Here is a 454,129-nt window from a genome sequence, read left to right on the forward strand (position 1 = left end):
CATACAATTCTGCCAGAGAGCATGTTTCCTGGCCCCTTAGTCCACACCCCAGAACTGCTTTTGCTCACCGTTGCCTGCAGGCCCTGACATGGAGGAGAGGGGCAGGGAATGGGTGATGCACGAATGGAAGGGCCATTCCTTGCCAGGCCAAGTCTCTGCATTGAAGCCTTTCCACCCATTCATCCTATGATATAGAATCCCCAGAATCATGAAGTCAGATTCAGAGGTTTGTCCAGATGGTGCATTTCTTCAGAGACTGGGAGAAAAGCACATCTCTTCAGTGGACAAGTGTAGGGCTCCCTGCTCTGTGATGCCTTGGGGATTGGCAAGTCATGGAGTTATTATTTGTTACAGTGGATTTGGGAAGAGACATGGCTGACATACTCCTCTGGAGTTTAAGAAATGTGTCTAATTGATTTCACGGGCATGGAGTAGCTTTTAAAGAATGCATTGCCAAGCCCTAGAAATAGATATTTGTATACTTTTATGTCTCTATGTTGAAGTGATGAAGTCTGCTTCCCAGGACAGCTTTTATCACCTTCTTGGAGGGACAGAGATTATGCTAAGATGCAGGTTGCAACAGTGATATGCCACTGAGCTGTGCAGCTAAAATCTTGGGTTTTAAACTCAGCTTTACTCCTTGGGAGCATAGATTATCAACATCTAAATGTGAATTCGTGCTGAAATAAAAAAAGGGAAGGACCATCTGGGCCTGGCTGGGTCCGGCTGAGTTGCCTGGGAGTGGTGGATGGGAGGGTAGCATGTACTTACATCTCCTGGGGCTAAGGAGAGGCCATTCCTTCTGGTGGCATTTGAGGTTCCTCTGGGAGGTCACCCTGTTGGATGGTTACACACAGGCTGAAGTGGCGGGCTGCATAATGGCCCACAAAGACATCCAGACCCTAATCCCTGGAACCTGTGAATGTGACCTTATAAGAAAAAGGAGATTTCACAGATGCATTTTAATTAAGGATCTTGAGATGGGGAAAGTATTCTGCATTATCCGGGTGGGTCCTAAGTGCAATCACAAGTGTCTTTTTCAGGAGGGAAGCAGAGGGTGATATGACACAGAAGACTGCAATGTGACACTGAAGCAAAATGCTGCTCACTGGCTTTGAGGACAGAAGAAGGATCAGGAGCCGAGAAACGAAAGGGATGCAGCAGCCCTAGGGGCTGGAAAAAGCCAGGAAAATGGTCCTACTTTGGGGCCTCGGAGAGGGTGTGGCCCTGAGGACACAGGGATTTGGGGCCAGTGAAGCTGATTTTGAGCTTCTGATCTCCAGAACTGGAAGAAAATGCATTTGTGTTGTTTTAAAACGCCAAGCTTATGAAAATTTTTTACAGCAACAATAAAATACAAATACAGCTGGTGATGCTGCTCGCCCGTATTCTAAAGCATGTCGCAGCAGGCCCTGCGTGCGTGGCAGGTGAGGGGTATGGAGACAAAGGGAGCCATGCACAGGAACTGAGCCTGAGAAAGAGCCAGCTTCCTGGGTCTGCATCGTGGCTCCGCATACAACAGCTGTGTGCACTTAGGTGAACGACTTATCTCCTTTCTCCCTTTGCTTCCTCATCTGTAATGCAACGATAACAAAAGCCCTAGCTCAAAGGCTCATGGTGAGGATTAAATGAGCTAATAGAGGTAAAGCCCTTAGAACAGTGCTGGCTCCAAGTTAGTGCTAGATACATGTAGTTATTATTTGTTAAAGCTGGGAGACCGAGCTCATACGGGCAAACTACCATCCCGGGAGTGGTATAGGGCAATAGTGTGCAAATCAGGAGCATGTGACCTGCCCAGATTGGGTTCAAGTATAAGTGGTTCTGAGTTCTCCCCAACAAAAAATGCCTCCCTTTTGGTGGAGGCTTACAGCCTGCCCTTGTATATGTGTATGTCATGAGTTCCAGACACCTGGGGTCTGAGTCCAAGCATTTGCCAAACAGGAGAGGAGTGGAAGCAAGCCTTCATGCATTTGTTACCTCGGCAGACATTAGGGAGTGCCTACTCTGCACCTGCTACTCCGCAACATAACACCTAGTTCTTACTGCCAAGGGCCTTGTAACTCACCAGAACACAGAAGAAATGTGTAGAATCATTGTAAAGAAGATGATATTTTAACATGGGATTCCCCGAGAGCCTAAATGATGGGGCCAGTTGATGGAAGGTCTTTTATACCTTGTAATAAATTGTGAACTTTATTCCATAGGTCATGGGGAGACATATTCAGCTTTGAAAAGGAGGGTGGTGTATTTCCACTGCATTTTATTTGCACGACTCTGTCAGAGGTGAGTTAGGTGGTTCAGAGAAGACACACAGGGCCCCACTCATTTGTTTATTTAAGATATGCTATTTCACATTAGCTGTGTGCCAGACACCATGCCAGGTGTGATGGTTAATTTTTTGTGTCAACTTCCTGGATTCCAGGTCCAGGAATCCAGGCTGGAAATGGGAGTGGCACCATCACCACCACCCCTAGTGACCCACTAGCAAAGTTTTTGCTTCCTGTCCCTGTGACCTTGTGCTCTGCTGGCCTAGAGGTCTGTGCTCCAGAGAGAGAAATGCTTCCACCAGGAGACGCAGCAACGACTCCTTTGAACTGCAAGTGTAAAGGAATGATGATATTCCACTCATCGCTTTTAAGATCTTGCCATGTGGTTGCATGTTCTACTGGTTTGCTGCTTCTGACTGCTGCATATCCCGCAGAATGTGTTCACACCTAGTATGCATTTGCTACTCTATTGCCAGGCACCTGGGTCTTTTCTAACGCCTGCTGCCAAACAAAGCTGAATTGAACATCCTTACATGTGTTCCCTGTATAGCAGTTCCTCTGCCGGAGCATCAGCTGTGCACCCCCTTTTTCTCACCAATCACACAGTCTGCCCGCTGGGATAGCTGTGCCAGGCTGCCCGGCTGGCCCACAGCGGTTCACGTGTGGTCCTCTTTCCCCACATCCCCTCCAATATCCTACATTGTACTTCTTTGTAGTTTCTGTCATGGTATAGAGTTGTACCTTTACTTGTTTAAATTGGCATTTTTTAATTACTGAGTTTAAACATTAAAAATTTTTAATTATTAAACATTTTTAATAAACATGCTAGTAGTTCAGACCTCCCCATCTGTCAGTAGGCTATGTATAGCCTCAGCTCGTATTTCTACTCCGTTCAGTGTCTTTTATTTTTATTTTCAGGAATTCTATTTTTTATTACTGATATAAATCATGTGTCAATTTCAGAAGCTGAAAGAATCTTTTCCTGGCTTGTCATTAATTTAATTTCTATAATTTTTAAAATAGAAATCCTGAGTTTTCATGCGGTGAAAATAATCCCTGCTTCCCCTGGGGTTGGTGCTTCCTGTTGACCTACTCTGTCGCTCCTCGTCTTAGTTGATAGCACCATCTCAGCTGGGCCAAACAGCACTCATCATCGTGACTGTTGTCTCTCCCTTTCTGCCCACCACCCACCACCACCTCTGCCAGCTTCATGGCTTGTTATTGAATCCGTCTCCCCTCACCCTCACAGTGGCTGTCCTGGTGTGGTCTGCATCAGTGCACCCCTGGACCATCTACGCACAGCCTCTGACTGGTCGCTCTGCCTCCAGTCTCCGGCCTCCTCCACTCCATGCTCCTGAGGTGCTGGCTGCATGGCCATTTCAGACACACTTTCCAGCTGTAACTTTCTCCCTCCCGGAATCCCTCAGTGGGTCTCATGGCTCATGCCATCTCCCCAATATGGCCGAATATCAGACCCACTGGGTGAGGCTTTTTTTCTTTTTAATCAGAATTCGTAGATACCAACACAGAATTACAGAATGAAAATATTAGGGGATATGGTTTGGGGAGCTGTATTTTCAGTAGCTAAGTCTCATGCAGAGCTGTCTTCCTACTGTGCTCCATAACCTCTGTCCTCCAAGTCTTGAAGGTGGCATGCTGTGCTTTCTAGAACATAGTACCAGATTCCTTGCTGACATCTCCTGCAAATACCATAATAAATAATACTCAAAGGCCATTGAAGGAATGCTGGGATATTTATTCTTTTATGCACTAAACCTTGAAAAACACAGGTTTGAACTACATGGGTCCACTTATATGTGGATTTTCTTCCTCTTCTGCCAGCCTTGAGACAGCAAGATCACCCCCCTTCTCTTGCTCCTCCTCTTCAGCCTACTCAATGTGAAGACAAGTATAATGATCTTTATGATGATCCATTTATACTTAATGAATAGTGAGTACGTTTTCTTAAAAACATTTGCTTTTCTCTAGTTTATTTTATTGTAAAAATATAATATATAATACATACAACCTACACATTATGTGTTAATTGACTGTTTATGTTATCAGTAAGGCTTTTGGCCAACAGCAGGTTATTAGTAGGTAAGTTTTGGGGGAATCAAAAGTTATAGATGGATTTTTGACTGTACAGGGGTTGGCGCTCCCAACCCCCATATTATTTAAGGGTCAACTGCATTTCCTGCTTCTCTGACTTTGCAGGCTTTGTGTTGTCCTCTTGGGATTATTTCCCTTGGATTCAACTTACTTTAATTCTTCAAGGGTTTGCTGAGTCCAGCCCATCTTCAGGAAGCCTTTTTCTAACCACTCATGGTCATACTCCCATCCCCCCCCCTTCCCCCCATGCTGTCCCTACAGTGTGTCCTGCCTCCATCTGCCTGGACACTCACACTTTCCGCTTTGCTTTTTAGTAATTCATCTGTATGCCTGTTGCATGGTGGCTGGGTTCCAAGAGCAAAGGTCTCAAAAAAGAGAGAGTTTGCACTATGGACTGAAGGTTTACATTCCCCCAAAATTCATATGTTGAAATCTAATCCCCAATGTGATGGTATTTGGAGGCAGAACCTTAGGGAGGCAATTAAGTCATGAAGGTGGAGTCCTCATGAATAAGATTAATGTCCTTACAAGAAGAGGCTAGAGAGCTGGCTGGCTCTCTTTCCACCATGGGAGGGTACAAGGAGAAGTTGGCAGTCTGTGTTAAGGAAAAGACTTAGAATATTCTCACTTATACTAGAAGAAGTTTTGTATATCTCTCTTCTTTATTATCTTATTATGATATCTCTCATACTCACAAATTTGCTCCAATAAAGAACATCATCTATAACATTTACAAATTTTATGAAAGAAATAAATATAGGGCTTAATTTTTTGTGATGTGGTAATTTATGCTTATATACCTAGACCATTGACTAATGCAATGACTGAATATAGTCATTCACTGCTTTTGTAAAATCACAATGAATTTATAATCATTGATTTTAATGATTGATGTCATTGATTTTAATAAAATCACAATGACAATTTATTCAGACATGACTGAATAAAAGAATATATACATGTGTAAACATCCATACAAAGAATATAGGTAGCATATGTGCATAAGTGATAAATGAAAAACAAACCCATGAACTTACCACCATAAGCAACAGCGGAAGCATTAGGTTGACCCAACGTGGATGCCACCACTCCTCTTACACTCTGCCTCCCCCAAAGGTACATTTCATTTTGAATTTTAAATTTGCTATATTTTTGCTCTTTTTAAAAATATATTTACCTTATATATATATTTATATTTTCAAAAATACGGTGTTTCATTTTGCTTATTTGGAGACTTTAAAAATAAATACTTTCAGGAGCAGAATGGATAATTCTGAAATGAGGCCTGGGGAGAAATTATAGAGTAGTAACTATCTCAGAACCCTGGAGCATAGGTTATGCCCAATCTCAGCTATTCAAAGTCAGTTAAAGGTAACAGCAGCACATAGGTCTTGCCATGTAAAGTGGACCTTCAGGCTGGGCCTCTAGGCCTCCAGCTTAAGACCTTTGGCTTTGAGAATAAATCTGAACCCCAAGGCAGGGATGCAGAGGTTCCTATATGCTGTCCCCAACTTGCTTTACAGCCTCCTATTTCACTTGTGATAATAAGGATGTGGATCAACTAATTCTTCATATCCTGTCAATAGAGTTACAGATTTGTTCAAACACTATGGAATACTAAACACGATGCCACCTTTAGTAGTTAATACTAATTACTAAAGTTGCCATATCAATGCTCTATGACTGAATGATTCCATTACAGATGATGTATACTCAATGGAAATAAATGCATATGGTATCTACAAATATGCATATGAATGCTTTCTGTATATTTATTTATAATACCCAAACCAGGAACAGCTCAAATGTACTCAGCAATAGAAATGATAAATAAATTAATTGTATTATATTTATTTAATGAAATACTAGAAAATTATGACCCAATAGTACCCTGGCATTTTCCATTATTGGCCACAGCATAACACATTGCATCCCACATATTTTTCTTACGAGATGTTGATACACCTGCACTGAGAGATGAATTTTTTTTTTTTTTTTTTTGCTTGCCTTGAAACTGGGCAAAGTTTTGTAGTTGTCTCTATCAGTATAATTGTGTGACTTCCAACCAGGAGGCTAAGTCAAAAAAGGAGATATGGTTTCTGCTTTGCTCTCTCACTTTCTCAGTACACTAAATTTTGCAACCCAGACACCATACTATAGGAAAGCCTAACACATGTGGAGACCCCACACATAGGAGCTAAGGTCTCAGTGGTTAGCTGGAATTAACCACCAGACATTCAGTTGTCAGTGTAGAAGACAGAATCTTCCCACTGAGGCCTCCAAAATTGTGGTGTTTAGACAAATATTCCACACTATGCCATCCAAAGTACAATGAATGGTTGTTTTAAGCTACTGAATTTTGGGATGACCTGTTATACAGCCATTGTAACTGGAACAATGACACACAAGAAGGTGAATGAATCTTGCAAACATAATGTTGAGTGAAAGGAGCCGACAGAAAAGAATACCTACTGGATGAGCCCATTGATAGGCAGTTTAAAATCACAACAACGCATCTGTGGGGGGTAGAAGTCAGAGCGGTGGTTACCTTGGGGGTGCACTGACCAGGAGGAAACGTGAAAGAGGATTCAAAACATGCAGGAATTTCCTGTATCTCAACCTGGGTGTTCATTTCATGGATATGTTCACTTGAAAAAAAAAATCATGAATCCCTACACAGCATATCCAAAACTATTTCTTCAAAAACAAAGTTTACAAAAGCAAAAGCAGAGTGTCATGACTGAGGTGGGCATGGAGCTCCTGGCACCCACTGGCTCCGCGCCCTCCTGTCCCATGAAGAACCACACAGGACTCCAAGAGCTCCATGTGGAATGCGGTTTGAAATCCTTGTGAGGAAAGGTGTTCCTCATTCTCCACATTCCACTGTCTTTGCATCTCTAAGATCTAGCATAGTGTCTGCTATGCAACCGCTGTGTGATAAGTGCTGAGTTCATGAACAAATGAGTGACTAAAAAATAGCTTTTATTTTTCTATGGCCCCTACAAGGCTCCTTTCTGGTGGACTGAAGAGAAAAGCCTTTGGAAAACTTCTGGAACTGCATTAATTCTTTTAGACACTTTGGGAACACTTTCAAATCATTTGACAAATTACTGCCCATTTTGAAAATTACTGTCTATTTTGTAATTTTCCTTCTTCCAAGCGGCCTCCCTTATTGTCTAATGGAAGCTTAGATTGTGGTTGTTTCCTGCCATTAGTCCAATTGCTATTTATGCAGCGATATTTGAGGCAACATCCTCAGAGGAGTGCTCAAAGGAGACACCAGTTGCTTTTGGGGTATTAATAAACAATTATGTTCTGTACATATTCTTTCTTTTGCTTGTTGAAATCCTACTGATTCTCAAAACTTGAATCAAATATCTCATCCTTCTTAATGTTTTTTTTAAAGAGACAGGATTGGTGATCTCCATTAAAAATACACACACATATATGTTATTCTGCTAAGAAGAGGGCAAGAGACCTTAAAGGGAACAGCCATTGAACACCTCTTATGCCCCGGATATTGCATTAGATGGTTGAAAGCATTATTTATTTTATCACTACTGAAAAGCTTTCAAGGTAAATGAGATAATAACTATTATACAGAAAAGAAAGTAAGGCTGACTGTCCAATCAGGCCAGACCCTAAAATCTGGATAAAATATACAAAACAACTACTTACAAATAGTTGAGCCCAATAGCGCAGAGCTTCTTGTTCGCCCACGCTTTCTCCCTGGAAACCACCTTCAGGCCATGGCACAGGAACGTGAAGTCCAAGTTGGAAGAGGCAGCCTCACTGGCAGAGGGGCGAATCCAGAGGGGAGATGATAAAGCAGCTGGGACTGAAGAGCAGAGTTCCAGAGAGCAAACAAGAAGAGGAAACCCTGGAAGTCTGCACAGAAGTTCCCCTCAGGCTGCTGTATAACTCATACACCACTACCCATGGGGAGTGACCCTGAGTAACTTGGAAATAGCAGCTGCTGGAAGGCTGAGAAGTGAATGGAATTTCTGAAGATCAAATACTGTTGAAAAAAGGCTTTGGACCCAGCTAGAGGGCCAGAAATTTACCCAAGAGAAATGGAAATGTATATCTGCACAAAGATTGGTGCATGAATGTTCAGAGCAGCTGTATTTATAGTAGCCCAAAACTGGAAACAACCCAGGTGAATGGATAAACAGAGTATGGTATACCACACAATGGAATACTTTTCAGCAGTAAAACTGAATAAACTACTAATGGGAGAAAAACAACATGGAAGAATCTCACAATCACTGTGCTGAATAACTAACACAAGACACGAAAGAACACACACTATGTGGTTCCATCTATTTATAATTCTAGAAAATGCAAACTATGGTGTCATAAAGCATATCAGTGGTTGCCTGTGATGGGTAGAAACTGGTGGGTGGATGGAAGGACGGTCAGCAAAGGGTTTTTTAGGAATCTTTTGAAGATGATTGAAATGGTCTGTGTCATGGTTGCGGTGCATGCTTTTGTGGGTGTACAAAACTTTCAAAACTTATTAAATTATACATTTTAAATGGTTGTTATTTCTTTTATGTAAATTGCCTGTTAATAAAGTTAAAATAAAAAATAAGGAATAAAGGGAAGAATAATGGGTGACAGAACATATGGTACACATAAAAATAAGTAGCAATATGGTAGATTTAAAATCAACTATATCAGTAATGACATTAAATGCATATAGACTACACACTCCAAATAAAAATAAAATTTGTCAAATTGAACATAAAAAACAAAGCTAACTGTATGCCCTTTGCATGCAACACACTTTAACACAAAGACATATATAAGTTGAAAGTAAAAGAATTCACAAAAATCAATATGCTATCACCACACCCCCCAAAAAACTAGACTAGATATGTTAATATCAGACAAAATAGATTTTAAAGAAAAAAATTAAAGAAATATTTTATAATGGTTAAAGGGTAAATTCAGCTGGATAGACAAATTATGTCTATAATAATAATAATGAATTTTATGCATCAGATTGCATAGCTTCAAATATATGGAGTAAAAATGACAGAGTTAAAAGGTGAGCAAAAAATCTGCCATTACAGCTATAGACTATATAATACGCTGTCTCAGTAACCCACAGAAAAAGCACCAATAGAACAAAAACACCAGAACATCTAGAGATTTCAATAATACAATTAACCTAAACGATATTTATCAAACATGACATCTTCTGTGGTTTAGATATTTGATGCTCAAAGCCTCATGTTGAAATTTTATCCCCATTATTGGAGGTGGGGCTGAATGGGAGGTATTTGGGTCATGGGGGCAGATCCCTCATGAATCTCACAGTAATGAGATTCTCGCTCTGTTAGTTCCCACAAGAGATTGTTATTAAAAAGAGCCTGGCACCTCTCCCCTCTGTGTTGCTGCTTCTCTCATCATGTGATCTCTGCACATGCCAAGTGCCCTTCCGCCATGAATGGAAGCTGCCTGAAGCCCTCCCACCAGAAGCAGATGCTGGCACCGTGCTGCTTGTTCAGCCTGCAGAACCAAGAGCCAAAGAAACCTTTTTTCTTCATAAATTACTCAGCCTCAGGTATTTCTATATAGCAACACAAAAATAGAGTAAGACACATCTAACAACTGCATTTATTTCAAATTGTCACGGCATATTTACCAAGATATAAAATAAATTTCCATACATTTCAAAGGACAGAGATAATGCAGCGTATGTTTTCTGGTCGCAAGTGAATTTAGTTATAATTCAAAAAAGAGAGATGGTAAGGAATTTCAAAGTATTGAAAAGCAATGCAATTCAAAATAACTTAGAGATCAAAAAATGGTAGCACTATATTAGAAAATGTTTTAAATTACATGATTTAAAAATCTATCAAATAATAAAATCTATCAAATCAAAACTCATGTTATACACCTAAAGAGGGGCAAAGAGAGAAATGTGTGGCTTTAAATGTATAAATTGAAAAGAAAGAATATTGAAAATTAATAATCTAACCTTCCAACTCAGAGATCTTAAAAAAAGTCAGCAAATTAAACACAAAGGAAGAATTAAGGAAATAATAGCAAACAAAATGATAAATTAACTAGAAAACAAATGAACAATGGAGAAAATCAACAAAATCAAAAGTTGTTTTTTAAAAAGATAAATTGTTAAGTCTCTAGCAACACCAATCAAGAAAGACAGAGAAATACCAATATCAAGAATATTGGGGAAAATACTAATATCAAGAATTAGAATAAGGAAAGAACAACAGATCCTTCAGGCATTGAAATGATTAAAAAAAAGCAGGTTATTATGAAAAATATATGCTAATACTTCTGAAAATTTAGATGAAATAGGAAAATTCCATGGAAAAAACAATTTACTCAAAATGGAAGAAAAGGTAATAAAAACATAAATTGCTTTACACTGATTAAATGTGTTAAATCTGAAATAGAAAATGTTTTCACAAAGAAAACTTCAGGCTCAGATTGCTTCACAGGTGAGTATTTCTAAACATTTATGACAGCAAATATATTAATCTTACACAAACTCTTTCAGATAGAAAAAGTAGAAATACTTCCAAACTAATTTTATGTAATAAGAGTAATCTTAATGTGAAAAGCTGACAAAAATCTTACAAGAAAGGAAAATTACAGGTCAACATCTCATAAACGTTGACACTAGAATTCTACAAAAGATATTGTGAAATAGAATCTAGCAATGTACAAAAAAGGTAATGAAATTTGACAAAAAAGGTAATGAAATTTGATTTATTCTAGCAATGCAAGTTTTGTTTAATATTAAAATTCTAATCATTTTAACTTACACGTTAACTGAATATAAGAGAAAAATTATATGATCTTCCCAATAAACATATAAAAAGCATTTGACAAAATTCAATACCTATTAATAATAAAAAATCATCAGCAAATATGAGTTAAATGTCACTTCCTTAATCTGATATAACATATCAGCTAAAAACTTTCTGCTAACCTTTTACTTAATGGTTATTGAATGCTTTCCTTCTGAGGAAAAGAACAGAAAAAAAGGATGTCTGCTATCCTCGCCTATAGTTGACTTTGTGTTGGAGACCCTAGCCAGTGCAATCATGCACAAAAAATAAAGAAAAATTATAAGGATTTGAAAAAAATAAAGCTTCCTTTATGAGGTAGAAATCACCTACAGCTAGAATTAATAAGTCAATTAAGCAAAGATGCTAGAATCAAAATCTACATAAAAAAATTATATTTATATATTCTAGCAACAAAGAAGAGAAAAATAAACTTGAAACACTACTATTTGCAATCACATAAGAATAAAAAAAATAATTAATTAATTAATTAAAAAAAAGAATGTTATCAAGAATATAGGAATAACTCCATGGAAATATGTGTAACATTGAAAAATATCAAATATCTAAGAATAAATCTAAGAAATGATGTGTAAGAATTCTATACAGAACAACACAAAATACTGCTGAGAAAAATTAAAGAATACCTAAACAAATGGACAGATAGTCTATGTTAAAGAATTGAGACAATATTATTAAGATTGTAACTCTCTTCCAACTCATTAATAGATTCAATATAATTCTAATCAAAATCCCAGAATATCATTCTTTTTATATTAGTGTTATGGATACCGATAACCAAATTCAAAAGTTGTATGGAAATGCTGTGAATATAGAATAGCCAAGGTGATATTTAAAAAGAAGTCAAAGGATTTTCAGGTTTCAAGACTTGGTTTGAAGGTGCAATAATTAAGTCAGCATGTGTGTGTACTCACACAAGACAGATAAATAGAGCAATAGATTAAAATAGTCAGGAAACAGACCCCTACATAGACAGTCATTTGATTTGCAGTGACACAGAATTTCACCCAGAAAGTCTTTTCAATTAATTTTGCTCCCCTCAAAAAAAAAAACAAAAAACAAACTCCAGTGTCTCTATGGAGAAAAATGAACTTTCCACCTTATCTCACAGTAGACAAACATTTTTAATAGGAGGAAAACCATAGACATAAGTCTGAAAGTGAAAATAAGCTTTAGAATAAAACAGTAGGATATCATCATAATCTTGTTTTATGCAAATATTTCTTAAATAGGCTAGAAAGAACTAATAAGAGAAAAACAGGATAAATTAGACCTGGAGAAAACTATGAATTTCTGTTCATCAAAAGCCAACATTATAAAAAGTGATTAGTTAAGCCATGCCCTGCTGAAAGCATTTGTGATACATTCATATTTTGTGTATCTCTATATCCCAGACCCAGCTGGGAGCCCGACACCCAGAAGTGCTAAGGAAAGGTGTCTTTTCTCCCTGTCCCTCTTCCTTCCCCCATCTGGTGGCTGTGTGCTTGTCTTACTGGCATGAATTTCTGTGCCAGCAAAGGGATCAAAGTTCCACTGCACCTGGTGTGAAGGTTTGAATCAAGGTCTGCTGCTAATTGTGGATCCTTTATTTTGCAAATGTTCAAAAGGAACTTCTCAAAAGAACAAGGATGGAGGATGCACCTTGAATGCTCAAATACATGCCCAAACCAAAATCCATGTGGCCAACAAAGTACATTCATCAAGGGAGCATGGACTTTGGAACCAAAAAGATTAGGCTAAAATTCCAGGGATGGGATTTGTTGACTTTAGACAAATTCACTTGCCTCTTGAGTCTCATTTTCTTATCTGTAATAGGATGATTATGTAGTAGGTTGCTTTTAATCATTAAAATACCAAAATCTATTTTATGAAAATACCAATTCCTGTGATGCTAATAGGTATTCCACATATAAGCTATTTCATTATTGAATGTTTCAACAGTTCTGAATGTAAATTATTTTTTTCAACTTCAAGACTCTAAAAAATAGAAAAGTAGAAATATGAGATTTTTTTTTTCTAGTGAACACTGTAATTCTCCAAGGGGACTAGAGTATTGAGCATCTCTGACCCATGGAAACATTTTCCTATGATAAAGGACTAGTGTTGTATAAACATACTTGGGGAAATGACAGTATAGAACAAAATAGATATTCCAAAACACTATTTGCTATTATGATTATTATAACTGTTAGTACCATTATTATTGTGAATATAATCATTATTAGGTTATTGTTACTTTGCAGCAATAATATTGCAATAGCTCTAAATCTAAATAAATCCAAATCACATATCAAAATTCGCAAAGCATAATTAATTTTGCATGTTGAATTTTGTTTGACTCATCTCTGAATTCTACTTGTTTTAGAATAAACAATTTGGAAATAGACAAATCCCTTCTCCCCTTGCTAATTAGTATGATGGATTGTTTAAATGGGATTGTTCCATTACAGTAGAGATAAGGCCATTGCTTTTAATTAACAATATAGGGATTTGAATTGATGTAATAAAAAAAAAGAAAAGAAAAGAAAAAGAAAAATCCTCAACTTGCCCATTTACCTGAGTTAATGACTAAAGAAGTCCAAGAAATAACATAGCTATAGGCTCACATTTTCTCTTGTGTTCTTCATATGACAACAGATTTATACATACCACTTTGCATATTCATAATTGTGTTTTCGTGGCATGAGGCTGTTAAGAATGTGTACAGAAAGTAGTAGACTCGCAAAATCCTGCAGTGCCAACCTTTCGTCCACTGCCTCCTTGAATTATGCTATTAATTCCTCAGAAAATTTGAATCATAATAGTTGCTAGGTGATGAGTCATTTTCCATTATTCATGAGTGCATTTTTGCACAAAAACAACAGCTTCAAAGTGGCAGCATTTGTTTTACTCATTGTGATAGAGGCCCCAGACCACCACACTTCTGGCTCTATCTAGGCTTTGCACCATACCAAAGCCTGAAGAATGCATGGAGTCCCAGCAAGAAAGAACCCAGGTCTGGAGGCCTGCCTTTGCATTCTTATATGGACTCCTCCCACTGTGGGAGCTAGGGAAAGGCCCTCTGCCATTCTCTTCTCTTTCCTAGCAGCATGTCAAGATGGCCTCAACACCCTCTAATTGCAACATTGTGAGACTCCATGACTTCAGTTTAACATGGAAATGAAACCACTGGGTTGGATGAAGAACATGAGAATATTTAGTTTGTCACTAGCCCTGACTATTTTATCTCCATTCAATAGGCATTTGCTGAGCTCCTAGCTACCCAGTCCTGGGCTAGCCTCTGGAGATTTGGAGAAGCTCACAATTGAGTTAGGGAGATAAACATATGCAAATAAATATAGTATCACACATGCAATAGTGAGTGAACATACAGCCAAAGAGATCAGAGAGGAGTGGCCAGGTCTTGATTAATACCATTGGCTTCTTAATTTTCCCTTTATTTTCAATTTATGACCAATTGGAGAAAGGCAAATATTCACTCCTGAACAATCACATAGGATGTCCTGCTTGTAGTTAGCCCACCCCACCTCTGGCTTTTCCATGCCACCAGCCTTCAATCAGGGTGCACTTGAAACCTTCCCTTTTTTCCATTGTAAAGCTTTCCACTCCTCTGTCTGCCAACTGTAAGTGACGGTAGCTGACTCCTTTGTTATAGCAAGCCTAAAATAAACAGCCTTTGCTTCTTCTCATTTGGATTAAATTCATTTATTTCCATGGTACAGAGGCATATAATCATGTGTTTTGTGTAAAGAACTAAAAGGTGTGAGTATGTGTTTCAACACATGTGAGTTGAAAGGAGAGTGATGCAGATGAGTAGGTGACTTTGGAGAAATAGGCAAGAATGAAGCCAAATGATGTCCTACTTAACTGATGCTGTATAATACCCAATACCACAATCTTAGCTGCTTAAAACAGCACACATTTATTATCTCAGTTACTGTGAGTCAGGAGTCCAGGCATACCTTATCATCAATCAAGGCATGAGCCAGGGTTCTGGTCTTCTTTGAGGCTTGACTGAGGAAGAGATTGTTTCTTAGCTTATGTGGTTGTTGGCAACATTTGTTTTCTCGTGGGTTGCTAGCCTAAGGGCCACAGTTTCTTCCTGGCTACAGCTGGAGGTCACTATAGTAGGCAGAATATTAACCACCCCCCCAAGATGCCTATTCTCTAATCCCCAGAACCTGTTACTTTATATGGCAAAAGAGACTTTGCAGATGTGATTAATGTTCTGGATTTTGAAATGGGGAGAGGATCCTGAATTATCTATGTGGGCATAATCTGAACATGTGAATTCTAACAACAGAAAAGCTCTCCTGCTTATAGTCAGAGAGAAATGTGAAACAACAAAAAATACAGCCAGACTGTTGCTGGCATTGGAGATAGAAGGAAAGGGAATTCAGGAAAGGAATGCATGAAGCCCCTAGAAGCTGGAAAAGATAAAGACCATATTCTACCCTATGGCATACCTGAAGAACACAGCCTTACCACAGCTTGATTTTAACCTTGTGAGACCCGTGTGAGACTTCTGACTTCCAGAACTGTGAAACAACAAGTTTGTGTTAAGTCACTAGGTTTGTAGTCATTTGTTACAGCAGCCCTCAGAAACTAATACAGTCACCCTCAGTTCCTTGCCATGTGGTCCTCTCCATAGGTGGCTCACAACATGGCAGCTTACTTCTTCAAAGCCTGCAAGAGAGAGAGAGTATCCTTGCAAGGTGGGAATTATAATTTTATGTAACCTAGTCATGTACATCCCATCACCCTTGGCAAATTCTTCTGATTAGAAGAGAGTTCACAATTCTTATCCACACTTAGAGAAGTGGCTACACAAAACCACTGATACTATGAGGTAGGGGAAATGATTTCTTGGATATGACACCAAAAGCAAAGGCAACAAAAGCAAAGATAGATAAATGAGATTATACAAAACTAAAAACTTCTGCATGGCAAAGGAAACAATCCACAAATTGAAAAAGCAACTGACAGAATGGGAGAAAATATCTGCAAATCATATATCTGATAAAGGGTTAAAATCCAAACTATATAAGGTACTCACACAACTCAATAGCAAAAAATATAAATAGTCTGATTTTTCAAATGGGCTAAAGATCTGAATAGACATTTCTCCAGAGAAGATACGCAAACAGCCAATAAGTTTATGAGAAGATGCTCAACATCACTAATCGTCAGGGAAATACAAATCAAAACCACAATGAGATATTGTATTACAACTGTTAGGCTGGCTGTTATATTAAAAAACAAACAAAACATAAGTGCTTGGAAGGATGTGAAGAAAAAGGGAACCCTACACTACTGGTAGGAATGTAAATTGGTGCAGCCATTACAGAAAACAGTGTAGTTGTTCTTTGAAAATAAGAAACAGAGCTACCATATGATCCAGCAATTCCACTACTGGAGTATATTCAAAAGAATTGAAATCAGGATCTCAAAGAGATATCTGCAACCCCATGTTCATTGTCTCCATTCTTCCAGGCCAATCACAGCTCCCTCCCTCCAGAGAGCACTCTCTGTCCTCTGCAGTCTTGGGTAGCTCTCCCAACTCTGGACTCAGAGAGCCTGTTAGCTGTAGCAGAGCCTTGACAAGAGTTCATCTTCTGCCCTCTGGGGTTGTCAAAGGCAGAAACATGAACAAATGATTATAGTGAACTGTAAAACTGTACTAAATGGAGGTATGAAAACGAGTCATTCTGTGACCAAGAAGGAACCCACTTGGATAGGTGTGGGTGGGGGGTGATAGTTCACAATAAAAATGAAATCTGAGACCCATGAATGTTGGATAGTGCTGACAGGGAGAAGGGAGACCACCTGGAGGGTACAGAATGGAACAAGAGCAAGAGCATCAACATATTCCAAAACCACAGCAAGCAAATGTCACTCACACTATAGAATGCCCAGGGCAGCTGCTCCCCAGGGCACAGGAGGCAGGGCCCAGTATTTCTGAAGCTGTGTGCTGGGGAAGTTGACAGCACAGTTTGCAGAGAGGTCAGGGTGAATCCTGCATCATGTAAATGTAGGAGGCAGCGAGGATAATTAGTAAACAGCGCTGTGCTCTCCACCCCCGGGCTGTGGCTCATGCTAAGTGGTCTGAGCAGCCCACGAGGCCGAGGACAGCCAGGCAGACAGGCAGCCAAGAGGCTGCAGGGAGTGAGCAGATGTGAGCAGCTCTGTGTTCCCACTGGGCCAGACCTTGGCCACTGTCTGGAATTCACTTTAAAACTTTGCTGGAAGAGCGTCAACTTTGTCAGTCACAGTGGACTTATGCAATGGCCTGCAGGTGGCTCCATATGGGGGAACTGGGGACTGGCATTCTGCTAGAGCTTTGGAGAAAAGGAATTATAACAAACACAGTACAAGAGCAGCCAGCACCTGGCAGGTCTGCTTCAGCCCTTCTCCCAGCTCCAAATGTAAGCCTGCTCATGTAGTTTACAGCTGAAGCATCACCAGTATGTATGGCCTCCTGACCAGCGGTGGCTATGGTACTAAGCATTTGACGTGCACTGTCCCATTAATACTAGTGAAAAGCCCACCAGGGAAGTCCTGCTGCAGTCCCCATTTCACAAATGAGCAAACCAAGGCTGGGGACTTTCAGTACTTGCACATGGTCACACACTGTGAGCTGTGAACCCAGACCTAAGTGACTCCAAATCAGCAGCAGAAAGTCTGGGAGAAAGAGGGGAGGTCAGGGACCATGGAGGGCATGGGGGCAATAAGGGAAGGAAACGTTTCCATAGGGCAACATCAGGCCGGTCAGAGCACAGGCCAAGGGCAGACGGGCAGCTTCACTCTTCATGCTGATGCTGGGCAAACCAGCTCACTCTTAGGCCTCCCATGTCCGGGGTGGGGGGGGGGGGGGAACAGTAGCCCCTACTCTGGTTATTGTAAAAGAGAAAGATGGAGAGTATGGTGAATTCCATTTGAAAACAAATGTAATACTGCTGCGTGCTGCAACATGGATGAACCCTGAAGACATTATGTTAAGTGAAGACACAGAAGGCCATATTGGGCCATGTCATGCATGTGAAATGTCCACAATAGGCAAGTCTATGGAGACAAGGAGACAATGGTTGCCAAGGCTGGAGGGAGAGGGAGTGGGGAGTGACTTCTAATGGGTGTGGGGTTTCTTTTTGGGGATGATAGAGATGCTCTGAAATTAGATAGTGGTGATGTTGCTCATCGCTGTTAATATATTAAAACCACTAAACTGTACACTTTAAAATGATGGATTTTGTGGTATGTGGATTATATTCTCAATGAAAAAAAAATCTCAATCTATTTTGCTATTCAGGCTGTGTACCAGGCTCCAGATAGCTTTTCTGTCCTGGAGGAGGTGCTTGTAGCTTCCAGGGAAGGAGGAAGGGGAAGGGCACTCATGCTATTGGAACCTGGAGTTATGCCAGCACTTTTACATTCATAAAATCATTAACTTTTTGCCTTGTGTCTTTGAGCACATGTGATCGTCCTAATTTTACTTACAGGAACCTGAGGCTTACAGAGAGGGTGACTTCAGTGGAAGGCAACGGGAAGATGAAGCTTTTTGCAGCCCTAGTGAAATAAGGACTGTCAAGAGAACAAGGTTGCTGACCACTATTGCTATTAGTACAAACAAATAATGACAATGTGGATAATAACATTGACTCCCAGACGTGAAAAGGGTACCATGTTCTATAAGCCCTTCTAAGCATTTCACACGAGCCACCTGAGTCTGAAACAACTGTATGAGGCAAGTATTGTTACTCCCCTTACGGTCTCAGTCATTTAGGGATGCTCTAACAGACTACCATAGGCTGGGTGGCTTAAACGACAAACATCTATTTCTCATCATTCTGAAGTCTGGGAAGCCCAAGATCAGGGCTCCGGCAGACTGGGAGTCTGATGAGGGCTTGCTCCCTGGTGTGCAGAGGGCTGTCTTTTTGCTGTGTCCTCACATGGGGAAAAGCAGACAGAGAGCCTGGCAGCCCCCAAAGTCTTCACTTCTTCTAGCATTGACTCTAAAGTCTGAAGTTCAAAGTCACATTTAAATATCATCTAAATCAGAAATGGGTGAGACTAGAGACATGATTCATCTTGAGGCAAAAATCCTGCCCAGCTGTGAACCTGTGAAACCAACTAAGTTCTGTGCTTTCAAAATGCAATGGTGGGACAGGCCATGCATAGACGTTTCCATTCCAAATAAGAGAAATAGGGGAAAAGGAAGAGTTGAGCGTCCCCAAGCAAGTCCAAAACCCAGCAAGGCACATCCCAAGCAACCTTAAGGCTCAAGAATAATCCTCTGGCTCTATGTTCTGCCTTCCTGACCCACTGGGTGTCAATGCCACCCCTGGGCTCAGCAGGAGCTGCCCAGGTCCTGGCGCTCTGCAGGGCCCCACTGTGCTGTGGCTCTGTGACTTTCGGAGGAGGCTGGGAGGAGTGTAAGGTCACAGGGCCACTTGAAACCTAGAGGAATCCAGGGTGGTAGTGCCTGGGAGGACCCTGGCTTCAAACATGGGATCTTCTCATTGTCAGCGCCAAGACTAGGGTCAGTCAGCTAGCAGGTAAAGCCAGCTATTTTCCTAATTTTCCTGCAGTGTGATAAAGGGACACACTCTTTCTTAAGGCAATCAGTGATTATCCTCCACAATAAAATGATAAACAGAGAACCAGTTGGTGGATTTGCCAATTGTTCTGTGCGGGCAAGCTGATTGTGTGTATTCATTCTCTAAATTGTCCTCCGCAGCTTGATAGGGGATTAAATTGCAGCGGGGTGCGACCCTCGGAAGGGAAGATGTGTCCAGGCCCTCCCCTGCACTCAGCCTCACGAGGCTCCCACTCACATCTGACTGCTGCGTCTGTTTCTCAGACATCTCCCTGGGGACAGAGGTCTGTGTGGAAGCTCTCCCTGTCTTCCAAAAAGAGAAGGAAGAGGACAACTACTTAGTTGGGAAATAGCTGTCAAATCACTTACGTTGTGACTAGATCAGCAGCGTCAGAATTCTCAGCGTGTCTATCCTGTAGCCCTCACCAGGGCAGCACTTCAACACCAACGCCATTGTGACAAGAGGAGACAACAGGGGTACAGCCATATCTCATATCTGCAAGTCATGCAATGTTCACAAGATGTTTATTCCATTCCTTATTTGACCACCCATACCCTGCCTCATCTGTGACAGTGGCCAGTAGCCAGCTGTGCATATGAAATTTAAAATTAAATAAAACCACAGATTCAGTCCTTCAGCCACACGAGACACATTTTAAGTGCTCACAAGCCACATGTGGGTAGTGATCACCACAGTGGACAGCACAGGTCTAGAACATTCCCAGGGAGTTTCCACAGAAAACTCCATTGACTAGTACCGCCATCCACCCTGATGCAGCCAGAGCAAGGCTCAGGAGCCCCAAGGACAACGTCCCTGGCGTAGGTTGCAAACCATTCCCCCAACCCATTCATTCCCAGCGCTAGAAATGTCAGCATTCAGAAAATGGTTCACTGCATCCCACCTGGCTTGGTGGTGAGACCCCCGCTCCCCACACTGCATACCAAGGCCATGGAGACAGACCCCATGCATGGTCTACAAGGGTGGCTCCTGTCTGCCACCCTCTTCTCCTCCCTCTACTTCCTCATATCCTGGGCACCAGCCATGATGCTGGGACTTTTACCCACATACTCCTCCAGCCAGGACAGCTCTTGCCCAGGGCCTGGCTGATGTTCAGTTATTTAGCCTTGAGAGAGAGAGAGAGACAGACAGACAGAGAGACAGAGAGAGAGGAGAGAGGGTGGGAAAGAGAGAGAGAGAAGGGAAAAGAGAGAGGTCCAGACTGTTCTCTGCTGCCTGGAGCTAACAAGCTCCTGGCTGTTCCAAACTTAGCTAAGGCCCAGTTGGTCTTCAGAGGGCTGCTTAATTGTTTCCTGGATTGGCCCCAGGGGCATCTGGCTCTTTGCTGGCTGTTTACAGATTTTCCACATTTTCTAATTGTGTGGCTCAACCTCAGGAAAGTAGCCCGACTCAGCATGATGGCTGGACAGGCAGCCAGGAGGGCCTGAGTCAGAGGCAGAAAGAGCCTATCAGAGCCGCGGTGAGGGAAGAGGGAGAAAGGATGGGTCGGGTAGCCTGGCCTCCACTGTCGTGGACAACAGCGACGACAGTTCATATTCCATACATGGTGGGCCGGCTACACATCAGGCCCCTCCCCTTCGCTATGGCAATCTACCCTCATAGTAACCATGGATTGGGCGTTGCTATGTCCCCACTTTGCAGAAGATGACATTAAAGCCCAGAGAGGTTCATGTTTTGCCCCAGGAACCACAGTGTTTAACTGTCAGAGCTGCCAGAGTGAGTGACTTCGGGTGACTGAATGATGAGACCCTGCAGGACTCTGCGCAGACCCTCCCTTCAGCATCCCCGGGGTTTTAACCGCGCCGTCCCCGTCGTGCCTCTGGTCTCCCCCAGGTTGCTCAGTCAGGTACGGGTGAAGTGCAGCAGTTGCAGCCTGGGAAGACTTGGGGCACAGCCCCGACACTGCCCGTCACTCACTGGGGCCTGCGCCTGCCCACTTTACCTCTCTATCCTCTCCCCAGCTCACTGATTTTTGCTTCATTGTTTGTTATTTACTTAATATTCAATTTGCTGTAAGTTTTTGAACTTCTTAACATAGAAGTTTAGGTTATCGATTTTACAATTTTTCCCTAGTATTTGCATTAAAGCTGAAAATTCTCCTCTCATCACTACTTCATCTACATCCTGTGACTTTTTTCTTGCTGTATTTTCCTTAGTACTTAGAGTAAATTCATCTTCTAATATCCTTTCTGATTTCTTTCTTTCTTTTTTAGGACCCACAGACTACTTATCAAAGCATTGGTTAATTTACCAATATTTGGGGATTTTCTAGATATCTTAGTGTTAATGTAATGGATTTCTAACTGAATTCCATTTTGTTCAGAGAATGTACCATGTATATGTGTTCAATACTTTAAAGTATTATTTAGACTTGTCTTATGCTGTGGCATGTGTTTTATACTAATGGTTCCCAAATGGGGATGATTTGCACTGTGTCTTCTATTCTCCCTCTCACCCCTTGGACTTTTTGCAATGTCTGGAAACACTTTGGTTATCACAACTGGGGCAAAGGTGCTACAATCATCTTGTGAGTATTGGCCAGGGATGCTGCTAACATCCCACAATACACAGAAACCACCCCCTTCCCACTCCCCCACCCACTGCCACCGCCGCCACCACCAAAGAACTATCCAGTTGAAAATGCTGACAGTGCTGTGGGAAATATTGTTTCAATATTCTATATCTTTACTGATTTCTGTCTATTTTTTATCATTCAGAGAGTAATATTAAAATTTCCAACTATAATTGTGAATTTATCTTTTCTTCCCTTTTGTTCTGTTTTGTTTTATATATTAAGAAGCTCTGTTCTTAAATGCGTATGTATGTTGAATTGTTAGGTATTCTTGATAAATTGAAACTTTTATCATTATAAAATGTCTCTCTTTATCTCCTTTTCTTCAACTAACTACTTTATCCAATATAAATAAGTTTTCTTAGGCTTATTGTTTGCATGACATATCTCTTCCAACTCCTGCTTTCAAATTGCTGTGTCTCTATTTTTAAAGTTATGTATATTATAAACAGAATATAGTAAGGTATTGCTTTGTTTAATCTGGTTGGACAATCCTTGTCTTGTTTCTGGACTATTTAAATCATTTACATTTAGTGTAATTATTTTTATGACTTGCTATCCTGAAATTTGCCTTTCCTTTAACCCACATTTTTTTTATCCTCTTTCCTATTTTTCCTGCCTTCTTCATGCAAATCTGTTTTATCTCCTATATCAATTTTGTAAAATTTGCTAAATTTTATTAACTTATGCTTAGGAGTTCTTATATAACAGAAGAGTTTCACATATACATTGTAAAGCACATTTATTTATGTCTACATATCATGGAATATATTGTATCATTGTTTCCTTATATTTAACATATTTTTCCTCTGGCTTATTTTTTAGATTTTTTTGTTTGTTTGTTTTGCCAATTTTTTTTTCAGCATTTTGACTCTGATGTATCTAGGTGTGTTTTTCTGTGTACTATTTCTGTTTGGAGTTATCTTGTTTTTGTGGTTTGATAGCTTTCAGCAATTCTAAAAATCTCCAGCTAAAAGCTCCTATTTTTTCTCTGCATGTTTCAGTTTTATATCTGTGATTCACCTGTATTCAAGTTCATTGTTCATTTCCTCTGCTATGTTGCTCTTAAGCCCTTTGGATGAGTTTTTGTTTCTAATTTCATATTTTTCATTTCTAGTATTTCTACTTTATTCCTTTTTAATAGTTTCTATTTATCCAAAAAATTTTTTCAACTGCTTACTCATGTCATAATTTTCACCTTTGACATATTTTTGTATTTATTTTACAGTATCTGTTTTACAGTTTTAAAAGCCCAGCATCTGGGCAATCTCTGATCTGTTTTTATCAATTGTTTCTACTCTTGACCATGGGTCAAGTTTCTTGCTCCCTTATATGTTTTATACTTTTTGACACAATGTTTAACATTAACTGAAAATGAATAGTAGAGATGGAACTAAATGGTATTTACCTCCAGATAATGGCATATTCTTCATGACAGACTGCCAGCAGGAGAGGAGAGAGTGCTGAGTAGACCTAACCTCTATGTACATTGAGATTTTTTTACACTTTTACTTAGATTTAGTGCACAATTGGCTTCAATTATTTCAAAAGGGCAAAAGGGATAAGAAGACATTTCCCTGGACTCTGGGCACTGAAAAAAGAAAAAAAAAAAAAAACCCTCTAGAAATCTCTTTACGTTTTATAGCCTAGCTGCCAAATATGTCTGTCTGTCTGTCTGTTTCTCTCTTTCTCCCTCTCTTTAATAGGATGTCAGCTTTTGGGATCTCTTGGAGTTATTTTCTTCCATCAGTCTTGTAGTCTTGTCCCAGGGTTTCTACACCTCTGGAGACCTCCCTCTGTCTTACTGCCCTGGCCTCAGCCTTCGGGAGCACTGCAGTTAGTGCACGGCAGCTGGGACTGCTTCCGAGGGTTTTCTCTCAGCTCTGTTGCCCTGCCTTCTGTCTAAATCCCACCCTCAACTTTCAGAGGGTCTCTGCAGTGCACTCTATGGAGACTGAGTGTCACTCAAAGGGGTTTCTCTCTGCTCTCCTGTCCTGCCACTGTGTGGCAGAGAAAGCGCCAAATGAGTGTGAATTGTTGCTGTCACTGTGGATTGCTGCAGCCCCTGCAGTGCTCTCCCGTGTCTGCTGCATCCTTCTAGCTAACTCCACGCCCCAGCCTCATCACTTAGAGGCTCAGCTTGGTTCTCAATGAAGCTTCCTCTGTACTCCCAGCCTGGGATATATCATCTGATGATTCTTTTAACCAGTCTCTTAACATTCTACATCTTAATCAGATCTACTTACTTCTGTGTCTCTTCCCAAAGGTGCGCTTTTGAAAGACAGGGGATGTGTCCGCTAGTCTATGTGCCCCCAGTGGCAAGAGTGGTGCCTGATGCACGGTTGGTGTTCAGTACATGCTGAGGCTGCGTTGCTAGGAGTTTAGTGCCGGATGAAGTCATCAAGGATGTCAGAGCTTCAGATTTATGTAGGCTGCTGAATCATCCTCCCAAACAAGTTTAACAAATTGGTTATCTTGGACATTTGAAGTAAGATTTAATATCCTTTTTTTTTATTGAGCAAGAAGAGGATCGTTATAATGATGACTAAGAAAATCTTGGTGAGGTGACATTTAAAGGGCATTGTCAGGAATCCAGCCCCCAGATCAGAGCCTTCTCATGTGACATTATCAAATTTGTAGCCATGTGGCCTCATAGAACTAAATAGGGCCTTGAAGTTGGTTGTACTGAATCTCTTCATTTTAAAGATGACAAAGACCAGGACCTAGAATGGTTTTTTGATTCTTTTCTTTTCTTTGTTCAAAGAAACACAGAAATTTGGTAGACATGCTAGGTCTGGAAACTGGAATCTTGTTTCTAGCCTATAAGACAATGGCTCAAAATATTTAGTGCAACAAGTATTCCCACTCTACCCAAATTCCTGGCCACGCCGCAAGCACACATACTCTTGCCCTCCTGGGAGGGTCTGAGCTTGCACTGCTACCTGAGTCACTCTCCTGCCACCATGCTCTTTGCACCCATTCCACCCATTCTCCACGATGAATGCCATTCCCCACCTCTTCCGAGAAGCCCTCCGTGACACCCCCATTATCAGTCCCCTCTTCTGGGATCCCACAGCCCTGCCCTTATGTCGGCCCAGCACACATTCTGTGGACCGTAGTGCCCATTCTCACTTCTGTTTCTGCCGTGGAAAAGGAGGTCCTTGAAGGCTGAGCAGCCTCTCTTTATCTCTGCATCTGGGGCCCAGACCACGGCCTGGTGGGCTCATGGTTGGGATTCAATAAATACTTAATAATAGAATAATCCAGCTCCTGCTCTGCATGAGGCATTGGTCCAGGCTCTTTACTTTCATTATCTCTAATCTTTATGAAACTCCTACCAAGAAAAGATTATTATACCGCTGTTATAAGAAAGGAAACTGAAACTAGGAGAGTTTGATTAACTGGCCTGAAGGTCAAACAAATAAAAGAAGACCATATTTGTAATTTGGTTCTTTTGATTCCATATCTGTTGTTCTTTCAATTATATCATAAGGAGACAGAGAGAGAGAGAGGGTGGGGAAGAGAAAGGGAGGAGAGAGAGAGAGAAATATGAGGCACTAGGGTGCTATATTGCACTAATGTGTACAGACGCCCATTTTGCCAGTCACAGGCCAACATTGTTTGGTGACTGTGTATAGGCAAATATATGTGCACCTTTTTGAATGTCAATATATATATGAATACATGAACATGTCATGTGTGTATATACATACACAAACATGGGATGTTTCTTACACATGTCTACATAGGAAATACCAGTCCTATTTTGATGCCAAAGACCCTGCATCTTTCTGCTCAGTGAAGGCTGCATGTGCAGTACCCTGTGCCTATATTAGGTGCAAAGTGGGGCACTCACACTCTCCCAGGGTCCACCTACTTAATCCCTCTCACACTGTCCTTGGATACCTAAGCAATGGCCACTGTAAACTTTCTGGTTTGGAATTGTTCTTGATGCTGGGGCTGGAGTCCTTTAGTCTGACCTTCTGTTTCAGCTGCCACTGTGGAAAGCCATTAAAAAGAACTGAAATTAAATGACTGGTCAATTTAATTAATAGAACTGAGGGGAAAGTCAGTAAGCACCGGGAGGACGGCCTAAGCTGGGCACATTGTGCGTCATTGTCCTGGGCAGACAAGACTTGGAGTCATTTCTCCTGTAGGAGGCAAACTCTGCACTCTTGGAGGATGGAAGTCTGCAGTGCTGGATTTGCCCACAGACCCTCAGGAATCTGAGGCCACCGATGCTCAGAAAAGGGGAGGCACAGAGAAGTCAGGAGTGTTACCCCAATCTGAGCAGCAGGAAGAGGCAAGCCTGGAATTTGCATTCAGGACCATGGGCCCATCTCTCCCCAACACACATCCTCTTCCTGTTCCTTCATTCACCTCCAGAGAGACTGGGAAAGCACCACAGTCACTCTGTACTTTTTCTTGCAGAGTCTTTCAGGAACACTACTAGAAAAGCTCACTTCTCAGGGGGTCCAGGGGTGGTAGCTGTCTGCTGTATTTCAGGGATTGAGCAGCATTCTCTTCCAGTCTTGCTTCAGTGAACGCTTCCCTCAGCCTCAGGCCTGCTCTTCCTGGGCACAGATATCAAGGACCAAGAGACACAAATGTTGCCCTTTCCCCTGAGTGTGGGAAGCACCTGGCTGGGGCTCAGAGGGCAGGTGTGCACTGCAAGTTTACTCAAACTTGAACTTGATGCCTGGGAAGGAGGGGGTCACGTTTCATGACCAGCAGATGTAGCCTAGTGATGTCCTCATGGCCACTTGGCAGACACTGAGGCTCCTGAGTCCTAGCACCCTCAGACCATCTCCTTCCTCATCCTCAACATCCCACCACCATCACTCCCACAGGTGATGCCATATGGGCTCTTCCTCTCCCAAATATCCTGCCCCCTGGTGGTCTCCTAGCTCCTTCCTCCTTCAGTGTTCAGCTTCTTTGGAGCTTGTCATGTTCTCACTCACGTTTCTCCTGTGACACAGGAAAAGTAACCCTTCTTTCAAAGATGAGGAGATGGGAATTTACAGACAAGAATGACCTGCCCAAAGCCACACAGCACGTTTCTCATTTGCTGCTGGGAAATTCAGTCAGGAAAGCCGTGGGGCCCAGGTATTTCTAACAAGACCTAGGGAAGTGCCTGCTTAGGCCTGGGCTGGGGCAGCCGGGAAATTGAGGCAGGTGCTGGCAGGGTACCCTGACTTCCTTCTGTTTCTTGTCTTTTGAGAATGTGATCCCTAACTTGTAGACTCCTTGCAACTCTGAAGGGAAGACAAAGAAAATGGCAGAGGAGCCTGCTCGAGAAGCCTATGCCAGGAAGCTGCAGAGCCAATTCTTCAACGGCCACTGGCAAACTCCTTAGGAAAATGGGAATTGTCCTCTGGTTTAAGCCTTAGCTGCAGGAGAAAGCAGTTCAATGATGCAATGGTTTTGCAATAATTTTTCATGACAAAAAAATGAAATCAACCAAAACATTCAGCGAGTGGGGAATGATTTACTAATATAAAAATATTTATATAAAGTAGATTTCTACACAGGGATCTAAAATAATATTTAGGATATATTTGTAACAATATTGATAAAGACTCAAAATAAGTGATCAAACCATGACATATTAGTATTTATGTATTAAGGTATATTCTCAGTAATGTTCAAAATAGCTTTTTCTTAATTAAAACAAAGAGAAAAACATATTAAATTATTTGTTTGGAGTGAATATTTGTGAAGATTAAGTTTTGTGAAGATTTTAATTTTAACATTTAAGCTTTTTAGTGGATTTCAAATTTTCTATGGAACCTGTTTTGGAAGAAGAGAAGAAACAGAAGTATATACATATGAGAAAACCAAAAGCAAATATATTCCTCTAGTCTCCACAGTTTCCTGGATTTTTTTAGGAGACTTTACAAATAAAATTATAAATACAAATTAAATAAATAATTCCTGAAGAAGATTTAAGTATAAGTAAAAATATGGAGGAATCAAATTTCATAACTTCAACATAAGATTAACTGTGCCTGCTGGTCCTTGAGAGAGGTGAGATAGTTTTTAAGACAGGCATCTCACTCCGTGGGGAGGTCACGTGCAAAGACTCCAGCACTTGTCATTAGCTCACCTCCCTGACCTCTCTTCTATCCTCTCTAATTTACACCTGGTGAATTATGATCAGATTTGTTACGCTGTGCGGGAAGCAGGTGGTTTTCCCTCGGAAAAAGTCACTCTGTAAAACAAGTAACTGGCGTCCCCCCAGGATCTGTGCCAAGGCCATCTCCCCAAAGAAGCTTTCCTGACAGCTCTGCCTCACCACCCTGCTTTATTCTTCTAACACATGAGAAATTATCGTTTATGTACTCATCACTGACTTCTGCCACCTAATGAGTGTGTCCAGTTAGAACCTGCCTAACAGATAATGGGTGTTCAGCAAATATTTATTGAATGAATTATTCCTCGGGGCCCCTCTGTGCCCAGCCCCAGTGTTAGGTGCTGGGGATAAGAAGATGAAGATAACCCACATCCTATTTAGCATGAATTTGCTTGAGATTTCAAAATGTGAAGCATTTGGGCAGCAAGTAGTCACCATATCGATGGGTACACAGGTGAGCTTGGAATTTAAATTTCAATTTCATCCCTGTACAGAGGAATATACCCATATCACAAATGTGCTGGCATATAACATATATACAAACATGCCCACATGTGTGTACACTCACTAATCGTCTGTTGCCCTGGTGGTTACAATAGCACAAGGAAACACCATTAAACACAAAACTTTGCAAATATATTGTTGAAAACTCAGACTACGATGGATAAGGAGAAAGAGCTGAGACTTTCGGTGTCACATGTAGAGAAAATACCTCACCAATATCAACCTCCAAGCACAGCACTCACATCCTCCTTATATAATGTTCCTGATAAAGAAGTTATGAGGAAGAGTAACCAGGTTCTAAAGAGCACAACCAATTAAATGTTATCATCTTTATCTTAATGATCCTATAAAATTCTAAAACTCATGTTACAATAAGAAAAAAATATGATTTGTTGATCAAAGTAGACTGCCAGTAGATATTATAGAGGGAGGGAAATAAAAGAAGAAGAAATATTTCTTTCTGAAATTTTGATGATGAAAGAATAGAAGAGACACAATAATCCAGTGTATTGTCGCTGTTTCATGGTTCAGAGAAACAAAACCAATAGGATGGTGATATATCTAGAAAGAGATGCATTTCAAGAAATTGGCTCAAGAGATTACGGAGGCTGCCAAGTCCAAAATCTGCAGGGTGGGCCGGGAGCCTGGAGACCCAGACGGAGCCAATGCTGCAGTTCAAGTCCAAAGGCCGTGGGGCTGGAGAACCCCCTCTTGCTCAGGGGAAGTCAGTCTTCTGTGCTATTCAGGCCTTCAGCTGATTAGATAGGGCCCATCCTCATCAAGGAGGGCAGTCAGCTTTACTCAAAGTCCACTGGTTTAAATGTTAATCTCATCCCAGAACACCCTCATGGAAACATCCAGAGTAATGTTTGACCACATATCTGGGCACCATGGCCCAGTCAAGTAGACAGATAATTTAACTACCATAACCCAGAAGTATTACCAACTCCATGTTGCCATGCTTTGCAGAGTATGCAAGGTACCCTCTCTATACGACCTTTAGTGTTGGTCCCAGTAGCCCGTTGCTGAGTGCCTGCTGGGCCCCTGAGAGGGAGAAGCTACTCGGCTGCTTCATTTGCTATGCCAGCTGCATTAGCCACAGGTTGCTGGCTTCCTGCAGGTGACCACACCCAGTCTGGGTGCCTATCATGGCCAACCGGCTGTGGTTGGGATGGTGGTTGGGGTGGGTGGTGATGGGCACGAAGCTGCTCCCCCTCAGCTCAGGCCATGAGCAGAAATGGTCTCTGAGGGGGCAGGTGTGAGCAGGCACGCAGAGCAGTGAGTGTCATGACAACCAGGTGGGGGCCAAGTGCCCCATCTTCCAAAAACAACATGCTGTCATCAGGAATATTATGCCGCATACTCATGCAAAAGAGAGTGAGTCAGGCGTGCGCTGCTCGTCAGATCTGCTGCCCTGGGACCTCGATGTGCCCTGAGCCCACCTGCGTCTCACTGCTTAGCGTCAGACCCCAGAGCCCAGAGTGCAACCAAGCTGGACATCCCTCCGCATGAGAGCAGGGGTGAGCCGGCCCACAAGGGTGGCTTTCTGGGAAGAATCCATAATGACTAAAAGCCCTGGGGTGGGAGGATGTTTAGGTCTTCAAAATACAGCTAATTAACCTCCCCCTCTGCAGTTCACGGTGGCTGGATGTACCTTTCCCCACCATTCACAGTTGTGCGTTTGCTTTGGGGTTTACCTGAGGATATTTGCAGACCTCACTCAGATGGCAGTCCCTGCAACCCAGGCCCCATGAAAGGGGCCATAGCCCTGGGCAGGGACCATTACCCCCACAGCCCACCAGAGGGCCCTCTCCCGTCAGGAATGAGCCCGGCACAGGCACTAGACTGCTGCCCCTCAGCCTGGACATGCCGGTTCCCCCAGCCCATGTGTCCCGTCTCTACTGGCCTTGGCTTTTGCATAAGTCCACGGAAAGAGCCCCATCCCGGGAGGCTGAGTCCACAGTGGTTTCCCTGAACCGCAGTCCCCATGAGCCTCCATTGGTAGGTGGCCAGGAGAGGCCCTGAGGACCCTTCAGCAGGAACACTTCTCCGCCTGATGCTGGAGTCCCCTCCTTCACACCTGTCCTCCGAGCCTTCCCGGCCTCCCAGGGACAGCTCACCGCACTCAGAGGCAACTCCATCACTTGAAAAGTAATTTGAGTACACTTGGCTTTTGCTGGGCACCGGCCATCTGTCATACGGTGCCAGGCACCTCGCCTTCCCCAGCGCTGGCCCTCCCAGATGCTGCTATTGTCAAGTGGTGCTGAGGTCTGTAGCAGGACAAACACTGCGAGTTAACGAGTTAACGAAGACGAAGACGGATGCATGAATGGGGGAATAAGCAAATGAATTCAATGCAATCTACATTTTGCAGACAAGGACAGAGGCTATAGTTGTTGAGTAAACTGCCTTCAGCCACACAGCCAAGGAAGTGAAACTCGGGGACAAACGTTTATCAGACCTTCTCAAATTCGCCAGACTCTAAATCCAGGGTTTGCACTCAGGCCTCTGAGACCCCTTGTTCAAAGCATTCATGATTAGAGTGCTTTCTTCTTCTGGGCCGAAACCTGTCTCCCTGCAGCTTCCATCAACAGGTTCAAGGTTCTCTCCCTTGGTGACTAGGCAAAAGAAACCTGCCGAATGCTTTCCATATTAGATTCTTATTTATGTGAAAGAAGTGGCAACCTCAAGTGTTTTGTTTTTCTACATACAGACTCTGAGGCTCAGAGGAGGCAGCAGTCTTCTTAAATCACCTGCAAGTTCTGCACTTGAGTTTGGAACATTGAGAGCAGTTCCCTGGTCCCAGTGGAGGAGCAAAGGCAGGATTTTTTAAAGAAGGAACGGGCAACTCTTGGGCTGTTCTTGTCGATACCAATACCGTCTGAAAGAGGTGTAGGCTGGGACAGGGTAACTACTCCTCTCGGCAACGAGCAAGAGGACATTTGGAGAGGACGAATATGGCATTGGACCCACTGATTTTGCACCAAACTTCTGGGCAAGCAGAGCTGGGTCTCAGAAGAGCCTGGAAAGCTGAGGGCCAAGATGTACTTGGCCTTGGAGAGTGGGCCAGCCTGGCTTCTATCGGGCACGTGAGAGCCAGCAGTGGCCCTCCTAGAATGCCCTGCTGGCTATGGTGTTTTGGTGCCTTCATGGCCCACTTCCGTGGAAAACCAACAACTACCTGTATGTAGTAGCACAGCAGCAATGAGATGTGGCATTCCGGCCAGCGTCCTTCCTCCAGGACAGCTGTGTGCTCATGTCTCACCTCCCTTCCATTTTTCTTCTCATGGTTTCAAAGCTCTAGGTCCCTTCAAGGAGCACTGGGAGGCTCGGCTGTCTGGCCCGCCCCGACCCGCCCTGCAGGCAGTCACGGCAGCACTTCAAAGCAATCTCTCCAGATCCCTGTGGTGTCAGAATCACTTAACTGTGCTCTGCAAAGTGATCTGTGGAAAACGGTTTAGGAGACACTGCCTGGGGGTCCCGTGCTCAGGAGAATATTAATGCTGCTGCATTTTCCCATTAGAAAGAATCTCTGAAAATTTGCTTAACTTGGTATTTCCCAAATCTTCATTTTGTCGTCTTTGTTCTTCTTCTCCTCTCTGCCTCTTCCTCTTCCTCTTGCTTTTCCCTCTCCTTCTTCTTCTTCTTCCTCCTCTTCCTTCTTTTTTCCATGAAACATCTGCTTACATCTCATAGAAGACAATTACAGGCAGGAGTCTGGAAGTTGTGGCGTCCTTGTGCCTAGAATCTGGGTGCTGGGAGGTCTTGGGGGGATGGGGGGGGCTTGGCTAGAGGGGACCAGGTGGAGGGAGCCAGGCCTCTGCATCCCAAATCCATGGCCTACAACCTCCATCTTGTTGAGAAGCTGAATTTCTGCTTCAGTTTCCTGTTTGGTACTTGAGCTCCTGTCTAGGACTGGGATCCAGAGTCCTTGACTGGGTCTCTGTGAGCTGGGTGGTCCCTTGAACTTCAGCGGCCCTCTGACCCTGTTCTAAACTGAATATTTGGAGCCACACCCGTGCCCTGCTCAGCTCTAAGCATTTCCACAGCCAAGGCCCCCTGCTGCCGTTCCTACTCACCTGGGTAGAATCTCTTATGGTAATTATTAAAATAAGAGCTGCAGTAGATGCCAAAATAGTCTACATGTCTTATTTAATTTAATCCTTATAACAACAATGAATATTTTCCAGTATTTGCTTGATTTTCCAGATGAGGAAACCGAGGCTAAGAGTGTGCAGGCCACTGGCCTGAGCTTGTCCAAAGCAGGTGGATATACGTGTTCTTGCTTTGTCAGCCTGTATGGAGGACTCCAATTTGAGCAGAACTCAGTGGGTGGCCCCGCAAGCTGGGGTCACCGGGAACGGCAGGGCCCCCTTCCTCCCCTTTGTGGTGCAGGGCTCTGCAGTGACACAGGGCCAGGCTCAGGGATCTGGAACTTGGTTTCGTGCTCTGCTGTCACTGTCTTGAGATTCCCAGCAGTTTTATCATGGAACTTGTGTCTCCTAAGTGAAGTCGGCTGGGACACTGGGGCATGCCTGTGAACACAGATATGCCCAACTTTCAACCTCCCCCTTGCCATTTAATTTGCATATTACTGGGATGTCCTGTGAGCACAGCACTGCGGTGGGGCCCTGGGCTCCAGGGGCTGGGTGAGCTCAAAGGGAGCATGAGGTATGTGCTTCACCCTTAGGACCAGGTGCAGGAGGCACTGGTGGCCCCACAAGGCCATGCTTTCCTTTGGAACCAGAACTTGCTTTGAACAGGAAAAGGTGGCAATGGAGGTCTAAGAAACCTGGGCAACCAAGGGACCCGATGGGATCCTTTCTTTTGTTACTTGTTTCAGTCACCTACTTCAGCGGGAAATATGGCATAGAAGGCAGAGAATCAGTGGGGTAGCTCACACTTCCTTTTCTGTTCCATCCTTCCCTACTGCAGCAAGCCCAAAGTAGAGCATGTGTGAAGCGTGTGCACATCAAGATGTGAAATAAAAGCAATTGAGTTACTTTCACGCAGCACTTCCCCTGCCTGGTAAGAGCAAAATACATAGGCATGCAGCAAGCTACGAAATACACAGTGTGATTTGGGTAATTCTGTATGTGAGTTAAAGGCTCTTATATTTGCATTGAAAATTGGCATTACACAATATAAGAATAGACAGTAACACTCATGCTAACAATGTAAAATTGTAATTTTTCTTTACTTAGAACAACAGTAAATAGCATATATAAAACATGATGATGACTGGAGAGAGAGAGAGATTGTGCCAGAAAGGAAACAAAAACCTTTACATTTCAGTACATTTAACAGCATTTTTTTTTTCCTGCTTTTTGAACAAGTCACCCTCTTCATCTTGCACTAGATGCCCTGCAGTTTATAGCTGGTCCTGGACAGAATATTTTGAAGTTGATGAGAATTGGAGGGGTTTTCTCCAACCCTCTCATTTTACGGATGTGGAAACTGAGGCAGGACCAGGGAGTCAATGTGAAGGTGGGCTGGCTGCTCTGGTGTCCTTCCTCACCCTGCCCTGGCCCCACGTGGCCCTGCCCCAGGCCTGCAGGGCTCACAAGCCCCCACGGGCAGGCTTTTTTTTTTTTTTCACCAGCAGTTGTGGGCCCAGCATCCCGACAGTCCAGCATCCCCTGGGGGCCTGCTCTGAGGCTGCCTTTTCAAGTGCTTTCTGAGAAAGTCCCAGAAACCCCTGCCACTCCCCCGCAGTGTCTTTAGCCATGTGAACCCCCATGCTGTGAGGCCCGTGGCCCACGGAACCTCTCATTATGGCTGACACAATGCACCAATGTCCCACCCAGCCTGGAATCCCAACCTCATTCACAGTATTGTACCAGAGAAAGGAGCGTGCCTTTAAGTATGGAGAAAAGAAGGGGGCATGCCTTGCCTTGAGCATGGGGGAGGTGCCCACCTTGTGGTTCCTGGGGCCTCTGCTTTCCCACGGCTTTGGCCTCACGCTACTGGCTGTGAATCTGAAGGGCATGTCCGAGGCTGACCCATTCAGTGCATCTTGGGTCAGTAGGAAAGAAAGGTGCTTGTGTGGAGAGGGGACTGGCCTGTGGCTACAGATGGCTGAACTGGGGCAGGCTGGGCAAAGGGTGCGGGGTGGAGGGTGTGGGGTGGGCAGCAGGCCTGGGAAATGCACCCACGGGCCCACTTTGGGAGTAGAGCTGTTGATTTTCCTTCAAAAAGATCTTTCCCAGCATGGCTATTTCTTCCAGATTGGAAGTGTTTCGTTTGTTCAAGCCCTAACCAGATCTGCCCTTTCACCTCTTATAACTGCCCCCTCCCCTCTCTGACTGGCCTCCTGCTCTTGACTGGGCGTGACAGTGAGAAAGCCCCCAGTTATCCCCAGCCTGCCTGGTTCCAGCCTCCACCTCTCTCTTCCTCTGCCCCTGGCCTCCTTGCAGCCTGGGCTCAGCACAGGCCTTGAGGCTGTTCCTGACTTGAGGCTGGAGGGATTTCAGCACAAGGAGCCCTGAGGCTCACCCTCACCCTGACATTGGGCTCACCACTCACGGGTGTCTTGCAGCCACTTCATTTTTATTTATTTATTTTTCGGGGGAGAAACTCCCTCGCCAATGTGTGCACCAGCCTCCTGGTGTATGAAAGGACTCAGATCTCATCTCAGATTCTGGCTTTCCACTTTCTGGCTGTGGGAATTTGGGTGAGTGTCTTAACCTCTCTGAACCTCCCATTCCCCCTTAGTGTTATGAGGATTAAGTGAATCAGCCTCTCTAAATTAGAATTTCTGGGGCTGGAGGCTTGGAATCTCTCTTTAATATCCCAAGGTGAAGACCAGACAGATTCTGGAGCCACCAATAAAAGACATCCACCCAAGTAGCAAAGAAGGTCAAGGGAGGAGCATAATCCTCAAGTTTAGGTCTTTGGTTACCAAGAAGCCTTCTTGTTCACAATTAACAGTGACCCAGGAAGGACCGCCGGCCCATCCTCTGAGAGCCACTGATGCTGTAAGGAACGAGGAAAGGGCAGTGGGGGGAGGTGGATGGATGTCCCAGCACCTCAGAGCCAGAAGGAAGAGGAAGGCCTGGACCTGCCCTTTGCAGACCCAGACCGAGCCCTGTTCGCAGTGTTAGCTGCCGCTTCCAGGCCCTGTGTCCTTGGAGAGGGCACCTTCCCTCTCCAATATCGGCGTCTTCATCTGAAAAGGAGAAGGATAAACTAGTGCAGTGCTGCCTCCCAGTGTGGTCCAAGGACTGATGAATACATCAGAATCATGCAGGGACTTTGTCACAGGGCAGGTGAATGGGCTGTGGGCCAGACCTCTGGGCCAGAACCTCTGGGTACCTCAGTCAGGGCTGAGACTTGTTAAAGTTGGAAAGCGAGTCACCTAGAATTGCTAAGGCCTTTTCTAGCGCTGACGTTCCAGGACATTGTTCTCCAAAAGGCACCTCATTAGTGTAGGAAAATGTGGAGCACATATCCCAATGAATGTATTTTATTTTGTGAAGTACGTATGAGTGTGTCTCTAATTACTAACATATTTTGTACATCATAAGACATACAAATAAAAATGTTCTTATAAAAAAGAAACAGAGAGTCAAACACAACAAAAAATCCACCATAAAGAAATAAGTAGGGACCCAAAAAATTTGATCATGGAAAACATGGGGTCATGTGAAAACAAAGTTAAGGACAAACAGAGTTTAATTGATCGGGGAAAGATACCAACTGGATATCAGACTGAGACGGGGGGTGGGGGGAGGGGATGGATGTATGCCTACATGATGAGTACGTTGCGCACCGTCTGGGGAATGGTCATGCTTGAAGGTGCTGACTTGGGGAGGTGGGGGGGGGGGGAAGGGATGGAGGTATGACTACATGGTGAGTGCCAGGCGCACTGTCTGGAGAATGGACACGCTTGAGGCTCTGACTCAGGGGGATGGGCGGGACACAGACAATGTATATAACCTGAGCTTTTGTACCCCCATGAAGAGCTGAAATAAAACAAACAAACAAACAAACAAACAGTGTTTAATTGGTCTGAAATGTCATACTCAAAAAAGCAAAACTTACATTATATGCAACTGACTGGGCACAAACAGAGAAAGTCTGAAACCCCATGAGGCTGGTGGTCACTTCCTAGTGCACACCAGCCCCAGCCCAGAGAGGGCAAGAACTGCAGGTGCCTTGCTGAGGGCAGGGGCGGGGCCAAGAGTCATCAGGCACGTGCACTGGCTTGGGGCTGCCCTTTGTTTCTCTCTGTGCCCCTTTGTATCTTCTCACTCCCCCCAGGCTGCCTGACGCCATGTGCAGATCACTCTTCCAAAACTGGCTCTGTAAGAGGGACACTTACGAAGTACCAGGACGTGTGGCTACTTTCACATAAAGGATCTCATTTACTTTTGGAAAGTACATTGTAGAATAAGCATCTTTGAACCCATGTTACAGGTGCTGCTGTGTTGTAGAACCAGAGATGGTGGTTATATTGCCCAAAGTCACACAGCCAAGTAAATGGCAGAACAGGGGTTCAAAGAGAAGTCTCTTGACTCTCTACTCTGTATCCTGCAGGCAGGTGTTCTTCTTACTTAAAGAATTCTCACCAAGATTTTGCATGGTGGTCCCCTCCCCAGCCCTTGGAAGCAGAGTGAGGCCCCTTCTAACCCCTTCTTTGTTCAGGTGTTCTAAGGTCTGGGCTGGTCCAGGGTTTGCAGCCTCCCTCCCAACTTTACTTTCACTCTGCAAGAATTTGTCAGGAGTCTTTCCCACCCCCAGCAAAAGGAGGGTGCATGAAAGCAGGGCCAGGCATGCGAGCACAGGCAGTTTGTCAAAATAATTGATACTGCTAAGCAGAGGGCTGGGACAATGGATGCTTGCAGAGCAGATGGGGGAGGATGTGTAATCCCTATAATACAGACAGAGGCATGTAATTTAGGAAAATGGATTTATTTTTCTTGAACAACAGGGATGGATAATGCCACTCCATGTAGCCAGGACTGTCTCTGGAAATTTCAGACGTTATTATTTCTCTGTCCTGCTTTTCCAGCTCTTGCTCTACAGGGGTCCATCATAGGGTACGACTCTGGGACCCTGCAAGCCTGTCCGCACTGGCCCCCTGGCCCCAGGCCCCTCACCTTCCACGATGCTGGACACAGATCCACCCTGGGCATGGCAGTGAGGTGTCAAGCAAGTCTTCAACCTCTCTGGGGTTCAGTTTTCTCCCCTTTGCAATGGGGATAAGAGTACCTACCACATACTCACTCATTGTTTTATTTCAAGCATATTTATGGAGCACCATCGCACGTCCTCCGAGCAATGCCAGAGGTGATGTGTGGACTGAGTATAACAACCCGTGAAAGTGCAGAGCAGGCAGGAGATGCTCCATGCTTGGGGCTCCTTTACTTGCCCTGTTTTCCTAAAACACCAGTTTATAAATCAGCCTCATAGACCCAGAATCTCCCTGTGGCTTTTGAACTGCCCAGGATAAAGTCCATGTTTCTTTGTCAGACTCTAACATTTAAGATATCTAGGAAAAATATACCTATCGAAATCTAAGTTGTGCACACCTTTTGACCACTTAGGGCAATTTTAGGAAGCCCCTAGAACAACACAAAGTTCTTTATTGCAGCATGTTTAAAGACATGGGAATAACCCTCTATCAGCTGAGGTATCATGAAGCCAGTTGCAATTCTTCCAATACACCAAGCTCAGAAAGCTCTACCTGGCATGGCATCTGGCATATGCTGGGCATTTAATATCAGTGGAATGAAAGTACAAACAAATGCAATCCAAGGTGGCCGTGAAGTGAATGAGGTAGATCTACATGAAGTGACATTGACAGGTGCCCGATATATTGTTAAGTGAAAAAATCAAGCTGGACAATAGGATGTATAAAGAGTATGCTCCTATTTTATAAAAAAGAATGTGTCTGTACTAGAGTAAACATCTTTGAACGCATACAAAATGTCAGGGAAGCTATAAAAGAATTGCTTCAGCAGTGATTTTTTGAAAGATAAATGAGGACCCCTTCTTTACTAATCTGCTTTATTTTCCCCCATTTAACAATATAGCATGGACATCTCTATATAATCATGAACATTATCCTATATCGCAATTTAAGTAATTTTCCATCTCTTTTTTGAAGCCATCCTCTAGTGTTGGACACTTTGATTACAGCCAATTTTTCACTCTTAGAAACAATATTGAGCTGAACATTCTTGGGAATAGATCTTTGCTCATGAATAATACATTTCTGCAGATATAATTGTTGCCATTTTTATGGATGCTACTTCTGGCTGTCTTTGATCACTGCACGCCACTTGATTGATTTCAAAATCAGAGGAGGGCTCAGCTTTTTCCTAGCTCTAAGACACAGTAAGCTAACCTCTGAAGCTCGTTTTTCTCACCTGTAGAATGGAAGCATGTAACTTAAGGCACTGCCAGCTAAGATGATGGCAGATGCCTGGGCGTGTGTAGTCATGTCATCCTGCTGGTGGCCAGGAATCTTAGAAGGAGACTCAGAGAGGGCAAAATTTGCTGATGTTGATATAACTCATTCCTCTCCTAAAACAGGGAAACCCAGGGCATAAGGACCCCACGCAAGGGAAGAACCTGATCCAGGAATGAAGGGTCACACCATCAGCCAGGGACACTGTTTCTTTGGCTGAATTATTTTGAATAGAACATGAGGCAAAACTCAGTTGTAACTAACTTTTCAGAAATCAAAGAATCTCAGTGCTAAGAAGGAAAAGTTTAAGTCATTTTTCAGGCTGGGACATATTATAGAAGATATTGCAAGTCTCTGGAAGACAGACCTAGATTTGAAGTCAGTTTCTGCCCCTTCCAGCTGAGCAACTCTGGCAAGTTTTTTAACAGCGCCCTCCACACCCCTCCACACCCCCACCACCCCCAGCCCTGCCGCCACCTGCATTTCTACATTTATGAGAAGAGGATGTCACGATCATCCTGCCAGGTGTGACGCACATTAGAAACAAGACACGCCATGCGGTGTCTGGAGAGTGTCTGGCACACAGGCACTTAAGCAATGGTGTTGGTATTGATATCATTGTTACTATGATGTTGCTTTCTTTCCTGGAGAAGTTAGGGCATCCTAGGGGGAGACATCAAATACAGTCATGCCACAGTTCTTCCCTGCCCTGGGACAGGCACTGTCTTGGGGACACAGATGTGGCAGAACGTCTTGTTCTCCTGGATCTTTTTCTGACTGAGGAGACAAAGAATAAATGTATCAGTATAAAATCCGAGGTCAGACAGCTCTAAGGGCCTTGAAGAATAGAAAAACCCTGTGAGAAGCAGAGAAAGATGAGGGGCTGGTATAGAGAGGGTGGTTGGGGGGCCTTGCTGGGGAGGGGCCTCCACCCGGGCCCTGTGAGGGGAGAGGACAGGACATCTGAGGAGGGCTCCGGTCAGAGGGGGATTATGGAAATCCAGAACCAGAAGCAGGGCTGCTGGGGGCTTGAGGGAAGGCAGGGAGACCATGGTGGCTGGAATCACATCGTGGGGTCCAGCCACACGCAGTAAGGTGGGCAGGGCCAGCGGACGGCTGGGGAAGGAACGTGGAGGCCTGGGCTTTGCAACTTCACTCTAAGCGTGAGCCACAGGAGGGTTCCAGCATCAGGGCAGGGAAAGATTGGACTACTTTGGGGGGCTTTTACGTAACTAAAACTGAAGGCAGAGGAGACTTCCTCACTGCTGCCTGAGGAAAACCCACTTACTCAATTTGCAGTCACCACTGTTCTCACCTAGACACCTGCATCTGAAAGCTCGGAAGTGCCTGTCCTTCCGTGGGCCCTCCCCTGGGACATCGCTGTGGGACGTGCAAGCTCAGGATGGCTGAGCCCCCCCAGGGCCCAGGTGCAGAACAGAGGCCAATGTTCTGAGACCAAGTGTTCCAGGGTGCTGTGATTATTTGCCCCATGATGGAAAAATCTGGCTTCTAAAAGCCCAAGAAATATTGCAAATCTTATTTTACGATTTTATGTGCGGTTATTTTTTTATGAAAAAGTACATAATTATACGGAAATAAATGGAATATTACAATAAGTAATGTGCTCTACTCTTGAAAGGAATAAGTGTAACAAAACTGAAGGCAATTTTATTAAGTGAAATATTGCAACATTGTATTATTTCAAAAACATATCATTATGTTAGGGAAACCTACTGCAGTTTTCATCTCTGTGAAATGGGTGTGAAGGATGGTTGAACAAATCTCTGAGGAGCATAAAAACCTAACACTTAATGATTGGACAAGAACGGATAAATTCTTAGCATTTATCACGCTGCTTCTGTGAGCATGGTAATTTTGCCAGATATTGTGGGAGATCCATATACCCCCAGCCCCATACAGTTATACAGTCTGACTGAAGGAGACAAAATCCAAACCCACACAGAGCCAGTTGAAAACCCAAAGCACTACAGGCTGTCAAACAGGTGCACGATCCATTTCATCCATTCGCCAGACAGGTATTAATATTTATAGGAGTGTGGACCAAGTATTCAACATTGTTCCAGGCTCTGGGAATTTAACAGGGAACAAAGCAGCAACAATTGCTTCCTTCATGGAACTTACACTTCAGGTCAGGTTGAGGGTGAGGGTCGGGGGGCGGTCAGATAGTTAATAAAAGAAAAATGTGATGGAAGGCAATGTGCCCTTTTATAGAAAATAATATTTATTGAGCACCTGTCTATGTCAGGCTCCGTGTTGGGTGCAGAATGTCCACAGAGGTCAGGACAGGGCCCGTGGATTTTAGAAGCTCCCAGATGTGTAGACACAAGGGCTCAGGGGTCTCAGAGAAAGATGACATCGGACATTCTTATGTGGTTGTGTCAAAACATCGTGTTCAAAAGAATGGGCGGTCATTCATGCAGGTGTGAACAGAGAGGAGCCAAGCCTTGAAGGACAAAGGGCCATGGCCAGGTAGAGGAAAACGTGATGCCGGAGGGGTGGGGTGTGGGTTTGGTTGCAGGACCTTCCTCCGGGGCTTCCTGGAGACCGCACAGAAGGGAGCAAAAAAATCTGTCCTTGAGACCCAGGTCAGCATCCAATTTTAGGGGAGCCATTGTATGTCCCAGGTTCTTCATGGGTAAAATGAGAAAATAAAACCTCGTGGCTTCTAAGCTCTTTCCAGCTCAACATCCCGTGGCGAGAAGTCTGCATTTGCCCAATCCCAGGCCTGCCTCCCAGCAGGGCTCTCTGGTTTGTAGCCTTCCCAGGTCCTCCCATTAGAACCTTTGCATGTTCCTCACCAGCCACACCTTTCTCCTCTCTGCAAACCTTTCTAAAACTTGTGCTTCCTAAGTTCCCTTCCCCTGGACTCTGTCAAGGATCTTAAATTTACCCTAGAATTCCTTTCCTAATGCAAGTGTGAGTTGCTAACAACAGTCTATGCCGGCTCCTGAAGATTTTGAACAATTTCCATTCATCCTTAGGGAAGATAAAACATACACGGTAAAAGGCTTGGGGGCAACATTGAAAAGTGATGTAAGTCATTTTTCTTAGTTATATTTTATTCATAGAAAACAATCTGGAAAAATATATGGCAAGCGTAAACGATGATTTTCTTTTGGCAATAGGATTGTGAGTATTTGTCTTATTTTGGCTTCTCAATATTTTCATGTTCTTTTCACAATGAATATGTTTTCCTTTTGAATTAAAAGAAAAAGTCCTATTCTTCCAGGAGGCTTCCTATACCACCTGAGCCAACTTTCACCTTATTTTTTTCCTTACAAATTCTTAGGAGCCCACACACAGCTTGCAAAGTGTCCTCATTGTGCACAATTATGTCTGTCTCTGTTGTGTTTCCTATCTGCTTTCTCCCAGTGGATTATAAGAAGCCAAGGGACTGGGAAACACTGTCCCTGTGGCTGCCTCAATGGCCCTCGGCAGATCCATGTGGCAGTCCTTTAGTGAGAATCTTCTCTCTGCCAGGCCTGGGGCACATGCTATGTCTTCGCCCTTCTGCACCACATCTTTAAGAGTTGAAAATAGTAGTCCACACTTCAAGATGATAGAACTGAGTCTCAGAGCAGTTGAGAAACTTGCGCAAGGCCCTGAAGCTAACTCAGGGCAGATTAGGACCTCCAGCTGTTAGGCAGATAGTGAGGGATTCCGGGTCTCCTAGGGACGAAAGTGGGTGCTGTTGCCCCCATCTTTGTCCTGCTCCACTCTAATCCTGTCTTGAGCAACTGCCATACCTGGAGAGGAAGGAATACCCTACTGATCCACCAATCAGAACTTGGTGCACCAGCTGTAAAAGAATGCAGAAGTGGCTCAGGCCTGTAATCCTAGCACTCTGGCAGGCCGAGGCAGGCAGATTATTTGAGCTCAGGAGTTCTAATAGCAAGAGCAAGACCTTGTCTCTACTGAAAAATAGAAAGAAATTAGCTGGACAACTAAAAATATATAGAAAAAATTAGCCGAGCATGGTAGTGCATGGCTGTAGTGCCAGCTACTCGGGAGGCTGAGACAGGAGAATTGCTTGAGCCCAGGAGTTCGAGGTTGCTGTGAGCTAGGCTGACACCACGGCACTCTAGCCCAGGCAACAGAGTAAGACTCTGTCTCAAAAAAAAAAAAAAAAATGCAGAGGACGCTCTAGCCTACAGGCTAAGCAGCATAAGTACCATAGAGTCCAGAAATTGTCCTACCTGCATGCGTAGTTAAGACTCGAGTCATGTGACTCCCAATTGTCCAATCAAAGTGGTTCCATGGTGACCTCTGAACCACAAGGGAGGTCCCAATCCGGTCACTATAAAACAAGATGCAGACCATAACCAAGTCCCTTTTTATACCCTTCCTTTTGCTCTCACTTTGCTGCAACACTGGGTCCGGTCTTCATCTGTGGCGTATGTATCATGCTTTGTAACCCTATATCTTGCTCTTACCCTATAATCCCATCTTTCTTTCCTCAATAAACCTCATTTTCATGCTTGCCTAACTTTGGCGTGTCTGGTCATTCTTCAGCCACGGGCTTGCCAGGAACTGACATTTCAGACTAAAACCTGACCCAGCACCCCAAGGCAGGCAGCTCATGAGCGTTTGGTGTTTGAAACCCCCATCCGCCTGGGGGAGTGGGTCGCTTCCAACAATGTCAATGTGGTCCTGTCACTGTGGTGAGTGAAGCTTTGTACTTTTTAACCCCTCAGTCCTGTGCATCTTAAAATGTCAATCTCATACCTCATTGGAAACCTACAGGCCAGTCATTTAGAGTGTGGCTTTCTCCTAGCCAATCATCGAATCTTTTGCTCATTTATTTGTACATTTAATGAATATTGCTGATATTTTCATGCTAGGTATAGGGATATAGCAGTGAACAAGAAGATACGCTTACTACCTTCATAGAGATTAAAGTCAAATTGGAATGCAGAAAACAATATATTTTTCTGAAAAAGAGGAAGAAAAACAATTACCAAATTTGATAAGTGAGGATTTTTTGGAAGAGTGTGTGGTAGACAGAATTATGGGTCTCAGGAAATACCCTACCCCATTCACATTTCAGAATGTGAAGAGATTTCACCCATAATTGTGTTATATTATATGGCACAAGTGGCTTTAAAATCGGGAGATTATCTGGGTGGGTGTAATCACATGAGCCCTTAAAAGCTGAAAACTTTCTCTGGCTGGTGGCAGAAGAAACCATCAAAAGACAACAGAGCAGTCCTGCAGTGGGCTTGGATCAGGAAGAAAGCAAAACTGTGGGCGGCTGAGAAAGCTGAGAGTGGTCCCTGCCCACAGGTAGCAAGCATGTGGGGACCTTGGCTCTGTCATGGCGGGGGACTGAATGAGGGGTACCAACAATCTGAGGGAGTTTGTCAGCAGGTTCTTGCCCAGAGACTGCAGAATGAAACATAGCCAGGCCAACACTTGCCGGCAGCCTTGGCAAACCCTGAGCAGGCTACCGGTGACAGACACAGGGGTTTCTATTTCCACAAAGAAGTAGGAATTGTGACTGGCAATTATTTGGAAGTTATTTTGCTATATTACCCATGACATTAATTATCACAGTGATAGAAATGAGAAAAAAATTACATTATGGGGACTTATTTTTACTCTCTGTTAGATGCATATCCACCAATTCTTGTGTATAATGACATATATATGCAGATTTTCTATTCCTGTTTAATGCATCTTAGAAATTTGAACCATTTGTCATCCTGGCAGAGAAACAGTCCACAGGGGAAGGAAGTGAAACAGAGGATGTTCAGGAATCATTTTTCCAGAGTCCCTGGCCAGCCTGACTGCTTGTCACAGACATGGAAGAACAAAGTGAATGAATGTCTCCTAACACTCCTCTTTGTGGCAGAGCATGATGTTTTCAAAGCATGGATCCATTTTAATGAAGAGATTTGGTTTGAGGAAGCAACAGCAGAGAGTTGCTGGGAGTCAGTTCTGCACACTCGCACTTCCTGCCTCCTCTCTGGAGCTCGTGCACTCAGGAGTGAAGGCCACTGCGGGGGAGGCCACCCATCTACGGGGCTCACCTGCACTTCTCCAGCCCGCTGGGGTGTTTATTCCAGGTTCCTGGCAGTGGCAGCAGAAGACAAGGCAGGATATTGAGGAGCTGCCTGCAGTGGAGTGTGGGTGAGGAAGAGTAAACTCTGCCTGTTAGGTAGATAGTTAGGATCTCTGGCCCTTCTAGGGATAAGAGTGCCCTGCTTTGGTGCTGGCTCGAGCAATTGCTCCACCTGGGAAGAAGGCTAAGGGCGGACACTCCATTTTGGTGCTGCCCCACCCTTAATCCTATCCCGAGCAACTGCTACCCCTGGGGAAGGAGGGAACGCGTTATCAATCTGGGAATTCCCCAGCCCACCTGGAAAGTGACCTAGAATAACCTAAGGGTAATTATTATGTCATTAGCTTAAATCTACATTGTGGTTCATCCCTGCTCCCCAGGTGGGCTTTCTTAGAGGGAGCCTGTATACACAGATGGAATTTTGAGGACACCTATTGATCATTTGGTAATATCCCACTCCTCCTGAGAGCCCACCCCCGGACTGGGTCCATAAAAGGAAACACTTTGAGAATGCAGTGAGTGAGTGGGCTAGTCAGTCAGACAGTCAGTTGGTCTGTCTCTTTCCACTCGTGGAGACAGACCCATTTTGCTCTACAATAAAGAGCTGCTCATGTGAAACTGCTTCCTGCCTGGGGTTACTCCCTGGCATGGGCCCTGCTAGTGATTTTTCCAAGATGATAGTCTGAACTTGGCACTTTGGTGTGTCTGGTCATTCTTCGGCCAAGAGTACACCAAGAACAGAGGATAGACCACCATCCTGACTTGCCCACTGTGGGCAATTCAAAGGTGGTCGCAGCGGGCCTGGGAGCTGCGGTGAACGGTGTGCTGGGCCCCAGTCAGGCCACAGTGCAGGGCCCACAGCGCAGGGCAAATTCCCGCCCTAGATCACAGGGTCGTCAGAGGGGAAAGGTGATTCTGGGCACCCTGTCATGGCCACCCCTCAAATGTTCCCAGCTCATTCTCACAGTTCTCACAGCCTGTGCCCTGGCTGTTCCACCCCTGCCCACTCTCTTCTAGTCCTGCCAAAATCTGCTTCCTTCATTTCATTTCTCTCTCTATTCAAAGGACACCTCCTCAAAGAGGCCGCCCAGATTCACCCCCACTTTATCTAAAGCAGGACTGATCCAGGGCATCTGCATAACACTGTCCTTTGTCATCACCCAGATGTACAGGACACATTGTGTAATTACCATCCCCTTGTATGTGGTAGCCACCTTTGGTTCATCTTGCCACTGTCACTCCCCCAGTATCTGGCACACATTGAAGGGCACTGGCTGAGGGAAGGGGCCATGTGGGACCAGACAGAGCTGTGCCCTGGGCTGTGATACTCAGGGACCTGCCCAGGCTGAGGAAATGGCCTCAAGGACGCCATGTCCAAGCTCCTGAAACCTGTGACTATATGCTCCTTCATGTGGTGAAAGGGACTTTGCAGAAATGATTGAGCCAATGATGGCAAGGAATCTGGGTCACCTGGCAGTCCCAATGCCATTGTAAGGGCTTTTACAAGAGGGAGGCAGACAGAGATTTGGTTGCAGTAGTTGGAGCTCTGATAAGGAAGCAAAAAGATGGAGCAGTGGGCGGAGGGTCCATAAAGCATGGAATTCTGGAACCTTCTAGAAGCTGGAGAGGCAAGGAACAGATTCTGCCCTGGAGCCTCTGGAAGGAACCAGCCCTCCCAGCACCTTGGTTTTAACCCTACATGACTTTTTTTGAAGTTCTGACCTCTAGAACTGTAAGATGATAAATGCACATTGTTTGAAACACACACATTTGGAGTAATTTGTAATAGAAGCAACAGAAACTCAAACCTAGGCCCGAGACTGTGGGGCCACTTGGGAGTCACAGGGGCAGCATTCTCCTCTCACTGTGAAACCGGAGGTGGAGCCACTGTGGTGATGGGGGACCTGGTACACATTGGTGCACCATCAGCCCATGCTGTGGACACAGGGGAAATGAGGTCTCCAAAGAAAAGGCAGGTCAGAAGAGAATTCCAGGTTCCAGCCAGACCTGACCACAAGGTTATATTTTTCCAATTTAATTCAACATTTATTGAGAACTACTAATGTCAGGCATGGGGAATGCAAAGCTGAATCAAATATAATCCAGACCCTAAAGGAAATAAATGTCTGGAGGGATGGAATCAGCTTTTAAAATTAAGGAAACAATACGTGGGCCATGGTTCCAGCAGCTGGATGGGAGGCATCCACCGTCAGGAAAGGGCTCTGAGCTCCCAAATGCCCAGCACAAAACCTGCCCCTCCACAGAAGTCCGTGCCCACAGTCTTTCAGGGACCCCCTCATGGCTGGGACTTGGCAGTTGGATGGGACTTGGCTGATGCACCCCACGTGGATTCCCGTGGGGCCTCCTCAGGCGGAAGCTGCTCTTTTGGACCCAAGCTCCCTCCACCTTGTGAAGATCAGCGAGTTGGGGAATCTGCTGGCTGCTCTCTACCGCAAGAATATTCTAGTTCCCTCTCTCTCTCTCACTCTTTCTCTGAAGTCCCAGAACTCTCCTCCCCACCTCCTACCCGGCTGTGCCGGATGCCAGCAGGCTGTACAAGTCCCCACCCTGACTGTGCCCCACCCTGCCAAGGCGTTTCAGCGACTCCTGAGCCCACAGGACCACTTACCTGCACAGCCTCAGTAGGCCCCGCCAGGCCCGGAGTCAGGGTTCCACTCCCTAATCCAGCCTCCCCCAGCCATAGCCCCTGGGAGATGACACCCAGGCCACAGGGGTCCTCAACTCTATCTGGGCTCAATCCTTCGTTCCCCCAGGGAGGTGCAGCCCCTGCTGAGCTCCCGGTCCCCTCCCAGCCCTGACTCCCAGGCCTCCTTCTCCCCATGGGAGTCCTTCCCGCTCCTCAGTCCTGGGCCTCAACAGCAGACATCTCCTCTATACTGAATCTAGAGTTTGTGCCCCTCATTTATTCTCCGACTCTTCTGTCTTCTTTGTGTCCTTCACAGCCTTATTATAGCTCAGTCCTTTAACGTGGTGGTCTGCATCCCTGTTTTCTGCCTGTGTCCCCACCAGCGTGCCCAGGGGCACGCATGCTCTTCTCTGCCTCCCCACCCTACCTGGGACGCTGACCAGCCACACACTCACCATTCCTGCGACAGGACCCGAGGTGCCCAGCACACTGTCTCTGCGCTACCTAGCCGGTGCTTGGCACCAAATGGGTGCTCAGTAAACACGAGTGGGATGATTTGCCATGAGTGGGGCTGGAAAATAAGGAAGGAGAGGGAGGAAGGGGTGGGACTGTCAAGAGCTCCCTGGTCATAGTCACAGGCCAGCCCCAGGCTGCCTGTTTATGAAACCGTTGCTACACAGCAGGCAGCCAAATAAAGATGCCCTAGAGTTTAGGACCCATTGGAGGGGGGCTGGGGGAGGCCACACAGATTAAGCCATGTTCTCATCCAGTTCAAAATACCCCTGCCTGGCTCATTTTTAGGAACAGTGCTCAGGAAGAAAAAGTAGAAGGGCGCCCTGGGCCATCACCTGTCATGCTCTGCCTCTGGGGGACGCTGGCCCATTAGTAAGGGAGTGTCCTCACCAGACCCACATGGGCTGCCACGCCTGCTCTGCTGGGGGACGCTGGCAGGAGAAGAAGGCTCCCTCTGAGGCTTCCATGTCCTCATCCAAAAATTAGGACACAATCCATCACCTCTCCCAGGGCTGTGACGGCCAGTAAGCAGGGCTAGCTGGAGAAAGAGCCCTAGTGCAGAGTGGGTGCGGGTCGTCTGCTCTCACCTGCCCTGACACGCGCGGGGCTCAGCCCTGGACAAAGAGCAAAGCGCACACACACCCTTCACCCCACCATCCATCCTCCACCCGCAGCCCCTCTGCCGGCTCCAAACTTTCCAAACTTGCAGGCAGCTGCCGCCCTAGTCGGTGGGCTATTTCAGAACCTGCTGTAAAGGGGACCAAAATATCTGGTGAAGTCTATAATTGGACAGAGCTGTCAGCCCCTCTCCTGGGGCAGCCTCTCGCCTGCCTGGCACCTAACATTGGCCTGGTCTCCCAGACGCCTCCAGAGGTCTCAGCGCACCTTCCCACCAGCGGCCTGGCCACCGCCTGGCACATCCCGCCTCTCTCCTCTGGCCTGGGGACCGCCCCTGCCCGCGGGCCCCGCCCTCCTCGCTGGGCCCCGCCCCCGCCCCGCCCCGCCGGCTCCCCCCGCGCCGGCGCTTGGCTCTTAGCGGGGAATCCCGGCTGCGCGGCCAGTTTGCCCCTGGGGAGGCTCCAGACAGCTTTGTTCTTGGGCGGCAGCAGGGCTGGCTGAGGCTACTGCATTTCTCCCCAGGGAAGTGTCTCCCCTCTTTCCCTATTTGTCTGTTTCTCACACACTTCTTTTATTCTGGAACTTCCAAGCCTTACCTTCTAACTATATGCATTCAGTTACTTGTTTCAAAGCCAGCTCTCTCTCGGACCCCTGGCCTGAGGGAAGCCTCCAGACGTATTGCAAGTCTTGTCTAGAGATTAAGTTTGTTTGAGTTTGTGGGAGAGGGTGGGTGGGCTGCTGGCAGGTGCCCCCCAGTAGGGGGCTGCCTGGGGCTGGCATCTTCTCCTGGAACTGTTTCCAGTGGACCTGGGCCCGACTGGAGCCCCAGCTGGCATTCCTGAGAACTTCTCCCTGACAGGTAAGACCTGGGCACTCTGCTGCAGGTGCTGGAGGTCACAGGCTTCAGCTTTCACTGTCTTCCCGGGTGACAATGAGGGAATGAGAGGTGGGTGGATGCGGCCTGGAGAGTGTCCTCTCCAAACTCAGATCGTTTCCTTCTGAAGCCTGGACACACAGCTCTCTGGAGAGAGGCCACAGCTTGGAGTGCATGTGTCTGTGCTTTGCCTAAACTTTAGGGTAAAGTGGAGCAAGGTCTGTGAGAACACACCTGTTTGATTCTAGCTGAGCAGCCCCGGAAGGCAGGGGCCCAGGGATGGCTGCAAGAGTCAAATGCCAGAGCTTTTCTTGGGGTTGCTACTTTTAAAGTTGTTGAGATATACTGGCGTCTTTCGACTTTGCAGTAAGGAATCTGGAATAAAAGGAGAGAAAGATGGGGGGAAATGGACAGGGTTAGGGTTAGCCTCCCTTCAGTTTTACATTTACTCTCAAAGAACTTTACCTTCTTGATCTAAATTTAGATTTCTTTCCTATGTGAGCATTTTACCCATCTCCAAACCCCCTCTAGGTCAGAGAGGTGTTTTTGTTTCCCCTTTTCCCCCTGTTTATCATATTCTGTAGCAGATCAGAGTTTCTTGTCTCATTTGTAAATCATAATTTGTATTAGTTGTGTTACTGGAAAATGTGCCTTCACTTCTCCCCACTCAAGGTGAGACTCAGAGATGACAGGTGGACACACTTATCAGGCACCTGCCGAAGGAGGCACCACCACTAGCTTGTCCGGGTGCTCTGTGCTGGGTCCCCCCTTGGAACTTCATTCCATTAGTTGTCATCTTTGAGAGCTCCGAGCTGGCACGTCTGTGTCCATATGGCTCATTCCAGCTCCTAATCTCTCTCTCATTGATGATTTACACAGGGCAGATCCTAGAAAGCTAAAGACCACATCTTCAGACCCCTTCTAGTTTAGTTCAAGGGGTTGTTCCCAGGGAGGTTCTAAATTGCAGGGCTTCGGTTTCGTAGAGGCTTCTGCACTGCCCAGCTGCATGCAGTAAGGTGTGGTTGAAGGGTGTGAGCTTTGCCGTTAGTCTTGGCTTCCAAGCCTAACTCTGCTGCTTTATCTAACTGTCTTGAGTCAAGTGACTGTGCCCCGTGAGCCTCAGTTTCCCAATTTGCTGAGTGGAGCTGATGGAAGGGACAGGCAGGAAAATGGGAAGTGTCTGGCACATGGTCAGCGTGCCTATCTCAGTTTACTTATGCCTTACAGACCTTGGAAGGAAGCAGCTCAGCCCCATCCTAGGTTTCCCTGTGGCTCTGCTACTGAGGAGCCACACAGCTGCCGGAAATTGACACCTCAATGTTATTGGGCCTCTCTTATTAGGCAAGAGGTGGAATCTAATGAGAATATCCTTTCTCTGGGGATCCGGGAGAGGCCCCAGGGGATACACCGGCCCTTTACAATTTTTGGAGCAGAAGATTGATTGTATCTGGTTTTTCTGTGGTTTGTCCAAATTTCATCAGAATCTCCAAAGGTTTTATAGCTATAAAATGATTAAGTGCCCCACAGACTGATCCAGTCCACAGATTTAATGCTTCATGGGTTGTTTTAGTTATTTGCCAACATAAAGTGTTCAGGAGATTTCACATACGAATCTTAACTTCTGGTTTCTCTTTTGTCTTGAATCCCTGAAAGGCCATCAGCAGCCGAGGTTGAGGGGCAGCCACCCACTTTAGACAAGGCCTGTGGTCTCTGGTTATCCCCCATTGCCTGTGTGACCAGCAGGGCATCTGTAGGCCTGTTCTGGGCTGGATGATCTGGGTTATCTCTCTCTCTGACTCCAGCGTAAGAGGGTCACAGATAAGTGCACATGCATTCGGAAGAGAGAAACCAGGATGTACTGGGATTAGAAGCCATGGCTTTTATGGAAAGACAAATACTACCACCAGAGGGTTCTCTCATGCAGAGAAGATGGTGGTCGTGGCCATCTAGAGGGCTGACCTGTGCGAGGGGCAGCTGATCAGCTCTCTTGGTCCCTGAAGGGTCCCGTTAGGAGGACTAGCGGTGAAGTTTCACTGGACACTGGGTTCCAGTTCAGTTGGAAGAGCTGTCCAGAGATAGGAGAAATGGACTCATTAGGTGGTGAGTCCCCCACTACAAGAGGTATTCAAACAGAGGGAGGTTGGATGGCCATTTCTCTGGAATATTGGAGTGCTGATCTGAACCTGGAATGCTTGGGCCAGGTGAGCTTTTAAGGTCTTTCCTTGCTTGAGATCCTGCAATTTCTGAGAACTTCCTTTCCAGTCTTCAAAGTCTGTTAGTCCCGTCTTGTCTCCTTCTCTTCCCTCGACGATGCTGATGGTGGTTATTGTAGAGGTTAACACAGGTTGTGTGGTTCCCATGGGCCAAGACCTTGAACTATGTATGTGCATTCACATGTCAGTTTTATAAACAAGGAAATGAAAGGTCAGAGAGTTTGAATGACTTACTTGAGCACAGGCAGAGAGAATAAAGAGGAAACAGGAATCAAATCTCATTTTAATTTTAATAAAGGCCTTTTCCCTCGTGTTTGGAATGATGCAAGCCTTCTGAGGAGAACCAGAAAATGAGAAAGGCCCAGAGGGATATTTTAGGGTAAGAAAGGTCTCTGAGGATTTATTTTAGCCAATCTCCTATTCAAGAATTGAAGGCACACTGGGTTACCAGACAAAAATTACTGCAAAATCAGGGAAGATCAAGCTTGGGAAGATGGGAAAACTGCAATTCCCCATTTCACAGATGAGGGAACAGAGTCCTGAGTGTGGGAGTGACCTGCCTGATTTACACTTGGAGACAGAGCTGGTCTCAAACACAGGTCCCATGAGACACCAGGACACACAAGGGTTGACCCTCTGGTCTCCCACCTAGTACTCAGCATTATGTGTATGTGCACATTTGTGTCTGTGTGTATACATTTGTGTGTGTGTGTGTGTGTACATGTGTGTGTGTTGGGGGCAGGATGGTGCCTGAGATAACCGGCCCAAGGTTGGAGGGGCCAGAATGACATCTCCTCCTTTGCACAGGGATTCTTGAATCCATGAGTGAGTGGATAAATGACCACATGAGTGAATAATTGAATGAATGAGTTATGCTGTGACCATTCCTCAGCTTTATTTTATTATTTAGCTGAATCGGTCACTTGCTTTGTGGTTTTATTAAGTACTATTTTGTGTTGCTTCTTAACATTCCTGTAAGGGGGTGAGCCATGATGGGCAAACCATTCCCTTCATGCTGTTGCAGTGAGCATCTTTGTGTGCAATATTTCTCCCACTTGGCAATGATGTACCTCAGATTATTCCCAAGGAATACAATTTCTGGGTCAAAGGCATGGCCATTTTGGTGGTTCTCAAGAGGTATTAGGACTGAGCATTCATGAGAGGCTAAAAGCTGGGGTAACATCACAGCACAGATGAAGGGAAGTCCTGGCAGGTGCCCAGGGAATGTGCAGGGTGGACCCACCAGCCTGCTGTGCTCATGAAGATGCCCAGCTGGAAGCAACCCAGGCCTCCTGTGACAAACCCATCTGATGCTAGTTTCCTCCTGCTGTCCACTTGCCTTAAATTGCATACTCCCTGTTACTGGAAGCTCATTACTTCTCATTAACTCTGGCTAAGTTCTGGTAGAGATGAGAGTATCTTTAATTATTATTTTTTTTAAGTTTGGCTCATGATACAATTTTGAAAATAAAAAAACTCTTTTGGTTAGCCCTATCGCTAAGGAGAAGCCTTTGCTTTAACTGCATGTTAGCTGGTCTCGGCCAATGGGAGTGGGCCTTGGCTGCCTGGGAACTGAGTGGCGCACACTCTGCTCTTGACCCTATAAAGAAAAGAAAAAGCAACCCAACCACAAAGATGAATTAAACAAACTCTCATTTAAAGACTGAGTATGAAATTTCCCTTATGCAAGATGAGTAAGTTCCAGAGATCTGCTGTATAACACTGTGCCTACATAACAATACTATATGGTACACTTGAAAATCTGTTAAGAGAATAGATCTCATGTTAACTATACTTACCATGAAGAAATAAAACAAAACAAAATAAAATGAAGCATAACCACAAACTTCATTGTGATTATAAATTAAGAGTGACCACATGGGGTTTTGCCAAAAGATCATTGTTTTATAGGCTCTTTACATTTGAAGGCTGTAGAATGACCTTGGTGGGCACCTTGTCCAGTTCCCTTATCTGATGCCTGAATCCTGTCACTTCTCTCCCAGGTTCTTGCCCACGTTCTCCTTGGCCATCTCCAGTGGCAGAGGGATTGCTACCTCCTGAGGCAGCCTACAGTGTGTTTCTGGGTATCTGGTTAAAAGTTCTTTCCTTGATCCGAATGAAAGCCCTCTCCCTGCCACTTCCATCTCTCAGTCCTTATTTCATTTTTCCCATGGCATCTTCTGAGCTCCATAAAAACAAAAATAATGTGGCCCCTATCTGAGATTGAGTGCCAGTGGGTGCCAGGCAGTATGTTGGACATTCTCACACACGTACTTTACTCCTGTGAATTAGCTATGCTGTACCCCCTTTACAGATGGACAAACTGAGGTTTATGGACATTTAGTCCCATAGCTCGTAAATGCTAGAATTGGGATTTAAACCCATATCTTAGCACAAAGCCCATGCTTGTAACAAAAATTATAGACTGTCTTAAGTGAATAAGGTAAATGTATGTAATTCCTATAAAAAAGAAAATGTACTATTTGGGCAACTTTTTTTCTTTGCTATTCCTTGTCAGAATGTTTTAAACTATAAAAGTAATCAAAGCATATTGTTACAAACGGAACAATATCAGCGACCCTCCTGGTCCTTACTCTGCAATGTGACCAATAGTAACATCCTGGCAAATGTGCTTCCACAGCCTTTTCTGTATCCAAACACAAACATCAATCAAAATCCAGCATTTGAACAATTTGGGAACAATAACCAATGAATACTAAAAAACATGTTATTTTGGCACAGTGTCAGGCCCCTAGGAGGCACCCATAAATAATTGAAGGGTTGTATTGTTATATTTTGTTTTTCCTGGTTTAATGCTTGCTGTGAGATCCCATTGGGGGTGGTGCTGTGGTCCCTACTATTTGTGGCACGAGTGTGCCTTTGGGTGGGGGAGGGAGAGAGAAAGAAAAGGAGGACAGAAATAAATGTCTGTGTGGATAGACAGGTGCTATGGTTTGAATGTGTACCCCCAAAATTCGCCATCCCTAATGCAACAGTGTTGGGAGGTGGGGCCTAGTGAGAGGTGATTAAGTCATGAGGGTAGAGCCCTCATGAACAGATTAATGTTGTTATTGCAGAAAGCAGGTTAGTTATTGCAAGAGTGCATTGTTATAAAGCGAGTCTGGCCCCTGGGGCCTCTCTCTGTCTCGCGTGCTTGCTTCTGCCTTCTGTTTTCCACCATGGGGCGGCCCTCGCCAGATGCCTGCGCCATGCACTGGGGTTTCCCAGCCTCCAGAACTGTGAGCCAAATAAATCTCCTTTTATAATAAATTACTCAGTCTGGTATTACAGCAACAGAGAATGCACAATGGGCGGAGAGTGAGCAGACTAATGAAAGAATGAATGAGAAAGCAAATACATGAATGGATAAATGAATGAGTTAATGGATTAACATCAACGAGTTTGATCAGCTTTTCCTGGATGATTTTTTGGGTGAAGGGGAAAGAAGGTGGAATTGCAGTGGTCCTTTGCTCAGATAGAAGCTTTCAGGGAGCTGTTCTTATATCCCTCTTGCTGAATTCTCCCTTCGATAAATGCTCAGACTGTTTAAAAGCCCAACTTGGCTGGACATGGCAAAGCACGGGGGTAATGAGCAGAGCTCCCTCCCACATGCTCTCTTTTTGGGGACAAATCCAGGAGCTGGGGAGACAAGGACTGTGCAGTGTCTTTGTGGCCCCGTGCCCTTAGCTCTCCCACTGTGCTGTCTGTCTCACGTGTCACAGGGGGGCACTCATTATTCTCCCCCAGAAAAAGGGGCACCTGCTGGGATGGCACCTCTAAAATCAGCGTGGATGCTGGAGCACTATTTATAGGTATTGCTTCAGCAGACCAGACGCCACTCAAAATAAATTAAACAGAAATATCTTTCTGTGTCCTCAAGACCCTGTAATCTGAGACAATCTCTTATGAAATGAACTGAAACATTGTACTCAGCAGAGGAGGGGGGAGAAAGAAGAAAAAATTGGGAAGAATTCAATACTGAAAATTTGAAAGAAATAAAAATGGGGTAATTACAGCTCTAAGGTGTTCAAAGAATCTAATATAACAATAAAGAGCTTTTTTTTTTTTTTGCACTGGTGGGTGGGGCCATCCTGTGCAGCCCGGTTGGCCTAGGAAGGATGCAGGGGTGTGGTCCCTGGGTGGATTTTGGAAGTCAGCCCTTGGAGGTGGAGGTTGAATGGGGTAATTCTGGGATAGCAGCTCTAAATGGAGTTGTCAATCAAGGATGAAAGGAGAGAAAGGGGAGACAGGACACAGAGCCGGGGCAGGAGTTTGAGAGGCATGGTTGCCCGCTGGGAGAGGCCGGATAAGCACCGCAGATGAGGGGGCTGCATCTTCCAGGCTTTGCCAAGTGCAACAAGTGCCTGCTCTGTGGTTTTCAAGTGGAAGAACTCCAGCTCCCATTGGCTTAAGTTTAAGAAATGAGGGTGGGGAAACGTTTGTCTCATGTGACACAAAAGCTCTGGGTACCTCTGGACTTTGGGCAAAACTAAGTTAAAATGCTTAAGGGAGGCACCTTGTCTGATCCCCTTGTTGTGCAGCTTCACCCTCCATCAGGAGCCCCCGATGTGATGGCACGTGGCCATCTGCATCTCCAAACTCAGCAACTCTAGTGGACATGTCCCTCCCCACCCAGAAACCCATCCTCTTCTGGGAGAATGTGGAGTCCACGTTGGCTCAGTCTGGTCCGATGCCACCTCATAGCCAAGAAAGCAGGGTGCAGTCACATGGACCACATCGACTGAGAGTAGGAGGGAAGTTTTCACCAAAAGTAAACGATGGGCTCTGCTACCTGAATGCGGGAGGCTCAGAAGGGAAAAGCAGTCATGGAACCAGGTAGGAAGCAACCCCTGGGGTGCGGGAACGCAGAGGGGGACCAGGTGGAAACAGTCCCTGCACACTCCATGTCTGCTCACGAGGCCAAGGTGCACGGCTGTTCTTGTCCAACCCCACTTAACACCTGTTAGACTCGACACCTTTGTGGACTGAAACATATGATTCACAATTTACGAGTGTTTTTGCTACATGTCACTTAAAGCACAAAACTCAAACCACAGCATTCAAGGCTCTACAGTCTGTCCTGGGCTGTACTTTCCATTTTTAACTTTATTCCTTCCTGGAGGCAGCTTCTAGTCCTCAGAGTGGAGCAGCACAGAATGTGAATCCAGCTTCTACCATTTAATACCTGGATGGCCTTGAGCAATGCCCTGGCCTCAGGGGTTCAGTCTGTGAGAAGGGTCGGTAACTGAGCACAGCAGGCGACTGTGGGAATCCACATGGCTGAGTAGATAAATATCTCGGTTCAGTACCTGCTGCGTGGTCTATGCTCAATAAATCTTTACTGAATTCTCAGATAAATCAGTTAATATTCGCAATGCCACAGACCTTGAGTGGATCAGTGGTAGGGAGGAGGCATTTTTCTTATTTACCTGCCAGTCCCGTGAGCCTGATCCAGGGGTAATTAATGGTGCTAATGCTAAAGTCACCGCCCTGAATGACTGAAACTCAGTGGCATGTGAGAGTGAAACAGTTTTATGTTTCCCTGACCCCTGCATTCAACCATGTTTGATCAAAATCCCCTTCCCTGTGCCTTAACAAACTTTGACCACATCCTGCAACTTTCTGTTCACCTTCAGGTATAGCAGAGACCAGTCCAGTCAGCTCCAGTGTAAAAGTGCAGCCCTGTGTTCACTGTGAAGCTCTCTGCCCTCCCATCACAGTGGAGGCTGAACCATTGTCCCGAGGGACCGGGTGGAGTTCGGGGAGGAAGTGGGCCCTTTCACTCCTCTCCCTCTCTCTCTCTCTCTCTCTCTCTCTCTCTCTCTCTCTCTCTCTCTCTCTCTCTCTGCTTCAGTGCTGCAGTCCTCTTTCAGCTGTCTTTGCCATCAAAACTTCACTATGTTTCAGGCCTCCAAGTGGTGGCTCTCTCATGGAACTGCCTCAGCTCCCCAACTTGGGGGATCTGCTCTGGTTAGAATGAGATCTTCCTCTTCCATCCCTGCAGTGCCCTCCATGGCTTCTGACAGCTGGAGTGTCCTTGCGCAGACAGTTATCTCGGCTGGGCACTGACCCAGCAGCCCAAGCCTCACTCCTCTCTGTGGTGTCTGTTTAACTCACGGGAAACCTGTTCCCCCTTACCTCGTGGAATCGGGGGAGTGCAGATACCCCCCTCCACTCCCCTGCCCTCTCGCCCCATCCTCCTCCCCTTGTTGGCACAGACCCAAGTGGACGTGCAGTCCGGCCACAAAAGGTCAGGCCAAGAGGTGGGTACAAGCCAGTCCATGAAGGTCTGCAATGAGGACTCCAGACTTGTCCAGAGGCAGTGAGGTTTCCTGCAAGATTCTTCTGCAAGCCTACAGATCATATCTGTGTGTTAGGGGCCTCACTGGGCCCTTGCGAGGATGGGTAGAATGCCTTGGCAAGGTTGACCTCAGGCGGGAGGCCATGTCTGAGGCTGTTGGTGGCAGGGATCCAACAGCAGACGGAGGCTCTTTGTTCCTCATCCTGTCCCCTGTGCCGAAAGGCTGGGTGCCTCCCATTCTCCAGATCTCAGTTTAACCATCCCCAACTGAGAGGAGACTTTCCTTTTACAAAGTGTGAAAAATGTCCCGCCCAAGTCACCTTCTATCCTGTGACACTGTTTCTCTGTGTTCAAATCACCTATTACTCTCTAAAACTGTCTCCTTTATTTGTTACATTGTTTAATTTCACTTTTCTCTCTCTAGAAAGTAAGCTCTATGGAGACAGCGACATTGCTGCACCCAGTGATTAAAACAATGCCTGGCACACACAGTCTGGGACTCAGTAAATGCTTGTTGACAGAATGAATCAATGACTTCAATGACAGTGGAGAGTAGTGAGGAAGTTGGTGGCAACTTCAGAAGGGTGTGCCTTTCACGTCACTTGGAGCCCAGGTTAACAATTCTTCATTGTTTTGAGAGTGGGCATTCCTAGCTAGCCACTGTGAGAGATGGGACTGGCAACCGGCCTCTTCTTAGGGAAGTGATAAAAAGGGGGAAAAAATAGAAAATGCTTTTGAATTCATAGCATGAAGGAGTTTAGGAAAACACATTTCTCACTTTTTCCATCTCCCCCTTCAATCAAATTAATCCTACTGCATTTTGGCAGCATAGGACTTAAGCTGATTCTATTTAAATCATCAGGATGTCTGAGTGGAGAGGAAATAATCACTGAATGGATGTTGTTGCTCATTAGCAAGACCAAGGACTCCTGGAGCCTGAGCTCTTTTCTTTCCTCCCTTCCTTCAAGGCACCTGATCAAGTACTTCCATTCTGCAGAGTGACAGAGACCAATCCTCCTGATTAAATGAAAAGAACACAGAGTTTAGGGTCATAATGGCCTGGGATTAAATCCCTGTTCTACCACTTCCTGGCTGTAGAGCGGGCACATTCCTTAACTTCTCTGAACTTGAGGTTACCCAACTGCAGTAAGTGCTTTGGCAGCCCCTTGTGAATAAAGCAGCACGAGTGAACCCACCAGCCCAGTTCTGGCTACTATTTATACTGTTCATGTCATCGTTTGCTCAATATAACTGGGACCTCACAGTCTATTGGATCAGTTGCTGTTTTGATTTATTTACTCATTTCAACAAATATTTTTATGTCAATGATGAGTGTCAGGGATCATGATAACTTAAGGCCACTTTTGCTCATTGAGAAACTTATCATCTAATAGCAAAAAAATATTGATGCACACAAGACCAAAATTCCAAGGGGAATAATAGCTTGCGAATCTATTAGTAGTCAGCACTGACTGAACACTTGGGGGTACCATTTGTAACCATCCCTGGATTTTCCTGGCTAAATCTGGTCTTCCTATATCCTTCCTGGTGTCCTTATAAGCCATTGAAAGGTCCCAGCATCTTCCCAATCTTCTTGTCCATAAACTGGCTGAAAGTGAACATGCTCACTACGCTCGTGTCGGGCATGCAAAGGTGGTAAGGGAAGGCCTTGACTTCTGTGAGACTCACACTGTGACTGGACAATACAACGTACAAAAATAAATGAAGGATAAGAAGAAGAGAGCAGAAGAAGGAGGAGGGGAAGGATGAAGAAGAGGAGGAAAAAGAATAGAAGGGAAAAGAGAAGTAGAGCAGGAAGAGGAGAGAAGGAAGGAAGGCGGTAACAGTAGCAGAATAGGACTCACATTTGAGATTGATGAGAACAAGTAGCATTTCTAGCTCATCCTTGGGTCTAGCTGAGGCTGTGCATATAGCTGGGTGAAGAAGGCAGTAAGAAAACATGGAAATAATCTGTGAGTAAGTATTAGGGTTTTGTTAGTTTTTTGCTTTTTAGAGATTACACTGTCTACTTGTAGAGGATCTAGTGTAGAGGGAAACGAGAGAGCAAGAAAGATGAACAGTTAGGAGGTTTGCACAGTGCTCCACACAAGAAAGGAGGCCTGGTCCAGGCCGACAGGAGTGGGCAGGGGAGATACTGGCAGAGCTGTGCGGTGCTGGGGGGAAGAGCTGATGGGGCTTGGTGGTGGGTTGGATGTGGGTATGAGAAGAGGAGCTGCAAGTGTATGAGGAATGCTTGCCCCAATCCCATGGCCTCTGGAAAGAGACAGGTGGGCCTCCGGGGAGAGACGATCTGCTTGCTATCCATCCTGAACAAGCTTTGCTTTTGCTGGAGGGAATGAAAATTCATGTTTTCCCTCTCTTCCTCTTGAATATTTGCCGGTGATTCATTTTTATGTTTGTGATGATGACCAAGGGGCTGTCAGGATGTTTCTAATTCTGGGTGAGTCAGAAATTCACAAAGATAACCCTGGGATAGGGATGCTGTAAGGAGTTTTACCTGTCTGGGAACCTGTTTATTATGGGCACGCAGAGGATTCTTGCAGGGGCTGCAGTTCTGCCCTTCACTATGGACTGAATGTGTCCCCCCAAAGTTCACATATTGAAACTTAATCCCTAACGTGATGGGATCTGGAGGTGGGGCCTTTGGGAGGTGATTAGGTCATGAGGGCAGAGCCCTAATGGGTGGGATTCATGTCCTTGTAAGGGAGGCCTGAAAGACCCCCTCGCCCCTCCTGCCATGTGAGGACACAATGAGGAGCCCACCCTCTGTGAGCCAGGAAGCAGCCCTCACCACACTCCAAATCTGCTGGCACCTTGATCTTGGACTTCCTAGCCTTCAGAACTGTGAGAAACAAATTTCTGTTCTTTAAAAGCCACCCAGTATATGTTAATGTGTCACAGCAGCCCAAACAGACTAAGACACTATCTCTAGTTCTGTATTTTTTTCCAAAATGATAAAGGATTTTATTATTCAAAAATCTGCTCATCTGTTGAAGCTGTAAATTTGATTTAAGGGGAAATCAGGCATTGATTTATTCACTAGTTTTTTTTTTTTTTTAACATATGTTCTATGGGCAAAGATGCTAATCAGCAGGGACCAAGCTTATTCTCAGGACGGCCTTGACTTTCAGGGACCCAAGTCATTAAGTTGATTAACAATTGGGGAAGGTTCTGGCACAGTACAGGGAAGGTAATAAGGTATATAGTAAACATTTCCCTTCTCCCCCTACCTCTTCAGCCAGGCCTAGGTTCAGATTTCCTTTCTGTTGCACACTGGCTACGTAACTTTCAACAATTAATTATATGGCCTTCTCAGTCCTTGTTTCTTCATCTGTGAGACAGGGGGTGATACCAGCTGCCTTACAGCTGATTGGCAAGGTTCCTTATGCAACTAACTTGGGGGATCGAGGGGCCTGGTTGAATAATTGTTGAATGGATTGGATTTTTAACCTCTTTCATGCACTTTGCTCTATATCCTATGCTTTTTTTAAAAAGGGATAAGTTTGCACTTTTATTATTTGTTTTCATTTTGTTCATCAACTTCCTCATTCCTCTGTTTCCATTTTTTGCCTTCCTGTGGATTACTTGAATAATTTTTACAATTCCATTTTGATTTATCTGTAATGGTTTTGAATACATGTCTTCAGACAGTATATTTTTAGTGGTTGCTGTAGGTATTGCCATGTACATCCATAGCTTAGTAGCCTACTGGTGTGGACGTTTTACCACTGTTAGTGTAGAAACCTTTTATTTATTCAGATCCTTTGACCCTCCCCCTCAAAATACAAATAACATTTTTAGCATTTCCTCTATACACATTGAGCACCATATCAGATGATGTTATGACTTTTGCTTTAATCATTTTTTTTAAATTCATGAAAGGCATAATCTGTTATATCTACCCTTATTTTTACCCATCTTAGTGTTCCTGTTTCTTCCTGAAGTCCACCCCTCTTTCTCTTATCATTCATTTCTGTTTAAGAATCTTTCTTTAGCGATTCTTTAAGGGGAAGTCTGTGAGTGGCAAATTATCTTAGTTTTCCTTCGTATAAGATGTCTTTACTTCTTCCACTTTATTCCTGAGTGGTATTGTTGTGGATATAAGATTGTGGGTTGACAGTTCTTCTCTTTCAGCGCTTGAAGAATGTTGTGCCATTTCCTCCCGGTTTCCGTGGTTTTCAAGTGAGAAATCTGTCATTTGTGTTCCTTTCTCTCTCTAGGTAATGTGTCACTTCTCTGTAGACTTCCAAGATATATATTTTTTGTCTTTAGTTTTCAGAAGTTTGATTATGATGTGTTTTGGTACATATTTCTTTAGGTTTATCCTATTTAGGGATAAACAGGATCTATAGCTTCTAGGATCTTAGCAACTTTGAGAATTTCTCATCCATTATTTCTTTGAATTTTTTTTTTATTCCCATACCTTTTTTCCCTCCTTCTTGGACTGCTATGATATTAAAGTTATGTACTTTGTTATTTTCTTAGAGATTCCTAAGGCTCTGTTCAATTTTTTTTTTTTTTTTTTTTGCCAGTCTGTTTTATTGCTTTTGTTCAGATTGGGTGAATTCCATTTATTGTTTTCAAGTTTACTGATTCTTTACCCTTATTTCTTGTTTCCAGTCTAGGATTGGGTCTGCTGTGAGATTTTTAAAATGTTGTTTATTGTATTTTCTGCTCTTTCATTTCTCTTTGGTGTTTCTTATATCTTTTATTTCTTTGCTGAGTTTCTATTTTCCCCATGTGTTTCATAAGTACTTGTTATTGTTCATTGAAACACTCCTATGATTGCTGCTTTAAAAAATAGTTATTTCAGTATTGGAATCAGTTGATTGGGTTTTCTCATTTAAATTGTAATTGTCCTGGTTCTTGGTGTAATGAGTAATTTTGCAGTTGTATCCTTGACACTTTGGGTATTAATCTGTGAGACTCTGGATCCCATTTAATGGTATTGCTTAGCAGACAGTCCTTGTTTAGGTGTAGAAGGTGCCCAGGGGGGGACTGGTGTTTAGCTCCTTGCTGGTTTTTGATGATGCCACCACAGCAAAATACACAGGTGTGTGTGTATGTGTGTGTGTGTGTGTGTGTGTGTGTGTGTGTGTGTTTAAGGTAAAAGTATACCACATAGGACTCTCTACCATAAAAATCAAATCTTGGATCAAGGTAGGAAAACTGAAGATACAGAAGTGCTGTGGCATGCCACTTGTATTGCTAAGTGCAGTAATTGGAAGTGAAGCTCACTCTAGTGTCAGAGATAGGGTGTGTGTGGCTTCTCTCCCTGTTCTGACTATTGCCTAAGCACTGATACCACTCAGAGCTCTGTCTTCTACTCTATACCTTTCCAGGAGTATCTCCAGCCCCAACTTCTCTCCTGAGCTCTGGACCCCATGCCCATGTGCCTTTGGACTCTCCATCTGGCTGTGTTACCGGTGCCTCAAACTCACCACGAGATGTGTGCAGCCCAGGGTCCTCATCCTGCCCCTCACTGATGGGCTCCCCGGTGTTCACACTGGAAATCGAGGCTTCCTTCTAGACACTGTCCTCCCTGTATTCTCCTGCTCCCTGCCAGTCACCTGATGTCATGGAATCTGCAGCTGGACCACTGTGGCCATGGCTGTCATAGGGAAGGTTGTTGGCGTTTCTTTGAGATTGTTGCACTAGCCCCCTCCTTGGTTCCTCTAATCCATCCTTGTCAGCAGGGTTTCCTGAATCACATCAGCATGTGCCACTCCTGTGAGTGCTAACATCCACTGGCCCCAGGGGATCTCTGAGCAAATTCTGAACCCTTTCTCTGGGTCACCGCACAAGTCTCTAGGCTTCCTTTGTTAATGCTCTTTCTTCACACTTGAATGCTCCCTCCCCATGAATCCCTACCTCTGCTGCAGCTTGAACTTCCATCATTTTCTTCATCCCTTCTCCAAGCCACGGTGTTTCTTTCTCACCCCGTGAATGGTAGCACATGGGAGATGGGCTATTCCTGGTGAAGGAAGCCTTATCCTCCTGCCTACTCCTTACCCATACTTCCAGACTCAGCTCAGGCATCACTTCCTCCAGGAAGCCTTCCCTGACCTCCCAGGCTTGAATGAGGAGCTTGTCCTCTCAGCTCTCATGATACTGTGTCCTCCCCTCTATTAGAGCACTGACCACATGGAAATACACACACCTACCTGCTTGTCTGTCTCTACCATTAGGCTGCAAGCTCCTTGGACAGTGTTATGTAAAAGGCTTAACATGATTTAGGGCAGGATTGAATCAGAGACTGGAACAATGAAATACCCAGCACTCCTATCCAGTCAGCGTCCACTGAATTCTGTGAGTAGCACAGATGGACAGGTCTCCCCTCAATAGCAGATTATGACAACAATGGAAGCATCTTAATTTATTAAAATTATTACATACATAGAACTCTGAAGTACAGATATTTCTCCCATTTTATAGTTGAAGAAACTAAGGATTGGAAAATAATAATAATAGTGTGTTTTAAGCACCTCTTATGGCCAGGGAGGTTGTAAGCTTTTTACATAGAGTAACTCATTTAATTAACTCCAACAAGCCTTATTTTTATCCCCACTCCATACATGAAAGGGCTGAGGTCCAGAGAGGTTGAGTGAGTTCCTCTGGTTCGCACAGCTAGCAGGTGGCAGGATCGGCATTTGTACACAGGGATTCTCATTGAGAAGCTTAATCATTGTGCTAGCTGCCCCAAGAGAATTCAGACACCTGTCACAGATCCTGGCCACCACATAGAAAGTACTTGGTTTATATTGTTGACTGAAGAACATTTGCTCCAAGTCACAGAGTTTCGAATCCAGGACACAGACTCTGCAATGAGCTTGGTTGGGCCCCTGGGCAGCCCAGCAGAGACAGAAGCCACCCCGGTCTATCTTCCCTGTCTGACCAGCAAGGGCACTTTGCATCTCAGGCAGCACAGCAGGGCTGTGCCAGAGGCTTGGAGCTCAGCCCGTGCTCAGTGGTCTGGACACGGATGCACCACGCTTTTATGTCCCGACCAGATTCCTCCCCAGAACATTGCTCATCACCCCAGCAACACATCAGAGGTGCCTCATTCCACATGGCCCCCACATCCACGGGCAGAGGCCAGGCCCTCTGAGTCAGACAGAGCTCAAACTCTGTCCACGCTGCCCTCCAATGTGCCGAATCTCATTTTCTCTCTCTAAATTGCTTTCTGCTCAGTGTTTTTCCTCCCCCTTCTTCTGGGTGCCTGAATGGGAATGCTGGTTACCATGGCAATGGGCGGGCTTGTGGAAAGAACTCAGCTCAGTAAATTAATTGCCGGACTTTGGGGAAACTAATGGCAGAGCTCTGCCTCCCAGGGACAGGGGCGTGGCCTGCATCCTGCCAGCTTGGCAGCTAACCCCTGGACACCGCTCAGGGCTGGGTGAGGGAGAGACGGAATATCGGTGCCCCACGCTTGGTGGGGCTGCAGGCTGGGGTGGCCGGGGAGGGCGGAGGGGAGGGGCTGCCAGAAACCTCACATTTACTGAGCACCTACCCTCCGCCAGGATCTCTTCCGCATGCAGAAATCATTTCTCCTGCAAAAATCATTTTGTGTAACCCTGCCCTCCTCCCCGATGGAATAGAGATCATCATTTTCTTATGGTTGAAGGGACTGAGTATAAGAAGTGCTTGTTCATGCCGCTAAGGAACAGAACTAGGATTCCACACCAGGCCTGCCTCACTCAGTGAATGTTTTCTTAGGACCACTCTGTTTATTCCTGAGTAGAAGGCCATCTCCTCTCTATAATCCCCTCCAGAAGACAGAAGCAGAGGAAGCACTCCCTAACTCATTCTATGAAGTTAGCATGACTGTAATACCCAAACCAGACAAAGACATTACAATACAAGAGAGCTATAGCACTATCTCTCATGAATATAGATGTAAAAATACTCAATAAAATATTAGCAAATCAAATCCAACAACGTATAAAAAAGATTATAGACCACGACCAAGTGGAATTTATCCCAGGTATTCAAGGTTGGTTCAACATCTGAATATCAATTAACATAATCTGACACATCCACAGGCTGAGGGAGGCCATTTTCTTCCCACTGGGGTATGATCTGACAGTTTCTTCCCCATGCCCTTCTGATACCCTTCCTTCTCCTTCCTGTGAACTGCAAGATGCATAGTTTGGCTTTTGACTGTGTCCTTTGCTTGTGTCCTTCATTGTTTCTGTACTTGAGAAATAAGTATTTCTCCAGCCAGATTCCAGGAGAAGGAGAAACAACGTTGGGAGTGATTGTGGGAGAAGCAGCGTTGCTGAGTGATTGTGAGTGTGGGCCTGTGGTCAGATTGCCAGGGATTGAATCCTGGCTCCTAGGGTGGAGTTCTGGGAAGGCTACTTAGACCCCATGCTCTTCAGTTTCTTACTCTTGGGGCTCTACTTTTCAGATGAAGTGAGTTATTTTGTATGAAGCCCTCAGAATGGTTACTGGTACTCAGTAAGCTCACAATATGCCAATAGTTAGTGCCACAAAAAGCATGGGATTTGGTGTCCTGCAGACCTGACGCCAAGGCCAGCTCTGTCAAAACTAGGGCTGTGTGCTTAGGAAAGTTGTCTGTGCCTCCTGACCCCCAGGCTGCTTTTGTAAAGTGGGAATACTGGGGCTGACTTGCAAGTTTACTGTGACCCTTGTCTATTTCTAGAACTTTCATCACCCCAAACAAGAACTCTGTCAACTATCAAGCAATGACATGAGATAGCTTTTCATTTACTTAGGTCCTCTTGAATTTTCGTTCATCAGTCTTTTGTAGTTTTCAGTGTACAAGTCTTGCTCCTCATTGGTTATATTCATCTCTAAGCATTTTATCCTTTTTGATGCTATTATAAAATGAATTGCTTTCTTAATTTTCTTTTCAGGTTATTCATTGCTTCTGTACAGAAACAATCAATTTTTGAGTGCTGATTTTGTATCGTGTAACTTTGCCAAATTTATTAGTTCTAATAGTTTTCTGTGGATTCTTTGGGTTTTTCTATGAATGTATAAGATCATGCCATCTGCAAATGGAGATGATTTTACCTCTTCTTTTCCAAGTTGGATACCTTTTATTTCCTTTTCTTGCCTAACTGCTCTGGCTAGAACTTCCAGCATTATGTTGAACAGAAATGGCAGAGGCATCTTTGTCTTGTTCCTGATCCTAGAGGAAAAGCTTTCAGTCTTATACTATTGACTATGATGTCAGCTGTGGGTTTTCACATATGGTCTTTATTATGTTGGGGAAATTTCCTTCTAGTTTTAGTTTACTGTTTTCTTTTTTTTAATCATGAGAAGGTGTTTGATTTTATTAAATGCTTTTTCTACAACAATTGGAATCACCATGTGTTTTTCCTTCCATTCATTTTATTGATGTATTACATTGATTGATTTTTGTGTGTTGAAACACCCTTGCATTCCTGGGATAAATCCCACTTGGTCATGGTGTCTAATATTGTTAATATGCTGCTTGATTTGGTTTGCTAGTATTTTGCTAAATATATTTGCATCTATGTTCATAAGGAATATTGGTCTGTAGTTTTCTCTTTTCTTATGTATTTGGGAAGATATATGACAAATGTTCCTCTAAAAATTTGGAGTACAACTTTGATAAGGTCCAGTTTCTGCCATAAGGAAAATTATCAAATATCTTGAGCCCTAAAAAATACTGAATGATTATGGATGTTACCATTTCCCTACCTGTCCATCATCTTTCTTATTTCACAAAAACATGATGGCATAGTAGTTGGAGCTAATATTTGGATTTGTTGCATTCATAGAGATTATGGGAGGAGTGTGGGCTTGGTGCCTGGTGGAGGAGGCCTGGGTTCAAGTCCCAGGCCCTCTTCGAACTTACTGGGTCCCCTGGGGAGAGACACAGGTCCTCTCTCCATCTCGGGCCCCTCCTTCACCCAGTGGAAATGACGATGCCTGTCTTGAAAGGTCACATGAGATAGTGCAGCAATCAGACAGTGCCTGCCATGTGGTATATAATGAATAGTAGTTATTCAATTACTTTCATAGCTCCTTGATGATGTCTGTGTTCTTCTAAGGAATGACTCCTAGCCACCTCAAGATATATGACAGCATCAGATAGCAGCAGAGGCAGATGCTGGCCATTCATCATTACTCATCAATCTAATATCTATGTAGGGGCCCATTAAGTGCTGGGAGCTGTTCTAGGTGCTAGGCAGCAGAATGGACCAGGCGGACAAGTCCTTGCCTCCAGACAGCTGTGAGGGCTGAGAGGGTTGGGCAACCAGCTCTGACTGGCTAAGATTCTCTGTCCTTCTCCTGGACCCTCTGATCTGTGACCTTGGACTTCCAACTGTCCCTACAGGTTCAATCTGGGAGCAGTGCCTTTCTTCTTGTTCCTGCAGCTGCCTCCTGCTGCTCTGAGTATTGTCACTCAACTGTGCTCTGTGCTCTGGCAAGATGGCCTTTAGTGCCCTGGTAAGAGGAGTGTGCTTTGCCCTCAAGGTGTCAGGGACCAGATTATAAAATTCATGTACCTGTCCTGAGATGAACCCACATGCCTGTCCTGCATGAGGAAGTCCCCTAAGTACCATGCTCTGGCTCTCCCTCTGGGGCCTTGTAGATGCTGTTCCCTCTGCCTGAAATGATCGCCTGCCTTTTGTCTAACTGCATCCTACCCAGCCTTCCAAACTGGCTTGGAGGAAAGCTAGGAAGTCTGATCTCCCCCTGAAATGTTTAGGAGACACCTTCCCCCAGCTTCTTGCTCCCCAAACTCCCTTCACTTCCTTCTCCCAGTGCTCATTTGATCCTATCCTGCTCTGGTGTGCATCTTACCTGTGTCCCAGTTAGCGAGAGTCCCTGCCTCTCCAGGGCAGGCTCAGTGTCATCTATCTAGTTCTCAGGCAGAATGGAGACAGGAATGGTGCCTGGATGATGCTGTGCCCAGTAGCTGCCAGTGTCTGGGTTCTCTGAGTTCAGTATTCCCTGGTGGCAGCCCAGCTATCAGCCTCCCCTTCTTTTCTTCCTTCCCTTCTTTCCCCCTTCTTTCTCTCTTCCTTCCCCTCAAATGTGAGCAGACACCAAGCACCTGCTCTGTGCTGATCCCCGGGACTCCAGAAACCTATTCAAAGAGCCTCTAGGCTGCTGGGGGAGACAGACCGTGGGTGGATGATAGCAGCGTGGCATGACATTGGCCACAACTGGGACCCGTGCCAGGCCCCGTGGGAACAAATAAATGTTTCAACCTCAAGGGAGAAGTGTGGCTGGTCCAGTCATCTGCTCATTCATCAGGGAGGTGGGGAAGGGTCAGAGGAGAGATGAGATGTGAGGAACATCCAGATGTAAGCCCCCAGGCCTGCAGAGTCCCAGAGGTGTGGGGTACATGGTGGGATTCTGTTGTAGAGTCTGGAGGACAGAGACAACCTGAATGGGCTATGAGCAGATAAAGGTCATGGATGGAATTTGTGAGTCATTTGATATTAAACCCAGACAGGGTCATAAATCTTTGGTAAAATGCATCTAAAAGGTGCTATATTAAAAGCTGTGTTATATGTTGGCATTTGGTAAATACAGAGGGTAGGAGGAATGTCGGGGCATGAGGGCCTGGCTCACTGGGAGGCGGGGGCGTCTCTCCAGGCATGGCTCTCCAGTGGCTGAGGGGTCACAGGTGGATCAGGGATGTCTAGACTCAATGTAGAGCAGGGGTCTGACTTCCCTTGGAGCACTGTGTTGGCTGCTTACAGGATGTCTGATCCCTGCTCCACCTCTGCTGGAGTGTGACCTTGGGCAAGTTACTTTTGGCTGAGATAAGTTATACTCTGTAGAACGGAAATGACCACAGCTACCCCACAGAGAGTTGTAAGAACTGATTGAAACTAGATGGGCTCTACCTCCCTGAGGCCAAGCCAGGGGAGAGTATTCCAGGACAGGGCTGCCACCTGCACAGAGCACAGGGCAGCAGAGTGTGTCCTGAAAGCCATAAGAAATTCCAGTGATGGGAGGGTGGGTGTGGCATGAGGGGGAGTGGGTGGGCAGGGTCCCTGTAGGGGAGGAGGCTCAGGTAGCTGATTGCAAATGTGCACGTGCCTTCAGCTTGTTTCCCTTGTGTGTGTGTGTGTGTGTGTGTGTGTGTGTGTGTGTGTGTGCGCGCGCGTGCGCGCGTGCATGCACCTGGGTGCATGTGGTAGGGGAAGACTTCAGAGATTGGCTCACGTGTGTTTGTCATTGAGCACAGCCCTGTTGATATCCAGGTTTGTGGAGGTTCTCTTCTGAGTCACTGGAACATTTTAAGTTCTTTTAGATTGCTGTTGATGAAAAGCTGAAATGTCAACGTACTTAAGAAAAATGTCATAACAAGAGAGACACAAATACATACACAGGCATTCACCCATGAGCTCACTCCTACTCCTCTGTGGTTTTTAAGTTTGCAAGGCCCCTCCTGGGCACTGTGGTGGCATGTGGCTCCGCTGCAGTGGACATGCCCATCCGTGGGATGCAGTTCCATGGTCCTCTGTAGTCTTCCCATTGATCCTTGTAAATGCCTGCATCAGGTTGGCAATTTGAAAACAGAGAGCAAATAAGCTTGCTTTCAACTTACTGCCTTGCCCCCTGCTTAATGTTTTTTTCCGTTTATTAAAATCTAAAACAAGTATTCACTTATTATTTGAATCAGAATAACCCTTATGGTGATTGCTTGCCTGACTGCCTTTGAGATAACGTCCCGACCATTGCAAACACTGAGGTTCGGGGATCCTTTGGCCAATTCAATTCTTTGTTCTTTCCCTCCTCTCATAGCTAGTTACTGACCTTGCATTAGGTCCCTGCGTGAAGTCAGCTTGGATCACGCAGTTCCCGGGGCAGACAGTAAGCAAATGGATTACGAAAGTAGCAGCCCACTGCTCAGGCTTCCTGTGGAGACAGCTGAGGGGTGGCCCCATCAGCCAGCAGGGGCCAAGGTGTCCAGGAAAGACTATTGACAAGAGGACATCTGAGCTGACCACTGCAAGGGGCACTCAGGGTGGGTGTGGAGACTTCAGGCACAGGGAGAAGCTTCCATATAGGCAAGGATGAGTTGCAGACCTGGCATCAGTGGGAAACTGCTAGGAAGTGCAGCCTGGTGGGGCAGTCGGGAGAGGTGAGAGGTCGGGCTGGACAGGACTGGGCAGGCCATGGCAGGCCCATGTGCCAAATTCAGTAGGGGATGAGGACGGCATTATGGAAGGGCTTCAGGTGAGATGGGGCTGTGGCGTCCTCAAGCCCCAAGCGCCTCTCCTACTCCTGTCTGCAACCCCACGTGCGACCCCAGGGCCTGGCAGGTCCTCGATACACACACTGCCAGCTGGGAGCAGGGAGGGGTAGATGGGTGAACAAATGGAGGGGAGGTGACATTGGGCTTGCTCTTTGGAAGGTCACCCTGTTGGCTGTGTGAACAGCCGAGTCTGAGGAAGGAAGAGAGGTTGGGGCCTGGGCATGGGGAATTCCTCCCGGGAGGGGCCCAGAGGTAGCTTCTTATGGCCTTTCAGCTTGAGAACCCCTCACGAGAGACGTGTCTTTCTCCACACAGGCAATGCTCCAGTAGACCCCAATGGCGTTTCTTCCTGGCCTAGAAATGCTTGTCCCCAAGAAGAAGAGAGCCATGGCCAGCCTCGGAGGGAACGCTGTGGCCTGCCTGCTCTGGATGCTGCTGCTGTGGGCTGGGGACGGCGGCTGCCAGGCCCAGCGGGCAGGTGGGGCCATCGTAGGCTGTGCCACCCTGGGGACTGAGCAGTCAGTGTGCCTGTCCCTGCATGTGTGAGTGTGGGTGTGGACGTGTGCCTGTGGGCGAGCTCACAGCTAACTGTGTGAGAGAGAGCGTGTGTGTCAGGAATCCAGCAGTTGTGTGTGTGATAGCCAGCTGTCCAGCAAGGGCCTGTGTGAGTGTGAGAGAGAGTGTGTGAGGGAGTGTGAGAGAGTATGTGTGAGTGTCATTGTGGATGTGAGTGTGTGTGTGTGAGAGAGAGAGAGGGAGAGAGACAGACAGACAGACAGACAGAGAATGAGCTGCCTTAACACACATCCTGATCAGTCATGCAGTGTGTTCTGTGCAGGGTTTGGGCCTGGGGAGAGGGGGCAGGGGTTAGGACCTGATTGTCTTATCCTGCTCTATGAAGGCTTTGAGACACATTCCAGGGAGAAATAGACATAGTTCAGCCAGAAAAGGTGTCCAGGACAGTGAGAAAAACATGCCTTTGTAGTCGAGCAAGGAGCTGGGAAAGTTTCCTGGAGATGGGGAGGCCAGGGGAAGGCAGGGTTGAGACGTCACAGGGTGGCTTTACTCTCCTGTCTGTGGGTCCCTGCTGTGGGGGAAGGCACCAGTCAGGGCTGAGATGTGAAGGAGGAGTCTGGAACATAACCCAGTCTGTGTGGCCAACACCCAACACAGAGCTTGCACACTGGGGACGTCAGTACACAGATAGACAGGACACTTGTGGGCTGCCCACACGGCGACAGGGAGAGTGCCCTTCACTGGATCTGGAGTGTAAAATGATGTTCCCATTTTACAGATGACGAACTGGGGTAAAAAGAGGCCCAAAGCCTACGGCAGGTGAGGCTGGGAGAACACAAAAAATGATGTGCTAAAACTTTTTTCCCTAGTCCTCAAAAAAATTGACACTATTTCTTTACTGATTTTACAAAGTTCTCTTATGTGTTTTTCTTTGCCTGAGTCTCTCAAAGCCCGGCTGGCTGGAATAATTGTTTACATGCAAGGAACATGGGATCTCTGTGTCCATCAAGCCAACCCCACCATGTACTGTTGATGCATAGGATTACCAAATTGACAAGTGGACAGGCCCTAGGGCCGTGTCTTCCATGCCCTCATTTCACAGAGTGGAAAATGGCAGCGGAGGGAAGCAGTCATCGGGCCCTGGTGCAGGTCTCTTCTCTCCATGTCACACTCGAATCCAGTCTGTTCCCTGGCCTCTGGGAGAAAATGTTCGCAGTGCTCAAAAGGGCCTCTTGGTGAGGCCTCCTGAACAAATGAAGCTTCTGTAGCCTTAAAACAAATTTGCTTTAGGATTACAGCTCACAGGCCGGGGCCTGTCTGGCCCTCAGTGGCAATTATCCTGAACAGGCTGGGACATTATTGTCCCAAGGACAAAAGAATGACCTTTTATGTCAAGGAGAAAAACTCCCCAGGAATTATCTCTGAGTCCACACATCGGGGCAAACACACTCCAAAAGCTCTAATCCTGTTAGGGAATCAGTCCTGCTAAGGCTGGGATGTCACTCAGGGCCCAACATGCAGAGTGTAACTTGGATTTCAAAAACTAGAGGGAAAGGTAGGTGTGGAATATTCAAGAGTGGAATTGGCTCAGGCCAGACAGGGAAATATTTGTGCGTGTGTGTGTATGTGTGTGCGCGTGTGTGTGTATGTGTGTAAATACATACAGCTTTAGTGTTTTTCTTTTTCTTTTTTTTAAACTTAATTTATTGCTTGCACAGATAAAAGCAGAAAACAGAATAATAAAACCAACTCATAGCTCTGCTTGCCAGAGGTAAACAGTATTTCCCTTGTGGTTTCTCTCATGCATACACAATTACACACACAGATGCACAAGAGCACAGGTTTCCTTTCCAGAAATTCTATCATGTTATACATAATGTTTTATAAACAGCTTTTCGTACCCAACATTATATTGGAAAATGTATCCATGTTGGTAAATATGGATATATATTTATGGCAATCAAGTTCAAGGCTGCCTAGGTTGTGCTCTGTGAATACATAGTGATCTTTCCTTTAATTCCATGTGGGTGAGTGTAGAGATTGTCTCTAGGATTTTCTTGGTCATGCTACTGTGAACTTTCCTATATATCTTCCCCCTCCATTTATCTGATTGATTACTTGGGGTAAATCACTAAGTTTGAAATTGGTGGATAAAAAGATACCCTCCGAGATAAGGCTCTGAAGCCCCTGAGAAAGAGTGTAACAAATCCTACCATCACTGGTTGAGTAGACAAATGCATTCTCCTCAAACTCTCATGTACCCTGGCCGCCGCCAGTCCCGTTCACCCTTTCTAACCTGATATTTTAACAAAGTGGGGCTTTTTGTGTTTTGTTTTGTTATATTTCATTTATATTAGCCAAATGTTTGTGCCAGGTGTTCCTGGGGGGCCTAGGAAGCTGCTACTGTTGGTAATCTGGAAATGTCAAGATTAGAGCTTCTCGATGATTTCCTTGTATATTTGCACAGCACTTTGGAGTTGGGAAAACACTTTTCTTCCTATTATCTAATTGTAAAATGGATGAGTGGCTCCTTGTACATGATTGCTGTGAGGATGAGAAATTAATTATATGGTGCCTTATTTGGTTTAATCAAAAGCATCATATATTAATCATTCATGTAAAATTTATATTATACAATTATGTATATTCTTAAAGCATATAGAACATCTATGAATTTATATTTAAAATAAATGGATGGGATATATTTCATATGCTTTTTAATGGTAAAATACTGTGAACTGTTTAAATATTCAACAAGTGGTCACTGGCTAAGTCAATCATGTTCATTGGTGCAGAGGACTCTGCAGCCATGGGCACCTGCAATATCAAACTGGCAATGGGTTTCTAGCATATCACTAGATGCAGAGAAAACAACATATATATCACCGTGTCTGGTACGGGCCCGTTTCCATCAATAACGGTACGGAAACAGAAAATAATCAAGTGTATACTCCATGGTTTAACAGTGTTTATCTCTGAGTAGATGGGAATGGGAGCACTGAAAACATCTTTTGATTGCCTTTTCTGAAATGAGCATGCATTATTTGTACTCTGTTTAAAAATAATGAAAAAAAAATGAAGTGACTTTTTAATCAAAATGAAAGTAAAGAGATTGATGCATAGCGGTGTTACTGAGGCTCAGACAGCTCAGGCAGCCCACGGTCCCCAGGCAGTGAGAGGCAGGGCAGGACCCTGTGACCATGGCTTTAGGCCTAAGGACAATGTCCTTTCCATGCCCATGTGCCCTACCCACCCTTTCTCTCACCCCTGCAGGTTGCAAAACCGTCCACTACGATCTGGTCTTCCTCTTGGACACCTCCTCCAGCGTGGGCAAGGACGACTTTGAGAAGGTGCGGCAGTGGGTGGCCAACCTGGTGGACACCTTCGAGGTGGGCCCCGATCGCACCCGCGTGGGGGTTGTGCGCTACAGCGACCGGCCCACCACGGCCTTCGAGCTGGGCCGCTTTGGCTCCCGCGAGGAGGTCAAGGCGGCCGCGCGGCGCATCGTGTACCACGGCGGCAACACCAACACGGGCGACGCACTGCGCTACATCACCGGCCGCAGCTTCTCCGCGCGGGCCGGCGGCCGCCCCGGGGACCGTGCCTTCAAGCAGGTGGCCATCCTCCTGACCGACGGCCGCAGCCAGGACCTGGTGCTGGACGCGGCGGCGGCCGCCCACCGCGCCGGCATCCGCCTCTTCGCCGTGGGCGTGGGCGAGGCGCTGAAGGAGGAGCTGGACGAGATCGCCTCGGAGCCCAAGTCCGCCCACGTCTTCCACGTGTCCGACTTCAACGCCATCGACAAGATCCGCGGCAAGCTGAGACGCCGCCTGTGTGAAAGTGAGTGCCATCCCAGGGCAGGGGTCCCGGGCGACGGGGCGATGCAGCCCCTCGGGGAGGCCGAGCAGGGGACGGGTGCAGAGGCTAGGAGCCCGCCCTTTCTGGGCTGCGCTGCACAGTGAACCTAGTAGCACACCCACTCGCCGCACGTGCCTGTCATCAAAGGACATGGCTGTCTTCTACCTTCCTGGGGCAGAGGAAGGGGGCAGATGCGGAAAGGACTTTGGGATTACAGAGAACTGGCTTCTAAACTCCCACCCCACCTGTGAGATACTTGGTGACTAAATGTCTCAGAATCTCATCTGTGTCTCTGAGACGGGAACATCCTCTGCTTACGGGCCAGAGCTGTTGAAGGTAGCGCAGTGCATGCAAAGCCCTCTTGGAAGAGTCTGGCACATAGTAGTGTCTCCCAAGGGGCTGTGATGAAAGATCACGCAAGAAAATGGACACTTACAGGCTCTGTGAACTGTACCTGGCAACTAGAGGCAGTCATTTAGAGATGGTCAGAGGGTTTTTGTCCCAGAGGCCACGTGCTGTGACCCAGTGCCCTCAGAGATAACCTGCGGTCTCTAACTTACTTGTCTGGAATCTATTGATTGTGCCTGGGGATGGGGGAGGGGAGGCAGAGAGCCCATGGCCTTCAGGGCTCTGACCTGGAAGCCTGACCTCCAGGCTCCTAGTGGGGTCATTCTGAGGACAGACCTCTCTCCAGGACGGGAAGCATGGAGTGGGTTTCTCATCTCCATCCTTTCTCTAGCTTCTGCGTCCGCCCATTGCATTGAAATGCCGTTTGTCCTTCTTGGGTGACAAAGGGATTACCCAGTAACTTTCCACTCCAGGACCAGCAGGGGCTGTGCTTTGAGGGAGGTGGGGGCTGGGAGCAGAGTCTCAGCCTCTTGTCTTGCTCATCACTGCAAGGTACTGAACAGCCCTTGGCTGGGTGACAGCTTGGCCAGGGGCAGGGAAGGCCTCAGGGGCTTGGTGTGGTGGTGGGAGGGCCGGCGGGGTAGGGGCAGCTGCGAGTGACTCAGCAGGCAGGCAGGGGCCTGGTCCTGGGGACGGGCCTGGCTTGCAGCCCAGCGAGAAGCGGCTAAGCCATTCCAGGAACTGGGGTGGCTCTGGGCTTCTGTACCACAATAGGGCTCTTTTCTCCATGTCGACTCTTTCAGTCTCCACTTGTTTATTCAACAGATACTTATTGGGGATCTACTTTTTGCGTGGCCTTGTGCTGATTTCTGGGGTTATAGAAAAAGAGAAGACATAGCACTTGCCCTCAGTGTGCTCATAGTCTAGAAGGTAGGATGCATAAAAGGAATGCGATGCTGTGCAGGCTAACTGGAATAAAGGTACGGGCAGAGTGTCATGAGCCGGGTCCTTGTGTGGTTGTGGTGGCTGGTGATGCTGAGAATGAGGGAGGGCTTCCTGGGGGTGGTGCTTAGGCTGTTAAGGAGGACCAACAGAGCCCACTGGGCCTTCGCTCTGATTGGACTAGGGTAGGTCATGTGACTGTTCCTAGACCAATTGCTAGCCTAGGAGTAGAAATAGTTGAATACTTGAACAGCAACCTCATCTAACCTTGGGGAGTGGAGTTAGTTACCACCTCAGCTCCCTCAAGGAAAGGGGTTTGGTATGTGGAGGGGAACTCGGGGGGGTTATTACCAAGAGAAAGGGAAACTGATACAGGCCAGCCCACATCAGCACACATCCATCATGATAACATCAAGAACAAAATGGATTCTCTATAGCCAAGCTTCTTCAAATGCCCAAAATAGAAGTAAGAGTTAGCGCTCAGTCATCTGAAGGGAATCCGTTTTGTAAATACAGCTGTGAGAGGAAGAGGGCCTGATCTATTCTGGTGACAAATGCAATGAAATCCCCTCACAAGGGCTTCAATTAGAAACAAAGCAAAACAAAAGAGCTAACAGTAACAGATTGGAAAGCAGCTAGCAGTATTAAATCAACACCAGAAATCTCTTGGCACACAGAAGATTCCTGTGGGGGCCTCGCCTGAGTAGGAGCTGCTCTGAGTAGAGGCTTCAGACTGGCGATCTGGAAAATCACAGACTAACGCTATCAGACTTTTTTGATGTAGTAATCATTCAGTTTGGTCCAACCCATTTATTCTGTCATTCATTCAACAACTATATGTTAATATTATATCAACCATTAGATTCAATTTAGTCCACTCATTCATTCAACAACCATGCATTCTATCAAACATTCATTCAATTTGATCAATCCATTCATTCATTCATTTGACAAACACACACAGAGTGATTTTTCTGCGTTGGGGCAAGGCCAGGTGCCCAGGATGCAGCAATGGTTCCGACATTCTCTTTGTCCTTAAGAAACTCTTGTCTACTTGGTGCTGCAGGAATGTGGCAGACAATTACACAACTGGGTGTGTGATTTATATATATATATATATATATATATATATATATATATATATATATATATATATATATATATATAAAAGTTTATGTGCTTTGTGTCTGTCTTTACACACAAGGATATAGCTTCACAAGTCTATTCCCTGTGGCACCTCAGTGCCTAGAACAGGGACTAGTACTTAGGATGAGCTCCTACATATTGTTTAAAGGAAATCAAGGGCAGTGCCTGACAATACTGTGCTTCTGTTGTGATGTGCACATTAGAAGTACTTGGCAGTCTATAGCCGTACCACCGTGAACGTGCCCAATCTCATCTGATCTCCGAAGCTAAGCAGGGTTGATCCTGGTTAGTACTTGGATGGGAGAAGTACTTGGCAGTGATCTCTTTCACCCCCACTGCAGCAAACAGTAAGAACATTCAGCAAATCTGAAATCATAGCCAACAATAACTGAAATGCTTAAAGTGTCCATATTCTGATGAGCAGAGACAAATGGTCAGATTTGGAAGGCTGCTGCAGGTCTAGAAAAGGCAGATTGGCTGGGATAGGCTGAGTCATGCCAAAAATACCACCTCTAGTGGGATATAGCAGTGCACACCTGTAGTCCCAGCTACTTGGTTGGGAGGCTGAGGCGGGAGCATCACTTGAGGCTAGGAGTTCTAGACCAGCCTGGGCAACATAGCCAGACTCCATCTCTTAATAAAAAGAAAAACTCCCCTACCTCCTATGATGAAACAGATGGGGAGGAGGAGGACCCTGACCTGACTCTACTCGAGATGAATAGAATTGAGGGAGTCTGCTGTTTGCTGGGCACCACATTGACAGCACTTGGGATTACATAGTCCCACTCCATCCTCATCCAGCCCTGTGAGGCGGTGTGGACACTGACCCTTTACACACGGGACACGGATGCTCTGGCCTATGCTGTCCAACATGTGCATCTATTGAGCACTTGCAATGGGGTGGTCCAAGGTGAGAAGTGCTACAAGCATAATTCACACACACCCCTGGATTTTACAGAAAGTGTAATAGGAAATTTTATACAAAATCTGGAAAAAGAAAGTGACATATTTCATGAATAGTTTTATATGTATCACTCATTGAAATTATCATATTTTGGAAAATTAGGGTTAAATACAATATATTAGTAAAATCAGTTTCCACTGTGTTTTTTTTCTTTAAATGAAAATTTAACATTACCTATATGGCTCCCATTTTCTTTTGGCTGTTGCTTTCCTAGAGGTGAAATGACAGCTGCAGGTGTGTCTGGCAGCTGGGTGGGGTGGGGATGGGGGTGGGTGGGAGTGGAGGTTGGTGGTATAAGAACAATAGATGTTGAATCTCCAATTCTTGGCCCTTAGACTTATTATTATCTGTATGATTTTTAGCACATTACCTGATTTCTGTGAATCTTAGCTTTCTCACATATAAACAAACATCATTTCTATCCCTGGACACATATAGCAAAGCTACAATTAATATATGCAGTGTACCTAAAACAGGATGTGCTTAATCCATAATAATAGTCATTACCACTCCTCACCCTCCCCTTCCTGCCTCTCCTTCTTCCTCTCCTCCTGTGATGCTGAGTTGACCATGATAAACTGAGCTCTGGCTGCTTCCAAAACCCATGCACTTTCCATCTAGCTTGGCCACAGGAGGGAGGAAGGATAGCTCTGAGGGCAGCAGAGGGGCTAAATTCCCCCTCCAGGGTCCCGGAGAAATCATTATCCTCATTTTATAACTGAGAAAGAATATCTGTAGGTGTGTGAGTGGAGTAACAAGGGCAGCAACAAGGACACGTGGTGATGTTATTAGAGATGCACTTCAGATGTCGTGCTCTCTGTGACCTCCACAGTGGCCTCCCCTAGGGTCTTTCCTGGTACTGGTGGCTCAGTGTCCCCTTGGACTTGGGCACGTCTGGGGAAGTGCCTCCATACCAGGGTGTCAGCTCCTGCATCTCCACAGCCTGACAGAGGTCCCTGGGGGACTCAGTCTCAGCCTCGGCTTCCTGCAGCGTGGGGCAGAGGCTGCGGACAGGGCTCCACCCCACAGCATCAGCTGTAATTAAGAGCTTTCTCCACCCCTGGCTCTGAGCTGGCCACAGAACAACCTTTATTTAGCTTATCGGGCCACTGTTAAGTGAGTCTGTGGAATGCCAGCTGGCCGCAGCTGAGAAGGCCTCCACCTACTTCTATTTTGGGGACACTCTATGGTGGTCCCCTCTCCCCTGTCTCCACAGGAAGGGAGCTCTTTGCTGGATCCTGTCTTTTAGCTCTTGGATGTTTGGGCTGGGATGTTGATCTGGATTAGGGCAGAGAGGGAGCCTTGCCCAGGCCTCATGGTGTTTTTATCTCTCCTGGCCTGGCACATGGCCTTCCTCTCTTTCTCTCTCATTTATGTGTTCATAGTTAGCTACATTCTTGTTCCAATGAGAGTTTTGACTACTGGACACTACATTTTTCAAATAGACCAATTATTAGATCACTTAAAAATCAGTTTTATACTTTTTCTTTTCGTAATGAAAAGAAAAAAATAAATCATACAACTTATTTATGTAATTGGGCATGGACCAAATAAACATTTATAGATAATATCTCACAACGGGATGTTTTTACACACTCTTTATATATGTTACTGGGTTATTTTTTCAATGCGTATTTATTGAGCCCTAGTATATCCCAGGCATTGTTCTGAGGCACGAGGGTTACAAGACATACATGACACTACTTTTAAAGTGACGCTTTCCAGAAAGGAAAGGAAGTAGACAATCAACCAAGTAGAGCAATGGGCGAGCTAATTTCCAACTGTGGTGAGTATTTGAAGATCAGCCAGGCCGTGGGACCAGGAGCTCAGGCAAGAGATGAGTGGAAGGCCTGCCTGAGGAGAGAAAGATTCTCCAGCTTGGAATGTCAGGAACAACCCTGCAAGCCACGATGTATGGGCAAGAGTTCCAGGTGGGGAACAGAGAAGGCAAAGGGCCTGAGGCCAGGGTGGGGGAGGGGAGGGAGGCCAACAGCTCCAGGGCTCAGCAGAGGTGAGCTGTCCCCAGTTGTAGGAGGCAGGACTTGAGGCTCAACTGTTGGCTTTCCTCTCCCCGGTTTGGTTCGCACAGCCAGGCGGGAGGTCCCAGGCCAGCCAGAGGCAGAGTCCACCTTGGGTCCCCTGCAATCATCTTCCCCTTTGAAGACAGCCCACAAGGTCCCAGGGGAGGGCTTGCAGACTGCTGCTGGCAGCTCTGGGTGGCACGTCTGGCCTGGGAAATTCTTAGGCACCCTCTCCCTCTGAAGAAAGTCTTGTAGAGTCATTAAAGAGGGCACAGCCCTGCTGATGGCATTGTCCCCAGGGACCATGCCTTCCTGACCATACTCCTGCTGCACTCTCCAAGTCCCTCTGCCTGGCTAGAGGCTCCACGGTAAACTCAGGATGCACACACACCATGCACACCACACATACCACATGCGCACACCCTACACACAGGCACAGGCACATAGCACCATACACACCACACTCATCACGTACACACACACATTCCCCATACATCACACACATGTACACCCTCCACATACACATATACCCAACATACTATCCTCCGTACACAATCCCTCACACACACACCCCACAGACATTTCTCACATACTACATGCATGTACATCATGCACACATGTACACCCCCCACATACACACAGGCACCACACATGGCACCACACACGCATGCCACACAGACACACCACACATGCACAAACACACACATTTGGGAACATGTATGTGACCACACAGTGACCTGCCCAGCCTTTCCCTCTGGGTGGACCCAAAGGCCAGAGAGGAGCCGGCAGCAGCGGCAGCAGCTGTGGGTTTGGAGCCGCCACGTCGATGCCTGTGGCTTGGCACTCGGGACCACATCAGCTGCAAGAAGCAGTTCAGTCCGGGCCCCTTCCCTTCAAGGTCACTGGGAGTTCCTCTTGAGCAAACTTATTATTCATCCAATAGAAATAGTAATTGAATTACTTAATTCTAATTATGTGCTATGAAATTTTAGGTGAAAATTACTGAAAATGATGGAAAGCTAAAACCCACCCATCATTTATTTTTAATTTGTATACCTCAAGGAAGAAAACTAGTCTCCCAACTCTGTTCAGTGAGACCCAACCCTGGAGATGACCCCTGAAGCCATTTGGTTACTGTCCCTGCCTGACTCCTGTCTCTGCCTAAAACTATACAACCCATGTATTATAACCAAAAGGAGCTTGTGCAGCACGAATGCTTGTGCTGTTGGCTCATTGCAGACCAAGGTGTGCAACTCTAGCTCATTCTCTATAACAGACATGTGTGTCTCATTTGGCTGGGGGGACCATGGGCCATCATGTCTCCCATCATTCCCAACTTTATGAGCCTTTATTTTGCTTCCAGGCTGTGGTTTATTATGACAATGCAACATGGGACTTTCTCATACTGAGCTATTCATGAACCTGTGAAGTTGCTTCTGCAGGTGGCTTCCTAGAGGAGGTTTGCACTGTCAAAGTAGCTGTGAATCACTAAGGGCACCTTGCAGAGTCCATGAGGATCTAGCAAGCTGTGCCAGGAAGGCCCTTGGTATGATGATGGCCCTGAGCACACGCTCTTATTGTATACATTTACACACACACACAATTTATTCACGTATGTATGAATGTGTATGTGTCATATATATATGGCACCAGAAAAGTGACTAAGTACCTTTTACTTAAGGGCAGTGTTTCTGAACTTTATTATTATTATTATCTCTGCCCAAAGGAGCCTATGTAAACATTTTTTTAATTGTCCCCCCCTTATCTGGAATTGCAATGTCACACATGCACTATGCACCTGTGTATGCTGTCGGGTAGGGTTGCACTATGGAGGGCCACAGATTATTGTAGTGTCTAACAATAATCTCCCTCCAGCCCCTCTAAACTGGTTTTTGCACCTTTGGAGGTGACATTGCCCACACTGAGAAGCCATGAGAGGCTCCCAGGATGAGACCTCAGGGAAGGCAGGGGCTGGAATCCTGTCTTCTCTCCCGCAGAGGCTGTGCCTTTATAGCATTAGGTTCAGCAGGTGGACTCAGGTCTAAAAGTTTGGGCTAAATCCAGGCTTCTCTGTTTATTTTGGCAAGTTACTCTTCTGAACTTTAATTTTCCCTATAAAAAGAAGACAATGCTAATACTACTTACTTTCGAGAACAGAGGGGACACGCACATACATGCTCCCTTTTTGACTAGTGCCCCTCGCACATTAACTCTTGTTATCAGGAAGCATCGCTAAGACCACCAGGCTGACAGCAGAGGGGCTGGAGTGGACCCCACCTCTGCCGCTTCCAGCTGCAGGGCCTCGGCCAGGGGCTTTGCCTCTCTGAGCCTTGGTTTGCTGATCTGTGAAACTGACATGATAGTTACCAAGTTGGTGAATAACAGATCATGGTTCTTACTGTTATTGTTGCTAAGACTGTTATCATACTTAATATTTTCACGACAAGTCTATATAAAAAAATAACATGCTAAAAATCAATGTGGGGAGTTGACAATAACACGGTCGGATCTGAACTTCTTATCCCAGGAAGGGAGTCAAGCAGAGTCTAGAAGTTCATCTGTCTTGAGTTCTCTACAGGGAACTGGTCTGTTCAGGAAGGAAGAACTTCTGTGATCTAATGTGTTGGACCACAAATGACAGCTCGCGGCCAGATCCAGACAGGCACCAAGTTTTGTAAATCAAGTTTTATTGGAATTTACATATTGTCTACAGTGCTGCTTTCACACTGGAGTGGCAAGTTGAGTAGTTGCAACACAGACCGCATGGCCCAAAGGCTAAAGTCTTCACTCTCTGGCCCTTTGCAGAAGTTTGCTGGCTCTTGATTATGTATTCTGATGTGATGACTGAGAATCTGGAGTTGCTGCCACTCCTGAGGTGCCTTTGGACATGTTTCATGGGGGCCCCGTGTCATGCCCAAGCTTCCCAGGTCCTGGAGGTCTGACTGTGCGTGTCACATGGTGGTTTTAGTTTTTAGTTGATAAAGGGATAAGCTATAGTGGCCACAACTAAATTGATAGTTGCAAAAAGTATGTATACGGAGACACAGACGATCTATATATACCTATGTCTCTTTAGAAATATACATCTATATAATTAAATTCATGGGGAAATGATGCATTTCTGAGCATCTCTGATGTCCTGCAGCTAACCCTGTCCTAGCTGAACTTGTCTTACACTTGTGAGAGAGTAAGTAGGGACACAGGCTTACACAATGTCTCGGGACTTTCCAGGAAATGTAGTTGATTAATTGCGATGTTTCTGATACAACCTCATACTTACTGGAAGACTGAGGGAAAACAAGTGTCAAAACTGTATATTTTAGGTGAGTTGTTCTGCTGTGAAATATGTGTCTTGCCTTGTCCTTTTGTTTACAATGACTCTGGTTTCTTTGCATTTACCCACACACAAATACATGCACAAACATACACACATAGTCATATGGGCACCCTCACTGACATATAGACACTCTCACACAGACACATGTACTCACATACGCACCCTCATTTACACGTATTCAGAGAAAACACATACATGAGTGTACACACACACACACACACACACACACACACACACACACACTACCAAACTTAGAAAGGCATATTCAAGACAATGAAGACCCCTTCCTTCTGCCCCTTCACCCTGGAACAGTCTCCTTGCATTTGCCCAGAAAAAAATAACTTTACTAAAAATCTGCATGTGCATTTTGAGTGTAATACCTACTCTGATTTTCTGGAAATCAGACTAGTCATTTTTGCTTGATGTGGTTTCAGACACATAGACAGGAGGTCTGCTTGTTTATTTATAAAAGGTTCTTATTTACATCAACTTAACAACAGATGTGGACGTGAAGGGCCAAGGGGGTAGAAGGTGATTAGAGGTGATTGTTGGCGCTGCCTTGAGGGAGTCTGGCAGGAGGGTGCTCAGGGCCTCCTAAGAGGCAAGTCATGGCACCCTCAGCACCTGCTAGTGTGTGTGTTTTCTGCTGCAGACATCTTCTGTCTCAGACCCCCAAATCCAGGGCACACAAAGACATCTTCTTGCCTTGTGCTCAGATTGGGTTGAGAGTGAGACACTTCCAGGCTGAGAAGGGCTGAGCTGGAGGGATGTGAGGCTGAGTGCGGAGCTGAGCACCTCTCTGTCCACTGCGTCTGTGCATCTGGGCTGGGAGACCTGGGGCAGACTCGCTCCATACTCTCCTCTGCCCTAACCGCGAGTGGCCTGGGGCAAGAGAACATAGGGGGGCTTCATGCTATGTGCATTGCTATTTAAAACTCACAGATCAAGTTTAAAAAGCATCCTAGCAAGTATGTTCTGTCCTCCTAACTTGACAAATACACCCTCATAACAGCCTGGGAGGCAGGTTTGAATTCAGAATCCTTGGACTCCTTAAAGTGATATGGAAGGACACGGTTGCCCAAGGAGAGTCACACCCAAGCAAACGGAACAGAGACAGAGATGTCTGTTCATCCTGAGCTGTTGACATTATGACCCAAGGCCGTGAACTTGGATCAAAGGTCTCATCAAAGACAGAGGCAAAGCTTTGTGGGAACATTTTGGTGTTACAGCAGCAGAAGCCATGTGCCGTACTCCCAGGACAGTTTCCCACTGTACCTGGAGAAGCTCGTGAGTCCGTGTCCTATAGCTGGCAGCGTCCCTGGGCTTGGCTTTCTGGGAATGAGTCGGTGAGGGGGGTAGGGGTCAGCACCTGCCATAGGGGGCCAGGCTGGCCTGGCTCAGGGGGGCCTCACTGCAAGGTGGTTCCTCTTTATTGACATCAGATTCCTTGTCTGTGAAGCAAGAGGACTGGACTACAGGGTCGCTCAGACTTTCTCCTGATCCTGAAGTCTGATTCTGTGTGTCAGAATGTTAATTCCAGAAAGAAGTGCCTCCCTCTCTTGACCCTCACAGCTCACTCACTGTCAACCTTTCCTCCCTGTTCACCTGTACCTGCCAGACTTTCAGGATGGGATGGCAGAGCTTCTCTGTGTCCCGGATCTGCTGCCCTCTTCTCTGAGCCTCAGGTGCCTCCTCTGTAAAATGGGGAGACTGCAGGAGCCCGCCGCACAGATGGCAGGCAGCCGTGGATGTCGGGGAAGTCCGTGTTGGGTTAGGGCCGGGGATGATGTGGGCATGTCAGGGGCCCCAGAGAGGGCAGGAGAGCCACACTGCAGTCCTGCTTGGCACTGCCCAGCCCTCATGCCTGGCCTTGGAAGCTTCTCCCACAAGCTGACCCCAGGGGGACAGAGCTGTGGGGAGCTCTGGGTTTGGGCACTGCAGTGAATCTTGGCCAAGTGCCTCTGGGAGAGGAGGCAGTGAGCCAGAGGTGAGCACCGGGTCAGTGGAGAAAGGTGGGGGCAGACGCGGGCAGAAGTCAAGGGGTAGCCTGGGTGAGAAGGAGGGAAAGGGTGTGGAGACCATGCAGGAGGCAGACAGAGAGATCCAGCGGAAAAAGAGGACGTCTCAGACCTCTTACCAAAGAAAGGGGCCCAGGCGTGGGATGGGGGAGAGGGGATGGCCACATGCAGGCAGACCCACAGCTTAGCCATGGGCAGGGGAGCAGGCCCCCCAGCCCCAGCCCCGCCTCCCAGCACCGGGCCTGTGGGCCTGGGCTCGCGTGCCTGCCAGGCTGGGCCCTCTGCCCTGTCGGGAATGTGTCATTGGCAGCGTGCCCTAGAAAGCCCTGGCAGGGAGGGACCCACTGGGCCATCCTGGGAGTGCGTCCCACAGGCCACCCACACAAAATCTCCCCTCTCTCCCTCTCTTTCTCTTTCTGTTACTGTCTTCCAAGACCAGGCCCCGCACTGTAGAAACGCCCAAATACATTCACACGCACTGTCACACACATGCACGCAAGGGCAGGCACACAGTGAACACCGCAGACACGCACACACACAGAGGCACTGAGGAGCCCGCTGGAAATGCTCGCACACAAATGCAGCGACGCGGCCACATCTCACTGTGCTCTAGGGAACCGCGGTGTCAGGCACAGCTGAAGTCTGCACAACTGCCGTGTCCCCCTCGTTTGGTCACCTATTCATAGGTGGAGGCCCTGGGGCCGAGTTTGCAGACCTCTTCTCTGTCCTCTCTGTCTATCTCTGAACCATCTCACCCACTCCCGGTGCTTTAAACACCATCCATGCGCCAATAACTTACACACTGAAATCCCCAGCCAGGACCGGTGTCTTGAAATCTGCAGGCCAGGTGTGTAGCTCGGGATGCTTGCTGAATATCTATCTGACATCTCAAATGTAAAACGTCTAGAACTGGCTCCTGTCTTCCGGTTGTGCAGGATACTGTGTTCTCTGTCCCAGACACTCTACGTCTGATCTGCTACCAAAGCCTGCCTAGTCTCTGCCCCACCCAGCACCACCACCACCATTGTCCCCTTCCCCTGGACCCTTGCAGTGGTGCCCACTGGTCTCTGTCACCCCCCTGTCCTGGCACAGCCAGGCCTCCCCAGCAGCAGAGGGACACATCTTGCCACGGCCTGTCAGCCCCACCCAACTCTGAACCCCACCTTGTCTCACCGCCGCTCCTCCCGGTACTGACCATCCCCCACTGTGTGTCTGTGCTCCCCCTACCAGGCCCTGGCCCAGACCTCCTGCGGGTCACTCTCTTCCTTCCTGCCTGCACCCTCCACTCCCCCTCACAGCCCAGTGACACCCCGCCCCTCTGGTGACCTGCAATCCCACCCTCTCATCCCCCCTGCCTCAGCATGTCCCCTGCTAGCATTACACATGTTCCCTGCTAGCATCACACCTCAGGGCCTCACTTGATCAATGTCCCATCTTTTCCATTGGATGGCAGTTCCCTAAGGACAGAGGGCTGTCATTCTGCCTATTATTTTATGTCCAGTCCGGTTGAGGGCCAAGTGCCTAGTAGGCCTTCATTAAACGTGGTGTAAAAGGAGGTTTGGTTCCGGCAGGTCTGCTGTCTCGCACACCAAGGGCTGCCTAGGGCTCTGCTGCCCCTTGGGTCCCCCTGTGCTCCCATCTCCTCCCGCACTGTCCTAGAGAAAGGTCCTCACAGTCTCTGGTGATACCTGCTGGTGGTTGGTCCACAGGACATTCCCCAGGAGGAAAATGAGGTAGAGGGACCCCTGGGACTAGGAAGTTAGAAATCAAGGCTGAGGGGTGGCCGCTCACAGCCCTCCTCGGACAGTAACTGCCTTGGCCAGGCCCTGCTGCTCTCTGGCCTCGGTCACATCCACCCTCGCACACCTGGGCAGCGGGGTCTCCTCATTGCTTTGAATTCCAAACTAGCCCCTGGGCCACGAGGCTCTCCATGGCCTGGTGTCCTCCAATCTCTCCCCTCTCTCTCCTCCTGCCTCAGGGCTTGGCACTGCTCTTCCCATGGCTGGCCAATCCCCCTTTTTGCTCTCAGCTCAGATGTCACTCACCTCAGAGGCCTTCCCAGACCAGGGCCCATCCAGTGCCCACCACTCCTGATGCCCCATAGCGTGGGTCTCATGGGATGGCCAGTTGCATCTCTGTGTTGGCCTCTGTGTAGCTCCGTGTTGCTCTCTGCCTCCTCCACCAGTGCGTGGGCACCACAAGGAAAGGAGCCACCTGGCCCGTGTGTTCACGTGTTTGTGCTTGTTCTGCACACCAGGTCATACATGCCAGGTACTTGGCAAACGTGTTGGCTGAATGAATAAATGAATAAATGCACGGGCACTTACTGGGTGGCAGACATCATGCCAAGAACTTCCTATCCACGATCCCACTTGATCTTTAGGACAACCGTGGGTGGGGATAAAACAGCAACTCTCACCCCTATTTTGGGTTTGGAAACAGACACAGACGGGGCGACTGGCATGGCAGAGGTGAGGTCGGTCTGACTCCAGCGCTTCCTCCCATCGGCCCCAGGGGCCAGGGTTCCCCCCTGCTGGCCTGGCCTGTTGCAGCTTCTCCTCAGGACAACGTGCAGCTCCTGCTTGGCTGGGAGAGGAGACGGCACTGGCAGGGCCTCCCTTGTCACTATTTCTTCTGACTCGCTAGTTCCCAACCAAGGGTCCCCAGCTGCCTGCAGGAAGGACCCAGCTGTGCCAGAGCTCCCCTCCCTTCACCCCTCCCTCTGTGCTGGGCAAAGAGGTGAAGGAGGGAGATGACCCTGGTCTCGGGAACCGGTGTTTGCAGTTGTCAGCGGGTCCAGGGGGGTTTTCTTGCTAGCAATATTTTCTCTACTGAATGTTTTACCAGACTTCCTCTAAACACCTACATAAACATTCCCACAAAATACTTGGCACCTGACCACACCCTTTCTCCAGCCCAAAGGAGCTGGGAGATGCAGATGGGCAAACCAGGGGATCTGGGGCTACTTGGGAAGCAGCTGGAGATCATACGCTTTGACCTAGAGGAAAACTGCGAGCCAGAAATCTCCAGGAAGTTCCAGAACAGGTGGTGGAGGTGGAACTGTGCATAAGAGCCCAGTGTCTGGACTCTGGGTCATCTCCTTCATCCTCTCACACAATCCACTTCGTTGTCCTGAGATGTGGTCAATTATAATCCCCTAAAAAAAAAAACAACTAGGAATGCTATTTGTTCACCTATAAAATATGGATAATTGTAGCTACCCTGTAGGATCGTGGAGAGGATTAAAGGAAAGCACGTGTGTAGTATGTGTGACTCTGACACAGTGTAGCCACTCAGTAACTGGCTGGTTGTTATTTGTCACACCCAAGGTGCTTCCCAATGCTAAGATTGTGTGGATAGTGGTTGAGTGCTCAAATGCCAAGTCTGACTCCCTTGGCTCAGTTCCTATCTCTGCCACTTGTTAGCTGTGTGATGTTAGGTAGATTACTTAACCTCTCTGAGCCTCAGCTTTCCCATGTGTAAGCAAATGAATCCTATAGGTGCACAGTGGGAAAAATCTTTCTACAAATCTAGACTGTTCAAAGGCAGAATGGGCTTCCTCAGGAGGTGGCAAACTAGCCATCTGCTGGTGTAGGCTTTTGAAACAGACTTGAGTCTCTATTGGCCAGTGACCTTGGCAGTTGACTAAGCCCTTGGAGAGGCTGCATCATGCAATGGCCAAGGACTGGATGTTGGAGCCATCCTGCTGACTTTGCCTTTGCTAACTGTGTGGCCTTGAGCAATTGACTAACTTCTTCATGCATTTCTTTCTACATCTGTAAATAATAGCACCTACCCTGCAGAGCTGTGGCGAGGATTCAATTAAATGTGCTAATGTATTCAACATGCTCGAAACAATGTCTGGTGCACAGCAAGCCACCTACATGTGTCTGCTGGTCGTGGAGATAACCACATCCCTCCAGCAGAGCTGTTAAGAGACGTAGAGACGATCAGCATAGCACACCAGGCATAATACCTAGACATGTGGACACTCAGTCCCTGGGAGCCATCAGGATTATAATCCTCATTAATGTTATCCCTGGGGGCCTTGTGCCTGACGCAGTGTCTGCTGCTTCGCTGAAGTGGAGATGTGTGGACCATTCCTTGGCTGGCCTTGGAGAGGCAGAGGAACCGGGCCGTGTGCCTGCTGGGCTTTTGATTCATTGCTCCCCTCCTCCGCCTCTTCCCCTGCCCACTTGGATGTCGTACATCTTGTCTGTGGTCAGCTGCACTCAGCAGCGGCTGCCACGGTGATGTGATGGATGAGCAGTGATTTCTCCCTGTCTGGTACCCAGCGGGGCTGTCCCAGCATCCTTCCCTGGCTTCTACCAGTCCTGCTGGTCTCCTAGGCTGGGGCAACATCTCTCGTCCTAGATGCTAGATTCAAGTAGGTGTTCATTCAAATGCAGACACTCTTCCTATCTGCTGAGTTTCTTCTCTTAGTTTCAGTTTTTACATCTGAGTGATACGAACAAAATCTGCCCTTTCTAAGATGCTTATTGTAGGTTAAATCCAAAGCCAGATGACTGGCACACAGGAGTGCTCTATAATTGCAGGAACCCTCTTTTCCCAACTGGAATGACTCTTGGCTGAGAGCCAGGGGACGGGGCATGGCTGTGCTCTGCAGACAGAACTGTGGGTGTGTCAATGCAAAGCATGATGACATCAGAGACCATCTTGTGCAAACCCTTTCCCTCCCCCAACAGGCAAATGTGTGTGCCCTTTTTGCCATTTGGTAATGAGGACAAGTAAGTGGAAGTGTTGCTGGTTTTGGAGTCCCTGTCCCCTTGATTCTCCTGCACAGTCCCACAGACATCATGTCCCACATTCAGGGGAGGAAGAAGGGAAAGTAAAGTTGCCAACCCCATCTCCCTATCTATTCTTACATCAAGAAAACCAAAATCTTGTTAAGTTCCTCCCTTCCCTCATCCATGGCAAACTTCTTTTACTTGTTTCTTTGGCCAGATCAGGGTCACTTGTCCACCCCTAGCTGCAAGCAACTCTGGAAAGGCAAGGAGCAGAATAACCATCATTGGCTTGGACCAACTGGCCACAGATTTTCTTCTTGTGCTGAAAACTCTGCCATTCTGAACTAAAGTGGCATTTCTTTAGCAAGGAAGGAGTAGGAAGCGGATATTAGGTTGACAGCTAATAGTGTCTGCTACGCCTCTAGGGCAGGAGCCCAGGAGTTCATGGAATCTCACTGGCTCATCAAAATCGTGGTGCACCATGTGCCTGGAGGTCTCCCCAGTCCACTGCCCAGGGTTGCTTCTCAGCTCAGGTGTCAGCAGTCATTTCTGTTCAACATGAACTGAAGGCCTGTGGTGGGCTTGGGGCTGGGAAGACAGTGGCCATAGGGAGGTGAGCTGAGACCCAGCCAGGTCAGAAGGCTCCCACTCCCTGGGGAGACGGACATACCCGTCAATGACTTCAGTATGGTGCCCTCAGCTCTTGGACGCTGAGGCCCTGAGCAGGGCTCATCACTCAGGCTGGCATGAATGGGAACAAGGCCCTAGGGTTGCAGAAGTCTGACAGAGTCCCTAAGATTGAAGAGGAGGAGCCCTGGGGAGCAAGGAGACACAATGATGTCACAACGCTCTGACACTTTATTGTGCTGACGTGTGTGGAGGCTGCCCCTACAGTCAGCCCAGGAGCCCCCCTGAAGGCAGGGACTGTGACTTTATCTATTGTCTATTTCTGAGACCTAAAAGTAGCTCAGAGTTTGCAACATATCTGGAGCTTGGTAAATATCTCAGTTTAAACAAATGAATGCAGAAATAAACAGATCATTATCCAAGATGTGGAGCTATCCTGGCCAAAAGGAATTGGAAAATGGCTTATAGTTATAGGCTAAGAGAGGCTTTGAATGCTCATCCTACCTCCCTGCCAAGCAGGTGAACCCTGAGGGCCCCAACATCCCTGGGAAGCCTGGCTGGAGGGGTCATTTTGGAAGCCATTTGTCTTGACTTAACCAAGTCAACTATAAATTACTCCTTGAACTTCTTGAATATATGCAGCTTAGTGATGATGCCACAGGGAATTTGTGAGTTGTTTTGGGAATGATTTCGTAAAGAAATTTGGGCAAAATCTACCATTTTCTCTAAGAATCTCTGTCTTTTCTGTGTTCGTGGTCCTCCCCTTTGGATATTTGCGGAGATGTGACTCAGTGTAGCAGCCTCCTCTGAGCTCCAGCCATCAGCCCCCAGAGATTTACTCATAATCGAGGATAGATAGAACCTTCTGAGTCAACTCATTTTAAATTTTAAACTCATTAAAATGACACACAGTCCCCAGCCTGTCTTTCTGGTGTGCTGCCAATGTGAAAGCAATTGATCGTCACCCCACAGCTGCCACTGGCCTGGGTGGAGCTGTCTAAATATTGCGCCGTGCCTGCAGCCTGTCTTGTACGTAGTCCTAGACAGACGGCTTGATGCTGTTTCCAAAATAACCCCCTCCATGGGGCTTGTCAGACCTGCTGGTGCCATTTAGGATAAACATTAAAAATACCTCTTCCCAAGTCAGGAAAGATTGCATGTGTTCCCCTCACTGTTGATGGATAAGGGGGCCCACACTGGCTCTGCACTGAAACATGCAGGCACGTGGAATTGATGGGGTGCTGGGACCACCTAAGAATGTGCGATTGTAATAATGATGTGTGATAACTAAAGTGCTTTGCAGGCAGGGCTGGGTCTCAGGGAGGAAGTGAGCTGCCTCAGGTGCAAAGTTTAAGAGAGTGCAGTCCCTGCTTCCCCCACCCCCGGTGCTACCGTGGATTTCATCTTGCCCCGTCCTCACTGCAGCCCCGTGACATGTGAGTGTGCTGAGGTCTCCTGTGCCACAGATGCCTGTGCTGAGACCTGGAGGTGGAGAGGCTTCTCCAAGCCACTGAGCTCCTTGGTGGTGGGGCCAAGGCGACCCGGCTCCTTACACTTCAGTTAGTGCCCTCCCCGAGATCGTGAGAGAGACTGAATGAGCTCATTTTCCTTCCGACTTTTAAAAAGCGAAGATCCCTGAAGACTTTAAGATCACTCTTCTGTGTAACTGAGAAGTTTTGCTTCCCCTGGGGTTTGAATTCTTCTGGAATTGTGCCTGAAGCTCCAGAAGGTGACATATGAGACATCTTTCTGGTCTGTCCCCGGCACGCAGTTCCCATTCCATTGCCACCCCCGCTGACGTGGAGTTTTCACATGCGTGTGCACGCCTTCACGCATGAGGCTGCCTCTGCCTGTGGCACCTTTTGGTCTTTTGTCTGTTGGGCTAAGTCCTACAAGTCCTTTAAGAGGAACCTTTTCAGGAAACCATCCTCCTTAGCCAGGTTAGGTGCCCTCAGTCCCCCAGCAACCGGCACACCTTGCTATCACTTACGACACTGGGTTGATAATATTGATTTTTGCGTCTGGCTCCCTCTAATGGACAAGGCTGTGAGTTCATTGTAGACAGGGGCAGAGCCGTGTGCATATTTCACCCCCAGTGCAGAGCATAATGTTTGCAGATTCAATGCTTAAAAGTACACGAGAAAATAAAAACGTGTGACGTGCAGCTGCAGTGGCTTCTGCATCTGTTCAAGGCACCTTACGTGCTGTGGGGGGAGGGTCCGTTTGCTGTCATATGTCACAGGGTGTCTGTGGGTCACATTTTCTTATCCGTCTCTATCCCCTCTTGCTTTTCTCAGACGTGCTGTGCCCCAGTGTCCGTGTGGAAGGAGATCGTTTTAGGCACACCAACGGAAAAACCAAGGAAATCACAGGTAAGAGAGAAGCTTGCTTTGGGGTACTATTTTCTGGACCTAAGCATGACCCTAGTAGATTTGGGGTGGCCTCACTGACCCTGTTTCATTCCCATCTTTCACCAAAGTCCTGAAAGAATGGCCTGAACTGCACAGGTGGCCTCTCTCACCAAAGACCCCCCAACAGTAAGGAGCATGCCCGTTGGTTCTGTCTGGCAGACTGTGGGCGTCCTGTAGGAGCCACTCAGTACTGCATTGCAATGAATGAGTTTGCAAAGGAGCCGGTGAACGAGGGAGCAAATGATTGGCAAAGTGAGCAAAAGAGTGAATAATGAACGTGTTTTGGAGGAAAGGAGAGAGTGAATCAGAGTTATAAATGTAGCTGTGAATCAATGGGTGAGAGAACAAAGAGACACGTGACTGCAGACCCAGCAGCAGAAAGAAAGACTGCAGAGTCTCCTCAAAGGCTGTCTCGGCTATGACAGAACAGAAGTGCTGGGACAGTGCCAGGGGCGGGAGTGGCCCCGAGTGCTGATAACCCTGAACATCAATTTAGTCCTCCCTGCGGCCAGGCGTCCTGCCAAGCACCTTCAGTGTGTGATCTCAGGGAAGTTTTCCTCTCCTCCCATACCCAGGGACACAGCTGCTTCAGCCCAGCTCCTCTGTTCCTGGGTCGGGCACCCCCCCTCCCTCCTCCATTGTCCTGGGTCCCCTTCCAGCCACATGGCAGTGAGCCAGGGGAGGTCAGGACCAGGGGAGGTCAGGACCAAGAGAGGTCAGGACTAGGTGTTGGGCGGGTACTGCCAGTGCCCTGCCTGCATCCCAGGGACCTTGCCATGTTGGTGTGCCCTGCTGACTTAAAGATGCCAGCATCTGCATCTTTGTGCCCGAAGGAGTGTTCTAGAATGGTGGAAGGCTGCTCTGCCTGTGTGCACAGCAGGCAAAATGTGCCAGGGAGTTCAGACTCCTCAGCCAGTGATTGTTGGTGTAGAAACACCCCAGCTCTGCTGCTCCCTGGGTTGGATTATTCCGAGGTCTATGCGTGGCTCCGTTTCCCGAGTTTCTCAGCACGGCCCAGGAGTGGTCTTCTCCCAGGGTACCTGGCTTTGCGCCATACTCTTCATCAGCTGCTTTCTTTGCCTGCCTCTTCCTCCTCCTCCCTATCGAGCACCTCCCGAATGAACTACCGGCGCTTTCAGAGGAACCCAGACAAAGGTAGTGTTATTCACCTTTAGGGTGGGCACCTGATGGGTAGGCAGTGTTCAGTGAGGTGCTGTCATTATCAGGGTTTCTTTGTCCAATGCGTGAGATGAGGATGACTTTCATCTTCTTCACTTTATTAACTCAATTAACTTGAAATAAGTGTATGTGTAGCTGAGCAGTTTGCCCGGGGTGCAGAACTGCTGGGCAGTTTGACTTAGATGTTCTGCTTTTTGCCTTAGTAACCCCCAGCAAAGCTCTGGCTCCTGGATAATCTATTACCCATTCCTGGAGCTCGGATGTGCCTGCCCAGCTCTGCCCCCGACACCTCCCATTGACGTCCCTCTGCAAAGTAAGTTCTCACCTTGCTGCGTTACCTACAGGTGGCTGTGTGAGCCATGAGTCCTCTATTCCAGCACCCCTCAGTCGTTCATTGTTCCAAACATGTGTCCAAAGGAGGGAATAATTATGACGATGATGCTGTTCATAGCAATAATAATAGTAACAATGAATGCTCACTGAGCACTTGCTGGATGCCAAGGGATCTGCACTGGTGTACATGTTACAGTTGCGAAAACAGACACAGAGAGATTGGGTCACTTGCCTGAGTCCGTGGGAGAGTCAAAGTTCCCATCCAGACTGTCATTCAGCAAAGCCCCCATTCATAAACGTTTTGCCACATGGAGTGGCCAGTCTTGGCCTTCGAGCTGTGCAATATGTATTCTGAGGTAACTGATTCAGCAGAGTGAAGAAATCAAAGTCATGTTTGTCCTAAAAATTGGGCACTCTGACCCTGATCATCAAAAGTTACTCTCTTTTCCTGCCATAAAAAGGCAAGAATATGGAGCTTCAGAACTCTTCCCGGGAGACTGGCCACCCTAGACAGGCAGCCAAAGAAAGGGGACACAGCACTTTGGCTGTCGTGGCACCCACCTGGTGGATGGCAGAGTTAATTTCACAAAAGCTGCCCTCCCTTTGCTGCCACCAAATCCATCCTGCCTACCATTTTCTGTCCTCTAGAATGTTGTCATATCCCTATAACCAGAATGCCAGCCTTCAGCACTGCCCTGTTCCCTCCCCTTCACCAAGAGCTGTCTTTCCACAGCTCAGCTTGCTTGGCTCTTAAAATCTAGTCCATGCTCCTTGGCCCTGCCTAAGGGTTTCTGCTTCTTCTGCCCCAGCTTATTCATGGGCCTATTGGAATGCCCACCAGCACCCAAAACTGCAATGCTCCCCTTAGCTGAGGACATTTCCTCTTGTTGGTGTGCCCATCCTCACCTTGTTCCCATAGTGAACTCCTACTCATCTGTCAAAGCCCAACTCAGCAGTCATCTCCAAGAAATCACTGTAGACCCCAAAGGGCCATTAGTTGCTGTTTTAGAATTTTATTCTATCCTGAAAACTCCAATCAGAAGGTGTCATAATTATTTGTTTCTTTGTCTACCTCCCCAGCAAGCATATCTACTGTTTGAGGGCAGGATCTGTCCATACTTGGACATTCTTCTATGTGTCCTAAGGGCAGCGGGCAGTACCTGGCTCAATAAATGTTTGTTGAATGAATGAGTGGGTATATGAATGAAATGAGTAAAAGTAAGAAGCATGAATCAAAGCATGAACAAATGAATGATTGGGGGGATGGATGAACCGACAGATAAAAAGGTGGATGGGAGGAAGGGAGAAAGAAAGGAAAAGAGGAAGGGAGGGAGGAAGGCAGGCAGACAGACAGACAAATGAACAAATGAAACGGCCTGCATCATCTGGAACTTAGAATGAGTCTAAAGCAGTCCTGTCATTCTATAGACTAAATAGCAGTAAGTATTTTTTCTACCTAAGAGTAACTGATTCTGGTCAGGAAGATTCAGAAAGGGTGTGTGTATGTGCATGTGTGTGCACGTGTGTGTGCGCATGCACACATGAATATGCAGAACTTTGCATACAGTTTTAGCCCACAGCATGGGTGGAGGGTACTGCTGAGGAGTCTGTCTGGTGATTGGGACCCTCTATCCTGAATCCTGCTGTGTCAGTCCTCAGCCAGTGGGTCCTGAAGCCTCCCCTCGCCCCTGTGGGGTCTCCCAGGAAATGAGCTCACCATGCCAGGTGGGCAGCACCAGTGTGCAGAGCAGATACCCGTTTATGCCACTCTAAGTGCACAGAAAACCTGCTTTGTCTACCGTCTGCTCTAATTATAACCAGCCGTGAACAAGTGTCCCAGCCCTGTTGAGGCTGGAGAGGGGTTAGGAAGAGATGGAGCCTCTGACTTGCAAATTTAAATGCAATGGGGCAATCGGAGAAGCTTTTGTATTCTGGAAAAAAACGCATTTCCCCAAAGCCTCACCTCCAGGTTTTTCCTTAAATGACTCTGGCTATTTTTAGGCCTTATCTCAGCTGTGAGGGGGAGGATGGGATGAGAAGAGAGGTGGGGATGGGAGGCCTGGGTCTCAGATGGTCCTGAGGCTCCACAGCATGGTGGGTCAATCTCCCAACATCTCTGAGCCTCAGTTTCCCCACCTGTGTGACAGTGGATCTTACAGAAGGTCCCTGAGAGTCCCTCTCAGCTCTAATAACCAAATGTTCTGTAAATTCTAGTGACTAAAAGTGTTATCCAACTTTCCTGGGAGGTTAGCTAGTTAATGCTTAGAGAATGTTAGGCAGGGTACAGGTCTCTCGCTTGGCCACAGACATCCTGGCTGTCTCTCTCCTCCCACCTGGGCCCCCACATGCAGATAATCACCGAGTCATGCCCGCGGTACCTCCCAAATAGCTCTCCCATTCAAGTTCTTCCAGCCCTCCCTCCCCACCCGCCCGTCTCAGCAGCCTGCTCCTCACTGGACTCCTGTCCCTCTGTCCCCCGCTGCCAGAATGACCTTGGGAACCAGAAGCCAGATGGTGCTTCTGCCCCACTTTAATGCCCTCATTGGCTCCTCATTGCCTGAAGAAAGAAATCCCAATTCCCCTGTGGCTAGCAGAGCCTGGCCTGCCCTGCCCTGCCCTGTCCCCCCCAGGGCAACCCTTGCTGTGGGTCCTGACATCCCCAAGAGGCCCCGATTCTGTTCCTTGTTGGGGTCTGAGCAGCCGCTAGGCGTCTAATACCTCGGTGCCCCTCTCAGTTCTGCAGTGACAACTGCTTCTTTATCTCACGGTGCCTTGCCTCACAGTCCATTTACCTCGGGAACATTCTTCATTTCCTCTCCCAGCCCTTACTTACGTTGGGCAATTCATCTTTTCTTTCAGTGCCCTTTGCTGCCACCTAATTATTTCCTTGTTCTTCAAAGTTTTGTCGGTTTCAAATCTTTGTTTTTATTCACAGAAACCAAAATAAAAAATGAAACCAGAAAGTAGAGCATATGTTTGCTTTTCAAAACCTGTTTTATTTTTTTCTAATTCTCCCACATATGAAAGCTAAGAGGAATCCCAGGATGAGGCAGCAATGTCTAGTGACAGTGGACAGAACTGTGGATAGGACCAGGCCCGCACGGCAGCCCCTGGCCCCGATGTCACATGGGGCGAGTGTTGGGCACATGTCCACCCGGATTCTGGATTTGCTCTCTGGCTCTCACAGAGAGCGTGGATGCCCAGCGAGGTCACCTGGGAGCCCTCTCTGAATAAGCCACCACGTCCTGTGCACCTTCAGGCCCGACACCCTGGGAAGTGGCTGCCGCTATCCCCTTTGTGCAGATGAGAGACAGAGGTATAAGGGGCTGAGAAATTGCAGCCACGTCTTGGAGATGCTGGGTCTGGGAGCAGGGCTGGGAACCCAGGGGTGTGTGACTGCCTTGCTCCCCTTCCCTCTGTGCCGTACCCGCTTTCACTCCCTGCATTAACTGCAGGCTTTCTGGTGCAGCTACCCCTCCCCACAGCTCCCACCCCAGGCCTCCTGGGTCCTGTCTGGGGTTCCCCAGTGCAGCCACCCTGTGAGGCCATCCTTCCTCCTGCATCCCCAGGGAAGAAGCCACCAGGACACCTGCCACGCCCCTGGCCAGTGCTGGGCCCTAGGAAGGCCTGGCTCCAAAACCTGCTCCCTCCTATCCTGCCTTTGTCTGGAACAAAATCCAATCCTAAGCAGCTCTGTGCCCTTTACCTTTTGGTATCAGTTCCATGGAACCATGGAACTGCAGGGCCCTCCAGGGTTGTCCTGGTCACCTGGTCAAGCTCCTCCATCTGCAGACAACATCCCCACCCACTGCTGGGGGTCCCCAGCCCTGCTGGGACACTTCCAGGCACAGGGGCCCCCATGCACGGGTAGCCCTATGGGTTATCAGAAGGCCCCTTGTTCGCTGGGACCCAGTCAGTTCCAACAGCTGCTCTTGCTTGGGAGCCCAGAGCTGTGGAGACAGTTTACACCTTCTGCTACCGGGTGATGCTTAAACCACAGCTTCTGCGGCTTCCAGTCCCTACTCACAGTGGTGCTGAGGAGAGAGGCTGCTCTGCATTCATTCAGGGGGAACTTCCCAACACCTGAGCCACTGGCATCCCCACAACTAGAGGATCCCCAAGGGCTCCCCAGGACTCTAGCCTGGTTCTTTCTGATCACGGCTGGCAGTGGTGGGGCTCTGGGAGGGAATGGAAGAGCTGTCGCCAGGGCCTGAGGCCCCTTGTGCCAAGGAAGGGCTAATGGCACTAACTGGGCTAGTGGGACTAACCGCTGGTTGCTGGCTTTCCTGCGGACACTTCATCACGTCATCACACTTAGTCTCATGACAGCCCTGCAAGAAATTATTCTCTCCATTTTCCCAGTTAAGGAAACAGGCTCAACAATGTCAGATAATGTCCTCAAAGCCACCCAGATAGAAGTCTGTGTGGGGGCAGAGTGTACCTTGGGCTGCATTAAACACTGCAAATGCTTGATGCACACTATATGCTTGCCTGGGGTTAACTCCCTTGCTCTGCACCGGACTCCACTTGGTGGCAGCACTACCATTCACTCGCCTGCCCCGACACACTCACAGAGATGAAGGATTCTTCACTGCATAAACACTGGACATGCAAACTCACTGTTATGCAAGAGATGAAGCTTCATTGGAAGATAGATTCTTTCCAGCCATGGGGAAAATATGATAAGTAGTTATCGATGCTAAAAACACAAAAGATGACCAAATTGTACCTGTTCTCCCAGTTTCTAGACAAGGACCTGATGCCCAGGGAGACAGAGACTCAGTGAAGGTTGGCTCTCCTTCCCCCCATGCTTGTCCAGAGCTTGTGATGGGACAGGGACAGTAACACCCCTATTCAGGGAGAGGGATCCATTAGAGCAGGGGTCCCCAACTTATGGTGAGTTGTACAATTATTTCATTATATATTACAATGTAATCATAATAAATATAGAGTGCATAATAAATGTAATGCACTTGAATCATCCCCAAACCCTCCCCCCCTACCCCTGCTCCCTAGTCCGTGGAAAAATTGTCTTCCATGAAAACGGTCCCTGGTGCCAGAAAAGTTGGGGGCCACTACATGATTAGAGCATCCAGCGTTGAGTGAGCACCTGCTGTGTCCCAGGCATGTTCTTACCTACTTTCTCATTTAAAACTCAAAGTGATCTTCCAAGATGACCGTGCTTATCAGTAGAGCCAGCATGCGTTGCCAGTGGCAGACAGGGACACTGTGGGCTGTTGCCCCCGGTCAGGCCTGATGAGCTGGTGTTGCCTGATGTCCCGTGGGCGGATGAGACCTTACCTGAGGGAAGGCAGGTAGGGAAGGGTGGGAGCAGAGGTTTGAACCTGAATGTCTCTCATTCCAGAATGCTTACTTTTCCATTACCCTGTGCTATTGGTACCCCAATTTCACAGAAGTGCAGAGGAAGCAAGCTCAGAGAGGTTAATACTTATGCTCAGGGTCACACAGCTCCTGAGTAGGACTCCACCCATGAGCATCTGGCCCATGTGCTGGTGCCTTCCCTTCTGCACAGTCTCTCCCAGGGGTCAAGGGCATGTCACCTATGAGAGTGAGGCCACATATTCAGTTTGTGCTGCTGGCCAGGCCCTGCTGGTCCTGAGGGTGGGCAGGCCGGGCCCTGTCCTCCAGAAGCTCAGCTGGTGGGCTCAGCCTGGGCCCAGTGGCAGCGCCTCTCAGCTGGCTCAGCCCACACACCTTAATGGGCATTGGTTGAGGGACCTCCGGTGTCTGTCCCTACAAACCCACCACCTCCAGAGAGGCAGAATCGTTCACGCCAGCGTGTGGAAACAGCACAGCTTGCAGGTGTGCTCTTTCCATCCATGGTGGAACTTCTGGATGCATGTTTTCTATCTTCAGGACCAAACATCATTTGACATTATGTCATGAATTCCATTACATAGTCTGCATGTGAAGTGCTACTTAGAAATGGCAATGGCAACTCTTAGTCATTTTCGGAGAACTCAACGACCTCAGGATGGCCAGGGGTGGGGAAGGATCCAGTACAAAAATGACCCAGGGCTTCAATCCCAGCACAACTTGCTCTGCTTGGAACCCTTCCCAGGTCACTGTAGACCTGCTCCAGACTGGGGCAGAGAGCCTTCCCTGTCACCCCAGCCAGTTCCTCGCAAATTCTGGCCCTTTTTCCTTATTCTTTCCTGCCTGGAATTGCGTGGTGCACCTGCACTGTGTATTTGTTTATCTTTTGGTCTCCTCACTGGAGTTCCAGTTCTCCTAGAGCCATGATTTTGTTCTTCTCCCTGCTTCAGCCCCACAGCTTACAGTGTTTGGCACATAGCAGGATCTCAAAAATATATTTTGAATGCATACGGGATATCTTGGGACAATATTTAGTGGTAGAGGATACTATGATCATTATAATGAGAAAATAAACAATATAAAAACTATTTCATTGGCTATTCACTGCATGTCAGATTCTATAAGAAGAGCAGCTTTGAATCATATCATTTAAGTGTCACAGCAATGAGGGCTATGCTAAAAAATTCCCCTTTTACAGATGAGTAAATCAGTGCTCAGAGATATCAGGCAACCTGCCTAAGGTCACACAGCAAAAACATGGTGGCTAGGAACACAACCTAAGCCTGTCTAATTCTAATATTCAAACTCTCCATCAGTGCTAAATCTCTTCCCTTCCTGGCATTTTTTACACGGGACTTGGTGGAGAATCGGCTCTCAAAAAAATGTATTAAATGAATAAATGATCTCTTTGCACAGAATTTAGTGGTAGAAGAGGCATTAATCGTTCTAATGCAAGTCCTGCAAGTTCATTCCCTGTTTTTGGCAGTAGTGCTGTGTGATGTTGGAAACAGTGAAGGACTCTTCCTAAAGTCTCATGGCTTAGGTGCCACCAATACCAAGAGCTCTGTTAGCCCAGAGATGCAGAAACGAGTTAGGCCTGGTGTCTGCCCTCGACTGGCTTCCCTCTAACCTGCCGAGAGCTTTCCCCAGTGCTTAGGGACACAGTTTCAAGTCAGTGACATATCACACTGTCATCCTCCAGAACACCGAGGCCCTGCAGCAGTCACACCCAGGACACTTCCTGTTTGTCTTACACTTGACCAAGATCCAGGACTCTCTCAGCACATGTCTGAGAAATCAGTGAACCCAGTGGCTCTGTTCTCCTGCCCCTCTGTCCTGGAGCTCAGTCGAAGCTGTACATCCCATCACTCTGTTGCTTGTGTTTCCCCCTGAACATGTATCTGAAAAGTTTCCTCCACATCCAGTACCTGGGCAGGGTGGGCAGGCTGCCTTCGCAGGGAGTGGATGTGCTTTTCCTTCATCTCTCAGGCTCTTTCTCCAGCAAACTCACCCCAGCTCTTTTCTTTGGACAGGTTTTGACCTGATGGATTTGTTCAGTGTGAAGGAAATCTTGGGAAAGAGAGAGAACGGAGTGCAGAGTTCCTATGTACGGATGGGATCCTTCCCCGTGGTGCAAAGGACCGAGTGAGTGGTCACTTCTCCTTCCAGCCCTGCCCTGGATGCCTTGGGAAAGGGCAGGGGAGGGGCCCATCAGCCGCAGTTGCATCCTCAGCACCGAGCCGGGCTTTGACCTACTCAGTGCCTGGTAAGGTAGCCCTAACATGAAGCAACTGCACCACTCACCTGGGAATTCAACCTGTTTTGTAGCTGATCTATTATCATTGACTTCGTTGGTTCTCTGGTCCTTCTACACTCATCACTCCATCCAGATTTGGCATTAGTCATTCACTCATACGTGTATTTTTCTATTAATCTGTTAAACAGCAAACCTTGATGGGTCTCAGCACACAGCACCTACTGTGGCCCGGCCTTGCATTGCATGGCAGGCGTAGCACCTCCAGAATCATGTAGTGGTTTTGGCGCTTGGAGACCCAGTTTTGGTGTTGACTGGGTGCCTGCACCAACACAAGTTATCGCAGGCCCCAGTACCGCAATTTTCTCATGTTTTCAACCCAGAATGAATGTTCCTGCCTTGCAACATTGTTGAGAGGATATGATATAAAGGTTATATAACGATTTGTCCAGTGTCTGGCACTTATTGTGTCTCTAGTCATGGGCTAAAGATGATAGCAAAATATATTATCTATGCTTTTCACCATGGGTGGACAGATCTTTTGAAAACAAAAATGATACTGCATCATGCCACTTCTCCCCCTCTTCAAACTCTTTAATTGCTTTCAAGTATTCTTAAATTAAAGGGCCGGAAGAGAAAGGCCCCCGTGTGACCTGGCCCTGTCCTGCCTTGTGGCCTCTCAGCTCATCCCTGGGCGTCCCTATCTATCTCCTCTGTCTCGTTTGGGGGACCTGCTAGGCACTCACCTCCCCCCGCCAGGCCTTTGTTTATGTTCTTCCGTCTACCTGGGACACCTGTTCTGCTCATCCTTCAAAGTATGCGCAGCTATAATGTTATGTCTCAAGGGTGCCTTCCCTGAACTCTCAGACTACGCCAGGCCTTCCGCTTACCTACTCTCCTCACTACCTGTATTTCTGCACAAAACGTGGCAAAGTTGAAGCTGCCTGATCAATTCCGCAATTACTTTTCTCTCCCCTCCTCAGTGAGGAGCTCTAGGAAGGAGCCAATTCTTGGTTTTGCTGTAGTCTCTGAGCTGCACTGAACTAAGCTCCACTCAGAGTAGGGGATTATTAAATATTTGCTGAATAAATGAATCAATCACTCATAATGAAGGAAAATGCTTTGTAAGATACTAGCCTGGCAAAGATGGGCTTTGAATGTTAGGTCTCAGAGCTTAGAATTTTGCATGTGCACAGTCTTCTTCTTCTTTTTTTTTTTTAATTCAATAACCATTCTCTGAGTGCCAGTCATGCAGCAGGCATTGTGTCAGACTCTAACGTCACCTCATCCGTGGTTCCCAGTGCCTAGGTTTGATGAGATTTTACAGAAGAAACGAAACAAGTTGCTTTCTCTCTCTGAGCCTTTTTTCCATGGGATGGAGACAGTAGTCGCTGGCAGCCGACTCTCAAAAGAGTCATGTGTCCCCGGACAGTGAGGGTTGCTCTTTCTACAAAGACATGGAGAATCTCGGTGATATTGTTATTAACCCCCTGGCTGTCTGGTCAGACAGATTTCACCACCTTCACAGAGAAGTCAGTGCCATGGCCAAACTTGGGGACATGCAAGGAAGAACAGTCTGAGCTCCACTTCCTACTTCACTCCCCCTTACTCCCTTGGCCTAAAGTGCCCAATTCACCATCCATACCACTTATAAGCAGGAAACATCACATACAACTCCACTTTTAAGAAAAAAATGCAAAAGAGAAAGAACAGAATGCAGGAAGGAAAGCAAAAGTGACACAAATCCAGGGCAGGGGCTTACCAGACTACCCTCCCACCTGCTAATGGCATGTCCTCCTGGTGAGACACGTGGGTCAAGCAGTGGAGTTGGTTTGGGCAACGCCATGTGGATCGCGGGACTGGACGCTGTTTCTGGGTAAGGGATGTGGGCTCACGTCGTGCTGGGAGTTGCTCTGAGGAGGAATTTCTGTCTGGTTTCACATTTGTTTTATTGACAAAACACCTGAGACAATTCAAACCAACAGAGCTCTGACATTTCAAGAAAGATCATCATCCTTTTATTTCTAATGCTTTGAAATTCATATACACACATATACAATTTTAATTTGCCGGTTAATTTTGTTCATAATGAAAAAGCATGTCACTGTCAATATTTATATTGTTTCTTACTTGTTTAACATTTAAAGGGTATTTTACATACTTTATCTCTCACTACAATAAAATGAGGTGAAATGTACTATTCTTCTCATTTATCTGGTGCAACATTTGAGACTCAACATGGGACAGTCACTTGTTCAACATCTTACAGTTCAGAGGAAGCAGAGGTTGGCCTCGAACTCAGGGCCTCTGACCTGAAACCGTTTACCCTTTCCACTGTAATCTCATAATCTGCTGCATTATTTGTCGAAAGGGTTGAATTGAGCCATTTTTCTTTCTTTGGATGTTCTCTGTTAATGACCTTTACCCTTCTGATGATAATATAATATATGTAAAATATATATATGTATGTGTGTGTATATACATAAATGTGTAGGACACATATGTGCACATATGTATACACATATATGTATATATGGATAGATCTCCTAAGAAAAACATCTTTAGGGGAACAAAAAGGTCATTAACAGAGAAAATATCTATCTTTTCTTAGGATGCACACATACACACACACAGACAATGTGTGTATGTATTTCAAAGATATAAGAAGAATATGTATTCAGAAAAAAAGCAGTAGCATAGTTGGACTCATTAAGGAAATAAGGAAAGAAACAATGAAATGAAATATCAATCTGTGGCTAAAAGCCTGTGTCTGTAGACCTAGGTGGGAAGGTCCCATCTTCCTCCCACATGGTCCATGACCAGGGTGTCCCTGAATCCCCACGGATGCTCGACTGCTTTGGGGTATGAGCTCTGCTCTGACTGCCTGGATGTGACCCTGGGTGAAATCCCAGCTCGGAGAATGACTTTAAACAGCTGGGTCTTCATCTGCCAGCCTGGGTCTGTGAACTGAGAATCCGAGAAGACCAATCTTCGCTCACAGGTTCTTTAGCCAAATGAAGTCCCTGAGGATCTGTGAGTCTGAGAACCAGGAACCCAGACGCCTCCCCACTTCCCTTCCTGGCTGTCTGGCCAGACAGATTCCACCTCCTCCAACAGAGAAGTCAATGCCATGAACATTCCCGAGGCAGCCCCCCGCCCCCAGGGCAGGATGTGGCTCCACCATGACCAAGGCTCTGCAGAGTCAAGGTGCCGTCAGCTGAGGGTTAGGAGAAGACATGGGAAGTCAACCCCTTGGTCACCAGCCATAGCGCATTGAGTTAACCCCTCAGATCCCAGGTGCCCTCACTATAGCATGAGGATCTTTCTAAGTTCTTGCAAGAAAGAAATGAGATAATATGTGAAAAGTTAGTGTCAAGCTTGTATTAAGCCCTCAAAAAGTACTTATTTTTTGTATCTTAGGATTTTATATCACATGAGATCCTATGTGTGAGTACTTTACTGGATCTGAGAAACACTATGGAAAAGCAAGCTAAACTTCATTCTGATAGAGTATTAGTCTACTATAGATCAATGGTTCTCAACCAGGAGAGATTTTGCCTTCGCCCCCAGGGGACACTCGGCAGTACCTGGAAGCATTTTTGTTGTCACAGCTGGTGCTGGGGACCAGAGGTGCTGCTAAGCATCCTACAGTGCACAGGACAGCCCCGACGTCGGTATTGTCTGGGAAGCTTCCTCCAGGAAAAGTAGCAGGCCCTGCACTAGCACTGGGGAAAGAAAGGTTTCTTCATGGAAAACTGTGTTGACAGTTTTCAGAGTTCTTCATTCCTTCAACGTTTATACTGTGCCTGCCATGCTGCTGGCGTCCTGGTGGGTGCTGAGGGGCAGGGTTTGTCAGTGTTTCCTCACTGGGGACTTCATGAGCATAATGTGGGGAGCACAGAGGGACAGAAGACAGGTGGCTGTGAGCTGAAATGCAGAGAGATGGGGGAAATGAGAGAGTGATGGAGATAACTGTTTTCTAGCACCCTATTGGGGAAGGGACAGAGAAAGGGAGAAATAGGGAGATTGCACAGGTGCTGGCTGGGGACGTGGATCAGGGGAGGCTTGGTTTTGGCTGGGGGGGGGTTATGTGCTGACTGGAGAGAGGCAGGAGGGAGCGCAGGTGCCTCTGATCATGGTGCAGAGGAAGATGGCAGCTGGCCCGAGAATGCTCTGAGGACAGGAATGGGTTTAATATCTGTGGGGGAATCAGTCCTGCACAGGAGGGAATTAGCAATTTTCATTCCTGAATTTGGAAGAGAAAGGGCAAATATAGGGCTGGCTGGGTGAAGCAGCAGGGGACTGAGGACTGCACAGGTGGCTCCACAGGTGTGGTGGGAACCCAGGGCTTGGTGGAGAGAAGAGGTGTCCTGTGTCTTATTCCATACCAGCTGCTGTAATAAAGTCCCACAAACTGGGTGGCTTATAAACAATAAAAATTTCTCACAGTTCTGGAGGCTGGAAGTCTAAGATCAAGATCCTCATAGACACCATCTTTTCACTGTCACCTTACATAGTGGAAGGGGTGAACAAGCTCTCTGGGGTCTCTTTTATAAGGACACTAATCCCATTCATTAGTGCTCTGCCCTCATGATATCATCACCTCCCAAAGGCTCCACCTCCTAATGCTGTTACCTTGGGGGTTAGGGTTTCCATATACAGATTCTGGGGAACACAGACATTCACACCATAGCATCCTGGAGCATGGGGCAGGGAACCTAGAGGGATGAAGGCATAGCAGTTTGGCCTTGATGAGAAGAAATGGGGCAGGGGGAGGTGAAGCCAGGGAGGCCCTGCTGCATTCGATCCAGGGAGTGGGAATGTGGCAATTTCTTATTGAGTTTTTTGGTCTCAGTGGTGGTAGAGAGAGAAAGATGATGCACACCTGGTGGGGGGAAGGTTTGGAGGTGCTGAGGGTGGCTGCAGGAAGACAATGAGGGGGCCATGGACAATGGTCTAGAGAGGGTCACTTTGTGGCCCTGACCTCAGCAGAAGGCAAGAAAGGAGAGCCTAAAAAGTGGGTTGTAGACATGTTCAGGAGGTCACATTGGCAGGACGTAGTGACTTAGGATGTGTGGGCTTCCTTTGTTGTCTCCCTGCTCATGGCGCTAAGCCTGGTGTGTCTGTCTCTATTTTTTTCCAGGGACGTGTTCCCCCAAGGTTTGCCTGATGAATACGCTTTTGTCACAACCTTCCGGTTCAGGAGAATGTCTCGGAAGGAGGACTGGTATATCTGGCAGGTCATCGACCAGTACGGCATCCCACAGGTACGGGCAGCTCTGCCCCATCTTGATGGTCCCCGGCATTGTTTCCCTCTCTCAGGGGAGGGCACCACCCCCTCCCCATGTTTTCTCCAGGGCCCTTGGTCCTGAGCCTAGAGAGATGGAGAGTCTGGTGTGTGGGAGCCCAGAGACCCTGTAGTCTTCTTATGAATGAAGCTCTGGGTCCTGCCTTCTCCCATCTCTGGTGTGTTTCGCCTTTTGGATCCAGAGAAGATAGAGCAACCCTCCAACAGCACATAGTCCAGTGAGGAAAGACAAATCTTCAAATTAAAGCCATCACTACAGTCTGTCCCTCTGAGACGAAAGCAACACTACTGTTTTTCTCTGCCACATCCAAACCCCTTGTTCTCAGAATTCATGGACCAACCATATTGTTGTCATCTGGAAAAAGAACTGTGCGGAGACATTGCTCACCTTCCACATGAAGACACTGTCTAGATTTTCATTTGGGCTTGAAATAAAAGAAAAACATGCTTAAGCAGTTGAACTCCAGCAACCACATTCATGGACTACCCTTTGAGAAAGCTCTTCTAAGACAATGAGCTCACTCTCCCGGGTGCAAGCCAGACCCTCATGTGACATGCACTTGCTTGTCAACATACATGCTCATAGCATGAGCTAAGGATTATCGTGAGTGCTTTATACATTTTAACTCCTTTAGTCTTCATAAAAACCCTATGAGCAGGTTCTACTGTTAGCATCTCCCAGAGGAGGAAACAGCCACAGAGAGGCTAACAAATTTGCCCATTTTCGCAGGTAATAAGAGCAGGAGTTGAGATTTGAACCCGGGCAATCTGGCTCCCACATCTGTGCTTTTAACCACAGGCTCAGCTGGCTCCTGTTCTAAGCGAGTCCAGTCAGTTGGCCTGTTGGAATAGTTTTCCGTTGCATGCCTGGTCATATGGAGATGCAGAGACCTTTTCAGGCCTGACTGCTGAGAGGCCTGATTTCCTAAGTGTGGGAGGCTGAACCGAGGCGTAGGGGTTCTTCTCCAGAGGCTACTTTTCTGTAGGACGGGCAGCTCCTTGTGTTCCTTTCCAACTCCCTCTCCATTTGCATAGGGCTTCCTTCTCCAGTTTCTCGGGGTCTGGTGCAGTAGGGCTGGGCACCTGCCATGACATTCCTGTGGGGTGAGCCTGCACCACCCCCTCAGTCTGGGTTCTCTTCCTTCATGGCATTTGCAGGGCTGCGTGTGCTCGCTGCTGCCGTGTCTGTATCCTGCCTGTTTCTGGCAGAGTGAGCCATGGGTTGAAATACCACAGAGCCTAGCAGAGACTTAGTCTGCCCTGAAAGACGAGGCGCATGTCCGAAGAGGCCACTGACAATTCGCTTTCATCAAGTCAGCCATGGTTGACGGCCCTTCACTGCAAGTGCCCATGATGGTCACCTCCACACCACGGGGAAATGCTGGCTAGTATTTCTGTGCAGGAAAAAATGAATAAAGGCCTGCAAGAAGGTGATATGTACACAGAGTGGTGTTGGTGGCGTGGCCACACACTATGCCAGTCATCATGGCTCTGCAGATAGAGACGTTAATATACAGGTAGAGATGATCCCGGTTTCATTTGCTATGTGCCACCACCTATTTGCCGTCTGAGGAAACTGAGGGGCATTCACTCATTCCAGATGTGACAAAGGGACAGGAAGGAGGCTGGTGTGGCTGAAGCAGAGGGTGGTGTGTGTGTGTGTGTGTGTGTGTGTGTGTGTGTGTGTGTGTGTGTGGAGGGGCAGTTAGCGATGAGGTTCCAGAGGGGGAAGAGGGCCAGAGCTCATAAAGCCTCGTCAGGCCAGTGTAGGGACTTTTTGTTTGAGAACAGTCTATGGGGATATACACAGGCATGGAAACAGGGGAGCTAATTAGGAGAGTACGGTAGTAGCCCAGGCAAGAGATGATGCTCTCTCAGACCAGGTAGGAATAGTGACATTGGGAGGAACGACCAGATTCTGGAAGTATTTTGAAAGCAGACCCAACAGAACTTGCTGATGGATCTGAGATGAAGTGCCTTCCCTGAAACCACTTCGCTGGCATTGACGGACACAAACTTCACAAGGGTGCCACCCCTTGCTCTATATCACGCCAGAGGTAGAAACATTGAAGGGAAAGCCATGTCCTTAGGAAGCTCCAAAGACGGTTCAGGGACACATGGCTCAAACATAGGAAATTATTCTCAAGAAATAGAAGACCACATCTTTGCAATTGTGAATTGTGCTGCAATAAACATTCAAGTGCATGTGTCTTTTTGATGAAAAGTCTTCTTTTCCTTTGGGTAAATACCAACTAGTGGGATTGCTGGATTGAATAGTAGGTCTACTTTTAGCTCTCTAAGGAACCTTCATACTGTTTTTCATAGAGGTTGTACTAATTTGCAGTCCCACCAACAGTGTATAAGCATTTCTTTCTCTCTGCATCCATTGTTTTTGGGCTTTTTTATAAAAAACAATCCACGTGCCCATCAATATATGAGTGGATTAAGAAAATGTGGTATATATATACCATGGAGTTCTACTCAGCCACAAAAAACATTAGTGATATAGCAGCTCTTGTGTTATCCTGGATAGAGCTGGAACCCATTCTACTAAATGAAGTATCCCAAGAATATAAAAAGAAACATCACATGTACTCATCATCAAATTGGTTTTAACTCATCAACACTTAAGTGCACATATAGGAATAACATTCATTGGCTGTCGGGCAGACGGGAAGGGGAAGGAGGGGATGGGTATATACACACCTAGTGGATGTGGACCATCTGGGGGATGGACATGCTTGAAGCTCTGAGTCAGATGAGGCAAGGGCAATATACATAACCTAAATAGTTGTACCCCCATAATATGCTGAAATAAAAAACAATTTTAAAAAAACAATGGAACTAGTTAGGCTTTCTGGTTGGTCTCAGGACTCAAGCCCCTCTGTGCCAGCTGCCTTGCAGTCTCACCAAAGCTCTCTTACCTGCACAGCCCTCCCATCAGTTGAGTTTTAACTCCTGGGTTACTGTGTAAATTGAATTATTCTATTTAATGCAGAATTTAAAACAGCCTGCAAGGTAGACATTATTAACACCATTGCAAGACTCAGTGATGCGAAGTGATTGGCCCAAGATCAGACAGCAGGTGACTGACTGGTAAGAGTCACAGCCAGGATCTGACTCAGGTTTTCCAGGTCTGACTTCAGATTCCTCCCCCTCTCCCCCCTTGGTCCTGTGCAGCTCAAGAGTGTCTGGTCCTCTCCTCCCCAGGTCTCCATCCGGCTGGATGGCGAGAACAAGGCAGTCGAGTACAACTCTGTGGGCGCCATGAAGGATGCCGTTAGGGTGGTCTTCCGGGGTCCCAGGGTCGATGACCTCTTTGACCGGGACTGGCACAAGATCGCCCTGAGCATCCAGGCCCAGAACGTGTCCCTGTACATCGACTGTGCACTGGTGCAGACGCTGCCCATTGAGGAGCGGGAGAACATCGACATCCAGGGCAAGACTGTGATCGGCAAGCGCCTCTACGACAGCGTGCCCATCGACGTGAGTACCCAAGGGCCTTCTGCAGCCAAGGTTCTGGGGCCCCCAGGGTGGACTCTTGGGAGCTAGGTGTCCCACTGTCCCCAACACCTGCATGCACCATATAGCAGGCATCACCATGGACTGTCATAGAAGGGAGGTCCCTGACTCAGAAAACTGCCATGCTGGAACCCAGCTTCACCATCACCGCTTCTTTCACTCATTCTATCATCCAGCCCTTCCATCAGTCACTCATCATGTATGTATGGAGTATCTACCATGTGCCAGGCTCTGTGTCAGACACCAGTACCCACAGAGGAGAGCAAGGGTACTGGTGCCATGGCTCTGGCTTCATAGATAATTCTTGAGAAAGATAGCTCCCAGGTCTGCAAAGGTCACATACATGCACATATGTATTTATGTATGTATGCATAGGAATGCATATATGTACGTAGGTGGATAAAGTTTCATGTAAATTTAAATAAAGACTTTTTTTCTTTCTTCTGATTATAGAGAATTTGAAAAATATAGGAAAGCACATGGGAAATAAATGACAGTCATCCTCATTGCACCAACCAGGGACAAGAACTGGTGATAACTCAGTATCTTTCCTTCTACCATGATTCCATCAATGTTCTTTTTCCTTCTTTTATGCTTGCTCTTCCCTCTTTACTTCTTTTCTCTTTTCTTCTTTTGTTTAATTTTTCTTTCTTTTCTTTCTTGTAGAAATACATACCCACATCTATACCCACAGAGACACATACACCGTATGTGTGCACACACATAACACACACACATGTAGATGGCTGTCCACACCTGCTGTCTTCAAGCTGAAGTCAACCTTGGTGACCGTGCCCAAGAGCATCCTCCTCTTCCTGAGAAATAATAGGAAACGACTTGGGATGGCTCTCTCCAAAACCATTTCTTCTATTTGTATACGCATAACTATAATCAAATACAGTGTCATTAGGTATAGGTATATATTTTTTTGTTTCTTTTTTTTAAATTTTTTTAATTCAGGACATTATAGGGGTAGAAACATTTTGGTTCCATGTAATGCGTTTACCTTGCCCAAGCCAGGGCTACAAGTGTGCCCTTCCCCCATACAGTGTGCTCCTCCTCCATTTGTTGTGGGTTTACCCCCACCTCCCCACCTGACTGGCACCCAGTGAGTATCATTACCATGTGAGCACCTTAGTGTTAATCAATTGACATGAATAGTGTACTGTGTGTATAGCTACATCTTGCTTTTTGTTTTACTTACTCAAAATTATGTGTCTACGCTTTTGTTCCTTCTTTTATCTAATTCATAATGCTTTATTTTATATTTTGTTTATTCATTCTCCTGTAAGCGATATTTAGATTGTTTACAGTGTATCACTGTCGTAATCAGCAAGCTTCAGGCCTTGAAAAGGGAGGCAGAGCCCCATGCACTTTCCTCATGAGGAAATGTGGGTAACACCTGCCCTTTAGGCTTGAGCAGCAGATGAATTGAGAGCATTTTTCTGGGGTAGGTATCTTCAGGTTAAATGATTGGGCTATAGGGTATTACAATTTTCAACCTTTCCACATATTTCAAATTGCTCTATACATAGACATTTATATATCTACCAGCAATGCATGAATATTTTATTTTCTTAAATCCATACATATGTGTATATATATGTGTCTGTGTATATGTGTGTGTATATGTATATTATATATATAAATGCTTTGTTGTTGTTTTGCCAATCTGATGAGCTTATAAGGGTATTATTGTGTTTTTCATCTGCATTCACCCGATTACCATTCCGGCTGGAAATGCTTCCATGTGTTCACTGATGAATGCCAGGTCATATCTTTTGCCTATTTTACTACTGTGCTATTTTTCTTTTCTTCATGATTTCTAGATAATCTTTCCATATACTAATTGCTTATTTGTTATATATGTTGCAAATATTGTTTCCAGGTCTGTCTAACATAAACCATAAAGAAAACATTAAGTTTGGGTAAAAAGGTTTAAGAACTGGCTTTATAGCAAAGACATCATAAACAAGGTTATAAAATTTTTATAACTTGCTCTGTTAACTAAGCAATAAGTCACAAGCATTCCCTGTGTGTACAGATTTTTAAACGTAAGACAAGAGTGAGCTGGGCGGGTGGTAGGTGGGAAAGAGTGTGGGGTTGGAGACAGGGCAGGATGTGACACTCAGACTCCAGCCAGCTGCTGCGGCACCATGGATGTCACACGCTGCTCGTGTTTCTCAGGCTTTGTTTGTCTGCTCATTTGTTTAATCTCTGAAATGTGAACCATTTGTTTTGTTTTTATGTGCAGTTGCTGAGGGATAAAATAAGATAATAAATGTGGAACCAAATTAAACAAAAAATTATAAAAATCAAAGTAAAGCTATAAAAATCATTATTTAGTCTGCCTAATTCCAGCTCAGTCTGCCTAATTGGGCACAGACTCTGTGCCAGGCATTGCACCAAAGTGCTCCTTTACCCTAGTTCTGATCAGCTCTCCTCCACAACCTTAGAAAGTAGGCATAATGAACACGATTGTTTCACAATAGAGAGAGGGACGCTCCTAGAAAAGTGAGAGGTTCCTCTAGAATCACAAGCCGGCCAATGGCGGTTGTGGTGGTCACTCTCACAGCCTGTCTCCAAGGCCCATGTGCAAACCGCCCCTCGGCTAAGGTAAAGCCCACGGGCGCTGCAGAAGATGGAGCTATAGAATATTCATGATAGACATAGGGATCATTATTATCTCTCCAGGGTCACAGACATACTTCTCTTAATCTGTAATACAGGCCAGTTCAGTGGGTGTTACTCCCATTTTATAGTTGGGAGATTCTGACTCAGAAACATTCAGTGGCTGGCTTAAATTCTCCCGGTGCTGGGCAGCCAGGCTGGGATGCAGCCCTGTGGGCTCCATGGGCTCTGTTGTCAGCCCCTGAATGACAGTCCCTGAAACTGACGCCCGCTGAGCTGTGAGGAACCCAGAGAGCAACCCATCTAGACTGACATTTACTTTGCAGATAAGCGTACTGGGGCTCAGAGGGAATGACACACATATCCAAAGATATAAAGCAAGATTACATTCTTCTAACGCCTGTTCCAGAACATCCGACAATGATATTTCTATTATTTTTCTGTTCAATATACTAGGAGACTATGTTTGAGTTAAAAGTCTCCTGAAAGCAGGAGTCCACTTTAGCAAGTAGTCCCACATCCCTGAAGACGCATGTCCCAGACTTTGAGTTAAACAAAACTGTTTTGGAGTCCAAGCTCCACTCTTGCCTCGTTGGCAATATTTCAAATTGAGCAGGTGGTAAAAATTAGTGCTCACTACACAGGGTTGTTATGATATTAAATGCCATATCATAGAGAACTTCCAAGAATACCATAAGTTTTCAGGAAATGCTAGCCATCGTTAAGATCATGAACACGCACCACCACCATCTTCCTCACACAAGCATGGTGGTATCGGGAGGTTTTGGAAATAGGAAAAGGATTAGATTCCACGCCTTCTAAGGTGCCCATCTCTGTTATACAGTTGATCCCTAAGCAGGGGGTTGGCAATCAGACCTGAGACGTGGGCAGTGTCTCTCGTACATTCCCCCAGGGCCTGACCATTGCAGGGCAGGCCGGCTGTGCGGCCGACTGCCTGCACCTGCATCTCAGCCTGAGGACTCTCTCTGGCTGGAGAGACAGTGCCACCAATAGCAAGCAGGTATCAAGGCCTCAGGACAGCCCCTGGCCCAGGACTGGGAGTGTCAGTACCCCAGCTCCCCCAGCTCTGGCATCCTGACTCCCATTTTCTCTGCTGGCTCCAGACTTCCCCAGCAGGTGTAAACTGCAGATGCCCACAGTGGTAACAGCATTGATAGTAACCCTTTGCTGGCCGGCTTCCTTTCCCTGACTCCTTCCCAACTCTTGGTATCAGTGCTTCTCAAATAAAATAAATATCCCACTTTCTCTTAGATAAATATGTCTGGGTGTCCTAAACTAAAACACCTGGGCCAGTGGTCTCATCTCTCTGAGGCTCCATCTTCTCATCTGTAGAAAGGAGGCTCAGACTCATACCTGTCAGTGCTTGAGTGCGTTAGCTAATATCTGTATATAGCACCCAGCAGTGCCTGGCACATGGCGAGTTCTCAGCTGTGTTAAAGGCAAGAGAACACATTGATTAATAAGGTGGGCCATGGAGCTAGCCTGCCTGGATTCAGATCCTTGTTCCATCCCTGTGTATCCTTGGAAATTTTACTTAGCATCTCAAATCCTCAGGTTTTGTTGTTGACACTGTTCTTTTATAACCAAGAGTGAATTGCAGTTTGTGCACATGAGTATCATGTTTGTTGCTAAAATATGGAAATAGTTCCATGCAGGTTGGTAAATAGCAGCTTCTGTGAGCTCTCAGTTCCCCATCTGCATCTCAGCAGCCCTGGTTCTTATCCTTTCCCGGGGTGACCCAGACTGCCCCATTCCCCAGTAATTGAAGGGTTAAGGCAGGCACAGGAGGCCCCTTCTGATCGGTCAAGCCTGTGCCTCCTGATTGTTAAGATGCTCACTATCTCCCTGGCAGCACCACCAGATAAGGAGGTTGTGAGGATCATTGGAATTATCCTCATGAAGTTTTAAAACAGTGTTAGACACATAGGAAGCCCATGAAGAATATTAACTATTCTGAAAAGCAGAGAGAAGAGATGGCCCCTGCATCTGCACCCATGCAGTCTAGGGGGAGAGGTGGCCTGGGAGCCCAGGTGCAGGTGCACACACAAACGCAGCTGCCCGGCGCCCTGCCCTGGGGCTCCGACAGAGCCCTGTGTCCTCTGATCCCTCAGATGCCCAGCCTCTGCCTGTCCCACCTCCTGTCCCATAGCTTCTGTGCTAAGTCAGCCATCTGACTGTGGATGGCACCACCCATGGGTCTTTCTGTTCTTCTGGTTCACCTTCAGCCTGTCCAGGCAATGAGAGCTTGGTGCCTTGGAGTCTTGGTCATTGCTTGGGAACAATTTCCCACAGACGGCATTCCAGCTTAGCCAGCCAGGGGCCTGCCCTTGGTACTAAGTGGAGGAACACGGAGGGCAGGAGCTCCACACTCTTAGAAATAGAGGGCCTCCCAGAAAGGTGACTTTTGCCACACCCGGACTTGTTCTGGGTGAACAAATAAACAGAGGTCAGACTTCATCCTGCACTGAGGGTAACTTCTCAGAGACTGGCCAAGGGAAAGGCAGGGGCTAAGTGGGTGGCAAGAATGGGTCCCCACGGGTGATTTCAGAAAGGGCTCAGCCTTGGAGCTGTAGTCTCCTTGTCTGTGAAATGTGGCAGTAGGTTCATTATTGATAAGAGTAAATTTATTATTAGCAGGATAAAGAGATATAGTCTAAGTAAAACATTTGGAAATGCTCATTATGCATATTAAGTATTTAACAAATAGTAGCAAATAGTATTACAATTGCAAATTTGTGTAATTGTAAAATAACACTTGTTCATTATATTAATACTAATTATATGTACACCTACTTTGATCTGGCCACTAAAATATAAGATTTGATTTTTATAACACCTATAAAGTTTCTAAACTGTCCCCATTTTTTTAAATAAAGAAACTTTGGCTCAGTGAGGCTAAATTAATTCACTGAATAACTGTTTTGTTTTATTCCTTACTGAGGAATAATTATATGCGGTGTAATGCACAGATCTTAAGTGGATACTCTGAGTTCTGTCAAGTGTATAACTCAGATAACCACAGAATATTTTAAGTGGCCCCACATTATCCAGCCAGCCAGGGATGGAGGGGGTGTGCATCGAATCCCAGCTCCCAAAGCCCGCGTCCTCTGCACGCAGCCTGTATCAGCAGCGTCTAGGGGACACTTGCTGCTGCCTAGTGGTTTGTGTCGTCAAGTAGCCACTGACTGTCTACGGTGGGAGAATAGTGACTGTTGTTTTTGTCTTGTCCATCACTTCCTGTTTCTGAGACACAGGCTCTCAACAACGTTATGCTTAATGAGTAGGAAAAGATCTCTGACTTTAAGGAACCGGTAGTCTCCTATGGCAGAAAGACTCACGCTGAGGTCATTTCAATCTAGTTAAGTAAACTCCACATAGATAAGGCATCAGCTGTTATAGGACTGGATAGATGAGCAGGGTAGGTGTATGCGGAAGGTAGGAGGGGAGACAGGGAGGCTTCCTGGAGGAAGTGACTCCTGGGGTGAGCCTTAGAAGACAACTAGGACTTGTCTGTGCAGAGCTAGGAGCCCTGAGGTGGAAGCACAGGTGCAGGGCGAGGCAGGGAGGCCAGTAGGACCAGGGGCTTCCAGCTGTTGCACTCTCAGTCGTTTCCACACTGTGGCCAGCACAGGCTCACTGACGGACGTGAGGGAAGCTGGGGACCAGGGAGCCCACCCATGCAGTAGTTCAACCCAGAATGGTGGAGGCACAGGCGTGAGCAGGCTCTCAGGCGGGGCAGAAGATGTCAGGAGGTGGAGTCCTGGGCCGTGGGCGAGGGACATGGGAGAAGGGAGTAGGGCAGCTGCGGGCATGGTGGGATTTCAGGCACCTGGGAAGGGGCCCTCCTGGCTCCTGGGCTGTCTTTCCCCTCCTGGGCGTGCGGGCCAGCTGGGCCCTGCCTGGGCAGCCCTGCCTCTCTCTTCTCCCTCCCTGTCCCTATGGCTCTGCCTGGCGGCCCAGCCGCCGCAGTGTGTGTTGCTAATGAAGAAAGCAGGATTGGCTCTGACAATAGGCTTTATTCAACATCACGACTTTGCATTCTGTCATTTCCCCTGTTTCTGGCTGGTGTCTCTACAGGAAATAAAACAGACAGATGAATGGAATAGCTATTGTTTCTGCTGAATAAAGGCAGTGGGGTGAGGGGTTACACTTTGAGGGTACTTCATAAAGCCAGGAGGATGAGGTGGAGCAGCTGACCACGTGCTTTGTCCATGTGCTGAGGAGCCAGAGAAGAGCGCGGGGTTGGGCCGGCCCGGGCACTGGGCATCAGTGTTCAGCCCCTCAGCCACTGCCCCAGCTCTCGCTCCACCTGGCAAATGCCCACCCACTCATTGGCTCATCCACTCGGCCACGGATGCCGTGCTAACGGCACATCTGTTCTGTGTCAGGAGCTGCTCCAGTGTTGGGGACACAGGGGGAGGGAGAGGAGAGCCTTGCCCTCACAGAGTTTATGCTCTAGCAGGGGAGATGCTGTAAAAAGTGAGCTAAGAAGCAGACAGAATGATCTGTTGTGTCAAGTGCTGTGGCAGGCGATGTACAGGAAGCTGGGGGCAGCGGAGGGAGGGAGTGTCATTTTGTGCCTCGAGGCAAGGCACAAGGGAAAAGAGCCCAGAGTGTTGCAGGATGTGGGTCAGGAGGGGCTGGAACCAGCCTGGCAGATGAGGGGTGAGCTTGCACGGGGCCTGGGAGGAGCTGGGGTTTGTCCGGATCCCCTGTACTGGGCCAAGAGCTTCAGTGATGTGCTTAAGAAGGCAATGGTGCCTGGGATTCAGTCGCTGCTCTCAAGAGTCTTGAAGCGGGGAGGAAGGTGGATGTGCAGACACATAATTACCCTGCAGTCTGCTGTGTCCCGTGTTAGCTGTGCACACAAGGTGCAGACAGGGCAGAGAAGAAGGGCTCATCAACGCTTCTTGACAGTGGAGGGAGGTGCACCTGTTACCTGTGGCTGTGTAACAAATGGCCCCTGCCCCCCTACGGAAGCACAGCAAAACAACAGATGTGTACCATCTCTCAGACTCTGTGGTTCAGGAACCTGGGACTGGCTTATTCAAAAGTTCTCAGAGTTTCTCGTGGTGCTGCTGTCATTCTGTTGGCCAGTGCTGCCATCATTTCAAGCTCAGGAGGGCTGAAGGATCCACCCCCAAGCCCACCCAGCTAGCCGTGGGCAGCTTCCTGTGGGCTGCTGAACTGAGTGCCTCGGTTTCTTGCCAGTGGATTGTTGGAGCCACCCTAGTTTCTCTCCACATGAGCCTGTCCACGGGGAACTCCCAACATGGCAGCTGGTACCCCCAGGGCAAGTGATGCAAAAGAGCAAGCACGTGTGTGAGGCGAGCACACCAAGGCGGAACCCAGTCTTTTATGACCTGATCGACCTTGGAAGTGACATGCCATCAATTGGCCACAGGGGAGGGAACTTAGCTCCACATCTTGAAGGGAAGAATATCAAAGAATGTGTGGGCAGATTTTAAAAACAATCAGAAAGGGGGATGTCTGAGCATGGGATTGGATGGTGACTAGGAGATTGTTCAAGCACTTTTCTAGAAGAGGGACCACATGCCAAGGCATGAACATGGGGCCACATGGCTTCTCTGTGGCTCAGCTGAGGTTAGATGTTGTGGGGTGCAAGTGCAGAGTGAAGAGAGATACATGTGGGGTGCCAGGCAGCCTGGGCTTTATTTTAGACTCTGTGTGTGTGTGTGTGTGTGTGTGTGTGTGTGTGTGTGTGTGAGAGAGAGAGAGAGAGAGAGAGAGAGAAATGTGTGCATGTGTGTGGTATATATTTAACACCGTAGCCCCTTTAAGTTTTAATTTTTTTATGTTTTAAGTTTTCAAGTTTAAGGGGCTATGATATCCAAGGTGGTGATAGTGGCAAGTGTTTATTTCAGAAGTACACTTCACTGCTTAACCATGTAGAGATGTGGGCGAGGTTGAAAACAGGGATACGTGGAGCACGTGGCGACTACTGCCACGGTGTCCCTAAGGGGCTTTACCAACTGCAGTGCGGATGGCGGGGAGACAGGGTGGTGCCTGCCCCGTGGGCATGGCTGAGGGTGGAGGCCACAGCACCTTCAGAGTAGAATGAAACACTGGACTTTAATGTATGACCCAACCCCCTTGCTCGGGGGCTCTCACTTCTTGAAGGGATGGGGGAGTGAGTAGATGAAGCCCGGCTCCGTCTGAGGTCCAGCCGCGGGGCCCACAGTGGGAGGGCTCAGCGTGGCACCAGGAAGGTGCCCAGGGAAGCAGTGGGACCCAACACCTGGGCAGAGCCTGCTTCAACCACGGAGGTTTTAGGTTCCAAAATCCCTGAAACCCATCTCCTCTCCTCGTTTTCCTTTCCAGTTCGACCTGCAGCGGATTGTGATCTACTGCGACTCGAGACACGCGGAACTGGAGACTTGTTGCGATATCCCCTCGGGTCCGGTGAGCAAAGATACTTGCCCAGAGAGGCCAGGAGGAAGTGGGTGTGTGGGCTCCAGAGAGGGGCTGTCCGGGGCTCCGGAACAGTGGTGGGGTCAGCGGGACGTCCACCATCAGAGCGTGGCCTGAGAAGGAGCCCGGTGGTCATGGCTTGGGTTCCAATTCCCGGCCACACAGAGTGTGGGTTTGGGGTGAGCTCATGCAGGTCCCCAGGGGACTGCTGTGGTCCCGGCTGTCATTAGTGTGACCCCAATGCTGCTGGCTGAGTGATGAGGCCCAGCTCTGAGTGGTTGTCCCTGAGGAGCACTGTCTGGCACTCGGGAGGAGGAGGAGGAAGCCCTGCTCTGGTCAGTGACAGCGGGGCCAGAGCACAGGCAGCCCGAGAGACCCGAGTTTGTCCCTTGAACTCTCTGTGCAGGATCTGCTCCCCCCAGGACCTCTCCACCTCCCCTTTTCAGGCCTCTCTCTCAGGCCTCTCTGCCATATCCTAGTTACAAGGCTTGCTTAAAAGATGGGAATCGTGGTGGAGCTTGCTCTCTGGGGTTGAAGGATGGAATCCATGTACAGTGCTTGGCTCGCCCAGGGTCCGGGACACAGTACGCACTCAATTGGTATGCCCATCTCTGGACTCTTAGGGGATACAGGTATACAGCAGGCGCTGGGGATTTGGAGTCAGATGGACCTGACTGTGGAGACAGATGGGGAGGGAAGGAAGAAGAGGAGGTGAGGGTGAGGAGGTGCCAGACACTGAAGTGCAATTTTTCCTGTGTTATCTCACTAATAATGCAAACGCTGTTGTCCCCACTCTACAGAGGTGAACATTGAGGCCCAAGGACTTCAGTGGTTCCTACAGGTGGCTGAGCCAGCCAGTGAAGGGGCTGAGCCCGAGCTGGCAAGGCCTCTCTGCTCCAAGGTCTTGGGTGGGCCAGGAACCTGTGATCGCCTGTGACCTCATCTGTGCCTCTCACTCAGGCATCCTCAGGGTTTTCCAGGTCCCCTTCACCTGCCTGGTTCCCAGGAAGCCCCAGAGACTGTGCCCCACACCCCCCTACCAGGGCATGTTTGCTGGGTGAATACCAGGTTCTGACCCACTGGGCTTTCCTTCCAGTGCCAGGTGACTGTGGTGACAGAACCTCCGCCTCTGCCCCAGCAGCCTCCCACCCCAGGCAGTGAACAGCTTGGGTTTTTGAAGACCATCAACTGCTCCTGTTCAGCTGGAGAAAAGGTACCATCCGCAGTCCACGCTCAGCTCCCAGCCTGGAGCCCAGACAGACTTGTGAGCAGTGATGAGAGGAGGGGGAAGGAATTCAAACTAGAGACTTACTTGCTTTTTTTTTCTTTTGTCTTTCTTCCTTTAGGGTGAAAAGGGCTTTGATGGCCCCATGGGACTTCCTGGTCCAAAGGTCAGTACTGGCTCCATGGTCCTTTGCTTTGCTCCCTCTGTAAGACAAGACATGGTGCGCTGGGCTTCTGTCCACTTGCTTCAGAGCTTGTTGAGATGGAAGAGTAAGAGCAAGTGGCACCAAGTCCAAAACCTTCAAGTCTCTTAACTGAGTGCACAGAATCTCCATTGTTCAGTCTGAAAATGGGAGCAAGAAAGGGCTGGGTTACTGGAGCCCTGGCTCAGAGCTCGTTTGTGCCAACAGGCTTAGCTTTCCATGGTCAGTTAATTTTGCAGTAATTGGTTCAAGCTGCTGTATTCCAGAAACTTTCAGGGGTTGAGCTTTTATAATTTATTTAAATTGCGTGCAATTTTTTTTACACAAAATTTCCAAACTCATTAATTGCACATAGCCAGGTGTTCCCTCTTGGGGCCCTCCATCCTCGGCCACAGAGCAGTCTCCTTCCTCCTTATCACTCCCCGGGTTTATAGTATTTATAAAGGTGGAGTCGAAGAGTCCAGCATTAGGGTGGTGGCCGTCACGTGGTCAGGTGTTTGAAAGAGGGGCTGAGTGTAGAAAGGGAAACACTTAGAGACAGGTGGGCCTCTTTCTCCCCTCCCCCTTCTCCTCCTCCCTCTTCCTCCACCTCTGTCTTTCTCTCTATGTCTCTTTCTCTGTGTCTCTGTCTCTCTCTTTGTGTTTCTGTCTCTCTCTGCCTCCCCTCATCCCTCCCAGCACCCCCTCCCACTGCATTTCTTGGTTTGGATTCATTCATTCAGCACGTCATTATTACACACCTGGTAAAGGCCAGGCATGGAGGTCACCACCAGGGTCAGAGGATGGTTTAGGCAGGGCCCTGCCCGCCAGTGTCTGAGGCAGGCGGTGCAGACAGACCATTGAACAAATGGGATCTATTTCTTTTTGCCCACTTCTGTCCCATCTTCCATCCTTTCCCACTGGATCCTGGCGACAACCCTGTGCACCTGCTCAGGCTTCAGGCTTGGGCTGGGCGCCCACCTGTGCCATAGAGAGAGAGCGCCACGGATTAAGGATTGCCTCTGCTGAGCTCACCGCGGTGAGCATGCAGCTCGGCAAAGAGGTCAGTTCTTGTTGAAGGGATGATATCAAATCGTATATCACCTTGCATGAGAGGCGGTATTGGTCCCATTTTTCAGATGAAAAGATCGAAGGCCAAGATGATAAAATGCCTGGAGTTGTTTTTCCTCTCGTCCACCTTTGGGTGGACATTCTCTCCCCTCCTCTGTGTTCTTCCTCACTTCCTCCCTCTCCTCTCTATTCTGCCTCGTCCCTCTCCCTTTTTTCTTTTTCTTTTCCCTCCCTCCCTCCCTCATCTCACACCCTCCTGCCCTACGGCTCTCTGCTAAGATGGACACACAGACTCTCATACGTGTGTGCATGTACACACACACACACACACACGCACGCACACGCACACACACTCCTCCGCAGCTCCCCTCCCCCTCTTTGTGTTGAGGGAGAGCAGCTCAGAGTGGTCCAGGGGGCCAGGTGGTCACTGCAAGGACATCAGGGATTTCTACATCACCGAGCACCTCTTGGCAGCAAGCTCAGAGTCTCGGCTGTCAGACAAGGGAAAAGAGCAAAGACAGCTGGGGGTTTCATGGGCTGCTAAGTAGAAAATGTTTGGCTGAACTAGTGGCTGTTTGGTAAGGACCGCGCCCCTGCTGCAGTTGAGCAGATCGGGTGGTGCAGGCGGCCCAGCCCTGAGCCTGACACAGGAGAGAAGACACAGGGGGAGGGAGAGGAACGCAAGGGAGGGAAACAGACAGGGCCGCGTGGCGCGGAGCCTGGCGCCCTCAGGTTTTCCTGCAATCCTGACCGGCGGTTCGCAATGGCTCCGTGTACCTAGCTAGAGCTTGGGCTCTGTCCACAAGCATAGTCTGAGGTCTCCTGGTGCCTGGGCCCGATCTTGATGCAGGAATATAAAGGGAATGATGGAGAGCCCTGTCCCCAGGACTCCCCGGCCCATGGGAAGAGAGATGTGAAAAGAGTGTGGAAGGCAGTGTGGAGAGTCGGCAGGGAGGGGGGCCCGAGGGACCAAGAGGAGAGGCCCCTGTGCCACCTGGGGAGGGGGTCAGGACACCTCCAGCCGGGGGCCCTGTCCTGCTGGGCCCAATAGAACAAACAGGAGCTGCTCAGACCCAGAAGGCAGGGAAAGGCCTCACAGTCACAGGGAAGAGCACAAGCGAAGTGGCCACGTGTTCCTGAAGTGTAAAGAATGAGGCAGGACAAGAAAGAGATAAAATTCCAGACCAAGAAAAAAGAAAAATAGAAGAATCAAACCAAGGGCTCATGTATTTTACATTGAACCCTGTCTTAGAGCAGCTCGTGGGATGGCAGGAAATCTGGGTTTCCGTCCCACCCTCGGCCAGAGGTGAAGCCGTCCCCCCGCCTTGCGGACGCTGTTTTCCCCTCTGCCCGTCCACTGTCTCTTCCCAGGCAGTCATGAGGGTCCACGTGCTCACGGCACTGACTTATTATGGAAATCGAATGCCCAGGTGACCCTAGTCGACACCTGGCAGTTTCAAAGCACCTTTATGCTCTTAATTGTGTGTGCCCTCATGACGACATGCCCATTTTATGGAGTGGAAGCCTGAGGCCCAAAGGGAATAGTGGCGTACTCGAGTCATGTGGCACAGCTGGCGTGTGAACCTGGGGCCCTGGCCACGGGGTCAGGGGTCGGGCCATTCCCAGGGGTGAGTGTGCGGTGCTTTCATGCACTGGCTTTCTCGAGATGTCCTGAGTTCCTGGAATTGTGATGTTAGGTGATGACTTAGACGGTTCCTCCTCCCCAGGGGTGGGGCATGTGTCCTCAGGGTACAGTTGGCAATGACGGAATCAGCTGCTTCCGGGAACTGGAGCCAGTTGGCCGCGGGCAGCCTGTGTGGGCGGGAGCTCTGTTGGAGGACCTAACCTGATGCTTGTCTCTGGTTTCAACCCCTCAGGGAGACACAGGAGCCATTGGGCCTGTTGGCGCTCCTGGACCCAAGGGAGAGAAAGGTGACGTGGTGAGTAGAGTCCAGCTCCTCTGTGTGGCTGAACCACATGGCTGGTGTGGGGGACCCAGGGACCCCCTATTGTGCAAATCAGCAAGTGTGGGCTGAACTCCTGGTGGTACCAGGCACTGTGCTCCTGGCTCTCCTGGAATGAAGCCCAGGCTTCTCTCCACAGGCATGGAGGCCTGCTGGACATGGCCCTGGTGCCTCTCCAGCCTTGTCCCTTGTCAGCCCATCCCCAGAACTCTGTACTTCCAAATCAGCACGGTTATGATTCCCCACACTGGTCATTTTGTTGTGCCCTCCCTCACCCTGGCCACTGCACAGGCTCTTTCCTCTGCCAAGAATAATCCCTCCCCACAATCCGCCTCATTCTCCCCTCCCCACCCCTTCATGCCTGGCTCACATGTCCCCATCATTCAAGCTCAACTTGTGTCTAACTGTCCAGGGCACCCAGGCCCCCACCTCTGTGCCCCCCCTTGCCCGCACTCCCTCCGCTCCAGCATCGGGGGCCTCCTGGGAGTCCTGGTCTGTGGTTCATCATCAAGGCCTTCCCAGCACCTGGCCTAGCATGGCTGTGTTGATGGCTCCTCATGAGAGAGCCGGAGAACATTCTGAAATCACAGAAATCACTGAAATTAGAGAACAAACATGGATGTCCTCTGTTACCTTGAACTCTAGGAAGTGGTCCGTGTCAGAATTATGACCATTATTGTCTGCCTGACACCATCAGCACGAGATCAAGGCCAAGTAGCACTGCGGTTGAGGCAGGGCCAACGTTACACAGCCTACATTCAAATTCTGGTTCCACGACCCAGCTCTGTGGACTGAAGAAGTTGCTAGAACTACCTGAGTTTCATTATTCACACTTGTGAACCAGATATAAAAATAATACCTACAGAGGTTCTACTTCTGGAACAACAGCATGAGGGAAGAACTCTGTAGATCCACTCCCCAACAAAAGATCCACACCTAATGAAATGCTGACATTTCTCACCTCCTGCATCCAGAGTTACAGAGGAGAAACTCATGGCAGGTGCAGGCAAGAGATAGGGGCTCTCTTCTTCTACCCAACCCCCATTTACAGGGTGAAGGTTCCACTGCAGACACGACAAACCAAAGGTGTTGGAGTCCTGAGCACTTCTCCCCAGGTCACTCGTGGGGTGGAGAATGCAAGCTGAGAAGACCAGAGGCCACTGCTCCTGCCCGGCAGGGCTGCCCCCTCCAAGAGAAGGGGGTCACTAGCTCAGCTTCCCATTTCCAGAGCAGGAATAAATAATCCTTCAGAGCGAAGAACTCTGAAGTTCTCCCAGAGTCACTGACTTGGCGACAGAGTGTGGGGAAGTATAAGGGTTCGTTAGAAACAGAGGGGATTTGGGTGGTAAGAAACTGAGAAAAGACTGTTAGCTCTATGAGAGCAACACACTAAACCAGAGGCTAGCGACTTAGCCAGTTTCCCAGCGAGAACAAAGGAGAAGCACAGCTGGGAAGAACCCTTCTGGGATCAGGAAAGAGAAAACAGCAAAAACAAACACTTCAATGACTAGCCACAACTACCCTTGCAAAGGGGACCGAATTTAGCTGGATCAGCCTGTGGAGCAGCTAACGTCACAAGGCATTGTGGAAAACAATAAGGTGGTCAGATGGAAACTAGGGGAGCCTAAGGGATGGATTTCATATCAGCAGAGGCAAACAGCTTAGCAGAGAGATCGGGAAAAGAGACTGTCAAAAATGCCCTGCCAAGACCATTGTCATCCCAGGGTGACTGTGTGCACATCCATGGCCCTGTCCTCTGAAGAGTGGCATCGGAGATGTAATCGAGGCAGGGTAGTTTACTAAAATAATATAGCCAGGTCAATGAGAAAATAAACAAGAAAACAACAACATTCCTGGAAGGAGAAGTGTTAATATCCCAAGTTGCTATAGTACCTAAAATGTCCAGTCTGCAACAACAACAAAAAATTAGTAGACATGCAAGCAAACGGGAAAATAGGAAAAGAAAGCAGGCAACAGAAATTGCCCATGAGAAGGATTTAAGAGACAAAGACTTTAAAGTAAGCATTCTAATTGTGTTCAAAGAACTAAAGGAAGCTGTTCTTAAAGAAGGAAAGGAAGGTATGATGATAATATCTCAACAAATGTAGAATAACAATAAAGAGATAAAAATTGAGAAGAACAAAATGGATGTTCTGGGTTTTAAAATTATAATAACTGAAATTTTCTTTAAAAATTCACTAGAAAGGCTCAGCGGTAGATACAGACTGGCAGAGGGAACATTGGCATTCTTGAAGATACAGCAATAGAGATTATGTAATCTGAACAACAGGGAGACAAAACAGTGAAGACAATTGAACAGACTTGGAGAAACGAAGGGGGTCATAAAGTGCACCAACATGCACCTACTGGGCAGCAAAGAAGGGAGGAAAGGGGCAGAAAAGTATTCAAAGAAATAATGGCTGAAGACATCTCAGATTTGATGAAAAGCAGTAATTTACACATTCAAGATGCTCAATGAATTCCAATTAAGATAAACACGAAGAGATACACACTTGTAAGCATCATAGTACAAGTGTTGAAAGACAAAAAAAAAAAGAAAGAAAGAAAGAAAGAAATTAATTGAAAGCAGCATGAGAAAAAATGATATATCATGTACAAGGAAGACCCAATAAGATTAACAGCTGACCTGTCATCAGAAATAATTGAGGCCAGGGCTAGGCGCTGTGGCTCATGCCTGTAATCCTAGCACTCTGGGAGGCCCAGGTGGGAGGATTGCCTGAGGCCAGGAGTTCAAGACCAGCAGACCTGTCTCTACAAAAAATAGGAAAATTTTCTGGGCATGGTGGTGTGCACCTGTAGTCCCAGCTACTCAGGAGGCTGAGTTGGGAGGATCACTTAAGCCCAGGAGTTTGAGGTTGCAGTGAGCTATGATCACACTGCTACACTCTAGCCTGGGTGACAGAGCTAGACTATGTCTCAAAAACAAAAACAAAAACAACAACAACAACAAAAGAGCACTAAAAAGTGGAAGAGTTTAGGACTAAGAAGCAAGTTTCTATACCTCACTGGAAGACAGTTTTTCTAAATCTGGACTAGATCCTGTTAAGATATATATGGTAAACTCTAAAACAACCTCTAAGAAAACAGCTCAAAATATATAGTGAAAAAATCATTCAAGTAATAAAATGTTACATTGGAAAGTATTCACTTAATCCAAAAGAGAACAGTAAAGGAGAAATAAAGGAACAAAAACGAGACAGGAGGCATATAGAAAACAAAAAGTAAAATGGAATATGTAAATCCAATTATATCAATAGTAACATTATGTGTTAACGTATTAAATGAACTAAAAAGCAGAGATTTTTAGACAGGATATAAAAACAAGATCCAACTATATCCTGTCTATGGAATATGTACTTTATCTTCAAAGATAGAAACAGGTTCAAAGTAAAAGGATGGGGCATATATGTTTTGAAAACAGAAAACAAGAAACTGGAGTTATTATACTGATATCAGATAAAACAGACTTCAAAATAAATGAAACTAGAAATAAAGAGGGACACTTTATAATGATAAGAGAGTCAAGCCTTCAAAAATATATAACAATTATACACACACCTAACAGAGTTCCAAAATACATTAAGCAAAAACTGACAAAATTGAAAGAAGAAATAAACGACAATGGTTAAAGATGTCAATACCTCACTTTCTATAAGGTATATGAATGTAGAGAAATTGGAACCCTTGTAGATTGCTGGTTAGGATGATGCAGCTGCTTGGAAAATGGTCTTGCAGTCCTCAAAAGAGTAAAAGTAGAATTATCACATGACCCAGCAATTCAATTTCACTTTTTAAGTATACACCCAAAATGCAAACCTATGTTAACACAAAAACTTACACACAAATGTTAATAGCAACATTATCTATAACAGCCCAAAGTAGAAACAACCCAAATGTCCATCACCTGAAGAATAGATAAATAAAATGTGTTGTATCCATAAAATGTCGTATCATTTTGCAATAAAATGTACTGAAACATGGTACAACATGCATGAACCTTGAAAAGACTTTACTAAGTGAAAGAAGCCAGTTGTAAAAGGCCATGTATTGTATGGTTCCGTTATACAAAGAGTTCAGAATAGGCAAATCTACATGGAAAGAAAATACATTAGCTTGCCTAGAGCCAGAAGAAGGGGGAATGGGAGTCACTGCTAATGGGCACGGGTTCTTTTTGAAGTGATGGAAATGGTCTAAAGTTGATTGTAGGGATTGTTGCATGACTCTGTGCATATTACTAAAAATCATTGAATTGTACATTTTAATATTTGAATTATATATTATATGAAATATAAATTCATAAAACTGTTATGGAAATAAAGAATTGTACCTATAATATTGAGTTGTTGGAAAAACTAAGTGTGATGACACTCATGAGATTGCACACTCAGTAAGAGTAATCATCTCTTTTAGAGGGTACCGGGCAGAGCCGATGGGAAAGCACCCAATCCTTCCAAATCTCGGGGTGCTGCTGCCACAGGGACTGTCACACCATGGAGACACTCTGTAGTAAATGTTTGTCTTTCTTTCTCTAGGGCAGAGGACCTTTTGTCCAAGGAGAAAAGGGGGAAAAGGTAAGCATCTTCCTTTTGTCATATTCTTCCAAGGAAACAGGATAAGGGGACACAGGCGTGGGAGAGCTATGTGCTACCTCTATGCTGCTCGGCAAGGACTCGGGTGGGTGAGAAGAGGTTTCCCTGGCCAAGTGCCCGGCCTGGCTGTGTGTCCTTCCCAACTCAGGCGGCTGAAGCATATGCAGTGCTCAGCAGGAAGGGAGAAGGTGGAGACAGGACATGGTGTTTGGAGAATTGAGAAGTAGGACATATATGTCTTGGGGAATTCAGGAAATATTCTGTTAGAGAAGTTGACATTTGAGCCACACCCAGGAAGTGGAAATTTTTGGCCAGGGTCTCCCAGGCAGAGTGAAGAGCATGAGGAGAATTCGTGGGTGGCCTAAAAATGATCCGCACAGCTATGAATGTTGCACCTTCTCGCGCCTTCATCAGAACGTGCACTTGCCCCACAGAACCTGGAAGATATCAGATTCACCTGTAAGGAGGAAAAACAAAGCAGGGAGTCATGAAAAATGCCATTTTCTGCTGACATCGGCCATTAAAAACAAACATACAAACAAAAACCTCCCATGTTCCTGGAGAGGCAGCCACAAGACTTTATAGTGCACATGTATGTTGATGATTTCATTAGAGTCCAGGCACCTGTAGACTTGGTGTGTGATGTCGTTGGACCCTGGAAGGGCATCCATTGCCCAGAGGGTCACATCAGGCCCGTGCATGGAGCTGATTGTGTAATGCAGGTGCCGCTCCCTTAAGTTACAGTGCAAACAGCGTTCACGCGGCCATTCTCTCCCTGCATGTACCCTTACATGTCTAGATTTACTCTACAGAGGTAAATCAAGGATATGTACACGTACATACCCATGTGTGTGTAAGTGTTTATAAGAGAGACTAGAAACAAACATAATGATGAGCAGTGGGCAGAGGGGAAAATAAGTTATTGTACAGCTAATTAACAGAACAGCACTCGGTGATGCAAAATAGCATTTAGGAGAATAATTAATGACCTAGAAAGTGCAGACAATATTTTGTTAATTTTTAAAACACATTTCAAAATCTATATACAATATGACCTCAATTATGTGTGTGTGAGTGACAGAGAGAGAGAGAGAAAGAGGGAAATTAATGTTGGAAACAAATCCCTATTATTAACCACTGGTTATCTGTGGGTGACAAAGTTGTGATGGTATTTGTTTTCTTCCTTATCCGTCTTTGCATCTTCATTTATTTCACAATGAACTTCCTCTCCATTAGAAGCACAAGCACACACTTAACATTACTACCATGCGAGAACAGAAAGCGGTGAGAGGGACAGCGTGACACACAGCGTAATGTGAGCTGTACGGCCGGGCAGATCTGGTTCATCATCACTCTGCCACTCTCTAGCTCTGCCATCAACTTTTGAGCCTCTGTTGCTCGATACCTAAAAATGGGCTAATGGCAGCCACCTTCCATGACTTCTAGTGATTTGAAAACACAGCACCTGGAACCTAGATGCTCAAATTCAGCAGCTACTTTTTGTTTTAATTTTTAATCTGTGTAGTTTTATTTTATTGGTTTAAGAACATTTAACATGAGATCTGCCCTCTTAACAAAATTTTAAGTGCAGAGTACAGTATTGTCAACTGCAGGCACAATGTTGCACAGCAGAACTCCAGAACATGTTCATCTTGCTTCACTGAAGTGTTACCCCTACGGGTTAGCAAGTATCCAACTCTCCCTCCCTGCATCCCTGGAAACCAGCATTCCAGTCTTCCATTCTACAATTTTGACTATTTTAAGTATCTCCTGTAGTGGAATCATGTAGTATTTGTCTTTCTGCATTTGGCTTATTTCACATAGCATAACACCCTCCCGGTTCACCCATGTTGTTACAAATGGTAAAATTTCTTTCTTGTTTAAAGCTGAATAGTATTACATTGTATTCCATATTTTCTTACTATTCATCTGCTGATGGACATGCTTCCATACCTTGACTATCATGAATTATGCTGTAATGAACATGGGAGTGTAGATATCTCTAGATATCTCTTCGAAATCCAGATTTGATTTTTTTTTATTATATGCCCAGTAGTGGGATTGCTGGATCATATGGTAGTTCTATTTTTAACTTTTTGAAGAACCTCCATACTGTTTTCCACAGTGGCTACACCATTTCGCATTCCCACCAACAGTGTTCAGCAGCTTCTTTTGTTGTTACTAGCATGCTTGGTTCCTGTGGGCACAGATCCAAGCACAGGGTATTAATGGGACACCCAGGTATTCCTGTGTCAGGAACTAGGGCTGCCAGGGCCCTTAAAGTCAGAACACTTGGTCTGGGTGGCACTTGCTGGGCAATACTTTGTGACTCTGTGACCCCCTTCTCATGGACCAGCCTTTCCTCTGACTGATGTGTTCTCCTTTACGTGTGTTCGTATCGCCAGGCAGGGGCTGACAGCCTCCCCCTCTCTGTGGGCAGCAGGTGCATCTCTGCCTTGTCAGTTCTGGGTCAAGCTCATGATGGGCAGCTGTGGTGGCCTAGTCTCCTCATACCTGAAGGCACCTCCCTGGTGCCCAGAGCCCTGCCTGCAGCAGCACATCCAAAACCTTGGCACTTCCCGGGGAATAGCTGCGGCTGGGGGGACCTCCTCACTATTTGGTGCTGGCAGGAGAGACAGACAGCTGAACAGGTGCTGGCACTTCCAGCTCTGTCCTTGATTGACATTTTCTTCCAGTTGGCTTTTTAATCAAAGTCTGAGTCTAGATTTTACCACACATTAGCTGTGTGATTTGGAGTGAGTCACCTCCTTCTCTGGGTCTCTGCTTCCTTGTCTGTCAGGATGAGGGGGTGGGATGAGATGATGCATAAAGGCCCTTTCAGGCAGCAGCTCTGAGACTTGGGGCTCAGCCCACCCCAGCTCTGCATTCTGGGGCTCTTTGCTGTAACTTGGAGTCTCTGCTTCCTCTCCAGGGGTGAGGGACTGAGGGTTGGCCACGGGGACAGATGGGGTACATAGAGGGGAGAAGGCCACCTGTGACTCATGCACTTCACTGGGCTTAACAAACTGGCTTCTTCACTGAATATTGTCTCCAACGTCATTGCCAAGTGCAGGGGGATTAGATAGACTGGAGGCCGATGCCCCAGGGGTCATGATACTCCTATTCTTACTGGCTGTGTTGTTCAGACTGTTGATGTTGTAATTAACTGCTGTGACAGTGTGTGTCGGTTTCTACAGGCACCTGCTGAGTGCATTTTATGTTATCTCTCCTTGTTCAGACCGTGCTTCAGGGAACACGCTGCTGTGCTCATTTCATAGATGAGAACATAGTATCAAGGTCAAGTGACCTGCCTAAGGTCATAGCATTAGTGAGTGTCTGGGAAACACAATCACTGATTATTACTAAAATGCTGGGGAGCTGGAGAGTTGATGGAACTGCCTGTCCTGCAGCCGAGGAAACTGAGGCTCAGGGAAAGCGAGTGATCAGCCCAGGGTTGCATAGCTGAGAAACTGCTGGAGAACTTGGCCTCTGGACCCTCCCAGATCCCTCCGCTGCCTGTCCTTGGCATTTCCCATCAAATGCCCAACGCTGTTCTTGGTGCTCTGGGGCGGCCTCCTCTCTGGTGCCTGTTCCACCTCATGTTCACTGGTTCCTGGGCAAATGCCCCTCGGTGTTTCAATATGCTGTAACTGAGGTGAGAGAAAGGGAGGCAGGCTCTCAGGGTGCCCCGAAAGAGCTACCCACAGCCTAGATGTTGGGGATGTGGAAGGACAGAAAGAGAAGGAATGGGTCCTTCAAAGAGTCTGGGACACAGCTGTCACTAAATAAGTGCTTGCCAAATGGATGGATTGCAGACCTCCATACATCCAGGACCAAGGGCCAACTCTTCTCAGCAGAAGGATCACAGACCCTGGGCTTGAATGTACCCAATTTGAAATTCTGTCTCTACCTCATGTTAACCACATGTCTACCCATGGGTTACTGTAACCCTCAGTTTCCTTTACGTGAAAAAGAGAAAATAATAGTGCCTACCATATAAGGTTGCTGGGAGGATTCAAGGAGAAGATAGAAACCTATGGTTTGACCCGGTGGCTGGTGCAGCAGGTACTTGAGAACCAGTGAAGCTGTTCTGGTGACTCTATCATAATTTCCAGTACTATCATGGTGATGATAATGATGACAACATACAGCCAGTGCTGGAGTCGGGAACAGCGGGGTGGAAGGGATGACCTCCAGTGACCCTGCAGACCCTTGGTTATTCCATCTTGAGGAAATTAATTAGGACAGTGGAGACACTGGCGTGAGGTTCCCTTTGGGTGGGCAGCTGAGTGAGACCCCATTATGGTGATGTGGTCTGCAGAATCAGCTGGGCCACGAACCCCACAGGTAGTGAAAGATTTAGAAACAAGAAAAGCAAGGGGAAAGTTCATGGTTTCCAATGAACTTCCTTGTAGCACATCCTGAGGATCCTTCTGCTCTGGGGGGACCAGAGCCTTCAAGGAAGGAGCCCAGTGGTGCCACTGCATCATCGCTCCTTCCTGGGCCCACAGTGCCTCTCGTACCCCGAGCGTGGAGTATGTGCTGCAGTTTCCTCTGAGCAGGATGTCTGTGCTCTTCCTGGCTTATCCTCTGTTCCTGAGAAACCTGGTGTCTGGGAGGGCAAAGGGGGCCTTGATTTGGGCTCACATATGAGCTCAGGTGGTAGAAAGAGCAGGTTTGGGGAGTTGGACGGACCTGGGTTAGGATCCCAGCTCTGCCAGTGGCCAGGTGACCTTTGGTCTGTGTCTCTCTGGGCCCCAGCCCCTCATCTGCATGGTGCAGCCACCGACACCTGCCTGCTGGGTCTGTTGTAGGGATGACAGGACGTTGATAATGTCCATGAAATCACCATGCTCAGTCCCTGGCACACCGTAGGTACATGTTAAAAGTCTGTCCCCTTGCATTTATTCCTTTTCTTTTTCCGCTAGAAGTCATTGCGAAAATCCATTTAAGAGTGGCATATTTGTGTCTTCAGTAGCTAGTATTCAGGTTCCTAGTTTGTGGGCCAGAGCAGTGGCCTCACAGAGCTCTCAACCTGCTTCTTCTTACTGGTCCTCCAGCGAGGTGGGTCATACCATCTCTAGTATTAACCCGCCCCCCATCACACAGGGAGAGGGGGGCAAAGCTATCAAGTAGCACTGGCTCATCCACAGGGTGTGCTGGGGGTAGATCGGGGACAGTGGTCCCATCAGCAAAGTGCCAGAGGGTTTTCCAGGGTACGTGGTGCTGTACTTCTGGTAAAAAAATGAAACCCCAAAAAACAGGTGACATTTGACTTACCAATGCAGATCTACAAAATTACCATAAGCGCAATTCCTATGAAGGGAAAAACAAAAACAGAATCAAGATGACCCCAAGCAGATTCTGTTCATTACAAGTATTCTTAATAACTGCAACTACAACAAAAAGTGGAAACAACCTAATGAAAAATTATATTACCTCAACCAGATGGACAGAAATAAAAATTAAAACAACCTTATAATATGGAGCTATGCATGCTATGTAATACAGATGAAACAGTAGAATAGAAATCTATGTACGCTTACGTGTAAAAAGATGTGTGTACAATGAAAACAACCAATGCATTAAGGTAGTGGGATTTGGGGTATTTTATATATCATGGTAATTGCTCTTAACGGTGCCAGAATATTAGTACAATTGCAAACATTTAACCAAAGATTAGGTTTCATCTTACATAATGAAAATCTTTTAAATATAATATGTTCACAATTTTTTATTCATGAAATAAAAAAAATATGATTTTGAAGGAACATACACTGTCTCCCAGCATGGGATTTGTTGGCTACTGATTGGAAGGTGTGACGGCTGACGGGCCCACGTGCAGAATACAACAGCGGCTGAGGCTTTGGAGACCTGGTGTTCCCTGTCCTGCTGTATAACCTTGGAAAAGTCACTACAATTCTCAGTGCCTCAGTTTCCACACCTGTACACTGAAAATAATAGTAACAACATCAATCCTCTCTCGAAAAGGTGATGTGAGGGTTTCATGAGTTTATCCACGGAAAGAACTTAGCGGGGCCCTGGTGATTAAAGCGACTTCAGAAGGCATTGGCAAGAGGCAGTCTACACCATCCGACCACTGGATTCTCTGCATGCTGATCCATTCAGGTGCATTATCCAAGTTCGTCCAAACAGAACGGGTTCAGTACTTCTGCTTTGAAGGCTGGGGACAGATGCTCTTTTCCCTCTGGGTCCGAGGCTATGAGGATGGAAGCCTCTAATTTCCTGCAGCCGTTTTTCTGCCATGAAAGGAGCCTGTCTGAGGAGGATGAGGTGACACTGAGAAGAAGCTTGGCCACAAAATGGATCCTTGGACTACGTGAGGGTGCGGAATGGAGTCCAGACCCATCTGAGCAGCGTCCGCCATGCTCAGACCCCCGAGGGCATGCATTTCCTGCCAAGGAGTTCACTTTTTTTAGGAAAGGAGTGGTTATTAATATTAGAGTTGGGTTGGGATGTCGATGGTGGCAATTTAGACAGAGACTGGCCCAGACGAGGCGCTGAAGGGATCCAGTGTCCCCGGAGTGGGCAGGAACAGAGGACACAGGAGGATGAGGGGTTGACAGACCTGAATCAAGCCTGTATCACACCTTAGAGAGAGTCGGGGGCCCTGGAGACCCACAGGGAATGAAATGGGGACAAAGTATCCCATGAAGCCACGCTTGGGTCAGCAGCTAGGTACTCAGCATTTGGTAGAGTGGAAAAGCAATAACAACACCAAAAGTCCTTTCTTAAGCATTTTCACAGAAATCCATATGGCAGTAAATAAAACTTCATATGGATTTTCTGTTGAGATTTCACAGTGTGGTGCACCAGAAAGAAAATATCAGCAAGTGAATATAAGAAACTCAGCTAAATTTTATTGGCTTTGTTGACTCAGCAGCAGATAGGATTTTGGGTCACAGAAATGTCGGTTCATTGTCTTTTATGGTTTTCTTCAATTTTTACTGGCACCGTAAACCTGATGGGGGATAAGCATGGTGAAGGATGAGTCTCTGAGCCAGCAAGGAGCCAAGGCTGTTCTGACTGCCTGGGATGTGGACTTCTCAGAGCCGCGACTGGAGGTTCTGAAGGGGGTGCCAGGGTTACGTGAAGCCCACCTGAATGCTCTGAAAGCACAGTGTAGGAGAGTCTCTGTGGGCTGGTTCACCATGAAGTAAAACAAACAAGGTGCTAGTTACAAACTGGGGGAAGCAAGCCCAGGCCATGGGGGTGAAATTAAGAAGCGTTCTTAGACAGGCCGGTTCACAGCAGTTGGCTGGGTGGCTTGGCTCCCAGGTCATAGAAAACTAGGGTTCTGGACACATTTATTCCAAACCAGGACCTTTTCGAGCCTACTGCTCCGTTGTCCTCTGATGATGTGAAATGAGACAAAGCAGCCTTCTCCATGTTGCTCTGGCCTATGGTGGCCTGTGAAGCAGTCGGCCCTTCAGGTCAGCATGCCTGGAATTCCTCAGCTGCAAATGTCTTCCTTTGGTTTAAGCCTGTTTGAAACATACAGGTGCACATGAATTGGTGTTTGACCTTAAATTGCTTCTGTTGTCACACTGCTGTGTTACTTGGTAGATTAAGTCCAGTGTGTTTGGAGTGCATGTCGTACCTGATGTGTTGGGGCTCTGAGTGACCTTCCCCCAGTATTTGTCTCCTGCCGATTGTGGGTTTGTCTTTCTCAAGACACTCTCAGGATGTTTCTACCTCCCTGCCATTGACTCTTCCCCCATAGTCATTGTCCTCCTCTGCCTGTTGAAATCGTCAGGATGCTTCTGAGCTAGGGAACTTCGAGGTGTCAAGCACTGAGCCAGGCGGTTCCATGGACACTGTCCCATTCATTCCTCCCAAGTATTGCAGGGGGAAGGCACCCTTATCCCCATTTCACAGAAAAGGGCAATGAGACTTAGAAAGACACACACACACACACACATACACACACATACACACACACACACGCACATTGATATGATTGATTCTATGGTAAATAGCTATAGGAAGAGCACAAAGTAGTTTATAATAAGCTCTGGCTTGTTCAAAATCATAACAAGTACCTGTTGAGAGACAGGCATGGGGGACCAGACAGGGACAGAGAGATGGGGGTGTGATTAACTCAGGAGCCACCTCTGCAAATGAATGGAGGGAGCGAGGTAGAGACATAGAGTGTTTAGAAAAATGATCACTCTGACCACTGCATGGCTAGGAAGGCAGAACCAGGGAGAGAAGTGATGTTCCTGCTCAGCTCTGCTTCTGATTGGATGGGGACCCTGCAGGTGACAGGTCTGCCCTCACAATGACACCTCTCTGCCCTCAACATGGCAGACATGACTTGTGCTGTCCACATGGTAAAAGAATGGGCCCTTCTGACCTGAGCTGGGTTCTTTTTTTATTGTCATTCAAAGGCTCTAATTGAAATTGTGAGATGAGAAGACTCCTTGGAGGTAGAATTGGACTGCAGAGGTGGGTGGGGAATGATGAGGAAGCCCTGCGACTTATGGATTTTCTTCTGAGGGCCTCCCATCTAGGGCAGTGACCAGGAAAGGTTCCATAAACCATAAGACACTTTGACATATCAGGGGAACTATGGTTTGAATGTTTGTATTCACCGAAATTCATGTGTTGACATCCTAACCCCCAAGGTGGTAGTATTAGGAGGTGGGGTTTCGGAGAGGTGATTAGGTCATGAGGGTGGGGCCCTTATGAATTGTATTGGTGCCCTTCTAATAGAGACCCCAGAGAGCTCATTTGTTCCTTCTGCTATTATGTGAGGTTACAGCAAAAAGACAACCACCTATGAACTAAAAAATGAGCCCTCACCAGACACAAGATCTGCTGGGATCCTGATCTTGGACTTTCTAACCTCTAGAATTGTAAGAAATATTTTTCTCTAGTTTACAAGCCACCCAGTTTATAGTATTTTGTTATAGCAACCCAAAAGGACTAAGACAAGGGGTACCTTACATAGGTGAAATGCATGGCCTAGCAAGGAATAGCATACACACTTTTAATTTTTTAAAATTCTCTCTGAAATCATAGGATAGGTGTTAGCAATAGCAGCCATGCAGGATTCACTGGACAGCCCTGGTGATTTTATCTGCAATACTACTTTATCGGAAAAGAAAGTGCCATATAGTGGAAAGAACCATGGTGTCAGCCTTTTATTGACTCTTGATGTTCCAGGCTATTTAGTTTATAAGCTTCAGCTTCCTACAGCCCCTTTAAGAAGGTTGGGCCACGCCCAAGGTCACAGAGCTGATGAGTATGAGGAGTGGAGGCTGAGTCTGCTGGCCACAAGACACGAGAGGGGGATCCACTGCATCGGCCAATGTCACTCTCTGCTCCTCCCTAAACATGATACTGGTATCTGGGAATTCTTGACCCTCAAATACCATGTCTCTGATAGCAATCAGCTTATTTTATATAAAGGCTGCATTATGGAACCTCTGAGCTAGCAAATGTAAATAATATGTTTGTGTTTATATGTGTAAAACTTCTCAGGTCTATTTATGCCATTTGCCTTGAGCTCTGGGTCCCTTTGTCTTTGTTCACGACTGGCTTAATCAGCACCCCCCTATCTCCTATTCTTAGCCCGTGCTTTAATGTGCATTATTCATGGTTATCGAGTTGGGTAACTGTGGTTGAGTGCCTTCTATTTTTACAATAATTAAAGGGTTTAGGGGAAAAATTAGTGTCGCTGCTTATGTGCCCTCAAATAGCCTTGTAGGTTAGGGGCAAAACGCTGAGAGAATAAATAGAGGTGCCACTGGCCCTGTCCGTGGTGCTGATCGACACGGAGAAGTTTTGCATTCACGGGCTCTCACAGCCCCAGGCAGAGCTGGGAGAGGAAAGTCTGCACTTTCTTCCAGCTCTGTCTGACACTCGGGTGCTTTCCAAGTCTCATGGAGCAGTCACAAGACCAAAGGCTTCATACAGGAGGGTGAGACCACTTATGGGAAGGGTAAATATTGGACTCTTGGACTGGGAGGGCAGGGAACACTATGGGCACAGACCCTGGACGCAGGCTGGCTGGGCCCAGGCCTTGGCTGCACCACTTAGCAGCTGTGTGACAATGGGTCTGTTACTTAACTCCTGTGACCTTTGCTTTCCTCGTCTATAAATTGGCAACTATGATAGTAATACTTGCCTCAGAGGATTGCTGTAAGGATTAAATGAGCTAATGAAAATAAATGACTTATATTTGTGAAAGTGCTCATAAATGCTAAGTATAATTACCATTACACCAACAGAGGGTCCGATTTTTTTTATACACCAAATGACATCTTCTGTGTTCTTAGCATTAATGAGGTCTTATCCCCAGAGGCTGTCAGCAGCTGGGCAAAATCAGAGCTCTTCCGCCTTCCCCCGAGGAACACTTCCACAACTCCCAAGGACTCAGGAAGCCTAGAGAATGTTGCTAGAAAGCATGTCCCCAGTGAGCCAATATAGAGGTCCTTTCCTTTCTTTAATTCATCTTAAATAACTCACAGAGCATCTAAGAAGAATAATAGCACCCAATATTTACACGCACTTGCTGTCTGCTAGGGTTTGTGCACATGCTACTTAGTTTAATTTTCAAGGTGGGTATCATTGTCCTCATTTTATAGGCTATTAACTGTGGGACCAGGCTCAAGTGACTTTACCTCTCCAAGTGGCTGAAACAGGAGTTGAACTCATGTTTCCTAACTTCACATCCTCCAATTGTCTGCTGAGAAGTGGTTCTCAGGCTGAGCATCTGAATCCCCAAGAGGACCTGTTAAACCAGTGTGCTGGACCCCACTCCCAGAGTGTCTGATCCGGGGGTCTGGGGTGGGGCCACAGAAGTTAACTTTCTAACAAGACCCTGAGTGGTGTCCATGCTGCTGGTTCAGGAGCCACACTTTGACGACCACTGCCCAGAGTATGCCTGAGACCCTGCCTAAAGAAACTACTCTGTCTCCTACCAAATGGATGAAGCATGTAGTAACAAAGCCTCTCTGGCAAAGGAGCAATCTCTTTGTCAACATTTATAAATAAACCCTGAAATTTAATTAACCAAAAGAGCAACAGAAATATTTGTTTTCTCATTTCTCTGTATATTTCCCAGTGAGACAACAGAAGGATCCCTGGGGCTCTGGCTGCCGATGAGTGGGTGTGGGTGGGTGGATAGTTTCCCACTAAATGGCTGCCCTCCCATGTGCCTCCAGATGGGCTCACAGAGGCAGTGAGTTTGGGGGGCGTGGGTGGAAGAGGGTCAGAGCTTGGACTCGGAGTTAAGCCCCGACCAGTCAAAGACGGTGTGTGACCCAGCTTTGAGTCACACACAACTGTGGCAGGAATAGGAAGGAAGGTCCCGCTTCTCTGAGCCTTGGTTGTCTCTGCATTGGGTTTCACATGTGTTTTCTGTTGTCATCCTCATAACCCATGTTGATTTTGTTTTTATAGGTGGAAAATGGAGGCTTGGATAGTCTGCTCAAAATAATAGTACCTGCTGCTTGTTTTGAATTTCCCTGTATATAAAGCATTTCCCCAAGTGTTGCCTCCAGGTACCCTAATAGTGGGCCAGAGGTGCTACCTCTCCTTGCACCACCCCCTGGGCATGTGCAGGAGCTGAGATCCAGGTGGGGAAGTAAGCTGTCCTGCTCCACTAACGTGGCAGGGGCTACAGGCCACCCGGACTTTCTCACTGCAGCCTGGGCTGTTCCTTCCCTCTCTTTCTCTCCTTCCCTCCCTCCCTCCCTCCCTCCCTTCCTTCCTTCCTTCCTTCCTTCCTTCCTTTCTTCCTTCCCTTTCTTTTGTTTTCCTTTTTTTCTTCTGTATTTCATTGTAGGTCCTTAGCTACCCATATCCCCTTTAAAAGCCCTCCTGTGCCCGACCTTACCAATTAGGCGGCACCCTCCCGTCTTTGCCCACTTCTCATACTGACCCAGCCTGTGCACTAGGAGGAGTATTTCTAGTTAACAGTAGATATAATAGAAAAATTAGCAATTTAATAATATTATAAAGTCTACAAATTGTGTCCACATTTATTTCTCATCTGAAGGCATTGTGAACCTCTATTTAACAAATGATGAAACTTGAGCTCAGAGAGGTTAAGTGACTTTCCCGTTGGGATGTGAACAGGCAGCCTAGGGCTGTCACTGTCTCTTTTCAAAGCCATTGTAAGCAGCTGGTGGTGAGTGCAACTGAGAAATTTTGGAAGGTGTGTCAGAGGCGCTTGGTGGTGTTGGTAATGTTAAGATTAGGTGATGCTAATCTCATGGGCTGCCTGGGTCTCAGGATGACTTGGGGTGGATGTTTCTCTGAATGTGTCTATTTGCAGTGCCAACTTGGTTATTTTAACCATGTAAAAGAAGATTCCAGAAGAGATGTTACACTCTCTGACTCAGAAAATATTCACTTCTATGGAGACCAGTAGCTGGGCTCTTTGAATACAAACCAGAGGTGGCCCCATCCCCTAACACAGCGGAAGTGGTTGGTTCTACTACTCCAGCCATCTGAGCTACTCTGTCCCGTTGCCCACGTCCTTGGGAAGCACAACTCCTGAAGCTAGGTTGGCTGTCCCTACTTACTGATGAAGAGGGAGACTTGGAACATGTCACTAATGTGGTCAAAGTCATCAGCACTGAGTGAGTGGGACCATTTGAGGCTGTGTCTTACTGGCTCTTGGGACCATTACTTTTCCACCACACTCTGCTGTTCGCTTTGTTTCTGGGGCTTACACACCCCCAAGACTAATTTTAGAGTGGGAGGGGGATCCAGTCTCTTCCCTTACCAGCCCACAGGGCTCTAGAAAGAATCAAAGTCTGGGGCACCTGTGAGGCCCTGCGCCAAGCCAGGCACTGGAAACATGAGGGTGATCAAGTGTTCCTCCTCATCTCACAGGGCTCCCATCTTGTGGACGAAACAAATTCACACAGACACCTGCTGGGCACCTCTTTGAAAGAACCAGTGGGGCTAGGAAAGTGACAACTGTGTGGGAAGGCAAAGGTTCTGGAACTCTTCAGAGTTCTCTCTGGCATTGTCCCTGCCTCATCCCTGCCTCCCTTAGGTGGACACTGCTCAGAGCAGCAGTGCTGTGGTGCTCCCACCTTTATTCCTGAGGGAGGAGTCCACCGGGTCATCCCTTCCCTGCCGTCAGCCACAGGATTTCCTGACTTGCAGGAGTCAGAGGACAGACTGGTCACTCAGGACCGGCCATCTACAGTGGGTGACAACACCTCAGGCAAGTCGCCTGACAGGCCTGATTCTAGAGGGAGGCGTCGTCTAGGACATCCCTCAGAGGACGTCCTTATCCTTTTGTGACATTCCCCCATTTTGGAAAATATTGAATTTAGACCTAGGGTTGTAGGGACATGGTGTTAAGGGGGCTGGTGCCCCCGCCATCAGGACATGCAGAGGCCATTTGCCCAGTTAATGCAGGAGGAGCTGGGGGATGGGACTCTGGAGACAGGCGGGGCAGGTGGCCTGTTCCTCACCACCAGTCACCTGGTTCCAGGCAGAGCATCTATGTCTAGGCCGTCGAAGGAGCATTGCTTCCCGGTGCCCCAGGGGAGCAGGGCTGGCTGAGTCCACAGGGGAAGGCCACGGCCTCTGGAGAGGGAGAGCCAGGCTGGATGCTCAGGCATTAACTGCCCCAACCTGCCTCCCTCTGCCACGCTGACTCCCAGGTGGCCCTGAGAAAGTTGCCCTCCTTGTTTCCCTGTGCTGGGATGTAGAGTGAGGGTGACAACACTTGGCTCACAGGACTGTCTGGCTCCAGTGAACTGACGTGTGTGTAGACGCTCTTCCGCACACAAACACTGCAACTTTGGGCAAATTACTCACTCTATCTGTGCTTCAGCTTCATAAACAGTGAAATGGAGATGTGTCTCCCTTATAGAACTGTCATGGGGCTGAGTTAAATGCAGTGATGATGTGACATGCTCAGCGCCTGGCACATTGCGAATGTGCGATAAAGATGCGCTATCGGCAGCAGCATGTTTAATATTACTTTAATGTGTCCTTACTAACATGACTTCACTATGACTGTTCTGCATTGTCATCCCTGACAGTAACAGCATGGCCACGAGTCTGTTAATCAGTGCTCTGTACTTCAGAACCACCTCCACCTGTGCGGGCCACTCTTTCCATCTCTGGGGAGTTAAGTTTCAAAACAGCTAAATGCAGAGGTGGCCCCCAAGCTGCTGATGTGTAAATAGAGGCTGAGAAGCCACTTGCCATGCAGCCAACCCCCAGGAAGGGTGATTATGACAGCTTGACCCATAAAAGCACCCCACTAACCCCTATTTTTCCCAGGAAACGGCTGGCCTGGCCACAGGACAGCTTCCCCTTCCCGTGGAATAATCCTTTCTCTTGTGAAACATCCCCAAACTGCTCATCTGCCCCCTTGGATTCAGCCAAGGATGGCCCCATGTACCTGAATTAGCATGTACCCCCTCCAAAAATTCCACCTAAATATAATACTTGCTAACCTGAGACTATCTTGGTATTTCCTCTTTTTTCTGTATAAATAAGGTTGACTCTCTAACACCTTTGAACCTCCTGCTGAAATGAAAACAATGGCAGTCTGGTCCCCACCACAAGTTGAGGAACAAACAGCCTTGGTTCACATTGTACTGGGCCCAGTTTTGCTCTGGGCAAGGCTCCAAGAAGCAGCGGCCCATCTCCCCACCTCTGCTCTGAGCCTGGCGGTTCCTTCACACATCTGTGACAAGGGTTCCATAGGCATGGACATCCCCAGAACCGCCATCAGCAAGGGCATATGGAAGCCTCCAAGAAAACCTGCCATAAAGGAACCTGTTTCACAGAGTCTAACCTTGCATTTCACAAAGTCATTTGAAAAAAGGACCTCCCAATTTTCCTCCCCTTCATGCCACGATGCATATCAGCTATTATATAAATCAAATTGGCATCACACAGAGCAAACTTTGAAAATGCTCCACGAAGCACCCTAGAGAACTTTCATAGTTACAAAAGGTTTTTACAATGGCTGTGATTGTTCTCACTTTACAGAAAATGAAACTGAGACTCAGAGAATAAATGATTTGCCCAAAGGTACCTACCCTCCTCTAAGCAGGGGTCACAGGATCTAGTCTGCAGATCCTTAAATGCCACTGGCCAGGCTGCCTTGCCAAGAGATGTCCCCTCTGCACGACTCCACTGACATATACTCTTTCGTTCTTCTCCTGGTCCCAAGCCTGAGTACTGTGTACCACTTGCCAGCACATCAGTGTTCTGTCTGCTCATGGTGTCTTTGTCTTTACTACTGAATTGTTAGGTGACAGCAACAGAGCAAATCTGTGGCCATCCCAGCAATCTTATCATGCATATGGCAGCTGGTAAAGACATCATTTCCCAGGCCATGGGCATGCTGGAGTGGCATGATCCCATATGATCCCGACACCCACGATGGGCCAAGGTGGCCGGAGGACAGGCGGCACCAGGAAGCCCAAGACTAGCCCCTCAGCAGAGCGTGGGTGCCCTCGTTTCTCAAACCTCGCCTCACCTGCAGCCACCCCCACATTGCACCCCTGATGCTGGTACAATGTGGGGCCTTCCAGGGTGCATTTAAGGTCACACCACCGGGAAGCAAAGCTGGGATGGACTCACATCTATCTGATAGCAGACAGGGGCAGAGACATCTGTTGATGTTTCTCTTCAATACCACATTGACTTATATTAGGATGTGGAGGCCATAGAAAGCAATTCTTAGAAATTTTAAGTGTGTGTGTGTGTGTGTGTGTGTGCATGTGTTTGTGTATCTTAATTTGTAACTAAAAACTAGAACTGTATAATCCCTGATGTACCTTTGAGAAAATAATACTTATCTCACAGGGTGATGATGAGAACTAAGTAAGATGATGTTTGTAGTGATATACTCCAGCCCGTATGTTTTATAAACTTTACACACAGATCACTGATGTGTTTGCTCATTGAGGAGCCAGCGCCCTCACTTTTGAGATGGAAAAGCTCAGAGAAAGGCGTTGCTCTTGTGCTGATGGGAGAGGGGGCCAGGCAGAAAGTCTCGGGCGGATCCTCTGATTGGAATCGAGGTGTTGGGGCTAGATGGGAGCGCAGAGGTCCTGGGGTCTCCTTTTTCTAAATTGCTCTTTCCAGGTGTTCTCTGGAGAAGTGTGTGGAGAAGGAGGAGGTGAGGCGCCTGGCTCCAATCTCCCCTCCCCACAGCTCCTACATGTTTATGTTTGATGGCTGCATGTGATTCTCTAGACCGAAGTTTGTCCAGCTTAAATTAAAAAAAAAAAAAATCAATACCTGTTCTACCCAGTGGTTCCCACTAGGAGTGATTTTGCCTCCCAGGAGACAGTTGGCAGCAGAGGAGACACTTGTGGTTGTCACTGCTGCCATCCACGATGCTGCTGAAGACCCCACAGAGCACAGGGCGCCCCCGCAGCAAAGGCGTGTTCAGCCCGATGCCTGTGTGCCGAGATTGAGAACCTTGCCCTGGCCCAACCCCCAACTTCACGCGTGTGATGCCCAGCCCAGAACGTGAGTTAGGGGAGTGTCAGGTGCAGGGACCAGATGTCAGGGCCGTGTCCCCTGATTCTTGGTTCCCAGTACTGAAGAATGCTTACTGGTACCGAGTCGATGGAGCAAGTGAGCAGACTAAGCAGATGCAAGCAAGCGAAGTGCCAAAGTTTATTAAAGCATAGCACGTTCCAGAGAAGGGGCGGGTCAACTCCCGCAAGGGGAGAAGACACTGAGTTTAACAAGATTTCTCCCATTTATAATGATTCCCTAATTCTGTGCTAAGTGGGGGATGGAATACTCATGGTTTTCCTTGGAAAAAGGTGGAGAATTCCCAGAATGGCTAATACTCCCCTATTTTATCCTTGTAAAGGGGTTGCCATGGTATTTGTAAACTGTCATGGCACTGGTGGGTGTGATTTTTTACTATGTTAATGAGGGTAGGTCACTTGATGATACTGTCACCTTACTTTTATGCATGCTCCAAAGACCCTCTTTTGTGGCCTTGGTCATATACCCACTTTATGGCCTTTCTACCTCTTTTTGGTTGGTCAGTCCTTGGAGACTCCCTATTGTAGACCAATATCTGTTCAGTCCTTGGAAGCCTCCTTGACATGTCATCTGTTCCTTCTTAGAAGCCCCTTCTGGTCCATTTGTTCCTCCTATTGTAGACAAAGCATCTCCTAGTGCCATCTGTTTCTCAATGGAAACCTCCTAGACAAAACATCTGTTCCCCTCCTCCTTGTCCCTACCTAACAGGAGGGTGTGGACCAGGGCCGTGCACTCTCAGTAAGGTGCACACAGATCACCTGGGACCCTGCTGAAATGTAGACCCTTATGTAGTAGATTTGGAGTGGAGCCTGGGAATCTGCATTTATCACACTCCCCAAGTGATGTGCAGGCCAGAGGACCACATTTGAAGTAGCAAAGTCTTAGCCACAACTTCCTTCCCTTCCCAGGGCTTTGTTCACTTCACCAGCATTCTGAGAGGCTGTCTAAGATTACTCTTACCCTTTATTAATTGCTGTTCTCTTTCTCTGGTTCTAGGGTTCCCTGGGCCTGCCCGGCCCCCCTGGGAGAGACGGCAGCAAAGGCATGAGAGTGAGTTCTATCCCTGCTGCCCTGGCCCACAAGGCTACACTGGGCTGGCCACCTCCTGGTCACAGCCCTGTGTCCTCGAATGGGGTGTCCATTGCCAGGCCCAGGCCTGTGTGAGGGCTGGTTTGTACCAGGATCTTCCCAGACCCCTGGAGTTCAGCCAAATAGTTATGACAAGACCACAGCAACTGTTTTTACCTGAGCATCACCTGCCTGTCCCTGGAGCGATTTTCTCAGTTAGCAAGCAGCTCTGCACGGTGGTCTTGCTATCCCCAATGGCTAGACTTGGAACCAGCCTCCGGGAAGTGAAGGAGTTGCCCAGGCCCTCAGTTTGTAGCTAGAGTAGTCGGTGAGCCCCAGGCAGTGCTCCATACCCTGCGTGGCTGGCCGACTGCGCTTCCTCTTACTGCAACCCTGGACTCCAGCTCTGCATCCTGCCTGCCTCGGAGCCAGGATGTGCTCCAGCAACCTGAGCAAAGAGTGGCCTCAGCTCAGTGGGTCAATCTGTTCTTCACCAAGAGCCCAAATGGAAATCGTTCTGGGTTCTGGCTGTCTGTTCCCTTCACGGTTTTCAGCGATGTGTGATCAGGCCTCAGTGTGGGAACCTGAGCCGTGAGCGCCCCACAAGGCCATAGCAGTAGCCCTTTGGGGCAGGTCTGAGGGAGGGCCTGAGCCCAGGAGAGAAAGGGGAGTTCCACAAATCCCCAGAGCACGCTCACTCCCCATCCAAGGGCCCAAACCCTTCTCCATGGAGACAGTCATCAACATGACTCCAATGGCCACACTTTGTCCCCGCTCTGCCCAAATCGGATAGTGTTGACTTCCAGCGACAGGAGCGAGTGGGAGTTGAGATCTCACCCTGTGCAGTGCAGGTCTGCTCCTTTGCTTGTAGAAAGAGCGTCTGAGGGGGACCCGGGCCCTGTCACTGGTGGCTGATTACTTTGTTCCTGTGACGAGTTCTGAGCTGTGGGGAATGGAGGCTTTAGGGTGCTCTGGTGTGCCTGGGCCCGTGTCCCTCCACGCTGTGACCATGTGCTGTTTTGTGTGTTCAGGGAGAGCCGGGAGAGCTGGGGCTGCCTGGTGAAGTGGGCATGCGGGTAAGTGTCCTATGAGCCTGGACTTCTCACGTTCCCAGGGGACAAGTCCTAATGCAAAACCGATGACCTTAGGTGCAGAGGAGACGCTTAGTTGGCTCCCTACCTCCCCTTCTCACAGGCCTGCATGCACCTGTGTGTGCCTATATCCACACGTGCATGATTTTCCCTAAATTCTTACCAAAAATAGATCATATTATACTTGGCCTTTTGTGTTTGCCATTTAACAAGAGATTATAGATATCTTTGCACATCAGTACAGATAGGCCCCGCCCATTCTCTTAATCAATGCACTGAAACCTGTGATAGGGGCCCATTGTATTTTATGTAACTGTTGCCCTATTTATGGCCCTGAAGGGTGTTTCCAATTTCGTTTGTTTTCCACTAAAATCAATGAATCAATAAATGTATGCATGTGCTTTTGTGTGTATCTCCCTTGTATACTATATTTTTCTTGCAGTAGGATAGTTCACCAAAATTGAGATACCACTGGCTGAATAAATGTATATTTCTATTAATATTTTAGTAGATTTTAATAGGTATTTACAAATCGGTTGCTCAAAGGTTGTAGCAGTTCACGGACTGGGCAGCAGAGAAGCCTCCAGGCTCTGCAAACTTGTGTTGGGCTCTTTGTTAGGACTCACACGGGCTGTGCTGACCCTGTGGCACAGTGTGAAGCATGAGCCACAGGAATCAGCTGTCATGTTTCAGAAGCTGTGAACATGTCCAGTCCGGAACGAGGGGAAGCCCAGGGACCCTGGGCTAGGGGAAATGGGAAATGTTGCATTTGGCCTCATGACGTCTCAGAGGCACAAGCCGTTAGCTGTTCCTTGAAGCCAAGAGCACCCAGGTGTGAACCGGGCTCCAGCGGGCAGCAGATGGCATGAGCTGTCATAGAGGAGGGACGCAGTGGCCACGGTGTCTGCTGGTGCGACACTGCGCGAGTGGTGCAAGCAGCACTTGATGGGATGACGAGAGGCAGATCGTATCGTGGGACATGGTGATTAGCTGGGCAGCGCCTCCAGCTGGCCTTTTCTTCCTGTCCCCAAACCTCTTCTCTGTGAACGCTCTTCTGCAGGGGCCCCAAGGACCACCTGGATTGCCTGGACCTCCTGGACACGTTGGAGCTCCCGTAAGTGAAGGCGCTTGCCTGGGCAGGGGTTCTGTCCCTTCTCCAGGGATCAGGAACCAGCAAGTCCCTCTGCCTGCATCTAGATAATTAGGGCCCATGTGCACTTATTGAAGTGTTGGCCTCTCTTCTCTCAGGCCAGGAATTCTTAGATGTTGTGGTGCTTAAGAATCCCCTGGAGAACAGGTTTAAGTTCATGGTACTTGGACCCTTTCCCAGATGCTCAAGCAGGGTGGATCTCAGGAACCTGCATTTTCCCAGCACCCCAGGAACTTCTGACACTCAGTCTAAAGAAGTCATTTTACCCACCGGTGCAGTCTGTTCCTGGAAGGGAATGGAGTCTATTGAACTTGAAGCCCTGGGAACAGTGCCAGATGAACAAACAGATATAGTGTATAGGAAGCAAAGTGACTTCTTGGATATCAAACCCTATTCTTGATTCTTACTGAGAAAGATCTGAGATTATCTCCAAATAAAAGAAGCAGTGTAAACAGTCATTTTCAAACAGAGCAGCTTGCATTGCCTTGGGGCCATTGAAGATCTCTGATCCCTGTGTGTATGGCTGAGATATTTAGATGGAATTAAAATGGCAAGGATGTCCAATACCCTGGTCAGCCTGGGTGGTCCTGCAGACCCTCTGTCTTCAGGACAGCTTCTTGTGGCTATGGCCCTGCACTTTTCTCTAGTTCAGAGATGCATGTGTTACTCCTGGAATTGACAAGTAGTGCAGTATCCACCACCTTTGACATCCTTTCCATAGAATGTCCCAGGGTCTCTTCTCCGGGAATGGAGAGGAGAGCGAGGGGACCACACAGGGAGTTCCCGTAGTTAACAGGACAGATTCCTGCCTTTCCAGCAGGGCCCTGCACCTGCAGGCCACTGCCCGGGGGGGCTCTGTGCTTTCATCAGCTTGTGCCAGTGGCCCCAACATCTCACTGTGAAATTTATGCATCTGGGAAGAACAGGGACATTCTACATCTCAGTGTGGGGAAGGATCCTTCAGGCAAAATCTCTGCAACATTCATGCAGTAAACAAGTGGTCGGCACTGTCACTCACTGAGTCCTTTATTCATTCAACAAATATTTATTAGTGCCTACCAGGTGGGGGTGCCGTTCTAGGCTCTGGAGATGCCACACTGAAGGCACTGCCCTTGTGGGGCTTGTGTTCCGCTTGAGGGGGGCAGAAAATGTGAACTCTAGGGCTGAGTGCTGTCAGAGAGATAAAGCGTAGGAAGAAGATAGAGTGACCTTGGGCAGTCAGAATGGGGGTGGGCAGGAGGGGTTGTATTTTTGATCATGCACTCAGGGACCCCCACATCCTGGCTGGCATTCCCACCAGATCTGCACACAGAGGGGCAGGGGCCCATAGCACGGGGGCCGGGTGCTCTAGAGGAAGGTGGGGTGGGTGCAGGGATGGGGCAGTGGCTTAAAATAGCCAGAATCTCTGAGTCGGTGTTGAGGCCTCTTCCTGGGATCCATGGTCATGAGGAATCACAGCCTCCGGGTGGCAGTGGGAACTGACTCCGAAGACACATTTCTGCCCTTGACCAGGTGAGCTCAGGAGTGAGGCTGAGTCCTAGTCTGTAGCCGTGAGGACCTAGATAGCCCAGGTCAGGTGGCAAACCTCCTGAGCTCACCTGTCACTCTGGGAGTGGCCCAGGCCCAGCCCATGTGGCGGCCGCGGTGGTGTTAGACTACATAAGGAGATGGCGTCCTCACTGCCCCCATCCCATGCACCCTGGGCTGGAAGCTGCCAGTTTCTCCACGAGCTTCCCACGGTGAGCACAGAGAAGCCTGACTGCGCTGTTGGGTGACTGCTCTTTCTTTTCCTCCAGGGTCTCCAAGGAGAACGAGGTGAAAAGGGGACTCGAGGAGAAAAGGTATTTACAGTCCATGCCAATTGATCTAAATAGCTTCCATAGAATAGAGGGGGCGAGTGCCTGGGACCGTCCACTCCACTCTGTGTATGTGTGTGTGCACATGCATGTGTGGCAGGAAGGGCTGGTGCAGGCAGTGTGTTAATTTCCTACCCTAAATGTAAATCTCTCAGGAAGGCCATGGCCTTGGTACCTGGTACCTGCAAGCATCAAAATCCTTTCCACTAAGGCAGAGTTGAGGGTTTCCCGACCAGACAGGCTTTACAAGAGCCCTGGACTGGGGCATCAGAGGTCCTAGCGGCTGCCATGGAGGACCCATCTCTCTTACTTGGCAAGTTACATAACTTCTCTGCTCTCAACCAAAAGGGTGGGTTACTGGTGACAGGGGTGGCATTGGTGCCTGGTGTCTGAACCTCATTCTACATGTGCTATCAACTGGCCTGTGCTCAGGCCCTTAACTGTAGGTCACCATGGTGACCATATCTAGGCTGGTCCTGGCTGGTGCTTCTTCGTTGCCATGCTGTCAGGTGACAATGAGAGAATTCTCAGTTCCGGTTCTACCATGTGTACTAATGTCATAGATTGCTCAAGGTTCAACTGGGTGGGAACCAAGCACTGCAAATCCCACCCACGCCCCTTCCCAAACAGCATCTGGTGCTGAATTCTCAGTCTTCTCTTCCAAGCCTGCTCATTGAGTTCCTCAAGATCCAAGGCAAAGAGTCCCGGAAACTGGGGCTGAACTCTCTTGCCCTAAGCTATGTTCCAGACACTTCATCAGGGTCTACCACATTCTCTCTTCTCACAGTACGTGTTTCTCTAGTTTTATAACAATTTATTTTTTATTATTAATTTAATTTATTTTTATATATTTGAAAAATATGAAAAATAGCCTGTCAGCCTACCATTCTGATACAAGCCCAGTTGGAACATTTTCCATAGGATGTACTCTCATAGATCTGATGTCTTCTCACACCGTCACATGTAATATATTCACTTGTGTCTCCTGTTTGTGGTTCTGACGTGCAGTGATTTCTCCATGTGGCTGTAGAGTTTTTAGAACTTTATTTAAATGGCTACACAATGTTCAGTCGAGTGAATAAAACCATAACTTATGTGCTCATTCCCCTGGTGTTGATCATTTAGGGCTGTTTCCAGTTTTTCACTATTAAAAATAACACTTTGGTAGACAGTTTTAAACCTATAGCTTTATTTATTTATTTGTTGTCAAATTTATGATGATTTCCTCAGGCTGCTTTCCCAGAAGTGAAATTACCAGTCAAAGAAAATGAACCTGTTTGTGGCTCTGAAAGCACATTGCCGTGTTCTTTCCAAAAGGTTCTTTATAATTAAGGGAGGCAGGGATTAGCATCGTGCCCCAGCTCAGACTCCAAAACATGGTTTTTGTTTGTTTTGAATATTAAATTTTAATCATTTCAACTTTAATAAGCAAAACTCTTACCCCCTGGTCATTAGGATTTGCATTTCTTGGTTCTTTTGAGAGTTTAAACACGTTTCTATGTATTTGTTTACCGGTTAGAACTCCTCTCTGCGGGTCTCTGTTCCCTGAAAGTGGCATTTTTAATAACTGAGCATCTGGGTGCATGGAGGCGGGGGTTGCTGGGCATTCGAGCGAGCAGGGGTCTGATTTGCACACCCTGTGCAGCAGTGAGCAAGGTTTGGGGACCTGGCCCTGCAGCAGTGCCGGGCTGTAGAAGGAAGAGGGAAGTCCCGGCTGCACATCCCAAGTGTGTGGTTGGCTCCACAGAGATTCAGGCTAAAGGCCCAGGCCTGTGGGGTCCACATACTGGCTGTCACCTGAGGGTACAGTCACAGGTACCTGGCCAGGGGCCTGGAACAGACCTCCAGGCATTCGGTCTCCCCTCGGTACCCACAGAGTGCCTATTTCAGGGCAGGTCCAGGGAAGACTGAGGCACAGGCCCTGCTGCCAAGGTCCCCAGAGTTTAGTGGGCAAGACAGATGTTTATGAAGTCAGCTGAGTGCATGGCTGCAGGTGTACAGTGCTTAATGTAGTAGAGCTTGGAACATAGGTGCCCCCTGGTAAGCACTTGCAATATCAATAAATGAGTAAGAGATGACTCCGTACAATCACATGGCCTAAGACCAGATCCCCTCTAGGAAGGACAGCTGGTGAATTGAAGGTGTAGAACCAACCAACACAAAGGACAGTAGCGTGTGCAGAGCCAGATGCTGTCAAGACAAGAAACGGCTATACTTGGAGGGATACAGACCCCCAGGACCCGGGCATCAGACCCAGAGCCAGGACCAACGTGGGGCCTCAGGGGGCAGAAGCCCAGGAGTCCCGATGAGCCAGGGACAGTGCCTCCCTCAGACGGAGGGCCACGGCCATGGCTTCTCCATGTGCTCGAGGCCTGGGGCTAGGCTGAGACTGTCCTGGGCAGTGTCACAGGGTCCACAGGTAGAGCTCATGGAGGTCATTCCAGGGCCCCGAGGGGCCTGCTCACAGGGGCTCTGGTTGGCCTCGTCTGGGGTCAGTGTCCCCACGTGTCCCAGGGGTCCAGGTGATGTGGGTTCACATCACACAGCACTGATCTGAAATGTGGAAAGGAAATTAAATAAGAAGAAGCCTCCTCCTTGCTGGGTCTCAGTTCTGCTTGCGTCGAGAGGCTCCCTCTGTGCCCGTTGGTCCAGCACCATGGTGTCTTGTGCCTCATGAAAGAATATTGACGAAAGCCTACAAAATTCAAAAACTATGTTTTAGGTGCTTAGCTTTTTTAATATTCTATAAAAGATCCACAAAAGTATATGCATAGTCCCTCACCCAAGAAGCCTATAGTCTAACTAAGAATGTATGAAAAGCTAAATTGATTTATTGATACATTCATTCATTCGTCTACTCATTCCTTCAGTCATGTCTCCCACCACCCAGCTAGGCAGCCACAGTGTCTGCATGAACCTTTTTAGCTCTTTGTTTATGCTTCACACGCTAGGAAGTCCCTCTGTGTTTCCAGAACCCCTACAGTTTTCACCCCAATTGCCTCAGTCACTTGCATGGCATTTATATGTCTTTCACTCCCCTGCATCACACATACAGGTCCTTAACTCTTTGGGCACAGTCCCTTACTCATCCCTGGGCCTTCCCTGCTACAGGTGGGACCTGAAGCAAAGCCCACGGTCGGTTCTCACCTGTTCACACGTCGGGGTGTGCTGGGCACCAGGTGAGAGGCGATGCAGGAACCAAGATCGCATCCAGCTTGCAGAGGGCCTTAAATAACAGGGGTATGAATGTGGACTTTTTGGAGGTGTGTGGGGTGGGTTAAGACAACATAGTTTGGAGCTCAGTCTTAGACGAAGCCCAGGAACAGATAAAAGAACCGGCCGGAAGCTGCCCGGGCCATACCGCGTGAGCTAGGAACTCACAGAGAGACAGCATCCACCACGGGCTCGGGGCAGGAGCACGACTCCATCTGAAAGGTGGTCTTGAAACTTCCTGGCTGCTGTGGCTTCAGCCGAGCCTCTTAGGAATGGTGAGATTGGCTTCCCAGAGAGGTTAGGACTGAGTGAGCAGCCGGTGCCCCCCGCTAGGCCTTGTGGGGCCAGCTCTGCCGCTGACAAGCTGAGACAGCCACGTGGGCTGCGGGGCCTCTGTCTTCTTCTGTGGAGGGGAAATATCAATGTTTTCTCCGAAGCTCTTTGGAATATCGGACGACATAGGGGAAGCAAAGTGTCCAGCACATCACTGACATAGTCACAAATATTTATCTCCTCTTCCTACTTTGTTCATGAGAAATGCAGCCTGTACACATACGGTGCTTTGTTCTTGCCAAAACAAAGCACTGCTTTGAAGCAACAGCCTTTTCCCGGGTAGCCTTGGGCAGCTTTTCCAGCGAGCTTTTGAAGTCTTGTGTTTAGGCTTTTCTCCAGTCAAGAAATGCTGCATTTCTATCAAAATCCTAAGTTATCAGCTCTTGAAAGGACTACAGAGAAACCTGGAGGCCACTCCTTATTGTACAGAGGGGGACACAGAGCAAAGAGGCGATGTGTTTCTTGACGCCGTGTGGCCTGCTCTAAGGACAGTGGGTGCCAGAAACTCTATACCCCCCCCCCCGTCAGGCTCCCCCGTGGCATGCTGGGCCTGAAGTGTGGCCACAAGTGCACAATGAGGGCTGCTTCCCCCGAACTGTCTCTTTGGGTTGGCCCACAGCCCTTCCCCCTGCAGGAGCCACTTTTGGGGGAAGCTCAGGAAGTAGATGGAGGGCCACCTCCAGGTGAGACCTGGGTAGGGGGGGAAGGTCAGCAGGGACCCCTCGAGCCTGCACCAGGCAGCACAGTCGTGGCGTGGATGGGGCTGCACCGTGGCTTTGGAGCCTGCACTGAATTTCAGCTCTGGGCTCTGTAAGCAGCGTGACCTTTGGAGAGTTATTTGACCTCTCTGAGTCTCGGATTTTCTCAGTGCAGAGAGTAATTTTGTCTACTGCGTAAGGTACGATGAGGATGAAATGCGTTAATATTCATAAAAAGCTTAGGGCAGTGTTGGGCAGCATGTACTATACATATAGGGGTTGGGAGGAGACAGAGAGACAGAGACAGAGAAGGGGCCGAGTGTGAGCCTAAGCTCAGCTTTGGGCGTGCCTCCTGACCCCTTGCTGATGTGCTGGGTGACTCAGAGGGGGGCTGGTCTCCTCTCTGCACCTCCATTTCCCCATCTGTCAGGCAAGGCACCTGGGCTGCATGATGCCTTTTCAGTTCTTGGTGACTTCTTATGACAGGTTATTTTCTCAAGAACCTCTCCTATTTATTCTATCAGCAAGGATAAAATTTCCATCTTCCCTCGAGAAAGGCCCTTCCGGCTGCCTGGCTGTGCCTAGCACTGCCTTAGCAGAGAGCAACGCAGCCCAGCCCCGGTGGCCTCAGGGCAGGACGTGCTCTGTAAAGCCAGGAGACAGACTTTCCTTTGGGGGTTTTCCAGAAGATGTCTCTGCAGGCACGGCGAGGTGACCGATGGCTTTGTAGATGTGAGGAGGTCCTGGTGATGGAGGGACAACTAGACCTGCATGGTTGCCTAGGGGCTTCTGGGCTCAGGGTGGTCAGCAGACTGTGATGTGCATGTAGCTGGGCAGACAGAGGCCACTCATGAAAGGGGCCAGGCGCTGGGTGCTGTGCCCCAGTTGTACCTGGAAACCACGTCTCCCCGACACCGCTGGGTGCCTGTGAACATTCGAGCTCCTAAGGCTCCCCAGGTGCCCTGACCTGGCTGGGGATAGGGAAGCTCAGGGCAAGGTGGCCTTAGTGACCTGGGAAGAGCCCTGGCCTTGGAGTTGGAAGAACGAGATTCTCACCCTGGCTGAGCCTCCACCAGCTCTGGAACCTCAGACAAGCTTTTAACCTCTCTGGCCTCTGTGTCATTATTTAGCATTTAGGGGTGATAAAGCCATCTCAGCAGGTGGCTGGGGGTATCAAAAGATCTGTGAGAGCACGTATGGCCTTCGCGGCTGCCAGGTGTTCCCTGAGTGTTTAACAAAAGGGAACTGGCATTTTGAAGGGACTAATCCATCCTGTGGACACGGGCACACCTCTGTCTCTTCCATTTGGACCTCTCACTCTGCCTTACAAGATGTCATCGATAAGTCTGTCACCCCCAACTGGTGTTGTCCACTGGTCTCACTGTGATAAGTACGTGTTGGGTGCCCAGATGTGCTGGCTGCGTAGAGATGCACACATTCACTCATGTATTTGGTCAACCTTTTGGAGCAACCACCCAGCCACTTGAGACCTCAGGTGCCAAGGACCTGAGTGCCCTGCAGGACTCATCCCCTGGCAGCTCTAGGATGGGCTGCTCTGAGAACTGGACGGGGGTAGCAACTGCACCCGAAGGACCAGACAGCCCAGTGGGTGGAGGACCCTGGGAACGGGCGTCGTTGGCTTGGAGGTGTCAGACAGGGAAGCCAGGGTGACTGTCCACTCCTGACTGCCATCTTCACCCCTCCCAGGGGGACTGGGCTCCTCCCCGACCGCAGGGTGAGGATGTGATCCCCTTACTGGGTGAGCACAGTGACATAACCGGGTGGGTAGGAACTCCCTGAAGACAGAACTCGTCTTCACTCGTCTTCATATCCTGAGGCCACATTAGTTGGTCTGAGTGCAGCAAATGGTCGCCATGTGCTTCTGTTTTGACTGTTGAACTGTTGAAGCGGAATCCACCAGTGCAGCGCACGTGTTCATTCATTCGGGAGCATCGCTGAGTGCCCGGTCCTGTGGGGGCCATGAGAGAAAGCAGACGAGGGCCTGGCCCCTGACAACTCACAGCCTAATGGAGAAGGGAAGCCGTGCGCAGTGCAGGACAGAGCGAGCCTATGTGTCATGGCGAGGAAGAGCTTGGGGGTAACTGGATTCCAGAAGGAGAAACCGCTCTGGATGGGGCTGGGGGGCAGGAGGCATGAGAGTCTTCATGGAGTCTCCCTGAGTCGGCTGTAATGGCGTTATCTCCCATGGGACCAGGCATTTTACCTGTGCTACCTCACGAATTCTGACCAAAAAGCAAACAAATGAAAGGTGAGCCAAGCACTTTAAATATTTCTATTTGATAATCGAGGCCATCATGGTTGAGAGGCATTGGAGTTCTTGTCGGAGGAGCCCTTCCCAGTGCTCTGTGCCATCTCCCAACGAGGGTGGGCAGAGAGAACGGAAGGTGGGCTTTCTGCACAGAGGCGGGCAGGGGCAAGAGTGTGCTCTGGTGACAAAGAGCAGTGGATGTGAGTGCACTTGTGCCAGGCAGGAAGAAGGACACGGGTGGTGCTGTACCCAGGCTGAGGGGTCAGGACGAGGTCCCGCAGGCGGTGCCAGCCTTCCAGTCTGGGGAAGCAGGGACGCCCGGGGCCGGATCCAACGATGACCCCTTTGGTCATGGAAAGGCGATGGATTGGAGCAGTGATGCAGGCTGAGGGCTAGGAGGCTGCAGGGGGCCCTGACGCAGGACAGAGTGAGGTGGACCAGGCCTGAGAGAGCAGCAGAGGAACACTAGGCTGTCCCGTGTCACTGAAGTCCCCAGGGAAGGCTGCAGCTGAAGTCTGGGGACAACTCACATTCAGCTCTGGGGATGGTTAGATATTCCACCAATTTGATATGAGCTTTTCCTTGCATGTGAGGGAGAAGGGGAAGAAACACATCACATGTCTCTCTCCCATGTTAAACGTGTGTATCAACATCCAGATTTCAGAATCCTCCAGAATGGGCGGCCTGGATGCGAGAGGCCAGGCTTTGAGTGGAGCGCGCGCGCCCTCTGCTGTCAGAGCCTTGGAACTGCGGCCATGGCTTTAGCAGGGGCGAGACAGATGCCCAATCCTCCCCTCTGGAGCTGTCTGAACTGGAGGATGCAGTTGGTCTCCTAGACTCAGTTTTCTTTGCTGAAAATGGGAACACTACATCATATGATTGTTGTAAATTTTAAATGAAATAGTGCCTGTTTCAACACCTGGTTCTCAGAAGAACAAAGGTTGAGTCCCTTTAATTTGTGTAAACGTGCACTTCCCCATCAATTAAACGATATTTGAATCAGAGATCTTAGGGTTCTTGTAATGCAGCTGCATTTTTCCTTACATCTCATCCTCTCAACCCAGTGAGGAAATGGAGACCCAGAGGCGGGTGGTTTCTCTGCCTGCAGCAGCTGGTTGTCCAGAGAGTCAGGATTAGAACCTAGGCTCTCTCCATCCGCATCACTCTCCCGGTCCCTTCTGTCCCCCAGCGCACATCCCACCCTCCATGCCATTCCCTCTTTCAACTGATTTACTGTTCTATCCCCCACCTTGTTCCATACACTTTGTTTTGCTTAACTAATTTTAATATATGCTTTCCCTGTGCCAGGCATTGTTGAAAGCTTTTTACATAGATTAGCTCACTTAACCTCACAGTAGTTTTATCGGGTAAATATCATGCTTCCTGCTTGTAGGCGGGGAAACTGAGTCCCAGAGCTGCTGAGGAGTTGGTCCAAGATCCTGCAGGTTGAGTGTGGGAGAGCTCGGGTCTGGGCCTGCAGCTGGCTCCAGCCCACCCGCCAGCCCCGGCCCCGCTCTCAGTCCATGCGGCAGCTGCATGAGCCCTGGTCGTGGTTGTGCCTGGGTGGCCAGTGCAGTGGTGGCAGAAAGCCCCAGAACCCAGGTGACAGCAGCTCTGTAGGCAGAGCCCTCAGGCGGGGAGTGGCCCTCCAGGGTGGCTCAGGCCGACCCTGCCCTCCCGCTCCACTCACCGCCCAGCGGCTGCCGGGGATTTCAGTTTGAGACCCTGCTGTGTGCTGTCCCTCCTGTCTCTCCCTGTCCCTGCCTGAGTCTGTCTCTCTCTCAGATTCTCTCTCTGTCCTGTTTGCCGCTCTCTGTGTCTGTCTTTCTCTCTCTGTCCCTGTCTGTCTGTTTCTCTCTATCTCTGTCTCTCTGTCCTTGTCTCTGTCTCTGTTTCTCTCTGTCTCTCCCTGTCTCTGTCTCCCTCTAACTCTCTCTGTCTCTCTTTGTTTCTGTCTTTTTCTCTCTCTGTCTCTCTATCTCTGTTCCTATCTCTGTCTCTTTCTATCTCTATATCTCTCTCTGTCTCTATCTCTCCCTGTCTCTGTCTCTCTCTGTCTCTGTCTCTCCCTGTCTCTTTCTATCTCTGTATCTGTCTCTGTCTTTATCTCTCCCTGTCTTTCTCTGTCTCTGTCTCTGTCCCCGTCTCTGTCTATCTCTCCCTGTCCCCCTGGCTCACTTCCTGCCCTCTTCTATCCTCTAATGCTCATCCCTCTGGCTCCTGCTCTTGGTGCCCATCTGCCAGCCCTGCAGCCACGGGCCTCCTGGCTCTTTTCTCTGTGCTGACTGGTATAGGCAGTATAGACTGCCGGTGCCATGTCCAGCCAGGCCCTCTCTGTGTACCTGCAGCTGTCCCGAGTTGCAGCTGGGAGAGATCTTGGCCCCAGGCTTCGCTCATCTTGGTCTGCAGGAGGAAGGCAGCAGGAACTGGGATGCAGACAGAGCCCTCTGCTTCAAGGCAGAGCTTACACGCACAGCTGGTCGGTACACTTCTGTTTGCTCTGAGCCCTGTGGAAGTGCCAGGTTCCAGGGTGATATTTAGGAGGGTAGCCTACTGCCCTCCTACCGTGGACAAGGTGCACCCCTGAGGCTGTCCCTGTCCTCACTTATCAGTAGGAGGGTTAGATTCTGTGGGTCCTGAGACCTGGACCAACTCAACCACTTTGGGAACCCAAGGGACAGCCCCGTATGTTCTGCCAGGGGCTCTCCCCAGACCCTGCGGGGCAGTTGAAATGGACCAAGGATTAAGGGTAAGGAGGGCCATTCTGGGCCAGTGCTAGTATGCCCAGTTGCGGTTAAGTGGCTTCCCTTCCCCGGGCCTCAGTTTCCCCACCTGATTTTGGCCCTCAGGCCTGCCAACCTCACAGAACTTGGAGGAGAAGATGTGGCCGCAGATGTGGAATTGCTTGACAGGGAGACAGACACAGGCCACTCTCCTCCCGTGAGTCCAAATCTCATTTGATGAAAGCAGTGCTTGAAAGCAGAAATGTGCACATCGTGTTCCAGAATTTGTAAACAACTTCTGAGAGACAGAAAACCTGACGTCTACATAGCTGCAAGATGGGGGACTACAAACCAAACTTCAGAGCTGAGAGAGGTGCTGGACAACCCCAAGTTCAAATCAATGATTGTGGGGGCGGGGGTTAAAATGGGCAGTCAGCAATGACTTTGAGGCCCTGCACGGGGGAAGCAGAGTCAGGCAGCCTGTCCCCTGCTTGAACTGGGCGGTGGGAAGACAGTGTTTGTCCCCAGACTAAAGGAGAGAACCAGGTCACTGGTAATCTCTAGAAGGAATAGGAACACCTGCACAAAGAAGAAAAAATACTGCTGCACCCCCAGGCAAGGTCCCCCCTGCCCAGCCCTGCTGTCACCAGAGGTGGGCTGCAGAAAACACAATGGACGTGTGCAGGCAGATCACCTGGGACACACACCGAGCATAGCAACGGTGAGCAGAAAAACAATCTTCAACCACGTCGAGAGAAGCAACATCCTAAAAGAAAGGCACTGACATTAAAAAGAAAAAGAAGAGAAAACAGAAAGAACAACTTGAGAAATAAAGTTACAGACAAATTACATTTCAAATAATTTTTATGTGTAATCTTCTGGTCATTCAGTAAATGGCACCTGGGATCACTCTGGGAGGCTGGCTGGGTGCTGGGGACACAAGGATGAAGGAATGAGCACACTGCACGTCCTTATGTGAGTGAGGATGACAAACGTGATCTGAAATGCAAGTTGAATTACAGGAAGTGAGGCGAGTGGAGGTGAGGCCACACCAGAAAAGAATATGGCGCTGATTTAAATTAAAAAGTCAAGGGGGTGACATTCAAGCTGAGCCCTGAAAGGTGCCGAGAGGCCAGCAGAGGGGACATGGGGCGTAGCACGTGGAGGCAGGAAAGAAAGTGCTGGACCTGGGGACTCCGAGGAGGGAGCCGCGCTGCGGGGCTGCCCTGCGAGAGCTATTCCTATTGGCACAAACCTACCTGGGGAGCACCTGCCTTTGTCCCCCCACTGAGTTCCTGCAGCCACCTGGGTGCAGGAGGCCAGCTGAGCACACCAGACACTGAGTCAACCTGTGAGGAGAACACAGGGATGTCTGTGGGTGCAGCTGGGAGAACATGGGTGCTTCTGCCTGCCTGTCATGGCAGGTGTTTTAGACATGTCACTTCATCACTTCGCCATAGGTGCCTGCTGAAGGGGAGATATCCTGGTACACAGAACAGTCTCAGAGAGGTGAAGTGACTTGCCCAAGATCCCACAGCTAGTAAGAGATTCGGCCCAGCTCCGTCCTGGTGTAAGCAGGTGGATATGCCGGTGGCGGCCTACTCTTAGCCAACAGTGAACTCGTGGGTCTGTTCCAAGCACTGGGAGCATAGTGGATGCTCACACGTACTGACTGCATAAATGAATGATACATAAACTTCATTACAAACTTCACTCGTCCATTGTTTCTCCTCCATAAAGACCCATGAGATGAAGGCACTGTGTGGCTCACAAAAGGCACGTGGCCATCCCTTAGTCACTGATTTGAAAAATGAAAAGCAAAGGTTAAAATCAGGTTTCTTTGACCTTTGACCCAGGTTCCTTGGCCCCCACCGTCCATCCACTGTAGGGCTGCTGTGTGTGTGTGTCCGGCTCTCCTGCATTGAGAGGTGTCCCTCCCTATCTGTGACAGTGGCCACAGGGATGTCCAGCTGGCTGCTCCCTGGTGATCACTTGCTTGTTCTTTTCATTTCTTCATTTTCCTTCTTTTGCCAGGGGGAGCGAGGCCTGGATGGATTCCCTGGGAAGCCTGGGGAGACAGGAGAGCAGGTAGGTGGGCTGGACCCCGGCACGGAGCTCTGTCTGGCCTCAGCACCTGGGCTTCCTTCCTGCTCCACTGGAGGCTCCGGGGGCTCCATGGTCAGACCCCAGTGGACAGCCACACTCTGACCCCATGCACACTAGAGCTCCAGGGGTCCCAGTGCATACACTTCAAATCCATTTTACATTGAAAATATGATGTGTTGTCATCAGTGTAGAGGCTGTGGATGATGTGCATGTGTTTACAGTGATGTATGTACAGGGGTGACCATGGCAATGTCATCCACAGAGTAAAAGATTAGTAACAACCCAAATGCTCATTAACAAGGAGAAGTTGAATATATCAGGAAGCTTTGAGTCAGGCAATGATATAAAGCTGTGAAAATTCAGAAGAAACCCTTAATGTGCTGATACGGATGGTCTGTGAGACACGTTGTTCACTGGGAAGTGATGTTTTTAATGATGTGGAGAAAAACGTATTTGTGATTTATATAGACATGGGCCATCTCTGGAAGCATAAATAAGAAAATGATAACTTCCCTGCTAATTTGCCCCCAGAGAGGATTTTAGGTGGCTGGCAGATAGGGTGGGAAGAAAACTTTTACACACTTAAATTTTGAGCCATGAGAATGTACGATCTATTCCAAAAATAACTAAATTTAAATATTTGAATGGTTAAAAAATTAAAATTAAATAAAACCTAAAATCATATATCCATATTAAAGCCAATTAGGAAAATACAATATCGCATAGTACAATTTAACATAATATATTAGTCAATTAATATGTTCATATAAATATAAAAATTGAATTATAGGTTAAATAATTAAAGTATACTAATTAATTATATTCAACATAAGTTAATTATAACAAATACTAGTTTAAGTATACTATATTATTATAATGTAAACTAAATTGATAGCTAATGCCATCTCTCAGAAATAATACCTGGATTTCTCTCTATTGTCATTTAACAAATTGGAATCATACTATTTTGTGTCCTGTCCTTCCACCCTCAACATTATATCATAAACTTGTAACCTTTTTCTTAAATATCCACCAAAGGCACGACTCAAATGACTGATTTGTATTCTATGGTGCGAGTTTGCCACAGTTTATTAATTTGCTTAGAAATATCCATCGCGTGCTGCCTCTGTGCCAGGCACTGGGAATGCCCACTTGGTGAAGGCCAGGAGGGAAGAGGCTCTTTCCCCAGGAGGGTGTCGAGGAACAGTCAGCCAGCAGGTAGAGAAGTGCTGATGGCGCAGGGGCGAGGGCAGCAGGCTGGGTGCGAGGGAGCAGAGCGAGCCCCCGGGGCAGGTGCTGCTGTCCTGGGGCCTGTGGGTCTGTCAGATCTTCGCTGTGGGAGTGAAGAGGGGTGCGGAGGTGCTTGTGCATCCACCCTTGAGTGCATCTCTAGGTGTGTCTTAGGATAAATTGCTGTAAAATTCCCTCTGCCAGTGGGATGCGTGCTGACTCCACAGCTGTCCCGCAGGCTCTGTGTTTGTGTGCTGAGGCTGGCGTGGGGACACTGGTGCAGGGGCTCCGGGAGCCTCTCCCAGCATCCTGCTCCTGCAGGAGCTCTGAATGCTCAGCCTTCCTCTTGGTCACTCTTGGGAGGCTTCCATATGAGGACATTGGAGAGCAGGAGCGACATGTCCTCAGCGTCCCTTGTGCCAGCTCTCTGGGAACTTGGTTTTCCTGTGGCAGAATCTGGGTGGGCCTTTCCCTTTTTCCTGGTGCCCGGAGCCTCACTGGCGCTCAGCACCCCCAGAATTTCCAGGCTCCATCAGGCTCTGCCCTCCACACCCCGGGGCCCCAGGCAGATCTCAGTTACTTGCTTCTTCTGCCTCTTGCTCACACCCTCACACCCCTAAGGAAACAGGCCTTTGCTTCCTCACAAGGCATCATCCACGCTGCAGGACCAGCACGATTCCAAAGGAGAAACCACGGAGATGTGGAGCGTGGGTTAGTTGGGGAGGAGCTTTCCAGTGATAAGCGCGGTCCAGAAAGTCTGGTCTAAGCAGACCTTGGCTTCTGAGGAGGAGCCCAGCTCCACGTAGCTCAGAGCTGCAGTTGCCCTCGGACCCCTCCTTCCCCACCCCACCACGGTATCCTTAATGCTTGTCCTAACCCACCTTTTCTTTCTTCCTCCAGGGAAGGCCTGGCCCTCCTGGCGTGGCAGGGCCCCAGGGAGAGAAGGTAAGCAATACCCGGAATATAATGACTCTGGAGGCAGGACAAGCAGGTGCGTGGACTGACCACCTGCACAGAGCAGGGAGAGGGTCCTGTTCAGGGAACAAAGTACTCACAGAGGGTGGTGAGTTGGGCATCAGGAACTCCGACAGTTCCAGCTATCATATTTAATTTTTTCCTACCTCTAGGGATAAAAGCCCATTAGAAAACAAAAATAAAATTCCTATTCTATAATATTCAGATGTATTAAAATCTTATGCTATGTAAAATGCTTTTTGGACTAAGGAAGGCTATGAGTAAATGCAAAAATAATCTTATAAATACTTCCTTTTCTCTTCTTCTTCCTCCTTTTCTCCTTCCCTCTGGTCTACAACATTTTACAGATTCTTTTTATCAGAATATGAGTGATAAAATATACTAGGTGTTTAATAAACAAAAAATATAAGTTATATTTTATCATATTGGTCATCCATTTTAGAACATCTTCCAACAAGGCTTAAAACTAAATAAATATGCTGCTTAGAATTTCTGTATCTCAACAGAAATAACTGCATGCAAAAATTCTTTACAAATGGTGAAGTATTTATGAAGGTGTACATGAGAATAATGACCTTCCTGAGCATGCAGGGTAACAAGAGAAGGTGTGATGTTGAATTCTAGATTGTAGTGGGAGTGTGATGAGACACAGCCTGTGTTTGAGTACAAGAGGGCGATGTTCCTCTCGGGTCCTAGACAGGCCCTCGGGAAGACATCAGACACTGGCTTGGAGGGGGCCGAGCCAGGAGAAGAAGCCCCACTGGGACGGTGAGACCCGAGCAGCATCGCTTCTGCTCAGCGTGGCTCGCTGCGGGGTTCAGGTGAAGCTCGTCGTCTGAGTCAGTCTAGTTCCCAGCATATGCTCAAAATAAGGAAAAAAGGCTGCTCAGACTCTTTGTAGAAGCAGACAAGGTATATGTTATAAATAAATAAACAGTACGGGCTGACACAAACCTCAGCTTAGGAGTGCGGACTGGAGAATGTTAATGTCCTCCACATCCGCTCACTCAGGCTTCAGTTCCTGCTGAGTTAATTAGTCCCTCTCCTTCTAAGTATTTTTAGAGTTGAGATGTACATTGTTATATTATCCTAGTGTCAGGATTTTAATATATTCCTGCAGTTCCTTGACAGGGGATGCTAAATCCTAAAATAGGTAGTTTATTTCAAGTCACTAAGGGGGAATGATCCTTGAAGTTTGGATCTAGGTGATGAGTCTGTTTCCTGCTGCTGCTGTGTGTGTGTGTGTGTGTGTGTGTGTGTGTGTGTGTATTATAAATTCCAACTTTTGCCTCACTTATAGATCTGGTTTTGCTCCTGGTATTTGGGAAATTGCTAAGTTATCGTTGCTTCTAATGATGAATGCAGCAGGAGTGGGAGGACAAGGTCAAAGGCCGTGGCATGATCTGGGGGTTTTCACTGGAATAATTAAGAAACCCAGTGAGGCTCAGGTGATATGATGCCTCTTGTCTTATTCTGAGATTGCATCACTGGGACAGATCTTAGACACTATACAGTTTGAGAGAGTCATTGGAGCCACAGGGGGAGATGATCTTTTTAAACTCCCCCATTTTACAGATGAGAGATGCCCCTTGAATAAGGGTTTCTTGCCCAAGACCCTGTAGTGGATTTAATTATAGACCAAGGCCTGAGGTTCATATTATTAGTATCTATCTGTTCATCCAGTGATCTACTGCAGATCTGACTATCAGAGGATGCATTTTTACACCGTATTAACAGTTTTACTGGATTGACTCCATGGTTGCATTAGTTATCTATGGCTGCATAACAAATGATCCTGAATCTTAGTACTTTGCCAAAGCAATCATCTGTGATCTTGTACAGTTTCTGAGGGCAGGAACAGAGGAACACCATGGCTGGACTGTTCTGGCTTGTCGTCTCTCCTGAGGTTGCAGTCAGTCTGTCAAGTGGGATGTAGTTATCTCAAAGGTCCCTGGGGCTGGAGAAGCCACTTCCAAGCTCACTCACACGGTCATTGGCAGGCCTCAGTTTCTTGATGGTTGTCAGCCAGCTCCTTATGTGGGCTTCTCAAGAGTGCCGCTCCCACAGATGGAAATGGCTTCCCCAACATTGAGCAGTGAGTGATGGGGGTGGAGGCACAGTCATTTTTATAACCTAGTCTTGGAAGTCACTTTCCAGCACTTCTGCTGTTACTGTGGTCACCTAAACGGACACTGGTCCAGTGTGGGAAGTCACTATGCAGGACGTGACTACCAGGAAGCAAGCACTGCTGGGACCATGGTGGAGGCTGGCTACCGTGTGGCTGAAATTGGTCGTTATAAAAGCATGTCACCCACATGGTGGAAAGAAAATGATTGTATGAAAATCTTTTGGTTTTATTACTTTACTAGATTTGTGACCTTGAATAAATTACTAAACATCTTTGTGCCCCAGGGTCCTCATCTTTAAGATAGTACAGATGGTATCATAGGGAAAAAGAGCTAATCCACGTCAAGTCCTTAAAGAAAGGCCTGGCAAATAGAAACTCTCATTGCAGCAACTGCTAGCTATGTATATATAAAAGATAGCTATGCCAAAAAGTACAGTATAGCTCAGAATGTCTTCTAACATTCATATATTACCAAAATATTAATAAAGTTTGTGGGAGTAGGGGAACAACTCACTCTGCTTGGAGCAGTCAAAGATGCTCATGCAGAAGTGGAGACAATCTGTCTGGGCTGGATGCTGAGTGCATGGAGATCTTCATGTGTTCATGTCATGGAAATGTCTGGAGACGTTATAGAATGGTAAAAAAAAATGTAGTGTGTGCACATGTGTGTAAAGCATGTGCTCACGTGTGTGTACACATGTACAGGCAGTGGCAGCATGGAGATAGTAAAGTAGAATTATTATATGTACATGTATATATACTCAATTATTATATATGAGAAAAAAAAGGAGATACAGTAAGAAAAATTTGACACTTGAGGTATCTGACATAAAGACATGATTAATTGGGATTTTTAGAAAAAACACTGTTGAAAAGCAAGATGATTTTTCCACGTCTTGCACAGGGGTGGGAGACAATGGATTTGGGAAGAAACACTTGAATGTATCAGTTTGGTGTCAGAGAAAACATTCCTTGTCCATGTGATATAATCCCTGGTGGCAGGTGGGTCCTGGGCCATCTGCTCTTACTCCTCAGCCGTACGATTTAGTAGCTGCTTTCACATTTATTCAGGACTCATTCATGCATTTGCTGACTTATTCAGTGACAGGTTTTGAATGCTCCTATGCTCCCTGAGCTAGGCTCTGGGTAAAAGGAGAAGTTGTGTCCCGAAGCCATATAGGGGCATGTTGGCTGCAAGTAGTCTCCTTGCTTGAGCTGTAGGGCACTAGAGTAACAGCACTAAAGGTTTTTCTGTTGTCACAGTTGAAAAACATGCCCCATAGAGAACCAAGATGTAACTCACACCCTGGGAAATCTGGTTGAGCCACAGCCACTGTAGCCCAAGTGGCCTGGGGTTAAGGAGAAAAAGGCACAAGACTTTTGTATGAAATGACTTAATGAAGATGAGTGGGGATTGTCATAGCATTTTTTAGCTATTTATCTGATAAAGATTTATTGAATGCTGACTATGTACCGAACCACGAACTTGAAGTTCATGCCAAGAGTTCATCTCTGTTCTTTCTGTGCCTAACACAGTGCCTGGTACAAGCAGGTGCTCACTGAAGAGTGGACCAAGCGCTGTTATCAGGCAGCAGATGGTTGTGAAAGGCCACGAGGTATTCTGGTTGGTAAACACCAACCAGGTCTAGGCACTGGGCTGAATGTGCACAAAAGAGAAAATCAGACTCCTGCCTCAAGGAGCCTGTGATCTTGATGCAGAGATAAGAACAGACACTGAGGCTTTGAGAACATTATGAGAAGGGGGAAAGCCCAGGCAGAGCAATGACTTGTGTAATGGAGCAGAGAGAAGGACATGGTCCCCTGGAGGTAGGAGACAGCAGAAGACAGTAGCATTGAGTCATCATGTTGAAATGTTCATTATTTCTGTGCAGGGTGACGTGGGGCCTGCAGGACCTCCTGGAGTACCGGGCTCTGTGGTGAGTTACCAGCGGTTGGGACCAGGGACCCGGCACAGGACTCCTGTGTTGATAGGATCGGGCTGTTGGCAGAGTCTATACCTCTAAGAATAGGGCAGAACTCTGCTAATGACACAGTTGGATAGAAGGCTTTCAACACTACAGATGGCATAAAATCAGAGAAAAGTCAGGCCTGCTGCCTTACAGCATGTCATGTGAATCCCCTTAATGGAGCTGAGAGATGTTGACTACTATTGAGAAAATGCTCCTACCTTGGCTAACACTTGTTTGTCTCTCAGGTGCAGAGAGAAGGCCTGAAGGGAGAGCAGGTAAGGGGCGTGCAGGTCCTCCCAGTGTGGGGACTTAGGGTGCAGCAGAAGTAGAAAGGCCACGAGCACACCCACACGGCTGAGCTCACATGGAACCTTGCAGAGACTCTCAGCTTGGCTTTCTGCCAGGAACGCAAATGCTCATGCTCATACCTCTGGGTTCCTTTTGGGAATTCAAGAAGTAAACGCTGGGTCAGGAAAGGGCCATGGCGGGTGGTGGCCCTGGTCATATGTTGGGGGACTTGTGGCTCACGTGTGTTTGGTTTGTGTTATCAGGGAGCTCCGGGACTGAGAGGTCACCAGGGCCCACCTGGTCCACCAGGAGCTCCGGTAAGTCATCCCTCCCGAGTCCAGGGTTTGCTCTGAACACCTCCAGGGCTGGAAAATAATATTCATTCCCACTGCTGAGCACCATGTTATCTCAGATGCCTTCATGTCACCCAGAGTGGTAGGTGTCGTCATGATCGTCACTTATGTGGGGGGAGCTGAGCTTTCAAGAGGAGAAACAACTGGCCACAGATCACGCAGTCACCAAGCATGGAGCTGGGACTGAAGCCCGGGCACCCTGCTCCAGAGGCCCAGGCCCCACAAAGGCCATCACCGGGGTTTCTAGGCATTCAGTCTGGGCTTTTAGTTTCCTTTCAGATAAAGTAGAATAAAAAACACTGGACACTTAAATATCAATTGAATCACTTCCAAGGCATGTTAACTTTTCCCATGTTTCTGATTGATTCTGACTTTGCAGTGGCTTGGAACATTTTAGCCTTTGGTTTCTCCATCTGCTGAGAATTTAATGGTGTGTAAATAGCCATTTGGAAAGAGGCCATTCAGAGGGACCCTGTGATCATTTTGTGATGTGAGTTCAGATACTAAGGACAATCAATAAGAATACAGCAAACTCCATGGGGGTCTGTGCTTTAACATTGCTTCTCCTGGCAATGTGTGGCTGCTGCTTTCAAGTTAATACCGTTTATTGAAGGAAACAAAAGAACTCTTATTTATAAATGTCCATAAATTGGATGTATATTAAGTTATTGAGCCCCACTCCTTATTAGGATAAATGTATATGGTTTTGCTGGGGTAAACCTAGAAGAATTTTAGATGATACTTAATTCAATTATAATTAGAACAATTTTATATCAAACATTTTGGATCAGAAAAGCTACCTTCTCTCTTTATAACCATTCCAAGGCTCAGCTTCTAGAGTTGCCCACTCTTGTTACAACTGTTATAACTTTTTATTTAAAGACTATAATGCAGGTGATGCAGTGTGCTCTCAATATCTAGCTCTCTAGGCAGATACACATACATAATTCAGATCCCTTATCAGCAAGTATTGAATGTCTATATTACAGTATATTTTCTTATGAAAATATATGCATATTAAGTCTACAGGGGTTAAGGTGTTACTTTTCATCTTTTACTAGTGCAACATTGTTGACAGGAAACATTGAGCTGCTTGTACAAACTCACCCAGCTATTAAGAAGCAAAACTGAACTTGAACACAGGTCTGTGTGACTGTGCAGCCCACGCCTTTTTCCTCACTGAGTGCACAGTGCAGCAATCCTTCCCCTGAGATGTGTAAAGGGGAATGACTTTACTTCATGGCTCCCACTAAGAAATAAGGAGCTACAGATGCCTGGCCCTGCTTCATCACGAGGCAGCCTTCTTGGCCTCTTTCTGGGATGAGCCTATATGGATAGTGCTCACCCGTTATGCGGATTATGTTATGATAAATGAAGGAGGGAGACAAGGAAGAAACCCCACATGTTTGTGGTTACCTACTTTATATCAAGCACAATATTAAGGGTAAAGATATAGGAATGGAATAACACGTGGATCAATCTCATAATCTAATAAAGAAGCTACGTAAACAAGGAAATAATTTCAAGTGAACATTTGCAACCTCTAGATTATTAATGGGAATTCCCTGCATGTCATCTTTCTGTGGTCCTATATGCAGGATGCGGGGGCAGTCTGGAATCTCCCTACATCCAAGCAACCCTGCTGCCCAACAGAGTTGTCCATGGTCCTGAAGATGTCCTCTAGGCTAGGTACTCCCAATGGACTGGGATTTAGTACAATACATGGTGTTGGGGATAAGATTCCCTTGGGCAGATTTCAAAAAGCAAACAGCCTAACTAATGGCCCTGTTGAAAGGGGACAAGTAACCAGAGGTCCAAGATTCTCAAGGCCAGGACCAACATCTCTGCCATCTCTAAATCCACGGGGTTCACCACATGGTGGGAACTTAACACATGCTTGTAGCAGGATGGCCCCACAACAGGCATTCAAGAGGGGCAAGAAAGTGGAACCTGACTGCAAGTGTGAGCCTAGAAAGAGAAACAGGGCCGTGGAAGTCACTTGGAATTAGGAGACAGAAATTAGGACATCTGGTTTTATGTCCCAATTTTTCCAAGTAATTTTGTCCCTTTGGCAACATTACTTAATATCTCTGATCCTTATTTGATTCATCCCTAACTTGGACATTGTCATTATCACCATCATCATCATCTCCTGTGTGAACGTGCTAGAGGGTGAAATGAACTAATATCTGAAGCAGTGCTCTATGAAGCCTTACTAAGCACAGTGCTGATATCAGTTGTCATTTCTATCTTCTTTTGAGTCCCCAGAAGCACCTAGCTCAGGGCCTTCTGCAGAGGAGTCGCTTCCTAAATATTCATTGGATGGAATTGAATTGAGAAATTGGCTTCAGTGACTTCTGTCGAGAATGGAAAATTTTGAGTTTGTGTTCAGCAGTTCCCGAGACAGGAAAATGTATCCCCTTCTCTAAATGGAAATAGTGCACAGCGTTCTGCATCCAAATGCTGGCATCTTTCATCCTTGCCCAAGATGAAACAGGCTCTGGTGGTTTCACCAGTGTCTGGTGGAGCCCCCAAGGGGCCAGCTGGGCAGATCAATGCCAGGCACATCTTCACACCTAATGACAACTCAGGACTCCAGGGTCTTCTCTCACTGTGTGGCTTGAGCTCAGCAGAATCTCGTGTGAGGAAGGGAGATTCAGACTCTTGATTACTGCAGTCTGTGCCTTCATTTATTCATTACGTGGTGTTATTAAGAGAAATGACCTTGGACCTAAATGCAACTTAGACACTTAATTTTATGCAAATTTTGGCAATAGTAGCAATTAGTGTGGTAATATTTATTGAAGATGAGGAAATTGAAGTGCAGACAGGGCATTTTTAGACAAAAGTCACCCGGAAGTGGCACTAAAGCTGCCACTAGAGCCGAGGGCTTCAGTTTCTGCTCACATTCTGGGTCTTGCTCTATGGTAGGAGTCAGGTGCTTTCAGGATGCTCAGGTGCCAGGTCACAAATTTAGGATCCATCCTTCATGAGAGCCTCATGGTTGCTGAGGGGGTGGTATGTTAGTCCCACACCAGAGAGGAGGTAACAAGGTTCAGGAATGGCCAAGTGACTTGTCCCAGGTCATGAGCAGATACAAGACAGGTTGAGGGGGCATGATTTGAATTAGGTCAGCATGACCCCTCCCTGCACAGATGCTCCTTGTTTAATTGAAATTGGTCTTTCCTAGGAAATTTGCCTTATTTATCTAGACTATCATGTTTTGCATATCACTGTTTCCTGAGATTCAGATAACCCAAGCCAGTTCTTTCTGAGCCCGCAAGCTACAGGAGAAAGGACACTGGACATAGAATTAAAGACACTGGGTTCTGGACAATTCTCTGTGTGCCTTATGCAAACCACAAAGCAAGCTATCTGGTCCTTACTGTACTCATGTGTAAAGTGTGAATAATGTCACCTACATCCTAACTATTAAACATAATTAGATCAGATAGGTGCACATGTTTTAAAGTGTTACAGATTTGAGGGAATGGGATGCCATTTCCCTCCTGACCTCCCAATTTCCCTGTTGGAATGGGATGGGGTTGCCCTATCCAACGAGAGTGATCCGTCCAAGCATAATCTATGCTGTTGAACCCTGCAGTAACCATTCTCTCTCCCCCTCTCTCTCTCTCTTTGTCTCTCTGTCTCCCTTTCTCTCTCCCTTCTCTTCCTCCTAAAGGGTCTAATGGGCCCAGAAGGCAGAGATGGACCTCCTGGTTTACAAGGTCTCCGAGTAAGTAAACTGTGTTTTCTTTCTGATGCCCTACCTTGTCCACACAGGTCCCAATTTTACAAGGTCATACAGAGGAGATGATGCCAGTTTTAGGGGCTTGGAATGAATATTAGAAGTAGAACGAAGGGGTTGGATTCAGTTCATCAAATGTGGTTGAGATCCTGCCATGTGCTCTGTCTTGAGTTGGGTCCTGGGACATGGAGATGAATGTGTTGTCTGTCTGGAGTCACGTCCATAGAGACAGGGGACCCTGTGTGATCAGAGCCCCAGAGGAGGGAAGCCCAGTGCTGTGGGAACACAGGGAAGAGGCAAGTGACCCAGCCTGGGGGGGTGGCGGCCAGGGCTTCTTGAAGGAGGTGACATTTGAGCCAAATCTTGAGAAAGGAGTGAGAGAAAATCAGGGTGAAAGGATAGAGATCTGCATGTAAACATCCATATCATTTTGACTATCATAATATCTCATAACATTCCATTTAACTTCATTTAATTTAATTAAGCAACTGTCTTTTTAGCTAGATTGTGTGCAACTTATGGGTCCAATTCACCAGTAAGTGCAGCTCCTGACACAATGTCATGTGTTGTACCAAGTGGGGGGGGGTGGAAGCACACCTGGGTGAGATGCCCACCTGAGTGCCCCGCAGCAAACAGATTGGGACCCAGACCCAACTCTGAGTCCAGTTCCTGGCAGGGTCCCTGGCACTTAGTAAGGACTCAACTCACATGGGTTGAACTGTGACCCAGAGCTATCCAAGGGCACAACCCTCCAAAGATGGGATGGGCAGCTCTGAGGACTAGTGAGCTTGCTGCCCCTGGAGGTTTCCATTCACAGGCCAGGTGGCCACTAACAGGTGGGTGGGAGTGGAGGTCCTGGCACCTGGTAGAGGCAGCCCCAGTCCATTTGTGGCTTCTTTTAGCCTGGAGAATCTGTTGCTTGGTGAAGTGAATGGTGCCACATACTTGCTGCAGGTTGACTCTATCTATGGGCTGAGATCAGGACCTGTTCTTACCACTCAACACAGGCTCCAACCTGTCCTTACTCATCTGTGAACTTCAATTTTTGCTTTTCAAACAACTCTGCCTCCTGTAACTACTTTGAATCCTTAGGACTCTATGAGGAACTTAATTTGAAGTCCAGGTGAATATGCATCATCAAGACGCATTAGGTGGGGGGGGGCGGGGGGAGTCACTTGTCCTGTCCTCCCATTTGGCATCCCCAGCCCTGTCCTCAGTTTCTCTGTCATTACATGATCAAGTGGGTCCAAGCCAGGTTGCTTCCTCCTCTGTGCAGTGGGAGGACCCTGGACGTGGGAAGGAGATGCTTGGGGTTTGAAGCTCCGCTTCACCTCCCACCAGCTGTGCGACCTTGCATGTCACCTCTTCTCGCCAGGCCTGTTACCTTCTTGTTGCAGTGGGACGGCATCACCACGGGCAGAGTTGTTATGAGGAAAAGTGCCCAGGAAAGGGGCTCGGCCCCAGGGCAGGCAGCAAGTCATGCCAGCTATTGTGGCTCTCATTCTCTCAACATGCTTGCGCACAATCTTTAGCAAAAACAGCAATCTTTGTATGTCTGCGTAATTAATGTTTGTGTGAACCTTGCTTCATTTTGCATTGAACTGAAGCAAGTGTTACTTTTCCTAACATAGCATTAGATGGTAGGTGGAACTGTTTACATAGAGACGACTGCAAAGGTTTTTAAAAGCTACATCGTTATCTAATTTACTCTTATTTATCGGGGGAGGGATCTTGCTTGGCGCTCTCTGGTCAGGCCCACACCTTCTTGGACATGACTTTCTGGAACTTCCCGGGTGTGCTTCCCAGGGATGGCTGTTGTCATCATCAGAAACACTTTTTACTCCTGCGAACAATACCAGCCACCCATGCCTTGGGGCTTGCCTTGGTCCAAGCTTAACATAGCCCAGGGGCCTCGGAAATTGGGAAAATACAGCAAGTCTGGAGATTTGAGCACTAAAACAAGGAGACTCAGAGAAGGGAGCAGAGCAGAGGGACTGGGTGGTGCCAGAACTATGGTAGGTGGGATATGATACTTACTGGGCTCTGACTACATGCCACCCCTCTCAGCCACCCTCTCGCCCCCATATCCACAGATGAAGGGTACGTGCCAGTGTATCACAGCTACCCGCCACCTCTCAGGAATTCACACCTAGGACTGCCTGTCTCTGAAGCCTGACTTCTCCTTTTCTCCTTTCTTTCCTTCTGTGTGTCAATCTGTCAACAAAGGTGATGCTGAGTTCTTATGAAGCACAGGGACTCTGGAAAATGCTTTGGTATTTTCTGAAAAGATTAAGGTCTCAATGACCAGGAGCTCACAGTTGACTAAGGGACTTGACGCATATTAACAGATGACCCAAATGCCTCCATGGAGACTGACGGGGACCATGGGTGTTTGGAGGAAGAAGTGAGCTCAGCCTGGGGGCAGCTGGAAACCAGGACATCTCAGGGAGAGGCTGGTATTTGAGGCGGCCTTGCAGGAGTGGGCGGGTTTCAGCGGGAGCTGATGGGAGCCTTGAAGTCAGTCACCTGGATGCAGGAAGTGTCCCCAGAGAGGGGCTGCCTGCCTCTGCACACTGACTGTGCCTATCTGCTTGGAGCTGGGCCTCTTCTCCAGTCTGGAAGCACAGCAGTGTAATTAAGGTGGCCATGGGCATGGCTTCTAGTTCACTCTCTGCCAACACGGTATTGGGGACACTCGCCCCAATCCCTCTTCTTGTGTTTCTCTTGTCCTTTCCTATCTTCGCCAGTTTTGTACTTGCCCTTCTCGCATCCTGCCCCTTCTCATCTCCCCTTTCCTTCCTTCCACAAATGCATCCGTTCAACACGTATTTCTTCTGCATCCCCTGGGTTCTAAGCAAGTGAGTCATTCAGGAAGAAGGAGGAATGTCCCTGCCCTCATGGTGTTTGTATTCTGGGAGGCAGGGAAAGAAATAGCATTGGAGTAAGTGATGCAGGAAGACCCCGTTGAGAAAGGCATACTTGATCAGGCCCTTGGGAGGCGGGGAACTGGTGGGACTGGGGGCTGGGGAAGAGCCGGCAGGAGGGGGTACCAGAGAGCTCAGGCCCCAGGGCAGGCACAGGCCTGGCGGGCTTGAGCCCAGAGATCCCTGTGGCTGGAGCCAGCCAGGAGCCCAGCAGGAGGAGACGAAGTTCACATCAGGCGTGTGGGCCATTGTAAGGACTTTGACTTTTACTGTGGGGGAAATGTAGAGCTATTGCATGTTTTCAAAAATGTTTGAGGATAAAAACAATATTGATCATATACAAAAGTAGAAAGAACAGTGAAACGAACTACTATATACCCAATACCCACTCAACACTCATCAAGGCATTGAAAAATCTATTTGATCTATGCCAACACTCACTTCTACCCACCACTGGGTTAGCTGAAAGAGATCCCCCAAATCATCACATCATTTCATTTCTAAATATTTCAGTATGCTATCTCCAAAAGATATGGAGCCATAAGAGAAACAAAACCGTAATACCATCATTCCACCTAAATCTATAAAAACTACTTGATGTTCCATCAAATATTCATTCAGTGTTCAGAATTTCCCCATCTCATCAATTCTAGGAATGGTTTGCCCACATGGGGCTTTGAGTACAGCTGTGGCAGGGCCCTGACCACATTCTAAACACATCCATTTGTCTTCTGTGCGGAGAACAGCCTGCAGGAAGAGGCCAGTTGGGAGGCTCTCACCCTGATTCAGTGAGAGAGCCAGGGCTGGGAACAGCAAACACTTCTGAGCACCTGTCCTGGCCCACATCATGGCCTGGGCACTGGAAGTACCGAGAAAGAGGCAGAGGTCATGCCCTGAAAGGCCCAGCGTCTAGCAGAGGAGAGTGAACCAAGAGGAGGCAGGATGATGATGCACATTGAGATGGGGTGCCGTGGAGCATAGAGGACTGTCTCCTGCTTGTCCTGCCTTTTCTAGTGAATCGAGGGCAATGACCAAGACCAACTGGGTTTTTGCGGGCCCTTCCAGTAGCCATCAGAGAGCCCGATTCAGGCTGTGCTCATCCTTTGGATGTTGCTAGTTCGGTGCCTGCACCTATGGAAAGAAGAGTAGAAGCAAATTGTGATGCTGTGGGCTTGGAAGCAGCTTCCTGTTCCCACATCCTCCAGCTGAGTCAGGAAAACCTGAGACAGGATGACTTATTCAAGAAATTACATCTCTCCTTCCCTCGCCACGACCTGTCATTTCCTCCTCATCAGTTTCAATTGAAACATCACTCAGAAGAACACCTGAACGTCCCAGCACACGCTCAGGCTGTACAAAGAGAAAGCACAGGAGGATGACAACATGCAGGAACCTGCACATTGAGATGCAGACGCTAAACTCAGGGCGTGCAAAGGAATCCAGGCCCTTTATTTTAGAGATTAGCAACGGGCAGACAAGATAATCCTCGGCGAGGTAAATACATTTATTTTGGACAAAGCCGCTATTTTTCCACAATGACATGGTGAAAGGAGAGAATTGGGAGATAAGCGTGCCCCACGCCGTCCCGCAGAGCTGCGGAGGGTGGAAGCTCTCATCAGACAAAGAGGTGGAGAAGAACCGCATTTCTCTTCCGAGACTTTAATTTCCTCCTGGTTGTCTGAGCTAGGCAGTAAGGAGGTTGATCAGGGAGCACTGTCACCTAGCTGAAGTGAGAGATGCTGCAGTTGCTTCTGAATCCAGAATGTTCCGGCAGGAGAACCAGCCCAACTCAAAACCACTGCAGCCCTGGGACCCTCCAAAGCTTCCAGGAGTCTCACTTTTCCAAAAAAATTGTCATGCCCACATCCTCCACCTCAAAATAGCTGCCACTCTCATACCAGCCTATTTTAATTTTCTACAAAAGATTTATCTGACATTTTTCTTATTTGGGAATTTGGTTACTTTTGTTTTCTCCACTAGAATGCAATACCGTGAGCACAAAGGCTATTTTGGTCTTTATTCTTGTATCTGCTGTACTGAGAAGCATGTCTCACACCTCTAAAACATAGAAAATATATAAATATAATGTGAATAACCATATAAAATATGCATAAATATATACTGGCCTTAATAAACATCTCGTAGGATTAGGGTGCAGGAGTGAATGAGTCACACTTGGATCCGGCTCTCTGGGCAGCAGAGGCAATTGTGTGGGGTGAGGTCAGCAGCGGGACCCAGAACTGGTGCTCTGGTCACCCGGGTTCTGAACCTAGACAGGAAATGTCTAATTTTAAAGAAGAGATTGTGGTCCCTTGTTACGTCTGTGCCTTGTTCTGTGGCCCAGCTGAAACAGCCTATGTATCCTCTTTCCTCTTCTCTGGACAACAAAGGAAAAAAATGCTTTAAAAAAATGTAGTGTTGTGAGACATTTCAACTTAGTGTAAAATTTGGAATGTCCACACTATAGAATCATCTTGACAAAGGTATTCTTGAGACTTGCAGTGAGAAGTTTTATGTCTAGAAAGATGAAATGACCTTCTCAAGGTCACTTAGATCTTTGCCGTTGCTCTTCCTGAAAGCTGGTGGCAATCTCTTTGGGTTTTTTGGTCATTTTCTCATTCTCTTCTGGTTTCTATTCTCTCTCGTCAGCAGTTGAGAACAGAAGAAGTGATCCTATCAACTATGACACACGCCTGTTACCGAAGCCGGCAATGTCCCCCGTATACCGCAGGCTGTTCTCAATCGCCGCAGTTGCTTTAAGAACACATTTTTTAAATGTGATCTGTCTTTACAGGCGTAGAACTGAGAGAAGGTAGAGAGGGAATGACATTGAGTGAACAGTCATTGCATAGCAGGCACTCCACTAGGTAATGGTCTGCACTCACAGTTCTCACTCAGTTCTCACAAGGATCCTATGAGGTGTGGCAGTTTTAGTTGCATTCTACTAATGAGGAATCCAAGACTTCAAGGTGTAAACCAAATTACTGAGTGTCACTTCGGCTGTGAGTGGTGTGGGCAAAAATTAGCACTCAGGGCTGTGTGACTCCACATCTTTCACTGCCTATGCTTTAGTATGGTGCGCGTGTGTGCGTGTGTGTGTGTGTGTGTGTGTGTCCACAGACACATCCGAATTCTAAAGTGGAAGTTAGCTGTCCTTGCTGTGGATGGCTTGAATAGCTCTAGGACCCTTAATAACTGACCATGCCTGTCCTGTATGGTGCCCTAGACACACATTGCATTTTCTCTGCCTTGCCCTGGGAGCTGCGGGTCTCACTATTGCTGAAGGCTATCAGGCCCAGCAATTCTGATTTCTAGTAGAGTTGGGGAAAGAGACACAGGAAGTCTTTTTTCAGTGGCAACCCAGGTTGAATTTGTTTTACTTTTTCATTTTTAAAGTGCTTTTTCTGCTCTACCAGATGGTAACAGCATAGTTTGGATCACAGGATGCTGTTTGACTCATTCCATGGCACGGAACCAGGGTTTATGCCAGGACACCCTAGGTTTTCCCTGCGCACCTGGTTTCAGCTCTAACCAATGGAAAATAATCATGTTTGACATTTGGGGCCTGGAGAACAGGGACTGAGCAAAAGACCATACGGCACGTATTAGGATCAGTTGCACAAGCAATCCTTTTACCTGCTAATGGCCCCTCAGATGGCTGTGTTAACTCATTCTGGCTGGGGAAGAATTGATGCTCTGAATTTATAGCTTCCCTCCTCTCTCTGGGCATTCAGGCAACCTTGGAAATGCCAGTTCCACTCAGCATCCTGGCATTGAGAATGGCTTGAAAAATCTACCCTCGTGATAAATTACAAACACTTACCCAGATATTGTGCTGGGTAGCAATTTAAAAGAGAAGAAAAGAAAAATGACAAGAAACAGGGCTATTGTTAGTGAAACAGCTCTTTCTTGCTGCAAAACTTGTCTTTGCCAGCATTTCTCAAATCTTCACAAGAAGTTATGGGGCAAGAAGCAGAGATAACGTAGCTGCTGCTACATCTACCACTACTAGATCTACTATCACCGTCACCACCAATACTGTTAGCACCACCACCACCATCTCACTGTCACCATCAGCCACCACCACTACCACCACCACTATCACCATCATTACTGCCACCATCACCACCACCACCACCATCACTATCACCACCGCTACCATCACATCACCACCACCACCACCATCACCATCACCATCACTACCACCACCATCACATCACCACCACCATCACCACCACCACTACCACCACCATTATCATCATCATCACCACTACCACCACCACTATCATTATTACTAAGCACTTTGTGAATATTGTCTCATTTGCTCCCCATCGTACTGCTAGGAGGTAGGGATTTTGAAAGCTTATATGTTTGAAACATAGTCTATCACTCACTCACTACAACGAGACAAAAGTGCCAGAATACTGCCATTACCATTTCTTTTTCATCATAGTCATCATCGTCTTCCTCCTCATTCTCTTCATTGTCTATTACAGTTGGGTGATGCTTCATTATGCCTTATAAATCACTTCCTCAAGTATTAAATTATTTCTTACACTACTATCTTTTGAGATAATTACAATGATTATAATCTTCCATGTGGGAAAACTAAGATGCAGCAAGTTAAATGGCGTGCCCTTCCCCATTTATCTTAGATTTAGAATTCTTTTCCTTACAATATCACAGAGGAAAGGGATTAGGAGAATAACACAGAAGATTCCTTTGATTGCATTGACTGACCAAGTCCACTGTTACTGGGAGCTTTGTGCTCCACCCATGGCAGTTACAACTCATTAGTTCTTGGGTGGCACCAGGGAATCTATATCTCAAATATGGTTTCTTTTCATTGTTTGGCTATTATTTCTCATTGTTTCTGAGGCTTCATGAAAGAGGTGGCACTGGGCTGGAACGTAATTTTCACCAGTTGAGATGTGGAGGAAACATTACAGGTAGAGGTAGCAGCATGAGCAAAGTCTCTGAGGCCAAAAGTCCTAAGCGGGTATTTGGGGCTGAGCTAAGTGGTCCATTTGGGTTCTTGCTTAGGGCATGTGGTGTGAACACTGGACACATAGCCAAAAATGCAGGGTGGAATCTCAGGGCTGGCAGTCTCTAAATCAAACAGCTCTGGCATTATGTCTTTGAGATAATGAGGGGCTTCTGACTATTTAAAGGTGGGAAATAACTTGGATAGAACTTTACTCACCCTTTCAGAAGGATAACCTACTGGCACAGGTTGGCCAGGAGGGTCTGAAGAAAAGAGACTAGTCCAAGGGGCAGGGCTGGCTCCTCGTCTGTGCCTGCAGGAAGGCAGGCAGCTCCAGGAGGCACCAATGTGGCTCAGGATGCTGGGGTGTGGAGGTGTCAACACAGAGGCAGGGGCTGGCTGGAGAGATGTGGCCCCTGATGCTCTTCTGGATGACACTCCTTCATGGCTGTCCATAAAAGATTCTGCCTTGTTCGAGGCCATGGCTGCCTTATAACACCATTATGATCACAAATTTCTGACACTTTTCTTGCTCTGGCATCTTGCCACCATCTTGGTTATTTTTTTTCCCTCTTTACTGAAAACTTAACGCTTGCATATTTGCTTCTGTAGCTGCTTTCCTTTGCATTTCTCTCTTGTTTACCACATGGCTCCTGCGGCCTCCTAGGTCTGCCCTTTCAGATCAAATCGATTCAACTTTCTTGGCACAGGAGCACCTCTTGAATCCATGCCTTTTACAAATCCCATTATCATCCTAAGTGTGCATCTCCCTGAGCATTAGCAACATCAGTACATAACCACCCTCCACTACCAATTTGGCTGAGGAAGCAGAGAGCAACTGGGACCTCATGGCATCCTCACAGTGGTGGTGGTGGCATCCGGGAGAGGGAGAGTGACGCCTCCTCTCTTGCCAACATCAGCATCTTAATGAATAATCCTGCTCAGTCCCTGCCCAGACCTTTGCATCCCTTCTCCTCTTGGGTTCTTTCCTACCAGCCATTAAATGTTCCCAGCTCCCATTTCAGTCTTTCAGCAGAGCCACGCTGCTGCCTTGGGTTCTGACCTTGAGGGAAATGGTTTATTCATCTTGTGAATAACCAGTGACTCTCTGTGGAATAGCCTGGGTGCAGTGGGAGGGGCATCTGTCTAGATAGAAAACTAAGGTGTCTGGTTCCCCTTCCCTGAGGAAAGGGAGCTGGCGAAGCTCCAGTCTCCTGCAAGGAGCTCCTGACATCTCATTAATCAGAACAGGAGTGTGCAGATGCAGAGACCAAACGCCTCCAAGGCCTGGCTCTCTTCTGAGGGTATCTGTGACCACATTTTGAATTTTACCTGAGGAGGATCAAGAAACTCATCCTGCCCTAGACCTCATCACACCCTCCAGCCCGATGAGTTCCAGCTCGTAGGGCTTCCTGAGATCCAGGGGCTTCTGACTCACTCTCTCTGAAAGTCAATAAGTCACAAAGTTGTGGCTTCCCTTCCTCCCAAGTGCCACTTTTCCCTAATTTTTCACTGCCATGCCCACTGCCACTGTCATGGGGACCACATCAATGTCAGAGGGACAATTCCTGCAGCCACAAATGTTTACCAAGTGTCCACCATGCAGCAGGTGATGCTCTAAGCCCACAGATACAGCATCAAACAAAAACAGAGGCAGTGCCTGCTTCCAGGAGGCTTGTGTCCCAGGAGGGGTAAACAGGCAACAAGTAAACACAGACATCAGTGGTGCTTCTGGTGGTGACACAGAGGGAAACATGGCAGGGAAAGGGGACATGGTGGGGCAGAGGAAATGCCATTCTGGTTCAGCTGGTCAAAGAAGACATTCAGAGAAGGGGGCATCCAAGTAGAGACCAGACTGAATTGAGGAATGAATCCCTGTGGATACCTGGGGAACAAGCATTCCAGGCAGAAGGAAAAGCCAACAGGAAGACCTTGAGGTTGGAATGTATCTGGTGTGTTCAAGGTAGAGGAGGGAGGCCAGTGCAGGTGGAGGTGGGGACAGCATTGGTGAAAATGGAATGGGTGGAGGGCATGAGGTCACAGAGGGCAGGCTGGAGGCCATTCAACTTTTGTGCTGGGTGAGTTGAGAAGCACTGGAGTGTTTTGAGCAGAGGTGACATGCCTGATGTATGGTTTAATGATACAGTCCTGGCTGCTTGAGGGGAAAAGTGCATGGCTGAGCGTGAAGGAGGGGCTGTTTAGGAGGCTGCTGCAGTGGTCCAGGGTCTTCTTGCAGAGTAAATTAAGTGAGGGCAGTGTGGGGAGAACCAGAAAGAGAGTTTGCCACAAAATAGGTACTCAAAAAATACGGGTCTTATCCAAGATCATGTTTTACTTTCAATTTCTGATTGCAGTGTTTATATTTAATCAAGAAAACCACCAGAACATAAATAAAAATTCCTGCATTCCATCCTTCAGATAACCTCTGTTATACAACATATGCCATTATCACTTCGTACAAACTAGATTAACCAACACACACCTCACCCCTATTTAAAGAGGTGGATTTGGGGGGAGTTTGGTGATGACGAGGTCACCCCACAAGATCACCCCACAAGATCGCCCTGCCGGGCATGGGGTATGCACTGCAGCACGGATTCTAACAGAAGAGTGGAAATGGCCCAAATCACCACCCTGTCCATGAGGAAGGCATTGTTCAAATGCACCACGTCTCATCCTTAGGGTGAAAACCGTAGCTGTGAAAGGACCAGAGAACCTCTCCACGTACCAAATAGGATGCAACCTGGATAAATTGCGTGGAAAAAAGCGTTTGTTAACAGATTGAATGGCATGCTGTAGTTTGTGAGGATAAAATGGAGGCAGAAGAGTGTGTGTGTGATTCTATGCTTACCAGTACATAGAATATCTCGGGAAAGATCAACCAACATCTGGTAAATTAGTTGCCTCTAAGGAAAGGAACTGAGTGGCTGAGAGTGGGATAAGAAGGAGATTTTTCTCAGGTCTACCTTTTTGTACCTTTTGAATCTGGGGCCGTGTGTTAGTTACCAAAAACATCAAAGTCACAGAGCTGGGATCCAAGGCTGAGCCCCCCTGACCCCAGAGCCTGAACCCTTTCCCACTCCCGGGCTGCTGCTCTTCAGAGCACTCCTGAGGGGACAGTTAATCAGGGAGCTACTGAGACCGGAATTTCCACCAGGACATGTCACTGGGGTGGCTATGGGTGATGACTGCCTGCCTGTTAATTGTGGCTTCTTCTTTTGCACTCAGGGGAAGAAGGGTGACACGGGACCGCCTGGAATCCCTGGATTGCTGGGACCGCAGGTAACTACTGTCTTTTAAATTCTCTTCCATAGCAACACCACCTTTTCTGATTAAATAAATGACCAGCTAGCGATTCTCAGGTTGGTAGCTAGCATCCTGCTAGTCACCTCCTCAAATCATTAAAAGGAACGATCAGTGGGTCATTTGTCTGTCCTCTCTGATTCCGTCCTTCCTCCTCCTTCCTGACGTGGAGGAGCTGCTGATATGGGCAGAATGGCCACCGTGTGCCCTCCAGAAGGAATTTCAAGGACGAGGTGGCCAGGAAACCTTCTATGAGGGAGCTCCCTGACCTTGACAGACAAGGCCCAGCCAGCCAGGCAGGGGCGGGGCGAGGCGGGGCCTCCCTGGGACACACAGTGTACGTTCAGGAATCTACCAGAGCTGGTGCAGCAGGAGCACCAAGGCCCCAAGCAGAGAGTGGTGGGATAATGACTTGAGTGAGAACTGTGAGGGGCTCCACTGGGAGGCCTGAAAAATCAGAAGAGCCATCACTATCGTAGGGGCCAAGATACCTCCATTCAGGTTTCAGTCTGTCTTCCAACACACTGGGTCAGGGCCAAGTCCTTTTCCCTCTTTGGGGCTCAGTTTCCCCATCTGTAAAATGATGGAGTTAGGCCCCAATCACAGGGGCCTCTGTTCCCAGATAGGCACTGCTCTCCCTCCCTGGATTCCTGGTCTCTTCCTCCTGCTCCTCCTCTCCTAACGCCTACGGGACTTTAAGGCTCAGCTCTGGTGTAGCTTCCTGGGCTGTCACACTTCAGCCCAGCCCCCTGCTTCGACATGGTTCCAGATGTGCTGTCCCTGTGGATCCTGACAACCACTTGGCCAGATGGGAAGACACAGGGTCCCTGTCCCCATGTCACAGGTGAGAGGTGAGACTCCCAGATGCAGGGGGATCCGCTCAGGGACACCCTCTGCTAAGTAGACACCTGGCTTCAACTCCGATCCCTCTCTCCCCAGGTGACCTTGGCCTTCAATTCTCTTAGTCCCCCTTATTTGTCAATGCAGCATCACTGCACAACCCCCACAGGGTACCACAGTGTGGGCAAAACAGGGAACTCCTGGCACCCCGTGCCTGGCACTTGCAGGCGTTCAGACTTCCTTCATTCTTCCTTGCCCCCCACATCACAGTCCCAAGCCCTCCCCATGCCCCAGCCCTCCCTACAGATCAGTGCAAGTGTGTAACGCTGAAGCAGCGCCGGGGGAGAATGTGCGGAGTGAGAGCCAGGGAGACGCAGGCCCAGATCCCAGCCCGCACCACTTTCTGGCTGAGGGGTCTCGAATAAGCTACCCAACCCTTTGAACTTTGGTCTCATCATTTGTTAAAAATAATAATAAAAATAAAAGGAGGGCAATATAAAAATAAAAGGAGGTTGAAGAGAAGCACGGGACCATGACAGGAGATAATGAGGTCCCCAAAGTACAGGGAACACCAGGTAATCAAACGGTGGCTGTCCCTGTTCTGGACATGTTGGCAGCAAGCAGTGGGCACAGGTAGTTTCTGGGCTCTTCTGCCTGGTCCTCCCAGAGCTGCGGTAAAGCAGCCGGCTTCAGCATGGCCTGGGACTGGGCACCTCCACCTCCACCCCAGCCTCCCCGGGGTGGTAGTCACCCATCTATTGTGCATTGGCAGGGAGGCACCCACCCAGGAAACTGCCCACTGCACTTCAGAAGTCAATTTTTACAGTTGCTGACATGAAAGTGTTGCATGAATGATGGGCACCTTGGATGCAATCTGAGATTCATTTCTATACCTCTCATTCCGGTCGGGATACGGCAAGGAATAGGAATATATGAGCCATCATAATTCACAGTTTTCTAAAGATTTCACATCGACTGTGGCACTTTGCTGCTAATAATGAAAAATGGAATGTTTTTTGTCTTTGTTTTATGACCTTGCTTCCTAGTGAGCAAAGCTTGTATATTTTAAAATTCACTGTCAGTGTAGTTCTATCAAATTATTTTAAGCTACAATTTTTTTTTCTACGACTCTTTGTTTGCTACCCTGGAAAATATATTTCATTCTTTCATTTTTAACTTTGAAGTCATTTCCATTCAGAAAACCTTTACTGAATGCCAGACGTTGAGCTGGGTGCTACAGATACAAATATTACCAGGCTTTTCGTGACCGGGGTTTGCCAGTAATCATGCACCTTGATGTATTTGGGGAGCTCAGTGGTTCAGACTCAGGCAATATGGAGTTTGCATATGTACTACCTGGTACCCTGGGTTGGATCTTACATGATGGACTCACAGCTGTGCGTAGGCCAGCCACCCCTGAACTAGGAAGCCAGGTTCCTATAGCCGTCTGTCGTTCCCTCTGTCGTTCCCTCTGCTTCATGCTTTCTGACATGCCAATGTGCCCACCGCTCCTGGGCCTGGGCGCTGCATCTGAATGCCAGCGTGCTCTAACATCAGGCAATTTTCCTCCAAGTCCCAGTTCCTTGTTACAGAGTGGGATGAACGAGACCTGCTTGCCATGACCATTGGAGGGCTCAAATGTGGTCAGTGCTTGAAGGTGGGGGTGGAGGTAGCTGATTCCCTGTCCTACTCCTGTGGTGCTAGTTTGTCCTCCCTCCCCTTGTTATGTTTGCATGATTTTCATTGCTGCTGCTGCTGGTGTGTGGAGGTAGGCTAATGACTAATTCCCGTACCTGCTGGCTCATCAGAAAGTCACTGACCTCTGGGACCTGCCCTGACCTGTGGTCAGCCTCTGAGTCTAAAGAAAGGGCCTGTGAACCTGTGTTTATGATGAGCTTTCTAGGTGCTTCTGCAGCAGGAGCCACATATCTCTCCCCACTGCAGATGATGGCTGTGTAACCTCAGCTGGGGTCCTGACCCTCTCTGGGCCTCAGTATTCTTCATTGTCAAACAAGGAGGTTTAATTTCCACAGATGATCATTAAAGATCCATCAACTCTAACATGCTGTGAGACTCTAAAACCAGCAAACACGGCATTCCAGGGTGTTTGCAAGAGGTAAAGAAGGCAGGGAGGTGGGGTCAGAGTGATGGGCAGGTCAGGAGCCTGGTGTCCTGGGATTCCTATTTTGGAAGAGCACAAAACACCCCTGGGGCCACGGCATAGCTGGGGATGGAAGGAGAGAGGAAAAGTAAATGCATCCAAATTGCTAGCAGAGGGAGGGCTGGACCCTCGGATAAGCTCTGTGGGGCTGGGGGTTCTGGGAGACCCTCAAAGATCATATTGGAGTCCAATTAGATTGCCTGGAATGTGCCTCTGGAGTGGGGGGAGCTGAGGGTGTCGCTGCAGGGCTCCTGCTTTGGCAAGAGAGGTGAGCAGAGCCGGGCTGGAGCGGCCCGTGTGCTTCTTAAGGCTGAGCGCTCAGTGGGGTTAGGAGGGGTCTTCCTTGGGGCCTCGCTCAGCCCTCATCCATCAGGGAGGACCCAGGTCGTACCGCCCAGGGCACCCTGCAGCCCTGCCTGGGCCCGCAGGTGCTCCGGCTGTGAGCAGATGAATACGATGAGCGCAGATGCTAGGGGACTGAGCGAGCGCCAGAGAAAATGAGGCCCAGGTGCCCGGCAAAGTCCCATGTGGTTAATGGTCTCTTTCAATGCCTGTTTTGCTGCACCTGTGCCTCCAGAGGGCGCACGGGGAACAGTCCCCGGATGCAGCCTCCTCGGCCGCTTTGTAGCGTTTATCGCCCTCGCGCGGCCACGTGGTGGTATTTCTTCTGAACGCAGAGCTCAACTCGGGTGACTCCGTTTACTGAGCACCTGCCGGGGGCCCGCCCCGCGCTGTGCCCGATGCAGAGGGAAGGAGCCCGGCCTGCCCTCCCGGGTCTGCATTCAGAGGAGCAGGTGTGCGAGCCTTGAGCGTGAGGAGGGGGAGATTCATTCCACCTGAGGAGGGGGAGAGGCTCTGGGAAAGGTGGCCGCGCGAAGGCAGGTGTGGCGTGGGGAGGCGGGGAGGGCATGTCCGGAGGCCGCCTGCGCAAGCAGAAGTGCTCTGTGCCCCCAGGATTGGGTGGGGCAGTGGCAGGCAGTGATGAGGTGAGGTTGTGAACACACCTGGAAGGACATTATCCCTTCGAAAACGGGAGGCCCGAGGCTTCTCCAGCTGTGGAGTAACTGGTTGCTCTAAAACGAGTGGTCCCTGGGCGGGGGGGTTGTTGGGAACCTATAAATTCTCAGAACACGGGGCCCGTGTTCCCTCCCTCCTGCCTCCTCCCGACTACAGCCGCCTTACTAAACACACGTGTGACCCACACGTGTCTTCCTAGGTGCCTTTAGTTCTTCCTAAGACTACACGGGAAGTCCCAAATCCTCCTACTGGGACCCAAGGTCTCTGTCCTGGCCCTGGGCAGGCCCGCACTGTCCTCATACAGAACTCTTGGCTGTTGCTCAAACCACAATACCTTGACCGGCAGCCTTCATGCACGAGGCGCCCCTGCCTGTCTGCCTGGCCAGTGGGTGATTTCCTGGGCTGTCTTAGGACTCAGGCCCTTGCCTCCCTCCCACCAGGTGCAGAGAGTCCCTCCCTGCTCTGTGCTCCTGGGTTTACTCCGGCCTTTCTCTTGTTCTAACCTCACGACCTGTCTGGCTGCTCCTCCCCTGCCCACCTCTCGCCCTCACCCAGGACCAAAGCTGTCCTACATTTCTGTTGACTGACAGTGGCTGCTTCTGTTCCTGGACATTGAGGGTCCCCTAAAGTATAAGTGCAGGCGATGGATGATTGAAATAATGGATGAATCTAGGGCTGGCGAGCAGCTGTCGTGACTGGTCTGCATAGAATCACCAGGAAAACGTTCAGAAGTACAGATGTGGGGCCCCACCCACCCCAGGCCCAGGCCTGCAGAATCAGAGGGTCTTGGCTGAAACCCACACTATTCACCCTAGGTGATTCTGACACTGACTTCAGCTCCATACCATGACTCACGATTGGGAACTACTGTTCCAGAAGATCTTTGTTAAGGGGTCAGCCCATCGTGTGTATGCATGCCTGCACGAACATACGTGTTTACTTTAAATGTTCAAATATTTTAAATATATAGCAGAATAGAGAATACACAGACGGTCATATATCCAAGTATGATGCATGTCAGCATTTTGCAAATTTTACTTCAAATCTTTTCTTTTTGCTTTTGTTCTTTCTGTTTGAAAAACAAGACATTACAAACAAAGCCCCCGCCTCGTCACCATGCGCCCTTCCCTTTGTGTCTCTCCATGGCAGCTTGTGTGGCTGGTCTGGGCACTTTATAACCCCCCCCCATTGCTTTCTTCACAGGGCCCCCCAGGACCACCTGGTGTCCCAGGCCCCCCCGGACCTGGAGGCCCTCCGGTAAGACTGGTGTTGATTTCTTCTCACAAGGGCAGTTAGATGGTGATTTTCTGGCCTGTGGGAGCCGATGACATCTTTGTGTTTATCACTTGTCTTCTCTCTGCCTGGGTCTAGTGCCAAAGCACAAGCAGGAGGGCCCCCACATGTGGACCCCCCAAGCCTCTGGACTCTCCAACCTTTGGGCCCCATAGGTTAGAATATCACTCCAGCTCATGCAGAGCTCTGGTCAGCTGTTTCTGGAGACATGGTGTGGGACGTACATCAGTCTGGGGTTGCCCTCTCTAGTGTCTTTTAATAGTTTGTGGTTTGGCTTTGAGGCAAATCAGAGGACCAGGGAAAGTGGTTGTCAACATTTCCTCCGCTCCGATTTCTCAGGGGACACCAGGAAAATGTCCTCAAAGTAGGCATAAGGGGCAGGGGGCAGAAACCACCCTTCCCTCTGGGTGGAGCACACCAGCAATCAGAAGAGGGAGGCAGTTCCATCCATCCTACCAGGCAGCAGTAAATATGACGGGGGCCCCAGCACAGACCAGACGAGCCGTGGATATGTGGGCCTTGCAGGTGCAGCCACTCCTGCTTCCCAGTGGCCAGAGTGAGGATGGCAGAGGGCCCTGGGACCTCCTCAGCACCAGAGGCCTAGGCCTGTGCCAGGAAGACACTGGGCCAAGGATCTGACCTCCAAATAGTTCAGACTAACAGTTTTCATGTGGTCCCCTTTCAGGGTTTACCTGGAGAGATCGGCTTCCCAGGCAAACCTGGGCCTCCCGGGCACGCGGTGAGTATCTCTGAGCATCTCCCTGCCCCTCTGTAGCTCAGTCAGGAATGACGGGGCCTTGCAGCTGGCTCAGGGCTGCTTTCCCAACCTGATGGCTCCTTAGTCAGTGGGGACCAAGGCCTGGCACTCAGCCCCCAGAATCGGGCCTTCTGTGGAGGTTTCCTTGTGCCCTGCCTGCTGAGATGTGTCCAAAGCCCTGGCTACTCTCCTCAGGCCACTGCCCTTGATCTTGTCACCCAAAGACATATTCAAAAATCCTTTGCTGTTGAAGGTGGGCCCAGTTGTCCTTAAGGGACACCCGAGGGACCAGAAGCAATGTGCACGGAGATTGAGGAAAGGCTGGGTGTGGCAAACTCTTCCGCTATCATCCTGATTGTGTTTCCTCACCCAGCAAACTGAGAGACCCTGAGTGTCTCAGGGGCCTTTTAATTTCTTTTAAGTCTGGTGAGTGGAGCTCAGCAAACCTTAGTGTCTGCCCATGTGGGAGGGACACGGGTACAGTTAGATGTGTCCCCTTGCCATAGTGGTGTGCAGCTTGTCAGGGCGGAATGGCAGGGTGGCCTGTGAGCACTCTGGTGCCCGGTGGATGAGTCCTGGATGGACCCCATGGTCTGCCCCCAGGGAAGCCTCTGCTCCAGTGTCATGGACTTCCTTCCCCTAGTTCTCCCTTGGGGAACTCCCTAGAGGGAAGGCTCGGCTAGGGGTGACCTATGTAACCCCCAGCACTGATGGAGGATGCAGATGCAAGACGAGGGTGTCAGACATAAATCCAGGGTTGTGATGGATGCTCAGGTGAACTGACTCACATCCAGAAGGAACACCATGCCAGGTGAATGCACCGTTACCTACAAACATTCCCGGGACAACAGCATTGTCACCAACAAATATTTTACGCAAGTGATGGGGCTGTCTGAAAATTCAAATACATTGACAATCTCTTCTGAGCTAAAGGGTTCATCAAAAAGTATTTATATTAGTGTGAACATTTAGAAGAGGGGAGGGTGTTATGAGAAGAGAAAAAGATAGTCAAAGGCATTCACAGTCTATCAGGATGAGGCTGTAGCCAGAGAAGGCTGGAAGCATCGCTTTTGACTTTGACATTCGCTCTTGGTCAAGATCATGCTTTTGTGGACCCAGTGGCCTTAAACCCCCAAACAAGCCCTTCCTCCTACCCTTCCAGAAGCCTTAGCTTCCAGCATACCAGCTGTATGCAGGTGGGGCTCTCCTTTCGATAGTCACCAGTTCAGGCTGGAGACACAGGGAGACATGATTCTTAAATTGGGTGGCAGCAGGTTTTGTGGGTGAAGAATCACCAGGGTATAAAAACCATTAACTTTTGAATAGCACTAATAGCTGTTAAAGCAAAAGCACATGGGAGACTCTGTTGGGGAAAATGATTTCCCTTATATCAGTCTGGGCGAGTGTGTACGTACCTGATATGGCATTTAAGGAACATGGAAAAAGGAGAAGATCAAATGGAAGGAAGGGGCCTGGAGGCGTGGAGCCAGGAGGCCTGGGTTTAAACTCTGTGGGTCCCCAGCACTTGCCCTGTGGCCTCGTGTAAGTCACTCAACCTTCAGAGCCTTTGGCTCCTGACCTGCAAGCAGGTGCAATGACATCTGTCCTGCCACATTGTAAGGATGGTGGTCGAGGAAGCACCTCGTATTGGAAAATACAACACAGAGCTCCTGAGTGTCGTCATAGGAAACAAAAAGCAGTCATGCCAAATCATGCCAGCTGGTTGAATTCTTGCCTTTTCGAAGGACAAGAGGAAGGGAGCACGGTAATGGGAGGGGAGACAGATGGCAGAGAGATTCTGGAGAGGAGAGAGTTGGAGTAATGTGGATGGTGTTGTCCCCAGGGGCCTCTTTGAAGCTTAGGGTAGAAATGAAGCCATCAGAAGAAGTTTTGGAAAGTGTCCTGCCCCCCCACCCCATAACCTACCCTCCACGTATGGCCAGGGTACTAGAAATTGTTCATGAACCAGATAGTGATATTTGATTCAATCACAACAGAATGTGTAAAGGAAACATGGTCCAACAGACACCACAGTCACCCTGGAGAGAGGCAGCAGCTGATGAGCAGGGACGGCCCTGGCCTCCTGGTTTCTGGCTGCAAAATCAGCTCCTGGCTTGAAACATCTCGATACTATGCTTTCCTAAAAATGCCTTTGCATTTTTATTTTATGTTTTCCCTCTTGGCCCAGGGACCACCTGGAAAGGATGGGCTGAATGGACCACCAGGCCTGCCAGGATCCAAGGTTGGTACTCCTGGGTTGGTATCTGTTTGGGAACCCAAAACACAGAAGGAAAAGAAATTCTTGATTGTTGGTGAATTTTAAAATAAGCTGATTGCCTGAGCCTTGGATCAGGACTCAGCCGAAATGTTTAGAGTTACAAGGTCAGATGTAGGAGAGCTCTTTATTTCTTCTTAGATAACTTGGGAAGGATTTGGAAGCTTTGGGCTTTAGAATTAATCTGCTAAGCATATGTATTTTATTTTCAGGAAGGAAAAACTTTCAGATACCCTTACTAACGCAATAAGAGACCTCAATTTTAAAAATATTCTAGTGGGGCTTATTATAGTAGGATTATTAAGGTAAAAGTCAGAGGTTAAATATCATAAAATTGGGAAGCAAATAGAGTTTAAATCCTTCAAATGTGCAACTATAGAACTATACAACACATTTTAACAAATGAATGTTACTCTTTCACAGCAAACATACAGGGCTCAAATATGCATGTCAACCGTCCTTGAAAGGCAGCCATTACAGGAAACTTGAGTATTATGGGAACTTTGCTGTCCTTTTCAATAAGCAGACTTAGAAACTCAACTATTTTGGTGACAAAATGCACATTAAATATGGATTTAGCTTAATTGTATGTAAATATTCTACGTCCTTCTCTCTTATCTTTTAAGACAAAGGACAAATGGCTAACCAAGAATTTGGGATTTAGTTTAATTGTATGTAAATATTCTGCATCCTTCTCTCTTATCTTTTAAGACAAAGGAAAAATGGCTAACCAAGAATTTCATATCTTCAGAAACACTTATGCAACAACCTCCTTACTCTAAATCTCCCTAGAAGAAAAGAGTGCCAGTTCTGCTAAATTATATTTTTATAAATCAAAGTTAGAGCTGCTGCATAAAGATCTGGGAGGTGGGATGATCTGCTATGTGTGATGACCATGGTTAGGAGATCACGCAGAATTAACGGAGTCCAAAACCACCAAGTACAAGTAGTTCTCTTCCTTAAATCTGTAACTAGCAGTGAGTATGTTTAGTCCACATGTGGCCCTGTCCTGTAAACTATGCTTTGTGTTCCTTCCAGGGAGAGCCGGGAGAAAGAGGGGAGGACGGTCTGCCTGGAAAACCTGGCCTCAGGGTATGGACTTCTCCTCCCATTAAGCTGGGTATTCCAGACGGTGTGTTTGGGACTGTGTGTGAGCCTCAACTTCTCACGGGCAGAGGCTGTGTCAGCTGGAACCTGGCAGAAAACAGATAGGAAAATTGAAAAGGGGCTATTTCAACACCTTAGAGGACATATAGGATTAACATTAATTGGGTGTTGGGCAGATGTGGGGGGGAGGGGATGGGTGCATACATACATAATGAGTGTGATGTGCACCGTCTGGGGGATGGACACGCTTGAAGTTCTGAAGGGAGGGGAGGGCAATATATGTAACCTAAACTTTTGTACCCCCATAATATGCTGAAATAAAAACAAAAAAGGGGGCATGGACAGGGTTAAGGGGCTCTAACCAGGAATGGCAACACACTGGCTAGAGCCATGACCATCCCCAGGACAGAGGGGCAGGGGGAGGGTGTGGGTCGTGGAGCCCAGAGAGACCTGGAGCTGGGGAAGGGGCCGTTCCTGTGAGAGCTGTGGCCTTGGGGAGAAGAGCACCATCACTGTCTAGGTCATCCTGGCAGGCAGGGAGCGAGGGGGACAGGCCCACTGCACACTCTCTCGCTGGTGCGCGCTCGCTCTCTCAGCTCTGTGCTCCTGCCGGTGCTCCCCAGTGGCTGAACCCACAGACAGCCAGAAGGCAGGGACGCCTGGCTGATGCAGTCTGTAGAGTTCAGCCCTCTTCAGCTTCCAGTGGGTGGAGACGTGTGAGAAACAGATCCAAGGGAGAAATGGGGGCTCCTCAGCATGTGATTTGGGGGAGGCACCCCCTGACAGCGGGCAGCCCCGAGTGCCCTGTGGTGACAACTGCCACTCTGCACAGGCTCCCTCCAGGAATGCTGTGTCCCTATGAAGCTTTCCTGATGCGCTGCAGCCTCATGGTTTGCTTTGAGGCCCTCAGCTCAGGTCTGGCCTGGGCTCAAATGCAGCAAGCACAGACTACAGAGGGCTGGCCCGTGTGTGGAGTCTGTGCACATGCATGTGCATGTGCACAGGAACCTGTGGTTCTGGGGGAAACTGGTTCTCCAGACTGGAGGTTGTGTGGGGAGTTCTCTCCACCCCCCACAGGGATCCCTCTCTTCCAGAGGATGAATGATTCAGGGGCAGTGACTGGGTCTTGGTCACCTTTGGATCTCCCACTCCTCAACCACAGTCAGGCCCTGCAGACGTATTCAGTAAGGGCTTACTGGATGGAGAAGCACAGGAGCGGCCTGGACTCCACACAGTGGCGGTGCTGACCTCATGGAAGGGCATGTCTCAGGTCATCTCTTTCTGGCCAGTGAAGGTGCTGGTGGGCAAATATCCCCTGTGGTTTCACTCTTCATATAATAGTCATTCTGTAGAAGACAAAATTAAAATGGAGCTGCAAAAGCACAGATTACATTGCACCCAGCTGACTCAGGCACACCTAGGTTTTCTCAAACTGTGCAGAGAGTGTTGCCTAGAGCCACCTGCAGACTCTGGTTCCCTGGACTCTAGGTCCTTGCGCTCCCAGTCAGGGCACCAGCGAGTCCCCCGTCACACCTGCAGGCACAGCAGCCTCCTATGTTCAGGTTCCATATAGGCATTTAAAAAGTATTTATAATGATCCCCAGATCGTTAAAATGTAATGATATGCAATTTGCTGTGTTTCTTTGTTTTCATGCGTATCCTGAGGTGGTTGTCTGTAGGGAGGTGAATCACTTGGTCTTAAAAGCACCCAGGCCACCTTTTAATGTCTGATTGATTGGTTGAAATTCTATCACTTTCCAGAAAGAATTTAAAGCATGTGTATAGGTTTGCTGCTTCTTTTTTGCATTCTGGACTTCAAGGATTTTACAGAGTTAATATCTTATAGTTGTGTTTTCTCAAATTTGTGAATTTGCAAATCCTTCTAGGTTTATATTGTATGAATTTCAGCTTTCTATTCAGTAGTGAAGAAATCTGTTCCCATCGAGTTTGCTACACAGGGTCCTGCAGATGAAAATGATTGATTATGAGAATTACTGGGATAAAATTAGAGGTACTGTTGGGGATTTCTCTAGTTTTTCAATGTATATGTTTTATATTTTGGATAATCACAGATCGAAGGATTCAGAGAAGTTTATGGCTACATCTTGCATGTGTCATTTTTGTACAATTCTAGTGCTCTGTGTTTGAAACATTTCTCTGGAAAGTTTAAAACTGAACATCTGCAGTTACGATGCTCTTATGACGCAGTCATAGTCCCAGGAGAGACGTGGCATGGGGTCTAGTTACCTTATTTTGACCAGGTGCCAAGTGAAGATACAAATTCTTTTCCAAGATGATTGTGAGTAAGTCACAGATGGCAGATTTGCAAGAGTCCACCCACGGAGTGGAGCTGTTTGCAGTGCGAGCAGAAGCACCAGTGTTTTGGGGCTCACGTCAGAAATTCAAGATGCCCAGCCACTTGCATTGTGCCTTGGGATTGGGGTTCACAACACAAATTCAGGGGGCACTTCAGATAGTCTTCAACATTTTTCTCTAACCAAACTCAGCCACTTATCCTGCCTCAGCATGTAAGAAGCGGTTCCCTCTGCAAATGTGTTGCCATCCTAGCAGATTTAAAGCGGCAATTTGAGTGACGAGTATTTGCACAATTCTGGTTAGAGCAATTCTTGTTAATTGTGCTTGTAAACACTGGGAATTGATGGGAGCATTGGAGTGTGTCTAGCATCTCAATATGTGCTGATTTCAGATGCCAGTTACTGTTATGGCACCAGAGCTACAGGATGAAATGGGTGCTTATGCTGAACAACGCTTTGGGTTACTTTTTTTTCCTTGTCTTCCACTCTGATAAGTGGTGGTGCTGGACTTCACTACCAGTTGAGTCTGGCATAGCTACAGAGCTCCAGGGAAGATCCGTATGCACATGCACACCACCTGCTCATTCATTCATTCGTGTGTCCACTCACTTCTCAGAAACTTACATTTCCTTATGAAATCTGCACCAAAAGTTTTACTCAATAGCATAATGAATGTTAGAAAGAAATTGTCATTCAAGAAGTTAGTGATTTTAAAGACACACCATTGGTTAAAAATTATAATCTCTCACCACTACCTTGTACTTCTGTTCCCGGATGAATGCTAACTTGGTAAACGCAGCAGCCTGATGCCTTAGGATAAGGGTAGTGTCCCTTACATCAGCCTGAACACAAAGTGCTACTTAGGAGCTGTCTTAGTCCCTTCAGGCTGCTATGATAAAATACCTTAAAAGGGGCAATTTATAAACAGTATCACCTTATTTCCTATAGCATTGGAGGCTGGGAAGTGCAAGATCAAGGTGCCAGCAGATTTTGGGCTCGTAAGGGCTCTCTGCTTCATAAATGGCACTTTATATCTATGTCCTCACATGGTGGAAAGGTAAAAGGGCTCCCTCAAGCCTTTTTTATAAGGGCACTAACCCCATCCATGATGGTGGAGCCCTAATGAACTCATCACCCCAAAACGCCCCACCTCTTAATACCACCACATCGCAGATTATGTTTCAACATATGAATTTTGGGGGGACACATTCAGGCCATAGCAGGAACCTAATGGCTGAGGACAAAACTTCCAAACTACAAGAACCAGTGTGTACTGCTTTGGGGCATGCTTAACATAAGCTTGGTTGTTTAACAGAATGTCACCCAAGACTGGCTTTCATTGTAACACACCATGGGAAAGGAGAAATAAAACTGTTACCTAACTCTAAGACTACCTGTGTTTATGCATGGAGACTGAACAACAATCTCGGGACACCTAGTTGGCTTGGACAGGTTCATTTCCAGCTTCCCCTTTGTCATTGGACCCAGCATGGAGTCTCGGTTTCCTTAATATGCAGCAAGACTCAGAGATGGGGTCGCTCTGGGAGTCATATATTTTGAATTATAAGCATTTAAGCTTGAGGTGAATGGATTCAACCTGTATAAACTCTATGGGGCAATCCCAGGAATTGTTTCTTTTGGGGGAGGCAAAAGACAATATGGGGAGTGTGGACCCCCTCTCTCCAGAAATACTAACACTTTGGTTTTCAGAGCCCATAACTCTTGACCCTGTCACCAGGCTACATACTTGAGAACTAAGGGCTGTGCCTGGCAGGTGCTGGGGTTGTGCGGGGCCGGCTGGGGAGTGACAGGCGTCTCCATAGGTGTGAACGAAAGGTAATAGAGTGTCTGTTATTCCATTTCCAGGGTGAAGTCGGGGAGCAGGGCCTGGCAGGCCGACCTGGAGAGAAGGTCTGTTCATGCCTTTATGCATTCATTTCATTCATTCATTGTTATACGCTAGGTCTCATATAAATTCTTCAAACACCAAGAGCAATAAATCCTGTTCTTTGGGAGCTCACTATATTAATTTTACACATTCATTTATTTACTCAATAATCATCAGCATGTCCTATGCATCAGTGGCTGTGTTGGGCATTGGGTCACAGCCATGAACCAGGATAAACTGGATGTTGAAGGACAATTGAACAGGTGTAGTGAGTGGTGACATGCAGGTGTGGGGGCACAGGAGAGAGCTTTGCAGACTCAGGGACTGTCAGGAACGATGGCGAGGAGGTGGTCTTGTGGCTGAGTCCTGAAGGATGAAGAGGATTTAGACACCAAGAAAGGCAAAATAGGGGTTCTCGGGAAAGGAAACAGAGTGGACAAGAGCTCGGGGCCGCCATGGACAAAGGCTCTGGAATCCACCTTTCCCCACTACAGTGCTTTCTATGTGACTTCCACAAAGCCAGAAGATGTCAGGGGCGGGGGGACAGCAGGGCCTGGAGAGCACAGGGCCTGGCCACAGGAGCGCTTTCCCTGGGGAGAGCCTTCTCATTGACGCCCAATGGACATGTTGTCTTCACAGGGAGAAGTGGGCCTCCCTGGTCCTCCGGGCTTCCCGGGTGTGCGGGGAGAGAAAGGAAACCCTGTAAGTATGGCAGCTTCCCCTCCACCCGGCCCCTCACCTGTGCCCATGGAGAGTGGCCCCCTGGAGTCTCTGCCCCTTGTGGGGAGGTTGTGGGTGAAGCATGTATTCCCCAGTGTTGATACAAGGGGGTGGGAGGGGAGTGGCCTGCCTGGGTCCACGGGCTGCTGCAAAGGACAGTGGCTTGGGGTGGAAAGGGCAGAGCATCTTCAGATGGGATTGATGGGAACGCGCAGGGGAGGCGCCATCTGTCAGGTGCCAGGAGGAGAATTAGGGGCTTCCCACTCAGCAACAGGATGGCCCTTGGAGTTAGGCCCCACTGGGGCTACTTTTCTGACCAGTCAAGGGCGGGTGTATATATATCTGTATCCCAAAGCCATGTGGCTCTTACCTGGAAAGGGCAGGAATTAAGCTCAGTTTGGGTTCTAATGTTTTCTAATTTTATCTTTTGCTATAGGGAGAAAAAGGTGAACTGGGACTTCCAGGACTGAAAGGTGACCGAGGTGAAAAGGTAGGAGCTACTTGTTCTCATCCCCATCATCAATTATCATTAGTTGCTTTTTTCTAAAGTAAGAGCTTTTCTGCAGAATGTATTGTATCTGTACATTTCTGCAGAACGTATTTGTATGCATGACTCCAGAGCTCCTCTTTGAGAAAACAAGTTAGACATAAACCTCAAACTTTCTTGTTTGCAATTGTTGTAAAATTAAAAAGGAGACAATGATGTCGGAGATGACACATCCAACCGACCATCCGTCCATCCATCCTTTTGTGCCTGTCATGCTTGAGCACCTACCCTATGCTGCATTCGGCCTGTTTATGTTCAGTCTCTCTCTGAGTACTGCTACAACTCTAGAAGGTAGAGATTCCTGACTGTGTTTGTTGAGGGTGATGGAGGCTCAAAGGGAGCATAAGGAATTTGCTGTGAATCAAACCTCGTGTGCCCTACAGCAGTGTCAGTTCTCCTGCATCATACATGAACCTGACATGTCCCTGCTGTATGGTTGAGCCTGGAGCCAGCCTCTGTCTCAGTAAAGGGGAAATAACTGCATTTGCTGAGCCCTACTGTGTGCTCTGCAGTGCACCATTTTCCAACGCCCTCTGCAACAGGCATGGTACCACCAGGAGCAGCATGTTCAAAGTGAACAATTGAAGAGGGTTTAATGAAAGGACCAGTTGGAGGGTATGGACAGTGCCCAGGGGATGGATGGGTTGTGGGGAGGCCCTCCAGGGCTGGGGACAGCAAGAGGTGGGAAGGGCCTGTCCCCAGCAGCCATAGAGGCTGCTTACTGTGGAAGGAGCCTGGCAGCCATCCTGGTCTGGGGCAGGGGAATTGACACATTGAATCCCTGGCCTGGCACAGTCCCAGTCCCTGTCAGCCCTCCCTTCCCTGTGCCCTGAATCTCCTGCCAGACCACTGGACGCCAGAGGGCATGGACAAGAGACCACTGAGGTTGTCTCTTAGGACAGCTGGCAGGATGGAGAAAGGCACAGGAACAAACAGAAAAACCCACAGGTATCAATAAGCACGGTTTGCAGATGTAGAGGACTGACACTCAGAGAGGTTCTGATGTGTGCCCAAAGCTCCAGAATCACGGTGGAGCCTGCCAGCCCGGGTGTCTAACTTTGATGGTTTTGGAGGGAAGCTCCAGATGGCTACTCATCTGGAGTGACACACTGGCAGATGCTGGGAGGAAGGTGTCACTTTTAAAATCACACAGTCAAAGGGTACAAATGCCTACCCTCTGGAATGTTCTTTCACCAAAGCAGGACTGAAAATATGGTGAACCCTAATTTGGCGTGCATGGTCTGAGAAAGGATATCCCCCATGATTTCCATCTCCTAAGGATCAGGGCCAGCCCCAGTCCTTTCTCAGAAGGGCAGCCCCACTTGGAATCCAAGCTATCATGCAGGACAGTGACCGGCCTGGAGCCCCCAGTAGGTGCTTCATCTGTTGCAACTCATGTCAGAGCCCTGGGGAAGGCTGTGCTGATCAGAAAACATCACGGCATTTTTAGAGACCTGCTTGGGAAGAGAGCCCTGTGATTAGTACACTTACATGAACCCCTGAGTCTATGGACTCCAGGGTGTGATGAGGTTTTGTCACGGGGGTGGTGTAGACTGGAGTCAGCACGTGGACCCAAGTTGGCATTTGTTGAGAATTTGTCAACTGGGAAACTGCTAATTAGTTGGGCACATGAGTGAGGCTGTTGTGAAGCCCTATGTGCGCGAGAAGCTTGTGGTCTTGTCTGAAATGCAGAGTCCAAGCGAGCCCTTGCTAAAGCGGCATGAGCTTGAGCCACGCGTGAAGCCCTGGGTTCTATACAAACGATCTATTTTGCAAGTTGCGGTTTCTTGAGTTTCCCATTTCTCACTCTGACCATCCTCATAACGGTGCACTATGAAGTCGTTTTCATTCTGATTCCCATTTTACAGATGAAAGAATGAAGGCACAGAGAGGTGTAGGTCTCTCAAACTTGTAGAACTACAGACAGACAGGACAGAGGGCGGGCGGCGTCGAGGCAGCCGGGCTCCAGAGTACACACCTTTAACCATGGTAACTGACGTCCTTTCAATGGGGTTCCAACTTGTGCCCCCAACCCTAACCCTTTCAGCCCAGTAAAGACACATCCATTTGCTCCAACAGTCATTATTTAACAGAGTCTAATGGAACACTTACCCTCTGCTGGGCCATCAGGAAAAAAATGACAGTGAACAAGACATGGCCTAATCTTCAGAATCTCAGACTCTAGAGGGAGCTGGAGGATGTGGAAATGGCTGGGGACCCCACCGTGAGCAAGGCATTGTGTGAGGTGCTTTGTGCTCAGCCTCTGACCAGATACACCTTGAGTCACAGAGCAACTTTATAAACAGACCCCACCAGAAACAAAACAAAACAAAAATCTCCCTTATGTGTTTATGTGTGTTTGCCTGCAGTTTAGTAGAAAGAGCACCATTCTTGGAGTCAGAACCGTGGCCTGGGTTATGACCCTGGCTCTGCCTGCTGTGCTGCATCTTATCTGACCTTCCTGCGCCTTGGCTTGCTAACCTGAAAATGGTTCTGCTGCCCCCGCTGCAGAGGGTTGTTGTAAAGCATAAACGATGTCTGCTTGCAGAATGACCTGGGGCAGACTCATTACGTGCAGGGCTGTCCTAAGCACTGTCCCTAGAGGGACTCAGGTGATTCTCAGGACAATACTGTGAGGGTGACTTATCAATAGCCCCATTTCATAGATGAGGAAACTGAGGCACAGGAAAGCGAAGTCATTTGCCCTGGCTGCGTGAATAGAGCATGTTGGAGTCAGGATCTGACCCAGCCAGTGCAGCTCCAGAGTCCTGGCTGTCATAGTGCGATGCCGTATGCCGGGCCTACCTCCGGGCTGGCCGAGGAAGTGGTGCTGCGTTCTTCCTCCATGATGACAAGCATGATGCTTGTCAAGCTGCCTCGCTCTCCCAAGTTCACTGTCTCCCCTCCAATTCCCAGCTCTCCTTCTGCCCTGCTCCCTTCTGGGTTCCAGGTGGAAGCTCCCATCTCCCTTCTCTGGGGCTGGAGCCCGAGGGCTTTGCTCCAGACAGATGTTCAGTCTATAAATAGAGGCCTGGATGGAAAGGGCTTTGCGTGGATAAGCCATTCAGGCCTGCTGCATTCGTGGACTTTTCAGAAATGTAATTTCCATTTGAGAAACTCATTTCCAGAATGCAAAGGCTTAGTGAGACCATAAAGCCCTTTTGATTACTTGGGCAGAATTGCCAAGGCCACAGAAGCATCACATTCGAGCTTCCAAAGAATCTGGTTTGCCTTTCTTTTCCTCCAGAGAAATAGGTAATAATGGACGATCTTGGTTAAAAATATACAAAATAGGACATTAAAGCAACATTGCCCTCTTCTGACTATAGGCTGCACATCCCTGCCTCTGTTTCCCCCTTCACCCCCAACCATGAGCATTTACGCCCCACAGCCTCTTGGAAAGTGGGCATGACAATGATAAGAAATGATAATGCTGCTGAGAGTTAAACCACTCGTGGAGAAGCTGGGATTTGTACCCATGCCTGTCAAGTTAATTCCAACACTCACAGATGTTTCTTAGCCAGGCCTCTTTATCAAGGTCAGAGAGACCCCTGGGGTCTAGCCCATCAGGCCCCCTTTTCCTTCCCTGCCCCCAGCTGTCAGCATGAGGAGGCTGTTTCTGGAAGACAGTCTTCACTTCTTCATGTCCTCAGGATTTGAGGACATCTCTCCTCTGACCCCCTTCTGATTTACACCCATCCATGCATTCAGCTAGGAGAACACTCAACTTTGATCATTTGTGCTTTTTAATGGAGAATACATTGGTTTCGATGAGATTGGTCCTAGAGCATGAGTTCAACAATGTCAGGAAGAAAATTAAGTACAATCAGATAAGACACAGTAATGCCGAGAAAGTGTTTTTCTTCCCGAAGCCTCTGGAGCTTCAGTCAGGGTAATGCCACACAGTCCTTAAGAGCATGGATTCTGAGGTTAAAACCAGGCTCAGCCATTGGGTGATTGTGTGACTTTGAGCAGGTTAATTGATGTTTTTATTCCTCAGTTTTTTCATCTGTGAAATGGGGATACATAAATAGCTTAGGGGCATTTTACAAAGATTGAATGAGTTCATACATGTGAAATACATAAACTAGTACCTGGAACTAAATGCTATATGACAATAGGAATAATGGTAGAAAGTGAAATGACAGTTTGGATCATAGTATTATTAGTATTATGATATTACTAAGAGCAACCTTGTCCCTCTCTAAGCCAACTTTATTCATTGATTTGTCCATCTAGTGTCCATATTTGGAAGGCCTGCGATAGACCTAACTTTGGGCTGTTTCAGGAACAGATCTAGGCCTAGACACCTGTTCCTTGGCACCATGTGGCACATGTGAAATGACAGGCTGTGGAGATTGAATTCTCTCATTGTGGGTCCTCCTGCATGGAACAGCTAAAGACTCCTTTCCCCAGGTCAAATGTAACATTTTAGCACCCTCCTTACTGTCTCATCCAGTCCCTACATGATGCTATGATGTGTATGTATTATATTATTATTATTGTTGTTTTACAAAGAGGAAACAAGCCAAAAGAGGTAAAAATAATTTGTAAAATAGTAGAGTTAGGGTTTCAAGCTCAGGTGATTGAACCCCCAAGCCTGTGCTGTTTGCAGGAAGGTAATACTGTCCCTTCTGTTCCCTGAGAACAGCTGCTCCTTCGGAGGGTGTGGGCAAGGCCCACTGGAGTCTCCAAGGGAGCGCCCTTCAAATGCAAATTCACTGTGCTCCAGGGCAGGTGTGGGGAGTGATTGCAATCAGAGGGAAGTGACCTAAATGTCATCAATGGGAAGATGGAAGATGGATGACTTCTTTAGCATATGCACAATGGAATAGCATATAGCAGTGTAAATGATCCACAGCTGCACGTATCAATATAAATACTTCTCAAAAGCACATTTTCATTTGTCTGAAATATTTTATAATTTGGAATGCGTGCATCTACCTACTGATCGATCTGTCTATCTATTAAGGTAGGTGCAGGATGGGTAACCCTGTTGCCTGGGGCCAGCAGTGTTATCAGACTTGTCCCAGCATAAACCCCGAGTTGGCAGAAGGATTAATGGTCATTTGTTTTTCATTTCTTCATCTAGGGTGAAGCCGGCCCTGCAGGTCCCCCTGGGTTACCTGGAACTGTAAGTTACTCTGGTTCTAGTCCTTTCTCCGTTTCTGAATTCCTAAGGTATTGGGATTCCCCCACCACCACTTAGTTATAAATATCTCCTTATTAGAATTTGCTAATGGCCTATTCCTAGGTCTCATAATCCAAAAATATATAAACTTCTCTAAGATCCACACTGTGCTTATTGATTTATTTTATTCAACAAAGGCACATTATTTATAAGGACATGTGCTAGATACTGAGAATACGTATCTGTTTGTTACATATGGGGAAACCGACAAACATATCTGTTTGTCTTCCAGAAGACAAGAAGTAATTTGTCCAGGGTAAGACGGAAACCCCCTCAACCATGGCTGGGATTCACTCTCCCACCCTCTGCAGGTGTCAGGGCAGGTGCTGCAAGGTGGTATTGCATGTCAGTAAGAGCATGGGCTTGGGAGCACAAACAGCTGGATCCTAGCTCTGCTACTCACCAGCATTGTGGTCTTAGATATGTCATTTAATTTCTAAAAGACTCAATTTTCTCTCCTATTTAAAAAAATATCATCAGCTATCTTGTACATGTGTAGTGAAAATTAATTGCAATAATGTAACTTACTTAACAGAGTTCCTGGTACATAATAAATACTAAATTAAAAAAAACCCTGATATTATTATCTCACTCCCAATAATCTACAATGGAGATTTTTTTTTTATTTTTTTCCCATTTTAATGTTTCTTACTGGCCTTGAAATTCTCTGTCTTGACTGGCTGATTTCAGGGAAGTTGCACATGGCCTTGTGTGCTGACCCTGACCGGCAAGTATCTCAGGGATCGGTCAGTTACTGTGCAAAGCAGAGGACTTGCTCAGCATGGATGCCAGGAGAGGAGAGAGCCTGAACATTCAGAAATCCCATTTGCAGTGTGGCAAAGAATCTTACTTTTTGTTTTTTATCAAAGTTGAATTATTATTCCACAGCTCCATCTCCTCCCCACACAGGTCCATCAAAATGAGATTCAGACATCCCACAAGGACTTTGGAAGAATCTCAGAATCATAAATTTAGTCAGACTGGTCATATAAAATTGTTTAAGATTGATGGCATCGTGTTGGCAAGTGTGCAGGGAGACACACCCTCTCACACCCTTCTGGTGTGAGAGCAAGTTGGTAACAGAGAAGTTACTTGGCAGTATCAATACCTCACAAAGTGTCCATTCTTCAGCTTAGATATTCCATATCTAGGCATCTGTCCTAGAGATGTATTTGCATGTGTGCACTTTGACAAGCATGTACATCATTGTGTCACTTATGACAATGAAAAATTAGAAGCAAGACCACGAGCATAGAATTAAGTGAATCACAATAATACTTATATTGTGGAATTCTATTTTCTTAGTAAATACACACCCACACAATATGCATATGGTCTTGAAAAGATGCCAATACTCGAATTAAGTGGAACAAGATAAAATGGGAAAAAATCACTTAGAGGGTCATTGTGTATTGAGAGATAAAGAATATAGACTTCTCAGCTCATGCACATGGGCACCGATTTTTGTCCCAACCTTCACTGGCAGCACGAAAGTCACTCAATGCATTGCTTTTCTGTCCTCTAATTTTGTTATTCATAAAGCAGAGCAGACACAGATAATCTTGTTCTTAGAGTCACCATGAAGAATACATGAGTTAATGAATGTAAATAACTGTAAGTAACAACGTATTTGTTGTTACTGTTTGTATAACTCTCACGCAAAGTTTTATATATCTACACATTCATAATTGTATGGAAATATTAATATATAGGAAAGGGTCTAAGAATGTGCTAAACTGAAAAACAGTGGTTTCTCCTGGGGCGGATGCTGGGATTGGGGACAGGCAAGGTACAGGAAGCTCCTTTTCCTCTTCTACTTTGTATTCATTATGTTTTAGGACCAGCATCCACGATGTCCTCTTGTTCGTTCGCTGTTTCTTTGGGGCTCCAGCTCTGCGCCAGGCCATTGGTGTGGTTCAGACGTGATTGAGCTTATAGCCTAGTGGAGGAGATAACTCTAGTCACATAGTGGCCAAAATAAACATATATGACAAATTATAGTTAATGCTATTGAGGAAACAGTTATGAAGACTAACAAGCGGACCTGATTTACATTTGAGTGGTGGAGGGAGAACGGGTTCTTTGAAGACATGACATTCACAAGAGACCTGAAGGGTGGGCCTTAGTCAGATACAGGGAGAGAAGAGTGTGTTCTAGGAGTGAGGAACAGCATTTGCAAAAGCTTTGAGGCTGGGAAAAGCATGACAACAGGGGAACATTAAACCCAGCCTGGTGGGGTAGGGGGTGAGTGAGGATAAGGCTGGAGGGCCCAGCAGGGGGTTTGTGAGGGTCTTTGAGACCTAGACTCTCTGTGAGCAGAGGCTGGGTCCCCACCCTGGCCCCCTCTGCACCTGCATGCCTGCCTGGCACTCGGCAGGTGGTGATAGTAACAAGGAGACGGTGAGGCACAAAGCCAGTGCCCCAGGCACTGCTCTGATAGCTTGTGTGCATTGAAGAGTTATTTCATTCCTCTCCTGGGGGAGAATGTTTCTTCTCCATTTTCCCATGGGGATGTAGAAGCCGACAGATGATGTCCAAAGTCACACAGGATTTGGAAGCCCAGGCCATGTGACTCCAGGGCTCCCAAATCTAACACTATCCTCTTAATAAATGCTCTGGGATCTTAAAGGAAGATATGATTCTAATTGTGAAAACTAATAATAGTTAAAGGAGACTTTGGGGCTGTGTTCTTTCACTTGGTAAATCTCTCAGAGGCAGGTTTTAAAATGAAACATCAGGGTCCATTGGTTCCCATCTTTCTAATTTCTGTGGTTTCCTTTTCAGACACCCCTGTTCACACCACACCCAAGAATGCCAGTAAGTAGCAGAGGCTCCTTGGTCCCTTCCAGGTGTCCCTCAGCCTGGCTGGTGATGTCCAGCATGGTCTGGGAGCCAGGACTAGGTGGTTTGACAACTTTTGATCCTATCATGCCAGTCACCGTCAGGCATCTGGGCTTCCAGACCTTGTCACGGCAACAGATGGGAACAGGGCCTTGCAAGGCACTGGCTCCAAGGTCAGGCAGGATGGTCCAGGGGGCTGGAGGTCACCTCCCAGTAGCTGAGGGCAAAGGCCAGACCTCTCTCTGTGTAAAGTTAATTCTTCAGGCCATAAGGAGCTGCTGGCGGTTTTGAGGCCAACCGAGTTATTTGAGATACCAGAACATTAAATAGTCAGAGGGTGGCATAGACATTCCCCGTGGATGCTGGCAGTGGAGGAGGCCAGAGACGGGCGTATCTTGCAGGACCTGGGTCCCAGGCTGCTCTTACCCACCTTGGGCTGCGGCAGGTGGAGGGGGCGCTTGGCTGACTTCCTGTAGACCCTAAATCACTTGACAGAAAATAAAGCTTATCATCACTGCAACCTCTAGAAACCCCTTTCCTCCTCTTTTCATGAATGACTCTTCTGAAAATAAGTGTTTTCAGGATCTCTTTATGCTGTTGGCAGCACTGCGGCCAGAAAATGTGTGTTCGTTTGTTTCTTTTGCTCTCGGATGGACTTGACCTGCGGCTGCAGAACACATGCAGCTGCGAGGCCGACTGGAGCTACGTCTCAGCGCTTGCTGTCTCCATCTGTTTGGGATTAAGTAGTGCAGTTTTAAAAGTTTAAAAGAATCCTCTATATAACAGAAAAGAATGAAGCAGGTAGAGAGATTGAGTCACGTGCTGAAATCATTGAAGAAGGAGAAGGAAGGATTTCGAGCTTGGGAGGTGAAACGGGGAAGGTGGGAGGCACCGTAGGGCAGCGTGGACGTCAGGAGAAGCTGTGGGAGGACGCCTGCGTGTCTACAGGAAAGGACAGGTGCAGGGGCCCAGCTGTGTCCCCGCCCTGGAGGAGAGAAGGCCCGGATGTGAAGGGAGCCCTCCCGGTCACTGAGTTGTGGGCCACTAGGGGGCAGTGCCCGACTGCCCGCCCATCCTTGGGGGAAAAAAGTTCCCAGCCTGTTTCTCCTCTGAGCTCTTGTTTTCTCAATTATAAAACGGAGACAATGAAAACTCATTTTCAGGATGAAATGCAAATAATGATATATTTGCTCTTTTCTTTACATAAAACACTTAGAACTCTGCTCAGCTCTTAGAGAGCTGAGCACTCACTGTGGGATGTACACAGCACGTCTCTGGACTGTCTGCCACCGTGGGGACCCCTCCTCTCTGCAGAGAGGGGCTGAAGGGAAAGAGCGCTGAGTACCCCTAGGGAGCGGCCCCTGTGTCCATTTCCCAGGTGATGACCGTGTGGCTCAGAGATGCCAAGCAGCTTGCAAAGGGCCTACCTGGGAGGTGGGACTCAGGAGCTATTCTGTTGGCCATGGTGCGGTGGCCGGGGTGACTTCCCTGTTACTGCAGTGCAAGGCTCGCCCTCACGTGGAGGCAGGCTACTGGCACACTACCTATCCTGGACCCCCTCTTTCTATTACTGCTCCCTCTGCCTGGGACCTGCAGTTCTCCCTCCCGCAGGTCCACCCGCAGCACCCCAGGCCTGAGAGCAGCCTGCATGTCCGGCCTCTCCCCAAAGGAATTGCTCCCTAAAACGATGACTTCCAGAGCATCGCACGCACACTGGGGGGTCAGGGGCCTGACCAAACCTCCCCTTTGATTCTCAGCGCTGACATCCTTCCTGTGGGGTCTGCAGCTTTGTGGGAGCCAGGAAGCCACTCTCAGATGCAAAGCAAGGAAATTGTGTCCATGGGGGGGAAGAAAGTTTCATTATGGGCAATTGCCTGAGTTTCTCTGGTACTGGCTTTGTTGCCATGGCAACTGTGTTTGTATTGATGGATTTGGAAAGTGTTATTCGGTTTGACTTCTCCCTGCTGTCCTCCAGCATGTGCCTTTGATTCTCTGCTGTGCAGGAAGAGGGAATGGAGAGAAAGATTCAGAGGGGTATTACAGTGTGCTGCATAATTAAGGAGAATAGAAAGGGGAAGAAGAGGTGGCGGGGAAAGCTCAACTCCTTTTGCTTCCTCCTCCAGGATGGAGCAGGTTGGTGGGGATGTCCGGTGGCACATGTGTAGGTGGCCTTGTGATGGCTATGTAGGCTATTAGAGGGTGTGCAGATCTCTGGGTCTGGAGATGTCAGGTAGGAGAGGAAGCCATTCTTTAGCTGGAGGGAGGAAGGACAGGCAGCCCAGGGCTTGGGGAAGTTACAGCGGTGAACACAGAAGGGCTTTGTAACTGGGGCTAGCGAGTGGTTCAGAAGCAGCCGTCTCGGGAAGGCCTGGTTCCATGCCCTCACCTGCTGGGGAGTCTTACAAGATGCCCAGACAATGCCTGCAGCCTGCAGACATGAGGCCAGGCCCTAGGGATGGTATTTGACTTGGCTGAGGTCACTTGGGGCCCATTGGAAGGAGAGAGAAGCCAGCCGTGCTCATTCAGTCACTGTTGGCACAGCCTCTGCCATGAAGGAGCTGCCTCCTGGCTCGCAGGTCCCTCCCAGGCAGGGGTGCCTTGAGCATCTTAGTTCCTCCTCTGTCCTGACCCCACCAGGGCTTGGTCCCCAGCTTGTCTTCCTGCCACCTGCAATCCCATTCTCCAACACTGGCAGAAAAAGAGTGTGCAGACTTCTCCCCAGGTATCACCTGAAACAACCCCATGAGTTCTTTTGTCTTCATGGATTATATCGACAATGACCAGAGGACCAAAGGGTTTTGAAAATCCCCACCAAGGAAAATTGCCTAGGAGGAAAACATGCTAGAAATAATGGTCCATGGGGAGTGGGCTAGATATGCCTCTTCCTGAGCTCGTTGGCCATGGAGATTCTAGGAGGTGGGATGATCTGGTGTCTGTTGAAACCTCCTGTGTGTCACCACAAATCACTTTGCAAAAGCAATCTTGTTTAATCCAGGTCACAACTCTACGAGGTAGACTATGTAGATTCCACTCAATAGATGATGCTAAGAGGGTCAGGAAGCCAGCCAAGGCCATGCAGATGTCAGCTGGGGTGTCAAAGACAGGCTTAGGAGAGGAGGGCAGGCAGGAGCCACTGTGGCAAAGTCCCCAACACTTGCCCAAGCACGGACAGAGAGCACAGAATCAGGAAACCCTAAATGGCTCGTGCCTTTCTCTGCCAGCCTCTCCACCAAGTAAAGAGTTAGGACTAGCCCATGCCAGGCCCTGTAGACATTGGGATCTGCCTTCAGGGTGTGTCCCGGGTGCTCCCCACACCTCCTGCTCTCTGAGGACTTTGCTGCAAAGCCCCACCTCGGCAGGGCTCCCTCTGCACTCAAGGCTGGTGCTCATCCCAGCTCTCCTCGGGCCTCTCTGTGGAAGGGGAGCCCCGTGTCTCCCTAAGCAGCCCATGGGAATTTTAGGCAGTACTAAGTCCTGCCCCTGGAGAACGGCTCCACACAGCCTTGCTGGACATACGTGCCTCAGTTATGTATGTGCATCGGTTGTTACCTGCTATCCTGGAGAACCCCACAGACCCGCCCAGTCTCCCCGATGCCTCATCTCTGTTGCACCTTCTCTGGCCACTGACCTTCCCCTATGTGAAAAGGAGACTACCTGTTCATTTTGCAGATGTAGAGCCTGAGGTCAGCATGGATACCTATTCACCCAAGGTTATGTGGCCGGAGAGGCACAGAGCCAGGGCTCCAGGCCAGTCTGCACAGTTCTAAAGCTGAGGCTGTTTCCACTGTGGTCCACTGTCCCACTCCTCTCCTGCAAGATAGTTCTCCACCTCTCGAAAGACACACACCCGAGCCTGTCGAGGCGTGCCCTGAGCCCAGCTGTGGGCTCGCCTTCTCTCCATCCCCTGTGAATTGCAGGAGGAGGACCTCATGTCTCTGCAATCTCCCTGGGAGGTGTGCTAGGAACTGAAGGGAGTGGGCCTGCCCCCACCCCTGCGTCATGCCTTCCTGGGCATGCTCAGGGCATTGCCTTTCCAGCCTGCATCTCATCTCTTCTTCAGCGAAGTTAGACATGCTGCTCTGGCTGCCCAGAGTCTAGTGTTCAACCCCAGCCTGCCCGCAAAGGGCCGGGTCCCCTTGGCAAGTCACCCTCCCAGCTTCTGCATCAGGAAAGCACTTGGGCTAGGCAGAGCCTGGAAGATCCTTCCTCCTCTCAGGATTCTTCCCATCATTAAAAACTGATGCTCTGCCAGGTGCCAGCCCCTGAGCTGGAGGGGATATGCATCAAACCACACAGCTAAGTGCATGACTGCAACGAAGGTGGGGCCAAGGAGGAGAAAGGCACTGTGTTCTGAGAGTCTGTCACAGTAGGGCACGGCCCAATTTGGGGTTCAGCTTCCCCAAAGAGGTGATTTCAGACCTTAGATCTGAAAGATCAGTCGGAATAAGTCAAAATCTAAGGCGGGTGGGAGGGACGACCTTTGGGGGGCTGTCAGGTGCACAGACAGGACTTGAGGTGGCCTGTGTGGCCAGAGCTGGGGGGCACGCACATTGGGGGGTCCACTCTCCAGTCTGCTGTGCCCTGTGCTTCTCATCAACAGGGAGAACAAGGGCCAAGAGGAGAGAAGGGCGACCCGGGTGTGCCTGGAGAACCGGTGAGTGCCCCGCACCCCTTGCATCCCCGCTGGCTACTCAGAGACTGGAGTCCAAGGGCCGACAGCTCTAGGTCGGGATCCCACAGCCCACCCACAGGAGCCCCCCTGACCCGAATGCGGCCCCCTTCTCCTTCCTCAGGGCCCCGGCGAGCTTCCCTCCCTGGCTCTCACATATGCCCGTGTCATGTGTTTCCACCCAGCTGCATCCACTCAGACCTGGGGCGATGAGCTAGTTCACTGACGACGTGTTTCATTGCAGGGACCACCGGGCCATCCTGGAGAATCAGGGCCTCGGGGACCCACGGGACCACCGGTAAGGAAACCCTGTCTCACCTGTGGGCTTTGAGATTGGGAAATCCCCGCCCGCCACCCTCCTGTCCCTCCTGTCCCTCAGGCCAGCCCCACTGGCCCTCTCGCCTGGCATTTTGGGAGTGCCCGCCGGGGGCACTGCCACTGCCACACGGGGGGGTGCCGCAGGGGCCGTGTGGCCCTCACAACATGCCCCAGACACAGCCTCCAGGGCCGGGGCCCTGCCTCTGTCACAGAAGGGTTGGCTTAGGTGAGCTCCGGGTTCCTGCCGGGCTCTCCTTCTCCCAGGCAGCACGGCGTGGACGGCATTGGCACTCAGCACGCAGGGCAGTGCTTGGTTCCCAGAGGGTTTCAGAGCAGGAAACGGCTCCCCAGCCATGGACTGGCAGCCCTGGTTTAAATGACACCTGGTGCGCACTAGCATTTTATTTTGTTGTTTTTCTCAGTTTTGGCTTCTTCGGTGGATCTTCCTTGGTTCTCTGGGAGGCTCTGTGCGGTTATGAGGCGATTCTGTTGGAGTGACGGCCATGTGCCCCGGCAGTCCTGCCTGTCTGAGCCTCTAACCCTGCTCCCTGTCCCTGCAGTTGGACTGACTGATTCTGACAAGCATGATGTCCCCAAGACAATCCTGCCACGAGGGTGAGGACAGCATTGCCTGCGGCTGCTTACCTCACCACTTTTGTTTTCTGTGCAGGGTGCCAAGGGACAGGAAGGCGTGCACGGGGCTCCCGGAGCAGCTGGAAACCCTGTGAGTCCTGGTGACCCGCCGGCCTTGGGGGGCCCCGGGAGAGGGAGGCCCTGCCCAGTGTCTGCTCCTGGGCCCACAGCTCTGGGCTGCCCAGGGGACACAGACAAGAAAGTACACACCTGCATTTGGGTGGCTGGCCAGGGCCAGCACAGAGCCAGGTTCTGGCCTCACTATGTTCCTGACATTTCCAGGCTTTGTCCCTGTGCCCAGCTGGTGAGAGGAATCTCCTTCCACATGCACATGGATGGTGCACACACACACACCTGCTCCCCTCACAGGTGCCTTCTCTGTGAGTAGCACCATCTTCGGCGTGATCTACACTGAAAACAGTTTGCAAGTCCATGCAGAAGTGCTCTCCCCTGACCTCCTTCCTCTCCCTCCAGCATCAGGGGTCACCAAGCCCTGCTCCTTCCTCCTTGCACCTTCTCCAAGATGCCTGCTCTTGGCCAAGCTCCTGGCCAAGCTCTGGCCAACCCACCCCAGCCTTCATCGTCTCTCTGTTCCCCAAGGCTTGTCCAGGCCCTTACAACCAGCCTTCCTCATTATACCAGAGCATTGTGTCTACAACTCACCCTGGACAGTCTCTTCCATTCACAGTGTTTGCTCACACACAGGACAAAGGCCAAACCTCCCCTGAGATCCTCGTCTGTGGTCAGGACCTGGCCTTCCTCACTGTCCACCCGCAACACCCCCACTCTCTGCTTCGTCCTAAGGACCTTCCCAGAGTCCTTCTGCCCCGCTACCCCATCTGTGCCAGGAGCCCACTCACTGCAGAGGGGAGGGTTCCTGTCTGTGGGGTGTCAGGTTAGAAACATCCCTTCACATCACAGGGAGCTGAATACGAGGTGGGTTTGGAGACTGGGGACAACTACTTGCCATCAGTACATTTGGCCTTTCTAAATTGTCTCTGAACAGGGTGCTCCTGGACTTGTCGGTCCCCCTGGCCCGAGTGGCCCCCCAGGAAGTGTGGTGAGTAATGGAGACAGGACAAAGACACAGCACTGGGTGTGGGCCTGCAGCACTCCCCACCGGGCTGACTTGGTTATCCCAAAACCCAGAGGTGCAGGCATCCTTACGCCCATTTCACAGATGCATACACTGACGTCCTGACAAAGGCCACGCAGACAGTTAGCAAAGCTGAGGCTCTGAGGGGCTCGTCAGAGCTGCGGGTGGTAGATGGAGTTGTGGTAACTGCAGGAAGTCTGCACTTTCACTGATGCTGGAATCAGAAGTTTGCCTTGGAAGGAACAAAATGAACCTAAAGAAGTCTAAGGTACCCTAACTGGCTGTGAGGATACCTGGATTTTAACCCCAGTTCTTCCAGGACTGGGTTTACAACCTCGGCAAGCCATTCCTGGAAGCCTCAGCTTGCTGGTCTGTGAAATGGAGACAGTGGCTGGGCTGGTTCCCCATTAGGGTCCCGCTGCCCTTGACATGCTGAGATCCTGCCTCTCCCATGTTGAGGCCCAAGGTGTCTCTGCTAACGGACTGGCTTTAAGAGTCTCTGTAAACATTCATTTAGACTTGAACATTGTTCAGGAAGACACCCCATGACATCTTGTCAAGGGCAGCAGAGAATTTATCCTCCACAATAGATTTAGGTCTGTCCCATTCATTCATCAAAGCTTCACAGGTGATAATCATAGTAGCTTAGAGGACTGAGTATTTATACATGCCAGGCACTGTTCTAAGCAAGTTACATGTGTTAATTAATTTAATCCTCACAACAACCATGTTAGAAAAATATTATTGCCTCCATTTTACATAGGGGTAAACTGAGGCACGGGGAGACTGTGTCATGCAATAAGTGCTTACAGTAGATGCTACTGGGACCTTGCCCGATAGCCTCACCCTTTCTGGTGCAGTGCATGCGCCGACTTCCACAGCCGGAGAGCATGTTGTGCAGCCACATGGCAGGTGGCCAGTAGCGCCACCAGAAGCAGCCCTGAACCGATGGGCACAGAAGCAGCTCAGTTCCTTCTTCCTCAGTTGCGGTGACTCTGAGGGCGTGTCCTGCACAGGCCCCCAGAGTCCCCAGCACGACTCAGCTCCCGTGGCTCACAGATGTTTCCAGCTGCCTGTTCTCCCGCTTTGTGCTTCCCTGTTTCCCTTCTGGTGTATCCGTGGAATACTTAGACTTGAACCTTGTCCCAGAGTCGACCTCTGGGGGACTCTAAAGACATGGTTGGAGCAGATGCTCCCATGCTAAGCCTGTGTTTGAAAGGTCGTCCCCGTCCTCCCTGGGTGTTTCATTCACGTTAATAACCTTCCTTTCTTCAGGGCCCCCCTGGCCTCAGAGGACCCCCTGGGAAAGATGGGGAGCGTGGTGAGAAGGTAAGGCCAGTGCGATGTCTCAGCACACAGCCATCTATTCTCAGCTTCTTAGGGACAATGAAGGGGGAGCTCATGCTGCCCAGGCCTGGCTTAGGACCCAGGAGTCAGAAGGGGCTTCCAAAGTAGGAGGGAGAGAGGCGACCCTGCCTTCTTGTCCCTCCTTTAATGCTCACAGCAGACCTGTGAGTCAGATGAATGCCCATTTGGCAGATGTGCAGAATGAGGCTCTGAGGTGCTAATTAATTTGCATCTTGATTTTCATTATTAGGTCTGTCTGACTCCAATTCCTGCCTTCTCTCAATTCAACGTGCCAGCTTATCCACTCCACACCTGTGCTTGCACAGCTAAACCTTCCCAAGCTATGAGAGCTTTAATTACTTCTAAGAAGACATGACACCCTCGCCCTGATTAAAAAAAAATAAATAAATCCCAGGGGCAGAGGAGGAGAATCCACACCCTTTCAAATCCCTCTGACCTAGCACTTTAGAAAGTGGCTCTGAGGTTTATTGGTGATACTGAGCCAGTGCTCAGGAGGTCGGAGGTATTTATTTGAATGATTCAGGTGAGATTCCTGGGATTCAGACCCGAGTCAAAGGCCAGCTCCCACGTCCTAGTTGTATGGCTCTAAAGTAGGGTGATAAAAGTTCTCACCTGGGGGTGATTTGCCCCTCCCACCAGGGACATGTCTGAAGATATTTTGGTTGTGGCCACTGGGGGGAGCTCCTGGCGTCTGGTGGGTAGAGACCAGGGATTGTGCTAATAACCCAACAATGCACAGGACGTCCTCCCACCAGGAATTAGCCTCCCTGAATGTCAATAGTGCCAAGGTTGAAAAACCCCAATCTAAATAGACAGCACCGGTTGATCACAGGCTGTGCAGATCAGCCGGAGCATTGGGAAGGTGCGTGCAAGGGCTCAGCAGAGCGCAGGTGATGAGGGTGTGATGGTGGCCCTGCCCTGCCTGCTTGAGCAAACCTCGTGCACAGGCATGGACAGGTGCCTCGTGTCCCGTCCACTCCTGTCAGGTTGTCTGCAGAGTTCCCCTTGCACACGAGTGTCCAAACCTCTTAATACAAATTCTTTCAAGTCTACTTTGCCCGGAAACTTTTAAAGGAGCGATCGCTGTGTCTTTTATATTTTTGTATAATTTAACAACTGTAGATGGTAGTTTACCCTTTGGCAGGAAGGCTCAATTTCAAAACACATGTCTCAGATAAAAAAAGGATTTGTTGCAGAGAACAATGATCAACCAACCTGTGGAAAATATCTTGGGTTTTTGGAGTGTTAGTTGAACATAAGATTAATAATAGGCTTCATGTGATGCAGGTGCAAAATTTTTTTTGAAAAAAATATAATGCCACCTTAGACTGCCTAAATTAAGCAAGAGAACAAACCCTGGACCATTGTACTATTCTTTGATTATATACCGCGTCTCTGAAGGATGGCACATTATGAGTAGGGCGTTGGCAATCTAGAAGGGGATGGCCCAGGTGTTAGAGATTTCACCAGGGCCAGGTGTACATTGTAGAACCAAAAAGCCAGCGTGCTGTTGGCACATTGAACCTCTAGAGGGAGCCAAACACCTTTCCTTGGCGGAGCAGACGCCAGGCTGAGGGCCGAGGCCGGAACTTCGCTTGTAAGGGAACTTGCAGTGCTCTGCAAGTGATGAAAATCCCTGATGTCACAGCATGGCTCTTTCTCTCTGGCTCCAGGTCCAGTGGCTGGCCTGGGGCTTGGGGAAGCTGGTCCTGCTTTGGGGTTGGAGAGGGGCCCTCCTCATCCCTCACTTTGCCTGTCCTTGGTTCATCTCACCTGCCCTCGGCTCTATCACAGAGTGTCTGGGGACATTCAGATGGCAGCTTAGGCCCAAAGGAGCCCTGGCTGATCTGGGAGGAGTCCCCCTGATTCATGGGGTTCAACCCAGTGTTCCACAGCCAGGGCTGCAACAAGGGGGCTGCTTGTAGCTTTGTGGCTAGAAGAGGTGAGCATTGGCCTGGAGCAAGCTCAAAACCTGGCTCCCTGAGCAGATCTTGGAGTATGCGTTGTGCATTCTCTCCCCCGCCACCCTGGCCCAGACCCCCACCTCCTTAGGAGGCCTGAACTGTCATCTTATCATTGAAGACCTCTCTGTAAAGAAGGATTGGCTTTTTGTCTACACAGTTCCAAGGAACAAATTGTCAATTGCTGGGAAGATTTCAGAGAGGGCTTTCTAGGCTGAATGTAAATAAGTGCTATATGATAGCCCCACCTGATCAAGGAGTGAAGAGCCTGGAGGGGTGGTGAGCTCTCTGCTCCCAGAGGCATTCAAGCAGAAAGGGAGGCTTGTCTTAGACCCAGACCAGGTCGTTCCCCACACTGGGTGGAAAGTGGTCACTAATGTCCTTCCCATTTCCATATTCCTCATTGGATTAATTTGCTAAGGCCACTGTAACAAAGCTTCACACACTGGTCGCCTAAACATCACAAATATACTTTCTCACAGTTCTGGAGGCCACAAGCCCTAAGTCAAGGCGCTGGCAGGTTGGTTCCTTCTGAGGGCTGTGGGGCAAAGTTCTGTTCCAGGCTTTTCTCCTTGGCTTATTGATGGCATCTTGTTCCCGTGTTTTCACATCTTCCCTCTATGCCTGTCTGTGTCCAAATGTCCCCTTCCTTAAATGACACCAGTCATATTGGATTAGGCCCCTGGGAGTGTCAAACTCCAGCATGACATCGTCCTAACTGAGCTGATTACATCTGTGCATTGCAGTGCCAGGGTTAGGACTTCAACATGTGAGTTTTGGAGGAGACAATTCACCCCTCCATTTGTGTGCCCCTGGAAGGGAAGGGCTTTCTAGCATCATCAGGGCAGTCCAGGAGACCTGCCAGCCCACCAGCTGGTTCAGTGTGGAAAGGCTTAACTGTGCGTGTCACTGATCCCGGGAACGTCTCCTTTCTTCCCAGGGAGCAGCGGGTGAAGAAGGGCGCCCCGGGCCAGCTGGCCCCAGGGGAGATCCTGGGGCTCCAGGGCTCCCTGGGCCACCTGGAAAAGGGAAGGACGGAGAGCCGGTGAGTGGCAGGTCGGGGGTCTTGTGCCTGCAGGAGCCAGGCTAAAATTAGAAACGAAAAAGGGAAAAATAGTGTAACTGTCAAACTGCAGAAATTGCGTCAGAGCCAGCAAAGTGGGCCTGGCTGGGAGGGGGTGGTGTGTGGGGCGCACAGCGTGCTCTAGGGAGGTGCCTCACAGCTTCGGGGCCTGGGGCAGGTGCTGGGGATGTAGAGACACATCAGTCGGTCTGTGCCCCCAAGACATTCACATTCTAGTGGGCAGACAGTCCTGTAAACATACAAACTCAGCTCAGAGCAGTCCTGGGTGTGCACGTAGAGGAGGGCTCCTGGCTCTCTCAGCCAACGCTTCCAAGAGTGGAATTGCACGTCTAATGCTGGCCCTGAGTGCTGTACCCAGCAAAACCCTTCAGCGTGGAAGTGACGACCCCCCTCGTGACCTACCCTCAGACCTAGATAGCGTGGCAAAGAAGAGAGAGAGCAGGTTTGGGAATTAGGTGAGTTCTACTTTGAAACCTGGCCTCGTGGGCCCTGTAAAATAAGGCTCTTGAATGGGAAAGCAAACTGGGATAGCCTGAGAGCTTCACTCAAGGCCACACAGAGGTGGTAGGTGGCGGAGTCAGAATTCAGACCCAGGATCTTGTGGCTTAAAACCAGAGTCTGTTTCTTTTGTGCAAGTCCGGCCATAGCGAGAGCCCCGTCCATCTCTGGGTGCCCCCGTCGGAGGAAACACACCGCCAGGCATCTGGTCAGTGCTCACCCACAGTTCCATGATGGTCCTGGTATTGCTTATTTCCCCAGGGACTACGTGGATCACCTGGACTGCCTGGACCCCTTGGAACCAAGGTAAGTGCATGCCCAAGCCAACTGTGGATGCCATGGCTTGCAGCTTAGGCCCAAGGGAGCCATGGAAATTGTATTGTAGGCATCTCTGGTTACCTCAATCCACTTACACATTTCTTGGCTCATTGCATTCTATTTGAATAAAGGTTCTGTGACTTTTAACTGTTATATTGAAGTAGTTGCCACACAGTGTATAGTAAATACTTGTTGATCAAATGAAGTTGCAAAAGATGCTGGCTTTCGACCCACAGAGCAATAGGTACAGGCAGTCTTGTATTATTAGTCTAATTGTGGTAATAGATGATCCCAAATTTCAGAGGCTTAATGCAATAAGAGCTTATATCTCATTCACACTGGGTCTAACGGGGGTCTTGATATGGGGTGTTCTGATCCACACAGCCACTCAGGGACTCAGACTAATCCAGGGGCTCTTTCATCCTCTGAGGTTTCAGAATCTTCTACCAAATCCTAGCTGTGCAATGATAAACGAGGGAAAAGAGAGTGGAGAACCTTGTGAGAAGGTTTTATGGGCCAGGCCTGGAGATCGGGCATTCATTTCAGCAACACCCATTGACAGTCACGACACGGGGGCCAGGCTATGTCATCTGGCAGTGCACCCAGGAGGAACAGGGAAACTCTTGGAAAATACCAGCCAGTCTCTTCCTCCATTCACTTGTACCCACAATTTAGAAAAGATGGCTTTTCCCATGAAGAAGTGTTCTTAAGAGAAATTTCCTGAGTGGGCTGGGATGTTCCCTGATGTTCCCTTTACACTGAATTATTCATTCATTTACTCATTTGTGTATTGAATACCAATGTATTCATTATTTCATTCACTGCACATCTACTAAGCTTCCTACTATGTGTAGGGTTTTAAGGTGGACTGTGGGACGACAATAATACATGTGATGTGTTCCCAGTCCTCCTATAGCTCAGGGTCCAGAGGGGAAAACAGACATATAACCAGGAAAAAGCAGACCAGTGCTAGGAGAGAGGGAAGCTCAGAGCACACATGAGCTCAGAAGAGACTCTCTAACCCAGCTTGGTTTTATTATGGGTGGCTTCTTGAAGGATCTTTGTCTTAACTTTAAAGTGCACAAAGCAGTTATTAGGGAAAAAGGTGAGGCAGGAGTCCTTGGTAGGGATGCTGACATGCAAAAAGACTCTGAGGGATGAGGCAGAATGTGTTCAGAGAAGAGCATGGACTGTAAACAAGCCCACGCCCAGTGAAAATGATTTGACTAGCTCAAATGCATCAACTTTAAAAAATGTGGGTGAAACAGTTAATTACTGACATTACAATGTTTATATTTTTTGGCTTTAATTTGACATACATATTCAAACTCACATAAATCAAAGTGCTATTGTAAAATTATGCTACTACTTTTGCACTTGCATAGATTTACAAAAACATTTTTTTAAAGTTCTTAAGTGCCTTCAATATCATCCCTCATCATTTCTCAAGCCACTTTCTGAGCCAGCTAGCACTTTTACACAGCGTATCACCACCCACCCCACCTGAGTTTGTAAAAAGTCGGCACTTTTGGAATCCGTAATGCTGCTGTGGCTGGAAGTATTATTCCAATCCCAGAGACCATTCGGCTAACAGTAGGAGGCCTTTCATTTTTCCATGTTTTCCTTTTATTCCACACCTGCATCTTTGGGATCTAAGCAGCATAACCATGGAGTATATTATTCCAAAATTTAATGTAAAAGCCTTGCTTTTAATAATATTCAGTATATGAAAATGTGGGTCTCCAGAAACAGTGTATCTATATTAAATGTCTTTGCTTCATGATTTTCCCTCTATTCAAACAGGTGACCTGTTTAAGCACCCTAAGCTTGCACTAATTGAGGTCATGGTAGGCTAATGTGCTTCTCCCTAATAGTGATGTCGTTGTTCATGATCAAAATTAAGAAGGCAATGGGAGAATTCTCGATGTTATGTGACTAAATATATGGCCACTCCGTATTTTCAGAGGAAATAAAATTGGGCATAACTTTTCCTGAATTGGGGAGCATATAAAATAGTTGCATGTGCTTGAAGCAGCAGGTGTGTGTGGGGAGGAACAGACTGACAACCCCCCTGAGGATTTGTCAAGGCCCCTGGATGTGCGGAGCCCAGCCCAGGCCGAGCTGCAGTGCTCAGGGGCTTCCGCTTCCTCCCTCTTAGAGCAGGACGACCTCTGGGACCTGGGGAAACTGACAGCCTCTTGGAAGGAAGGAAAACGAAGGTGCCAGAAATGGTAGAGCAGCAAAGTGGCTTCTGCTGTCCCCTCTCTGTGATCATTAGACCTTTTGTTTTCCTTTATTCTTTTTATTCTGTAGCTGTATCTTAGGATCTCAGCAACATAACCACAGAGCACATTGGTAGCTGTCTCCCAGGCAGAGCTTGGCAAAATAATAAATGCTATCATATAATTAAAAATAGTCACTTAGCATAGTGCTTGTTTCATGTTCAGTAAATGTTCATGATTTTTATTGTTAGGTCACCCTGTAGGGTCTGCTTTAGGGTTGCAGCAAGAAGGTGGGGTCTAGAGAGACTGCATCTACCTGTGCAGGTGTGATGTTGTTGGAGAAAGCCCAGGGCAGGTGGGTGGAAGCAGCGCTGGGGAGCAGAGGCAGGTTGAGACTCTGGGCAGGGAGTGGTGGGGGGGGGGACTGAAGAGACCACCAATGTGGGTCCAGTTGATCAACCAGTCCCAACTCCATGGATCTCAGGGTAAGTCAGACAGACAACTGCACAATGGGAGGGCAAGGTGTTAAGATTAATGAAGATCTGTACGAACATCTGCAGAAAGACAGAAGAGGAGGGCAGGCAGAGGCAGCTTGATGAAATGGAAGGATTAACTGAGTCTTAGTTGATAGGTAGGTTTTAGAAGCTTAGAACGTGGATGGAAGAACATCCCGAGCCAAGGGAAATGGCATGTGTAAGAAGCAGAGGTGTACAAAGGTGTAAATAAATACCATGCAAGAACACAGGTGAGGTCTTTGGCATGACTTAGCTTGTAGTAGTCGGGGTTTGCTGATGTTCATGGGACGTGGCCTTGGGACAGGAAGGAGAACAGAGCTAAGAGAGAAAATAATAGCAACAGGAAGATCGGCATTAAAGTTTTTAAAGCAAAACCAAGGTACAAAAGGATATGGATTTCTCTGACATTTATATTAATATGTGTTTAGGTAATTTTCTGTTTTCTAACTCTGCTGATAAAGTAATAACCGTGTAATTGCAATACATGATGTATTACTTGACTTTATATAACTGTTTGCCTTTTAAATGAGTCCTCGTAAAATACATGGGAATTTAGTAGAATTTTTTTTTAATTGAGAAGGATCCTAAGATACAGAGAGGTGATGGGACTTACCCAAGGTCCCAGGACTAGACTGGACCTATAGCACCTGACTACCAGCTTGAAATCTTCCTTCCTGACCCTGTGCTCTGTTGCAATGAGCTGGTTACAGATAAATCATGGCTCCTGGTCATTTTTAGTGCATTACAATTTTGCCATATTTGTCTTGTTTTTTGACTTCTTCCCTTCTTCACCCTCCTTGTACAAACTAATCAGATTTTCTAGTGACCTCAAGTATTGTGCACTTCCAAGAACCAGCCATATCATAATATTCTAAAGAAACAGAATATGCTAATTGGGAATTTGAAGAAAATTTGAGGAAAGGGCTATTGACAGAGGTACAGGTGGGGCAAGAGATGCTGTGGCTCCCAGGACCAATAACAGCAGGTCGCGGGACCCCCCCATGGGCCTGGAGGGGCAGGGGAAGAAATGATGTACAGGGAGCCTAGTGAGAGATTTGGACTTCGGTTCATATCTTTTGTGAGAACTTTGCAAGCCCTGTTTCTCCCCACACCTATGAACACCCCTTCTCTTCAGAACTTAGCACCAAGTATTGACAATGGACAGGCCTCATGGCTGAGTCAACTTTTGGGTTTAGAACCCAGATCATTGTTTGCAATGGATGAACAATGAGCATTAGTTGAATGAATATTTAACTTATGTACTCACCCAAGTGACAGTCATATGTCAGGAGAAGCAAATCATCTTAGAAGCATTTCTTTTCTTAAAGGCCCCAACATGCAAACTTCTTCAATTGAAATGATGGGCAGAGAGTGGATAGGCTACTTATTAATGAAATATTTTTTAATGCTTAAAAATAATAAACCTTAAGAAAGCAATATGTTGTCTAGCAATATCGGGTTCTATTTTAAATCATTTGCTGCATATTCTCTAGTTGGCTCTCCACAGCAAGCTTCTGAGGCTGTTTCCATTTGTCATACAGACTAACTCATTCCAGAGATGTTAAGTGGCTTGAACAAGGTCACCTGCCACCGTGGCCTCAGGCTTGGCTGCAGTTCAGCTGACCTGATAAGTTCAGGGGCACAGTCCTTTACACAACATTGTCGGGGCCACGTGTGTTTTGGATCAAATTTAATTTGGACCTTGGAGAGGTAGTAATATGCAAAATACATCCATCATAACATTTACTGTGGTGTCGGCAGCAGCACTCCTAATCAAGCTCGTTAATATTTATGTGAGAAAAACATGTAAATATCCAAAGAAGATGAGATAACTAAAGACGGTAAATAGCCTATGTCAGTACAAGTTAGGTTTTGCTGCCAATTGAGCTTGGATAAACACTTGATTTTAGAGGTTGAGGATTTTGAAATTATGAATAAGGTGTAGCTCTGCCTCAGCTTGTCTCTGTAGGAAATGGCAAACAGAATTTCTTCCTTTTTTCTCTTTGTTTTTCTTCTTTTTCTTTTTCCATCAAAGTCCAGAAAGGCAGGAGGATGAGAACAGCAACAAACACAATTGCCTAACTCACATTGTGTTCCATGTTGGGCTGGGCTCTGAGCTCAGGGCTCTCTGCAGAGTCTCCTGGAATGAGCACGACGTCTCTGGATGTGGCAGTCCCTGTTCTTCACTCCTTAAAAATGAAGAAACTTAAGCTCAGGGAACCTATCACTTTCTTAAGTTAACAGTTAATAAGTGTTGAAGCCAGAACTGAAATCCAGGCCTCTGACACCCAAGGCCACAATATTAACCACTATGTTTGAAGGCAAAGGTCTTATCTCAATCATCCTTGGGCTCCTCACCCCAACACCCAGAAAAGTGACCCATAAAATGTAGGTACTTGGTAAATTATGGGTGAATTGATGAATCAATATACTGGTGATTTAGGATCTGAGTTGACAGGGGGTATGTGTTCAAATCTGGGATGTGGTCGGGATGGAGATCTGATGAGGTTTGGAGAAAGCACTCTTAGACCCAGACTGTAGTTATATTATTGGGGTTATATTGCTACAATCACATTTGGGGCCGTGGTCAAGGTCAGGGAACAGCCAACCCTGAAAGACACCTGATCAGAGCTGGTGGCTGTGGTCCGCCCAGTGTGGGACTGAGCAGGACAGTGGGGGACCCACAGCGGGGCCCATGGCGGCCAGGTGGCAGGAGGAGCCTTGGATGTAAGTACAGTCAGGATCCTGGAGGAAGCATATTTCCTTTTGTACTCTGGCCCTGTCCCTGTTAGCACTGATGTCTTGATTTTGTTTTTGTCTTTCTAGGGGGACCGCGGTGTACCTGGGATCCCTGGTTCTCCTGGCAGCCATGGTGACCCCGGCATTGGGATTGCAGGCCCTCCCGTGAGTCCCTGTTCAGTCAGTTCTTACTTGCTCTCAGGCACATAGCCGTGCCCTGGTCACTCCTGCAGGAGTGCACAGCCTGGGCCTCCCTGCAGGGACACTCCTTGTGCAGCTGATGGGATTGTGGTCGCTGGTCCTCAAGTCAGTGCTGTGGTAGGTCTGTTCCTGTGGCTGATGCTGGCGTAAGACTTGGGTGCTTCCTAGGGGAACAAGGCTTTTGAAGAGACCAGAACTTGTCTGATTCAAAGAGGAGAGAATAAAACTCACTAAAATTAAAAAAGAAACAAAAAGGACAGGCCAAACTTTGAGACACTCAATCATACCCAATGACCCTGAGCTGGCTAGTAAAGGCGCGTGATATGGGAGAAACTATGTGCTTTCGTGCATTTCAAGCAGGAAAAAAAAAAAAAAAAGTTATCCCGCTTTCTGTAAGTAGCACAGGTGAAAAAATAAATGGAATCATGTCTCCAAAATAAAATCCATGAGGTGTTCCTCAAATTGTCAGTATTAATGAATAATTAATATCAATCTACTAGGTGTGAGACTGCAGACTCCCTAGAGGTTGTAGCTTTAAGAATTGCTAAAACCTCTGAGTTATAAAACCTCTGATCTTCAGGATCAATGAAATTCAGGCCCTCAGCCAAGTTGAATATTGCTACCAACATCCCCAACCAGCCTTGACCTCAGTGCCTCTGGAAATAGAAGGCACTCTTCTTTCAAAGCCAGTCCACTTGGCTCTGGAATTTAAAAATGTATTTCCATACAGAATATAAATTCATTAGAAATTTCATTGAGGGTAGAATTATGATCTTCTGTATCTTTCCCCTATTGCTTTGAATTCTCCCCTTTGTGTCATAAAGAATACATCTTTTCTTTTCTCCTTTACTGGACAGATAGCCTTTAGAACTTAAAGTCAGTTTTCAATCTTGAAGTCTTATCTTTATCTGTTTAGTCTCTTACTTGCTAAAGACACCATACCCTCTTAATGCACCTTAAAACTGCATTTCCTTTTTTCTTAATGGTCATGTCTTATAGTTACTTAAAAGAAGCTCAGATACCCAGTTCTTTTCAAGTGCCATTGCTAAGCCTTGGACTATCCAAACTACTCATATATCGTTATCATTGTTATTATGTTAACCCAGAAGCACAATCTAATTCTGCCCTTATTAAATGTAACCTGAATATAAACCACAGTCACCTGCAGTCCAGTCTCTGCTTGGTTTTGCGTTCTAGAAATGAAGGCCACAACCAAGAATAAGAGTGATGCCATTCTTCATATATGACTCCCAAAGAATAAGAAGGGAAATCCTTATTGTTGTGATATTACCCATAATGTCACTTGCAAAGTAAAATAAAATCCCCCTTTCTTTCCTCTGTGGTCCCGTTACACCCCAGAATAGTTATTGGGCATCTTAGTCTCTCCCCCAAATTCTGTTTTCTGTCCCCCCCCTCAAGTGAACCCCATTGCCTCCCCACCAGAAATGACCACCTCACTTCTACTCCCACCCGCTAGCAATGAGGGCTCATTTCAAGGTGGTAGGAAGGTGTGTCTGTGTCTTGCTGCATGTCCCCGAAAACCACAGGAAGAGGCATGTGGAATCCTTTTAGGAATGTCTAGTTTGGTTAAACTGTTTTGCTTAAAAGAAATTCTCATGAACACAATCCTCCACTTCATTTCATCAATTTTATATTTTTCTTTGGATATTATTTTTCAGTCTTTTATAACTGGAAGGAATAGTATGGTAAAAGATGCAGTGAGGAAACACCATAGTTCAGACGTTGTTTTTTCTGAAATCTTTGTTTGCATAAGGTTTATTCTGCTGGAGCTAAGATTCTGATTCATGTGGGAATCGCCTCTTAGAACAGAGAACTGACCATAAGTGACACTGTAGACCCATGACCTGGATGTGGCACCCCCCTCCCCATCAATTAACAGAGTTCTGCATGTTCCCATTTGTTCCTAAGGATTCACTGTGTCAACCCTTAATCGCAAAGCCAGACAGCAGAGGTGGAAATATTCACCACACCTCCTACTTCGGAGCCAGCTAAAATCACCCAGGAAAAATGTTCCTGCCTAAGTGATTCCACCTGAAAAGTAATTGGCCAGCTCCAGTGAAGACGCTTTAAATCAACTTTTAGTGTCTTTGCTACCACTTGGACTTATTAAAAGCTTCCGTGGTGGATAAAACGTTATTGAATTTTCATAAATCCTGTCCTTGGCTACCAGCCTAGGCTGCTGACGGCCTGGGAATCTGCATGAAGGGTTCAAGGATATGCTGAGCACAGGTTCGTGGAGGAGGAAGAGGAGAAGGTTTCTGCTTGGTAGCAGGAGGCAGGTGGGGGCATGTCAAGTTCATTGAGGACACAGTGGCCTCTTTACGGGAACATCGCCGTTTGCGGAGCTGTCCTGCGTCTGGTCCTGTGCTGGGTCTCAGAGCGTCCATAGCCACCTCCTCATTCAGTCCTGTGAAAGGTGGTTTTAGCCTTTGGCTGAGGCTGGGATCCCATGGAAGCAGCCCCTGGGAATGGGACTCAAGGGCAAGTTTATTTGGGAGATGATCTCAGAAATCGCCACTTAGGCAGTGACAAAGCGAGACAGAGCAAGGAAGAGAGCCAAGGGACAGTGCATTCATGTGCAGGTGGCAGCTGTGGGCGATGGGACTCACCTGAGCTGATGAGAGCCCTGGGTGACAACATTGTCCAGTCTCAGAGGTGTTCTTCAAAAGGAACAACAAAGCTGAGATGTTTACATACCAACTCCTGTCTGTCTCTGGTTGGAGGCTGCTCTCGGGAGGTGACTCCCAGGAGCTCCTTGCCTGCCTTGTGCCTTGGCCAAGCATCCTCCTGGGGCTGAAGAAAGCCTTGGGCAGGTGCTTGTGGCAGGGGAGCTGCTGGGGTGGTGTGTGTCCAGGGAATATGGGGGAGGGGACTGGCATGTCTGCTACGTCACTGCTTTCCAGAACAACCTGAGTCCAGAAGGTAAAGTGACTTGGCCTGTGCCACCTGGCTAGTGCAGGGGCAGGGCCAGGACACAGACCCACTTCCCACACCCTCTGAAACCAGTTCTCATTCCCCTACATCACCTCACCTTGCAGCCTCAGCAGAGTGGGCAGGATTTATTCATTTCCATTAAGATCCCTCAGAGAAGGTACATTAAGGATGGATCTGGCTGTAAGTCACTCTCCATGTCCTTCCTCCCTGGTGTCAGGCCTCAAGACCTTTGGCATCCAGTGCAGCACTGACTCCCTGGAAGGCAGCCTGGAGCTCCATCCGCCAACCTCTGCAGCATCACCGGGCAGGGGAATGGATGGAGAGGCAGTTGTTTGGGGGTTTGGCTTCCTGCTTCAAGATATTAATGAACACACAAACCAAAAATGCTTTTAATCTTCAAGTTGTCTCTGATCTTCCTTCAGCAAGGTTTAAAATGCTTAAAGCATGAGGTGACTCAGGCCTCGGAACAGATCAAAGTTCTAAAGAGTCTCCTGACACCAGGAGCTTGGGGTCTGTAAGGACAAGTTTCTCGCTGACAGCCATGTAACCCAGGACCGATTCCTTCCTACCCTGGCCATCAGCTTCCTCATGGATCAAGTGCCAACAATTTCTGCAGCAGCACTGGGGAGCTGGGAGGATTCCAGCATGAGAATGTGGGGGGGGGGCATACCTGTTCCCAGCCTCTGCCCTATGACACCATAATAATCCTCTTCCCCTGTTGTTTGTCTCAGCCTTTGCGGCCTGACATGACCCTTCCCCTTTGTGAGCCTCTCACCCTCCTTCTCTGGTGTTATTTGTTCTGATGCCCTACTTTGGCAGGCACTGAGGGTGCACACACAGGGGCCAGGCTCACCGCCCTGCTGTGCCCTTGTAGCCTAAGAGCAGCAAGGAGCACAGAACCCATTCTGTGCAATAAAATAGCTCAAGGGCCCTAACGGAGGGGTTGGGTTTTTTGCACTCCCTCACCTTGCAAGGAATAATATAACAATAGTAGAGGTGGCAGCCACTGAAATGTACAGTGATAACAATCACAGCCAACACCAGCTGTTGACTTGTAGAGGCCAGAGTAAGCAAAGGCTCCGCGCCAACCTCTCATTTATCTCACGGGCGTGCTCTCCTTTGATCCTCCCAGCAACCCCAGAAAGCAGATTCAATCTTCATTTCACCAATGAGGAAGCAGGCCCAGATGTGAAACCACTTCCCTGATGTCTCAGTCAGGACATGGTAGAGCTGAGATTGGACTTTCAGAATTGTGACTCCAAGCAAATGCCCTTAACTGCTTTCCCAGCAGGGGGACAATACAGTTGACCGTTGAACAGCCTGGGAGTTAGGGGCGCCAACCCCTGAGCCATCACAAATCCAAATATAACTTTTGACTCTCCCAAAACTTAACTAATAGCCTCTGTGGACTGGAAGCCTTACAAATAACAGAAATAGTTGATTCACACACATTTTGTGTGTTACCTATGTTACATACTGTGTTCTTAACAATAAAGTAAGCTACAGAAAAGAAAATGTATTAAGAAAAATCACAAAGAAGAGAAAATACATTTACAAGACTGTACTGTATTCATCAAGACTGTGAGTTTATGTTGTCTGTTTCCAAGATGAATCTACTGTCTGATACAGGGGCAGCCGCAGCTGCAGACCTCGATCCCTGATACAAATCAAGCAATTCAGTCTTGTCTTGTAATGTCATGACTTTTCTCTGCTTCTTGGAAGCACTTCCAGCCTCTCTAGTGGCACTTTGAATGGGTCCCATGATGTTTTTCAAAGTTTATGTTATTGCACTAACCGTGAAAAATACAGGAGAATCATGAGATCACTTTTTGCTGCAATACGCAATTTACTGGAGAGACGAACTGCTCACGCAGAGATGATCAGCGGAGCGTGGTGATTTGAGCAAACACTCACAACGGTTGAGCTCGTTGCAACAGCAACAGCAGGTGGCCAGGAAATTAGTACAGTAGTGCAGTACGGGCTGCAGTTAACTTTATGCCGTTACGATTTAATACTGCATCTTTACATTTGTTTACATTTCTCTTGACAGCAAATGGTGCTGTGTTCAGTCTGTGTTTGTGTGTGTGTTTTGATAAATTTTAACTTTTGTAATAGATTTGTATATATTAATTATAGGGTAGCAAATGATAAAATGGCTAGTATCTACATGAATTTTATGCATTCATGACATAACTAACCTTTAAATATTTTCAGTATTTCTAGGCTAAGTGGGTTTCTGAGTTTTTTCAAATTGTCACAAATCTCTCCCAAATTTTCCAATACTGAAAAAAATCCATGTATAAGTGGATCCACACAGTTCAAGCCTGTTGTTTGAGGGTCAACTGTAGTAACAGAAGTTCACGTACACACAGTCTTTACACTTGGCAGTGTCTTTTTATATAGATTATTGTTCCTACATGATTGAATTACATGTCTAGTGGATTTTTTTTTAATTCATGTCTTTTCTACCTGTTTTAGTCCACTGCCTTTGGCTGTAAGAACCAGAGAGCCACTCGGGCTGTCCAAGAATCAGGCAGGCCAGTTTCCCCTAGATAGGAGTGTCATAGCCACAGTACCCCCGTGTTGTCTGGTCACTGCTTGGTAACACCAGGCATTTGCCAGTGGTGACCCCAGCGCCCGGCTCCCAGCATTGCCCCAAGGCCAGTGCTCAGGAAATTGCCTCTCAGGCTTTTTTCTTAGTTGGAAGATTTTTTATTACTGTTTTGATCTCACTGCTCATTATTCAGGGGTTTTATTTCTTCCTAGTTGAGTCTTGGGAGGTTATGTGTTTCCAGGAATTTTTCCATTTCCTCTATGTTTTCTAGTTAATTTGCATAGAGATTTTCATAGTATTCACAGACTTTTAAAATGTAACCACAATTTCATTATCACATATCCCCTCAAAAAAATCTATAACACCATCAAATATCCAGTTAATGTTCAAATTGCTAATTGTTTTATATATGTCATTCTTCTATAGTTTTCTCTCATTTGAATCAAGATCCATATAAAGTAAACAGATAGCAATTGCTTGAATTTTTTTAAAAAAAATATTTCATTAATTTATAGATTTACCCTGCATTCTTTTTTTTTTTTTCTTTCTTTCGTAATTTATTCATTGATGAAGCTGGGTTTTTAATTTTATTTTTCTGGTCTCATGGAGTTTTCCACTGTCTTGAATTTGCTAATTTAATAGCTTAACACGTACCTCTGTCCCTGTAGTTCCTATAAAATAGTACTCAGGCCTAGAGGCTTGATCTGATTGAGGTTTGATGTTGTTGAGGAGACTTCACAGGTGGCATGTTCTTCCATCAGGAGGCACAAGATGGCCAGCGGGGTCTCTTCTATGAAGTGTTCACCCTTTGATGTCCAAGGCTCCCACCAATTAGCACATCAAGGGTTGCAAATTGGTGTTGTTCTAGTTCTATCAGTTTTTTCTGTATTAGCTGAAACATTTTTGTATAGAGAAACATTCCCTTGTTTACTATTTGCATACCCAGTGTTACAGTACACATGGTAGGCAGAATATAAATGCTGACTCTTTCCCTTTCATTGTTTTCAAATAATGACTTGGTTCCCTAGGATCTTGCAAAGATGAACAATTAGATGTCTGTTTGTTTGTTTGTTCTAAATATAATTTTTGAACACATGGATATAACACATTTGATGTGTTTTAATACATTACCAGGATTCTTCCTTTTGATGCTCACATTTTCTTATCTTGTGCCAATAGAAGCCTTTCAAGTTGACACAAGCCTAGCATTCTAATAGTTTCCTTGCTCTCAAGAATGACCGGATGTCCTCAGTTTGTCACGTACATTCCTTGTCCAGATCTCTAATCAGTCATTTCTTCAGGGAGTCATAGTACTTCCTCTAAGTAGAAACTGGTATTGGAGTCCAAACTCTGGGTATTAGGGTAAAGTGACTTATGAAAACACATCAGAGGGCATAATTTTGAATAAAAGTGTTGTAATTGTTGAAAATATATTTAGGCTTCAGATATAAGAATTATTTAGAAAGTCATTGTACAATCTCCCTTCCTCCTCAACACACCTTTATATTTCTTAAAAGTAGGCTAACAAAATAGCTGTAGGAATGCCTTTTATGGCTCAGGCAGTGCCTGCTTCTCTGCTTACAGTATCTTCTTTTATTTCTGATAACACAAGGCAAGGCAATAATTCTAGCTTTGTATTATGATGGAGAAAAGTGAAGGTCAGAGACTGACTAAATAACTCGGTTATTCAGTCAAATAGCTAATAATTGATAATGCTAAGATTTTAAATGAAGACCTTTGATTAAAAAATCCATCCTTCAAAGTGGATTTTAGATTAAATGACTTCAGAAAGGAATTTGGAACATAGTTTGATAAATAAGTTAAGTGCTTAAGGTTGATCATGGAATTTAATTTGAAAACAAGGATGACTCTAAAATGACATAATAACATTGCCTGTGTAACGCACTGTCCCTTATGCCCTTTCCTTAAGGATTAAGTATACAGCTTCATGGGAGCAACTTTGAAAGGAGCACAGGTCAGATGCTTGTATGGGGTCCACCTGCGCCACTGACTTCCGCCTTGACAGAAAGCAGCGAGATACGATGGAGGGAATAATAGCTTCTGAGTCAAGTAGACCAGAGGGGGAACTCTGAGTCCACTATTTTACCTGCTTGACTTTGGCTAAGTTATTTAATGGTGTTTAGCTTCAGTTTCTCCATCTATATCAAAGGGATGTTGATTATATGCAATTCACAGGCTTCCAGTACAGTTCAAATTGAAATTCTCTGTGCGGGAAGCAGCTAGGGCCACCCTGGCATCTAGACCAATAGCTGGTAGCCCCCTTATTTTTGTACTTGTGAGTTATTTATCTCTGAATTCCCTTAGACAGTCCTTCCTGTGTGTGTATGACTTTGAATCATTTCTGAAATGAGATATAATTCTAACAGATAGAGACAGACAGAGGGACAGGAGTGGGGGTTGGGGGGAGAGAGAGAGAGAGAGATGCTATAATATTCAGGTACTGAAAGTGCTGAAAATGCTTTGATGTTCAGGCTATTATTTAACACAAAATAACGTTTGCCATGTTTTTTAAAGGCAATTCTTCCTGGACATTCCCATTTTGTATTACTTGCAAATTTATTTAACCTAGTATTACATTTTTTTATTTTAATGACTTTATGTTTCCATTTGTAAACTTCTATCTCCTTTTGATATCTACCAGATTATTTTTATAATGCCATGTTATTTTCTCAGTGTTTTATTTCTTCTTTTATAAATTTAGTCTTTTTAAATAGATCTCATTTATTGCCTGCATTTGACTACCCCCTACCATCTGAAATTCATGGGAACTCTCATTCTCCTACTTGTTATGTCCACTGACACTCTTGTGGTGAATAGTTTTGTAATTTGGGATTGTGAGTCCTCGTCCTTTGACAGTATATCTGTGAAAACCCTGTAGCCTGCTATACTCAGGCGATTTTCTAGGCATCTAGAAATTTATTTGTGTGCAAATGTATTGGCTCTGAGCTGAAACTATTCAGGACTTACAGCTTAGAGCTCCCAGATGCCTGTGAAGGCAGACCCCCGAGGGTGAGTCCTCAGAGGAGGCTTTTCTTCATTATGCACCTCTACCCTAGACAAAGACAGATGCATTTCTGTGACATCTTTTCTTTCTCTACCCCTTCACTTTATTATCCAACCCGCTATAGAAAAAGACTATGGACCCTGTTATTACCTATTAAAGATCCTGCCTTTACTTAGTGTTCTAAGTTTTATCTTCCTGACCAATGAGTCTCCCACCTCATTTCTTGTCTCTGCACAGCCCTCAGAACCTGCTTCCCTCCAGGACAGATCTTGGCGGATTTAGGGCACTGCTTCTCAGTGGTCTCTTTCTCTAAATCTTTGGAGATTGTCCTACTTTCTTTAGTGCTCAACTATTCACTTAAAACAATGCTTGCCCTAAGCACCTCCAGGGCATATTAATGGGCAGGCTTTTAGGTTACCTGGTTCATCATACTGCAGGAACCTTGGTGTTGGTGTGAAATACTTTTTTTCTCTTGGAAATGCCTGGGCATATTCCTGTGGGCTCTGCTACAGCAAAATGGGACTGACCCCGCCTAATCAATGACACAACCTGCCTGTCCAATGACTCCTGGTGTGGCTTGAGCAGGTCTCTGTCTCCTCTGGACCTTGGTTTGATCATAAATGAAAAGAAGTGATGATTACAATTAATTCACAAGTTCTCCTTGTGCTTTAAAATTTTAATTTTGGTAGAATGCCATTTGTTGTGCTCTATCTGTTGTGTTCTCACAATGCACAGGGGCCACTGGCTAAGTGCTGGGGAGAGCATGGTGAGAACACAGACTTGGTGCCCGCTGCACACAGTGTGCAGGCCATTCAGTGGAGAGGAGAGATGGGCCAACAGGCAATGGCAATGCTGGGCATTCAGCCCTAGGTAGGGTGTGTGCAGGGCCTGGGGACCACATCCAGTGCACACCCTGGGAGAAGCCAGGGGCAGAGAAGTCTAAAGTGAGAACCAGAGCGTGACAAGAATGTTGGGTAGAAAGGTAGGACAGAGTCTTCATGGAAAAACACCAGTGCAGCAAAGGCTCAGGGCAAGGATCAGTTCTACTCACTGCAAGACCTGGAATTGTCCATGAATGCCTTCCAGTCAGCCAATGAACAGTATCTGAAGTACTATATCTAGAAGCCACATTCTGGCTGGGCACAGGGCTGGGTACACTTGCAGACTGGCAGACCCATGTCTGTGGGGTGGGGGGGCACCCCTTGCAGGAGCAGGGAGCAACACCACTGTGGCCTCAGCCACACAGGCCGTGGCTGGGGAGCCTGGCCCTTAGTGTGCCCTAGATCATCCTGATGCATCTCCAAGGGTTCGCAACTCGGGGACGCTGGGACTGCTGGGTCCAACTCCACACCAGAGCTACAAACGAGAGGTATCAGGAGCCACGTGGGGACAAGGATAGCATACTGCCAGTCCAGAGGCACATGGAGGAGGTTCCAGGGAGATCCCTGTGAGCAGTGTTTGTAGGCAGGCAAGTGGGAGAGAGTGTGGCAGCCCAGCGTAAAGATGGGAGGAAGTTTGCTGCTCCTCTAGGACAACCAAAGACCTGGCTTAGAAGTAAACACCATAACATGTTTAGATGAACGTTTCATCCCAAATCTGCTTACATGTTTGTTTGTTTGTTTCTTAGGGCCCTTCCGGACCACCAGGAGAAAAAGGTCCCCCGGTACAGTATGCTTTAAATAAAGGGCTGGTTGCTATGGGAGGAATCCTGCTCTGATCAAAGCAATTTTAAAGTGGAGATGCCAAAAGCTAAAGTAGCTTCTGAAAATTCCTGACATGATTAAACAGTGCAGACTCTCCAAAATGTGAACACTGACCTATGGGGTAGGATATGATGGATGTGGGTATGAGTAGCAAGGGATGCTGAGGGTTACCAACCAAGCATGCCCATTTTATAGTTGGGCAAACTGACACTAGCATTGCACTGTGGCATGTCTCCATCACAGAAGGACAGCTGTGGTTTAATGAATTTAATCAAATTGCCAGAAGAACTGATTTTTGAATCCTGGCTTCACCGCCCCAACCACACAGCCGTGAACCATGAGGTGATTTCTCTTCATCTGTAAGGTGGGCAAGACCCATGAACTATTGGGCAGATCTGCAAGACTAATTTTATGCTAAAGCAAAGGAGAGCTGTCAGCAAGCATTTGTTCTTAGGAGCTGCACCATTGATGATGTGCACATGCACATATTTACCAGGAAATGTGAATTCCTATAAAGTCACCCTATTGGAGGAGGGAAGGCATATTAGCAGCTGGGATGATGTTGTACCTCATGCCACGTGCACATATTTTAAATTAACACCATTCATATCATTTTTGAATTAAGGACAGGGGTTTTTATACCCATTTTTATAAAGAAATTGAGGCTCAGAGCACTGAATTGATAGACATGAGCTGTCAGAGCAAGTTATTGCAAAAGAGAGGAAGGTAGCCAGGGTTCTGAGAAGGGTTGGTGTGAGGGCGGGTGTGTGAAGGCCTGGAAGAGGCAGGTTAGGTGCCGAGCACCAGGTGGCACAATCCCATACCTGCTAGGACGGGCAGTTCCCACGTGCAAATCTATTTAAGGAAAAGTGTTACAGGAAATGAGATCCATAATGAAGATGTCTGTGCCATTTCATGATGTTTTCCAGAAATTTTCAACAGAATAGGAATGATTTCCTTGTGGAGAATAGTAAATGTCATTTGTGTGCTGAGTGTTGGGTAGAGTCTCCACAAAGAAACTGACTTAGCTTGTTATCCACAGGCAGGAAAGGGGTGAGCTGGGGGTTGAGCTTGGGCCTGTCTCACCGCAGGAGCCGGTCCTTCCACTCAAGCAAGGGGTCTGCAAATGGGGCCCGAGTCTGCAGGCTTGAAGTGCAGGTTTTCCAGAATATTCTCTGTGTGCATTAAACACATCCACCTCCACAGAGCACAGGGAAATGAGTGAGATCTGAGGAGGGTGATTTTGGCAGACGCATTGCATCGGATTCCTCAGAGCAGCAGGCCACTTGTGCAATGAGAGCCAACTATTGCCAAGGAGAAAGAGGTCTTATTTGCTTAAAATTTTATGGGTTATCTTCTCTTATTTTTCTTCAGGGCTCACGAGGCTCACCTGGATTCCCTGGCCCCCAGGGACCAGCTGGCCAGGATGTAAGTACAGAGAAATGGTGGGCTCAGTGGAGGTCCTTGCATTTACCCTGGAAGCCCACCTTCCACATCTCCTGGCCTCCCTTGACTGTGCGGCCAGCTTCACAGCTCAGTGAAGGATTTCCAGGAAACCCATGGGCATGATTTTCCTTCTTGCCCTTCTATTTATTGTAGCTTCTGTTATCTACTAGTAGTTTTATGTCTTATCCCTTTGTGTTATGCTTTCAGAAACTTTTAAGCTCCTGTGTATCCCATACAATGTTTCCTATTTCTTGGTCAACTTTGTACATACCTAGACAGTTAGCTCTGCTCAAATCAGGCATGACCTTCACCATGGACTTGTTCTTGAACCATCCCTGGAATGGCTCTCTCCCTTCAAGGGAATTCCACGGACTTGCCTGATGCTCATTGAGCATGGACTACTTCCTACCTTGTGACAATGACAGTCACTGCTTTATCTCCATTATCTCGCCTTTGCTCAGATGTGTCTGAGCACCAAGAAAGTAGGCACCATGTGTCTCATGCATCTGTAGGCCCTTGGTGTCTGCCAGCATGCTGGGGACATAGGAGTTACATGATCCATACCCACTGACCAAGTGGATAACTGACAACCACGAGTACCTACAGGGCAAAGGTGTCTGGCACTAGTAAGCTTAGACATACCTCTTTCCACCTCTATAGTTTTAGTTCATTATAAGCAGGAACAATAAAAACCCTTCACTAACTTGGAGTCTATCTCAAAAAAGAAAGTCACCTTCTAAATCCTATCTTCAAATATTCAAATTTAACTGCTCCACATCACATTCTCATAGCCAGTCCAGTAGAAGTATTCTCCTCTTATGCAAAGCTGTCCTTCCACTTGTGTTTGAAGAAAGATTGGGAAATTTCAAGACAGGCGTGTACGTGCGCATGCGTGTACATGCTCTGCGTGCATGAGTTGTTTTTAGCTTTGTGTTTAGGATATGAGTTATGGAAGGGGTAGCTACTGTTCTAAGCATTTCCCGCTGTCACCTGTCTCCTGGGAAGCCTTGGGCATTCAGCTGAGATGGGAGAACATGAATTTTTATTGGTGTGAGTCCTTATGGTTTGACGATTCGTTTCCCACTGATTTACACTTGGCAGACATAGAGTTTGGCAGAGCAGGTGGGTAGAGTGGATCAGCATTTTGTGCTTATCGTAGTTGATGCTTTCTTTCTTTCTTCTTGTAGGGGGCACCAGGAAACCCAGGAGAAAGAGGGCCTCCTGGCAAACCAGTATGTCATCTTACCGTTCTGGATGAATATTGACTATCAGTCAGGGCTGCAGTGAGAAATAAAATGCAACTCAGATGATTCAAGAGACTTTAACAAAGGGACTTTTTATAAAGCTGTGGGCAGGGGGAACTAAACCGGGATGGTGTGAGACCCAGAGACAAACCCCAGTGGGCATCCGTTACCACCATTGCGCCTGTTTTCAGGGCCCAGGCAGAGTAGAATGGTGGGAAAGGGACTGCAGGTAGGAGCTTAGCTGTGGGTTCAAAGCCACTGCCAGAAGGACTCCCCTGCCCTCCAGTTCCCTGGCAGTGCACCTCACTGACCCACCGTAACTGCCAGCCAGCAGGCAGTGAGCCCAGGATACATCACAGGGCTCCAGCCTCCCAGGGCATGGAGCAGGACAGAGAAGGCTAAAAATGGAGCTGGGCTGAGCAGCTGGACAATAGCAGCATCTGCTGGAAACTCCTGACTCACCCAGTTCCTACCCCTGTGCTGGGTAACATCAGCCCTCCCAGTCACCCAGTTTGTGATGTGACAGAAACATCCGTTCTTGCCAAGCCATGGTGGACCAATGAGGGTGCACAGGCAAGGGGTGGGAGGCAGCTGTGCAGCTGTGGGTGATGTGAGCCCATTGCAGGGAGCTCCCTAAGATGGAAGAGATGGGGTGGTCAAGACTGGGCTGTTGCCAGCTCATGAGTGAAGCCGTAAGTCTGGTTTCAGAAACCAAGATGCTCCCCTAGCAGGAGCTTCACCTCAAGGTGGATCCAAGAGGCTCCTTGTCTCCTGTGCAAGCCTGGCCTGCTATAAGTTCCAGACAAGGATCCTAGGCACAAAGGCCTCTGTGGGCTCGGGCACCTACCCCTGCCCTATCCGAGTTGGCGGGTGCAGCAGAGACCTGGACACTGGTTGCCTATGAGGGTCCAGCAACTTTTCACTGAAGACTTCCCAATGGGAGGAGTGTAAAGTGCTGTTAGAGATTAGGACAACTCGTTCATGCATGTCCCCCCTCTATGGAGTCAGCTTTGCAGAAGCCAGATAAGCCTCCCAGAAGCCACTACATCGTCCAAGCGCAAGGCCCTCCCTGGTGAAGTGGGCAGAGGAATGAGGTTCAGGCCAGAGGTCAAATGGGGGTTCACATGACCTCTACCAAACTGGACTTTGACACCTCCCCTCAAAGAGAATTAAGTCACCAGAGTAGAGTTTAGCTGACAATGTGGATAATTGTGACTATCTCTCAGCCGGTCACCAGCAGAACAAAGAGCTTGAGAGAGAGAATGAGAGAGAGAAAACAGGTCTATGCTGGCCCAATTGTAGATTGACTGAACATACTCCTCCAAATGGTCCCAAGGATGGCCTGATGGCTATCAGGGTCTCTCTGATCTCGCTAATCAGGTAAGTCATTGTGTCAGGGGTTCTCTCAGGATCAATGGTTTGCTAGAAGGACTCAGAGAACTCAGAAAAGCTGTTATAGTGATGATTTATTACAGTGAAAGGTTACAGATTAAAATTAGCAGAGGAAAAAAGTACACAAGAAGGAGTCCAGGAAGAGACCAGGTGCAAGCTGCCATGCGTCCTCTCCCTGTGAAGTTGTGTAGAAAGCACGGAATTCTCCCACTACAGTGTGTGACAACATGCACAAAGTGTTCAGCCAGGGAAGTCACCTGAGCCTTGTTGTCCAGAGATGTTATTGGGAATCGGTCACCTAGGCATGGAGTCGCCAGCCTCTCCAGAGGCCAGACTGACACCGTGTGGCCCAAAGTCCCCACCATGAATCACACTGTTAGCATCAACTATTTTGCTTGGCCAAAGGACCCAGGTAAACAAAGACTCTTATCAGACAGGGCATTCCAAGGGCTTGGAGGTGATCCCCAAGGAGCCAGGCAGGGGTCAGAGCTTTTTTTGGAACATGCAGGATATGGACAACCCAGGCCTGCTGAACTCTTCCTTCACTGCACGGTCCCATCCCTCCATGGGTGGACAAAGCCCCCTAAAGTGCTCCTCCAGTGCTCCCCACACCTGGAGAGAAGCATAGAATTCCAGTCCAGGAATCCCCCTGTCTCAGGTTAGGCTCTGGAAGCAGAGCCCACAGTGGGGATTTTTTTGTCAGTGGTTGATTGAGGTGTGCTGTCAGGGGAAGCCTGCAGGGATCGAGGGAAGCAGGACACGACATGGGGAAAAAGCAGTTGAAAATGTGGGTTCAGCTCAAGGCAGCCTCGGCCGTACCCCACATAGAGCTCTAGAGCGTGAATGGGACCACCTGTGCCACCTTGGGGCCAAGCCTGGCCCTTTCCACCCCTGCTTTGGCCAGTCTTTGGCTGTGTAATCTCTCTGGCATTTCCACCAGGTGCCCAGCATTGGGGGAGTGATGCACCAGGAGGAGGGGGTCTGGGCAGGGCACAGACTGTGCCATCTATCCCAACATTCCATCGCCGTGGGTTTTCTTAACTTCTTGGGTCTAACAGCAATCCGCCATCAGTGACCAGCTCGGCAGAGGTGGAAATGGCAGTTGTGCACCCTGTGTCCATCTTCATGAGGCCACCGCCTCCACCCAGACCCCCGTCCTCCGTGTCTCCTTAAGCCCTATTTTGTGAGGTATGCAGAAATGGGTCAGAGCAAGACCTTAGTGAAATTGTCCCCAAGGCCACACACTACCGAGACTGAAAATCCACTCCTCATTCTCTTTCTTTGTGACTGACGCCCAGCCACGGTAGCTAATACGGCTCACTCTAATTTCACAAAGGGCTCAGATGTCAGCATAAAGATTCCCAAATGATGCAGTGCCAGCAGCATAAAAATGCCCCATTTGAACCCTCTGAACCCCCTGCTATTATTAACTTTTCATGGAAAAACATATAAGATTTCGAAATAAAATACTTTTCCCTTTTTCAATTAAAGTTTTAATAAATTACTATTGCAAAGGCTGCCCTTCCTCCAGAGGATCTCGCTCGGATAACTAGGGGCGTCTTGGCCTCAGCTTTAGCAGCTGCCTCCTAAGTGAGTTCTCACTGCCCCGTCGTGCCTCCAAATCTGAGTGACCCAACCCTGGTCTCTCTGAGGCAGCCACTCTTGCAATTGCCTAGAGGGTGGGTTGATTGAATTTCTGAGCATATCAACAGAAAAAACAAACAAACACCACCCAAGCCTCTACAGCAGTTATCCTGTGCAAACTTAAGTCACCACCCTCAGAGGGCTTTTGTTAGCCACAGGACGGGACAGAAACCCCATGGGTCAGGAAGTGGGGAGTAGCCAGAAAAATTGTCTTGGTTTCAGCCCCCCCAAGATGACAGACTGGATTTATAATTCATACACTTAAACGCAAACGTAATTACAAGAAGAAATCACCTACCGCACATTTAATTGTTAAATCTATCACCTTACCTCTGGCGAGTGCGGCCTCCAGTACTCCTTTGCTGTTGCAAAATTTAGAAGTTTGCAAAGTGGCATGCCAATGTCTAATTCTTACCTAAGAACCCCTTCTTCCCTTTAGTGTCTGCCTTTTAATTTTCATTTTCTGTCCTCATCTTATGTTCCTGGCACCCAGATGTGAACTAAGCCTCCACCTCAACTGGGTTCCGGGCCGGCCACAGTCAAGACAGGCACGATAATAAATCTAATTCACAGTGCATCTGGGTGTGAATTCAGTGATCTGCAGATTCCTAAATGCCTTCAGAGGCTTTATACTTACTTCTGATTCTTGGAATATACTTTCTATAATTAAAGACTTTTAACTCATAATGAAAAATGAAGTTTAAAATGCTCTTTCACCTGGGGGAGCTGAAGACGTGGGTTTAAATTCACACTAGATTGTGAGTGACTGATAGCAGAGCTGTTGTCCATCTGGGGGATCCACGACAATCCAGGCTGTGGACAGTTCGCCCTTTAGTCTCCCATGGGACCCGTGCAACCTGCCAGGTTTGGATGGGGGTGGGGAATAGGGACCACAAGGAGAAGAGAAGGGGCCAGCGGAAGGAAACTAGGGAGCAGGAAGGCCTGAAGTCAGCCAGACTCAGCGAGGACAGGCAGCCTGTGCAGCTGCTGCCTTGGGAGGTTCTTCTTCCTGTGGCTCCCACGCTCGGCCCACCCAGGGCTGTCTGTGTCCCATGCATGGCACAGGTGTGTTACAAGTTACAGCTTACACTCTGATGGCCTCTCACCTTTTGAAGGTGCATGGAATATACTGTCTGTATGCACGTATGTATGTATGTACTTCTTTTTACTTTGACAGGGCCTCTCTTCACTACTGTCTCCAGAGGACATAAATCTCTTGGTTAAGGTAAAAGCATACAATAAATGTGCATGTGTTATGAAAATGGTGATGACGTGCCAGGCGTGGTGGCTTTCACCTATAGTCCCAGCTACTTGGGAGGCTGAGGCGGGAGGATCACTTGGACCCAGGAGTTCTAGACTAGCCTGAACAACATAGCAAGACCCTATCTCTACAGATTTTGTTTAAAAATTAGATGGGCATGGGGGTGCATGCTTGTAATCCCAGCTGATTGGGAGGATTGCTTTAGAGGAAGGAAGACAGGAAGGCAGGAAGGGAGGGAGGGAGAGAGGGAGAGAGAGAGAGAGAAAGGAAGAAAGGAAGAAAGGAAAGAAGGAAGAAAGAAAGAAATAGAAAGAAAGACAGAAAAGGAAAGACAGAAAAGGAAAGAAGGAAAGCAAGAAAAGAGAGAAAGAAAGAAGAAAAGAAAAAAAGGAAGAAAAGAAGAAAAGAAAAAAAGGAAGAAAAGAAGAAAAGAATGAAAAGAAAAGGAAAGAAAGAAAGAAAAGAAAAGAAAGAAAAGAAAATGGTGATGGGGTATTGGATATCTCAGTAATAAGGTTTGTTTTTTTTTTTTTTTTTTTGGCCTGAATAACTATGTGGTAGTATTAACAATAATAGCAACAACATAAATTGAGAACTCACTATGAGCCTGGTGATATACTAAAGCCACACTGTCCAATAAGACAGCCACTGGCCACATGAGTCAATTTAAATTTAAATTAATTAAAATTAAATACAATTAAAAATTCAGGTTCTTATTCACACTAGCCACTTCGTAAGTACTTAATAGCCACACATGGCTAGTGGCTGTCTTGTCAGGAAAGGCAGAGACAGAGCAGAAAGTTCTCCTGGACAGCACTGTGCTGAGTGCTTGATGTGCATTTCTTATTTAATTTTCACCATTATTCTATGGGGTCAATACTATTTGTGTTCTTGTTTTGCATATAATATAAGAAATCTGAGACATGGTAAAAGTCAATGAATAGAATGGAATAGAATAGAACATTCTAAGAATAGAATCTAGATCTCCCTGACTCCAGAGGCTGGCATTTAACCCCACACTGGACTAAATTGTGTTCTGAAAAGAGAGCCAGAGGTGAAGCCAAACAGCTTGGGTGTGGGTCCTGCTGGTGCCAAGGGCAGAGCACAGGCTCAGTGGGGCTAAAGCAGGTGTTGGGCACGTTAGGCAGGACGAGTCAGGGTTTGGGTGCAGACTCACCTGGTTTCCAGAACCATGTCCGATTTTGCCAAGAATGGCAGAGGCCCTGAGGCAGTGGGTATAACTGGGCTGTGAGAGGGCAGGGCAGGCTGCAGTTATACCTGAAGCCTAAATTGTGGAGGTGCCCAGGTGCCTGGCCGAGGGGCCTGGGTCTTAAATGGTGGAGAGCTGGGACAGGCTGTGCATGGGAGAGAGGTGGCATAGGATTTATGTGTCAGAAAGAACAGTTTTGCTTCAACGAGTGTGGGGGACCCCTTTGCTGTCTCCACTTCAAGCCTTTGTAAACTTCACTAGGTGAAGTTTGCCAAGGACTTTATGTGACGAGCCCCTTCCTCACTTCTCGTATTCTAAAACACACTTGGGTGATTTCAGAAAGTACATGTTCACGCATGAGACTGAGGGAGGGGACTGAAAGCAAAAGAAAACCTTCTCAGAAGCCTGGGACTTTTAATCTTGCCACACATTGAGATGCCTTGATGGAAAGTTATACATTTTATTAAAAAATAAGTAGCGAACAATCTTTACCAGATTTTGTTGACAAGAGAGTTCTTTTTTTTTTTTCCCACAGTCGAGGACATGACAAGCAATCATTATCTATTGATTCAATTCCTTGTTGATTACAGGCTGTTATTAGCCTTATAGTTCCCTTGCTCTAGAAGGATCTGGGTTTGTGTCAGCCCTTGTTCCTCCCAAACCCTTCCCCTGAGGATTTCAACCTCAAGATGTTCTGATCTTCATGCCCGTGGTAAGAGTGAGTGCTGTGAGGGTTAAGCATCACGCCTCATGGCCACAGCATTGAGACAGATATTTGGTTAAACTGATATTTCCTAATTGCTAAACGATGCAGCTGTGTTCATCAGGGCAGCTGGGAACCCCAGAGGGAATGCCAGCACCTACATTCAGGTGGCTTGTGAGACTCTCTGGTCCCACGAAGCTGTGCTCTGCCTGGAAACCAGTAGACAATAGCTCGGACTAGGTGGATTTGGCCAGGTCTGCTGAGCAGACCACCTTTACCTCCCTGTTTTGTCCAGTCAGCAGCTGCCGCCCTGATGTTGTAGGTCAAAGCCTGCTGGTCTAGTCTCGGTGGCTGGTGGCAGGTGCCTCTCCTGCTGAGAAGTCATCTTGTATCATAGAATATTTGTCTCAGCTCAGAGAGTTTTATAACTTCACATATCTCTTTCTGATGGTTGGAAAACTGAGTAGAAAGTTCTTCTAAGAGTCCCTGTTAAATGAACTTCTGTAGTTGGACTTGTGCCTGGGAAGCTTATCTTCAGATCATCTCCATTACTTGACCCTCTTGCATAAATATTTTTTCACCTGATCCTTACAAAAATTCCTGGGGGTGAGTTCTGTTACTATCTGTATTTTACAGATGAGGAAGTTGAGATATAGATAGATAAGTCACTTGTTCAAGGCTATAGAGCTGGGCAGTTGGCAGAGCCAAGACTCAACCCCTGTGTGACGACTCCAAAGCCCTTATGTGTAACCTCTCTGCTACCTAATTTCATCTTTGCACGAGCCAGAGCTTCCTGATAGCCATCTGTTGAAGTACATGAAGCCAGTGAGTTCTCTGCCTGTCACCTAGAGATGGTGAGATGTCGACTATACAACCCTTTGGTAGAAATATGCAGTGGGGCTTCAGATATTCAGCAAGAAGTTGGATGTGATGACCTAGAGGTTATTTCTACTCCTGGGAAGCAGTGATTGCTTTTTAAATATAGCTAAGACTTCAACATTCCTCCATGTGGCAGGCATTTTACTGAGCACTTATTTGGTGTGTTCTACCACACTCGATACAGTATTGCATATGATGACATAGTGAGGCATCCATTCATCCATTCTTCCTTCCTTCCAGCAATCCATCCATCATTACAGTGTTTCATGGATGCCTCTCATTTTAAGGTACTATAAGATGAGATCGAGGAATAGGGCAGTTCCTCCCAGCTCTGCCACTCTTCCAAACAAACAAACAAACAAAAAAACCAGCAGCCAAAACATCTTCTATTATTCACTTTTGCTTCATTTATTTCAATATTTACCACTCCCTATTCTCCAAAAAACAAAAACAATCCAATAAGCTTTTCAAACCACCCACGATGGGAGGATGGCACAAGACACCAAAAAGTCAGGTGAACAGTTGGTCGGTTGATCAGTCGGTTGGTTGGCTGTTGTCTGGACTGCTTGGTTCATTCATTTGTTGAGCTCATGCTCTGGGGAAAGCTGTTGGCTATGAATTGGACGTACAAAGATAAAGTGACTCAGCCCTGTGCTCGGAGTGCTTACACTTTCTATCTGTCTGCTGGGAGAGGATGGCACTAAAAGCCAATCATTTCACAACAAGGAGACAAGTACTTCAGGACTGAGGAGTCCTGACACCTGTGGGAGCGGGAGGATCCTGTCCCCATCCTGAGGCCATCAGGGACTTCTAATGGATCTTCAAAGACTGAGTAGGTGTGAACCACGTGAAAGGAAGGTGAACCATTCAGAGTTGTTTTTGTGGAAACACTTCACCATCTTGAAATCAGAGACCAAGATGAATACTAAGTCACCCGAGACCTCACCTCATTGAATGTGAACAGTGCAGCTTCCATGTGTTTTTGCAGGTCCCTCTGGTGGGGCATTCAAAGGACCGTAGTTAGTACATTTATTTATATCAATTGACACTCATTGACCATGAGCTCTTCAAGACCCACACTCACTGTGGTCTCAAGCTTAGACACACAATAGATAGTTTGCCAAGTATTTTTTTTCAATGAGTGAGTGACTGAGTGAATATATGAATTAATAATAATAGCTATATGTACTGGGCATTACCTATCTATTTATCCTGACACTATTCTAAGTGCCTTATTTGTATTATCTCATTAAACCCTTACCACAAGGGGTGGAAGAAAGGCAGGGTTAGAGAGGGTTAGAGAGGAAGACCGGGGAAGAATCCAAGAGACTGGGCATATGAGGTCGGCAAGATCGTGGTCAAGTGAGTTTGATTTGGTACATCATGTGCTCCAAACTGCAGCACCTGGAGATGACACAGATCAGAAAACACGTTCCCTGGGCTGACAGAACTTTGGACGTACTCCAGAGCAGCATTTACCTGCCTTGAAGAAGTAGAACAAAGCTCAGCTCCAGGGATCATTTATTAAATGCTTACTTAAAGCAAAGGATAAAGCTAAGCGTGGCCAGAGTTGGTTCATGTCACAGAAACAGAGTCCTGAGGGGATGCACCTGTTGTCCCTTTTGTTCTGCTTGTTCAGAAACCGCTTGACTTAGGCAAATGCAAGACAGAGAATCCAGCTCTCAGCTTTGTCTGTCTCTAACCTCAGGGACACAGCATGCTCTTTTCAATAATACTAAGTGTCTGTATTGAATCTGCACTGATTTAATATAAACAGATGTTAATTGTTAATTAATATTAATATTTTACATGCATTTTGGACCTTACTTTTCATTTGGACTCATTTTCTTAGGCTACACTCCCAGCAGTCTGGCTGGCTGGAAATAGAAGTGGGGTAATCCAGATAACACAGTGCTGAAATCTAACTTTCAGTTCAGAAAGTGCAAATGCAAAGTTTTAACGCAAAAGTATCTGGGTAATGATTCAATCTACCTATGTGCTTTTCCATTTTTGCTGGTATTTAAAAACAAAATTTCCATCTGGAGAGGTAGGAGGCATAGTCACTGTGCTTTGCTTTGCAACTGTTTTAGTTATTTATGATCTTTCTCTCTCTCCTCTGCCCCAGGATGTGTGCAATGACTGCCCTCCTGGACCCCCAGGCCTCCCAGGTCTGCCGGGTTTTAAAGGGGACAAAGGTCTCCCAGGAAAGCAAGGGAGAGAAGGCACGGAAGGGAAAAAGGTAAGATGAAAAGAGGAAACTTGGTCTTTATCACTGCAATGAAAAAGATCATCCCTGAGATCCCAACATTGCCCCTCCTGCCTCCGGCAGTAATTGGTTTTGAGGGTTAACAGGCGAAGAGGACCTGGCTGTGGGGATACAGCTGTGGAAATGGTAGGACCTGGGCATCTATGAGTTGTTGTCCTTTTAAGAAGATGTTCAATGTGACTTTCCAACCCATGTTGATGTCTAGAAATACATACTCACTCAGGTGACTTCCCTTTCCCCCTCTCTCCCTTCCTTCCTTCTTTCCATCCATCCAACACATTTTGACTGTCTGCTCTGTAATGGGCACCAAGATAGGCACTTCAACTTCACAGATGGATTGATGGATACATCCACCCATCCACCATCCAATCTTTTGTCATTACCTGTTTATAACACCCCACTAAGTATGTTTTATGTGTCAGTTAACACAGAGACACTGGGGAGGCCCAGGAGAAAAAGACTGAGACCCTGTTCTCATGGAATTGGTGGTCTGTCTTGGAGCAGATGGGGGAGGAGGAGTTGCATGGTTGTTGGGGAAATATAATTAAAACCAAAATCTCCTCCTAACCCAGAGAACCTCTCCGCAAAGGCAGAAGAGAAAGAAAATAATTTTATTATTGAATAAACATTAAACCAGAATGTGATGCACATAACAGTCTGTTAAGAGATGGTAAAGATAGAAAGAAATTTCACTCTTTTATGTAGCCAATCAGCTAGAGCCCATTACATACGTGTTCTCCAGATAAGCAATAACTAGTCCTCAAGTAAGAGGTCTTGACAGCGCTGTTTGTCACATGTGTTCATCCTAGATTCACCCAGCAATTGTGGTAGACATTTGTGTAAGCTAATAGGCCTTATCCTAAGGAAAAATACACTTTTAGCATCTTTATGATGGAAGGTAGTTTTGTAACTTGGGGAGATACCGTCTCCCAGAAACTGGGAGATACAGGTGTTAATTTCCTTGCTGATTGTATGCCACAGAGATGGTTTCTAGCTCCTTCAGAAAGACATTGCTGGGTCATAAAACTTGCAAAAACTTTTTTTTCTTTAAGAATTTATATACATTTAAAAGAGACAGAGAATGCACAGTGACACGTTTTCTAAAGTAAATACTCTAAGAAAAGGGCTTAGGTGAGAATCTCTTCCCTTATTTTCAAAAGAGAGAACTAAGTAAGTCCCTTACCTGCAACTTGTATTTGCTCTTACATGAGACAGATACAAAATAGATGTAAAATGTCACCTTTATTCTGATTTTCTGGGCCCTAAGCAACACCTGTTCCCTTTCTGTAGATTCAGCGGTGCAGGTGATTTTAGTATTTGCCCTACGAGTGTGCCACAGTCCGCGAAATTCCTCCACACACTCTGGGACTTTGGAAGGGGACAGGGGCCAATTCTAAAACTGATCCCACAAGATTACTTTTACTTCATTAAATTCTCCTGATGATCAAGTTATCAAAAATACTTTGCTTTGATCTGATTTGCAGCATTTCTTATATTATTAATATATGGGATAATAAATAGGAATGTTTGATTATTTTTACATCCATGTTATGGGTCTTTCCCACTAACTTACTTTTAAACAGCTCAAAGGATTTTTTATTTAATTAAATAGATGGCTCTTTCAGGGTTTATGTCAGAAGTCTTAACCTCAAAGATTCTTGACATCAGTTCATTGCCTCTCAGGTGGCATTTCCAAACCACTCAGAGAGATTTTATATCAATCCTTTCCAGGACTCCGCACCACAGATCCTTTGCATCAAAGCCCTGGGGATGACATTTGAATTCTTCATGTTTGCTACTACTGCACAAGCACTTCTGAGGTTCAGAACCACCCCGTGTTCCCCACCTCCTAGCAGGACGTGGCAGGTGGCTGAGGACCCCACCCTCCTCTGGGGCAGCCCTCCTCAGAGTCACGCAGCTGCCACTGCAGGCATCACAGAGCAATGACAATAAGCACAAAGAGATACACTGTGCATATGTATAATTATGCATTTATATATGCATTTTTAAAGTACACACACATATACACACACAAAATGAGATGCTACATTATCAGACTCGATTTCTGATTGCATCAGACCTCCCCTCTCTTCTCACTGCGTTAGTTCTCTGTCACTTCATTACAGATATCTCCAAAATGTAGTGGCTTAAAACAACATTTATTATCTCACAATTTCTGAGGGACCAGAATCCAGGAGCGGCTTAGCTGGGTGGTTCTGGCTCAGCCCTGAGCGGCAGCAACTCCAGGTCTATGTGATAGAAGACCCCCTTCCACCAAGTTCCCTCTGTGGCTGTTGACTAAAGCCTCAGTTCCTTACCACCTAGGCCCCCCACGGCCTGAGTGAGGTCCAGACATGGTAGTTGTCTTTCCCCAGAACGAGCGGTCGGATAGAGAAAGTGCAGAGGTGGAGGCAGCAGGCTGAGGTGGGAGCCAGTCATTTCTAACCCCTAGTCTCAGAAGTGAGACAACCATCACTTCTGCCATATTCTGTTGATCACAGAGACCAACCCTGGTACACATGGCAGTGGGCGAGGGGGGACTCCAGGGTGTGACTGTGGGAGGCGGGGGTCACTGGGCCATCTTGGAGATTGGCTACCACACCCACTAACCACATTAGTAGCAGGTTGAACCGGTGATCCTACAGCCACACTCAGAAGCAGCCCTGGCCTACACCAAATGCTCAGACCTGCTGGGGGTAGGGGGTGGGTGCTGGGGAGCCCCAGTGGGAAATCAGTGAATAGAGGTGCAAATCCGATGGCTTGGTGATGAGTCTGGATGTGGGACCCACACACTCATTCTTGTCTTTTGTTTTTGTCTTTCTTGTGTCCTCATTACAGGGAGATGCTGGGCCCCCGGGCCTCCCCGGCCCCCCAGGAATAGTTGGACCACAGGTCAGTGCGACTTCATAAACATGTGTGTGGGTGCATCTGCTCACCTCACTGCTTCATCTGAGTTTAAGGGAGCGTGATGGCCAGCGTAAAGAAACAATGGTTTTAAAATCAGAAATCCCGTGTTCCAAGTCTCATTGTGGCACTGTCTTAGTAACCTTGGGCAGATCATTCCAACTTGTGGAGTCTCAGTTGCTCATTTACAAACACCTGAGTGTTGGAAAGTATGAAATAAACAAGGGAATTGTGGTGCTGATTGGTTAAGACATGAGCTTTGGGGTCAGTCTCTTCAACTTCACCCTCCAGTAATAATAAGAATACAAACAGTATCAGAGATTTGTTAGAATTTGATGATATAATGCATAAAAAGAACTTGGAAGTAAAACAATATATATTAGGAAATTGCTTTACAGATGCAAGTGAGCATTATCACTCTCACGTGAAGGGTGAAGGCCGATGCACCCCCTAAGTGGGTGGCGTAGCTCTGTGCTTTCACAAAGCCAGGGAGACCTGTGTGGGGGAAGCAGCTGTGATCTGACCCACAGAACAGGCAGGGAATCTCTCTGGCCCTCAACACAGGCCTTCTAGGACTGGGGCTCTTTGAGCTGTTGGTGTTGATGGTCTTCAGCTCTGAGAAGAAACTGCAGGAGTGCCAGCCTGGCAGCAGGGAGCTCCTCCCCATCCCCTGCCACTGATGCTCCATGGGGGGTGTTCGCTGATCTCCTGCGGCCTCTTTCCTGCTGGAAGTTGTGTGCTTCCCCCCTCCCCCAACACTCAGTGTCAAGTATATCCCTGCGTCCCTTCCTGTGTCCTAGCTGGACATAGTGTGGCTCATCGGATGGAAGAGGTGGCATAAAATTGTCACTAGGAGAGAGTGCTCTAAGCGGGACCCAGGGTTGGAATCCCATCTCAGCTGTGTGGCCTTGGGATAATTTCTTAACCTCTCTGTCCTCTTCCTAAAGTAGAGAGTTAAGAGCTGAGATAACACAGGCTGTGTGTGCTGTGACAGCTGCAGGTAAAGTGCTCCCATTGGCAGCTGGTACGTTGTGAGCACTCGAATGACATTAGCTCTCACAGCCCCCAGGTTCACAGCCAGTGACAGTGCCAGACTTAGGGTGAGGATTTGGGAATAAAATGAAAGAAGAAGCCCCAAACCCCAGGAACCAAGATAAACAATACTTTAATGTGGTATTTTTTTTTTAATTTAAAATGAATGCAATTGATTCACAAGGAATAAAATAGCAAAATTTAAAATAAAGACAGGACCCAACCCTTCTGGCGAACAACCTGCCTGGCGGGCTTCTGCCTGTTCCCAGCAGGGTCAGATCCCTGTATTTATTTACATTTGACTTTTTTTCATCTTGTATTCTTTTGGACTAATTTTGACTTTTTAAAATATCACATTGGAATATTCTTTAACTTGGCCACTGAGGTATTTGTTACCCAAAGCCAGTGCCTCACTTGCCTTCCCCTAGACCCCGCCCTAGAAAAAGATGCCAGAGCTATTATTATTATTATCATTAAAAGTAAACAAACAAACACATGAAAATATTGTCGTTTGATAACCACAGGGGACTTGTGGTGTATCCAGATGGAAAACGTCCCGGTCTCCCAGACCCTGGCCAGCAGGGTAAGAAGCCTCACGATTGTGATCCACAGACACTGTGTAGATTTAGAGGGTTTTGAAATGGCCAGGACTTGTGCTTCAGGAACTACAGATGTCAGGTTTCAGCGTAGATGGAGCAAGAGATTTTGCCTGGGGCAGCGTCAGGTTGAAAGACTTCAGGAAAGTGTAGCATCAGCAAATGTCTGAGCCGCTGCTCATGCACTGGCCTCCCTTTCTGGGGTCACCAGAGGAGGCTGAGAACCTCACCCCTGTAATTTCAGCTGATCCTGAAATAACCTTTGCTGCCAACTTGCTGGCTGCTGGGCTTAGCCTCTGCTGAGGAGGAATTGCCTTTTCTTCAGAGGAAGCAAAGCAAATCAATTAAACAGATCAGGAGCTCCCTCCACCGAGTGTGGACCGTTTTCTCTGTCAGCCCAACCCCGAGCGAACTGCGGATGTTTTGGATAATAGCCCTGCCTTTCTTCCCTTATAATTTGCTTCCAGGGAGGGTTTGCTCCTTTAAATATTCTGAAAAAGATAGTTTCTACCCAGAAAAAGAGCGAAAATTAGTGCTGCATCTGAAAGACAGGGTTCTAGCGTCTCTACTCAGGGGTTTGCAGTAACCTTGAGAAGTCTTTGGGGTCTGGGGTCGGCACTCCATCGCAAGCCCCCAGGCAGTTGCTGTGGGCGGTGTACTGAGTGCTCTAAGGGGCAGGTTGGCTGCATTAAGATATCACCTCCTGCAACATCAGCATGGTCCTAGGAGGTAGAGCTGTTGCCTAACTCTACGGATGGGGAAATCAAGGTTTAGCGAGATGAAATGCCACTATTACAAGACTAGTAGGTGGTGTAACCAGAGTTGACCCCTGCTAGTCCAGCTTCAGGACCCTCACTAGTTGGTGTCCTGTTACACTCCCAGTAGCACTGATACCAGCCCCAGCACCCAGGACAACTCACCATCCCTACCGTCTATAAGAGCCATCTGTAAGATCTTCTTTTCATCACCGCATATTTTTGGGCAAATGAGTCACTGAAGGGTTAAATGTCTCCTCTGAGGACTCGCAGATTTGCTTTGGTTCTTGGTTTCAAACCCAAGCCAGTTTCTGTGCTGTTCGTTCACCCTATGCCACTTCCCAGAAAACAGACGGGAGGACTATTTCATTTCCTTTCTGTTCAACTCCCCTTATTGAACAGTATCTCCACTAGACTTGCAGACACAAACACGGATTTGTCAACTGAAACTGCTACCCACGTTGGAGCACTTACAATCATGGTTAGCATCCGTTTATAACCATAGGCCCCGGTGTTCGCTGGTCACATGCGTTGCTGAGAGGGTTTGGTTCATTTGTTTGCAATTGTGATTCGGCATCTGGGAAGCAGCTTCCTCAAGATTCATCTTGCAGATTTGCAGCTGTTGTCTCCAGTGGCTGGGCCTTGGGAGAGTAACACCACGGTCAGTTGCAGAGCTCCTGTCTAGGGCTTTGAAACTGCATAAAACACTGACTTTAAGAGATAGGCTCAGAGATTATTGCTGCTGTTCTGATTACACCCCACACAGAGGAGGAAGAAGGACCGAGATGGTAATCACAGTGACGACCCTTGGAGCACGTATTTCTGTGAAGTACGATGTCAGTGCCTCTCCTAGGTTCAAAATGATGATCAATTCTGTCACCCACTGAAAGCATTTTATTTCCTTCTCATCACTTGTTCACTAGCCAGGTAATGGGGTAGAAAGGGGCCTGTTGTGTAACTGGAGATACCCTGGTGAACAGAAGTCCTCATTTGGAGGTTCTAGATGATTCTAGAGAGGCAGAAGTAATACTGCTGCTATTAGCACTGCCAGGAAAGGCCCTGGGGTTTCTGTCCTTCTGAGAAGAGAGCCCAGAGCCACTAACTCCATAATCTCTCCAGGAGCAGAAATTTCTTCTCACTCATAGTGGCCTCACTTCTAAAGAGTCTCACCAAGAACCGTATCAGTAGTTTCCTTCTAAGTCAGGAGGTGCAGAGAGGTCAGACGTGGGCGTGGCTTCCAGAGCCTGGTGCTGTGGGGAAGAAAGATGTGCGAACTGGTGGGTGACACTTAGGGACGTCAGATGGTGGCGGGAGGTGGTCAGGAGTGCCGGGTACAAGCCTGGGCTTTGCAGGTCAGTGGTTTCCACCTACGCTGCCTGTTATTAGCGAGGTGGATTTTGATTACTCATTGTAGGACTTTATGCAGGCATTTATTTGACTTCTCTGAACCGTGGGCTCCTTACATGTAAAAGAACTGCATAGCCCATCTCACAAGGAGGCTTTGAGGACCAACAAGGGAAAATCTACAAAGCACAACATGGACGAAACATTTAATAAGTGTATCTACTTGTGGGGATGCTTCTTGCTCCATTTGAGTTAGTAACAACTACAGCAAACTGTCTGGAAAAGAGTAAATGACTTTAAGGAAAGTAGTACCATGAGCCTAGAGTAGCCTGTGCAGGCCATCTGGAGCAGCAAGGGTTTTAGCTGGATTAGAGGTTTAGGCAGGCATTTAGGAAAACCTTGGGAAAGGTTTTCCAAGCAGAGAAACAACATGCTCAGGCTGTTTGGGGAGTAGCAGAGAGCTATCAATTTGAGAATGTTTGTGTCCTATCCTCAATAATTTGTAAACTTTTTGAAAGAATTACTTGTTCCACAGATTCACAAAGGCCAACATCCTTAGAGCAACCCTGGGTATGGATGGAACTTCTAAATAACTGTTGTATCATGTACTTGGCACATGATGATGCTGGAAAAATATAATTAAAAACAAAACCAAATCTTCTCCTAACCCAGAGCACTTCTCCACAAAGGCATAAGAGAAAGAAAACAATTTTATTACTGAATAGGCGTTAAACCACCATGGGCTATGCATCGCAGACAATGTGCTAAGAGATTGCAAAGACGAAAGGAAATATATAGCCAAGGTGGTGCAACCATCCATTACATGCATGTTCTCAACATGAGCAATAACTAGTCCACAAGGCAAGGGTTAGATGGAGCCATTTTCCACTCATGCTCTTCCTAGATTCCCCTAGTAATTGGAGTGGCCGCCTGTATCAGCTAATTGGCCTTATCCAAAGTTGCAGTTGGCAGGGGGCAGGGACAACTTCTCAGATCTTTATGGCAGGAGGTTGTTCTGCAGCTGGGAGCTAAGCACCTGCTGAAGTTAAGCTTCCACTGTCCCATGGGTAGACAGGGGCCTTATTTCCCTTGCTGATTCTATTTCAAGGACATAGTTCCTAGGCCCTTGAGAAAAATATTCCTGGGTTCCTGGGTCATAAAGCTAGCAAAGGTTTATTTAGCTTTTAAAAGTATTTACACACATTTCAAAGAGACAGAGAACGAACTCACAATGACAAGTTTTCTAAACTAAGTGTTTTAAGTAAAGGGAGTGAGGACAAAGTCTCTTTCCTTATTTTCAATAGGGAGAATTAAGCCCTTTCAATGACTCCTCCACAAACCTCTTCTGCAGAGAACTGAACAAGTAAAGTGATGAAGTGGCAATCTCCCTGTAACAGAAGCTCCTGGTGGGCAGGATTCATATCTGTTGTTCTGATTGTTGTGTCTCCAGTGCATAGAAAGGTGTCTGGCCTAGATCAGCATGGTCAGTCAGCCTTCCTGATCCAGTGCTCTTGACATTGTAAGACCAGAGGGATGAGGCATCACGACCTAGGAAAATAGCCAGGAAAGTAACTTTGCCAGGGAAAGCCAGCTTGGATGTTTGATAATCAGACAGACAGACCTGGATTAGATTCTGGACCTTATTTTTTATTGGCTATGTGACCTCAAGTGAATGACTTAACCTGTCTGGTCATCAGATTTCTTACCTACACTCTGAGGATAACCCCTACCTCCTAGAGTAGTCTTACTGGCTAAATTAGATATCATAGACATATTAAGTACTTTTTGTATCCGCTCAGGATATAAACAAAGAATGTACTGGGATATCACGTGGGAAGCCTTGGCAGAGCGCCTGGCAGAGTAGGGGCCCTGTAAATGTCAGTCCCCTTTCTGGAAGGAAGTGAGTCAAGCGTGGGGGTGGCCGTGTTTGCTTTGATCCCTGGCTACGTTGGAGTGGGAGACAGGGACAACTGTGGAGATCTTTGAGCTGCTGACATTCTCACTGTTGCCAGATGAGTGTTGAAACCACTCTAAACCCAGACTGAGGACTGGAATTTGAAAGGAAACCAGTTACTTTTAAGGCAATTGTCCTAAATGTCAAGGAAGTCATGTGCTAATCTGTGGCACTTCTTTTCATTGATTACAAAGCGGTCTGCAGACTGTGCGCTGGCTGTATAGATTTAGAAACAGTAGAAATAATGACATGCAAAAATGTTGGAACAAAAACATTTCCTCTCTGAATCCATTTTTTCCCTACTCTAAACAATGGTATTTAGCACTTATAGGCATTAACTCACCTAACCCTCCCAGTATACCCCAGGAAGAGGAGGAGGGAACATCATTTTGTAGTGGCTGTCTTCAGTGCACTGCTGATGTGGTAGAGCAGTCTGGATTGAAAGAGGGCTGGACATGATGTTCCAATGAGAGAACTGTGGGGGTCTGGACCTGGAAGAACCTTCATAGATTGGCCTGCCCCCCATCCTTCCTTACTGGATGAACAAACTGAGACCAGAAGGAGGACATGATCTGCTTAGGGATGCAAAGATAAGGCGTGACAGGCATGGAATGAGAGCCAATATTGACTTATTGCCACAAACATACTTACTGCATAATGCATTCTTTTAAAGGAATTGAAGTGGTTCTGTTTAATGACATTTTGCTAAAATACATTGTTGACACAATAAATGCAGAGCCATGATGGGTGACAGTAAAGATATTGGAACCTTTGGATGTGATTTTCAGAGTTAGTCTGTAAAAAATGTTTTTGGTAGGGTGCATATTCTGGGTGTTTTTATGACCATGGTAATGATGACAATGGTGACGATGATGAGTATAATGAGGAGGATGATCGTCATGGTGTGATGGTGATGATGACATTGACATTGACAATGATGGTGATAATGGTGATTGATGCTGATGAGAGTGATATTGATAATGATGGTGAAGATGAGGATGATAATGTTGATGATAGTGGTGATGATGCTGATAATTCTGGAGGTGGTGGTGATGGTGACAATAATGATGACCATGAGAGTGATGATGGTGATGGTAGTTATGGTGGTGATAATGATGATGGTAATGATGATGATGATGATGATAACTCTGGTGATGAAAAGGATGGTAGCTAATATTTATTGGGAGATAGCACTAAGTCTATAATTAGTCTAAGTATTTTACAGATATTAGGTCATTTAATTCTTACAACCACCCCATGACAAAGATACTATTATTATTCTTCCCATTTTGGAAGAAAACAGATAGTTGAAGCACCTTGCCCAGACGACCACAGTTAGTAAGAGACAAAGCCAGGATTAAAATGCCAAGCAATAAAGATAATAATTATAATTAATATTTATGAGGCTCTTAACTGTGTTCTGAGCTCTATGTTAAGTGTTCTCCATGTGTTATTTGATTTTATTCTTCAACAGTTATTCCCCAAAATTCCAGAGGGTATACCATAGGATATTCTCTTTTCTGTATATAAAAAAAACTACCACCACCACCACCAAGCTACAACACGGAGATTTTTCGTGACCCCTCAAGGTCCCACAGCTAGGAAAGGAGGGTGCAAGGAACACATGGATGGGAAATTCTCCCTCCCGAGTCCCTGTGTAGAGCTGCTGCTGTCTGCCATCATCTCCACTTCTCTCCCTCCCTGTCCCTCACGCTGTCCCTGCAAGGCCTGCAGACGCAGTGGTGTCTGCTCTGCCTCTTTCCCTCTCACACCTAGAATACTCTAGTTTCCTCCTACCAGATCCTCTTCTCTTCAGCCTGCACCTCTAGCCCAGCCCACCCGGCAGCCACAGCTAAAACTCAAGACAGCCACACATGCTTTTAATGCTTTCCAGAGCCACAGCTCAACCCAGGTTCAAGTGTTGACACACAAGGCTCTCAAAGAAACAGGCTCTGCCTGCCTCCTCAGCCCGTTTCCCACTCCCCTCCCGGGTTCCCCGAAATCCAGTAAGCCATTTTATCAACCATTCCTCAAGCAGGCTTTGTTTTCTGTCTGCTGCCTCCATGCCTGACCTATCACAGGAGCTTGGTAAGAGATTGTTGAGGAATGAATTAATGGATGAATGAATGCATGATCTTTTTTTTTCTTTTGCAATGCAGTGCCGTTAAAATTTCCAGTCACATTTTTTTCTTTCTTTTGTGTTCCCGCCAAGGGAAGTAAAGGAGAACCTGGTACAGATGGTGAGGTTGGACAGAAAGGTGATCAGGTAAGAACAATTCATGATGAACCATTCCCCCTGAAGAAGGGTCGCCGTTTTTCCTGTAGCTTCGCCTCTGCTATTTCGATGCCATTCCTTGGCTCTTCCTTGCTTGCAGTAGGAATTTTTTAAATCACATTTTCATGGTTTCCATCTTGATATCTCTAGTTCACTACTAGTCCCCTCTCTCCCCCAGTTATCGAGCCTGCCTTTATTTTTATTTGTATTTATTTTTATTTTGTACTCTTTCACCTTGTCTGCTTCTTGTTCGCTGGAACAGTAGTCATTCGTTACAAAATGCCCTTCCTCCTCCCACCATCTCTTGGGCACCCATTGTCTGACTCTAATGGTGCTGGCTGAAACACTTCACAGACACCCTGTGCTCTGGTCGGTGCCCATCCCGCCTGCTCACTACAACTCCTGATGCTCTGTGGAATGGCGCTGCCAAGGACGTGCTGTTCCCGCTGTGGATCAAAGCACTTCCCCCCTCATCTTCTGTCCAGTGCTGTCAGCTGACCCTGCCCAGCCCAGCTCCACCAGCCTTCCTGCCAGTTAAAATGGCTTGTGCTTCTGCTGTGCTGCCATCATCCTCTCCTCTCTTCTCTCCCTCCCTCCCAGCCGCCCTCTCCTCTCCTCCTCCCTGTCTCCTGCATGTCGCAGCCAGTGCTCATTGAGAACTGACTCCATGCCAGGCACTGCACTGGCTCTGAGGTCTAGAATGTATCAGGGGCAAATCCCTGACCTCACTGGGCATGCAGTTCAGTGGAGGGATGGGGGGGGTGGGAAGGCACGTGAGCAGGTGACCCACAGGCCATGAGACAAGAGCTGTGCTCGAGGTCTGATTGAGGTCCTTGGCTAAAATTCTTTTTGTGTTGGGAAATACAAAATGTGCTTGGGTTATACTTACAAGAATGACTGTTGAAAGACAGTGCATTCTACACTGAATGTTGTAGCTCCTGCTTCCCAGTGGCGGGACCTGAGGGTCGGTGGCAGTGAAATCAATTGTTTTTTGGTGATTTGTTTGGTGTTATTATTATAGGAGACTAAGTGTTAGATGCCATACTTAGCTCTAGAACTTTATTTACTCAGTCTGTGGTGCACAATGGACTCCTTTACACACAGAGAGATGAATCTCTTTCTTAAAATAACTGTAATACCACCATAATTCAGTTGACCCAACAATTTCTATTGTGTACATATTGTGTATGTGCATTTGTTTGTTTTTATGTTTTGATATTTTTAATATTTTTTCTGTTTCTTGTTTTTATATTTTTATTATGAAATACTGCAAACACATCTAAAAAGTAAAGAGTGTAATAAAACCAGGCCCCGTGTAGCCAACATTCAGCCACAACAGCTGTCAATTGTCACAGTCGCTCTTGTTCTCATCTGTACCCTCAACCACTTCCCCACACCCCTCCCCACACATTATTTTGAGGCAAATCCAACTTCCGGACGTATTTGTTTTTTATAAATATTGTCAGATAGTTTCTCAACCTATTGGTAAAAAAAGAGGTCCCTTTTGTTGTCAGTGTCTTTAACTAAAATGGTTAGTGGGGTCAGAAGGTGGATTCTAGGTTACTTTCTTAAATTTGGTATTTGCACAAAGTAAAAAGCTTTTTATGAGTCATTTTTAAGAATTGCCTCTCATGTTTTCCTAGGGTCATCCTGGAGTTCCAGGTTTCATGGGGCCCCCCGGAAACCCTGGACCACCGGTAAGTAATAGTCTTTAATCCCTTCCTCTGGTGGCCTTGGCATTTGAATGCACGTCTCTCCTCACTGGGCATAGTATCACACTGGACCTGTCCCTTCTTTTAAGGTTTGGGCTGACATTCAAAAGGCACCCAGGAATCCACTGAAAGTGCAGGTCCCAAAGGCACCTGGGGGAAAATGCAGAGGAATTGAGCAGCCTTGATAGACAGTGCTGGGGCTGAAGGACATTGCCAAGGACAGACAGAATTGTTTCTTCTCTTCTTCACTCGAGCTTGGGTGGGTAGGAAGCCAGTATCTTAAGGTTATGATCTCAAGTAAAGAATGTAGAAAATGAGAAAATGTACAAGCAGCTTTCTCCATTTCATGGGAACCTGTCCCATGGCGAGAAGCTCTGGGAATCAGAGAGTGCCTGTATAAACCCAGATTTTCCTGGATTTCCTGCAATCAATAACAATAATACTAACTACATATGATTATTATTCATTATTACTATTTTAACAGTCCATTTATTATTATTCAAGGTACTTGTTACCATTATAGCTATAACAACTATTATTAATATAATCTCAATTATATCCCCATTGGCCCCCTGAGCAAATACGCTCTCTGCTCTTGTAGTAGTTGTAGTCTTCCCGTTGACTGATGCCTTTCTTACCATTTATCTCTCCCTTCAGCCTGGGCTACCACAGATTAGTTAAGTTACTCCTCTGATCAAGTCCAAGGCCACTGCAGACAACATATCCATTGTGGTTGCCATGACAACAGGCAGTGGGAATTACTGTCCCTTTCAAGCCGAGGATTAATCCCCTGGGACTTCCCACAGGCACTCCGTGAGACTCAGTCTCCCAAACCTTGCAAACAGAGGTCACTGAGATTAGCTAAAAGATGACCGGAAGGGAACACACTTCACATGGAGAACAATCTTCGATCATAAATAGTTAAAAAGAGGCTCAGTTAAAATGATGTAGTTAAAATGTATGGAATTAAGTTTGCTTTGTCCTCTTTTTTAACAACTTCTAACTGACTTCTAGTTGTTTCTGTGTAATGTCTATTAGAATAAAGTTGTTTTAAATGTATTTTTTTTCAACAAAATCATATAAGAACATGAAACAACATCTTTCACTTCAGAATTGACTTTTACAGCAAACTTATAAAAGGTAAATTACCCACAAAAGTACTAGAAGCTTTCTTGGTTTCTCAGGAAGCCTACCTTAAATCTTTAATATTCAATACATTTTTCCCCCAAGTGCCTTTGACATTAATATTCTTTGAAATTTCTCACCCTGCTCCAACTCTGCCATGTGCCCATTTGTGGAGGAGATTGTAAGTGACTGATCAGTTTGCTGTCGTTTAACCTCACAAAATTCTACAGTTCTTTCAAGATTTACAATTTCACTTAGTAAATTGTTGTGTATTATATTTGCATGTGTTATTGGATTTTGCAGCATCTGCCAATCCGGTGATAAAGGTGGGGACACAATGGGTAGTGTAGAGACGTGTTAGTGTTAAGCAAGGAGGGACATATGAGAGGGAACTAATTTTATTAAAAAAATAATTCACTCATGAAAATATTATATCATGATGACTTTAGCATCCCTGAGGACTCAGAAACTGAATATTGGGTTAAAGCTCCATCCCCACTCCATCCTGGTAGTTCCAAAGCCTGCAACATGTCTCCAAGATAAATGAAACCCTGGTGTCTCCTCATTGGAAAGTGCAGTATCTTAGAACTCTGACAACTGCAGGAAATGGCTCCTGGCTTATTCTTCTCATGCTAAATGATGAATCTGAGGCTCAAAAACAATCATAATCAGAAGCGGGCTTGTCTGTCTCCAGCTGATTAATGCTTTCAGTTCACTCAGCAGATGTTTATTGAGCTTCTATTTTGTGTGGTGCCTTGTGCTGTGAATTGCCTTTGGGAATGGATGCTAAGTCAGCTGCCCACATAGGTTCAGCAGCCAATCGTGCAGAAGCAACTCCAGAGCAGAAAATTAGCCCCCCTGGTCATGTATGCATTGTTTTGTCTTTGCTTTTTATCGTTGCTGGCTGTCTGTTTTTGATTGCTCATTGTTTGTCAGCCCCTATCCAAGGTACCTGGGGATATACTTACCAAGCTAACAAGGCTCTTTTTTTCAGTGTTTATTTTCTGGTAATCAGTTAGCATCCTTTTTCCATATAACCATCACCCTGTTTCCAGTATGCAGTGGGGAATTTTATTCCAACTTACCAAGTTTTCAGAGTCTAGGATGTCAGAAGCTTTTGTTGAAGTTACGTAGAAAAATCCAGATTGAAGTAGAAACTGCATTGTTATGTTAGCTTTGAACTATACATATAATTAAAGTATGAACCTTAGGCTATTTGTTTAAATATTATCAGTATCCCTTTATTTCGTGAACATTTACTGGGTCCCTTACCTAGTAGAGGAGGTGGAGATAAACCAGACTGCATTGTGTCCCAGGAATTTGCTGTCCATTGAAAATAAGACAGATCTTCTATAGCTAAATCAAATTTCCCTGAGGTCCAAGACCGTGATGTAGTCATCTTTATATCCCTAAAGCTTGGCTAGTACCTGGTACAATACAGACACTCAATAAATGTGTGTAAAACAACTAAATGAAGGCTGCCAGAAAGATAATAATAAAGTACTGTGAGAACTTGTTTGTTTATACTTCCATATTTAGTTGGTATCTGCAGTGTTCCTGGTCTTGGTATGAACAATAGACACCTATATTTATTAATGGAAGATGCTTTTGGGAGAGCCCTTAGCATGATGTGTCTGGTGCTGGCTAACTCCTTATGTGTCACTTGTTCAACTCTCTCTACAACCCACAGGAAATAGGTGCTGTTCTTTTCCTTCATTTTACAAAAGGACTAAGAAGCAGAGGATTGAAATACTTTGTCTAGGGTTACACAACTAGCCAGTGCAGAAATAGGATGTGGACCCAGGAACTCTGACTCTCAGAGGCTGCATCCTAACTGATACCCTCTATTCAGTGCTGATTACCTCGTATTAATAGGCATTGCCTGACTAGCCCTCATCTCTGTAGAGTGTGGGCAATTTCTAGGTCTTCACTGCTAAGGAAACTGAACCTTAAAGATCTTACATGACTCAGCCAAAGCTAATAAGAGGCAGAGGTGTGAATTAGCCTGAAGAACCAGTGCCTTCATCACCCGGCCAGCTCAACTCCTAGTTCATCCATTGATTCAAGAATATTGAGTGTCTGCTATCTCCTAGACACTGTTTTAGTTTCCATGAGGAAGGAATAAAAAGAATGTCCTTGACTTCATGAAGTAGGATCTGTGGGAGAAGGAAGACAGACAATAAACAAATAATAAGTCGATAACATGAGCATGTCAGACGTTGGCAAGTGCTACAAAGAAAAGACAGAAAAGGGACCTGACTGGGGTGGTGAGGGGAAGTGGCTTTCAATTTTGGGTCTGGTAGGGAGAAAACCTCTAATTAAGAAACTGATATCTGAGATAAGACCTGGAGGAAGGGAGGCTGTGGCCTGTGGCTGTGTGGGGGACGAAAGTGCAGAGGAAAAAGCACATGGAGGAATCTTGAGGCAAAAGTGTTCCTGGGGCTCACTTTGCGCTTCTTACTTACCTGCATAGAACTCTTCTTCCATTATCTATGCATCTATCCATCCCTGAGTTGACACAAGCAATCACCTTCATAATCTCTTGAAAGATAAACCCAGCCTTCTGTCCTGAACTGTTCCCTGATATTAGCTGAAAATGTCCACCTTGAAGTTAGACCATTTACTGTTTTCTTAGGGATGACTGGATGGTTAATGTTTTAGCTCTTGGCTCGTAGCTGCTGTTCTCTCAACATCTTGGATTTCCAGAGAATAGCCCAGCCTGATGGGGAAGACAGAAGTACATTTGATATAATTATGGTTCAGGCAGCTGGGAGAGGGCACAGATTTAAGATCCATCCATTGCTTTAAGTACAAAGTGAAGGGTGCTGATGACCTCTTTCCAGGTGCACAAGAGACTAGCTTTCTGTCTTGTCTTTTCTAGGGTGCAGATGGAATTGCGGGAGCTGCTGGACCACCAGGAATCCAAGGGCTACCTGTAAGTTCCTTAGGGGACAGGATCTGCTTTCTGTCTGTCTTTCAGCCTTTCTAGAACCTCACATGTTTGCCAACCCTGCCCTGGTCCTCTGCACTGTTGCGGCTCACACACTTCGAGGTTCTATCCACTACTACACTTTATGTTGGAGTCCTGATTACTTTGCCACTAAAGTAAAGGTTTGGATGAAATGACCTGGCCATCTGTGATTCCAGAATTCAGTTTACAACCACCAGTGCAAATAGACCCTAGATTTAGGCCACATATCTCCATTTCTTGTCAGTGTAGTTTTCATTTTGAGCAAGTTCAGGGGTGTGGAAATGCTCAGAGCTAACTCACTCTGAGCCTGTGGTATGGGCCGGGCGAATGCCAGGCAGGAGGTAGCCACTGTTGTCCTGACTGCTTGAAAGAGGAGAGTGGAATTGAAAAAGAAGTCAGGGTCCCAAAATTACATATGGTGGAGATGGCATTTGAACCCAAGACTTTTACCTCAAGAACCAGATTATATTCATTTCATGAAGCTAACAGAACCACTCTCAGTTTCAGTGCCATAAAGCAAGGGGTGGACCACAGTTTAGTAGATATTGGAGTAGTAGCCTCTACCTACTAGATGCATGACATTTAAAGGAATATGCAGTACACCAATAGCCCATATCTCATCTGATTGTCCTTCCTGGTTTAGCCCTTTAACTTAAAAAGGTCATGAATCATTATTCCCATTTTATAAACAAGGAAAGAATGAATTGGAGAAATAAGATGATCAGTTCAGGGTCACACAGTGAGGATATATCAGAGCCATATACAAACCCCAGTCCACAGCAATTTTACCAGCATATTCCAAGGCTAGCTAGCAAGCAGGTCACCTCTACCCTGGTATCTCTGAATTCATGCAAAGGTCACCTTAGGATTTACTTAGAGCAGCTTCCCCCTTTTTAAATAAGGAAGACAAAGTCCAGTGGGGTTAAATCACTTTTTCAAAGTCATACAAGAAATTAATGTCCAAGTTGAGAGTTAAGTCAATTTGAAAACTCCCAATTCACTCTTCTTTCCACTATTCCCCATTGACCTACTGTGTGGGGTGGCCGAAGTTGGGGACAAGAAGGACCTTGAGATTGAAAAATCACAGCCACATGGTTCCTTTTAGGATAGTCATCTGGTTAATCCTTTTTGAAGCAACTTAGCTAGAAATCCCAGGATGAATATAATATAAAGCCTTATGCAGGTGGATTTATATTGATTCTCAGACAGCAAAAGATTTACCAGATAAAAACCAATGGCCTGTTTGCCTAGGGCGAATACGATGTGGAGCCCAGATGCAAAACCATTACATGCCTAGGAATTAAACCATATTAAATAAGATGTTGATTTTGTCATGGGACCCTTGGCAAGTTATGGTAGCACTTGAAGCTGTCCGTGGTCCTGATACTTTACCATAAACATCAAACCAGAATATAGGCAAAGTTTTCCTTGTTCAAACAGTGGCTATTGATAGTTACAAAAGAGAAATTTAAAAAGAAAAGCTAAACAGGACATAATAATAATAAAAAGATGCTTACACATTTAAAACGTGACTATTGTATTTTGAATTAAAACATAAAACCATTTGTTAATCTATTTGACATAGGATGAAGGCCTTTACTTTGATTTTGGATATTGAATGGAGTCCCTTGTCATTATTCTTATAAAAAGAATATCCACTTACCATTTTTTTGTTGCTTTTTTAAAAAATGGTTTGAGAGTATACAACACATGTGAAGCAATGTAGGGTTCTAAGTTGTTAGGATTTTCCCCTAATCTTTCATAGCTATGTAATAACTATCTATTTAGACAGTGAGTGGTGGGTAACTCATATTCATCAAATATTTTCAAAGCCTTAACTTAACTAGCTTAACTAATTAAGTCTTTATCTCAGGTTGACAAAAAATGTCTACTTCATGTGCTTTTGTGTTTGTGGTGTTATGATGTAGGGGAGGGGTGAATATTTTGTCTTATTGTCTTATAATTTTGCACTGGTCTAAGTGGCAATATGTTTAGGCAATCTCAAATGTCATGCAACATAGTAGTATAGAGATCTATTTCACAGGGGCAAGAGATACTAAAAGCAACCATTGGTGGTAAAAAGTTTAGGAGCCTCTGAACAAATTATGAAAATAATCAAACCTTTTGTTATGCACACCCCCTGGTCAGCTGTTCACTTGCACAGGCTGCTGTATTCATGACACTTTGAGGTGAACGTGCTGTGGTCTGTGCTTTATGAGTAGAGAACCTGAATTTCAGAAAGGCTGAGCACAAATGCAGAGTTGGATCTGGACCCAGGTTTTGAGGACCCCAGAGCCCCAATAGCTTCTTCCCTCTGGCCTTCCAATCACCAGTTTTCCCTGAGCCTATGTAATATGGCCAGAATGAGTCCTGGTGTGCACACCAATGGGGGTAAGCTTGTCCTACCCCAGGGCGCCTCACTGCTTTAGGCAAGGCACCTCCCAGAAAGCAATGAGGCTGCAACAGAAGCACTCCTTGCTTCTAACCAAACACTTGTTCATCCAGCCTATGAGACAGCAATCATTTACCTCCAGAAAGGCAAATAAGAAATTTCACAGTGTTTTTATATCTTGGATCTTTTAGGGAAAAGAAGGTCCTCCTGGTCCTGAAGGCCCCTCTGGAATTCCTGGAATCCCAGTAAGTGGTGTTTGGTTTTGTTTTAGAAAAACCTAGTGTCTCTTTATAAAAACAAGCGAACAAAAATATATTCCACCATTGTTACAGCAAGGCATGGCCACTATTGGAATTTTGAGTGTTATAGAAAATTAGAATAAAAATAATCAAAAAGATCACTAACTTGTTTATCAGTCAAAGTCAACTAAATTTTTGGTGGAATCAGTCTTAATCTTTTTCTTCTTTTATACATGTATTGGCTGTTGCTTATTTATTTACATAGTATTTTTTCTTTTTACTCTACGTATGTATGTATATATAATTGTATATATATAATTGAAATAATCAACACATATATGATATATAACTATTTGTGATAATATAAACATTTTCCATTTCCCATGCTAGTGTTAATGTTCATAAACTTTATGTCCAACATATTCAATGAAAGCGCCACAATATATATGATCATCCTTCTGTTGCCTCATAAATCTTAGATTTTTTTTAAAAAAACTGTAATGGGCAATTTTATCCATAGAATTTAAAAATTTCTTTATGATTTCTTTAAATGTGATTTCCTTGTCAGAGTACAACAATGTCTAAGTTTCTTGATACATACTGCAAGATTACTTTCCAAAAATGTTGTTCTGAACTTTGCAATTTAATATACTTCTCAGTAGGGTCAAGCTCTCCAAGGCATCTGTAATAAGGTTTCTCCAGAAAGGCCACACACTGCCTTCTGCATTGAGAGTGAGTTTCTGAGCCTCTGGGTCTGGGCTGTGCCTACTGCTGCAGCATCTGCTCACTACAGCCCCCCACCCGCCTCCAAGTCTCCTCTTTTGTTCCAGCCACAATGGATTCCTTTTGGCTCCTAGTGCAGGCTGTGTGCTCTCCTGCCTCACTGGACCCCCCTCACAGGCCACCAGGATGCCTTTTGTTCTCTTTTACTAGCGGATCCTTCAATTCTTCCCTTCTAGTCCCGGGCATCACCCATCCCTGCCCCAGGCTAGGATGTATCCTGTCTTCCTTTCCTTCTGAGTATCCATCTTAGCTGGTAATCACATTTCTATTGGTATAATGGATTCATTAGTCATTTGTTATTCATTGATTTGATTAAATCACTTATTCAACAAACTCTAATTGTGCACCTACTGTTGGCTAGATCCGGGGACATAGCATTGAAGAGTGGCTAGTAATCAGGTGGTTCTCTTCTGGGCTACAGATTCTATGTCAGCTGGAACTACATCTGTTTTCGTTCAGCCTTGAGTCCCCGCCATAGTGAGCACACAAAAGATATTAATTAACAAAATATGTGTATGAATGAGTTGCTTTCACAGAGCCTTCCTCCTGGGATATCTGATGTGTGTTGTCCTCGACTGAGAGGGCATTTCCCAAGCGCCATCAGCCGCCCTGTCTGAACCCTGCAGCCCAGAGGTTAGGTAACCTGTCCAGGGCATGCAGATCTGAGGGGCATGCTGGGATGTTGGTGTAAATTGCAGCCCTGGAGGCCGGTGTGCTGTAGCAGCTAGGATTGATTGAACTCTAGCAGTGGCAAAGCTAAGGAGAGAAAAGCCCAGTTTAGATTTTGCATGAACCCTTTATCCCCTACGTTTTAGAGTACTGCAGAAGAGGAAAACAACCTCGTATGTGATGATGTCATTTTCTTCATAATATCAACTCCTTTCTCCCACCTTTCCTTTGTCTCTCCCTCCCTTCCTTCTTTTCTTCCAGTGCAGATCCCATCATGTCATTTCCCTTCTCACTGTTGTGCTCAGGCTTAAGCCAATGCTGGGCCCCCTTATGTCCCTGGTGCCTGGTAGATGGACCACTGCTTTCTTCCCTGTTTCTCTATCACGCCTGCCCCCTTAACTCCGCCCACCCCAATGCCCCTCACTCCCAGCTACTCTAACCTACCTTGTCTCCCTCGCACAGATGGTTCCTGCCTGGGTAGCTCTTCCTCTCCCTTTGGCCTGGGCAATAGGAGTCACAATAGCTCTCATGTACATTGTGCTCACAGAATGGAAGATTTTGTGCGAAGTGCTTTCTATAAGTTAACACACAGCACCCTCACAACAGCCCCACCAAACTGCTTTTCCCGAGGTCTCCCCCAAAAGTCATTTCCTCCCAAGAGACACCCTTGAACCTCCCCAGAGGGATTAAGTAGGACCCTGAGCTGTGCTCTAAGACCACTCCTTTCATCCTGCACCATGGCAGTTAGGGTATGTAACTATGCGTGTCTGCTGATGTTGTGTCTGCCTTCACCCCGCCCCCTGCCCAGCAAGCTCCCGCCCTGTGCCAGCATCCGAGGTGCCAGACATACCCAGATGTGTCCCAGCCCTCAAGGAACAGTTTCATGGAGAAGCCAAAACAAGAAAGAAACAGACTTTGAGGGGGCACCTGGGGCTTCCTGGGGGAGGTGACACTCAAGATAAGTATTCAGGTCAAGTTTTCTAGGTAGAGAAAGTTGAGAAGGGTTGAGAAGAAGGTATTTCAGTTGAAAGACCAACCTCAAAAAGACATGGATGTATTATTTGTTTATACTAACATAAGAATTGTTTTTTGAGACAGAGTCTTGCTCTGTTGCTCTGGGTTGAGAGCAGTGGCACCATCATAGCTCACAGCAACCTCACACTCCTGGGCTCAAGTGATCCTCCTGCCTCAGCCTCCTCGGTAGCTGGGACTACAGGCATGCACCATGCCCGGCTAATTTTTCAATTTTTAGTAGAGACGAGGTCTCACTCTTGCTCAGGCTGTTCTCAAACTCCTGAGCTCAAGTGGTTCTCCCACTCCACCTCCCAGAGTAGTAGAATTACAGGCATGAGCCACTGTGCCTGGCCAAGAAATGTTGATTCCTTTCATTTCTGCTAGATTCTGGGAGAGATGCAAGACCCCATAAACTCTGACTGACATTCAAACACCAGCATTAATTTCCATGAAGTAAAACAATGTATCTCTCCATTTGTTGAGGGCCACTCTGTGCCATGCACGGTGCAAGAAAGACCCTTTATGTGTGGGTTACCACATTAAATCCTCACTCTGCAGTGGAGGTGTGAGGATTCCTGTTTATTAAAGTTAAAAAGAAAATGGGGCTCTGAGAAGTTAAAGACTTGCTCAGTAATGCACGGTTAGAAGGACAGCCTTTCTCTCTGACAAGCCACATTTATTTCTCAGATTATTCAACAAGCATCAGCGTCTTCTCAAGTGATGTTCTTGCTGCTCCCAGGGGACCAGGTGTTGGCAGCAGTTTCCGAGTTCTTCCCTCGGCCTCCAGCCTGAGTTTGCTGGTCTCCCTCTGCTGTGTGTTTCATCCTGTGCCACTGCTTTCCTTTCTGTGCACTGCTCCCTCAGCCATCCACCCCGCTGCCTGCATGCACAGGGAGAAATAGTTTTTGGAGTTAAACTTTTAATTGAAGAGGATCAATATAGAAGTTGATTTATTTGGTATTAACACGGTTATGCCAGGAGCAGCATTCATGAGGAGTTACAGGTGCACATAGAGCATTGACACGGTAGCCAGGTCGATAAATTTCGATCCCTGTCCACAGTGGCTTCTCATCCAGCCCAAGGTGCTGATGTTGAAGTCACTGGCAGAGAATAGAGCAAGATTTTATTAGCAGCTGAGGCAGGAGGGGCAGCCTGTTACCAAGGCCTGTTTTGTTGAGCATTGCAAACAGAAGCATTGGCCCTAAGCACCCCCCTCCCCCAGTGACTTTGCAAGGTGGGCTTATTCTCTTTCTTTAGGAGAGGAGGCACTAAGGAGCTGAGAATTTAAATAACTTTCCCTAGACACATGCCCAGTATGTGCGAGCAGGGTTCAATCCTCACTTGGTTGGACCCTTTTCCTTCTGCCTTGGTTCTTGCTGCCTTCTTTGCCCGGCACCTGGGTCCAGGTGGCCCAGAATTGGAACCTAAGTCTGCTGATGTCATAGCCTCATCATGCAGAGCTATGTTTCCCATCTTCACAGACTCCTGAGGAAATCATCATCTCTTAGATAAACATGAGGATTGTAGCACCCTGTCTACAGCAGGAAGTGGGCTAGTCAGGGTGGGGAACAGGTGGGGAACACAGAGTCATAGCTTGAGTTCATGGAAAGAAATGAAAAATGCCCATGGCCTTTCTGTGACTCAGATAGCTCCTTGCAGTCATTCACTGAGCCCTCATGTGTCCCAGGTCCTGTGCTAAGTGCTTTCCTGCATGTTTTTGAATGTCCTCATCATCTTCATCAGCACATGCATCTCCCTCCCCACCATCTCCATGTTCAGCCAGACACGAGGCCCAAATGTTCCCTGTTTGACCTCATGAAAATATCCAGGAGGAGCTTCCTTAGATCAATAGTGATAATAATGACATTATTGCAAAATCTGTTGCTTCTCCACTATGTGCCGGGTCAGAGTGCAGGTCAGAGACCCACAGCCAGAATCTTGCTGTTGGGGAAGAAACCAGGAAATCAGAGCAGTTCTATCCATTGAGATGCCCCCTTAACTGAGAACTGTGAACACGGCTGCTGGAATCTAGGCGGCAAGACATGCTGAAACTGCATCTGCCTCTCCGTCTGCTCTGACCTTCTTTGACCTGATCACCAACTTGAGTTTCTCTTGCAGGGAGAAGAAGGCAAAGAGGGCAGAGATGGAAAACCAGGTCCCCCTGGAGAGCCGGTAAGGGGCTCTGAACTTCTAATCATCTTACATGCCAAATTCATAATTTCTCAGTAACAACCAACCACTCTGTGATGAGGAGCTATTGTGAACCAAGCACAAATATAGGTATTTTCTATGCATTCTTTTATTTACTTATCCCGACAACCCTGTGAGGTAAACACTACAGTTTGCATTTAAGGCTGAGGAAAGTGAGTCTCAGGGAAGTGAAATGATGGCCCCAAGGTCACATGCTTTGTCTCACTGCCCCTGGCAGCCTCAGTCCTAGTGCTGTGGGAGGGGACGCTGGGGCAGATCGCATGGCCTGAGTAGAAATCTGGTGTCTGAAGAGACCGTGGTACCCACTGAAAACTTGGCGGCACCTGCTGGCTCCAGGCCTTGTAAGTTTGTCTTTTTTTTTTTTTTTTAACTCTGGCATAGAATTTTTGTTGTTTTGTTTTTGTTTTTCTTTAATGTCAACTGTCCAGGGACCCACAATGAGACGGACCAAGTTCCCATAAGGACGTCTCTGTGGCCCCAATAACTGTTTGTTGGGAGTGTGCAGAGATTTCCAAAGACCCGTAGCTGTGACCCCTGAGCTGTGCACACGGAGGTTGCCTGTGGGTGGGGGATCCATGTTGGTGAAGAGTCTTCAGTTCCTGGCAGCTCTCGTGTCTTCCCAGAGCCCTTTTACAGCTACTGCACCCAGGGGACAATGAAGGATGACATTGGTGGTCTAGGAAATTGGGTTCTCTAAATGTCAACCAGTATGAGACTCGTTAAATGACCATATGTCCACGCAGTAGTATACCAAAAGCTGCTGGAAAAAACGAGGACATTCTCTAGATACCGACACGGGGCTGCTCCATGATTGATCATTAAGCAAAAAGCAAAGGTGCAGACCTTGTGTGTAGTCTCATATAACATTTTTGCTAGTGTTTACATAAAGGAATTCTGGGAGATGCCATAAAACCCTGGCAAAAATAGTTTCCAACCATGGGAGGATGATTGTCAGCCAAGTGGACAGAAGAATGAGAAGGCAACTTTATACTCCACAGTATTTTATTTTATTGTTATCTTTTTAAATTTTTGGAGCCATGTGTATGCATTACTCATTGACAAATTAAGTTTAAAATACAGTGATTAAATAAAAATGCTTTATGCCAAAATTTCAACCACCACAACAACAATAATAATAACAGTAATGAACTGGCTCTGGATACAGCCACACTCCTTACAGGCTCTGTGTCCTGGGGTGAGTCAGAAAGCATCTCCGAATTTCAGTTTCTTTTTAAATAGAATGAGAATAATACACCAATTTGCCAGAGTTGCTGGGGAATCAAAGGAGGCGAGAATTTTGTTCAATGCATCAGGCTTATTTGACTTTTAATTATTTTAGTAGGTTACTTTTCCCCACTGCCCTAGTTTTAAGTCCTGGTGAGGTCAGAGCTGCGGAGCCTTCAGAACCACTAAATGGAATTACATAAAAGTTTCTACAGTGAGGTTGATGTTCCATTTAATTCGTGTGGTCATAAACTATTATGACTCATTCTGAATCTGATGCAACTTGCTGGAAGCACCTCCTTTATCATTTTACATGGTGCTCCAGATGCTGAGACCAAAATTCACTGCTGAGAGGAAAAGAAAGAGCTTTCAGCAGCCGAGCAAAGTGAAAAGTTCCCGCTGAGTCGCTGCAGGCTGACGTCTAGCAGAGCTGCCTGGGGTGGGCAGATGGCAGCCAGCCTGGGTGACAATGCGGCAAGTGGGGAGAGAGGCGCAGATACCACACAGTGGCTGACAGCTGCTGTGTGTGCACCTAGGGCAGGGGTACTGAACACTTCATTGCATTTTCCAACGTCATCCTAGAAAAACCTTATGGGGAGTGGGTACCCCAATTGCCCCCAGAGGAGGACACTAAGGCACAGAGAGGCTGACAGCTTGGCCAAGGTCATAGAGCTGGTAAATGAAGCATCAAGGACTCACACTCCCAGAGGATAACCCCAGAGTTAACTGCTGCAGAACAGGGCATCTGCCTTACTGCACCGGGTGTGTTACCCTGAGAGGCTGCCATCTGCAGTGCAGGATAGCTGAGGACACTGGTCTTCAGTTGCTCTGCTTATCGAATGACCACGAGGCTAGGAACTGGGCATCTGCTGACAAAAGACCAGGCCTATTCTGGGTAAGCAGTGGTCAAAGCAATGGGCAATGAAGGAGGAGATGGGACTGGTTCCACTGGACAAGGCAGGACTCAGCCACTCCCACCCAAGGGCAGCTCTGGCCTTGGGTGCCCATTCCAGAGTTACCCAGTTGGCTCATTCTCAAGTTTCAGTGCACAGCCATCCTGATGTTTAATCACTCCAAGGAAATTGGCACAGGAATGGTAGAATCTGGTATCCCTAAGATCTCAGAACAAAGATTTGGATGCAGGTAGAACATTTGGGAGGTGATCCCGTGAAGCACTGAGGGAGTGAGGGAATGGAGCAGGAAAAGAAGGGAGTCATGAAAAACAGGCTGGCAAGTGGTAACTCTAGGGGCAGCTGGGGCCCGACCTCGCTGGGGACCCTCTGATTGCTCCTGGAGGCACTAACTCCCACACACTTGGGCCTTCCACACCTCAAAATCAAGCACCTGCTAAAGTCAGGGAACATCCTCCTTCTGTGCACACCCTTCAGGTCACCTGTGCAGAAGTTGTTCAACAAAGGTCAGGCACCCTCCTGGTTGAGCCCAGAGGGCTTGGTTGGGAAATGGCAACATCTGCTACAGGTGGTAGGGGGTACCTCTTCACTTTGACCTGTCCCTTCAATTCCTGTATGTGAGGAACACAAATGGACAGACAGGCAGATAGACAGATAAACAGTACCTAGATGGATACATAGATAAATGAATGGATGGATACATGCACAAATAGATGAATAGACAGTGTTAAGTTGTCTGTTGCTTACGTTTTTATTAAGAGATATCTGAGCATTAATTACAGTGTAAGATGAATTTCAGAGACTCTGGAGCCAAAATGCCTGGATTGGAACTCCAGCTGTGTGATTTTGAGCAGATAACTTAACCTCTCTGCGCCTCAGTGTTTCTTCTGAGGGATAACGAGGGCACATCCCCCATTGCGTTGCAGTCGGGCTTCATTGGCACCATAGTGTAAAGCACTCAAGTTGTGCCTGTCACACCGAAAACCTGCAGCAGCTGCTGGCTGCCCCATTTTTCTGCTGGCTGTCACAGTTGCTATGGGGCAGAAGCCAGGCCAGGCCTGTGCACCCTCCACCCTCAGTTGCAAAGACCTATGAGGGAGAATTGTCCCAGATTTACAACTGTGTAAGAGATGCAGAGAAAGGAAGTGACACCCTAACATCACACACGCTAGAGTTAGAAGAGCTGGGATAGAAGGATAAAAACCAAAGAAACCTGGAAATCAAAGCTTTGTGCCCCACTCTTCTTTCTGTCATTTTTTCTCTAAATCTAAGGATGTTCCTTTCCTTCTACTGTCCCCCTAGTGGGCCCAGGTCATCCTTAAGGTTTATAACCTGTAAAAATGAGGTGGATAAAACATTTGGGGGTGGGCATGTCCTGCAGGCCCAGCAAGCTTCCCCCACTGGCCGTCAGCCAAACTTGCCCTTCCCCCGATCTCCTCTGCTCCCCCCACCCCACCCCTGCCCGCCCCTGACCCCTTTATATGACTTGAGCCCCCAAGGCTCTCATTGGCTTTTATTCCTGGCTTCCTTCTGTGCAGGGCAATGCCAAACTGCAGACAGTGAAGAACTGTAAACAGCAAGAGTGTCCCCTAACTTGTGTGCATGTGAGGGGAGGGGAGGGAATAAGGCTGTGTATGTCACAGGTGCAGCTGCTGTCCGGAAAGCAGCGTCCCGCTCTCTCTCGGGTGTGGCACTCAGCTGGAATGCAGTCTGGCTTTGCTATTTAATAACTTGCCAAACATGTAACTTCTTTGACCCTCAGTGTCGCCACATAAAAGTGCAAGAATTAACAGCTGCCTTGAAGTGTTTCTGTGAGTAGCTAGAAAGTCATATAGAAGCAAGATGGGCATCCGATCTCTCATCCAGACCAGAGTGCTTCTGACACTGACAAGGGGAGATGAAACATATGTAACCAGCGCCAGCCTAGGAAAACTGGAACATAATAGTCCTGAGTACATGGTGGAGAGTTGTGTGGACTAAAATGGACCAAAATTTCAGGGGAAAGGGCTGGCAAGGTGGATGGAGACAGGCTTGTAGAAATAGGACAACATGAAGCACTGGCAGCCAAGAGCAGGAAAATCCTTACAGTGTTGTCCTCAAACTCTTCTGTTCTTGCTTACTCTCAGGGCAAAGCAGGAGAGCCGGGTCTACCAGGACCAGAGGGTGCCCGAGGCCCACCTGTAAGTGCTGAGCGTGTGTTGTCAACCATAGCGTGAAGCCGCCGGCCACACAGCTCATGGCCGTGCCACCGTGGGCAGAGCCAGCCGAGACTGCCTGACCCCGTGTCCCAGAAGTCCCTCTCCCCGAGACGGTGGTGTTTCTATATAATCAATTCATCTTTTTTGTACACCATAGCTGTAAAATGCATTTTCAAAATTTCAGACCTCATTACCTTGTTGTTCTAAACTTTCTTTGTCCTTATTCCATTTGTTATAATTTCAGTGGGTTTTCTCCGGAGAATAGAACCTAAAAATGAGTCTTAATTTTAGTTCCAAAAATTTTCCATAGCTGAAGTTATTTTTTCCAATTATAAAAATAACCTATTCTCACTACGTAACAATAGTAATGATGATGGTAATAGTAAGAAAAAGAATAAGAAAAAAATTGTATAAAGAAGAAAATACAGTTACTTCTAATTCTACAACACAGAGGTAAATTTCTTTGACATTCTAGTGGATTTTTCTAGTCCTTTTTTATGTGTATGAATTCCAACGTCTATATATTTCAATCTGTATCTAGCTGTCGTACATATAGATATACGCAGACACTATATTTTCCATAAAAATGAAATCAATGTATTTTAGAGCTATTGCATTATTTATTTATTTATTGTTTTGCTTAATGTTTTATCTCTTCATAATTTTAAAATTATTTACACAATTCCTTAAATTGTTTTTGGAAAAAATATGATTTGTAATGAAAATCCTAAAATTACCTTGCAAGAAGTAGCAGATCAAAATGCTAGTTCTGTTTCTTTAACGTTATTTTTCTTTAAAAAAAAAATCAATAAATAATTTGGCTAGAATTCAATAAGGAGGAAATAAAACACAAAAATCAGTTTTCTTTGTTCCTAAATTCCCTTGTTTTTCAAGTGATTGCCCCAGAAGAAAGCTGAGAATGAGGAATGCTACCTCTTACGGGGATTATAATCGTGGCCCTTTGTGAGAGGCAGGCCTGGGCATGGCCGCAGGAGCAAGGAAGGGGCCCTGGGCCCCGCTCTGGGTGGAGGCAGCGTTGTCTACAAGGGACCGTTCTGACTCAGCAGCCAGGCAGGCGGGGGCAGTCCAAGGAGATCAGGAGGAATCGGGTGCTCAGGAGACACCTGGAGCAATGCCCAACACCCTGAGGCACTTACGGGACAAGCCCTGGCAGCCTCGCCCACAGCGCAGAGGGAGCCAGAGGAAGGGCCCTCGGTGCCCAGTCACCAAGCAGCTGGCACTGTGCCTGGCACAGGCTAGGGCTCAGTGCTCTGTAACTAGTAGCAAACGTGGGGGATGGGGAGAGCCAGCGTGAGCCGGGGAGGATGCAGCCGGGTGGAGGTGCCTCCGTGTCTTTCCTGCCTCATCGACATGCTCTTTGGTGGAATAACCTCATTCTCTTTCCCCAGGGCTTCAAGGGACACACAGGTGATGCTGGCACACCTGGTCCCCGGGTAAGTGAGCACCTCACTGTGGAGGTCGTCCCAGGTGAAACAGAGTGAACACTTTCTAGGCAGAGGTGTGCTGGAAGAGGTGCAGGCCAGTGTAGCACCGTCCCTGAGAGAGGACAGTGGGCACAGCGGCACAGCGGCAGTGTCACACCCTCTCTTGGTCTCTTTCCTCTGGGTGGCTCTTCGGGGGCCCAGACATTGCTGTGCAGCCAGCCGGTGTGGCCAGAGCAGTCTGGACTCAGGCGTGGTCTCCATCATCTGTGCCGTCACATCGACCTCGAGCCCTGTGAGGCAGGTGCTGTTAGGAGGCTGATTTTGCAGAGGAGGAAACTGAGACCCAGAGGACAGGGGTGATGCTCCCAAGGTCCCAGAGTTTATGTATAGAAAGCATTAGCTTTATCCCAGATGGAAAGACCTCAGAGCCTTTTTTTTTTATCCTTTAACTCCTATCTCTTCTGAATGCCCAAAGTGGAAGTGACCCAGGGGTCAGCGGGTTAGACCCCTTGCATGTTCTAGATAACGAGGAGACAGCCAGGTGTGGAAAGGGTCAGCAGTAAGGAGGCAGAATTCCAAGCGGGTGTGCCAGACCCTTCTTTCCCATCTGCGCTGCTCAGAGAGGCACAGCGTGGCCCCAGGCACTCGCAGCTGGCCTCAGGTACCCCGCAGCCCCCAGCTCGGGCCCAGAGCTCTGTGTGGAGAGGCTGATTGTCCTCTGGGTCTCTCTAGCTCTCCCAGGTCCTCAGATGCTGCGTGGCCGAGGCAGCCAGTAGCCGGAGCATCTCCTTCCCTAACCTCAGACCTTTTTGTTCCTAGGGAGAGCCTGGTGCCATGGGGCCCCCTGGCCGGGAAGGGTCACCAGGAAAAGATGTAAGTGTGGGTCCTGTGGGGCCTGGCTGGCCCAAGGGGGTGGAGGTATCAGGGAAGTGACACCCAGAAACTGTGCCACAGTGGCTGGTGGCAGCCCTGCCTAGAGGCACACAGTCTGCACGACACTGTGGCTTCCAGCCTAGCAGGTTGGCGCCTGTGCCTTGCAATTGAGACAGAGGCTTTCCTGGATCAATCGTGATTGGTTTGCCTGCTGGTACCAATGACAGGCCTGTTGGGTCTGACCTTAAGTGGGCTGGAGAGGCATTTCAGAGTTTCTCCTGGGTCACTTCTCTTTCCCTGTGAACTCTTTAGTGCTCAGAGCAACCGTGTGTCCACTTTACACTGCTCAGTGGCACTCACTTTTATTTGGTTTTAGGATCTGCACAGAACAAGGACAGTTTCCATCCCAGTTTACAAGTGGAATATCTGAGATCCGGAGAGGTTAAGGGACTCACTGGAGGTTGCACAGAGAGTCAGAGGCAGGCAGAGTCAGCCTGGAGTGCTGGGTTTGCCAGCTCTAAATTCCCCCTGGGGACCAGCCACTGCATGTTTATCCCGTAGGGCAGCCCAACATGTGGGGCACTGCCTGGGCCCTTGGGAACAAGTGCTTGTCAGAAACGTGGGCACAAGGTCCTGAGGTCCAAAGTGTCCTCATGCTCGCCCTGTGACTCCCTGAAGACCTGCCTGTAAACGCTGATGGACTGGACACTTACTCAGTAGCTCTTGGTGCACAAGAGCAAGTTGGCTCTTTGATCTGGAGTGATGGAGCTGGAAGGATTCTAAGGAGAAATCTGATCTAGCTCACGTGTGTTTTCTTAGCAGTAGAATCCGTTTTGCAGCACCATTCTAGCGTGTGGAGCCCCAGGCATACAGCTAAAGGCAGAGCCCACTCCAGCCCTGCCCCAAAGGGTCCTCTCAGACACTGAAGAGCAGTTTGAAAATCCTAGTTTAGTGCACCCTGTAACTTCAATTTACAGAAAAGGCTATGCAAGGCACCACCCGGGCAGGAATGTGGCTGAGCGCCGGAGCCCAGCATGCCAGAGGATGCCAATGCTTGCTCCCTCCATCTCAGCTGTCTGACTCTTTCATTTTACAAATCCATTTTCTAGAGTGTTTTACAGCCTGATTTATGGAGGAGCTTGTCCAAGTTTCTGCTTTTTCATCCATCGCACAGGGAGGAATATGCACAGGTCATGAGGCTGTTTGGAAGACCGTGTAAGGTGGTGTGGTGAATCGCCACTGCCTTGCAAACTGTAATGTGCTGTGCACCTGGCTGGTGTTTCTCTTACTGTGGTGACTCCAGCATTAATGGTTCAGGCTATCAGGAAACAAGCTTCAAGAGAGGTTCTCCAACTATTTCTGTTAGTTCAAGACGGAGCCACCTGAAATCCCTGTGGGACCACGTGGAGTGTGTTGAAGCAAGTTAATAAATAAATGTATGCACGGATGGGGCTTTCGTGCCTTTACTCATCCACCAGAAGTGAATTTTTGTCATATTTGGGATAACTGGTGATTAATGATGACACATTTTGCATATAGGTTGTTGGTTCTCTTAGATAACTTGGTGAAGTTTGGTCCGTATTTCTTCATGTAGCAACTCTGTCATAACACGACCTCTCTCTGTTTGTTCCAGGGTGATACTGGACCCACAGGGCCACAGGGTCCCCAAGGACTAAGGGGCCCACCGGTGAGTTTTGCTTTGAGACGAAGGGGCTCCATGTTTTTGCAGGGCCTGTTATTGCAGTAATATTTGGTTGGTTCACTCTGGTGCAGCTATAGGTGCTGTGAAAAAATGGTGATATGTTTTAGCAATTGGTATATAGCCACTGCCCTAAGCCCCCTCCCCCACATACCCCAGCTTCTTTTCTGGGCCTACCCACCCACAATACAGAAATTAAAAAGGTGCCACCTGCCATGGCAGGGCCCCGATAGAGGACCTCACCCTGGGGCCCGGCTTCCGGTTTTGGGCCATCCTAAGGGTTGATGCTTGCTCCGTGTATTAGTTTCCCTTGTGGCTGTAACAAAGTACCACCAATAGAATGACTTAAACAACAGAAATGTGTTGTCCTGTGGTTTTGGAGGCCAGAAGATCAGGGTGAGATCAGTGTCAGCAGAGCCGCTTCCTCCTGAGGCTGTGACAGAGCCTGCTCCATGCCACTCCCCGGCTCCAGGGCATTGCTGGCAAGACTTGGCATTCCTTGGCTTGTGGAATCTTGGCCTTCATCTTTGCGTGGTGTTCTCCCTGCCTGCACGTTGTCTCCGAGTTCGCTGTTTTGCAAGGATACCAGTCCTTACTGGATGAGGGGCCCACTCTGTTCCAGTATGACCCGACTTTAACTAATTGCACTTGCAGTGACCCAATTTCCAAGTGAAGTCACGTTCAGAACTACTGGGTTTTAGGACTTCAGCAAACTGGGGCTGCACCATTCAACCCATAATGGTTCAATCCATATGGTTGATAAATATTTTGAATATTGTACCTGCCTGTTTTTGCACTGAGGCAAATCCTTCTCTCCGCTAAGAGCAGCCTGAGAGAGTATGGGAGAAGAGGTAGAAAACACATTTAGGTGCCTAGTGCTGTGTGAAGAGAGAGCCTACAGTATCCCATTTCATCCCAGGGCCCACCTCAGAGAGGCCACTGTAATGCATGTGTCTACACTTATCATCATTCATGGGACCCGGGCTAAGGAGAAAATGCCCCCTTCAGCCCCACCCCAACCCCATACTCAAGAGGAAGCCACCGTTAAAAGCATTTTAAGTATCTTTTAAAATATTTTCAATACATCTACAAGCATACAGAACACATATTTTTTACACAGCGTTTTACCTTCTGTAACTTGCTTATTTTGTATAACTTGTATGGGTGTGTTTTGAATGAGTAATGGAATAAACAAATGCGTCAATAAAGCTACCAGGTAGCTCTGTTGGCCTCCTAAGTGTAGGTTACACAGCTCCACGCCACACAGCTTTAGATGGGTTTAAAACCGAGACTTCCTGACGCCAGATCCTGTGCTCCCCCCCTGCCATGGGTGTGCCATGTGCTTTGTCTTCCAGATCCTAGAGGGGGAGTATGTGGCAGGTGCTGGGCATTTGGGTGTCACAGCTTCTCTGAGCTCACCAGGTAGAGCTGTGTTCTCCCCTGATGGGGCCACAGTGACTCAAATGACCCTGGGACATGGATCCTCAAAGGGATGATATCACCCCCATGGGTCAAATACTGGTTCTTGGGGTGTCAAAAGCTTTTATTCTTTATGTCCCACACACAGGTGTGCATACAGTACCTAAACAGATGCATAGCTTAGCTGTGGTATTAAAATTTCATATGGAGAGATTGGGGGAAAAAGGTCTAAAAAGGCAACTGGGGTCCCTCTTGCTCCCTCACTGAGCTTCTGCATCCAGCTCTGCAGCGAAGCCATCTGGGCTTGGTTTCTGCCTCTCCCTTGTTCATCATGTGGACTAGGTTTGTTTCTCCACTGCTCCCGGGCCTCAGTTTTCTCATCTGTCAAGTGGAGGCAGGGAGCTATAAGAATGCAGCAAGTTAATCCGCCTGAGGGACGGAACAGTGTCTGGTTCTGGAATGTGCCCCATGCCACCTCTGTCCCTGGAGAAAGGAGGGGGCTGTATCTCTGCCTCTCTCCAAGGGCCTCTGGGCACAGAGCACTGTTCACATCCTCCAGGCGAGCAAACACATTCAAAGGCAGAAGAGGGAAAGGGAAGTGACATTTGGGGAACAGTGAGTGCTCCGGGACAGGTGTGTGAAGTGGGGTTGGGCAGCTGGCCCAGGTGAGCCATGGAGGGCTTCACAGGCCACGTGGAGGGAGGGCTGAAGGCCCAAGGTCCCCGAAGGCAGGCTTGTGGCTCTAGTTTGCATCCATCAATGCTGAGGTGCGTTGTAAGAAATTTGTCACCAACAATAAGTGTTAAAGTTTGCCAAATATTTTTTAACGCATTAGAGCAGTTTTCAGTTATTTCTCTGACAACCTCACTGTCAGCTGGAACTTATGTGCTTTCCTGAGTGAGGAGAAGGTTCCTAGCCAGCCCAGCGAGTTCACACAACCTTGAACTGGACGCTGAATATGTACGGGGTGCCTCCATTCTTAGCTGTGGTGACTGTGAAAAAACGAGTGAACGGCCTGAAATCTTTCATTCTGCTTTCCTTAAAATCAGCAGTCACACAGCGCTAAGACTAGCCCGTACAGTGACCACCCCACAGCCACCAGCCTCCAACAAACCTTGGCAGAGGTCACTGATGGGGACTGCTTGGAGCATTTACATGATTCATTCGTTGAATTCTCCCCAAACCCTGTGAGGCAGGTGCTACCACTCTCCCCATTTACAGATGAGAATGGAGGCATAGAGAAGTCTAGTAACTTGCCAAAGATCTCACAGCAGAGCCAGGATTTGGACTCCAGCAGTCTCCTGGCCTGTGCCGGTGCCCTGGGCCTCTCTCTGTGCCTTGGCCCTTACCTTCCCACAAAGGGAGCATTAGAGGAAGAAAGAAGAGAGCTATCATTTCCATAGGGATGAGCCAAAGCACATATTTTTAGAGGGACCCAGATGGGTTGGTGGGTGGAGGAAGGCGCAGGGAGAGCGTCCTGCGGCAACGCAGAAGGGCTGGGCGGGGTAAGCAGTCCACAAATACAGGCTCACTGCTCCCATCTCAGCCCTTACTAGCCCAGCGATCCTAGGCAGGTCCCGCGCTTTCTCTGTGCCTTGGTTTCCTCATCCGTGATACAGGGATAAAGACATCTACGTTGTATGATTCCAGGGAGGCTCTGGTGCGATGAGGCCTGCGAATTATCCACGATCACATGTGGGTATTTACGATCACCGACCACAGGTGTGTCCTTAAGGAGGGCCAGAGGACTAGGGATGGGGTCCATGCTGCCCAAGTTCAGACCTCAGCTCCCCTCACTTCCCTTGCAGGCAGGTTGCTTAGCATTTCAGTGCCTCAGTTTCCCCATCTGTAAAATGGTGAAGATGTTTGTGTCTGATGTGAGCGGTGAGTTAATGCATGTGAAGCCCTTTGAAGAGCATCTCGTATGTAAGCAGCATCTGGTCAGCATCATCACCGCCTTTTTACTGGAACGTGTTTCCGTGGAGCCAGCACATTTGTGAATACGTGATATATTATGCTTCACAGATTATAAGGCATCGGCACCTTCTTGTTGAAGGATCAGTGGAGCGTGGTTCTCTGTGATGTTCTTAGTGCATTATTTATAACAGCAAAGAGCCTCCTGTGTCTCTGGAGCCAGTCTAGATGCTGGGGTAGAAAGAGCAACAAGGCACAGACTCTGCCTTTGGGTAACTCACAGCAGAACAGGGAGCCAGGTGAAGACACGGCGTCCAGCAGGAATGCACCTGGGCAGGCACACCTGGTGGGCAGAGGGAGTGGGCAGCGCAGCCTGGGGGAGTTAGCCTGTGGCTTTTAGGCTGAACAGGAATTTGTCTGATGCTGAAAGGGATAGCTAGGAGCATCTTGAGCTTTCTGATTTTCACTCTACTGGTATCTTATTGGTTAAATGTATTTGCAAAAGCTGTGAATGTGCACAAAATATCCATCAAGTTAGAGAATGTTGGAATTACAAGAGTCGGTCCTAGAATCTGGAGTGAGTGGACCTTCTGCACAAGCCATTTTTCTTCTCTGTGCCTCAGTATCCACATCTCATAAATGAGGCATAATGATGCCCCAGTCGGTGAGTAAAATGCTGTGAGCACCTGGGCATGCTTCCTAAGCTGAGAACCGCACTGCGGCAATGTGGGCAGTTATTTGTAAGCTGGGTTGTGTTAGATGCCTTCTCTGTTCATAATACAGCACCTGGGTTGAAGGATGAATGGGTGAGTGGATGCATGTGTCACGATTATTTACTGTGCCCATGCTGTGGGCACCAATCCCTGGGCTAGGATTTTTCATGCCCAGGGACTCATTTAATTCCACAACCATATTATGAGCTAAATATTATGAGCTCCTTTTACAAGCTGCAAAACACCCGCTGAGGAATGGGGCAGTGTACTGCGAGCCACCCTGGCTGGAGCAACAATGCCGTGTGAAATCAAGCCCTCCGCATCCATCAGTCTCTCTGTCCCACTGTCCTGCTCGGTCACATCCTGGCAGAATGTTGATTCCTGTTTTTCCTACTAGGGTAAGAACGGCTCGCCGGGATCTCCAGGAGACCCTGGCCCCCCAGGGAACCCCGTGAGTACCTTCCAGCTACTGTGTGATGGCATCGGGGCAGGCTCTGCGGGAGCTTGTGGCTCATGTCACACGTTGTCCAGTCTCTGTCCGGGAAGCATTGGTGGAAAATATGGGTTTGAATGGTAGAAATGGGCTGAAGGCAAAAAGATTAGAGGGAAACCTCTTTCAAAGTTTAAAATACATGTAATCATGTACTTGGCTTTCTGTTGACTACAACCATAGGCATCTAAAACTATTAAACACTAAAAAACAAACTGTGTAGAAGGTCGTAGGGAGGTGTTTGGTGTTTTAGGAGGATGAGAGGACAGGGTCAGGCTGAGGGATGGAGGGATGATCACCATCTCAGGTGACAGGGTAAGCGTGCACCGTGGGGTGCACAGGCTGCAGGGAGAGCGGGAAGGATCAGCGAGAGGTAATGGAGACAATGCCCACAATGAGCCCGCAGGGTCCTGGTCACAATATAGCACATGCAAGATTTGGGGTTCAGGCCTAGCAGATGGGGAGACATGCTGGGGAAGATGGTTCTTTGCTGGGTCCTAGGTTTGAATAAGATAAAATCTGGACCCAAATCTCCTCCCAGCACAGCCTGCTTGTATTTTTATTTGCTAAAACTGGCAACCCTATTTAGAAGGCCACCTGCAAGGTGTGGTGAGTCAAGCCACAGTTTCGCTGGGCAGAGGGCCGACCAGTCCTGGTCAGCTGTTCCTGGCACCGTGGGGACCAGCGTGACCAGCTTATCCAGGATTGCCGGGAGCCTTCCCAGGTGGAAAATCCTGTATCCCGGGAGCCCACCAGGCCCGGGCACACTGGGCATTTTGTCACCCTAGTGGAGACCATCCTCCTGTCGAACCATGGATAGCTGTGCAAAAGGAACCTCTCGAGCAAACCTAATGACCTCCCTTGGGGATGAGCTTGTCGCTGCTGGTGGACAGAGCAGACGGGGTGGGATTGGGCCGTGAGGTTTTCCCCTATCCCCACTGCCCCAGTGCAGAGTTGGCCCCAGATGAGCTGACCCACATGCAAAGGCTTCTCAGAAAGGCTGAAGCTGAAAGAATCCTACAGACCTTTCCCAAGGAGTGATTCTACCAAACCACGAGCCATGGGAGCCTCGTGGAAAGAAGTGTGGCATCTCACTAGAGGACTCCTTGCAGGGGCCACACACACATCTGGCTGTTTTGTTAAATATCTGTCCCATTTTGATTTTGTTGCTTTGAATGAATGGCAAGACCACTGACTGTTTACAGGGACACTTCTCATCTTCCTCCGCTGCCCTGTGACAACCTTATCAGGAGTCACAGGACCCCATGTCTCTTCCTAACCCATTCCCTCCATTGCAGGAAAGAATTCTTTTCTTCTCCTCCTCCTCCCCCTCCTCCTTCAGAAGGGGTCTGGCTGGGGTGCTCAGGCTGGTCTCAAACTCCTGGTCTCAAGTGATCCTTCTGCCTCAGACTCCCACCTCTCTTCTTCTATCTTGTAGATGTCTCAGGCCTTCAGGGTACAGAGTGATCAAAAAGCTTCTAAATCTGCCTGAGCCAACACGTGACCTTAAAGAATTAATTCCCTCCTTTCCCTCTGCAGGGCCAGAAAGGAAGCAAAGGAGAAAATGGCAGCCCAGGACTTCCTGGCTTCCTGGGTCCCCGTGGGCCTCCGGTAAGCAGAGAACCCCGATGGGGACCAAGACACCTGCCTCTGGGTGTGACGTTCACATTCAGTACCTCCCCTGCCACCTCCTGTGTCCTCAGGTGCATTTGCTCAGGCTGTGATGACCTGGTTTGGGGTCAGAGTTGCACTGTGATTTAGGAGACAGTGTAGTGGTCAGAGGTCACATCTGCGAGGGACTCTCAGTGCATCACCCCCCAGCTGTGAGCTCCTAGGAGAGTCTCCTAACCTCTGTGTGCTGCAGCTGCCTCCTTATTCTAATGGGGATAACAGCATCTGCTTCTGAGAATTAATCAAGGTAATCCCTGTGAAGGGGTTAACAGTGGTTCCCAGCCCACTGCAGATGCTCAATAAATACAAACAATTGCAGTGGTGTCTGCAGTGGGATAGTGGTGGCGATCGTGATCCTAGAACTTAGAAACCATTTTAAAGATGAGCAAGTTTGGGCTGTAGGGTCAGGGCACTTAGGTGGTTTATTCAAGGGCAGACGGTCAGGTTGTGCTTTGCTGGCCCTAGTCTGGTCTCCTGACTTGGCAGCTGGATGCAGAGAGAAGCTGTAAGGTGTAAGGTGATCTCTTCTGGGTTTCTGGGCAGGGGCTGGGGAAGGATTCAAACATTTCAAACTGGGCCCCCTGGTGCAATCTGTATGCTCCAGCCCACACCGTGGATTGCTGACTGATGAACAAAGGCTGTGGTGTGTCACATGCAGGAGGAGAGAGCTTACCCATGTTCCTGTCCAACCCTGCAGCCGAATTCTCACCCCTCTGGTGCCCCTGCCAGCCAAGCCCCTCTTTGACCCTTTCCTACCGTGCCGCCTAAGCCCTACGTGGTTCTGTCCACCGATCTTCACTCGGGCCTGTTTACTCAGTAGCTCCACTGTTAAAGGCCAAAGCCTCCTTCTCCATCCCCCTGTTAAATATCTGCTGCCACTGAGCACCCAGGTACCCAGGTACCCAGCCCTCTGGACACCTTGCAGCACTTACTCCTTAGTCACGGTGAGAGTGGGTCATCTGTCCAGCCTTCCTCTGTGCCTGCCGCTGCTCTGAGTGTGTTACAAGTGCTAACACATGTAAACCTCATGGCGACCCTCTGGGGCGGGTGCAGCTACTGTTCTCCTTTCACACATGAATGAACTGAGGCACGGAGAGCTTGAGGAAGTTGTACAGAGGTTGTCCAAGGTCTCAGAGCCCAGGAGTGGGGGAGCCCCGTGTCTCACTGGTGTCTCGTTTCACACACTCTGAGCCTGCTTCTCAGAGAAGCCTCCTGGCCACGCCTGGACATTTGGAGAGTTGACACCCCAGAGGCCGCCTGGTGCACTCACGCCCGTCCCACGGACCAGGGGCTCCCCTTCCCACCCTGCTTCCCCCCACAGGCTGCCCAGAGGACCTTGTCTGGGATGTCCTTGGTCAGGGGGACCATCCATCGCTGTCTTTGCCGGGACATGACTTGAGTGAGAATGTCTGTTTTGAAGACAGTAGTGTCACTTGCATTGGGCTGATGCTGCAGGGTCAACTGACGCTCTCTTCTGCTTCCCAGGGAGAACCAGGAGAGAAGGGCGTCCCTGGAAAGGAGGCAAGTACTACACCCTGTTCTCCCCTTGGCGACCCTGTCCTGCAGGCAGGTGGCCTGTGCAGTCTCTGGCCCTGAGCTCGGAGGCCCTACCTGTGCTTCAATGCTGTGCCCTCACTGTTCTGAAACCCTTCACACTTTGTGAACAAGTGGCCCAGGTTTGAATTTTGCTCAGAGCTGCGCAAATTATGTAGCCAACCTTGCTTGGTATGTCTGTTTCACTTTAACCCTCAGCATCTGAGCCATCATCAAGTGCTGTTAGTTCTGACTTCAGAATACCTCTAAGTTCTGCCCAGTTCTCTCTGGCTCTACCCCTGGGACCCTAATCCAATCTGTCATCCCTTTACACGGGACCGTGGCAGTGACCTTTTAACAGGTCCTCACCATCTAGCCTCGCCCCTCCACGGTCCTCTCCCAGCAGCCAGGGGCTGAGGGACATGAGCTGGCTGTGACCCTCTGTGTGCAGACGGCAGCTCTGCCCTCCCCTCGCACTCTCAGGGGATCGGGCTGCTCCGGCCACACACCCAATGCCGTCTTTTCAGAACGCCCATGCCACCCCTCCCCTCTACCCTCCCATGCCTATTGCTACTCATCCTGAATTCTCTGCTGCAATGTTGCCTTTGCCAACTTTCCTTGACCACCCCAAACAAAGCTGATCCCCTGCTATGCTCTCTCTTGGCACCTGTTTATTCTGCCATAGCCCAGAAGATTGGCGTAGAATAGGTACCAAAATATTTGATGAGAGATGAACAGGAGGACGGTTGGGTGCAGGGAAAGCAGTCCTGTGGGGATCAGCATATCCTTTTCACAGCTGAGCTGTCCGTCTAGAATGAGGAAGATCCATTTTTACTCTGTGCCTTTGGGTCACTTTCTTAACTGAGGGGAGGGGAGTGACCTCCTCGAAGCTGGGTCTGGTGGCTCCACAGCTGGGAAGTGATTGCTCCTCTGCCACGCACTGGGCATGCCACTCACCGTGGACCAGTCACTGCTTCCTTTGCTTCCCGGATGTGGGGAGGGGAAACACCTCCAGCTCCCACCTCTGAGGGCTGCATCGCCCCACATGCTTGCAGTTGGGCTGCTGCCTACCTTCGTTGTCTCTGGATCCCCCGCCTTTCAGAATAAAGTCCAGGCTCAGTGGCCCCAGGGTCTCCTGATCTGAGCCTGCCCTGCCTTGGGATGGAGCTCCTGCCTCCTGCCTCCTGCCTCCCGGGCACATGTGTCCCCACCTTCCCCTCTCCCAGCTTGGTCTCCTCTCTTCCACCCACCTGCATCTTCCCCACCTCCTCTTCCTGTTAAATTGTATCCAACCTTCAAGGCTTTGTGCTTCTTGTCATGCAGAATCATGCTCTTTCATCTAGGGCTACTGAAGCATCATTTAGTTCTTATATTACAAAAATCAAATAGATCTGTCTTATGTTAGAATCCGTCATGGCCACATACACCTGTTAGCCAGGCCGGGAACTTCGTGTCTTGTCCCTCCCTCTGCACAGGTCGCAGGGCTGGGCCTTGTACCAGGATGAATGGGGGGCAGTGAAGGAGTCTGGGGCTGAAGTGACAGATTGGACCAGCCTCAGAGGAGCTCACACATGCTCTCTTGACCAGCGCAGGCTCCGTCAACCAGGAGATGGGACAAGAGCCACTGGGCTGCCCTGGCTCCCCCAACATCCAGCCCTGCAGTTCCTCTTTCTTGCTTACCTACCAGTGCAGGGCAGGGCTTGGGGTGGGAGCGCAGTGGGAAGAGTGAGGTCCAGAGGTGAATGAACACCCTGCTTCCCGAATGCTCGTTGTCTACAGGGAAAGCAGGCACACCTGGGCATCCTAACTGGAGAGAGAGAGTTAGGTGTCAGCTGGCAGGAAAGCACTGGTGTGTGGGGACAGACACTAGCCAGGGGGATTAGCCAGAGCTTTGCTGAGGAGGTGGCAGAGGTGCTGTGGGCAGGGAGGGAGGGAAGAGGCATTCCAGGTCGAGAGAATGACAGAAGCTGGGGCTTGGAGGGGAGGGTCTCGGAAGTGGGGACTGTGAGGCTGTGTCCCTAGTTCCCTGATGTGACTGCCCTCCAGGAGGGGGTAGAGGCTATGGGAACACAGAAGAGACCGCTCCTCTGAGTGCTGGGCAATCAGGGAGGGCTTCCTGGAGGGCACACCTGAAGGCTGAGAGGGCATCAGTTATCTAGACAGAGAAGAGGGGAGCTGGCTACAGGCACAAGGATGGTGGCACAGTGGAAAGAGTGAAGTTCAGAGGTGAATGAGACAGCAGGGGCCATGGGATGGCGGAACTGTGTGTTCCCTGTCTTGGGGGCCTTCAGTCATTTGGTTTGACTGGGTTACAGCCAGCTGGGGCTGTACAGCCAGCTGGTGGTGAGAGATTATCATAGACACCAGTTCATGCAGGGTCTCCTGGGCACATTCCAGGGAGAGGGAATACGCTGAGAGGGCAGAGGAGGAACCTGGAGGGGCCCGGCTATGGGCTGGTGCTTTCGGTCTGGGTGGGCAGTGGCCAGAGGAAAGGAGAGGAGAGGAAGTGGACCTCAGCCCCCACAGTGTCCAGACCGATCAGAAAAGAGCCCTCGGGGAGTCTTATCTCTTGAGGATCCCTTGTCCGGGGGACGCGGGGTTGTGGAGTACTCAGAAGGACAAAGACACCTCCCTTTGGATCTCATTGCAGGGGGCCCCTGGTAAGCCTGGAGAGCCTGGATCCAAAGGAGAACAGGTAAGTGGGGGGGGGTCATGGGCACCTCAAACATGCCTAGTGGGACTTTTCCACGGGCCAGGGGCCTGCGAGGCTGGTGTTTGTCCAGGGCAAGCCTGGGTGGCCCCGCCTGGAGCCAGGAGCACTGTCTCCTGTGGGGGCTGTCACTGTGCCCCATGACAGGAGCTTCTTCCCCCCAATAGTGTTGGTAGTTGATGTTGTTATTTTCTTTCCTCTTTTCTTTTGGTTGTTATTTTAAGGAGTAAAATCATCACAATTACCAATTCAAAGGCAAACGTGGCACGTGACAGATTCCCTTGTCCATGTGCAAACGCCTGCTGTGACGTGCTCGCTCCCAAAGTGCCAGTTTGCCAGGAGCCAGATTTGTCGCTGGGGGTGACAAGGGAACAGATTTTTCCATAATGAATCTCCTTGGCACTACACTCAGAAAGCGTTTCTTTACATTTCATGTCTCCACAAAACAACGGGGAGCAAGTCTTTTTTTTTTTTGCCGTGAGTGTGGGGGGAACGTCCTCATGCTCGTGACTGCTACTCCCTCTAAACGTCTTGTTTGCCCACAACCTGCGTTTGGTCAGCTTCACGCTGTCACACTGTTGCACAACACGGACGTCCCTGCAGCCCCCACCCCACCCCCGCCTGTTTTCCGTGGTCCTGCAAAGAATTTGTCTCGGCTTTCTTGGCAAGTTGGATGGGTGGGGAGCCGGCTGGCTTCTCCTGCAGCCAGAGGAGAGAGAAAAATGGGAGCAGAGAGTCTCAGGGGTTCTACCCTTTCTGGGTCCCTTTGCCTCTCCCCTTCCTGTGACTTCCATTCCTCTGTCTTGTGGCTGTTGGTTCCTGGGTGATGGAGCTGGGGGCATGGCCGTGGCTGAGAAGGCGTGACGGTCCCCCAGAGTGTCAAGTGTCATGGGAACTGTTGCTGCAGGATGTGGGCTTGAGTTTTGGTTGAGCGCCAAGGAATTCAGACCACAAATAGGAATCTCATCTTTAATACCTAATCAATAAGTGGAGAGCTTGCGTTTCCCCTCTTAAGTGGCTTCGTGGCACGTTGCCAGGAAGCCATTAGACTACCCTTTGCTTTGTACTCCTGGGAACATTTCAAATATGGGACAAGTCTTCTCACTGCAAAGTGATTGCGAGATCTTTAATGAATAGGAAGTGCTGCGCCACGTGTGATGGGGCCTTGTCATCCAGCTTTATGAGGAACCAGGACGTGTGTAGATGCCCGGCTGAGATTATAATGCCCCGTGAAATGAATCACACTGGAAAATTGAAATGACTCCCTTGGATCTGGCTAAATTATTTTTTTTAAGTCACTGCTTTTTAGGTTATTGTTGAAATGTCAAAAGCAATACGGGCACATAGTTGAACAATGAAAATTGAAAAAAAAGGAAAAGTGAATGCAATGAAAATCCCTGGCCCTTCTATCTCACCCAGCCCAGCCCCTGCCCAAGGCCCATCACTGTCCGTTTGCTTTTCATCTTTCCAGAGGGGGATGTGCTTGCAGAGCCATGTGGGGGGTGTTACAAAAGCACATGTACCTTTCATTTAACCCTGTCCCCACCCTGAGCATAGCATACTTTATCCATTGTTTCACTCCTTGCATGTTTTGTTTAAGCACATGCTGGGCTGTTGGACATGGCTTAATGACTGCATAGTCTTCCTTTTCTGTAGCTCTGGGTCATGCCCATGGCCATGCCACATTTACAGTTACCATCTTGATGCCTGTTTCTCCCTCTGTCCACTACATCCCAGCAACAGAGTCGAGTCCCAGTACACTCTGAGGCCATTAATGTGGCCACCATACTTTCAGACCCACCAACAACTGGGACTTGTTGGTCAAACATACAGTAGCAATCAAGGGCAGAGGACTAGACTGTCCTGGGCTTGCATGGTTCCAAAAACATTGGTCCAGCACTTTGAACTGGGTGGGCTGAGGGGAGAGGAGGGCCCCAGGCAGTGGGGCCGTTGGATAATCCTCTGTTGACTCACTAGAGCTAAGAGAAGGGAGTGGGAGTCGACCTGCCAGTGAGCCCCCTCTGTTGAGAGAGTGCCACAGTCCCTCCAGCTAACCGAGAGTAAAACCAGGCCAGGAAGGGGCCAATGGCTTCACCATCACTCTCAGTGACCAGGGCTGGCCTTGTCCAGGCAGGCAGAGGAGCTTCACTCTTGGGGTGGAGCACTTTGGAAACCAAAGTCTTCATTCTATTCTCTGTGACTCCCTGTGTGACTGTGGGCAAGTGGCTTTCTCATGTCTTCATCTGCACAATCAGGACAGTGGATGTGACAGATTCTGGGACCCTTATCACCCAGAGTCATGCATGGATTGGCCAGGACTGAGGTTTCCCTTCCAGTGGCCCAGGAGGCAGACTGGGGAGTCCCTCCTGAGACTGCACCGGCCCTGTCTGCACAGGGTGCACCTTCGAGCCCTGAAACACACGCTGATGTGCTTCTTCTTCCTTAGGGAGATCCTGGCATCAAAGGTGACAAAGGACCTCCAGGTGGAAAGGGCCAGCCCGGGGACCCTGGAATCCCAGGCCACAAAGGCCACACAGGCCTGATGGGCCCCCAAGGACCACCTGGGGAGAACGGACCAGCTGGGCCCCGGGGGCCTCCAGGGCAGCCAGGATTTCCAGGACTGAGGGTAAGGGTGCTGACACGGCTTTGGACTCGGGCCCCTCTGGGCCTGGGGGAAAGCCAGGGAGGTATGTGGACCTCAGCGGGACCGGGTCATAGATTGCAGTCTTCTAGTGCCTGGCTGTGTGACCCGGGCAGGTTACTTCTCCTCTGGGAGTCACCCTTCCTCGTCTGCAAAGAGGGCTAAGAAAGTCTTTGGTTTGTTATGATGATGAAGGGAAACCACATGCATAGCTTAAGAAACGTTGACAATAGAGTCTCTCTTCTGTTCACCCTTTGTCTGGGAGGTAAAGAATCCCCAGGACTTCGTTCCTTGTGCTGCAAACCCCCTGCCTCAGGACCCTGTGACGGCACCCAGCTCTCAGCGTTCTGGGCTTTGCCGTGGGATGGTTCATCATCCATTTAGTGCCTGGCTTTGCTACTCTTCTCCCTGCCTACCTGAAATATTTGTTTTTCTCTCTGCATCTCCCTTTTCCCAAATGTAAAAAGACAGGCTTGTTTAGAGTGGTGACTTTTCCTTTCTTGTAACATATTTCATTCTAGCATCAGGGCTCATCTTGCACAGCCTTGTGGCATAGGCACACACCGGCAATATAAACATAAAAGCAGAGCTACAAGGGGCTGCCTGTCCCTGTGCCATCCTCTCCCCTGCAGCAGCCCACATGGTCCTCTGGGGACCTTCCTATTCCTCAGAGCACGGGTTTGGGTGACCTCCGTGTCCCTGCCAGCTCTGATGCTCTGCACCTGGTCACTCTTTGCTGCTGTGGTCAGCTGACTTTCAGCCCCCCTGAGGGAGGCTGAGCCACCAGAGCCTATTTCTTGGCCAAGTCCGGGGGCAGGGGGTGGTGCTGAAGGACTCAGTTGGTGCCTAAAGCCCTCCTGGAACCTTGCCAAGTTCTGCTAGCCCTGCTACTGCAGGTAGTGAAAGAATCCTGGCATCGTCATAAAACTTTCTAGGTCAGAAAAGAAAAAGGAAATAAGGAAGTGCAACCCGTCTCATGCCAGGCCTGTGCTGGGTGCTGGAGCTACAGAGATGAGCACAGCAAGACGCACTGGCCTGGAGGCGTGGTCACTGCCCTGAAAGAGTCAGACTAGAAGGGATGAGCCTGACAGGGCCTGAGGACAGCTCCCCGAGCTGCTTCGAGGAATCGCATGCCTCTGAGGGAGCGTGGAGACGGCACTTCTGCTTCTCTGGTTGACGAATTCACCAGCTTCTGTGTACCAAGCACCCGGACTTGGGCAGACACTTGTGGACCCACAGTGGACCTAAGCAGGGAAAACCAGACCCTGGGAAACTGAGTGGCCAGCCGGCCAGGTAGGGGAGATCAAACGTGATTTCATGCAGGAGGCATCCTATAAGCTGTGTCCAGAAGGTGGACAGGACTCTGGCGGAGAGAGATCAGGCGTTAGAACTCCCAGGTCCAGTGCTGGGAAGAGTATGTGGGTAAAGTTCATGGGCACAGTGGTGTGTGCAGGAGGGGAATCAGTGGCGGAGCTGGAAGGGTGTGGGTGGAAGGGCAGCAGTGGCTCAGAGAACCCAGAGTCCAGGTTGCTGCATAAAAACAGAATGATGCAGCCTGCATGACAGAGAGAGGGGGAAGGGATTAGAGAGGTGGAAAGGACTGGGCTAGGGAGGTGTGCTTCCCTGTGTATTGCTGCCCACGGACTCCTGGTTTCCTGAGGCTTCAGGGGTTTTTGGTGGCAGGAGTTACTGGGAAGATAAGTAACTCCAACTTCCCTCCCTCCCAGGGCGAGTCTCCATCCATGGAAACCCTGCGGCGGCTTATTCAAGAAGAGCTTGGGAAGCAGCTGGAAAGTGAGTAGCTGGAACTTTGTTATAGCCTTATAGAGAAGAGCCCCAAGAAGCAGTCTGCATTTGGTACTTTTGCAAGCTGGCGTGAGAAAAGCGCCCTGCTGGCAACTTGAATGTGGAATAGCAGGGTTGAGGAGTACCTGGAAGGCTCTGGTCCAGCCCTCATTTGACGCATGGACTTCCTCTACAGATGGTCCTTCAGCTTCCACTTGATTACCTCTAGTGTAGGAGGGCTCATTACTTGTAAAATCATCTCTGCTATGATCATTCATTTATTCTGTGCCTTCAATCATTTATTCAATCCATAAATAATTTTGGGAGGCCTGCTATGGACCTCATGGAGCTCAAGTTCCAGGGGAGGGAATAGACAAGTTCACAGACAAGATGATTTCGGTGAACTATGCAAGGTCCTGTGATTTTGTTTGCCACAGAAGGCATTGAAAGAGGACAGATAAACATACCTCAGGTAGCTCAGAGGGAGGGAATGGATGACGGAAGGCTTCCTGAAGGAGGGGTCCCATGAGCTGTGAGTTGAAAGATGGATTGAGTCCCCAGACCTGTGGAACAACATGTTCCAAGGCCCTGACAGGAGCAGGCACATGTAGTGCTGTTGAGGAACTGAAATCCTTTTAGTCCTGTTGCATCGATTTATTGTTAGATCCCCAAGTCTAGCACGTGCCCACTGCATGGCAGGTGCTCAGGGAGGGAGAAGGGCGGGAGGGAAGTAGCAATATCACCAGCATGTCAGGCTTTGCAAAGCCAGGTGGCATTCTCGGCACCTGCAGATGTTAACCCATGCAAGCCTCCCAGTGACCTTATGAGGTGCATGTGACAGCTGGAAGACCTGCTAGGAGCAGAGGTGCTACATCACTTACCAGAGGCTGACAAGCTGGCACGTGTCTGGCAGGACCTGCAGCTGGTGGCCTGGCTGCAGAAATTGTGCCCTTCACCACCACACTCTGTCACATAATAGTCATCCCCACTCCTCCTGCAATGGGAAGTCAGAAGAGAAAATCCCAGATGATCCTGTTGCAGGAAGAAGAGACATCCACAACCGTGTTTCAGGCATGAAGGGACAGAAGGGGAGGGCACATTTATTCACATGGTCGTGTCTCAGTTATTTCGTGTCTCCCACGTGCCAGGTTCTGGGCTGGGTATAAGGATCCAGCCATAAATAGTATGTTCCTGTCCTCTTGCTATGTCCCGGTGAACATGGTCCATCTCATCCATTTCCTGGAGCAGAGAACAAGGAGGGGGTCCTGGGTGGGTGAAGGAGGTAGAGGAGGGGAGGAAATAAGGCTGGGATGGGGGGGGTTCCCGGTCAGTGGGAGGTGTCCTGAGGTCTCCAGTGTGTAGATCTCTGAGTCCTGGCTTCTGAGTGTCAGATTTATCAGATGTTGCCCTCAGGGAGTTTCCAGCCCAAAATCAGAGACAAGACCTGTTTCAAAAGGGTTTGGATGGCGCTTTTGCTGGGCTGAGTCCCTCCTTCCAAACAATCCATCGAGGAGGAAGTATCGACTGCACGTTAAAGATGAGGAAATCAGGGCTCACAGAGGTGGAGCGATTTGTCAAGGTCACAGAAATAGACTGCGGCCCCCCTGCCGCCTTGCAAGAGGAGTGGGGGAAGCAGCACCCTGGAGAGTGATCAGCCAGCAGTTGGAAGGCCCTGGCTCCACCCTGGTGTCACTCCCGAATGCCAGGCCTTCGGGCAGCCTCCCAGCGTCTGGCCTCAGCCACACTGTCTACAAGACGGGGTTTGGACTTGACTATCTGTGACTGTATGGCAGACAGAGACGGCCCCCGGTGGCCGTATCTTCTATCCAATAGAAAGACGGGCCCAGCCAGCATTGCACCTCTGGGTTTTTAATCAATTCTGTAATCTTAATGTTTTAGACGTAAAAGGATCCGTAGTGACCATCTTATCCAGCCCTTCAGTTTACAGATGACATTCAGAGAGGAAAAGTCACTAAATAGCCTTGTGTAAGCAACTTATCTCACCCCAGCCTTCCATTTCCCCAAGTGACAATGACAATATCTGCTACTACTGTTGCCACCACTACTGTCCATACTACTGTGGCCTCAGTCAATCCTGTCCCTTGGTAGCAGCCAGTGTCTCCTGAGTACTCACCAAGTGCCAGGCACTGTTTCACATGTGTTGTCCCATGTACCCCATCCTCACACCAGCCTGGCGAGGTACATGTTGTGTCACGGCTTCTATTTTGCAGAAGAGGAAACCAGGGCTACAAGAGGTCAAGTAGCTTACCCAAGGCCACATGGCTAGCAGTGGTTGCAATACTAGCCAGGGCAGCCTGGCTCCAGGGGCAGTGAGGGTCACCACTGATCGGATCACTGCCTATGGCCGGCCCCAGCCAGAAGATGCACACTCAAGTGCTACAGCTGTGCTAGGTGGTGCACCCTTGGTTTTGCTTTTGCGGTTGTTATTGCCTCCTTGGTTATGAGCTTTGCAATGAGTTGCCATCCTGTCCTTTGTCTGCTATCCCTTCTTCATGAAATGCCTCTCTGTTTTTCCCTCCCCACAGCCAAACTCGCGTACCTCCTGGCCCAGATGCCCCCGGCACACATGAAGTCATCTCAAGGCAGGCCTGGGCCCCCAGGTCCCCCTGGAAAAGACGGACTTCCCGGCCGGGCGGGCCCCGTGGGGGAGCCAGGCCGACCTGGGCAAGGGGGTCTGGAAGGACCCTCTGGACCTATAGGTCCCAAAGGTGAGTGAAGACACGGAGGAGATTGTTTCGTAGACTACAGGAGGCTGAGAAGGACCCCGGAGGTGAGGTGACACTGCAGCCAAGCATGCATTATTCATTCCATTCTCATTCCCTGCAGCTTGGTAACACCCTGAATTTTGGCATCATATAATTGTTTCATATGTATAAGAGGTTTTCATACTTGACATTTTTACAAAATTATGTTCTGCTGGGAAGATTGAATCCATTCCCTCCTACTTTCTTGTTCTCTCTCCATCTCTGCTGCTCAAGTTTCAGGGGGGTAGACCACATTGCCTCCTTCTTCTTCCCCTACCGAGTTTAGAACTAACTGAGGAATAAAACATGTAATCTCCAGGCAAACAGAGATGAAATGAAAGCTTTAAAATTGGGTAAAGTGGCTTTGAGCTGCAGCTAACAATGGTGGCTAACTGTCCAGCTCTAGGGTAGAGTGACTTATCTGGACATGGAGCTCTGGGGAGCAGTTAACTCAGCACACAGTGGCAGGTCAGAATGCCCGCTCTCCGTGGGACAGACAGACAGGACAGAAAGAAGGGAGGGCCCTGAGGTCAGACTCACCCACTGTGCAGTTCACTCCTTTCTGAGGAGGACAACACGGGGTGGAGGAAGAAGCATGCGATACAGTTTTAGCCACCGCTGGGGGCCTTCAAGTTCAGGAAATGGGTGTTCCCAACATCTTCCTCTTTTAATCTCCAATTTCCTTATTTATTCTTCATTTATTTATCCATTTCCTATAATATTTTTCCTATTTGAAAGGCTTTCTGTTAAATTTGTATATTCTAGTCCTACCCATATTAGTTCATAAAACAAACTGCGTGAAATAAATGCCAATACAAAAGCACACAGCATAGAGAACATCAGACTAGACTGTGGCAGGATACTGACCAAGTGTAACAGTAAGAATGTTGTAAGAATGAATAGTCTAAAGTCCCCATGAACTTGTAGAATTTCAATTCGGATTACAAAAGAAAATATAATATGTGGCATACAGAAAATATTCTGGAAATAAAATGGCCAAAAAAAAAGAGATTGATTTAAAAAACAACCTGTGAGAGACAGTTTAATCAAATCAGAACAATGTTAACTCAAATATGAGCTCATATATCATCCCAAGGAGAATGGGCCCCTTTCTCCTCTGCACACCTGTAGTGCTTTTTAACTCCTGTGACGGTCGTATCACATTCTGTCTCATGTTAGAATGTTCTTTGGGCCCTGTTTCATCTATCTTCTTAAAAGTCAAGCGTTTTGAGTGTAGAGCTGTGTCTTATCACTGTATATGCCCTTATCTCCTAGCATACTGAATTTGTTTATTTATTACCCAGTTCCTTCTTGATAAAGATTCAGGCAAAATGCTTTGAGACCACAGGAAGTGTAGACATGTATGAGCGGATGTATGTTGAGTTGTGTATATGCAGTATGCAGGAGACAGTGTGCAGGTATGTGCATTTGGTTGTCTGAGTGTGTATGTGTATATGAGTGTTTGTGTATATTTGTCAAGACGTGTGTGAAGGTGTATATGTGTGTATGGAATTGGGTAGATATGTGCTGGCCACATGTTTATGTGCAAATACCTGTATTTGAGCATGTGTTCAGGAGGGATTGTCCATTTATTTTGGTGATCACACGTGTGTATTTCTGAATGTGAGTGTGTGCTTGAGTGTGTGTAATGACAGTGTGCATGGGAATTGGGGGTACAGTGTGAGTGAGCGTGGGTGAGCCAGGACTTCCTGTCTCTGCCCTTCTCAAGGGTCTCCACCACAGAACGTGCATGTTTTTCTCACCAGGTGAACGAGGAGTCAAAGGTGACCCAGGTGCACCTGGAGTTGGCCTTCGAGGCGAGATAGGACCCCCTGGAATCCCAGGTATGAATAGTGTCTGGAGTCCCAGGGAGATGGAAACAGCAGCGCTCCTGCCTATGGCACAGAGTCAGGGATGGGTGAGGAGGAGGGGTTAGGTTCAACTGATGAGGAGACAGAGGTCACTTATTTGTTTTATTAAATATTTTCTAAAATGGAAGCTTCTTGACTTACTAGGAAAACTATAGTGTATCCCATGAATTCTTGATGTGTATCTTGTGAATTAAAATCCTACAAAACTGTTCTGGGGGGAAAAAACCTGACTGGGGCAAAAGAAGTCCGGGCAATGCTGGGGACCACGTCTCCCTTTCAGACCTTCCTAGCGCATGTTCATGCTGTTAGCACTAGTGTGATTGCCAGTGCTGAGGAACCTCACGTGAACAAATAACGTCTACTTTGTTTAACTTAGCATTTTCTAAACTCCCTTGAAGGAGGAGCCCTCTTCCTTTCACTATGCACTTGTTATAGCCCCTTAGCATTTCCCAGAATATACTTTGGGGAATGCTGGCCAGGTGGTAGGATGACCCCCCCCCAATTCAGCTGTCCTGGGCCTGAGGGGGTTCCTAAGAACATAACTGAAAAAACCTGGACAAGTTGGCCACCCCACCTGGTGGCTATATTGGAAGATCTCTAGAATGCAGGAATAATCACATTCCAAGAGAAGGTGCAGATGTAGTAGGTGGAAGAAATTCGACTGCATATTGACCAAACTCCTCCTCATTGAGGCTGCATTTTTTTTATTTAATTCTAATTTATATGTTTACCTGAGGTCATTTCTGAATATTGGGCTTATAGAGACTTTAAATTTTAGTATTTATACCTTCATGATTTTCCAAATTTCCTATAGTGGACATCTATTATTATTTTCATTGGAGAAGATAATTAGAAACATAGTGCAAATATTTATTTTTATAGCTTGCCTACTTTAAAGTAACTTATAATATTAAGAATATGTTTTTAAATAAGGCAATTTCAAATAAATAACAAAAGACAAAGGGAGAAACCATTTTGAAGGGGGAAATAATTGTACCAATGTGAATTTGAGATAATGACCACATTTCAGTGGTTCCCAGCCAAAGGAATGAATAACATTGCTGGTCCCAAAATTTGATCTAGGTAGGACTGCAGATTAACTAACCTAGATTAATTAATGCTATTACCAAAGCATAATAGAATTCAGGAAGTGTCTAAAGATCCTTTCAAGGGAAAAGTCTACTTTTTGTTTATTTTATAGGTGCCTTTCTAACAAAGTACTTACTAAAACTTAAGAAGGAATGTCACTACTAGGGTTAATCACAAAACCTAGCACTGACCTTCCAAGTTGCCAAAGATAGAAAGGGAGATAGCTGGATTATATATGATATTATGATGCAGTAAGTAGAGGCATAGAAGGTTATCTATAGGTAATATCTTCTGGATCTAGACTTCGAGTTACATCCTGGATGTTATCTTTGGCTATGATTTTGCAGAATAGGTTAATATAATCCAAGTTTGTGGCTCAAATGTAACATGTAGATAAAGCTGAGAAAATAGACTATTTGGGACAAGTTGGATATCAGACAATGGAATGTCATCAGATATCTCTAAGGACATGTGAATTGGGGCTGATGGTTAATGATCAGGACTTGGTGTCCTACTCTCAATGTAGACACATTTCCCAGAAGAACCACATAAGAACATAGAAGGCCTGGTTTCTCATCCAGCTCTTAAGCAGAGAACATTCCTGGTCTGGATTTAGTCTTGTTTATGTCTCTCCAGTGGTACCCAGATTACTGGACCAGGTCATTCAGTTAAGGCAACCCTTCTTCTGCACACTAAGGTGCCCTGCTTCCTGGTGTTCCTGTGCACCATCCTAATCAGACCGTGGGGCTGTTCTCTCTGAAGATGTTTCAAGTCCTGAGTTCATATTGAATGAAAGCTGTAAGGGCAGGGCCCATTTGCTTCCAGAAAAAACTTGAACCACCTTCTGTTTCTTTTGTCCTTTGGGCCAGGCCAACCCGGGGAACCTGGTTATGCTAAAGATGGACTCCCTGGGACCCCTGGCCCTCAAGGGGAGACAGGACCAGCTGGACATCCTGGCCCCCCAGGCCCACCTGGCCCCCCTGGCCAGTGCGACCCATCCCAGTGTGCCTACTTTGCCAGCCTCGCTGCCCGGCCGGGCAATGTGAAGGGCCCCTAGAAGATTCCAGAAAGCCAGACTGCGGTGGATTGCTGAAACTTGAACTCAGAGCCCGATGGGAAGCCAGAGGTCTTGAAACATTTCAGCCATGTGTCTCTTTTGCTTTTTTTCTTTTTGTTTTTCTTTTATTTTCTCAAGAGACCTCAAAATTATTAAATCCAACAGATGCTGCCGGTCGGTCGGATTATTATTAATATTATTATCGTTAATTATTATTATTTCATATGCCGATGCTTTGTGCGTTGTTTCCTGTTCCTCTAAAGTTGGGAAAACTTGATTTGTGGAGCAGGTGATTGTTTCCTCCTTCTTCTGTCAGCCCCCGTCTGAAATGTAACTGCTCATTTTAAGGAAACTCTTGGTGCTACAAAACTCTGACCGGATACTTGACAAATTTACCTCTTTCCTCAAAAGAAAACTTTAGAAAAATGAGCCAACGGGCTTTGATTCTCAGTTGTGACCAGAGATCGCCCAGGGAGAAATAATCCAAAAATCACCACCTCCCAGGAGACGGAAATGAAGCAGGAAGGGAAAGAATTTGCAGCCAGGAGGAAAGTTCCGGGCTCCTGATGGAAAGCGGAGAGCAGAGAATCGCCCCCAAGGAGCACGCAGCCTTCACAACGTTTCAAGCTTGCAGAAGCGAAATAATGGCTTTGTGGGATCCAGTGTCTGGGCCAAAGATGGGGAAACCTGAGCCAAAGAAGCAGCCAGAGTGTTAATTTGGCTTCTAAACAGTGGTAGGACTCCTCCATGTTCCTTTTGTTGGTTTCAGTCATGTCAATTATAAAATAAGAGGATCTGGTGACAACTCACTGTGTTTCCCGAATGGTGGGCAGTGGGCCAGAGCACTGACCAGCGGTGGGGGAATAGAGTATCCAGGGCTCTGTCTCTGCAATAAATCACTTTGGTTGTATGTGTGTGATGTGCCCTGCTCGAGCTGGTGCTCAATAAATCCGAGTTTCCTTCTCCTGATGATTCGTTTCTTATCTCCACATCCTCCAGAATGTGAACTCCTCCAGCACTGGGAGGAATGAGTCTTTTCCTTCCGGGAGCCCTAGCGCAGAGTCCATGTGTTCGGTCCATGTGCAGAATGAACACGGGTGTGCACGCGTGTGTGTGGCTGAGCTAGTCCAGGGTTAATCATTAGCATGCTCTTCATAGAAACAGCTTCAGATTTGACTTTATGGAAGGAGCCATTCAGGTGTGTGTGTGATCCTGCTTACCCGGGATCACAGTTAGGACAGGAGGGAAGCAGGTTGGAAAGTTGTTTTCAGTAGGACTTATCCTGCCAAAATGCATCTAGAGGCTGGTAATTCGCCAGTGGCCTAAAAGATGTACTCCGTCTGCATTTGTTCTTGACTAAACTGATGAACTGACTGACTGATTGATTCATCCACCCATTCACTTGTCCGTTCACCCACACTGTCTGCCACACAGACTAATGCAGCGTGTTTATCAAGCACCTCCTTTGTATCACCCTGTACTCAATGCTTCTAATTGATTTAGAACCCAGAAGTATAAACATCCAAAAAAGTTGGAAGGGAATTTCCATGGGTAGAGAAGTGTTATTGTAATGATTTAAAAGTAAGATCTGATACCTGTTTCTTTTGTTCAGTTAGCTGGTGCTGACTCTGGGGACAGGGCGGGTCAGGGGCCCAAAGGAAGCAGAACCTGTCAGGGCAGAATGAGACAACCTCCTTCTCACTGTCTTTCCCGTTTGAACATAGGGGTAGTATTGTAATACCCTTTTTCATTTGAAGAAACAGTCTCAGGGACCTCAGGAATGCTCTCATCCAATGACTTTAAAATTCTTTGACCAAGACGCACAGCCAGAGATACAGTTTCTTTGTGACTCAGCACGTGCATCCATACATATAAAGCAAGAGTTTTGTAATAAAAAATTTACCTGACCAGGCACAATGCCCTTAAACATTAACTCTTCTATCTCATTTTTAATGTTATTTTTTTAAATAGACTAATTGTTAGAGCGATTTTAGGTTCAGAGCAAAATTAAGAGGAAGGTACAGATTTCCCATATGCCCCTGTCCCCACATACATGAAGACTGTCCCACCTTCAAAATCCTATGCTAGCGGGGTGAAGTTGCTGCATTATTTGCATTACTGTTACTATCATTTGTGATAAAGCTACGTTGGCACATTGTTATTATGCAGTGTCCATGGTTTGCATTAGGGTTCACTCTTGGTGTTGTACATTCTATGGATTTAGACTAATATATCAGTCACAGCATGTATCCACCAGTATAGGACCGTACAGAGTAGTTTCATTGCCCTAGAAAAGCCCTGTTATCCCTCTCTTCCCCCTAACCTTGACAACCACTCTTCATGTTTTTTTTGTCTCCACAGTTTTGCCATGCCCAAAATGTCATCTAGTTGGAATTGTAGAGTCTATAGACTTTTCAGTTTGGCTTCTTTCACTTAGTATTGTGTATTTGAAATTCTTCTATATCTTTTCATGGTTTGATAGCTCATTTTCATTTAGCACTAAATAGTATTCCATTGTCTGGATGTTCCACAGTTTACTTATCCACTCACCTATAGAAGGACATCTTGGTTGCTTCCAAGGTTTGGCAATTATGAATAAAGCTGCTATCAACATCCGTGTGCAGGTTTTTGCGTGGGAATAATTTGTCAACTCCTTTGGGTAAATACCAAAGAGCATAATTGCTGGATCACATGGTAAGAGTACATTAAGTTTTGTACGTTTTGTGATTTTTGTTGCTGGTTTCAGGAGTCCTCTGTATGTTTTGGATAACAGTTCTTTATCAGAATCCTGGCAGTCATTGGGCCTGGGATTCCCAACTGCTGCTACAGGGCAAGGCATTCACCGTCCCTGCCAGGTGAGGCCAGGGACCATCAGGTGAGCTGAGCAGAGAACCAGACCACAAGCATCCCATTTAAAGGTTGGTCTTTTGTTCTGAGACTGAGGTATGGCTAATTTCTAGAGTTTAAAATGTCTCATACTATAAGAAATACTGATGAGAGAGACAGGGGGATAATATTTACTCATTTGTTTTTTACAGCCTTACTCAACAAAAGAATGATCTGGCTCAACTCTCTTCATATCAATTCCCAAGATTTTTCTGTGATTCAAAGTACAAGTTCAAAATCTCTACATCTGGGAATGCCTGGTGAAGTCCAAATCCTGATTTTTTTTTTTTAATCAAATGGGGCAAACAAGGCTCAGAAAGACATAGTGATTTTCCCAAGATCATAAACCATGGAGCCCAGTATTTGGGTATTAAGGGCTCATCCCACTTCTTTAGTGAGTTTCTGATATGCCTGATGATAACAATTTATAGCAAAACTTTATTTTTAACAATGTATATTCTAAGGAACTGCTCTAGAACCCCTGAATTGGGATCTCTGGGGGACAATGTTAAGTAATTTGTATTTTGAAGTCTCCCCGGGAGATTTTGGAAATCTTCTCCCTGCTTCTCTTGCTGCTCCCTCCCTGGATGAGTAGGCTGGAAGACTTCTGTGCCTCAGTTTCCCAGATGTTACTCTGGGAATAAATGAGATGTCACTCAACCCAAGCCCTGGGGCTCAAGGTATAGGTAAACCCAGAACTTGGCCAGACTCAGATGTCCCCACACTTTTAAGACCTGCAAAGATGAGATACTTCATCCTTACTGTTGTGAGACCTAGAAAGATATTGCCCTGTGTTGGGAAGAGACAGATAATGCCTACAAGTGGCCCAGAGCTGGGGTCATAGCTACAGTCTCCAGCATTTTCTGGACAACCATTCTTGCTTGCTTCCTGCCAACTGGAGGATCCATCTCTGCAAACCTCTGTTCTTTCCTTGGAGCACCTGGGGAAGGTGCAGAAAGAATTGATTTTGTGTCTCAGAAGAAGGGCCCGTGCCTGACATAGTAGATGCTTAGTAAATACACAGAAGATGCTCTGTAAGTGACAGCTGAGACCAGGGGCTTCCCAAAGGCTTCCAGGGTGTACTTTGGGATACCTGGGTCCACATGAGGCTTCTCCTGTATGGGGTAGGTAACACAAACTCATTCCTCTGCCAGCTGGAGGAAGAGGAAAGAGCAGAATCCTGCCATATTGACCTTGGATCAGGGATCACTCTGTCCTCTGCACAGGACACATTTGTGCTTTCTTGGTAAAGGCACATTGGGAGACCCTCTGATTATCATCTGACTTCTGTGGGCCAGGATTTGGAAGAACTTCCCCAGACAGAGGCCAGGCTGCAGAGCTGAGTGGCCACCATTCCTTTGTTAATTAGCCTCCCTCTGGTCCCTAAAGAGCTGCCTAGCTGAGTTGGCTTTAGAGTGGCCCCCCTACCACCCTTGCTGCCACAAGCAGTCCAGCTGTGCAACACAGGGGCCGTCAAAGGAATAACTGAGCAACCTCAGTTTCCTTCTCTGTGAAATGAAATTAACAACCTTTAATTCACAGCATTTTTGTGAGGATTAAATTTTTTAAAAGTAGGGCAAACCAAACCATCCTTTGTGTTTCATTTGTCATCTTTGAAGAGCAATTGAGTCAGCTTAGCTCATTTATTTACTTTAATTCAAGCAGAGAAGGTCTTCCTTTCAAGCCAGCGGTTGCCTTACTTATTTTTCACTGCATGTTCCTTAAGTGTTATCATTCATGTCTTGCAGCACGACTGTGAGGGGCTGGGCATAGATCTTTGTCCCTGCAGTAATTAGGAAACCGTGTCCAAGAGGTGAGGCAATTGGCCCAAAGTCACACACACAACTCAGGTCTCCCACCTCCTGGAGAATGTCCCCATCTCCCTGCACTGGGACTCATCACATGGAAGCATCCTCTGAGCCAGCAAAATGCAGCCTTGATTTGGGTCGTCTGTTTCCTGCCAGTGTGTCCTAATGAGTCCCTGGACGCTCCTGGCGAGGTGCAGAGGGCCAGACTCCAAACGTGTGTTTTTAAAAAAATGCTCTCGAGGTCAACGGAGATACTGTTTGTTAAACCGTTAAAAGGAAGGAGGGTGCATTTCTGGCTATATCTTTGATGTGGTTGGGAGGTGCTATTTTAGGGCAATCATTTTGTTTCTCTATATTCCCTTTTGTTACCAGTTGTGAACATTTGTCTTCAGGTTCCTTTTATGGTGCTATTTTGTGAAGCCAGGGTTATGAGTGTACTGCATGTGGTTGAAACAGTGGGCTATTCATGGAACTCGCCGGGAGGTTCATTTGGGAAGAGAGGAAATGTGGGGTAAGAGATGTATCCGTTCTCCAGACACTTGAGGCCTGAAAAGGCACATAAAACAAAGCAGCACCAGACACAGACCATTTCCAGACCAATTCCCCGTTTCTGCAACCACTCCTCCGAAGGCATTTGCAGTTATTGTCTTCTATAGCCCTGAGGTTTGGAAAAGAGGGAGTGCAATGAGGATGGCTAGCCTTGTTCTCAGGGAACTGCTTGGCAAGGAGGCCTCACCCCAGACAACTTGACCTTTGCATAATTAACCTGGAGCTTTTGTGTGTGGTAGAACAAGTTGTTGCTATGGAGACATTCATGAGGTTGTTTGGCCTGGCCTCACCTCGGTTCCCTTCTGGAACGTTCCATCCCCTGTAGTCAGAGAAGAATAGAAGTTGGCAGGAATGACTGAGCTGGCAGACAGTTGGAGCAGGTCTTATTCTTCAGTGGTCTGGAGTGGGTGGATACAATGGGCGAAGGGAAGTTCTTTTTTTTTTTTTTTTTTTTGAGACAGAGTCTCACTTTGTTGCCCGGGCTAGAGTGAGTGCTGTGGCATCAGCCTAGCTCACAGCAACCTCAGACTCCTGGGCTTAAGCGATCCTACTGCCTCAGCCTCCCGAGTAGCTGGGACTACAGGCATGAGCCACCATGCCCAGCTAATTTTTTTTTTTTTGTATATATATTTTTAGTTGGCCAGATAATTTCTTTCTATTTTTTTTTTTAGTAGAGACGGGGTCTCACTGTTGCTCAGGCTGGTCTTGAACTCCTGACCTCGAGCGATCCACCCGCCTCGGCCTCCCAGAGCTAGGATTACAGGCGTGAGCCACCGCGCCCGGCCGAAGGGAAGTTCTTTAACCTCGACAGACATGGCGCCAGGCCCTGCGGATACCGAAGTGAACAGGATGCAGTCCATGCTCGAGGAGCTCACAGTCTAGGGAGATTTAGTCTATAATTAAATCCCAAATAGCATTCCTGGCAACACACAGGAAGACAGACACAAGTAAAACAGAATCTTGCAATTTAATTTGATTAGAGCTATGAATGATAAAATCTATAGATATTATAGATGATGGTAAAAATAAAAATGATGTCACCTGCCAGTTACTGCGCCCACTGTGTAGCTGGAGGCTCACCACTTTAACTCACGACACCCCTGGGGGGAACAGGTATTTTTAGCCCCATTCCTATAAGTAAGGACAGAACAGCTAGAGGGGGAAGCATCCACAGGCCCCACAGCTGTGAGCAGTCAGATCCTGACTTAGAACGTGGAGTCTCTGGTCCGAGTTCTCCTGCCTGCCCGCCCCACGTGACTGCATGTAGGGCAAGGGTGCAGTGCGTTTGGAGCCTGTCTTCATTTTCACTTATTCGGCAAACATGGAGCACTTCCTCTCTGTGACACCCTACCCTGGGACCCTTTGGTTCTGTTTTTTAGAATCATGTTTTCAGGGAACAAGAGTTGCCTTAGTTTCATAGGAACCTGTTGAGACCAGTCGTTTTAGGACACTCGAGAGCTCTGCCGAAGGTGAAGCCTCCTCCTCCTCGGGATGGGTGGATGGGATCCCACAGGATCCGCACAACCTGGCCCCACTCCCTGCCTGCCTGCTGCCCTGGGGGGGTCTGGGGCCCACGAGGAGGAGTTTGGGCCCTGGGGGGTACATCCGAGAACACTGATCTGGATGCCGTCGGTGACACACGCAGAACTGTGGTGTTCCACTTGGAGAGGAGAATGCTGGGGCCTCGCAGCTGAGTTTAGACACCTGAAGGGAGATTTCAAGAAAGGAATGACCTTTCTTCTAACAGTAAAGTTAGAAGATGACAGCTCTCAGCGTGGCATCTAGGAAAGCATTGTATCAGAAAGGCCAAAGGCAGTGCGCGCAGCCATGGGGCATCTGGGCCCCACCAGGAGAGGTCTTCAAACAGAGAATGTTCCAGACGCTGCAGGGACTCAGGTCACACTGTTAAATGGGGTCAGGCTAGGGAAACTGCACCAGCTTTGGGGGATTCATGGTTTGAGGTTCAGGAACGGGCCTTTGTTCCTGGGAGGACAATGTGAACAGGATGCGGGGCTCCAGGAGGTTACCAAGAGCAACACTGGGAAGAAACAGGTCACAGGACTTGAGTTAAAAAGCAACTTTTAGGTTCCAGTCGGGGAGGAGCAGGGGTAGGGTGGGAGAGGAGAGAACTGACAATTATGAGTCACCTTCTAAAGGGCAGTGGGTAGCCCAGACATTGTGCAAACTGTTTCATGTGGCCCTCGGGGTCAGCATCGGAGGCAGGTATTGGTGCCATCTTCATTTGAGAGGGGAGGTACTGCAAGCTCAAAGCAGGGAACGACTTCCCTAAGGCACAGCGGCTGGTGAGCGGCAGAGATCACAGTGGAGCGTACATGCTCTCCCTCGTTCTCCTGGGCAGTGGGGGTGCTCAGGGCTCCCCTTGAAGGAGGTTCAAAGGCAGGCACCACTGGGATGCACATCAGCTGCCGCTGCCTGAGAGATATAGGGAAGACGGGTGGACCGAGGCACAGTCCTTTCCAAGCTCCGAGGGGATTTGGATCAATTGCCGTACCCACTAGAATTGAGGTGAGGGGTGGGACAACAGGCTGGGCTGTCATTATCCCAGGGCCTGGGTGGGGTGGAGCCCCCTGGGTATTGCCAAGATTGACACTGTCCTGGTGACAGCCAGGAGCAGCCAGGACTGAGTAGGCAGTCAGAGAAGAGGAGCCAGAGCCTGGGGCTGTCCCCAGTGCCAGTCTGCTGGGACCCCTGAGTAGACACGGGTTCTTGAGAGGAATTAAAGGAGACAACAGAGAAATGAATCCCAAGTCTAGGAATGCCTAAGCCTCAGGGTGGCTCAGAGACCATTCATTCTACAGTTGAACCAACCAAGGTTCAGAAAGGTGAAGTGACTTGCCCAAGGTCAAACAACCAGAAAGTGGCCTCAGACTCCAGATTTCTACCATATCCAAGAATCACCTTGCCCATTTTTCTTAATTCAACAACCTGATTTTGACCTTCATGATATTTGGCTTCCTCATAAGTAATATCTATGAACTCACAGTTTAATATGTTAATATATTTTTCTATCACGCCTTAAAATTCAAATGTGATTACAATGAAAAATCACATTCACCCGTGTCCACCCGTGGGCTGTGAACACCCTCAGGAAGACATCACTGGGAAGAGCGTGTGTGTGTGTGTGTGTGTGTGTGTGTGTGTGTGTGTGTGTGTGTGTTGGGGGGACAGACAGACAGAACCAGTCTCCCGTCACTTCCCGCCGGGGGAGTCACTTGGCTTCTCTGCCTGTCATTGAGGAGAGGATGATCAGGACCCCCAAGGGTTTTAGTCAGCTTTATGGAAGATACTATAAAGAACATACTTTTATGTTAATAAGAGAGGACCAATCAGGGGCTGTGCTGAGCCATATTAGTGCCCGAGGCAAAGGGAGAAATTGGCAACACTGATTCTTTATTTAAAATTTGATGTTTTGTTCATTATGGATTATTTTGCACTGATGCTCATTTTTAAAATACATTGCATTGAAATATTATTCATCTTGATTACTGAGATTTATAGAACCCCCTATAATTCTGCCCCAAGGTGAGCACCTCACCTGCCTCTCCCCTAATCCCTGCCCTGTTGAGGTGGGCTGGTGAAGGGACAGGAGCAACCCATTTTGGCAAGAAAACCGGGCTGTCCTGTCCCCAGGTCTGGGCTAGGTTAACTCTGAGACAGCATCAGGCAACACACAAGTTTCCTTCACCAGCAGACCAGACTACCTGGGCCCAGAAGCCAGGGAAATCAGACGAATATGAGAGGGCCGAGGGGTAGTCTCTTCCCACCTCATCACAGCACAGACACGGAGCAGAGGCCCAGAGAAGGGAAGGGCTGTCTGAGATGACAGATTTCAGAGTCGTGATGGATGGGAAACCTAATTGAATCAGTTGGGGACACATCAGAAGTGAGGGTGTAGAGACATTAATGCAGAGAGCCCCTGTAAGGCATTTTGCTGGGAAGAAGAGCAGAGAGGGATTCATATCTATATATCTATGTGAATATATCTATATCTATACAAACATGTATATTTAAATCTAGGATCTAGGAGCACAGATTCACTTCCTTCATCTTTACCACTCTTTCTTTTGGCCTCTTCCCCAAGGTGTGGCACGTGTTCCTCCAATATTGCTCTTACTATCTTTGTAGGACCTGTCACTCATTAGCCTTGGTTCATACACCAAGGCAACGTGAAGAAGGTGGGTGCACAGAGTTTAGGTCTCTTGCAAAGCGTGGCAGCGAGGGGCTTTTGAAAGGTAGATGGAGCCTGATGATGGAGCACTGGATGTGAGACTAATGTGAGGCTTTTATTCTGTAGGGGGTAAGTAGCCAGTAAAAGCTTTTTAAGCAAGCAGGTAATGCGATTTGGTCTGTGTTTTAGAAAAACAGCTACATGTTAGGTAATCGAGCTAAAGACTGAACAAGGGGAAGTAAGACTAAGAAATATTTGAATAATTGAGAGAGATGAACATGTGGAACACAAGCAGGGCAGCAGAGCATTCCAAAAACAACCAGGAGGCTGAGAGGAGGGGAAAGGACCAGAAGCCAACTGGGAGGAAAAAAGAGCCTGGGATGGGAAATTCATTAGGATTGTCTGAAGAGCAGGGAGCTGGAGAGGAAGAGGAAGCAAGTCCTGATCATGAAAACCCAGAGAAAGCAGCCACCTTTCCCACTGGAAGAACAAGCCCTACGGGCATGACACTAGCCCTGTTAGTCAAGGACTTCTTACCCTCTTCTTTCATCAGTGTGACTTTTTGGCTCCTGCCCTCTCAAGTACTGAATAACCACAATTCCACAGTCGAGAGAGATCTGTAAGAAGATAAATAGCATAATTACCTATGTGTCAATCCACATGACGTTATTGCACGGTGCAAACATTAACTTGAGCTGCTGCTGCTAAAACAAGATTAAAATCTAATCAGGATGTTCAAGAACTACTTGTCCTACCTCCAATTTGTGGTATGAATCATGGTTAATATTTCTTTTTTCTCCCCAATTGCTCATTATAACCTGTGCCGTTCACTTCAGAAATGCAATTATCTGCTACACTAGCCCCTATCGTAAGGACCAAGTGATATTTCACTTTTGTGTGAGTGGAGGGGTTAAGTGTCTTTTTATAGCTCCTTTTGAGAAACTTGACCTGGAGTTGTCCTTGGTCCCGTCCAGGGACGTTTTCTCGTGCAGAGTGAACAAGAAGAAAACAGTCAAGGAAAATCCCTGTGCATCCTGTCCATCCAGAGCTATTGGTTCAGAAACAGCAGTAGGACATCTGCACCAGGGCCAGGGTCGGGAAAGAAGCTCAAAGAGGACAGGCATCTAGGACACCAGAGTCCTGCAGAGCATCCTACCAAAGATGCCCCCGTCTGAGAGGAAAGGGCCACTGGTCAGTCCAGAGTCCAGGGCCAGCAGGAAGGATGGAAGCTGTGACAAGGCTGAGGTGAGCAGTCTCTCACCTCAAATCTTGACTGAGTTCCTACTCTTCATAAGGCCTTATGTGTTGCAGATTTCAGGATACACGGGAAATTGACAGTTCCTGCCCCGATGGAGTTCCCCTTCCATAGACTAGAAAAGCCTGGGACAAGTGGGAAGCCTGGGAAGATAAGTGTGTTGAGCATTAGAAACTTGTTCAGAAGTAATTCTCATATAGCCCAACTGCTTTTGACACCTCTCTAAAGATTCTAGGACCCCTTTTGCCTGGCTTTGCTTTTGGGTAATATAGGAGCATTCCAGATATATGACTCCACCCTTCACCATGTAAAACATCCCCACCATCCTCAACTCAGCCCTTCTCACAGGCATGGACTTCCCTGTGCAAACTGAGACAACACTCCTACTTGTGCTGCAGGTGCCCACCTCTCTCAGCCCTCAAAGTTGCTACTTCTGAAAGCAATTTGCATTTCTACTTTGTCCAGAAACTTTCTTTAAAGTTTCATAAGTAAGGTCATGAACATTATTTCTCAAGTTCTAGCTAGTTTCTTCCCTCAAATGCTATGTGGTACGTGACACTTGTTCCATTCTGTTGGTCTATCTATCCATTTATCCAACCATCCATACATCCACCCACCCACCCATCCATCCATCTATCCATATATCAGTCATCCATCTTACCATCCATTCATCTTCCCTTTCTTCCTCCCTTCCTTCCTTCTTTCCTTTCTTCCTTCCTTCCTCCCTTCCTCCCTCCCTTCCTTCCTCCCTCCCTACCTTCCTCCCTCCCTCCTTCCTTCCTTCCATCTGTCAATCTATCTACAAGATGTTTCCACATTTTATATCTCACTAGATCAGTATAACAACCTCCCTAGCAGGGCAAGGAAGGACAAATGCAATTACGCTCATACCATGAAGGAAGCTGGTATTTCCAGGCTATTTCTTTGGAGAGTCATTACTAAGAGAACCAATTGCAGAGAGACTAAGACAGAGGCTGGGAGAATATTTAAGGGGTTGTTTCAATAATCAAAGCTTAATGAGGAAGGTAAATTGGGCCTTCATGAAGGGGCAGATGGCACCTGGTGAAAGTAGACAGATGAGATATTTAGGAGACACAAAGTCCTGGCCTTGTGGTGGATCAAAACCTTGAGGGCTGTGGCTGCTGGGGCAGGGGGACAGACACAATGACAAGGGAGGTAGCAAGGACAGGACTTGGTGGCCAAGTCTTATTTCCCCAGAGCCCACGTCCTGCCTGAACCTGCACTATTTCACTCGGCACTGACCCTCACCACGTGGCCCCCAGGCCCGTGGGATCTGAGGGATCTGGCTTCCCACCATCTGTGCTGAGTTATGAATCTATCAATAAATAATGTTCCAAGAGCATGATCTTCCTGGGAGACAAACTCTCAAATACTCCTCCTTCACCACTGGGCATGGGTTTGAAAGTCTGAAAAATGGTCCTCACTCCTCAGCAAGGAACTCACAGGCACAAGCTGTGAAAAATAGTGACAATAACACTAGGCCAACAAACAGGAGATGTGTTTCTACTCACTAGTTGTGTGACTCCAGACAATTCACTTAACTCCTCCAAACTTGTGCTTTTTTCATTTGAAAATAGGGATAATGATGCCACATCACAGGATTATAAGGAAGATTGTGTAAGATTTTTTAGTGACACTGTGTTGTACACAGATCTCTCAGTCTCCATCCCTTTTCCTCTTTCTCCTTCCCTTGTCATTCCAGTGCTCAGCTCTGCTAATCTTGGTCCCACGCCAATATTAGCCCCAGTTCTGATTCTGCAGGACACTGGGGAGAATGCCAAGGCCACTGTCCTATTTGTCAATACAGAGTATTGATTTGCTTAAGGTCAGTGAGGATGTGCACCAGAAGAAAAAATAAAAATGAAAGAGTAATTCTTTTTTTATCAGAGCCACATTAAATGTATAGATTGCCCAAGGGATAGTTTCAATATAATGTTGATTTATTTTCTATTCAAGAATATAGTACATTATTAATAAAATTTTCTGAGCTTCTGTGTGTGTTTATGTCCTTCAGGAGTGTTTTAAAGTTTTTACACATTTCTTGTTAAATTGATTCTTACATATTATTTTGTTGCCATTGTAGGTAGAATTTTTGTGTATTATGTTCCTCAATATCTGTTGCTTGTATTTTTTTAGGATAATTTATTCCTGAATGTTCATCTTATATATCAATTTCTAATTGAATTGTCTTATTACTTGTGATTACTTTGTTGATTCTCTTGAAATTGCCAGTTTTATAAACAACTCATCTATAAATAGTAATAAATATATTTCTTCTCTTTCAAATATTATACACTCAATTTATTCTTCTTCTCTAATTTCAATCAATAATATCTCCTTATATAACATGTTATCATGTTTTAAAATGTCCATTATTTTACATGTTATCATGAATGAGTGAGAAATTTTGTCAAAAGTCCATTTATAATTTATGGAGAAGGTGATATAACGGTTATCCTTAGTTCTAACAATAAGAAAAATATATCACTAAACATTAAACTATCCTTATATTGTGAAATAAACTTCAGTAAGTCATAATGATTAATAGTATTTGAATGCGCTGCTGAGTCCTGTTGACTACTATTTCACTTAGAATTTCAAATTGATACCTATAAGCAAATTGTGCAGTATTTTAAAGCACAGTTTTGTCTGCATTTGATATCAATGTTATAGTCACATCATAAAAATACTGTAAATTTTTTTCTTCTTTGGAATACTTCCAATGTTATTAGAATTAAATGTTTGTTATTTCTTCTAAAACAATGGATGTGTTTAGATCTTCTATTTGCTATTTATAAATAATATTTACCTAGGAATATATTCACTTCATCCAAATTTCAAATTTATTTCCATATAGTTAGAAAGGTAGTTATTTGTGATTGTTTTTAAATGTCATCTGTTTCCTATGGTTATTTTGCTCCTGTTTTTTTGTTTTGTTTTGTTTTTAATCTTGAGATTGTGATTTCTCTCTCTTGTTTCTCATTAGAATACCTAGTTGTTTTCTACATTAAGGACCTAGACTTTTGAATTTATTCATTAATTACATCAATTTTCCGCAACTCTAAATCACAACTTTTTTTTAACTGTCATACAAATTTAAGGCTATGGCTATTCCTCTGAGCAGTGCTTTGATAAATCTCACAAACTCTGAAGTTTAAAAATTTCAATGTAATTTTCTTCTAAAATGTTTGCTGTTTTCTTGTTTATATTCTCTTTGACCCAAGAATTAAGAGAGTTTTTCTTTTCATTTCCTATTGGCAGAGATTTTTTTTAAATGATATTGCTGTCAATCTGTAGTGTTATTGCTCTCGATCAGAAAATGTTTTTCTATTCTTTCTACTTTTTGGGACTATATTTAAAATTTTTCTAAGTAGACAGTTAATTTTCATGACTGTTCCATGGGTGTGTGGAAGGAAATTTCATGCTCAATAAGCTTCATCAGAGTGATGGGCTTTACTAAGTGACTAGGGTCGGGGGGGGGGTGCAGTCTGTGGTGGTGGCAGGAAGGGCTCAACTTGCTCAGCCCATCATAAACAATCTCACAGTACATATTTGAGTTAGAAAATATGATCTTTGAGCATCCTCCCTCCAGAAATTCCTCTTTAGTCTGTGATTCTTCTAGTATGGATATTTCTGGGGCCACTGAAGGCCGGACACTAGGAGCTGAATATACAGTGAAGAACAAATAGGCAGGATTCCCCTGTTCAAGAAATTTACAATATATCTTAAGGGAATGATTTTAAGGATCACATAAATAGAAAATGCAATTATAAATGGTTAATAAGTGCTGGGGAGAGTTCCAAGAGTGAGCAGAAGCACACATGGTCTCTTGAAGTCTAGGCTCAGGAGTAACACAGCATTTCCACATCATTCTCTCTTATTGCAAGATCAACCCAGATCAAAGGGGTAGAAAAATTGGTGTCACTTCTTGAGGCACCAGCTGAAAGCCTTATTGCAAAGGGCATGGCTATAGGAAGGAGTGGAGAACTGGGTGGATGCCCTGGAGTAGCTTCCTCCTCACCCAAACCAAAGGCTGGATTGCCCCAAAGAGCCAATGATGAAACGGTGGCCAATTCTGAGGGGTGTGTAACAGGAAAAACCTATATTGTGTCCCATATAGAAGCCCCTTATCCCAGTAGAGCTTTGGGGGAGGGTAGCCAGGTAGCAAGATCAGGCAGAAAAAGAAGGAAGGACCACTGTCCTCATGTTTCCACTCCCGAGAATTAGAGAACTGGACTCTACCCATGCACGGACCCCAGAGTTTGGGTCTGGGATGGTGTGAGATTGGGGGTTGCAGGCAGACTGAGGACCCCCACACATGGAGCTGAGAGGAGCTTGCAGCAGCAACACAGAGCACATCAAGAGGGTCAGCCTTCGGAGGGAAAGCAGGAAGACATGGCTGGTTGGGAGGGAGCCCTTGCAAAGGGGGTGCAGGGGAGCCCATGTCCACCATCACCCAGCCCATTGGCAGCAACCCATCACAGGTGGCCGCTGATGGTGCTCTCATCTCTGCTCTCTTCTCCAAAATGAAGGGCTGAGGCTGGGAAGGAGCTGAGAGAACATCACATTCCCTACTCTCATCACTGTGTTTCTAGGGCCACCAATTAAGCACCAATTAGCTTGCCTAGATATTGGGGTGTCAGGGTGGGGAAGCCAGGAACCTTGAGTCAGATATGGAGCAGAAGTATATTATAGAAACAAACAGGGTGAGTCTTACTAATAATAACTTTAACAAGATGACTTCATAACCAAACATGACTAAAAGTATCATTGAACCTTTCTTAGGTGCTTAAAACAAAACAAAACAAAACCACTGCCCAGCTGGAAGGGAGATTTTAACGGGAAAAAGTAACTGTTTCATGCTTCTGCCTCCAGAATATTCTTCTCCCCCAAACAGCAACTTAATGATTATAATATTGATTATCATAATAATGATATGTCAAGAGGATCTGTTGGTTAATATCGATCTCATATTCTTTTTCTTTTGAAAGTATCTCTAAATATCATCTTTAAATATCTATAGATGTAGACTACAGGGAATGGGCAAGGACTTTTGAAATGGGGATTTATTTTTTCTCATATCTTTGCTGTTAGTTTTAAGTTATCACAAAGTGCTATGGTTAAAGCGTCTTTTCTTCTGACTTTTTATCATTAAACACAAGATCCATGGATGTCTTTCTGGAAAGAGGAAGAAAAATACTAACTTCCCAGCAGCAGAAGAAATTAATGGAAAAAGTAGATGAATGTCAAGGGAAAGATTAGTTCTGCTGGAAACAAAATGAAACGAAACAAAAACATTTAGAATACAGACACAGATAAAAGGCAATCCATGCCCTTGTGAGAACTTTCATCTGGTTCTCACAAAGGGATCAAACTAAAGAAGAGTGAAGACTAAGGGCATTCTTAATGAATTCATCACTTTCTGTTCATTAAAAATTTAAAGTTGATAAATACCAGCTAGTTAAAGTAATAAGTGAAATTCATTACGTATAATAAACTGATACTAGAATACTTGATGCATAGTGAATCTGGCTGGTGCTGATTTTCTATAAATACCAAAATTTAGTGCTTGTCCCCGAGCTGTTCATTAAACTTCAAAAATCAATGAATAATGAATAGAAAATCCATTTCTTCATTAACTTGGAAAATGAAAAATATCTCCTTCCCTGTTATGTCTCTGATTACTTTGGCTTGGAGACAAGTTAGCAGGTCTGTAAACATTCCCCCAGGGCTGTGTCTGGCCCAAGAGCCTGTCTATCCTCAGTGTGTTAGAACCAGACATGGCCCAGGTGGGCTACCGAGGGCCTCATCCAAGTGGGCTTGCTACACTAAGCAGCCAAGGATCATCTTATAAAAATTGCAGAATGTGCAGGTCCAGCAGTGTTTTAGTGGAGCCTAGTCACTTTCTGAGAAGCCATTTGCTGTCTTTAAGTCACTGTAGGAGAAGAAATCCCCACGTGGACAGGGAGTAAGAGTGTATTCCAACTGAAGCCAACAGATCCAGATCCAACCTGGATCAGCTCTGTGGACTCCCTTTACATTTATTGCTGCATTAAGTGCTACCATCACTTTGACCTGGTTTAGTTTCATTAAAAACCAACCCTTCCATTCATGCGTAAATTTATTGATTCACTTTTCCATCTATTCAATAAAAACAAGTATTTGTGGACCCCTGGCCATGTGCACACACTCTTCTGAGTACCATGGAAGGGCCGTGGGCAAGGCAAAGTATTTGTCCCCAAGGAATGTACATTGTAGTGGGGAGAAGTGACCAAAGAAATAAGCCAGACAGTTATATATGGTGGAAAGTGCACAGAAGAACACAAACACGCAACTGGGATAAAAGGGGCCACTCTATAGAGACTTCAGGGCTTGTGAGGAAGAACCAGAAGCCTCGACATGGGGAAAAATTCCAAAGAGAAATCAGGCCAGTCCCTTCCTCCCCTCTCCAGCCAAGCTGAAGGGAGGTAGGAAAAGAGAGGGGAGGGAAAAAGAGAAAGAGGGAGACAGAACAATAGGAGTCACAGGGAAAATTTAAAAGAAAGGAAGGGCGATGAGAGAACAGAGATTGAATGTCCTCTATGATTAAGTGTTTAACACACTGTCCTCTCTATAATTACAAACTAGAGAAAAGAAAATTGAATCTCAGAAAGAGAAAGTGGTGGTTACTCATGGCCAGTCAAGTAGGAATGAATCAAAGTGGGAAATGCCTTTGCCAGGGGTGTGGTGAGAGGTAAGGGAGGGAGGGAGAGGAGCGGGGAGAAAAGGGAAGTGGAGTAGTGGACAAGGGGTTGAGCAGAAAAGGGAGAAGGAAAGAGGGGGCAGAGAGAGGGAGAGGAAAGAGAGAGGAGCAGAGAGAGAGGAAGGCGGGAGGGAGGGAGAGAGGAAGGGAGACAGAGAAGGAGGGAGAGGGAGAGGAAAGGTGGGGAGAGAGAGCGGGATCATGAGTGCACTGGAAGAGGGAGCCTGAAGGGAGAGATTGTAGATAAGGAATGACAAGGAAACATCCCAGAGAGGAGAAGAGTTATTTGGATGGGTGATGAGAGTAAAAGAGGAGCACATGAAAGAGCAATAGACAGGGAAAGAGAGAGTTGATAAAAGTAAGGAAGAAAGAAAATTAAAAAAAAAAAAAAAAACAGAAGTAACAAAGGAGGCACTGGGAATTAGGTGACGACGAGGGACAGTAACTTAGGGAGAGTGTTATAAAGGGGACATGGAAACAAAACCCAGAGAGCTGGAGGATCAGAGACAGTCAAGCCAGTGGCATGCTCAGGAGCATGAAGCCACCATGAGAGCTTCCTTGGGGAAGTGGGGGACGTTGGGACCATTACCAGATCAATTTCTGTGCACTATCTCCCACCAGTGCTCACCTTCCTTTGCTCCTGACCCCTTCGTCTCCCTGGGTTCCTTCCGAATCCCCATCACAGCCTCTCCTGTGCACCAAGCGTGGCTCCTTTCACCTCCTTGGCCTCTAGGTGAGGTTACTGCTCCAGGCACTCCTGGCCCCGCTGACCCTCCCTGGCTGCTGTGAGGTTGGTCAGGCACTGCCCACAGGGAAAAGCATTTGGAAACTTAGGGCGCCAGCCCAACTGGAGGCTCCGTTATGACACAGTTAACCCTTCCTCTAGCTGCAGTGATTCTCTGTCCACACCAGGGAGCCAGCCCAAAGGCTCACCCAGTCTTTTTGTGTGTTACTGTCTTTCTCCACCTGCTGGGATTTCATTTCATCTGCCCTTTGTCCACTTCTATATCCCTAGCACCAAAAACACCACCTGGAGTGTGGAATCAACAGTTGGAAATCCCTTCCACCTTAAGTTTCTTCATCTCTAAAGAGAAAGAATTGAATAAGGTGGTCGCTAGGGTGACTTTCAGCGGGACTGTTCCATCCCATAGCATCCCACCCCATTTGTGGTGGGCTGAATTCTAAAATGAACCCCCACGACTCCTTGCCCTATACAGTCTGCTCCCCACCCCGAGTGTGAACAGGATGTACAACTCGATTCCAACCAGTAGCATGTGGCAGAGGTGATGAGACACCGAGCTGGTGACCATGTTACATCACCTCGCAGAGGTAAACAGGTCTCACTAATATGATGAAGGCCCATATTCAGTTGACACTAAGCAAATCACAATGAACGTTATCCTGAGCACACAGGAGCTAATCGAGTGAGCCCTTTAAAAGAATGTTTCAAAGTTAGAGATTTGCTCTTCTGCCAACCTTGAACTGTGACTTCTACAGCTGCAAGGACATGAATTTCCCAGCAATCTGGGAGAGTTTGGGTATGGATCCTTCCAGAAAAGAAGGCAGCCCAGCCCAGTCTTATGGACTCTGAGCTCATGCCCATTTTCCTGACCCATGGATAATAAGTGGGTGTTATTTTAAGGCTCTAAATTTGTGGTAATTTGTTATGCAGCAATCAAAAAGTAATACACCATCCCATTGCAGCCCTTCTGTGACGGACTAGAAAAGGAGAAGCCCATTTCCCAGTGTGGGTAGAAGGAAGGGAGCTAGTTCCCAGATATTTCACGGGAGGCTGTGTCAAGCCTATGGCAGGTGTATTTTATACCTAATCGAATCCAAAGACACATTGATGACCAATAAACACTACAGACTGATTAAAAACACAGGTTGGTGTTTAGTAATAGCTCATAGACCTTGGATCTCACATTTGATTTTCCTGATCTTCAGTTTCCTCCTAGGTTTTGAACAGAAAAAGAAAAAAAAAAAGAACAGTGTAATATTTTCCATGGTTGTCACAACAAAATTACTTCAAATGTAGTAGCTTAAAATAACACACCTTTATTATTACATATCTGACATTTCTGAAAGTTAGAAGCTACACATGAGTCTCTCTGGGCTAAAATCAAAGTGCGGGGCCAGAATGTGTGTTTTCTGGAGGCTCCAGAGGAGAAACCATTTCTTAACTTTTGAAAAATCCTTTGCCAGCTTTTCAAAGCTGCCACGTTTCTTGGCTCTTGGCCCCTTCCAACATGTTCGAAGCCAGCAACAGCAGGTGGCGTCCTCCTCCCATCTCACCACCTTGATGTTGCCTCTGCATTAACATCTCTTTCTCTGACTCCCTTCCACTTTTAAGAACTATCGTGACTACATTGGGCCCACCTGGATAATCATCTTTTTAAAAGTCAGCTGATGAACAACCTTAATTCCACCTACAACTTTAATTCCCCTTTGCCATGTAATCTGACATATTCACAGGTTGCAGGGATTAGGATGCAGCCATTTTGCAGGGGTGGGGCATATTCTACTTCCCACATCCTGCAAAATTGCGACAAAGATCAAGTGAGCCACTGAAGGCAAAATGCCTGATATAGCACCTGGCACATGTCAGGGGCTTAATAAATTGTAGCATTCATTGCTGTTTATTGTTTCAAAAATCCCCATCCTCACATTGAACTTGGGAAATGGGCTGGGTGGGAAGAATATATTGAAGCTCAGAGAAGTGATAAATCTTGTCCAAGGTTACCAGCTCGCCAGTAAATGGAAAGGTAGGCATTTTAGATGCACCACAATAAATCTTGCCTTAGAATTCTGGGGCAGGATCAAAGGAACGTTCTGAATGACAAAGCAGTTTCTGGTTTTTAAGAAATGACTTCAAAGCCCCCAATCGCGCCTCTCTGCTGGGCTGTGCCAAAGCTCTAATGGAAGACATTAGTCAAATTGCAAACAGGCTGTTCTCATTAACCACGGAGCAAACCCTATTTCATGCCCAGATGGAAAGCATCCCACTGCCATTGTCAAACTCTGCTCCTCTTGCCTGCAGTGTCTTTGGGATTTGTCCCCTCACCCCTTACCTCCTGCTGACCTAACTTAGGGACATACAATTTGAGTTTGGGAGGTCCTGGGGCATCACAGCAGGGCTGAGTGTCAGTTCCTCAGGGTACCCTCCCATACCTACAGCAAGTTCTTGGAAGGGTTTGGAGTGTGGGTGATGTGCTCACGGCAGGGGAGTAAGAACTGGAGTTTGCTGACAATGAGATGAATGGAGGCACCCTTCTTACAACACACACAGGGAAGAAGAATAGACAGAATCATTGAGTTTTTCATCGAGCATTTCTTGAGAGCTGAGCACTGGGGATGGAGAGATGTTGGGACCCTATCTTGGCCCTTACGGAGCTCAAGGTCCAGTGGCTCACAGACTTGCAGGTAAGAAGCTCGGGGCAGTGTTGCTGGCCCTGCAGCAAAGGCTGTCCAGGCCAGGGACCAGCCATCAGTTCTTCTTGTACAGGTCGGGCTGGAGCATGCCAGGAAGGCAAGAAAACATGCTGGACCTCCCTCTAGAACAACGGGTTTCAGTGTCATTTTGTCATCTGAATCTCTAAACTCCTCGTACCTAAAATGGTAAGGACAGCATACAGCTGCAACACTGGGTTACTGTGACAGACGATAAGAAGTTATGTACAATCTCTCTAGAATCTACTATGATCCATGAGCCCAGAGACTTTCTCCATCTCATTCTCTGCTGTACCCTGAATCCTAGAGCAGTGCCTGGTATGTAATAGATGCCCAACAAAATAAATATGTCTCAAATTGTGGAATAAAATGAATCCCTTTGCAAACAACAAAATGCTCATCAAATGCAAAGGATTTCCTAAATCTTAAAAGAAAAACTACATATAGAGATGTTCACTCTATTGTGACTGAGTGCAATAAAAAGTGGAAACAGTGGTGACGATTAAATAAAACCTGGCATGTACGCTTGGTGAGATATTGTGCAGGCAGTAACAGTTATGTTCACCTAAGCAAAAATGGAGAAAATGTTTATCTTAAAAAGTAAGATCAACAAAATATAAAATGTTAAATCTTATATACCATACTGTCATTGCTAGGTAAAAAGAAAAAAAACTTGCCAAGTATCTTATTAAAATCTATAAAATAGGAAAACCAAAACCTAAAGGGAAAAATATTAAAATGTTAACTGAGTATGTTTCTGGCTGGTAGGTGAATAATTTTATTTCCTCTTCCTGCTTTGATGCAATTTCCAAATCCTTTTAAACGAATATATATCCCTTTTGGAATGGAACAAATAATGAACCCATTAAAATCACTGTAATGTTTCCTATTACGGCGTGTGTAGTGAATATTTTCTTTTTGCTTGTCTAACTGAGTGTTCTTATGCTCTGACTCATTGAGGATTGTTCCTCCTTTACCAAGAAAATAAATCTACTCTATGTCACAGACGCATAACCACTCAGAGTTAGAATTCTAATCACTAGCGTTTGTTTGTCACTGTACAATAGCTGTTCTACATATTTCTTCATTTGAGTCACAATTTTCCTGCAGGTTTAGCCTTCTTTTAGTACCACAATAACTGCCTTATTTTGAGCCTTTCCCATGCCCCAGGCCCTGTACCAAGCATTGTTTGTAAGGCAGCAGTCCTCAGCTGGTTCCTAAGTTTCATGGGAGACATTTTTTTCCATAGACAGGGCAGGGGTGGGTTGGGGGGGTGGGGTGGGACTCAGGCAGTGATGCACAGCCCAGTTCCTAACAGGCCACGGCAGGCACCCGCCCACAGCCTAGGGCTTTCGGATTGCAGTTGTAATGGATTATTGTGATTCTTATAACACACATGGTATATAGAAAATAGAACTGATGCTCACAGAAGTTAAGTGACAGAGTCAGAGTCATTAAGCTAATGGTAAGTTGCAGAATCAGGATTTGAATACAAACCTTTTATCTTCATCCATTCATTTATTTGACCGTCACTCATTCCTAAACAGCTAATGCATTTTTTTTCTCCTATTTTAAAGGGTTGAACGCTTAGCATGCTGAGAACTGTGTGAATTATATGATATACTCACGGGCAAGGGTTTGGTGAAGTGTCAACTGCCATCCCTATGAGACCCTTTTGCTGCTCGGGTTAGTTCCACAGGTACTAGAGCAGGGCTCTGCTGAGTGTCACAGGAGTCCCGCCTCTACAGACTTTCATTGTTGAAATACACCTTTAGTAAACACAGAGTTCACACAATGGGATGGCTTTGAGTCTCACAAAGAGGTGTGGCATCTCAACATAGCACCATCCTAGGGCTCTGCAGTCTGGGTTGTTAGGCAATCCTGGGGCTCCCTTAGAAGGAGAGCTGGACTCAGTAAGGCATTCGCACGTTCTGGAGCAGGAGTTCCTCATGCCTACCTTGGGCTAGGTACTGAGCCAGCTCCTTATACCCACTCTCTTGCTAAATTCTAACAGCTCTGCAAAATAGGCCTCATCCCCTTGACATGGATGAGGAAATCAGGTCTGAGAGAGGTGAAGTGACCTGTGGAAGGTCCTGTGGTCGTTAAGGATCGAACTTGGTATTGGAGCCCAAATCTGCCGACTACAAAGCCGCCATTTTCCCTCACACCACGTGGCCTCCACCGAGCACTGCTCCAGGGAACACTGACTGCTGAATGGCCAAGAAGGGTTGCTGAACCACTCTCTAGGTAGCCTGGGACAGCCTTGGCTTTTATTTCCCTTTTTGGTGTTTCCTGAGATATAATCCTAATACAATGCTAGAGCTACTGCTCTCTGCTCTCCGCTCTGCTCCTGTTGGTGTGGCTTTCACTGTTGCTAGTGTTTGTTTGCTTCTTGAGGGGGCACAACTGGAGGCCTTACATGGGAAGCTTTTAAATTTAATCTTGGTTCTTTGTCATTCCGGTACCTGCATCTGTCAAGAATTGACTCTGTTATACAACACATAACTGTAGCCCTCTCCACTCTGATATTATTACCATAGCTCTGGATGAAGACCTAGGCCCTGAAAATATTATAGTACCTCATATGGCATTAAAATAAAAACAGTAATAAACCATAACAATAAATGGAGAAAAGTCCCATGTGTTCTAATTCTGCTGCTATTTTTGAGCACTCAAATGTAACATCTTTCCAAAAGGGCTTTTTTAAAGATTATTTTTAATGTCTCTGCTTTGCTGGCATCCCCAGCCTGAGGATCAGCTAGCACCATTTATACTGAGTGATTCAACACAAATTAAAGATTTTCAGTATTATTATTCAATTGATTATTGTTTCACTTGTCACAGAATGTATTAATAGATCGATGTGTGTGCAAACACACACAAACACACATTTTGGCCAGAGCTTCTCCCCAAGGCCTTGCTAAAACCCAGGATGTAAGGTCTACTTTCCACCCCAGTGGGCAGTCTAAGGATCCTGTAGAAGAAGGACATGAGATTATCTGTGTTTGCTTATTCTTTGTCATCATACCAGATCCGTTTATTGGGCATATGCTATAATATGTGCATTCTGGTACTAGGAATTTCACACCCCCTGGCTCATGCAATCCAGGCAACTTGCATTAAAGGATGTTTTTATGATGCTTTTTTGTAAGTGAAAAAATTGCAACTCAGACAAGCAAAGTAAACTGCCCACCCACAGAGCAAGTCCTCTGCCCAGCAGAGGCCCTGGGTGGGGCTTTGTTACACTAGGCCCACACACTTCCCCCTGGTCCAGCAAACTCCTTCCAGCCCCCTGGGGTCACAGCTTCTTCTCCTAGGTGCTCACATTTTATGTCTTTGGTGATTTTTTCTACAACACTAAGCAGGAGCATTTCCCAGGGGCCTTCGTCCCTTTCTTCCACAGTATAAGGGGTTGGCAAACTTCTCCTGTCAAGAGCCAGAGAGAAAGTAGTTAGGATTCTGTGGGCCACACCATCACCACGGCAACTCCCTGACTCTGTCACTGTAGCAGGAAGAGCAATAGGCTAGGCAAGCCACAAATGACTGAATGTGGCCATGTGCCAATAAAACTTTATTCATAAAAACTAGGCTGCCAGCCCATCATAGCTTGGCTTGGCTGATTCTCTCTGCATGGGATCATGAGATGTGAGTGGGAGTCATGGTGTCAGCTTCCTGCACTCTTCCTTGGAGAGTGCTGCCTCTTGTCTTCCTCTGCCTCCATCCTGCTGCCTAGAATCCAAATGTCACCATCCTGTACCCTGTGGACAATACCCCACCTTCATGATAGTTTGAGTGTGAGCTGGGAAGAGCCTGGGTCCCTGAGGCCTTTGTGAATCAGAGCCAGACCATAGCCCTAGAGTGTTTTCCTCATTCTAACTAGTACCTGGTGACATGAGGATGACAGTGCAGACGGTCCCCGACTCATGATGGTTCGACTTAAGATTTTTTGCCCTATGATAATGTGAAAGTGATACACAGTTAGTATGGTCCTCAATTTACAAGGGGTTACACCAAATAATCCCACCATCAACTGAAAATATCGTAAGCCAAAAATATGCATCCATGAGTCGAGGAGCATCTGCATGTGTTTTGCAGAGCTCACCACCTTCAGATCTTCTGAAAACCTGGGATGCTGCTTTAGCCATTTCTGCTTTTCAAGCATCCTCTTCGTGGTTTTCCAAACTTCAGCTCAGCAATTGCATTTGCACATTCTCTCAGTGTCTTATAATATCCTTTCTTCCTTCTACTCTTGGACAAATATTTATAGAACAGCTCACGGCGTCGGGGACATAATTATAAATGAGATAGGCACGATACAGACTCTCACAGAGCTGCATCCCAGCAGTCTCAGGAGTGACTCGTTTCATTCTCTACCCCTCATAAGCTTGCAATTTATTTATTTACTTATCTTTCCTTTCCATTTTTTTTTTCTGTTCCCTCTTTTGAAGAGGCTTTGCTCTTTGACCTGGGTTTGGCTCTGACTTGCTTCAGTGCCATCCAAGGACAGTCTCTTTATTCCTCTTGGCCCCACTCCCCCTACACCTGTGATCTCCATGAAACCAGACACTGTCACTCATACTGTTTAAAGCCTTTCAAACACTTTCCCATCACACTAAGAGTAAAATTCCAAAATCCTGCACCATGGGCTATAAATGCCATGTAGTATTGGGTTAGCATAGTGTCTGGAACATAATAGGTGCTCATTAAATACCTACCTAATGTTGATGAGGTAATGACCAGCTTGAAAAAGATTATCACCAGCCCTAGCAGCTGACATTGTCCTCTCCTCTCCTTTCCTCTTCTTTCCTTTTATTCTCTCTTCTCTTTCCTCCCTGATTTTCTTCCTTCTTTTTCCACTCTCAGCTCATGTCTGTATATGAAAGAGGAATAATTTGATGGAAGAGGATAACTTTTGGCTGAGATACTCACTTCTCAGTTGATGATTAAAACATGGGGTAGTGGTAGTGGCAAGATTCCAAACCTTGGAGCCGGAGATAGAGATTCTACCCTTCGTGTCTGAGTGCCCTGGGCAGGCTCCTACACCCCCGAGTCTTGGTGTCTCATCTGCTGAATGGGTGTGGAGGTGTGAAGGAGGTCTTGCCTGTGTGCACTTAGCACAGTCTCCAGCACAAGCAGGTCCTGAGTGCACACCCTGTGTCTCTTCTTGTTCCATTTTCTTCCCCAGCCCTTTGAAGCTGAGATGCAGCTGTTCAAACTCTCTCCAGAATGCAGCTGCAGAATAAGCTCCTCTCTGACTCACCAGATCGGGAGTAGGATGGTTTGGAAAGGCCTCCTCACTCACCATGGAGTGTACCGTGAGTACCAGACCAGCCTGAGGGAGAACTGGGTGTGGGAAGTGGCACATCCACCTCAAGGCTGCAAAAACCCCAGGAATCCGCAAGGGTTGTTCACCCCTTTGAGTTCCTTGGGGAAAGAACTGTTTTACCCATCTTCTCATCCCTATTGCCTAGCATTGTGTTGATGCTGGGGTCAATATTTCTAGGCAAAGCCATGTAGGTTAAATGCTACCCAACTCCAAGGTGCCCTCCACAGCTGTGCAAGTCACAGCCTCTGTGGCAGTACGCTGGATCCCCGAGGGAGTGGCTACTGCCTTGTTATTCCCAATTGCTGACAGCACCTTAAGTATGGGGGATGGTAGAGCTGAACTAGAACTTGGGTTTTGCTGAGATGTCAGTGCTGATGGCATGACTTACCGTGGTCCTGGCCGGTTTTGTCCCTCCTGCCCTCTCTAATCAGGTCTGGGCTTAGGGCACCTTTTCCTGGCACGGTCTGTCAGGAACATCTCTCTTACGTCTTACTGGCTTTTAGCTGAGGTAAAAGGAGTACATGAAGTTGTGTCCTAGTTTCCTGTTGCTCCTGTAGCATGTTACTGCAGCTTAGCGTCTTAAAACAACACTAATTCATTCTTGTACAGTTATGGAAGTCAGAAGTCCAAAATAGGTAGGCAGAGTTGTGCTCCTCTTGGAAATTCTAGGAAAGAATCTGTTTTCTTGCCTTTTCCAGTTTCTCAAGGTCACCTGTGTTTCTTGGCTCGTAGCCTCACGTCAGTCCATCCTCTGCTTCCATCATAACATCTGCTCTGACTCTGACTGTCCCAGCACCCCATCACAAGGACCCTCAGCATTACATTGGACCTAGATAATTCAGGATAATCTCCCCATCTCAAAATCCTTCATCACATTTGCGATGTCCCTTTAGCCGTGCAAGGTCATGTGTTCAAGGGCTCTGGGAATTAGCATGTGGACCTTTTTCGGCAGAGGAGTGGATTACACAGACCCAAAGGCAACTGCCTCTGTCCCTCTAACTCAAACCAGACTGCTCCACTTTGTCTGTTTCCCAGGTTTGACTTCCAAGTTAGATTTTGGTTAAAGAAACCATTTGCAAGGAAAAAAGCAACCTTGTTTGAAATGTTGGTTGTTAAGGTAACCTACAGCTCCAAAAATGCAAATGTCTCTTTGATTCAGAGACTCAAAATTGTGTCTTCCATGAAGTTTTCTGCAGACTGAGCATGGCCTCTTGCTCAGGCCTCTCTTATGGACCTACAGAGAGTGAGAACGTACTTCAGTGTGTCTGGGATGAAGCATGGGACATGCTCATTTGCTTTTTTTTTTTCCTGATACAGAGTCTCGGTTTGTGCTTTGTCGAGTGGAGCTATGATGATGCCACTGCCCCGGATGGAGTGCAGTGGCATCAACATAGCTCACTGCAACCTCAAATTCCGGGGCTCAAGGGATTTTCCTGCCTCAGCTTCCCAAGTAGCTGGGGCTACAGGTGCTCTCCAAAACACCAGCTTAATTTTCATTTTTTTTTTAGTAGAGACAGGATCTTTCTCTTGCTCAGGCCGGTCTTGAAATCCTGAGCTCAAATGAGCCTCCCGCCTCGGCCTCCCAGAATGCTAGGATTACAGGTGTGAGCCACCATGCCCAGCCCTCATTTGCTGTGTTAACAAGTACTCAGATGGTACCAGGAGAGTCTGGAGGACACTCCTCCCCACACCAGGCATCCACATTCCTCTTTTAAGTCCACTCTCCGACACACAATAGCCTGGAAGAGGAAGGGCAGGGATGTGGGGATGTAGTTACTAGGAAGCTGCTGGATGCTGAACACCATGTTACCCATAGACAATTTCATCTAATTCTTATAATAACCTGGGATTGCTGGCGTTGTTACCTCCAATGGACAGAGACGGGATAGGAGGTACATGGATCTGCCCCTGTGCCACAGCTAGTAAAGAGCTGGGGTTAGACCTGGATCTGTCCAACTTAAATCACACTGTTTCACTCTGCAGGCAGCATGCCAAAGACTTCACTGGAATCTATTCCTGGGCAAGTAGATATTGAACTGAGACTCATATGTCATGCACAATAAAATCACTGACTAGATAATCCACTTGAGAGAATCTATGTAATAAATCATTAGGGTGATGAATTTGACTGATAAAGATAGCCCATTTGTATAATGTCTGCTAAAACATGCATTATTTTCCACTCGATTATTGTTTTCTTTTTAGCCTAAATTTTCTGGATAATTGTGTCAATTTTCCACTTTACTCATTGTATTTAAACATAGCCGTGGCTTGCTGTTGCTCTCAAAAGAAAATTGGACAACACACAACCAAGCAGAGATTGGGCCAGTTGTTACTCAGAGAAATAGAGGGGCTGGTAAATGATGTAATTTCAGCCAAACCTGGGACCTCAGTTTCCACTCAGAGTGAAGCAGCTTAATTGAAAAGCGTTACTTGCCCATGGACAAAGGGAGAGTAATAGGTAGGAGCCTGATCAGAAATAATGGCAGGGAGTTGAGTTTCTCAACCATGTACTGTAAATTTACTTGTATTTTCTTAGAAAATTAAGGGAACAAATGACATAATAGTATACCTTTAAAGCTAGCTGTTACAACTGTTTGGATGGATTTCAAAAGAAGCCATGGCACAACAAAACTCTGTCAATTCGAAGTCTTGCAAACAAGGAGTATGATCAGAAAATAATTTCTCAGTACTTATAAATAAGCACAGAACAATTGTACATCCCTCCAGTATCATACTGGAACCTTGTCTAACAGGCACACCAAGGGATATTTAATTCTCTAGAGGATGTTTTCTTTGGCTTACTAGTCACTGTTGATTAGTGCCAAACTCTGAAAATGCATGTTAATTTGCAGGTTTGTGCCCAGTAGAAATGTAAATGATTTCTTTCTGGTAAGGAAGAGAACCGCAAAGCTTAAGGTTTTATTGAGCTATAGCACATTAACTAATTTCGTTTGTAACTTAGCAAGCTTACTTAATATGAAATAAGTTTATTCATACACACACACAACCAGAGGAAATAATACCATTACATTGTGTGTGTGTGTGTGTGTATACATATATATATATATATGGATGTGTATGTGTGTGTATTTGATTCTGTTCCTTGATTTCTTATTTGAACAAGCTGTACTATCTTGCCAGTTTCTACATTAATGAGCTAAATACAGCTTTGACACATGCTTATTTTTATATGTATATGAGATTCATGTTTCAACTTTTTGAATATAATATTTTGAAGATAGGAAACTTGTAACTTTATAGGTAAGTGAGTAAATGCAGGAAGTGGGGTAATGCAGTAGAGAATGGGGTAGTGTTAGGAGGATGCAGAGGGTATTTCCAGTCTAAAAGTCAGCCACTTATCCACTGCAGCAGATAGCGCCAAGGAGGATTGCCATTCAAATATTAACGACTCTGATTTTTCAAGAAAAAAATACAAATTTTTTATGTGAAATTTTCTTTGCGGTCCAAAACAACCTGTCAGTTGGCCAAATTCTTCCTGTGACTTACCAGGTAGTAACCTCTCATCTAGTTCTACTATGCCAGCTAAATGCTGTTCCTTGCCTGGTCTTCATGTTTATCCTCAGGGTTTTGTAAGTTGGCCCTTTTACCTTTATCTCCACCACCACCGTATCTGTCTACCCCATCATTCTAGGCTACTGCAGCTGCTTCCTACCTGGTGAGACCACAGCCAACCTTGGCCTCTTCCAATCCTTTTTCTATAATAGACAAACTGTTGACTTCAAAAAGCTCAGTGTTAAAACCCTCAATGCCATCCCATTGCTTTTTCAGATAATGAACAAAACTGTTGACTTGACCTAACTGGGCCAGCGATTCTCCAACCTCATCTCACACCAACACCCAGGACCGCTGTGCTCTAGAGGTGCACTGACTTTCTTTGTGTTCCTCAGATTTGGCAGGATCCAGCTCACCAAGAGGCCTTTGCACCTGTTCCTTCCATTGTCTGGAATTCCCTACTCTACCTGCCGGCCCTCGCTGACTTAGTTTATACTCATTTTTTAGACATAAGTTTAATAATCACTTTCTTTACTGAGCCTTTTAAATCTACTAAATGTAGCAATAAATACATGAGACCCAGATACCTTTGATCTAGCCTTGGTTTACATTTTATTTACAACCAGAAATCACAGTTTTCTTTAAAAGTTCATGAGAAAATTTGAAAGATTGAAAATTCAAAGCACTAAAGCCATTATTCTTACTTTAGATAGATAAGAGAGAGAGTCGTAGAATTTTAGTACATATCTTGTCATCTTAAATTTTAATTTCTGTATATTTTCTAATAAGACAAAGAAATTTCTGTTATATTTCAAGATTTAATTTTAAAAATATCTTCGTACCTATTGACTTGTAACCTGCAGACTATAAGAGTTTATCTTATGAAATTAAAATTGTTAGAATTTTTATTGTAATTATTCTTGTTTATTTAATATACATTTAATATTTGTCAAGTGGTTACATTTTCTATCCATTCTTATAATAATTAACCTGCTTACCCTGAACTCACTGATCTTAAATAAATTACTCAACATATAAGAATTGCTCATTTTAAAATGACATATGAACATTATTTGAAAGCTTTCTTTCTAGTGTGAAGACTAGCTAGTAAAAAGTCAATAAAGGTCACTAACAGATTAGTAACAAAATCTGACTATTGTACACTGAATGATGTTTTCATCATAATCTTTCATTGTACTTAGACTTCCCTGTCATAGCATTATAATCAATAAGAAAAACATATCCAAAACTTGGAAATAAGGCCAAGAGAAATCAGGCCAGCAAATCCTTACAATGTGAGACTGGGGCATTGTTTATAAAGTAGACTCAATGGTTATTTAATTATTTAGGGGAATGGACCTCAGCTTAGTTTTAAAATTTGATACTTAAGGCATCAAACCCTGTGTGGCATTTCCTGTCAACCTGTTGACCTTTTCTAGTAATGATGCAAATTATTTCTGTCCAGCAGAAAAGATAATTCCAAAGGTTATGGTTTTGTTTTTTTTTTTTTTAACACTGCAGAACACTCACCAGTTTTATTGCTACTACAAAGAATTTATTTTAAGCAGGACTTCCAGGGGACCATCTTGCCCACCCCATGAGGGAAGTCTGTGATCCATGTGGCTCACTATTAACAGAAACAAACAGAACCAAATCAAGAATAATTCTTTTATGGGCTTCATCATGGGATTTTCCAGTTATATGAGTCAAAATGTTCTTATTTGTTTGTTATTACTTTCTCTTTAAATTTTGCATTAATTATTTTAAGTTGGGTACCTGTAATGACGACTTTTGACTTTTATAGTGTATGGTAAATATGGCAGGAAATTTTATTGTTTGGCTTTTTAAGCAAGACAAGTCATCAGCTACTTCTCAGCAATAGTCAGAGAGAAAAATTACATTGATTCAGGTTTTCATTGTTCTGCAAAGAATCACTTGACTGTTCTCTTTTAGTCACAGAAATGCAAATGGAATAAGTGTCCTTTGTTGCAAGGGAAAGACTGTGTGCAAAGCTAATCTCTAGGGAAGGGGCATAATGATCTGGAGAAGCAGTCCAGGTAAATGGGGCCCTGATCAATGGGAATGCAAGGAAGGACCATTGAAGAAACGAATAAAGCAGTCTTGTTGATTCCTGGTCTGAAGAGGAAGGCTCATTGAGGGGGGTCGTGATGGGTTGATTGTGTCTTGGTCCTGATGTGTACATACCTCCGTTGGTAGTGCCCTTATACATTGCATCTAAACTTGGCCATGTGCCTTGCTTTGGACAAAAGAATGCTAGCAAATGTGACATATCAGAACTCTCAGAAACAGAGCTTTGTAGCTGACCTACAGCTGATCACAGATGCATGAGCAAACTAAGCCAAGAACAGGAAAAGAACCATGCAGTTGAATACAACTTCCCAATTCACAGACCCTCAGCAGTTTTAAGCCTTGAGTTTGGGAATGTTTTGCTATACAGAAAAGTTAACAAATGTAGGGCTGCTTGTGGTTTATGTGTGACTGAGGCTTGAATACCCCCATGTCAGAGTCACCCTGCCACAATGCTGTGCCTCAGGAAACCGTAATTGTGAGCAGTAACCATGGTGCCTGGGGCACCAAGGTGGCCTGGACAGGGTCTGGTCCAGAAAGTATATCCCAACAACAATAGACAAAGCTTGTGTGCTACATGGTACATAAAGGCCCAGTCTTCATTGGCTATATCCTCTAACAGCATGAAATAGCTGTGGGCTAATCAGATCCAAGTTCACTCTTCATTTAATAGTTACATGCAGGTTTTAAAATCCTTTGAGCCCAAGTAAACACATGGATGTCTGAAATATTCAACTTTGGATGAGGTAGGTGGTTCTAATTGGACATGCAAGTATCTGACCAATAACTGAAATATATAAGAGATATAACTGTATCTATTCCCTGAGTATTTGGAGCATGTCATACTGGTCCCAATGCTGCTATTTCATTGCATACTTGGGAAATTAAATCTTGGGTGAGATAAAAAAGGGAAATAAAGATCAGCAGAGGCTTTTAACTATAAGTGAAAAACAGTGGGGAAGGAGGAATGACTTTCAACGTTAGCAATTAATACCAGCTGTATACCTGAAGGAGGAAGGAGGCTACTTTATAAATAGCCTGAAGCTCTGGAAACACAGGCAGATGTGTATTAAGAAGGTGGTGGGGTGCAGCGGAAAGAATAGAAGGATTTAGATTCCAATCGAAGTTCAAGTTCTGTCATTTCCGATCCATCTGCTATGGAAAAGGTAATTAATCAGTCTGAGTCTCCAGTTCTCCATTTGTAAAATAGATCTTTATCTCAATTGTGGGGATGTTACAAGTTTAGAGAAAACGTGTATGAGCGTGTCACCTGCAGAGTGTGTGGCAGAGAAACTGTTCAGTAGATGTTGCTTGGAGCTGCTGCTGAGGGAAGGCAGGTGCACCGGGCGTTTCTGCAGCAGAGAAGGGGAGGGGTTTGGTACACATAAGAGAGAAAGATAAGTTTTGGTCTGGGGCCTGAGCCAGGTAACAGAAACTGAAAAGTCAGCATCACAAATGGAAAATGTATTCTTGAGGTTTAAAATGTATGGGTCAGATAACATGGGGAAAAATTAGCCTAAAGAAGACTTGACAATTACAGGTGTGTGGTGGATGGACTCTAGTGACCATGATCTCTATTTTCTAGTCCCCTTGGGTGTGGGCAGGACCTGTGACTTGCTTCTAACCAAAAGCATATAGCAAAAGTGATGGGGTGTATGTAATTACACCCATGTGGTTTCACTACAGGAAGATGCAATGCCTGCGCATCTGAAAGGAGACTGGCTCTCCCTTGCTGACTTTGCAGAATGAGTTGCCATGTTGTGTACAGCCTATGGAGAGGACCATGTGGCAAGGATCTGAGGGCAGTGTCCAACCAGTGAACAGTAAGAACTGAGACCCTCAGTCTGATAATCTGGAAAGAACTGAATGTTTCCGACAACCTTATGAGTGTGAAGACAGGTCCTTTCCCAGGCCAGCCTCAGGTGAAGCTGCAGCCATGGACAACAACTTGGTTGCAACCTTGAGAGACTGGAGCAGAGAACCTACATAAACCATGCTGGGACTCCTGTCCCCACAGAAAGTGTGAGACTAAATATACGTTGTCTTAATCCATTAAAGTTTTGGTAATATTGTTATGCAATAACAGATTAAGAAGCACATATTTTGGTATCTAAAAGTGAGGTACTGCCACAACAAATATCTAGAAGTGGGAGTGGCTTTGGAATCAGGCAGTGAGTGGAAGTCGCAAGCATGTTGCAGAACATGATAGAGAAAGCCATGGCCAACTTCCTTTTAATGACAGACAAAACAATAATTCAGAAGTGTGTTGCCAAGAAAGGAATCAGGGTGCACAGGTGGTGGCCTTCCCCTCAATTATGAAAATTAGCACGCCCTACTCAATGCCTACATTTCTGATAGGCCAGTACTTCTCACTGAAATACGTCTGTATAGCAGCGGTCCTCAACCTTTTTGGCACCACGGACTGGTTTCATGGAAGATAATTTTTCCATGGACAGGTCGGGGGGTGGTTTGGGGATGATTCAAGTGCGTTACATTTATTGTATACTTTATTTCTATTATTATTACATTGTAATATATAATGAAATAATGATACAACTCACCATGCTGCAGAGTCAGTGGGAACCCTGACCTTGTTTTCCTGCAATGAATGCCGCCACTGACCTGACAGGAGGTGGACCTCAGGTGGTGAGGCGGGCAATGGGGAGCGGCTGTAAATACAGACAAAGCGTCCCTTGCTTGCCGGCTGCTCACCTCCTGACGCGTGGCCCTGGTCCTAACGGGCCACTGACTGGTACTGGTACACAGCCTGGGGGTTGGGGACCACAGCTCTATAGTTTTTTATTATTATTAAATAAAAAAGAAGTGCACATAAAAACAACAGACACAGAGGCACTTTCCACTCAGGATTAACAAAGATGAATATTTTACCATATTTGTTTCAGTTACCGTTTTAAAAGAAATAGCCATCACAGCTAAATTAGCAAAAGCCTTAGCTCCCACCCTGTCACATCATCTGCCTCCCTAAATGCGACCGCACTTTTGAAATTGTTGTGTCTCATTCCCATGTATGTTTTTGGACTTTTCCACTGCATATACATTTAGTTATAAGCAATGTCTGTATTGGTTGGTGAGTCTGCAAAGTTCACACAAATAGTATCATATTGTATACCTTTACAATTTCCTATTTTTTCAAGCAATAGCAGGTAATCTAAATCAATCATTTTAGCTACTGTTTTATTTTATTTAAGAATAACCTACAGTTTATCCATTCCTTGACTTTTTTTTTTTCTATTACCAACATTTTTGCTTAAATCAATATCCTTGTGCTCTTTGCAAGGCTGGTAGGAGTGTTAAAAGGCACAGCTACTTTGGCAATTGCTATTGCCTTTGGCAATACCCAGTAAAGATGCATGATCCCAAACAACCTGCACTCTACGTGTAGGTGTCTCCACATGTCCCCAAGGAGTTTTAATTCCACAGGCGATTGCCCTTTGAGAGCATGGATTGATTAATTCCACAGAGAGGTAGCACCACAAGGCTTTCTTTTTTTCCCCCATTTTCTCAATCCCCCTTTCCTCATATCCCTCCTTCCTTTCCTTCCTGCCAGTTAGTCAATCTTCAGGGCTCAGCGAGAAGTAAAGGACAGACAATATGAAGGCACGTAAGGTTTCCTGCACCACATCCACAGTTTGCCGTAGAGGAAACTGAGAGTCAGAGAGGCAGAAAAAATTTGCTCCAAATCACAAAGGCTGCAAAGTGCATAAATGCTACACGTAGATTTCACGTCCACATGTGCCTGATGGGAAACCCACACTTAGTCCATTGTCAGTTTTCTAGCTTTCAAAAGATGGCAAAGAGCTAGCTCACTGTAAATGTTCAACAAATGCTATTCAGTATGCTGTGCTTCTACGTTTATATGACACATTACCTCCTGTTGTGTATATGTTTGACTATACATAAATATACATACACATATACATATATACACATTTGTGTGTATATCTCTCTATATGTACTTACATATATATCCTTTCTTATGAATATGTTTTCAATCAATTTTAAGTCTAATTCTTTTTAGTAGGGACTTGGTCCTTATGACTTTTAAATCTTAGGGGAAAAAAGTACAGCATTTTATTGAGGAGACAGGAAATGGCAAATGTTTTTCTCTTGCAAATGGATTATTTTTAGTTTTCCAATACTTCACCTGACCTCAAAGAATTTAGCACCTTAATGCCAGACTCTCATGAAATTGTTTAGTACGTACCTTTAGTGTGAAACTGTTAACTGGTAGGATGAGGTACTATCTCTGTTCTGTTGCTTTTGCGCTCCACACACCCCCACACGTCCACACTCGCACTGCTGACATCCACACATACACAGACACACTTCGCCTTTACCTTTTGAATCACTTGCACCATAAATTTATTATGCAGTAAAATTACTATGCGGAGTGCACAATGACACTAACACCTTCCACACTTGGGACAGACATTACTAATAAGTCGAGTTACTATTTTTCAATTAACTTTCTGAGTATATCTTAAGATTAAAAAAGTTAAATAGAACCATTATGGTCATTATGAATAAATTAAATAAAATCTTTGACATATGTTCACTTTATGTTTGCACGAAAGCATGATTTTATCATTTTACAAATAAAATCCCTTTACAGTCTGGGAAGTCACCCACCCACATTGCCGGTGGGTTCACCTGACAGCCAGTAAACCAAGCTGCCGGAGATGAACAACTTAAGCCCAGGTGCATCTTTTCATGGCTTACGGAGGTGAATTCTAAGTGCAATACAACTTTGCAAACCCTTTGTTTTGTTATTTTATTTTCCTCTCTTACTAATTTTGTGTTTTCTTTTGGTTCATTGGCAGCTGATAAAGTTACTTCTTATTAATGGTAGGAATGACTGGGAATTTGGTTTTATGATCTGACCGCTTGGTCAGATGGATTAATGGAATAGAGAGGTTTATTTTCTGTGAGAAATGACAGAGAATATGGTTTCTAGTCTTTTCTGTTTGTGTGTCTATTTGCCTATGTAGGCTCAGACTTCATTAAGAATTTTGTGCCCACTGGGAAGGAAAACTGCTCTCTGACATCTGGACCTGAGAGATTTTGTGTTCCTGTGTCTCTATGTCCCTTGACCTATGGCTAACGTAGAGGTCAAAGCTCTGTCTTTGTGTCTATAATTCAAAAAGGCCTTTACTTTTCATCATATGAGTGGGTGATGCTTTCCTATGTCTAGATAGTGTTAATAAATCAGATTATGAAGTCTCTTAAATTAAAAGTATTCTGTTCTGATTGGTTTATAGAGATGAAAAGTGCTCGTATAAACTGACTATTTCCAAAATTCTCAGAAAATAAGAAAATTGAACTTCAAAAACTTTAAATGTTCTAGAATTAAAATAAAATCTTACTGGAGCTAACTCAGAAATGTTCTAAAAATACAAGGAAACATAGTTTACCATGAACTGCCATCTACATTATGAACTCAGTGTGAATCTCGAAATATGTGTCCAGAAAATGGTATCTTCTTATGATTTTGCCACAGGCTAGGACTCAATTATTGTCAGGAATATCAACAATTTCTTAAGTAGATTAATGAAATTTGGTTTATATTTTAAGTAACAATAATATTTACTACTTTATTATTATTCAGCATCTGAAGAAGATGCCACCACCTTCAAAATCAAACTCAAATAGGAACATCTCACTTTATAAATGTTTGAGATTCAGATCACGATAGTTTACTAAGAACTTCTTGATGAAAGGATCACTTAAATTTTTCATAGGGATTGATTACAACTTTCCTCTAAATTGTGTCTTTTATTTATTAGGTAGTATAGCAACACTGAGTATGTGAAAAATTAATGCAAGATGTCACCTAGCATGAGAGCCATTCAGTTGTGAGTAACAAAGTCCTGAACGAAACTGGTTTAAGCAAAAAGGAGCCTCTATTGGGTCTGTCATAGGTAAATCCAGGAGATGGAGCTAGCTCAGTCAAGATCCAATTCGGGCTCTGAGTTTTGTCAACAGGTCTCTCTCTTCATTCTCAGACATGACTTCTCTGTGTGGTTGCAGAATGTCCCCAGGAGTTTTAGGCTTGTGATCCTGGGGGTTCTAGCTCTCAGAGAAAGGGTAAACGCCTTTGCTGATTGTTCTCTGATTGGCCTGAGGTGGGTCATGTGCCCAGCCCGGGGAACAAGCGCAGTCCCAAGCAAACCTCCCAGACCCAGTGGGATTAAGGATGGAGGTCGGGTGGCATTCCACAGGGAGGAACCCTGGGAAAATTTAAATTTTAAAACCCTGTGCCTAGCACACCTCATTCCTTCTTTGAGTCATAGCTGAATTCCCCTCTTCTGTTAAGAACTTGCTCTTTCCTCCGGGATCCTAAACAACTATATCATTTTCTCACTACCTTGTGATTATGAGATCATCTGTCTTTCTCCATGAATAGAAAATGAGGATGGGGTCAGAGAGGAGTAACTAGCTTTTGGTGCACATTATTTTTTAAATGCTCACTGCATTTAAATTAACCCCAACACAACCTTGCAGACAGCTTGTAAGTGGCAAAGCCAGCATTTGAAATCCAGGGCACAGGCTGTCTCTTGGGGGCTACAGCTTATTCATCTTTATAACTGGACTTCCCAGTGCCTGGCCCATCGAGGATGTCAATAAATATTTACTGAATTGGAGGGAGGGAGGGCAGGCAAGCCACAGGGAGCAACGGAAGGGAAGTTAGTTTTACTTTTCCAGAGTCTTTGTGTTTACCCCCTTCCCCGAACACAGGTCAAATGAGTTCACGGTGTTTGTGTCTGTCTCCTGAATCTGGCTGTTCTTTGCACTTGCCCTCTCATCGGTATTCCTTGTGGGTCTGTGGCAGACACTTGGATTCCAGGGCAAGCCCTTATTGATCCTGCCAACTGGCCGTGATGTGCTCTGTTTCGGGATCTGTGCGGAACACCTGTAGCTGCAAAGGCAGAGCCAGCTGCAGACAGCACAGGGCCTCGCAGTGCAGTGCTCAGGAGCCCACTCTGCAGGGAGGTGACTCTGTGTCCCCCTGGTATGGATTACCAGATAAAATACAGAACCCCCAGTTACATTTGGATTTCAGATAACTGTTCAGTGTAAGTATTTCCCAGGCACTATTTGGAGCATACTTATAGTAAACATACATATATTCATTCTTTGCCTGAAATCCTGAAATTCAAATATAACCAGTATTTTTTTTTTCTTTCTTTCTTTCTTTCTTTTTTTTCTTTTGTGATTGGCAACCTCATTCTGTTGAGAAGCCTGGCTCCTGGGACTTCTTGGGGTCCCTCAGACTTCTATCTTTGGAGAGCCTTTGACGCTTTCCAGTCCTTTAACTGCCATCTCCTGCAGCTAGCCAATTTTGGAGCCCCGTAGAAATTACTCCTGAGATAACTCAAACCTTGCTCAGGCCCTTGGTCAGGCTCTGACTCTGGTGTCACAGAGTGAAGCAGCCTCTCAAGCCTCCAGTGCCTGCACCGCGCTCCTTCCCCATGAGGATGAACATGCACCAGGCTCAGAGAATCCTGTATGCACTTCTGCTCAGACTCTCTGAAGGGATCCACGTTCCCTGCCAAACAAGGTGCAGGCTTTTCCAGGCCCTCTATAATCCATTTATTTACAACCCACCTTTCAAGCAAACACGTGTGTATTAACCATCCCTCCTGGATGACACAGCGACCTTGCTGCACGCTCCTGCCCCCATCTGGAATGCCGTCCATGCGCCGCTTTCAGCCCACCCTGCCCTGTCCTTCACAGGCCATTTGGAATTCCTCCTGCTCCGCGGAGCCTTTCTCAGTGCCCTGTCACCTGAGGCTGCTCCTGCTTGGAACCTTTGAGCATTTGTTCTTCATCATTCATTTGAGAGACACCACAGAAGGAAGCAGTAAGTGGACATTTAGATCCCTTTGATTCTCTTCTTGATTCTATAACCTGTATTCAAGTAACATGAACTCATCTTGCTGTGACTTACTTGTTTTAAGTGTAAAATGGAGCTAATGATACCTAAGGAGTATTGTGTCGAGCATTAAACAAGTTTATACATTTGAAGTGCTGTTCATAGTTGATCCTTTAAACTCTTTTTTTTTTTCTTTTCTCATTTCTGTGGGCAGCCTTTTCCCCCAAGGATTTTAATCTAGATTGTATCAGAATAATCAGTGACCTTGTCTCACGAATTTTGAGCTTCATATTGGCAGGGATGTCTCCCTGAAGACTGTAAACTCTGCAACAATCTCTTGTTGCATACAGCAGGTGCTTAATATAATAAATAACAGAGGATTTGGGTTAGATATTTTCTTACACTCTTGGCTGAATAGCAAGCCTCTTATTTCTGAAAAGAAGCGTTGGAACAATCCATCACAAGTTTCCAATCTGTTCCACACACTCCATGGGAGATGCAATGCTGTGTCAATTAAATGGGTAATTATGCAACGAATATATAATTTTCATATTCATAAAGCAATCATCTATTATTAAGATTTCTTCTCCATTTAAATGGAAAGGATCCTTTATGTAGGATGTTAGTAAATTACTTTTACATCAGAAGAGATGGTATGCATTTTCTTTTAGACATCAAAATCTTAATTGCAGCCGTGAAGGCTCCAATATAGATGCATCTATATGAAAACTGTTGTTTTGGAGATGGTTTGGGTTTCTGCAAAATGAAGTGGCTAAGCGTGAAACCTGTCTGGATAATAAAAATCACAGGTTATGCATGTAGGAAGTGGAAGCTTTGAATGGATGCCGCATCTGTTAGTCCTTTTGTTCCTTAAAAGAACCTCCAAAGGCAGACACAGCTGAAGTCATTGTCCCCAATTACAGATGTTGTAACTGAGGACAGGGGTTGAGCTGTTCCTTTGGGGTCAGGACACCAGTGAACAGTGCATTCAGCATCAGTGGGATCCCAGGAAGAGAGGTGGGGGGGACAGGGGACCTTGTCAGGGCTTGGCCTCCCAGGTCCTGGGATGCATGTTCTCTCTGAGCTTCATTTTCCTCTTCAGTATAAATGAGGCTTGCATGGGACTAGCTGGGGAAGGTCAAGGGCCTGCATCCTGTAAAGGCTTGGCACAGTCAGTGATCACTGTCCAACCAGCTCCTACTTCTGAGATTCATCTAACTATCTTTCCATGGTCATCTGATATTTCCTGAATCTCAGTCCAGGGACTGACTCAGAAATCATTCTGGACCTTGCCCAGCATGCTTGTGGCCCACTGGTCCCACATCCTGCCGCTCTTGGTCTTGGCTACTGCTGCTTGACCTGCTGAAGCAGAGTGGACAGTCCCTGTTCATTCCATGCTAGGGCCCCCAGGTCTTGATGCACAGCAGAACGGGCTGTGGAGGGAGGGCCTCTCCGCAGTCCCAGCATCTCCCCCTCCACACCTGCAGGTTTCCGTTACATCCCAGGAGTCCCAGGAGGCAGGGCTGACGTGAGGTGCACAGGGGTGTTCCTAGGATGGATGAACGAATGGGTAGATGACTATGAAAACACATGAAAGTCTACAACACAAAAATTTGGGTCATCATTTGAATCAAAGTGATTAAAAGAAAACACATTTATTTTTGCCTGAGTTTTCACATCTGTTTAAATAACAATTACAACAATAATCATTACCATTAGAAATAATTACAGAATGCCTATGTTTAAAGGATATTTGTCACAATAACCCTGCAGAGTAGAAATATTACTACAAATATTTAAAAATGAGGAAACCAAGGCTGAGAGAAGTTCAGATCCTGTTCAAGAGCATACAGCTAGGAAGTGGCTAAACTGCAGTTTAACCCGGGGGTTGGAATTTAACCCAAGGGGCTGGAATAGCTGGTCAGTACGGTTCCTCCCTGCTGTGACGTTTCTGAGCACTAATGCTGATGTGTACGCCCTCTGCCTCCGCTCTCACTGTTTTTTCTGTTCTCCAATGTCACGCCACTGTTTTTTTGCCCTGCAGATCTTTGAGGATTTATGCACAAAGACTTCCCTGGTTCCAGAGCCCCAGTGCCTGACGCTTCAGGTGGATTCTGAAGGCACTTTCCTGGTTTTCTCTTTAAGTCCTACCGAGAGTCCAATTGCCTACCTGGCACTGAGAGAGCTCCTCAAGGACAAGGGACCACAGCTAACCTGAAACCTGTCTCCCTCGGGACTCCTGTTCTCCCGCTGCCATCTCAGATGAATGCGGCTCTCTCTGGATCCCCACACCCCAGTTCTCCATGAGGCCAACTGTCCTCATCCTTCAGCAGAGGTCCTCGGAGCCTGCGGCAGCTCTTCCCCCTCCCTCCACCTGTCTTCACGCTGGCATTTGCTGGCTCCCAGGGCTTCTCCCTACCCAAAGTCCTGCTGCTTTTCTGGGAGATGTTAATGACTCTCCCACCTTCTGGCCTCTCTAGCAGTGTGGGATACTGGTTAAATATAAAGACTGTGGGATCAAAAATACCTGGAATTAAATCCCATCTCAGAAATGTCCTAGCTGAGCCTAGCCCTTCACCACTCTGAGCATCAGTTTTCATCTGTAAATTGGAGATAATATTAAAACCAACCTCATCCTGTTGTGGAGATTAAATTACAAAATATATGTAAATTCCTTAACACTCATGTCACTGCTGATGGTTCTACACAGCCCCGGCTTCATCCTCTCTTGCCACGATGTCTCCTTCCGTCCCCCTCCATGATGTTCTGAGCATTTGCCCCAACCTTAGCCCAACCCCAAACCTGGAACTCTCCACCCTGACAAGCATAAGCTCAGGCTTGTTCTTTCTGATCACAATGTCTGTCCTCTGGCGTCCTCGTTCCCATCCACTCTTTGTCTATACCTTTTTTACTTTAACTTCACAGACATCTCCAAACCTCAGCTGCCTCATCCTCTCCCAGTCTTTCTGGACCTGTCTTTTCATCTGGCGTCTTGTGATCATCATTCATTCCTGGATCCTGAGCTCTCTCCATCCCTGTCCCACTACAGCCCCTCTGGAATCCAACCCATAGCCCTGTAATCTGTTACGTCAAACCAACACCCTGTCCCTGATCACCTGCTCTTCTTCTGCACCAATCCAGATTTCCCATCTCCCTCAAACCCTAACTCCAAACCTTCCTCTCTGGGAAGTCAAGCTCTTTCTCTACTTCTCAAATAACGCAGGAGTTCCTTCTGCCCCCAGCCCTCTACTACCCTTAAATAAATCCCATTCTCCTTTCTTTACATCCTGTCTCTGCAGAACAGAGCTGGCTTCCCTGGTCTGAGGCTGCCTCCCCCACCCCCAGAGCATTGGAATTGCTGCCTGTTGCCTTCTTTCTTCTTCTCTCTCCCTTTATCTGCGGTATCACCCTTGATGGTTATTTCAGTTTATAAACAGGCTCAAGTTGTTTCAATCCTGAAAAACATCCAACTGTGGAAGTCAACCCAGTAACTTTATTTTTCTATTTAGCAACTGAATCAATAGTTAAAGTCTTCTTGCCAAAAAAAAAAATCTAGACCCCCCAATGATTTTACAGTTAAGTATCCAAGAAACAAATATTGTTAACATTAATATTTCAAAGAAATGAAAAGGAAGGGAGACTGCACAGCTTATTTTAGCAAAGTGGTACAGCCTTCATTCTGCAGCCAAGCAAGGTTGGAAAAGGAAAATTATGTTCAAATCTCATTCATACACATAATAACAATGTTCTAAAGAGAACACTGTCAGTCTGAATAAAACAGTGTTTGCAAAATGATGGTGCATTACGACCAATTGAGGTTTATTCCCGGAATGCAAATTTACATCAAGATTATGGAACACATTAATGTAATCTATTCTATTAACTGAAGTAAGGAGAAAAATAACCTCCTTATCTTAATAGATGTAAAAGAGAATATGTGATAAAATTTCAATAACTATTATTTAAAACGTTCAGTAATATAAGAATGAAATAAAACTTTCTTAAACTAATAATGAATGTCTACAGATAAAATTATGGACTAATATACCCAATATTGAATTGTTCGGAAGCATTCTCTTTAACATAGCAATCCAGGTAAGACTGTTCACTGTCGCTTTCTCTAGTCTATGTTTCTCCAAGGAACTCTGACATGAAAGAGAAATAATTTGTATAAAATATGAAAAGAAAAAAATCACAACTATCATTGTTCACAGATTACACAACTGTCTACATAAGAAAATAAATGAATCTATAGACAAATTATTAGCATTAGTAAGAGATTATAGGAACATGGCTTCCATGGTCTGAATGCTTTTGTTCCCCTAAAATTTTTATGTTGGAACCTAAACCTGTTGGGTGGTATTAAGAGATGGGACCTTTGGGAGGTGATTAGGTCATAAGTGGAATTAGTGCCCTTATAACAGAGGCCTGAGGCAGCCTTTCTGCCCTTCCTCCACATGAAGATGCAACAAGGAGACTTGCATTTCTGAAGAACAGCCCCTCACCAGATCTGCCATCTCCTTGATCTTGGACTTCCAAGCCTCCAGAATGACAAGAAATAAATTTCTGTTGTTTATAAGCTATGCACTTTATGGTATTTTATTAAAGCAGCCCGAATGGACTAAGACATAAATGGAAACCCAGTGAAGATTCTTCAGAAACGTTCTTCTGGCAGACCTGGGACAGCAGGACGGAAGGCAGGGGCTGGAGGGCAGGTGAGAGTGATGGGCTGGGACAAGGGAGCAGCTGGGGACATGGAGAAATGGGATGTCTGGGGACTGTTTCTCAGGCACTGCTGAGAGGCATTGCTGATGCAAGCTGTGGGGAGGGAGACAGGACGCTGATGCTTTGGCCTGAGTATGGGTGGGTGTTGGAGACATTTTCTGAAACAAAGGAGCTGTGAGTGTGGGAGATTTGGGGAAGTGGTCGAGTGGGGAATCAAGAGGGCTGTTTTAGGAAGGTTAACTTGGGATGTCTGAAGACTCGTAACAGAGTCTTAGAACCCAGGGAGTTGGATATATTATACATATCTGGGGCTCAGAGAGAAATCCAGCTAAATATGTAAATTTGAGATGTTTTAGCATAGAGACGGTGCTGTGGTCTACATTTTTGAGTCCTCCTAAATTCTTATGCTGAATTTCAGTCCCCACTGTGAGCATATTTGGAGGCGGAGACTCTGGGAGGTGATTAGCCCAGGAGGCTGGAGCCCTCATGAAAGCATTCATGCCCTTAAAAAAGAGGCTCCAGGGAGCTACCTTGCTTCTCTGCCTCATGAGGTTACACTGAGAAGACAGCCCTCACCAGACACTGAATATGCAGGTGCCTTGATCTTGTTTTTCTCAGACTCCAGAACTACGAGAAATAAATTTCTGTTGTTTATAAGTTTATGATATTTTTGTTATAGCATCCTGAACAAACTTTAAAAAAATGTTCAGTAAAAGGCAATGCTGTAGTCAATTGTAAGTCTATCATCTACTAATGGTTAGAAAATTTGATTTTCAAAAGGATACATATAAAATAGCAGCAAAAAATATACATGGTACCTAGGTTTACACTGAATAAAATATTTTCAAGTGCTTTAAGTAGAAAATAATAAAATGTTATTGCATTAGAAGACTGAAATAAATATATAGTTATGTTTTATAATGTCAATGGAAAAGAAACCAAACTCTGTAAAATAATTTTAAAGAGATTTATTCTAAGCCAAATTTGAGGATCATGACCCGGAGCCACGTATGCTCAAGAGGGCTTGCGCAAGTGAACTCGCTGTGGCTGGGTTACAGTTTGGTTTTATAGATTTCAGGGAGACATGGGTTACAGGAAAATCATAAACCAATACGTGGGACTCATACATTGGTTTGTCTTGAAAAAGTAGGCCATCTCGAAGGGGGGCTTGCAGGTTATAGGTGGGTTTAAAGATTCTTTGGCTTGTAATTGGTTAAAGACATGAAGCTTTGTCTAAGGGCTTGGAACGTTTTAACATACTTGCTGTTTATCAGAGATAAGCCACCGGACATAGATTTGTTGTGTAAATTGAGGGCCTGTAGGTTTGTCTTACATACCCTTAGGCTTGCTAATGGACTACAAAGGAAGGCTCCAAGAAGGGAGAGGGGCATGATGAGGCATGTCTGACCTCCCTCCTCCTGGCAGGCAATTTAGTTTTAGGATATTCCTTTGGCCACGAGGGGGTCCTTTCAGTCAGCCGGTGGGGGGTGAGCCTTAAAATTTTATTTTAGTTCACAATAAGAATGTCATTCACCCCCCAATTGCTCTATAGATTCAATGCAATTCCCATAAAAAACCTAAACGGTGTTGTCATGAAACTTTACAAAGTCTGCTTTAAAATTTAAAGGAAGAGAGCAATCTTAACTCCCATTTCTCTCAGACTTCTACAGTCTTATGTTTTCAGGAATAGCTGACACAATGCTGAAGAACGAGATGTGTAGCAGTACTATATTAGATAAAAATATTCATTATCAAACTACAGCATAATAATCAGTGGTGTGTTGTTTATAAGAGGAAAAATAAACTATATTAGTGGAGTAAAATAGAAAGCCCACAGCCAGGTCCCTGGGGAAGGTGTGAAATAACAGAGCTGGCTTTGTGGATTACTGGTGGGAGGATGGGCTGGACAATAAATTGTGCTGGGTGATTGGATAGAAGACGTAAGGGTAAAAACCAAAGGCTCATAATTTAAAAAATAATAATACAAAGGAGGATCTTAATGGCCTCAAGATAGGGAAGTGTTCTTAAAGATTACCAAAAAAAAAAAAAAAAAAAAAAAAGAAGCAAAGATAAAGAAAAATATGAAGATAAACTCAAATTTATATGTTTATTATATGTGTGTGTATATATAGATATCTTTTATAACTGTTTGATATATTTCATTTAAAAAACCTTAAAACAAAATGAAATGTATTCAATTACTTTAAATTCAGGGGAAAAGTCTTGATATAAAATAATGGTAAGATATTTGAGCTGAGATTTTTTGGTGAACTTGTGCTTTTTTATATCCAAGGCCACAAAAGGCATGGATGGGATGGAATACAGGGCTGATGACACATAAAATGTCAACATTAGAAGGGACCCTAGTGCTGTTCTTATAAATCTTGTTCATTATAGAGAAGAGGAAACTAAAGCCCAGAGGGTCCACATGGTTTCCAAAGTCACTGAGCTCAATGCTCGCAGATCTGGTGCTGAAGCAGGGCTGAGGCTCCCTGGCTGTATTGGTCTCAGGAGGCTATTGCCTGGTCGCTGAGACTTTTTCCTGGTGAACCCTAAGTGCTGTGGCCAAGGAGACAACACAAGTCTGCAGGAGCCTGGAAGGAGTGAGCCTAAGACTACTGGGTGGGCATGAGGTGCCAGGCCCCGTGCTGGGCACCTGCCTGCACACTGTAGTGTCATTCAGTCCCCCAGACCATCTTAAGGCAGTGCTCATACCCTATTACACAGCGCAGGAAATGAGTCTCAGAGAAAAGGTGCATAGAAACTTCATGCTCAAGATAAATTCTTCCCCCTTTATAACTCACCAAGGGCAGGACTTGGAAGAGGGCCTGGAGTGTCTGCAGACAGGAACGATAATAGAACTCTCCAACACTTCGATCAAGAGAAGTGAGAATGCCCTGGCCAACTCCCAAGGCTATGCCCTTTATAAAAGGAAGAATTTGTTCCCAAAGTACTGTAATCATTTAATGTAATAATTCACCAACTTAAAATGATGGATATATATAAACTCTTCTTTATTGAATTTAAAAATAGTGTCATTGTTTACAATTTAGTAAGGACATTTACTTTTTTCATTGTACAGCTATATTTTGTTTTATATTTTATTTTTAATTGTTATGGGTACATGCTAGTTGTATATATTTATAGGGTACAGGTGATGTTTTGATATAGGCATACAGTGTGTAATAATCAAATCAGGGTAATTATGGTATCCAGGACATTTACTTTCAATGTCATTCTGCTCACTATCAACTAAATAGACTCCCCCCTTTTTCAAAGTTGCTGACATTCTCAAAAGCACACGATTTATTTGTTACCAACTAATCTCTTTTTTTTTGATAGTGAATCAAGCTTTTCTTAGCAGTAAGGAAATGACATCATAAAGTGTGATAAATAACCATAAATTATGGGCCCAGAATTCTATCAGTCATTCATTGTTCAAATCTTTACTGGGGCTTCTCAGCGTAGAATATCTTAGGACCAGACTGCTTAGGGTCAAACCCTGGCTCTGCCACTTTTTAGCTTGGAGAATTTCTATTGGCTATCTGTGCCTCAGTTTCCTCACCTGTGAAAAAATCAGCTAATAATAACAACTATCTTGTGGTGTGGCCAATGTGAACTTTTGGTGTAGTTATTAAAGTGATGGTCTGTGATTTGGAAATCTGTGGCTCTTTACTTACGATACTCAGAATTGGTTATCCTATGCTATATAAATAGATAAGGCCTGAAATCCTAATAATGTAACATAAGCATTAATTTCTTGCCCCATCGCAGTTGAATGTGGGCCAGTCAATTGCCATTGGGCACTTCAAAGGGAAATTCAGTGGTCTGACCTACCTTTACTTTGAAATTTGCCATTTTATTTTTTCCTTTTTTGGTTATTTATTTCTTTGTTTATTTCTGTTTTGTCTTCCATTGCAGAGATAGAAGAGAGGGTGTGTGTTTGTGTGTGTGTGTGCGTGTGTAGGTATAATTGATGTCCAGCATTTCCTCAAATCACTTCTGCTATTTGACTATTGACCATTGGTCACACTGTCCTCATTTGGTGACAAATGCAGGTGGGCTGGCAAATGCAGGTGGTTGCACAGCTGTATTAGCATGGCTACTGTCATTGAAAACCTGCCAGCGCTTAAAACAGTTAATTCTCATGTAAAACTGCAGATGAGGAAACCGATGCTCAGGAAGATTAGGTACCATGCATAACATCACACTGGTACTGGGGTCAAATTTGGTGCCTTTGATTCTAACGCCCACGTGCTTTGCATGAGAACACTGCAGACCTCCAGGTTGCAGGGGAAGGAGAGCAGATGCAAGATTTTCCATATTTTTGAATGTGCATCCAGAATATTTTAAAGTGTCCATTTGTATTGAACTTAGTTTTAAAAAGAAAAATGATTTAGCTTCACTGATGTTTACTCTAAGGATAACCCAGACTACACTTCAGTGGGCACCTACCTTGCTGATTTTGAGGGTCACATGTGAGCAGAACTCAATGGTGTTTCCCTTCCTTTGCTGTAATGGGGGATGCACAATTTATTTGTGCCTAGTAAATTGAATTTAAGATTATATAATTAAACTAATCCTTACAAACTGGTCAATATCATAAAAAGACCCCTTAAAAATGAAATAAAACACACACCACACATACATAAACACGGATTAAAGACGGATATACGTACAATGTAAACACAAGTGAACAGGAAGAAAAAATCAAGCAAGCATATTTTCCAGGAAAGACTTCGCCAGCCCAAACCTCAGTGCAAAACAAAGTTGATCAATCATATCTAACAAATATTGGCCTATTATAATTAATAATTTTATTTGAAGTTGGATTTACATCCATTATCATTTACTACTGAACTTGCTCTGAATCTATTTGCAGACTAGTGATCCTCAACTGGGGGAAACTTTGCTCCCCAGGGAGCTCTGTCAATGTCTAGAGGTCATTTTGCTCATCACAACTGAGGTGAGGAGAGATGCTACTGGCACCTAGTGGGGGAGAGGTCAGGGAGATGTTGAACATCCCACAATACCCAGGGCAGCCCCCCAGGACAAAGAATCACCTGGCCCCAGCCATCAATAACGCTGAGGGTGAGAAACACTGTATTAGATAATGATAGTAGGATAGCTATATAATTTATAAATATAAACCTACAGAAAATGGAAGCAAAGCTCACAGCAGAGTATATAGGTGGTAATGAACAGGGACTGACTGTTCAAACCTTGGCTTAGCTCCCTGTAGCAGAGTGAATTTAGTCAAGTTTTACAACTTTGTCTCAGTTTTCTCCTAGCAGGGTCATCACAGGCCTGTTGTGAAGGTGAGAGGAGTTCCTACGCAAAGTGTTTAGCATAGTGTCTGTTGCCCAGTAAGAAGTCTTTTGCTTAAGTGTTTTCTGTGATCACTGTTACACGTACCCCAAGTAAAGCACTGATAGGAGTATGTGATAAAATAAATATAGGGACACCGCTGGACTGACCTGCTGTGCTGCTGACAAAATATTTCCATTGGGGAGACCTGTCTCAAAACATAACGCAGTCAGACTTTTCCTAATGCCACTCCCCAGCCCCTGTGCTAATCAAGCTGGTTCTGAAGTGAACCAGTCCATCAGTTCATCAGTTAATTAAATCAAGCACAGGCATTGAGCACCTATCATAAATACAAAGATGTTTAAAACAAATTTGCGACTTTTGGTTGGCAGGCAAGACAAGACAAATACATGAGAAGAAAATCAACCCCAAATCTATTCAAGTAAAATTTGGAAATGTATTGAGCATCTTATGTTCCAAATACTGCTATTGGTTGATAAAGAAAAATAAGAAGACATGGACCCTCTTTTTTTAAGAACTTCATTCAAAGACTTCTCAGTCTAGTGGGGGAAATACATTTTTATAGAAATAACCGTATTATGGAATTCTGAGGCAGCTCAATGGAAAAAGGGATTACCTCTAAGGTAAGTCTGAAAAGGGTTCCTGAAGGATGCAGTATAGAGACAAAGGTGTGAAGGAAGAGTAAGAATTCACAGATGTGCTGGACATCTTGGGGCTTTCTGGGAAGTACAAGCAGGTTGGTATTGCTGGACCAAATAGAGCAGGAATCAGAGCTTTGATGCCTCTGAAGGCCAGACCCTGGAGCTTGGAGCTTATTCTGAAAGTCCACAATCGCTCCTAAAACGTCTTAAGAGGATAAAATCAAAGCTGCATTTTTAAAAGATCAATGTAGTGTGTACAGCAGATAGGTTAAAGGGGACAGAACTGGAATTAAGGAGATGTGTTAAGAAATGATTTGATTCAGATAAGAAACAAGGATGGCCCTGGGCCACGGTAGTGGCATGGGGAGTGGAAAGATAAGGAAGTATAACTGATAAACACGGCACCCCAAACACTTCTTCTATTTCTCCAACTCATCTCAACATTTAAAAAACAGTAATAGCTCACACATACATAGCCCTTCCTGGGCACGAGGCACTGTTCTACATTTTAATCCATTACATCCATATAGGTGTTAATCCACTTAATCTTCACAACAAACCTATGAGGTGAGTTTTATTATAATCCTTGCTTTACAGAAAGGGCCATTGAGATACAATTAGGTCAAGCTGTATCTTTAAGGACAGACGGCAGGAGAGTGGCAAAGGCAGATTTCAAGGCCTGGCAAGCTGCCTCAGGCTGTGATATTCTGTAACAGGAAGTGAAGTTTCTCCCTCTTGGGGATCTTGGTCTTCCCACATTGCCCTAAATCCACCGGGGCTTGCCCAGTCCAGCCCCAAAGGGAGGCTGTTCGGACTTTCTCCCAGAGTGTGCGGAGTCTAAGCATTTTATGACAGTTGCTTCTTGCTGCCACAGGATGTCACCATTGAAAACCTGCCTCCTACAAGAAGAAATGCCAGCCTACTTGGCTGTGATTCTTTGTTCACCTGGAAGGTGCTCAAGCCCCCGTGGTCCTATGAGGGAGGACAGGCTCACTCCAGCCCCACCCAAACTCAGCCAGACCCCCCGTGCCAGCTCCCCAGATTGCATCTCTCAGCACTCAGCGCTCTCCCATGGGCCCTCACCTTCCAGTGGCACCACAACCAGTGTCCTGTCCTATCATAACTGGTCACCTCAAACCATAAAGCAAGGTTACAACCCATCCCTCTGGATACATCATTACTCACAGCCTCTTGTTGAAAAAGATGTTTTTGAAACTCTGCAGTGGAGCCCTGTCATAGATGACTTGGAGAGCTATTTACATGGCAGAATTGACAGAAGTTGTTATATTTAGTTAGATGTATGGGATATGAGGGGAAGGGGGGAGAGGGGGAGAGAGAGAGAACGAGAGCGAGAGTGAGAGAAAGACTAGGCTATTGTCTGGTTTCTCCTGCTTCTGTGCTTTGATGGGCAGTGGGGTATTCCCTGGGAGGGGGTAGCAGCGGAGGGTTATTTCTGCCTTTGAGTTGGTTCCATCCAGGCCCACCCTGGGCAGTGTCACGGACTTTCCCTTCCAGACCTCCCCCAGCCCCCAGTTGTTACGGGCCTTACACAGACCTTCTCTAGGTCTGAGAATGCACCAGTTTGGAGCAGGCAATGGACGTGGTCCCTTCATGAGGAGAGCATTGGTGAGGGGATCTCTGGGTCCAGAAGGCACAGCTGAGTGGTAGATGGGCAGGATGTTGGTCAGTCCAAGGACTCTGACCTGGGGGTATGGGCTGTTTAGCGCTTTAATCCTGTCTCCGGCGTCTACTTGTTGCCCCCGGGCTGCTCTTCCAAGTTTAACACTCCCCTCCCCAGGGTTAGCCCTCCTGCCCCGGGGTCCGGAAGCAACCTTTCCTTCCCGCGGAGAGAACCGCGCGGGGACTGAGCATGCTCGCGGCCAGGGCAGGGGGCGGCGCGGCCGGGCGGGTGGCGCCCTCCGCAGGCGGGCGGCCGCGCGGGCGGGGTTTGGCTGCGGGCGGCCGGCCGGCCCCGGTCGCGGGCTGGCGGCGGAGGTGCACGGCGGTGGCGCGTGAGGCGCGCAGCTCCGGGCGGTGCGCACAGCCGCGGCTGTCGGCGGGGCGGGCTCTCCGGGCGCGAGGGCGCGCTGCGCGGCGCTGGAGTCTGGCCGCGTCCCGCGAGGAAGGCGCGGAGCTAGGGCGCCGGGGCGAGCGCGAGCGCGGGCACCCGCTCCTTCCTCCCCGGCCGCGCTGCTGGCGGAGTCCCCGGACCGCCACCGTGCTGGCCCGCTTGCCTGTGCGCGCCTATCGCCGGGCTGCCCGGAGGCCGCGGCCGGGCAGCTGTTGCGCCGAGAGGGGGCAGCTGCGGAGTTCCATAACCATAGCAACCGCAGCAGCACCGCCGCGGCGGCGGCGGCGCGGCGAGGGCAGCAGCCTCTCGCTCCTCCTCCAGGCAGCCTTGCCGTGGGGACCTGAGACCCAGCTCGCAGGTGCCGCGGGCTCCTCAGTCCGCCCACCGCCGCGGCAAGTATTGGTGGCTGGACAAGGCGAAACGAGGAGGGCGAGGGACCCGGTTGCCTGGCCCCAGGAGGTGACAGAGGGGAGCCCTGCAGCGGGAGACAGGTAGGTGCGAGCGCTCCGGGGTCTGCAGCTGCAAAACTCTCTCCTCTGTGGCAGTGACGTTTCTGGAAGCGTGGCTGCAAGTTGGATGGCTTTCTGTTACTGAACAGGGACTCTGCCGCGAAATGTGGTTTGTCTCCCTCTATTTCCCCAAACCTCGTTGCCCTCCAGTTCTGCCGTACACCTGGACGGGTCTAGGGAGGACTAGAGGGGCCATCGATGTGCTAGATGGGGAGACACTGGGTTAATGAGGTGGTCCCCACAGAAGTCCCAGGTGGAGGTTGAAGGAGCACATCAGACTCATGTCCATTCAGGTCCTCGGAGCCGGTGATCCCGTGCTGGGGTGGAGAGAGCCCTGGTGGCGATTCTCAGTGATCCAGGCTAACCCAGAGACCCGTTGTTCCCGTGGCTTGGCTGGGGACGGGGGTGGGGGAGCACTGCAGTTCAGCTATGACATGTGAAGGGACCAGAGCGCACACTAGCTCTTGGTCTGTAAAGCCAGCTTCAAACCCAGCCACTGGAGGGGATATTTAGACAAGGGAAGCGTAACTGTTATCATTTTGGGACCCAGAGGTATCCCTGGTGTTTATCATCTTATTGCCATTGACTATTGGGGTGTGATGGGAGTAGAAGTAAAAACTGAAGCAAGCAGTCAAGACTGTGCCTCTCCTCTTTCCCACCTCATTTCTAGCTCCTTGCCCCACATTGCCAGAAAAATAACTATGTCAGCACAGTAACCCCCTTTGCTCCTTGGCCATTGGCAAACTATCCCACTTTCAGACAGCTAGAGAAGTCCACTTTAGTTCTTCATTTGAAGTGGTGGCATTGTTTTCCATCAAGTTATGATGCTGTTGATGTTAAATGATGTGTCAAATCTGAGAGGCACCTGGGCTGTCCACACAGCATGAGGGATTGCTAGCCACACCTGCAGGCCCTTGCCAGAGTGTGGGGTATGAATCCAAACCCAGCTGAGCTGAGACCATTGCTCCGGAAGACCCTAAGAGAAGGAAGATAAAGTTCAGTGAATAACTAGGGTCTGAGAGCTCTTGCATATGGGTGAGTAGGTCTCTGGGTAATTTCCAGGATGGGCAGCCATTGACTTTGAAAGGGCTCTCCCTTTATATCCTGGCCTCAGGGGACAGTGTAAGTCCCAGTTAAGAGGCAATGTTATTTAACTGGGCTTTTAATTTATGATGTATTTATGTTACCTGAGGGGATGTGGTTTGGCCAACATTTTGTCTGGGGATTTATGTCATAATGAGGATGGCATTATCATATTTTAGGCAGATGCTGAGGTGTAGGGGAAAGAGGACAAGATTTGAGGATCAGAAAACATGGATTTGAACTCTTGCTTCACACACTTGCTGTGTGACCTTGAGTTGTCCCACCTTGCTGAGGCTTCTTCCTCTCATCTGTAGAATGGGGATGGCAACAATCAAATGGGATGTGGACAGAATGTATGGAAAGGGATTTGCAAAATCCAATGTCTTCTGCAAGTAAAAGGAATTATCATTTTTTTTAAATCCCATCCTCAGATTGGCAAATCATTAAACAGCCATCAGTTATGAAAAGGGAGTATAAATATTAGTCAGTGACTCACAGTTGAAACACTGTAGTCTGGTCCAAAATGCACTCAGGGCACTCTAAGGAGGACTTTATTGGGGGAAAATGCTGCATGCCATCCTCCTTGCTTACAAATGCTGAAGGTCAAGTGCTTTGCCATCAAATGCAGTACTCATTGTCTAGTTTGGAAAAGTGAAGGCTGCTCACCACAGGGGTGGACTAAGCATTTCATAGTGTAAGCAGAGATTTGCCCATAGTGGGGACTCATTTAAATGTTGGTTAGATGAATACATTGAACCGATCGTGGGCTCCTTGTATACAGGATTACTTTCATCCAACTTTGTAATGCCAGATGTTTACCAAATGTTTGTTCAATTTGACCGGAATTGACTGAATGCTTACAACTTGATTTTATTGCTGAGGGAACTGTAATTTCTGGAAGGAGCCAGGACCCTGTTATAGTATTCCCTGCTCTTTTATACCTCCGCTTTTGCTTGTGCTGGCCTCTCTGCCAAGAATGACCATTTCTCACTTCCCTCTTCCTTTAAAGACCCAATCTCAGTGCTGCTTCTTACAGGAAGCCTTCCCAGATTCTCCCATGTGCTCCTATAATACTTCGGGCCTGCTTTGTGACAGGCTATAATGTGCTATTGCTTGTGTACATGTGTCCTCTCTCTACATCTTATGCTTCCTGATGACAGGTGCCTCTCCCTACCCTACTTTTGTTGTGGCCCCAGCACCTGGAGCAGCAACTTCCATGGTGAATGGTTGCTGAATGAGTAAATGAGCCTCACCTGGCATGTGGCCACCTGTATAAGAAGAGGCATGCACTAAGTTGTTCCTGACCGCCTTCCCCTATCTCAGTATGTGCAGCGAGACTGAAGGATGCTCACGGGGTTGTTGTTAGGGTCAACCCACTGAAGCAGAGTGACGGAGAACAGAAACACATATTTTGACTTAACATGCTCATTTTTTTTCAAGTGGGCACTTCAGAATAATTGTAATCTGGTGTTGAATGGCCGTCATATAACATTTGTTGAAAATATCTGATGGAATATTTTAAACTTAAAATGGCTTTCTTTCCCTTCAGTTTATTTCCTTGATTTCAGCTGCAGTAGTGAAAAAGCACATAAATTGGATTGAGAGAGCCTGGGTTTGAATCCCATTTCTAAAGGGTCTTGTGCCTCAGTTTCCTCATTCATAAAATGTGGATGTTAATATTCATTTCCCAGGGATGTCAAGTCCATCTACTGAATTTATAGCTGTGCAGTAAAAGCAGTTAGTAAACTGTGAGATAGTCTACCTAAGTAAATTCTTTCTTTTCCTTATTTTTTTCCTATAAAATGAGCAAAATCCTTACGTCTAATTGCGTAGCATCAGATGGGCTTCAAATCCTGGCTCTTTCACTTATTAGGTCTGTGTGACCTTCAGTAAATCCTTTTGTTTCCCAAGCCTTTCGCCTTATCTGCGTGGTATCGTGGTGATAGCTACCTATCAAAATAGGCTGGGAAGATGTATAGTAAGAAACATGTTGTATCTGGCACTCAATACATTATATCTATAATTTCCAAATGATAGATATAATTGCCAATAACATTATAGAAGGGTCCAGAATTTTCTGAAATGCCTAAAATGCATTTCCTTTCTCTAATTCACCTACCTTTCAGAGAAAGTAAGAAAACACTAACAGGACAGTAGTAGGCACCCCCCCCCCCCCCAGTGGCCTCTCTTTGTTAAGCATGTAAGACACCGTGAGGGAGCAGAACAGCTGAAAGATTTGGGTTCAGGGTCTGGGTCAGCACTGCAGATCTGACACGAACTGTTTGCAGGACTGTTTACCTGGCTGCCTCACCTTTCTGGACTTTAGTTTCTTCATTGATAAATGGCCTGGATGATTTCCATGGCCCTGCCTCGCTCTGTTTCAAGGCTCCGGTATGCTAATCTATGTTTCTCCTTACCAAGATCACAACCGTGGCCCTCAGGCCATCCTTCTTGTCAGGACTCACAGCTTGTCCAAAACTCTACATCTCAATGCATTATATACCTGTAGCCCCACCACCAAATTTCTCTTCTGTTTGCATTTTCCTCAGTCTAGAAAACTAGAGTGCCCAAGGTGATCCTGGGGCTTAGGGAGTTGTGGAATACCCCATTCCATTCCTTCTTGTCTCAGCCCAATTCTTATCTGATACCAGGCAAGGTGTTCTGTTGCTCTGCCCAGTCTAGAAGATCTCCTTCATTCAAAATACAAGACATTTCATGTATGAAGTCGGTTCTTCCCTGAGAAAGCTGGCAGGGATTTGCGGACATGGCCAATATCTGCTGAGCCGCTCAAACACTGGGCGGCTCAGCAATGTCAAATGTTTCTGCCCAGACATGAATCATTTCGAGGTGGCTGCATGCCAATCTCAGGAGTGATTACCTAGGGAGATCTTAGCATCACAAAGTAAACTGGCACTAGGAGCCTGGGCTCTGTGGCCTTCCACCTCTGGTGTGGATGGAGTGGCAGTGTGATGTGCCTGGTACAGGAAATTTGCATAAGTAAGCTGCCATTTGTCACTCATCATGCTAGACCTTGAGATTCAGCTGCAAACAAGACAAGGTCCTTGCTTTTCAAGAGTTTAATATGGGATGGGGGGGGTCAGGCATGGGCATTGGCAAGCACAAACTAGGCAATGCAGGGGTCTGTGGCAGCAAAGAGAAGGAGCCTCTGACATTTCCTGGGAGGGCCTGTCCAGGATGAGGAGAGGGAGTCTAAGCTGAAGTCTGAAGGGATTTACAAATGGAGACCTGAGGGAGGGACAAACAGAGGAGGGAGACACATGCGAAGACCTGGAGGCCAGAAGTGGCAGGGAAGTGAGATGAACAGGCAGGGCTGGGCCACAGAGGGCAAGGGGGGAGGTGGTGTCCACTGAGCCTGGGGAGATGTGTAGGGCTACGTCCTCGAGAGTTGTTCAAGTCAGTCTAAGAGCTTCTCTTCTAATGTGAAGGTCTTGGGGACTCATGGAAAGGTTTGAAGTTGGGCGGAATGCTCTCCTCAGCTGCAAGTAGAGACTGCGTTGGAGATGACAGATCAAAGAAAAGATTTGATGGCCTCTTAGATTTTGCAGATCAGAGGTGCTTAAATTCAGGCATTTAGAGTTAGAATAAGAAGAGGGATGGACAAGAAATAGTGTGATGGGGAATATTAGGAGGGAAAGAAGGATGCCAGAGAGATGAACAGACTACATCATCTCTCAGAGAACTATCAGTGGAACATTCTAGGGACCTTTGACCATTGGTGCAGGTCAAGAGGAGGGAATGGTGGACATTCAGGGTTCTGTCCCTCTTTACCACAATTGCTCTGCTTCATGCCCTTTCATCTGTCATCTTTACTAATAAATCAGGCTCTGAATTGACATCCCTGCCTTCCCACCACTCCCCACAGTTTACTCTGCACACAGCAGCCAGAGATGTCTTTGTAAAACTAAAATCAGATCAAACTCGTCTGCTCAAACCTATTCGGTGGCTTCTTAACTCAGAGTAAAATCTGAAGCATTTCCCATGACCTTCAACCTCTACATGACCTCCACCCCCTGATCTAGTTCCATACGCCCCCTTCCTCCCCGCTCCTCCCCCCGGCACACACTCACCTCCACCACTCTGCCCTCCTGGCTCTTCTTCAGCAGTGCATGCTGCTCCTTCCTGGAATGCTCTGCACTCAGGGAACCACATGGTTGTCCCCGTTTTCTTCTGGCTGTAGCTCAAATGTCACCTTAACAGAACATTAGCCCACCCCTAGCCACCTACATCTAAAATGACAGTCTCTTCCTTTGATATATCTTTCTTTAAAGTACTTACCAACATAGTATTTTATAAAGTTCATAGCTGAACTCCCACTGGTAAAACAGATCTCTCATGTAATATGTGCTCAATAAATGTTCATTGAATGAATGAGTGAGTGAATATAGAATTGGCCTGGCTCCAGAGCAGATGTTGGTTCCAGCATTGATGGGAATTGGAATGAGGAACAGATTTAGGAGAGAAACAATGACATGTCCCAAATAGTGGATTAAAAATTAAGTGACTATTTACTACATATCTCCAATGTTCCTGATACAGCTAGGCAGTTGGATACCAAGACTGGCAAGACCAAACCTCTTATGAAACATTCCTTGGGATACCAAAAGCTATAAATTGATCAATTGATTGATTGATTTGAAAAGAAAAAGAGTCCGTAGCTAGACGTTGGGAGTTCTGGGCCTGCTGGAGTTCTGATGCCTATTTTCTCTGTCACCTTAGACGTATTCTTTCTACTTCATTCTTTGGTGGGTTGTGCTATATTTTAATTGATGATATGGATTTTTTTTGTTTGGCTTTGTGATATAGCAAAGAGTTTTCTTTCTCCTTGAGAATTTCTAATTTTATTATATTTAGGGAGATGTCAAATGACATGACATCATGGTCTCTGAGCTTACAATCTTCAGTTACTGGGGGAAGGTGGGCAATGAGAGTGAAGGAGGAGATGGTGGGGTGAACTCCGCGGGTGCAAATAATCTAAAAGCAGGGCAGTGTAGTCTCCCTTTGGGGGGTGTCTTGCTGGTGCAGCTTTTCAGCAGGAAGTTCCCACTGTGCAAGCGAGCTCTGGCTGGAATGGCAAAGATAAGGGTCTCATCTGCCCATCATTCCCAGACGTGTCTTCCTTGAATGGCCCGCTCTGTCTTCCAGCCGGGCGCATCCTCTGCCACATCTCCAGGACTGGGCTTATTTCCCCCATGGATTCTCCGTGGACACTCCAGCACCTTCCCTTCCTCCCCAGCACTCAGTGAAAGCCCTTTGGCTCTGCCTTCTTGGTGTTGAAGTTTTTATGTCTAGATCTTGAGCCGCTGCTGGATTGCACACTTTTTTGAGATCAATAACTGGGTATTACCTTTGATATGGAACCTGGTATCCAAGAAGAAAATTGGATAAAAAAAATCTAAGTCAGGTATTCTTGGGTTAACTCTGAAACAAATTAGCTGTGTTCTTTAAGCAGGAACTTAACTTCCCTGAGGTTATTTGCCCAACTGTGAAGTGAAGGGTTTGGACTCAGTGTAACTTGTCTAGTCGGCACACATTTCATAAATGTCTGTCACGCCCCATGCTCTGTTCTGGAGGCTTGGGGAGGCCAAGATGAGGAACATGATGTTTATGTCCTCAAGAACGGTACAACTTATGAAGAAGACAAACAGAGAACAATTATAATATAAAATGAAAAAGGCTAAGATAGAGATAAGGCCTCAGAGCACAGGAGAAGAACACCTAACAGCCCCTGGGAGTGCTGACAGGGGGGCTTCCTGGAGGAGGAGGCACCTAAGATGAGACATGAATGACAAGTAGGAGTTAGATAGATAAGCACGAGGTAAGGAGTTGGGGGAGACGTTTCAGGTAGAAGGGAAAGCCTGCGTGAAGAACAGGAGTCAAGGTGCATCACTGCACTCAGAGGGATGTGGGGGCCCAGACAGTGCCTGGACATAGAGCTTGAGAGCAAGATGGTAAGTGTAGAGGCTGGAGAGGTAAGTAGATGCTGGGCCGTGCAGCACCTTACACACTTTGTGAAGGAACGTGTTCTTTTTCTGGAAGCTAATAGGAGTAGTGGGAAGACCTTAAAATGGAAGATGACAGACAAATATGCATTTTGGAGCAGTCCATTCGGTCTGCAATGTAGAGCATGCATTGGAGAGAAGACAAGAGGCATGGAAACTTGGAAGGAGGCTATTTCAAGAAATCCAGGGTTCCTGGAGGTAGGGATGGCCCCAACCTAGGTGCAGGTAGTAGGGAAGGAGACAGGAGAACAAACTTGAGAAGCACACATTCAGTAGAATCTTGACTCAACATACAGGGTCTGAGAGTGGAGAGAGAGATGACTCCTGGTGTTCTGACCTGGTCTGGTGGGGATGTCTTGTTGCTGTTCACTGGCCTGCAGGCACAGGGGAAGAAACAGATTTTAAGGGGAAAATGGTGAGTTCTGTTTTGAATAAGTAAAGTTTTTGGTTTCTGAGGGCATCCATGTACATTTCAGAGGACATCAGTCAAGCTCAGAAAAGAATTCTTGGCTGAATGTGTGGACTGGGAGAATCATCCATACACAGATGCTGATTGAGAGTATGGGAGAAGTGATTACCTAAGGCAGGTATGTAGGTTGATGAAATGGAGATGTTCTTTTAGACCCAAGGTCTGCACTACTGTCCATCAAAAAAAAAAATAAATAAAACAACAAAACAAAAAACATGCTGCACAGCTTCCTCTTGCCTTAGGTGCTATTCACTTTGTGTCCACACTGCTGACTGGGACAAACCACCCCCTGATGTTCCTGTGGCTCCTTCCTTCCCTTTGTCCAAATGCTTTCTTTTTAGAGGTCTATCTGGACTATCCTTGCCAAATAGCCATGTCTGGTCTCCAGCCACAGAGCTTGCTTTTTTTCCTCCGTAAAATCTATCATTATATCACTATCTGAAATATCATTACAGATGTATGGATTTATTTATTTATTTTTTTATTGACTGTCTGCAAGATGATAAGCTCTACAGTGCAAGGACTTTACCATATTTATAGCTGCACCAAGCCCTTAGAACAGTTCTTGGCACTCATGGAGCATGTAATAAATATTTATTGAAAAGCAAATAGGAGAATTAATACCAGAAGTCTTCAATAATGAAATAATGCTTTCAAAATTTAAAAACCAATAACCACATCCCTGTTTAAGTACCATTTAGAGCTGCTGGTCAGAAGGTGGCCTTTTAGTTCAGGGGCATGCTGAAGCCTGGTCCCTTGCTGCTGTGATACCTACTGCACGGAGTGGCCTGTCCTGCCTGTCTCAGCCAACACTGACAAGTGTCTTTTAAGTTTTGGCTTAAATAGAAGAGATAGGGAATCCCCTTCCCCCAGGACTAAGCTGAGGGCAGCTTGAGTAATGCAGTGGGTGACTTCCACCCACCGTGCTCCACTGAATGCAGGGGCGGGTGTTTGGCCATTTCCTGGGAAACAGCTTTGCTTGAGACCAGTAAGTAGATGTAAGTGCAGCACCCTGCTGTTCTCCTTAATCCAGAGATAAAAACAATGTTTTCCTGGGCAATTGTTCTTAACCTTAATTATATCCAGGATCACTTTGAGCATCTCAGGAAATTTGCAGCCACTCTTCTCAGAATAAAAGAAATAGGAATTCTATCTAGTTGCAGGGTATGGATCTCCTGAAGTCCTCCCATGAGCCCAGCTGAGAATACCTTTTCTACAAGAGGGACGGGGCTGCCTTGGAGCCTGCAACATCTCTGCAGGGACACCACATGGTGCATGCATTCTCCAGTGAAAACCAAAATAGCAGGTCATGCAAATGAAGGAGCCCGGTCTTTGGAGTGAGGCAGACTTTGATATGAACTCCAGTTCTGACTAGAGTAACCAACTTGTCCCAATTTTCCTGGGACTGTTCCAGTTTGAAAACTGGAAGCCTTATATGCCGGGATAGGTTTCCGAGACACAGAGCCTGAAATGAGAATCTTTGCATAAGTGATAAACGGGGTGCTGTCTGTGGACACCTCAGAGAGAGAGAAGTGGGCAGAATTAGACAAGGACAAGACCAGGCATAGAGGTGGGCACGGTCTGGTCTAGTCTCAGCCTGATTGCATACGGTACTTTGGGGCACACATGCTCCATCATGCTTTCTCCTTGAGGCAAGGATCCAGGCTATTGTCATTGCTGTAGACCAAGCTCTGGTGGCCTGTTCTCCTCGGTATTTCTTGGAAAAGCAGCTGCTGTCAGCTGGGGGAAGTTCTCAGAATGGGGCCACCATGTGATGTTAGCAGCCAACAGAGCATCTGGGTGATGTGTGCACCTGCCCGGCACAGGGGTCAGGTGAGGCCCCAGTAGCATCTGCTGAATTCTAACTGATATTTTCTTTAGTGCCTCCAAGTCTTCCTTTAAGACAGATTCCCCAAAGCTACTTCTGTGGGGCTTATAACATTGAGCCATACCATCCTCTCATCCTCTGATCCCCTTAGAATGTCTGTGCCTGAGGGAAAGGCTCATGAAAACATGCTATAAAAATGTCTCCCTAAACTTTGTGAAGCTTGGAACCCAAGAAGCCCTGCTGTGGATTTTCTACCCAATTTCCCACACCTTCTCCTGTTCATCTCTTAAAAGCATGGTTGGCCAGGGCAAATTGCAGTGGGGGACCAGCTACCCTGGTACCTAGCTGCCCAGCCATCTGCTCGCACATCCCTCTCCATTCACTGATTGTTTTGGTACCTAGAGCTTGGTTTTCTTCATCCCCCAAGTGCTGTAATTATTTTGAGAGTCTTCCAAGTCCAGGTAGATGACCTCTGACCATCCTGGCCTTCATCTTCTCAGATGGCTTTCCCTCTGCTCCACCCAACCACACAGTCACTCACATGTCACACGTGTTCTAGAGTCCAGCTGACTTGGTGCACACAGCCTCCTCCCTTAGCTTGCTCACTGAGTTTTCCAGTTATTGCCGTTCTTTGATTTCATGGCTACCTCTGGCCCACAATCTCCCCTATTTCTCTCTATTCCTTAGCCCTCTTGTTGTGTCACTGCCGTCCTTACCCATGGTGTGGAGTTTCAGCAGTATTTTTCTTGATAACCTGTCTGTAACCTCGGCTTCTCCATAGGGTATTGGATGTGTTCTTTATCTGTATTGATCTCAGTTTATCTCTAAAGCAACAATAGTGGGCAACCTATGAGGTATTTTTAAAGAAAATCACAAAAAAATAAAATTAAATTAAACAGCTTCTATTGGTAATACTTGGCACACAGTAGGAGATTAATCAGTGTTTATTCTGATTAAAGGCTGCTGATCTGTGTACATACTTAATATCAACTAAGAGGGTGGTGGGGTTGACATTCCACTCTGAAAACCAAGGGACCTGGATAAGACTCTTTCCTGGAAACTCTCCAGGGGGTGGACCAAAGGAAAACCATTAGGTGTAGGGCCTTGGGACCCCGAGGGGAGGACTTTGGAGATGCTTGTGCTGTAGGGGTCTTTGAGGCCATCAGCAGATGACAGCACTAAGCAATGACTTGTGTCCAGAAGTGTGAGAGTGAATCATCAAACAGAAATTAAATTATAGTCTGTAAAGTCTGCTGAAATAAGACAGGGGAGTATAATTTCTAAAATAAGTTACATGAGAAATTACTAAAATTAAATATAAAAGTATTTGGCATTTAAAGGCCTCGGTATTAGTTATCTGGAAAATTAATTTCTGGGGCACACATCATCTTAGCTGAGGTGTTGCTGCAGGGGAAGAGAGGATGACTGAACTGGGTGGTTTTTGTGAAACATTGTTGATTTTAATTCAGAATATAAAATGCGCTGGAGAATAAATTGCCTTTTTTTAGTTTGTTTAAAGGAAATGTATAACGATAAGATTATCTTTGGAATCTTGTGCCCGAGGTGGAATGCATCAAGCTTGGTATTTTAGCAGGACGGTTTATGTTGGCCTTTTGGGAGAATAAAATGAATATTAATATAATTGTTTCTGAATAACAGAATGAGATTCTCCTGGTTGTATTTTTTCTTCCCTTCTTTTTTTTCACCCTTTTCTTTTCAAAAGCCTGTGGACGTTGGAAACAAAGAATGATCATAAAATCATCTTCCAGTAACAGATAAGCATTGAATTATGAAATGGTGTACATGAGAGGAAAACCGAAGCTCCCTCAAAGTCCCTACTATGTGCCAGGGGCTGTAAGAAGTACTTTCCCGAGTAATACTTTCATGTGCTCTCTCTGCAGGAGCCATTATTAGCCCCCTTTAAATCTAGGGAGACCAAAGCACAGAGAGGGCAAAAATGCAGTCACAATCACACAGCCAGAATTGAAGTCCTAACTTCCTTGACTCTCAAATCGGTTTGGTCCCAAGACTCATTCTTTCTCTGCCATCCTGTAGATGTCCCTTGTGGAGGACATTCAAAATTGAGCTGTAGGTTATGAGAGGAAAACAAACCAAAAAACAAAAGAAAACAAAACCTCAAAAAAACCTAGTTAAAATCTTTGGCTTTTAACCACTCAACTGTGTGAGTTTGAGAAAGTAATAGAACTTCTATTTGATTTGGAGGAAGTGATTTATTTAGGACACTTATTGGATGATCCCTAATGTCAAAGCTGTGTCTAACATATTTTGACTCTAGAACATGCATGAAAGACTGCAACCCTGCTTACTAGGGAACACACTTTATAGAATGAGTAGGCTGTTTGGGATAAAAAATAAAATAAAAAATAAAAAAATCCAGGGCAACCTGTGTCTTCCCTGCTTACTCAGATGAACAGTCAAATTTTTAGGTGTTCGTTTTTTAACTTTACTCTTTTATTGATTATCTTGAACCCAAATGAAAGAAGATGCATTCACTGAAATTGCAGATTTGCCCTTTCTTTATTTGCATGGCTTAATTCAGTGTCCCCCTAGATATTTTTATTCAAATATCTGTGATTAATGTATGTGTCAAAACTTCTAGGATGTAAATGTAACATATTGCATACATCCAGACTTAAAATCAATGTGCTTCTTGAAGATGTATCTCGGTCTAAGTTAAACCTGGAGATGGGTTGACACTCAGTGGAATGTAATGTGAGGCTTGTTTAGAGTCTGCAGGAATGAAGAGTGTGCACTGGGCTGGGGGTTTTCTTTGCGGGTATTTTTGGGGTCTTCATTATGGATGCCAAGGAGACAGGGGGCAAGGTATCCCCAGATAGGGAGATGGTGGATCCATTGATAATTTCAGCACAATATGTTATTGCTCCTCCTGTTTCCCTCCCTCCCTTTCTCTCTCTCACCCACCCTCCCCCCTCCTTCATCTGGGCAACCTCCTCATTGATTCAGGTTCACCTCAACTGTCATCTCCTGAAAAGCCTTTCCTTGCGTCTCTGGTGGCCGAATCCATTGTTTTCCTTCTTTCACGGCAGCTTGGCTCAGCTGTCCCACAGCATCAGGTCACATGAGCCTGTGGAGTGTGAGGGTAACACTTGCTCAGAGCCCAGCTGCTCTCCTGGTTAGCTGTGTTCCTGTGGACAGATCGCTCCACCTCTCTGCACATCAGACTCCTCATTGATAAAATTAGGATTTAAAAAATAGTACCCCCTTCAGGTTTTTGCTAGGATTAAAGAACAACACAAGTGCAGTGATTAGAACAGTGCCGGACCCATAATAAGACACAGTAAATGTTAACTTTTGTACTTTAAGCATTGATTTAAATCCATCTCTGTTTCTCACTGGGGACAGTGAGGTAGTTTTCAACTTTTTTATTCATTGTGCCTGAAACACAGTCTCATTCATTCATTGAACCAAAATGCAATGAAACACATAAGCCTAGGCACTAACAGGTTTTGTAGGAAAATGCAGTTTATTGAGTCATTGAGTGGATGCTCAGATGGGTGGTTGGGGGCATGAATGGGAGGATGGATGACAGAAGAGTTAAAAAATTCTTATAAACATGTGGATGTCTTCAGACACTCAACTTGATGGTGAAAATGTAAAATGAAAAGACCCTGTGTGAGTGGCTAGGAGCACAAACTCTGAAGCCAGATAACTGGGTTTAATCCTAGTTCTGCTACTGGGATTGGTCAAGTTTCTTAACCTGTCTAAGAATAAATGCTTTAATCAAACAATAAGGATAACAATATGTCTACCTAATGGGGTGTTTTGAGGATTAAATGAGTTAGTATATGCAAAGCATTTGAACAGTGACATGTATGCTATGTGTAAACACTATAAAGTGTAAGCTAATTTATTAGGACCTAGGACTGTCTGCAAAACTTGCAGGGCTAAGTGCAAAATGAAAATGTGGAGCCTGTTATTAAAAGTATTATTAATATCAAGTTGGTAATAGTAGAGTATTTAACCAAAGTCAGGCTTATTTCTAAGTATGGTATGGGACCCTCTATCTATGAGTACCGAGGTTATGTCCTTGTAAAGTCAACCCTGGTAGGATCCTTGTTTTCTTGAATTCCAGAAACTATCTAGGGTTAAAGGCATTTCCTAAGCAGGCTCCGGATGGCCTTTCTAAGTATGTACTTCTCTACGCTCCTGTGCTATTTCTATCTCCCCTGCCATTTTCCATACCGTGAGGTATCTCTCACACCTTGTTGTGTCCCCTGCAACTTTTGGAAACAAGTTAGGTGTCACACCTCCATAGCCTACGTCCACGCTCCTTTACTGAAATGACATTCATTCCTTTCCCCTCCTTCCTCCTCAGTCTGGGAGTCTCCTCCGCATCTTTCCGTTGAAGCTCAGACATCGCCTCTGGTGTGGCGTCGACTCCTCAGCCTTTTATGTAGCCCGTACGGATGTCTCTCGCCTAACTGGACAATTTCACACTTTCCCCCTCCAGACTGTGACCTCCTCTAGGGCAGGTCTCATGGCCTCATCTGACTCCCGACTATTCCAATCTTCTCTTCTGAAGTCGGGTCTCGCTGTGGCACTGTCAGATGCACAGTCCCCTGGTGAGGTCTTGGTTCCTGGAGCTGGTCTTTCAGAGTGGTTTCCTGAAGCAGCTGGGAGAGGGCAGTCGAGCAGACACTGGGTTAGATGGGACAAAGTCAGGAGCAAAGAGGAGGCTGAAAATGATGAAGTGGAGGGGCTGTCATTCAACAAAGAGGAGAGCAAAGACTGGCTGGGTTACAGCGGCACAGCAGGGTGGGTGGTGTGGAGCAAGCCTTGAAGGGCAGACTCCCAGGACTATTCTAAGATGCACCCAGTCCAAGCACTGTCCCCTTCAGAGAATGGAGCAGTCATTGGTGCTTTCCCAAGAGCCTACCATGCTATTAACTCAGTCCCACGCTCGCTCCTGACAAAGCCAGTGGTAATATACAAACAGATTGACCTAAATGATGGAAACAGAGCACTTGGATTCAAGAAGTCCTGGTTCTGTTTCAACTTCACCAGCTCTGATTTGGAAAACATATTTAACTTCTCTGAATCTGTTTTCTTATCTGTAAAATGGAGATAATAAGACCATTTTTGTCATAGGTGGTCTGGAAGAATAAATGACATAACTCTCTCATGCAGAGCATTATCCAAGTGCCTGACATAAAGCAAAAGACTTGAGAAAGAATATGTATTTTATTAGTAAAGGAAATTAAACAAGTACATGGTATGTGCGAAGCATCATGCTAGGTGCTGGGGATGCTGTTGAGAGCAAGACAGACGTGGTCTCTGTCTCCCAGAACTTACACTCTTACAGTGGGGAGGATAGGGAGAAGCCAGAAGTAACAGACAGCAGTTTCCTTCCTTCCTTCCTTCCTTCCTCCCTTCCTTTTTTCTTCTCTTCTCTTCTCTTTTCCTCTAGACAATGCACTCAAACACATATTCATTCAACAGGCATAGATTTTCTCATATAATCTTCACAAGAGGTTTATCAGATAAAATCATTTCTACTAATTATTTTTCATGAATGAAAATTCTGAAGCTTGGAGAGGTCGAGTGTCTTGCCAGGAATCACACAGATGATGAATCTCAGACCCCAAACTCCAGTTTAGGGCCATCTGATCCCAAAGCTAGCTTGTAAAATAGGGAAGGGCTCAGAGTGCCCACAGAGCAAAGTAAACTAGGACAAGTTGACTTGCATTTCTTAGCCTGTTTCCCATTTTTCAAATGACAAGAGATACAGAGATAATCCCAGCGTTGTGTCTGCCAGGCTTTCTTCCATGAAGAAATAATTTCTCTTTTCTTTGAATTTCTCCTTCCATGGAATCTTTCTCATTTTTCTTTCTACTTCTCTCATATATCCTTCACTTTTACCCACCTTTTAGTAAAGATTATTTTTACGTTTTTAAAACATTTTCTTTTAGACTGTGGGCAACTTGAAGACTGAGCCTATTTTACAGTTCACCTTTCTCTACAATACTTTCACACTGTAGATACTCATTAAATATTTATGTAATCATATGGTTAGGATTTTATTGTACAGCCTGATGCCAACAGCCTAGAGTGGCAGAGTAATCCCATCACGCCAAGGTATGAATGTTTTAGAACCAGAGGAATCAGGATTACTGACTCTGAGGTTTCCCCTGAGCTACCAGCACAGGCTGAGAGCTGGTCCCCAAGCCGCGCTCTCCTGAGCTGAGCACTGGCTGTCAGTGGCTGCTCACTGCTCTCCGGAAGTCCCCATGGAATTTGTATGAGAAGATTAAATTTTCAAGAATCGTAGAGCCAGAGCTAAGCTCCCAGAGGCCAGTGGGCATTCAGATCCAACAGGCGGTTGCATTGTTTAGCTGTATTTGTGACTGACCTGGTCCTGCCAACGCAATTGGCCCCACTGAGAACCTCCTCAGAAAGTTCCTGCCCCGGGGTCTTGCTGTGCTGCAAAACAGACTGTCTCAGGCAGGCATGGAGCGTGCCCAGTGGGGTAAGCTCCAGGGAGTAAACATCAGGAAGAAAATTAGGCACACAAGGATACCATTTGATTTTGTTTCCTTTTGTACTGAGATTTTAGAGTTTCATAATAAATGACCTGAATTTCAATTCATCCAAAATACATTACTAATCACCTACCATAGGCCAGGTCCAGTGCAGAGGATGTAGATAATCATCAGCATCTTCATCATACCAAAAGCTAATGTTTATTGGACTCAATTTAGCAGGAATTCTGTTAAGTACTAGAGGGTTGGAATTATTAGACTCCTCATTTCCCAGCCTCCGGGGAGGAGAGAGGAGAGGGACTGGAGACTGAATTTATCACAAGTGGTCAATGATTGAATCAATCCTGCCTCCGTAAGACCCCAAAATGACAGGGTTCAGAGAGCTTCCAGGTTAGTGAACACAGGCAGTGCCACAAGGGTGGCTACCTGGGGAGGGGATGGGAGCTCCACACCTCTCCCCCATACCTTGCTCTATACATCTCTTCCATTTCGCTGCCCCTGGGTTGTATCCTTTATAATAAACCAGTAAATGTTAAGTAGATATTTTCATATGTTTTGTGAGCTGTTCTAGCAAATCACTAGGCCCGATGATTGAGCTGTAGGAAACTCTAATGTCTGGCTGAACATTCAGAAGCATAGATGACAACCTGGACTTTCCATGGGCATCTGGAGTTGGGGTGGGGACAGTCTTATGGGACAAAGCCCTTAACCTGTGGGTCTGCACTAACCCCAGGCAGTGACCGTCAGAATTGCTTAGCATAGAAAACCTATGCATTTGGGTTCAGAACTGTTTTCTCTGAGTGTATAGAAAACTGGTTTGTTTTTTTTCTCCTTAGGGTGCCATTTGTGTTTTCTTCTACAGACACCTGAGGGTGGGGCACTGGTTACATACAGTATAATATCCCTGGAGTTGTGTTGCCTGGTGAACCTAGGGCCATCCGTATTTTATACATGAAGAGTTAGAGAAATTAAAGGTGACAACTTTGGTAGGTAGAGACAGTGGATTTAGAAGCACCCTTAAACACTGTGTTGAATGCCTAAAAAGGCAAGATCACTGCTCTCTGATTTCAATTTCTGGAAGAGAAGGAATATAATTAAATCAATAATTTGAAAGTAATTTATTAATTGCTGCAGTAAAAGCAATCATGGGGTGCTCTCTGGAACTTCAGAGCAGGGAGGAACTGTGGGATGAAGGAAAGCTTTATAGAGGAGGTAATGCACACCCAAGTCCTTATAGGCCAGTTGGACATTTCCAGGTGAAGCTGGCAGGGGAAAAGCCATTCCAAGGCAGAAAAAGAACCTGTGCAAAGGCAAAGACCACTGCAAAACATGAGTTTATAGGGACTTTAGTGGCTCATTAACACTGAATGACAATTCATTGTCTGGATATACCACAGTTTATCCACTCACTCACTGAAGAACATCTTGGTTGCCTCCAAGTTTGGGAAGTTATGAATAAAGCTGCTAGAAGTATCCATGTGCGTATTTTTGGGTAAACATAAGTTTTCAACTAATTTAAGTAAATAAAAAAGGCATGGTTGCTGGATTGTAAGGTAAGGGTATATTATTTAGTTTTATAAGAGACTGCCAAACTGTCTTCCAAAGTGGTCATCCCATTTTGCATTGCCACCATCAATGAATAAGAGTTCCTGTTAACTCCACATCCTCCTCAGCATTTTATGTTCTTAGTGTTTTGTTTTCAAGGAAAAGTTGGTGAGAGCCTGAACTAAGCTGTGGCAGTGGGTATTGAGTGAGCAAATTCTAGACTGTTGCAGATTTAGGATTGCCAGATCTTGGTGGTGGATTGGCTTTGGGTGCTGAATCAGGGATGACTCTGGCTTTTGGTATGGATGACAAGAAAGGTAGTGAAGCTACTTGCAGAAATATGAATGAAGGATGAAAACTGAACTTTTGAGGGCCACAGTATGGTGTCTCATTAGGAGCTATTTACAGAGTCTGTGGATTTGGGGGAAGTCTGGGTTGGGAATAGAAATATAAGTTTTATTGATATGAAAATTATAGTTGAATTCATGAGATTTGATGTGACTCCCCAGTTAGAGCATTTCCTGTAGAAAGATAAAAGAGAGGGCAGGAGTCAGAATTTTGAGTTATGTGAAAACCAACTTCTGTAGGGTCATGGGAGAAAGGAGGGCCTACATACACCAGCGTTGTCTTTCACAAAGTTTGGTGCCTCAATGAATACATGCTGAATTGAATTACCAAGTTATTTCTGGCTGCCTATTATCCTCAGCAAACACAAATTATGGCTTTCAAACTGTGTATTTTTTATTAATCTGGAAACAAAAAGAGCAAATGTTACCAAACTTGGTAACAGCACAAAATGGCACCTGGTCTTGTCCCAAAGTGAGTGCTACTGAGAATCTGTGTCACAGAATGGGCTGGAAAGGTAACCTGCAAGAGATTAGAAATGAACTGAGTAGTAAAGGATTAGTAGGATGTGAACTATTTCATTCATTTATTATTTGCAGATATTTCCTGGTACTTACTCTGGGATGGATGCTGTTCAACACATTTGGGATACAGAGCAAACAAACCCGACCAAACCTTCACTCACACAGAGTCTGAGACCTAATGGTGGGAGTCAAATAATGCATAAATTAAAAAAAAAAGTAATCAGAAGTAATATGTATCATGCAGTAAAGTACAACATGGCAAGAGGCGGCAGAGAATTGCTGTTTTAGATAGAGTGGTCAGGGTCATTCTCTCGGTATGAGATGTTTGAGCAAAGGTCTGAATAGAGGAGGAGGTGAGCTGTGTGGTGCCATGTGAGAAGGGCATTCTACTCCAAAGAACAGAGGCCAGAAATTCTCAGGATGACAACTTCAGGTCTTCATGTTAAAATCATACCTGTACCCTCAATGAACTCGCATCATTTGTAGCTGGAATAACAGAAATAAAACTAGCATAAGAAAAGGGAGGTGTTACGGAGTCTCTGTTATGTGCTTGTCTCTACATTTATCACTTGATCTTTTCTTGTTTGTCCTTTGCAACTATGTGACATAAGTAGTATTCTCACTTTTGCAGGAGAAACTGAGGCTTAGAGAGTAAATATTTTTCCCAGGGTCACACAGTTAATAGACTTGGAATGTCCACTGGAGTCTGTCTGGCCTCAAAGTCTGTCATTTTTATTCAGCTGCCTATACAACCTCCACAGATGGCTCAGGTGACACTCTTGACTATGTATTCCAGAGGGCAAATTTAAACTCTCCCTGCACTGCAAAGAAGCAACCAGGGCTATATTTGTTTTCTGTTGACTGGCTGACTCTTTACAATGGTTTTGCAAACCTCAGAATAGACTGACTGCATCTATTTAAAGTTTTGCTGAGACACGTTGATATAGTCAGATAAAACATGGAATACTGATCTTTAAGTGGTGTGCATAACAAATCTATCCCAAGGCACTCCTTGTAGTGCCAAGGCCCCTAAGGATGGCTTCTGTTTGTGATTTTATGCACACTTACACAATTCTTGAACTGAATTAAAACAATAGAATTGCAATTGAATAAAAGAGTTTACTCCTCTTCTCTCTTTTTCTTTCTCATATAAGTGGATTTTCAGAACCCAGACATGACTACCAATAGGTCAAGAACAATTCTGTTCTTGTTTGTTTTCATTATTGTATCTTAATCCCTCTGCTGACCGGCTGACCTCCTGGTTGTATACTGGTGAATTACCAGTACGCTATTCTCCTTGGCAGTAAATAGCTGGCTTCAGCGTTCAGAGAATCTTTAGAAAATTGTTCTACAAGATGTTAGGTTGAATCTGGTTGGAACAATGGGTTTTACTCCTTTGAGTACTGCTCCCATTTCTAGAATGAACATGTTTTAGAAGTTAGAAAGGAAATGGCTGTAAAAGTTTAGAGTTCTCTGAGGTGTGTGTTTCCATGGTAGAGGCTGGGATCTGTGAGGGAAGGAGCAGGGTGAGAGGCTAGAGAAGTAGCAGCAGGACTTTGTCCTTCTTTCCAAGAGGGCTGTGCAAAGCACTCCAAGGATGCTGTGCTGCATCCTGCAGGCACCGTGGATCCTTGAAGGATTTTTAAGCAAGGAAATGCCATAAAAAGATTGCAGATTTTTCACAGATTGTTCTGTGGCAGCAGGGTGTGGCTTAAGGTTGGGTCAGCCTGGACATTAGGTCAGCATGTTTTATTCTTAGTGCTTAGTTTTAGGTTTGCCTACTGGATCTTGTTGTCTCTCCTTATCAATGCGAAGCTGTAAGTAGTCTAGAGGGAAGCAGATCACATGATCACCATCTGATGTGGAACAAAAGGTGAAGATGTTTTGAGTTGAGAAGAAATCAATTCATTTAGTTTACTCTTATTTGTTCCAGAATATACTAATTCATGTTTATGGCTGTGTGCCTGAGTAGAGTTTCTGGTATCCGTGTGCCATATCATGGATGCACAGGACTTAAGTGTGACCTCTGGATAAAATGTGCTCCATTTGTGATGAAACGTGCTTCCTTGTCTTTAGGGAAGACACCAGGTAGCATCAATCAATTCATCTGTGTTGGCAGACCAACAGGCAGAGACACACCATAACCCCATCTCCAGCTTCACCCAGGCTTGACTCTTTCTCAGAGTGTGGCTGCCTCAGGCTGTCCAGGCTGCTAGAGTAACCCCCACATGTTGTGGAATGGTGCCAACAGGAATCGGTAGTCTCTAAAACTAAGCCTGGTTCTCGACATGGCTGGGGCACCTTTCAGAACCTCCTTAATCTGTTCTCCATCTTCCCTTTCTCTACTGCAATTCGAATTATTCTAAATCTTCCAAATTCCACCTGCCTTGAGTTGTCTTCCTCACACCTGACGGGAGACCTCCCTCACCTCCTGCACTAGGAAAGCAAAATGAAACCCGGACAAGCTGGGAACTTTCCCTACTTAATCTCCCTGTCCTCATGCACGTCCCTCCATTTGTGCAGAGCCCTTCCTGGAAGGAATGGGCCTCTTTCTAAGGCAAATCCTCCCTATTCCTCCTTGTCCTGGAACCCCCACCTCTTTTGCTTACCCTGTGATATTCCTTCTCATGGTCAACCTCTTCCTCTGTCCTGGCTCGGGTTCATTAGCTCATTAGCACATGTGTTTGATTGAAATTTCTCTCCTTTGTCAAAACACACAGCCACACCCTCCACACACACTGTGTCCCCACCTGCTGCCACCCTCTCTCCTGTCCTGCACAGCCAGTCTTGACAAGGGTGTCTAAACCTGCCATCCCCATTTGCTCACTTCTCATGTATTCTTTTCCCACTGTACGTATCCCAGTGCAAATCAGCAGTCTCCCAATCGCCAATTTCATTGGAAACTTTTCCCTCTTTAGGTCTTTGGAAGGATGTCTCTTTGAGTGGTCAGCTGACCATGTCGTCCTTCTGTGGATCACTTCTCTTCACACGTTTTTCCCCTGACTTCATTCTTTCCTCGATTTCTTCCTACCTGTCATGTAACACTCCCGTATTTCTTATGGTGTAGTTTACTTCTCATTCTTTGCTTACTCCCTAAGTGCCATGTTTCTCTCTGGCATGGGCCTTGGTCCATTGGGGTTTTCATGGTAAATACAAATCCTGTGTGTTCTTATCTATTACAAAGGTTTAATTACTCCCTGCAGGTTTCTGACTCTTAAGTTATGCTTGCTCACTTTCTGCAAATCCATGTATCTTGCTAGACTTCTCTAGGAGTGCATTTTGAAGCACTTTAAACTGAACAAATTCCAAACTTACTCCTGCAATCTGTCCTTCTTTGATGTTCCTATCTCAGTGAGTAAATTGTAGCTTCAGCCATCCCTTTCCCTAAGTTAGAAGCAGAAGTAATTGTTCCCATATAGGCCCTGCCACCATGCCATCACCTGCCCATCTCCAGCCCTCCAAATCTGCCTGCATCTTCATCCTCCCCAGCATGACCCCCCAACCTCTCTTAGATCCTTGCAGTCATAGTGTCCTGATTTTCCCGTATACAGCAGCCACACCCTGCCCCAGACCTGTGGTTCATTTGATATTCTCAAAATGGCAATGGGCTCCTGCCCCTCTCACCTGTTCCTGGGTCCCTTCAAAGGCTCTGCAGTAACATGAAGACCGAGAGTACATGCTTCAGTATTGTCCGTGTGCATGACAACCTGGCCACCTCTCAGCCCCACCCTGTCCCTCTCCCTCTGTACCATAGTTTCCCACAACATTGGTTTCCAGAGTATGAGGCATGCATTTCAGGAAATGCTTAAGAGAGCAATGGAGCACAGACAGGAAATGCTAGAACTTTTATTATATTAACTTTGTAATTACAAAATAATGAGTAAGAAATTGGGCTTTTTAATGTTTAATATTCTACATTATATCAGTGCCCTGACCTGTCCACTTGCCACATGTCACATGTGGTTTGACAAGTGTCCTGAGGGAAGGGTTGGGAGGGCTTCTATCTAGGCAGGTTAGCGTGGTGTCCTTACTTGTCCTTGCAAATTCAGCTTATTGTGACAATACATTGCTTCTAGGACCTAGTTATGTAAACTTGTGGATTATAGTATTTAGTTTTAATTAAACAGCCTTCACAAAATGAACAAGTGACTTTGAAAGATTCCTGCAAGGAAACCACAGATTGAAGACAATACTGATAATTACACTGTGAATAGGAATCAAGTAGAAGCTCTTTCCAGCCACATCACAAGTTAAAAAACAAATTTTATCAAATTAAATTCTATAATTCATTATAAAAGTATTATCAACAAGACCATTTGAAGTAGGGCATTATACTTACATCCATAGTGAGCTTCCGCCTCTAATATGCAAAGACTTAAGGTATTATTTAACATATACATATAAAATGTACATAGAATCTAGTATCTGTGTCTCTCTGTGTGTGTATGGTTTTTATCTGCTTGTGATGTATGCTCTAAAGTGTTTAGAAAGCACTTCCCTAGAGTTGTGTGTTTTCTCCTGTCTCAGGGCGCCTGCCTGAGATGCATCTCAGCTTCTTCCCACTTGTGTCTTTTATATTTCAGCTCAGATGTTATATCCCAGCAGTTATCCGTATCTTAAATCTTACATTTATTTCTGTAATTATTTTATTACCTATTTCATTAGCCTGCATACTCCATGTGGAGGAGAACATGTCTGCTTTTGCTAACCTCTGGAGTTCTAGCCCACAGCTCACTGATCACCACATCGTAGGTGTTGAATTAATAACTAGTGGATGAATGGATCAGTGCATACGTATTAGGTGTTGTACTAGTTGCATTCCATTTATTATTGTGTTTTCCCGATTAATGCTGCCAGTTGCAGAATATGTTGAGAGCTGTCACTGAAGCCTGTTAAAAAGCCAAAAATAAAGTCCTTACCCCGTCTCCCCCCTGATAATATTCATCCTTAGGTAGGTAGCATTAGCATGACAATTCAGAGAGGTTGTATCTGCTTCCTGATCCCACGTTTGTTCTGCCATGCTGCCCCGCCTCCAGACATATGCAGTTACGTAATTAATCAAGGAATCTCCAGTACTTGCCTGGGCAGGGGGCTCTGTAGCCATCTCTTGGTATCAGGATAAACCAGCTGAAATAGGTGAGCTTAACGTGCTTTCTGTTTCATGAGCTTTTTTTTTTTTTTTTTTTTTTTTTGGGACAGTGTCTTGTTCTGTTGCCCAGGCTAGAGTGCCGTGGCATCGTAGCTCACAGCAACCTCAAACTCCTGGGCTCAGGTGATCCTCCTGCCTCAGACTCCCAGGTGGGTAGCTGGGACTACAGGCATGAGCCACCACGCCCAGCTAATTTTTTTCTATTTTTACTTGTCTGGCTACTTTCTTTCTGTTTTTAGTAGAGAGGGGGGTCTCACTCTTGCTGAGGCTGGTCTCGAACTCCTGACCTCAAACCATCCTCCTGCCTCGGCCTCCCAGAGTGCTGGGATTACAGGCCTGAGCCACCGCGCCTGACCTGTTTCCCTCAATTTTTTCTTCTTACTTGCCTTCTCTAGTCCCTAAGATGCCACACAAATACATGCTTCCTTCTCGGGGGCTCCAGTCAACACTGTCTTTGTATTAAATTTGCTGCCACCTAAGGTACCTGGGTCTGTTCAGAGAGACGCGTACTTGTTAGATGCCTTGTAAAAAATCCCTTGTCTTTCCTTTCTTAGGTCTAATAATGCCAGTTCCTTTATAACTCTTCATCATTGAGTTTCCGGGAAATTGATTACCTTTTATGTTTTCCTCTTTCCTTCCTGATACGGGGAAACAATTCTTAACTTTCAATTAATATCATTTTCTTATAATTTTTAAATTTTCAGTTTTGAAGTTTAAGAGGAGGCTTTCTTGCTAGAGCTGGCTGAGTCAAAAGGGAGTTATGATAGATATAGGAGAAATGAGGTGCCTAGTAGTTAATGGGCACATGTAAATATTGCATGTGAATTTCAACACCCTATTCAAAAAGTAAGAGTGGAAGGAGGAGAATAAAGAAAGTCAAGTGCAGTCATAATGAAAGCTGTTGGGAGAAGTATGTTGAAAATTTTGTGTTAGTAAAGTGTGCGGGGCTTTCTTCTGTCCATGGATAATGAGTCATAAAGAGCTAACAGCTGATGAGTCAGAAAGCACAATAAAATTATTCCTCTCAGTCGATCTCTTTGACATCCATGTAAATAAAACGGTGTTAGAGGAATGGAAATCTTCCATTACTAGGTAAGGAAGACAAAAAGGGCTTTCAAATACAAACTACCTTGGAGTTTTGACACATGTCAGGCTCTGTAAATTCCATAGGGATGTTGTTTCACAAAAACTTTATAATATTTTCAATCGGTCGGAAAACTTAAAGGCACAATGAATACCCATAGTCCCTATACCTAATCAGGTTTAACAACTGTTAACATTTTGTAATATTTGCTTTATCTGCATAAGAATGTATGTATATTTTTCTAGATCATTTGAAAATAAGTTGCAGACTTTAAGACAGTAGACCCCAAATACTACAGTAGGTTTCTAAGAATAAGACATTTTCCAGTCAGACTCCAAGGATATCACTACATTGAAGAAAATTAATGATAATTCATAATACCATTTAATGTATACTCTATATTCCTATTTCCCCAATTGTTCAAGTAGCTTGCTTATAGATATTCGTGAAGCAGAATCCAAAGTGTATGCATTTCTTTTAATGTTATATTTTTATTCTCTTTAAATCTAGAACAACCCTCCACCCATAACACGGACTGTTTGAGAGTCTAGACCAGTTATCTTATAAAAATTGCCACATGCTGGAGTTGTCTATTTTCTCATAGTGTCATTTCCCTTGGTTCTCTGTCCGCTGTATTTCAGAAAACCTTTCTGAAGTTAGGAAATTAGGTCTAAGGCAATACTATCCAATAGAACTTTCTGTGATGATAAAAATATTCTATATACATTGTCTAATATGGTATCCACTAGCCTCATGTGGTTACTGAACATTTGAAATGTGACTAGCATAACTAAGGACATTAATTTTTAAAATATTATTTAATTAATTTAAATTTAAGTAAACACATGTGACTAGTGAGTGCCATATTTGACAACATAGGTCTAGGGGCTTGAAAAAAATGCTAATTAAGTACTTCAGTTATGACTCAGGGATATTTTTAATTTGTTTCATGATTTTAAAGATTATAGTTCTGTTCACCTTTAGTTGAACACTAGGATTAGATTGAGCAGCAACTAGTATAAGGTAGCGTGTAGTGAATCACAGACGATATCCTTCAGTTTCTTCTGCACATTTATAGCACAGACCAGATGGGATCGCCCAATTAATTTTGGGGGAAGGCAATGATTACACAGGGTTTTTACTGACTGAGGACTGATTTGGAGTTTGTCTTTTGAGTGAGGAGATGACTTATGGGAAAACAACCAGCAAGGATATTTATCACTGTCGTTGGTTCGGGGGTCTTGTTTCCGTTCTTCCCACTCTATCACACCTCCTTAATCCGTATTTCCGTGTGTTCATAGTCAGCATTTCAGTGATGATACATACAGCTGCCTGATCCTGAATCATCAAAGCAAGGCTTATATAAACTTGCCATACCGTATTTAAGGAAAGGGGGAAAAAAAACCCAAAAAACTTCTAACAACTGAGGTTGATGCAAAACTTTTCTCTCATCTCCTGAACCAGACATAAAATAAATAGAACATCCCAACCCTGCGTATAGTTAACTAAGAGCTTTAAAAATGGAATTGTTTCTGATAAGCCACTGTTATTGTACTGGCATGATATATTAGTTTACCCTTACCTCTCATCTTGTAGGACGTAACGTCATTCTTTTTTTTTAGATTTAGTTGTTCAGTCATTAATTCTTAGAGCAAACCTTAGAAAAAAAATTCTAGCGCCAGGCACCAGCTCTTCCACATAAACAGCATCAGTGGACATTGTGGCACCTTCTCCACTCTGTGAATCTCACTCAGACTCTGACCCACCTGTCCTGATCGCATTGCCTTTCCTGATGCTTTGCGCCTGCTCTTATCTACTCCCAGGCCCTTTTCTGCGATCATCTCTGGGTTTACTTTGCTCTCAGCCTGCTGCTGACCTACTTCTCTCTCCTGACCGAGATTCTGACCCACTGTCTTTAACTGGGTCATGGTGCAGCTCTCTTGCTTGCTCTGACCTGCCTTAGTTCCAGCACTAGACAAGAAGTGTCAAGAGCGGAAGAGCAGGGACCACTCCGTCTTCTCCTTGACTCACAGGGTCTTTATCCTCTGTGTTGGGCCTTATGCCAGGTCCTCTGCATATGGGCAACCTTGCCCAGGCCAAAGCTAAGGGTCAGGTTTAAGAGACCAGGTGAAGCTTGCACCAGGATATGGAGCAGGAAGTGGGCAGCCAGGTGAACATAAGGGCTCAGCAGGAGGCTTGGGGCAGGCCATGCGCAGGGCAGAGGGGAGAGGCTTTTTACTCTTTGTAGGGCTGGATTCCTGGAGCTTCCACTTGCTGCATGCAGTTGCATTAAACGAAGAGTGAGTTGGGCAAAGGCATAAGGCTCAAGTGACAACACAAACACAGTCCATAGAATCGAGATTGCACTTGTCAGTGATTAGAATGGGCCTGCAGGCATGGGAGAGGATTTTAGACAGGCAGCTGGACAGAGTGAAAAGAACAAGTGTTTGGAACTGAACAGCCCTGAGTTCCTCTTGTAACACCATCCCTTACTTACTGTGTGATCTTAGGACAAAGTGTTGGACCTTGAAGCGTCAGGTACTTCATCTGTAAATTGGGGATATGATTACCTCCTCACAGGGAGCTGCAGGTGACATGAGATGGTGTATTTGAAAGATCCTAGTGTAGGGCCGAGGACAGAGTGGGCACTTCATAAACATCCACTAGGCAAGGGTCATGCCGGACAATTGGCAGAAGGCCTTTGGGTATAAACATCTGATCTATGCGACTCAATGAGTGCGGTTCCTTTCCTTCCCGAGATACAGAACTGCTCACGTTGTATGCTGGTATTGACTTGGATACCACAAGAGCCTGGCTCAGTTTGTGTATCCTTTCCTCTTCCTGCTTTTGACTTGACAGTTTTCCTCCTGAAACAGCAGCCTCTAATTTTCTTAATTGCAAAATTTCCCTCAAGCCTGTGATTCCAGCTTGTTGCTACTTCATTAATTGTTCTTTAAATAATGAGCACAGCCTAGCTAGAGTTTTTCCCAACTTCTGAAAGTATTCTTTAGCATTAAAAACAGTGTTATAGTATGGCCAGGTAACTGCTAAGTGCCAAGGTACAGAAAGAGGCAGCGTCTGTCCTGCTAAGTGCCGTACTCCAGGGTCTAGCGTAGGGAGCGGTTCTGTCTGGGTGTTTAATGCAACAGTACATAATGATTGGATGCCTTTCCCAGGAGGATATGTGCTGACTTGTTTTTCTATTCTGATGTTCTGGGCAGTGAGCCCACTGCCATCCAGCCGCAAGGATCTCTGTCGGGATGATGGCAAAATACCCTGAAATCCTTCCATTTTGTTTTTTTCCATCTCGGAATTTCACTGTAGCTTCAGCAAACCTCCTGTATTCCTTTCCTCCTTCCTTAGACCGTTCACCTCATCCAGAATTCTATGGCTAACTCCTCCTGTGTTTAGAAGACACCCAAGTGAACCCTGTGCATGGATGTCACTGAGGCCAGAGAGCTCAGAGATGCAAATTCAACTCCTGCTCCAAGGGGGTGGATATTATTTTTCTCTTTTGTCATCCTGTGCACTGTTGGGGGAGGCTTTGAGAGGTCTGGAGTTCTGGATCTGAAAAGGGAGTTATTTGGTGAGTCCCACCCTGGGAACTAAACTTGCAGACCAAGGATACGTCCATTCCTATCTCAGAAGGGAGTAAAGAGCCCAGAATAAGCATCATGTGCAACTCATGCATCCACTTGGTTGACCTTTGCACAGTGACGTCTCAGCCATTTCACTGTCCTCCATGGTAGACTGCAACCTTCTTGAAGTCAAGGGTGGTGTCCACCTTACTCCTGCCTTCATCTCCATTGCCTAGCAGTGCCTGGTACATGGCTTTGACAGTGAAATAATATCTAATGAAGGTTCGTGTGAATGCAGATAGTCGAGCATCTCCTTTTCTGTTAAAATAGATGACAAGTACTTATCTCATACAGTTGTAGAGCAAATTAAATAAGATTATATAGCTCAGAGGTGTAGCATGCTTGCTATTTAAGTGACCTATACGTGTTTGCTATTTTAACAATTATTATTATCCTTCAAAGAATTTCTCAACCAGTGGGCCTTTCTTTACATCTTAGAATGCCATTCTACTCTACCCTTCTCAGGTTTGCTCGGTGTCAAGCTCAAGTCTCTTTCTTCTGAAATTTCCTTCCCTCTGCTACATCTTTTTACTAAGTCCCTCCCTGAAAGAGGTGCTCACACCTGCTACATCCTCTTTGTCTTCGTGCTCCCCCTAAATTACCACTTGGTTAAAGAACCTTTGGTATTTGTGGAGCCCCTGCATGTGCACCCCAGGGATCATGCAGGGTGAATTATGCCAGGGTATCCTCAAATCCTCCAGAGAAACCATTTATACAGAGGAGCTGAGATACAGACCTTGCAGCTGGAGGAGGTGGAGCTGGGATTCCAGGCTTTTCCTGCTTCACCGTGGCTGGCTGGCCAGCTGTCTTTCTCTCTTTCTATTTCTCGCGCTCTCTCTTTCTCTTCTTTCTTTTCTTTTTTTGCACAAATTTTGGGAGTACATGTGTAATTTTGTTACATACCTAGATTGTGTAGTAGTCAAGTTAGGGTTTTAGGGTATCTGTCACCTGAATAATGTACATTGTGCCCATTAACTGATTTGTTATCATCCCCTCCCCACCCCTCCCCCTTTCAAATCTCCATTTCTAGTATTCTGCTCTGTTACATCCATGGGTAAGCATGTTTTAGCACCCGTTCTCACTTACGAATAAGAACATACGATACCTGACTTTCTGTACATATCTTGTCTACCTTAAGATAATGGTATCCGTTTCCATCCATCCATGTTGCTGTAAAAGACGTGATTTCATTCTTTTATACAGCTGAATAATATTCCATTGTGTAAACATACCACATTTTCTTTATTGATTCCTCTGTTGATGGATACTTGGGTTGATTCCACACTTTTGCTATTGTGAGTAGTGCTGTGATAAATGTGTAAGTGCAGATGTCTTTTTGATATATTGATGCCTGTTCCTTTGGACTTTTGCTCTATCTGGAAAGCCAAACACCCGCCTCTCTATTGTAATCCTTTTCTCTGCTTCTCAAATTTCTTGATTCAGTGGTTTCTCCCTTTTCTAACTCCTGGCTGGCCAGGCCTTTCGTGCTCTCATTGCCTTTCCTGTGTGTGTTCTGCCTTAAATTATGATTACCTGATAGCTGGCCTTTTCATCTCCAGTAGAGTTTAGGGATTTGAAGGTACCCACCATCTCTTCTCTCTCTTTCTTTCTTCCAACCTTCTTAGCAACAGAACCTGATGAAGCAAAGGCTCAACATTTCAGGAATAGAAACTTCATTTTAGGGCTGAGATCTTTGTAATCTTCAACTTTATTTAGTAACAAAAGGGTGCCAGTGGACTGGGATTACAAAAATATGATGTTCTTTTGGAAATAATGTATTACTACTTCTTTCTTGTTCAATTATTTGAAAAATGTAAAAAGCATGCCATTCCTTAATTTTTGGGTGAGAATATAGAGCAAACTATAGACACTGACCATTCGGAAATGTCAGGGCAGCCATGGCCGAAGCTCTCAGCCGGGGTGGGCTGGGCAGGGACTGCCCTGATCTGGGCCCCTCCAGGTGCTCTCTGGACTGTCCCCCTCTTGTTTCAGTGCAGCGTCTTGACCCACCTTATTTCTGTGCAGTGCATACTGGTCCCTGCTGGATGGAAGACTCCCCAGCATTTTCTTTTTCATACTTAAGAAAAGGCGCCAACTCCCTGCTATTTTAAATGAAGCTGAACAGAAAACCCGTATATAGAAAACGGACAGAGAGGAGAACTGCTCGGGATGCATCACTGGGTGGGATCCAGAGCCTCATGTGGTTTCCCTGGCTTTTACCCTCCCTGCCTCTCCCCTGCGCCCCAGGCAGGATTCTAGGACCTGTGGGCTCTCTGGAGGGGAGTTAGAAACCAACAGGTCTAGAGTTGTTTCTTGCCTCTCATTACAAATATGTGCTCAGCAGTCAAGCTGCCTCCCTTGGAGCTGACTTCATTTATAGCAGAACAGTGGAGCCTTAATCTTCACCCTCTTGAATTCTTGAAAGAACTTGTATGTGACTTGGTCTACCAAATAGGAAAGTGTTCTGCAGAGCTACAAAAACAAAAATAAATGTGAGGAGCAATAGAGCAAACTGTGTTGTCCCCAAATGGCCTTTGGTATATGATAAAGTAGAAATCTATGGAAAGAAAAAGAAAACAAAGTATTTATATATATACATTTTTTTTTCTTTGTTTTTGGAAGTATTTACATTGGATGAGTTTATTATTATCATCATGATCATCATCATCAGCAGCAGCAGCGTCTGTTAAGCCAACCTTGGATAATTGACTCTCCTGGTCATAAAGTTGACTCAGGCTTCTGAGAGGAGGCTGACACTCATCTGTGTCATTCAGGCAGGATGACAGCCACATGAATCAGGTTGCTCCAGGTGGGTGGTTATTAGCAACTCTCTCTCACCCTGGTGGGCTGAATGTGATGGAGAAATCGTCATTTCTGAGTATGTGCTGGTTTCAAAAAGAGTCGGGGGATGATGCCAGTGTGGCCGTGGCTTATAGAGGACAGCAGGCCTGGGCTTGGATCCCAACGCAGTCCCAGTTATCTATGAGATCCTGAGATGACTGACTTAGACTTCTGAAGTTTGAGCCTTATCTTTTGTTACACAGAGTAATTCTACTCATTTCGCAGTGTTCTCATCAGGGATAAATGAGATGTGTGTAAGGACCCTTGTGAAGGTCCTAAATAGGGTAGCCCTATAGAAACGGGGAATGGGTTAAAATTTCACTTGCATACCTTAACGTGAACTTGAAAACCGAGAGACGTTAAGTGTCGATCCTGAGACCATATTTAAATGCGTTTTCAGGTACTTTCTTCTGTGCGTACTCTGCCTTCAACATGTCACAGAGCTTCTCAAATCCTCTGCAGTATCTCCTCATCACGAAAAGTCATAACATCTCAGAATAGAAACGGACCTTTCCTGAGATCTGGCTTTATTTTCTTATTTTACCAATGAGAATTGCTATCCCAGAGAGTGAGTTGTTTCCTTGGTGACCAGGACATGTCCCCAGCACCTGGTCCCTTGCCTGGCTCAGGGACCTTAATACCCCTGAAGATATGAGCTGCCTTGCAGGGTCGGCCAGGATTGCTGTCAGCGTAAGTAACAGCATACTCAACCAAGGGTGGCTTCTTTTGCTGTTGTTTACTTAGCAGCTGGAGGTGACAGATTAATGACATTTTTTTAAACTTATGAAAAGGCATCAACTCCCTGTTTTTGGGAAGTAGCTCTTCTTTGCCATTCAGCTATTGGCTGTTGCCTCCTTGTTGCAATATAATGACCACAGCTCCAAATGTCACCTCTGTGTTCAAGGCAGGATGAAAGAGGAGTGCAGCTCTAGCCCTTCTCTTCCCTTGTCTGCCCCTTTTTAGCAGAAACAAAACAAACCACAGCTCTTTCCAGAAGACTCACAGAATATTTATCCTTTTATTTCATTAGCCAAAACATGGTCACATGAACATATTAACTAGAGTTGTGGTCCCCAGCTCCCCCGCACTGTGAACCAGCACCTGTCCGCAGTCTGTTAGGGACCAGGCAGCAGAGCTCCCTACACCCCCACCCCTAACTCCCAGAAGAAACAATTCTTCCAGGAAACTTAGGAATGGAGGTGGTGGGGGTGGGGGAGGGCGGCACACAGCAGGAGGTGAGCAGTGGTGGGTGAGCCAGAGAAGTTTTTGCTTCCCTGCTCCTCATCGCTCACATCACCACCTGAGCTCTCCCTGCCCTCCCCGCCTCATAAGTGAAAAAATTGTCTTCTATGAACCCAGTCCCTGGTGCCAAAAAGGTTGGGGACTGATGAACTGGAGGATATATACTGGGGATGTGAATAAATGTCCTTTTTGCACCAATCTCGTAGTCCAAGGCAGGCACAAAATGGGGGGACTGAGAATGAATAGCTCTTGGGTTAGAGCCAGAAGCACCTGCCATGCTTGGATGAATACGCTGTTGGTGTGTATCGGCTCTGGAACTTTTGCCATGTCCCTTTCTCCCCTCCATGTCCAGGTGTGGGTGTGTTTCACCTGGGCTAGCATTTCCGATTTGGAGGAAGGGTTTGGCTGCTGGGGCTGTGGGTGTCTCAGGCATTGCAGTAAAGCACTGGGTTGTCATCCTCACAGGCTTTGAAGCCAAACAGTCCATGGAATCTTCCGTTCCTGGCTCCACTGCTTGCTAACTGTGTGCCTCTGAACAAATTGTGTCCCTTAGTGTCCCTCAGTGTCCTCATCTGTACAACTTGGGTATTGCATCTGTGTCCTAGGAATAAATGGAATAATGACTGGAAATGAATGGAATAATGAAGGGAATGGAATAGACAATGAAGGGAAAGTGCTTAGCACAATGCACCACTCGCAATAAGGGCTTGTGCTGCCGGTACAGCAAAGAAACAATAGTTAATGCTTATATGGTGCTCACCACGGGCCAGTCCCATTCACAATGTTTTTGCATATATTAAATCACCCTTACAGCAAACTCAGGAGGAAGGTTCTACTGTTATATTCCATTTTATAGCTGAAGGAACCAAGCACAGGGATGTGTGAAGTGCCTACGTTGGGCCGCCTGGGATTCATACCAGGGCAGTCTGGACCCAGGGCCCATGTCTAATCGCCATGTTAAAGTGACTCATATAGATTTTCAAAGGGAGTCTGATTATTATCTCTCCAGTTCTCTTTGCGCTGGGTTGGAGGAGAAAAGAGGAATACCAGGCCCCTCTGCGGGAGGCTGCGTCCTGCCTCCGTCTGGGTGTGAATCAGGGTCTGTGAAGAGCTGAGGTTCGGGGTGGAGTTAGCTGTGAAGACAGCGGGGCTGGGTGAGACTGACTGTTCAGCGCTCCCTCCCACACGTGAGTGCTGCGCCAGCAGCCTGTGTCTCCCATGGCTGTCCTGGTCCCGAGGAGCTTGTTGGGAGGGGATTAGAGAGCTCCATGGTTGCTGAAGATCTGAGGGCAGCCCTTCCTGGTAGCAGACGGGGCAAGGACTTGGGGATTTTTTGAAGTACTTTTCCAGTTTTATGATTTCAAGATCCTGCAGCTCTGGAGGTTTATAAGTGTCCCTGCCACCACCGCCTGTGGCTGTCTCGTGCCTTCCTCTCCACCGTGGCTGCTTCGTTTATCTGGCCTCTTTCCCCCCAGGGCATTTTGGCCACTGTGAAAAGGGGTTCTGGGATATCATCAGAAAATCCCCGTAATGCTTGCTGATATTGAGGCAGAGTAGCCTGAGCTCTGCGATGCCTTCTTTGATGGCTTCACCAGCTATTCCTGCCAAGTCCCTGTCCATCTTCGTCACAGAATTCCGGAGGCACTCTAAGTGCAACTTTCCCCGTCCCTTATGCGCTGGACTGACTTGGAGGAATGGGGAGCGGGGTGTCTGAGTAGACTCAGAGGCCCAGGCTTTGCGGTATGTGCCTGAACTTCACCGTGTAAGGAATTTCATACCCACGGCCTGTGTGGCCACCAATACAGGCTGGCAATTTTGAAAGTCAGAGATCCTACATTTCACCTTTTCTGTGCTTAAATTATCCATGTGCCGGTGGAGAATTATCATTTGCTACTCTCTCTGAACTCAGCATAACTCCTAAAACAGTAGAAAATTAAATGAGCCCCTAAATAAGGGGTTGGCAAACATTTTCTATAAAGGGCCAGATAGATAGTAAATATTTCAGGTCTTTCAGGCCGTCTGGTCTCTGTCACAACAAGTCAACTCTGCTCTTATATTGGAAACAGCCACAGACTATATATAAACAAATGGCTGTGACTGTGTTCCAATAAAGCTTTATTTACACAAATAGGTCATGGGCCAGATTTGTAGTAGATTTGGTGTGGGGAAGGAGGTATAGAATTCTCTGGACACATCTACTCATTTGGCCCAACAGCTGTCCCTCCCAATCCAAAAAATATTTTTCAGATTCTTTTGATTCTTCTTCCTCCTCCCTATAGACACCGTGACTATGTCAGGCCATAACCCTCTCATCTGGGTTATCCAAGAGCCTCCTACCTCACCTCGATCTCCATCCTCTAATCTGTCATTCCCACTCCTGTTATAGTGCATTCATTTGTGTATTTGTCCATTTCTTCATTCGGTAAACATTGCATTCCTTCCATGTGACAGATGGCCATTGTGTTAACTGCTAAGCAGTTTCTGTTAACTCCAAAGGTGAACAGAATAAGGCCAGGTTTCCACTTTCATGGAGCTTACACTTTAGAGTGGAAACATGTGATGAGTAAGCTATTACTAAATATTAATATATTCCCAGATTTATATATGAAATGGACAATTGTTATGAATCCTATAAAGCATAAAGGATGAAAAAAATCCTTGTGAAATGAAACACAAATGTCAAATTCCTATTTGAAACCCTTCAATGCCTCCCTGGGGCCTGATGGAGAGTCATCCTCTCTGTGTGAACAAGAGTCACCTGGAGTTAGCTGGCAGTGCCACGCTCGTCTGCCGTCTGTCCTGTGAATTTGCTAAGCCTCGGGAAGGACTCTGGATCTGAATTTTTGGCAACCATCTGGGGTGATGCTGAGGCCGTTGGTTTGAGTGTCACACTTTGAGAGACTCTGGCTTAGACACTGTGACAATAAGACCCTGCTCTGGCTCACAGCGCCTTCCTTGGTCTGCGTGATCTCCAGCCTTCTGCGCTGTGGCTCTCACACTCGCTCAGTGGCAGAGACGCTTGGGGCTTCTCACCGTCCCTGCGTCTCCCAGCCCTTCCCTCTGCACCTGCTTGTCTCCCGTGCCCCCGTCCTTGTTATCCGGCTCCCACTCACCTTCCCAGGTCCAGCGTGGAGAGATGGTTACAGTCCCCTCTCCTTTCCTAAGCTGTTTTGCCTATTTCTTTTATCACTCTGTGCTTTTACTTCTACATTTAAAGCTTTCTTTTTGTCCCTCTTATTTCTCTTTTCACATCTTCTTTGTTGTCCCAGTTTTATTCTCCCCAAAGCTTCCCGGGGTGATTTTCCCGGCCCTTCGCTTGTTTCATCTCTCCGTGTCAGCAGTGAGAGAAGCCGGGCGTGACTCAGGAAGGGAGTGCGGCTCTGTCTACACCACCCAGTTTCCCTTCATCTCACTAAGTACCGACGCATGTAGAGCAGCCCGGCCAGTCCTTTGCTTTCACTCTTACAACATGAACATCCTTTTCATCTTCTCTTTGATAGAGAAAAATGCACTTCTAAAGAGCTTGAAGGGAATCTGGGGGAAACCACCATTTGGTGTATATTCTAGTGAAGATGAGGCTTATGAAGGCTTTAAAATAATCTTATTTTTTTTTCAGCTGGATGCATAGTTATTAACTAGGAATTGGTAGAGCTGCTCATAGAAGATTCAGATAAACCCACCACTCACAAGCCTCATGACATTGCAGGCAGGGACTTCCCGTGTAACCACTAGACTATGCCTTCTCCCTAGACTGGGAGCACGGATTAGACAGAGGTAGCAAACACAAAGAACCTAGCACCTCATGCTAAACTTGTAGTCCCTCCCCGAAAATACTTTCTCCTCACTTCAGTCACCCTCTTTAGAAATGTGCTTATTTTTGACAAACCACAAATCTGCATGCAGTTCAAAGATACAAAGGATTAGGAAGATTACCTGACTTTGTAAATCACAACTAGCTATTAGTTCATTTTGATGATTTGAATGCAAGTGAAGTGAGAATATTTCTACTACATGTCTGATGATTTGCCTGAGGGTTTAAAATATAAATCTGGGGATTTTCACAGCTTTGTTGCATTTGGGTGATTTTGTAGTTCAAACCATAACATAAGGGAAACCCACTGAATCTTGACTTTAGCACAGATCCCTTTCATGTATGGAATGTAAATGATATGTTGTTGCCTCATTCTTTTAACACACATTTGATGAAAACCTACTATGTGCCAACATAATATTTGATTCTCACATATTCTTCTGATTAGATAACTTATTTCTCCCATTTTATAGAGACAAAAGTTGAGGCTCAGAAAAATTACACACAAAGGCAAACAGCTTGTAGGTGTGGGGCTGGCATATGGCGGGTGTGCGTCTGATTTCAGAACCTGTACACATAACCACCATTCTCGGCCTTCCCAACAAATCCAGTGTGACTCAGCCCCTACAATAGCTAACCATGCTGTGAATTTTGGATGAAGTCTGGCACTTAGAAATCGTATCTCCATAGTGGTAATGTGTCCCTGTCTCTTTCCACCCCTTCATTCACCCATCCATCTATCCATCCGTCCACCCATACACTCACTTACCCAGCCATTCACAAAGAGTAATGCCAGGCAAGAAAAAACAGAGTGAGAATTTAGAAGTCCTTGTTCTGTTGGACTTAGATATTTCTCTCTTTTTCGGTTGCCTAATTATTAATATTAATATGCTATTAACATTACTGTATTAATACTAATGATAAAAACTTACATCTTACATTTGTTATGAGGATTAAACGAGATTATACATGTAAAGCTCTCAGAACAGTAGCTGGCACTTTATGATTGTTATGATATCATTATTATTTGTTTTTATTTCAACAACGTTATGCTTCATTTTACATAGTTGGCTAGAATCTTAAGAGATGCTATTGGGCCAAGTACTTAGAATTTAAAGAATATGAAACTCTAGCTAATTTGGACTGAGGTGACTTTGCAATCTGTGACAATCATGCAGACCACGGTTCCACTGTGGTTTACATTTCTCCTATCCGTGATGAGAGAGAATTTGCTGAGCAAACAGGCAGTGGCAATGTAACTGCTCGGGGACATATTTAACCTCTAAAGCACACCGAAAGGACCCACGTACCAACAACACTGTATTTGTCGGATTTGAGGCAATCTTATTTCTACATTAAAATAGATCCCCCAAGGACATCCTCTTTCTGAAAGTCACAAATTTTGCTTCCACTTCCCACAGTTACATCCTGAATGGCTTGAACACATCTTTCCATGAATCTGTGCCTCAGTTCTCTCATTTATAAATGAGAACTCAATGCTCATCTGTTATCTTAAGATTTAAGAGAGGTCATTCATTTGCTCAGCATCTCTGTTGAATGACTACGATATGCCAAGCCCAGGGCTGAGGGCCGATAACACAGAGGTGAGAGACCACGGACGGAATTCCTGTTCTTGGGGAGTCTGTGGTCTTGTGGGGAATGCAGGCTGTCCAGGAGGCAAGCCTGAGAGCCCCTGGTGCACAGTAGGTCCACAGGAATTAGTAGTTTCCGTCCCTCTGATTCTCGGGTTAGTGGTGCTCTCTGTCTACGGAGCTACAATAGCATAAAGGTGAGAGTCCTCCAGATAAACTTAACCTAAATCTGTGGTCACAGATCCCCTTTTTAAATTAAGTACCAAGTGACAGAGAAAGCAAGAGTGCAGAGTCAGACCTCAGTACTTGGCCTAGCCCTGCACTTACTTGTTCTGTAATATCCGAACAGTCTTATTAATATGTCTGGCCTCAGTTTCCCCCTCTGTTTCGTAGAGGGTTCAAATAGATAAACTCCCAGGTCCCTTCCAGGGGAGGATGCTGGAACCCGGCAGTTATTTTGTAACTCCTGCCAGTAGCACAGAAACTATAAATCCCTCAAAAGCCATCATTTAAGGGAGGCATTTAGGGCAGTCATTTTCCATGTGATGGCTGGAGGAGAAAACAGGTCACAGAAATGTGGCCGTGTTCCAGGAATCCTCTTTACCTGCGCCTGAGCCTATTTCTTGGCCTGGGGAATTGGCCTTTGAAGAGAACTTTGGCCAACTCAATGGCTTAAACACTTAGGCTGCTTGTTGAAAAGGCATTTTCAAAATTATTCTTTTCCATTTTAAAAGCAGTGGACTTTAAAAGAGGTTTATTTATTTATTTATTTGCCATTACCTTCCCTCTTTCCTGCCTTTTTTCTCTTCCTCTGCTGCCCTGCTGGACTGACTCAGCACCTGCCACGGTCCTGGGAGTCAGCACACCTGAGTTGCCACCATAGCTCTCTGCCTTCTGCAAAATCTTGGGAAAACCACATGTCCTCCCTGGGAATGCGATTCTGCTTTGATGGAATAAGGAGAGGGTGAATTTGGCAAGAGTGTAGCAAAGGTTCCCATACTTTGTGTGGATTACCTCATTTAATTACATCTAACCTGATGGAATCAGTCTTGTTATTATCTCTACTATACAAACACTGAAATCGAGGCCCATAACGTTTAAGTAACTTGGAAAATGTCACAGTGATCATATGTAGAGGGCTGGGATCCACACCCGGGAAGTCTGGCTCCATGGCCTACTCTCTGGGTGACCACCACTCCACTGCTTCTAAAACAGAGCTCAGAACAGCACATGGACCCTGCTGGTCCCAGGGAGTGAACTTGACTCTGGACCCTGGTGCTCAGCTGTAGGTGGTACCCTTGCTTCTGCTCATTTTCTTGACTTATCTTTACCTGCTGCTACTTGGGTAAATCCCCAAGTGTAAGGGAAAGCTCCTTTTGTTTGTGGAGCTGAGGGGGTCTAGGGCTGACAGGGACTGAGCGCATAATTCTCTTACATGATGAAGAGCATCCTTTTTTTTTCCGCTTTGACCTAAGTGGGAGAAGGCATGGGGCAAGAATCAACTAGGGTGCCTACAGTAAATATTTTCGTGTAAATTATAGGCATTTTATACATGAGATATTTGTTGATAACTTCTCAGCACTATTCCAGAAGAAACATCTGTTCCTTACATGAACTTTTCACATGTAGGATTTCTAAGTACAAGCAAAAGAAGGCCAGTGTCTCCATGGGGGGCAGCGATGTTGTGGGGGTAATGAGAGAAGGCCTGGGAGTTTCTTGGCTTTCTGTCCTGCAGACTTGTGTCTTTCCTCCAGTTTATTTTTAAGTTCTGAGTGGAGTTCTTGTCACAGCCAGCTTCCAAGAGAGCCCCCCATTGATTCCTCCCTTCTGATCCTCAGTTCTAGCCATGTGCTGATGCCGTCTTCTCCCACACTAACGTGTGTGGCTAAGAGGGCAGTGTGGAAATGGCAGAGCTGAGCTTCTGAGGGTATGTCATAAAGACGTAGTAGCTTCTTCCTCTTCTCTTGGGTCATTTGCTCTGGGCAAAACCAACTGTCATGTCATGAGGATGCTCAAGCAGTCCTGTGGATGGGTGCACAGGGGAAAACTAAGGCCCCCTGCCAACCGCCAGCGCTACCTCGCCAGACACAGGAGTGAACCATTCTGGGCATGAATCCTCCAGCCCCAGAGAAGCCTTGAGATGACTGTGGCTCTGACATTTTTACTGCAACTTCATGAAGGCCTTGGACCAGAAAATACAGCTAGGTCACTTCATAATTCTGGGTCTGCAGAAACTGTGAGATAATAATTGTTTCTTGTTTTTCATTGCTGAATCTTTAGGTAATTTGTTACACGGTGTGGATAACAAATACAGTCCTCTTTGTGATGTGGAAAAGACACTAAAGGATTTCTATATAGAAGATGAAAGCTAAGGTCATCTTTCTGTCTCTTACTTGTGGACACTTTTAACTTGCCTAGGCTTCTCATTCCTTCTCTCTCTCTCTCTCTCTCTCTCTCTCTTTTTAATTTCAAAATATTAAGGGGGTACAAATATTTTTGGTTACATGGATTGCTTTTGTAATTCTTGAATCATGGCTGTAAGTGTGCCCATCACCCAGATAGTGCTCCTTGTACCTCTTAGGTAGGTTTCTGGCACCTCCCCTCCTACCCCTCCCCTGCTTGATTTCCACTGAGTTTTACTTTCCTCTGAGCACTTGTGTCCTTCTCTTTAATCTATAGACCATGGTCATCTCCACTTTGAAAAGTAGATTGGTGGGTGAAATAAGAAATTGTGGGTCATATTATTGAAGAATTCTTACTGACTTTTGTGATTTTTAAGAGTACAAAGTTATAATTCTTTAATAATGTAGTATTTATACATTTAAATGCAATTTATATTAATTATAAAAATTATGGGCAATGAAAAAAAGAATGAAGGAGAAAATGGGGCGGTGTCATTATTTTTCTAACATCTTGTGTCTCAGAGACTGTACTAGAATGTCCTGAAATGTAACTCATTTCTGTATTTTCCTGCCCATCCGTTCACCCAGCCATCCGCAGTCTATCCTTTCACCAAATATTTTTGGACACTTATTTATGCCCGGCACTGTTAGGGACATAGGGGATACAGTGATGAATAGCACATAGTCTCTGCCTCTGGAGGGGCAGTGTCTGTAGTGACAGTGAAGGAGTCGTGAGAAAGTAAGTCGGCATGTCTACAGGCAAATTAGCTTTTCTGGTTGATGAAGCAGTTAGTTGCCCTTGTACTAAACACCCAAATCTCTGTGTTCCTCTGGTTCCCTGTGATTTCTCTCCATTCAAGTTTGCTCTTAGGCCATGCTGCTGCATCTGGGGGTCAGCCTCTGTTCTCGGCGTCCCCAGACGATCAGCACCCATAGCTTCCATTTTATCCTGCAAGACCTTCTCCATGTTTAGGATTTTTGAGCATACATCTTCTTGCTGTCCTAATAATCCCTCTTTAATTTATTAGGACCCCCAAACTACCTCTTCAATAACGATATGAGGTGTGCAACAAGAAGTATGTCAGTCAAGATTCTTGATAGTAGACATGAACATGTTGTGCTCATCTTAAGAAGGGAATGGACTGGAAGGACTTGAGGGTAATTGCTGAGTTAGTAAGATGCTAGAGATTCCCTTCAGAACTGAGCAGAAGCTGTGGGAGCCCCTGAAGCTAAGGGCAGGGCCCATAGTCAATCAAGGTCTCTTTAGGGGGTGAGCAGGGCCCTGTGCTGTTCTGAGCCCCCTTTGTAGAACCAGTGCAGTGCAGTGGTCCAGAGAGCAAGCCCTGGAGCCAGACTGCCTTGGTTCGGATCCCAGTACCCCATGTATTAGTTTTGTGATATTTGTCAAATTACTTAAACTTTATGAGCCTCAGTTTCAGTATTTATGCATTGGAGATAATAGTCCCAATTAATCAGGTGAGATGTAAATTAAATTAGACCCCACATGAAGTATAGCACAGTGTCTAGCACATAGAAAGCACTCAATAGATGTCACTGTTACCTCAGCCCTTCGAGATTGAAAACAATTGATTGGCTAAGCCTAAGAACTGCTAATGAGCTCTTGCTGAGCAGAGAAAGAGGATCTTTGGTGTCCTGTGTCTCAAAGATCTTGAAATGCAGCAATAGGAACACAAACAACCAGGTTAAAAAATGGGACAAAGATCTTAACAGACACTTTACCAAAGAAGATATACAGATGGCAGATTAAGAACATGAAAAGATGCTCAACATCATATGTCATGAGGGAGATGCAAATGACAGCAACAGTGAAATGCCACTACACACCTGTTAGAATGGCCAAAACCCAGAACACTGACAACACCAAATGCTGGCAAGGATGTGGAGAAATAGGAATGCCTTTTCATTGCTGGTGGGGATGCTAATCAGTATAACCACTTTGGAAGAGAGTTTGGCCATTCCTTACAAAACTAAGCATTCTCTTGGCATGAAATCCAGCAGTTGTGCTCTTTGGTATTTATCCAAAGGAGTTTAAAATGTATGTCCACACAAAAACCTGAAAATGGATGTTTCCAGTGGCTTTATTCATAACTGTCAAAACGTGGAAGGAACCAAGATGTCCTTCAGTAGCTAAATAGATAAATAAACTGTAGAGCATCCAAACAATGAAATATTATTTAGGTCTAAAAAGAGATGAGCTATCAAGCCAGGAAAAGACATGGAGGAAACTTAAATGCATACTACTAAGTGAGAGAAGCCAGCCTGAAATGGCTGTGGATGTGTGATTCCAACTATTAGACATTCCGGGAAAGCAAAGCTACGGAGACGGTAGAAAGATCAGTAGTTATCAAGACTGTGAGAAAGAGCGATGAAAAGGCAGAACATGGGAATTTTAGGGCAGTGAAACTACTCTGTATGATACTATAATGGTAGATACACATCATTATATGTTTGTCCAAACCAAACCATTTTACAACATCTATGTACATTCTATGGGTTGAGCCCACAGAATGCATAACATCTAGGGTTCAATCCAGAATGAATCCTAGTGTAAATTGTGGACTTTGGGTGGCAATGATGTGTCAGTGTGGGTTCATGAGTTGTAACAAATGTATCGTTCCAGTGGGGGATGTTGATAGTGGGGGACGTTGAGAGTAGGGGACACTGGGATGTGTGAGGACAGGGCATATATGGAATATCTCTGTACCTTATTCTCGATTTTGCTGTGAACCTAAAACTGCTCTAAAAATATAGTCTTTAAAAAAATCTGAGCAGATTTTTCTCCAGCTTAAATAGGCCAGTAGCTTCTAATGTACTTAGCAAAGTTTGAATCCTGAAGGTGTTCTTGGCCCCGAATGACTCCCCCACTGCTTCTGCAGTTTCTGCTCAGAGGGCCTGGCCCATCCTGTTGCTTCCTGTCCCCTCCCCCGCAGACAGCCACTCTCATCTCTCACCTATTAGATAGCTCTGAGCTCCATCCACTGGCTCTCAGAGCCTTCTCTGCTCCTGTAGCTTCCTCTCTCTAGAATGTTCCTTTATCCCCCTCCTTGCCTCTTGGCTCCCAGCTTTAATCCAGGCCAGCCATGATCCCTTTGTGGCACTTTGGGGCAGGTCTGGGTCTCCAGCATGAGCTCTCTTGGTGGCCCTGCACTTGCCTTTTATCCCACTTCATACGATTGTAGTGAATTAATTATTTATGTGGGAAGCATTTGAATGCTTTTTCTCACTTATTCGTAAGTTCTTGTTCATCATGTATTCTTAGTTCTTAGCACATATCAGCTATGCAGGTAATAATTTTGTGTTGTGAATAAACCTGCGCCTCATGTGGCCTCAATTTATTTACCATAAACATATTAGATAATTGTTTAAAGGAAATGACAATTGGGCAATACCAATAAAAAATTAGAAGAAATTTAAATATGTAGCCTCTTGAGAAGTTTCCCAAAGATGGTTGTGTAAAGAAGGGTTCTCAGCTGGGCTCGGTGGCTCATACCTGTAAATCTAGCACTTTGGGAGGCCAAGGCAGTAGGACTGCTTGAGGCCAGAATTTCAAAACCAGCCTGAGCAACATAGCGAGACCCTGTCTCTACAAAAAATTAAAAAAAAAAAAAAAAAAAAAAAAATAGAGGGGTTCCCTCTTAAAGTGTAGGAAATCATCTTTATCTTTAAAATCCTGCTTTTCTCTCTACTTATCTCAGTAATTTCCACGTGGACAACGACTGTCTCCTAAGAACTTTTTCTCTGATTCCTCCAGAGAAACAGAAATAAAGAATTGGCTTATGCGATCATGAAATTGCATTTCATAATATACTAGATTAGTTTCATTAGATTATTATATGGATGAAATGAGGGATTGGCTCATGTGATTATGGAGGCCGACAAGTCCCAAGGTCCGTGGTTGGCAGGCTGGGGACCCAGGAGAGCCCTTGGTGTGGTTCCAGCACAAATGCTGCTGGCTCGAGACCCAGGAGGAGCCAGTGTTTCACTCTGAGTCCGAAAGCTGGAAATAACTCATGTGTCCCAGTGGGAAGGTAGGCAGACAGGAGTGCACCCTTACTCTCAGCGGGGTCAGCCTTTTTATTCTGTTCAGGCCTTGGATTAATTCAGTGTGACTCACCCACATTAGGGACGGCAGTCTGCTTTACTCATGTACCAATTCACATGTTAATCTCATCCAAAAACACCCTCACAGCCCCACCAAGAATGTTTGACCAAATATCTGGGTACCCTATGACCTAGGCACGTTGACCCAGGAAATTAACCTTCACGCTTTCCAAAAGCAACCCTGACACCCACTTGAGGGCCTTTCCTCCTTTTTTTCCCCTTTATTCCCACTCTCTATTCTTTGTCATAGAGCTTCTCTGCTTTCTTATTTTTTTCTTAGATTAGCTTTAGACCTTGACTCAGCTCACCAAGTTAGATCCTAGCAGCGGAACCTAAGAGCAAGGCTTTCTTACCCTGAGGAGGTGTGGGGAGGGGTGTCTTGGTGACTCAAAGACCTCGGTCACTTATATTATAGATAGTTCTGTGACTGCTGATATTCAGGATGACTTCCCCAGCACTGTCTACCTTTACCTTGTTCTTGTCTTCATATAACCTGAATCTTACCTGACAGTATCATGTTTCTTTGTTGCCGTCATTGTTGTCTGTCTGTACAACAAGGGGGTTTCGTGCATCCTGTGTCAGTTGTGTTTGCTCCACTATTCCCAGTGCCTCGAGCAGCACTTTCCATAGTCAGTGCTTTATAAATACTTGCTCAATGAATTAATTTGATGAGTGACAATTTTGAAAATAAAGATGTCTTAGGTTCACTAATCAGCAGTTCTATTTGTGTGAGCGCTGCCTTCTAGGTTTGCTGTAAGATTTTGGAACATCACAGGGTGTCTTTTGTTGTTTGCTTTCTATTTCCTGTTTTTGTTTCTCCTGGTGAAAGACTCAGGTACTTGAGCACACCCTGTATAATACTGACTTAATAAATTGAGATTATGTTTTCTTTGGCTCCTTTTTGGAGAACTTCTTTGGAACCAGTATGATCTAACAAAACAAAAACAAACAAAAAAAGAAAGACAAAATATTTAAATTGTATAGACTAGATTCCAATTTCTGTCTCATTTATTAATACTTATTTTTAGACATTCATTTCCTATTCTATTTGGGGGGTTTGACAAGATCTACTTTACCCAAATGGGATGAGAATGGAGACGTTTATGGCCTGGCATTAGGGTGGATCATGGATTGTATCTCTCCTCTACACACAACTCCACAAATAATTATGTCTGGGGGTAGGACTTACTGGGGTCGTTATAGTCTACTTAATGCAAGCTGTAGGATGATCCCTGACTCATCAGCAGAGAAGCTGCAATGGGGCTATAATCCACTGACTTAGTTAAAGGTAAACCCTCCTCACACATGAGGATGAGGAGATGCAGGCATGTTCTACTGAGAACCGTCATGTCATGTTGTCCTTTCCGGTTTGTCGGTGGCATTACATTAAAATCGATCCATTTCCCAAACTCCATTGCTCTTCTTGTCTTATCAAATTACAGACCCAGCTCGAGCACATTGGGCCTGCCTCCTTGGAGTGGGAAGTCCTCGGCACAGCCAGGCTATTTGACACAATATGGTTTGCTTGGGATTCATTACTCCGGGGACTTGGTGAATTGAAGATCTATTACTTTTTACATTCTGCTCTCTGTGGAGTGCCTGGCATGATGTCCTGGCTGCTCTCCAGAATCTTTTTGATTGTTTTTGTGTTTCTCTCTTTCTCTCTCTCTTTTTATTTGCTTTATTTTGCTCCGTGTCTGGTGGTGGAGGTCAGGTTGAGAAAATATAGTGGATAAAGTATCAATTCTAGATCTGAGAGGTAGAACGTAAGTCCCAAATACGTCCAATCACTAGACATTTTTAAACCCGTGGAAAGGGGGTGATAAGTAGCATCCACGTCAATGGATGTTGTATGTGCTGGCACATGGTAGATGCTCAGTAAATACACGATCAGCAAATGAATTATGAAATGCAAACACACACACACTGTGCCGATAAAGAGATGTTCAACTGTCAAGAGTTTTTATAATTTCCTTATTCTTCTTCATATTAAATTTCATGATTTCCAAACTGAAGACACTAGCCTAAAAAAAACTGAATTCTGGTCCTGTTTGCATATACCATGGAGAAGTCATGTGATATTTTAAGACCACCCCCCCACTTTCTCATTTGTAAAACTGGAGGGAGGGGAAAACTGAGTGATCTTTTGTGTCCTTTGCCTGCTGGTTAAAGACTTATCTATCTAACCTAATATATAAAATCTTTGACTCCAGTCCACGTGCATGTGTGTGTGTGTGTGTGTGTGTATAACTTCCTAGCACCTTTCTTTTTTTCCCTCTTACTCTCTCCTCCCTTCTAAACTTCTTTTCTTCCCCTCTGCTTTGCTGGATTCATAATTATTTATTTAGTGTCTGCTCAGTTGTACAGGCACCATTTTAGGTAGTGAATAAAGCAAGCAGACAGACAAAAATCCTTTCTCCCATGGAATGAATCTGCCACTGAGAGGAAATAATTAAAAATAAGTAAGTAAACAGTGTGCCAGGCTGTATTCAATGTGACGAATTAAGTTCTTTATATTATAATGATGATGGATGGAGTTGAAGATTCCCAGTTTGGTCTTAATCCAGTCAAGTACCTCATTCAAAGTATTAGCATTCCACTCTTTCCCAATGGATGCTCTAAAGTTCACAAAAGAGATTTGCTGTGTGAATTCAACTTGCCTTATAATTCTGTAAACTTCATGGAAAAGTTTTAGTTATGTTTTTCAGCCTTTTCTTCCCTGTGACTACAAGAAATAAGAGATGCTTTTAGGGCTACCACATAAGCACTCTTGTTCTCTCATCAGAGCTGAGTTGATATGACAGTCTGCACCCCAGATCTCATTATTTTTTCTACACTCTCCCCAATGTGGTAAGGAGTATCCATCCCACCCAGTGTCCTTGTACTTATCATTAATATTACAGCCGTGTGCAGCAGCCACTTGGCCCTCTAATGCACTTGTTGGAATAGGTGGTTCATCAACTGGGGTTGGAGGGTCTACGATGGCATTACTTGTGTATCTGGGCCTGGGTGCTAGGTGCTAACAGTTCCTTTCTTTCTTTATGGTCTATATTCGGTATTCTATTCCAGGCCTCCTTTCAGTGTGGCAGGGGCTTTCCAGAGGCAAAAGGCTCTGGAGCTCATACAGTTTATCTTCTGCCATATTCAATTGCTTAAAGCTGGTCACAGCCAACCCAGTCCAGGGGCTGAGGCTCTACTTTTTGATGAGTTACAAATAATCATAGCTAGTTTTTTCAATCTAAAGAGGAGGCCTACAGTATGAGTGCAGCTTAGAGGTTTGATAGATTTTAATTTGATCTTGCCCTTGTAAAGACATTTTCCATCTATCCTCTCTCAGGGAACATCTCTACAATCTCCCATGTCAAGAAGAATCTTGGGCAATGTGTCTGGTAATCTAGGTTTGTGTTCTGGCCCTGGAACTGATTCGTGCTATCTTGTGATGATACTAATGATGGTGATTTTGGTGATGATGGTAAAGATGATTTTATTATATATAATTTATATCAAATGGATTATCAATACTTTCATGTATATTATTATTGATATTTAACTAAATTCTAATTTTACCTTTTTGGACCTTATGTGTATTCTCTATGAAATACAGAGACCATGTTCTACTTTTGTCCTGGGTAATTGTCACTATATTGCACCCATTTCTCCCCCCAGTAGCACCTAGCCTTTCATCTAGGTGAACTGCCTCTTGCATGTGTGCTCTTGGCTGAAAGTAAACCCAGGTATATGCCCTCTTCTATGGTGGCTTGAGGGTCCCTGGAAGAGGCATTTATTTATCAGAGCATAGCCAAGAGTTGAGCTGGTGACCTAAATATGGCCAGGAAGGCATCTATCTGTCTTCTGGGACTGTAAGTCTTGAGTGGGATGGGTAAACACAGATGAAAACATTATAGTTCCTGCAGCCCCATGGTGGGAACCTGGTGAGCTTGTCAGAGTTCTCACTGCTGAGACTGTCAAGGGCATCCTGATGGCTCTTAATTCTTCATCTGGTTCTCCACCCGTTCTTCGCTATAGTCCTCACACCTTCTCCAGTTCTCAAATGGGTCGGTCCCCTCTTACGTAGGTAAGCCAGCATTAGTTTTCACATCCCAGGAACCATGACTGATACAGTTAGCCATTAAATGACTTTTGAAGTAGCTAGAGTGATGGAAAGTACTTGACTACTGGAGCCTAGAACTGGGTGAGTCCTGGGTCTACCTTTTGTACTTTTGTTGTAACATTAGACAATCAAACATTCTGGGTGCCGGTTTCCTCATCAGTCACATGGGGCACAGTAATGCACACCTAGGGGAAGAGATAGGGTTAGAGAGTGGTGGTGAAGTGCCTGGGAGAGCTTTAGGTACACAGTGGGAGCTTGGACTAAAGTGGACAGCTCTCCCCCTTTCTGTTACCATGCATCTTCCCCGGTCACTAATCTAGAGGATCCTTCAACTACTCCAGCCAAAGGGAGGCTCAGCAAGTCCCCTCTGCCCAGGTTGTGCCCTGCAGTGTCATGTGGGTCAGCATGTGAAACTGTTCCCTGCGGTTCCAGGGTGAGGCTGGTGCTGGTGACCCAGCGAGGATGATTGAGGTCACATGGGGTGGTGGAATGAACATGGGATTTAGGATCAGCAGGTCTGGGCTCATGCCTGATGGCTCCATACGTGATTCGTTACTTAACCCTCAAACCTCATTTCTTGTTCTATGTGCTGTGATTCCCCTTGTACCGACCACATAGGGCCATTATGAAATGGTAAGTGATGATTTACATGTAGGTACTTTGTGACCTGGAAGAATATGAGCTTTGCGCTGGAGCCTCCACAGAGATTCTCAGGGCTGCAAGCACCAGCACCTTTGCCTCGGACAGCTCCCCGTGGATAAATGAAGGCCTTCAAGTGGGCAGGAAATAATCCAATTCTCATGAAAGTTAATTGAGAGCTGTGTTTTCTAAAGCATGAGGACCTCGTGAGTGATGTCCTGAGACAAGTGAATGTGAGGACCCACTTGTTTTTTTGGGTGTCGGTTGTCAAACGGAAGTCACATCTGTCACTGCTAATCTGTTTGCATAGTGACCTCTTCCACCCCACCCACAAGGTCACCATGGCCCTTATAGGGCCAGAAGATCATCCCATTGATAGATAGGAAATGCTAACGAGTAAAATGCAGCCCCCAGGAAACCTGGTTTTAGTCATTGCTACATTTTATTAAATGGCCAGACCAGTCTTTGGTTGGGACCACTCTGTGCCAGTCATCATGCCCAGGTGATATCCTAGCACCCTGGCCTGTCTTTAGTAGGAATCCTATTAGGTTAGTTTTGCCAGAGTTTCCTTATTCTTGATGTTTCCTCTTAGTTATTTTCTAACCACTGACCTCTACCCTGCTCTTTGGATATAAATTCCCACTTGCACCTGCTGTATTCAGAATTGAGCCTACTTTTATATTGAGGCATCTTTTCCCCTATTGCAATAGTGTGAAATAAAAATTTATTTTAACACTTTACTTTCTAGTTCTTGTTTTCCTTTGACAGAGCTCAGGAGTAACATTTGAACTTGATTTGTAGATGTATTAATAGGAAGAATCAGCATTTAGCTGGTATTTGAGGACACTCGTATTATACCTCCTTTTACTATCTTTTATTATATTTTCTGACTCTGTCCCACATGTTTGCTAAGAAATCAGAGTTCCAAGAACTCTCAGGGAGTCCATGAGAACATGGCCCTCAAGTAGGCCATCCTAGATGAGAGGCTTGGAATTCTAGGAGCTCCTTCTTGCTTGAGAGCCCCTTGAGTAATAATCATAAAACCATGTTATAATAAAACTTTGCATTTAAATTGCCTCTTATTCTTAGGATGTCAAAGTGCTTTACAAACACGAATTGCTAGAAACCTTTTAGGTTAATTAAAATGAGCAGGTTTCCCAGACAAAGAAGGTGACTGTTTTTGTACTTTTGAATTTTTTTCTACAGGTGAGCGAATTGAAGCACAAATAAGTTCTTTGACTAGTCAAACAGACATATTCTGAGAACAGGTGAATTCAGCATTAGCACACAAGCCACGTTGCTCAGTTTCATTGCTCTTCAGAATAATAGTGATGATAATGCAGTGATTCATGAATACTGGCATTCATGATAAGAGTATTTGCACTACCATTTATTGAATGGCTGCTATATGTCATGTGTCATGCCTGGCACTTGGTTTGCAGTCATGCATTGTTTTCTCACAATGCTGCTGTAAGGTAAGTTTTATCTTCACTTTTCAGCGTTGGCAACTCAGGTTCAAAGCAGTTAAGCAACTTGTCACAGGTCCTACAGCCAGGAAATCACAGAGCTGGGATTTTAACCCAGGGTTTTTTTTTTTTTTTGATTGCTGTCTCTATATTCTTCTTCTCTATCAATATCATTACCAAACTTTATTAATTTTTTCTTCACTACTTCTAAACTCTTGAGGAAATGACATTCCCACCAGAAATAGAAGCTACTGGCTTCGAGTGGGAGTTCCATAATGGCATTTAGAGGAGATGAAATCAGACTGTTCGTGGAGGTCAGAGAACTGGGGGGACTTTAGAAACAAGCAAAGGCATTTGGACTTTATTCTCTTTACATAAATCATCCATTTATACATATTAATTTGCAGCTCTCAGAGGTCCAAGGGGTAAAGGCAAGGCAGGTTCCATTCTCTGAGGATATAATATGAGCAGACACTGTAGTACATACTTTACCAAATTTTATTCTTACAACAGCCCTATGAGGTAGGTTCTCATCTCCATTTTGCAGAACAAGAAATTAAGACTCAGATTAAAGAGTTTGTTCAAGGTTGCATAGTCCTTAAAAAATGTCACCAGCTCGTTTAACTCCAAGACCTGTTCCTACCATTGTCACACATTTGAAAAGTCACATTCTAATCAGATTTTATGGCCAAATCAATCTGAATCAAATATGCCTGCCTATGTTGACATGCTATGCAACGATTTTCTGTTTAATGAGGACACATGGTTGCAAATTCGTGCCTTAGAGTCTTTGATTCTACGAGGAGGTCTATGGGGACACAGACCCGACTATCATTGCCTTTCACAGAAGGCTGTACTCTGGGTATAGTGTCCACTGGCATAACAAGCAGACACTTTGATCCCTGCTGCCTGACTCAAATGGATACATTTCTACAAATATTTCTATAGCGTATGCCACTTCGCCACATCACATTACCATCACTGCCCTCATATCACAGCGACAATGCGTATCACATAAAAAACAGTTCAGGGGAATTTCCCAGAGAATTGGAAGGAGTGACAATACAAGTGTGACCTTTTCATCAGTTCATATGTATTGGCCCTACCGAGTTATGCCCAATGAATAACTTCTTTTGTGGATCTAGGTTCTCTTATCTATGTCCACTGAGGACATTGCTTAGTCCTATGTTTGCCCTCCCCAATACCCAATTATCACATGTAAAGTCAGCATTAAATCACATGCTCCCTGTATATCATATTGCATAAACTTGAAGGATCTTGACCCCATCTCTTTGACAAAACACTGTTATTACAAAGTGGGACTATACGAGCCTTTCTGGCACAATGGAGCATGCAGGTTGTCACAGATGGTGTAGTCGGAAGGCCAGGAAATGCAGGATGGGAGAAAGCTGTAATAGCCCTGGTCTAGTCAAAAAGGCAGTAGTGAGAACAAGGTGGTTTTGAAATATCTGCTGAATCCAGGTCTCCCATCTTAAGCTAGATGACTGGAACTGCTTGCTTCAATTCCTTTGAGAAGATTTGACATCGCCCCCACAATTTTTAAACAGAGGGTGACATGACAAAAACTGCAATTTAGAAAGATCATTTTGAGAGCAGACCAGAGGGAAGTTTATGACCTTCAAATACATGTTTTGATTCATTTGTGTCTGAATTTTTTTTAGAAATGTTTATTGTAGACCTAAATTTTAGAGACTATTAGGGCCTACCGAAATAATAAAATTAAAAACACATGAAGCGTTCTAAAACGCTACACATAAACTATTTATAGGTATTACTATTGTATTTGATAAGTAATATTAGTAAAGTTATCATTGTGGTATGATTTAATATAACAGTGATACTACATCACAAAGCAGTACATGCATGGACATGCCAACACTCAGACCTTCAGTTTTCTCATCAGTAAAATGAGGATAACACTCCAAGCTTTACCACTGGTTAGGGGTGTCAGTGAGACAATGTGTAATGAGATACCAAGTATGGAACCTGGTGCACGGCTTCAGCCACACTTGGAAGATTGAAAGTTTCATGTACTCTGACAGAAGGAACAGGTATTGTGCCAGAGGAACCTTGTTGTCAGTGGCAGGTAGGTGAAACTTCTCAGAACATCACATTGCCATGTCTGGGAGGTGAGAGGTGCACAGTTTGGCTGGTGTCACTTTTTAGTAGGGATGCAATACTGGCATAGACGCCCACCCGCTTGAACTCTGTGCTTCATATCAACTTGACTAGTATCCCTGTTTCATATGCAGTTAATAGGTTCAGGGGTAATTAACTTTCAATGGTTAATGCAGTGTCCTAAGATGACAGTAGACAACAAATAGCATAGCCATGTTGAGAGAGCTTTGAATGCCATCGCCAAAGAGAACCAGGGCATGGAGTCAGACACTCCTGACTTGGAATCCTAGCTTCTGCTGCTTATTAGCTGTGTAACCAGGGCCAATAAATTGCTTATATGAGCTTCAGCTTCCTTGTCTATAAAATAATGGAAATATTGTGTCTACCCTGACTTTGAAAAACGGAGAGCAGAGTCATGGACAGAGCAAACACTCAAATGCTCAATATATGTCACCTTCTTATTTTGGTTTTTTTAGCTTTCCTGATCATTCTCACTCCCAAGGAGTGAGAGGCTCAGAATTGAATAAATTGAAGAGATTCAGAAACAACGTTAGATTCATATTTAGACAGCAATTGATTTTTTTCTTGGGTAAGAAAAACTATACATCTGCTTCTAAAATATGAAGAGTGGTGATTATGATTCATGCACACATGATTCATAGAGAAAGCTGGGGCTAAAACACAGCTAAACTAATAATATTTTGTCCTTGTGACTAAAGCTTGTCTAAGCTTAGGATGTGTACCCAGAGTTAGAGCAAGAATCCCAAGGGCAAGATTAATGCTGCTTTGATTTGGTCATAGTGGCGTAAGCAGAAAAAATGATTGCTTCCCCATAGCCCCCTCCCCAAGGTGGGTGCATTTGTGTCATCTGCAGCTGCGCCCTTCTCTTCACCCACTTAGTTTCCACGTGTGGTTGATTTCTGGTAACAGTGCTCAGAGCCAGGCTCCATCCTCTCTGCTCTGGACCACTGCAATAGTGCCTAACTAGGGTGTCAACCTCTGGCATCTCTCTCCACAGAAAACCCATTTTCTCTCTTCCTGCTAGGATGGGCCTCTTAAATCACTGGCCAGAGGTCAGCTGGGTAGCTGAGAAGAAAAGTCATATACTTGAGCATCAAGGAGAGCTGGGAAGGATCCTAGATCTGTCATTTTCTCACTGTGTGATCCTTAGCCACCTGACCTTGCTGAGCATGAATTTCATCATCTGTGAAATAGAAATTACAGCTATTAAAAGTCTTTATGAGGATTAAAGGTATATATAAAATACCTTACACAATTTGTCAAAATAATAGGTGATCAGTAAATCGTGTTACTCTTCAGCGGCTCTTCGTTGAGTGAAAAATCGGATCTGATTTTATTATGACCTTGTAGGTCCTCCGTGTTTGTCCTCGACCCTTTGCTATCTATATACAGCAGGCTCTTCTGCCTCATGCCTTACTGTTCTGTCTGACTTTGTGTTTTACCCACCAGAGTCCTCCAGGAACTGATTTTGGAAGGATGCCATTCCATTGCCGTTCCTTCCTGTGTACATGGTGGTTGGGTGCCTGGACTGTCGTATAAATATCAGGGTTTCCTTCACCTTCAACAAATTGAAGAAAACAGAGCCACGAATCTGTGGTCTTGTGCCTAATTTATGTATATTCATCAAGAATGTACCATGTACTCACAATGTGTACTGTTTTAGGTATTGTCATGGTAGATGAGGATCTGAATCAGCTACGATCATTGACCTTAAAAAGTTTACATCCTAATTAGGAGGTGAGAAGGCAAAACTAACCCACCCATAAATTTGTACCAAACAGAATGAGAAAGGTACCAAGATAGGTTGGGGAAGAAAAGTTAAAGAAGGAAGAGAACACATCTGGTTTGGAGGAGGTACTCAAAGACTGCAGGGAAGGACATGATACCAGAGACTGTTCATGGGGAACAGGTGCAGTTTTAGCAGACAGCTTGGAGCAGTGGAGACCATGCAGGCTTTGGATCCAGAGTGTGGGAATTTGAATACCAGCCCTGCTCCTTACCAGCAAGTCCTTCTACCTGGAAAGCCCTTTGATATGGTCTAAGACCTGCTCCTTCTTATCATTCGGGGCTACATGCAGATGTCATATCCTAGGAGGTTCCTTCTCTGAATGAACACTCTTTCTGAAGGAACCTTTTACATTTATGCCTACTACATACAATCAGTCTTCATATCAGACACTATTGGAGGCTAATAGGCTCTCTGCTTTTGCCCTAAATTTGTTTACATGTGTACCCCTTCCCAAAAAACTTAAGGGAGAAGAAATCTACACCCAGCCCCAGGGATCATTCTGATTGGCATTAGCCAATTATGTTGGTCTCCTTCCCTTCCCAGTGGCTAGTTTAGGGGAGGATTTATGTCTCACTTCTGGCCAGTGAACTATGATGGGACATTGTTGGATATCTCTGGGAAGAATTACATTTTCCTCCCAAGAGAGGCTCTATTAGGAGTGGTCTCTTCCCTGGAGGATGTGTCATCTCCTTCTGGACTTTGTGTCAATATGAGTCTGGACTGTCTGTAGCCATCTTGCAAAACTAAAGGGGTGCAGCCTTTGCTAAAGCTGTAGCCTGAAAGCCACAGAATGGAAAGATGTGAGCATCCCAAGTCCTTCATGACAGCAGTGATCCACGACATGACATCATCCTAAACCTTCAGTTATCAGCAGGATCATATGTTTCTCTATTGTTTAAGTCAGAAATAAGAAAATGTTTTCTGTAAAGGGCTAGATAAGACATATTTTAAGCTTTGCAGGGCATATGATCTGTTGGAAGTACTTGAAGCTGCAACTGTAACATTAAAGCGGCCATAAAGAAGATGTAAACACTGGATGTGGTTGAATTGCAATAAAATTTTATTTACAAAAACGCGTGCCAGGCCAGGCCCATTGGCCACAGTTTGTGGAGCACTGGTTTAAGCCATTTGAATCAGAATTATCTCTTTCAGGTGGAACCATGTCTACTAATGTATTCTATCTTCCTTTACCATGATTTATTTAAATAAGAGTCATATTACAAGAAATTAATAATATTTACTTGTAATTTAGTCTCACTGTCAATAGAGTGTAAGTCCCAAGATGCCAGGGACATGTTTTCTCTTGCCTGGCACAGAAGAGGAGTTTCCCGAGTGTGTGAGTGAGTTAATGAATGAACAGGGCAACCTAGCTAATCTCTTTGAGTTTAAGTTTTGTTCAGTTTGATTTTCCACATTTTTAATGGTTAATGATGTTATTAACTGAGTTGAATATAAATTCTGGTTTACACCTGTTTTCTTTCTTTTTTTTTTTTATTGCAGCTCATCATGGGGGTACATAAGTTCAGGTCATATACATTGTCCATGTCCTGCCCATCCCCCCGAGTCAGAGTCCCAGGAGCGTCCGTTCTCATTCTCCAGACAGTGGGCCTGGCACTCATCATGTAGTCATACCTCCATCCCCTCCCCCCCCACCTCCCCGGGTCTGCACCTTCACGCATGACCATTCCCCAGAGGGTGTGCAACGCACTCATCATGTAGGCATACACCCATCCCCTCCCCTCACCCCCCATCCCAGTCTGATATCCAATTGGTATCCTGATCATCACCCAAATGTACATCGGGGAAGGATACACCTGTTTTCTCTACATAAATTTCATAAAGTCTCTGCCTCCCCCTTTCACTCTCAAAAGTATCCTGATTTGGATAATAAATTATATGATCACTCAAACAATAGCAGCTGTTTACAGAGCCTTACTCTGTGTGGGGCATTGGTGTTAAGCTCATTTGATACATTATTTTATTTATTCCCTGGAGAAATCTTGGGAGCTAACAGATATTATCCCCATTTTAGAGAGAAGACCCTGAGGCTCAGAGAGGTGAAATAACCTGTCCACGGACACACAGCTAATAGCAGAGCTGAAATGTTTGAGTCCAAAGAACATGGTCCTAACCATTATACTCTGGTAGAGTTTATTTCCAAATATGCCTGTCATGATATTTCCTGTCTCATCCCACCTGCTCTTTCACAAGTTGACTTTATCACTTCCCCATTGGAAGGCAGAGTCTCTTTTCCCCTCTCCTTGAATCTGGGCAAGCTCTGCCACCTGGTTTGAAAAATGGACTGAGGAAGAAGTGATGCTGTTCAATTTACAAGTTTGAGCCTTAAGAGATTCACAGCTTTCACCATGACCTCGTGGGACGTTCTCTCTTGGAGGCCAGCACCATCTTGAATTGTGACTGCCCAGCAGGAGAGGGAGGCCCTGTTGAAAGAAGCACATTCCAGCCACAGCTGAGAGCTCCCAGCTGGACATGGAGTTGCCCAGCTGAGTTCTGCTCAAATTTCTGATCCATAGAATTAGGAGCAAGCAAAATCGTTGTTGCTTTAAGCCACTGAGTTTCAGAGTGATTTTATGCACAGATAGTTATTCAAAATGCGTACTAAATGCCCTTGCAGTTTTCTTAGCTTTCGAAGAAGTGTATGCCAAGCATCTTACTGGGGGTGGCTCACGGTAGGTGATCAGTAAATAGTGGTATTGTTATCAATAGAGAGGGGAGTGGAAAGGGCATAAGCACGGTGAGGTGTTTATGAAAGAGCTGCAATTAATTTCAAGGTGAGCTGCCTAAAGGGGTCGGGGGAGCCAGGACTGGACTGGAAAGAATAGTGAATGGAATGAAAGCCACGTGGGGTGAAAAGTTTGCATGAATTTTGCAATCTATATAGCCCTTCTCGAGAAAGTGCCACCTTGGGTGGAATTTCATATTTCTAATATGTGATTGAAGGAATTGGGTATAGCAGGAGGGATCTTGCATTTAAAAAAAACCCCAAAGCTGGGACAGAAAACCTGTTTTGTCTCTCACTTACACATGCCCTAGAATTTATCTTCTCAGGTCTCTGTCAGTTTATTGGTCCATTATGGTAGTTGGAGAGCATTTCTGAAAAGGGCCTTCAAGATATTAAAAAAAAAAAAAATCCAGCTCTACATTTTAAAGTACCTAAGAACAAATCTTCTCTCTTGTCGAGATAGCATCTTTGATCACCGCTCTCGACTGGCTAGCAGCATCTCTGTCTCCACTGTCTTATTTGTAAGCTAGCGTTTTAACCTGACTTCAGCAAAACACAATCATCATATTGGATTTGCAAGCAGTCATTAACAAAAAGCTGCCTTTGTTACAAGCTTGTAAGATTGCTATAAAGAAACCAGAGAAGAGGCTCTGAAAGCAAATTAGCATTTCAGAGAAGCAGTTGGAGTTAGTCAGCTTTCTCATTTCTTTTGTCATCAACAAATTGTTGGTTTTCTTCCTTTAGGAGCTAAGAAGGTGCAGTTAAAATAGAGTTCATAGGTGAGGCTTGTGTTCACTCAGACGCCTCCCACATTTTTCTCCATTGTAATAATGTGGCGGCCACAAGAATAGCAGGAATAATGATGACGATAATAAAAATCAGTTCAAGAGAGATCTATTGACCATCTATAATATGCCATGCAAGTTTTCTAGGAGATGGGTTCAAGGTGTGAATAAGACATGGTCTTGTCCTTGTGTTACTCATAGACTGTAGGAAAATAAATTACAGTGAAATGAGTGCAAACACAGAGGTACAGATAGTGCCAGGTTAGTTAATTTTTTCTGAGGAATAGGAAGTCTTCCCAGACCTCCCAAACTAGATCCAATGTCCCATTGTATATTCACTTTGTGAAGGTAGATATCATAATTCTTTTCTCATAGATCAAGGCTCAGAAAATTTAACTTGTATCTTTGAACTGTGGTTTTTGTTTCAAGGATAAAACATAGGAATTGTGTAGAAATCAAGAGCCATATCTCAAAATATCAGTGCCATGGAAGAAACTTTTATGGAAATATACATTTGTAAAATATATGTATATAGTCTTGATGAATTTTCCCAAAGATCCATTTTAACTAGCACCTGGGTCAAGAAACAGAACATCACCCCTACCCCAGAACCCCCATTTGCACCCATTTCAGGCACTACCCTCACCAACAAAGGTGGTAGTGGCTTCTAGCACCATTGGTTACTTTTGACAGCTTTTGAATAGATCTATACAAATGAGATCAGATAGTGTATATTCTTTTGTATCTGGTTTCTTTTGTTCAAACATTATTATGCAATTCATCTATATTGCTATATAGAATAGTATTTCATTCTTTTTGTCATGTAGTATTTCAGAGTATGAATATACCACAAGTCATTTACCAATTTTAATGAGATTTGTGTAATTTCCAGTAATGGAGTATTAAAAAAAGGATAACATTATTCTTATACATGTGTTTTCATGCATATGTATATGCATTTCTGCTGAGTATATTACTAAGAATGGTACGGTTGTATAATAGGGTATATGTATGTTTAGTTTGAGTAGATACTGTTAAGTAGTTTTCCAAAGCAGCCATGCCAGTTTACATTTACTCCAGTAATACAGAAGAGTTTCAGTTATTTCACATTTATCCCCATACTTGGTATTGTCTACTTTTTCATTTTTATCCTTTCTGGTCAGTGTGAAGTGGTTATCATGTTATAATTTTAATTTGCGTTTACCAGATTACAAATACAGTTGGGCATCTTTTTATTTGGTTATTCATCTTTTGGTACAATATTTTGAGGATTAGGTTTCTTTCTCTCTGTGCTTACCATATTATATTTATATTCTTCAGTTCCTGTGAACTTTTTGATAGTGTAAGCGGAGGGTCATTCCTTTGTGTGGCTTCAGCACCTAGGACAGTGCCTGCCCACTAGTTGGTTGACCTAAGCTCAAGTGGAAGCTGAAGGCAGACTGGAGAGCCAGGCCGGTCTGTGCTGGTCTCTGTTCTGTCCTCTCTGAAGAGGCTGAGTGAGCCTTAGCTCATTCTCTGCTCTCCACTGTGCCAGATTCATTCCAAATGGAATGCTCAGCTAGGCCAATGCCTGGAGCTGTTGTGAGCAATGGGCATTTGTTGTGGCCACTGTAGAGACCACACCTTCAAGGACAAGAGTGATTTCTCTCTGAAGAATTTTATGATGCAGAGGAAGCTCTGTCCCCACTCCCTCACTAACTGTATCTCACCGGGCAGGAGCCTTGCTCAGAGTGATATTTGTCTTCTCACCATCTGCACTCGATGTTTCCTAGTAAGTGCTTATGTCTGAACTATAGTACCTAAAAAGCATGTGCTTTGGGATCCAGTCCTGCTTCTCATTTAGTGTATTTGAACTTCGGTCAGAAAGCTTGTGCTTTCTGAGTCTTTTTCATCTATAATTTTGAAGTAATCTCACCCACCTCAAAGGGCATTGTAAGGATCAAACACGTCCACGTGTGTAAAATACTCAGGAGAGTTCTTGGCAACTAGTGAACACTCATTCAATGCCGGTTCTTATTGCTTTTTAATTTTATTTATATATAATAGTTGTGCATATTTCTGGTAGCTCTTATTATTAACAGTGATACTTGGAGTATGTAATTTTGGAATTAAGTAAAAGATAATGATGACCATGTGTTTAGCCCAACATGGCTGTGAGATGTCTTTGCGACAGATGTGTTTCAAAGCAAGAGACAAATCAGTGGAGTGGACTGTGGCTAATTGAGCATTGCAAAAGTTAAATGGTAGCAACTTCATTGTAAGTGTACTTTGAAAAGCTGTATGAGAAATAATATTCATACAATTCAGTGTGATGTATGGTTCAAACAAAAATGTCATGGCCTCTAATTTTAGAAGGCAAAGGCAGAATGGAATCCTGAAAGTTCTCCTCTCTTTTTAATATTATTTCACCCATCAGTTTATTTGTAGAGACAATGACTAAATCTCCAAAAAGAAGGGGCACTACAGTCTAGTGGTACAGAGAGGAGTTCTGGAATCAGGCACATCTAAGTTTGAATTCTAGTGCTATTGCTTTCTAACCATGAATCCTTGAACAAACCACTTGATCTAACAGAGCCACAATTTTCTAATGTAAAAATAGGGAGAGCTCTGACAAGGTGTAAATATTCATTGAGATGATGAAATTGTTTAGTCTGATACTTAACACTGAGAAGGAAACTACTTCACCAATGGTAGACTTTAAAACAAAATAGACACCCATTTTGTATAGATCATTGTTAGAGTCTAAGACAGTATTGAAGATATACACATCTATGTCTCTTTCTCCCTAAATAGAAAGTACAGTCTTTGAGAACAGAAATCATCTTTTTTTAGCTCAGTATCTCCAGTGCTTAGGAGAAGATCTGACATACATTGATGCTTAATAACTGATTTTTGAAGGAGTGAATGAACAAAACATAGATCTGACCCTCCTGGAACTTACATAATGCAGATAAAGGGAAAAGTAGACTAAAATGATGATACAAGATAAAAAGTGAGACCTTAAAATATAATTATGCACACCATTTTTTTTTCCAGTATGTTAGAGTAAATAGAATAAAACATGTGCCAGACATTGTCCAAGCACATTACAGGTATTATGTGTTATGTAAGTCATTCACTTTTAGAAGGTGACTATATTAATATTTCATTTTGCAAATTAAAGGTTCAGGGAGGTTAGGGAATTTGCCAGCGTTGACATAACTAGTGAATGGCAGGTCTGTTTGACTTAAGCACCTGTGCTCTAACCTCTGTGTTGCACTGCTCCACTATTCTCTTAATTGTATGCTCTGAAAGGACAGAGAAGGATTTATTTTGTCCTGGGAGATCAAGGGAAAGTGCTTTCTAAAATTGCATCTTACAAGCTGGGTTGAATTTTGATATATGGAGAAGGATGAAGAAAGAGAGCTTTGTAGGCTGGGCAAAATGTTGAAAGCCAAACATGATTCAGGCAAGGGAAGGAAGGGGAGGTTGCCTGAAAGGCTAGAGTGAACCTTGAGGCTAGGGAAGTGCATTGAGGCTGAAGCAGAGAGGGCCTTGAAGGCCTTGTCAAAAACTTGGACTTTAGTTTCTAGACATTGAGAAGCCAACGCAGATATTTGATGAAAAAGTAACTCTATGAAACCACATTTCAGGAGGTGGGCCTAGGGGAACGTGAGGGATTAGAGCAAGTTATTATGTCACTGTCATTCATTCTCTGATGCTGGAGAGTAACAGGATTCCCCTTGGGGCCATACCATTTGCGATTAGCTCTTCGCACTAATTAACTACCTCTTGCCTCTCTGTCTTCACTTACAATACTGATGATCTTCTGCAAAGTCATCTCCAGCTCTGCTCCTTGGGAAGCTTCATGTGAAATAGGAAGAGCAGGGACATAAATCCAAGAGATCTGGGCTCCCACCTATCTCTGCTGAGACCTTGCTGTGTCTGGTGGTCTCTCTCCCCCTCCCTGAGCCCCGGTTCCCAGGCGCTCAAATGAGAGAGCAGGCCTGGAAAGTCCCACGGTGGGCAAAGATTCTAGGATTAAATCCTTTGCCTTTGTCACCACTGATAGCCAAACTGGGAGCTGTGAGAGCATTGTGATAATGTCAGGGTCAGTTCAACGTCCTGGGAAAGGAGCTGCTACAGGATACCTGTTCTCGGCCAGATGCTGTGTAAGGTTCTTTACTCATGGTGACATAGCTCACCAACCCAGCTTTACAAAAATGTCATGGTTTTTCTGTAGCTGAGCCTCATTTTTATTCTAACCTCCAGGCTGTAGATAACAGCAACAGCAAAACCCAGCATTTCTCCTCACTTTTCTGTGGGGTTGAAGCCAGGTTCTCAGGTTTACAGAGAGCCACAGCATGGGGGGTGGGGATTGAGTGTTTAGCCTCTGATCATTACCTGTCCTCACCAGCATTCTCTGAGTTTTCTATCTTCTTGCAGGATCCTCAGTCATTAACTTCTGATCCTTATCTCTGTTCCTTCTGTCTCTCTGGGGCCCTTCAGGTCCTTTGATAGGAAACCAGTTGGTGCTTGGGGAACTCAGGGACCTGCTGTGCCCCCACACTTGACCCAGGGATGAGGACACAGGTGCTGCACAGAGTCTCCTTCAAGGTATCTCACTCTTTCTTTAGGATTAGGACGCTCAGACAAGTTTGAGGGTGGGGTAAGAACGTGGAGCCTCTTAGCAGGAGAATCATCAGTGCTACAACCATCTTCACTTTCTCTTTCACTTTCTCTCAAATTGCCCTAGTCCAACCAAACTTAACCTAGTTTCTAGGTTGGGGAGGGGAAAAAGATCACTTAATAATCTCTTAAAGCTATCATTCATGTCCAAATTCCTAGACTTTTCAAACTTTAAATTATTTGCTATTAAATTACAGTCTTTCCCATTAAATTTAAAATCGAGGATCAACTTTTCTCTCTCTTTTTTTTTCTTTGTCTGCAATTCAAATGCACCATGTCCCTTGGGACTGTGGGAAAGGCAGAATGCCCAGTTGCCCCAAATTAAAGGTGGTATAGAAACAGCAGTCTGTACTGAAAGAAAACGTTTGCTCATATGTCAGAGTTTTCCTCCATTCATATTATTTCCTATAATTGTCTTTATCAGCCTGTATGTGAGGCTGTGCAGGCCCCTATGGTTTTGATTTTACAGATAAGGAAACTGAGATTCAGTGTGTGATGTGACTTGTCACAAGGCACTTATCCTGGTAAAGATCATATCGAAAAATCCTCTCTACTCATTAGTTAGGTGGAAGCTGAATGAATTATCTTAGTGCCTCAGGCAGCAACGAGATTCTCATATTTGGGTTGTGTTTGTGTGTGCATGTTGTGTGTGTGTGTGTATGAGGGAGTTGAAGCAGATTGTATTATTAAATTATCACAGCTCCTCAGTGTTTTAAAGTCATCGATGCGTAAACATTTCTAAGGTTATAGGACTTTGGATACTTCATGTTCTTGCTCTTGAAAATAAAGTCAACGTTAGAGGAAGGGTGTTGAGAAGTCAGGGCTGTTGGCCCAGCCCAGGTGGTGGGGAGATGAAAAATGCTGCTGCCTTCTCCCCAGGTTTGCGGTGCACGTTTCATCTTGTCGTCTCATAAACTCTCAAATGCTAGAGGAGGAGGGCCAGATGGCCAGCCCTGCTGAACTGCACCGGTGACATCACACTGGAGGCTGAATGTGGCACCTGTTGAAAGAGTATGTGTTTTTATTCCAGTCATCCCCTCTTCCAACACAGCAGTGAGTGGCTTTCAGATTTATACTGAAACTGCCAGCACTACATTCAAGAGAAAATTAGTTTGTGCCATTCTTCTTGCTTTATTGGATTCATCCATTCATTCAATAAAGAGCAATTGAACACTGAAGGTGCTAGATTAATAATACACTATGGTCTCTGTCCCAGCTAACTTTACGGTGTTTTTAAAGAAAGATGGATAATTTGAGGCAGTCCTATGTTTCAGGTGCTTTTGAGATCTCAGGGGGGGGGACATTTAGGGAATGTCTTTAGGAAAGGTTTCCTAGATTACTGCATAAGGTAATCTAAGAAAGCTTAATAATACCTTAAGTAGTAGTATTAAAAATACGTATTAACCAGAAAATGGGACGCTTCAAGGCAAGGGTAACAGATGACCAAAGACTTTGAAATATGAAACAGTGATGAGACAGGGGAAGTCTAAGCTGGAAATTATCAATAAGGCATGAAGGGCAAGGGAAGGGAGGGCGGGAGAAGTGATAGGTACAGGAGAGGAAGCATTAAGAAGGAAGCTCTTCATCAATGTGATTCAAAAGCCATTCATTAAACAACTGCTTTGTGTCTTCCATTTTGCTATGTGCCCGGATGAAGGTGAGAGGCTGTAAGAATAAAATAAAACATATATGGCATTATAAAATTTTCAAGCTAAAAGGGACACTGTTGAGGTAATCCAGCCTTAGAACAAGGGTGCTCGATGGTCCCATTGACTGAGCACCTCTGATGCGTTAGACATGGCACATCCTAGCTCACATTGCCCAGGAAGCAGAGTCTAAGACAAAGGCCATAGGCGCACAATATTCTGTGTCCCAGGGAGCAGGGGCACGGAAAGAGAGGGAGCTAATGTGGGTGTTCCCTAGGTGGCCATCTCTCCAGTTACTGTCGCAAACTCCCACAGTTCACATAGAGCAGTTCCTGAAAAGCAGCATGAATGTTATGTCAGGATGTCAGTTCCAGGTGCAGAACAGGGTAAATCATTTATCCTTTGTCTCTGTCTCTCTTTGTTCAAAGATTTGCTCCACAGCAAGTTAACTTCTCTGCAAAATGGACATGCATGGGTGCAAGGCAGGAGGGAGGGGAGGGGTGCAGTGTCAGACAAAGGCAAGGTGGGATCTGATTCCAACTACATGAAAGTGACTGGAGAACTGGACCCTCAAAGATGACTGGAGCCATGTGAGGCTAAGAGGATCTGAAGAAGTGCATAGGGAGCTTCTGATAGACACGCTGTGTTAGGTATCTCTGCCGTTGGAAGCTTGGGACAATAAACATACATCACAGTATCTGAGCTCAGGAATCTGAGTGTAGCTCAGCTGGGCTATCTAGCTCATGTCTCCCACTAAGGTGCAATTAAGGTGTTCCCTGGGTGTGCAGTCCTCTTCAGAAGGATCCACTTCCAAGTTCACTCAGATGGTTGTTGACAGGATACTTTTCCCACTGGCTGCTGGCTGGAAGCTTCCCTGAGTTCCTTGGCTACCTGGCTCTTTCCATTAGGTAGCTTCCAGCAGGGTGCCTGGATTTTATCACAGTGTGCAAGAGACATCAAGCAAGGCAGAAGCAGAATCTTTGTGATTTGGGGAGAGGCATACACAAGTATAGATACCAGGACTTGGGGTCACTTGGACTGTCTTAGAGGCAGCCTGGCTCACACACTGTATTGCATTTAGTAATCATCACAAAAGTCCCAGGGAGCATGAATGATCCTTTGATGCCACTGAGGAAATCAGCTCAGCATCTTTTCAACCCCTCCTCTTCCTGGAGCCCTTCCTGATAATACCTAAGCCCCATCTAGAAATATACCTGCTTTCTCTAAGTCAGCCTCACACATAGTGGCAGCTCTGTGCACCAGCCAGCATGTTCCAGCCTGGCTTCTGCTGTCTGTGTTGCAGACCTTTCTCACTCCCACCACCAGCGTAAAATACTAACAGTATCTTATTCAACTGTGAAGTGCAGTCTTGCAGTTAACAGTGTGGGCCCTGAAGCTGGAATTTTGGGTTTAAGTCTCAGCTCTATGACCATGGAAATAAACTGAAATCATCTCTCAGGCTTCTATTACCTTCTCTTAAATGGAACAGTAATATTTCCAGTCTCATAGGGCTATTTTGAAAATTGGTTACAGGCATACCTCGTTTTATTGCATGTCGCTTTGTCGCACTTCATAGATGCTGCGTTCTTCACAAATTGAAGGTTTGTGGCAACTGTGTGTCAAGCACTGTTTTCCAACAGCGTGTTCTCACTTTGTGTCTCTGTATTTCATTTGGTAATTCTCTCAGTATTTCAAGCTGTGTTATTATTACCACATCTGTTATGGTGATCTATGATCAGCGATTTTTGATGTTACTATTGTAATTGTCTTGGGTTGCCATGAACCACAGCCTTATAATATGGCAAATTTAATGGATAAATGTTGTGTATGTTCTAACTGCTCCACTGATGGGCCATTTCTCTCTCTCTCTCCCTCTCCTTGGGCCTCCCTATTCCCTAAGACATGACGATACTGAAGTTAGGCCAATTAATAACCCTATAATGGCCTCTACGTTCAAGCAAAAGGAAGCGTTGCATGTCTCTCACTTTATATTAAAAGCTAGAAATGATTAAGCTTAGTAAGGAAAGAATGTCAAAGCTGAGATAGGCTGAAAGCGAGGCTTCTCATACCAGTTAGCCAAGTTCTGAATGCCAAGAAAAAGTTCTTGAAGGAAATTAAGTGCTACTCCAGTGAACACACAAATGACAAAAAAAACAAAACAGCCTTATTGCTGATATGGAGAAAGTTTCAGTGGTCAGGATAGAAGATCAAACCAGCCACGACATTCTCTTAAGCCAAAGCCCAATCCAGAGCAAGGCCCTAACTCTCTTCAATTCTATGAAGGCTAAGGGAGATGAAGAAGCTGAAGAAAAGTTTAAAGCTAGCAGAGGTTGGCTCATGAGGTTTAAGGAAAGAAGCTGTTTCCATAACATGAAAGTGCAAGGTGAAGTGGCAAGTGCTGATATAGAAGGTGCAACAAGTTAACTAGACGATCTAGCCAAGGTAACTAACGAAGGTGGCTAAAAAACAGATTTTCAATGGTGACAAAAACATCCTTAGAGTGCAAGAAGAGGCCGTCTATGAATTTCATAGTTAGAAAGGAGAAGTCAATACCTGATTTCAAAGCTTCAAAGGACAGGCTGACTCTCTTGTTAGGAGCTAATGCATCTGGTGACTTTACATAGAAGCCAATGCTCATTTACCATTCTGAAAATGCTATGACCCTTAAGAATGATGCTAAATCTACTCTTCCTGTGCTCTGTAAATGGAAAAATAAAGCCTGGATGGCAGCACCTCTGTTTACAGCATGGTTTACTGAATATTTTAAGCCCGTTATTGAGTCCTAGTGCTCAGAAAATAAAAATAAAAAAAATTCCTTTCCAAATGTTACTGCTTATTGGCAATGCACCTTGACACCCACGATTTCTGATAAAGATGTGCAAGGAAAATTGTTTTCATGCCTGCTAACCCAACATCTCTTCTGCAGTCCGTGCATCGAGGAGTAATTTACACTTTAAAGTCTTACTATTTAAAAAGCATATTTAGTAAGACTGTAGATGCCATACTCATTGCTCTGATGGATCTGGGCAAAGCAAATAGAAAACCTACTGTGAAGGGTTCACCATTCTAGTTGCCATTAAGAACATTTTTGATTGTGGGAGGAGGTCAAATTATCAGTATTAACAGAGGGCTTTGAAGAAGTTGATTGAACCCTCACTGATGACTTTGAGGGGTTCAAGACTTCAGTGGAGGAAGTGACTGGAGATGTGGTGGAAATTGCAAGAGAACTAGAATTAGGAGTGGAGCCTATGTGACTGAATTGCTGCAATCTTATGATAAAACGTGAAGGGATGAGACGTTGTTTCTTGACATGGAATCTACTCCTGGTGAAGATGCTGTGAACGTTGTTGAAATGATGACAAAGGATTTAGAACATTCTAAAACTTAGTTGATAAAGTAGCGGCAGGGTTTGGAAAGATTGACTAGTAAATTGAATTCTGAAAGAAGTTCTACTGTGGGTAAAATGTTATTGAACAGCATCACATGCTGCAGAGAAATCATTCATAAAAGAAAGAATTAATTGATGCACCAAACTTCATTTTCTTTTTTCCAAGAAGTTGCCACAGCTACCCCAGCCTTCAGCAACCACCACCCTGATCAGTCAGCAGCTACTAACATTTAGGCAGGACCTTCCACCAGCAAAAAGATTACCTGAAGGCTCAGGTAATTGTTAGAATTTTTTTAGTAATAAAGTATTTTTTAAATTAAAGCATGTTCATTTTTTTTAGACATAATGCTATTTCACACTTACTAGATTACATTATAGTATAAATGTAACTTGTATATGCACAGGGAAACCAAAAATAATATGTGACTCACTTTATTGCAATGTTTGCTTTATTTGGTCTGGAACCAAATCTCCAATATCTCCAAGGTATGCCTGTAATTGAATACATGAAAAGCACTCAAACAGGTGCAAAATGACCTATAATTTTCTTTGTACACACTGTTCCCATGATTTCTCAACCTTGGTAATGTTATTATGGGAGGGACTGTCCTGTGCATGGCACAATGTTTAGCCACATCTCTGGCCTCTACCCACCAAGTACCAGTGGCATTCTCTAGTAGTGAAGATCAAAAATGTCTCCATACTCTCCCAGCAAAATAGTCCCCACCCCCACCTCCAGGTAAAATCCTCTTCCCTGTACCAATGATAAGCTTAGAAAATTTTGCTGAATGAAGCAGTGGATGGATACTGAGGGGTGTGTTTCTTTGGGGGAGGGAAATGGGCATAGCAAGATCTAGAGGAGTGCATCAAATTGCTGAATAAACTAAGCTTTCAGGGTTAACTCTGCCCTGAGCACAAGGTCTAGTTCAGCTCACCTCTCTGTGGGCATTGGGAAGCCACTTCAACTCTATCTAACTTAGAGTTTTCCCATCTGTAGAACAGAGATAAAAATTCCTATTTTCTGGATTGTTATAAGGATTAAATCAAGTAGTCCCTGTGTAACAATATGAAGAAACTTTATTTTTTATAGCAGCAGACTCCTTAATGTATGAAGAGCTCTGCGTTGTTGAGTCAACAATTTAATGAGTCACTTGAATGAACCCTCCCAAGAAACTTGACTTGAATATCCTAAATGGAATCTGGATTGCTCTCCAAGGTGGGTGGGTTTGGCTACCTGCAGGGTTAGTTCTGCCAAGTAGAGCATGCAAGTAGAAGGTGAAAGGGGCCTTGTCTGGAAACTGGAAGGATCGAATGGGGGAAAAGATGAAGGAGCTTGCCTCTGGAGAGGAACTTCTTGAGGAGCTGTCTCATGGGATCATTAGTAAGTTTTGCTGTACAGTGAGTGAGATACATATTTTCTCATTCAGGCTGCTACAAAACATTATCATGGAAAGGTTAGGTAGCTTAAACAATAAACACTTATTTCTGACAGTTCTGAAGTCTGGGGAGTCCAAGATCAAGGTGCAGGCAGATTTGGTGTCTAGGGAGGTCTCTCTTTGGTTTGCAGATGGCCATCTTCTTGCTGTATCCTCACATGGCAGAGAGAGAGAGCATCTCTCTCATGTCTCTTCTTCCAAGCGCACTCATCTTGCTTGGGAGGCTTCGCTTTCATGACCTAATTGCCTTCCAAAGACTCCACGTCTAAATGCCATCACATTGAGGGTTAGGACTTCACCATATGAATTTCGGAGGGATACAAACATCCAGTCCGTAGTACTCATTTACCCCATAAAGTCCAGTTTAATTTGCATGATTCACTTTTGTATTGAGAGCACAATCTTAGTGGTATATCACAGTGGCTGAGAATAGCAGCTCTGGAGTTCCAGCACTGTCCTTTCCTACTGTTGGACCTGGGACAAGTGATTTCCTCTCCTAGTGCCTTGGTTTCCTCATCTTCAATAGAGAGCACCTACCTCCACGGATGGAGGTGAGTTACGGTAGGGAAATCACTGAACACAAGGTCTGGCCCATGGCAAGTGCTCCGTGTATGTTGCTTACTATTATAATATCTCAGAGTAGAGTTGTGATGAGCCGTGGGTGCTGCCCAAGGTGAGCTGTGGTAAACAGAAGCCATCCAGTCCTTAAATACCTGGGTCAAAATTGCCAAGTGCTAAGCACAGAATCAGACATGCGAGTTCTTTCCAGTTAATGTCTTGAATGTGTGTTCTATTTCCTAAGACAAAAGAGAAATCCCTGATCAGTAAGTACCCTGACTTTATGGGTAACTCTTTGTAAACTGACTGAGTGGTGCATGGACAATGTAAATACATACAGAAAGCGGAGCTTACCCAGCACACCAGCCTGCGTTCCCAGAATGCTGGTACTTTCTGTGAAGATCCACTTAAGCCAGACGGTTCTCAGAAATGATGGGGTAAGTTTTGTATCTTAGCTTTGCCTTAAAATGTATTACCCAGAAGTGGCATTTCTTGCCCATTAGTCACATTCATCACTGGCTCTTAAGAAAGGAAATGCAATTGGTCGTTATCTCTGCAGGAAAATATTGCATTAAACAGAAAGACTCTCATCCTTTGCTTTTCCAGGTCCCATTGCTGCGTCAGCTGAGGTTAAAAGGCCACTTTTCTTTCTTTTTGTTGAGGGCTGAGCAAATAGATGTGAAAACATCCCTAGGAATGGCATTTGGCTCAGAGCCTGGGCTAGTAAACAGATGGGTTTCTTTCAAGCTTGTGGCTGTCAATGACTCAGGAAGCAAGGTGTCATGAGTGCCCCGTGCCTCCTGTTTGTTTGCTTGTGGTTTGCACAGTGACACCACTTCTGTTTTCATCTATAGGGCAGAGATTGCAGAGAAGGCAACACAAGGCTCAGAAAATTTCAATGATTTGCTTAAGGTTACAGAGCTGGTAGATCCATTTCTCTCAAAGAGTATAGCATAGACCATCAGTCCAGGTGATAACCCACAAAATAAGAATTCCATAATCAGGGAAGGTAGGGAGACATATGTACTAGATCTGCTTGGAGTGTCATAGAGGGAATCATCATATCAAAGGCTCTGAGAAGTCCTGCAATCTAGACATCTACTTAACCTAATGTACCCTAAACTTGGGTGAGCATGGAAGCCTCTTTTGATATAAAACCAGGTACTATTTTATATAAAATCTTATCTAGGTTCACAATTTTATAAATGAATGCTCAATTAGAAAATTCCTAAGTGATCTCCCTTTTGTGAATTTCCAAGTTGCTCCTTAAGTGCATTTTCCTGAGCAATCTTATCAGAGATCTTGAAATGGTTGGTGGTTCAGTTTCTGCAAAGTCATCACCAAACTTTAGGAAACAACCTGCAAATAGTCTGCCAGTGTTTTCAACACGTATTCTTAAACAATATTTCTCATACGTGTCATTTTTTTGGAACATGGACCTAGGTGCGAGGCATATTATAGTATAGAATTTAGAGTAGTTTAAAATTAGGGGAGTGGGTCAAGTCCGTAAGTGTAGAGTGAGGCTGTGGGTAGCCCAAGGAGAAAACAGCCTTGGAAGGTAACACGTCCCCTGTCTTGGATGGGTTTAAACCAAGGCTGAGCAACGGTGTGCTGAGGAAATGGAGGGAATTCCTCAGCGTGCATCAGGCGGCTTCTTCCACACTTGGGATTGTGCTAGAGAGTAGGAGTCTGACCTACTTTTCCCTGACTCATCGCTCTGGTCCTCCTCCTCTTATTCTTCCCTTCGTCCCACATCCTCCCAGCAGTGGTAGGTGGAGGGTGAGACTGGGATAACCTGGGGGAAACCCTGCGACGTTAGCCTTGTGGGAACGGCCAGGCTCCAAGTCCACCAGTGTCTGATCCCTGCTCCCCCGTAATGCCAGAAGTCTCCTCTGCAGCAGGCCACACTGGACAGGGACCGGGGTTAATGGCGGAGTTATTTGCCTTGCATCTGCTGGCCTGGGACACTCAATTTCCCCCGTCCCATCTGAGGTGGGCATCTGAGGAGTGGCTCTAGCTCTAGCAGAGTCCCAGCCACGCTTTGCTGTGCTCCCAGCATGCCCAAAGCCCAGGTTCCGGAGAGATCAGCACGGGGACTCCTCCACCCCGGACGTCCGTTCACCCCTGACGCTTACTGAATCTGTACACAGTGCCGAACACCCTGCAGGGCTGTGGGGACCAACTTTAAGGAGCAAGTAAGAAGTATGTGGTTTGCTAGGTAATTGCAAAGGATGATGATATGTATTCATGTTTTCTCTTTGTAACCTTGCCAAGGGTATATTTTACTTAGAAGGCCAGGTGAGCTGCAGGATGCTTTTCCTAATTATGGCCTTGTTTTTCCATATTATGTACTCTGACATTAAGTAAGGTTGGGTGGGTCTGACATAAATATAATTGTTCGCAGAGAAGTTTGCTTTAGTTATTTTCAAAGTACCTATCAGCATGGGGAGGTATCAGGTAATGACTGTAGTTCATTCTTTCATAGGAAGTATGAGCTGCAGACCCAGTGTGATCAGCATCATTCTAGACACTGATGATACAGAAATAAAATCAATTTGTTCAGTTTTTCAAACATTAGGCTTTTTTCCCCCAAAGGAACTTTTTCAGAGACATCAACCCCCATTACCCCCATCTATAAAAATCCAAAGAATGGGCATGGTCTGTTGACAATGGGAGTAGTAGAACCCTGAGCCCCACTCGTTTGGTTTTCCTGTGTCCCTTTAGTGAATCCTAAAAAAACCTCTGCCCTGGGGTTTAAGGGACACTACCTGAAAATCATTTATTTTGAAAGGAAATCGTCGGATAGAGACTAGAGCTCAGTCTCCATTCTAGACGGACTAGATTTGAATACTGCTCTGCCACATAGCTGAAATAATCTGTCTGAGCCTCAGCTGCCTCATTCCTACAAGGAAATAGTGAGGCATGTCTTATAGGGTCATTGTGGGTAGGATGAGCATATAATGTCTTGCTCAAACCTGGACTTCTGAGAATGAATGGGGATACTGTTCCTTATTCAGCTGGGACTCTAGATGTTGACTGAGATTGACCAGGGAAAAAAGGACATACAGATTAATTAAAATGATGGTATGCAATAAGAGCTCTAAGTCAGTACTTTTAAAATATATATTATTATTCATATTCTTGTTATTCTCTTATTAATGAAGGGATGAGGCTAAGTTTGTGTGACAAGGTGGGTCATGGTAGAATGAGCTCTGTTCTAGAATCCTTGTGGTCTGGATTCAAGTCCCGCTAACAAGGTTATAGTCTGTTCCTGGACTATCTTTGAGCAAGAGTGTGTCAAAGAATTTAGCAGATTCTGTATTAGGAGAAATAGAGGTTAGGGGTAGGGGCAGGATAGGTTGGGGACTAAACTTATGTGACGGACAAGGCATTTTACTGCCTCCTGTTAATGGCCTGACCACTGGCGTCTTCATGGCTGCTTCAAACATCTTTTCATCACAGATTTAACACCACTGCCTCAGTAGGCTGCCTTTGAATTAACGAGTGCCCCCCACTTTGGGGGAATGTACTTCACTTATTCCATTCTCTGAGCCCTGTGCCACCTCTCCCGCCATATGCAGGAGCTACTACTGTCTTCGTTATCTCCAAACCCAGCTGTCACTGCACACCCTGGGGTGAGGTCTGCACATTGATGAGCCTAACTGCTCCCTCTGGGGCCTCTGGAAGTGGCTGCTTTCTATTAAAACCCACAGCCCACTCTGCCGTGCGCTGTGTGCACCTGTCCCTGGTTACCTGAGGCCTTCAGGGGTGGAAAAGGAAGATAATAAGCTTTTGACTTATAAATTGAGCAGATTTAATATGAAATCATCCATAGAAGCCCTGCTATTTTTAGCAGCATCCTTTTGGCTAAAAATTCACTTTTATACCCTTGAAAATCCGATCCATGCCTGTGCAAACTGAAGGTGCCCCACTGGGTGTCAGACACCATGCTGGGGAGTCCCACATATGGTACCATGACTTCACTGGGCTCTGACGGGTGCCAGGGGGATTTTACCCAAGGTGTGAAGTGACTTACACAAGGCCACAAGGTCACATGGTCCTTGAACAGAAGAGATGTAGAACTCTGGCCTCCCTCTGCATCTGCATTATCTGGGAGCTGAGGGAGACAAGCCAGCTGAGAGTAACATCTGGGAGGCTAAGGAGAGCTCCCACTGCCCTGGCCAGGAACGTGCAAAGGTAGCAGAGGCTGGTGTGCACATCTGCAGCCTACGAGAACAGATACAGTGTCCAGAGGAGGGAGTGACCACCTGGCTGGTCTGGCTGCTCCCAGAGGCCTAGGGGCAGTAATGCTTCCTTCCAGGTACACCAGAGTTGCCACTGGCAAGGGGTGGCAGCACCTCATTCTCTGAGGTTTGAAGACCTGAGTGTGTGCCATCTCCAGAGGAAAATGTTCTGGGGACATGAGCTCTGACTTCAGACTCCTGAAGCTTTATGCACGGGAGAGGAAGGCTTAATCCGTGAGTGTGAGCTAGGAAGTGGAACCCAAGGAGTGGCAGGCAGCCTGGAATTCAGAGCTAAGACACAAGATGAAATAGTAAGAGCTAATTATATTTAGAATCAATAACAGTTATTTTTTCTGTGCTGTTGGGTATGCATATAACATGCATGCATGATGTTGGAGATTGCATTTTTTAACTGAGATGAATTTCACATGATGTGAAATTAACAATTTAGAATGTATAATTTATTGACATTTAGGACATTCACAATGTCATGTAACCATCACCTCTATCTAGTTCCATGATATTTTCATCAGTCCAGAAGGAAACCCCATGCCTATTAAGCAGTCATTCCCTATTCTCTCTCCCAGTGGACCCAGGAAACTTCAGCTCTGCTGTCTCCATGGGTTTACCCACATTGGACTTTTCATGGACATGGAATCATGCAATATATGACCTTTTGAGTCTGACTTCTTTGACTGAGCATGATGTTTTCGAGGTTCATCTATGCTGTGGGGTGGTTTTGCACCCTGTCTGTCTGGTTCCAGAGTTCTGTGAGACATTTCACCTGCCGCAGAGCCCAGCCTTGTGCGGGGGCACAAAGTGCTTGTAGACTCTGAATCTACCCAAGCAGCTCATTCAGTTCTTGGGCATTTCGGGACCTGGAACAACTAACTACCTGGTTAGGTGGTTCACTGCACTATTGTGCAGCCCGAGGGATGCACACCTGGCTCTCCACATGCCAGCTGTGGTCTTGGGCAAGTTACTCAAGGAAACCTATTTTCATACATTTTTAATTTGTTTTTTTGGGTCCTCTAGCCATGCAACTGAATGAACCTTATTTGTCCTATGGATTAATGCTTAGGGGCACATGTGTCTTTTGAAACAGAAGCCTGGGCCATGAGCCTCAATTTCCCTACCCTTTAATCGTTGTTGTTACACACAAAGTTGCTGCAAAGTTTCAATCAATGAGCACATGCATCTACAGACTCGTACGTATTGGGCATCACTCCTAGTGTATGAGGGCTGTGTTGGATGCTGGGGGAATGGACACGCTAAACCTGCTTGTGCACTTGTCCCCTCTCCACATCCTTTCTGACTCTGTGTCACAGAAACTCAGTGGATCAAATGGACGCTGAACATAATCAAGAATGCATATGGTCTTTACCACAAAGCTGCAAAGTGGCTGTCAGTCTTCTCCATCCCTTTCCTTCTATTCACTCTAAATACTTATGGAGCCTGTCATATGCTGGCCGCTGCTTTGCTCCATAGACACATGGTCAATGGTGTGCACAGGGCTTGCAGTTCAGTGAGGAGGACAATAGTTATCAGTGCCCTGGGAGATTCTGTACTCTAAGGCCACTGAGCCAGTGAAAGGCAGTGCTAGGCCTTCTGGAAAGAGCTCATTCTCTTTCCAGGAAGCAGAGATGCCCTTCCATTGCACAGATGGGTAAACTGAGGCCTATAAACAGAAAAATATGTGACGTAAAGTTACACCAGGGAAGCCTGGTGATTAGGATTAAACCCTTGATGCCCTGAGTCCTATAACACACACACTGTGCGAGGGAGTTTGCAAATTATTTTCCTCATCACAGTCACATGAAGGAGGTAACAATTATTCTCATTTGTAGATAATATAATAAAAAAGGAGGGATGACAAAGTTAAATAATCTGTCTAACATCATATCTTTGTTAAGCAGCAGAGAAGTGAATAAAACCAAGGTCTTTAGGAGTCCAGAATTTTTCTGCTTTTGCTCTCAAAGTGCAGAGATCGACAATCCTCTTTCATCTTTGCATGCCCAGTATCAACTATATTATTTGACACATAGTATGTGTTCAGTAAATATTTGCTGAATGAGGCAGCTCTATTCAAAGAGACCCGCTAGGAACCTGGACAGATTCATTCCATACTTGCACAGGTCTAAACTCTGTCATCTCATAGGACCCGAGCTCAGAGAGGTGGGGAACCTGCAGCCTTCTGATTTCAAAATTGTTCTTTTTTAAGTACCAAAAGAGGCAAGAAAAGCTTCATCTTTCTCTGCTGTACCCTTTTAATAAAAGGGTTTGTTCTATAAAATTTGGATTCAGTCAAAAGGCTGTACTTAAAAACCTAGAAGGCCCCCCATGGCTTAAGGCCGCAGGTTCCCCTTGGTTTTTCCCCTTCCCTTAGAGCTCCTTTGTTTCTCCTAAGCTCTGTCTGGCTCAGAGGGGAGAACATCTGCAATGCAAACGAGGAGACCTCCTCCCTAACCAGGCAGGTGCTCACCCAGCCAGGCTTCTTCTGTTTTGGCTCTGGCAGCTCTGCTGGGAATTCCTCAGAGGACCCAGAGACTGCAGAGGGGCGAGAGAGCAGAGATAATGGCAGGGCTGTGCAGGCAAATTTATTGTATAAGTGGAGACATTTAAATATAATTAATGTAACTGCAGTCTTATTAGATAAATAGCACTTGGGATTCAGGGCATGTTTCCCTTGCAGGCACAGGCGGCACGGAGGAAGGCATCAGTCACTGCACTGGCAACACCCCACGGAGCCATCGGGGCCAGGTGAAGGAGGACGGAGACTGGGAGGACATGGAGGTCGAGAAGGGGCACAAGTGGCCTAATTGTACCGTTAAGTGATTTGCCTCAAACGGCTGTGGGTGCCACCTCCATTGTCCCTGACTCTATCAGGATGTTGCCTGAAGTACCTGCTTCCCTGTAGGTGCGCAGCTGGCGGCGGGATTGAGCCCTGCTGTTTTCATGGACAGCTCAGTGGCGCAAACCTGAGTTGGGATCTGTGTCCACCCGTCAGTAGCAGGGGGTGCTGGACATCATGGCCGGTCTGACCCTGTGTCCTTGACAGTGAAATGGGAACACGAACCCACCCAGGGCTGCTATGGGGTTGAAGTCCTGTGCAAAGGACTCAGAACACGGATGGGGGGCTCCACGAACAGAGGATGTTCACAGAAGTAAGATCACCAAGGCCACCTGCCTCCTCAGAACAGGACACCCTCGGGTAGAATAACTGGCCTTTCGAACCTGAAAAGTTCTTCAGTTTTGCACAGAGATGGCAGTATATATTGGTTAGGTCTGTGGAATTAATTAATCATCAGACCAGCCTGGGTCCAAATCCCAGCTCACTCTGTTCTCTGATAATGGCTGAGTTACGTAGCTCCCCGGGGCCTCTGTTTCCTCATCTGTCAAATGGGTACAATCACAATGACTACTCCCAGAGTTAATGGGAACTTGGAGATGAGGCAGTAAGCACCCAACCTGGTTCCTGGTGCCTGGTGCTTGAAATAAACATAGGCTCTTTATTTTCTGGTCTGCAGCATGAGCTGGTGGCCCGTGAGGCAAGCACATTCCACAGATGGGTTTTGTGTGGACTGCGGAGGCTTTGGAAAGTCACTAAGCTCATTTCCAACAATTGGTATTACGGGAGGTCACCTAGGAAATTAGGCATCTATCTTTTTTGGGGAAATAGATCCGGCAACCTCGAGTTTGCTGAAGGACCAGGTCACTGGGGCTCGGGGTGCTGTCCACTCACGGTGCACACTCCCTGGGCCCTCACATGAAGGCATACGCCCCGCATAGCTCCCATCTGCCCTACTCCCCACTTTATAAATGAAGAGGCTGAGGCCCAGTGCCAGGGGGGTCACAGGCACGTGGTGTGCTCATGGATGCCTGGGCTCCAGATAGGGGTGTGACATACCCTCAGTGAGAGCTTTGGTTCTCCTATGATACAGTCCACTTGTCGATCAGCTGTCCCTTCAGCAGGTGTTTTGTGGCCCACACTGCCCAGCAGGGACACCAAAGTCTAGGAGAGATGCAGGAAGAGGCAATGCAAAGAAACAAAGGATGGGGTTGCTAAGCACGCTCAGTGTGGCTGCAAGTAAATTGCCTGTAGGTCCCTACGCTTCCATTCAGAATTATTATTAAACTCTCAGTAGTTGTTTCAGGCAAAGGGGGCTTTTCTGCTGGTGCATCTTCCCTCACCCCACCAGCCTGTAAACCAAGTTTCAGGAGTCAGCTTGTGGTGCACAGACAGGACCTGGTGCCATTCGTGGCATGTGGCACACTCTTAAAATGTATTCTTTGGACTAAAAACGTGTCATTGAATATACCTCCACTTTGGAGATTGACATCAAATACCAACATGTTAAAGTCTCTGAGAAGTCTTGGAGGAGCAGAGATTAACCTTGGTTAAGCTGGTGACATCCAACCTTTGTGACCAAGTGATTCTGTTGGGAAGAAGCACCCATTAGGGAGTGTTCTCAGAGTGCGGTCTGCCAGGTGGTGTCTAATTCCTTCCCAGACGCCTGTGGGGGCAGTGGGGGGATGGAGAGCATGGCAGGAGGAAGAGAAGCCAATGAACGGCATGAATTCCCCTGCCCCTAACCCTGCCAGGACCCTGCTGTGCTCCTCTAGCCCCATGCCCCAGAATCAGCTGACAGATGAGGATCTAGTGGAAGCTCGGAAGATATTGAGTGATTTGTCCAAGGTCACAAAGGTCACAGGAATCTTCACATTTTCTGTGAAGGGGATTTAAACTCAGGACTAATTCCAAAGCATGATTCTTTTTATACATTTTGACTCAGAAAAATCTCACCAGAGTAGCTGGGCTCTGTGCCTTAGAGGAGAAGGTGAGGGAAGATGGGGGGAGGTGGGCAGGTTGACTGGGAGTGTTCACAGTGACCCTGAGTTCCAGAAAGAACCCCTCTCCTCCACAGGTGCTGGGTGCATGCAACAAATCCAGGATTCACTCAGCTCCTGCTTTCAAATGCATCTCCCTCCCTGCTCCCTTGCAATTGCAGGCTTCATTCACACGTTAGTGTGAATTACTCTAATTAGCTATTATCTTCACAGGAAGCTAAGTGCTACTTAGTATTCTGGCCTGGAGAGTTTTCTGAAGCCAGCCTGGAGATGGGGCTTCTGGGCCAGAAGAGGCAAAAGGGGTTTGCAAAGGCAATTACAAAGGTGGGGAATGCAATCCTTTAGTCAAATGAGATGGTTAAATTTCAAACCTTATTTGAATATATGACTTTCAACATGCAAGTTATTTTCCATGTTATTTAGTTCCATTCAATTAGTGAGCTAATATCAAGGCTTCCTGACTTAGTTACCCTGTGCTGTCTTCTAAGCTAAGTGCTAGGGCAGTGAAATGGGTGAGATTGAGCTCCCCACTCCTGCACCCCAAGCAGTGCTTACCTGGAGACAAGGTGGATTAGTGGAGAAGACCTGAGATCACAGCCTTGGTTCTAATATGGCTTTGTTACTGGCTTAGCTGTGCAACCCTTAGCAAAGTTGCTTAACCTGCCCATGCTTCATCTGTAAAATGGGGATGATGGCACTCATAGCTACTGTGGAGGTGTTGGCAAGGTAAAATTAATTACATAAAGATCTTAGAATGGGGCCTGACATATAGGGAATGCTCAGTAAATATCAGCTAATGTGATCATTATAGTACAAGGGGAATGACTAAGAGGAGATTTGACTAAAGCTCAAGTGGTGCAGAGACTGATGGCCTCCCAGCTAGTCAGCTTCGTTTTAAAGGGATAATTCATCTTGAGGGAGAAGTGGAAGATTGTGGGTGGGAGGGTAAGGTCAAAGGATAGCCTGCAGAGCCGGGGGTGCAAATCCTGAAATGGCTCGAGAGTCCTGGAAACCAGTAGGACCTCAGGGATGCTGGCAGGCAGAGAGAGGTGATAGCGTGAATGAAGGAGCTGGGACTGAGGGGAGATGGTGCTAGAGTAGATTGGGGGAGAGACCAATGCTGGGGGGCCTTTGTAGCTCTGGATCCTCACCTGTAAAATGGGAATAACGGCACCCACAGGCACTGTGATGCTCAGTGGAAGTGAGTGAGCAGAAGAGGGACCTGCCATCCAGTGTTTCACCCATCCCTGTGATCCAAGACCAGCGGCAAAGAGCTCAGCAAGGAGAGGATAGGGACTTTGGGAAGACAGGCAGTGAGGATGACGCTTGGGAGCAGGGCAGCTCCTGGGTTTTGGAGGGATCGCTTGCTGCCCAGAACACTCCCACTCCCCATCTTTGAAAGCAGCTCCCTGGCAATCCATCCGTCCTCTCTGTATCTGGAAACTTTTGCTTTCTCTGCATCACACTTACTGCATCATGGCGCTGCAGGCAGGTGCCTCCTGTCTAGCCCCTCAAATTACAAATCTGTGGAAGGAAGAGATTCCTGATTTCATGTTTGGTATCCCCAGTGCTTGGCTCTGCGTCCAACACTCCTACAGAGTACTGTAGGAGACAGTGGACAAAGCCCATGTAGATACGGCCTCCCCATCTCCCTCTGCCTTCTCCCATTTGCTCTCTCTGCCATGAGAACATTACAGTTATGTATGTCTCTATGCTTAATGAATGACTGAATTCCTCATTAGTGAGCACAGGAGAGTAGGGCTAGGAAGTATTTATTCATTCAGTTTTCCATAAATATTTATTCTGTTCCTACTCTGCACTCTTGGGATAGAGGGATGATAGGGCTGCCAGATAAAATAGAGGATATCCAGTTAAATTTAAATTTTACACAAACAGAAACATTTAATATTTTTTTAGCACAGTATATTCCCAATATTGCTTTTACTGGTTGCATATTTATTTGCTAAGTCTAGAATCCTAAATGGTGAACAAAATAAACAAGGTTCATTCCAGTGGGAGTATACATACATTAATGAGATAAATTAATAAGAACATGCAAATGTGTCAACAAATCCAATGTAAGTAATAACAATAGGGCATCCTTATCCTGGCAGCTCCCTCCTAGGCCTCCTAAGGGCTTTAGGTCTGACTTGTTGGGGAAGGGAAGTTCCAGAAGAGGACAAGGAAGAAGGACTTGGTTTTGTTTTCTTTTGTTGTTGTTGTTGTGATAAGATACATATAATGCAAAATTCACCGTTTGATCCATTTTAAAGTGAACAGTTCAGTAGCTTTCAGCATATCCATGGTATTGTGCATCTGTCCCCACTACCTAGTCCCCGAACATTTTCGTCACTGCAGGAAGAAGACCCCGTGTCCATTAGCAGCCACTCCCATTCACCTCTCTCCCTCAGTCCCTGGCAAATGCTAATCTGCTTTCTGTCTCTATGTATTTGCCTTGGTCTGGGTATTCATTGTAAGTGGGGTTAAACAGTATTTGTCCTTTTGTGTCTGGCTTCGTTCATTTAGCATAATGTTGCAAGGTTCATCCATTTCATAGCACATATCAAAACGCCATTCCTTTTTATGGCTGAACAATATTCCATTGCATGGATATACCATATTTTATTTTATTCATTAGTTGATGGCCATTTAGTTCATTTCCCCCTTTTGTCTGTCGTGAATAATGCTGCTATGAACATTTATGTAAAAGTTTTTGTTTGAACAACCGTTTTCACTTCTCTTGGTTGTATACCCAGGAGCATAATTGCTGGTTCATACAGTACTTCTATGTTTAACTCATTGAGTAACCTTCAAACTGTTTTCCCCATTGACTGCATCATTTTATATTCCCACCAATAATGTGTGAGGGCTCTAATTTTTCTACATCCTTGTTCTTTTCCATTTAAAAAAAATATAGCTATGCTAGTGGGTATGAAGTGATGTCTCATTATGTGTTTGTGTACGTGTGCACGTGTGTGTATGTTAATGGACTTTTGTAGAACAATTTTAGGTTCACATCAAAATAGAGTAAAAGATACAGAAATTTCCCAGGTACTGCCTGACTCCTCACTTGTACATATCGATACATTTACATGTCAATATCTCCTGCAAAAGTAAACCATTTTTACAGTCAATGGACCTACATTGACACTTGATCACCCAAAGTCCATAGTTTTATTAGGGTTCACTCTTGGTGTTGAACAGTCTATGGGTTTGGACACAAGTGTGATGGTGTATGCGAACCATTGTGGGATCTTACAGAGAACTTTTGCTGCCCTAACAATCCTTGGTGCTTTGCCTGTTCACCTCCCTACTCCAAATCCCTGGCAACCGCTGATATCTTTACCATCTATTGAGTTTTGTCTTTTAGAACATCATATAGTTAGAATCATATAGTATGTAGCCTTTTCAGATTGACCTTTTTCACATAGTAATATGCTTTTAAGGTTTCTCCATCTCTCTTTGTGGCTTGATAGCTCATTATTTTTCAGTCCTGGATAATATCCCATTGTCTTGCTCCATAGCAGTTTATTTATACATTTACCCACTGAAGGACACCTTGTCTGCTTCCAAGTTTTGGTAATTTTGAATAAGCAACTATAAACATCTATTTGCAGGTTTTTATTCAGACAAAAGTTTTTAAATACTTTGGATAGATACTAAGGGGCACAATTGCTGGGTCTTATGGTCAGAGTGTATTTAATTTTTATGAAACTGCCAAATTCTTTCAAAGTAGCTGTATCATTTTGCATTTCCACAGCAGTGAATGAGAATTCCTGTTACTCCACATTCTTGCCAGCATTTGGTGTTTCTGTGTCCTAGAGTCTGGCCATTCTAATAGATATGCAGTGGTATTGTTTTAATTTGCATTTTCCTATTGACACATTATGTAGAACATCTTTTCATACGCTTATTTGCCATCTGTATATCTTTTTTCCTCAGGGGTTTGTTAAGGTCTGTGGTCCATTTTTTAATCAGGATGTCTCATTGTGGTTTCCATTTGCACTTCTCTCATGACTAAGGATGTCGACCTGTTTCTCATGTACTTGTTGGCCATTTATGTATCTTTTTTGGAGGAGCCCAATTTTATTTAAAGGGTGATAGGTAGCCAATGGGAATTTATAACCAGGGAATTGTATGGTTTGATTTTCCTATCACTGGGCCTCCGGCTTCTGAGTAGAGAATCCAGGAAGCAGGGAGGTGACTTGGGAGGGTGTTTTAGGAGGATGGGGAGAGATGACTGGGACTCAGAGACCGTGGTTCACGATTCTGTCATTTGTCTCTCTCTGACACTGGGCACCTGGACATGCCGAGCTGCCCCTGATCCTCAGTAACACCCTCTGCAGCACTGGCCAGTGACAGTGCCATCCTCGCAGGGGCATGCTAGGGTTAAGTGGGGCCGTGAGTTTGGAGAGCCCACCTGGGGTCCGACATAGCGGGACCTTGAGGAAGTAGGAGTCGCCTCCCTGCAGCAGCTTGAGGACAGTCTGGGTCTCAAAGTCAAATGGGAGAATTTGAGGTTCTGGTCTCTTATTTCAGCTGGATCCTCCCTGTGCTAGTCTGAAGAGAAAGAAAGCAAAAGGAGAAGAGAGAGGAGGGTGGAGTGGAGAGATAGACTTATCTTAACCTGCATCTTCTTTCTCTCCCTCTCTCCCTGTACTGGGTGGACCACCCCATTATCTCCGATCCACAAAGCACTAGGAGGTGGCCTGAGCCTCTTAGGGTCTGGGCAGCACTGGGCGCAGGGCCTGCAGGTAGCTGCAAGGCAGTGTTGATCCTGTGAGTTCTGGCCCCAGTTCAGGTGTGGCCCTTAGAGCCAGGTCTTAAAAAGTCTAGTCTGACCCCATCCCTTCCCTCTCCACTCAGCCAGTAGTGCTTGGCTGGTCTGCGCAACTATAATGTTAATTACAGTCACTTAGTGAACTGTTTACCATTTTCCCATAATTCCCAAATGTTCAAATAACACTCTGTATATGCTTAAATATGTCAGGGTAAGTGGGTAATAAGGTTTGCACGTGCTCAGCTTTTATGGGGGGTGTGTCCTGTAGGGCTATCTCCATCTTCCGTTACCCCTTAAACAGATGAAGAAATGATGAGGCCACCTCTGCCGTGATACTGTGACAGCCCTTCGTATAGTCTCCTTCCAGCCCTCGTCATCCTGTATGGTAATTACCTGTTGTCGTGTTTCCCCGTCTTGAACTCTTGCCTTACTCATTCCCATCTCTTTGATGCCTCATTCAGTTGCTGACACTCACTTGACCTATAGTTAATATTTTCTGAATGACTAAATGAACCAGTGGCCTCATCATGACCAGGGAGGTTTGTCTGGGCAGCCTTTGCCGAGACACTGATAAAGGAAGATTGCTTTACAAAATTAAGATGCATAAATTCATGATTAATTCATGGCAAAAAATAGGTTGTTCGTTGTCATTTTATAAAGATTAATACCTTTGTAAAATGTGTAAGGTTTCCTACTTCAAGTTCATTCTGTATTACAGTTGAAGGCAACTACCCAAACCCTTCATGCTGTCGGGTCTTCCTCTGTCCTTCCCCACTGTTTCTGTCTAGCCCCTAAATCTCCAGGGTGACTTGGGCTCTGTCTTGCAAGGTGCTTTTTCTCCTCGTTTCCTCCCTGACTGGGGAACTTACAGCTCAGTCCATGCTGTTGTAGAACCGTTGATCCCTGCATCAGCTGAGTATCTTGGGTAGCTGTGGCTGCCTCCCTTTGCACCAACTGCACGATGATCTCTTAGGTTGGGTTTTGAAGATTAAATGAAATAAAATGTTGAAGTATCCAGTATCATATTTGTTTCAAGAGTCTTGCCCACTCCCCTCTGTGTGTTCCTTGTCCCCTTTGATTTAAATATGTTTCTTCTCAACCTGCGACTCATAAATCCTATTTTCTTCAAGTCTCAGCTCAATGTTTAACTCTAGTTCATTCAACAAATATTTATGGAGTGCTGTGTCTGGGTTGAGCCCTGTGCCGTCCCCTGGGGGTACAGCAAGTCAGGAATAGATGAAGGACTTCTCTTCTGGCGGTGATGTTCTGAGGGAGGAGGTAGAAATCAGGCGAGCGAACAGTGCCATAGAATGGTTGATTGATGCTTCTGCAGGGTCATATGCCGGATAGGAGCCGAGAGGAGAGAGGGGGCTACTTGGAAATGACATTTGAGCCGAGACCAGGAGGGAAATTGAGGAACATCTCTGATAAGTCTTTGAAAGGGCCTTTGAGGTAAGTGGAAGATCCAGGCCAAAAGCCTGGGGTGTATGTGAGCAAGGCGGGGGGAGGTTTGAGGAACAGTAAGGAGGCCTGTGCGCAGGGCATCCTAAGGGAAGGGATCACCCACACTAGAGCCAGGAGGTAGGTCATGTCGGACCACGCTGCCAACGTGAGGGTGTGAAGCTTATTAACCAAGGGGATGGGGTGCCATTGGAGGTGATGCGAGTGGAGGTACTTCTTGGGAAATCCCCCACCACCTATCTGCCAAGCAGAGAAGGGACCAAGGAGGGAGGGCAAGAAGAGAAACAGAGAAGCAATGTGAGGGCTTGTGTCCCCTAGGTGAGAGGTGAGGGTGTCAGGAGGTGACCGATTGCTAGCCTATAAATAGTTTTGGAACTGAAAATGTCTGGGCTTTATGAAGTCTTCCCTGTGGTTCCCTCCTTATCTCCCTCCATCTCCCCCTACTCTACACCGTAGACACAGACACTCACCACACTTTACCTGGCAGTGAACCAGATGCCCCTGCCATGCTGGAGAGCGGGAGGTCTTGCTCCCCTGGCAGCCTGGGGGCCTTTTCAGTACAGCCTTTGCCTGCCTGGGTTCCTCTGAAACTGCAAGTTGCTGGAGGCTGGTGATTGTAACTCGTCCTTTCTGGATGAATCCCTGGGTTTCACTCTGGAAGCCTGGCGCATAGTAGGACCTCAGTGCCTCTATGCAGTAAATGACTAAATAAATAAAGAGAGGGGCCCAGGCACCACTAGGCAAACCAGCCTTCCGGGCTGAGGAGGAAGCAGTGTTAGGTGCAGACCACCCCATGGGTGCAGTCACCTCGGGTTGGCCTGGCCCATTGTGAGAGCAAGACATTGAGCTAAGCCTGTATGTGATGAGTGGGGCGGTATCAGTACAGATAGTCCTGTCATGAGCTGCGCCTCCAGCTGTGTGAGGGCTGAGATTGTATCCCCATGGCTCATTTCTGTGTCCCCAGCTCCTAGTCCAGTGCCTCAGGCATCCTGACCAGGCACAGCAGTTGAATAGACAGTGAATGTAGGCATTCCAAAACAGGGGAAGACCAGGCTGAGCTCAGAGTTCAGGAAGACTTAACAGAGGAGGGGAAACTCTGGGTAGCTGGAAAGAGATTGTTGGGGAGGAAGCAAGTGCCAGGAGAATGGGCACCAAGACAGCCCAGCATGATTGGAACAGCGTTTGCATATCAGGGTGAGAGGAGAAGAAAGAAACAAATCAACAAACATGTCAATTACCTTTTAAGAGATGAAAAACCATAATGGTGAGTGCCAGGCACACTGTTTGGAGAATGGACACGCTTGAGGCTCTGACTCAGGGGGATGGGCAGGACACGGACAATGTATATAACCTGAGCTTTTGTACCCCCATGAAGAGCTGAAATAAAAAAAAAAAAAAAAGAGAGAGATGAAAAACCAGACTATCAAAAAGAATCACTCAGAGTTTACAAAGATTAATATCTAAGTCAGGCACTGAGATGGCCTTCCTTAACATCAACTATCTCCTCCAAAACATGGGGTACTTTCTGGATGACCTCTCATGTTGAGTTTTGAAGATAAAATAAATATTGAAATATCTGGTAACATGATGTCCCAAAACTTTGCCTTCCTCTCTCCCTTCACTCTAATACTCTCATTCTCATGTTTATTTATATATACATAACTGGGAAATAGAAACACAGGCAGAATACTCCAGACCCCACTCACATACATGAGCTAACATGAACACTCCCTGTGTGCCAGAGTACACGTATATCTCCTTAGTCTCCACTTTCCCCTGGTAGACATGTTTTTACAGATGATGAAAATTGGGGCCCAAGCATCCTAAGCTACTGGCCTCGAGTTTGCACCGAAATGCACATTGGAGCTGGGATTGGAACCAAAGCATGGCTGGCTTTGACAGCCCCGAATGGAAGGTCCAGGAACAGAGCAGACACTGGGCACCCCTCGGTTCCAGAGCTCCTGGGCCTGAGCCTGAGGATCATTAATTCTGGAGCTGAAGGATATTGTCAACCTCACTGAAATCCAGTGTAGAAAGGGTCATTTTTGTGGTTGGGGATAGTGGAGACAGTTTTGGTGGTCATTCAAACAAATGGACTTTGTCATGCCTGTGGTGTGGACTGGCCCTTGCACAGCAGACGTGTCTAGGCAAGCCCTGTGCCCACGTCCACCCCCGTCCCATCCTCTGTATCCATCTCCTCTCTGGGATTCCTCTCCAGCATCCTCGGACAACTTCTTGCCAGCAAGACTATACCTGTAAGACATGTTTGAGGGGAAATGTTCAATGTGAAATTAACCCCCCCATTCATTTTAAGGGGGGCTATTTCTAACTCTGAATGAAAGGTTAATTGTGTTACTAAATTACTGTTCATTGAGTGTTTATTGGCATCACAAATAGGATGTTAAGAATAGTAGTGGCAACTTTGAGTGTTTTCTATGTGCCAGATGCCACACTATGAACTTTACATATAAAATATTTTATTTCTCACACTGGTCCTGTAGCCCCTATTCACAGAGGGGAATATTGAGAAGCAAAGGTACCTATATAAAATCAGGAACTAATAAAGCACAGGACTCGTGGTCATAACAGTTTGGATCCAAACTTTACTATATCCTCTGCCCTGAACTCTGCATCCTGTGGTGGTTTTCTTACCTTCAAACCCCCTCCAGGTCTGTGAGACGATGAGCTGACAACTGAAGCCTCAAGAGATGCTGTCCCCAGTGGGATCTGCACCCCTGGAATTGCCTGTGGCCCTGGAGAAGGAAGAGCCCTTTAGCATGTTTGATATTCAGCAGAGCACGGGGAAGACTGATGCTTCTGCTCTGTTTGGCTCCCGAGAGATTCCAAAAATCATTGTTTTAACACCCTCTTTGAGGCCCTCCATATCTTGTCCCTACTTAGCTTTCCATTTTGGCTGGCAGAAGGGTGGGCCTCGGAGTGTGTGAGAAGGTTGGCAATGGAGGCACATCTTGTGGGTGGTCAGTGTGGGAACGCAGTGACGCAGGCTGAGTCATGGCTACACTTGTGAAGCTAATGACAGCTGCTAAACAAAATTGGATCCCAAAGCACAGTGGCCAGGGCACAAACAGAGAGCAGGTCTGAAATGCCAGCCTTGGCTTGTTGGGGGGAGCCTGGCATCTTGCATTCACCTCCCCTTCTGTTTGTATTATGGCATTCGGGAAGGATAAATACGGTGCTGCCCTGCCGTTCAGGCGCCATCAGTCACCGCCTCCCTTCCCCCAGTGCCAGCCTCTCTGCAGGACCTGCTCAGGCATGATGGATTGTACACACCGTCCCTCCTTCCTCAGGAGACACATGCAGAGGACAAGAGAGCTCAAGGCTGCATTAAAAAATAAGAGGGGTATAATTATTTCAGTCTCAAAGTCCTAACACGAGCTGGTTCCAAGTGCCCAAGGAAAGTTTATATTTGATTTGAAAGAAGAATAATGGACTCAGTTATTCATTCGTATGTGCATTTTCTCTGGCACTTGTTTGGTCTTTCATTCCTTCTCTTGTTTGTTCCACGGATATTACTCTATATCTATTTTCTACTGTGCTTCTTACTAAACACAGTGGCTGCTTTGTCTTTTGTGGAGTTCACGGTCTAACGTGAAAGATAGATATGCTTCCAGAGCATAATGTGGTCAGGATATTTTGGCATATACAGGGCAAGGTGGGGTGCTTGTGTTGGGGAGGGTGGTGGCATGGACATTCAGGAAATGCTTCCTGGAGAAGCTCGATTGGACATTTTAGAATGGGAAGGAAGCTTGTTGGGTAGAGAGGTAGAAGGTGGGCCGTACCATGAAGATAATAGCTTGAGCAAAGGTAAAACCCTGTTCAGAGAACGTGGGACACTTTGTTGAGGATATCTGGAGAAGCTTTAGTTGAGGAGGTGGTGATATTGTGAGAGAAGACGAGCTCAGAGATTGAAGCACCTGGTTTTGAAGCAAGGAGTTTGGGTTGTGCTGGAGTTAATTGTGCATTGGTGCTGCGCCTGAAACAGAGGTGAGTCTGTTTGTGCAATGTCTTAAAGAGCATCACACTCTAAGGACCTGGATATCTGAGGTCCAGACATGGCCTTTTTTCTTAGATGGTTGTCTGACAGCCCCAAAGCCTCCCAGGTGTTTTGTTTGCTTGGCCCCAATTTGAGGGATTGAGCTGTGTGATCCCCGAGTTTCTTACAAGGTCTGAAGTTCTGAGACTCTGATGAACCTTACTTATATTCAATTCCTTCTTCATCATTATGCAGGTACTGGGGATTGTATTCCATTGTTATTTTTACCTATTGAGCTTCTTTCTATGATCAGATGAAATTATGAATGTGAAAACTTTGACCACAAGGAATGCAAAGATCACTGGACTAGAAATCTGGAGATGGGATTCCGGAAGAAACTCACTCTTTGACTGTGGGCTGCTCATTTCTTATGTGTGTAATGAGGGGGTTGGAAAAGTGATCTTAGGGCTCACTGAGTCACTGTGCTTTGATGTGTGATGTATTAATACCTTCGTAGTGCTGATAACCTCAAAGGGTTAAAGACACCGCTGATGCTAAACTTGCTGATGCTGACGTCTTCATGTGATTCAACTTGAACTGGGTGCACTGCCACTCTGCAAACGGAATGCTCTTGAAAAATTTATAGCCATTAATGAATGCAGAACCTTAAAATTAGATGGTGTGATATTCATAGACTCTCAAGACTGTCAGGAAGCATAGAGGATGTCTATTCAAGGCTCAGTCTCAAAGTAGGAATCCCATCTTCAGCTTCTGGGGCAGACGTGGCATCTGCTGACACTCTTTCAGGGACAGGGGATCAGTGCCTTTTAGGGCAGGTGTATCTGTTATCTCTCACTCAAGTTCTTTCTATCATTGCATTGAAACCTCCCCGACCTCAAGGAATGGGAGGTACTATTATTACCTTCCTGCATTAGGTTTCTCCACGAGGAGAGATGCAGCTGCTTTCTCCCCCAGGACCCAGAGAAAATGGAAACCCACATCTGAACCCAGCCTACTTGGATGTGACCTAAATACCCAGTGTGGCTCCTCCAAGCACAGGGTCTTGATACATGGCCCGTAGACACTGCCTGGGTCTTTTCCTGGCAACTCGGCTCTCCCCAGATTCTCTTGCTGTTTCTCCCCATGAGACTTCTTTGGGTATTTAAGCTCATCTCTGTTATGCATGATTTGTATTGCATGACATATATATTTTATTGTTATTATTAGTCTAATATTAGCATTAGCCACTGTTTGTTGAGCAACCATAATATTGCTGAAAAAACATACATTTTTATTGATCTTCTAAAATGTAAATCACTGTCAAGTAGATATTATTATATAATACTATCGTAGGGTTACAGATTTGGAAACTACGGGGGCTAAAACTTGATTAAGGAAGCCTGTGATGTGGTCAGGATGTGAACTAGATTTGGGAGACTGGAAGCCATCGCCTTTCCTGATTCAACACTGTCTCTCCAAAAGGATGACTCCTACTCTGCTCTTTGTTGTGTGTTTGCATGTGTACGCACACGCTTAGGTGTCTGTGTGTGTGTGTTTCAGTAGGTAGAAGGAGAGGTGAATTGCCACCCACCATGGGCACATGATTAAGTTCTCAGTGAGTGGCACCTAAGCTTCCAGCATCGGCAGGCGGGGAGAAGGCTCTGTGCCCGAGAGCTGCAAACGGCGGTGGCATCGGCTGCTGCTTCCTCAACGGAGCTTCCTTGTCTTTGGTACTTCAAGGCCTCTGCCTGAGTTTATGAGTCAGTTAACCTTTTATGAGTTTGTGAAATCTTATGTGTCTTCATGCCTGAATGTTTAAATGTTGCCTAAGATAAGGGGAGGAGGGACACAGAACCCCAAGGAAAACAGGAACTTAGCATTGTGTAGGATGATTCTATTTGCATCTTCAGATGTGAAAAAAAATAAACATACACAGCCCATTTTGATATCTGCACTGAGGAAAAAAAATGCTTTTAAACCTCAGGGAGATGAATGGCTGGGGCTGAGTTTGCTGTGATGACTAAGAGCCAGAGCTCTGGGTTCTGACTTTCTTTCTGCCCCCAGCTGGGAGGCCCTGAAGAAACTCAGTCTGCTGGCATAGGTAACTCATTGGTGGAAGGGGGTCAAAATTTCTCTCCTGCCATCATCACAAAATTGTTTTTAGGTTTTCTTCTTTATTATAATAGCTTGTATTTAATAAACACTTATCATATGTATGCCAGACTCCAAAGCAATTTTCAGTTGAGGAAACTGAGGCATGAGAGATTAAGGTCTTGCCCCAAGATCATTGAGTCGGCCCCTATATCACTTGGCTGGCCTGGTCCTGGCAGGCTGACCCAGTGGGTCTCAGCCAGTACCATAGGTACTACATCCTTTTCTATGCTTTCTATGTCATGGCGTTTATCCTTGTGGACCATTGTTGTGACTTCAGTTTCTCTTATTGGGTCTTGGTCTTCTGATGCCCAAGGACCATGGCTCAGTCTTCTTGTATCCCTGGCGCTTTGAGCAGTTGGCCCATATTCTGTATGTGAGCACTGAGGCTCAGAGATTGTATGTGACATGTCCAAGTTTCCATACATAGGTGAGACCCAGGTCAGGGCTCAAGTGTGGATGAGTAGTAAAGACCTCTTAGGGGATCCTCCCTCCTCAATAAAGAAATGCTAGTTTTCCTTCCCTAATGAGATCATTTGCCTGAAACACTGACCAGATTCTCCCTGCAGGGATCATGCCAGGCAGCAAACTGTAGTTATTTACCTTGTTAGAAGGGTTGCCTGTAGTAAGCTTCCTGGAGGGAAGGGCATCCACTGAATACAGCTACATGTGGTCAGAGGGTGATTTCTGCTGCTTCTCTCAGATCCCAGAGGGGAGGCAGTGCATCTTGATAGGGTGCTCTGGGTACCAGTGTGGCTCTCCTGTGAGCTCACAAGGTTACACTCTGGGATCCTGCTGTGGTTTTGAGTGTCACTGCCAAAACTCATGCTATAACTTAATTGTCATTGTAGCAATGTTGAAAGGTGGGGCTTCTAAGAGGTGATTGGGCTATGTGGGCTCTTCCCTCATGGTTGCAGTCCTGAGTTAGTTATCTCAAGACTGAGTTTGTTATAAAAGGGGGTTTGGCCCAATTTCCTTTCTCTGTCTTTAGTGCTCTCTTGTGCCTTCAGCCCTTTTGATAGAGAAATGGAAAATTCCTTTAGACAGAAAAACCTTTCCACCTTGGGACCCATGTAACCACTAAGCTGCTGTTGCTCTTGCTTCTGTAAACCTCTTGTAGCAGCTTCCTGCTATGACTAGATAGCACAGAAAGAAATTCTATAGAAACCCTATGCCAGGAATTAAGGTTGTTCTAAACCCTGCCCTCGCTAATCACATGGTACTGTGCCCTACACCCTCTCTAAGAAAAAAAAATGAAATTCATAAAAGACTGTTACACTTTCTGTTTGGGGCTCAGAATTTGGTGGCGAAGGGCCCTGAGCCCGCTGGCATAATAAACCTGCTTTTCTGCACCCTTTAAGTGCCACTCGGTTTGTTCTCAGTCAACTCTGCTGTAACTTTTTCTCTGTGGGGTAAGCAGCACGAAGCCCTCACCAAATGCCATGCTCTGGAACTTCCCAGCCTCCACAACCAGATAAACTTCTGTTTTTCATAAATTACCTAGTCTGTGGTATTCTGTGATAGCAGCAGAAAACAGGCTAAGAGAGTTCACCATCTTCTTCTGTAGCATGAGAGGGTTACTTCCTGACTCTTCCCCAGCTACCATATTGTAATTCTATGATTTACAGTTTTTTTTGAGCACATTAATGTTGTATGCCCTTTTCATAAAGTAAATACTAATGTGTATTAAGGTCAAACATTTATTTTCTTGCAATCTTTCAAAGGCCATACACTTTGAAGATTGAATATTTAAGGAAAAATTGCATTTTAAAGGAAAACATATTTGTGAAAGGAATTTTTCCAAAGAAATATTTAATGAGGCATTGGAATTATGATAATCCTCTAAAATAGGTTTAAAGTTTTATCAAATGTCTTCAGAGGCAACTGATAATGTTCTAAAGCGTTTTAGAAAATATACATAACTGATTAAACATTTTACACATACTGTAATGAAAACTATAAACAATTACTCAATGATAACTGACCAGGGACCCCAGAACCTCTGAAGTTAAAAGGAAGAGCTACTTCTTTTGGTCTGGATGGAATGAACAACCTCTTGAATTTTTGCCAACTATGTTGAAGGAAGACATAAAAATAGGAATTGCTACTGATGGTGAGCGATTGCCAATTGTCCAAGCAGCGACTGAAGTTCTTTGTATATGTGGTCGTCTGTAATCCTCTGTGCCACCCTGGTACACTAATGTTCTCTAAGTACCGGTACAGCCTTGGGATCCTTGAATGATCACACATTGTAGAACTGAAGGAAATAGATCAAAGCTCAGATATGGCATGGGGGGGAGGGTAAAGCATTGTGCCTGGAGAAGTAAGAAGTCGATGGAGTATAAAATGACTCTTGAGTCATCTTGGGGGAAAAGGGGAACCACTGAAGAGTCTCGAGAAGTGTGGGGTATGAGCTGCTCATTGGTCTAGAAAGGCCCTTTCAGTGAGAGGGTGGAGAAGGCACTGAGGTGGTGAAGCCAGTGAGAGAGATCGGTACCGAGAAGGTGGGAGTATCAGCCAAAAGCGTGGTTACCAGCACTCCTAGTGGGTGACTTTGGAGCCAGACAGAAGGGGTTGGGGTTTGAGGAGCTAAAGATCTTGACAATTGGGAAGAGGGCCTGATATCTGGGTAGGTGGCTGTAGTCTTCCATGGCTTTGGTGTCACTCTGGATGCCCCCAGTGCAAGAAGTGTGTGTGTGTGTGTGTGTGTGTGTGTGTGTGTGTTTGTTGGTGGGGGTGGGATGTCGTCTCCTTGGCCCTGTTACTGAGGGGGGGAACTGCAGGCCACAGTTTTAGAACAGAGAACAAGGACTCTGCCCCACTCCCACCATGTTGCCCAGTCTTGAATGTCTTTGCCTACACCATTTGGGATACAACTGGAAGGAAACAACCACACAGAAAGAAAAAGCTCAATTAAATTTGTTAATAAAAGTAAAAAGAAAATTCAAAACAAAACATTTCATACAGTTAACTAAATGCATTAATAGCTATTCTCAGTGGCTTCAACTTTATGTGTCATGAGAGGGCCGGGTCTAACATCACTTGTCAACTTCTGCATTAGTCGTTGGGGTAGACAGCTATAGCTTAGTTTGTCAGAGGAGGAGACTGAGGTTTGGGGTGTTTTGTTAATTGAAGTAAATTTTGAAATATGTGGACTCTGGCTTCATACTTTTCAAGAATGTGTTTAGTTCTCACCGTGTATCGTTCTCTGAGGTCGGCATTTCCCTGCAAGTGCAGGTGCAGATGCCTCGGCTCAGAGAGGAGTGATGTTCTAGGTAACTAATCAAGTGGCAGAGATCAGATCTGAGGTTCTATGACATCACCTCGTGGTCCTCAGCTCTGTCCTTTGCCCTTTTTGTTCCTCATGAATCAAAGATCAAGACGGCTTTCCTGAAGATAACAGCATAGCAGGATAGGATCTTAGAACCTTATGGACAAAAGGGAATTTAATCATTGTTTAAACTCAAGGCAGGGTCCCAGCAGCCCATAGAAGTGGGCCCCTCCCTTTGCCCAGACCCCCCAGTGGTGGGGAAGGTCACTGCTTCATGAGACAGATCCATCCCTCCGTGGCAGTGGGACAGCTAGAAAGTGCCCAGACAGAGCAAGAGGAGGTCGATAAGCCACAATCAATCAAGATTTTCTTTAATGAATGAAAACCAAATAGGGCTGTAATTTCGCTGCACTTTCTTCCACCCTGTCTTCTAGTTCTACCTTCTTCTGTAACCACACTAAAAATAGCCTGCGTTTACTGAGGGTTCGTTATGTGCCAGGCTCACTTCTGAATGCCTTAAGTGTATTAATAGTTCTAATGCTTACAATAACCCCGTGAAGTAGGTGTTACTGTTCTCCCCACTTCACAGATGAGGAAAATGAGGCCCAGGGAGGTAAATAATGGGTCACTCAGGGTCAGTGGAGACCCCAGTGCCTGGTTCTGGAGCCTTTGTGTGTATTGCTCTAGAGACAGATTGTTCCCTCTGCTGTCCGTAAGGAAAGCTGCCTGCAACCTGTACTGACCTCAGGGCTTGTGCTTCAGGGGGCCGCCACTCTCCCCTCACCCTCCTCTCTAAGTGTGTTTTCCTAAAATGTGGTGCACCAGGGGCAAGCTGCCCGCACACAGGTGCCAGCCATGAGTAGTGCTGCCAGGACTAGGCAGTGACCAGGGGGGCTGGGGAGGCCACACAGGGTGAAGGCAGCAGCAAGGGCAGATGTGACAACTCTGGGTGAGCTGAGGTCCTGAAGACCTGCTATGGAACTCACCTCACTTTCAGAGCAGTGGGAGATCTGCACTGGGGACTCTGAACAGAGACATGGCCAAGGCCTCTTCATTCTGAAGCTGGCCTTCCCAGGGAGGCCCTGCCTGAGCCCCCAAAACCCAGGTCCTTGCTTTTCCAGAGCCCCCATCGTTCTCTCCCTGCCTGTCACTGGATCACCCTTCCCCAGTCTCTGCACTGAGGGCAAAGTCTGCCTTGAAGCCCCATGTGCTTAAAAGTGCCCCAGTGCTTGGGCACACGGCTTACAGAACCTGTAGTTGTGAAGCTGAGCATTTCAGAGTCACACCAAATGTAGTGGAATGACTGAGATCACTGGAATCATGGGAGGCATCGGTTGTGGTAGGAAGTCTGTGCAAAGAAGACGTCTGTGGTGTTGGGCACATGGCGCCTGCGTGTGTGCCGCGAGTTGGCTGTGATGGTGTGTCTATGTTATCTATATTGCCTGTGCCTGTGTGTTTGGGTGTATATCGGGGGTATGAGTGTGAGTGTGTGTGCTGGGTATCTGCCATGTGTTTGTTGTGTGCACATCATGTAGGTGTTCTCACAATGTGCCAGACGCTACATTAAACACTCCCCACCCTTTCTCTCTGCTGATCACGAAGACAACCTTATGAGGTAGGTACTTGATACTCCCCTTAGCAATGAGGAAACGGAGGAACAGAGAGATTAAGCAATGTGTCCAAGCTCGTGCAGCTCACAAGGAACCGAGTTAACTCAGGTGCAGTTAACTCTGAAACTCTAGTCTCTAAGCCAGTGGTTCCCAAATGTTTGCATCTGAATCCCCTGGGGGACTTGTGAAAACACAGATCCCTGAGCCTCCTCCCTGCAGGTTCTGCTTTAGTAGGTCTGGCTGGGACTGAAGATGGAGCTTTCGCAACAAGGGGATGCTGATTCTGCTGATCTGTGGACTCTATTATCTTCTCTGTAATCCTTAGATAGAAAAAATGGGGGGTGGTGGTGCGGCTGGCACCAAAGCACATGGTTTTGGATTACTGAACTCAAAGTGGACCAAGGATGGATACTAGCAAAATCAACATGGAGTTATAAAATTGGCATTTTAAATGTGAGCTCATCTTCCTCATTGAATTAGCGGGTGTTTGGTTATAATGAATCCCCTGCTATAATACAGGAAAAGGCAGCTTCCCACCACGAAGCAGTGTTTGTGTTTACAAGTTGTAGGGCATGATCCTGTGAGTCCTGGACAATAGGAGAGTAAGATGCATTTTCCAAGGAGAAAAGAATATTCTCCATGCATTAAATATTTTTCTTCTAAATATGAATTCCCCAGAAAAACACTGTTCCAGTCATTCTGCCAGTACGTGCTGAAGCTGGAAAACCCAGGTCTTTTGGCTCCTGGGTGCGGGCTCTTCCCCTGAATGACATCAGTGTCCCCTGCGAATCACAGCCCACACCACGCACTGCAGGAGGTTTCCCAGAACTGTGTGGCGTGATGAATGGAAACCCCAGCAGTGTGTGGCACGTGGCAGGCGAGCCCATGTTGGGGCACATTGTTCTCGCTTGCTCTTTGTCCTTCTCTGAATATCCTCCCTGCTAGACTTGGAGATCAGCAGAGGGACCTGGGATATTTGAAAGCCAACAACCACAAGCAAGGAGTCAGAGGGCTTTGCCAGCTCTGCAGTTTTCTGAGGATTCGGGCTGAGTGGAGTGATGAGTAAATGAGGAAGATGGAGCAGCGGCCGTTTGATATGATCATGATGGAAGCGCTGGGTGATTCTCTGTGCCAACCCCTCCATCCAGCTTTTTCTGGAAGTGCCTTGAGATGGAAATCCAGTGGCTCTGTGGGTTAGGCAGGGTCAGGGTGCGGCTCAGTGGCTCTCCTATTAGGAAAATGGGTTTTCAGCACATTTTGTGAGCCAAGCCTTTCCAGGTTTGCCAGATTGAAATTCTGTCTTGCGGAATTTATAGAGGTTGGTTCCTAGGATCTGCTACATTTTAATTTGGTATGCAGCCTGCTGCGTCTTCAGAAATGTTTCCCCGGATGGAACCCTTGCCAGGACTGAGATGCAGTTAAGGCCTAGTTAATCACTCACGCTCTTATTCATGGGAGATGGCCTAGCGTGGCCCTGTTAATTGCACGTGGGCTCTGAACCGCAGGGTGATCTGTTCCCCGAAGCATCTTGGGGGCAGAAAGAAGAGGGCTTTGAAAGGAGACCGAGGTGCTAGATGCAAATCACCACTTGCCAGCTGGGAGAGCCCAAGCGTTCTCTTACGTCCTCCCACTTCCTTTCTCATTCTCTCCCTTCCAGAGGTCATGCCAGCCAATGAGAACGTTCCAGGTTCTGGGTGCGTGGCAAATATCCTAATGGGAATCATACTAAATAGCTTGCATTGTCCCCATTACACATGATGGCAAACTGAGGCTTGGGGAAAGGGAGGAGGCTTACCCAAGGGCTCACCACTAAAACATTCTAGAGTTGAAAAGTGGCTCCAGGTCAGAGCTTCTTTGATCCTTTTTCCTTAACTGAAAATGGGGCAAGAATCTTTATCACAAAATTCTTGTTGGAAAAAAATCAGGCAACTTATATGAAATACTTCATGTAGCAATAAGAATACAGCAGGTGCTTGATATAAGTCAGTTGCGTTCCCTTCCTGCACATTCCTGGTATCTATACGATTTCATATTCTCAGAAAACCTGCCCTGCTTTAAATGTCCCTCTTGGTTTGTTTCTTGTCCCAGATGTGGACTATTTTAATTTTGTTCCCTTTCATCTTTCCCACCCAACTCTCTTATTGTTGGCCCTCGGGTCTCCTGGCTTAGAAAATGATCAGCAGCACCTGTTGGGCTTTGTGCCCTATGCTTGATAGAACATACTTTTGTCCTAGTCACTCCAGCCACTTTCACTCTTTAGAGACTGCACTTAAAATATCAATGATAAAATCATTTGCAATTATTAATGGTAGCCCATTTACCGAGCATTTACTATGTGTCAGTGACCATGCATAATGCTCAGTGTGATGCATTTATTTAATCTTCCCATCATCTATCAATGTTATATGCTATTACCAGTTCTCATGTTACAGATGAGAGCAC

General features: G+C 46.2%; 1 protein-coding gene across 1 annotated transcript; it reads left to right on the top strand.

The window, feature by feature from the left end:
* The first annotated feature begins 50,090 nt into the window (after positions 1-50,090).
* Positions 50,091-303,689, top strand: COL22A1 (collagen type XXII alpha 1 chain). The gene is made up of 64 exons (XM_045561068.1): positions 50,091-50,181; positions 72,263-72,425; positions 75,737-76,303; positions 94,770-94,844; positions 103,766-103,877; positions 109,130-109,253; positions 112,505-112,780; positions 121,811-121,891; positions 122,997-123,113; positions 123,247-123,291; positions 126,255-126,317; positions 130,895-130,933; positions 148,472-148,525; positions 149,575-149,619; positions 150,695-150,748; positions 152,581-152,625; positions 163,911-163,964; positions 166,113-166,157; positions 170,208-170,252; positions 170,531-170,560; positions 170,837-170,890; positions 174,609-174,662; positions 185,811-185,864; positions 191,107-191,160; positions 191,882-191,935; positions 194,142-194,195; positions 195,267-195,320; positions 199,517-199,561; positions 200,178-200,240; positions 200,695-200,748; positions 205,898-205,939; positions 208,781-208,813; positions 213,438-213,491; positions 213,751-213,804; positions 214,495-214,548; positions 215,464-215,517; positions 216,829-216,882; positions 219,823-219,927; positions 220,726-220,770; positions 226,346-226,423; positions 236,621-236,656; positions 238,071-238,124; positions 239,330-239,374; positions 243,600-243,647; positions 248,601-248,714; positions 251,580-251,633; positions 259,539-259,592; positions 261,245-261,298; positions 265,320-265,373; positions 267,993-268,046; positions 272,625-272,678; positions 276,979-277,032; positions 278,460-278,504; positions 279,315-279,368; positions 281,002-281,055; positions 285,511-285,564; positions 287,143-287,214; positions 288,760-288,795; positions 291,458-291,502; positions 293,964-294,143; positions 295,886-295,952; positions 298,490-298,672; positions 300,475-300,552; positions 302,538-303,689. Exons 2-64 carry the CDS (start codon positions 72,284-72,286, stop codon positions 302,723-302,725), a joined length of 4,857 nt encoding a protein of 1,618 aa, XP_045417024.1. The 5' UTR covers positions 50,091-50,181; positions 72,263-72,283; the 3' UTR covers positions 302,726-303,689.
* Positions 303,690-454,129: the final 150,440 nt, after the last annotated feature.

Source organism: Lemur catta, chromosome 9 (genome assembly GCF_020740605.2).
Source record: "Lemur catta isolate mLemCat1 chromosome 9, mLemCat1.pri, whole genome shotgun sequence".
Lineage (NCBI taxonomy): Eukaryota > Metazoa > Chordata > Mammalia > Primates > Lemuridae > Lemur > Lemur catta.

Bases quoted from the DNA above. Each gene is read 5' to 3' on its own strand.
- COL22A1 (XM_045561068.1), top strand. From the start codon at position 72,284: ATGGCGTTTCTTCCTGGCCTAGAAATGCTTGTCCCCAAGAAGAAGAGA. The intron at 126,318-130,894 runs GTGAGTAGAGTC...TTCTTTCTCTAG, and splicing joins AGGGAGAGAAAGGTGACGTG to GGCAGAGGACCTTTTGTCCA. The intron at 251,634-259,538 runs GTCAGTGCGACT...GTTCCCGCCAAG, and splicing joins CAGGAATAGTTGGACCACAG to GGAAGTAAAGGAGAACCTGG.